Raw genomic sequence first — 553010 nt, 5'->3', positions numbered from 1 at the left:
ATAGATCGACGATATAGACCCCAATTCCTGGCCACCCATCGAGTTAACGGGTATCTGCAGGGTATATGGGTATCTCCATTAAATTTGAACTTCTTTTCGCTCTGATTTCTTTTTGTTTATTCAGTGCTCCGCCCAGCACTAACTCCCCCTTGCAGCACTCCTGGCCTTTCCATTGGGTTTTCTAATGATAATTTTTGTTGTTGCTCTCTTTGCAGCCTTCGCACAGCGACAGCGACAGCGCAGTCCACACCGCTAGCAGAGCGATTGCAGCGATTCCGATATCGACAGCAATTGCAACTGCAACAACAGCAGGCAGAGGCAGAGGAGCAACCGGAGGTGCAAGAGTCGGAATATTGGAACAACTACACTGACATCGAAACAGTCTACGATAGCCCCCGCCCCCGTCCCAGCACCCATGGCAGCCCACTCTTTGGCCAGTTATCAGCTGAACAAATAAGCGTAACCAATTTGCATAAGCATAACAAGGGCGAAGCCAATAGCTGGGGAACCGCTGCTGAGACTTCCGCTTCAGTTGATGCCCTCGGCCGCCGATACTCGCACGACGACACCCTAGAGCCGTCCGAGCCACAAGAGCGATTGCGATTGCGAGCTCTTGACCAGAAGTTACAGCCCCACGAGCTAGAGCCAGATTCAGAGCAGGAGGAGGTACCGCCCCGACGACGTGTGATTATCAGGCGGCGCCTGGTGCGCACACCTCGCACCGCAGACGCCTCCGGCAGAGAGGCACCACCCGCGGCAGTACCGGCCGCAGCTCCAGGATTAGGTTCTGGCAAAAGCCTGGGCTGGTTGTCGAGGCTACGTAATAGTTTCGGGGCCAGCGATTGGAGCAGTCAAAAGGCTGCCACAGCAACAGTCAGCAAAGAAACCATCGGTGGCAGCAACAGCTGCCTCACAAATCCCATCATGGCCGTCCTGCGTACTATGAAGCTGAAGGAGCGGCTTTTCATCAGCCTGGGGGCCACACTGGTCCTGCTCACCCTCCTCCTCATCGTCGATGTGCAGATGGACTTTGGTGTGGCCAATCGGCACTTGCTGCAGCAGCAGCACCAGAGCCAGCACCAGAAGATCCGCTTCGGCAATGGCAATGATTACGATGCCACCGCAGCGGGAGCCGGCGGAATGCTGCACGAGTTCAAGCGCAAATTCCTGCAGAAAAGGTGAGTGCAAAAACCATTAACAGACCATCCCCCGACCCCCTCTCTCCCTGGAAACTAGTCCGTGGGGAGAGCAGTTTCTAGCGGGAAAGTCAGTTTAAAGAATGAACATTTAACAATTCAAGTTTATGGACTAGAATCAATCTATTACATAGTGAGTCATCGCAATAATCGGAACTTATCGATAGTCAAATCGAATGTTAAAGTACAGTCGAACAGTCGAATGGAAATGAAGAAACCCTGCTAGTTTTCGATGAAGACTTAGCCAGTTAATCGACTTATCGTTGTTATCGTGAACTTTGAACGCAAACGGGAAAACGGAAAGCGGGCACACGGGAAACGGGAAACCCCTGAAGTGCCAAGATTTATTGCTGCTCGCGCGCCCCACGCTATCCGCTGCCCCGTCCCGTCTTTGCCCATTCGAGGGGATTAAAAATTATGCACAAATCGCGAATGGGGTCGGCGGTCGGCGGTCGGCGGTCGGGGGCCATTGACTTCGGCAAACATTCCCTCTAGCCGTAGCCCAACCTCTACGCCGACTCCTCCTGTTTTCTGCCACACGGCAGGGAATGGAATGGAACACGGCACTGTACATAATTCAATTTAGCAGAAATGCAACAAAAGTTGCAATAAAACTTGGCTTGGCCTGGCATTAAAACGTAATTTGCTGCAAAACATAAACCCAAGGGGTAGACCATGCTGATGGTAAGGTACCTTCTTGGAAACTACAACAAGGTAGGGTGGGAGGGGCAGGGGCAGGGGAAGGAGGCGAAGGAGTTAGACAAGCTGCAGGAGCCACCCGTGGCCCGCCACCTTAATGCCTTTCTATAGAATATATATACAAAGCGGCGACCGGGCCAAGTCGGTTTCATTTTACACACCTTATTCTTTCTTTTTGTTGCCCCGTCTTTCCGTCTTTCCGCCTCTCCGTTGCGTGCGGGGGTGGTAATGAGGAGGAGGTTGCTGCGGCGCCATTTTGCTGCGGCCAGCGGAAGTCAAGTAATAAAACATCAAAATGACGCAGCAAGGCGCAAGGGAAACTGTTAAGACCTTCCGTTTGGTCCCTCACCGGTCCAGGCCTCCAGGTGCAACAAACGATCCCGAACCCCATACCCCACCCTGTATATACCCTATACTCGTACCGTTCTGTGGAGTCCCGGGACTCGACCTGACAGCGCGGCGCAGGGAACGTAAAACGCCAATGTTTAGCCAGTAAATATTTAATTAATTCATAAGTCGTTCGCCTGCCTGCCCATATTTGCCGAGCTTCGTGTCTCGGAGATTCCTCTGCCAGCTCCTACCAGCTGCTGGGATCCCTGCCTGATTCTGATTCCGTGTCCTGGGGGCTACGGCTCCCTCCAGCCCCCAGGTCTTGGGGCCCTGTTGCTGTTGCTGCCGCTATCTACTTATGCGCCAAGGCAAATGCAAAATTATGATGCCTCCATGCACTGAGTCGTGCAACGTGGCTGTGAAGCGTAATAAATTCTATTTAAGCATCAAATGTTTCGTCGTCAGAGGTGGCTCCGTCTCCACCTCCGCCCCCTACCCGTCTGATACCCCTCTTTCGTCTGCCAGCCTCATAATTTTTTAATTATTTCATTAAAAAACGGAAAACCGTAGCATCATCTTGGCAATGGCTTGAATATTTCTCGCTGTCTTTTAATGGAACAAGGGAAATTTATATTCACTGATGATTACATTTTTGGGGGGCGATCAATGGGAGTTGCTGTAACGAGGCAATAAATTTTATAGTTTCTTTCTTAATAATAATAATAATAGTATTAGCATTAAGCGATTGCAATTATAAAGAAATGCAAGACCCTTTGTCATACCTTATTAAAGTCGAAACGTTTGTTGAGGTCTCCCAAAAGGGAAGACGCCTCTCCATATCCTTACGGCAGGTGGCAGGTGGCAGGTGTGGGTTCCCTGGGCGTAATCCTCTTACAGTCTCCGTTTACAGTGTATGGTTTACTGTTTTGTCTCAGACATTCATTGGTCCCATCGTGGCTGTACTATTATTTGTGCGTTACTGCTCCAAGGCAGTCCATTAGATCTTAATTTGCTCCTTGTTGAAGCATCAATATCCCCCCCACCCCTGGACTTGCATAAACTTTGAACTGCATTTGATCCCGCTGTTGTCAATCGCAGCTGCTGTATATCGTGGGTATGCCGCCCTGCTCTTCGTGGCTGCTACTGTTGGCTGTTACTGTTGACTGTTTAATTAACCGCATCACAGGGGCAGCTTATGTGGGCAGCGTTACGCACATCATGTGACAGTTTAATGAGCAAAGTTTCGCCAGAGTGTAATTAAGTGCACGCCACCATCGATCGCGGCGTGCAGCCGCCGCCGCCGCCGTCGCCCCTTCCCCAAAACGGAGGACAAAACAAGGGCCGACCCTTGTACTCGTAATGTGATTGCTTTTGCCAGGGGCTGGCCGTGTGGCAGGCGCAGCGCGTTGCTGGTGGTGGCATGAGGAATCAATTTTGTATGGGAGCGGAAGGAAGGAAGGCTGCGGCTTCATAAGTGTGTACACAAAGGGAGATTTTAATACTTATTAGCACGTAAAGTGGCATTATGCGGTTTTCAATGAAATGCGTGAAATCTGCACAAACTCGTTACGGGGGAAAATTCAAAGTGAAAGCCGGCTTTCCCGGATGATATCGTCTAATTCGCTGGGGAATTCGTTTAAAGCAGCATCGTGTCAGTCTTTGGCTCAGACTTTGGCTGGCAAAATGTTAATTGAAAAAGTTTTGCATCCATCGGATGCCTCGCACACACACACACGCACACATGTGCACACACCTGTCGAGGTGACGGATAAGACATGCGGCAGGTGGAGACGGAGGAGCTCAGGGGGAAGACTTTGTGCAACAATTAAAAATTGAAAACGGCACTTTGCCGAAATGGAAAGTACTCATCTTTTCGGGCACAGATTTTCTGTGTGGCAGAAGCCGTTCCAGTCTGTCTAATGATGTGCATTTTGGGGCATGTGAAGAGGTCGGCGCTTGCCAGCAGAATCTGACATTCATTTTAATGGTCACACAAGTGCCACATAATTTCATATTCGCCACCCCGCTCTGGCCCCATCCAGGCCTAACGAGCGGTGGTTAAAGCCAAGAGTCAAGGCTGCCAACAAATTCTCGAAAACTTTAATTCATTTCTCGAGCACTCTTTTTGTCTGAAGAAGGCGCCGCCGACTAAACTGCAGATGATTACCAAAGCCGAGTGTGCCACACACAGTGGGGCAAAGCAAATAGAACCTGTGGCACGAGCCGAGGTGGACTCCAAGGAAAGGCGTCCCCCATGGCTGGGGGCACTTCCTTCTAATGGAATTATCTAACAAATGTCGAACTTCCTTCCACTGTGCCGCTAGCTGGGACCCTGCCCTACATGTACTTGGGGGCGGGATGTTGCAGGGCCAGACATTGAAGTGCCTGCAATTTCAGTTTATTGCAGTCAAGCTTGCTCGTGTATCTGTGTGAAGCTATCTGTGTGTGTGTGTGTGTGTGTGGGAGTGTTCTTCTTAGATAAATGCAACTAAAAGTCGGGGCTGACAAAGTTTCAACTTACCTGCAAGTGCGTGTCTTTAGTTGCTTAGCCAGGGGCCACTTACGTAGCTGCCTCTTGCTTGCTGCCACTTAAAGCTTGCCTCAGCCTCAGCCTCCACCTCAGATCCTGCCACTTGGCAGTTGCAATTAGCAACAAGAGCCCGAAGACCATTGTCGAGTGTGCCTTAGCATCAGCCTCCCCCCCCCCCCCCCCCCCCCGCCCGAACCTAATTATGCTACTTTTTTAAACCGACCTTTAACAATCTTTCTCTCTCTTTCTCTCCCTCTTGACAGCAACTCATCTGGCTCCAAGGAGGCATCCACTCAGGCTGCGGCTGCCAGTCAGAGCGGAGGCGTAACCAGTGGCCAAGATGCGGCTGCAGCGGCGGGGTCTGGAGGCGCTGCCGGACCCGGCACTGGAACCATGCACTCCACCCGCAAGCCGACGCCGCACGATCGGTATGTGGATCTGCAGAAGCTGCTGCTCACCGACGAGTACTACCATGTCATAGTGGACAATGCGCCGGATGTGTCCGTGGATAATCCCACGCTGTCCGAGATGCTGCATCGCACAGCCAGGTGAGTGAGCGGGACTACGACGGAGAAGGACTGTGGAGAAAGACGACGGAGAAAATTCAATTTCCTCTAAGCGGAAGGACATAATGTTGGCCCGAGTCCTTGGGCCACTTTAGCAGGCACCGGGCGCACGTGGTAATTGATAGAGGGAGTGCCAACTGAAAGCGGGTTGAGTGTGCAACCAGCAGTTGCGGCACTTTTGGGGCTTTAACGGAATTGAAATGATTTTCATTGAAATTTACGCTCCATTTACGTGACACATTTACGCTTTAGACATTTGCTCTGCGCTCTACGACTGTGCGTCTTCATCCTCGAGCCCATTCTCGTTCCCTAGAACCCATTTCTCCATATCTATATGTCTCTATCTGTTTCGGGTAAGTGTTGCCTGATTGTTGTTGCCCGGGGCAATAGGATTTTCGGGGGAGGGGGGATGGAGGCTGCTGGAGGAGATGCCGCTCACCGATAACGCTGATGAGAGTTTGCCTTGTCTCAACATGGCGTATGCGTAATTTGGCAGGGAAGTACAATCAAATAAAACTGCAATAAAGAAATCAATGTGGATGTGCAGCCCCACCGCCGCACCGCCCCACCGTACCTTCAACACACACTTGAGGCAGCAATGAAATTTATTTCGTCGAGCTGTCATTTGATTTTCCTCCTCCCCCCGTCGGCGGGTAATCAGCTTAGTTTCCTCCTTCTTACATCTTCCATCTTTCCGTTTCGGTTTCGGTACTCGTTACGTTTTACGCTTTTCTTCGGGTAGAGGTTACTCCTTATTTTCCATTTTTCCTATTCCCCCCCCGTCACCCAATCAACAGACAGACACTCGAAGAAGCAATGTTGAAGCTTCTGTTCGCTCGAAATCGTTTTTGGCAGTTTTTATCAAAATTGAATACGTAGCGTATGAGTAATTTCATTTGCTTCACTAGTTGGCTAAAGTTGCACAAAAAAGAGAAAGGGGAAAAGCGAGGAGACAAGCGACAAGAGAAAAGCCAGGGGGTGGAAAATCGAAAAAGGGGAAAATGCAAAGTGGCAAAAACTTGTCAAACTGAACAGTTTGTTGCTGTTCTTGTTCCGCCGACTCCCGCTGCTCCTGCTGCTCCTCCACCTCCACTGACTGGTTGTTTTCGTAGGGGAGGGGAGGGGAGGGGAGGGATCTCCCCGCTGTCGTCTGGGTTGCCAAGCGCTCGCCGGCTAAGTGGGGGCGTCGGCATTAGCATAAAATGCTTGATTTTCTAATTTATAGCACATCACCGAAAACCAAGCCAGAAAGTTTGCTACACTTTTTTTTTGTGTTTGTGTGTTTGGTCTTCCTCACGTAGCTCGAATGCAAATTTCATTAACAAGCGAAATTGCTTCCAGTAAATGTTCGTGGGTACAAAAAAAGGACAAACTAAAGGATAACTTGTGGACACTTGGGGACTTTTAGATGCTCTTTCAAGGAGAGATAAGGTTGAAGACGAAGGTACACTAATTTGGTAGATTCTATGATATTTTGGAAAACCCAAAAGTTTAGCTAACAAACGGATTCTTTTCTTTACGTTCAGGTGCGACTTTTGTGAAGAGAAAGAGAGAGAGAGAGAGAGAGAGGCATATCTGGCTGAGACTGCTGTCCTGTCGCCTGTCGCTCGGCGCCAGAGATACTATATCTCATTAAAATACTGTCGCTCGGTGAGCAGATGCACACGGAGAAGCCCCTATATGCTTGACGTTGTCTTTTATCTAATTTCCCTCCTCCCGGAGTTGGCTTCGTGGTTCAGTCAGCACTTTTTGCTCGCACAATGCACCGCAGGTAGATCCGTCTCCATCTCCATGAGAATGCAGCCGCCTAACCGCCCAACCGAGCGACGGCGGCGGCGGTGAAAAGATGTGAAAAAATGTGACATAATGCAAATGTGCCTAAAATTACACGATGAAATATTAGCCCCGGGCTGAAGAGTCCCAGGCAGGCAGGTACACAGTGACTACAAAAGCCTGTCCAACATTAGCTGGGATATAATTACGGAAAGTTAGTGCCACTGCCATGATGCCACGGTGGCACGGTGGCACGGTGGCACGGCGCCACAGCACAGCCACTGACATTGCCACTGATTCAGCGAAAGTTGTGGCCGCCGCGTCCTTCTGCGGCTTGCGTTTAATTAGTATGACAAATTTTTAATTAGCCTGCAATTGCGACCGCGTTGAGCTGCCACAGAAGAAATCTTATTTCAGGCGAATTACGCCAGGACAAAAAGGAGAAATACAAGAAGTTTTAGCAGCTGTCGAGCAGGATCCGTCCAAATGCGAATGCGAGTCAGTTTCGGCTTGGGGAATGAGGTGGAGCTGGAGCTGGAGGTGGAGCTGGAGGAATGCGCTTAGCAATAAACGACTGTGCTCAGTGTCGACGAGTGTGTAAGACACTGAGAGCTTGCTGACATCTCAAGGATACTCCAGGAAGAGCGGCAGGAGTGTCGTGTCCCTGCGCGCACTCCTCTTGTGCTTGTTCTTGGGATCCCAGCTGCAGTCGGTTGCCTGTCATTGGTTTTAATGTTCGCGCGCTCTTGCCGCCGAAGTTTTATCCCGGCTACAATATAAGTTTAATTTCACTTTCTTGTGCCCGGCTTCAACGACTCCTCTGCCCCGTTGCCGCCCTCTCCACCTCTGCCAGCGACTCCTCTTCGCCAAACTCTCTGCCAAAGTGTCCGTTGTGTGAGCCGTGCTGCAATCGTGGTCCGTCCGTCCACCAAAGTACTGGCGTCCCTTCTTTGGTCTTCGCGGTCGCAAAATTTCACACGCACAAAGTTTTCACCCCTCCCCTCCCCTCCCCTCCCTTTCCTATTTCCCTCCGTCTCTGTCTCTGTCTATCTGTGGAGCACTTTTGTGGCTCCTGCGGCTTCGGCCTGGTCGCAGCTGCCAGGAGAGGAAACTGAGCAGGGAAAACTTTACTGACATTTTCTTATGGGAAAATAATTGCGGGTTGCGGGAGTGCGTTCGCGAGTACGCCACTGCGAGGCTTAAGCAAAGGCCAGGACATGCCGGCTGACAGCTGTTATTATAGTATCCCCCCGCCCCCGCCACTCCCACTCCCTCCCCTTCGGGGGCCCGGCCTTGGTCTACGGCTAACACCGACAACAATGGCGTAGGCGGCAGCAAGATCCAGTGAAAGCCAGTCACTCGACCAGTCATAATCCTGCGGAAGTTTCTCCCGGACTTTGGAATGTTTTACGCGGCCTGAGCCCCAAGTCCGGTGGCAATTGAAATTTAATATTGCATTAATTAATAATTTTGTATCTTGCTGGAGATATCATCAGCCTCAGATATCTTTTTAAAGTAGATCCTTTGGCTGGAAAAAACCTCCTGGAATTTACTGTATTGTGAGTTAGCATTATTTATTTTTGGCTCCATCTCCATGGCAGCATCCCACCATGAACGTTCCTATCGTCCCGTTGGATCGTCAAACCGAGCGCAATTAAGCTGATTAGTGGGCGTCATTCAAAGATGGCCGCCTGCCAAAGCGCCCGGCCTTCGGCTGACATTTAAATTTAATTTCCGCTAAACATAACTCAAAGTAAACTCTTGACGCAAGTAACCGGCAGGAACGTGCAACTGCCCCTTGCCCCAGGGGTGGCGGTGAGACGACCAATTATATGAAAATCTCTTTTTCAATTATTTTTATTTTTTTTATTTTTGCTCTGTTGTCAACGTCGTTGAGTTGTCAACGCTTTTGCATAACAAACTTTTGCGCGGATTTTAGACAAGTGGCAAAAGGGTGACGGTGAGGGGTAGGGGGGATCAGCGGAGGGGCAGAGTTGTTAGCCGCTTACGTTGCGTTGCGTTGCTGTCACTGCGGTTGTCAGCATTTCGCGTGTATGATAGAGAGAGAAAGAGAGGGACAGAGTATACGTGGGCTTGTGTGCATTTGTGTCACGTGCCACATCTCTGCCTCTCCTCCTCTCTCTTTGTCCCTTTTACTTTCGCTTGTAATGCGATTTCGGGCTTTTGTTGACTGGCGGCCGCTGCAACTGATTTACGTGACTCAATTACAAAAGCGATTTGAATTTTGGATTTCCCATCTCCTCCACTTCGTGGGCTTTCCTTGTAGCATCGACCGTCCCCCAGTGCAACAGCTTGCTGCCAAAAAACTATTGGGAAAACATTCAAGCCAAGCCGCTTCTGACCACCGGCCAAGGATTGTGCGGACAGGGTCCAGTGCTTAGTCAGTGTCCACAGCGGGAGGCTTCATCAATTACGCAGGTTCTGTTGAGGCACCACTCCTGCTCCTCCTCCTCCTCCTCTTTCCCCTGTTTTTGTGGCGAATTCTCCTTGCTGTTGCTCCTTTCTGGTGCTCCTCTGCATTTTGTTCCTGCTGCTGCTGCTGCTGCTGTTGGCCTTCCACCGCAGTTGACAAATGAAATATGAACAGGACTTTGACTTTGCCATGGCAACCTCATGAAGCATACTTTGTGGCACGACTGAAGCATGTGTTCCTGCCACTGCCACTGCCACTGCCACGATGGCACTTACTCGAACCTCGAACCCTGGAACCCGTGTCAATTCCTCGCTTTTGCGGTCGCCACAGCCTCATGACAATTGCCGCCTGGCTCTGGTGTGGCAATTAGACTGCTGCCAGAGCTGGAGCTCTTTAAAGTCCAGCTCATTGCTAGGCAAAGGATGCCAGACAGTCAGGATGCTGTCACCGTTGCCATAAAACGTTGAAATATTGAAAGTCTTTCCGTGCACAGGCAGCCAGGTTGTCGGCCAGCTAGACATTTGTTTCCTTCCGGTCGAACAAAAGGTTAGATCAAGACGCCAAAAGGAATCAGAGGCAGACAAACGTAGGCAGCATAAAAAGCGTTAAGCGTTGAGCGTTCCGCACAGACGTCCACGGGCAAATTATGACAGAGAGGAGGAGAGGAAGGAGTCCAGGAGGACAGAGCCAGCGACAGCCACAGCGACAGAGAAGGGGAAAGAATGAGTTATGTGGATGCCATCGAGAGCAGCAGAGCAGCAGAGCAGCGGAGCAGCTCCGGATATGACTTCATTATCGTGATAAACTTGGCGTACAATGGAGCAGTAGAAATCATTTCTCATTCCACAGCCATCATTCGCCATCATTTTTGGCCAAGTGCCGGGGCAGCCAGCACAGAAGTGGCAGCAGCAGCAGAAGCAGCAGAAGCTAGATTTCAGTGAAAAGTTTTGCATTTCAATTTGTCATGACTGCTGGGATAATTTGTTGTCTGCAGTGCAACAGGGAAAGCCACTGCCAAAAGTTAACACAGAGCGAAGGGAACGGAGAGCGGAGACTGGGCTTTGGTTTGAACATTTTGGAGCTTACATATTTGCAATCGGTTTTTTGTGCTCGACCAGCACAAATTGGACTGAATCGGAATCGGAATCTGGATCTGAATTGGAATCGGAATCGGAATCAGAATCTACGAGTAGTTGCTGGAAGCAAGGGCTTAAGACAAAAGCATTTGCCATGTGTGGAGCGGCACATGTCAAAAACGAGTCTAAAGCATAATCGGAGAGGAAAAGATAGTTTCTGGCAATTGCCAGGCGGAAGGCAAAGAAACGCAGGGGGCAGTGTACCAAAGATTACGGCTGATATGGGTGCTGTGCTGCCTTGGCATTTGCAAACCAAATTGTCATGACAGACAAGGCAGACAGACAGAAGGGAAAGATGGAATGAACACTTTTCCTGCTGGCCCAGCTCTCGCTCTCTCTCTCGCTCTCTCTCTCTGTGTGCATTGCTTTGACAAATCAATGTGAGAAATCTTGATATGCAGCCCAGAGCATGGCATACTTATGAGGGAACCAGACCCGACCAGACCAGCCCAGCCCAGAACAGAACAGACCAAAAACCAAATAAAACCGAATCGAGCGAACGCAAAGACGGAGAACCCAAAACCCAGTCCCTGATTGTCCCGACGGTTTCCTTTTGGGTGCCTGGGTGCCGGGGTGCCGTCAAACGACAGCTGGCTTACGGCTTCGATTCGGTGTTCGATTTTTACTTACATTTCCAACATTTTGTTTCTGCAGTGCCAATGCCAGCAATTTGGAGCGCTTCCAATTGCGCATCACGAAGAAGGAGCTGTACAGCGAACAGGACACTCTGGTGGATGCGGTGCTACGTGACATGATCAAGCTGCCAATACAGCATGTTGGTAAGACACATTCCCCTGCTACATCTATATCTACATCTATATATATATATCTTCTTATTCTGCAATTGTGGCACTCCAAAGTCATAAATACTCGTAGTCTTCAACTGGCAAAGTTTGTTGGCCTCTGGCCTGCGGGATTAGATGTCTCCTGGCTGTGGAGTGGGCCTGCTGCTTGCACATTTAACTCAATTAAGGAGGGAAGAGAGTCTGGGGCCTGGGGGGCTGCTGGATTATTGAGGTGCCGCTGCGAAACTATTTCCATTTCAAAGTTTTACCAGCGCCTTCATTAAAGTCTTAATTTATTAATAATAAACTTTTAACAGCAGCATCTCCGAGCAACAAAAAGAAAACTCATTTGCAGTTAGGGAGAGAGAGAGACAGAGACAGAGGCAACAATGACACTTTGGTGGCATAATTGTTGCAACTTTTCCTCCCTGCAAGGGTTCCTTCCGGCGCTGGCAAGCATTTATCACGCATACGTATACTCGTACGTACACAAATAACTTCTTCTAACACACACACCCAGGACATGGGCTTGGGAGCAACTTTCGAGTCATAACTCATGAGTAAAGTAGAATCTTCCCCCCACCTTCTCCAGTCCTGGTTTTCCGTTTAAATTCGAATGAAATGCGGTTTAATTTTCTCATCCCAGCCAGACCCCCCCCCCCCCCCCCCCCCCCAGAGTCCGAAATGTGGCCAATGAGCTACTCTACTGTCTGTCATTGTAATGGCCAATGCATTGCGGTTGACTTCACATGCAAAAACCGAACAGGGGGATCCTTTGTGTGCGTTTGCGTTACGTATACGTAATATTTATGTTTTTCTTTGTGAGCTCTTTCAAATGAAATTTAATTGGTAATTTAGTCGAGTGTACATTTTCGGCGATTCTGGTTTGGCAACAGTTTCAAAGCCGATGATTGCACAGCGAAGAGTCATTGAATTGGGAATATTTCATGATTTTCTCTCGTTTTCGGTCTCGGTTTCGGTTTTTGCATCAATTAATTTCGAGTGCCTGATTAATTAACATTCATTTCCCTCCCCTTGGTTCTCTCTGCAGTGCAAAAGGAGGGCGGCACCCAGCTGAAATTGATCATTGAATACCCGAACGATATCAAGGCCTTAATGAAGCCGATGCGGTAAGTATGGCCGTGGACTCCTCGGCGCATCTTCACCACTTAATGCATTTGTCTCCTGGCCCCATAATGAATCAAACTTTTGCCAACTTGTCGACGACACTTTTGCCCATTTTCCGAGTAAATAAAAATCCGCACATTTTCGCTGACTTTCGCGGCGGAGCGTCCGTCGCATGTCGATGGAAATTCCGACGTTTTGCTGTGAGCAAATTTAAAACATTTATGCACTTTTTAATGAGATTTAAACGCGTTGCCCTGGTCAATGTGTCCTTCGTCCTTCCACCTTCCACCTGCCACCTGCCACCTTCCACCTGCCATTGGCAAGCAAGCCACAACTCCGAAAGGACCTGCTGCTGGATGTGAAGCTGGAGCGGAGCTGAAGGTGGTTGCGGAGCCAGGACCTGGAGCAGCTGCCAAAGTGCAAAGTGTCCTTTTAATGCCATTCATTTGCAATTTAAATGAATGGGTGCTCGTCTCTTTTTTTTTAAATATTTTCTTTTTAATTGCAGTCCTCGCTTCGTGTGGGGCCTCGTGTACGTAATTAAGCTGGCACGTAACACTGCAGGTGCCCTGCTCCACACACCTCTCCCCCTCTGGCCACCGACTCAAAAGTGGCCACCCACGCAAATGCATTAAGCTGGTGACAGACGCCCGCAGTTTCTATTCAATTCATTCTGCGGCATGCAGCCCCTTGGCCTTTTTTTCTGCCACATTGTCACCTGTCTGATTTGCATTTCCACAGGTTTCCCAGGGACCAGCAAACGCTGCCCAATCATTTCTACTTCACGGACTACGAGCGACACACTGCCGAGATTGCTGCCTTCCACTTGGACAGGTGAGTGCCGCGCCCCCCCAGCGCCCTCCCCCACCCCATTGCCGGAATGCAACCAATCGATGCGCATCCGATGTAAATGTCTGGCAGAGCTGGTAGCACTTGTATTTATTTTTCATTTAATTTTCAATTATACGCAAATATTTATGCTGAAAATTTCATGAAATGCCACCACAACATCAGCAGGCGAGCCGCACAAATGAAAGAATACAAAAAATAAAATAAAATCGAAATCGAAATCAATTTGAAATATTCAATTAGGTAAACATAAACTGTATCTGAAGGGAATCGAATGCGGTGGTGCACGGGTGGGCTTTGTGTCTGTGGTCTGAAAAACAGTTTCAAATTTAATTTAAAAATATCCCAGAATATTCGTTTCAGATATTGCATATCAATATTCATTACGGCATTCCCAAGGATTATTACAGCTGGTCCGGCAATGCATCCCAGCCGGGAAATTCCCTTCTACATTTATGACTTTTTGGCGAAACAGTATTTTATTTGTCTGGTACCTGACAAAGCAATCAAATTAACCAATTTGTCGGCATTCGCTGGGCCTAAATTCGGCATTCAAATTTATGATACGTTTCGTTTTTTCGTTGTCAATTTGAAAGCCACAAGGATGCCTGACCTTCTGCGATTAGAAGGCGGCCCCAATAATCCCGGCACTCCTCCTCGGACGTCCTCGGACGCATGCTGAGGTCTTACCACAGTCAATTTATGTTCATTATTTATGATGGGCCGTCGCATAAAATAAAAAATGTTCATACATTTACCCTCTCGCACGGACACACACACACAAGGACATAAGGACATAAGGACAGGGGCCAAATGGCGCCATTAAATGATATTTAAGAATATTTTTCAAGCCAGCAGGGAAAGAGAGAGAGAGTGGGAGTGGGAAAAAAGGATATGGCGCCAACGCATGTAAATTATGTGGGCACATAACTTTGAACATCCCAGCGATCCCGACTCCGACTGCGACTCCGACTACGTGGCGACCCTTTCATGGCTAATTAACTTGGCCGAGACCATGGTCAGGCCAGGCCAGGCCGTGGCTGACATGTTCCCCCGTAATTTAGACTCCAAATTGTCTGCATAGTTAGCAGCTGCTTGCGTTTGACAAAACTTTGACAGCGAGGTTAATTGCCAGTTCGGGGCTCAGTCGAGTCCAGGCCCGTGCCCAGGTCGGGTGCTCCCCCGCTGGGCCATTTTTGAATTCAGATAAGGCGTCATAACTTGTGTAATTGTTGTGGCTGCCACACGCAGGCAAGCCCCCCCCCCGCACAGACACCACCTCCCCATAGATGGCCCCACCTGCAAGGGCAAACTTTGAGCTCAGCTTGGCCTGTCAGCCCCCTAATGGAGTGTGCCCCAACTTCTGGAGCGGCTGCTGCCAGACAATAAATATTCCCTCCATTTTCCGATGTTATTTTGTGGGCGAAACACTTTAAACCCTATTTCGAGGCAGAAAGGTGTCTAAAGATTTATGCAGTAATTGGATTTGAAATCTATTTTCTGTATTCCAATCAATCGGATTAAAGTTTTGTTTAAACAGCTTAAAATTGACGGGCACGCAATCTTTCAGTTACTGCCAGACATAGTTGCCTGGAAAAGTATCAGATGTGTCAGATGTGGCAGCCACGTGCAGCCAATTAACTCGATTGTTTTCGTTTTGGTTTCCTCAAGTGAATAAGGAAGTGAATATTCAACCGATTGTTTTTCCCCCGCTTCCACGGAATCTTTTGCTCCTTTCTTGATTACGCATTTCGCTTCACACTCCGAGATTTTCTCCATTTTTCTGTGCGTGAGTGTGTGTGTGTCTCCGCCATTAATAAAATGGAGATGTCTCGCTGGTTATTTTATTTGTTGTTTTCGGTGTATTTGCTGGCCATTTTATTAACCGCTGCTCGTTTTCTCTGGTTACAGGATACTGGGATTCCGGCGTGCCATGCCTGTGTCGGGCCGTACACTGAACATTACGACCGAAATTTATCAACTGGCCGAGGAGAATTTATTGAAGACCTTCTTTGTTTCGCCGTCGCTGAATTTATGCTTCCATGGCAAGTGCTCCTACTATTGTGACACCTCGCATGCCATCTGCGGCAACCCGGACCTGCTCGAGGGCTCCTTTGCCGCCTTTCTGCCCAACTTTGAGTCGGGAAATCGCAAGGTATGTACTACATTCTCTATCATCCCATGCCATGCCATGCCATGCCATGCCACATTCCACCACACAACCAGCATCCGGCATCCAGCACGCATGGGTCTTCGCTTGGATCTATCCACCTCATGTCTCTCATGGCTGCTGTCGTGGTCATGAGGACCTCGAACGGACCCAGCACTAGCCTCGGGCCGGGCTAAGTGGTTTTTGATTAATGCACGGCCAGCACTCAGCACTGCACAGCCAGATTACGATTTATGTGCTGTGGTTCGCCCGCTTTCATTACTAATTTCGTTCGCTTGGCCAGGCCAAATAACAAATCACTTTATTTACTCAGAATGTAGTATGTAGTATGTGTTGTGGCAACAGCAACAGCAACAGGTGAGCCATGGGGCTCCAGACAGCTCGATTGCCAGAACTACCTAAGCTCTCGGACCTCAACCTCAACCCAAGCCCAAACAGAAACCAAACCTAAACCAAATCCGACCCGACCCAATTAGGGAGCTCAAAGCATAAAAAATAGCTCACTTATAGAGAGGCAAAGAGGAGGTATTTTTAAAAAATTTCCTTTAATGGCTGGAGCTCGCAAAGAGGAGAAACTCTCTTTTAATTTACATAATTTGCTGTAAACTTTTTTTGTATCCTTTGTTTGTTTGTTTGTGAGACTCGCTTACCATTCGTTTCCCCGTCCTTTGGCCAGCCACTCGGCAGTTTCATTCATTCATTTGGCTGTTGAATTAGGAGCAAAATATTGTATCAGTTCTTCAGCGTCTGGTAGAGCGTTAAATGAAATGTATAAATGCAGGACTCGGACTCGGACTCGGACTCGGACTCGACTGTATACGATCTGGGTCTGTGACGTTAATAAATTCTAAAGTCCACTCCATCAAAACGGAGCAGATTTGGGAGAGAAAAAGGGACCGATTTTAAATGCAAATTACCGAAAAATTAAAGCCTTTTGCCGGACAGCGTCTCCAAGGCTATAAAAAGGGTTCATCCCCCCCTCCCGCACGTTCTCCCGTATTCTACCCACAATCAGGTCCTGCCCAGAGATTTTATTTTTAGTCTATTTTATACATTTATTTTTTTGGTATCCTTGCCCCGAGCCTCAAAGGAATAATTCTCTTTATTTCCCCCCTTTTTTTCCTTTTGCGGCTCGCTCTCAAAACAGTTTACAAGTAGAAAATGGTTAAGTGTATACTTGAGATTTAGCGTAAGGCGAAACTGTAAATTATGCACAAGAGATCATTTTTCTTTTCACTCCTCGTGCAGTTCCTCCTGCCTCCTGCCTTCACGTCCTTGTTACATTCTCTGTTTCCGTATCCGTATCCGTTTCGGTTTCCACTTTTTTCTCTGTTTTCTCTGTTAGGGTTTCCCATCGCCCTGAGGGCCCCAGTTGGCTAGAAGTAAACAACGAGCACAATTTTTTTGTTTTTTTCTTTGTAATAGAACAGAATTTTAATTAAGTTGCAAATTTGATTTGCACGCTTGTTAAATGCTTTGAGATTGCCGGAAGGGCTTGGTTGTGGAGAACAAAAAATGCCTTAAATGAGTGGAGAATCAATATGGCAGCAGCACTTGAGGTGCAAAGAGAAGAGGTTCCTCTCCAGCGGGTAAAAGTGAACAGCAGAATAATTGTCTAAAAGCCAGCTATGGAAAATTGTGGTACTCACTTTGCTGTTTGTTTGTTAACAAAAACGAAGGTTGACTGGGACACACATAGTAGCTTCACTTCTACTTCTACGACTACCTTTAGTCCCTTACATATTTATATTTTCATGTTTCCAATAGCATAATAATATTTGGTTTCATCTCAGTGTCATTTGTTACATCTGTGCGCTATAAATTTTAATTGGTCTGGCAGACACATTCATCAATTAACACATGAAATAATACATTCACATGAGCGAATCAGTTTAATATACGTATATCTCTTTCCTAGGCTCATTGGGGGATCATTTTGCATACAGAATTACAGCAAAAATTCTATTAAGTGCGTTCATCTTTAAGATACATTCAAGCAGGCGGCTGTGCAACTATTTGAAACAAAATTCATACCCATTTTGCATGGAGAATGCCACCAAAAATAGCCCCATTGAAGTCATTTCCCCCATTCTGCCATTTGCCATTACCATCTTTAAGTATCTTGCTCAGGTTTCGAGCATTTATCAAGGGCATTTAACGCGGTGCTAACAAAAATTGCAAATTGCTTTCCTCACATTTGCCGCATTCCGTTGCTTCCATCCGTATCTGCCCCCCTGGCCGCATCCTTATATAATTTAATTTTTCTTGATTTATGCATTTTTTGGAAGCTGACCTGCTGGGGTGGTGGGTGGAATGATGCAGCCAAGGGAAGGGTGGAAAAACTTTGCATTCTATGCAAAAAAAAAAACCAAAAAATTACCCTAAAAGACGGCGGATTTCCCTGCACCTTGCCCTTTCATTCCATTCCATTGCTGTCACCATTCTACCGTTAACTTACCTCACCTTTGTGCTTTATGTTTGCCTCTGCCGCTTCTGCTTTTGCTTCTTGTGCTTGTTGTTGTAGTTTGTTGCTTTTCCCGCTTTTCCAGCATTTTCCACAGTGTGTGTGTGTGGCGGGGAATTTGGCTTTGCTTTGCACCGATTGCTGCCGGTGGTGGCGGAGGTCGTGGTGGTGCTGCTGCTGCATTCTGAGACCGTTAACCCCCCCACGAGGCTTCCGGTCATTACACACTATGGTCACGCCACGCCCTCTATGCATAAAACGCCCAACGCGCTGAGCTTTTATTTTGCATTTTTCTCTCGCTTGCTCGCCCGCTCGCCCCGGACCTTGTTTTTTAATTCCTTTTTTATATATATATATTTTATATAATTTTTGTTGTTGCTGCTTCTGCGCCGCCTCGCGCTCCCGTTCCCGTTCCTGTTCTTGTTCCTGTTTCTGTTGCTGTTCCTGTTCCTCCATTGCGTTGTTGTTGTCCTGGGGCATGCCCCATGCCCCTCCTCCACATACAAATCTACCCCTTGGCCTGTCCAGGGTCGGAAGGTAAGTTGCGGTGGAAGGAAGGACCTCGGCCAAAGTCTAGCGGGAGACTAACTTTTATTGCCCTTCTGCTGGCCGGCAAATAATTTAATTTAAGCAAAATTAATTTCGCTGCAGTTGAAAGAATTCTCCAAAGAGAAAGCCATAAAGCCATAAAGCAAACTGCGAAATATTAATATTCTTACATTTTAACCGAATGGGTGCCTCGTGCTAAGACACGATGATTTCTGGGCGCATTTACTGTTTCCTACTGCTCCTCCGGAATGGAAATTGATTTTATGTTGCATTCTTGTCTGTTCTGCTCCTTCCACAGCTCTGGCGGCATCCTTGGCGACGCTCCTATCACAAGAGGAAGAAGGCTCAGTGGGAGACAGATGCCAATTATTGTGCCCTGGTATGTATTTCCCGATTCGAGGGATGGGGGGGAGGAAGAGGGAATGGACAATCAGCAAAAGGAGTGCCCTCCATTCGTGACTCGAAGGAACTCCGAGGAGCTCCTTCCGTTGCGGTTACTTTTATTTAATTTGCATTTAAACTCGATTGAAATGCAAATGTTTTTATTGTGGTCCGACCCGGACCCGGACACGGACCCGGACACGGAGTTGACTTAATTAAGACATCTCTGGCCAAGTAGAGTTCCATTTTCCTGTTTTGCATTCTCCCTCGCCTGGAAATTTCTCTGCCCTTGGATGCAACTTAATTTTGCATTTGATTTTCACCCTAAAACCCACTTAGGTCCGTGATATTCCACCCTACGACGAGGGCAGGCGACTGTACGACCTCATGGACATGGCCGTCTTTGATTTCCTCACTGGCAACATGGATCGTCATCATTATGAGACCTTCAAGTGAGTATATGGCGGGGTATCCTTTTTGGGGGAAAGGGAAGTTGTGGTGGGTTGGGGCTTAGCTGGATAGCACATGACTGTCCTTGGCATGGCAACTAATGCGATCGGTTTATTTCCGCACACATGGCTCCGTTGGCTTCCTGCCTCGCTGCCTCTCACTGTCTGGTTCTGGCTCTGGCTCTGGCTATGGCTGCTTTTAGCACGTTACGTATACGCCTCATATGCGGCCGCCTAAGCGCATGCATTTGGCAAGGATATGCCTGCACCTGCATGCCAAACAGCAACAGCTATTGCCATGGCCGCAGGAGCAACAGCCAGAGCAGTGCCACGGAAAGATATTCCCCAGCCTGTCTGGCAAAAGGTTACAAAACATCTCAGCCTCATAAGCCGCCGCTCCCACAGTCGGTACACCATCGATGCTGGCTCCGGGATGTGGTCGGGAACTGGCCAGCACTAGGACCAGGGAACAGGTACCAGGTGACTTGGCTGCTACTAAATTGTTTGTTATGCAAAAGCGTTTGTTGGGCTTATGGCGATGTCATCGCCGGTACGGCACCCTTCGCACCCATCGCACCCTGCTCACACATGACTGAGCCAATCCAATCCGAGCATCCGAGCATCCGTGCGGTGATTGCGTCTGAGTCTGGCACTTTTCCCCACATATTGCCAGGCAATTATCCAGGATATCTGCCAGGAGAAGGCTGATGGGGAGGCTGTTGGGGATGCTGAGTGCTGCATCCACTTTAATTCGGTCTTTCGGATCTTTCACATGCATTACAGAATCTATGGCAATGAGACGTTTCCCTTGCACTTGGACCATGGACGTGGCTTTGGTCGTCCCTTTCAGGACGAGCTCTCCATCCTGGCGCCCGTCCTGCAGTGCTGTGTGATCCGCAAGTCAACGCTGATCAGGCTGCTTGAGTGAGTATACCCTGAGAAAGAAAGGATAACACCCAAATCCAACACTGACCCTCTGAAATTGTTGTGTTTTTTTTTGTATTTTTATGTTTATTTCCACAAGGTTCCACAATGGTCCCAAGACGCTGTCGCAGCTGATGAACGAATCGCTGAGCAACGACCCGGTGAGTCCGGTGCTCTGGCAGCCACATCTGGATGCCCTCGATCGGCGCACGGGCATTATCTTGCAGAGCATACGGGATTGCATAAAGCGGAATCCCCCCGGTGAGGTGGACGCCTCCGAGAATGACCTGTCCTCATAGCGCTAGGAATGGAAATGGCGCGTGGCAGAACCAACAAAAGCATCCTAGAGCATTAGCTTAAACCCCTAGCTATTAGTTGCGTGTCCTGTGTGTTGTCCAATGATGAAACGGAAACGAAAACGGAGACGGAGACGGAATTTAACGTTAAAATTAATGGCAATCGATCTTTGTAAAAGATCAGATCAGCGTCCTAAGTGAAATATCTCCTTGAAGTGAAATATCTCTGTCTGCACATACCAAAAAGCCAGAAGCCAGATGCCAGAAATCAGAACCCAGCAAGAGCCAAGGCCAGAAATTAATTCACTCTAATGTTAGTTGATATGATTTTCCACCCCCATTTTTGTGTTGGCCCTGCCAGTTCGCCTGGTATGGGAGTTTACAGTGATTTGGCAATGAAAATTGAGTACCGCCCCCTTTATATCCATACCAATTTACACCACAGTGGTTGCCAAAAGTACACAAAAACTCGTAACTTGAGGGCAAGAGTAAAACTAACGCTGAACAAAACTAAACCCTACACTTTGCCAGCGTTTGCAGGAATGCAACTTCTTCAAAAGACTATAAACATAAAAAAGAAAACTGAAACTGAAACAGAAACTAAAACTAAAACGGAAACGGAAAATTGAAACTATTTTCTAAATATTTATTTATAATTTTTTCATACATTTTACATACAACTTTGATGTGCATACTTAGCGCGTATGCAAATTGCCAGCCCCTACCCCAACACCTACTCCTATACCTACCCCACAATTCGTAAGAAAAGTTGTTGCAAATTTAGTTGGTAAGTTAACATAACTTTATGATCGATATCAGGCGTAGCTTTATCCGGATCCGGTGGGTGGGCAACCGTCCTCCTGGGTCCCTCCTCTTAGTTAGTCCAATTAGTTCCAGCGAAAATCATGTACTTCACCATGTGGGAAACAAAACAAAACAAAAACACACTACTGTTAAAAAAACTAATTATGATTACCGAGTATATGTATAACTAAGTTACATTTGTTATTTTTATTATTGTAACATCTTTGAATTGTACCTTATGATGTGGTTGCAGAGAGAGAGAGAGAGAGAGATCGAGAGATCTATCTCTGTATAACTTGTTTGTTGGTCCAGAGACACAGTGTGAACAGAGTGAGGAAAAAACGATTGACGGGAAGAATACAAAAATTGTGTTAGAATTAGTAAAAATTTTAGTGACAATTACAGAAAATAATTAATAAAAAAGTACCAAAGAAAATTTAAAGCGGTCTTGTTATTTCTTGGCCCTTGAATATTTTCAGTGTATACGAGCTTTGCAAGTCTTCCAGCTTTGCAGGGCAGTGTAAGAACGGTGTCTGGAGAGAGCTTTCTCTCTCCTGCTGTGCTTGAGCTTTCTGCTCATCGATCGACGCTCAATTCTGTACAGTAAATCGCGCTGTTTGGCGCTCTCCGATAATGCTCTGTTCTCTTCTGGAGGCCCCAACCGGCGGGGGGTCAGTCACTGCTTTTTTGTTACTCGTGCGAGCACGTTGTGTCCAATTTTTATTCGCATTCCACGCCTTATCAACTAATTGCTGATGTGAGTTCCTCTTATTTATAGTTTGTTAATTCAATTATGTTTTTTTTTTGCTTTACACCGGTATTTTAATTGAATTAAAGAGACAAGTGTCAAGTGTTCGAGCATAAATATTATCGCTGAAGGTTATATAATCGCAAATCAGTGTCCAAGTGCTGCTGCCTGTCCATAAGTGTGGTGCTCCAGCTAAGACCACATCAGACAGTGGCTAATCAATTGTATGATGCAAGTGAATATCAATTTATGGCAATGCAACTTACGTGGCCTGATCTGATGCCCTAAGCACAGGGTATAATGATATTAGCCAGTTGTTTAAAGAGAAGGTGCTAACTTCTCCGATCTTTCACTATGTAAAAATTCTTTAACAGCCAACAATAGTATCTTATTGAATCTGCTGACAGTTCATTCTTTCTGTTAAACACAGAACATATTTATTTACTTCTAAAAATAAAAATATGTATATATATTTAAAAAGTTTAGAGAAGTTTTATCAACAATCGGATGATTGAATGATCTGCAAGGGTATTAAAAGCTAGACTTCCTTTCATGTTCTATATATGTAGATATACTCTTTCGTCTGGAAAACACACCATAAAGAAAGCAGGCGAATCAACATAACAGAATTTATGCAAATGCCGCACCTAATCCACTTCCGTCCACAATCCCACATTAGAAAATGCCCAACGCCATTGTGGACCTACGCTCGGACACCGTCAGCCAGCCCACGGCTGAGATGAGGGCCCGCATGGCCACGGCCGTCGTCGGGGACGATGTCTACGGGGAGGATCCCACCATCAACGAACTGGAGGCGAAGACAGCGGCCATTTTTGGCAAGGAGGCCGGGCTCTTTGTGCCCAGCGGCACCATGGGAAATCTGCTGGCAAGTGAGTGGCAAGAGATGCACATAAATAACACGGCTCTCAGCCTCTCCATGGGATGGGGACGGACGGTGGAGTCGCTTATGTTTATTAGTTTAAAGTGCGGCCAGTTTCGGATTACAAAAGCCAGGGGCAGCCACCAGAAATGAGGCAAACAAGAAAAAGGAAAAGAAACCAAAAGAGCGAGGCAGAAACAAGAAAGCAGAGCTCATATCATGCATCAGGTACATTATCGTAAAGGTTAAGGGCGCCCATAAACATAACATTAATTTTTATAGACTTTAATATTAGACGTGGACGTGTGCCACATTCAACAGAATGTATACCTAAAGAAGTGGATAGATGGGAGTGGTGATGGGGATGGGGATGGGGATGGGGATGGAACGGGAGCAGCCTCAGGACTGGGAGTGCCTCCTGGAAATTTATGCGTCCGCTCAAAATTAATATTTCTAATGGAATTTGAAATTTGCATTTCATTCAAAGAGAATGCACCGAGACTTATGATTGTGCTAATTTTTCACGAGGGTCGTTCATTGGGTATGCAGGGGGAGAGCCTTTCCTTTCCAGGAGTCATCTCTTATAGGTTTTTATTTGCCTCGAGGTGCTATTCACATTTGTTGACCGATTTTCCTATAATATCTTTCGTATAGAAGCCAGGCCGTGCGTTTTTTCTATAGAGGCAGCACAAAATTTAAGCATTACTCCATTTGATTCAGAGACTGAATCTTGAATGAATTGTTTTGTGGGGACTCTGCATGAATATTTAATACCAGTTCAATTACCGCCCCTCGCAAGCTAAGTGAATACTCGAGCATTTCTTTGTAATCCCCACAGTTATGGTTCATTGCCACAAGCGCGGCGCGGAGGCCCTTGTCGGCGATTTATCGCACATCTTTCTGTACGAGCAAGGTGAGACCTGGATCCCTGGATCCCGCAGAGGAGAAGTAGCAGGAGCAGTAGCAGAAGCAGGGAACAAACATTGACTGTGTGTATTCATTAATCACATTTAGGGGGAGCCTCACACCTGGCTGGCGTGCAATTAGCTACGCTCAAGAACGAGCCCGATGGCACCTTCTGCCTCACGGAGCTGCGACGCCGGATCCGTCACGACGACTACCACGAGCCCATCACCTCGCTGGTGGTGGTGGAGAACACGCACAACATCTGCGGCGGCAAGGTGATTCCTCTGGCCTTCCTCGACGAGCTGGCCAATCTCTTGCGACAGCCAGGAGTGGGTTGTGCACCCATCGCACTGCACATGGACGGGGCCCGGGTGTTCAATGCAGCTGCCGCCTTGGGCGTCAGCGTGGCGCGCATTTGCCGGGACTTTGACTCGGTTTCCATTTGCCTCAGCAAGGGCTTGTCCGCACCGGTGGGCTCTGTGTTAGTCGGATCCCAGCGGTTCATTTCACAGTGGGTTTCCTCTATCTCTGAAGTCACCTTCGATGCCAGCTAATCCTCTTTCTGTGTCTCCGTTTCTGGTTTCTCGTAGAGCTCGTCGTCTGCGCAAGGCCTTGGGTGGGGGCATGCGGCAGGCGGGAATACTAGCTGCTGCCGGCCTGGTGGCTCTGGAGGAGGTTGTGCCGCTGCTTGGCAAAGATCACGTGCGGACAAAGCGAATTGCAAATGGTAACTATCTAATTGGGATCTATCTATTTATCTATTCATTCCATTCACTAACGAACTCTTCCATCAGCCATACATAACCTACAGAGTCCCAATATCACTGTAGACTTGGACACTGTCCAGAGCAACATTCTCCTGATCGAGATCAAGCGATCTCAGCTGACGGGCAGTGAGTTTGCCGAGCGCCTGGCCCAGGTCGAGCCCGAGGAACTGGCAGCTGGAGTGACGGCCAAGGATGGCTCCGGGATTGTCCTGAAGGCCAGTGCTCGCGACTGGGCCTTTGCCCGAGTGGTGCTCTATCACCAGGTGGACGACGAGCAGGTGGAGCTGGCCATCAAGAAGCTGACCTACGTCATCGGGCAGTACGACCAGCGGTGGCCCCGTTCGTAAAGAGGAATGCGTTCCTTTGAATGCGGAATGGAAAGACAAACATAATTAGATTCCAGTTTTCCAGTTTTTCGTTTAATTAAAGAGGATAAAGAAATGCCCAAATTTGTATTACTGCCCCTCGAGTGGGTTCAAGCTGCGTTTACATTCACGCATGACCGGGTCCGAAGCAGCTCCATCGATGCTGATGGACAGACAGTCATCCGTTCTCCGTTCTCCGTTCTCCGTCCTCCTTTCTCCTGCCTTTCCTTGTGTGTCTGCATGAATGCCCGGCTGAATGAAATAATAAAATTATTTAAAAAATATTATTGTCAATTCTGCGATGTGCTCATCGATTTAAAAGCCTTCGGCCAAGGGCATCCCTTGGGCGCCACAGCTACAACTACAGCTCCTCCGGGGCTCTGCTCTATCCTGGATGTTGGACATTTGTGATTTATAAGCAAACTTATCGGAATGCGCTCAAAATGATTACGTTACGGCGGATGGATACCAGGGCTCGGCATCCTTACAATAGATTAGAGCCGGGCGCTCCTTGGGGCTGAGTGAATGGCATCAATAAGAGGCGGGATTTCGGTGTAGGACGCCCTTTGTCCTGGCCGGCATTGAAATGTTATATTTTATAAATTATGCTCCGCCAAATGAAACGAAATTCAATTAGAGAAATTGCTGAAGCATTTGATAAATTGAAATTGAATTGACTCGACCAAAGTTGCCAGCTTTGTCTGCCGGCCCTACACTCCCTCCCTCAGCAGCCTCTGCGCTGGATTAATGTAAAGGAAAAGTCATCTCCCAAAATGGCAAGTAATTACAGATCCGGATTTCGAGCGATTCTATCAACTTTCAGATGCATTTGATTTTCCATTAGTTGAGCCTAAAAGTATGCACTTGCCTTCGTACAAAAGCACACACGCGAGCTTTTGAAATGAGAGTGAGAGAGCGGGAGAGAATCTATAAATAGCTGCCAAACACGCGACGCTGCCTTGGGTGTGAAAATGCCTGTTTGCTGTTATTGCTTCCCTGCCAGAAACTCTCTCCCCATCGTTATCATCATGATTGTTGTTGCCTTTGTAATTGGCGACGTCATCTCATCCCCTACTTTAGCTTTTGACAGTGCTTTAGTCCTACGATTTGCAACGTGTCAGGATGGCCGAGCGGTCTAAGGCGCCAGACTCAAGATATCAACAGTCTTGCCCTTCCCAGAAGGGTCGTTTGTATGAGCGTTCTGGTCCTCTCTGAGGGCGTGGGTTCGAATCCCACTTCTGACAAATCATCTTTTTTTTGTATCATTTTTATTAGTTTTCTTCTTTTTCTAAAATGCTTTAAAATTTATTTTATGTATGTATGCTCGATTAGTTGAGATCAATTTACAATATAACTATGTACATATTATGTATTACCAATTAATGTCGTTTTTTTTTAATGTAAATTTACATTATTTTATAATTGCATTTCGTTAGCCATTAAAGCAGTTTTTCTAAGGATGCTCCTGACATAATTGCATGTACTTTCGGCTCTGTAAACATTAAATACCATTTCTAGCCAATTACCGTAATTAAATCTACGGACGGACAAGGCTACAGTATGTACTGCATTCAATTATGTAACACACGCGTTTAAACAAATGAATTGCTTCTAATGAACTATTTAAGCGAATATTTCACTTTGGGCGTATGTGGCCGTGCCCCCGTGCCCCTGCCTGTGCCTGCGACTGCATTTGATTTAGTTAAAGTTTAAGTAATTTAATTATGCATTTACACGGTCGACATGTCCAATTAAGTAAAGCGACGTTACGTTAGTATTTGTTTTAATTTTGTAGGGATTTTCAATTCAAATTCGCCTCTTAATGGCCATTAGCATGTTTATTATCGCGCCGAGCGTATCTCAGGCTTTATTGGCACTGCCGCGCCGCGTTTTATGGCACGTGCCAGGAATCGGAGCAAAAGTGTTTCATATGCCTTTGTTATATGCGCGATACATGATGAATGGGCTCCTTGCTCCTATAAAATATGATGGAAAAACGCCATTCCCTCATTATGGCAGTTGAGGAGCATTGGCGTGCTACACTTTTTCCCCTCCTTTGCTCGGCCAACTTAAACGACAAACTGTCATGGAATAAAGTCGTATACCCCGGGCCGAAGGAGCCGGCTGGGATTGTGCTGCGGCATAAATTGAAATTTGCATAAAATGGCGCTGGCTCCAGGTCCAGCCCCCCACATCGAGGCGTGGAAACAAAATGATAATTCAATTTCAATAAACCCATGGAAATCGGATCTGTAACGGGTTTACTTTCTCTCATGTTGTCGGTACACTTGGAGCACTCTTTTATGGAATGTTTTCGTTTGATGGGTTTTCGGGTGCTCTAATTTAATTAATTGCATGCGCCTAACTAAAGTCAAACAATTTCCGCATTTAATCAACGAGAAAGCAAACGAATGACTCACAGACGAAGGCAAAGGAAGAGCGAGCCATAAAGGATACGGGATACAGGATATCGGGTGGTATGGCGGCATGGCGTCGGTGTGGCTGTAAGTCATGCGAACTCATTTCGAAAATTAAGCAAATGTGCTCAAGTATAGGTGGCTGTAGGTGTGTGTGTGTGTGTGCGTGTGTGTGTGTGTGATTGTGTTGGCGTGTGTGTGTGGCTGTATGCTTTTCTCGGAGTATGTGTTTTCCTGTGGTTTTTCCCGGGTTTTGTGGGGGCGTGTCCGGGTGCGCATAACGTGATTTCTGCCAATTTCACAAGGCAGCAAATTGATGATGAGCTAATGCTTCGAAAATTATTGGCAAGAAATATAATAGGTTTACGTCGCGTTCAAGCTGCGAGCATTTAAAGTACTCACGAGCACAGGAGAAAAGGAGGAACAGTCGTGGCTATGGGTTCTTAATGAACTCTGAAATCCCTTTAATTTAACCGATCATCAGTAAAATGTATTAACATGTCTGCAACAGACTGCAACATAGTATAATTTAAGAACAAACACAATAACCATAAAATCCCAGTGTTTGTTGGGTATTCGTCTATCAATCATTGACCGAATTGGGGTTAGCCAAATCGTAAAAGTGTGGTTACTTCCAAATTAGACTATTGATTACCAAAAATGATTAAAGAAATCAAAAATTGACGTATCAGGAAGGTTCATTAGCTGTCAATAACAATAAATCGATTAAAAGATGTGTTCTTCCGACTACCGAGAAATTAGGCTGCTTCTTCCTTATCGGGGGTGTTTCTGTGAACTTGAATATTTTTGTTTCAGTCCAAGCAACTACACCTACTGGTGCTTTATAGATAGCCTTATCACAAGGCACTAGGCGTTAGTTGAGTAGCGTTAATCGAATTAGTATGGGCATGGTGAACGTTATGGTTCTCCGCTTGTCTGAGAACTGCTCGTGGCCAGTGCCGTTCAACTGATTATCAGGATTATCAGCGTCTGATAGAGCTGCGCTCGCTGGCAGTCGAGTTCGCCGTATTGCATCGCTCACGGACTTGGATCTATTCCACTCCCAAATACCCAGTCAGGAGGATCTGTTGTGTCGCACGGACATGGGAAAGTTTTTACAGGCTCTCACTAATGGAAAATTATGATCACTCAAGATTAAGTCAGTAAGTCCTGGCCAACACTGTGCTTTTGGATCGTCTTCGCCTGCATGCAGGGCGATGGTGGTGTGGCAGACAGTGTCCTATCCTCGCCATTGTCGCAGCCTCTCTCGAGACTCTCCTTTTCCGTGCACAGCTTTCCGTTCTAACTTCCAGAACAGAAACAATTTTTCATACCAATTTTCATTCACCTACTAAAATATGGTAGGCCTACTCTCTTGTGGTTATTGAAAAAATATTCTCTCACTTTATCCAACTTTAATGATGTTAATGATATTCGATCTCAGATGCTGAAATGTTGGTCTGACTTTGGGATCTGTATTTTGATGTTATGTGATTTACGCTATCATTGAGGGTTTTTTGAGTGATCCATGATCCCGGGTGAGCCCCCAAATGACAAAGATGCAAACCTGGCTTCAGTCGGCGCTGATGGGGACGGACAGACGGACGGACGGACAGACAGACAGGGCTCAATCGACTCGGCTATTGATGCTGACCAAGAATATATATACTTTATGGTGTCGGAAACGATTCCTTCTGGACGTTACACACATCCACTTTTACCACAAATCTAATATACCCCAATACTCATTTTGATTATCGGGTATAAAAATGTAGAAGGACCTTTGGCTTGTGTGTCTCACCAATAAGATTTGTAATTGGAAAAAAAATCACCATGGATTAGATAAGCAATTTTTATTTCGATTATTTAGAAACAGGTGTCCGCTGTACGCATACGTCAAATCAGTAGCTCTTCTTAAAAGCTACTTGAGATTGTACCTCTTGAGAAGCTCCTAAATGACTTGGCGATGAGTAATGTGCCAATTCATACACCGAACTTTCTGAAAATCGAAAAATCTCGGTTTTTTCGCCAATTGATAGGCTATTAGACTCCGAGAACAAGCCTGTCCATGCAACAGGCTCAAACGATCTTCATTTCCTTCCTATTGCAGCTGGATGATAAAATAGTCAGATTCTATTTTCTATTTCGTATTCTAATGTTTTTCTCAGTACACTACGAAATTGCTCGTAGTGTTCTCCTTCTGTTACCAGAGCGTAAAGTTAGAAAAGGGTAAATGTTTGCTTTAAGTATCTTCAAAAACAATAACTATTTTTTAACATGGGGGATTTTGCGACTACCTAGAACTTCTACTGATTGCTCATTGATTCGGATTTTCGTCTGAATTCAAATTTTTTCTACTTACTGATATTTATAATCGGCTGGAAGGCTGAAGCACTTCTTGATATCGCTTATCTCTAGATTGCCTTCGAAGTTTTCATATAAAGTAACTGGCAAAATGTCGAAACGGCAGCATTCGAAAAAGTATTAGCATGGTGAACGTGTTATGCAGTCTGTTGGTCTGCGGACTGGTACTCGTCAGTGCCGAGCAACTGAAAGACGGAGATGTCCTGCAAGATTACCAGCGGCTGACGGGGCTCCGCTCACTGGGAGTCGAGTTTGCCGAACACTTTCGAAATGCATCGCTCACGGACTTGGATCTATTCCAGTCCCGAATACCCAGTCAGGACGATCTGTTGTGTCTCGCAGACATGGCGCAGTTCATGCAGGCGCTCACTGCTGGAAAATTATGGGCCCTGAGGAGTAAGTAAATAATGAAAATTATATTCAAGTGAATTCGAACTGAAGTTGATGAATTTTGTGAGCAGTGATCGATGCTTGGGGCTCCATTCCGTCTGGACTGCTGTATGGTAACCTCGTCGATTTTGGCAATTTCGATGAATGTATCAAGATCAGCAAAGAGATTACCAGTAGTCACAGCATAAATGGAAAATACTGCTTTCTCAACGTGTCCTTTAGTTCCCTGCCTCAATATGTTTCATTACTAACCAACCAATACAAGATCGCATCATGCTTTCCGACTTCGTGCTCTGCGGCAACCATGAATGCGCTTTTGGAACAATTAATGCAGAAAATATTAAACTCAAACAGCATAAACATACAAATCCGAGAGGACAGCTGCCAGACAAGTGAATCGAAACCCTGGGGTGGAATGACCATTTTCACAGTGTAAGTTAGACCGTATCATAACCAAATTCTGTGACTCACTCTATAGATTGCAGTGTGCTTCTTGGCTTGATGGGTACTATAGTGGGTCTATGCACGCTCTACGACTACTTTCTGTGCCAGGATCAGAGTGAGTACCGGAGAGAACAGAATGATGTACAAAATGGTTTACCTCGTATTTTGCCTTCCAGGTAGTATCCCTGTGACTGTGAAGATTTTCTCGGCACGGGTCAGTTCTCGTGCCATTTTCCGCATTGTCGACAGCAAATCGAATCCGAACGTGATCAGTTGTCTTGATGGGATCCGCTGCATGTCCCTGTTTTGGGTGGTTCTTGGACATGGAGTCGGATATTCTGTAGGCGATCCGAATATAAATAAACTACGCACAGTGTTGGTCAGTCCACTAATCATTTTATTATTCATCATTTTTTATGACGTTTGTAATTTTCTAGTGGCTTGAAGAACCATTTTCAAGCTTTATTCTGTACGCATATTTCTCGGTGGATTCATTTTTTTTTATTGGTGGTCTGCTAGTTTCAATGGTTGTCCTTCGATCAATGGAGAAGTAAGTATTCGAACTATTTTAAGTCCACCAACACTCATAGCCAACATTCTAACAGATCCAAGGGAAAGCTGAATGTGCCAATGATGTATCTTCACCGCTTCATACGTATTACCCCTATCTTGGCAGTGGCCATTCTTGTCTACGTGAATCTGATTACTGTTGTCGCCGACGGACCGCTCGGCTATATAGAGTACCGCGACAAAGAAGCCTGTGAAAAGGGCTGGTTCTGGACGCTGCTGTTCGTGCAGAATTATGCAACAAGCAATGCTGTAAGTCATAGATCTTAGCTCCTACCAATTGATACGATTACCTTTTTTAAGTGCTTAGATCATACCTGGTACTTGGCAGTGGATATGCAACTATACATAATCTCTCCGCTTCTGCTGATTGCTCTGTATAAATGGGGCAAAAAGGCAGCTGCTGGCATTGTAGTGCTGTTGCTTCTAGTCACGACCTGCCTCTTTGTCACGATGATGGTCAACAATGAATCAATGCTCACGAAGTAAGTCCACGATCTTTCTATTTGCATTTGAAGTTATTAAGCCTCATTTAATTCAGGAATGGAAGTAAAGGAGGTGATGGTGTGGATGTCTATGGATCCACACACACGCATGCGGGTCCATGGCTGACTGGATTTCTCTTCGGGTACTTCTTGCACCTGAATCGTGGAAGGAAGTTCCAGCTAGGCCGGATTATCGTGTGGTCTGGATGGCTGCTAAGCCTGGCCATGATCTTCACCTCAATCTTTGCCATGTATCCCGCATCCAAGTTTAGGGCTCCTCCTCTGACCATACTCGAGGAGTCTCTCTACTACACGCTTACCCGGGTGGGCTGGCCCCTAGCGCTGTGTTGGATCGTTTTTGCCTGCATGCAGGGCCATGGCGGTCTGGCAGACAGCTTCCTATCCTCGCCATTGTGGCAGCCTCTCTCGAGACTCTCCTATTCCGTGTACATCTGGCATATGTTCACTCTGGAAGTAAACAGCAGAATTCTACGGACCAATACATATTTTTCGAACTACAATTTGGTAAGTTTTGTTTCAGATAGTTGATAGAAACTAGTGGATTATAACAAATGTATAATATTTTATGCTTTGCAGATGCTTAATTTCTGGTCTGTCATTGGGATCACTGTTTTGATGTCGTATGTGCTTTATGTTATCATTGAGGCTCCTTTTGGCGGACTCGATAATCTTCTACGAACCCGGCAGCCACGAGCTCCAAGCGAACAAAAGCAGTCGTCAGTAGATGTCCAGCAGGATCAGATGAATGACGGAAGGAATCTGGATGAACCTGAAGAGCCTAAGGAAGAAGCCACAACGACTGTTTCAGAATAGTTACATGTAAGATGCTAATCTTCGTGTTTTGTCTTTCCCATATTTAGATCCAGTATGGTTTTCTTGTATTCAATGACTTTTCGCGGACCAGACATGTTTAAGTTTGCTATTAAGTTAAGACTTTGATATTAGCTCTTACAAATAACTATTCGACATTTGTCCGGGTGCGCATAACGGGATTGCTGCCAATTTCACAAGGCAGAAAATTGATGATGAGCTAATGCTTCGAAAATTATTGGCAAAAAATATAATAGGTTTACGTCGCGTTTAAGCTGCGAGCATTTAAAGTACTCACGAGCACAGGAGAAAAGTCGGAACAGTCGTGGCTATGGATTCTTAATGAACTATGAATTCCCTTTAATTTGAACGATCATCAGTCAAATGTAACAGACTGTAACATACTATACTTTAAGAACAAAATATCTTATCTGGATAAGTCCTCACACTAACACAAACACAATAACCACTGTTCGTTGGGTATTCTCCTATCAATCATTGACCGAATTGCGGTTAGCCAAATCTTAAAAGTGATTACCAAAAATGATTAAAGAAATCAAAAATTGACGTATCAGGAAGGTTCATTAGCTGTCAATAACAATAAATCGATTAAAAGATGTGTTCTTCCGACTACCGAGAAATTAGGCTGCTTCTTCCTTATCGGGGGTGTTTCTGTGAACTTGAATATTTTTGTTTCAGTCCAAGCAACTACACCTACTGGTGCTTTATAGATAGCCTTATCACAAGGCACTAGGCGTTAGTTGAGTAGCGTTAATCGAATTAGTATGGGCATGGTGAACGTTATGGTTCTCCGCTTGTCTGAGAACTGCTCGTGGCCAGTGCCGTTCAACTGATTATCAGGATTATCAGCGTCTGATAGAGCTGCGCTCGCTGGCAGTCGAGTTCGCCGTATTGCATCGCTCACGGACTTGGATCTATTCCACTCCCAAATACCCAGTCAGGAGGATCTGTTGTGTCGCACGGACATGGGAAAGTTTTTACAGGCTCTCACTAATGGAAAATTATGATCACTCAAGATTAAGTCAGTAAGTCCTGGCCAACACTGTGCTTTTGGATCGTCTTCGCCTGCATGCAGGGCGATGGTGGTGTGGCAGACAGTGTCCTATCCTCGCCACTGTCGCAGCCTCTCTCGAGACTCTCCTTTTCCGTGCACAGCTTTCCGTTCTAACTTCCAGAACAGAAACAATTTTTCATACCAATTTTGATCCCGGGTGAGCCCCCAAATGACAAAGATGCAAACCTGGCTTCAGTCGATGCCCCATCAGTTGAATGTTGTTGTTGTTGAAGTGCATAAAAAACCAGCCACTGCGACTGCTTCGGAAAATAATTATTTATATACTTTATTATTAAAATAATATGTATATCCAGTTTATCATATAATTAAAATAGTTCATTCGACAGAACGAAGCGTTTCCAACCCTCATGGGAAACCCTTATATGGGTAAATCAAAGAAAAAATAATGTAGAAGGACCTTTGGCTTGTGTGTCTCTCCAATAAGATTCGTACTTGGAAAAAAATCCCTTTCTACTTTATCACCATGGATTAGATAAGCAATGTTTTGTTCCGATAACTTAGAAACAGGTGTCCGTAGTACCCAAACGTAAAATCAGTAGAACCACTTGAGATTGTACCTCTTGAGAAGCTCCTAAATGACTTGGCGATGAAAATCGAAAAATCTCGGTTTTGATCGCCAATTGATAGGCTATTAGACACCGAGAACAAGCCTGTCCATGCAACAGGCTCAAACGATCTTCATTTCCTTCCTATGGTAGCTGGATGATAAAATAGTCTGATTTTATTTTCTTATTTAAAGGTGTGCAAAATTAATGTTATTCTCAGTGTATTTTGAGCCGTACACTACGAAATTGCTCGTAGTGTTCTCTTTCGTTGCATTTTCGAGTTTATATCGAGTAAGGGAAGGCTCGGCCAGTCTTTATTGTCAAGACACAGTGGAAGAGAGATAAGGAACTTTGTTACAGTTACAAAAGCATATAGTTAGAAAACGGTAAATGTTTGCTTTAAGTATCTTCAAAAAAAATAATTATATTTTAACATGGGGGATTTTGCGACTACCTAGAACTTCTACTGATTGCTCATTGATTCGGATTTTCGTCTGAATTCAAATTTTTTCTACTTACTGATATTTATAATCGGCTGGAAGGCTGAAACACTTCTTGATATCGCTTATCTCTAGATTGCCTTCGAAGTTTTCATATAAAGTAACTGGCAAAATGTCGAAACGGCAGCATTCGAAAAAGTATTAGCATGGTGAACGTGTTATGCAGTCTGTTGGTCTGCGGACTGGTACTCGTCAGTGCCGAGCAACTGAAAGACGGAGATGTCCTGCAAGATTACCAGCGGCTGACGGGGCTCCGCTCACTGGGAGTCGAGTTTGCCGAACACTTTCGAAATGCATCGCTCACGGACTTGGATCTATTCCAGTCCCGAATACCCAGTCAGGACGATCTGTTGTGTCTCGCAGACATGGCGCAGTTCATGCAGGCGCTCACTGCTGGAAAATTATGGGCCCTGAGGAGTAAGTAAATAATGAAAATTATATTCAAGTGAATTCGAACTGAAGTTGATGAATTTTGTGAGCAGTGATCGATGCTTGGGGCTCCATTCCGTCTGGACTGCTGTATGGTAACCTCGTCGATTTTGGCAATTTCGATGAATGTATCAAGATCAGCAAAGAGATTACCAGTAGTCACAGCATAAATGGAAAATACTGCTTTCTCAACGTGTCCTTTAGTTCCCTGCCTCAATATGTTTCGTTACTAACCAACCAAGTGAAGATCGCATCATGCTTTCCGGCTTCGTGCTCTGCGGCAACCATGAATGCGCTTTTGGAACAATTAATGCAGAAAATATTAAACTCAAACAGCATAAACATACAAATCCGAGAGGACAGCTGCCAGACAAGTGAATCGAAACCCTGGGGTGGAATGACCATTTTCACAGTGTAAGTTAGACCGTATCATAACCAAATTCTGTGACTCACTCTATAGATTGCAGTGTGCTTCTTGGCTTGATGGGTACTATAGTGGGTCTATGCACGCTCTACGACTACTTTCTGTGCCAGGATCAGAGTGAGTACCGGAGAGAACAGAATGATGTACAAAATGGTTTACCTCGTATTTTGCCTTCCAGGTAGTATCCCTGTGACTGTGAAGATTTTCTCGGCACGGGTCAGTTCTCGTGCCATTTTCCGCATTGTCGACAGCAAATCGAATCCGAACGTGATCAGTTGTCTTGATGGGATCCGCTGCATGTCCCTGTTTTGGGTGGTTCTTGGACATGGAGTCGGATATTCTGCAGGCAATCCGAATATAAATTCCCTACGCACATTGTTGGTCAGTCCACTAGTCATTTTATTATTCATAATTTTTTATGGCGTTTGTAATTTCCTAGTGGCTCGACGAACCATTTTCCAACTTTATTCTGTACGCATATTTCTCGGTGGATTCATTTTTTTTAATTGGTGGTATGCTAGTTGCAATGGTTGTCCTTCGATCAATGGAGAAGTAAGTATTCGAACTATTTTAAGTCCACCAACACTCATAGCCAACATTCTAACAGATCCAAGGGAAAGCTGAATGTGCCAATGATGTATCTTCACCGCTTCATACGTATTACCCCTATCTTGGCAGTGGCCATTCTTGTCTACGTGAATCTGATTACTGTTGTCGCCGACGGACCGCTCGGCTATATAGAGTACCGCGACAAAGAAGCCTGTGAAAAGGGCTGGTTCTGGACGCTGCTGTTCGTGCAGAATTATGCAACAAGCAATGCTGTAAGTCATAGATCTTAGCTCCTACCAATTGATACGATTACCTTTTTTAAGTGCTTAGGTCATGCCTGGTACTTGGCAGTGGATATGCAACTATACATAATCTCTCCACTTCTGCTGATTGCTCTGTATAAATGGGGCAAAAAGGCAGCTGCTGGCATTGTAGTGCTGTTGCTTCTAGTCACGACCTGCCTCTTTGTCACGATGATGGTCAACAATGAATCAGTGCTCACGAAGTAGGTCCACAATCTTTCTATTTGCCTTTACAGTTATTAAGTTTCATTTAATATAGGAATTTAAGTAAAGGAGGTGATGGTGTGGATGTCTATGGATCCACACACACGCATGCGGGTCCATGGCTGACTGGATTTCTCTTCGGGTACTTCTTGCACCTGAATCGTGGAAGGAAGTTCCAGCTAGGCCGGATTATCGTGTGGTCTGGATGGCTGCTAAGCCTGGCCATGATCTTCACCTCAATCTTTGCCATGTATCCCGCATCCAAGTTAAGGGCACCTCCTCTGACCATACTCGAGGAGTCTCTCTACTACACGCTTAGCCGGGTGGGCTGGCCCCTAGCGCTGTGTTGGATCATCTTTGCCTGCATGCAGGGCCATGGCGGTCTGGCAGACAGCTTCCTATCCTCGCCATTGTGGCAGCCTCTCTCGAGACTCTCCTATTCCGTGTACATCTGGCATATGTTCACTCTGGAAGTAAACAGCAGAATTCTACGGACCAATACATATTTTTCGAACTACAACTTTGTAAGTTTTGTTTTAGATAGTTGATAGAAACTAGTGGATTATAACAAATGTATAATATTTTATGCTTTGCAGATGCTTAATTTCTGGTCTGTCATTGGGATCACTGTTTTGATGTCGTATGTGCTTTATGTTATCATTGAGGCTCCTTTTGGCGGACTCGATAATTTTCTACGAACCCGGCAGCCACGAGCTCCAAGCGAACAAAAGCAGTCGTCAGTAGATGTCCAGCAGGATCAGTTGAATGACGGAAGGAATCTGGATGAACCTGAAGAGCCTAAGGAAGAAGCCACAACGACTGTTTCAGAATAGTTAAATGTAAGATGCTAATAGTCGTGTTTTGTCTTTCCCATATTTAGGGACCATCGTATGGTTTTCTTGTATTCAATTACTTTTCGCCGACCAGACATGTTTAAGTTTGCTATTAAGTTAAGACTTTGATATTAGCTCTTACAAATAACTATTCGACAAGCGCTTTACTCACAAATTCAACTAATAAACGAGGGGGAACGTTGTGAGTTGCTGCGGACACCGCAACTCTACAGTTATACCCGATACTAAGTCAGTATGGCTCTCCTCCGGCAGACGCCGCTAATATTAAACGACACGACAAAGAGTGCGTGCGAGAGAGACAGAAAATAAGTCTGAGCGTGACGTCGGGCGTTGCGTAGCCAGTACAAATTGATTTGTTCCTTTTGGCTACAAAAATTATCTGATCTGATCCAAATTCAGCAACCGGATAGATATCGTCATTCTCTATGATTCTGCGTTTTTAGTTTTCTCGAATCTGCAATATTGTGGATGCAACAGATTTTCGTCTTTTGTGTGGGCGGATGGGGGTGGGGCGAAATTCTGAGATATACGTTTTATAGTAAGATCTAACAGAAGTGCGGATACCAAATTTGGTTACTCTAGCCTTAATAGTCTCTGAGATTTGTGGTTGCCTCAGATTTTCGTCCTTTGCGGGGGCGGAAGGGGGTGTGGCGAAATTTTGACACAAAACGGTCAAGGTCCGATATCACAGCAGTGTGGATACCAAATTTGGTTGCTCTAGCTCTTATTTTGCAATTGGCAAAACCGACCATGAAACCTGTGTGTTAGAGTGCGACAGAGCGAGAAAGAGTGAAATTGTTTTCGTGATTCTGGCTATAATAATTATACGATCTGGTTCAGATTTTGCACTCTAGAAGATATAGTCATCTTCTACGATTCTGCATTTTTAGTTTTCTCGTATCGTCGAAATTGTGGATGCCACAGAATTTCGCCCTTTGTGGGGGCGGAAGTGGGCGGGGCAAAGTTTTGAAATATTTTTGGAGCAGTGAATATCACAGAAGTCTGAATCCAAAACATCGTTGCTCTAGCTCTTATAGTCTTTGAGCATTAGGCGCTGAAGGGGACGGACAGACGGACGGACGGACAGACGGACAGACAGACATGGCTCAATCGACTCGGCTATTGATGCTGATCAAGAATATATATACTTTATGGGGTCGGAAACGATTCCTTCTGGACGTTACACACATCCACTTTTACCACAAATCTAATATACCCCAATACTCATTTTGAGTATCGGGTATAAAAATTATACTCTTCCAAGTAATCTCTTCCATTGTCTATACTTATTGAATTTTTGGTTCTCGTACTATATTTATCATGTCAGAAAGCGATCGGCAAATAAAGCCGAAAAGAAATTTGTTGATTATTTACATACAAAATATTTGATACGTAATTATACGTAAGCGCAGTCGCAGTCGATGACTGCAGTAAGGCTTTTCTCCGTTTTTTTTTCATCACTGTTTGCAATTTTTTAAAATTTGGTTATTGCGGGGAGGCGGAATCTCTTCACGAACTCTCGCCATTTTGCTGCTACTTTTCATGAGAATTGGAAAAATCATTGAAACAAAGAAAGGATCTGCCACCACTAATGGTAATAATTGCACTCCGGCTATCATCTTTTCACGAAATGATCAGAATTATAGAACTAATTGTCTACATCCATGTTTAGCTAAACTTTTGTTTTCTCCGGTTTTTTCTTACTGACTCATATTAAAACCAAATTTAATCTATCAAAAGTCAATAAGTAAAACGATTACCTGGGAAAAGATTATAAATAAATGAGCTTGTGACTACTTAGAATTTAGACGGATTGCGCCTTATCGGTGATGTTCGACTGAATTAAGCATTTTGGCTGATATACTCGACTCGAGGGCTGACACACTGATAATGTTATCGCCAGATTTCCCTCAAAGCTTCCTATAAAATCACAGTCAAAAGGTGCAATGCCTTCAATCGAAAAAGTATTAGCATGGTGAACGTTTTAAGCAGTCTACTTGTCTGCGGACTGGTACTTGTCAGTGCCGCACAACTGAAAGACGGAGATGTCCTGCAAGATTACCAGCGTTTAAAAAGGCTCCGCCCGCTGGGAGTTGAGTTTGCCGAACACTTCCGTAATGCATCGCTCCCGGACTTGGATCTATTCCAGTCCCGAATACCCAGTCAGGAGGATCTGTTGTGTCTCGCGGACATGGCGCAGTTCATGCAGGCGCTCACTGCTGGAAAATTATGGGCCCTGAGGAGTAAGCAAATAATGAAAATTATATTCAAGTGAATGAGAACTGAAGTTGACGAATTTTGTGAGCAGTGATCGATGCTTGGGGCTCCATTCCCTCTGGAGTGCTGTCCGGCAATGCCTTCCATCTGGGTAACTTCGATGAGTGTGTCAAGATCAGCGAGGAGATCACCAGTAGTCACAGCATACATGGAAAGTACTGTTTTCTTATTGTACCCGCCGCATCCATTTCGCTCAAGATCGCATCTTGCTTTCCGGCTTCCTGCTCTGCGGCACATATGGATACGTTTCTGGAGCAGTTAATGCAGAATTTGTTGAACTCAAGCAGCACAAATATAAAATTCAGCGAGGCCAGCTGTCAGACAAGTGAATCGAAACCTTGGGATGGAATGACCATTTTCACAGTGTAAGGTAGACCGTATCATAATCAAATTCTGTGACTCACTCTATAGATTGCAGTGTGCTTCTTGGCTTGATGGGTACTATAGTGGGTCTATGCACGCTCTACGACTACTTTCTGTGCCAGGATCAGAGTGAGTACCGGAGAGAACAGAATGATGTACAAAATGGTTTACCTCGTATTTTGCCTTCCAGGTAATATCCCTGTGACTGTGAAGATTTTCTCGGCACGGGCCAGTTCTCGTGCCATTTTCCGCATTGTCGACAGCAAATCGAATCCGAACGTGATCAGTTGTCTTGATGGCATCCGCTGCATGTCACTGTTCTGGGTTATTTTTGCCCATGAATACATATATTCGCTAATTTCTCCAAATATAAATACCTTCAATATGATTTCGGTTAGTGGCCTCATGCTTGTATGTGCGAAAACCATTCAGATCTTTAATTTCGTCTGTTTTTTTGTTTGCTAGTGGGTCGCGGAACCCTTTTCCAGCTTTATTCTCCACGGATTTTTTTCGGTTGATTCCTTTTTCTTTATTGGTGGCCTACTAGTGGCTACGGTTGCTCTTCGCTCAATGGATAAGTAAGTGTTTGAGATATTTTGTATCCATCGGGAATTATTGCCAATTTTCTGACAGATCCAAAGGAAAACTGAACGTGCCGCTTATGTATCTTCATCGTATTATACGGATCGTGCCGATACTTGCAATAGCAATCCTAGTTTACATAAAGCTGACGCCCATTGTTTCTGGGGGACCTTATTTTAAAGGTGGATTCCATGGTACAGCCGCCTGTGAAAAGGGCTGGTTCTGGACGCTGCTGTTCGTGCAGAATTATGCTACAAGAAATATTGTAAGTCATAGATCTTCTCTTATTAACATTTGTACGATAATCGTTTTCAGTGCCTGGATCACACATGGTACTTGGCAGTGGATATGCAGCTTTATATAATCTCTCCGCTTCTGCTGATTGCTCTGTATAAATGGGGCAAAAAGGCAGCAGCTGGCATCGCGGTTCTTGTGCTCCTACTATCGTCCTGCCTTTTTGCCACGATGATGGTCAACAAATACTCATTGCTCTTCAAGTAGGTCCACGATCATTCTGTTTGTCGTTGGAGTTCTTCAACCCCATTTAATTGCAGGAATGGAACGGAAGGAGATGCCGGTAGAAAACTGTATTCTGCCACACATACTCATTCGGCACCTTGGCTAATTGGATTTCTGTTCGGATACTTTCTCCACCTAAATCGGGGGAAGAAGTTCCAGCTAGGCCGGATTGCCGTATGGTCAGGATGGGTTCTTAGTCTGGCCATGATTTTCACCTCGATGTTTGCCCTGTACCCTGCGACCCAATGGAGTGCTCCACCCCTATCCACCCTCAAGGAGTCTCTGTACTACACGCTTACCCGAGTGGGCTGGCCCCTAGCCCTGTGTTGGATCGTCTTTGCCTGCATGCAGGGCCATGGCGGTCTGGCCAACAGTTTCCTATCCTCGCCATTGTGGCAGCCTCTCTCGAGACTCTCCTATTCCGTGTACATCTGGCACCTTTTCGTACAGGAAGTCAACAGTAGAAGCGTTCGTACTAATACTTATTTCTCGGACTACAATTTGGTAGGTTTTGTTTCTAGTTGTTGATGGTTGCTCATTTTTAACTAACCTCATTTGATTTTCAGATGCTGAAATTTTGGTCTGACTTTGGGATCACTATTTTGATGTCGTATCTGCTTTACATTGTCATTGAGGCTCCTTTCGGCGGACTTGATAATCTTCTACGATCCCGGGAGAAAAGTGTTTTGAAGCCCCAAGCTCCAAGCGAACAAAAGCAGTCCTCAGTTGATGTCCAGCAGGACCAGTTGAATGACGGAAGGAATCTGGTTGAGTCCGACGTGCCTAAGGAAGAAGCAACAGAGACTACTCCAGAATAGTTATAGATGTAAATATCAATATGGGTTTTTTTTTCGCACTTATGTAGACGTTTTGTAGATTACAAAACCACATAAAAAAGATGTGAGCTTCCGACTACCCAAACACTATACTGATAAGAGTAATTATCAATGATGTTCGGCTGTATCAAGTATTTCGCGGTGCTAGTCTGAGTACCTCAGACTACTCAAGATTACCTTACTCAACACAATTGTTTTTATAATCGGCTGGTGGTTCTAGATAGATAGTACTTATCGTCCGATTGCCTTCAAAGTTTTCGTATAAAATCCCTGGCAGATGGCGAAACGTCATCAATCGAATTAGCATTAGCATAGGAAGCGTTGTGCGTCCTCTGTTGGTCTGCGGACTGGTAGTCATCAGTGCAGCACAACTAAAAAAAGGGGCGCTGGGTGTCGAGTTTGCAGAACACTACCCTAATACATCTCTTACGGACTTGGGTATATTCCACTCCCGAATACCCCTGCTGTATAGTCCCATCTTCCATCTTGGTTAAGGCTTTTGTTACAACAACCTTTATTTTACGATCAGGCTATTGACCAGATATCAGTCTTTGAAGAGCTTCTAAATAGCAGTGCACTGATTATTGCATTATCTATATATTGCCTTAGCGCTACGTGGCTCTTACGCCTTCCAATACAATATGAAATAATATAATCTATTGCCTACTGATTCACGCCGATGAAAATGAAACCGGCATTAGCTTAAGAGCCCACGAAATCGCATATCAAGGAAAAATAGAAGCCTGCAAGCCAAACAGCACCGAACCGCAGCGCTTTTAAACTTAGGCAAGTAGACATGTGAGTCCAGAAATTTCTCAGAATTGTAAGGTCTTACTTTACACAAATGAATAATTCGACGAAGTTATTATTATATAATAATAATAGTAATAATAATATTATAATAAGTTTTGTTTTGTATATTTCTAAAATTTATATTTAAATTTTCATAAAATATAAACTAATCTTGAACTGTTGGAAGATTTTTCTGTCAAATGGCTTTCATGAAGATATTTTTATTTCTTCAGAAGCTATAAATTTAGTAAGCTGAAATGGCCGAATGTCCCACTGTGCGTCGTCCCGTCTGAGGCTTACTCAGTACTTGAGGGAATAGTATTTGTGATGTTCATGTGCAAAGACAGGATTTGGCATATAGAAATGATAAGGTATAAAATATAAATCAAAGTCAACCATTTTATTGGTTTAATAATAATAAATAAATAAAATAACGATTAGCTAAATATGATAAGATGGCACAACACAATAGGGTTTCGTCTACCAAGAATATTAGCTGATACAATATTAGTTGTTCGTAAGTTTAATTTCATGATTCCAATCACAAGGCTGTGACAAGGCTTTTCGTAATCGACTACGCGACCTATGCTTATCGATTTGGGTTTATTTTTTTAATAAATTTCCTGGTAATTTGTCTAGCACCCTCAATCGAATTTGTGCTACCATGGTGAACGTATTAGCCGTATTTGTCTGCGGACTGGTACTTGTCAGTGCCGCACAACTGAAAGACGGAGATGTCCTGCAAGACTATCAGCGGCTGACGGGGCTCCGCTCACTGGGAGTCGAGTTTGCCGAACACTTTCGAAATGCATCGCTCACGGACTTGGATCTATTCCAGTCCCGAATACCCAGTCAGGACGATCTGTTGTGTATCGCGGACATGACGGAGTTCATGCTGGCGCTCACTTCTGGAAAATTATGGGCCCTGAGGAGTAAGTAAATAATGAAAATTATATTCAAGTGAGTGCGAACTAAACTGGATGAATTTTGTGAGCAGTGATCGATGCTTGGGGCTCCATTCCGTCGGGACTGCTGTATGGCAACATCGTCCATCTTGGAAATTTCGATGAGTGCATCAAGATCAGCAACGAGATCACCAGTAGTCACAGCATAAATGGAAAGTACTGTTTCCTCAAGCTATCCATTGGTTCTCTGCCTCAAAATGTTGCGTTACTAACCAACTCATTGAAGATCGCATCATGCTTTCCGGCTTCGTGCTCTGCGGCAATCATGGATTTGTTTCTAGAACAATTAGTGCAGAAACTGTTTAACTCGGGCAGCTTAAGTATGAACATTAACGAAGCTTCTTGCCAGACAAGTGAATCGAAACCTTTGGATGGAATGACCATTTTCACAGTGTAAGTTAGACCGTATCATAATCAAATTCTGTGACTCACTCTATAGATTGCAGTGTACTTCTTGGCTTGATGGGTACTATCGTGGCTCTATGCACGCTCTACGACTACTTTCTGTGCCATGATCAGAGTGAGTAACGGAGAGAACGGAATGATGTACAAAATGATTTAACTCGTATTTTGCCTTCCAGGTAGTGTCCCTGCGATTGTGAAGATTTTCTCGGCACGGTCAAGTTCCCGTGCCATCTTCCGCATTGTCGACAGCAAATCGAATCCGAACGTGATCAGTTGTCTTGATGGAATCCGCTGCATGTCCCTGTTCTGGGTTGTTTTTGGCCATGAATACATTTTTTCGCTACTTTCTCCGAATATAAATACTCTCAATATGCTTTCGGTTAGTGGCCTCATTCCTGTTTATGCAAAAACAATTCAGATCGTAAATTTTCCTTTTTTAATTTTTTTAGTGGGTCGAGCAACCATTTTCCAGCCTTATTATGCACGGTGTTTTCTCTGTGGACTCCTTTTTCTTCGTTGGCGGCCTGCTAGTGGCGGTGATCGCGCTACGCTCCATGGAGAAGTAAGAATCTGGAAACCGTATATTTCATTGATCTTTGCGCATTCCTTACTTTGTGGCAGATCCAATGGTAGTCTGAATGCTCCGTTGATGTATCTCCATCGGCTCATACGCATCGTTCCCGTGCTGGCAGTGGCTATTCTAGTCTATATGAAGTTCATGCCCGTGGTATCAGGCGGGCCGCTCTTCGCCGGTGGATACACTGGTAGTGCCGCATGTGAGAGCGGGTGGTTTTGGACACTGCTCTTCGTGCAGAACTATGCCACATCGAATATTGTAACTAAAGCACACAAAATTATTCCCCGCCGACAATTTTGACCAACTCTGGATAACCCTTTCAGTGCCTGGCCCATTCCTGGTACTTGGCAGTGGATATGCAACTATACCTAATCTCTCCGCTTCTGCTGATTGCTCTGTACAAGTGGGGCAAGAAGGCAGCCGCTGGCATTGTGGTGCTTGTGCTCCTGGTTTCGTCTTGCCTCTTTGCCACGATGATGATCAAGAAATACTCGCTGGTTCTGACGTAAGTTCATTGATAGATTCTTACTCGTCTTTCATAAACATTTTCTGTTTTTAAGGAATCTTTCCGCTGATACTAGTGCTAATAAAAAGCTATACTTCGCCACGCACCGGCACGCCGCTCCTTGGCTGATTGGATTTCTCTTCGGATATTTTCTCCACCTAAATCGGGGGAAGAAGTTCCAGCTAGGCCGGATTGCCGTATGGTCAGGATGGGTTCTTAGTCTGGCCATGCTCTTCACCTCGATGTTTGCCCTGTACCCTGCGACCCAATGGAGTGCTCCACCCCTTTCTACCCTCAAGGAGGCTCTGTACTACACGCTTACTCGGGTGGGCTGGCCCCTAGCCCTGTGTTGGATCGTCTTTGCCTGCATGCAGGGCCATGGCGGTCTGGCCAACAGTTTCCTATCCTCGCCACTGTGGCAGCCTCTCTCGAGACTCTCCTATTCCGTGTACATCTGGCACATGTTCATGCTGGAAGTAAACAGCAAAAACACAAGGACCAGCACGTACTTCTCCGACTACACTGTGGTAGGTTTAATTTGTTAACGATCAACTCTTCTGGCTTAACATCAACCTTTATCAATTTTTGCAGATGCTTAAGTTTTGGTCCGATTTCGGATTCACGGTTTTGATGGCGTATGTATTTTATCTTATCATTGAGGCACCTTTTGGTGGACTCGACAGTCTTCTACGACCCAAAGTGAAGTCAAAAGCGGAACCTCCTGCTTCCCAGCTTCCCAGCTTAGAGACGAGAAAAACAGAGGACCCTAAAAAGACGAATACACAAAGTGAAAGCTCTGCCGATGATTAGATTATATTATTCTTAGATTGAAAGGTCATTTTTGTTTTCTTTATTTACTTAATGAGGAAATTCTGGAAAAATCTCCTATACCTCTGATCGTCGAACCTTCTCAGGGGTTCCGCCTTTGGAGCAGACCACGGACTGGTCTGGACTGTGCGCCTCTGACTGAGTAAGACATTTATCTACGTACTCCTGCATTTCAGTTTGATGCTCCACCTCCTTGAGGAGCTCTGAGCTCTGCCTTCGCCTTCCCACAGTCTTTGGTTGCATGTTTTGTGTAGGTTTAAGCCTGAAAACAAATGGAGACTGAAAACTTCTTGACTCGAGTCGACTTCGCTTAGCCCAATGCCATAAAATATCGTACAAGTACAAGTACATTCTGCACAGCGAGTGTGCACCAACTATTTGCAGTGAGTGTCTGGTGTCTGCTACGGCTGCTACGGTGGCGGGGCCGACAAACCGATCTGAATCCGGATCCAAACTCGAACTCCCCACTGCGCATATTTTATGGCAGTTACGCGGCTCCCAGGCAACTTAATTAGTGCCTGCTGGTGCGCTTCGACTCCGGCGCTGGCTCTACGTCTGCCTCTGGCTTTGACTTCCATTTCCACTTCGATTACGACTGCAACTGCTGGTGGGACAGGGACAGGGACATGGGCAGGTACAGCCCTGGCCCTGTCCCCAGCCCCGGCTCCGGCTCCGATTCTGGCTTCGGCTACGTCTCCGGCTGCAGCTGCATTGCACCTGACATTTAACATTATTACGCGGCACCCCCAGCGAATACGAAATGAATGCTCGTCCGTGGCAGCCATTACAGGCAGCGCCTTAAAGCTCTCTGCGCCACTCGCATTTAAGCGGCGTTAAGCTTAATGTGCACCACATTGACGCCATGCCACATGGTGCAGGTGGCTGGCTGCCTGGTACTGGTTACTGGTTGCTTGGTGACAGGGGACAGGGGGCTGGCGGCAGAGACGGTTGCGTGTTCCATTGCATTTGGTTGCATTTAATGGGTTATTGGGCACACATTTGTGCGGGAGGGTGAGGGTGAGGTGTGGTGTGAGGGTGGGGCCACTTACAACTCGTTGAGCGCCTACAATTGAAAATCGATCCACGCAGCCCGAAGACCACTCTGAATAGGAGCACGAGTACGAGTACCCATTGTAATCGCATATTCTGATTCTCTGTCCAAGGAGAAAGCTGCTGCTGATGTTGCTGCTGCTATAAGCTACTGTAATAAGCCATGACAATTGCTTGGAAAGCGATCCAAGGGTAGTTCCTTTGACGTGGCTTCCAATTAGCAAGAGTCAACTGCTCGTGTAAACATATCTCGATTTAACTTTGCAATTCTGCGGCTGCTGCTGTTGCTGCTGCTGCTTCCCCTGCTGCCCCCCAGAAGAAGTACAAAGAACTTTTGTGCACATTTCTGTTTATTATTGTATAAATCAAAAGATAAAGTTGCACACAAAGTTCCTGCTGCCAGACCCGGGGGCTGTCTGGTTTCGACTGCGGGTTTGGGGCTGGATCCTGGATCCTGGATCCGTGTCCTCTGTGCATGTGGAGGCGCAGTACGTAAACTAAACGAAATGCACACAAACTCTCATGTATAGCTGTAGTCGTGCATGTTTGTGGCATTATAAAATATATCTGGGCAACAGTATCCCCAGCCCACTCTCTCTTTTGTACTTTTGTAGTACTCTGTCCAATTTCAAAGTTGGTAATGGTAAAATGGCGATCCTGCTACCTCTGTGCCCCAGCTGCTGCTGCTGTTGTTGCTGTTTTTGTTGTTGCCACATTTAAATGCCAAACTTCACCGGACATGCTTCATAGCTCTAATTATACATGCGCCTTTCCAGGAACGCCTTCCGCCATGAGGGAGACGAGAAAAAAAAGCGGAAGAAAAACAACAATGGGCCAGCTCGAAAGGCAAAAGCTATAGCCGAAGCAATGGCAATGGCAAGGGCTCTTCTTGGTTCCTATTTTGGTTCTTGCGGTTGTTGTGTCCCAATAGCATGACTACATTGTTATACCCTTGCAAAGGGTGCTACGTTTCGGAATAGTTTTTAAGAAAGAAGGGCAGAAAACAAACAGAGCCGCCAATATCGAATAACTATACAACTTAAGCTAAAGGCAAAATTGTGCAGCTAATCATATGACTGTCATAGAAATTATTGATTTGAAAGGGTGTGTAAACAATCCACTCTCATGGCTTGACTTTTCTCTTGGTTTTGTGGCTTCGGTTGTTGTTTGGTCCTTTGGCCCTCTGCCAAGCAACGCGTCGTATGCGCAACGTGGCCTGCAATTTTTCTAACCACATCAAAACACACACAAACATGAGTGATTGTTTGTAGGTGTGTATGTGAGCATGTGAGCGTATCTGTGAGTGGGGAGACTTCTTCGTGTGCTCCACCCTTGAGTCGAACCTCCGGCAATTCGAGCAGAAAACTTTGCATGTCTGCTTAGCAATTCATGGCTGGACTGCAGGGAGCTGAAGAGGGAAGCTTGTGGGTCCGTCACTCTTTTGATTTGATTAGGCCCCACAAACAAATACACACCAACACACATTCTGCGGCTAGAATAAATTTATGTAAATTCTGAAAGCATAAAATATGGCATTAAAATTTAATGTGCAACTCTAGGCACGCAAAAAAGAACACACAACGAAGCAAAAAATTGGGCAAAACGGGAGAAGGCCAATGAAGACATTATGCTTGGGCCGAAAAATTGTTGGCTCCTTGGTGTTTGCAAAATAACAGGCTGCCTAATAAGTCGCTGACCAGTGGCCAGCCCCCACTGACGGCCAAATGAATACCTTTTGCAATATGAAAACTTGGGCTTATCAAACGCTGTTCATCTCGGCGACAGTGGACGCTGATTAACGGATGCACATTAGCATATTTTCCTCTGAGAGGGCGGTTTTTCTCTTCTTTTATAAATCACTTCATTGACATTTTTTATGAGGCGTCGAATGAAGGCAGAGGGCGGGGAGTAGAGGGAAAAAACTTTTCGAAAATAAAACACGGCTGGGAGTCTGAGAGAGAAAAGTGTCTGAGCCTCGAGGCGGCATTGGAGGGACCACCACGACTCCCAGGGCCAAAGATTGACGCGCCGCTTACGTGCTACGGAACCATTTGTCTTAGAGCCGCACTTTGCGTGTCTTAATTAGCGCCCCCCACAGCCGGTTGCCCCATGTAGCAAACCTCAAGAAACTTTCCCGACGCCCAAGTCGAGGCAGGAATTTATGTAGCCCAGATAAGAATTCCCCGATAAGACCATAGATCCACCATTGGCCTGTCTGTGCCTTGAAGTGTTGCACGAAAAGTATTGGCCAAGGGACGACATGCTAATGAACTCAGCCTTTAAGAAAGTAGAAAGTAGACTACAAAGAAAAGTTTTTCTTCATTGTGTTTGAGCCAACTTAACGATTCGTTTGATGGGATAGAGTGCGAGTCCGATTTGGGAAAATCTGTGCCTGGCTTAAACGGAAAAAGCTGGAAAGTAGAACAAATCTTTTGCAGCTTTTCCATTCCCATAACTCTTCTGGCTTACAGTCTATTGTTTTGCCTTGAGATTCCCATTTATTGCTTAGGTCATTGCCATCAAGTGCATCAACCTTGAGTTTCTTCTTTATGACAGTAGTTAATGTCCCCATCCCAATCGTCCAGCTTGCGGCTTCTGTGTCTCGGCCTAATCAGGTGCCCTCACCTTCATTAGGTTCGCTCTCAGTGGCGGCTGGGCAGCTTCTAGCTGATAATTCTGTTGCAAATGCTTTGGGGCAAGCTAATTAGGGCCTCGCACACGGCTTCAATCCGCCCAGCCATACGCAGCGCAGGCGAGTCGCCTGTACATGCAAATCGTCTAAATCAGAGAGTTTAGTGGACATGTCGTGCCCCGCCATAAGCTGCCATATTTAGTTAAGTAATCAGGAGTAGTTGGGGGCGTAAAATGTTTGGCTCCCAAATGGGGAATGGCAAAACAAAAGAGGTTCCTGGTCAGGGAATGGCGCTGGCTCTTGTGTTTTGTCGATGACATTGTTCACTTCGTAATTCCATTGCCTAGTCGAGTTAGGGGGTGTTTGTGGGAGCAGTCGGTTGTCCTTGTTTTTGTATGTATAGTATTATGTCGACAGGACACCCTGCAGCAGCGCCCTACCAGAAGCAGCAGGAGGAGCCAGAGACTCCGCTGTCCTGTGCCGTGTCGTGCCATTGTGGTTGGCATGTGGTGCTCGCTAAATGCTAATTGCCGCATACTTGTTACCACTTTATGTGAATGCCTTTGTGCTGGTTACAGCAACAGGGTGCCTTGCCACACAGGGTGCTCAGCTAATTGGAACTCTGTCCCGCCCACAGCATATGCCCAAGGAAGCGCACCAGCATCTGGCATGACAGCTAAGGCCAGATAAGGCAGAGGCAGAGGAGCAGGCCGAAAAACTATTACCACATTTCGCGGCCATCAATCAAAGGCTTAATATCCGCGAGGCGTGCTGTCAGTGGCAGAGTTACTCCCTGTACTCCGCCGCCAGCCAAATGGACATGTCCGAGTTTCCAGCACAAAGTGCATCATTTGACCGCTAATTTAGGCCGTAAATACACACGCTACTGCAGCACTGGTCGATGGTCCTGACTGTGTCCTGTCTCTGGTACGAGTATTCATAACGTAACAAGCCGGTTTTGCATGCAAATGCCACCAGTGGGAGTGTCATTTCGGGCACAGCAAGATCATCATGCCAGGACGACACATGCACAGCGAGGAGGCCACGACACACATCCTGCCATGCAGAGGAGTCCTGGTAGCAGTCCTGCCTGAATCTGAGGCCAACTTGATTGCGAACAATTTCGAAGCAGCTGGCATCGGCATCGACATTGGCATCCGGGTGAAATATCATTACGGAGCCACAGGCACGGCGGCTTCATTGAAATCCTCTTCCATTTCGGACATTTCTCATTTTAGCATTTATCGTTTTTCGTTTTTCGTTCTCGTACCTAGGGGGAGGGATCCTAATTGACGAACATCGACTAAATGCGTTTTTCTAATGGAGGCTGCCTGTCTCGGTGTGTGGCTCTGACTCTGGCTCTGGCTCTGGCTCTGACTCTGGCTCTGGCTGCTGCAGTTCATCAGCCCAAAGTGACTTTCATATGCTTATGGCAGAAGCTGCGGCGATTTCATGTGATTTCCATTTACTCAATTCCATTCGGTTACAACTCACTGAAATTTATTTGTATAGTCCACAGCGGGAATGTATGCGATAGAATGAAAGCCAGTTGGAATGGTTGAGGATGTGGGTGTGTGTGGGGTGCACTCGAAAGGGCATTACGTGCTGTATTCCACGGCATTGAAGCTGGCAAATGGAATCAATATTATGCAAATGGCCAAAGTGGTCAACTCCGCTCCTCCCCTCTGCTCTCCTTTCTCTTTCCTCCTCTGCCATTTCATTTCACCATTTCAATCGACGAGAAAACGATGTGAATGGCATATTATTTTGTTGCATTTCGTTGTGCAATAAAGTGCATTGTGATTTGCCCTTAACGGGCATGGCATCGAGTGTGGCGCAAGAGGAATGGCTGCCACATAAATTATGCATGATGCTGCCGGGTCAGTGTTGTTTTTTTTGTTTTTTTTGTTTTTTTTGCGTGTGTCAAGACCAATATCATGTATGTATGCAGCCGTCCCGTGGTGCAGGGCACTTAAAAGGTTGCGAAAAGTCAAGTGCTATGCTTCTGCATGATTATCACTGAAAGTCCGGTCAACAGAATTGCATAATTCCGATGGGATTACTCTATCTGCTGTCCGGTATCCGGTTAATGGGCTCCATCAATCTGGCAAAAAACTCAGGGATCTTCGGGCCGTAAATTTCAATCAGCCAAAGTGCTCACTGATCATTCCCTTTCAGCGTCTCCCACTGATTAAATGTTGACTGCAACGCCACTCTGCCGCTCTGCCACATGCCCATGCCCCGCCCACAGAGCAAAAGGCAACTCCGTTTTGCTGTCAAAAACTTTTCCGGCACTCATTAATCAGAGGGAGAGACTGTGTGTGGAGGCTAATTTAATGCAACTTTAATCAAAAGCAACTGTTGTTCCAGCCCCGCTGCAATTTAGTCTGTCACTTCCGCACGCACCTCTCTCTCTGAGAAGTGGTTCTGCAGGTTGGGTGGTTGTGTGGTTGGGTGGTGGTGTCTGACAACCCACCCACGAATTGACGCGTCATAATTTCCAACACCATCGCTGTGATGTTAACTCTTCCTCTCTCTCTCTCTCTCTCTCTCTGCCTCGGGGGCCGCGCCCAGTTGAGTGCAAGCTAAATTTATCAGCTATGCAATCGCAGGTCATAAATTTTTTCGTTTCCACCCCCTTGCTCTCATTTCCGCCTAGTGAGGCCAGGCCCGCCCACTTCCGGTCAAACCCAAACATATGATGGAGATGAAAGGGGGGCACTGGCAGAGGTTTGGGTTTGGGTTCGGGGATCCCAGACATTTAAATGGCGCCGCTTATGCAAGGCAAGGCACACATAAATCTTTGGTCAAACTGGCCAAAGTGCAGTTCCAGATTAGATGGGTAAGGTCCCACTCGCTCTAGAGCGTGTAGAGGGGTTTGCTATGGGCGGTATGGGTGGTCCAGGTGCTTGCGTGTGGGTGGTTGAGTGAGGTTAGGAATTGTGGTGCCTCACAGCCTAAGGTAAATAGGTAGGCGGATGCCAGTGGAAACTGCCGCTGGCCACGCATGAATTCCGGCTGGCTCACGGCGTTTGCGTGTGTTCCAGCTCCAGCCATCCCCTCAACCGTCTGACCATCTCGCCAAAACAACTCCCTTGTTTTATTTTGGCCCTTGCTTTGTGAAAGTTTTTTGCGCGCATTTCTATTTATGTGCGCCTCGCATAAAGTTTAGTATGCCATCAAAATGTTGGCCAAACGAAGAACAAGAGCAAGAGAGAGAGGTCTGCCACAGTGGCACAAGCAGCAGAAGCAGAAGCCGGCTCAAATAAAAAAGCGAAACAAGACGAGCTTCCACCGAAAGCGCCTAAAAGGCTGCACGCAATTTTTTCATTTGCGGCCATCCCGTGCGTGCCTCTGTAAACGTGGCCGTGTGTGTCTGTGCTTCTGCTTGGATATGTGTGTGCGGATGTACGTGTGAATGTGTCTGTTTATATGGGTGTGAGTGCTCTGCGGTTTGTTTGCATACAAAATTTGTACGTGTTATTTTAACTTTGCGCGCTTTTATGTGCCACACATACGAGTATGTATATGTATATAATTTGTTGTGTCTCCTTTGTTGTCGTTCCAAGAGGCAACCACGATTTTAACACCTTTTGGCCAAAGGGTGTGAGAGCTGCCGTTGCCGCCTTGGGTTTTACAGGTGTTAATGTCTACTGTTGTATGGCCCGCGTGCGTGTTGCTGCCTGCAGATAGCACTTCCGCATCCGTATCCGCACCCGTATCTGTACCACCAAAAAAAAAAAAACAATAAAGAAACGACAACTCAATGTTTGCTTTCACATTTATATTTGTTTAAACACTCTGGGAGAAGGGGTCTGGGGTCACGGGTCTCGGGTCTCGTCATTCGTCGTTTATTGTATACATATACATATAATCTTTATATATAGTAGTTATATCTGGGGGGAGCCTTTGAAAGTATTCTTTTTTTGGTAATACTACGTACAAGTCAATGGAATTTTCAAACGATAGTTCGCCTCGATAGAGCTACAACTTAAACAGATGGCTTATGGTTCTAGTTAAACAGAGGTTCTTATGCATATATGTATGTATGTAATATATGATAATATCCAGTTTTTCTTTTATACAGTGTTCACATTTATTCAGGAAGCTGTACTTCAAAGGGTCTTACAATGGGAATGTGCATATAGTTTTTGACAATTCTTGAAAGCTAGGCTAACTCATGCATATTCACAGTTCTCTTCTGTTCTGTTCTGTTCTTTTAAAAGCAATTACAAAACTAAATACAAACTAAAATTCCCTTCAATGGCCAGAATAACAGAATAAATAGACCGAAAAACTAAAATGTCGTTGCACTCTTCATTCTTGCAGCTTTCGTTTCTCGTTTTTGTTTTAGGAATTATCTAGTTTTAGCATCTGTTATGGCAAAGTTCCAGCTCCCATTCGAAGCTGATGCCAATGAGACATTATTGGACAAGAGCTCGGAGTTTGCCTTGGACTTTAGCCTTTAGTCCTCCCATTGAAGTATTTACACAGAAATTACGCACAACGAGCCCACGGCTGGGGCGAGAATGGGGCGGGATTGGAGTTGTCTGAAGTGGATGCATGATATTCCGGATGGGAATTCACTTGCTCAACAATTTTGGTAATTGAATTCCGCTCTGCTGTATTCTAGCCTCCGTTTCAGTTTCGGTTCCGGCCTGCTCCTGCATTAAGCAGTGTTTTAAGGTAGTGGCTGAGTGCTTGCTGACTCCCCTGCCTTTTAATACTATGTATTTGGTTGCTTTCTTAATGATTTTTACATGCTATAGCACATTTACCCAATTTGTCGCCTTTTGATTGGTGATCCTGTGATCCAGTGCCCCTGTCGTCTGTCCTGTTCGTTCCGATCTGATCTGATCTCATGCGGTTTGCTCTTAAAAACTAAGGATATTACACTTAAAGTATACAAAATCACCATTTATGCTCTGCAATTGCAATTGAATTGAATTGAAAATGAATTCATGTTAATTGAAACGAGTCTGGGTGGCAGAGGCAGGGGCGTGCCTCTGGTCGCTTAGGTCAGCTCCGAGCCGAGTAGCCACTGACACGCGCGGGCCACAATGATGGTGATGGTAAGGGCGCGCAGTAGACTGTTCTGCGAATGACCAGCTGCACTTCTCACTACACATACCACAGCCACACACAGATACACACAGAGGTAGATGTAGAAAGCAATTGAATTGAATTAGTCGAGTGCTGACAGTTGTCGTGTTCAAAGTTCACTCACCCAGGAGCATGGCCTCCCGATTGTCAATGATGCCCGGCCGCCGCTGGAGTACGCTCTCCTTGCCGCCCTTCCACAGGACCGGGGATATGCTGGCCAGGCACTTGACGCGCATGTCGCCGTCGTGGAAGTGGCGCGACTCCAGCGGCAGCTGCAGGCCCAGCGTCGAGGTGATTAGCCCGTGTTTGTGCACGATATCGTTGTATTTGTACAGGTAATGCTCGTCCAGGATCTGCAATGGAACACGGAACAAGAGAGCAAAGTTTTAAATGGGGAAGGTCTGAGAGCGAAATTAAATGTTCTGCATCCGGAAGGAAGCTTAAGGAACTGCCGACTGGAAGGAGTCACCTTCTATAAAGAAGAGTTTCCGACCCTGGCCAGGGGTTGACACACGGCGTATGAGCAACAGCCACGAGCCACCAGCCACGAGCAGGGGGCGTGTCTGGCCCATGTCTGGCAAATGCTTAAGGGGACGCTTTTGTATTCCCATCTTGGAGCTTGGGAGTTGGGGCTGCTGAGACGGGGAGAGTCTGAGCTGAAGGTTACAATTACAAGAGCTTGATAATTCCTCCCTTTCAGTGTTTGCTGCTGTCAGCAGAGTGCACTGCCTTTCTGAGGGGCGGAAGTGGAAGTGGAAGTGGAAGTGGAGTTCCCCCACGTAGGGGTTATAGGTCCACACTTAAGCTTTGCCCGAAAAGAAATAAAATCATTTGCCATAAATAAGAAAAATGTGCAGACCTGATAAAAAATGTGAAATGCTCAAATAAATAACTTGAACTTTTCCTTGCCTTCCCTTTTTCGATTTTCTTCGGAAATTGGGTTCTCTTCTGTGGGCTCTGGGCTCTGTTCTCTGGGTTGGGGACTGAGTGGGAGAGAGGCTCTGGGAGTGTAATCGGACTGGGAATTCGAATTCGAATGGAACGGCGGGCGGGGAGCAACACTTTGCCAGCGAAATTGTTGCCATTTGTTAGCCGATTGGTTGGCGTTTCTTTATGGGGTCCCATTGCAGGAACCGGATACAAAACGCCTGAATTTAAAATGGAAATTTTAAAAGTATAAATTAAAAATGTGGAGGCCAGGGAACGGCTCTGCATACACAACAAACAGCTGTCGTGGCAGCCAGGCTACAAAATGAGGGCCTTAAAAAATGCCTGTCGCATGCCAAGCAATCTACCAGAAAAATGTATTTCTACGCAGTTTGTGGCCTGACCAATACCAATGCCGGGGCATTATAAGTTTTTCGGGTGAATTGCCGGAATATTTTCATCATTCTGATGGACATTTTTATTGTAAATTGCAGAGTTGCTTGGCAGGAGGAGGGAGGGAAACAAGCATACAAGACATGTTGGACAATTGAAGCTGCTATTGGAGGGTTGGGGCCGTTGCCTGACTGCATGACAAATGTTATTAAATAAACGTTCAACAATTTCATTGTTCTTTATCCTCCATTTTATTTATTTGACGGCTGAGAAGGGTGAGGTGGTGGCCAGGACGAAGGGACGCGGAGGCGGCGGCGACGAGCTGCCATTGTTGGAAGGCAAATAAACCGGGAAACGTGCCTAATCGCACTTATTGATTTTTCTCGTATTTATACAATGGAACACGAGAGCTGCTGTGGGGTAGGTTCGTTCAGGGGGTCCAGAATGGTGTATCCACCAGAAAGAGAGAGGTAGAACGTGAGAGTGCGAGAGGTAGCATGGTACAATGAACTAACTCGTACCTTAACGCCTCGATTCACACAATTTGAGTGCCATGTAGTCAACGTCGACGATAAAATGCACTGCACTGCCACCCTCTCCCTCTCCCCCCAATCGCAGTCCCTCTACCAGTATATTTTCTGTTCCGGCTACGGCTCTGGCAGACATGAAGCGAGCTTTCGGCCAGATGGATGGCCCAGCCCCAGACCCAGACCCATCCCTGCACTGCACCCACACACCTTCCATACCTAAGCCCCCAACATTCGGCCATAAAACATGCCAAAGCCAAAAGCGAGGGCTCGACGAGAACGATGGAAAGCCCCGAATATGCGGAATATACGAGGGAACATGATTTTTGTTCATGAAATAATTTCAAAAACCTGCTCGGCAGCTGAGCCTTTCCCCCGGACTTTGGATGGAGTCCAGCCCCGGATCCGCACGGTTCTGCACGGTTCCGCCCCCGGGGGTCGTTGTCTGCCGCGTTGTTAGAGGCTCAAATATTTACTGTATGCATAATTCCGACATTTCTTTTCACCGATTCCCCCCATCCGCCCCACTGCCCACTGCCGAAAGGTCTTGATTAGCGAGGGGAGGAGGGTGCATGACCGTTTAGGTGCACGGCCGATAAAAAAAAGGGTAAATGTTGTTCTGTTTTATTTGTTTGGGAGGAAAAATGGAAGCGGGGCTGAAAAAAAGGGTGGCAGGTGGAATAAATTTGGTGTTAACAAACTCACCGGCTGCTCATTGACAAACCACTGCAGATGCGAGGCCGGATGCGATTTCCCCGACGTGCAATTTAAATATAGATATTCGCCAATTTGATACTGATACTGCTGGCCCCTGATGTGCGGACCATCGCGGGGGAGAACTGAAAGAAACAAAATGGTATTGCATATATAAATTGTTGATTGTTGATTACCATAAACAGAAATATGAATAGGCCTCCTCTTGGAATGTTTTTATTGTCGTACAGTTATTTATTCTATATTCCCTACTGGACACTGTTCGAGCAAACCATACAAATATATACGATTTGTCGATGGCAGGTTCTTATTAATATAAATATTACCTGGCTTCTACTACCCCGAAGGATATGTATATTAGGCATTACTTACCATTGTTGATAAATTAGCCGCTTATTTGAGTTTCCTATAGTTCGTAGTCATTCATACTATATACCATACCAGATTCATAGCATTTTCCCGCTGAAGTGCTTAATCTCAAACCTATCTGTGACGCTCTTACACGCATAGCCAAAACCCGCAATTGCACACGCATACAGCATTGGGACCTTAACCAAGCATTAACAAAGCATTATTATGATATTCACTTAACTTTCTGGCTAGACGAGTTTCTCTTTCGAAATATATAAACTGAAATCTGTTCAAGCACTGATTTACATAGAAAATTGTGCTATTCACTTAATATTATCTTTCATACTGGACTATGATTCCTATGTTCAAAGTCCCCACAAAGAATCGTCAATAAATATTTGCTGCGGCTTTCGTTTTTCGGCCCCCCTTTGGTCGAGTAATTTATTAACAATTTTTTTTGGTTTGCTTTGCCCTGCAAATATTTGCCGAGCACACATCCAGTGGTGCTGGACGGAGAGGGTGGGGGCACGGGCACGGGCACCGCCGAATCCAATGGGATATACAAATAAATATTTTTTCGTTGCTCAAATAGAACATAAAACACACAGATAAAGCAATGGGGGAAGGTCCTCGTCCTCCTTCTCTACACGGGGAGGACTACACAAAATATGTTGTGCGAGTAAGCGGCCGGGCTGCGGAAATATCCATTAAAATGGCATTTTAACTTATAAATCGCTTGCCCCCAACCACTGCCATGTTGATATTCCCGCAGACTGAGGACGAGGACGAGGAGGGGGCCGAGGCTTTTGCCATTTTTATATATTCTCTTTTTGCTGCTGGCCATTTGGTTTAAAATAAATACAAATACGGAAAAAATACTGCAACAAGGGGTGGAGAGGGCAGCGTTGGTGCAGGAAAAGTTTAGCGCCAGTGTAAACCGTTAAAAAACAGAGAGAGACCGAGCTTGGATTACAGAAATATGCTGTTGCGCAACTAAAGCTTATGAATTGCTTTTTAAAAGCATTCCCTAAAAACCCACAAACAAACAGCGCTCCCCAGTCGCATTAGGCGACCAAAGCCAGGGGCCAGCACGAGTGTGAGTCCTCGTAGAAGCTGCAAAAATACACTCTATCCGATTCTGGGATTCATGCGAGGTGGAAGGAGAGGTGGAGAGGTCCAGGAGAGATTTGCGTGGGATTTGCTGTAGGAAACGGACCACACGGTTTAAATATTCAAATTAGAATCGCTAAAGCTTATCCCAAAAAACAATAATAGTAAATGGCTGGCGGAATAATTCTAATGAAGGTCAGGTCAGAGTTTGGCCCGTAATGAAAACAGTTTGGGATAAGTGCTTGAAATGAGGCTATGAAAATAATACCAAAGTGATTTTTAAATATGGTTTTCATTAATTTTAACTGATTTTTAAACGATTCCAATATATTGGTGTACGAGTATGAATATGCAAAGGCACAGAGAAGGGAGTGGAATATATTCGATGTGCATTGGATAGCCATGAATAATATTCCAAACGCATCTGCATGCATGCCGATAAATGAGCAAACAAACTGCCTGGGGGAAAGGATACAGGATCTAAAATCTGCATACATCCTGAGGGTATCATCTGCCACCCTCTTGAGGGTACACTCTATTTGTCCTTTCAATATTTGCCTTTGTCCTTTGTAATTGAATCGACATTTTTCGAACAAACATTTTCGCTGGGTTGTTGCTTCCCTGAGTAGTGCAACAAAATAATGCAGAACGTGCTTCGGAATTGATTGAAATTTTCGGCTACTTACAGACAATATCCATGCGGCCCTCGCCCTGCACCGATGAGAAGTTGGGCGCCTCCGCGGAGACCTCGCATCGGTAGAGGCCGGTGGAGTTGAGGGTGAGGCCTCGCAGCAGCACGCGGCTGGCATCGGAGAGCTCCTCCTGCAATGGGAACAATCAGCCTGGACAAACATAATCTCTGGGTGGGAGGGATACTCACAATGACACGGACTCCATCCACGCGGTAGCTGGTCTTGGGGGGTCGGGCCTTTGGCACATAGCGATAGAACTCCTCGTTGTCCTTGTACCACTTGATGGCGTATAGGGCCTCGCCCTCCTCGGCCAGCTCCTCCTCATCCTCATCCTCCTCCTCGGCGCTGTCTCCGAAGCTGTCCGTTCTGTCGAATTCCGGCATGTAGCCCATGGAGCCCCCGTTGGTACTGATGCTGCCGCCGCTGTGGGTGCTGGCGCCTACATGGGCGCCCAGGTACCCGGAGGCGGCACTCCCGCGATACACGCTGTGGCCGTAGGGTGACTTCTCTGGCGGCGTCAGTGGCGGCGGGTTGCGGTACTGTCCCATGGCGATCGGCTCACGGTCACGCTGACGCTGGCGCTGTCCATGCTGTCGCTGGCCCTGGTGCATCCGACCACGATGTGGCGGTCGTTCATCGTCCACCGACTCCGGCCCATCCGGGTAGTGGAAGTCTCCGGCGTGAGACGGTCGGTCGTGGTTGCGGCCGTAGCTGTGATCCGAGTGGGTTTGCAGGCCATGGCCACCGAGGCCCAGGTGGTGGGTGCGGTTCAGCTCGTACTGGCACTCGAGGAAGGCGGACTCGCCCCGCAGCTTGTAGGCAGGAATGGAGACCTTGATCATGCGCAGGCCCACGGCCAGACCTGGGGACGGCAAGGATAAGCACAAGGATAAATACGGGGAATATTGAAATCAGCGCCCCGAAAATCAATAAGCTCCCAAGGCGCCCAAGGATATGGGGCACATATTTGCATAAGAAAAGGGCGCATCGAAAGCAAGCGAGTGCTCGCCTCCAGGGGGATTGCGCCAGTCATAACAAGAGCGAACGAAAATTAAAATATTTCCAACGTTTTCCTTGTCGAGTCAAGTCGAGTCTTTTTTTTTCGTTGATGGCGTTGATGGCGCAGATTTTCCGCCTGCCTTGTTCCCGCTCCGGCTCCTGTTGAAGGAGAAATTTGCATAATTGATTTGTCCTCTAGAAAAGGCCACTATGTATATACTATATATAGTGGTCTCTACCCCGTGGTCCCTGTCCATACCCACACCCATACCCATACCCTTGGCCAGGACACACAATTATTGTTTTAATTAAAAAGGACCAACGGATAGATCGTCAATTGCTTATTTATGAGTAACCCTGGAATGGGGAAATGGGGGAAGGGTGGACGGGGAGATGGGCCAGGACATGACACCATGCGACATGGCTATCTGTTATCCTGTGTCGAGCGGCTCGTAAATATTAATAAATGAGTGCGTAATCGGGCTTAATCCTTTGTAAAATTACAGCGAAACAGAGCCACGGCGAGGCCACAAATTATGAGCTGCCATACCACCACCGCCCTCCCACAGGATATTGGCTGTTATCCGCATCCCTGCTGTCACTTGCCATTCCACTGAATAAATACGTCGTTTAGTGGTTTATTTCGAGGAAACGCGGAGCTGTTCACTCAGCGTTAAATTGGAATTCTAGCTGCTACTTCTAGGACTAGGTCCGCCCTGCCAGTCGTCATAAATATTTGAATATTTGGACAAAAATGGCTGACCATTAGGAGCAGAGCTGTCAGCTAATTGACCATTGGCAGCTGTAGCTGTAGCTGTAGCTGAAACTGTAGCTGTAAGTGTAGGGAGAACTTCAGAAGCCGCTTAAAGACATCAGCAATTGAATTGGATTAAACAGATTGACAGTCTCTGAGCTGGGGCTTTGCGAACAAAACTTTTCCATTGCAGCTGCACAACTTTTACCAACTCCCGGGGGCCACTAGAAACGGATTGAAATGTCGAATGGAAATGGATTGGCAGAATGATTGTGGTCTTGTGCTCATGTGTGGTATGCGTTGGGAGTCCTATAAACAATTTTGATTTCCAACAAACTTTCGGCAATCTGCTATCAATTTTGTGATTAAGAAACATTTAAATGCATTCCCGAATACCGAACCAACATTTGCAGTAGAGTTTCATCTCCCCTCAAAGTTCTACACATTCATTTGAAGTAATTACATTTTGCCATTAATTAGCAAGAATATTTGGTACTCTGCGTGGGTCTTAATGGCGGCACGCGTTATTTAATTAGCCAATTTTTATGACAGCCACAGCGCGGCTTTGATGAACGAGTCAAGGTGCGTCGTCCAGGTGCGTCCTCCAGGTGCGTGGGCGTAGCCTGTCAGCGGTGATGTCAGTCAGCCGAAGGCAACAAATGGGCTTCTTAATGAAATTAAGCGGCTCGCGAGGCAGGCACAACAAAAGTCGGGGCGCAGTCCCAGTCTCAGTCCCCAGATGCGATCGCCTTGATACGTGGCAAGACAAAGCAGGAGCCGAGACAACAGAAGCTGCAGCAAACACATGTCATTCTGGCTACAAAACAAAGTATCTTAATGTTAATTAAAAACCAGCAAAGTCCCGTCAGAGTAGCTGGAGCCAAATGGAGGCTGGCAGCAGCCCAGGAAAAGCGAGACAAAGCACTGCCAGCGCTCGGTCTCGGCCCGGTGGCAAGCAGCTCGTGGCACACATACACACATACACACATGCACACAGACACACACAGACAATGGGTGAAAGTTGCATGAGAGCTGATTAAAATTGCCTTTCGGGGTATGCAAGGGGGATATTATCAAAGAATTTTAGCCCCACTCCTCTCCGCTAGCCTCCCATTCCATTGACAGACGAAAGCCTACATTCAAATACGAAATTAAATTACAGGGGAACGGAATCCCAAATGGAATCCCATTTAAAGGGGTATGTCAATGCTTTACCCGAATGCAGTTCTACTAAGGGAAACCATAGATGGTCGTCACTCGGATGGAAATAGAGAACGAGATGACTGACTAATTATCCTAAAAGTCCCAGCAAAATGGGTGGCTTTTGCGAGAGTTTCTGTATAAATTATTCTCTTAAATTCACCTTTCACTTAGGAGTATTGTAGGAAGTGAAAAGTTACAAGTTTTTATTAAGTTAGTTCAGTACAAAACTGCTTTTCACCCACTGTGCCCTCGGGCACTGGGAACGAATGTTGGGGAACAAAAGTTCGAGATATCTCGCTGTGTGCCTCCTGACTGTTCCCGCCAGTTCCTTGAACTAAAATAATGTTGCATATTTAAATTATTATGTAAAGTATCCGCAAAGCAACGCGGGGTACTTGATGTAAATTGAATATGCATAAGACTGAGTGGTGGCGGGAGGCAGGCCTTAGAATATCATTTAGTATGCATGATAATTTCGCTCATTAACGCATATTTGAACAGGCCACGCCATGCCAGGCCTCCCCCTATTCCCAATCCAACCGCCCACTCGACCAGAGGTTACCTGGCAGCTTACCTTTAGGTTAACTAAGTCCTCGGGCACCGTTCTCTGACCCACCCACCACCGGTTTTGTGCGAGGTTGGGGCTGTTTAGCATAATTCGATAAAATTGGCAAACAGAAACGAAACGAAAGGAAACCAAACTGGTGGGAAGAGAAGGGAACGAACCGAAGGACGGAAAAGTAGAAAGACAAACAAAGGAGGGACATGGGTGGAGGGGTCGAGCGGTGGAGGAGTGCTAGATGGGTGGGGCGATGGGGCGAAAACTGACCCACAGTGCGCTGCCAAATAGCGCATAATGAAGGCCGCCATTAGAAGATAAAGCAAGCAACAGAAATCGGTTGGAGCAGCTTACTTGCTATCAATGATGGGAAATCTGAGTGGCACAGTGGCACAGTACGGGTACGGGTACCGGTTTAGCAGGAGGGAGGGATCGGTTGAATGGCGCTTAACTTTACACCACTAATGAGTTTGCGCCTTCGCAGCAATTATGTGGCCCCACTTTAGGGCGTGGAAAGAGGCTGGCAAACTTTGCTATCTGGCAAATCATTCGACGCCAAAGTGTTGTCCAAAGCCTGCAGTGTCCCCCAGACAATGCGAGATAGGGTGCCAGGGAAAAGTTGCCGAAAAGTGTCAAAAAAGTAAAAGACACAACAAGGACGACAGGCCCTGGATAGTGAAATGCCAGCCACTTGGAGAGGCAGCTCATTAAGGTCTGGTTTCTTGTGTTTTTTTTGTTGTTGCCTCATTTGCATCGTCTAGACTTCATTAAAACTCTGACATTCGGTTATAGTCTTACCTTTTTCATGGTGCTCATTGCGGTCCCTATCCCTAATGAATATTTATTGTTTCATTGACAGTTTAAATTTCGTTTAGCGTTGGTTTATTAATTGCGTTTAAGAAACACTCTTCGGACCAAAACTTCACAACGCTGGCCATTCATTTGGCCTTGCCCCAAATAAGTAAGCAAACAATTATATTAAAAAATTCAGCAGTAGAAGCGAAAGCTGAATTATCCCAGAGAGAGAGAGAAATCCAGCAGAAGGGGTTGAGAGCGAAAAACCTAAGCGAAATTGTAATGAAAAAGCCTTTGGGATAGTTTTAGTTTAGTTTGTGCAGTAACCGAGCAACAACAAAGGGTATCCTTGCAACAGCCATGCGGCAGAAGGGGCATGGGCATGGGCCGCACAAGGCTGCGTGGCAACAACAAGAACAATGCTTCAACAACAGAGGCAGCGGCAGCCGCGCAAAAAAGTATGCAACAGTTTTCAAAGGCAACACAGAGCCAGAGGGAGAAAGCGAAATACTCATACGCCCCGTTGCCGCAGCGCGATTGCGTGTGCATTTTTTGTTTACAGCCACACCACAACACAACAACAGAAGCAGCAACAGCAGCAGCAACAACAACAAGAACAGCAACAACAACAGCAACAACAGTAGTTTCAACAACAGGCAAATCTGTTCAAGCGTTTGTGATGTATTCAAGTTGACACAAATCTGGCGCAAATCCTCACACAGAGAAGCAAAACGACAGCACAACTCTAAGGGACTCTGACAGGCATGTGTGCGAATGAGCAAGTGTGGCTCTGTGCTTAGAGCTCCAAGTGTGTTGGTGCGCTGAGATAGCGAACAAAACATTTATGAATAAAATAGAAACAACGAGAGCAACGGCAACGGCAACACCGACAGCGACAAGCAACTGACGAGCGAGAAACGAGCAAATTAAAATCAAAATAACCGCAGGTGATGGCTGGCTGGCTCATCAGGGGAGAAGGCCGACACGCATACGGAAACGAAAACGGACAGAAAAAGGCAGAATTCAGAGCAATAGAGAAGCAGTGCTAGCATGTAATTGAAAATAAGGAAAACAATAGCTGTGCCACAGACAAAGGGGACGGGGGAAAGCCAAGAAGCATGTAAACTGTCGCCGCCCTCACGGCGTATGGGTAATATTTGGACGGACGATTCATTTGCAGCCACTTAAAGTTGAATGAAACACACAAGAACAGCGCAAGTTTCAGACAAGCGGAAATGGCAGGGACTGGAGTGGAGTGTGGCACGTTCGACAAACAATTTACCAATGCAGCCAAAGTTTTCTTTTATTGTTTCACCAACGTGGGAGGTACAGAAAGGCAGGCTGCTTGATGGTTGAGATGGGAGGAAATCGATGTGGCATTGTGTGTTGTGTGTGCTGCTGCTACTACTGCTGCTAGGTGCACTTTGGGTGCGATTACATATTTGCAAAATGAAATGGAATTTATGCAGCCACCTACACGACTGTCCCAGCCTGTTCAGCGACGACCCCCTGCAGTACTCGTGCGTCAATGGCGTTTAATACGAGTGAGTGATTTCCTTGGGGAGGGGTGGCTGAGTGAATGGATAGATGGGTGGATGGGTAGATGGATATGTGGAAGTGGCAGGTTTACTGCAGTCGAACTGTGTCTGTCATGTCACGTTCCTTTGCCTGCACTTGACAGATGCGTAAGCAAATCGAAATGGAGCCAACTCTGGCACACACACACAAGCACAAATTGTCAGATCTCTCAGCAGGTGAGCGAATAGGTGGGACATAGTATACCGCACATAAAGCTCAGGGAAATTCTATTAAAAAAATGATCATGTTTTATTTAAAGAAAGGCGAATATGACCGAAGGGCCCAAGTGGCGTCATGGCAAACGCTGGCCTCTGGCCTATGCTTCACTCATTTGTATGCGCTCCGCATGCGGCACACAGGAGAAATAACTGAAATAAGTGAAACGAGCAGGCGGCAGGATGGGGTCTTCATCTGAAGCGTATTAGTGTGGGGCATTCTCCTTTTTTTTTTTGGGAAGGGGGAAGGTTTCGGTCCCGACACGCACAGAAGGTTTCATATGTGCGTTTGGGTGTTAAAACGCCACAAGTGACTTTGTCGAGCAGTTACAATTTGCTTTTTATTGACTGGCAAGGTGTCGACACGCGCGCATGGCACTGTGACTGTGGCAGTGGCAGCCACTGAACTGGAAATTGTTCTGCTCGTATCCCCATTTATTCCATTCCTGCTGTATTGTGTGGGAACATGGGATGCTTTTGCACTCACCTTGCAGCAAACAGCAAATGAGCACAATGATTCGTGTATCGTTTGGGTATTTCATGTTTGCAGCATAATATATACGAGTACGAGTGCGGGTACAAGTAATCCTTTGCAAAACAAGGACCAAGCAGCCGATGATGAGGATTGCTGTGTTCAGGAAATGGAATCCTGTTACGTTGCGTCCCAGGAAAACTTTCCCCTGCCTTCCAGAGTTTTCCTTTTGCTGATTTAAGCGTTTTTCTTCGGTTAGTTTCTTTTGGTCTTTTGATGGCTCTTCTTTATTGTTCCTTGGATTTGCCTTGGCTTGTGCTGTGTTTTGTTGGCTTATTACTTTCTGCAACTTTTCGCATAAACCTCCAGCCTGTTGCCATTTATAGTTGGCTGGCAGGGACAAGTGCTGGGCTCATGTGTTGCCACTGCCACGAGCTCATTAAAATCGGCTTTGTTCCACTTGTGCAACCTGCAAAGAAAACGAAAGAAGCGAAACAAATGGGCTTTAATAAAGTATTCAAGTTAAACCAAGGTAAAGTTGTCTTATTTATGGTTATCTGCATATCGACTTTGGGAGGGCTTCTACCCAAAACAAGTTTGCTTTTCAATTTGTTCGACGTTTCCCCTTAATAAGGTCGAGTTTGTCATTTCCCCAGGTCAAAGAACAAACGAAACATTTGTCTTTCTCCCCCTCCCTCCCGCTGTAACCGTATTTCTGTGGCAGCTCCGAGAATAATTCTCAATCAAGTGACATTGTTTCTTTATCTATTTTTCCTATTTTTTTTTCTATTTTTGCAAGCGGCTGTAACCTCGATTTCGCCATCAGCAAATGAGAGACAAAATTATTGATTGTGCCCATTGTTTCCTGGTTAGCACTTGCTGCCGATGGAAATGGAAATAGAAACGAGAGCCCATTATGTAGCATTCCCATCAGCATTATGCTGTCATTTATTTCGGTCAGACTTCCACCCAGCCTCAGATGTTGCTCCATTGAGCTAGTTGCCCTTTTCTGGAATTTTTTCCACTTACCACCTATAAATAAACGGCGGCAGAGTCGGGTCATAAAGGTTAATATGTGGGCGAGCATGGGCATGCCAAGGACAAGGGGACCGTGGACGTTGACAGCTGTTACGGCCACATGCCGCAACTGAGGTCATAGGTCAGGCCGGCCTATGCATATGGATGTGGAACAAATCGAAAGGAATTCAGAATTTCTATGCAAACATTTGCCAAAAAGGAAATCGGAGGAAAAGCGAGCGCATTTGGTCTCAAATTGCTAGAAAAAAAACGCTAGTCAACATACAAAAAATCATAAATAAACATTTAGAAGGAGGAGGAAAATGGTTTCAAAAGAATACGAAAATGACTTCCAACGAACGGAAAAACGGTTCCGCAAAAAAGAGGATCGAAGTGCAGATTCCCTAGCACAAAAAACTGTTCCCAACTTGTGACTATTTTCCCATCTAGCAGATGTGCTAATGGACATTTTCATGCCAGATAAAAAACAATGCTCAAGGACACGTATCGCGGCCCTCAAACGTCGCGTCGAAGGGCTCATGAAATAGGCATAAATCAAACGAGTCGCGTTCCGTCTGGCAGCAGTTCGTCCTGGGACTGCGGGCGGCCCGGAAAATTCGTCCTAATGAAAAATGAAGCCGAAGTAATCATCAGAAAAAATACGTGTAAGAGCAAGAGCAAATGGAAAACAACTTTCGGGCTGCAACGGAAATGTAAATGCCAAGTAAACTGTGACGCTCTGTGTCCCGTCTTATTCTTTTCGCATTTGGCAACGGAAACTTTTTCCCGACTCCGGCTCCATCCCCAATCCTGCTGGCCTTACTTCTGGGTTGGTATAGATCCAGATCCAGATCCAGATCCCTCTCCCTTCCCTTGGCTGTTGCCCTTTTTGTCCACACTCGGAGATGAATTTGTCTGTTGCGCTGCCGCTGCCGCTTCTGCCGCTGTCGCTTCTGCCCTGTCGCTTCATTATGCGCAGTGCCAGCAAAGTTTGTTTGCACTTCTGTTCCTGTGCCCTCCTTCCACTGTGCTATTCCACCACTCTGCCACTCGCTTCCCGTTCTTCTAGAGTTTTGTTTTGCTTGCCCCAAAGTGCTGCGCCTGCGATTATGCAGCAAAAACTTTGCAGCGCCGCCATTTTGCATTGCAAAGCGCGGGCAACTCAAATTGGGTTGCTCAAGAGTTTTGCCGGATTGATGTTGCCCCAAAAGCATTACTGACTGACAGAGGAAGTGAGAAAGCGAGCGAAATGCCACGAGGGGGGTTGGAGATTTGCTGGTTCCAATGACAGTGCAGTGCAGTGCAACTGCCAGCATTTTTCCGCTGCATTTTCCAGCAAAGTTGGCTAATTCTTAAGTTGCTTAAATATGTGCAAACATTGCGCGACAAATGTAATTCGTCTCCTGGCATTGTGGCAAGGCTCCACTGTCCTGTGCCCCCCCCATTTAGCTTAGCCAAGTCCCACCACCCTCTGGAGGTTGGTAACTTTTGTAGTTGCGGTCCCATCATATTAGAATGCAGCTCCATTCTCTGGTTGAACTTTTGCCACTGACGCTCTGCAGAGTCTGGCTGTTTGCTCTGGCTTTTCCTGCTTTTCTCCCTCTCTCTCTCTCACTCTCTCCGTGGCTTTTTTGTCTCTATCAGGGACTTGGTAGTTATTGTTGGACCTCTTGTTGACGGCAGAAGTTATTAAAGCTGCAGCCGCACTTTATTATTGTGAAACAAAACCCCAAACAAGAAGTTTGTCCCTCGGTTGTCCCGGGTGCTGACATGTGTGTGTGTGTGTGTGTGAGCGAGTATCTTCTGTGTGCATGCAGGCAATGGATGTATTGTGTATCTTTCAGATTGTTGACACAACTTTCTGAGCTCTGGCAGTATCTGCTCTGTGATATACAAACTACAGAGCCCCTGCTATCCCATCTATTATGGGTATATGGTTTACTATGCACTGGCCAATATCAGCACCCGGCCCCAAATCGATTATTTTAGCAATTATTATAATTTTCCCCAACTGTGATGGGCTGGAAAATTAAATTTCCTCCCATCATCCCACCATCCCACCGTCCCGCTACTGCTTTTCATTTTCCACTCGTACAATACGAAAAACCACACACACATGCCCACATGCACACGTGTGTGTGTGTGCTTTAGAAACATAGAAATAAACATATAGCCGCAAGTGACCTAATAACATTAGGGGAGACATTTGAAGTCCCCTCCCGACGGCCTGTCGTGTTGTCAGTATGTCAACCAGCTATTTACATGGCCCAGCACAAGTGTATATCTTCTCTGTGTATTTTGGATATAATGGTATTGATTTTTCATTTGACACATGAATCTGGGTCCGAGCCCCAGCCCCAGCCCCAGCCCCAGCCCCAGCCACTTTTCCACAGGAAGTTATGTGCCTGAAGGCACGGGTGGGAGGGGGAGCAGTTTGTGGTGGTGTGGCCGGTGCAGGTGCAAAAGTTGCATTACCAAAAATCGCATTAAAATTCAACAGACTAAATTATTGCTGGCACAAAGTCAAAATGTTTGACACTTAATCCAATTAAAAATAAATTTTACATTAGCGCTCAAAGCCAAATTGTGGTCCCCGTCGAAGTTGGGCCTGACATGCGATTAAAGATGTACAAATTGTATGGCTTTGAATGTGGTTCTGATTGTTCACATCCAATGTGAATCCCAGCTCTAAAAATGTCACTAAATATCAATTACTGAGGAGAAAAGTAAATCAAGTGGGGATGCTCCCATTCGGACACTGCTTGATCTGGCAGATACAATATATCTAATGGGACTTTCATGTGGATTTGGCTTTCTCAATAAATTCATGTGGCTTCTGTATGTCAAGCAGTTAAGCACTCCATCAGACCCATGCGGCTTGACGGATTAGGACATCACATAGGACATCGCATCGATGACAATTGATTGGATGGGGGTGAGGGAGGACGATATCCTTTTTTTAAGTTTGTTGCGGTAACGATCTGATAAAGTGGGTCGTAAAAATGTTCTCCCATAAACAAATGCAGCTGCCAACTTCACAAAAAATATATACCCCAGGGAGAAAAGGGAAAACAAATAAGAACAGTTTGATGGACAATGCAAATTCATTCCGGGGTGGCTGTACATTTATTCCATCCGCACAGATGTGCTTCCACGTTGTTTCCATCACCGTTTTGATGGCCTCTCCATAGAGTGCTCAACTAATAAAGATTCTTTCTCGAGTGTTAAAAAATATCACGTGTTGAGGATAAAATGCGTTTATGGGAGAATACAAAAAAAAAGATATGGAATGGTCCAACTTGTCATGCGGAGCGTGAAAGCCAACTACAAAGTGTTTATGACTGCCTCCTTTTTATAGGCCAACCTCAGCCGGGGATCGTCCTAAGCCAACTATTATAAATAAATCATCATTTGCTGAACGCGCGGCACATACACCCCCATGCCCTATGTACATATATATTTGATGGGGCCTATTACTTTTGGGCGTTGTTTGGCTATTTCGACTGCAGTTTTCGGCCAAATTGTTGGGGCTTTAATTAAATCAACGTCAAAACGAGAACTCCGTGTACAGTCCAGAGGCAGGAAGTCAGAGCAGAAGACATACATTGACATAAAACTTAAATTTTTAATGCCATACTTGTGCCCGCCCATCCGTTTGACAGTGGCTCCCTCTCCCCGTTCCAGGTGTCTTATTTCAGGTGCAAGACACATAAAAAATAAATGAGCTCAGAGCTGGAAAAAAGAAAGCCGGGGAAGAGAAAAAACAAAACAAAAACAAAACCAGGCAACGAGGAAAGTACAAAGCGGATCGGTATGCAAAGTAGCGTTAGGCAAGTGGAAAGCCACGGCATGCCGCAATTGTGTGGCAGATGGGGGCACCATCGCACATTTTGTCACCCAGACGCGTAGCTCGCAAACATTTTTTATGGCAAACAAATTTTGTTGCTCTCTCCCTCTTTCGACGCGCCACAAAAACAGAAAACGAGGCAGGGAGTCGCTGCGGAAAAGGAAATGAAAAAGTACTTAATGCGCCAGAAAGCGGAGTGTAAGGCAATTTACACAGCAAAGGGAAAGGGAGTGAAATATGACGGAGTAATGGAATTTGAAACCAAAATATTTTAAATACAACTAACAAACAAACAAAAGTGATTCAATGGAAAGCCCTAGAGGTTTTCGGGCATAACCAAGGTCCATGAATGCTGCGTCTATAAATAGTTCCACAAATTGAGAACCCTCAGCGGCCATTGCCTTACCCTTAGCTCCGGCCTCAATATCGCCCTCGCACCACAGCATTCCCATGGCAACTTTGTGGCTGCGGCGGCGGCGGCTTCCCAAGTCTCACAGCCGCAGCTCAGCCTGGCTCCTTGGGGCACCCACTCCTTGACTTGCTTGACTTGCCGCAAAAGTTGGCGCGTGAGTCAAAAAAATTAAATGTTATATGGAAGATTTGTGTGCTACGTTTGTGCCGCGCGAGAGATGGCTTTAGAGTGGGGCAACGGTGCGTATGAGTGATACGAGGCCTCTCAAATATGCACACAGCGACAGTGCGGTGTAGAGGCGGTGGCGGTGAAAAGTTTAACGGCTGCGTGAAGCGTAAAATACATGTGAAACGAATTCCCATCAAATTGATTGGCCCCCGCCCACAGCGCGGTTGGTATGTTTGAGGGAAGGAGCATAAAAATCTACATTATTAAATTTCATTTTAATAAATTAAATGCAAGAACATTAATATTTGATTAAGCGGAAGTGCGCCAGAGTCGGTAATGTAATTACAAGGAAACCGCTTCAGGTCCCTAATTGGACAAAGGTTTTGGCGTTTACAGGTGAAAGCCGACACATTATTGTGTTCCGAAATGCTTAACGACTTGAATGAAAATATTTCTTTGGATGTTAATGAAGCTGAAATTCGTTTTAGAACGTTGAATATTGAATTAAAGATAAAATACTTGGGAATCACAAGATTCCCCAATGTTACCCATAATTATACATCCGTTCCTATCTGTCTCTCTCTCGCTCTGAGAATATCTCTTAATGCACAGGAAGCAAGCACAAAAACAAAGAAAGAGGGAGAAGGAGAGAAAGGAAGAAGAAAGACCAATCCTTAATCCCCAGTTGTCTTTCCCACTCCGCAAACTCCCCCCAGGGATTCCTATTCGTATTGTTGACTCTGCCGGAAATTAAGCGCACCGGCGGGAGGAAGTCTGCCCTAATGTACTAAAGTGAAATAACGTGTATGCCATATCTTGGAACATGCGGATGACAGTACACAGAGCTACAGATACACCTATACATACACCTGTACATATATATAGAGGTAGGTAGTGATGGTAATGCAAATGCAAATAAGGCTAAAACAATATCAACAAGTCCGGACGAACAAGACCATAAGTGCAGGGCCAAAATGTACCTGACTTTCGGCTTACATTTGTCCCAAATCAGAATTGATTTTCATTTGATCTGGCAGCAACGAAAATACGAATACTGTAGCTCTGAAAAATTGTCTCTTTCGGAAGAAAAACTCTGCCTATGATAACCTTTTGCTGGAGGGGAAAAACTTTCGGGCCGCCGCTATGCCAATCATATATGAACGAAAGCATAATTTTTTCTGTGCGCCGATAAAAACTTTGCCCAGCGACACAGAGTCAGGTCAGGGGAAGGAAGAGAGAAGCGAAGGCACAAAAAAAGAAGCAAATATGAAACGCGTTGTGGAAAAACTGTTTTTGGGTACAAAAAAGGCGACATATAATTGGAAAACTTTCGCCAAAAGACGATGGCGACAAGGCAAAGTGTGAAGAAATATTTAAGTTCGCTCAAGTGGCGTGAACTAAATTGAAAGCAAAAGGAAAGAAAATGGAAAACGCTTAATGGGAAAGGTGGTGGAAAGGGGTAGGGTAGGGTTCGGGGCAGTTACTTGACTATTTATGGAATTATTGAAATGTCAATTACCTTTCAATGGTTAATCAATACCGAAAAGGGGAAAACGAATGGATATTCTTTTGGAGTTCTGCCTATGTACACACTGATATGATATTGTTTCTCGTGTATATATAGGGATAAATGTCGCTGAATGCATAATTCAATTGACTTTTATGGCCGTGCTGTGGGCCCCAATCCCATGATTTACGCCATTGTTTGCCTGTGCATATATTTTCAATTGAATTTTAATTGAAATTATGACAATTCGAAGCGAACCCCTTACTGAATCGTTATGTGCTTTGTTTTGCCAACTCCCGCGCTTTGTTGGCCATCATTTCAGTTGTGGTTTGGTGACAAGGGCATCTACAATGGCCAACCATTTAGCATTTTAGAATATGCATTGTTTGCCCACAATTGCCCCACTCGCCAGGCCCCATGGGATGTTGCCAGCAGGGGGCGAGGCTCCCTCAAAGGGTGGTCACTCACAAGTCAAACACGATTTAAAGGGAGAGAAACCGCTCGGCTAATTGCAAGCACTTGAATTTTCCGGAGAGATGCCTCAAAAGTTCGGCATTTGATGGGAAATTTTCCAGAATTGAAAGTGCCAACAGAATGCTGTTGGTTTTCATTAGAGTTTTCCCTCTGGCATAGTAGTTGTTGTCGTTTCTGCTGTATAAGTAAAGCAAACAAATAAATAAAATTGCTGCCACAACCAGAGCCATGCCAGAAGAGCCCCCATTCCCACATAAATGTGAGGGAGGGGGTTCCATAAATTTTGATATATATGCGAATTTCTCTCCACTGGGGTCTGGGCTTTGTTTTTGTCAACCGAATGGCATTTCCCTGGCTTCATATGTGGCTGCTGCTTTCACAGCAACCTGCCGGCCATTTGCATTTGTTTTTTATCCAAAATTTTCCCTCTTTCTGTCTTTCTCTCAGCTTTAATTAGATTTTTTTCACTGTGCACACGTGAGGGTGCGTGTAAGTCCATTTACATTTATTAACTTCACTTGCCTTTGATGGGGTTTACATAAGTACATATGTATGTAGGTTTGTGCACTTTTGGTTGGTAATTCCACTTAGTGCGGCCTGAAACTGAACTGGAGGGGTAGCTACTAGCTATGCAACACTTTAAGCTTTGTATTCCTGCGGCACATTCATTTCGATGGCATGCACCCTCTGCCCTGACATGCAATTTGCGCGACCAGTCAGCAGTCACTCACTCAGACGATGGAGGTGCCACGAGGAACTTTAATTGCCCGCACACGTTTAGCGGGGTGGAAGGGAAAAAATTACACTCGCCACAAATGTGTTTTCACGCCTCCGGTTGCCTGCCCCCAAGCACCTGCAATGGCTCAACTTTGCCACGAACTTTAGCCACAGCTCGACTTCAGACTGACTTTTGCCGAACCTTGCGTACACGTCCTTGCCACAGCTAGTACCGATTTCGACTGAATGCACTGGGGCACGGACACGGACACGGGCCTGTCTGATTTGTTTGTGCCTCGTGTGGCGGTCGTGAAGCTTCGTGTGGCAGTCTCGGCTCTCCCCTCGACGGCCAGGACTAGGCCAGAGAGAGCCAAAAGCTCTTTTAGTACAAAGAGTAAGCGCCCCCGAATATCGTAAGTCATATCGTAGGCCAAAGAGAGAAGCGGAAAGGAAGGCGCTCTTTGCCGACTGTGTTTGCTTTGGGTTAATCCAATATTTGTTCACTATGAACAGATCTAATGTGCATCATTGATGCATTGCCTGTTCTGTCAAGTCCTATAGATACGAGTGACAGTACTATCGAGGTATAGAATATCAGAAATCATAGTCACAGAGTATTCGGGAATATTTCCAAATTCCACTTTCGACCCACTCAACCCAGCATACACAGACACAGCCATACGCGTGTCCTCCCGTGTACGGTGTGTACGTGTACTTGCTTGTGGCATCCACCAACGCTGCGGTTTCATTTGGCCAACCACAAAATTCTTTTAAAACCAAATAAGAAACAGAGGAAACTAACTTGAGCTTGAGCCAGGAAAAGCCGAGCAGGTCGGAAGAGGCCAGCGGCAGGAAATTGTTAACCTTTGGGGATATCAAACATTTACGATTGCGTGGCAGTGGCAGAGGCAGTGGCAGAGGCAAAAGCAGAAACAGAAACACAGGAACAGGCACAGTAAGGGGCAGAAGCAACATTTAAGTTTTTATCAGCACAAAATAAAGTTTTGGTTTACGGATTGTACACCACTCCCATTCCCTCCATTCCCTCCATTCCGATCCAGATCCCATAGTCCACTGAGAGAAGCAGCCACAAGTGCCCGTGCCCGTGCCCGTGCCCCAGACGAAGAGGGACTTTCCTTGTGCTCTTGATTCTTGTGTACGCAGAGAAGTTTCCTCCTTTTCAATTTTGTGTTTTTCATCCGGAGTACTTTTGAGCAGCTTAAATTTCTGTTTGTTTGTGGTACCGAAGCGGCACCATTAAGTTTCTGGCCTTCAGGTGAGTGCTCGAGTGTTCGCTAGCTGTTCAGCTAATCGCGGATTAGTTTTCAGTCCAGGCCACACACCACACCACACCAATCCGATGAATGGCAAAGCGTTTGGCGCTGGCAAATTTGCTCGGCCCGCCGATCGTTTGCTTAATGCACATACACACCCACACCAGCACCCATACCAGCACCCACACATACACCCACACCTACACCCATGCCTACAGCCACTGATGCACCCATACTCACAGCATAATGAACAAAACGAAGAAGAGCCGTAAGTCCGCTAAGAATTCCGGGCCATCGGACCCCACTGGCCAATCAAACAAAACCAATGCGAACGGTATTGGAAGCAACAATGCCGGGAATCAGAATATAGCTGGAACAGAGCAGGGGGAACAGTCTACCAGCGATGGCGTTCCGTTCATTCTTGTGGATGCAATGCCTTTGACCTACTGTCCCCCGACTGTGGCTGACTTGGACCAAATAGAGGCCAAGCGAATGGCGAAGGTAATAGCGGAGTGTGACCGATTGCTAGACCGCTTGGAGGACACAACGCCACCGCCTGAGCTGGACATGCCAAGCACAATGACCGAGAAAGACGAGGAGTTCTTCCAGGAAATGCAGGAACTGCGCATATTTGCGAAGGAGACGAAGGAACAAGATGGAGAAGAACGTCCTGGCATCAGCAGGCAGGGCACCTTCCACATTGACAGATTAAAGCCGACACTTAACGATCGGAGGCTTGGAGACGAGCCGTCGGTCTCCTCTACAGAATCAATGAGGATTATCAATCATATTGGGGATCAGCTCATGCAGCTGCAGCTCCTAAAGGAGCAGCCGTTGGTGGAGGGAAACGTCTACTGCTTCTTAGTGAGCATTAAGCCAGAAGGTGGGGCATCCAATTGCTTCGTGCGGCAAATCGGATTACCCGTGTCCAGTTTGCAGCCAGAAACGGAGTCCGTCGTGCAGTCAGAAACAGAGTCCATCGTCCAGCCAGAAGAGGAGTTACTCGTGCAGCTAGAAAAGGAGTCCCCCGAGCAGCCAGAAAAGAAACCGCAGTCTGTTAGCTCGACGGCTAGGACAGATGCCTACAGTAGCAATGCGGTCCCAAAATTACGCGATCCTTTGCACACCCAGATGCCGGTCTCCAAAGCTGAGAGACCTCCCCCAGGTCTGACAATTGAGGCGGCATCCGAGGCAAAGACGGACACCATTGCTGCTCCAAAGACCAGTACAACGCGCTGGAGGCAATTAAACAAATCCAGATTTGGATATCTTCCAAAGAAGAACTGAAGCGAACAACTCTCTTAAAATTTAACGGGATCTGGGATAGATATGCGGTTCAATTTCATCATAAACAACAATAAACAAAATAAACATAACAAACAAACATATACGAACATAAACCAACATAAACAAAATAAAAAAAGAACAAAAAGAGATTGAGATTTGATATCCGTTTCTCCGGCCCATAGCTCTGTTCCCAGAATACACTGGGCTATGGCTATGGCTAGGGCTAGCGCTGGGACTGGGGGCTGGGGGCTGGGGACTGAAGACTGAGGGCCTTGTGTAATTGCATAATGGCGTCCAACTCGGCCACGCACTTTCATTGCTCATTTCCGAGGTGCCCTCGAGTGCATGGCTGTAGCTCATTTCGTTCGGTTTCTGCAATTGTGGCAAAAGTGTTTTCAACTTTTCTCTGTCATTCTGCCTGGAGGTCGAATCTGAAGTTCGTCCCCGGTCTGCGGTCTCCGGTCTCCATCTCCATCTCATACGTATATGTCCGAATTCCCTTCCAGTTGTGGTAGATTTCTGAAAATGCCAGCCAAGTGTTCGGCCGCTGCCAGACGGCAGCAGTCGGTGCCTGTCCGTGTCTGCCTCTTGTCATTTGTCGTTGGGCACAAATTGCAAGATTGACTGTTGCTCGAGTGGCACGGTGGCAGGGTTGCAGCTGGGGCAAGAGTTTTCATTAGTTTTAATTAAATCCCAAATAGTGTTTCCATGCTCCTCTCTATGTGTTCTTTGAGGCTTTTTCAATGGGTTGCCCCCACAAAACCGAATTAAAAACACATCAAAATTAATGACAATTCCTTCTGCTCCTGGAGGATTGGCTCCACTGCAGTCGCGCAGATGGGGCGCAGCGGCTACTCCCACTCGAAGTGCGGACATTTGTGCAATTTATGTTGCCTGTTTTGTTTTTGTTTTCTGGCTTGCATGTTGTTAAATAAATTTCATGATTTACTGCCGCCCAAACGGGAAGCGCGAACAACGGAAAAAAGTGACAGTTTCCAGTGGCCGCCACATTGTTTCTACAGAGTTGTCGAGTGGGAGTCCGCGGGGGCGGACTGGTCTGTCGCTACATAAAATTTGCAATTAGATTTGGCAAAAAGGCAGCCACAGCATCCGCGCCTCGTTCCCAATTCTATTCCCCAGGCACTCAAACCCCAAGCCCCCCTCCCTCCTCCAAATATTTAATGCAGAAAGTTTAATCGCAGTGGCTGTGGCAGCTGCAGGGGCAGCTCCATCTCCACCAGAGACAGTCGCGGCGCATTTCCGGCATTTGTTGGTTTTTAGACTGCATTTCCCGGAGCCATGTATAGCAACAGGACATGGTCGGAAGGGTTCGTGCATGGCTGACATCATCAAATTTGATGCTTGGCTTTCAGCCCCGTTCCTGTTCCAGGCTTCAGGGGCTTAATCGGTGGCCTAGTCCGGACAAGGCCTTACAGGATGTGGACGCACTTTCACTGCGGCCACCAGCCTTTGAGCGGACAAGAAATTGAATTAATTTTTGATTAGCCAGTTCTGCCAGTTTCTATATAGTTTCCAACAGCTCCACACAGGCTCATACCTTTACCTAGCACATATACACACATACATTTATACCAACATATATCCCTTTGAGGTCGGAGCTCTCACGGAAAGCGTTGGTTTGATGTTTAGGCCTTTTTTTGGTGACCGCGTTTGAGCGAACTATTTAGGTTGTTACTTGGCTTTCGAGTGTCCTGAAATGTTCTGAAGGTACGCTGAAGAAAATCCTTCTAAGGATGCCATAAGAATCTTTAGGGAAATTCAATCAGGAATTTAAGAGAAGTTTATTTCGATTTTCTTAAAGGGACTTGGAACCAACACAGGGCACTCCCGTGAGTATATAAGTAATATAAATTTACCACACGATTATAGCATACAACAATAATTATGAAATAAATTTGCTCACACACAGCTGCCACGAAATGTAAATGGAAACAAGCTGTAAGAGACGCCACCAAGCGGCACTGAATCCTCGGCCACGCTTACAAATGCATTCTCGACTAGTTGAGCACTTGATCAGCGAGAGTGTACCCCACACTTCCACCATCCATTTCACTAACTCTTTCTTCTCTCTCTCTCTCTCTCTGTCTATGTCTATGTGTATGTGTGGGTGACAGCCAGATTAATAAAATTTATTATCATTGCGATAGTGGCAAAACAAACTGAACGCCGCCCCACACATCCCACAAGTATTTATGTGCCCAGCACTAAAACCAGCAGGGAAAACATATCAAAATGAAGTAAAATTCATTTTACAACATACGAAAGAGGGAGAAGCAGCGTGGGAGTCAAAGAAAGAGATGGACAGAGAGATAGACAGAGAGAGACGAGAGCTCAGGCTCAAATGCAAACTGAAATTGCAAATGCTTTTGGGCTGCCATCGAGTGCTCAGTGCTCAGTGCTCGGAGATCCTCCTCCATCAGGAGACCCTTCCAGAGTTGAAGGCTGAAGGCGATGGCAAAAGCAAAAGCAAAAGCAGCAGGGAAACGGAAGTTCGACGCCCAAGTGGCAGTCGCGATAATAGCGCCCTGCCATGTGCGCTAAAGTATTAGCATATAAACATACACACATGCACACAAACAGAAAGAGAGAGGGTAGCTGAGAGAGAGAGAGAGAGAGAGAAGAGTACTAGCACAAATGCGAGTGTGAACGAAGTAAAACTTTTGACTGCAACGGGCGTCGCTATCAGGAGACACATAAATATCAAAACGCAAGCGGGACTTGAGAACTACACTGTAAGAAAATAGATAAATGTGTGTCAGATTTGAGGAAAATAATATAAGCCACGAGATATTAGAATAGGTAATGGGCCTTTTTCATTGAGACAGCGATATTGAACTACTCTTATCCCTATTTGCCTATTTGTTAAACAAATATCTTAAATTTATTTTTTTAGCATTGATAACTATTTGATGAAACTATGGGAATTATAACTTGAACAACGCCGAAGCACTCCCACAATTACAAACATGTATTAGACCGTGAAGCTTTTACACAGAGAATAAGTGATCATCGCAACAATTAACATACATATATCATATTTTGGTATTTTAATTTCCATAAAAATAGCTTGTAACCAATCGTTTTTTCATATGCTTTACATACATCATTGATCAGTCGCAGCTTAAATGTAAATATACACATTTAATTGGACAATCACTCGCTTCATTAACCATGGGTAACCATGCCGTATCCACGAAGCGAGCAAATATCACCATAGTTTCACTTGTGTTCATGATGAACCCTACGTACATTTACCTGCTTCGGCTCAATGTGTTCCTTTACCTAGTCAGGGGAGTGGGTATCCTTTGAATCGACATTAAAATCCTCTGAATTACTAGCGCATTTCCTAAATTGCTACAAAAATATCAATTGCACTTCATTGGACAAGGAATTCTGCAATTTTGAGTATTGCTATCTAAAGTCGGTGAATCGGACATACAAGTACATGTCGCTAAAAGTGAATTTGTATAAAATTCCCATTAGACAAGTGAAAGTATGATTATAGAGTCAAATTTGAGTATTTTTCAAGTTGTTGTGATCTCTCACCTGTTCTAGGTAAACTTTTCCCTGCTCAAGCGATTCAATGGCTATAAGCCTTTCCTCTACAATATCACCGTGGATGCCTGTAAAATATTAAAATATCCTAAATCGAACCCAGTGTTTGGTTGGTTTCATAGTCTTTTTAGCGCACACTCTAACATGAATCATACCTGCCCCTTCGATGTAAGTATACATGCAACATATTATCTTACTCTGCAAATTTGGTTTCCTCCAGCATGATCTGGTGGTGGATAAGCTGTCTGCCGACTATATTAACAAGCAATTCACGGAAGTTCTCCCATATCCCCATGGCCAATACCTTTTCCACTCCAACTGGTTTGCTAATAACGTAAAACGAGCTTCTGTCAACGTGTACGGTACACTTTCCTAAACTTTGTAAAATAAAAACAACAATATATATCTATTATGGGCACGGGAAAACTTCAAATTGATTGAGAAATTATTCAATCACATATTTATATATGTACACCTGTAAAGATTATCCATTAATTGATCATTTAGTGAGACTGTCGATGATGCTCAGTTGCTCCACATTGTTGTGATCCGATATTTACTTACCCAGTTATATGTAGGTCTGTCATGCCGTTATCGTTCCAATTTATTTGAACAGTCCAAACTTAACAATTAAACTATCATAATAATAATAGGTTCATTAACCACGAAAAAGTTAATAGAGGATTTGAGGCTTATTTAAAATATCGGGCCAAACCCCAACCGATTTTCCTCGGGGATACCGCTTTTTCGTGTCGTAAGAGTTTCCTTCTTTTTTTGAGTGTATGTTACGGGGGTAAGCAGGCGAGTGGCGACTTCCTAGGCAGATATATTGAGTGTAAAAGTGTCACTGCCATGCCCAGTGCCCGTTGTGCTGGGCGCTGCAACAAAGTAGAATTTGAATATTATTGTCACCCACAACCGACACACACACACACAAACACACCACTAGCACACACACACACTGTTACAGAGGGCCGCAGGCACCAACACACGTACACTTGGACACGGAACTGCAACCTGGAGAGCAGCAGCAGGAGCAGCCGCAGGAGCAGCCACTACTGCACTCACTATTTAATACTGTTTGTGAAAAATAATAGCTCGGCTACCCCAGAGAGAGAGAGAGAGAGACAGAGTGAGAGAGAGAGACAGAAAGAGAGCGAGGAAGAGAGGGTTAGAAATAGTGTGGTGGTAAAGAGTCAGAACGAGTACGCCCCTGGCGGTGCCGTAAATTCAAATTAAGTCGCCCAACTTGCTGACAGTTAAAATCTTGGTAACAAAAATGTGCAGAGCCTCGTCGCTGGCACCAGAGAGTGGGGCGACGCAGACCCCCCAAGGAGATCAGATGCGCCCCAGGTGTGTGTGAGTATATGCATATTTGCATCCGTGTGTATCTGTGTGTGTGTGTGTGTGTGTGTGTGTTAGTTAGTAGTTTGTTTTAGCATCGCACGCAGTTGGCTGTGAATTTATTGCCGCAAAATGCAGCACGAACGGTATTCCCCAGAAGTGCAGATGGATTAAGTGTGTCCTCTATGGATGTGCATGGATGTGCGTGGATGTTGGTGTATCCATATGATTGCGTTTCATTTTAATTAAATACTTGGACAAGCAAGCACTCATGATACGCAATCCGACAGACAGGCACAAAATGTCAAGGCCTTCTGCTCGTTTTCACCTTGACAGCCTTCCCCGTCTTCCACGTCTGCCCCGCCTGTGCAGCCCATCGTACCCTCCTTCAATTGGCCGAAGGACCGCCTGCCGCCCCACTTACGTAGCATTTTGGGGCCATCATTGAAATCAATAAACGCTCCGAAAGTGGTACAAAGTGCGATTTTAAAGAACCGGACAGAGAGGGATGCCGAACACTTTTCTTTTCCGGGCAAAGTTGAGAGATTTTCCTTTGCTTGGGAAACTTTCTCAGCTGAGGCGAGACCAAATCAGGAGAAGCTGTGTGCTAAATTATGATGAACAACCGTGTTTTTTCTGCAGGTTTCGTTGATAGTCCCACGGCAATTACTCGATATCAAATAGACTCTTGCATTACATTGCATTGCATTTTCTTCTTCGTTTTTCTCAGCTTTACATTCAATTCCAAGGCTGATTGCACGCTACAGCCGAGTGTTTAATAATAAAATTCAATTTCATTTTATTTTCTCTGTGTCTCGTCTTACTCGGGGCTGCTGGAAATTTGAAGCCAATTAAAAATGCATTCAACGGCAGCGACAGGAAATAAGTGGCAGGCTGGGAGCCTGGGAAGCAGAAACAGAGCTGAGCAGCACCAAGCAGAACAGAACAGAGCAGAGCAGAGCAGAAGAGAGAAATGAAAAGACAAATTGACAGGCGAGCGCCGGAGAAAAATGCGCCGGGGACAGTGACACAGCGGAGGCACAAGACAGCCCAAGGACACCATGGCACCATCCCACCCCACGGCCCACGGCCCCGTGGCCGTATCCGGTCAATGGGGACCTAGGGACTCAGCAGAGATGTCAACGATGATGGGATGGAATTTTTTATATAGAAATAAATATGATTGCCATGATATGTGCAATCAGGCAAATGGCAAATGGCAAATGCAAGGAATCAAATCGAATATTTTAATCAACTTTCGAGGCTAAACCTCAAATACTCCGCTCTGACAAAGGCACAATCCAAACGCTTGAGGCAAGCATTAAAAGGATTGCAGTGCAAACAAAGGCTTGGCGCTTCTGGATGTGGAGGCTTTTAAATCCTGCCCCATCCAGTTTGGAGTGCGAATTTGCCGGAAAAGTGCACAAGAAACGCCACTTTACATGCCAAATCGTAAATATTTTGCCATGAAAACAGCAGCAAGCGACTGCCAGCCCTGGCTCCGAGTGGAGTGAAGTTGTTTCGTTTTTTTTTTTCCATTTATATTTTTTTTTTGTTCCATTCTGCACCTGTAACGGCAACCGTCGCCTCGGGCTGTGGCAGTGGCAGAACGCATCGAGTGTGAATGAAGTGCGCACTCGGTCGCTTTGCGGCGTTTTGCCGGAGTAGGAAATGAAAAACACTGAAATAATACACAGAACAGAAATGCCGCTACAAATGCTGTTTTTTTTTTGTTTTTTTTTAGCGCACTTCCCTATGACACTTGGTGGCCAGCCATGTGGGGCTGGGTGAGAGTGGAGGTGGAGGTGGGACATCTCCCATGCTTGTCGAGCAGGTTTCCTAATGGCAGGCGTCGGAAAACGGCATAGTAATGATGACATGTTAGATGTGCGGACTTGCTGATACCCACTGGGCTGAAGAACAGATGCGTAGGAAATATTTATAAATATATAATTAATATAATTAATTAATTAAATAATTTAATATTAATTAATTAATATAATATAATTAAGCAGCAGCTAAAGATGACTTGGAAGTTACTTATTCTACGAAAGAACAGACCTTTTAGACAAAACCAAATGGCTTACACCATTTCTTCGTCCGCCCTTTCAGCTTCTCCTTTATAAATCGCAAGTGGGAGTATAAGCGCCATAATTCGACCCAACATAGCTGCTTATCTTTCATTGGGTATCAAAAACTCAACCTGCAACTCGTAATTATGAGATGCCATTTTTAGCAGCTAAAAGCTATGCTCTGCTCCTCCTCCTGCTCCTGTTTCTGCTCCTGTCATAATGTTGCTGCTGCTGTTCGCAGTCGAGTGGAGGAAGGTGCAACAAAATATTCAAGGTGGCTGCAACAGCCAAGTTGAGGCAGACTGTCAGTGTGGGTTACATGGGAAGCTTTAATTGCAGCTCCCATAAAAGGTCTGAAGGTGCCCTTTAAGCGGCCTGCCAGTCGATGGGAAAGAAAACCTTGTAAGAGACTGGCTTTTGCTCGTTGAGAAAAGTTTATGTAGAAAATAAACCCGAATGCAGGGCAGTTGAGGCAACAGACTTCACTATTCCGTCTTGGCAGCACAGTTTGCTGCTTTGCTAGTGCTGGATTCCCCAAACACACACACACACACATACCTTGGCTGCCCCAGCTGCCCCATAATCAATTTTGATGCTGCCCAGCAACAGCAACCAGCAACCAGCACAATTATGTAGTGTGGGTGCATGTTGAACATATCCCTTTCAGAGTGGGCCACAACATCTAACTGGGAGGCCGGTCGTGGCTGCCGCTCCGTGGAACAAAGACCACAACCGACTGCCCTCAGCCTGGGGACAGGAAATGCATCTTGGCCTGGCCAGCTGGATGGCCGAGCTCCTTGGCCTGGCCTTCTGGCATGCCGTGGCTTGGCGCTTTTATGTTGTTGTTGTTGCTGTTGCTGCTGTTCATTTTTGACATAAACATTATGATGTATTCGGTTCAGTAATTTTTATTGTATTTTTTCTCATTTTTCTTGGCCTGCCTTCTGCCACTGCCTTTGCCTCTGCCTCTGCCTCTGCCTCTGCCTCAGACTTGTGTTCCATCCTGGGCTTGCCGCGGGCTGGCTCTGTTTACTTGGCCGAAGCTGCCCCTTTGCTCGCTTTAATATAACCAACATTTCCCCAGAGCTTTTGTGATGATTTTGCTTTTATTAAAAATATGCGAGAACCTCCTCACCCTTCCAACGACGCCTCTCCTTCGACTGCTTTGAGTGTAGCGTGCTGCATTGCTTTCGCAGTTGTTTATTATGTGCAGGACTTTCCATTCACAAGAACAGAATTACACATTACTGTGTCCATATATATTTATTTATTGTGTGTTTTTGTGTGTCGTATATGTGCACTTAAAGCACAATAAATATTGCACAATTTGGCCTCGAGCACACACACACATTGTCTGGTTCAGTGGAGACCCAATCCAGAGATGGATGTTTGCTTATTTTCTAATCAAACAAATTTCAATCACTCAAATTTCGTAGCACACTTTTCAGCAACCGCAGAGAGGGGAATGGGGAGTTACAGATTGATCTGCAGTGCATTTGTTATTGTTGTATTTAAGGACTTCTGGGGATTTTAGTTTTATTTCATTTTATTTTTTTTTTCTGGAATTTTTGTTGTCTTTTGTGTGTGTGTGTTTTTTTTTTGGTTTGGTATATTTCCTTGTTGGCTTATTGCGTATGCAAATCCCAAAAGCTTCGGCCAACTTGCTCGGCTTGCTCGTAGATAAGTGCATTTGTCAGTCATTCCATTTGTGTCCTGCCAGGCTCTCCGGAGTGCGAGCAGGAGTGGAGGGTCCTTGTCGTCGTATGGTTTACTCCTGGGTAAAGTACCAATTGTCTTCATTGATTTTACTTCAACACTGTTCCTTCGCTTCCTTTTGGCCCTCCATGTGCTGACTTGTTGATGGCCACCAATCTGATGCAATCTGATGTTTAGCTTCTGGGAAGCTATCCTCAGGATTAGCTCTGCATTCGTTAGGAGAGTATTGTACTGTATCGTATTGTATGACATACTTGCAGTTTTTAAATCTGCTAACATTTCCTAAAAAGTTACAGTAAATGAAAGTGTAATAAATGCCTTAAAAGGAGAGAGGGGAGTACGAGACGAATACGAGTTTGTTGCTGGTTACATTTACAGATGCTAGTTCTGCTGCTGGTGCCCAGCTACAAAGGTGCCTCCTGCGTGTCTGGCTGCATCTGTGGCAGGGTGCAGCGCAACTCTAATTATATTTAATGTTTTTGAGTCAAGGACGGGCCCGGACACTTTGCCAGTTGCAGCACGGTACAGGAACAAACTCCAGTGTCAGTTCAAGCACGGTTTTCCCTGTCCCAACATTTTCCCAACGTTTTTCGCTGTTTGTGTATTTAAGCATCTGTGTGAGGTCGTCTCTGTGTTTGTGTGTGTTGGCGTGCTTATGTGCGTGTTTACACATAATACTTTCATGCTTTTATTAGGGGATTAATGTTGCCTCTCCGCTGGCATATTTTCCTGGCTCACACTTTTGCCCCACGCAGGACGACCATCCAATTAGCAGAGCATAAATCAAATTAACTTGGTCCGCATCCGGTCTGGGTCGCTGATTCGTCCGATAGTTGCTGACAGAGAGCATTGATTTGCCAGCTAATTGCCTTAAAGGATTATTTGCCTCTTACACTCTAAGCCGGCCAAAACATAGAGGCCGGCAACAGCCTCTGGACAAAGGCGAACGAGAAACTAAGCCATTCAAAGGCGACCATCCAGGCTGAATCAACAGACAAACATTCAGATAAGAAGCCGACAGGCGAGATTCTTTGTTTCTTTGTTTCGCCGGAGAACAAAGGGAATCCCTAATGACAGATACATTCCCTGGCCATAAATCTTTAATGGCGATATGAAACGATCCTTCCTATGGGCCCACAGCCATATCATTCGGCTTGCACCAAATTGAAGGTCTCTTAATTAAGGAATTTCAATGCTCGCCAACACGATTCATCAATCTACAATCTGTAAAGTTTTCCCCATCCCAAAGGGTACATTTTGTAATTAAGCCACCAGGCAGTTCATGTCAGTAGGTTGCGAGCCGCGAATGGAATGTTGCGTATACGCCCCATAGGCAATGACACGCACTGGGAGGCACCGGTACCGACATTAAGGTCCACCAGGCCTGTGAGTGCTTTAGGAATTTGTATGCCTACCGATTGGAAGTTATAACAACGACACCTACACAGCCCTAAGCCCTGGCGGCATATTCCTCCATATATGTGCGCAGAATGGAGGTAGTGTTTCCGCTGCGGTTGAAATATTTGCACATGTCAACGTGTGGCCAAATTTTTGTGATATATGCACATTATGCGAGAGCAAAGCCGGGCCAAATGTGCATTTAAAATGTCAGCATGACTGCAATCAGTCCGGGGCGGAGCGTGCCAGACGCACGTAATGCGCTTAAGGACGGCAGCCTCCAGGTTTGTGTGTGTGTTTGTGTGAGTGAGAGTCCTACCACTTACATAATTAAAATGCAAACAAGAGAAACGTGTTTGCATATTGAATTTAATACATAATTAAATATAAACTGTATGTTTTACGTTTAGCTGGCAAAAAGAATGATTAATGGCTGAACATCGTAATTGATATATGTATCCATAAACCTTATAGAGAAACCCCGCCTGGCAACTGCAATTAATTGGTTTCACTGCCTTCCTGTTACACAACTTTTCTGAGACGCTCGCCGGCGTTTTCCGGGGATCTGGGAAAAGTTTTGCTAACAAAAATTGAATCAACTCCCAACTTGCCAAAATTGTTTTTATAATGTGCAACTTTTCAAAACGCCCCGCCCCACTCTGTGCCCCCGTACAAGGCTAGACTAATAGAGCGTGAGCAGGAAACAAAAATGGTGGGGGGAAGGCGAAAATTAAATTTTCGCCTGCGGCCGATGTTGTGTTGTGGCAGATTAAATTTATGCCCTGTGTTTAAGGCAGCGCATTTTTCAGCAGCACAAATGGCAACAAACTGTCAACGCCAGTGGCCAAAAGGAGCACTCACCTCCTGCCACTCCGCTACTGCACATGCATATACGCTGCTCATGTGCTACCCAGGCGCCGGTACCGGGGAGGAGGCGTGTCGCGGTGAAACCGCAAATAAATTCAACAGCAGGCAGTTAGCTCATATTTCCAGACAACCGCAGTGCACACACACACACACGCCCCCAGTGAGAAACAAGGAGGAAATAGTTTGAAGTGGAAGTTTTAGATACCCTTGTCCCTATGGCAGTTATATGATAAGGCCTGATAATTATAGTCCCTATGTTCCTGTGCTTGCAATAATTTAGAAGGTTTAACATACAACCGAAGGACTACCAATAGTTAACCATCAACTATGATTCTGTCTTCTAATTCCAAGCAAGACATATTCCGATACATATCTTTCCTCCAAGGCAATATAGCCTCTTATTGTACATATATCAAAAGAAATGTTGGATGACTGTTTCTGTAGCGCTCTCAGATTTCATCCACAGCTTTGGCAGAGTGAAATATTTTGCAGCTGCAAAAGGAGTAAATAAAACGTTCGAATTATTTATTAGAGAAAATGGAGGCAGTTTAATATAGTTAATAACGCCAGAGAAATTATAAGCCAGAATAAAGCAAATTGCTAAACCAAATGGGAACAGCTTTTAACCGCCATCAAATGCAGCAAATTCAATTAAACCTGTTAGAGTACTCATTCCAAATGAGTCAATTCAGTGAATTTTGACGAGCCAATCACTTGGCAAAACACATGAATATTCTAATGACTACATGAGGCATCAGAGAGAGCTAGACTAAGCGTTTCAATTGCAATTATTTGTATGTGAATTGTCACATGTCCCGGCAGGACCTAGTCGAGTGTTTGGCCAGACAATGCCAGTGATTAAAATTGCCAGCTCTGGCCTAATTATTGCAATTAGTTTTGCTGGAGAGCCCAAAGGCAAATTGCTGACCCAAATTGTGTGTCCAGGAAAACAATTAGATTGGAGACGTTGACGACACTGTTGCACAGAACCATGGAGCGAATGTCTCTCAGGGTCAAGGCTTGGCTAATAAACAGAAGGCGGTGTGTGGATTCCACACAAGTTGAAAGTGAATTTATGTGTTGCATATTTTGACCAAAAAATATTTACCATAAATCTCGATAAAAGGCGAGTAACTTGCATTTGCATCTGTTGGGAGTGGCAGTGGCAGGAGAAGGAGCAGCTGCAGCTGCAGGAGGACTTGCCGCAGCATAGACTTCCGGTTGGTCGGGCTGGCAGGCTGGCTGGCAACTCTGGCAGCCGCGTGCACTCAGCTAAATGAAAACGTGCACGATTTTTCCAAATAGTTTAGTGCCAGCCAACATGATGCGCGTTATTTTATCTCTGTGTGAGAGGAGTGACTGGAGAGGAGGAACGGGACTGTTCATGGGGCAGGCCGCGCACAAGCAGCCACATAAAGTAAGCAGCAAGATGCCGCAAAAGTAAAGCAGGTTGCAACAGCAGCAAAAGCAGAAGACATGCAGAGCATATCAAGCAGAAAGGAGGTGCAGTCTCGAAGGCGGAAGACTGTCCAATGGCTGGCCGTATTATTTTTCTTTCGTTTTCCATGGAGCGTGGAGCTTGGAGCGTGGAGCGAAAGTGTTGTGTGGCACAAGACAATGCCGAGCAGAAGTTTAAAGCAGCTGCTGCAAGTCTTCGCTGCCACTTGCAGGCTCCCCTCTCCCCGGGCTGGTCGGGGATTTTGGGGGCTGCCATGTAGGTCGGCTGTCTGTATGCGATGCTTAATTTGATCATTTATCAAGTGGAAAGTACATGAGCTAGGTCTGCTCTGCTTCGCCTCTCTTCGCCTCGCTGTCTCTCCCCTGACTGACAAATCTAAACAGGCATGTAATCATTTCTGCTGAGGTCTTAATGCCGCAACGCTGACACTGTCTGCAGTCATAGTCAGTTAGTTAAAGTCCACATACTCCTTTGGTTAGCCATTTCCCTCTGCCTCTGTCTCTGTCTGAGCCACGCGGCGTATGTGCAATATTTAGAATACATACGGGCTTTGTTGCTGTCGCCGCATCTGCCTCTGTTTTCTGGCATCTTCTTTACTTGATGTGAAATTTTCCGAGCGCTCTTGGTTTCTGTGGCTGCATTTTGGAATTATACACGACAGCCTTGATTAAAATGTATAACAATGCGTGTGTCTATACCAAAGAAGGGAAAGAAGGGGCGCGAGCATAATGCATGGTATAAATAATAATGTAGAACATTGCGAAATACATTACTTCAAGTAGAAACCAAGATGAATAGCTTCCAAGTCAATCGTTAAACTAGTTTTAGTGGTGATAACTTTAAGAAATACATTTGAATTCCATCAGTTGGCTATCCTCAAAGTAAAACCCATTTCATGGGTCCTATTCAGACAGACAGATAGATACAGTTGGAAATGGTTATGACTGCCCCTGTTTATGGCCACACGCTAAATCGGGCAAAGGCCAATTTTACCCAGCATTTCATCTAATTTTCAGCACTTAACTTGAACTCCATTTAGTCAGTTCTGCTTCCATGGCTTTCATGTCCCTGTACCTCCTTTTGAAATGGCCGCCAGCGCGTCAACATAACATTTTTCGCTTTATAAATATTTGAACGCTTAAAAGCTAGCAAGGACCCGAAAGAACGGGCCAAGAGAGCTGCAATTGCAGTTGAGAGCAACAACACTCATCCCTCCCATCCAAGCATCCCATCCTTTTGGCAGCTCTAGCTGTTTTCGGTGCCCTGGCTGCTCGGGGAGCAAAGGCGATAATCGCATGAGGTTGAGCGTTTTATTGGCTGTGCTTATGCTCATAAAAGTCAGCCAGTAGAGAATGCACTAGCTCCCTCCGAGATACCATAGCGCAGTTTGTCCCACTGGAGTTTTTCGGGTGGCTAATTGGGATTTGTGGACCTGGCAGGCCGAAACCAGGACAAAGAGCAGAACCGCAGCTGACACTTAAAGCCCACTGAAGATCGCATTTGCATTTTCATTTGGATATGCGTTTGCATTTGCATTTGTATTCCGTTTGCCTGGCCATGAAAATAGTCATAATAACGAGAGCAGCAAAATGAGCCTCCGGGGGCAGTGGCAGCCCATCCTGACTTTCCTGTGGTGAATATTGCATTACTTTGCATTATCCTTGTACTCTGGCATGTGAAATTGTTGGATCTGCTGGATTGGGAGGGGGTGGAGGTGGAGCTGAAGGAATTGCACAGCCGCCGTGTGGGTTGTGGGTGGAGGGAGCCTCTGGTAATACTGTTATTGTTAGTATTATTGCGCTCAATGTGGCACAAAAGTTAGCTGCTTTACTGCCAGCTCCGGCCTTAGACCGCAAAGTTGGTGCAGAACTTTCTGCTCTGCTTGTGCCTGCTTGACATATAAATTTTAATTTTGCCTTCGCCAGGGACGCACCATGAAGGGGGCGGAACTTTTGCGGCATGCCACACAACAGAACGCAACACAAACACAAGACCCAGACCCAGACCCGAAACGCAGCTAAAGTTGCATTGGCCACACTCGAGAACATCTGAAGCGGACAGCAGTGGCCCACGAGTGGCATCTGCACGATGAAAAGAGCACCCGGGTGGCGGTTCAAGGCCGTGGCCAGTCAGAGGACCAGCATCAATTTATGAAGCCGCAGTAGAGAACAGACGGACAGGCAGACAGGCGGGCGGGCCCTCAACGAAATGTAATTTATCGAGTCTGACGCTTGTCAGCGGCGTGTGAAGCTGCTTGAATTTATGTGGGTCGAACAGGGAGCACGACTCCCCTTGGCCAACTTTTGTGAAGGTTGATCTAAAGACGAAGGCAGCACTTGAGTTGAAAGGAAACCAAACCAAACCCTTTGACAACTTTTAGGCGCAAACGGAAATTAAAAGTAAAGGCAAACAATTTGAAGAAAAGGGAAGGGCAGACAGGTCCTAATAGGATTGCTTGATACGTAGTACGTACACACATCTCATTCCCATGCCAGTGCTTCATATTCTATTTATTAGGAAAAGGAAAAGGGCAACGGCACATTAAACAACAGAGAACACAGAGCCCTACACTCGAAGCCACCACCAGCACCATTCATGCCCCTGTCAACCGCTATCTTCGTCTTCAGGAGACACTCCCACCTGCTGCTATTGCTACTGGTGCTGCCTCCATCCGTGGCAGCGCAGAGCCCGCAGCAAGAGTAAAAGACAACTGCGGCTTTTATTGTTTCCGCTGTTGACATTATCACGGCAGCGACACCTGCCGGGATAGGTTGGCAAGCGTTTTATTGTTTTGCGCTAGATGCAATGTGACAGATGTCCCGCCCCTGCTCCCCGCCCGCCATCGCGTACTCCACGATGTGTGTGTGCGACAGAGGCAGCCTTTGCCACAAGGCTAAAAGTCAATATCGCGCATTCGCCGCATTGGCCCATTAAGATAATTAAAAGCTGGGCCCAGCCCCCGTCCCGAGCAACAGTTGGCAAAGGGATCACTCAGTAAACATGCAAAATACGCACCGAAACAGAAGCGTCGACAAGTCAGAGACGGGCCACTCTATTAACCAACTGCCGCTGAATAATTAGACAGCTTCCGGCTGCGTTTCCGCTTTCCGGTGGCGTTTGAGTGCATAAATTATGGCAGATACTCCTCAATGGCAGCCATTACTGCACAAAAAGCGAAGAAAAACCCACCGAAGTCCGACTCTAAAAAGTAAATGCCCAGCTGTTGCTGAGGTTTTGTTTGCCAAGGAGGAAAACAAGGAGAAGGAGTGGGCTGTCATTTGACTTCGCGTTTTGTCATCGCCAGCTGGCGCCAATTGTGATTTAGTGCCGGGAATTTCTTTGCATCGCGCGGAGGTCCAAATCAAAAGTGCATAAATAATGTCAGCTTGAGTTACCGCATTGATATCATTTACATTTCCGCTCTCGCATTCATCGCAGGCATCGGAAGCGCAGTGCTTACACGCCTGTCGCTCACCTTATTTATTATGCATTCAGCAGCCATTGGAGTGATATTTTTTGTTCTATTCTTTCCCGGGCAGTGGCTCTCTGCCTCTCACCAACGCTGATCAATTATTCGGGGTCGTCTGGGGAAAAAATCCATCCATCTGAAATCCATCTAAATTACTACGGAACGATGATTGGATGCCGATTAAAATGATGGCAAATTGTGCACTACAATTTAATTACCAAAATTGACGGCAGCAATTTCTGGGCAACCGAACCAAATTGCCCGCCAGTTACCCTGTCAGAGAACAGGGCAAACAGAAAAATGGAAAACAAAACAGTAACTGTAACCCCCCAGAGCATGTCCAACATTTAAGAGAGCACTTCAGCAGAGTTTCGACGTCTTGATATCGGGTATGCGAGAAAAGTGCAAATGAGAGTCTCTCCTCCCCAGATCGGCTTAATTTCTGCCTATTCCTGTTACAGAGAAACCTTCTGTCAGAGCTTCTGTGGAACACTGATTTGCAGAGATTATACACCACTGGAAATGTCTGGTTCATCGTGGCCTGCTGTCATCGGGATTGCTTAGTCTGATATTCCCGGGATTCTGACAATGGGTGCTACTCTGCAATGCAAACGCTCGCATTTTACGAGAACTGTTTATTTGGAATGCAACGATGCATTGTTGCCACAGACCCTGTCAGCCCCTCTCCATTCGGTGGCAAACGTCAAAGGGACAACTGCAACATGCCGAAAAAAAGGCCCGAAAAAGAGGAGCCAGCCATAACCATTTTTTATGCAACGCTTTTTGCGGTTGCCGTTAACGCTGATTTATGAGTGTTAAGTTAATTTGAGGCTGCCTACTCCTATGCCCCATCGTCCCGTCGCCCCGTTGCAGTCCCTGCAGTGGCGTCCCCCGATACAGCGTTGATTGGGCGCCACAGCAGTCATCCCCCGGGTTCCGCTACTCCATCATTCTAGGCTTCCAGCCACACCGCTGCTGCAGCTCATGCATGTTTAAGAGGCACACTACTCTCCCGCAGAATGCAAATAGCTACGCTGCGGAAATGCACTTTGAGTTATAGTCAAAATACATATAAAACGCACAGTTGCATTTACGAGATCTCGGCCTGTACAAGTACCCGGGAAAATGGAGAGCGGTGCAATTTTACACCTCCACCTTGGGGGCAGTAAAACTTGGAACTTTAAACACCCCGACTTTCTTGCAGGACCATACGTGCGATTGGCCTTAAACTTTGTTTCGACAGATAACGAAAGATTCTGGTCGATTTATCAGGAGGTTAAATGCATTGGAAAACAATCCACAGGGAACAGATATGTATACTTTTGAAGGATTTCAACCAATAGCATCCATCGAAGAACAACGCTGTTTAAGCAGAGAGAAGCACTAGATCTGTTCGACACTACACCTGTTGGCTGTCATGTTGCTCGACAGCCCTTCCCTTGGTAAAATGGTCTATTTGGGTTATTCTTTCTGCATAATACTTTCCTTTCTTGTTAGCGGTAATCTATACAACACACAAAAACAAAATACAATTGTACAATTAAATAGAAGGTCTGAATAATATTTAACACAACAAAATTTCTTTTTCACTGAGAACTCTGAATACGTTTGGGGATATGCTCTTGCTGCCAATAGTTGCAGTAGAAAATCGAACTATCAATCACAATGATAAGATCGATCGACGAAACAAAACAAGCTTAAAGCATGTATTTTCTGTTAGATGTATACAACTTAGAACAACATACATTAATGGCTTCTATATTAGTATATGTAAGTAGTATGTATTCAAATATATAGATCGCACAGAACATCATTAGACATGCGTACATACAAAACAATAATAGTAATTCTGGTTCCTATATGTCGGTCCATGGCGCTTATGTCTATACAAATAGTTATGGAAATACACCGTGCCGTACATAGTGTTCGCTATCCTTCGTTTAAATAATACATATTTCACACACACAGAAGGAAGGAAAATATATGACTACAAATTTGCATTAAATAAAATAGAGCATCTATAAAGAAAGATGCTCCGTTTTCTGCATTTCTGCATTTGATTATAATTTTACAATCCGGTTTCTCCCATGTATAGGACTTTATTGAAGGTAGCATATGTTAAGGTAAAAATATGTTTTTGTATTCTGAATATTTTGTTAAATATAAATAATTAAGAGTCCTATAGACTTAGATGTTTGTATACTTAAGAACTTATTTCGAAAAAGAAAGAGGAAATGGTTTTCTTTATTCTTAGTGATTCGGATTTAGATATTAGACCGTCTATAGTAAAATTATAAGTCATGGATATCCGTCCAATGGATAGCGTAAGAGTACGCCACAAGCGGTTTCGAATTATGGTAAGAGAATGAACTATTATAGCAGGGATGTTTAATGGTACATTACTGAAGGATGGCATCATAAAGTACTATTATGGTAAAGCAACAACTTGGTCCTCAACTTACAGCCAACCCCAATAGGCACAAGTGAGAGCCACTGGCGGCCGTAAGTGGAGTTCATTTGGAAAAACTCAATAGATGGAAAGTTATGCGCATGCGATCTATGAAAGACCGTTGTGGGAAAGAGCTGGCTATATAAACAAATAATGAAAAATCGGATTTAGAGTGAGATGGCTCATTCTTGTTAAAAAGAGACAAATGTAGGAGCACCGGTACTATTTAGGGAATTTTTAACTACTTTTTGAATGCAATTTTACGGAACGTTTATTCAATCTGCAAAAGCAACTGATATCGGTATTTTTTCTCTATCACTCTCTCTTTTCACTGTTATCAGCAGTTATCAATTTATTTATTGTTATGCCGTGTAATTCGAATGTGCCTCTCAGTGGTAGCACTGAACTCGAGATAAGATTGCCACTCAGTTCAGTTTGTAGCTTCGACATGTACGGAACAGAAATCGACGAGGAAAATACGTGAAAATGCGCATCGGCTGTGCTTGGCTAGTGCCTTCCCTACTGTTCTTCCTGGAGCAGGCACTGGCGGCCAATATATTGGCAATTTTTCCTTACCGGTTTCCCTCGCCTTTCCAGCTTATCAATCCCTTGGTGCGGGCCCTCAGCCAGCGGGGCCACAAGGTGACGATGGTGACGCCAGTGAATTTCCCGCCCGACATCGAGGGAGTCCGTCACATTCGCGTGCCGTTGCTGGATCTACAAACGACTGGTAAGCTTTCCAAACCAAAAAAAAAGAGAATCGTACTGATGAACAATCAACTTTCCCGCAGAAGTGATCGAGTCAGATCAGATGAAGGAATATTTTTCAAGCAAATGGTCAGAGAGCTTTCTGACTTCTAGGGCTCTGTACAACATCTCTTATGCGATTTTGAGTGACAACGGAGTCCAACAGTTGCTGCGGAACAGAAGCGAACAGTTCGACATAATCACCTTGGAAACGGTGCACATGGATGCCCTCTTCGGCCTGGCTGGATTTTACAATGCACCCATAATGGGCATGTCGACCCTAAGCATCAATTGGGCCGTGGACTACCTGGCGGGCAATCCCTCACCCAGTGTCTATGAGCCCATCTCACCTGCAGGATATTCCTGGGAGCGCTCCCCTCTAAGCAGGTGGTACAACTGGTTCTATATAACCGAGGAACAGCTCATAGAGCAGCTTATCTACCGGCCGGGTCAGCTGCAGCTATTGAAGCAGTTCTTTGGCTATCCACCCGAAAAGCTCAACGAACTGCGGGCCCGGTTCTCAGTGATCCTGATGAACAATCACTTCAGCATGGGCCGAGTTAGAGCCAATGTACCCAACATCATCGAGGTGGCCGGACTTCATCTCAGCGAGCCCCCGGAGCCTTGCGATGAGCAGCTGCAACGCTTCCTCGACGATGCCGAGCACGGCGTCATCTACTTCTCGATGGGCAATGAGATCATGGTGAGGTTCCTGCCCGAGAGCATGCAGCACACGCTGCTGCAGACTTTCTCCCAGCTCAAGCAGCGCATTGTCTGGAAGCGAGAGGTGGAGGCGTCGGACAATAGGTCGGATAACATCTACATTATTAATCAGTCGCCGCAGCGTCAGGTGCTGGCCCATCCAAATGTCAAGCTCTTCATCACCAACGGTGGACTCCTCAGCACCATAGAAGCGGTTCACAGCGGAGTTCCCATGCTGGGACTGCCCGTCTTCTTCGACCAGTTCGGCAACATGAAGCGCATGCACTTTGTCGGCGTGGCCGAGACCCTCGATATCAACACTCTAACGGTGGAGGCATTGTCTACCACCATCCGCGCCTTGCTCGAGGAACCACGATATGCCCGCAAGGCTAAGGAGCTATCGCAGTGTTTTAAGGATCGGCCCATGAATCCCCTGGAGACTGCCGTCTGGTGGACGGAGTATGCCCTACGGCACAAGGATGTCTCACACATGCGCATGAACATTGAGGAGGTTCCTTTCATGCGGTACTACAGCCTTGACAACCTGTTAATGTTGAGCCTCCGCTTTGGCCTCATAGCTGTCTTTGTGATCTTCTTAGGTGTTAGGCTGGTCAAGATAAATCAAGCCAGGCAGCGACTAGTACATTTGTGAGAGTATATCTATAGCAGTATCAGTATAATATCATTAATTAGTAAATAAGATCGAGAATAAAAAATAATATGTAATGTAATATGTTTTTCTGCTAAAGTAATGAATACTCATACGTCCGTTAAAGCAAACCAACCGCAAAACCGATTCCACTCTAATTCCCTGATTAAAGTTAGAAACGAGTTGTTGTCTCGCCTTCCTTCGCGAGAGGGTGCACACTGCACGAGGAAGAGTGTGGAGGGAGTGAGGAAGGCCAATGCAATTTTATTTTAGATTTGGAAAAACTGATGAGGGAGAGAAAATATGGTGCATAATATTGGGCTGTCATATCTTTAACTTTTCGAAGACTTCTCCTAACATTTTTACATGCTGCAAACCAATGCCAGTGCTTATAAGTAGTGCATACTATTAGGATGATTCTCTTATATTAAGAGTTCATGTTCACGTGGACTAACTAGGCACCGCAGTATGCTCGCGAGACAATTACTCCCCGCCCGGCCTTTGGAGCAATCGAAAATAATGGGTTTTGTCAAAGCGATTGGCAAACTATAAAGTCGCCCCCTCTGTAAGGGAATATTTGTAAGTCAACCAAATCTATACACAACACAAACCGAAGTCTGAATACCCTGCAAAAGAATACTCACTGTGGCAAGAGGCAGGTCAGCTCGAAACTGAAAAGGCCATACATTACTACATTTGTCCAAACATATTATACAGGTTGTAGATACATATAAAAAATAATGATCTTATCTACCCAAAGCGGCAACACTCCCTACGAGTTCCGCCTTATCAGCTGAAATAGATAATATACGAGTATTTCTAGCATCAGCCTTTGAAATTATGAATGAAACTTGAGTTATCTATGCAAGGTTTACTATTTTACTATAGCTTTGCCTCTAAAAGAATACATTCAGTCACTATGATATTATCAGCGCACGAAAAGGAGCTTCACTGCTTGCTCTTTAATCCTCATGTAGAAATCCTTAACTGTTTTTAAGTGCAACAAACCAAGTGACGTCAGAGCTGTATAGACTTGTAGTTGTCCTTGCGCTGTGGCTGCCACACGAGCCTCCACTACAGGTTCTGCCTTTCACCTGCGTCATCGACTGCTTGCAGTGAAATCTTCATAGTTTATATTCTTCCTGGTCGGATCTATATCGAGACTGGTCTGAAAACCTTTGACCGGGGACATGTTCGTATGCCATAGTAATCATAGCAAATATTTGCGTAGAATAATAACCACAAACGTTGACACACTTACGGGGCCAGAACAACAGAGAGACAGGCAGAGTCGCCGCCAGAATGCACAAAATATGAATTCATGAACACAGGTGTAAATGAGTATCTCTCGTGCTGCTGCTGCTGCTGATATTTTCGGTTCGTTTTCCATTTTTCATTTGTATTTTCGAGGTTTATTTGCACAGTGCCGCGGCATTCTTTTGTTTACGATCTGCGCTTGGCTAAGTTCGCCTGTAAAGCGGCGAAGTGAGAACAGCCCAACGAGGTCACCAGCCCAATCCGAGAGTCAAAGAGCTCTAAGAGCTCTCTGAGAGCTGATACCTTAATGGCCCTATGTAAGAATCTTCGCCTTAATTGTTCCGCTAATACTGCAGCTCAAGTGACTTGATCATTTGATTAGGCAATCGCTTTTTGGTAATTAGTTGCAACTCGTGAAAAGTTCATTTTCATCAGATGTCTGCCATTAATTGTCGAGCTGGAATTACCCTTTACAGTTGTTATTTCATTGCCCATTGTCACTTTATTTTTCCCCATCCCCATCCACATCCACATCTACATTCTGTCTGTCCATCTTTTTCTGTCTCTGCCTTGCCTTGACTTGTTGTGCCACAGATTATTAGTCGCATCCTTGATCTCAAACGGTGAAACGAAGCTGCTAGCTGTCCCATCTCCACATCTCTGTCCAGTGTCAACTGCTTTTCCGTGGTGACAATAAACGGCAGTGTCGCCTAATTGCACGTGTCTATAGTTTCAGATAAACGAGAGCTCTTCGCCTGCGTGCCTCAAATGACCAAATAGGGCCAACCAACTCGATTTTGGTCAAGAATACGCGGCTGTCATTAGCCTGTTTGCTGTGGTACCAAGCCAATTGCCAAAAATTGAAATGTAGATATAATTTTGCATAATATATGCGTGAGCCGGCGTTTCTGCGTGGACTCGAAATGAGTGCGGCCATAATTCAAGCTCATAGAAACTCTGCTTTTCACAAACTGTTATTCAGCTGGGTCTGCCCATATATATCTGTACTATGTAGGCTGTTCCCCAAAGCGTTAAATGAAACCAGAAGCTGAAATACTCTTTCCGAAAGCCGCTCCAACTGTCTGGAGCTAAGAAGTGTACGATTATTTGAAAGTACACGTTATCTAAAATGTTCTTAACGATGATCTATGGCAAATATAGTTTCAAAATATTTACACATATGTTTTAGATTTAGTGCCCTCCTTTGTTTGTAGAGTAATTCCAATGAAAGCTAAGAATTGGTTAACCAAATGAAAGTTATTCCTAGCATGCATTCAATTCATCTCAGGTGATAAACATTCGGGATATTTGCACAGCTTCTGGCCATGATTTGCATGCCCAATCGCAGAGCGGTTCGGGTCGGGCGTACCCCGGGGGTTAAGGTATAAGTAAGAGCAATTTGACGCTTAAGCGCACCGCTGCACAGTCCCAGCTTCACTTCGTCGGCGACAGTCAAACGTGAAGCACGATATACGAGTATTTTTCGGTACGCGACAGCAAGACGAGTCCGAGTCTGAACCCGAAGCCGCAGCCGAAACCAAAGCTGAAACCGCATTCGATTTCAAAGCTGAAATCAAAGTAGGCAAAAGACTTAAGCCACAAACTTGAACTTGCTTAACAGAAAACCAATTAGAGAGTGCATCGAAAAGTGTTCAACCAGCAATGAATTGTGTACTCGTATGTGTCCTGAGGTGGCAGATCAGATCCCATCAGAATGCCATTGAAATTGTGCAAATATTTACTCCACTGCAGTGCACTGTGGAAACAGTTTGTCCAAATCGAATCTTCGGAAAATTGAGCATTGCAGTGGGCTGTCGTTGAGGCAGCGGTTGCGAGCCAGGGGTTCAACAAAAATATGTGTGTCAAATATTTATCTGTTTTGTCCGCTGTAATATTTGTACAGACGGCTTTTGTTAATGAAACTTCTTGCGTCAACATACTCCTCACGGACTCCGTTCCGACTGCTCTCCAAAGCAGATGCCTTTCCACTACTCTGTCCGGCAGTCTGTCACTCCCAATACATTTGTACTGCCTGCTGCCTGCTGTCTGCTGTCTGCTGTCTGCCAAATTGTTCGGATTAGTTCCGTTTTTGGCTGGGCCGGCTTCTTATGCAATGGGTCAAGCGAAATTTACCGTTAATTGGTTGTTTGAACGCCTGCACAAGCCAAATACTGGGCCATCATCTTCGGCACGTTATCATCTGCTTAGCTCTCGCTTTCTCACACCTCTCTTCGGAGTCGGGTTTCTCTCACTCTTTCTCCGGCAATTTCTCTCTTCTTTGAATGCCTTTTCGCTGTATCAGCTATTTGACTTATTTATTTCATTATTTTTTCTTTTTACTTTTTTCCATCCAATATTTACCTTTTTTGTTTTGCTCGCCGCTTACGTAACGTGTCGTAAGCTCGTCTGGCCGGCTTCGAGCTTCGAGTCTCAGCCGCGAGTCTCTATCCCAAGTCTGGGCTGCAATCCCCATGCCATTTGCAGTTTCAGCTTTCAGATCCAGCTCCATCTCCATCAGCAGCCGGTGTTGGATTCTCTCCCCCCAAACAATTTTCCTGCTCTTTTTCGGCGCCTACTACTGATTTTCCTGCTGCCGCTGTTGTTGCCACCTGCATTTGGCCTCTGTTAATGCCTCTGTTAATTTCCCGTTTCATGGCAACTAATTTGTGGCGCTCTCTCTGGCTGTTGGAGTACTCGTATCTCTTTCGCTCTTTGGGTCTTCAATTGGTCAGGGCATTACAAAATTGCCGCATTCTCTGCGATTGCTATTTTCTTTGGGTCTCGGCTTCGATTTGCCACATTTGTATGCAGGCTTGCGCAAAGTAAAGTTCGAGCAAACTCTGATTTGCATACGAAGCATACATTGTGGTAATCATATCTCCATACCAATATACCAATGAGCAGATATTTGTGATTTATGGCGAAAAGAGAGAGAGAGAGAGAGAAAGATTGCGCACAGCTGATCGTCGTGCAGTGCTCTCTTCCGCTTGATATTTCTCTCTTTCTTGGCCATCGCTGCAGCTGGCCAAACAACTTTCAACGAAAGTGCAAGTGTTGCCATGGCATTGTCATAACGATAAATGGCCCAGAGAGAGACAGAGAGAGAGAGAGCAGCTAGCAGGAAGTGGGAGTGGGTTACTGGTTTAACAGTGGTGGTCTCTCATGGTGGATTGGTGGGCGTGCCATGGGGCTTTTGTGCACATTTCTTCGGCCGTTAAGGAAGAGGAAACATCGTTTAGATCGAATTATCACCTATATAAAGGTTGATGTAGATGTGAATTAAGGTTGCTGTTGCCTCAAAACGCAGTTCGTTCGCTTCTTGAGACCTTCTCGCTTAGGTTTCCGGTCTTGCCATTCAATTAGTCCATTGTCATTGAGTCTGTCTGTTTATGTAAAACCTAAAATGTATACGACTATATATTAATAATGTGAAATAAACTTAAAGTCATCAACATCGGCAACTGCGACGACGATACAACACATCAAATGAATGCCTAATTAATCATACGCCCTGTGAGCATCCAAATATTAAGTGACCTCACGTAGGGGAAAAAAACACACACAACACCAAATTGAATAATGTCTGTATTAGTATTAGGCCAAGACAAACAGAGTGAACAAATTCGAAAATAATCGCAAGCAATTTGAATTTAGACCACCGGCACAGAGGCGCAGAGAATGCTGGAAAAACTGAGTCAACTCTTGTCGAGTGGAGTGGACGTAAATTAGAGTGAAGTACTCATACAAAATTGGCTCAGCTTGTGCTGGGGCTCGAGCGGTTGACATTCGCGTCTTTGTCTTGGCCATGACCAAGAAGTTAGCTCAGAAGCGTTGCGCACTATGCTCGCTCTTGCCTCGCTTCGATTCGGTATTCATTGTTGGTTATGCGCTATTCAGTATTCAGTGTTCGGTGTTCGGTGTTCGTTATTCGGTTTTGACGCTTTTGCAAACACATTAGACCAGATTGTGGACAAGCGACTAATGCATTATTCGAATCTGTTTACCCAGCAAAGATCCAAGCGCACCATGATATCCGCCAGACGGTCAGCGGGTCCGCGACCCCCGCCTTCGATGCTCTGCCTGCTGCTGCTGTCCCTGGTGACACTTCTTCTGTGGGAGGAGGGCTCCTCCATTGCCATTGCCCCGTCCACATTCGGCACGGCCATAGCACGTGCCGGGAAGATCTCCAACCAACTTAAGGTGAGTCCAATCCCCCAGGAACCTGCTTGTCTAGGTCTAAGAGTAGGTCTCTGTAGAATAAATTAAGATTCTCTGGCATAGACAAAAGAGCTGTCAGAGCTGTACATTTTGGCTGACTCGACCATTTCGGCTTTGCATTTAAATTTAAATGAAAGCCACAAATCGCTGGGCGCGTGTCTGTGACTTTGACATCGTGTCGCAAATTTGTTGCCGCCCCAAGAGCTAACTCAACACCTGGTCTGACGTCGCCGCGGTGTTTAAGTAGCCGCAATGAACGTCTCCCCGTTGTCTCAAGTTATTGTTTTCTGTTTTGGCCAAGTTGTTCGCCGTCTGCGGTAGCACTTTCTGATTGCTTTGGGCCACCAAAGACTGCATTTACATGTGCCTGCTAATGGCTTTTATGAGCCAAGGAGTCAAAGTGGTGTCAGAGGTGGGGCTGGTCAGTTCCCATAGCCAGCGAATATGTATTTCGCACATTTGTTCTGCTGAACCCAGTAGTTTTTTTTGCAGACACCCGCGAGTGGTTTGTTTGACACCTGCCAATGAATCAGGCAGTGACACACATCAGCGCCTCTGCTTGAGGAGGTCACATAAAGAATGCAAATTATGGTTTTCCCTTTAAAAACTCCAATGGGTCCCGACTACGCCTCTGTTTCAATCAGACCCAAAGCCAAGCGAATCTATCTAGGAATGCCTTCGGCAATTCATATTCCAGCAATGCAGCTGATGACATTACGAATAAATTAAGCCAGTGGAAAAGATCAGAGACGACTTGCCAATACGCTGGCACCCCTACACATTTTATACTGCTCGTAAATAGCATCACGTGACACCTTACCTACTTATCATCTGGGATCCCACATTCAATTAAAAAATATATACATGTGTTCATTATCGAAGCTTAAATCTTAAATCATTAAATTATGCCCCTGACGAGCACTATCAGAATAAATATTGCTATTAAAATATAACAACATTTCCGTTTGCCGGTCGGATAACATTGACTGATAAAACCCACAAGAGAATAACCGAGCAATGCCTGAACAATGTCTGCACCGAGCCATTGCGTGCCTTACATAACTCGGGCAATAAAACAAGCCGTTAAAAATAAACCAAAACCAAAAAAATGTGTTTACAACTTCAAACAGACAGCAGATAGACAATACCAGTAACAAGTGCAACTCAAATAAGATAAACTATCCAGTGTAGGGAGGGAGAAAGAGTGGGCTAAGCGATACCCTGGAGCTGATGGAAGAACAATAAATATAGTATTGTGCAACAAGGGAGACCAAATCATACCTCAACCTAGGAACATCACGTCCCATGACTCAGGATGCCACAGTCCCAAAACACCCAATCACATCAACCACCGCCAGGGTATTATAACGACTGCCGGGCCAAAACAAAAACGAGGAACAAGTGGAATCTAATGTGAGGCGCTGTTTGTGGCCCAAGCTCCACAGTTCGGCCCGAAACTAGCAGCGAGTGCAGCAGCAGATACAGTGGAACGGACGGAAAAGTGAAGACAGCGCACACTATTTGCAGTAACTGTCTCAGTAACTGCCGCAGTGCAAAGTGTCACCACTGAGGGGGCAGCTTGAGTTCAATAAATCAAAGTTTATAGGTTTTACATTTCAACGTGCAACAGCAGCAAATTTGTACAATTGTCGTCGGTTGCATAAAGCAAAATTGCCCGTTCCGTATCTGTGTCCGCGGCTCGCATCCCGTCTCCCGTCTCCCGTCTCCCGTGTCCCTTGTCCCCCTGTGCGCATCGTCATGCCCTGTCGCCGCCATTTGGCCTGTGGAGCTGCCGTCGTGGGCCTTGTGCTGGCCACTGCTCTAATTGTCTTTGCAATTTGTGTGCAGCGACCGAATGAATCCGGCAATCGAATGAAAACCGAGAGAAAGTCCCCCAATCCCAATGAGCCTGCTGCCGCTGTTTGGGGCGTGGCGGATTCGGATTCGGGGTCGGAGTCGGTTATCGGTGATTTGCAAGATTTGCCAGCAAAAGCATTTTTTTTAATCGCCACTACATCGACAACATCCACAACAACCACAACAACAGCCTCAACAATATCCACAACGACATCATCAGCGCCAACTGCCGCAACGGACAGCTCTTCCGGGTCACTGGACATGCGCGGAGTCCGACAAATGGCCAGTTCTACCACGGTTTGTTTGCCATACTGATAGATAATTCTTATGCAACAGCCCAGACAATTGCATTTGTAACTTTCTAGTTTGCTCATACTCGCAGTACATATTGTATTGTATGTAGAGCGGCGGGCGATCTGCCGGCCTGCATTTCATTTCGCATTTCGTTTATTTTTGGATTGCGAGCGTAGCGTGAAAGCGTCCATTACATAATGGATGCATTGTAAGTGGCAAAATATTATGCGAATGCATATGCACTGCACGATGATGATGATGATGGTGTCTGCTGCCTCACACATTTCCATATTAGACCATGTTTTTGTTGGGCTGTAAGCTGTATTGGCGCCTGCATTTGATAGCCCACAGTCTTTGGACAACATTCCACAGTTGACAGACAACCTATCCAGACTGCTTTTAATTGCTTTCTTAAGACATTTCAGGCCGCACTTCGAGTCAATTGAACAATGACCCACTTCTTAAAAGCCTTATCCACAATCCACAAACTTCAATTTGTTCGGATATCGAAACAAAAGCTAACAAGCGCATTAAACAGTTATAATTAAAGCCAAACGGCGATGCGAATAGAGCCAAATTGAAAACTGTTATAAACCAGCTACACCCACATTAGCATAAGCCCAAGAAACAGAAACAGATACAGATACGGATAGAGCTACGAAATGAAACGACAACATTTCGAATGCAAAACCAATACAAAACTTGACCGAATTCCGAATACCTCTCACGCACTGAAGCACCCTTCCATGGTGTCTGCACCCCATTCGCGTCATCCCAGTGAATGTTGACTTCGGGTGAGGGTATCCGGCAAAAGTAATTAGCATAAAAACTCATAAAATTTGAACTTGAAACTGGCCTGGCCATTCGTTGGGTATTTGTGGAGCTCCACAACAACTACATAGACTCGTAGCCAGAGCAGACCATCGTCATCTAACTGTGTCATGATTCACTACGAGACACACACCTTAATGAGAGCTCCAGTGGCTCTACGGCTTCGGCTGTATCCAAATGCGAGTCTGGCTAATGCGATCGTTTCCTTTGGCAGCACGTGACTGTAGTTGTTGTTAATTGCCATGCCCCCTCTCGAGCTTTGTGTCCGAGTGTTGTGTAGTGATGCAAATGGTGTTTCAATTAAATGAAATTTCATTTGGCAGCAGCAGTCGGTGAAGGTTGGCCGTTAACAGTTAACATCATTACAAATTGGACAGCCCCAAAAATTGTCAACGTCGGACAGACGAACCCAGTGAACTTGGACTGGGCGATCTGCGTGTTTTCGTAAATTGCTCCACTATAGTAACAATGCTCCAATCTTTGTATCTTTGTAATTGCAGGAGACGACGGCCTGGAAGACCCTGACCTCGCATCCGAACTCCCTCGTGCAGCTGCTGCCATCGCGGGCGATGCGCGTGGTCCAGGAGGTGGTGCGATCTCTGCGGGTGAGTCTCAAGCCACTGGCTACGGCGACCTTGACGAGACTTGTCAAACATATGTATAAATCTGCCTGACCCAATCAAATCTCAACTTGAACGTGGGGAGCCAGCCAGCTGGCCAAACATGGCCAGGCTGCAGCTGCAACAGCAAGAGCAACTGCAACAATGCCACAGCCAAATCAACTTCAACTTGGGGCTGAGGTCGAGTCAATAGCAAAGAAAGATCTGACATTTGAGAACCGCCCGTAACATATTCTCGGCCTGAGTGGAGGCGAGAACAGGCTTTTTTTGGCCATCGCCATCGCCATCGCCATCGATCAGTGGCCATTGACCGAGGCAATTGCGCAACACGTGCACCATGGCACACTTCCCCAGTGCCGGTTCTAATGCAAATTCGTTGCGCAACGCTGCATTCCAAACATTTGATAGTTGAAACCGTATTAATAAGCAATTAAAAATGCATCAAAACTTAACATATTAACCTTTTGTTCCGCCTTCCTCTGCAAGCAGAAGGAGCGTGAGATTGTGGCCACCACAACGCTGGGCAAGGTTCGGGGACGCTACCAGAAGTACCGCTCCGGAGAGCGAGGAGGCTACTACAGCTTCAAGGGAATGCGCTACGGAGCAGCACCGATCGGAGCCAGAAGGTGCGTTAATCCCAGACAATTACGTATATGATATATATACCATATATTTACACTCGCATAGATTCCGGTCGGCAGAGCCAGAGAAGCCTTGGTCTGGCATCCGCGATGCTTCGAGGGAGGGCCAGAGCTGTCCGCACAAGAACATGATCCTAGACACCTTCAAGGGAGACGAGGACTGTCTGTTCGTCAACGTATTCACCACACGCATGCCCAAGGAGGATGAGGAGTCCAGCGAGCAGAATAGGCGGCCAGTGATGGTCTGGCTGCATGGTGGCGGCTTCTCCTTCGGCTCGGGCAATGCCTTCCTCTACGGACCCGACTATCTGGTGGCGGAGGACATAGTACTCGTCACGCTCAACTACAGACTGGGACCACTGGGCTTCCTCACCGCCGGACCCGATGCACCCGGCAATCAGGGACTGAAGGATCAGGTGCTGGCCCTCAAGTGGGTGCGCGACAACATAGCCGCCTTCGGTGGTGACCCCGCTCAGGTAACAGTCTTTGGGGAGTCTGCTGGGGCTTCCTCGGTGCAGCTGCTCCTGCTGTCGCCCATGGCCAAGGGACTCTTCCACCGCGCCATCTCGCAGAGTGGCTCCGCCCTGAATCCCTGGTCCATGTCCGCCAATTCCAGCAAGAGAGCCTCCCGCCTGGCAGCCAATCTAGGCTACGTGGGTGCCAACAGAACAGAGGAGATCCTGGACTTCTTGCGGCGCGTGCCCGCGATGAAGCTGGTGGAGGCAGCGCCGACCACCATCACGGCAGAGGATCAGCGCAACAATATCGGACTGCCCTTCGTTCCAAATGTCGAGGGCTATTGGAACCAGGACTCCGAGGAGGAGCAGTTCTACGAGCAGCCCTTCATCACCCAGCATCCAAGTGACATGTACCACACGCAAAACTTCAACAGCGATGTGGCCTACATGACAGGCTATAACACCCATGAAGCAATGCTCTTTATAAGAAGTAAGTGTGGGGCATTCCCTAAAGGTAACTTTAGACTAAACCATCTTCAACTCTTCAACTTAGGACTTCGAAAGAATCCCCAGTTGCTGGGCATAATTGAGAACGACTTTGGACGCCTGGTGCCACAGGACTTGAATGCCACCCATGTCCATGACAGGGTCACCCGCGAGATACGCTCCTTCTACCTGGGGAACAAGCATGTGGGCATTGAATCCGTCGATGAGATGATAGCGGTGGGTGCACTTACCACTGAATGAACTTCATATCATTATAATGCACGATCTTCTATGGCAGCTCCTCACTGATCTCATGTTCCTGCAAGGCATTCGCCGCACTGCCCGTAATCATGCCAAGTATGGAAGCGCTCCTGTCTACATGTACCGCTTCTCCTTCGATGGTGCCCTGGGGCTGTACAAGCGGATGCTGGGCATTCCCCGACCGGGGGTCTGTCACGGCGATGAGCTGGGATATCTCTTCAAATTTGGCTTCTTCAACCTGAGCCTGGACCCCAAGTCGCTGGAGGTGCAGGTTAAGAATCGCATGGTGCGCATGTGGACGAATTTCGCCAAATACGGGTGAGTCTTAGAGAGAAGCTCCTCGAAGTTTTCTTGAATTTCAATTTGTTATGGTTTCAGCACACCCACGCCCGATGTTGAGGATCCGTATTTGACCACAAAGTGGGCGCCCATCGATCCATCGAATGTGATGAATAGCCTCAACTACCTGGACATCTCTGGAACTCTTGCCATGAAGACGAATCCAGAGCCGGAACGACAGAGGTTCTGGGACGAGATGTATCAGCATTACAATGGTGCTGCCATGTAAAGTGCACACGCACACCCACACCCACACATGCACCACACACTCACTCACCCACACACAACACATATACATGAACACATATTTCGTATTGCCATTTTGTGAAAGAGAAAGAGCGCACGAAAACCAGAATATTTAAAAGCAAACTTCATTGTACAATTTTCGTAGTCTGTAGGAATTTCTAGCTATATTCTTAGCTATATTACTTAGCATTTTAGCTTGTAAGTGTTGCAGCATTTATCCACCCCAACACCCACCCACACCCACACCCACACCCATACACATACACACTGTTCTGATAACCAAATGTCAAGATATTTTTCCTTACAACACCATATACCATATATAGTACGTGTATCGGCAATAAGCAGGTGTAAATAGTCAGAGTCCATCTTATGTCGAAGAATGCCAACCAGAGAACCCTTTTACGATGTTTTTGTAAAAAGAAATAAATATTATTTTATTATTAAATTCAATTGTGTTGCTTTAGAGGGATTTGAAAAACGGTTGAGAAGGCGCTTTTACCGCCTTGCTGTCACGTCATCTAGCGGTGAAGAAGTATTATACTTTTTGCTGCATACTTTTGGGCGGGTCCCGCCATCTAACGGTGGCTATTTGTGTTGAGTAACTTTGTGGTGAAAATCTTGGATTTAAAAATATTTTCGCAGAAAATATAGAAATCTCTCAGAAATAAGCTAATAAGGAAAGTCAATCAAAGCAAATTGCTGACTTTTACAGAAATAGCCACACAGCCGGAGACCTTTCCATGGATTTGCCAATAAATTAACACCCACAGCCTGGACGAGGGGATCATAAAGTGGCTGTTTGATTGACTACAAATTTGCACTTGGCGCGAGTTGCGTCGCCCCCCGAACGGGTTGGAGTGGGGAACGACACGAGTATCTCAGTTTGTATGTATCTGTATACCACATACGAATATATCTCAGGGGGGTCGCGCACTCGACTGCTGGGCAACAAAGCTGATTATTCAATTATAGCAGCGGCTTTGGCGCTCTTCATCAGTGGCTGCGGCTGCGGCTGCGACAACGGCTGCTGCCATTCACAATTTAGTGTGTCATAAATTATGCTGTTGCTGCCACACGGTTATCATTGTGACCCCGCACACAAGCCACCTCCCCTAGACACGGGCATGGGCATGGACATGATGGGCATGACGGAAGAGAATTGAAAAAAGCACTACCGCATGGAAACCGAGCAGGCTAGCATTTGGATCACGGGTTGGTGACATTTCGGAAGTGTTACAAAAGTCAGTTCATTACACACCAAACACACAAACAAACAAACAAATGAAATTAGTTTTTATTTAAAATTTTACAAGATGGACTCTACGAAGGTATTGGCAGTGGTCAATCGATTGGGTAGCACCATGAAGGCGGTCCGTGTCTGTTTTCTCCGAAATGGGGATCCATTCTTCCGAGGCGTCATGCTCTCTGTGTCGCCATGCAAATACAAAGATTTTGGCATACTCTTGGAGGACGTAACCAGCGTCCTGCACTCACATGTCGTGCTCCGATCGGGCATCGAACACTTATGGCGCACTAATGGCACTCCGATTACCTTTCTGGATTCCTTTTTGGATGGGGACATCGTCGTCTGCTGCTGCCGGTACGAGAGGTTCATCGAAATGGACTACTCTGTGAGTAGACATTTTGGACGGCTGCGGACAGCTATTCCACGCTGGATTAACAGTCGGAAGGCCTCTAATGAAACGATGCCAAAGGTCCTTCCCGACTCCGTTGCGATCTACATTGATGAACGCTTCAGGTTGGTGAATAGCCAAACGACCGCTATCTGCTTGGCTAAGCCCAAGACGAAAGAAGTCCGGAGATGCATTGTCAAGGTGGTGAACGAGAAGTACATGCTCAATCGTGATGCCAAATACAAAGAAGTGGAGATCATGCGCAAACTGCAGACCCATCCGAACGTCGTTGATCTGATTTTCACCGTTCGCAGGCCGGGGTACTCGTACACCTTTTTTGTGATCGAGTGCATGGCCTGCAGCGTGCAAGATATGAGGGCTCGCCAAGGCAGGATTCCCGAGCCCACAGTCCACAGGGTCATGAGAGACGTCGCCTGTGGCCTGACCTACATACACGCCAATGGAATCATCCATCGCGACATAAAACCCGATAACCTGCTCTTAAGTTTTGCTGACGGTGTTTTAGTTGCTAAGATCGCAGATTTTGGAGCGGCTACCTATTTCGAGGACGGAGCGATGAAGGGCTTTGTCGGAACTGCAAAGTACATAGCTCCCGAGATGATTCTTGGCTATAAATACGACTACCGGGTGGATACCTGGTCCTTTGGTGTCACTCTCTTTTGTATGTTGTTCATTCAGCACCCCTTCGGCACGGGATACACGGATATTCGTGATATCTGCAACGATACTGTGGTTAGTGAGTACCAGTTCCCTTTGGAACTCAAGGACTGTATCAGCGAGGATGCCAAGAGTCTGATCGATGCGCTGCTGGTGAAGGATCCGATCTTGCGACTCACTTCTGCTGAGATTTCCCAGCACCCCTTTATGCTCAGTGGCAGCATTACAGATTCTGAGAGATAAACAAAAAAGTATTCCAAATCTTTATAAATGTGCTCTAATAACATTGAAACGTGGCTAAGAACAATGGTCGAACGTTGCTCAATGGTCAATGATTTATGTTCTGGGTGTCGAATTTTAATTGGTGAAACGCTTTCAAAATTAATTACGCATAACTTTTGTTCGCACCGTGATTCTCTATATTCGAGCGTACACTTCTGTATAATTTACGAGTATTCGCACATTGCAGGCAAAGGTCGGAGGAAAAGAATCTCGTTTAAACAGAGATTCGTGCAAACATTACGTATACGCCACCTTGTACTCGAAGGCGACAATCGAACGGAGTTGCTTGGATGTTGGAGTAACATCTTAAGAAAATAGGGTGTACATAGTGAGTGATATATCTATACTCATTCATTTGTTTGCGATCGCAGCAGTCACAGCTATTAAACAGCGCAGCGCATACTAAATATTACGTGTACGCCACCCCCTGCACATTGCGCCTCAAGGTCGCCTGCCTCCTCATTTCTTCTCTCTCCAGTGACACACACTCTTTAAATTCAGATAAGGAGAGCTTATCACGCTTATCTTCCGCTTCGTTTTCAATTTACGAATCATTTCAATTGAACTTATTCCGTGGCAGAGCAGCCGTCAGTTTTATCTGTCGGCTCTATCTGTAAACGTATCTGTATCTGTATCTGTGGCTGTGGCTGTGAGCATCGCCAATCTGCAATGTGAAAAGTGTCATTGTGTCTGTTTGTGTACTTCTCTTGTCTGACATGTGTGAGTGTAAGCGAGCTCATTTACAGCACCGCTTTCTGTTCACAACTTTTGTTTAGTTTGAAAAATTTTCTTGCTGTCGGCGGCAGGCGGCAGTCGGCCGTCATTTAATCCATTGGACTGACTTGCGGATCTCTCTCGGTGTCGCAGTCGCAGTCGCAGTCGTTGTTGCTGTCATCGCTGTTTCTGGTGTCGGTCGTGGTCGCAGCTTCTGTTGTCTCTGTCCGCAGTGTGTTGTATGTTGTGTGCCCTGTGATCTCTGGGGCTCGCCTCATTCCCGACCAGACGCGCGGCGTTGAAACAAAGCGAATCCCATTCTGCAGAGATCGTTAAATTATATTTGTTTCGATTGTGACCGATTCGTCGCTCTAGTTGAATCAATACCGGGCCACAGTGATATGAATGTTGGAGGTCTTTAGCATAACAAAAGGCCATCTAACATCGAACAAATGATCGGCTTAAAGGTGTCAATTAATTGAACATTTCGTTTGCTCATAAAAAGGTGCTAAAATTATTTAAGCTGAAACGTGCCTAGCCAGCTAATTTCAATTCAATTTGTGTGGTGCTTTGTTAAGGTATTCAGTCATGGTATTCTTATGTTTGATCTCGTAAATAGTGCGGAAAAAGACTGTAATCCCTGATTTCTGCTCAGTGATTCTCATTTCTGTTACGTTCATCTCTTGTTTACGCTTACAACATCCGCAAAAATCTGATCAGAATCAGCTGACATTTCTCGCACCTGCCTTGCACTTATCACAAGTTTCTGTTTGCCCACTCGGGGAGATACTGATACTCGTACTCGTACATACTCGTACTTAAATACATTTAATTGAAAAAGTAACTCAAGCGACTCCTCCAACCGACGTCCCACAGATGCGCTTCAATTTCTCGAGCCACTCGGCTGCCCCAGCAGCAACAGCCACTCCAGCGACAGCACCAACAAATGGCAACGAGAAGGCCACCCAGCCGTTGAAGAGGGGCATTGAGGCCGATCCCGATTCCCTGGACAGTGTGATCAGCAATCCGCAATCGTATCCCATCACCATAGTGCCCAATCGCCCCGCGAGCTTCTATGGAGTAGCCCCAAATGGCAAGGCATTTCAGCGCCAGCCGAGCTGCAGGTGAGTCTGAGTTTGAGGGGCCGACGGGTATTTGCCTAGTCTAAGTAGCTCAGTCAATAGTTGAGCATTAGTTAGAGGTTCTCTAATTGGATCAGCCAACTCTGGGGCGCCCTGATGTTGGCCTGGCTGGAAGCGTGTGGCGAGGAACTTCAGTCGAGTGTGGTTGCGCGAAGTCAGAACGTCATAAGTCAGCAGTCAGCAGTCAATCAGTCTTTCAGTATGCAGGTGCCGCTTAGCGATGTCCAGGTCCTGCACGATCCTGCCGATGCCGAGACCATAGTCGGTAATGCTGGCGGTGACCAGGAGGAGACCTTCGCCCACATGAAAGAGTGGAAGCGTCAGTACATGAGGGGCATCTCGCACACGCCCTCCCAGGCTGGAGTCTATTACGAGGCCCTCAAAGGATCTAGCCACTCGTTGGCCAAGGGGTGCGCATATCTAATTATGATAATTGTCTAAAGAAACGTTCCGTTCCGTCTGTAGAGTATGTCTTTCCGGACAGTAATTAGCTCGTCAAGGGGTCTGACATTCAACTTGAACTTGCCGACAATCAATGGGACTGGGCCTCTAGGCTGTTATGACTGCGTGTCACGTTGTCGCATCTCATGGGCTGTTTTGTCTAGCTGATTAGCAGAGTGTTCCTCTCCGTTTGCGGTTGTAATTTATCTTGTTCCGCCCACAGTCTCTTTTTGTTATACATTCCTCACTGCAGATTGCATTCTGTTTGATTTAGGGGCAGGGCCAGGGGCGAATTATACACTGTCTCTCCTAAATCTCGGTGATTTGTTCTCACATTTGTCACTCGCTAAACGCTTTGGCTGAGGGTTTCCCACTGGGGCTCATTTCCCATCTCTCATTCACTTCCTTGCCTATCAAGTGTCGGCAGCTTTGGAGATTTTTCGGCTACTGCGTTGGCGGTTCAGCGTAATGAAAACAATCAAGAAGCCACACAGCGTGATAATGAATCATCTTACAGAACTACTGACATACTGTACATATATTCCTCTGACCGAGCGTTAAATTCGATTAACGACTGCTAGTGCAACCGGCACAATGCCAATTAATCGGCTCTGTCTCTGGCTTTGACTTCGAGTGTCAATGGGGGGGTTAATACAATTTGCAGTTGAGCGTTGCCATCACATGTGGGTGTTGCAATTGCCCAGAGCGGACAGGCACGGGCAGCCAGCCCTATTAAATCGCATAGTGACAACTTGTGGCAATAAGTAGACACAATAAATCAGACACTTTGTGGGTGAGCTGCAATTAAGCCAGTTATCGGAGGAGATAGACTGCGATTTCTCTGGGTCTGGGTCTGGGTCTGGTGCTGGTTCTGGTTTTGATCTGGTCGCCTTCCGACATTGGCATTGTTAATTAGATGCAATTCTCGCGGGCTCTGTCCAAATGAAGCGAGTGCAAATGTGCACACTTAATTTACACAAATTAAACAGACGATGTCTGGGCATCTAATTCTAGATGTCACTTGAATAAATCATGGACAGCAAATGGCATTGAAATTCTCTACAAAATAAACTCTAGATTAGGAAGAGGTCTTCACTTGAAATTTATCTGAGCTTGAATATCCCTCAAGTATGACGATTCAAATCTATGTAATTTTCCTAAAATTGGGAAAAAATTAATGAAAGGAGTACCATTTTCGATTAGCAAGCTTTATGTATTTTTTATGTTTATTTATTTCGGCTCTAAGTTGATGACGAATCAAATATGTCAGTCAGACAATAAAACTACTCAATACGAGAATAGTATATTTATAAAATCGTTTTTGGCATACGAATAATATATGTAACCCTTGTGTAGAGACATAGAGTATTCCGAGTCTAAGGTCCATTTTTTTTTAAATTTTCGGAACAAATCAATTTATTTTTCCAATAATTTTGATGCAAGCCACTCGGTCAGGGAACAATTTTACATGTATTCTCAGATGTATTCTACGGAGCTTAAGCAGTAAATGCTGCATACTTTTGAGCTTGGCCATAAAATGTATCCATAGTTTTCTGATAACAGGTTTTCGCATGTTATTTCGTCGCATTATCCAAAATCGTCCTTCCCTATGAAGTCAGGGAAAATAGTTTCATTCCTTGATCGATCTTTGCTTTTCCCCACAACAGATCCCGCAATTTTCGTCCTGGAAGTATGCGGCGAGTGCGCAGAAGAGCCGTGTTCAAAAACGGTGACTGCAATGTGGTGCAGAAGCACCTTCAGAGAAGGCGGGTCCGGTTTCTGCAGGACATGTACACAACGATGGTGGACTGGCAGTGGCGGTGGACGCTCCTAGCCTTTGCGCTGAGCTTCATACTCTCGTGGTTGTTCTTTGCGCTCATCTGGTGGCTGATCATCTACACACACGGGGATCTGGAGGAGCTGCACATGCCGGACAATCAAGGTGAGTGAAGGAACCGAAACCTACATTGATCTTAATAAGAGATTATCACAACATTTTGCATTTCCCAGAGGAGTCTGGATGGGCGCCTTGTGTGTCGGCCATTGATGGCTTCACCTCCTGCTTTTTGTTCTCCATTGAGACGCAGCACACAATTGGCTACGGCGTGCGGACCACTTCTCCCGAGTGTCCCGAGGCCATATTCATGATGTGCTTCCAGTCCATCTATGGCGTGATGTCCTCGGCCTTCATGGCGGGCATCGTCTTTGCCAAGATGACCCGGGCCAAGCAGCGCGCCCAGACGCTGCTATTCTCCAAGCAGGCCGTCATCTGCCAGCGCGACGGCTGCCTGTCGCTGATGTTCCGGGTGGGTGACATGCGGAAGTCCCACATCATCGGCGCCGGCGTCAGAGCCCAGCTGATTCGCACGAAGAGCACCAAGGAGGGTGAGGTGATGACGCAGTACTTCACGGAGCTGGAAATCGGCAGCGACGACTCGGGCTCTGATTTGTTCTTCATCTGGCCCATGATCATCGAGCACAAGATCGACGAGAATTCGCCGCTGTATAATCTGAATGCTACTGACATGCTGCAGGATAGGTTCGAGATTGTGGTCATACTCGAGGGGACGGTGGAGTCGACGGGCCAGTCCACACAGGCCAGATCGAGTTATATCAACACCGAGATCCTGTGGGGCCACCGTTTCGATCCTGTAGTGCTGTACAACAAGGATCTGCAGGCCTATGAGATCGACTATGGTCGCTTCAACGAGACCACTCAGGTGGACACGCCCCTGTGCAGTGCTCGTGAGCTAAACGAGATCTACAAGATCCAGGAGGGCTTCCGCACACCAGGTATAGAATGCCGGCCGATACGCCTGTAACTGTTCTCCCTAATGTGTTGTCGCCGTTTTGTCCCGCAGAAACCACCTTCACCATGCGTCAGCTGTCCCACAACCATTCCGATCAGGCTTCCTAGAGCTCACGTCCAGTGTCTTGTATTTCCATGTTATGTTGCTATAGTTTGTAATCTCTGTCTCTGTTCTATGTGAGTTTCATCAGTCTGTTAGCTGTATTGCCTACTCAATGTTGTTCCCTTCCAGCTTCCCCCACGATCCGTTCGAGGCCCTCTAGTTCCAGTTCCGGCTACCAGTCGCCCCAGGACCGTCGTCTGCGCTGGCAGCTCTCGGTGCCCTTGTAGAGCCTCCACTCCACTCCACTCTATCGACACTTAAGGCAAAGCTAAACTGCTCTTACCCATACGAAAATAAGTTAATAAACGCTCGAGTCCAAATTGCATGTCCCTGGAAGTCCATACAAATGACACATAATTGCCTCTCTCTCGCTGCAAGGTACAGGTACGAGGTACGAGGGGCAGTTTCAGTGGCAGTGCCAGTGCCAGTTGCAGTTGCAGCGCTTTGCGGTCCAACCCACTCATTAGCCATCATTAATAATCCGGGCATATCAATGCAAAAAGGTGCCAAAAATGTTGCACACCTAAAAAACAAGTTCGTTGCTCAAGTCTTTTGTTTGTGGGCGACACTCCACTGCCACTGCGGTGGGTTACGGCTACGGTTACGGTGACGGTGACGATGACGGTTACGGATCGGATTGGATCTGATCTGGCGCTAAGGCTCAACATTCATATCCTTTTAATTGAAATTGAATCAATAACTCTTATTTGCGCAAACTAATCAACACTAAATTATAACACTCACAGAAACAACTCGAATATTTATTATCACATTTATCACAGCGCAGCGCTCCCCTTTGGCTGACAGGGGCAGGGCAGGGCAGGGCTGGGCGGGAATCTAATGAAATGTGGGTGTGGGTCAGATGTATGGTATGCCCCATGTCTTAGCCATAAATACAATGCCAAATTTCAGCAACTCTATTACAACTCAGCCGAAAAAAAATTAGCGAAAAAACAAAAAGCTCTAGAAAAATGGCGTAAACGAAATCGAAATGAATGTTGGCTGCCAAAGGCTTAAGGCAGGGGATGGGTGGGGAGTGTGGCTGTGGTGCAGTGTGCCGCAGAGTGGGGTGCTGCCGTGTTGAGTGCTGGCTGTGCTGCGTCCTTAACCCACTTATATCGCGGCTGCAGCACTAGAACATGCCAGCAGCCGAGCGGCGGACGTGGGGCGAGCTTTATGTTTAATTACTTGTTAAATGTTTTGTCGCTTTTATCAGCACACATGCTTAAGAGCTCCATTAGCCCCTGCTTGAGCACCCACTACTCGGTGCCTGCCCAGGCTCAGGCCCCCAGCTCCGTTGTACCGTTGCTCCGCTGCTCCGTTGGAGTGACATGCGTCGCTCCATGGCGGTGGAAGCCATGTCCCCATACCGTTTGGCTCTTGTGATTGGCTTCGCCGAAACGTGCCCGGCTGATCGAAAGAATTAAAATATTATTCGCGCATGAAACGTTGCAGGCATCGAGCGCCGCATGTGGCACTCTGGCTATGACTTCGGCTTAGCTGTGGCTGTGGCACGTTTCGAAGACAAAAGGCGCCACCCAAATGGCTCCATCCACTCCAACCCGCAGGTCACAACTCCCCCCCACCCCCCAAAAAATATATATATATCTGCGAGTTGGGCCAAACAATTTTTCGTGTAGCTTTTAATGTGCGCCACAGACACGTGAACAAATCATGGGCCACAAACGTGGTCGCTTTGTCAGGCTAAGTATGTCGAATACTGCTCGAAGTTGACACAGAAAGAGGCAGACGCCCCATGAGCTCCGAAACTGGAGCAGATGGGGAATTGGCCTGGAAACACCCTATATTCGTCTTAGGCAACGATATTTGACAGCCCAGTGTCGACTGGGACCATAGCCTAATAAAGACATCAATTTGTGCGATCACTCACGTGGGTTTCTCGAAGGGATCGGGAGGAAGTGGAGGAGCTGCTGATAAACGAGGCTGCAAAACAAGCTTAAAATTAACTGCGGCCCGGGAACAGGCACAGGCACAGGCCCAAGCAGTGCGAACAAAACAAAAGGTAGAACATGCTACATAACTCATCCATAATCAACACTGTTTACATAAATTTCAAAAATTATTACACGGCAACAGTGGCCAAGAGGGAACTCCATCAGTCTGAGGATCGGTTCGGGACTGGAACTGGGACTGGGACTGGCTCTGGGCTTGGGTTTGGGTTTGGGTCTGAAACCTGGAACTGGGAATGCGTAGTGGTGTGGATACTGGTGGAGAGCGCGTGATGAATGCTTAAATAATGCGCTTAACCCTGTGCGAACATAATTTATGGTGTGCGGATATGCATGAGTGCCAGTGAGTGCGAATACGAGTACGAGTACGAGTATGGCCTGTACGAATACTTGTAAGTACGAGCGTACGAGTGTATGGCCAGTCGGTCAGCACAACACACGCTGTTTTCATTGTTATTACACGGACGTTGCCGTTGACCAATCTGTACCGCTGCACCGCTGAACCGCTGTGCTGCTGCCCCTCTGCCTCTGGGGTTGTGTTTGCTGCCATTTTTCCCAAATTGATTAATTACGGTCATTCTGGGCCGGCAACGGAGGGACTTACTCGTACGTATGGCCCAGCAGCCGCTGCATAAGTAGCATAAAATGCCATAAAACGCTGGCCAGGAAGCCCCGGCAGCATTGGTGACTGTGGCTGGGGGCTCCAAGTCATTTGCCACTAAGGACAAAAGCCGCCAAAAAATGAAATTACTCAAGCACAACGAACGAGGGGAGCCAGGGATCTTCTTTGCAGTTCCAGAGCCTTGCCGCTATATGCCGCAATTGATTTTAGTTGCCTCCAAATGCCAGAGAGGGCCACATACTATACTACGAGTATACATATATGTATGTAGTTGTATGCATATATGTATGTATAATTGTGAATAGCCTTTGGGCGTGCTGCATGTTCTGCTGTAAGTAATAAGCATTTTTAATGTCGCAACAACAATAACTGGTGGCCGGACTGGGGCCAAAATAATGCTTAACACGCCGTTGCTGCTGACATGCTCGAGTTGATGATGATGCTGCACCCTCGGGCTTGGACACGGACACGGACTCATACTCGGGCTACTCTCCCCTCGTTGTACTACTTGAATAATATTGAAATTAATTATTTCTGATGGAAATTATTAAGTAATTTTTATACGGCCCGCAAGCCTGTTTTAAGCAGCTTTTGCTCTTTTTCTTAATTAATTATATTTATTAAATAACATAATAAATTAGCGCTTGCTTGCACTTGTTGTTATGCTTGCTCCAATTAAGGAAGTGCCACTCCAAGAAAACGCTCAGGCCTGAATCGAGATCGAGACTGAAACCGAAGTCCCGACCAAATTGGCTATCGGCTCGACCGGTTTCCTTTTAGCTCATTTTTTCCGTTTCGTGGCTTTGTTGATAACGCGCTTTAATTAAAAATCTGCATACATTTTTGGGCACTGCCAAGTCTCGCTGTTTTTTTCCCCCTATCTGTATTTTTTTTCAGTTCGTTTTCTTTCTTCGAAGACGCCGAAAAAAAAATATCAAAATCAAAAGCGGTGCAGGCTCTTTTATGACAGATCTCACTTTAAAGTTGACGTCCGAACTGTCAGAAAATAACACTTGAAGTCTGTGGAGAAGCAGCAGCCCCTGTCCCCCTCCACGTCCCCGTCCCCGTCCTCATCCCAGTCCCCGTTCCCTGCTCCTTCCTCGGGCTGTGCGATTTTCTGACTTCGTATTATTTTGGTTGCTTTTTGATGTGAAGTGAAGTTAATTTAGCGAACTTCAACTGACACAAAAGAAATTGCTCAATGATATATATACATACTTGGACATTTAGAGCGGTACATGCATAAAGGTGGTATATTGGTATATCCGTATAAAAGGGCAAGGGCCTCTCAGAAAAGTGCAACCTTAAGCTGTAATGGCATTTTGATGAGTGCGAAGTTTTTTCGTTAAGCCTCTTTAGTGCCTATTGGGAATCATCTTGGTTCAGTTTAGAGTGATTACCAGGCCGAATTACCATGCTGTTGATTAGTCTCAATCCCTCTGAACGTTTTGAAGGATGTATCGACTCAGTATACAAAAATTTAAGTTTGAACGGAAAATATATAACCTGCATAAACGCAACACTCAAGTGAGGGTGCCATAGATTTTCATAGCAGCCCGGTAAATATCGTAGCCTTTAAAATTAAATTTCAACATACATATGTACCTTCCACAGCTTCCGCAAATATCAGCCCTTTAGTAAATCTATAATTTACAGATTCACCAGTAAGCTTATTAATGATCATTATTATATGCATCGTAAAATATTAAAATATTATTAATCGAGGTTCAATCAGTTATTGAGATCAACATAATTTCAGAAATTTATACTTGTAAATATTACATTTAGGACTTCGTTCTATAAGATTAAATTATATTGATTGATGATTTCTGATAATTTATTTTCTCTTGCATTTTTATTTTTGTGCGAATAATTAATGAAAAGGCAGTTCGCTTTTGCACGCTTATCCTTCATGGTTGGTTTAACATATTCCGGATAAAGAGGATTCTGACTGTTTTCGTAAATTACAGCCTTTAAGGCTGATCGTTTCCTTAAGAAGTTGGAACAGGAATATAATCACGCATATGCCTGGGAAGATTTGATAGCCTTGACTTTGCTAAGTTTATCTCAAATCATTAGCAATTTCTGAATCTATTATTTATATGAAAAGTTGTTCACATATGACATCATTTGATCTAGAGGCCCTAAACAAAAAAAAGATAATTTGGTGGCCACACCACAGAGTTCACTTCGCGAGTTCCCAAAGAGGGCTACGAACCTTTCACATTTACACATAATAATGTTTTGGGCTTTGGTGTTTTGGAAAGTTGTACCTTACGAGATGCCTGTGAAAATGATTTCGGATTCAAAATGAGATGAGATCGGATGAGATGAACTGAACTGAGGCTGAAATGGGTGGGTATGGATGAATGGGAATTTGTGTGATTCTTCCAAAGGTCCGTAAACAATTTGCAAATGGCCACAGAAATGTGCGTCGTGGCTTTATCTTAATGTAACAGTCGTTGCCGTTGCCCACTCGCAGCAGAGAAAGTAATTATTGGCTGGTCAAGTGGCTCCGACACCCATCAAAATCAACGGACGTCTCGACTCTTATCCGATAAGAGGGGCACCGGGCGGAGGCGAAGGCTGAGAGCTGCCGGATAAGGCGCGGCGCAGATGAAAGTCGCTTGGGGCGTGTGTTAGGATGGGCAGCCCTGGAATCCGTCTTCAGCCTCCTGGGGACGGTGGTGTGGCGGCTCGTTTGCGCCCATCGTCACTTGATTGAAGGCCCAGAATGCAGAAGCAGGCAACAAATCAACGCCAGGCCCGGACCGCAGAAAGATGAACTGCTTTTGATGCAGATTGGGGCAGGAAACCATGCAAACTGACCTACAGCAGCATTAAGAAGGAGCCACAGAGGAGGGATACTCGTACGTATGTACGTACCAGTCCCCCAGAGTTTTATTGATGCAAATTGCACGCCCAGGGCCCTGTAATCAGCTCTGGGGCCGAGGGCTGTGTGCGTGTAATTTGAGCGACAAGTCGATCCCCTGCACAATCCGCATCTTGATGGCCGAATTGGGTCACATTTCGTAGCGTGGAGCTCACTTAACTGCGATGATGGGGCACATAGCTAGAACAGGACGCCACCTAGTGTTCGCTGGAGTAGCTTTGATTGACAGAACCTGTGTTCCTTCGATTCGTTGCGATCGCCCTTCGGTTCGGGCCTTGTCCTTGCCATGTAACCAGCTTTAAATAGCTTCAATTACAGCTCAAGATTGCATAATGCTGGGCTTCGTTCCCTCATCTTCCCAGCCGTGTGGCTGTTGCTCCTGTTTTCCCCTTTGGGGCTTTGAATTTAATATATCTAGACATCGGACCGACTGGCTGACTGGCAGGCTGGCATGCTGGCAGGCTGGCAGAGAGCTTGACGAACGACAACGGCAACGGCACGCCAGGAGGTCATGTCACAAAAATATCCATTAACACATCATAAAAATTAAAAATTAAGAAACCATACGAGTCGGCAATAAAACCGCAATGCCTGTAAAATAAAATATCTGTACAGTAAAATAAAAACGCCAAGGCATGCCAAGATAATCGCAGAGCCGACGGACAGAGAGACAGACAGACAGACAGACAGACGGGGAGAGAAAAGTGAAACCGGTAATTATGCATTATGTATGCACGCCACCAACGCGGCGGATTAAAATGGGGAGACGTTGCTGGATCCGAAGAGAAGGAGCCGGGTAGCAGGATGGATGGTCAGCCCGAAGCTCCACAGAAGTCAAAGGGGAAGGCAGAGGCAGTACAGGGTACTGAGAGCCAGCTTACTGTCTGCCCACGCTAAGTAGGAAATACTTTTCTGTGCTTTTCGGCAATTTACGTGCCATGGCGCGCGACCCGCAAACAAAAGACTTAAGCGACGAACCTGCAGTACCATAAATTTCACTTAATTGCATCAGGCAAAACCAGAATGCATCCATCCAATCGATAAACAAAAAAACGCAGCCACAAATAAATGAGTCCAGCACGCAGGCGAAATGCTTAATGCCATCAGAGGCAAAAAACCAGACCAGCGAAAAATATGCAAAGCACATAAAATTAAGTAAAACAAAAGACCGGCCCAGGCCCAGGCCCAGGCTCAGGCCAGAACGTTTATCTCCGCTGCGATAGTGATTCCATTGAAATGAAATGCATGTAGAGCAGAGCAGGGCTTGGTCTCTTCTTCCGGCTGGTACGTCAACTGGAAATTTGTCTCCAGAGCTGCAACAGTAGCAGAAGTGGCAGCAGCATCGCAGTAGCTCATTTTCATTGTGTTGCATGCAGAGCAGGGGCTCAATTTTTTGAGGCAATGACAGTGAATACGCCACTCGTATTTTTGTTTTTCTCTGCATTTTTTGTGTGTGTTTGTTTGCAGGCACGTTGTAAGTGTTAAAGTCAACAATCGTGAGAAAAGAATTTTATTGTTGTTTCGCCTGGGCCTGTGTGTGGGGCTGCACTCTTTTTTTTTTATTCATTTTCATTTTTGTGGATACTGAAGGTCACTTCTGCCTTGATTGCTGCGGCCGTTGTTGACTTGAGCCGCCGAGTGGCTGCGATTTTGTGAAGTTGAATTCTGTTTTCGTGTCTTTTTGGCCTTTTTCGACTCTACTCTCGCCTTTGCCGCATACGAGTATGATGCCTGCCAGCCAGAGCCAGAGCCAGAGCCAGACAGCCGGAAAGCCAGAAAGACAGCCATCCAGCGAGCCAGCCAGCAGGCCAGGCCATGGCAGGCAGCCTTTGTGGAGCTCACTCTTGTGGCCGTATTTTGCTGGGTTATGTCTCTGTTTTGTTTTGTTTTTTATTTTTTATTTCTTCGGGTTTTGTTTTCTTATTCCTCGCTCTCATGTTAAATTGTCCGTTTCATGTTTCTGTTTAAATGTCAGTTGTAATTTGTTGTATTAACCCATACCACATGAATTATGTTTAGTTCGAATGTAATTGATTTGAATGCAATTTGAATGGCAACAGCAACAGCAACCACAATGGCAATATTAACAATAACGGCTACAGCCTCAGCCACAGCCACAGTCAAAGGCACAGGAGCGTCGCGTCGCCGGCACGGCAAATTGAAAATTGCCCTCAACTTTGGCCAAGATTAAATGGAATTATGCAAAAGAGCTGCCTGGGAACAAGGCCTGCCCGATCATAGCCAAAGCCCCCACGAGTTGAATGAGAACTTCATCAAGAACTAGGTGCAGCGGGATGAGGCCGACTTCGCCTCCATGTGGCAATCACAGCAGAACGTAAAAAAAAGAGCAGAGAGCCGGCGGTCTGTCCCACTGTCCAACTTAAATGGAAATCAACATTTGGGTCATTCTGTACCTGCGTACTGTACTTTTGTACTTTTTTTGTGCAACACATTACAGGAAGGCCATTAATTACATATGACATTGCGTTGCACTCGCACAACAAAATGTAAAAAAAAACAAATACAAATTTAAAATTTTTAAGAAGTTACATTCCTACATTCAGGTAATTCTCAAAAAAATTACAGTAATCAAACGTACGGCTTTAAAGATATCAGCCAAAATATGACCTTCGAGCTTGGGTTACAAAATTGCAAGATACTGCGACTATCTGTTTAAGATTTGCTGTACTGATAATGGGAAATGTTGTGGGCACATTTGTCGAGGTTATTAAATACAAAAACCTTTCCTGTGTTTTTGTATTTCATTTGTCGACCGTTAAAAAAAATAAGAAATTTACCATCAGCCAACATAGAGATTTTTATCAATATAATATATAAGAAAGACTGAGGGTTTTTGGAAAACCTTTTTCTAAGAGTTCCATATTTTTAGGAGTTTTATGCTTATTTTATACATTTATACATCAAAATCGTGAATTTATGCGTCAATTGGTTAAATTAATTTATTAATATTATTATTATTTGAATGACCAAATACTTAAAAATGCTGACAACCCTGACAGCAATAGGCTGACAACCCTTGTCATTTCAAAAAATGAATCAAAATTAGTCAAATTTAAAATTTAGCATCCGTGCCGAGTATATTCATTCAAAACTAAGGATCCAGGATTTGTATAAGGTGACCGACCCCTTCACACAATTTCCGTATATTTTGTAAGTTCAAGACGAGCAAAATTCCAAAACAAAAGATATCGAAATATATTAGTGCGCGAGTTCCGGGCAATGTATTTAAGTGTGACTATGACAGACAACGTGTGCATATTTTGCTTAGACGAACAGCGATTGCCCCATCGCATACCCTGCGGACACTCGTTCTGCTCGGAATGCTTTGAGCGCTACTTGCAGGTGGGACTCGACACTCGCTGCCCCCTGTGCCGGCAGGACTTTCGACCCCATGCCCAGGGAGAGCCTCTCGATCGTGCTGCCAACACTGAGCGGTACCCTTTGGACGAGGATGACCTGACAATGGGACTGATTGAAGACTTTGGGTCCCTTTCCGGCAGTGACACTCTGCAGACCGACACTCTGTTGCTGACGCTCACGGAGCAGGAGTGTCGGTTCTTCGACGAGCTATACAGGGAGGCGCAAATGGAGGACGGACGGCGACTTTCGAGATCTCTGTAGAAGATCTCTGATAGCAACTCTGTTACCGAACTTCACGGCGCAGAAATGGAGCCTTTCAGGGACCCCTTCAGGGCCTGGTACGGAATCTGTCCTCTACAGGGAGATGCAGCTAGAGGAAGGGCAAGGAAGTCGTGCCCCTGGTAGAACTGAGATTTCTGTTTTTTTTTTTCTATCCCTATTATTCTTAATTTAAGTACATTTTTATATTTATTGCCAATAAAAATATTCTATGAATATCAGCTAGGCTTGATGATGGCAAGATATAACAGGGATGAACACAAGCAACCTGTTCCAGAAATGTGCTGAAATATAGCACACCCTACGGGTAGCATTTACACAAGAAAAATCAAAAAATATATGAGCTCCCATCAGATACTATTCTCGGGTCTCGAAGCCAAAAGCATGGCCATGTTTCCAGCTATCTGAATCTCTGCTATCCAGTGACTGCTCCTCCATCTCCATCTCTGGCCTCTAACGCTGTGCCATCGATCATCATTTGTATCCCCTGCTTTGGTCTAACCGATTCTGGCCGCGGCTGGCGCAACTTAATTAGACGCTTAGACTGGCTAATTGCCAGTCACCGGACTGCAGCTCTGGCTGGGGCTGAGGCTGAAGCAGAGGCTGATAAATTGATAAACTTCGGCTGCAGATGAACAGCTAATGATGGCCATTAACAGCAGTGACAGCGGCAGTCGCAGCACAGCCGACTGAAAAATGGTGCAAAAATGTTTATTAAATGTTCATGACTGACCGACGCGTCGGTCAGTGGAGCAGGCGGGCCGGACCAGGCCTAGCCCAGCAGCACCCAGCACCCAGCTCCCAGCTCCCAAGTGCGGGCCCCGGGCTCGGGGCTCAGTTGAGCGCCGTGGCTGCATTTGTTTGTTTGTCTCTTTGGGTCTTTATCTCACGAATCATTTTTGGCTGGCCATTTTGACAGCGTTTTGAGTCAACAACATGGCGCATGCAGCAGATACAAATCTAAGCGGCGCATTATGCAATGGGGCAGCGGCAATAGCCGGGGCGATCGTGCAATATACAAATGCTAAAACCAAAAACTATCTCATGGATTTGCGCAATTTGTCATCCTGGAATCGGCATCGGCATCGCCATCGGAATCTGAATCGGAGTCGCTGCGGAGACGAGTGGGGGAGTGGGGGTGAGTGGGGGGGCACTGGCAGTGCGTGTGTGCGGGCGTGGCCGTTGAACAGTTTTATTGATAAGGCTTGCCAGGCCTGGCCCGATGTTGCATTTAGTTGGCCAATTATTAATGCCTGTTGTCGCCGGCCTGCGTGTAATTTGTGGCAGTTGTACCAACCGCTGCCGCTGCTGCCGCTGCTGTTGCTGCTGAAACGCGATACATATTGGCGGTTGCTCATTTATGAATGTCCAGGCGATGGCCGCGATGTTCGATCGTCAATCTTCGAACTTAGCCACGCTTACATGTGATTTAACAAGCTAACAAGCAAGCGGCTTTATCGCCGATTAGGTGCACTCGATAAGAAGGGGCTCCAGCTCGGGTAGCCGACAGCCAGAAAAGTTCATTGAACGCGGCTTTCAACAGCTCTAAAGCAAAGCGGTGTGTGCACCATGCAACATGCAACATTTTTAGCATTTTTGTTATCGCAAGTCATTTGTCAAATTGCTAAACTGACATTAAAACCGCCTTTCCTGTGGGCTGATAAACCAATTTGACATTTCGCGGCGATGATCGATGGATCCCGCGCCCCGGGATCCCGGGAGTGAGTGCTGGCTGGGGCTGGTGACATTTTTGCGCCAATTTCGGTCGCTGGGCCATCAGTTAAGCCCAAGCCACATCACAACCATCAGACCTCCAGACCTCAGAGTGCAGCAATTCGCATTTTTCGCTTTCAGTTTTCCTTTAGCTGTTTTCGGTTTAAGGTTTTTCGGTTTCTTCGGTTTCTTCGTTTGGCGTTTGCATGCGTGGGAGTTGCACGAACTGTGTCGTTAAATAATGCTCCATGTTTGTCCTGCACGAGACCCGCGAAACACGGGCCGCGAAACCTAACCAAACCAAGCCAAACAAAACGGGCAGGCCAGCAAACAGAAAGAGACCAACAGCTGAAACTGGTTGGCCGGCGACGAGCGCGGAAGCGCTGCTAAAATGGCAACTGGAGCAACGTTTTGGGTGGCCGGACGGATCGCGTAGAGTCCTACCTGGGATACGGGAACCGAGACCCGGGACCTGGGGCCGGCCTTGCATTTGATGTTGATGTTGCAGCCGCCGCTTTGTTTAATTGATAGACGACGACGACCCACGCTGCGGCGGCTTCAGCTTCAGCCAGACCAGACCAGGCCAGACCATGCCACGCGGCAGTGGCACGCGATGGCTGCTGCTCTTTGCCAGGCCGCCCGCCAGTGGCAGAAAACCCATCGAACTCAAACTGTGCGCATGCGCGCATGCGAGGCGACGCGGCGCGACGCGATGTTGCGGCGTTGACAGATTGATGCCCCCTAACAGTGGAAGTCAGGGCCCCCGCTTCATTATTCAAATTACTTGTGTGTTTGTGCGGAATTTATCAAAGTCCTCCTGCAGCAGAAGAGGCACAAGACAGAAGGCTGGGAGAGCATGGGGCATGAGGCAGGCGGCATGTGGGCCACTCGTGTTATTGTTGTGTGTGTGTGTTTGTGTGTGTTCGCGTGGGCGTCAAATGTTGTTTTCCTCTGCTCGAAATAAAACTATTTGCAGGTCAGTTAAGATAAGTCTTTGGAGCATGTCCATGTCCCAGACAAGTCCAACTTTCCTTTTGGCTAAGGGCAGCCGCAGCAGCCTCATTCGGCAATGGAACTGGAACTGGAACTCGAACTCCAGCTCCAACTCGAACTCGGGCTGTAACTCTTACTGGAAATGTCTGCAACTGGGTGTGGCAGAAATTCTCATAAATCTATGGCCCAAAAAATCCCAAAAACTTGTGTACGAGTGAGTACATATGTAGATAGGTATATTGTACATATGCTTGGCCGGAGTAATTAAAGCAGTTTAACATGTCTGAGAGCTGGCCAGTTTTTGGAGCTGTCACAACATCAACAAGCCTTCATTCATGCACTGCGACAGCCAAAAGCCACAAGCCACAAGCCAGCCAGTTAGCAGGCCCAGTCCGTCCGTCAGTCATTCATTCATTCAGTCAGTCAGTCAGTCAGTCAGTCAAAAGCCAGCCAAAAACTTGCCATAAATCAACTCATTTGAAATGCATCAAAGGCAGCAATCAGAAACAGAAACAGTAACAGTAACAGTCACAGTCGGACACAGGCTGCCCCAAAAGAAAAACGCAGTGCAGGCAGTTGCACAAATATTTTTACACGTTGCCAGCCAGCCAGATTTTCAATTGAAATTGAAATTGAACTAAAAGTGACAATGCGCGGGCGGGGCAACCAAAAAAAACACAAAAAGCAACAACAAGAAAACAGTAACAAAAAAAAAACAGTCACAACGCTGTTCAACTGTCGATGCTGGGGCGTGTTGCACAATGTGTGAAAACAGGACCAAAGTCCTGCCTAAACATTTGTCAACCCAGCGGCGTTTATATAATCAACGATGCCATACCGACGGATTTTTCTTGTTGCTGCCTTTTTGCGGCCGCGTGCCCGCTTTTGTGGCATGAATATACACCAATTAAACAGTTTGTCTGCATGCAACGAACATGCATCAATCAAATGCCTGGGAGGACAAACATGTCGTCAGTCGGTCAGATCTGAACCGGAGCTTAGCTGCGCTCTGATTTAACCAAAAAATATGCATTCGAGGTCTGCTCCGTCAGTTTCGAATGGCATAAGCCAGAGCTGGGTGCCACCGTTTGTGGCAGCCCTCGCATTGCCCTAGGAATGCCAACACAAATGCAAATGCAGCCGCAGCAGCAGCCGCAACTCTTATGACAGCCGCCAGTCCCGCAACCGCGTCTGCCCCTAGGCTGGAGGCGTGGCTCTGACAGTGCTGGCTGCTGCGGCTTGACTTGGTTATTATTAGCATCGTTTGGCCAGTGCTTAATTGATTTGGTTGTTGGCCATGTTAATTGACAGCACGCACGGATGTAACATTGCGATAGCCGATAGCCTGACACAGGCCAAAACCAAGACCAAAACCAACACCAAAGCCAAGAAACCAAAAACCAAAAACCGAAACCAAAAACCAAAAGCGCAGTTAGTTGGCCAGTCAGTCAGTTGTCAGTCAGTGAGGCAGTCACTGAGTCAGTGTCAGTCCAGTCCAGTCCAGTGCAGTGCAGTCCAGTCGAGTCCCACTGCAGCTCCTGCGACTGACCATCGATGGGGGGCATTGGTTAAAAGGGGTTTATGGGGCTCAACTTGCAGGCAGTCGGTAAATTTCACTTATCAAGAGCGAAACAATTAACGGCAGTTGCACGAGTTATAAATATAAATGTCAGGATGCCAGACACTCCACTCCAGACACTCTAGCCTGCCTCCGAGCCCTGAGATTCGTGAGCATGTTGACCCACATGCAATTGGCAACTGCCACATGCAATTTGCCACCTCAGCCTCGGCGAAAATTATGATCGCCAGCATTTCCTATGCCAGATAAGGCGACTCAACTTATGCACAAATGTGGATAGTGACTAGCTCTCGCTCGAATTCGAGTCTGTCTCTGCCTCCGACTCCGTCTCTGACTCTGACTCCGACTGCAACTTCCCACAATTTCCACACACAAAGTCAACAGCAACATTTTCGTTATAATTTCTATTATTTTCCCTTTTGGCATAATTGCAGACAATTTACTTAACGATCAATAGCGTCAAACGGCAGGCAGCCTGCCTTTCAGGCTGGCATAGACGTCGAAAAATTTATTAGCTCCCGCAGCTTCAGCCTCAGCCTCAGCCTCAGCTCTAGCTCCAGCCTCAGCCTCTCGACTTGGCCATGTGTTGGCCTCTTGGCAACACAGAAAATGTTGCCAGCAGTCAATGCTGCTGATGCTGCATCCACATCCGCGTGAGAGCCGCTCATCGTGCCCGGTTTTCTATCCTTGAGCCTCGCCGGCTAATGCGACCAACATTTTTCTTGGCTTTTGTGTGGTTTCTGTTGCCATAAAACATTTATTTAAAATGGAGCAGCGTTTCTCCATCCACCACAGGCGACCACCACCAGCCACCAGCCAGCAACCACCAAGCCACCAGGGCAGCCAGCCACCGATCCACTGATCTGGCGATCTCCCCAATGTCGAGGCAACAGATGAATGCTGTTCATATTTTAATTACGCGACTTTATCACGTCATTTCAGGGTGGCTGCCATATGGAATCGAACTGTTCCAGTTTGCGGAACATTTTGATAGCTCCTCAATGGATTACAATCAATAAATTTGCAGTTATTAAAAGATAGATGGAACCCCAAGGAAAGCTCTCCAAGATGGCATATCTCTGGAATTTCTGATAAGCCAATCGAATAATATTTCGAATTTGATGATCTATTACGGTCTGTACTAAAATCGAAATGGATTTCCCGCTCTTTGATATGGAGAATTACATCATTTAGCCATGAAAGGAATAAGGAAGGAAATCAAATATTTTTTTATCAGCCACTTGACCTACACATTTGTAGACGCTTTAACGCTTTAACGGTTTCCATTGCGGCCAAACAAAACAGAGCCATTTATTTGATGCAAACATTTTCATTATTGATCGGTTTTATCGGGTGATTAACATATAACCTCTGGCCACAATTGTGGCTATTTTTGGCTGCATTCACAAGAAACTCATCGACTGGCCCACCTTTTGTGCGGCTCACTAATTTGGCTTAATCTGGTACTGAGAGACCCAGCCGTTGATTGACGATAATGTTGCCTAAATGCACATTTGGGAGAGAAAGAGTGTTACGAAAGGGGTTACAAGGGGCGGCGGTGGGCACAACAACTACTTACCTGTCAATGGCCCCAAAGTGTGAGAACAGATTCGACTTTCCATAGAGTGGAACGCACATTTTGGGGGCCTTGTAACAAATGAGCAATAAATTTCTAAATTTTCGCCAATAAACAAACGTAATGATCATGTTGATGATGCTGATCGGTTCGGTACGAGAGTCGTCTGGCTATGATCAGTCGCTGCTGGACACCCACTGCCGGGGCTGATTATGTTCGTCTGGCCAATGTCTGTATAGGATAGGGCTAGGGGTAGGGGTACTCATAGTAGGTATGGCTATGGTTAGAGGAGGAATCTCCGGCGATCTTCGACGATCATCGCCGATCTTCGTCTTCGTCGGCTGATCAATGCGGTGGTCAGTGAAATGTTGTTTATGTGCTGCTGATTATGAGCGGGCGTCGCGTCGCTGATGTTGCCTGTTTGGTTGTTTGGTTGTTTGGCTGTTTGGCTGTTGGCCTGGGCCTTTGTTTCTGTGTTTTTGATGTTTCAACAACGTCGAACTTTGGGGTCATAGCGGCAACGACGCATCGTAAATCATTCATAGAGGGAGCAGCCAAGGCAGCAGGCAGCAGGCAGCAGGCTGGAGTGCGGCAAGCACCCGACAACGTGAAATTTGTTGCTTTGCCTGCACACAACAAATTGATTTTAGTCACGATACTGTCAATTAGCCAGCCATGGGTCAGCATCGTATCCCAACCCATCGCATCCCATCGCACCGGCCAGGGGATAGCGAAGCGACTCTCCTCCTCATCCTCCTCATCCTCCGCCTCCGTCTCCAGTGAGGTGTTGATGCCGGCGAACTCTGCTTGCCGCCTGGTGACCCTCGCTCACAGTGCAGCAGCAGCTGTGCCCCATCTTCATTGCTCCAGCCCCATTGCAGCCCCATTGCAGCCCCATTCCTGTGGCAAGGCGGTCTGGGTCCGGTCTCCTCCTCCATCGTTTAGACGCGATTAAGGCTGCAAAATTATTGTTATAGTTGTCTGCCAGGGCTGCCTCCGTCAGTGTTTGCTACTTTATTAAATCAAACTTTTCACATGATCATTATCACGTGAGCCTTAGGCCCTGACCCCACACACACACACACATACACACACACACACAGTCATTGACCATTGTCTTTGATGGCCCTGGTTTATAGCTACAATTTGGCGGCCTTTCGCCTTGCCGCGATCTAATTGAGTGATTTCTGGAATGCCAAATGGGAGAATAAGGAAAACCTAATTAACTTTTTAGCAGAGCCTTTGTTTATTTGCTCTGTGGTTTGGGGGGAAATCGCTGAAATGCCTAAGCGATAATTAAAGACTGCAATTCTTGGCCCAATCCGAGACCGAATCCGAATCCAAATCCCGATCCCCATCCAGTGCACCTCCACTTGAGGCGCACTCGCTCGGTCGATCTCCTTTTCGAGTCAGGCGTACCTGTTAAGAGATACTTTGAACCTGTTGTACAGTTAGAGTTACAATTTGCAACGGCCCGGCCCGACCATGCCAAGTCGGGGCTGGAGCTGAAGCTGAAGCTGGAGTTGGAGTCGTCGTCGTCGTCGTTGTATATCGATGGCGATGCACTTGAAAATCGTGATTTCACCTTTTGTACAAGGTAAGGCTGAAAACGGCAACTACCAAAAAAGCACCAGCCCAAGCCACAGCAACAGCCACATCAGCAGCAGCAACAACAACACAAAGGCTTCTAAATGGCAAAGTAAACTGATTTACAATCAAAGGCAACGAAGCGCGCAAAGCGCAAAGAGCGCTGCAATGAAGTCTCAAGTTGAGTTTCGGTTTAGTTCCGTTCAATTCGTTTGCCCGGATCCTAGCTCCGACTTCGACTTCGAGTTCGACTTGGACTCCGACTCCGACTCAAAGTCGCAGAGTCGCAGGCAGTCCCGTTGCCATCAGCAGCGCAAAATCAATTGAAGTAATTACGAAATGAAGGCACGAACTAATAAACTTGGTCGTCCCAGGTCTTTCTGCCCAGGTCTTTCTGGCGGCACAGCCTTAACAAGCTCAAGTGCTGGGCCCAGATTCAGACCCAGGCCCAGGCCCAGGTCGCTCTCTTGGCCGGGTTTCTGGTATCCTACTTGTGGTCCTAGCGACTGGCAATTGGCAGACGACGACGACGACGACGCCACCGCGCCCAAAAACTCCACAGTCGAACAGTCTCAATTTACAGTTAGTTTAAATTAATTAAACGAAATGCACTTAATTAGAAGACAATTCCCCCAATGGCAAATGCTCATCGACCAGCTCCATCCACAGGCAGTGGCAGTGCAGAGGCAGAGGCACAGCCCAGCAAGTGCATGACTTTTGCTGCCTAACCTCGAAACGAAATCAGGCCAACTCAAAAGAGCCACAATTCCATAGACAGATTCCGATTCAGATTTAGAGACGGGAACGGGGATGGAGACAGAGACGGAGTCTGAGCCCTGAGACAGCTACAAATTTGCGCTGCTTCAACGCTCGGACAGGCGCAATCGATCGCACGTCAGAAACTGGGGCCAGGCATCAAGAGAAATATGGCTTTTCATTTAAGCCGGGTCAGGACGCCCCAAACGCTGACCCCTGCAAATGAAAACGAAAACTGAAAACTGAATCGAAAAGAGCGCCACTTGTGTGTTGGGTAGGGATGGGATGCGATTGGATTGGAAGGGAATGGGAATGGCCTGCCAGGGGCAACGGCCAACGGGCGCGAGGCATGGGGCACGGAGCACTGGGCACGGGGCATCGGCTATTGGGAGCGGGCGGGCCTTCTCCGGCTGTAGTCCAGTTCGTGGGGCACCAGCAACAGTCAATTTGTTTGCCGGATTTCTGTATCCATTATTATTACTTGTCGGCGATGAGTCGAGTCGCCCTAATCGAGGCGCACAGATCAAAAAGCTGGAAAGATGCGCCACACCCGCATCGCAGTACCCGAAAATCCGAGGAGGAAAAAAACGAAACTACAATTGGACAAATGGAAATTAAATCTATTGTCTAGGCATTGGGTCAAGTGCTGGCAGAGAAGCAAACAGAGGCAGAGGCAGAGGCAGCGGCAGAGACTGCGACAGAGACGGCGGCAGAAACGTTTATTAAATGGGCGCGTGCCCAAAATTTTGTCTGAATTCACGCCGATTTTTATAGGGGGGAGAGCGCTTTAAAATGTTGTCATAAGCCAAAACTAAACAACAAATAATGGAGTTTTCTAAATGTCCCAAATTTATGGATAGATAGTCAAATCTAGCCACAAAATCGATACCGATCTCATCAGGTTTCATTTCCTGCTAATTTGGCCATTCACCAATCACTGGTTTTCATTTCATGACATTTCTAGGTTGGTGATCAATCTTTGATATGGCCAGTGCCAGTGCCAGTGCCCGTACAGAACAGTAAAAATTGTCAAGCCCATGTCGGATTGCCCTTCGATAAATATCGTGTATCCAAAGTGTATCCGTAATTGAGCCAAATAATGAGAAATGCGATCATAATTTGCTCCATCTATGGTATTGCTCGGATCGAGTTGATCATCAAGCCGCTCGACAAGCCGCAACAAAATCCCCCCCAACGAAATTAGCCAAAATCTGTGGCCAACTCTTGCCCTTGCCAACGCCCACCAAATGGGTGAAAGCCGCTTCGAAACTCTGAAGCTCCGAATCGAAAATACGGAAAACGTGCACCGATTTTGACACCCAGCGAAGTGATCTGAACCCTCAGAGAGCTAGAGTGGCTCATGGCTCAGGGTGCCTTGGAAGTGGCTCAGAGCGGAGTGGTTTCGTCAGTGCTGCTCTGGAAATGGCGCCCCGAAAATCGTTTTCAATTAAAGTCACTGCCGAATAGGCCGAAACGTGCTGGAGATCAAATTAAATGCGCCAAAAAATTTTGATTATTTGTACAGTTGGAAATTAGAAGGAAAGTCGCCAAGCAAGCCGAGTGAGCAGAAGAAGTAATCAACCTCATCATCACCTTTTGTGGCTTTGACTCCAACTCCATCTCCATCTCTGGCTCTGCCTCAGCCACAGCCACAGCCTCGTCTAGTCATAGCCTGGCCTGCCTTTGTGGCGTGCTGCCAGAGTAAGAGTAAGTAGGTTGACCACTGGCCAGAGTTGACCCACAGAGAGTCCGAGAGAGTCCCGTCCCGTCCCAAGTGTTGACTGCATTTGGCGGTGCGGTGCGGTGCAGCTGTCGTTGCATGCCACATGAGATGAAAGCATGCCGAGCGGCTGCGGCTGCGGCCAGGCCGAGTGCCAAAGTAATTAGTCTGATGGCAAATAATTTGGGCAAGCTCGCGGTTCCGCATTGCCTGCTTATTAGGCCTATGATAGACTCGCGGCCTAACATTAATTGATTAACATTCAAACAGCTGGCGAGCTGGGGAGCTGGGGAGAGAAAAGAACCAGCATACATCGCATAGTGCCAACAACTTGGAAATGCACTCCAAAAGCACACCATCATCCAGCGGCACCATCATCAAAGCGAATCAAAGCATTACTCGTAATAAATAAGCCAAAAATTCATCGTACATCTACACAAAATGTGATGCGGCTGCTGTTGCGGCTGCTGTCGACGCCATCAATCAGAGGTGGCAGAGCTGGAGCTAGAGCTGAACAAGGCCAAAGGCGTTTTACAGTTTCACCAAATGAAATCAGCTATAAATAGCCAAAGAGTCAAGTGAATGAGATACAAAATGAGTGCCAAAGAGAATCGAGACGGAGCCCACATGCACATCCAAGCTCTGATCCGCAACGAATCTCGGATACCCTAACAAGCTCTGCTGTCTCTGCTGCCAGCAAATTATTTCCAAAGTCGACTTACCCACAGCCTCATCAACAGATCCAAAAATGCTGGGACCCCCCCTTGGGGTTTCTTTTTTTATTGCTATTTACAATTAATTTTTTGTTATTTTTGTTTCGATCTTGGGTCGGGCCTTGATTGCCACACCAAGACGGGGATGGATCGACTGTTGATGGACGTGAGTAGTGTCCGTAGTTATGGCTGCACATCTCGATCCCATCCCATCGCTCCAGTATGAGTTCGAGTACGAGTAATTAAAAGCAAAGCACCAAGAAGCGAGCACGAGCCGGAGCCGGAGTCGGAGCCGGGAACTGCAAGACTTTAATTGAACACCTCAAAATGATGCGCACGTAACGCAGCTTAACGACTCCAATGAGGCAGTAAAAACAATGCCAATACCACGGACATGTTCTCCATGTCCTCCCTGGGCCAACGTCATCCCATCCCATCCCATCGCATCCCATCGCATCCCATTTCGTCCCATTCCATTCCACCAAATGAGGGCAAACGAAGACGAAGAGTCCGATCTCTGACTCTCCGACTCTGACGCTGCATGCAATGCCGCCGCCGCCGCCTTAACACGCCCCACATCAAGTGGCCCGAAGTTTGCACAAGAAATTAAACTCGATCAGGACTGGCGGGAAGGGATACAGCGGGAAGCGGACGAAATCAAGTCCCATGTCCGTGTATCAGTTGTGCATCTACTTGCCCTTAAGTAAAGTAAAGTATCTTGTTGCAACTTCATTTCGTTGCATGGCCACCAAATATTTTCGCATCGTCTTCGCATTCACTACCCTGAAAGAAGGTGTTAACGTTCTCGTAGAAGCCAGCTTTTTGGCTTAAATGTCATTCAGATAGATCCCTCTTTTGAATGCAGTTCAGAGCTTCAAGGATCATCGCTGCATCCCTACCTATAATACAATCAATCTTTAACAAAGTATTAAGAGAACTAAGACATATTTCAAAGAAGAGTTTTTCGTATAGATCTGGAAGGGTATTACAAGCTTTGACTGTGTGAAATAGCCGCTCCTTGTTGTTTGGTTTGCTTTGGGGACCACAGCAACAGCAACAAGCCACAATAACATGCATGTTGCATATTTTGGCCTGGCCTTGTTGTTGTTGTTGCTGCTGATCTTGTCCTGCCATGCCCTTCCCCAACTCTTCTCCTTCCAGTCCCGACCTGACTGAAATTATTTTCTCTCCCTCGTGCATGTTTCGTTTTTTGGTTTTATTTTATTTTCGGGTTTTCGGTTTTGGGTGTTTTTATGTTCTTATAATGCGACTTATCAGATTTTTCGAAGCTGACAATGGCCGAAAAGTGGCCAGGCCCTGGCCCCGGCTCCGGCTCCGGCTCTGGCCGATGGCAATGGCCGTGAAGGTGAATGACAGGAGAGGAGGCCTCGGCTACGGGGAAAGCGACCCCGGGGCTCAGGGTGTTGCGGTTTTAATGCGTGCGTCGTTGCCCCTGCCGCATGTTGTATTAAATTTTCTTTTTTTATTGCCCCTCTCTGGCCACGCGTCTGGTTATTTAATATCGTTTTCTTTCCCTTCTTTTTTGTTCGATTTTGTTTCGCGATGATTTTCAATAAAATTAAATTGAAAATAAAAATAAAATAAAATTTTATGTTATTATTATTTTGACGCTGCCCCAGCCCCAGCTCCAGCCCCAGCGACGAGATGGAGGCCCTCGAAGCAGAAGATTTTTGGGCTGGCTTCCAGATAAGCGCGCCAGTAATGCATTCAACATTCGGATTTGAATCTTAATTGCGCCTGGCTTGTGAAACATGCATATTCGGGGGAAATCTTACTGAAATGACTATATTTTATTGTTTTATTTCTTTGATTATGATGCACACATCGAGGGAAGGGACTAGCTGTTCATATAGGAACCATAGCCTGTAGATATTCCCCCAAAGAATTCTTATAATCAATCCAATAACAACTAACCTGCCAAGTATCTGTGTAATCCGGATACTGCCATTAGTTCCCACATCTTTAAATCAACTTTGGATGGATCCCCTCCCTCCGCACCGCATCCAATGCCCGATGTACTCCTTCTTGTTGGTGTTGGGGTCTTGCGCTTGTCAAATATTTGCAAATCGCTTTGACATCTGGTTCGACAACTTGTTATCGTCCGAATGCATTGCGTCCACGGTTGCCCGACTCCGACTCCACTGCGACTCCACGCCACTCGCCCCGGCTCACACATATTTCGTTTTTAATAAATTGTACCACAATTTGATATAGCCACGCCCTGCCTCCTGCCATCAGCCAGAGCCAGTGCCAGTGCCAGTGCCCGTGCCCCGGCCACCCATTCCCGACTCCCAGATTTGTTGGCCATTGCAGCTGTCATGCAGAAAATGGCATAAAGTCTTTGATTAGGCGTGGAAAAATATTGTCCGAAAGCATTTTAATCGTTTTGATTAAAAGCCACCACGCCTAATTAGTTGGAAACTGTCTGCCTATATGTCCTCTGTCCCCTGTCCCCTGTCCCCTGTCTCCTGTCTCCTGTCCCCTGTCCGTGTGTCTGGCATGTGTACAGCCGTGTACTGGGAGATAGCCAAACCGGTCAATCCGTGCCAGTGCAGATGGAAAACCTTTTCGTCAATTGTTGGCCCGCCAATTTAGCAAATAATTCATAGAAACATAAATCGCGATACGCCCTGGCATTGTATGCCATTGCATTTGTAATTGTGAATTGTGGACGGACCTGCGGACTGCCACAATTTGTTGGCCAATTGTTTTTGCTATTTCTATTTTTTTGCCCAACAAATACGAAATGCAGCAAATGTTTTCAGCGGGCGACACGCCCATTGTTTGTAGATATCTTTTCGTTTTGGTTTTCGCTATTTTTTGGTCTGTGTATTTTGTTCTAATTAATTTTTTCTCCATCTGTTTGGTTATTGTTTGTGGCATTGTGGCATGGTATTGTTATGGCTGCACACTCAACACATTCTGTCGATAAGCATCGATGCCAAGCAAATGGCCAAGAGAACCAGCCAGCCAACTAGCGGGGCGAACGACATTGGCAAATATGGACGATTAGCAGCGGATCAGAGCCTGAGCATTTCATTTACAAACTTGGCCAGAACACGTGCTGCTCCGGCAAAAACCGACTTCGTCAATAGCTGCGGGTGGTTCGACAAGTCAGCACTTGATCTTCCCTCTGCATTTGCCCAACTTGCGATGCAACCCTCGCACTTGGCCTGAACATAATGTTCAGAAAAACGTGCCACTACACCCATGACTTGCCACAGCAGCCGGCGCAGCAGCAGCAAATACCTTTTAATTGAAAATGTTGATTGAACTCAAGTTCGTTGCCTAAGTCTTTCGCTTGGGCTGCCTTCTCCTTCTCCGCCGCCTGCCACTCCGCCGACTGTCTTTGCCTCTGACTCTGCGAGTCCGTTGTTTTACAGCGTGACACCAAACTGTTGTAGTAATTAATAATACCGGACAACTACAACAAATTATGTTTTTAATAACTGTAAATTTGTAGTTGTAAAAATTTACGATTTAATTGCCGAACGTTTTTGAATTTATTACGAGTGCTAAAATGGAGTGGGTAACATTTCACGCTCCTCATACATACGAGTATATTGTAGGTCTCTATATATATTAATAGAGCAGTATCTGTGCATCTGTGTGGTCCAATTTGTGTGTTAACATTTGACCTTAGGAATGGGGGAACGACCACCAAAGTGGCTTTGAACTAGACCTTGTCATCCGTTACCACAGTCTTTGAGTCTGACTTTGACGTTTTGCCAATGCCTAACCAATTGTCGGTGAGGGGAGGGGAGTTGAAGGAAAGGAAACCGTCAAGATCATTGAAGCTGGCTTCAACGTCATCGCCATCGTCATCGCCATCGTCGTCTTCGCCATCTTCGTGCACGGCTAACTGCACTTGGCCAATGCCAAAACAAAAAACAAAAATACTGAAAAAAAAACTGATTCGCTGCTTAGCATTTAGCTGCTGCTTCGTCTGCTTCTGCCAGCCCAGTGGTCGTGGTCAGGTTGATGTGGCTATGGCTGTGGCGGTTGTCGTCGCCGTTTTGTTTAACTACAATTACTTATTTAATCATAATTTCGTTCGCGTTTCAGCAATCATCAATCATCAAATGCAATGCCGACAGCGGCCGCTCGGCCGGCAGAGAGTTCTGCGACTGGGCCAACTGTCAGCCTGACAGATTGCCCGCTTTCAGCGCATCGGAGAGCGAGTTTGGCTCAAACAGCGAGATAGAGACGAAGAGAGATAGAGAGAGAGCGTCACTCCGGGTGTGGAATGCACCGAGGGGGCATGGTGAGAGTCTGGCCCAGCTGTTTAGTGCAAAAAGTGGCATCAACAGCAGGAGAACGCCACAATTATCTAGTCAGCAGTCAGTCAGTCAGTCAGTCAGTCAATCGGCTCGTTGAACTTGCCGTTGCAGCTTTAGTTGCAGTTGCAGCGCTTCGATCGCGCAAATCAATCGATCACGTTTTGACTCCAAAGAAGCACGAGTACTTGAGAGTGTTTACAACTCCGAGGTACCCTGTAGGACGCAGATTCCCCATGGCCTGTCGCAAATTCTAGGCGCACTCCAATATACTCGAACCTTTTTGTTTGCAGGATATCCAGGCGGCTTAGGAAAAACTGAAGCGCAACTGAATGAACTTTCCAAATGGGGCAGCACTCGCGAAATGCTGCTGGCTGCTGGCTGCGGCTGAGGCTGCGGCCAAGCAGCGGCTCAGATGGATTGATTGATTGCCTGAAACAGTTAGCAGACATTGTCTGGGTTGCTTATTGCTATTTATGATCTTGATCTATGGATCGAGGGCAAAAGCACATGCGGCGACTTCGTCGTCATCGGCATCGTCATCAGAAGCATCGAGCAGCAACATCGAGCAGCAGCAGCCAGTGCACATGCTGATAATCAGCACGGAGCCCCGGCCGAGGCTGATAATGATGCTGCTGCTGCTGCTCCGACTGAGAGCTGGCCTTGATTGCTCCTCATGGTAGCTCTCCTGCCGCTCTTCTGCCCGATGAAGATGAAGACGATGATGCGATCATGCCTGGTGTGGAGAGCAGAGCAATCATCGTAAGGCTCTGGCTTGGATCTGGCTGCAGTTACCGCCTAGTTTCTGATTGAAAACATTTTCCCCAAAAATTGCTGCACAAAAACCTTTAAGGGTAAGAGCCGTTTGGCTCGTTTCGGCTCTCGGGTTAAAGAGCTGTTGGTGTTAAGTGCATGATAATCGATTCGATTCGATTCGTTGCGAGGCTGCTGCCACGGAGCTCGCAGCTCGCAGCTCGCAACCCGATGATGTTGATGTTGATGTTGGTGTTAAACGGCCAAAGCGCCAAATTGCCTATTTATGGCCAGCAACAGTTGCTTGACTCCCTCCCCTTCCCTCCCTTGTTGGTCTCTTTTGGCCAACCATAGATTTGCATGTGCTAGAAAGTATCTATTAGGCCGGACTCGAATGCGAAATGGTAACAAAAACGAAACATTTAAGTTCATTACATCATGGCACAAGAAAAAATTGTGAATTGTAACACATTCGTGTGCAAGGGAACAAACGCTCGGAAAAAATCGAAGAAAAATCATGGCAACCGTCCAAACTGGTTAGCACATATTGCCGCTTTTTATAGACTTTTAATTACGCGATCGCCCAAAAACAGACGGCAAACTCCAAAAGAACTCTGTGCTGCTGCTCCAGCTGCAGCTTGTCGGCAATCAATGAAAAGTCAATAAAATTCGCCTGACACCCAAACACTCGAGCCAAGGAGTTATCATTTCAGCGGAGGTTTACATTTCAGCCAACAACGTGTTAAGCAGCGTTTTATGGGATCATTTGAGATGAGGCTGGGCCTGCCGCAGGTGCGGCACTCAGCTAAAGTTGGAGCTAAAGACACGCCAGGCTTGCCACATGCTAATTACGAACATGTCGCCAAGTGGCAACTGCACTTTGGTTCGGTTAACTTTTTGGCCCCTTACAAGGGGCTCAGACACGGCCTAATGCGTGTCTGCGAGCGTATCTACGAGTACATCAGATCAACGAATATCTGTGGTCAAGTTTTGTAGCCCCACTGCATTAGCCACATTCGTTGGATCCTCCCAGAACTGACACCTCTGGGTGCCATTAGGTTTTAACATCCTTGACCACACTTAAAATCCACTTCGAATGAGCACGCTTCTTAATATGCCCCTCAATCCTCAAAATATTGTCCAGAGTCAGAGCCAAAAAGCCTTGGTCCGCTGGATAGTTTTTGCCCCAAACAATGCGCTAATGATTTATTTAAGGCACATTAGCATCAGCATCGGGAACGGCATCGGCGATTTGCCTTTCAGCATTCAGCACTCGGCGGGACCACCGAACCGAACCGAACCGAACCCACCGACAAACCGGAGATTGCCCACTGGGCCAGTTGGGTGGGCGTCAGTGGTTGGATTTTTTGGGGCCGCACCCCTTCTGCGTAGCATTGGCAGTGACCCGGCGAGCGCCATAAACTTGGACTGGACGTGGACGTGGATGTGGAAATGGATGTGGGAGCCAGGCAGCGACCGCGTACTTCGTGTATCGCCGGCTGCGTATCTGCGCCGCGGGTGCAAAACGAAATCGACATTTAATGCGCTACCACAAAAATTGGCTGGGGGGTGGCTAAAGGGAGGGAGGGAGAGGCAGCGGCAGCGTTTCCGTTTGGAGCTGCGGTTACCATGATATCGCATATTTCAATCAATTTGCTTATTATTGTCGTTGCTCTCGGGGCATTCCCGTTAGTATAATAGACCATAAAGGTGCGCTCAAGATCGACACAAAAAGCCAGCAACATCAAAAGAAACATGAAAAGAAAGGGTAGCTTCAAGAGTCGAAGCTTCAGATACCCTTGTGAATGAAAAATATCTACCCATCAAACTGTATGTTCCAAATGGCATCGCAAGAAGATTACTCTATTTAGGAAGAATATGTACATCCTTCGCCATGTCTCCTCATACGCGCTAGACCCTTTGCGAGAGTATTGAAGACACAACAGAAAGCAACACAAATTTCACCACAATATATAAGCCAAGACGAATCTTTGGTTTTTTTTGGGGGGGTTTTCGGGATGGGATGCCACTGGGTCTGAAGCGTGAGATGCGACCACATGCAAATTTGCGCGGCACGATGTCGTCCCTGACAGACACTTGTCAACGAATTTCTTTTTGTTTCGAGGGGCCTTTAAGCTGATGCCTTAGCCATTTTGTTCTCGACAAAACTATGCAAATATATGTCAGGCCTTAGCTTGAGGCATGATGGGGCATGGAAATGATGACGACGCCGATGCCGATGCCAATGCCGAGGCAGAGTCGTCATGTCAACTTCTCGACAACAACAAATGAAGATCAACGTTGGCTTATTTATTTTATTTATATGTACAGGCGGACACACACACATACCCATATACATATATCCCGGAGAGCACGCCCCTGCAACTGCAACTGCAAGTGCAAGTGCAGCATCCACTGCATCTGCAACTGCTGGAACTGCTGCAACAGTGCAACTGCGGCATTAGACATTCAGTTGGAGGCAAACACTTGGCCTGGCCAGAGAGAAACTGCATGGCAAACACATTTTTCGCGCCCCAAAAGTGTTGGAGGCGTTTTGTTGTCCACTTAGAGACACGGGGCCGTCTCTTGTCTGCCGCTTGGATGTTGCTGGAGCCGAGGCTGATGCTGAGGCTGGGGCTGGTGCTGGTGCTGATCTCGACTTGCAGCAGCCACTAAGCGTCTTAGGCACACGTCAGGCTGTCGCTTCTGTCTGTTGTTGGTGTTGGTGTGGGTTTCGCTGCGGCCTTTTGTTGCCTTTTGGCGCCTTGCGGTGGTTGTTGTTGATTGTGGCATTTTGATTGATTTCTTTTGACTTTTGGCAGCGGCAGCCGCAAATATTTGGTAATCCTGCCAGCGAACAAGCCGCTTCATCAGCAATTTTAATGCATATTTTAACACCTTCGGAATCGGCACTCGGCACTCGACAATCGGCTATCCGCTTGACGATTTCCTCTGGCATTTTAATGCCAGCCTGGTAAGCACCAACTTTCTAAGCGATGGCTCCGATAACCGTACAGAATTCGTTGCGTTGACATCTTTGCCACTGATGCTGCTGCTGCTGCTGCTGCTGCTGCTGCCACCATTTGCGCGGCTGACCATAAACTTGATTTCCGCGCACATTCGGCGACAATTTGTCAGAAATTCTGGCACTTTTTCAATCCGTTTTCAGCAGCCTGCGTATTAAGGTCAACGTCAGTGCTTAATTGAACACCTGGACAGCTACAGCTACAGCCACAATCGCAGTCGCAGTCGCAGACCCAGTGGAAGTCCCACCAATGGTGGTCTGCATAAATGACTCATAAGACGGTGCCAAGGTAAAGGCAGATTGTTTTCCCTTTCTGGCGCGGAATTTCAAAATAAATCAAATAAATCACTGCACAATGCCCAGAACTCAATGGAATTGTTAAGAAATGTATAGATAAGATGGTTCCGATGGCATACATTCGATACAATGAATCAAAATGATAACAAATCCTTTCGAACTGCTCCGAAACTATTCCGAAACTGTTGTACAATTGTTTTATAATAGACTTGTGGACTCCGATTCAAGATGTTTTATATTGCGCCACATCTTTGACAGCTTTGAAGCTGCATCTTCGCTTGTCAAAGTTGCAAAAAAGTATCTCCTTGCTGTGGCTCTTTCTGATGCAGATGCAGATGCAGGTGTTGGAGCTAGGGCTTCGGCTTCAGCTTCGGCGTCTCTGGCTAAATAGTGCAAAATCGTGAAATCAAATTTGTTCACGTTGCAGTTGCTGTTGCTGGCAGTCGATGTCTATTATTCGCTTTATGTTAATCAAAACGGGCCAGAGAATCAGACACTTCTTGCGTTGTCCTACCACAGTGTGCCAGAGTGTGAAAGACAGACATCCCATGGTCTGGCGGGACTAGGCCACAAATTTGTTGGTGTTTGCTGGCAAGGCTTTACATAATTTGGTGGATTTCTTGTGGTTTGTTTCTTTCTGATTTCGCATTTGGAGTCGAGTCTGATTTCGTGGCGCTCGCTCGTCGTGTTTCTGCGGTGTCTTCCTGGTAAGCAATTTGCATTTATTTTTATATACTAGTACAGCGAAAATAACAAAATAAAGTGCTGGCTAGTGCTATAGGGCACTATAGGCTGTTCAGAAAGACGGGCGTGTAGAATCGCAGCAGTTCTAGGACGAATGCGACGACGCAAATGATCACTCCCAGGCCACTCAGGCGCCAGGCCAGCTGAAGGTCCTGCAGGGTGAGAGCACGCAGCTGCTGGGACTGACTGTAGTCCTTGATGGTCATCTGTCCGGCCCTGACCATGTCGTAGAAGCTCATCCGAATCCACTGCGAAATTAGGCCCGACTGTTCCATTCGCAGGGTAAACTGCTGCAGCCGGTCCCGGTAGACAGACTCCGGCGGGATGAGCAGGCTACTCGGCAAGTACCCATTAAAGCACATGTCGCGGGACAGGCGAAACACAGGACGCGGAAAGTGGCGCTGCTGGGTTTCAATGACAGCCCACTTCACGCTGGTAATAGTGTAGGCCCACGTGGTGTTGAAATGGTTCCGATTGTCGTAGAGATCGGTGGGATTGTTGGTCAAATGGAAAGCCGCCGCATACTTGGCGCGGAAATCCCCATCGAAGAAATAGAACTCGCTGCGCATCCCAAATATCTTCAGACCCGATCGCAACAGATCATCGAAGCTATCAATCCGGGCTGAGGCCGGTCGCGAGATCAGCAAGGAGAGCAGTTGGGCCGCGCAGGCGCACACCAGGACGAGGGCCAGTAGCCGAGGCGTCAAGTGCACCAATTTACAGCGAAAGTCGATCCCCAGACATTTGAATAGCGCCGGAACCAGCAGGCCAAAAACTAGACTGGCTGCCAGCACCACAATCACGGCCTCGCAGCTCAAAACCCGATGGAATAGCGAGAATACGGGTATGGGTCGCTCCATGGGCAGCATTATGCACCAGCTGGAGTAGAGCATGGGATAGGAGTACTGGTAGTACCATTTGATGTTCTTCTCCGTTACCATGGTGGGCGTGAGTCCAAAGTCCACGCTGGCATTCCTGGTCACCTCCAGCATGTACAGGCTGGAAGCTGTCCTGCCCGTAGCCCATGTGGGGTACGACACTTTCAGCCTGCCCCCCAAGCTGCTCGCAAATTCTGCGATGAACGTCCAAAGGTAGCCAGCGACTCGTGTCTCTCCATTTGCATCCGTGTACTCGAAGGAATTTGGGGGCGAAAAGTCCGGTATGGCAATAATCTCTTTGCCTTTAATATCTGCCAGTTGGTCCGCAAACATCTGAGGTCTGGGTGAGCCGGGGCTGAGAATTCTCTGTTTTATGAGCACAAAGTGCGGGAAGGCCCGAAAGCTGTAGACGAACAAATGGCGACTCCATCGCTGAAAATACAACATCACATTCAGCATGCTGTTCTTGAGGCAATACGACAAGATTTTAGTAGCCATAAGTTCCTCGTTCCTGCCAGGGCCAGCTACATCGATCAGCACACGCACCCCTCGGAGATGGCTCAGGCTCGAGGACAGGCCCATGAGCTCCCACTCGTTGGACTCCCGCGACAGGCAGGCCAGGACAAAGAGATTGCTGCTGAACTGTTGAACTAGGTCCACTGCAGGCTCAGCACTCTGCCAGACAATCTGTGGATTGGTGGTCAGGTTCCGCTGCCAGAGCCAATGCCAGCTGCAGTTGAGGCCGCTTGGGTTGTAGTATAAAACGGTGGTCTCACCGGTCACCAGGAACTGCAGCACTAGGCCGTACAGATCGAACAGTTCCTGCGAAATGGTCCGACTGAAGTGGGCCAACATGTCGCGGCCCCTAAACAAGAACTGAAGGACAAGCAAGGCTCGCAGTTGGAAGCAGCTCTATTTGCTTCTGCTCCTATTTGCTTTGGTAATGAAATCAAGGCTCTTATCGAATCCCATCGCCAACTGGTAATAGCAATTACCTCAGTAATTACCATTGTGCGGAGGGAAGTACAAAGTTTGCACAGTGATAATCGCGACTCTGAGCAAATACGAGATTGTGAACAGTGTAAAAGAGTCAAGGGTATGCGTTGTCAAACTGTTTAAGTTACGGGCAACTGGGAATGTCTCTGCAGCCATGTAAAATCCATAAATTCCTGACCTTTCAACTTGTGGGCAGGGCACCTTCGGATGTGAGCAAAAACCAGGCAGAGAAACAAAAACCAGAGGGAGAAAATATGGCAGTTCGGAACCAGAGGCCCCAATTCCAGTAACCAGTAACCAGTCAGCTGCAGCTGTAGAATTTTTAAGCCGAAATATATTTCGGCTGCACTTTGTACTCTCGCCAAAAGGGACAGCTCAGTTTTCCTCGGCGGTATGCGCCGTTTGTATTTAATTGGATTAAAACAATCGTTTTCCTAATAAAACTCTTTGAAACCAAGAGAAAACTGGCTTAGTAAAAAGAAACATAGCCAAACATATCTAAATTAAGTATTATACTTTGAAATAAATACTTTAAATATAGAAATGTTTTAAACAAAACACTTTGGTTTATAGTTTAATCTCTCGAAGCTAATGCATTGGTGTACAATTTTTAGACATACTTCAAAGTTTTCTAAGAACAACAAAGCTACTCTGGCTAATCTTTGTCAGAGTATAAGGACTTCGGCATGCTCCTTACTTGATGTGACTGCCACTCAGCGTGCAGGAGGCATTTCTTTTCGCCTGGCATGACGTTTTATGGTCGACGTAGGCTTAACTCCGCCGATCCTTCATGGCATCTGACAACACCCTCGCATCCGTCTTGCGGAGAAAGTTATGTGGACCGCTTGCCTCTTGCGGTTGACCGTCGACGGTCGGCCTGCGTAAGTATTTTCCTCTTCGCTGACCTTCGTGGCTGGGACAGATCGTTTAATAATTTGCAGCAAATTATAAGCAACGGCTCGAGTGGAAGCCTGGATGACTGCCAGAGAAAATGGTGGACGGGAGGGCGGTAGGAGGGCAACTAATGGCGGCAGCACTCTCCCGGGACACCAAGAGCACGATTCGAAATTGTCTCACATGTCGTGCTCTTGGATCTTGGCTTATGGCACGCCCCCGCATCTCACCTTTAACGTTGCAATGATTCTGGCTTCATTTTCCCGTCGATCACGGCGACATAATTCATTCCGCCAGGCTTCGTGTTTTGTGGAAATTTGTCAACAAAGTCGTGGCGCTTCTTGTGTGTCATAAATTGCCCATGGCCTGCCAATTGTCCCATCCCCAAAAGACACATATCTATATGGACTGGGAGTATTATTCTAGGTCACCTGAAAAGGTTTAAAAGTAATTTATTTGAATCTTTATTATTCATTGCTCTATCATAAATATCTGAACAAGGCATTAAGGCATTTGCGTGTGAACATGTTGCATTTGTTTAAAAGGTTTTCCTCGACAGTCGACAGTCGATTCATTTGCTTAACAAGAGCTCATTTGAAATTGAGATGTGCAATGTTGCAACACATCTTTTGACAGCGGTTCGATGCGGACCAAAAATGCATCTTCGGCTGTCGAAATTACACAAAAGTATCTCGTTGCTGTGGCTCTTTCTAATGCAGATGCAGATGCAGGTGTTGGAGCTAGGGCTTCGGCTTCAGCTTCGGCTTCAGCTTCGGCTTCTCTGGCTAAATAGTGCAAAATCGTGAAATCAAATTTGTTCACGTTGCTGTTGCTGTTTTTGGCAGTCGATGTCTATTATTCGCTTTATGTTAATCAAAACGGGCCAACGAATCAGACACTTCTTACGCTGTCCTACCACAGTGCCAAAGTGTAAAAGACAGACATCCCATGGCCTCACTCTACCCCTCTTTGGCGGGACTAGGCCACAAAATTGTTGGTGCTGGAGACTTCTTCTCCTTCTGCATTGTTTACGGCCAAGGTTTTAACATAATTTGGTGCATTTGTTGCGGTTTGTCTGGGGTCTTTTTCGGGGGGTGGGATCGGTTCGACTCTGATTTGTTCGTCTCCCATTTCGTGGTGCTCGTCGTGTCGCTGCGGTGTCTTCGTAGGAGGCAATTTGCATTTAGTTTTATTTGCCTTTGCCGTCGACAAAAAACGGAGAGAACAGCCAACACGAAGGTGTAAGTGTAAGACAGTAGGAAACCACTCAGCGATGCCAACAGCATTGTTAACTACTCTACTGTCTGTTCCAGCAGGACGAGGACCCATGGCAGAGCCCTTGTCTTCGTCTCCGTCACGAAGTGAAACAAAAAGTTTCCCCTTGCTGTTTGTCTGTTTGTCTGTTAGCTTGTCTCTATTTGCCGAAGGCGGCATGGTGGTTACAGTTACAGGAAACGGGGTAGTCCGAAGTCCATTGTGGCTCTATCGCGCGCACATCACAGCTAACAAATTTCTCCACGTAATTGCCGCGAGGATAATTAAAAGCCCAGCCAGGACTTGGCTAGGGGCACAAGCTGCTCGCAGACAAACACCCACAGGCTAATTAGGACACAAGCACCGTAGCACAGAAATAAATTGGCCAGGTCCTCGCCGGACAGCGACTGGATGTGGCGCCCTTCGCTGAGGTCGCGTATGTGGAGGCGACCCGCCTGCACCATGTAGTAGAAGCTCCGATCCACCCAATGGTCGAACAGTCCAGATTCACCCAGCTGCAGCATGAAGTGGTGCAGGGTGGGGCGGTGCGGGGAGTTCTCGGGAATGACCAGGGCGAAGGGCACCATTTCGTAGTAGCAGAGGTCCGTGGAGTAGCGGAAGAGGGGTCGAGAGCTGTGGGACTGCTGTTCCGCATAGAGCTGCCACTTGGTGTTCGTCACCGTATAGGCGAAGGAGGTGTTCAGGGAGTTCCTCAACTGGATCAGCTCCGAGGCGAGATTGCTGAGCCGGAAGATGCTGGCGAATCTCGTGCGCATGTCGAAATCGTAGGCGGCGTACTCGGACCGAACTCCGAAGATATGCAGCTTGGTTTTGGCTAACGCCTGGAAGCTGTCGATGGGCGGATCTGTGGGTGCAGACACCAGCAGACTCAGGAGTCTTCCCTGGTAGTTGGCCGTGAGCAGAGTGACCAGAATCAGCCAACCCAGGGCCTGGAGTCGCCTGTGACGCAGCCACCGCCCGCGCAGAAACTCGTGCAACAGCCAAAGCAGAAGCAGTAGCGTGAACGTCTTAGCGGGCACGGTCCAGGAGAACACCTCGCTGATTTCCAGCTCACGTTCCGTGGGCAGCATGGTGCACCAACTGGCACAGTGCACCGGATAGGCGTACTCGTGGTAGCGGTCCAGGTAGCGCATCGATATGGGTTGCACACTCGCTGCCACATCCACCCGGCCGTCACTGGCCAGGTCCAACATCTGAATGTGGCTCAGGGTCTTTCCCTGCACCGGCTGACCAATCATCTGCAGATGAGCATTGTGTTTGCTGGCGAATTCCACTAGCATATTCCACACGTAGCCTAGAATCTGGGCACGACCCTGCTGATCGTAATAGAGGAGGGTGTTCGGCTCGGAGAGATCCGGCATTGTGCGCAGTTGATAGCCATTGAGATTCATCACCTTATCGGGGTATAGGTTTGAGATCGCAGAATCCGATCCAAAGAAATGTTTCCTCAATGAAAGCCTGGGATATGCATCGAAGCCGTACACAATCCGGGTCTCCTCAAAGTTACTCAAGACCACATCGGCATTGATCATCTCCATTCGAAGGCAGAACTCCAGGACCTTTGCGACCAACTTGTCGTCGTCATGATTCGCAGCCAACTCGATGAGCAGCCAGGCCTGTCGCAGGTAACGCAAACTATTGGACAGTCCTCTCAGAAGATCCTCCCGATGCACGCCCGGCAAGCAGGCCAGCACCAGGAGTCCTTCGTTCAGGAGCCCGTTGAGCTGAACAACAGTTCTAACCGAACGCCAAATAAACAATGGTATATCCGAGGCTGCGCCTGGGCGTAGATATTCCTCCAAGTGGCATTCGCTTCCGGCGGGGTTGTAGTAGAATATGGTCCTCAATTGCGGACTGCGACTAAGCAACGATACAAGCCGAATGTATAGTCCTTCGGTGAGAGAACTGTTCCGTCGCGACATGTTTGAGCACTGACAACCGTCTGACCTCTTCCAGGAATGGATTGGGGTAATTATTTACTTAAAATAGAAGTTTGCTTGTTCCGCTGCCGACAAAATGGGAACTTCGTTTTCCACGGATTGAGTGACGTTTCCCTGATTTAATTACCCCTATACTATATGGAGCAAAGGACGATTACTCATTAGACACGCGCCAGCAAAAAAAGCTGCTGGCCGTAAAAGACAGTCGAGTGGAATTACAGTGCAACCAAAACAATTTTAAATTTATATGATTTAGCATATAAAAAATATCTAACGATCTAACGTATTTGCAGTAAATTGAGAAAAAAATGGGATTGTAAAAACAAACACACCTATATTTAAATTAAATATTCGATTTCATGTAAAAACAAAGTGAAATTATGTAGAATGACTTTGTCTTAAATTTATATGCATTAAAAAATTTGTTTTTAAATATAATAAACTGAAGTCTGTAGGAAATAAATTTGATTTAAATATTAAAATATGCGATTTGAATATGATATATATTTTAATTTACCACTCTCGGTCAAATACAATGGTATAGATATTCAAATCGAAGTGAAAATAGTCGGCGTTCCGGGTTTCTTTCTCTGGCTAAGGAATTTATATGTAACAGTGCGAACTAGATCAAGGTAACTTCAATACTATATCTATATTTAGATATATCTATCAACACACAAACTCCAACTATTTATTAGCCCTGTTCCACAAATACCCTTTACCGATGTCACTCCAATTAAAAGTTGTTCAAGCAAACATTGACTTAATGGGCAGCGAGCATAGCAGAATACAACATAAATTCAATCTACCCCGTTCGGCAAAGAGTCCTGTACGTAGGACTTGAATCCTCCCTGGCCCCGTTTCCATGTGGCTGGCCTGCTCAGGGATATGGAACGGAAACTTGTTGTTCTTTTCGATTTGTCAGCGTTTTTAAGGGCTGACTTGCATACTCCGGCTGGCTCTGAACACAATGCAAATGCAACCGGACAGAGAAAACGGCAGCGAATTCAAGAGGAAACGCCAACGCTCGAAAGCAAAAGTTGCGTCGCTCACAAATTGTTGCAGTCCTGACCTGTCGCCAATGTGACCCAAATAAAAAGACAAGAAGGTTTCAGGAGATACATTCTCGACGGTCTGAATACCCCAACAAAAATTGTATACTCAGACCACAACAGAACAGTACTGGTGATGAAAATATTCGAGATCACTAAAATATTTAATAGAATAAAAAATGTTAAATTTTCGGGCACAAGTTTTAGAATAAGCAATAACGATGATAAATTAAATGATATCCTTCACACTTCTCATTCATTCCAATTCTATGTTATATTTCGTATTATTTCAATACCTTTTTATTCATGTATTTCTTTATAACGTATACACCTACCGGGAGTAGAAATTATTGGGTATCCAAGACAATTGCTGGCCATCGCAACAAGAAACCAGCGTGTTGACAATGGTCAAATGTTCGGGCCAAATGTGAAGATGCAGCTGGGGATCTTAGACCCCCGAACCCGAACCCGACCCCACCACCGCCGCTCGCATACCAGCCCCATGGATTGTTTGTCTTCTCCGCAGACTCTTGCACAAATTCGTACACCCACCAGAGATGCAGAGGCCGGCTACTGCAGCAGATGCACACACCACTGGCTGGCCCCAACTCTGCACAAGACTGGCAGCGATGTCCATGTCATCATCATCATCATCATCTCTGTTGCTGTTGCTGCTGTTGTTGTTGCTGGTGTTGTTGTGGTCGTGGTCGGTGGACTGTCTGGCACTTGTTTTATCGTCATTTTACAAGCATTTTTCATAAATTACAGTTTATTGTTGTTTGATAAACGGTCAGCGGTGGGCGCTACTTGTATTTTGTGACCAGCAGCAACCGCTGCAGCGGGAGACACGCAAATAAAAACCCAAAGAAGAAATTATTGTAGTTTTTTATTGTATTAACATCATTGTCATACCCATCGTCATCCTCATCCTCGTCGTCGTTGGCGTTGCCACTGCCATTTGCCGTGTTCATGTTCGTGTTTGTTGAACGGTCTTGATAAGTTAAGCGTTGACATCTTTATGCCCCTGTATCTGTGTGGGCACTAAGCAACCGAACCCCAGCCAGCCTCGATCCAACTTCTTCTTTTTGACCATAAGAAGCAGTCATCGTAAAATTCACATAAGCCTTCATATAAGCGAAGACCAAAAACTTTGGGTGACACAATTAAGTATTTATGTATTCCCGAAGAGCCTGAGAACTTTCGACAGATGAGTGTTATAGGATTCTCAGACATTCGAAGCGAAAAGAGAGAACTTAACAACATAAATGATTAACTAGAAATAGAAGGTATGCCTTTTTCCCACTAGGAGGTGCTACCGTTCTAAGAATCCTCCTGAGGGAATGCTTTCACTCTCAGTTGACCAAGGAGTTCTGGCGGAGTTCAGCCGGAACCCCCCGCCAGGTAAGAGTGGCGCCTGGTCTGGCGAGCGCTAAGCAGTTGGAAAAACAAAAGATACGAACCGTAACTCACCCACTTATGATTTACGAGCCGAGAGTGGAGCCCGCGGGGGCCTTTGGCTTTTGGCGTGCAAATTACCAATGCAAATATGCATCCGCAGAGTGTCTATCGAGGGACGAGTGGTGGTAGTGGCAATGGAGTGCGCAGAAGTGGGGAGATGGTGGTGGCACAGAGATTTGCATAATTTTATGGCCACAAATTCCACTTAAACAACTTAATTAGATTTGAAAGAGAGGCAAGTAAAAAGGCTGATTTGAAGGCACTTAAATAAATAAACAAAATTCGAAAATGGAGAATGGATGGCATGTCCCTTTGGGGCAGCTGTCGTTTATTTATGTATCTGGCCAGCGCCATTTTGGCCAAGTCAACTAACTAAACGATCAAGTGCTCGCTGGAATGGGACTTATCTCTCGGAGTGGACCAAACTCAATAGCCACAAAACTGGCTGCAAGCTGCAGCCGCCTCACCGCCTCCGCCTGGACATGGGCTTGGATGTGGACTTGGACCCAGTCTGATGGGGCATTTCGGCGGGCGGGGCAAATACGCGTTCGTCTCCCGCTCTAATGGCAGCTAATCTAGTTAACAGTTTTTCAATTATAGACGATTTGGTGCGGCTGATAATAAATGCGATAAAACATATTTCAGGCCAACGACGCCAATTCCCCAGATTACATCAGAGATTGCCCACCGCCCGACGCGGCCTGGCCGGGCCGGGCCGGACGGGCCTGGCTTGGGCGTATTTCGGCTGCAATTGTCAAAACGATTTGGTCTCGGCCGGTCTCTCATTTGTTAGGCTCATGGTTATTATTAGCTGCGGGCGCTAATTGATTTGCCAGCTTGTACGAGTACGTACAATCCAAATGCGAATCATTAAAAACTTAATTAACGGCCTCGGACCGAACCGAACCGAGCCGAGCCGGTCTCGGACCGCCCTTTGATTCGATTCGCCCTTTAATTACACATTCTGGCAATGGTATATTCCATGTTTTGATTTCCCAATTCAATTTCAGTCTTAGAAAATCTTGCATATTGAGAAATCCAGCCCAGCGATGGCCAAAGGTGCCGGCAGCGGCAAAACAATCATTTTTGGCAACAAATAAAATTAATGAGCTCGGAGCTGGCAGCGGACAAGAGCAATGCGACGACGACAACGACTAAGACTGCACTGGTAACCCAGTTCAAGTGGCCGGCCAAATGTCAGGAGTTAGGCATTTTCTGACAAATGTGCCACATGGCAACGAAACGAGGCAGAGGTACGGGCAGGGGTACGGGCAGGGGTACGGGCAGGGGCTACGGCGATTCTATGCCAAACGAAAACGAAAATGAAAATGTTGATGGCAAGGCAAATGCTGCCCCTCCCGAAAGGTGGCCCGGCCCCGTCACAGTCACATCATAATGATGCCCTCAATCCGTGTCAGAGTGGCCTAGGCGAGGTTGGGTCCTTAGCCCAAGTCGTGCGCCGCCAACAAGGAATATGTCAGAGGCTGAGGCTGAGGCTCGGGCCGGTACGACGTGTGCCCGCTTAGCAAACATGGCCCGAACCGGCGGAACCAAAAGCGCCCCCTCTGACGAGCACTTAAAATTTAGCTAATGCCCTAAATGTGGGTCCATTGCCATTTCGGGGAATTTACGATATTAAAACTCTTATGTGCCGGAGAAGAAAGTTTGATTAAAAGTAAGTCAAATCATTTGAAACGTACATTTCCGTAAGTGTATTCAGAATTCATCAGATTTTCTCCGAATAATTCCATTTTGTGTGGTTTCCCCATGCAGTTCTGTGCGGCGGCGTGACAGCTTTGGGCCACAAGAAAACCGCAGACTAATGTCGAAAAATTTAGCATCGATCTGGCTGGCATATGACCAAATTTAGTTCGAGCCGGCGGCTCTTCTGCTGCCATGGATTTCAAAACTATATCTCTCAGAACGAACTCGCCATCCATCGATCTCACTTGGCTATCCGCAGCAGCAGTCGTCGCTGTTGCTTTTGCTGTTGCTGGGTTGGCCTGGCAGTCAATAAAATTATAAATGCCACTTATTAGACCGAACCATTTCTTGGCAACGCTTCGCTGCCTCGCCTGAGCCTCGCCGCGATTTGATGTATGTAAATATAATGAAGCGAATATCGGGCTAATTAAAATAAATTCAGGGCGTGGCGAGCTCTCATGCCGTTTGTAATTAAATTAATTGCGAGCCATAGCCCCGCCACAGCCCCGTTGCTGGCCGGCGTTGCATAATCTGGAGCTACTGCCTCCTGGCCGTTGGATGCGGAACTGCTGTGGCTGCTGCTGCTTCCAAGCACTCCAATCCATGAAACAATCGTTCTGCAGTCAATGGAATCGGATGAAATGATCAGCTAATTTGATAAGAAAGAGAGACCAATTGATTTTCCATATCTTTTGGGCCGTGCCCTGTCGTTCGGCAGTCAACGGCAGAATGCCCAACAGTCACCAGTCCGTGTCGCTATTGCTGTTCGTGTTGTTACTTGCCTTGAGCGGACTGCAGTCCTGCCAAAGTGCCAAATACCTGCAGTCGCGGGTCATCAATGGCGAGGATGCGGAGGTGGGACTGGCCCCCTACCAAGTGTCCCTCCAGATAGGGGGCTTTCACTTTTGTGGCGGCTCGATTATTACCCCCTTCTGGGTCATATCGGCGGCGCATTGCCTCATTGAGCACACGCCCACCGTAGTGGTGGGCGTTAGGGATTTGTCAAACGCGTTCGATGCAATGCGCTACAAAGTCAAGTACATGACTGCCCACTGCCGCTACGAGCTGGACGTTCACGAAGACGACGTGGGCCTGATCAGAGTGACCACGGCCATTAAGTTCGGACAATTTGTGCAGCCCATCACCATCGATTGGCGGCCAGTGGCGGCGGGCTCAAAGCTACTTACCACCGGCTGGGGCGCCACCTCGTACGTCGAGATCTCCAACGAAAGTGCGCCCATTGAGGAATATCCCCAGATCCTGCAGAAGCTTACAATGACTGCCATCTCCCTGGAAGAGTGCCAAGGGTATTACAAGAACAACGACGGAACCGGCGGCGTCGACTATGGCGGCCTGTGCGCCTTCTTCGCCGGTGGCACCTGCAGCGGTGACTCCGGAGGCCCGCTCGTCCTCAATGGTAGGCTGGTGGGCGTGGTCAGCTATGGTCTCGACTGTGGCGATGATATACCCGACGTCTTTGCCTCCATGTGGATGTACTACGACTACATACAAACAATGACCCGGGACTGTCTCTACCAAAACTGTAAATGCACGGAGCCCATGATATTTCCTTACGACCAGCTCTACACCGATACACATAAAGAACATTTGTATAGGCATATAAGAAGAAGAAGACTATCATAATCAAGGCTGAACGGTATAAATACGAGTATTCGGTCACAGTATGAAATAATTTACGCAGTCGTTTCGGTATATTTATAGTAATCTGGTTACCATTACGGACGCGATGGTTGGGGCGGGCTAAACCCGACAGAAAGACGCCTCCCTCTAACACTTTCATTCTAGCCCCAAAGCGCAGTCTGCTCGGCAGAGCAGGTGTTGAAATGGATCTGCCAAGATCCATGACCATATGAGCTCCCCGTTTGTATAACACAACCAGGAAGTCTATGACAATTATAAATCATCTTCGTCTAGGCTGCATTTCTGCAGCTGTCATGATGAGCACTTCACTTAACAGCTCAAACTCTGAATCAGACTCAAACGGGGGCTCCAGGTCTGAATCAGACTCGAATGGAATGGACGGGACGAGACTCGACTCATACGCGAAAACTGTTTTAGCTGCTCATTACAGCAGCAGCAACACCCGCCCCAGCAGCAGCAAAAGCAGCAGCAACAGCAGAAGCAAATGGGGCAAGTCAAGTGGTGCACAGGGCGTCCTTTATGCGCCCTCTCCCCACTGCAGTGGGGCAGCTAACTGGATTCCATTTTGTGTTTTGTGGCTTAGATAACATTTCTGCGATGTCAAATTTCTGGACATGCAGCGAAAGGTTCTTAAATTAGAAAAGCGTGTGCTGGCAATTCTTTCTTCCAAAGTATTTTCACATGTTTACTGACTCTCTGAGCTCTGGCTCTGGGTCTGGCTCTGGCTCTGGGTCGTCGTGTCGAGTAGTTTTTTGTCTATTAAAATGCTATTCCGACTGGAGTAGTTTAGTTGAACAAGGGGCAGAGACAGAGGCATAGGCAGCAGCAGCGGCAGGCAGCAGGCAGCAGCCGCCGAGTCGTAGTCATCATCATTTCGAGTGCTGAAAAGCATTTTTATGTTCTCGTGGCGTCAAGTGCCGCAGCGAGCAAAGGAGCAAAAAAAGCAAAAAGCTAAAAAAGCGGAGCTACAAAAGTTGTGCGCGGGCCAAGAGGGCCAAGCGGGCCAAAGCCCAAAAACAAGAACAATGTTGATGATAATACTAACAACAACAGTCAGCCACTAACAGCAACTGCCTGCAACTGCAACAAAAGCAAAGAAAGCCGTGGAGCCGAAGCATTTTACACCCTTGGAGTTCGATTTGCAAGGATTTATAAAGATATTAGTTTTACCGCCAACTACTTCCTATTGGCCTGACCATGTCAGATATATGTATTGAACTATATATCTGTGGAATGCAGACGGCCTTAAAGCTAATATAAAATGTTGAGTTCAAAAATAAGGTATGACCTTATCAAGTCGAAGCTACTTTCTTCTCTAAATTGCAAAACATCTGCTCAAATTAGATATACTCTCCGCTAAAGGGTATAGCAACCACTGTGGCTGCAACTGCGCGGCGTGCAAATAATGCAATTTGTGCAATGCGCCATCACAAACGTGGGAGTCAAAAAATTGTAGAGTCTGAGGCTGAGTCTGAGTCTGAGACGAAGCTAGAGCTGGAGCTGGAGCTGGAGCTTGGCTGCCTCATTTTAGTAGCTTCCCCACTGAGCAGCCGGGTCTTAACTACTGTCAGTCATACTCGTACTCGTAGAGCCGGGCTCTGCTCTGCAGTGGCTGTGTGGCCACAGCCGATGGCATTCTTGGGGGCTGCCTCCAAACAAATAAGTGCATTTAGTGTTTAACAAATGTTCGCTTTTGCGCTGATGGCGATGTTGATAAGAGCGGCCAGAAATGAATTAACAGTCATAAGCATGGGGCTGCTGATGACAACTGCGATCCCCCAGATGACAATTGATAGTATATGGTACTATATAGTACCCCTTCCCCCCTAACGAGATATGATGATGATGATGATCGTTAATGAGCCCGAATGTTTGGGAATGAAAAAATAATTGAATTGAATGTCTGGCAAATGGAATGGAAATGAATTGCAATCTATGTCCAGGTCTACGATCAGATTCAGGTCTTAAAGCGCATGGAAACGGGGGGGAGGGGGCCATAAAAACAGAAAACATTGCTAAAGCACCGCCCACGTCGGTGAGTGAGGAAAATTTCACCTCGACTAATGCAAACACACTTGAAAACCTGCAGGGGCAGCACACTTGGATGTGGAGCAAGAGATCCGCTTTAAACCGAGGCTGGAGGCAGACAAACGAGCAGCGGTAGGACCAGGAGCAGGCGGGTGTCTCTTTGGTGGGTTTCATTTAAATTAAATTAGAGCTGCCAGCTCTCTAACTGTAACAATGACTGATGCACGCACTAAAGGCTGACAGGCGAGCGGTCCATTGGGCCAACGGGCCAACGGGCCAACGGGCCAACGGGCCAACGGGCCAGCGGCAAATGGCCAACTCATCAAATGGCAATGCCTGGCCATCAATCAGCTCTTTGGAAGCTGGGAAGCAACGTGCTGGATACGTCCCTGTTCCTGGCCAAGGTAATTAGCAAACTAGCCTGCTGCAATCAATACAAATTGAAATGGAGATGGAAATGGAGATGGTGGATTGAGATGGAACCGAAGCTAGATGGCTAGATGGCTAGATGGCGATGCTGATGGAAGTACACATAAAGAACGGAATGGAGCGGAGACAGAACCAAACCAAACCCGACCGAAATGGGCCTCCCACTCGAAATAGATATCTGTTTTATGGCCTGTCGCAGGTGTCAAGTAATTCGTCATGGCATGTGGCAGGTCGCCACAGTCCGGCTACAGATCCGTTTGCATGCAAATTAGAACAACTTGGAAAAACACACGACTCTCGAGTCGATGCTGGAGCTGAGACTGTGGCTAAAAACTGAGGCTGAGGCTGAAGCTGAGACGGAGGCTGACAGTGCTGACAAACGGATTTGGCATGCACCTGCTGGTCCGGGGTTTTGGTCGCGGCTGGGGCTGGGGCTGGGGCTGGGGCTGGGGCTGGTCCGGTCTGGATGTGACCCCTTTGGCCGTGGCTTTCACATTGCCAGCCACTTTCAAGTTCAAAGACAAATGGCTAAGCATTCGATTCGATTTACTTTTAATTTATAATTTGCCAAACCTTTTGAACCCCATTGCAAATGGAAGCACCAGCACAGCCAGCAGCCACTGAAACTAAGAGAGAAATGAAATTGTCGATGGCCGTCGCCCTGGCAATTTGTGGATGCAATTTCATTTTGTATTCAGTTCCGCATCATTGCGGTGCACTGGGAGAAGTCCAGCCCCATTTAGGCCTGCTCTGATGGTCTCGTCTTGACTCCTGACTCTTTCTCCCAGTGCAGTCGCAGTCGCAGTCCGGTCCCGAACAGTGAGCAATAAAACTAAAATAGTGCAAATAAAATCAGGTCAAATGGCGCTCACTGGGCATTGGCCACGGACCACGGACCACGGCCCCATTGTAACCGGAGACCGACGGCCATTTGCAGCCATTTGAGAGGTGCACTTCCCATGCCGATGGCGGGGCACTCCTTTCTTTCGGGACTCGACGCTGACCCTGGGCAGCATTTAAATCGCAGCTTAATTGACTTTTGTCCCAGAGACACACAGCTGCGTATCCCCACAGGCAATCCAAATGCGAATCCGAGACGGGACCTGGACGTGGACGTGGACGTAGACGTGGACGTGGACGTGCTCGTGGATGGAGACGGAGACGGAGTCAAGTGTGTCGTTGTCAAGGCAACGTGGACAAGACATCAATCATCACTAAATTAAAAATGTGAAACGTTTAAAATGCCATCGAGGAGGGTGAGCTGAGCGATAGAGGCGATAGAGAGCCAACGAGCCAGCGAGCGAGAGAGGTGAATGTGGCAGGATCGATGCCTCATAAATAATGCAACAGCAACAGGCAGCGGCCAGCAACAGCAACAGCAAATGTCACATTAAACAGGCAATATTAAAGCTGAAAAGCAGATGACACCGAAATCATGTTAGGCGGCACTTGAATGAGTATCAAACGGCAGCTGCCATAAACACACAAACCCACTGTCCAACCGTCTGACGGGGATCTGCCTCTGCTGTGCTCTGTCTCTGCCTATGCTCTGCCTGTGCTCTGCTGTGCCGTGCTCCGAGGAAAAGGAGGAGCAGCAGCACTTGGCCCAGCTCCAGGGAGGACAAGTCTCGGTAGCAGTTGCCGACAGTCGTTTTACACTTGTCGCCGGCAGTGACCAAAGTTGGCAATTGCCGCGCCACTTTTATGTGGCCTCCGCCTTGGGGACCGACCCGACCGCGGAGGCATCAAATGCCGGGCTAGGTGCAAACGCCGCACGTCAATTGCTGCATTAGGCGATTCCGATTCCGATACCAATTCCGATTCCGTTGGATGGTCAAATGGCGTTGCCGTTGCCGTTGCCATTGCCAATGCCGTTGGAGAGGTCTGCGTCTGCCAGATAGAAGAGGCCCAAACAAGTTGTCATTGTCGCGTTATTTATGACAGTGTTCGAGATGTTTCTGTTACCCTTTTGCAGCTCCTTTTGCAGGAACTCCTGCAACACTTGTTTATGTTAATGCGGCTCCTATGGCTGCTGCAGCCACCGCCCGGCTCCTCCTCCTCGCCTGCCAGCGGCTCTCCATTCAAGTGTCCGTCAATGGGCCTCGTTAATAGAGTTCGAGGCGGCGTGTTCGTGTTCGTGTCCGCGTCCGTGGCCGTGTCGGTGGAGCTGAAGCTGGCCAAAAGTGGCGGGCGTGTGACAATTAAATTGTCAAAGCCGCAACCTTTCGACGTGTGGCAAGTGTTGGCCTGTCAGCTCCTGAAGCCTGTGGTTTCTCGTGTAGATGGCGCTCTTTGGCACCTCTCCAAATATTTCAATTATGATTTTTATCCAGCACAGCACTCTTTTAATTTTGGGTATTTTCACACAAGCCATGTTTTGGCCAGGCTTTTCGTTTTTCTTTTCTTTTTTGTGGCCCGCTGATAAATGAGCTTTGATAAGGCTTTAATGCCAGGGCGTTGCCGGCCAGGAAATGTGTGCACTTTTGTGGCTTAATGAAATACTTACATATAATTTTATTCAATTTCTTATCAGTTCGAACCTGGCCCTAAGCAATTTGTTGGCCATAAGAGCGGCTCCGTGCCTCTCTTAGCTGGCGCTCTCTTAGCTCGAAGCCAAGTCTGCGCTGGCGCTGGCCGCGCTGTTGGCGTCGTTCCAGACGCTTCGCTTAAACCCCTTTTTTATTGGTCAAAAGCTGATCGGCAACTGATATTGCAGCCAACTGGAAATGAACCGCTACGGCAGCAGACTCTCTCGCTCTCTGTCCACTGGAACGCCAGCAGCGAAGAGAGTCCCAGCCAGGCAGCGAGCGCGTGAGAGAGGTGATCCGCGATAAACACGAAGCAACGAACGACGCTGGCAGCGACGACGAGCAACAGGTTTTCTCGTCGCTCTTAGCGGCTTTTTTTCACCCGTTCCGTTGCTCCAGGTTCGTGTACGATCGCTCGGCTCGGGCGCAAACCACAGCCTGCTCCACCCCGCTCCACTCCACTCCTCTTGTCCGTGTTCCCTGTTGCCCTGCTGCTGCGGAGGGAGGGACTGGCGGACTGGGGGACTGGACTGTATTACTCGGTCAGTCGGTCTCCGAGAGGTTGTTGCTATTTCGTGTTGCCTGCTTTTTTTGCTCAGAGATTTTTTGCTGTTTTGCAACTGCTGCTGCTGCTGTTGCTGTTGCTCCTCTGCTGCTGCTGCTGCTGCTGCTGCACCGGCAACTGCATTGAGTCTCTGCTTCGGCTGCTGCCTGCGTCGCCTGCACTCGACTGCGGCTGGAACAGCTTGGGAGCCGCTTGCAATTTTCATCCTCTTGCAGTTTCTGTGCGACTTTCTTGCGGGACTGTTTGAGCTTGTAGCGATTGCGCGCGTCTTTTGCAGTGGGACAGGAAAGCATTTTGCTCGCGAGAAGTTCGCGAATTTTTGTGACTGAATCGCGTGCGCGTTTCCGAAGTCGCGTGCGAGCGTTTCCACTGCGTTTTGCGTGCTTTATTCGTACGATTTTTTGGCCAACGAACTGCCATCGAAATGGAAATGGAATTGCAAATGGAAATTAAAATGGGACCCAAAATGGAAATAGACACTGAGAGGCAAATGAAAATGAAAATGATAATCCCGCCTGCATCTGGCGCTCAAACCTAATCTTTTATTGTGCGGCTACCTTACAAATAGTGCTCGTAAAAAGTCTGGCAACAGTAAAAAGCATTTCAGTGCGGCCATAAAACCAAATCAAAGTGGTATACGTTCCACCGTACATAAGGAATATATGTATTGTGTATAGTGTCCGCCCTATGCTGCCACACGATCAGGCTGAACATATGTACATGCATATAGAGTAATATCCACAACAGAGACACAAACACACAAAACTCGTTTCGAACATATAAAGAAAATAAATAAAAGTAAAAATCAAATTAAATTAAACTCATTTTTAATTACCTGCTGCCCAAAAGATCACATAAAGAGCGTGCAATAAAAAATATTGGTATCAGTAAATTAATTATATTGTATATAGAGAAACATGCTGCAATAAAGCGATCTTAACGATTCACAAATAAAGAAACAGAGGCTCCAGTTCAGCTAAGCTCCACACAAATCGATCCCGCTTCGGCTTCCAATTCCCGCTACAGCTTCGCTTCCAATCGTTCAGCGTTCAGCGTTCGCGTGGGGCTGAAACAAAAGACTTAGGCAACGAACTTGCTGCCATTTCGTGGTGTCGTTTGTCGTTTATTTTTTCAACCTGCACACAAATACAAATTCAACCGTCAACAGCACCACACACTCACACCCCATCGACCACACACTCTAACACACACACACAAACACACTCACCAGATAACGGTGCTTCGGGCGCCTCCGAATCACCGAGTGATAGCAGCGGCAGCAGCAGACCCCAACAGCCCCAACAGTTCCCAACAAACTAATTGACAACTCAAATCCTGCCAAACAACGAGAAACGGGAGAAGAGAAAAAAAACAATTGTTAAACAACGTTTCGCTTGCCAGTCGGATTGTCCGCTTGTCGGATTGTCGGCCTGCCCCACTGGGGGGACTTCAGCTTCAGCTCCATCTCCAGTTTCAGCTTCAGCTCCAGCTTCAACTTCAGTTTCAACTTCAATCAAATCGCTGCCCCAACGACAATTGCAAAGTGTGCCTCTTAATGCATTTTACCCGCAACCACAAACACACATTCAAACAACGAAACAAAAAAGAAGTTGAAATAAATTTACATAAATATTTCACTTGCCAGTTTTTGCCAGTCCACATCCGCGTTTCAAGAGATTGAGCCTGGATAGGCAACAGTGTGTGCGTGTGAATCCGTGTGTGTCCCGTTTTGCATCTGTATCTGTATCTGTATCTGGATCAGATCCTATCCGTGGCTTAAGCCGTGCACCGCATCGCATCGCTTTGCACCTGAGATTCTGCCCAGCATCAAGAGATCTTCCAAGTCTACCCCGCCCCAAGGTAAGTCGAACAGCAAAACACTTTGCCTCAGTTTATGCGTTTGTAATTGCATTTTATGTGCCACTGCCGCCCCATCCGCGTGCATTGCCTAGCTCCTGGCGCTGTGCCAATGCTTCATTTAGAGTTAGAGTCCGAGCTACAGTTGAGGAAACTTATCAATTAGTAGAGTCAGCGATTTCAAATACAATTAACTGACAACACAGCGGACGGCAGACGGTGCTGCCTTTGTTGTTTGGCCATAAAACCGTTAGTAAAGGCATTTTTAACAACAATTAATTGCTATGATTTGAGACTGAGACTGAGACTAAGACTCGTGCAGGGAGAGACATACCTGGCACTTGGCTCTAAACATAATTTATCTCTGGCACCAGCTGCAGCTTCAGCTTGAGCTCCAGCCACTTCCTTGCTCTCAGTTGCATCCCACAGTGAAGTAATAATCAGAGTGAGCCATAATTACAAGTTCAGTTGAGCAATTTAAATGAAAACACTTCAACACGTTAACAATTGGCGCGTCTACATTGTCAGTCGCCGTCGTCGTGGTCGTCAGTGGCCGAGAGTCTTGTGATGCAATTGATTGGAAAAGCGACTTTTTCCTCTTGCCACAATTAAAAGGAAACTCAGCTGAAAACAAACGGAGTTTTTCTCTGTTTCTGTTTCATTTGTTATAAATAATTTAAATTGCATTAGGAGCATTGGAAGTTGGCCTATAGGCAACGTTGGAAATATACTTAATAGAGATGTTCTGTAAATTATAGTACTCCACCGGAATTGCTGGATGAGTCTTACGAATTCTTCAATATACTCTCTATTAAAGAGGAATCCCTCTACCCTCTACTCTCTATACATTTATAGAATATCCATAGAGTATTCCAATGCTGACTTACCATTCTGTAATTGAATATTGAAAGCCGAATGAGAATAAAAAGTATTAATCAGCTTTGAGGAAATAGCCAGCGATAATGTTTAGAAATAAATATGCAAAGAATTATTTAATTCTCACAATTGCGAAACGCAAGTCACGAGATCCCCGCAGCCAGCAGGGCGTGTGCTTCCAGGGGGCTGTGGTGAGGGGTAAGCGCGAGAGCATACAGCGAATTAAATACAATTTATGGCCAGCAATGATGACGACAACAGCAGCAGCAGCAACAGCAACAACAACAATCACAGATGCATCAGATACAGCAGCAGCCGCGGCAACAGCAATTGTTTAATTGCCGAGAGTTCTGACAAAGAAATCGCCAAGTGACTGAGACAAAACGCGACAAATAAGTGCAAGAAATACTGGCCAGAAGCTCAGACTCAGAGCCAAGGCAATTCTTGGTAGTAGCCTCCCTCCCGAGTCTTCCGAGTCTTCCCAGCCTTAGAGTCTTTGAGTCTTTGAGTCTTCGAGTCCCCGTCCCCCAGTTGTTAATTGTGGACTCGGATGAGTCAACAAGAAATTTTCTTAATAGCTGTTGTTACCGTTGTAACTTTTTTCCTCCTTTTTTTAATTAATACTTTTTTTCCACTGCCTTTGCTATAATTTATGAACGCTTTTTTGTGAGCTGGCTGGCGGCTGCTGCAATTAATGTGACTGATTCGAAGCGGCGCAGTGCGGTGCGGCGGTAGCGCGTTGCATTTGATTTGCTTTGCCAGTAATTGTGCTCATTATGCCTGTGCTATTGTTGCTGCTGCTAAAGTTTTTTGCCCGATGTACGCGTCATTACACATGTTGTCTAGACTGAATGTCTGACTGTCTGAATGTCTGTCAGTCAGTCGGTGTTTCTGTCATTCGGTTAGTCAGTGAAGCCGTCAATCTAGTTGGCTGCCGTTTAGCAGCCATTTGATTTCCAGCTAACACTTGCTGCTGCTGCTGCTGGTGTTGCTGCTACTGCTGCCCTTTGTCAGCCCCCCTTTTGATTGCAAATCAGTGACGCACTTGGCTGACATTTGATTGGCCTGCCTCTGGGTGATGTCACCGCTGACCCGGGCTGTCGGCAAATGTCACGCATCCAATTGACTGGCAATCATTCTAAATACAAGTAGGAGGGAGGATCAGAGTGTCGATCGGAGTTTATTGCCCAAGTCTTTTGTTTCGCCACTCCCTCGCATATTTGGCTTACACTGCCATCGATTACCGCAACCCAAAAACCAAAAACCAAAAACCAACTGTAATGAGGCATGCGCAAATATTTCGCCTATTACTCAACCCGGCCAACAGGCAAGCACCCAAGCCAAGGCAGGCCAAGAAGACAGCAGAGCCACAAAAGCAGCAACAATGGTCGAAAATCAATGACTAGAAGACGTTAGGAGGCGCCAACTTATGTATGCATACATTTTTTTGAAGTTTTCTTCAGTCTCAGTCTTCAGTCTGCAGTCCTCAGTCCTCAGTCTTTTAGCCACAAATGTGAAGAGTTTTCACTAATTTTGAGCCGCAGCCGAAACAAAACACGCGAATCGTACGGCAACAACCGCCACCATGATAGACAGTGCTGCATAAATAAAAGTAAATTTAATGACAAGCAAAATATTTCTTGTCATGCCTATCAGATTACAAGATTTCTATATGGACTCGCTGACGATTCACCATACCACACTCGTATACACGGAGAATATGTGTATGTGTCGTTAAAACATGATTACTGGCGCTCGAAGAGAGCCGGACGGACAGACGGACGTACAGACAGAAAGACACAGTCACATATAGCCCAGTACATGACAAAGCCGTTAGTGTCATTTGAATGCGAATGTTGCAAATGTTACGAGTGCGATGTGATGTGATGATGCTGTCAAGGAAGGTGTCCCAGGTCCACGTCCCCGCCATCCAGTCTTTGATAGAGCCGCTGCTTGAGCAGCTGGCCAGCAGAGGAGACAAGTTTTGTTGCATTTATTCCAAAGATGGTTAGAGTAGGAAACGCTTGCTGCGGCAATCGCCGTGATAGGAAATACCTCTAGTGATCAATGGTAAAACATGACCCACTTTATGCTGGGTCAACCTTCAAATGATCCCACAAAACAGTAGTGCCAGTACCAGTAGTACTACAATATACGCTAGAAAAGAAACACCACTTCCATCAGACATTCCCATCTATTCAGAGTTAATTGTCTTTAACAGCACTGAGAGACTGAGACCTCCGCAGAGTGGGAAAACTTTTTGCCCATTACAAGCCCAATCGCCAAACGAAAATCAATTTCACACATTACAACGGAATCGAAACGAACTGAAATGAAATGAAATAAAATAAAGGCCATGAAAACTCGAACTTTGGTGGGGGCCCAAAGATACAAAGGCAGAAACAAAGACGCATGAAATTGCTAATTGTGCGAATGAAGGGCCCAGCCCCACCCTAGGCCTATATGGAGATGGCTAGATGTAGTACGTTTATACTCGTATATAGGCAGAAAAACGCCATGGGCCGCCTCAATTAAATTCGTAGCGAATTCCCAAGCAACAAAGAAAATTTAATTACACCGCATGTGGCACAGCCCCAACCTCAGTCCCAGCCCTTTGAAATCGGTTTTCGGTCTGTAATCAAGTGAGAAATTTCCATTGGGCCTAATGAATTTTTTGCGGCTGCCGCTCTTTTAATCGACCAGAAAACTGGGCGTTATCTTTTTTAAGGGAAAAGTCCAACTAAAATCGAATTTGAATCAATACTAATCGTTAATGATGTGCTGGTTCCTGTCGGCAATGATGATGATCTATTAATTTGATGATGCCATCCATTGGAAAGGAGGTCGGTCAGACCAGAAAAATATGCGATCACCAAATGAGTTTGCCAAATTGTTTGTCACCCAAACGGCAAACAATGGGAAAAGCTGACAGCGCTAATTAATTGCAATTAAAAATGCGTTTTCTGTCATCGACTGCGACGGCGATGGCGATGGCGACGGCGACGGCGACGGCGACTTCGCCTAATTGGCAGCCGCGAACCCATCCAACATCCAAAATCCATTCTGCGATGTTCCTCTTCTGGGGCTTTATCAGCGCAAAGTCATCGAGCAGGCAGCGGCAGCCACGTTCCATGTTTATTTAAATGGATAATTTGCTTAATTAATTTTCAAACTGAAACGCTTCGCATTCATCATTTTAATTAGCCGCAGGTTCGCTTTTGGGGCTTGGAGGCTGGCTCTTAATTTATAAATAATTTATAAATATTGATTTGACAAAGATCTGTTGCTCGTCGCCGCGGAGCAGCGGCAATAAAATCTTTGAGCTATTAATTAAGAAAACGCAGTCGATAGCCGATGTACCCGATGTATCAAATATCGGCGCGTGAGGTAGCGCAAGACTCATAAATCTTTCTGGCAGTGTTTGTAAAAAATAAATTCCACAGCTTCCCCTTTAATGGGATCGCAACTGAAATTAGGAGTGCAAACAAAGCCACAAGATATACAAATAAATACTACTATGTTTACATTTTATAAGATTTTACAAGCATCCGTGGGGACACAAAGGCCACAAGATCGAATTGAAATAGGTTTACTCTATGTTTTCGCTGGCTGTGATTTATTTTTCGCTTTCCTGCATCCAAATCTGCGATTTGCATATTTCTCGTAGGTGGTTCAATGAACTTGCCGAGCGGAGAGCGGTTTCTGTCTGGTGGGGGCGTCGTTAGATGAGGCGGTGGCGGCGGCGGTGGTTGTGCTGGTGCTGGTGGTGGTGCTGGTGGAGACGGCGACACTTCCAGCGCTTTCGGCTTGATTTGGCTCGCCTACGCGTTAATTTGAGAAATTTGCAAACATTTGCATGAAATCAAAAACGAAACCGAAACAAAGCTACAGATAAATACAGTCAATAAAACCAATCGAACTAAGTATACCCTCTAAAAGAATCAAAAGAATACCCTACCCTTGTGTCAATGGCTTTTTCGTGATACCATTTCCAAATTTGTATCGGTTGGACGTCTCTTTCAACTGGATATTCCCCACTTGGCCACAGGGTACCATCCCCAGCCTGGCACTAGCGATTGCCCAATCGAGAAGCTGCTGAATCCGGCATTAAATAAATAACGCATTTGCCAAGCCATTGATAATGTCAATTTGGGCAGTCGGCAGGCAGACAACAATTGCAAACATTTTCCAGCTCGGTAGCAATTTCTATTAAAGCATTTTCCGCCGGCTAACGAGGATTTCCTTATACTCAGTTGCTGGTTTTTAGGTTTTTTAATTGCAATTGAGTTTCGACATGAACTGCGTGCATTTGCGCAATGATTTTTCCGATAGCAAACAGCAGCCACAGTGCCACAGACCATGGGAATCAGCGCCTCCAGTGGCAGTAGCAGTTCCAGCCTCCAGCTGGGAGGAGGCTCTCTCTCCTCCGTGGGCCCAAAGGCAGCTAATTGATAATTTCATTAATTTATGCACTTGCCAGCCTTTGCAGCTCTGGCCACTGATTGAGATATTGCCAATATGCAAGCGGGAAGTGCTTTGACAGCAATTTGCCTCCGTTCGGCATTGCTCCCGTAATAATTGGCCAACTAACGTCTACTTCGAACCCATTATTAGCCAGAGTCGGATACTATGAGCATATGCTATATATGTGCCCAGAGCTCCAGGCATAGACCATTCATAGAACAACCTTCGTGCTAACCCCATAAATTTATTATTATTTACTTCAATTCTTGCTACGCACTTCGGCCTGCACTCGGACTGGCACTTGCCTCAGTTTCATTTTCAGCTTAAGTCTATGCTGTTCAGCTTTAGCTTCGATTTCAGCTCGTAGGTAATCTAAAATGCTAATTAAGCTGCCGGCATTTGTTTGGCATACCTTGTGCTGTGTGGTTGTTGCTCTTGTTGATGTTGCACGCATGCAAAAAACGCACTTTACATACGCAGGAGGTTGACCAGCCTGCTGACGGGGGACGGACGACGGGGGACGGACGACGGAGGACGGGGGAGCTCTGTCAGAGTCTGACTCTGAGACCGAGTCTTGCATTAATTAATAAATGTCGTGATGTCGCTTTTGAAGTGTCTGTCATTATGAGATCAATTAATAGGAACAAAATTCTAGATCAAGGCGAAAATCAACAAAAATGTCGCACACACTCAGCGCGTGCGTTTCTGTGTTTGTTTTTGTTTTACCCTTGCAGAAGGTATGACGATTTTAGCCAGTTGTTTGAGTAAATATACTCCTTAAATCCATAGTCCCATCGAGGCATACATCTGTCATGCCTCACATGCTTAGTGGCCATAGGAACGACCATCAAACATTTATCAGTTTGCAAGGGTATCAACATTTCGGTACTCAAAGCTAAACTTTACTTGAATTTTGTTGTTGCTTCTATTGATCGACACGCAGTCGATATAGGCTTCGACCTGAACATGCTCTGACTCTCTGAGCAGTCGCATGTAAACACGGACCCCGCCAGCCTGGATTTCTGCTTTTAATTGCTTAGATCTCGCAGACAGCACGACGTTAACGAAAATTATTACATCATGCAATGGCAAAAGGCAGCAGCAACTAATTCAATTCCAGCGAAGGCAAATTGGATGGCCACATATCAATCATCCTTCAAAAGTACGCACATATTTTATGATCTACTCGAATTTTATGCCTGCGGAATGGAATGCACACCAAAAACATAAATTAACTTTCACCCATTTTAATATTAAAAAACTTATTAATAAAAATATTTATTTTTGGTACTTTAAAATATTTTTATTGTCCATGCGTTATTTCTTTATATTTTTATGAAGACTTCAAGACTGTATGTTCACTTAAAAATAAATGCATTTTTATACGGCTTACAATATATATAAATTAAAATTAATTCCAGTACTTACAAAAAATATTTTGATTGGTCACGGTTTTTGTTTGATATTTCCCCCTCTCCATATTTAATAATTTTTTATTATATTTTTTTAAACATACATATGAATCAAGTTATTGGCTATCTTTACGGTTTATACTATGTACTTATTTTATTACTTCGTAAAGAACTTCAAAAATATTTTTACTGGTCAAGTTTTGTCTTAAGCTTGCACGTCGTTGCATTTTAATTTATTTATATGTTTTCCTTGGTATTTCCGTATTTCCAGTACTGGTTTTCTTACGCTGTATCGTAAAACATTTCACGAACTTTAAAATAAATGCATTCCGCCTGCTTTCAAAACTTAAAACGCTGTAGTTCATTTTATTATATTAATAACATTTTTATTGATCGAGATTTGCTCTTGTTTAAAACCTCAACAAAAGTTTCCTTGTAATTTCCATAATCCCCGCACGAGTTTTCTTGCAGTGCAATACTGGTATATTTGTGATTTATTTTCCATTTAAAATAAACGCATTTTTTCCTCGCCGCCTTATATTGCTGTTGCACTTGCTGCTCTTGTTGCACTTGCTGTTTGCTGTTGTGGCTGTTATAATTAATGTTGGCGATACGAAAAATGTTGTTGTTTGGGTTGTTTGTTTGCTGGTGGCTGAGATTGCAACAAAGTTGGGCTGCAGTTGGTGTTGGCTGCACTTGCCACTGATTTTGCTGGCGGTTTAATGTTACATACAAATATCTTCGTTTTTTAAAACTGACCAGCATTACAGCGAAAATTTGCCTTGCAAATCCGAGTGACTGAACATTATGTGTGCTTTAATATATTTACAATATTTGAACTTGATTTGGCGGCATGACAAAAGTCACGGGCTCTGGCCTGTGGCGAGGGGGTGGCGGTACTCCCGGGGTCAAGTACAACGCGGCCGGGCACTGGCTAACCAAATGCAGCTGCGGCTCGTCGATTGCGGCTGTGCGTGAGAACCAGCTGGGTACAGATACAGATACAGGTACATGGCTACAGCTACAACAATGTCTGCTGCCTTATATATATCAAGATTTCAATTTTTGCATCAGACTTATGCTCGTTCGTGTGTGTGTGTGTCTATGAGTGTCTATGAGTGTACTTGAATATTGACGCGGCACGGCAGGCACGCATTTGTTGCCGCTGCCACCGCCGCTGCTGGTGCAACAGTCAGGCTGGTTAATAAATTTCGCGATACTTATCAATTAGCATACGAATTACATGCCTTGCAATCATAAATAATGCGTGAGTTTGTGGCTGCCACAAGAAGAGGCAGATAGACCGGCTAGAAAAGCAGCTAGAAAATGAACCGCACTTTGATGCATAAATTTTGATTGGCGAGTCGCCGTGGTGGCTGTCCGTGTGTTTTCCGAAGTCTCCTAAGCATTTAAGATCTCTGTAAATTATAAACATTTCTACACACTTCTCGACTCGAGGGTGCGTGTTTGATTTGCCTCCGATTGGGAATGACAAATAAACAACAAATCATGCGGCACGAAGCCCAACGGACTGCGGCTCAAACGAATGACTTAGGCAACGAACTTGATGGCCTGATCATGCTGCCAGTGCCTCCTCCTGCTCCCACAACACGAACGGAGTAAATTCTGTAGGCTCATTGTTATGCTCGACACTTTTGCGCTATATTTACAAATTGGGCCAATAAAATGAACACCAACAACCTCCAGAGCTCGGGCCTGGAGATACCAGAGACCACAGACCAGAGACCTGAAATGTAAGGTCATAAAAATCGACCAAGCAAGAGAACAGTCCGCGGCTGATGAATTTTTATGCATGTTTTCATGACGGTCATATAAAAGTCGCGTCTAGAAGTCAATGATTGTTTAATGAAACACACAGACAAACGTACTATGCCAAGCAGATAGCTCGGGTTCGGGCTCGGGCATGAGGATGGTCATTAAAGTGGTCAGCAGATAAATCAAAAAACCAGCTCCGGATCCCAGAGTCATCCCAGCAGAGCCACACTTGATTACGCCGATCGGAGCTGAACTGAAATCCGCCCGCTTCGTTAGCACATCACCTGCTGGGCCTGGGCTGGAGAAAAATGTCAATTATGATCTAATCCCCAAGATACAGAAATCTGTCTCTGCCAAATGAAATGAAAATGTTTGCCAAGGGATTAGGTTGAGTGTTGGATGGATGAAGAGATAGAGAGAGAGAGAGAAAGAGAGAGTGCGCTAAGCTGACACGGCACTGGGCACGCGCTAAGTCGTTTAGAAACTGAAAACGTTGATAAATCGATCCAACGATTCAGCGATCCATCGATCGAGACGATCGCTCGCCCCTGCCCTCACTCTCTCGTCGAGTGCTTATTGAATATTTGTGGGTTAGAGTCATACTTCATACATCCATACCATTCCATACTTGTATCTCGTCGTATCGCGTATCTGCTGCTCCAGATCTGGATCTGGATCTGGCAATCGATTGCTGCGTTGTCAGCCGAGCGACACTCGGGCTCCATGATTTATGCGTATTTAGATACTTTTTGTTGTCGTTGGCAGGCATTTAACGCATGTATCTGTGGGTGTACTCCAGCCCAGAGCGCTGGAGCGTGTGTCTGCATCTGTTTCTGTATCTCTATCTGTATTGCCATCTGTGAGTGTGTGTGTGTGTGTCTGTTGAGGCAATTACGCCCACCTACCGATTTTCGATTTCGATGCGATATTGGGATATTGGCATCACATTTGTGTCGAACGGATTCCGTATGGAATTTCCCACATTTTATTAAAAAGCCTGACTCAAAGAAATTTGCCAATTTTGATGGTTTCTTTTCGTTGCTGTTGCTGATGCTGTTGTTGTTTTTGCTTTTGTTGCTGTTTATTTTAAAGGCTCTGCTAATTAAAAGCCAATAAAAACACAGGCAGCCCGGCCATTAGCCGGTTACAGCCATCTCAAGCAGCTGCGGAGTCATCCGTTGACAAAACACGGCCTTAGACGCATGACTAAGTGACTGCAACTGCTCATAATTGGCCGCATGCCACATGCTGCTTGCCTGCTTGTTACCTGCTCTGCCACTTGCCACAGTGGCTGGGCTGCCGCCTGTCGCTTAATGGCTCTGTGGCTCTGTGGCTCTGCCTCCCGGCTGCCTGCCTGCTGCCTGGTCCTAAGCACTTCTCCCTCTTTCGTTAATTTGCGAAATTGGCCAACTTCTGGTATCTATCTACACTGGCAGAAAGGTAAGTGTGGAAGGGGATCCCTCACAGCATTCTTTTTGAGAATTCCATTATTTGGATTGCATTTTTTTCTGCAGATTTTCTCAGACTGCAGTCTTATCGCTGGGGCTGCTGGGGCTGCTGGATCGCCTCGAACCACGGACTCGTGGCTCTTATGATTTTTTAAAATTTAAGTCACGCTTTTGGCAATTAAGTGCCCCAACACCGACCGAACGACCCGGGGCAACGGATTCCGGGGCATTCGGAATCGGATTCGGATTCGGGCAACTGTGTGGCCCTCGACAGGTGCTGTGCTCCAATCCTCTGCAAGATCTGGCGGGTGGTGGGGTGTTGGTCGGACTGGGGGCCTTTTCCCACTGCGATACGTTTGGGGCGACATGAGGCGCATTTGCAATTATTTTGCGGCTCATTAAACTTTTAAACACGTCGCTCACGTAGTGACGCGTCTGTCAGACGGCTGGCATGTAGCCGAGCACCCCACTCTCTCTCTCTCTCTCTCTCTCTCTCTCCATCTCCCCTTGGGAGACTCCGTCCCACACCCAGCAGTTCTCGGGGGCTGCTGCTGCGGCTGCTCCTCCAGCGCCTGTGAAAATGTCATAAAAATCTCTGGGGAGCTCTACAGTTTTGGCTGCTTTGATTTCTATGCTTTTGATTTGAGTTTTGCTTTTGCTTTTGCTACTTTTTCTCCCAACGCTTTGCGCTTGCGAAATCAAATAAAAGATTTCTTTTTTATCGCTCAAGAGTGGTTTGTTTGCCGTTTGGCTGTTTGGTGGTTGCTTGCCTGTTCGCCTGTTGTCTGGTTTTTTTCTCTTTATTTTATGATTATTATATTTTTTGAAAATTGCCGTCACACCAGCGCCAGCGCAGTCACAGTCTCAGGCTCAGTTGCAGTCGCAGTCGCAGTCGCGGCGCAGTCGTTGCACACACAAAAGACTTGGGCAACAAACCTGGTGCAATTTTGTTGTTGTATTTTGCGCATTGCATTGCCTGGCCATAAATGATTTATTTTGGCTTGTGTTTGCCGCCGCTGTCAGATGCAATTAGCTGCAGTTTAATTGAAAGCCGAGCAATTGCCCAAAATGCTTTTCGGACGTTTCAATTTTCATTTTCTCCCAGTCTTCCCATGGGCCCGGCCGGGGCTCCTCGCCAAGGCTGCTCTGCTCTGCTGTGGCGGTGTCAGGCCGCATTAATGTGTCGCCCCGGTTTTCTGGTTCAAGTACGTTTCCTGCGATGACAACCAGCACAGCAAATTCCGCTTCATGGTCATTTGCATGAAAATCGCTTCAGTGTCTGCCGACACTGACATCGTCGTCGTCTTCCGTTGTCAATAACGATTTACATCATCATCATCATCATCATCATCATCATTATCATCATCATCATCAGCTGCACTGCAGCAGCATCATCCTGTCCTGTCGCTGGATCAGACTTGGACTCGGGATCGTGTATGCCCGTGTGCTGTATCCAGCATTGAAAGTGGAATGCGAACCAGTTTTGGGACAGCTAAGATCTGCTCTCCTCCAGCCCCAATCTGGCGTGCAGTTTTCGCCAACTAATGAAATACATATATGCAAAAAATCAAACTAAAGACTTTGCTCCGTTATCAGCCGCCTGTCGCCTGTCGGCTGTCGGCTGTCGCCTCTTGGAGTCTCTTGGAGTTTCCACTGGCTCTGTGGGGCATTTCTTTTGTTATTGAGATTCGGTGTCAGTTCCAGCAGCAGCCACAACGGTACGGTTTTCGATCTTTCGGGGTTTCTGTCCCCAAAAAACTATGCATAATTTATGAGCCCTGAGTCTTGGGTTGCATCGCTTTATTATGCTAATGGCGGTGGCGGTGGCGACGTCGGCGGCGGCGGTGGTAATTTGTTCATTCCGTTTCTGGCCAGTTGGGCTTAGTGTCATAATTAAGCGGCTAATTGATTTGTTGCAGGCGTTTGTTCAATGCTGCTGCTATTATTATTTCGTTTTATGAATTGATTGGTGATTAGTGATCAGTCAGGCACGGGCACACGGGCACGAAGGTGCCAACAGCTCCATCAATCAATTAGTTATGGCCAAGATATGTTTCTCTGATTGTGAGGCAACTCTTCCACTAACTCTTACTCAGACTCGGCCCAAAACCAAAAAAAGACAACAACAACTAAACTATGTAGAGAAACGCCCCAGTCCAACTGGCATTGCAATCGCAATGAATTTGGCAATAGTCGGGTCGGACACCCAAAAGAAATAGCAACGGAAATGCCATAAACCATATAAAAGAGAGCAGCGAGCCGCATGATTAGAGGCTGCAACTCTCGGATTGGGGCAGAGTACGAGTACGAGTACGGGCTCGTCGACCACGTCGTCGTGTCTGGCCTGGCCTGCGCCTGGGCCTGGGCCTGGGTCTGGCTGGGGAGCCGTGTGGTGTGTGCCCCCGCGAGAGGTCGTCCAGCCACAGATCCGGCTCGCGAATGACTCTGACCAAGTCTGAGTCTCAGTCTTAGTCCGAGTCCGACTTGTTACAAATATTTTAAAGCGCTTAATAATATGCAGTTTATTATTGTTATTGGCATCGTTGTGGCACATAAAACATGCAATTGGCATTATTAACGCCATCGGCTTGGGTCGTTTAGTTTTCGGCATGAGTTTGTGCTCTGGCTCTGGCTCTGTGTTTTGGATGTATTTTATTTTCGGGGCGTGTGTGGGAATGTTTCGCAGTGCAGCAAATGACGCTGATTGATTATGCTCTCTGGCCATTTGGCTGGCCGGGGCCAAAGCCCGTACAGTCCAGGCTCTCTGTTCACACCTGGCCAGGGCATTAATATACATTCAAATTAGTTGCACTCTAATTAACTGAAATATATTCAAATACTCGAATATCGATCTGTGGAACATTCGCCGCTTGCATTTAACACGCAAGCGACATTGATGGAATCGCGCCGCACTCTTGTCAAAGGAAACGAGCCGTCCGCTGGCTAATTAAAAGCCAAAGTGTGGCTAATAAATATTTTTATATAATGGCTTAATATACGTACATACTCGTACGTACGAGTATAGTGCGTGATTCGCCTGGGATCTGCTCTAGCGGAACGCCAGATGAATAATACAATCCCATGGGGCTGGGCTCTCTGCTCAACACACGATTATGAATGCGAAAACGAATTCAAATCCGAGTCTGAATCGCCGGCTGAGTCTGAGATACATTAGTCTAATGAGCGAGCCAGATAGATTTGCGTGACTTACCGAAAACTGACTGTTTTTTTTTTTGTATGTTTTGCCTGCATTTGCACTCCGGGTGTTGGCTAATTCCCCAAACACCACGAGAGGTGGGCGTTATGAGGAGTAAAGTTGAATGAGGTTTTAATGATTTGGCCAAGGAATGAGCCCTGAGTAGGCTGTGAGTAGGCTACAGGTAAGGCTATGGGTGATTTATGGAACAATTTCTTGCATATAATTCAGATTTACCTAATCTTAATCCTGGCTCCAGCTAAGATCCATATTTCCACATAAAATTCATAGGAAAATATACGGTTGAAGAATTTATATAATCTACCCAATCAAAGCAGTCAATGAATTCGAAAAAAATCATTGAAAAATCGCTGAAAATCTGCGATTAAAACCCAGCCAAACCGCATTTTTCATATGCAATATTTCGCTTTAATTTTCCATCTTTAGACGCCATCTCTGAGTGTGAGAGATGCCATATTTTTTCGTGGCTGATTTCGATTTCCGTATTGCCAAATTGTGGGCTTTCAACTAAGCCGCCACCGACGCCACCGCCACCGACGCAGACGCGACGCGACGCGTCGTGTCGCTAACTGCGTGCAGCGGCGGCAACGCGGCGTATGCGCATTTTTAATTGCCCCAACATGTTGCAGCGAAGATTGGCAACGTTTTTCCCCGTGCACCCTCCCCCTTCCCCGCCACTTTTTGTGTGTGTGGTGCCAATCTGCTTCTTTGTCAAAGTGCTTGCGGTGCGGCAAATTAAAATTGACATTTGAACAGCTCTCCGACCAGGCAGGCCTGCCTGCGTCCCTCCCGCGTTCGGACCGTTTTAAAGTGTGTCTGTCTGTCCGTCTGTCGCTCGATTGGCGCGTTAATTTCAAATGGTTCACCATTTTTGGTCAGCTTTTTCATTCGGCCAGCACTTTATGAATTATCAGTATGGAGCCGCCGCCCCGCGATGACACAAAATGTGAACTGTTACTGGCCATTGGCCATTTTTCCGCTTTTGGGCCTCTGTGCGATTTTTCGCAACGCAGGAAATAGTTTCCATGGCGGCTGCTGCTCCATATAAGGTCTAAGTATTTGCCAAATCACACGCCATAGAGTCAGGCCAACCCGCACCAGCCAGCCAGCCAGCCCCCCAAAGACAATGCCGTCGTCCAGTTTGGAAGAGAGGCAAACTGCAGCTCCAGCTCTTGCTGGAGCCTGATCTGGTCTGGTATGGTGGCGGCTGTGGTCACGATTTTAACATTTTTGAGCAGCCGCAGTGCGCACCCCGAAATTTTGCAGCGTTTGCCCATTAATTTTCATTGAAAACGTTTTCATATTTTTGCCACAGTTTTCCTGTGGCTCTCGTACTCGTACTCGTATAGCACAATATTTTCATTGTAGTGTTTTGGCATATATTTATGTGCCGTAAAAAATGCGATCAAGATTGCAGCTAGGACCAGGGCAGAGCAGCGCGGTCCAACCCAAGACTTGGACTCCGTCTCAGAATCGAAGTCGCAGCGGAGTCGGAGTCGGAGTCGGCTCGAAGACCTCAAGTACATGGTCCACATGTAGGCTGTAGCTGCATTGTTGTTCAACTTTGCACTTCAATTGGTGTGCTTGTTGGGTTCGGGTGGTTGTTTAGTGTTTTTTGGGGGCGCTGGTGCAAATTAATGGATTCATTCAACATTTTGGCAGCTGCTGCCGCCGCAAAGACGAAGTTCAATGCTTATGTTAACAACTTGGCACCTTCCGTACTCGTATAGTCGTTTATGTGGGGATTATTTAGAGGTTTAGCTAGCGCCCATGCCCATATGGGTATTAATTGAATTTCTTGTTTAATTTATCAATTAGAGTGTGGCCTTTTTTTAATTAAAGCCTCGCAGTCATTTGACTGGCCAAATTAACGGCCAACTAACGTGGCCATTATATGGGGACTCGGTCAGGAAACAAAGAAACCACAAATTGTCTGTTATTGTGTGTGCTTTTTATTCTCTCTTTTATTTTTTGGGGTGTGGACCAGGGCGAGTCCCTCGATCTGACTCTGACTCTGACTCTGGGGCTCTGCTCGGAAACAAATGCTAATTATATGGCTACCGAGTACTCGCATTCGTACTCGCACCCGTACGTTTCTTTATACGAGTATGAAGCTCTTATTGATTCCCAACTGCCGGAGTCCGAGTCCGAGTCCGGGCAAGGTTATGATTTCTAGTGGATGTCTGTCTGTCTGTTCCTCTTGGTGGCTGCTGCAACAACAAAAGCCAAAGCCAAAGCCACAGCCCCGCCCCTTTAATTGCCACCTAGCATTTAAGTTAACTAACTGTTCATAAATAGTTATGGCATACACGGTCAGTCCGAGCTCGGGATCGGGCTGGGGTTCTGTTCAGTGCTGGGCTGCGCCCACAAAACTCAACCAAAGTTGCCGCTTCAGTCAGTGCCAGTGCCTGTGCCAGTGCCCGTGCCCCGGCTGCCTCTGCTGCTGCAGCAGCAGCAGCAGTCATTGCAGGCCATGTCCACAGACAGAGCCATAACCTGGCAGTAGTTTTTTAAAAATTTTATTTTTTGCCTTATTTTGTTGGCCATTGTTAGCGCAACAAATTTTATTTTCCCACTCTCGAGCGGAGCTTTGTTTTTGCTGCTGCTGCTGCTGCCATTGCTTAAAACCAAAATTAGTTAATTTAGCGCATTTTGCTGGGCTTTAGCACTGCGGCGGCTGCTGCCAATTTGATTTGCAGTCCAATTGTTGATTGCTTTATTAACCGTTCGTTTGCTCTGCGAGCCATGTCCTTGGGGCAGACAAAGCCTCAAAAAGGCTTCCGCACTTTATGAGCCAAGAATCATGGCGATAATCCAGCGGCAAATTGTTTTCAGTTTTTGCTGATTGGCCAACAAAAGAGGGAAAAATTGTATGTTTTTATGGAAATTTTACGCAACGGATTAAACGGATCTAAATATTTAAAGAAATATTTTTTATTCTTTTTCGGAATAGGTTGGGAAAATTCTATTCCAGTTCCCATATCAGTGGAAGTTATGGATCTATATTCAAAATCAGTAAATATGAGTTCTTCGTTTATCTACATAGCTTTGAAAATATTCTTCTCCATTCAATTAATTTTCCAACATCAAAAATTATGATGCTGTTCCGGTTCCCATTGTACAGCCATTTACAGTTCCAACTCTTGTGTGATTTCTAATTGAATTATGGATCAGAGATTGGTCCAGCCAAGTGTTTCCCACTTTCATAAATTATCCAAAATGCAAAGCGGAGCAAAACTCAGTTCCGATCTCAGGCTCCCAGGCATAAATCAGACACCGCTCACAGGAGACCCCACACACACACACGGCAACCCCACACATAGGGCGGTGGTTGGTTCCATTCATGCGTGGTACTCCTATGACATTTGGAGGTGTCACTGCTCGAGACGTTTATGCAAATGGGCTCCGTAACAAAAGCCAGAGCACGCCACACGCCCCATGCCCCCACGCCCAACATGGTCCCATGACTGGCAGAGGGCGTTCATAGTTGGGCCTAATTGCCCGGGTCTCCGTCTCTGCCTCGGCCAGAGAGAGATCCGATGGGGACACTCTCTCAGAGGTCGGTTTGGTTCGGCTCGGCTTGGATCGGTTCCCATTGTACTCGTACCATTGTCATGCAGAGTGCACAGAAACCGAGCCTGCACTCGAGTATGAGTCGAAGTATGGCATTTGCATAAATTAAGCCACTTGAAGTCCGGGCCGATGCTGATGCTGATGCCGATGCAGATGCTGATGTGGATATCGATGCCATTTGTCAATCAGCGGCGCATGCAAATCAATCAGGCGATGGACAAGCTATTCGTCATACACCTGACAGTTGGCCACAATTTATGAGCCAGCAGCGGGCCACTTACCAACAAGAAAAAGGCACACAAAATAACAATAACCACGAAAAGTATAAAAAACGAACAAGCGTTTGAGTTTGCATTGCTTTTGATGCGTGGAAATCGTATAAAAGATGCGTTAATCACATTTATTCATATCTATTTATGGGCACTGAGTGTTTGGATCTCTGAAGTCATCCTCAGGCAGAGCCACAGGCACGGCCCCAGTCCTACAGCCATCATCATCGCATCAACAAAAAGTGAATGGTTTTTATGCTTAACCATCATCAATGCTCCGACGAGTTGTACAATTATGACTTTACACTTTGTGCCGCCTTTTGGGTGGTTTACGATCTACCGGCCACGTTTTATGGCCCATCGTTTAGCCCCGGCTAATGGGTGTTATTCTTTGGTAAAAAGTGTTGACACTTTACTTCGCAGAGCTATTCACCTATCGAACCCAAAATATCAATAAGCGATCGTTAAACTTAAGCTCCCAAAAGCCCCGTCCAGTCAAAGGAGTTGCCAAAAAGCGAGCGATCTAGGGTTGGGCATTTCCGCTTCTTACTTACCTGACATCTTGTTAATGCTGTGTGAAGAGACGGCCACAAAAGACACATGAATCGACGTGTATATATTGTCAGAGGATTAGGTATTAGTTGGGACTGGTTGGGGACCAGCTTTCAGCAGAGATCTGCATATGTTTATGTGTTTTAAAGTCCCTATTGAAAGCCAGCAAACAGAAGTCGGTGTCTGCCAGTGTCTGCCATTCATAGGCTTTGTTGACACTTTTACTAATCTGATTTTTTCAGCACTTTCTAAGTGGGAAACCAATCCATCCCAGGCAACTCAACTTTGTAAGACTCTGTTTTGGGCCATTAAATTGCCTTTCCGCCGAAGCGGGACCAAGACTAACCCATTGGGCAAGTCAGACGAAAAAGATATATACATATACATATATAAGAAAAAAAACCAAACCATTTTGGCAATTTGGAGCAGTTCGAGACGCAAGAAATGTTGAAATACTTAGCAAAATACAGCCACAACGGCACACAATAAAAAATAAACGAACGTTTTTATAGCTTTTCAATTGATTTTAAAGTTTTTGGCGTGCAGAGCAATAAATAAAACTGCGTACGGCGCATTTTACAATAATAAATCTCCCAGACTCTGGCCGCGTGTGTGTGTATCTGTGTATCTCCTAAAAGTCCCCAGATCAATGTGTGCATTTGTATCTGCAGGTATGAGTGCCCCAAGAAAAAGTGGGCGTGCTGCGTGTTTCGTTGTTGGCAGCAGCGCACTTTGCGCATTAAAATGCCGCGCATGCGTGCCAAAGTGTTGCAACGTCAGTCAGAGTCAGAGTCAGATTCAGAGTCGTGCCTCTGCCCCCTCCCTCAACCTGTTCCCTTCCACCTGTACAGGATGTGAGCAGATCGTGTTGGGCAATATGCCCAAAAACACTTCTGACCTGCCCCAAAGTCCCGCCACAGAGCTTCTCTCTTTTTTTCATTACGCCTCGGCCGATCGTAATTAATGTTGCGCTTTTATTCATAATAAATTCACTTTAAATGCATGTTTTCTCGCGCATTAAAAGCGCATAAATTAAAAATCAACACCCAAATGCGTCAACAGGTGACTCCGAGAGAGCTGAGCTGCGTGTGGCTGCCCCACAGAGGGAATGGTGCAGAGAGCTACGGCTGGTGGCCGTATGGACGTATGGCCATGGCCATGGCTGCCCCATCACTCATACGCAATGAAGACATTTATATGGCGAAAGCCATTTAGCGCCAGTCGCCCCGTTGTCGCTTCTTTTTTGGCGCCAGGACACAGGCGGCGCAGTGGGGGACTGGACGACAGGTGTACAGAGATTCCAAGGCAATAAGGGATTGCTCAGAGCAATGTGCCTGTTACGTTGCTGATCCCGATCCCTCTTCCCAGCCACGCCTCTGGTTTGCTCTACTCACGCACTTGCTCGTCTGGCTCTGCCGCCTATCTGCGGCACTTGGCGTTTTTCTAGCCGCCGCCGCCGCCTTTGGCCACAGCACACGCAATGGGCGTTGCCAGGCAGGCACCTGTTGCCCCAGCCAGCATTTTCCGCTGAAATCAGAGCAAGGCAAGGCACAAACTCACATACATGTACATAGTTGCAGTTGAAGCTGTATCTGTGTCTGTATCTATGTGCCTGATGACAGCATCTTGGGCAGGCGGGCAGGCGACTTGTGCGTTGGCTTTTGGCTGTGGAACATGTTAATTCGTGGATTGCATAAAGAGAGTAAACGGAGACAGCATCTGGAGCCGTTACATGGCAGACCGAACGAAGACCGTTGGCTGCCGCTGCTGCTGCTGCTGCTGTTGGTGGAAGTTGCTCCTTATTTTATGTAATTGCCAACTAAACACTTTCAGTCGCAATCGTAGACATCGTCTGGGTCTCCGTCTACGTCTCCTTCTCAATGTCCGCTTTCAGCTTCAGCTACGGCTACGGCTACGGCCACGGCTTTAGATCCAGCTGCAGCTCCTCCAGCGTTTATGTCTAATTAAAATTGCTCTGCGTGCCGGGCATGCCAATGGCTAAAAAGCAGTATCTATAGCTGGGGTGTACTTATATGTTAAGTGTGCTGATTTGTATTAATTATAACGCTTTAATGCTATTTCACTTTGAAACTATTTGCAGTGCACTGGCTGGCATTTCCTGCGCACAGCACACATTCTTCCTGCCCCGCTTCGGGGGAGCCAAAGTAAGTCAATAAATCTATGCAAAACTTATTATAAATCATATGACAAACCACGTCCAACCGAGCCGGGCGGGGGCACTTTTAATTACCTGTTTTAGCCACACACAATGAACCAGATCCCCCTCCATATACATAGGTTGGCTATTGATGTTGCTGTTGTTGCCATTGTTTCTGTTGTTTTGTCATAATAAGCCGCCTTAATTTGGCTTAATTTGCGGGGCGGCGGCCACAGGGTCGTATGAGTAACGTTTAATTGCGGGCCAAAAGCGAGGCAGCAGCAGCAGCAGCACACTTGAAAGAATTTCAACTGAAATTGCTCATTACGACGGGGGGCCATTCCTTGGAAATAGCAACAAAAATAACAGTTACTGCTGCATTAACAATAATAATAATTAAAAACCAATTCTTTTTTTCTTCATTTCTGTTTCTGATTCGTTTGTTCGTATGACTGGGCCATAAAACAACCAGAAAACTGGACTACAAACACACTCACATACTATATACGATATATACATACATACATAGATACTGAGGTATCCGTGTATGCTATACCTGCCTGTATGTTCGGTTTAGTTTATAAATTTGCTTAGTCAAGCGGCAATAAACAGAAGAAAAAACTGGGCGCAGCCCACTGGCAGGCCAAGGAACTCTACACAAAGCAGAAAATATATTACAGAAAATATATAGATACACCCGAAAGATTGCAGCTAAATATTATTGCAATTAATAATTTAGCAATAAAAGTTGCCACTCTGCGCCAGAATTATAACACAAATTATTAACAATTAAGCCTTGCCACTTAAGCAGCAGCAGCAGCCCCCCAAAAAAAAACAAATGTCTGGCCAAATTTCTGCCATGCTGCAAGTGCAATTTTTGTTGCTGCTGCTGCTGCTGCCGCCACCGGGAGTTAGGCAACAATTAAGCAATTTTCATAATTACAAACAATGACCAATTCTTTGACACGCTCGCAAAGCGCGCAGAGTTTTTTTTTTGTATTTTAACCAGCGGCAAATGCAACAGCAACCTGGGGCCAGTGCTACTGCAAGTGCAACTGCAACGGCAACCCGTTAAGCGCTGATTTGAGCCCGAGACTGGCAGCTGATGCATGTTTAATCGGGCTGGGTCAGAGGGGAGTGGAACTGGCAGTGGATATACGTAATTCCAGCATAAATTCAAATTTAATTTGAATTGTTTCCCAATGAAACTGTTTCTTATATTTTAATATATTTCCCATATTTCCTAGACTCGTATTACCTTCTCCTTTAAAGGAGAAAAATCTGCAGTGCATGTGAACAACCAGGCAGCAGCAGCACCCAGCACCCAGCATCCAGCAGCCTGCCAATGCGGCTGCCACTGGCTCCACCTGACAACAATCACGTGCCCAGCAAATGTGCGGCAGACAATTGACCAGAGGCTGCCACCGACGTGTCGTGCATTAGAGTGAGGACAGATGGATGCTGCAGAAGGAGAGCGAGAGGGAGAGGGCGAGGGACAGGGGCTTGTTGGGGTGCAAACAGGCAGCTGATTTTACAGGGAATTTCTGCACCGATTTATATAATCAGCAGCGACACAAAACGTGGCAACATACTGCAAATAATTCGCCGCTTTAGGCAATCTAAAACAATTTGCGTTTTGTGTTTTTTTCTTGGGGCCAAGACAAAGGCATGACAGTACGGTCTCGACGGCCTCTACGATTGGGAAACTGACCAATGGGCGTACCAGTGGTTGCAGTGGTTCCAGCAGTTCCAGCGGATCGGACTGGAATTGGGGGACATATGAGACGACTCATCGTCCCACCCGCAATTAATGCATAATAATTGCAAATGAAATTTTAGCCCAGTAGCAGCGGCTCTGGCTTCGGCTCCAGCTCCGACTCCAACTACAACTCCAGCTCCGATTGCAACAAAGTGCGGCAAGTGTTGCAAATGCCGGCCAAGCAGGTCTCTAGGGTCTTCTGTGGCTGCGGCTACACGATATTAAACAATAATTGTAACTGTAAAGTGAGCTTAACGTGAGTGCATCAAAGCATAATCTTTCTTGCAACAGACACAGCCACAGACACGGCCACAGACAGACACTGAGACGGATGGAAGACAGAGCCAAAGCGCAGACTGTAAAACAAAACAGACAGAAAAAAAACACCACTCATTGAGAGAAAAAACCAGCAAACAGAGAGATAGACAAACGGACAAATGGACAATCGGACGAGGAGTCAAGAAACTTGGCTAGTACGTAAAACATTCCGCCTTATAATTAGAGCAGAAATTCTGACGTTTCTATTTCAATTTCCAGCAAACGCCACGCAAAACTGCCACGCCAAGTGACGTTTTGATTGAGTGATTGGCAAGACAAGACGCGGCCCTGCCCGGCCCGGAGACGGGGAGACGGAGACGGGTGAGACGGAGTCCCAGTAGCCAACCCGGTAGCCAACCAGGCAGCAAGTGTTTGCCCACTGCGGTTGCTCTCCGATGGTTGCAAATATCTGCATACCAAGGTACTCCATGGACTGGCATAGTGTGGCATGGCATGGCCTGGCCCTGCCTGGCAAATAGCTGAATGAAAATCATTGTGAAAGAAGGTCTCGGGTTACCCTCGCCACCTATCCGATCCGATCCGATCCGCAGGTTGCTGGCTGGCTGTCGCACTCCAAATCCGGCACGTAATTCAAGACCCGGAGAAATTTTCATTGCTTTATAACAAGAGCCAGTAGAAAAACCTCCTACTCCGATCGTGTCCACTTTGTAGAAACATTTATAATTATCATCGCAAGACAATTTCGCAGAAAGAAAACTTCAGCTATGGCTGCGGTTGGGGTAGGGGTTGGGGTTGGGACCACACCCACCTTTATGCCATACGAGTTCCAAGTGGTAATTGCACCAATTTGAATACGTAATAAAAGTCGAATGAGCAGCAAATCGATTAGCAATCTAACGCGCCCATTGTGTGGTCGTATCAGATCTCTTTTCCCCAATGCTAGAGACCAGATCTTGGACCCGGTCCGGTCCCGACTCCCCGACTCCAAGCACGAGCTAGACGACGAGACGTCTGTCTACCAGTCCGATCGATCGATCGACGGACTGACCGACCGATCGACTTGCGGATACTGTCCGCTGTCGCCTGCCACCGCTCAATGTGAAGGTCAGTAGGTGGCGGCCGGCAACCACAAACAATCAATTAGACCGAATGCCTAAAACGGTAAAATCCATATGTGTATACCATGCCGTATACCGTACCTCCGATAAAACTCCGATCGTTCTGGTTCTCGTAATGCTATGCATAGAAACGGTTTGGCCGGCTGTCGATCAGGAACCTGGGTGTGTTATGTATCTGGATCTACTTCCAGTCATGCACCAAGATCAAGGTGAGACACACAGAGCCGGTACCGAGATGGGAACCAAATGAATCAGACGCTTGAGTCAAAGAGGAAGCTGAGATAAATCAAGAATAAAAAGAAAAACTCTGACTATTCAGGCAGATTGTACTTCAAGGAAATTATTTGAAAAATCTCTTCAGACTTACTTTTAAGCATTCGATTGGAAATTCTTCTTCTAAAAAAACTCGAAATATGCTTTCCCCAAGACAAAATATTTTTGCTTATTCAAGCAGATCCACTTTGTATGATAATCCACTATACCATAAGTATTCCCCCCAAAAAGAGCTCGATGATCGTTTGAAAGTAGTTTCAATTGTTGGATTAGTGTCGCCTTAGCTAATGGCTTGCTGCCAGATGCTAACCGATCAAATTGTAATTGTTAATTGCTTTCTTTTATTGTCATACTCGTACCCATACCCGTACGAAGACCGTACAGAGATCAAACCTCGCCCACGCCTCATCATGGGTGCTCCAATTTGATTTGATAGTTTCTTGGATCGGGTATAAAGGAAATGTTTTGACAGTTTGCAGTTATTGTTTGATGCGCTGTCCGGGAGATGAGTTCATTAAGTGCGCCATAATTGAGCCTTAAATGTAAGGCCCAACTTATGAATGGGCGTGCGTTTTGACAGTCGGATTGACTGCCTGACTGACTGACTGACTGACTGAGTGACTGACTGACTGACAGGCTGACACTGATGGGCCATAGTGGATGTATTGTGATTGGGCCAAGTGAAATTGATACAACGAAAGTAGGCAAGAGCCAAAAACGCTTTGATGGCGACCACTTCCTGCTCAGCTTCTTTTTAAGTCTCCGCTTAAGTGTATTGTATTTTATGTGCAGCTATTTAATTAAAACAAGGGCTTGGTTATCTGGTTACCCGCCGGCCTGGCCTTGATAAGACCCAGCCCGGACAAGAGGCCACAGACCAGAGAAGCCTATGCCCATGTCCGATCAGGGCGCTCCTTTCGACCGTTGGCATGGCATATTAAATGGCATACAGTGAAATTACAGACATTTGATGCCATTAGCACTAATTTTGCCATCTGCAATTGCAGAACTCACTTGAATTGTGCCGCTTGTATTGGCTCTAACAGATTTACACCGCCCAATGGAGGCCCAGAGCTCTATCATATTGATTTCCATGTCCGGACCGGACCAAAGCGAACTGAAGCGAGCCGGGACCGGACCGGACCGGACTCGTGGCAAATCAAATCGAAATGAATCGCAACGAATCGAATCGAGGCAGTCTTGGAGTCGGGGACTGGCACTGCGACCAGATGAAATAGATCCGCTTTAATATCGGTAATTAGGACCACACCTATGCGATATTCAAAGTGATTTTTATTACAATCGCAATCTCTGCAAACTTTGCTTAGATTCTGACTTGTATTTATTTTATTTTTTATGTTTATGGCAGCTGCCTTTTGGCCGAAACTCGATTAGTTTCAATTTGCTCTCGTGTTGCTGGTGCTGGTGCTGGTGTTGGTATGGTTTATTGGCCAGATCTAGCATACCCAACATTTATATTGTTGCTCTCCCTCTCTCCCTCTCCCCCCCTCTCTCTCACTCTCTCTATACATATATTTTATATTTGCATGCTGTTTTATTGAGCCGCAGCCATGGCCCCAACCTCGCCGCAATTCGGAGTTGGAGTAAGACTATACGAGTAGTGGGGGATCGGATCGGAACGGAACGGGATCGGGATCGGGGGCATATGGGTTGCATATCACACGATAGACTGACCTTAAACTTGCCATGCGGCTTTTGTTATGGCAAAATTTAAATAAACTATGCAGCGGTCAACTTCTATGTGCAATTAGTTTTCCTATGTATCCCTCACCCTCCCTCTCCCCCTCCTGCACCCCACCCATTTTGTGTTCGTAGGTTTCGCGTCGTGTGTTGAAAGTTTTTTTTTTCCATATTTCTCCTTATTTTTTGTGCTGTTGTATTTTTGATTTTGTGGCGAGGTAGCAAGCAGCAGGTGGTCCCCTGCTGCACTGCCGCCAAAAGCTAATTGTGTTTTTCTCACATTTGCAGTTAGGGGCAGGCCCCGTTGCCGCCGTCGCCGCTGCAGCCGATGCCCATGCGAGTATCTGTGAGATACATGTGTGCCATGCTCTATGCTTAAAACAAACACACAATAAATTGCCTGCGCACAGCGTGCGTCCCAGCATTTGGTGGTGCCACAGCGGTGCCGCAGCGGTGCAGCAGTGCGGTTCTACTTCCATTTCATTTTGTTCATTTTGCATGTTGTAAATTGAGGCAAGTTAGCCATGATGTTGGCCGATTCCTGCTCTCACTCTAGCCTCCTTTAATGGAGGAAATCGTTAGGATTTAGCTATTAAGTATATATAATTGCTTGTTAGCGAATGTGAATGCTAGCGAATTATATGCTCAGTCCGGCCATTAGACTCCCAGAGAGAGAGAGAGAGAGCGAAAGAGGGAGAGTGAGAGAGTGCCAAGACCCAAATTGAATCCGAATCTGGATGGAACCATCATCAGCATGATCATCAGCATCATCATCATCATATTCACCCATGTCTATCCCCATGCATCTTGGTACCGATTCTCAGGCATTTCTGCTGTCATCATTGCCATTCCCCAGTGTCCAGTGGGGCTACGGCTACCTGTGTTTTCTCTCGCTGTCATCGGATCTCTGGCCAGTTATCTCACATTTGTATCCGCGCTGGCCGGCCTATCAGAGCTCTATCGCCTTATGACTACCAGATTTTTCTTTCTTTCTGAAGGAGCTGCTTCAGGTCTGGCCTGGCCTGGCCTGGCCTGGCCTGGCTCAAATCCCCACAACCGGTTGCCAGCGGCCAGGAGAGTCTGAGACTCAGACCGCATGCTTCATTAGACGTCACATTTGGCCAAAGCGTAAAGTGTTCAAAAGCGAAAACGACCCGTCATACGACAAGATCATGATACGAGGATCTCAGATACACTGTTGCAGCGGCGGCTGCCCAAGATTTTCACAGAGATTTTCACTTTGCCCACTAATGAAGGCAAAGTCATATGGACAAACAAAAATATCGTCTAGGAAAATTAAAATAAATAAGCAACACATTTTCCAAACAGGTGCACGGCCGCCTTGTCCTCCATCTAATGGAAAAACTTAAACGGCAACAGGGAGTAGAGTGGAGGGGTGAGGTGGAAAATAGTAACTCGCTCATGCAGATAAACAGTTAGGAAAAGCCCGGCGATGGCGATGGCGTGGCGATGGCGTTGGAAACGTTTTGTCCGTGGACCACATGTGGGCTGAGAGATGCGCTCGAAATGAACTCAACTCGAGTGGTGTCTGCAATTGCAATTTCCTCGAGGGGGAGGGGGTGTTGATGTTGGTGCCCCATCATATGCATAAATATATATGAACATGCAACACTGTTGAGCTGCCAGTCAGCTTTAGGCATCTCCAGTCAGCCTATTTGCTGTACGGTTGCGCCCCGCCCCCTCAAAAAACATTGAAGAATTTTTCCATGTATCCGTGTTTCCATGTATTAATACTGCTGGATTGTCTTCGACTCTGAGAGTAGCAGTCGATTGTTTGCATAGCACAAACAACTAACTTAGACTGAGAGTCAGAGTTGGACCTGGACATGGACTCAGAGTCGGAGTCACCCAGTCTCAATCGCAGTCTCAGAAGCGGCTAGCGACTGCCGCCAAGCAGTCTGTTGACTGTTTTCAATACCAAATTGGTGACAGCTAACGCCAACAGCAGCAACAGGCAGCAGCAGCAGGTAGCAGCAACAGGCAGCAGCAGCAGCAACGACAAAAGCAAACGTTGTCGTCTCGCTCGTATTAGTTTTAAATGCCACATTGGCATTGGGCAAACACTTTGAACTGCGCGGCAAAAAGCCAGAGCCCCAGGTCGCAGCCGCGATACTCTATCAGACGGGGCCTTTGCCCAGTCTCTGCCCCAACAAGACAAAAGTCGGCGTTCCCGGAGATGGCCCCTGGCTAATAGCTGGTCACCAGCTGTGGACAGCACTGTCCACCTGGCACCACTTTGTGTTTGCCCCTCTGCTTGTTTGTTTTGTTTGTCTCTTAGGCCTAAGCGGCGTTAATGCGTAGAGCAAACACTCGTATGGACCACACAGCAGCAGCAGCAGCAGCAGCAGTAAGCAGCAGGCAGGCGAGCAGCAGCAGCAGGAGCTAGAGCTAGAGCTTGAGCTCCGGGCTACCGTTAGCAACTGGCCAGGGGCTTTGCTAATTGGCCAGAAAGCTGGAAAAAAGAGCCATGGTAACAAAAAAAGTCAGTAATGCGGTGACCATGGAGATTGTGTGCCGCTGGTAGACAGAAATTCTCAAGCAATTATGAAAGTTTCACTTTTTGGGGGCCCATGGCATGCGCCATGCCATTCCACAGCAAGGAAAGGAAATTATGCAAAAAAAAAAAGAAGCAAAGAGGCAAATGCGAAATGCGAAATTTTTCAGCTGTTTGCCAATTTTGGCCATGGCAAATTGCTTACCCGGCCTGCTGCCTGCTGCCTGCAACAGCGATTGGCGATGGCTTAAAAAGTTGTAAATTAATAGGCGAAAATACGTGAAATATCACAGACAAACACACTTTTCCAATGGGTGAACGCCCATTGCGGGTCTTTCAATCAAATGGCCGAAAATGGCTTCTATAAATTGCGGCCCATGCATTAAATGTGACGTTTTTTTTCGGCTGCCTCGGACTGCGGCACTTACCAAACAATAAACATTCATTTTACCATGCAGCTGACAGAGATTTGTTGCAACAACAAGAGCTGCTGTCAATTGCCAATTGAAATTTATGCAGCATGCCTGCTGCCTGCTGCCTCCTGTCTCCAGTCTCCTGCCTCCATCTCCTTCTTGGCCAGAACATTTGGGTGTGACGACCGATCCGATCCGATCCGTTCCTAACCCGGGCGACACTTGAGTCAATTTTAATTATGTGCACTCGTATGCCAGCAAATAATGACGTCGGGGGTTGCCCAAAAATGGCACAGACAACATGGCCAGAGCACTCCAATGGACTCGGAGCCCCATGGACCGTCCACTTTTTGTCGGATTTTCCGTGCCTGTGGTTGTGGTTGTGGTTGTCGTTATGTTTGTGTTTGTGCTTGTGCTTGTGGCAGTCCTGCCTGTCGTTTGTCAAATTGCCATAAGAGACTGCAGCTGGAAAACCTGGAAAATGCTAGCAAAACTCCAACACGATTCGTTTTGTTATACCCTTGTTCAAAGAAGTACTGCGAATGGGTGGAGAAGCTGGTCAAAGTCTGGGGATGGAAAGGGTTTTCTTCAACTAAAGGAATATTCATGATTGTATTTGAATATTCTGGAATCCTTCTGCTACTTATAGATGAAAACTATTCATAATCTAACCATAGGTATGGCTAAGATACTCATTTCTTGGAAGAAGTCACAAAACTAAAGCCCATATCTGTTGATACGCAATATCCTAAAATGATCCTAGATAGAGGGATATTTATCTTCATATCACGGACCTGTAGGTTGCAAATTGCCTACAATTTTGATCTGCATCTGTCAGGGGAAAGATTATACTTAAATCTCCTATGAACATTTTCAATTATCTCCCCCGAATCGTAACACTTTTCTGGCCGGGCAAGTGTGTGCAGCTGCTGGCAGCCAAGTCAGACTCAATTTGATGTTTGTTTTAGGTCGCACTTGTTTTGCATGCGGGCCTCGCCCATCACTGACAGCAGCAGCAGCACGCCCACCGGGTGTGGAAATGGGTACGGCTGCCATTTTGGGTGGGTGTTGCACTCAACACTTTCGCCAGTGTCGAAGCCTATGCTGACGCCGATGCCGAAGTCGATTTCGATGTCAATTGGTTTTGTTTTTTTTGGCAGTCTGTACCGCAAATTGCATTGATTTGTGTGGGAATGCGGCGTTAATTTGATTTGATTAATCAAAGTGCATGCACAGATTTCACCCGAGAGATCCGAGCTGATACACATGCCGATCGATGCGAAGGAGCGCAGGCGCGCTTCAACATGTGCCGCCGCCGGGTCGTGGCTTGGGATATGCGCATACGCTCGTGGTGTTTTCTGTTTTTTTCTGGCTTGTGTTTTTTATAGGTGTATGGCCAATAATTCACTCGGGCGGCCTAACGGTTTATTAGCATAAATAAAAATAAAATTGATATGTTTGAACTATTTCCTGCAGCAATGCGCGCTACAATTTTCGTACATGACAACCAACAACCATCCAAGCAACGTTCAACGAGCAACAGGCGACGGCAACAAGAACAACCTGCAGCGAGGCTTAGTGGCTGCCCGCGACTGCGACTGGGCCAAAACGAGCTGCGACTAAGTGGATTCAGCTCTAACTCCGACTCCGCTCCGACTCCGCTTCGACTCCAGCTCTAGCCGCAGAGTGCGGAATTGGTAGCCGCTGCAACAAAATGTTGCGATGTCAGCCGCAACGACGACGATGAAGGCGGCGCATGCAAATGGGGTTAGGGTACAGGCACAGGTACATTTGCAGGGTGCAGTGGAGTGGAGGGGCTGGACTGGACTGGGGCTGGGGCTGGGTTAACCACCATCGTATCTAATGGTTATATAAATTTGGCACTTCATGTAGTCCACAGGCTGTGGTCCGCTATTGCCGTTGTCTAAGCGCTTGTTTTAGACCCGAACACTGCCTTGATCTAAAACAATATTGGGAGAGGGGGCAGACAAACGACAACTGACAGGAAAAGGCTGGGTTTTGGGTTCACTTGTAGATCAGGCAAACGATTGTCGAACCTCTCTAACCACGGGAAATGAGTGTATTTTATAATTAGTTTGGTTCCATAAAATATATGAAATATACTCGTATTCAACCGAAATGTAAATAACATTCAGGAAATTACCCAAAGGCTCACTGAAAAGCTTCCATCCGTGGATCTATTACATGCCACATTGATGCCACGCCTCAGCTATGGCCAGTCGAGGCTATAGCCTCTCAGTCTCCATTTGTCCCCAGGTGACATGTTAATTTTTATTGAGCCCAGAGCCAGAGCGGGACGGCCAGAGATACACGCAGTCGACACGCACCACACGTACGCCAGTCACTCACTGGCTCACTGGCCACGCCCTCTTGTCTATAGCGAAGTCAACTCTCCGCCGATTCATTGGCTCAGTTCGATAAAGTTATCATTTATGCAAATTTCCCTGACAGCTTTTTGACAAAAACGAAACGAAAACGAGCTTTTTAAAGGCGGTTCCCCGCTCCCCGAGGGTTTCGGGGATCTGCATTTTGATTGAAATATTTCGTATGAAAACCATTTATGCCATTTGCATAATCAGACAAGAGTCTAGACGGGTGCCCAGGTCTAGTAATTTTCTGATTTTCTTGGGCAGCCGAGTCGCAACTACTAATGATTCACCAGAAGCTCCGTCTAATCACATGACCAGTCCTGTATCTGGAGTCTGGGGTCTGGGGTCTGTGTGTGGCCAAAAGCCAACAGCGACTAATATGCAGTTAACCCACAAATGCCAACAAAAGCAAAAAAACGGCTAAGACAACACGAGCTATTATTAAAAATGGAAAAAAAATGATTATAAAACCAACAACGGCCAATGGCCAGCCAGCGGACAATGAGGCTCGACGCGGGCCAAAAGCTAGACAAAGTGTAATTGATGATGAAGAAAAGAGATCGATCATATTATGCGAACGCATATCAATCACGACCACGACAAAATACACACACACACACACACCTAATGCTGGGCCTACATGGCGTATGCGTAACGTGTGGCATTTTGAAGCTGCGGCTACGCGGTGGCAGCAACTACGGCTACCTGACCATAACCCACGACAAGAGCGAAGCGTAAATATTGGCTCTTTGGGGCCAGTGTGTATGCGGTTTGGGGCGTGACACTGCCCCGCAAAAATGTTTAACCCGGCTAACCGTGCGTATGAGTAATGTTCAAGTGCAAAAACAAAAGCAGACGAAGAAATAGAAAAAGAAACAGAGAAACAGAAACTACAGAAAATATAGAAATAAGTGTAATAAGGCCCCGGCATTCCATTGAAACGAGTTTCATATTAATTGGCCTTTTCATAGCTGAATATTTGTTTCGGTTTCTTTATTCCTCCGGCCTTATGCGGGTTCAATGGTTTGTTCTACTTTCTGGGCCACCCCTTTGTGGCGCAACCGCCTCCGTCTCCTGCCCCCTTCTTTGTAAATTACAAAGCACAAAATACAATCAATATGAATCTGTCGACTATATATATACATAGAGCTAGCTGCTCCTCTTTGAATCATTCAAATTGTGGAATTGTGCCCAAAGGCAAATACAGAAAATATATGGCTGTGCCCCTCTGCGTGGACCCAATTTCTTGGTCGGCACTTTTTTTTTGTTTGCTTTTGGCCATTTCTTTATTGTTTGTTTTGATTAATTTTGTGTTGTTGGTTTTGTTGTCTGTGTATCTTAAGTGGAGCAGAAGAGATTTCGCGCTCGTTTATCCCCGAGTGGCAACCCAATGCTTCCGTTGTTAAACGATTCGAATTAAGACTCCCCTTCTGCCCAGGGTTTATGTGAATGAAGTTTTAGAAATGGAATGTGCTGTGCCAGCGGAAATGAATGGGGATCCAACTTTCTTTTGGGTGTGTTCCGCCCGTATCTCTGCCATCGAATGATTGGGCAGAGCGATACCAACCAATTGGCGCTATAAATATTTCGATTTTGCGGCTGATAAAGTTCAAAGAGTTCCCCCCACTTACGGCTTAATTAAGAAGAAACATTTTACACACGTAATTAAAGTGGTAAAATCGCTTGAAAATACCAAAATAAGTTGAACAAATGTCAGGCCAAAGCCGCAGAAATACTAAGCTGTAAAAACACTTGAGAATCTTTATACCATAAATCTTCACTTCCACAGCCAGCACCAGATGCAATGCAGTCTGCAAAAAAAAAACACTTGTTGCTGTTGCCATTGCTGTTGTTGTGGTTGTTGTTGTGGCTGTGGCTGTCGGCTGTCTTGTTGGCTCATTTGACCTTTATTTCATAGAAAAAAGCGACGATGTCTGCATTTTGCCGTCTGCAATTGCGGGAGAGAGCAAAGAACCAGTTGGCCATTGATCATCACCTTCCTCTAGCCTCTTGCCGCTTGACTCTGTTGCCTCCTCGCCAATACGGACCCCGAAGACCATTGATACCCATACCATGGCACATACCATTGCCTGTCATTGTTGGCCTTGTTGTAGTTGTTAGCACAGCTAGCGTGAATCATAAAGGCGTCATAGGTGCGACTAGAATGATACCCTGGAGGGCACGAGACACACACCAATTAATCAAAGAAGATGTATAGTAAAGTGAATTTAATTAATATAAACAGAAGATAAATGTATCGTTTTGATGTTAGAACCAACTATAGTGAACCCAGTTTCCTGAGAGCTCCCACCCAGCCTAATATACCTATAATTTTGATCCCATACCACAGAAGAAAAGCCGTTAAAGTCATTTCGCATCATTAGTATGATATGTGCGCTTGTATGGGTGTTGATTTCTGATTTCCGAGCTGAATGTCTTCTATCTTTTACGAGACGTCTGTACATCTGTGTATCTTTGTGTGTGTTGCCGGCTGTGAGAATTACTAAATGCGCATGTAAATGCAAGTGCCGAGCAGCGGCACCAACAGCAGAGGAGGAGGCAGAAGTTGCCGTACGAGTGCGAGTGTTCCCCCAGCTTTTAATACCCACCTTGACTTTGATAGGCCATGCACGGCTGGGCCCGTAAATTAGCGGCAGTTAGTGACCCGGCCGGGCCGTGTGGATTGGCATATTTCATGCGCTAAATGCATCATTAGGTAATTTGATTTACGGCACACGTGTGTGCCCAGGGAGAAAGAGGAAGTGTACGAGTATATTGGTATTTATGACTCGGGGAAGATTTATCCAATGCATATGCTAAGTGTGCGAGTATGTGCTGGGGCAATTTAATTAAAATTGAAAACATTTTTCTGCCAGCAGCCGTATGGCCCGTATCGCCAAGTGAGGCAAACAATTTAATTAAAATTTCGTTTGATTTTTTCACTCTGCAAGAAAATGGCCAGCCAATCTGCAGCACTGACTTGAAGCTCTTGCAGCAGTGGCAGCTCCAGTTGCGTTGCACTTGCAGCAGTGGCAGTTGGCTGCCAAACGGCCAAACGGCGGCCATTTGTGTTTCGTTTTGGGCCACAAGCGCTCTTGGCTTTTTAGTGCTCTTTTGGTCAAAACGAGATCGCAGCAAGTGGCACGCAATGCGGCGGATGGAGGCTGCCACTGCCACTTCTCTGTCTCTGTCTCTGGAGCTGGAGCTGGACCTGGACTGCAGGAGCCGACTGATGCGTATCGAGCGGCATTTTAAATGAAGCGATTAAAATCGAACGCCTGCACAGTTACACATTTAGCCCCCAGCACCTTCTGCCCACAAACCGTACCCCTTTCGGAGAGTGTATCTTTTAATGCAATCAATTTTTCTCACAGCTGCCTGTTGGCATGAGAGCATCGATCATGTAAATTGAAATTGAGTTACATGACCAACATGACATCATTTGCGACTATCGCAATTTTCTCGATCTCTCTCTCCAAAAAGATGTTCGTATGGTACACCCTCCTCTCCACTACTCGCCCGAGTACGAGTATATGGGTTCATTAGAATAAGCAAACAAAAAAAGTCTCGTATGGCGGTCAACAAGAGACGGAGTGCGTGTGGATCGGAACACCCACAGTTGGATAAACATTGACGCGAAGCAATTAGAGCCCCCGAGACAAGATGGCAAGTGAACTGCTGGCTCGCTGGCTCTCTGGCTCTGTCTGGGTCTGGGCCGGAGCCGGGGCCGGGAGCTATCTTACCAATGTATCCATCCCAATGGGTGCCTACCATTGGTCACTTCAACGAATGTATCGTTATTTATGCGCCTGTTTGCCTTTACAGACACACACACTCCGTTGTCGATGGGCGATTGTCATTGATTTATGCCACTAATTGTTATTCATCGCACCGTAGGTGGGCCTCGACTCCGTCTCCGGCACTATCCATCGATAGTTTAGGAGCTGTTCTATATCGCGTGCTGTTGTCGCATAAATCAGAGAGAACCGAACCGAACCGAACCAAACCGAAAGACTGGCAGCCGAAAAACTACATCACCTAATGATTTGTTTTTGGGGGGCCCTGACAATGGGCTACTACCAAAAACGGCAGTGCTGGCCAATAGCCTTTGGTTACAGCACCCGAATCTTAACCCCCTTCCTGGGCTGTAGTTCGTTTCGTTTAATGATCGCCTACGCAGAAAATGTTGCCTCTGATTTGTCTCATGTCAGCATAAATTTGTCTTAATTGATTTTAAATTCGAGCATTCTCGTTGTTGTTTTCGAATTTTCGAATTTTTTGTGTTTGTTTACGAGCGCTTGCAGGCCAAATTTGAATCTTCGAATGAGCTCAGCCACAGCCACAGCATCCACATTTGATCTGAAACAACAAATTATACTATATATTTTTCCGCTTTTAGGCGATTGCATAGCTAATGCCGTACCAAAACTGGTCCGATGTTTGGGCAGTTTGGTTTTGATTGAGCATGAATATGCATACTCAATTATTCGTATCTAATTCAATTAACGAGCCCTAACGACTTTATCTAAGCAATTTGGGGAAATCGCCCTGCAAAACCGGAAAACCTGTAGAGACGGGAAAACCTTTGCATATCGCTCGTAAATGTCAAAATGATGGATTTCTTTGCACTAACCACATTTGCGTGGGTGTGCTAGAGCCAAGGACAGCAACCAGGGTTCTCTAGGGAATCTAAAAGCTTTCCCAGTCTCATGTTTCAGATGACTATCAAAGCTTTCCACCTGATTAGATGAAGATACCCCCTGAAATTAGCTTGTTTCTTCTCTTTATGACAATCAAATCAAATTTAACATATGTAAACGAGCCTTAGTTTATTTGGTTACATCTGCATATATATTGATATATGTATGTCATTTACATTTACATTTATTGGAATGACGTCGGAAGATCGAGTGTGGACACATTTAAGGCAGCAAATTATCAACTGAAATTGCACCATAAATAAGCCAAACGAAATGTGAAAATTATGGGACAGATCGAAACAAGATTCGGTGCCAGCTAATGGCGTGGACCATGTCAAATGGGGGGTGCTTCTCACAGATCGTCGCACGCTTAATGGCGTGAATTATTTACCGATTTTAATGACAAGCCAATACCAATATACCAATATACCGATATACCAATATCGGACGCTGCTGTTGCTGCGCCTTTGTGGTTTTGTGCTGCTGCAGGCTGATTGTTGTTCGTACTAATACTTTTGCGGCATGTCATTGCTTTTATTTAAAACAAACCGTAAATGTTTAAATGCCGGCATAGCTTTGGCTAGTGCCGCCGACGCTAGACCTGATGCTGGAGCTGTATCTGGAGGTATGGGTTATGCTCTACGAGTATCGAATATGTGGTGTCGATGGTCTCGATGTGGCGGTGGCGGTGGCTGTACAGTGGCTATCGGTGGCATTCGGTGGCTCGTTTAAGGTGTGTCCCGGACCCCAGACCTTATAAAAATAAACAACAATGAAAAGCGACTCTATCGCTATCGCTATTGAATGCGTTAAATGCCGTGTATGTGGAGCAGTTTGATTTTCGAGAAACCTCCACTGTGCGAGTGGGGGAAAAAACAACAATGAAACGGCCTAAAAAAGATCAACAATAATTTCTGTTCGCTCTGGAGGGGGCTACTTAAATAAACAGATCTTTCGGCCAGGGACTCGCCGAGTGCTGGAGTGCTGAACGGTGGTGGGGGGATAATGAGAAATAGCGGCATCGAGCCGAACAAAAATAAACCACTCTTTGAGATATTTTAATCATAATAATAGACAACAGCCACAGAAAAGCTGACAAGAGCCTTTGTTCAAATGTCAGGCTTAATAAAGGCGCAAAAATTCATTTTAAACGTTTTTTAATGACGTCGATCTTGAGCTGGAATGAGTCTCTGTGTGAGCTGTGATAATGCCAAACTTGGGCAATTTCAATGGGACCTCGGAACCCCCCCTTCGCAATGACAACCAGCAGATTTTTACTTACTTACCCTGAGGAAAAAAAATAGACCCTTTGTTCTTTTTTTCTGGTGTTCGTTTCTGGTTTAAATTAAAGGTAGGCAAACCGAAACCGAAACCGAAACTCAGTCGAAATCCTCCTCCTCCACTGACACCCACAGCATGGCATCACGTACAAATATCGTATGCACGATTTTGCACTATTTTCATATTTATCCAACACCTGCGCAAAAAAGGGCCTGAAAATGGAAATGAAAATACAGTTCGAGATGGCTATGGATTTGACTATGGGATGAAGCAGATACCCAGAGATATCAGGCTTTGAGTCTCTTTGAGTTTCTGAGTCAACAGTGTTGCCATCGATCACGGCTTAACATGGAAAGCATGAAAAACTTTTATGTAGATTTCCAGCTCCTACAGATATTCAAATCAACAGCCAGAACGAAGATGCATCTTCTTTTGCATAGATAGATATGTCTTTGACTATGGACAGACCTCGAAGGGATTTCGTATGCCGATTCGCTTTGGAATGCAAAACTTTCTGGCCCTAACAAAAAGCGTAAAGACCCAAAAATTAAGGCGTTGAAAATCATTAAGCTAAACGCACGACATTTCCGTTTTAATCAACCACCCGCTACCAGCGAGATTAACTCGACTCGAAAAGAGCTACGAAAATGACAGAAACAGCGCCGAATCATTGGAGATGGAGATACATGGACTGAGGGTCGTGATGAATGAAAGAGCTATGGGGGGTGCCACAAAGTTTGGATACTCTATCAAATATCAGAGATGTGGCTTATTTAGAGAAATATTTATAGAGATTCGTGATTAATATTCTAGCAAGAGGAACAGACCTATCTTTGTGATAAAGGATGATGATTACTCTCCAAAAACTAACTAAACTTCTCCTGATAATTCATGCCCACCACCATAATAGATATAAGTGCGCACCCATGTAGATACACACATATATAACTTATCCTCTATCAAAGATCTCTGGTCCACTTAAGTTTTATCCACATTCCTGGCAATCTATCCAACACCTCCATGCATCTTTCGCCCTCCTCTGACACTCGGAGCAGCCAAGGCAAAGGCAAAGGCACAGGCACTGGCAACATGGTCTGCAGAAAATATCTTGCGGAAAAAAGAGTAAACATCAAAATTAACTTTAGCGGGAAAGAGTGCCGCAGAGGGCAGTAGGGAGAGAAGAGAAAACCGAATTTCATGGCTCAATGAAAAGACCAGCTTGAAGAACTAATAAACCTCGGCCTTATCCGGCACCAGCACCAGCTCCGACACCCGACCACAGTCAACCACAGGCCAAGCAATGGCTGTGGCTGTGGCTGTGGCTATGGCTTCGAAATATAGTTCATAGGCATTGTGATTGCCTTCAATAAATTGCAAATAATTTCGACCTCATTTCGCTGGGCCCGCCACACGGTCACGGACACCGTTTCGCGTTCGCCTGCACCCGGACAACGCCCCACATGCCACTGCCACTGGCACCCCGACAACTCCTCCGACTCTCCTCCTTCGTGAGCCACCTCCACACCACTCTGTGCGCTGCGTGATATAATTTTGAGATCTATAGACAGATCAGAGTGCTCCAAACAAAAAAAAAGGCTTTTCAGCGAGAGATACCACGCACATGAACGAAAAAATTTAGTGCGCCGTCATAAATTTTCCTGTGACTCCGTTCGACTTCTTTTTAATTAAAATGCTATCAAATGTCAAGTTTACATTGCTGGAGCGCCAGCTGCAAGACCGGCCAAAAGCCGGGGCACAGGCGCAGGCCCAGGCCCAGGCGCAGGCACAGACTTGGCCAAAAGCAAAGCAAACACTTGTCATCTTGACAGGCCAAACAAAGCGTGACAGACGAAAGGAAGGCAGAGAGAGAGAGGAGGAGACAGAGCAGGGCAGAGCAGAGCAGAGCAGAGGAGAGGAGGTAGGCCTAACGAGGGTCATTCAATGAGTTGGAGCTGCATTTGCATTTGCATAGGATACCCCCAGATATCCCACACAGTGATACTCACCGACACCGACACACATGCACGAGTCGACTCGTAAGACTCGCAAGCACTCTTGCACCTGGCAAATGTGGGCCCAGCTCACCTCTTGGACTCGCTCTTGGACATGTTTAAGTAATTGCGCGCGTGCGTGGTGGCAAACAATTGAGACACACTGTGCACACACCACACACTGGGCTGCCTTTGTTTCTGCCACAAGCTACAGTTTTGCTCTAGCTCTGGGTCTGGGACTGGGACTGGGTATGGGTATGGGTATGGGCCTGGGTTTTGGGCTTTGTCTCTTGTGTCTTGTGTCTGTCCGTCTGTCTGTTGATAGTTTAGTGGCGATAAGCGCGACATGTCAGCGTCAGCTTCAGCTTCAGCTTCAGATTCCGCTTCAGATCCAAGTTGAAGTTTAGCGTGGCAGGCAGCTTTAGATTTCGAGCACAATATATTTTGTCAGCTCAAACGGTGTACATAATAGCCCACAGATAAGATTGTAATGGGCCGGTTAAGCGGCTCATAAATCATTGGCATGGAAATTGCTTTTCCATGATAGACAACTTGTTGTGGCCGGCTCTCGTACTCTCTCGTAAGGTGACTTCCGCAAGGCAAGGCATGGCATGCCACGGCGAAACCTGCAAACTAAGTCGTTTTAAGCAGCACTTTTCACTTTCCGCCAAACACTCTTCACATCCGCTCGGATCCGGGGGCCCCGGTGAAAAGTTCATTTCGTTACAACAACAAAAACAAAACAAAAAGTAAACTCATTTTCATAACAGCCACCGCCACCGGTCAGTACTCAGTATTCAGCATCGTGAATGTGCAGCTTTTTATTTGTATTTGTATTTAATAGAAAAAAAAACCTCTGGTATGCGCTTCCTGTAGAAATATGCTGGGAAATCGAACGGCAAAGCGGAGAAAATAAAGCCATTGCTAACAGGAATTCATAGGAATTTTAAAAATGGCAAGAGCCATAAATAGAAAGGAAGGAACAAAAAATAAATATATTTTTATACATTTTTATACTCGTATTCGTACTCGATTGTTCACTTGTTTTCAATTGAGCTTTGGGAGTTGCGCTATAAATACGTTTACAATAAATTCTGAACAATCTTCTCGTATGTCTAGAAGTTCGTAAACCCTTTGAAGCTCTTTTTAGGCCTAACCAACTCAAATAACTATGGTCTTATATATGTCAGATGTCTTTTAAGACTCCGACATTCAATTCGACAATAAATTAACCCATTCTTTGCGCCTTCACTGTTAAATGTTCGTTTAACAATACCAAAAATCTGCCACACGGGCAGTAAAGTGCCAAAAAAAAAGAAAAAATAGATAAAATTCCAGTCTCTCTCCTTCTTCTTTTCCTGTACCGCATGCGATTGTAGAGGGGGCGGTGTCGGCTCTTGGGGTATACAAATTTCCTATACCAACCATATAAAATGATTGATTGCCCCGTTGACCTGGAAACGTAGCCAACTAATAGTTACACCTAACAATAAGACCAGGGGACAGTGGCACTACACGCACACTGAGATCGCAAAGATACATGAATACACATACATCATAGACACACACGGATACAGATACATACAGAAGTCCAAAAAAATGGGTCAAACGGGGCGGTGAACAGGCTCCAAGAAGATGAAATAATAAACGTTAGCTGAGTGGGCGCTGCATACCAGAGCTGGAGATGGAGGTGGAGTTGGGGAAACCTCAGACGGTAGCAAAGGGGATCCGTGGCAATGGCAGGGAAGTGTTTTCCAGGTAGCAGCTCTGGTAGCTGCAACACCAGCGATCTGGACTCTGGGACTCTGAGAGACCCCAAACCGTTGCGTCGACCACATGACATGGCGCTATTCTCGGTGGGCATTTTTCTGGGCATTTCGGCAGTTGACGAAAGCGGCAAGTTAATGAGCTGCTGGCCCCTTTGTTATTCCCCTGATTACTAGAGTTTCTTACATTATTATATGTACGAGTTTGTTTCGGCCCGCCCCTCTCGTTTTCCGTTTTTCCCATTTCAATTTCAATTTCACTTTTCTACGCCATGTCCGAGAGATCAGAGAGATGCAGAAGTCGAGCATTGGATTGTCATGGTAGATGGCCAGGGAGATACATATGTTCGGACACATGTATGTGGAGAACAAAAGACTTGGACAGGGAACTTGTTTGGGGGCACGGCCACTGGGGCACAGGGGTAATTAAAAAACCGTTAATATTGGAAACGCTCCGATCCACTCCACTCATCGCTGCTCGGGTGTCAAATCAAACATAAAAAGAAATTATTAAAAATTCATAAAAAAAAGGGGAATATATAAAGAACTATATATACCTACATAGATAAAGACAAATGTGAACAAAATTGAAATTCACGCGAAGAAATGTGAGAAAAGTCAGCAGGAGCGGGCCGCAGTGGGACGGGACGCCATAAAATGCAAAGCAGACGATCATAGATACCCACAGATACCACAGAATACACCAATAAGCCGGGGTAATGCCTTGCCTCCCCATCCCCGAAAATGTAGCGTTAAGTGCTCAATGGCCAGAAAACGGCATTAAGCCATAAAATCGTATCGAAAGAGAAAGAGGCGAAAGAAATGCTCAAAGCCAGAGCCAAATCCCACAGAAAAAAAAGCAAACGAAACGAAACGAACGATTGATGGAGTTCAAATGCATATTGATTGACGTTGAAATACTCCAAATGGAGCACGAGAGGCAGGTGCAAGTCGTTTGTTGTTGCTGTCTTGTGGCTAATAAGTGGCATGAATTAGTGAAACGCTTATGGGGGTCAGGTCGTTGCGGCGTGCCACTCAATGAACGGTTTACGGGGCGAGTCCAAGTCCCAGGCTTTCAAGAGAAAGATTCGCTGCCGGAGTCGCCGTCGCAATCCCAGACGCAGTCGAAGTCGTTGTTACTGGCTCTCCATGGGCCCCATTGAGGCGAATCGAAATCGTAAATTCGAAATCATTGACTAAAAGCTTTTGATAAATAAGAAACAAGCTGGAGAAGCAGATCAGCCATATGAGAACGCCTCAATGAGACCGTTTCTATCAATGGAACAGCAGCATTATCAGCCGGCGCATAATTGTTGTGAGAAAACATCTCGCATATTTATGGGAAAAGTTCAATAGACTGGGCGTGTCCGAAAGCCTTTCCCCCATAAACAACATTGAAACAGGGGTCAAAAGGGTTTTTTGTATAGTATATTTCTTGCACGCTTATTTTTGCACATCTCCCCCCATTCATGACATGATCGTAAACCGATCAATTTATGGGGCGAAACCATATCAAAAATGCTGACAGTTTTAATGCTACATGCGAGCCTATGCAAATTCTAAAAATAATCCCGGCTTTTCATAGGAAACCCCTCCCTCCACACAAAAGACTCGAGCAGCAGCGAACGTTAAGATAATTGACAAATATATTAAGAGCATAAATCAGAATCGGATTTGCTAAGAGAGCCCCAGCGAGACTCTTAACAAAGCTCCGGAATGGTTTCATTGATTCGATTTTTTCGTTAGCAAAAAAACAACAACAACAACAAAAAAACAGCAACTTTTATTATCATTTACCGCTTCCCCGATAGCCACAAACAAACAAAATAGTATTAACAAAAACCAAAAATAAACCGAAATCAAAGCAACAAAAAGTCGAAATCTCTGCTTCTGCTTCTGCCTCTGCCGGCGTTGTCGTCACGCTCTCAGCCTCAGTCTCAGACGCTGCTGTCGACGCCGGCGTTTCGGCGGCCGCTGCTGCCGATGCCGATGCCGCCGCTGTTGGCCAGCAACTTCTTGGACATGCTGGCCAGGCCAAGAGCGAGATTTGGTTCAGTTCAGTTCAGTCTCAAGTGTTTGAGCGTTGCGTGCGTTTCAGAGCTGCGAGCGGAGCGTTTCTTCTCTGTATTCTACACGAGTATCGGCCCCGACTTCCGTAAAAGTTCATTTGCCGTCGGTCTAACGTCAGAAATTTCCAACGTTTTCGCTCTGTCTATCGTCGCGATTCCTGTCGCCCACCCCGTCAAACGGAAGTCGTCCGCGAACGGAAGTCGTCGTCTCCGACTCCAAACCCGACTCCGACACAGTCTGCGATACGGAGCAAGGTTTTTAATTAACCGCCGCCCTAGTGCGCCAAATTAGTTTCAGTCGCAGAATATCTTGGGGCCGTCAAATGCAAATGAAATAGTGCCGAGCAAATTTATGAATGCAGCCCAAGAATTATGCCTCGTCCGATAAGGTGATCCGACATGATATGATATGTGTGCGAGAGAGTGTCGGTCTGTGAGTGTGTCTCCGATTTGCCCAACAATTGGTGGCCATAAATAATGGCCATAATGGGCTGAGGCTGACTCTGAGTCGCGGCTGTGGGAAAATAACTAACGAAAATCTCTGAAAATTCGAAAATCTAAAAATCTGAAAATCTCTTTGTGTGGCCCGAAAATTCAACAACGCATTCATATACTATATAGCCATACCCTCAGCTCCTCCCTTGTACATATTTATGTGGATTTATTAGGCTGTTAAAATTGGATAAACTTTCCGACAACTTCAGGCTTCAGATATCAAACCGGTAAGTGCAACTTTTGTTCGTTGTCAGGTCCGCTGTCTAGGTTTTTACTTTATTTCTTATTTTATATTTTGGCCAACGCACATTTATGCTAAGCAGATCCATATTAAAGTCAAATTTCTATAGTTTCTATATCGATATACACATTTGTGTATATTTCCTAATAGTTTTATCAAAGAATACAAAGCTGGCTGCCTTATCGCAGGCATAAATTTTGGTTTTATCGTTGGCGTTTTGTATTTGGAAAGTCATGACGCACGTAGACCAAAGAAACCATAGCCAAAATACCGCAAAACAAAGCGAAATTAATAAAAACAAAAAATATATAAATACAAATAAAGGATTTTAATCAAGCTCTGGTCGTTTGTCGAAGACTTTTGTAGACAATTCTTGGCGATGTTGCTGCTTTTGTGTCAAAGAATTTGCAAACTGAATACGAATTTGGCGAAACGCTGATAACGCATCTCTCCGTAATTTGTGTGGCCCTCTTATCAGCTCCGTTTGACAGCCATTGAGTGGCATTCCACCGCTGCAAGCTCTGGCCAAATCAGTCACTCGATGGGAGCAAGGCAAGCGCCTGCCTGGCCAGCAATAATTATATACTAATTTAGCGTATAATTAGCTAATTAGAACTGCGCAGCAACAGCCCCGCAAAAGCCAAAGACTCGGGCGCAGAAACAATCTTCCGGCAACACCTTCTGTGCAAAAAAACACTCGCGAAAATAGAAAACAGCGAGCACCAGTTGAACCCTTGACAAGCCCGAAGACCGAAGTCCGAAAAGCTATTAATCAAGTGTGGCTGGCTGTGTGTTTGGTTTGCTGTAAATAATAATGACTTCATAATTGATAATTTTTGCCAGTTTCTGGAAGAAAGTTAGCCAGCTTATTCGGCGGTAGCCGAAACCTTAGTATCAGCTTTGGTACCCGTGCACCCAGACGCACACACACACACACAAACACACAGAACTGCTGGCTCATACGAACCTCATAAATTAGCCATCAATGAATATTAATCAGCTTTATCTATTTATTTAAATTGTATAAAAATATAATAAATAATCAAATGGCAGTGGGGGACATTGGACGGCCACTATATCTATGTGCAGGCAGCCAACGAAAACGAATTCAATTTCAGATAAGATCCCAAATCGGAGCAACACAATCATTCACTGAAGAGCCCCTGAAGAGAGACAAAGATCAGATCGCAAGCGAAAAACAATTGGCGCCAAAAGCTCACAGGAAAGAAGCAACGAACAAAAAACACCTTAATGGCATTTAAATTAAAAGACTGTCATTAAAAGCTCAAGGCACTAAAATTATTAAAGTGAAACGTCGCCACGTTAAAAATATATATATAATAAAATACAAATCCAAATCAACGTCGCATTCAGTAGGCCAAACAAAAGACTTAAGCAACGAACTGGCGTTGAAGATCGACTTTACTTAACTGCATTTGGGCATCATTTTTGTATTAACTCTTAATAAAAGCCCCTAGGGTAACCCGAACGCAAACCAGGAACAAAAGACTTGGGCAACGAACTCGCTTGCGCTTGCGCTTTCAGCTTTTAAAATTATGAATGAACCAAAGCTGTGATGAGGGGACCTGTTCGAGTACAACTAATATTAGATTGGTCGAGATCAATGAAAGTCAGGTTTCGTAATGCCATTTGTTGTGAATATTTTTACAATATGTTGGCAAGTGTTTCCACATCGAAGAAGTCTAAGTCTATGGAAACTTAAGGCCAGAATATAGTCTGATAATATTAGCTCAAGAAGTCATGTGATAATTATTTATTTACTCACTCTCTCTTTCAACTTCCCCTAGTTTATTCATTAATTCTAGCGTTGATTTGTTTATATTTGTTTCACAAAAATTAGACACTCATTAAACCATTTAGCGTGGTATTATCATGGATACCGGACCCAAGATTTTCCTCAATTAACGGCAAACATTTTTAGTATTTCCCCAGAAACTCTTCCTAAAAGGAAAAAAATGAATAAAATAAAAGCTGTTAATTTGTTGTCAGCCACCAGCTTGAGAAATCACTGTCTGATTGATTTTGTCGATCTTTTCGTTTCGTTGTTTTGCTGGCATTCATGTTTTCTAATCTCTAATATTAATAATTAAAGTTTGATGTCCGTGTGGGGCTGCTTTTACCATGCAGCAGCCAGTTCCCGAAATCGAATACATGTTAAAGCGCCAAAAGGGAGGAATATGCAAATTTCGGAGCATGCCTTTGGTGCTGGGTGCTGGGTGTTTGGTGTTTCTCTACGGTCATGTTCATAATTTTCTATGAAAAATGTTGCTGCTGTTTTCTCACAGATAAATCTGCCACAGGGGCATAGAAAATTTCACTCAAATGAAACCGGAAGCCTGGCCGTCAAGTGGAATAGACCCCGCGAAGTGTTGTTTGGGTTCGTTTAGCCTTGGCGGGTATTTATCCAAGATAGAAATTTTCATGAATTTTTACAGATACTCATATGTGCATGTGTGTGTGTGTAGATAGTATGCGTGTATCCCCAACACGCAGCACATTTTGCACTCCATTTTTTTCTCACTTTCGCATGATTGTGTTAACCCTATGGCTCTTTCTGTTTCTTGTTTCTCTTCCACGCTCCTCATGTCAGACACTTTGTCAAAATAGCATTTGTTACGCTGTCAGTGCCAGCCACCAACGCACTGGACAGCAACAAAAGGTAGCAACAAGCACAAGACCAACAACAACTGAAAAAACAGCAACAAGAAACATAGTAATAACGAGCGTTATCCAAGCATCATCATTATCAACTTTTAACCATCGGTTTATGTTGTTTGCCACCGAAATGATTTAATTTTGACAGACCTTTTTTTTTACCTCCCTATACATACATATATATGCACGTATACTCTCGTACTTTTTCGAGTTTCTTTCTCGACTTTTATGTGTGGGAGTTTTTAGCTTTTAATTTAAATTTCGTTGGTGTTGTTGTTTTTGTTGCTTTGTGTTGTTGGTGGTGGTGCTGGTGCTGTCTATTTTGGTCATAATTTTTGTCGCTGCCGTTGTCGTTGTTGCTGTGGCTTTTGTGGCATGAACTTTATTTGATATGCATTACCCCCGGCCGCGTACTTTCGTCTTTGTTTATTTCTTCTACAACTTCTCTCCTTTTTGGCATTAAGTGCTTGTAAATTGGGTCAGTGGGAAGTTACACTTCAGCTTCAGTCCGGGTTTCGTTGTACTCGTACTGTCCCATACTCCACCACCTCGTCATGTGTCATAAATAATTTGTCCGTGTGTGAGTGTGGGGATCGCTCTGTCTGCTTTGAGAACTTTTCCCCACATTTACATTTCAGTTTGATTTTTCTTTGCTTTATTTATTTATTTATTCATTTACTTCCATCTACAAATACCAAACAATTTTCTTTATGTGACTGTTGCTGCAGCAGTAATTGCTGTTTGGTTTTTCTTTCGGTATCTTAAGTGCTTTTATATGGCTGCAACAACAAACACCTTTGCTGCTTTACGATCATCGTAAAAATTCGCCAACGAATGGCATCTGGAAGCAACTTCCTGTTGATGATCCACATACTAGTACATAAACTGATTTGTTGATCCGATCCGATCGGATCACATCAGATCTCTCTCTCTCTCTCTCTCGGAGACAGTATGCAAATCTTTTTGGAACGATTTTAGTTAAAGTTTTCAATAAATTTTCCTCTGATTAGGATTAGCTCTGGGCTTTTGACGGTTTCATGGTGCAGATGAATTTTTTATTGTTGGCTTTTATGTATATTCCGCTGGCCAGTGAATCCCACACGTTCAACCTCAACCTGTACGAGTTTCTCGCCATAAAGCCGAATGCCCCCATCCTTCTTCCACGGCTCATTGAATCCGACCGCGGTCTCTGTCGATTCTGTCCGTTCAGTCCGTTCTGCGGCAGTCAGGAAGCAATGTGCAATCTGAAGTGACTTTGGCTGTCTGCTGTCTAGACTCGAGACACACTCAGATGTGGCTCGTTGCGCGGCCGACAGCTGCAGCCGCTGCAGCACGTCCAGATGAGTCGAACAAGTGCAGCTAGCTCTCTGAATTGGTGGTAGATGCCGATACAGATGCAGATGCAGATGGAGGAGGCTGAGGTTGAGGATGCCAAGCAGTGCTCTTGCCTGATTTTTATTGACACAAGTTGTTGGCTGACTGCCTAGCGGGGACTTCTGCCTGGCCTGGCCTGGCTTGGCCTGGCCTGGCACACATTTTGCATATTTTATGAGTTCGTGTCGATGTCGTTGTGGCTTGTGCAATGGGTCTTTTTGTTCTACGCTCGAGCTCTTTGCATAATTATTTGTGGAACGTATATTGTGTTTTTGATTTGAATTCTATGTAATGCCCCAGCTACTGTGGCATCTCTACGAGTACTTCCATTTAATGGTCGCATTTAGTAGTAGTTTGTGCTGTGTACTGCTGTGTGCTGTGCTTCTGTGGTATGGCTAAAGGTGCAGAGGCCCGTGTAGCCCATCTGTAAGTACAAATACCCACGGGACATGTGACCCACTTGCTGGGTACTCCCCACTGATCACATCGCATAAATCAAGAACAGTCATTAATGTACCTACACATACTCATGCATATATGTATGTACAATATAAACTTTAAGCAAATCAACAGCATACGAGGAGGAGGAGGAGGAGGAGGAGGAGGAGGAGGAGTGGGACCCCCTGCTAAATGAGTTTTCACTATATACGATCTCGCATAAGCATACACAAGTACAGGGAGATTTCGCTTGTTAACATTAATAATAACTTGTAATTTGCAGTCGTTGTTGAAAATCACTCACTGGGCGCCGCAGACCCAACAACAGACTCTTCAGAGAGAAAAAAAAACTAATTACAACATTTTTCACATGTGTGTGTGTGTGTCTGTAAACATTCATTCATAAGATCAGAGCCAGCATAATGTAATGTAAATGAGAAAAGAAAAAGACCTAAAGAAACTCAGCTTAAGCAAAAAGAAAAAACAAAAAAATGTTTAAGAAAAAGAAACAACTGAGACTTTGAAGATCTTCCGCATGGCTGGGCTTCTGTCTCCTCTTCGGACATCTCCTCCTCTCGGGCATCGCAGTGTGTTGTTAATTTCTGTTCATTAAGTCAGAAAATAGCCAAGTTTAATGTTCGAGCGAGGCACAAAATTAATTAAACATTTATCAAAATCAACGCCGCCTCTCAGCCTCAGCACAAGTCCACAGATAAGGCCGAAATCTCCCCACCCCCCCACAAGTCAGGGTCCGACGATGACATTTCGGCACTTTATGATTGGCATTGTTTTAGCTCTTTTGGGAGCGCTTTTTAAGTTTTATCATTGTCATTGCTGCTCTCCTCTCGTAAGGGGGGTACGGGTACGGGTACTAGTCAAAGTTGAAATGAATTCCGCTGGAGACCCGCAACTCTCGGGTCTCGACCGAGGCCGCCAACGAAACCGAAAACGATGCCACAAATACCAAAACCAATCCAATCCAAGACTTGGATACAGACATGGACATCGACAGCAGTCCGCCTGTCGTTTTGAAATGAAAAATGTTTAAAATACAGCAACAACAGCAACAGCGATCCAAGTCCAACTCAAAGAAGAAGAAGAAGAAATACTTTGGTTCGTTATTCTTAACTTGAATTTTACTTTTTTTCGGGGGCCCTCGTTTTTGCCTGCTACAATCCGGACTTGGATGCGGTTGTGCGGTTGGGGATGGGGTTGAGGTTGGGGATATGGATGGGCATATCGATCGGCTTGGTCCAGCACTTGAGATGCACTTGAGTGCTGTAAATATTTTTTAAGGCTGCCTTGGCAAGCGCTAAAGTTGAAACGAATCTCGAATGCCCTCCGTGAAGGCAGATGAGCCACATGCCTGAGAGCCACATGATGTGCGATGAGATGAGCCTGGCTTATTATGAGGACAGCGGCTGGCTTTTGATGCCATCATTGAGGCTGTCAAGAGGTCACTTCAAGCCGCTATCTATGGATAATGATGCACAGGCGAAAGCTAGCGATCAAATTTGGGTTGAGAGAGAGATTCTATGGAAATTGCAATGAGTTCAAAACAATCCAAATAAAAATAATAAATCTGGATAGATGGACTCTACTTCCACCAGATCAGCTATGAACTCCCTTCTGAAAGAGCATTCTGCCCCTGAAAATTGTGTGTTTCATTTCGGTTTCACCTTTTACCTTCGGTTCCTGTTGTCCATTTGGTTTTCTGGCTGCTTTTGTTTTGGCTGTAAGTCTTTCGCGTTTTTTGGCAATTTGGGTTACATTGGCTGCTGTCTGAAAAATTATCTGGCACTTATATTCACGCTTAATTGGCATTTTTTATGAAACTCGAGCGTGCTGCAAAAGTGCAGCAGAAACAACAAACAGCAAACATTCGTGCTCTTCCCGGTTTCTCGCTGAGCGGTTTCTCTCTGAGCTCCTCTTGCCGCCTCTGTCTTTCCGTCCTCTGACAATGACACTGGCACTGGCACTCAAAATCAAAGAAGAAAAATCAATTTAATGAGCAAAACATGCAATAAATTACATTGCCCAGACAAATGAATTTTATTTATTTTATTTTAACCCCTTTCAGCAAATTGGGTCACATATTTTGCCGGAATTTCCTTGATTCGTTTTTTGTAATTTTTTTTTGTCAGCTGGTTTCTGTTTTGATTGTAGCTATGGCCCGAACAGGAAATGTCCCCAGCAGCGACAACAAATTTTCCATTTTAATAATTTAAATTTTATTAATACGATATACAGGCAATTTATTTTATTTGATTTTTATTTCCATTTTTACTTTAGTTTTGTTTTGTTCTGTGGTTTGCCAAATGACAAAATGAGTTCTCAAACTTAAGTTTGACCTTTTGCTAGTCTTTTCTGTATTTTCTGTATTTTGCTTAATGCTATGCTTATGCATGCTTCTGAAACTCTGTGTTTGTGTTTGGGCCATATTCAGTTTCAGTCAGAGTCAGGGTGTCTCAAATTGGACCAACAACAGCATTCTATTTAATATCAAACGGCAGCTACTATGTGGATAAAGTGTAACTAAGGGCCTTTGAAAAACATTCATTTCGAGTTCAATTTATTTGACATCATAGCTATTCAGCTGCGGCTATTTGTGGCTATCAAAATGAGTGATGAGCCAGCTCTGTAAACTGGTTCAGAGCCAGAGCCAGAGCCTGAGCGTGGGCGTAGTTTGGTGTTTTATGGCTTCGACTTGTGGTAGCTGGAAATTAGAAATCTTTGATTCGATTTTAAATGCAAATCGATTTCGATCGGGGTATTTAAATGCGTCTAAATTCGTTTTGTTGCCTTTGTCTTAGCCCAAGATCTTCGAAATATTTTTATTGATTTCTGTTTACTGCGTTGCCCCGCTGTGCGCTGCCCGGCACTCTGGCAGACTCCGGACAGGCGGACAGAAATTAATGAATGGGTTCGCTTGGGAAATTCTATATATTAGTGCCGTAAGCTTGCATCATTGACAAATCGCTGGACAAAAGGCTCTGCGGACACTTAACCAGCTTAAATATACATTCGGCTTAAGTCATAGACGGAATTCGGGTATCGTATCGGGTGATAAATGGTATTTGAATGTGACTTGCTCTATGGCCTGCGTACACCTGTTTGGAGTCAACACATCGCTGAATGGATCGCTTCCGGCATGAATGGAATCGAATCTCTGTCTGCCACTGCCACTGAATGAAGGCAGTCTCAAGTGTTGGTCCATCGCTTGGCCTCAAGTGCAATCGAAGGTGTTTGTGGCCAGAACAGAACTGAATCTGTGTGGATCGAATGGCGAACTTCCCTTAGTATGGGTATGGGTATCTACACGTATGAGTCACATATCTAACAATAAATCCCCGCTAATATGTGTATCTCTATCTGCTGGATCAATGTTGATTGATATGGTAACCCCATCCGAAACGATTCCATCTTTAAATAACCATAACAGGGTTTTTGATTTTTAAAGTGTTTCTAGTTGTTTCCCGTCTGTTTTATGGCCACCACAAGCAGCAGCCTCTTTGTGGCTCCTCCTCATAAAACGCATTCGATACACCTGTTGGAGCATCTCTCGCTCGGGCATTTGGGCGTTCGTGTGGCTCGTCAAAGGCCAATAAATTTCAGCTAGTGGTACATAAAAATTTGTCACATAAATTACAATTTGCGTGCCCGCTGTCGGCTGTCCAACACACTGCTGTGTGCGCTGTTCACACTTGTCACACAGATATGCGGCAGATACACGGATACACTCACACACTCTGACTAGGAGTTGGCATTTCGAAATGAATTTGTACGATCCCGACCCTAATTGCCATTGAGTGTTGTCCCAGGCCAAACGGCGAACACTAATTGTGCGTACAACTCTGCAACTGCAACTGCAAGTGCAACAACAACAACAGCACTGCAAACAGCTCAATTTGCATGTGATCGCGTCTAGCTGGTGGATGGAGATCTCTCGGATTGCGGATTGGGGATTGGGGATGGAAGAGGATGCTTTTTGGAGTCCCACTCCCGTTAGAGAGGGGATTCTGTGGCATTCTGGGCAATTAGCCTGGCGGCAGGCAACACCAAGGGGGGTGAGGGGCTGAGACGCAGCCAACAAATCTGCGAAATGGAGCGCAAGCATAAATGTCAGCTTCAATTTGGCATGCAATTAAAAAGCAGTTCCCGGCAGAGGACGAGGTCTGACAGATCACGGGGGCCAACAGCTTTATTTGTGGCTTCATTTGCTTTCTTCTGCGGAGTCTGCAAGATGAATGACTCTGCAGCTGGTCTGCTGTTCGGCTGCTCGGCGGCTCCGATAAGCGAGCTGCGTGTCTGATAAAAAAGCCATATCCCAAGTAGAAAGTAAAGTAGATGACTTTCTTTTTTCAAAAAATACTTCTTGGGCAACAACTTAACAAAGCAAACTGAAAGATATAGCTCAATTATAATTACAAGTCGATTGTGCAAAAGTTTTGGGCGTTGCTCATGCAAATGGTGGATTCGATTCGATTTGGCGTCTGGTCGGTGGCACGAGTTCCGACTGGGTTTCATAATTAAAATGCAGGCTAAACGGGAAAGAGTTGCGGTCACTCTAAGCTACCGCAAAATGTATAAATTATGCAAAGTCAAACAGCGGCAGCAGCGGCAGCGGCAGCCACAAAAAAACAGAAACAACAGCTGAAACCTTAAAATTCATATTGTTGGCAAACGTGGGCATTGTTAGACGCGATGCTTTTGTTGCTGGTCAGCGATTGGTCAGCCACTGAAAGTCGGCTCATTAGCATGCTTGGCACACGCCCCACACCGCAAAACACACGCCCCACAATCGCATCATGACCCACCAGCAGGTTGAGCCTCGCCTCCCCCTGATAGTGCCTGGACTCGCGAAGGGGACCATTGAGTTATCTAGCCCAGATTGTTGTTGGTAGTAACTAAGCAGCGTGGCTTGCTGGCAAGCTGGCAAGCTGCCTGGCTGTGGCAATAAATCAAAATTATTATCCACACATTTGACTTTTTAAGGCAGCGCATGCATTTCGGCCATTTATGGCATCGGTTCCTGGTTGGGAATCCGTTAGCAGTAGCTCTTGCTTTGGCTCTGGCTGTGGCTACGGCTGTGGCTCTGGCAAACGGCCTTTGAAAGAATGCCATAGACATAGACAGTGTCCGAGACCAGGGCTATAGTCAGCGAAACAGTGGCGCTGGCGTTGGTCTTATCTGGCGAACGCAATCTGACTCGAGAGGTTGCAGATCCAAGCTGGAGCTGGAGCTGGAGCTGGACCGGGCCACATTTGAATATGACGCACGAGTGAGCCGCAACACACACCAAACTAGGGTGTGTGCCACTGCCAGTACCAGTACCCCAGTACCCAGTACCCAGTGCCCAGTGCCAGTGGCCAGAGTTCGGTTTTCACTGTGACTTGCTGGTGAGCACGCTTGATTTTCGATCGGCGATAAGAAATTTATAGTTTCGGTTTAAAAGGCATTAGAGTGTAATATATTTAAAGTTTGGCATCGTATCTATACATATATACATACGAAATACAACTAAAGGAGGCTCAGGCTCGTTTGCCATTGTTACTGGCTCATAGATCTCTAGACTCTCTAAACTCTAGACCCGTGGGTGTGTAAATCTATATGCAAATATTTACAGTCCCAGTCGCAGCCCCAGTCTCAGTCCCTGTGCGGAGCTCAATACAAAAGACTTAGGCAACGAACTCTGCTCTTGGCTCTGCTTTAGCCTGTCATAAAGTTACGCTAAAAAAGAGGCCACTGGCAGAGCAGGACAGAGCTAATGTTCTTTATAGATCAACTGCAGCATGCAATCACTGAGCCCGAGAGAATTATGGCTGCTTAGAAAAATCAAATAAGAGGAATGGGTATAACAATAAATTTAACGATATGTTTAACAAACTGAATGGCTAATGGCTTGTCCAAGATTTATATTTATTAAGTGTAACCCAAGTTACTTAGGCTAATTATTTAATTGAGTTACTAAGATACATTCCCAACAATAAATCAAGTTTCAGAATGCTTCAACACCTTATATAGCTTAAGAGTGGGATAATGCCCTCAATTAGTTAGATTGCCTGAGCCAACCAATAATTTTCATTAGATTTCCCTTTCCCAAGAGCTTGTAATCCAACATTATCCCACTACTAAACCATACCATACTTATACTCAAAAAGTTGACGCGACAAACTCTTGCAAATTCATTTCTATGCAAATTTCTTGTTTCCATTTGCAGATTGTTTTTTTTCCAGGAGTTTCACTTTCAATTTGTACGGCTACGGCTGTGGCTGCGGCTACGGGTACGGGTACGGGTACTCGTATTTGTATGTGCTTTTTCGGTGCTTTTGTCACAGTTTCTTCTGTTGCACTTGGTGTATTGTCTCTATGACAATGTGTGTGTTTCGAGTTGAGTTTCTTTTGTCTTTGTACGAGCAGCAGCTGAAATTGTTTTATATGGTAAAATGCAATTTGTGCAACTTGGAAATGCGACAAACAACAACAACAACAGGCTATGCATCCTTTGCTATATATTGAAAGTGAAGTCTCTTGCTGCTGTTGCTGTTGCTGCTGCTGCTGTTTTACTCTGTGAAATTTGCATATTTGCGCACAGCTGCTTTTTCTATTTTCATTGGGGACTTTTCCTCACTTGCTGCTGTTGTCTTCAGTCTTCTATTGCATTAATTTCGGCTTCTTGTTGTCGTCCCCATCGTTGCCGTCGTTGCCGTCGTTGCCGTCGTTGCCGTGGCGGCTAATATGGTTGCTCTCAGGCCACAGCAAAATGCTACTGATGTTGCGGCTTCTGTTGTAGCCTCTTTTGTTGCTCATGTGCAGCATTTGTCGTTGCTGTTGCCACATTCTGCCGCTCAGGCGGTTTGTAATTAATGGTTAATTAATTGAAACGAAGTAGCTGACAATCTTAATGATCCGTAATTTGTTATTATGGTAATTTATACAAGCCAAAGCCAACAGCAACAGCAGCAGCAGCCACAACAGCAACAGCAACAGCAACACCAACACAATGAAGACTGATCTGCACTGCCTCCACTCTGCTCTGCGGCTCACTCTACTGTTGTCTTGTAAGACATATACAAATAAAAATTCATTAGCTTCTGATCCGAGTGAGTTTGGATGACGGCGACAATTGTCTAATTGCAGTCACGAGCAATTTATGTACCTACTTCAGCTATGAGTTATATATGTGCCATACTTACGAGTATATCGGATATGTGCTCTTATATGTCTGCCGGGTAGAACGCCCACAGGTGGCCCTAAGAGCCGCGGCAATAATCATAAATTGTGCTTAGCCAAAGCCAAGTCAAAGCAGCAAATAATGTCAGCCATAAGAAATGCCAGAGATCTTACTCCCACTCCGCCCCCTACTCTCTTCTCTGATCCACCATACAAAGTATCTTCAGCACCACTAGCACTGGCACTGGCACTGGCTCTGGCACCACCAGGAAGATGAGCACGACTGGCAAACAACAACAGTCAAGAAATTTGCATCTTGACGAATTTAATGATGATGATGAAAAAGACGCCACAGCAAAAGAAATACTCATAGAAGGGGGAAAAATCATTTTGATCGAGGCAAAAAGAAACTTCAAGGAGCCCCCAGACAGCACACGATGTTTGTTGAAGACATTTCGGGATGTGGGAGTGTTGATGCTGCTGCCGTTCCCGTGTAGATGTTGCACAGTCCGTTGCTATTGCTGTTGCCGTTGCCGTTGCACGTTGCCGATGCAAGAAAATATTTATGAAGATGCCTTTTGGGTGGCATTGCGGAATGTTTGACGTTCGCTGTCTCATGTCAAGTGCTGTGTGTCGTTTGATGGGCAAGTGAAAATATTTTCATTGCACTTTGACATGACAGCAAAACAAATTGCCAGGCACATACGAGTACAAGTACTATCCGATAGGAAAAGACTCTTAGACGACGGCTACACACCTACAACATGACCGGTTAAATGGCAGTAATGAATGGCAGTCAGCCTTCAAAACTAAATACATGGGAGCGTCACCCTTTTGTCTGTGCTGATTAGCCAGAATTTCTGGCCTGGCCCGAACCTGGTCCGTGTGCCCCAGCCCCAGCCTCAGCCTCAGCCAGTGTCTCCTTTGTTTGGCTGCCAAGTGGCGCCTGCAGCCATCACGTCACAGACAACAGCAACAGCTACAACAACAGCAACAATTGCTGGTTTCTTTGTCGATTTGATTGTTGGCCCAAAGCTCACGATTCGGTTTCAATGTCTTCGGCCCGGCGCTCGTTTGGCAAAATCAATAAAGTTATCATGATTTCTGGCAGAGGCAGAGGCGTCTGCGTCTCTGCACGTAAATGCTTTAATACTTTAATTTCTATATATTTTCATATCAATCCAATTCGAAAGCGCCCGAAATTAAGCTGCTGCTGTTGCTCAGGCAGCTGTCAAAATTTTCTGTTCACTCTCGGGGTTGAACGCCCGCCCACCCAACAAAATCAAAGCAAAAAACTGTTCAAAATTCAGGAAAACACAAACTCAATTAACATGTCACGCTTGGGCAATGAATGCAGTTTTTTGTTTTTTTTTTTTTTGTTATATTTTTTGTTTACTCCCAGATTTTGACTAGATTTTTTCCGAGATTTATTTTCTTTGGTTTTGGTTTTGGTTTTTTGTTTCTGGTTTGTCATTATTATGTCGCCAGTCAAAAGCCAATTGAAAGTAACAGCCAAAATTCGTGAGCTACCGTTTTGCAATGACTTAGAACAACAATCAGCAGCAGCTGAAAAAATTAACTTGTTAAAATGCAAATTTTTGTGACTTGGGGGGCTGTCTGCTCTGCTCGGCATTTAGCCTTGTTATTAGTCCGGAGCGGCATTGAGACAATTCCCGTATTGATTTTGATAAATTACTTGTACCCCCAGCGAACAATTGCCAATCATATTTTTGTTCTGTTTTTGTTTTTGGGACTAGGACTGGGTTGGGCTTCTCGATATTGGTTCTGACTTGATGGAGCGCTGCCTTAATTAAGGCATTAATCAACGGCAAAACTGTAACCTCCACTGGCACTGTGGAGCTATTCGATGCTGTGCTCGTGCTGCAGCTGTGTGTGAAAGTCCCATGAAAATTTTCACCCATCTACCAGTGGGGGGCAGGAGCCTTTGGCCGGGACCGGGGCCGAGACCGGGGCCGGGGCCTCCTGTGAGTGTGGGCCGCCAAGATGGACATGTTCTGATACAAGTTTCATAGCAAATTTGAAATTTATTGTGCCATGTTGCTGCGCTGCATGGCACGACAGCAGCAACATCATCAGCTGCAAACTGCAAGCTGCAACAGCGGGAGCAGCACCCACAAGCACAAGGCCGTTAGGCACGGCACTCTCTTGGCCTTATTTGGCGGACAGTATTTATGCAGATTCGCCGTGTGGGTGGGCAACACTTTCTACTCTACAATTCCACTTGCACATTTGCATTCAATCAACCCGAAAAGAAAAACCGAATTCGAAATTTGGAATTTTTGGTTTCAGTTTTTATTGATGCCTGGGTTTGATTGCTTTATGAGCTGTCGCTTGGCATAATGTACATATAATTTTTATGGCCAGGCATAAAAATCTAAGCAGTTGCAACAAATGCATCCGACAGTTGACAACAGCAGCGGAAAGCAACTGCAGCAGACAGCAGACAACAGACAACAGGCCAATCAGCAACATCTTCGTTAGCTGCCTGCCCCTCTTGTTGCAGTTGCAGTTGCCTTTACGGCTTCGTCATTAATCAAATGGAATTGAAATGCGCCGCGTGTACATCACACGCCGTTGTTGTAGCTCTCGATGTTGCTGTTGTGCCTCTCAATGTTGCCCCTCAATGTTTCTGTTGCTGTTGCTTTTACCGCCGAGCAGCGCCCATTTGGAGTTGGCCATTTTTGCGCATTTTAATCATGCCCCGTCTCGCCTGTAGTTATTTGGCGTTTTTTTCTGGCCTGGCCAAAAGAGATCTGCGCCGGCTGATAAAGTGATGGCGATGCCAGCGTTTGCTGGTCGCTGGCTGCCCCTCTGCCTCTGCCACTGCCTCTGCCAACGCCAACGCAGACCGCTCTGGCCAAAATGATTAATACATCTTGATGCGATTTGGTTTGTAACGCAGGCCGCAATAAAAACGTGGCTTTTGATTGACAATGGGGCAGAGCGGCAAAAAAGTTTGAGATGCCAGGCCGTTGATTGCTTCATTAGGCGGGGGCCTCGAAAGTTGGCCGAAGCCGAAGCCGAAACCGGGAAGACCATTTGATTCAATTATGCATTTGCATGCAATTGAAACATAAGCAACAAGTGGCAAAGGCAAAGGCAGAGGCAGACTTCACAGCAGCACAGCAGCAGCTGCTTATCAGCCAAAGAGAGCCGTTGAGCTATTGGTCAATTGGTCAACAGGCAGTGCCACGCCACTGCGGCAGCCGATTGGCGTATCCGGCTAGTATTTGGGGGCAGACCAGACTGGTGGGCGATAATTATCTCTTTGAAAAATGATCGACTGGCTTATGGTCTGCCGCTGGAGAGTGGTCTCACTCGGCTAACGATGACAATTTGCAATGAAGAGCGGGATAAAAATATATGCAGAAATACTTGCAGCTGCATGCTGCAAGCCACACTCTAACACACTGCCATACAGGCACAGTTGAGCCATAACTTTTCAGCTCCCGTGCGCTTTTGATGCGTTTTGTGTGCGTTTTATGAGCGGTTTTCAAATGAGTTTTGTAATTTATGCGGCGCTGAAAAACAGTTTCACAATTCGAATATGAAAATATGGCAGGTCGTTAATATTTGGCATTTCCTGTGCGTAATGATTGAACAAACATGCTTGGAGTGTACCCCCCAAAAGTATGCAATGGCCATGACACGCCATTAAGTACACAGAGCCAGGCCATGATTAACCCATTTTCTTATATAATTATCACATTGTGCAGCCGCACACATTCCGCACTCCGCACTCCACACTGCGTATACGCAACGCAGAACGCCCCATCGTTTATCTCAATAAATGTGATTACAGAGAAGATCATCAACAAGTACCGCTTTGCTTTCCATCGGCTGATGATGGCTCCATTTTGGCCAATCGAAGTGCAATTTGATTGCGGTACGTGAATCCACTCAAAGTCGTCATCTGGTCTGGTCTTGTCTGGTCTGGTCTGCTTTGCTCTTCTCTGCTCTCCTCTGCTCTGGCCTGCAGCCTGACCAGCAGGTTTTCCATTGAGCCGCATTGTCTTCTTTATGCCTCAATCTTCTTTTTTGAAATTTCTTGCTTGCAATTGTTGGAATTATTTTAATTGATTGAGCCAACGCAAGAGGGGGTGTCGTGTGGGTTTTACTTGGCGACTGGTTTTGGCTTTTATTTGAGCCGAGCCGAGCTGTCTGCGCACACACACGCACACGCAAACGCATTCGACGATTGGTAATTGAAACTTGTTAGTGAAGACATTAAAAAATCGTTTAGCAAGGTATTTGGGTTAAAAATGCGTGGAAAATCGTGCAACCAAAGCGACTAAAACAGCAGTAGCCAGCAGAAACAACAAACGGCAGCAGCAGCAGCCACAAATTCAACAGAGAAGAAAAAGCGGCCCAAAGCAGAAGCTGCCAAAGCGTGTGATTTTCATTGATTGTCTGCCAGGAGGGAGGAAAGCCCAACCATTGAGAGAAAATTGTGTAACCGCAATATAAAAATTCCTGCACATAAACTAATCCCAGACGATGGGCCTACCTGCCTGCCTGCCTGGCTTTTGCGAGTAATTCTTCTGGTTTGTCTCCGCTTTTTAGCATGTGACGATGCCGGCAACAATGGTTGATGATTGTGAGGATGGGGAGGGATTTGGGCCTAATCATGACCTGGACAGACCAAAGAAATTGTGCTCAAATTGAAAATTTCCAGTTTCCCTACTCGTGCACTCAAGTATGCAAATAACTAAGCCAACGGGCTTCAGAGCTTGGCTTAATTAAAAAGCCTTTCAATTATTGGAACATTTTTATTTATTACCCACTAGCACTAGTTGATAGCCCGAAACCGAGCCCCCCCCACTCACATCAGAGCCCCCCTTCCGATGCATAGATAGTTATTCAAACATAAAAACCCATCATGCTATCATGTTTTGAAAATGATGCCGCCTCGGGCTGTTTGCATTTGCCAAAATGCGCTAACAATTTCTACGATTACGATTGCGATTACCATGCAGCATTTGGGAGGGAAATAAAATGCAGTTCCAATCCCCTCTGAGACCCCCTGCCAGCACCGATACCCCGTTGCAGTTGCAGTTGCAGTTGCACTTGCATGCATCTTCATCATGGCACAGAAACGAGCAAAGATGGGAAGATGCATGTGCCGGCACATGCACATCCACATCCACATTCACATCTATAGACCACGTCCATGATTGGCTGGCCGCCAGTTATATGAGCACGTCTCGACGGCCGGCCAACTTTCTTTCTGAGACTCAGACTCTGGCCCAGGCTCTGGTGCTGGTGCTGGTGCTGGCTCAGGTTCAGACTCCGTTTTGGACTCCGTCCCGCATCCAAATCACAATAATCGTGCTCAAATTAGTCAATATTTGAGCGCCAAAATGCTCAAACAAAGGATTATTATTTTATTTCATATTTCTGCGAGTTCTCCCCCCCTCACGGTTCTCCCTCTTTCTCTCGCGAAGCGTTTCCCTGCTGTCGGCCATAAAGTATATATAAAGTAATTTCTGCATCTTAAACATGATTATTAAGTAAACTACTAGGCAGGCCGCCGAAGCAGCAACAGCAGCAGCAGCAGGTTGGGCTGTCAGTTGGCAGGCAAATGACCACAAATGATTACGCAGACTTTTCGGTCTTTTCGGTGTTTTCGGTGAAATTTTCAGAGCTTTGCCATATTTTTGGGCAGCTCTGGTCTCGAGCGGGGTCCGATGTTCGGGGGGCGATAAGCCAGGGAAAACACTGGAAAACGAGCTCACCTTAAGAGCCTTAAAAATGTTAACTGACCGCTTAACAAATGGTCTGCACTTGTTGCCGCTTTTTCTCCTCTTTGGCCTGGTCTTTGATCAGGTGTTGATGCTGCTGCCGTGGCCGTCTCCCAGCTAAGTATTTCCAGAGCCCCATGCCAGTTTGATTTCTCCCCAGATATTGCACTTAAAAGTCTCTAGAAGCAGCGGCAGCCCGGGCAGCATCTAAAATATTTTCCAGCAGCGGTATTTTCTCTCTCGTACGCTCTGCCCTTATCTAAAGTATGCAGGCCGGGGTACGGGCTAGAGCTCTATGTACGACTGCGACTACACCAGCAATGCAAATTTGTTAAGTCATTTTTGTTTGTGGTTCTCACGCTGCCACGCTGCCACACCGCCACAGAAACAGCAACAGAATCGCCGCAAGGTCCATTTTTCATACACATATAAGAGAACTATACGATTCTGAGTCAGTTTCCAGCGAATAAATAAACAAAAAAGAGTCAAATCAATTTGACAATTTGAACATTTGGCACATTTGCTAGAACACGACTTGGGGGCACAACTAGATACAGATACAGGCACAGAAGCAGGAGGGAAGAGGCAATAGACCCAGCGCGCCGGACTGTCAGTTCGATCACCTTCGGGGTACACCACACATGAATATATTGTGTGTAATTCTGCAGATATGGGAATATACAGTAGCCAGTATCAAGCTGAACTGGCGCGGCAATGTACAGCACAGGGCAGGGAAATAGGATACTCGATAACTTATTTGATTCTGCGGGAGAGTACTGCAGAGTATTTCGTTTTTTTTTGACTTTATATAACATGTTGATGATCAAATTATTTTATATATTGTGAGCTTTCTGTCATTTTACTTTTATTATACAAACTATAATCCCCACGATCTCCATAATTACAATCCAGAAATACTTAAGAGCCCCATTTCCCTGTGCGAGTACGTACTTTTATGCAAGCCACTATTCTAAATGCCCGGCTCGTTGTGCGTCCGCCTGTCTGACTTGCCAAATCTATGCAAATGAAACAAGCCAAAAGCTGAGAGAAACAAGAATGGACCGCAAAGTAGGGGAAACAGCCAAAAAAAAACAAAACAAAAAAAAAAGAAGAGAAAAAAACTGTCGCAATGACAGGTTGAGTTTGGTTTGAGTTTGGCATTAGCCAAAGTCCAAGTGCGCCTTCGCCTTCGCTTCGCAGCGGCAAGAGATTTACGAGGCGGGCACGCCAAATGTGTTTACACTTTGTCACCCTTCTGTCAGCTTGATTTATTCGTTTGCAGATAGCCAGCCGGCTAAAAAGCCAAGCCAAGAGCGGCTCAAATTAAAATGCAAGTATGGCCGGAATGCAGGCCCAGGCAATGCGGCTAGAATGAGTGAGCGAGCGAGCGAGTGAATGACTGATTGACTTAAGTGGCCGTCTGACAAGTGGCTTTAATCAATCGGTGTGTCAGAGAGTGGTGCTCTGCCTGTGTGTGCGTTTGTGTATGTGTTGGCCAGAGAAATGGAGAAACCAAAAATGAAAACGAAATCACGACAGGAATAACTTAGACGCAATTTTCCTGGAACTTCTTCGAATCCCTCCGACTAATCAACTTTCTTTTATTCAGTCTCTTCCGCAGTTAACCAACACTGACAAGCATATCCAACAAGCATTAGCCAACACTTGTCGACTTAAGGCGCTACTCTGGCGCTTCAGGCACAACAAATGATCGGCACTGAGGATATGTCCGCATCGGCTGGCATGGATATAAGCGAATCCTTTCGTGCCGAGGATCTCTCCAAGGCGGACTTCTTCGACTTTGTCACTGGCCCCGACATGGGCATCGGCATTGGTGTGGGCGTCGACTCCTTGGGCGTCAGCCTGCACCAGCAGCAGCACCATCAGCAGCAGCCCCACCAGCAGCAGCACCACCACAGTCAGCACAACAGTCACACCGCCAGCCACGTTCAAGTGGTGCACCAGCCAACCATCTCCATCTCCACCCAATCACCACAGCAGGCCCTCTGCGGCGGTGGTGCGAGAACCAACAGCAGCATGATCCACGATGGTGGGGGAGGCGGCGGTGGAGGGGGAGGAGGAGGAGGAGGAGGTGGCGGTGGCATCGTGATACCCGTGGGCAATCGAAATGGTAGCAGCAATGGAGGAGATCCCACGTTACAGGGCTATGAGGTAGGTCGCAGATCTTTCACAGCAAAAACTGCAAGAAAAATATATACCAAAAAATATACAAAATTACCACACTACATTGGCCCATCTGATCGATATAGTAAACAACTCCTTGTCTATAATATCCCATATTTTGTGTCCTTTTTATCCTTTCAGTTCTGGAACCAGGACAAGGACAGCAGTCGCCTCGATTCTACCTCCATATTCGAGGACCTCGATCGTTACTGCTGGCAACAGCAGCCGGTCACTGCCAACACTGGTAATGGTGGTGCCACAGCCACAGCCACCAACCAGCCCAGTCCCACGTCTCCTCAGTCGCACCACCACCAGCAGCAGCAGCAGCAGCATTCGCATGCCCACCAACAGCAGCAGCAGCCCAATCCCAGCAGTTCCTCGGCAGCCTCCAGTGGGGCGGGCAGCAGCAGCGACACCATCAGCAGCCTGGACACCACCGACGGACAGATCTACACCCTGACAGTATTAAACGGCGGCGAGCCCTGGCTGAAGCGCTCTGAGGCAGAGCAGCTGCCGAGCTCCCTCGATCTGGACAGTCTTCTGGGCAGCTTTCCGGGGTACATCAAGTCGGAGTATCCGTACGACGACAGCGGCTTCAGCACGGACGGCAAGGATGTGATCGTGAACGGGGCAGATGCCAATGGTCTCAGCAGTATTTCCCAGGGCCCCACACAGACGCTGCCCTCGCTCGTTACGGCCATTTCCATCGCGGGGGGCAATGACTTGGGCCAGCAGTTGGCCCAGTTCCAGAACAACAACAACGACTGGCATATGGCCGATCACAATGCCGAGACGGAGCAGAGCACGGCGGAGTCACTGCTACGTAGCGCGCTCCAGGGTAAGGGGTACTCCAAGGGTCTGCATATGCAGAACGGCCTAGCCATGCCCGTCGTCAAGGAGGAGGATATGCGGCGCCTGCTCTTCACGGACGATGCTGCCGATGCACTGGGCTTTGCCGACTCCACGCTAAATGCCGCCCAAATGTTTGACGAGGCTCAGGGCATGGCTGGTGTCCATCTCACATCCCAGCAGCAGCAGCAGCAGCAGCAGGTGCAACAGCAACAGCAGCAGCACAACGGCAATGCCAATATCATTGTGGACGATATGTTCCTGTCGTTGGAGAACGCCTTCAGCGATGACTTTGAGAAGATCAAGCGCATCGCCAACGAGGTGCAGCAGTTCTGCACCGGAGGCTCTTCGACGCCCACGCCTGGCACAGACTACAGCAGTGCCACCGATGTCCTCATGCAAATCTCCCCGAATCCGACGGCAATCACGACGGCCAATCAGCTCCAGCCGCCGCAGCCACTAAAGCCGGAAGTGAGCACATCAACACCGCCCACGGGCGGAGCAGGCTCGTCCGCCAACCATCCTGGCAGATCTGGCAGTGGCATCTCAAAGCCCAAGAAGCAGTACAAACGGAGCAGCAGCAGCAGCACTACCAGCAGCAGCAACAACAACAACAATCCCAATGTGGCTAACAACAACAACAACAACAACAGCAGCAGCGGCAGCGGCGGAGGAGGAGCACTGGGCGTGGTCATGGGCAGCAGTGCGGGAAGTGGCAGCTCATCATCCAGCGGCAGTGCGAGCAGCAGCAGCAACAGTCCGCCTGCCAACTCCAGTGGCTCCTCCTCCTCGGCCAGTGGCGGTGGTGGTCAGCGGAAAGAGCGCTCCCTGCACTATTGCTCTATCTGCTCGAAGGGATTCAAGGACAAGTACTCGGTGAATGTCCACATCCGCACCCACACGGGCGAGAAGCCCTTCGCCTGCTCCCTGTGCGGCAAGAGCTTCCGGCAGAAGGCACACCTGGCTAAGCACTACCAGACGCACATGACCCAAAAGAACAATGGAAGCCTGATCAAGGGCAGCTCCTCCAAGCACCAGAGATCCAGTGGCGGATCATCTGCGGCAGCCGCAGCCGCAGCGGCAGCGGCCGCAGCAGCAGCATCCATCAATCAGCAGCGGCAGATGACTCCGTCACTGCCTGGGATGATCAGCAATCCGAACACTCCGCCTGGCATCCTGCCCCCAGCCAATGGCCTGCTCACGAATCGGTAGTACGACGGCAGAAGTCCCCGCAAACGAAACTATTTCTTGTTCCTTACTCACAAAACACACACACACACACACACACACAACGACAAAAGCTAAATGAAAACTATATATACATATATGCTACTCGAATACATACTCCTGGAGGGATATGGGGATATCCCATACTCCACTCCGTCTCGAATTTACGTCATTGAAGAATTCCTATATTCAGCTTTCTGTGCAATTCCTATATACCTACTCGAACTCGAACATATACCAACCAACACTCGAAGCACTTCCAAATAAAATACTCAACTTAATGTACATTTTAATGCTTAAAGACACAACCACAAATTAAATTTAAATGTGCCAAATTTTGAAGATTTTAATTAATGCTACTACCAGATAGAACCTACAATTAAACTAAATAGAGATACGTATAAGTGTAATCAAGCTAATGAAGCAATTCTACGCGTGGTGATATCAAAATGAGGCCAAACGCTTCCCTGCTAAAAGAAATACTTACCCTACAACAACCGACGTCCTACGATCCTGACATCCTGAAACTCTTAGAAAACCAATCCACAAACTTCTTCTTCGTCTCGAAAACAATGCGTGTTCTTCCTGTAAATTGAAAGTATTTTGTTTTTCTTAGTTGCATTGCCCAAATTAGCATAATTTTTGTGTATATAACTAATTAATTGATTAACTAATTATATCCAATTAGTTTGTAAACAGCCAGCTAAGGGAATGCCAAATGCTTGAGTCCATGTTCAAGAACACTGACCCAGGGCCAGTCTTTATTTCTTCTGCCAAGAACTTTCCACAATTTCTCTCCTCCCTCAAGAATCTCTTTGATCTCTTGGGCCCCTGCCTGCTCCCCCTGCCAGTGTTCGCCGACTTCAAAGAGGCATTCTTCTTCAGTAGAGGAGGGCACAAGTAAAATAATGATGTATGTATAAAAATCTACAAACAATGCGTTAAACAAACTCAACTTGCACTTGCCATTATTTTTGTATTTGATAAAACACGAGTCGTAGTACGACATACCATAAAACAAATAATAATACAAATAGTGCCCCTAAATGTATAGACAACGTTAAAGAGAAAGAGAGCGTTAGAGAGGTTAAGCGTAGGTTAAATATAACTAATGGTTAATTAAACTGCCAATTATTTTGTGATAGTTTTTAAAAAAGGTAATTCCATTATAATATATTATATAAGTGCATATCTTCAATGGTGTTTGGGTTATGTAACATTTAATCGATTTGTTATAAACTGTGTGTAAACTCTTGTAATACGAGTAGTATTTGTCTTCTAATTTATTGAATTTAGTAGTTATATGTACATACATACGACAGCTCGAGAGCTACTAGCTAGCGAGAGAGAGAGGTCGATCGATCCTTGTTTTATATTGAACCCTAGGCTAAGCCACACACATCAACAAAAAATCTTAGTTAAATCTTTGTTAGTTATTATTTATGCACACACACTCGACACACACATATCCATTTGCGGTTAAGTTTTGCATTAATATTTTTATTAGTATTGCAAGCATTAAAAAATAAAGAAATCTTAAACGTTTTATTGACAATTAAGATGCGCTTCGCTTCGTGTCTGCATTGATCCTGCCTTGGGTTAATTAGTTTCAGCCTCTGCCACTCGTTACGGAGTCGTACCGGAGTCTCTGCAGATTGAAATAATTTTCTCCAATAAAGGAAGACCAGCGCGCAGCCGCACATGAAAGCTCATGCTGCAGCTGCGCATGTCAACCGGAGACGCAGCCGGGGCCCACAGGCAGGCGGCACTTGTCAGTCAAAATCAAAGTACTCGGTACCTGGCTACCGCCACAGCCTGGGCATCAGTGCCTCATTTGGTGGATGGCTGCAAATGCGTGCCGCATGCGCCAAATGGCCGAACGGCCGAATGGGCAAACGGCTAACGCCACCAGCAGCCATCAGCGTAGATTAGAGAAAATTTTTCACCCGAAGAGATCAGGCACCACACGACCGAGACACAGAGACTGATGCCTCAGCTCCAGCTGCTGCTGGTGCTGCTGCTGCTGGTGCTTCTGCTGTTGCGGCAAAAAGTCATTTGAGATCGAAACATGTCGATTAGGGAATTTCAAGAGGCGCCAGTGGCCGTCGCACAGGTGGCTAACATCATGGATGCCGCTGTCGCTGTCGCTGCCGCAGACCGTGGCACCTTTGGGGGAGCGGGAGCCGCAACAAGCACGCGTCTTAATTGCTTTTGATGTTTGAACTCTGAGCCAGGCTGCGGCATACGTACGAATAAGAGAGTATATTTTTGCACAATGAAAATCGGGTAACAGCCACGCTGATCTCGTGGAAACGAAAGTTATCTGCGATGGCTAGTCAAATATCCATAAGCCTGGCCATAAAAATATTAGAGGGATGCCTTCATTTAACTAGCCGCCGCGCCGCGCCGCGCCGCGCCTCGCCTCGTCTGCGTAGTCTATGCCGGACCACCTCCAGTAGCCAGACGATTGAGGAGAGCGCCGACATGAAGGCGAAACCATACCAGACATACTGCAGATCTATTAACTGCATGGCCCGGAACTCTCTGTGGGGACTCAGGTCGAGGAAGTGCAGTTCCCCTGCCTCGATCAGCTCCGAGAAGGCGGTCTGCATCCAATGCAAAGTGAGGCCCGTTGCGGCGAGTTCCATGATGAGCGTGAGAATCGGTTCCAGGAACACAGAGTTCTCGTTGATGGGAAAACCGAACGGTATGTTATTGAAGAAGCAGAAATCCTCACGCATCCGGAACAGGGGCTTCGAGAAGACCTTCTGCTGCTCGGTGACGACCATCCACTTGGTGGTGTGCATCATGTAGCCGTACCTGGTGTTGAAGGAGTCGCGCAGACTTATGTAGCGACTGAATTCTGGCACTACCATGAACATGGACTCGTACTTCCGAAGCTCTGCGAGCCGCCCAATCAGCTCCTCATATTCCGGCTTCCAGGCCACCACCTTCAAGCGGGAGGCATATAAGTCATCGTAGCTGCGATATGGCATCTCCTTTGGCGCCGTGGTCAGGTAGGAGGAGAAGTAGGAGTTGTACCAGGACGTGATGAGAATACCCAGCACGCAGATCTCCAGATAGATGCCACGAACAAGAGTGGGAGCTCGATTTACCTCAACGAAAGACTGCCCCAGCACTCCGCGTAGACAGCTTTCGTGCAGGAGGAAGTCATACGGAGCCACCCGATACCCATGGAGCCACAGAGTCATGGCCAGCAGAAAGGATATCCCCACCAGCGTAAACAGGGTCACCAGGAAGGCCTGCAGATCGAACACTCTTGTGTAGTACTCCGGCGTGGAGACGTCTGCCTCGACGGGCAGCATAAGGCACCAGTTCATCTGCTCGTACGGGTACGTGAAGCCGAAGGGCGGTATGGTGGGAAAGGTAAGCGACATGGCCACCTCCACGGTGTGGTTGCGCACAGCGGCCACCGTCTGCATGGATGGGGCAAAGACAGTCGGGTTCGACGGCAGAAGCGGCTGGACGAAGCTGAAATTGTATTTCCGCTGAAAGACGTCCATGAAGTGGCCAACAGTACCCTCGTACACCACTTTGCCCCGCTTGTAATAGGCTATAACGCGTGGCGAGGTGCCCCCAATAATCGTGGGCATCCGATATCCAAGGAAGTTCCGGAGTCGATTCGGAAAAATTGTCAGTGGAGAGTCATAGGTTCCCTCCTCTATGTGAAGATGGGGAAAAGGCGAGTAGCGGTAGAAAGTGTGAGTTTTCTAGAAGAAAAAGGAAATAGCTCCATTTACTTTAATCCATGAATTTTCCTCTACCCACCTCGTGATCCGCAAATAAGACCAGGACATTCAGTACCGTCATTTTCCAGCAATGCGCAAATATATCAAAGAGTAGTCCTTCACTTGCCGGTTCCGTTTCCATCAGAAATATGACTCTCGATGTGGTCATGTGTTTGAGATTGGCCACCAACGCCTTAAGCAAACCATCGTGCTCCTCCAGCTTGCCACTGCTCAAGTATACCACAGTCACCAGTCGACTGTGGATGCCATTGTGGAGAAAGTAGATAACATTCTCATCCAGCTGCAGCACAGGGACCCTCAGTTCATCCATGAGCTCCATTGCCAGTGTGCTGCCATTCCAAGCCTGATCCGGCACAGTGGCATTCCTGTTCTTCATCAGCAGCAGGTATTCAAAGTGAGACTCCTGCCGTATCCTGTCCAGCAATTGCACAACCTTTGAGCCACTCGCCCCCAAGCAAATCAGACAAAAGCAGGAAAGCATCAGACACGGACAATACATCACGATGGACGAGGCACCACTGCATGACACTGATTGATGCCGCTGCACATTTAAAGGGTTGCTAATGAATCCGCCGACGACACCGGCTAATGGCCAAATCCAATTAGCGGACCATGTTAACAAGTCCCAAATCGAGAAAAAGTCGAAAACCAAAAAAACATATTTCCCCCGGGACTACAAGGCAACAACTGAAATCACGCCTGGGTCTGGGTTATGTACTCGTACAATAACTGTGATATAAAGTAATTGTTAGATTACCATATATCCGAATACCTAATTGCAGACTTTATTCGGAGATACTTTTCAAAGAAAATCGTTCCTTTTAATAATGTATCAAAACATTTCAAAAACTTCATTTTTTCATTTTCTACTTTTTAACTTGATTAGCTAGAAAATTGTTAATTGAATTACATCTGGGCATTAAAATAAAAATTGTATATTTCATATTCAAATTAAGCATTTACATGTTTAGATTAAATATATTTCCTATAGATTTAATATACTTTAATAATTTTAAAGTATTTTGGATTTGAATTAAATAATGGCCATATTAAAAAGACTTTAAAATAAATTTATGTACATATAAATCAAAGTGAATTATATTTCATTTTATTATCGTTTTATCTAAAAACAGAACATTTAATTTTAATTTAATAATTTTTAAATTTAGAACTGGACTATTAAAGATTTTTGTTATCATTGGGTGAGTTGTATTGTAACTCAACAATTAACATTTTGTAACCAGTATTTTATGATAATAATATTAACATCAATTTATTTGAACTTAGCTGTTTTTCTCTGAGTGCAGTTAAATCGAAAATCGATTCCGTCGTACACTAGATTCTATACCATATTTACCATACCTGTCCGAGTCTCACCCTTATTTGATGACGCCAGAACCACATCAGCTCCAGAAGAAACACTACAATTGCCAAAGCCATCATCAAGCCAAAGGCTACCGAAATGTGTTGCAAGTCCATCAGTTGCATGGCTTGAAAGTCCTTGGGCTTGCCTCGATCGACAAGACTCAACTGACCCGCCTTGATCATGTCCGTGAAGGCCATGTCCCGCCAGCGATTGAGGAGACCAGTTGCCAGCACCTCCTGTATGAGGCGGTCCAGGGCCTCCCGGAAGATGCTATTTTCCTTGATCGGAAAGACAATGGGAATGGCGTGAAAGAAGCAGAGATCCTCCCGCATTGTGAAGAGTGGCGTACTGAAGATTTTCTGCTCCTCACTGATCAGCAGCCACTTCTCCAGCGGCAGCATATAGCCATATTGCGTATTAAAGGACTCGCGCAACTCTAAAAACTTATTGTAGTCCGGCTCGAATTGGAACATGGACTCATACTCCTCGATGCTGCTGAAGTACTTCAAAAGTATACGGTATTCGGAGGTCCATACCACTATCTTTGTTTGGGAACGTGCAATGCTTTCGTAGCTGGTAAATGGAGGTCGCCGCGGGGCACTCGTCACGTAAGTGGAGAAGTAGGAGTTGTACCAGGTGGTGATCAGAATACCCAGCACGCATATCTCCAGGTAAATACCGCGAACCAGAGGGGGAGCTCGAAAGACCTCGATAAAGGACTGTCCCAGCAGTCCCCTCAGGCAACTATTGTGCAGGAAAAACTCAGTCGGCTGCACCCGATATCCATGGAGCCTCAGGGACAGGCCCAAAATCAGAGAAATGGCCACTAGAGCCAGGAGAATGAGTAGAAATGCCGGCCAATGAAATACCATGGTGTACAGCTCGCTGCGTGGAATCTCCTCCGGTACAGGCATCATCAGGCACCAGCTCATCAGCTCGAAAGGATACGTTAAGCCGACGAAGGGCCCCTGGGGATAGACGGCCGCCAGAGCGAACTCTGCGCTTCCGTTACGCACTGCCCCAATCAGTTGCAGAGCCGGCGGAATGGCGGACTCATTCAACGGATGCGGCTGCACTAGACGGCAGTTGAACCGCTGCTCGATGCTCTTCATCAGATTACCGACCAGCCCGGAGTATATGAGTTCTCCATTGGTCCCTCGGTACACGATTAGACGCGGTGATGACCCGCCCACCGCAATCGGCAGTCGATAGCCCTGTAGATCTGACATTCGAGGAGGGAATAGCATGGTGGTATTCTCGAGGCGTCTCTCAATGAACTGCAAAATGGGGAATGGCGTGTAGCTGTAGATGGTTTGGGAAGATTCCTGCAACAGATGATATATATATATATATATTCCTCTGGCTATTCTGTTTTACCTTGAAATCCTCATAAATGACCAAGACATTGAGAAAATCATGCAGCCAGAACCATTCCAGCAGCGGTTGCACTCGCATCCTCCGCTTTCTCATCACGAAAAGAATCGGCACGGTGTTCAGCATTCTCAGATTTAAGTGGACAACCTCAAGCAATCGATCGGGGAAATCTTTCACAAAACCAATGCTCAGGAAGTTCTTCGAATGATGTTGACTCAGATTATAGTTCACGTGGGGGATCTTCTCATCCATCTGAATGACGGACACCGGCAGCTGCCATAGGCTCTTTAGCCAAATGGGTTCCGAATTTCCGAGCAGCAGTACAAACTCAAAGTTCAGCTCGCTTTTAAGTTGCCGAAGAAACTGCAACTCGAAGCACTCCCAGCCAGGACTCAGGCAAGCCACGAGGATTAACTGAAGGATCGACTGCTGCCTCATGCCGTGTGCTTGCGGGAACGCTTCTGTGGGAGGAGTTCCTTGCAGCAGTCCCTTTTATGCAGGTCCCAAAACACCCATTTGCCTACCCTCCGGCCCCTGGGACGTGAACAGTGACAGTCATAAATTAGCGCACACAACACGTGAGGTTTTTGCACAGAGCATGCATATTACGAGTATGCCCTTATGAGAGGATATATTATCATGGAGTAGTTTTTATCCATCACATGTATTGATCGGAATAAATTTGCGTATTCTCCGGATACTTCTCTCCGATGGCGCACAGATTCTTATATTTGACATCACGACGCTTGCAGAGCACACCCGGCTTCAAGGCGATTTGGTAGATGGCCGTGTGCTTCATGCCGACTGTGGAAAAGCAGCAGCTCACGTAAAAATAGTTGATTCGGTCCTGGGTAAATTTGAAACCAGCACATCCCACCTGCGTATTGCGTTCCGTCATCAGCAGAACTGGCTTGTATGTCGATCTGGGGATTCGATTACAGAAATGTGATTCAAATATTGTTAAACAATAGGAAAACGCTACCTAGAATCCTTGCGCTCTTCAAGGTATACTGTTTGCTGTCTGGTCACATACTGTGCCTCCTTTGCCCATCCTGCTATCATACTGAGGACCACGTCAACGTTTTTCTTCTCCTTTCCCGGGTAGGCGGTGGTGTCGAAGATACTGCCAATGTTGGGTATATTCGGCGATGTCATGCAGGGGCGCGGCAGGGGCATGCAGGTCATGAGATCGGCCCTGGCGAAGTACTCGAGCTCTTCGGACCAGCTCATACGAGCCATCCTTCCGGCCGGCAGCAGATATCGCGTCACTCCGGTGGCGGCCTTATTCCGAAAGCTATTCAACGCCCCAACTATTTCGTTCTGGTGGTGCCGCAAGTTCACAAACTTACCCGAGGGCTTGCATTGAAAGGTGAAGTTCTAAGAGAAGCATATACGATTGGAACAGCCCAAAGAAGTTACTCGATTCTCATATATCTACGCTCTTCACACAAACTAGGTTGTGCGGTCCACAGTACGGCAGATCGCAGTAGAGGTTGGGGTTAAACTTGAACGCCGCCGACACGCCAGAGATACATCCAGCCAGAAAAAACGTCAGAGTCAGGCAGGTACAGCCTAAGGACATCTTGCTTGGAGAACTTGTAGACAACTGAGAATCCCTCCGCTGGACGGCTGGCTTTTATACCCGAACACTTACTATGAATAATATGGTCTGTTCATTATTCAGTTATCTGTTATGGGAGTTTTGCAGACTTTCTTCGAATTTTGCCAACTGGCAAACTCGCAAACTGTTGGCTACAACGGCACTTGCATATATACACACATTAGCGAGTAAACTGTTAAATGAATCAGTATTCAGAGTTGTTTATTTATCAAAGAACTTTACTCAGGAAAGAAGTTTATAGTAAGAAGAAACACAACACAACAATACACACGTATATATACTAGGTGACAATCCACCCACCCCCATCTTACTTGCTTAAGCAGCAAAAAGAATACCCTTGATGTGTATCTATATCTATCCCGTGTATAGATACTTTGAGTATGATTTAGCGCTTTTTTCTCTGAGTGTATTCAGAGTTCCATCAGTTGTTTATTTAACAAAGAAATAGATATCATATCTGACCATTAGATTGCTATAACATTAACGAGACCATATGTTCAAAGAAAGTGATAAAACTGAAGTGTAAAATAGCAAAGAAAGAATTACTTTGCAAGTCTTGAAGAATTTCCCTTCAGCACAGCACCATTGTTTCCTCATTAAATGGAAACACATCTTATAATCTGCAGATCATACTTCTTTTGCCATAAAGAGATCTCGACAAGATGCCACAGCTCCAAAAAAAAAGATGTATGACACTTAAATTGAATTAAGAAAATAAAAATAATTGCGGAACGCATCGCAGCCATAACTGAAATGATGCAGAAATCTGGTTGGACCGATGGATCACTCTTAATGAGGAGCGGCAGCAACATTGCTCATTATACGAGTACATATTGTATATATTTTTCAAGCACTTGTAACTTTTGCTGCACTCCACTCGATTTGGCAGATGCGTCAGCACTTGACCCGGCCACGGACTCAGACTCCACAGTTTCCCATTCGTAGACTCTGCCCCCTGCCCCCTGCCCCCTGCCCCGTGTGTGTCGTCTGCCAAATTGAGTTGACGTTGACGTAATGCCCCGCCACTTGAATGATTCTCACTCGCTCGCTCGCTCTTTTTCTGGCTGCCTCGTTTTGTCCTCCGTTTCTTTTTATTTTGGTATTTTTGTATTTATTTTTTTATGAAGTGCATCATCGTCTGGGGCCGCCTTGGACGGTCAATTAGCTGCACATACCGAGAGTATCTCTCGGGTCGAGCACAAAAAGAGTGGCAGCGTGGAGAGCTTTACATGGCAGGGCCGCAAATCTTGTTGGTGTCTTCTCTGGTTGGTCTTCCTTCTTTTCTTGTTTTCATCAGTTTTTATCTCCAGTTTGGTTTCGGCTGGAGGTCACGTAGAGTCTTTAATTGGCTGGGTTGCGTACGAGATGACAATTTACTGAGAATTGAGCCTCAGAGTTCATGAGTGCTCGAGCGGATTCTTATAGAGCGAATCTTTTGCAATCCTGAAACATCATTCGAAAGCCCATAAAGAAAACTGAAAATACTGGTTGCTTTCAGAGCACTACTTTCAAAACACCGAGAACTTTTGGTTCTTTACACATCTATCCATCCGCCTGATATTTAGAAGAGATCCTTAGATCCTTACACCCGAGTATGGATTTCTGAGCATTACAACTTCCTGGCGATCATAACCAAATGTCATGGAGGCCCCGTTCCATTCGTTTGGCATAGAGATCTGCGCATGCCGCAGGTAAGTAACGTATACATACGAGTATATGAGATGTGGAGTGAAGTGCGGAGGAAAGCCACAACTCGAACTCGTAATGCCGCAAGTGATCGTACATCCGACTGCTTCGGGGGCTTTTGTTGTCCAGTTGTTGCTGCTGCTGGCCACGAGACATGCACGAGCCATGGCATACGCTCCAGCTCCTCCCCAGACAAGCGTTGCATGCCACCAAAAACGGTAGTCTTTTTTGGGGGAACAACAATGAGGCCGGACCTGGGACCTGGTCTCATTGAAAAGCGAAAGATGACCAAATAGAAAATGGTGAAAATGGCAAAAGGCCAAAAGCGGACTGACAAAATATTTTTGTATATGATAAATGGCACAGTTTAAAGTAAGTCGAGCACTTGCAATTGTCCAGGTCCATGCATCATGCGGCGGCAGGCGGCAGGCGGCACAATGTAAATTTCCACTGCCGCTCTGACCATTTGTGAGTGTTTCTACGGGCTGCCTGGTGCCTGATGCCTTGTGCCTGGTGCCTGGTACCTGGCTAATGGTGCCACACTAACCATAGTCCAGCCATAATCTAGTACATTTTTCGCTAGGTCGTCGCATAGAGACCCAGAGCTCCAGTCCAGAGCTGCCTGATTTATGAAAGGGTCTCATAATTTACCACAAATATGGTCATAATTTTTTTGGCTTTTACTTTTTGGGGGGCTGCTGCTGGTCTCTACTAATGAAGCGGCAGCCGCCAGAATCGGAAAAAGCTCCCCCAAAAATAAAAGAAACCAAAGCAACAGCAAAAGGAGACAAACAAAAAAAGTAACAAAAGCAAAGAAACTCATTTAAGTGGATGGACAGCCGATGGCCACTTGTTGCCATCGTTTCCTAGCAATCAGCAACCGCAGCCACAGTGGTGGAACGTGTCATTCCTAACAGACCAGGACCCGACCGAGCCGTGCCTATAATCATCATCAACATTACCAACCAGCTAGCCGGCCAGCCAGCCTCAGCCTCAGCCTCAGCCTACAATGTGGAGCAATCACGTCCTGGACTGTACTGGACCGTGCTGGACTGGCCAGGGGCCCACTGTTCCAACCATGCTTCAATAAATGTCACTCCTCAAGCTTTGCATCTAAAAATTGATGACAATAATTTGTTGCATTCGCCCGAGGGGGTGTGGCCAGCGCCGATCTGCTCCGATCCGCTCCAGCTTTAGCCTAGCTTCAGCCCAAAATTGTCTCGGACAGACTGGAGCTGGCTCGAAGCTGCCACCGCCACTGCCACTGCCTCTGCTGCCACTGCTGTTTTCAACACAATTTATACAAAGTGTCGCAGTTTTTGGCGCTTTGCATTTGTTGCTGACAGACTGCCAGCCGCAGCCGTGCCGCGCCGTGCCGTGCCCCCTGCAACGGTTTGCACTTTGCCGATACAAAAATGAAGCATAAATTTCGTCATTTTGTCACAAGTCGTTTGTATGCGATACCCTGCCCGGATAGAGGCAGTGTTAGGGGAGGAGCCTGGGCCCGAGACTGGCACTGGAACTGGGATTGGAACTGGGATTGGAACTTGGGCTGGGCTGAGAGTTGATTGCAAAGCGATTTGGCGAATTGTTCCCCCCACAATTCCATAAAAAAATCAACACACACTCCTCTAAGACCAAAACCAAACCCCAATCCCAATCCCAATACCAACCGGACTGGACCGTAGAGGCGCTTTGATTTGATTTCGATTACACATTTTTCAATTTGATAAATTTATTGAGCTCCGGCTTCCAAACAAATCGCCTGCGATGCCAGATAAGAGCTGCGAAACTTAATACACCAAATATAATGAATCCTACAGCATGAGTGCAACGAGTGGCATCTCCAGCTTCTGGCTACCTCTTGGCCATTGAAAAACACATACGAGTATATGGCCATGGCCATAGCCATGGTCTGGCAATCGCCTTGTAAATGGCATCAATTGCGACCTTTTGGCATTCTTACGGAAACATTTCGCTAATGAAACCGATACCTCAAATGTCAAGACACGATCCGGTCCGGTTAGGTTCGGTTTAGGTTCGGTTTTGGCCTGTGGTCAGTCGCCTGCCCTGCTCCTGGCCAGTGGCAACAGCGCCTGCAGCATTTACCACATTCTAGCCAACTTATGGCAGCCATAAAAATGTTAAGCACAAAACATTTGCCACATTGGCACCTTTTGGCCAACAAAAAAACCGCCAGAAAAGTAAGCGAAAAACGATGCAAGGAGCAGAAAGAAATGGAGCACGCACGTGGCAAATGCCCCCGAGGCGAAATTGGATGCTCCTACTTCTCCATAGTGATCGCAGCTGCAGTTCGTTATGCGGAAGCTGAATCCAATCATAATTCGAAGACGGTTCTTGTTTTTTGTCGGTCTGGTTAATTTATGAAGACTTTCGAGAGCTATCAAAGGAATGGTACGACATGTAATTACTACTGAGGTGCGAGAGGTGCCAGAGGATGGCTTAGATTGGGTTACCTATGCACCCCGAATACTTCACTTCGAATTGGGGGTGCTTCATTTTATTGTTCCGCTTTTCTCTTAGTTGTGGGTCATAAACGGAAAAAGATTATAAACAAACCATACGACTTGCGAGTAAATTTCCAACCTTATTGCAAGGAAACCCACATCCTCCCTCGTAAGCATATAAGCCAAAAGGCAAAAGACTCCGTTTATAGGCGCTACTTAGGCAATTGCAATTACTGCCTGACTTGATTATTTCTTTACAAAACAGACAACTCTGAAATTAATAAAAAATAATTTGTTAACAGCACACACTTGATGCCGAAGCAAAGAGATGATGCTGGATGGGACGTGGTGCCCCAAAGGAAACACGTCAAGCAATCATTCAAAGCTGTCCCGTCCCAGAGTAGGGGAGAGGGGGCCGGGGATCGGACCCATGTTGGAGTGTGCTGTGGCGTGGGCGTGCAGCAGGGGCAGCAACAAAAGATCTGTGGACACACATAAACAACATGCGACGCTCGATGTTGGCTGGACGCCAATTTCGTGGTACTCATGGGACCCCAGAGCAAACCAAACATACATACACGTACATACATATATAAACGTGTACGAGTGCACATATGTATGTTCATACGTACTACGTATAGGATACGTGTTTAAACAAATACAATTTGCAATTATATGGCAAGCAAATCAAGTTGAAATCAGCATGCGATTTCCACCTGTGGCCGGCGTCATAATTCGTGGCTATGTTTTTGGTCATAAATCTAGCGATTTACAATTATTTTTTGTTTGTTTTTGTCTCTCTGCAGGTTTTTGTCTCTCGTTTTGGGAAATAGAGAAATACAGAAAATGCATTTCGTGGCACAGCGGGCCTGGACTTGGACATGGACATGGTTTTGCCTGTTGCTGTTGCTCTGGCTGTTGCTGTTGCTGTGGTTCGTGTGCAGCAACAAAAGGCACCCAGCCAACTGCTCCTAATGGCCATTATGGTCATTTCGTTATCACTTGCAACAAAGCAGACCCAAAGCGGCAACAAGGAAACGTTGCCACAGCCTCTCAGCCCCAGCCTCAGCACCGATGCTAAGGCCGAAGGAAGCCCAGGCTGAAGCCAGAGTCCGTGATCTGCTGACAGTCATAAATTTGCATAGATTTTGCAATGCAATGCAATGCTCACTCAAACAACAAATATTAATGGAAAATGGAAAATCTTAAGCTAAACACTGACCAAAAGAAGAAGAGGAAAATTATTTACGATGACGCTAACGAGCGACGACAGGTGGCGCTACGCACCATCCCCCCGTCCTGCAGTCCAGCACGCAGCTCCCTCTCTCTCTGTCACTCTCTCACGCACTGTGATAACGCGGAGTGCGTGGCTGTAAATTGATTTTACGGCGCCGCCCGTGTCCAGGCCCCAGGCCCCAGGCCCCAGACCCCAGTCATCTCTCAAACCATTCAGCTTGTCTAAATTATGCAGAAGACAAGTGAAAATTTGCGTTAAGCGGAGTTTTCCTCAGCCTCCCTCCCTCTCTCTCACTCTCAATCACTTGATCGGCTTTAGAGATGGGACTGCAGTCGGGCTTTTAAGTCATGAAATACAATTTTCACGAGGCAGGAACAACTGTTTTTAGTTTGTATTTAATTTATGCAATATTTTAGTTTAGTTACTTATTTTTCTTCTATGGGTACTCACGAAATCGGTGCAGGTTCGATGAATATCGAGACCCGTTCTCATCTCTAACCTGTGCGGTTCCCTCTCTCTTTCTACAGCCATCGCCCGCTGTCAATGCATTATATAAAATCGGCTTGAGGGATTAGCATCGCGTACGAACGACTATATGTAATTAAAAGTGAAATTGTTTTGCCTGCCAAGGAAGGGGTCCTAACGAGTTTCCCCCTGCCCCCCAGCTGGAAAATGCAACTGCAACTGAAACTCGAACTGCAGTTTTGCTCCACGATATGATTGATGGATGAGTTTGAGTTTGTCATGCAAATTTCAACAGTACGGACCGTTCCGTTCGTTCGTTCGTTGATGATGATGTTGTCTGTGGAGCAGGGACCCCTCCTATCCTCTAACCAACGAAACGGCCAAAACATCTACGAGTCGTTTGGGGCTAACGAGCGGCGCGTGGTACCCGGTGGAAGGCTGGTTCGGTTTTTCTTAGCCATATTCTGATATCATAAATATGAAGCTGTTTTTATTAAAAATTGCCTGATGCCCGAGACCTGGCCTAAGCCATTGCCGCATGTGTGTGGCATATAAATTGCATTGCGCTGGAATTTTAATGACAGCCTTTGGAAATTAATCTAACGCGTTCACCGGCAAGGCAGCCAGAAGAGACCAGAGCTCTGGCTCTGGCTCTGGCCCAGTCCCACATCAACATCTTGTTGGGAAACGAGTTTGGAAAAGTGTCGCAGATCGTCGTTGTGGTGGCTGCTATTGATTGTTAAGTGATTTGCTGGGCCCGACTGAAGCAGGGGCCCTGCCAACGCTCCTATGGATGGAGATGGCGATGCAGATGCAGATGCAGTGGGTCTCCACTCCACCGAATCTGATCGGTATCTGGGGAAATAAAGAAGCCACCGGCTGTGGATGCGGCGGCGGCGGCTTTCACTTGTCCCGCATTTGCATGGAAATTCCGCGCCAATTTCAGCGCAATTAATCGCACAGCCGAGTCCGATCTAGAGACGCCCCCAACCTGGATCCCCATCCTGGACAAAAACCAAAAAAAACACCAACAAAAACCAGTTGAGGCTCATTTGCATGGCGGCTTAATTAAAACAGTCTGTGGGTGGGTGGATGGGTTGGCGTTGCCTTGGTGGTTCGTTGGTGGCTTGCCATCACCCATCCACTGCCTTGCTTTCTCTCTCTCTGCCTCTCTGTGGCAGCCACCGCTCGTCTTTATTTATGTGAAAATTTCGTGGCACATCTGCCTGGCCACCATTTAGTCAACGGGAAAATTTACTAGCTCATAATTTAGTCAACGGCAGGAGATAAAAAAAAAACAAAAATATTGTAGCTAAGACAACGCAGAAACTTTCATGGCCAAAACGGTGGCCAGAGTGGGCGAGCTGTGTGTCAGTCATGGGAAAAGCGGCATCTCTCCGCCTATGGAGCCTATGGAGCTGACTGATTGAGTACGCTAATTTCCAGGAAAGGAGGGCTGTAGAAAGTGCGCTCTACCATCTGCCTGTGAACAGAAAATACATATATCCTCCCGAAATATGGCTCGAATTCGATGCCGTATTCGAATGATTATGCAAATGGAGTTCATATTGGAACAAAATTAGATTTCTCAATATAATACTTTTGTCATACCTTGGTTAACCTTGCAGACCGCCTGAATGATATGCAAGATTATCTAGTGCAGCGCATTCCGCTTTATAAATAGATCGACAACCCGTCCAGACAGGCATCGTGTCAGGGGCTGGCTAATAGATCGACCATCGTTAATGTGACAATTGAAATGCTTTCGGTTTTTTTGTTGTTCTTCGGTTTGGTTTTTTTAATCCAGGCCAGAACGAATTCGGTGGCAACAAGTAGAGGAAATAGCCCAAACCAAACAACGGCAGCAACAGGAACAGCGACAACGACAACAACAACAACAACAACGACAACGAAAACGACAGAAAACGTTGTCAATTGATTTTCTGCACTATTTCAATTTGACCTGGGCCCGGAGCAACGGTAGCCGGAGGATTGCCTGATGCCGGAGTCGCAGAGTTGCCGAATCGCAGAGACAGTGCAAAATGAAACGAATTAACAATTTGATGTAACTGTGATTTTTTTCGGGTTTTTTTTTGTTGTTGTTTTTGTTTCGTTTTGGCCACAGTCGCTCGCACACGCCCTCAACGAAGCGAATTCAAAAGAAATGCTTATCGTGCTTCAAAGAAATCCAGGCAACGGCAAAGGCAACGGCAACGACTGGCCAGCCACAAAACATGAAATTGAAAATGCCAAACGCTAAGAGACCCCGGTACCCCGGGCCCATACCCGTACCCATACCCGTACCCGTACCGCTATCCCACTCCGCACCAGATAGACAATGTAGAGCTTATAGTAAAACTGTAACGAAACCCGATTGAACCCGCCATGGGTGGCGGTGGCTTTGGCTTTGGCTGTGCCTTTTGCCAGAGCCACAAATATAACAAGTAGGAACAATACAGTGGACATTTCGACTATGGGATACCCGTTAATTGGACGCCGCGCCGTCTAACATGGATGTAGAATATTGGCCTGCAAGCCCAAAGAAGAGTTTGATGTCAATATCTTCAGTATCCAAATTCGAACCGCTTCAATATTCTTCTGTTACAAGTAATATGCCTCTTGCGATCTACGAATACCGGGTATTACAACAGCAAACGGCGGACCTGAACCTGGGGACATGGACAATAACATGTACGAAAAAATTTCATTGGTGGTGCTTTTGCTGCTTTTTGCTCTATGGCGGCCGGCCACGATCCCGATCCGGGCCGTGGCCGAGCTAAAAAATCTCTGTCAAAAAATCGCTGGCGGGCAGCTGCAAGGCCCTGCCCAAGCACATCCTCACGAGGCAACACCACCAACAACTGGGGGTAACAACAGCATCAGCAGCAGCAGCAGGCAGCAGCAACATCGACGACTACGACAACAGCAGCGACAACAAAAGGCCGAAAAAAAGAAATAATTAATATGCCTCAAAATATCCCGGCCAGGTTTTATGACAGGCGGCAGGGTTTCGAAGGGAGACTGGCTGGGGAGACAGGAACTGGGACTGCGACTTGGACTGGGGGATCCATGCAGCTGCACTCGGATGCTGGCCGCTGGACGCCGCCGGCGGCAGGAGCTGGAGCAGCAGTTTAACTAACGGCTTCTGTGCTTGTTGTGCTGCCGTTTCCGCATCTCGGTGTCGCCTCAGAATGTGCACGATTTTCCCTCAGATTCAATTTCAAGTGCAGCAGTGGCAGTGGCAGTGGCAGTGGCAGCAATAGTTGCTACAGCTGCAACTGCAACAACAGCAAAGGCAGCAGCAGAAGCAGCAGCAGCAGCAGCAAGCGCCGCTATTAAGTCGACGACAACAACAAGCAATAACCCTAACCGATGGAGCCGCCAGCGGTGCTCGTCGGTGTTTTGCCTGCTTGCCACTGTCTGCCGCGCTTCTTGCCGAGATTTCTATCTTTGATCTCTTACTCCACATGGAGCAGCAGCCCCTTGCCGCATTATGTGGCAGAGCCAGCCAGTGCTGTCTGCTTGTTAAATTGCTCATTTAAACCATAACGAAATGGTCTGTGTGCTTCGGGGTCTAGTCTGCTTCGATCTGCTCCAGAGCATGTGCCTTCCTAGAACTGGCCCCAGCACTTGTCTCTCCCTCCCCCCCCCGTTCCAGATGGCAGTGCAAATTGCTTGGAGTCATGTTGCCAAAGGTATTTTTAATTAGCATCCAGCGGAAATTAGTGGCCCAACCTCAGAGAGGGACCTGCTCCAGTCTCCTCCCAGGCCAGCCCGAATAGATTTGTCTCTCAGATCCCCATCCCCCCATCAAATGTTGGCATTTCGCGATTTGCGTCATAAGCCTGCGTCAACATAAATTACGGTCTGTGGCTATTGGAATTTATCGGTGACATTGCGATAACGAGCATTGTCCGAGAGAGCGGTCAGGCCCCCCGACAGCTTCTCAAGTGGCCGCGACACACGCAATTATATTTGATATTTTTATGGCATGCGAGTATTATTATGGGTTTTTGCTCTCGGCTCTCCCTGAAATCAACAGATCCGCAGCAGGGTATACGAGTAGTGTCATGTTGACATAGAAAGCTGACAAAGACAATAAGCGCAATGTTTAGCGTTTTTTTGTTGCCTACCATGAAAGAATTTGTCCATAATTAAGAAGATTGGCTAGGGACAGGATATCAATGACAGCTTGGGTATACATGGGATCTCAAAGATACATAGGTGAGAGCTTGCTACCAACTAAAGCATCGAACAGATTACTTTATTGTGCCTCCAAAAATCTGCATACATATCTGTGCAGCACATGCCAAATTGATGTCACAAACTCCAAATCATAAATCAAGCAAATTATTATTATTTTTTATTATTATTGGTCAGCATCGCAAAGGGGAACGGGTTTCCTATATGAGCCACATATAGAGATATCTCTGAACTACAGATCGTAGAACAAGCGCCAAAATCTCTCTCTCTCTCTCTCTCTCTGCCATTTCTTCTCCTCTAGGAAAAGGCCATAAATCATGACAATACCCCAAAGCCGGCATCCCCATCGACATTGCCACAGCCACAGACACAGCCATCCTCCATGCTTCACTGGACAATCATAATAATCACAGCCGGCTGCCGCACCAGCAGCAGCAGCATCCAGAGAAATATCCAGCAGCAGCAGCAGAAGCAGCAGCAGCAGAAAAACAGCAACAAAAGCTACTTACTATGTCTATGTCAAGCCGATATGCAACTGATAAAAGAAAAACTGGCCAGCAAATATATAAAAAAGAGACAACTCGAGCCGCAGAAATACCCTAAGCTTTGAAAGGAGTATCGCAACATTTGGCTAAGCCAAACTGAATCCTGATAAATTGGCTGGTTATTGGTAGAGGTTATTGGTATACTTACCTCTTAAGAATATTGGAAAAATCTTTTGGGTACGGCTTTGACAATGGTTGCAGATTTCTTTGGGGATATTTATTCAGTATTCCTTTAGAGTATTCTCAAAAGGGAAAAGAAAAGGAGAGATATAGTTTAAGATGAAAGAAAAATCGCTTCTTCAACATTCCTCCATCAATAGCTTATATATTTCAATAATGTTAAGATAGGGAAAAACGATACATTGAAATTTTAATATTTTTAATACCTAGGTTTATCAATAGATTTGCTACGAGAGTGGAAAGTAAGGGTTTTCATTTACATTTTGAGATTCACGCAGTTCCGACATGCCCACACGCACAACTTCGTTATTTTGTTGGATTTGACTGGCCTGCCTCACCAAGAAAATTTAAGTTTTTAGCTAATTCAAAGAATAATATACGTATCGCCTATTTCCATGGTCAGGTCCACTCAAATCATTACTTCATCTTCATCTTCTTCTAAGCGTATCGCATCTTCGTTGTGGCTGGCCATCCACAGAGTTTTTTCCTCCCCATTGATTGTTTTCTTTGTTGCGCCTATTTTCCATCTCCATCTCCTGCTCCCCATCCCTGGCAAGCAGCAGGAAAATTGACAATTGCGCACCTGCTTCATTTTCCTCTGCTGCTGTGGCGGCTACCTCTGCGGCTTGCGGCCAACAACAATGCCACTGCCAATGCCGCTCGGCCATCGTCTGGCTAATGGCATTTAACGGTCACCAAAATGCCCGCTGTGTAGCAGTAAACTTTCCAAAAAAAAGTAACAAAACAAAACAAAACAAAACAACAAAAATAATAATAATAGAAAAATCGTAGGAAAAAAAACGCCGAAAAGAAAAACTATATATTTATGTGGCCATCGAATGCTGGTTTATGGCTAATATCAATACGGATGCTCGCGTGCGCGCATTCAGACTTACATTGTAACGCAAACAATTTGCATAATGCCGGGGATACTTGCATATACATCTCTATGAGGAGCATGGGCATAAATATTTCATAAATTGCATAAACCAAAGGCTCGGATCGCATGGCGCATTGGGCATTGCGCATGGAGCATTTGCTCTAATTGTATGCTAATTCGGCCATGCCCCAAATAAATCAAAGGGGCCCCTGCCCCCCCAGCCACTGACTGAGTTGTGAGTGGTGGATTCCAGGGCTCTGAGCAGGCCTGCAGCTGGTCGGCATCCTTTGTTCGGGGGCTAGCCAGTCCAGTCCTAATTAAAAACTGCTTATGGGGCCTATCAAACGGCCATCACTGGGCCAATTAAGCGCTGACCAGAGCAAAATATAAGAAATAAGCCCCGACCTGACCAAAAGATCAATGAGTCGTTGATGAAGTTGTTTTGATAACAACAGCAGCAGCAGCAGCAGCAGCAGGAGAGGCTGGTGAGGCTGGCGAGGCTGAGGCCCTGCCTTAAAAAACGTGCGCAATTTATCTAAATCAGTGCAGGGAAAGAGAGCTCCAGCTCTCTATCTTCTCTCTCTCTCTCTCTCTCTTTTACTCTGACAATTGGCATAGCAGCCATGGCTTCTGCTTCTACTTCTGCTTCTGCTTCTGCTGGCCAAGATAACCATCATAAATGCATTGAAATGTCATTGCCAACTTGTGCTATCAGTCCATGGGCTCAGGTTGAGCCTCAGGGGCAAGCTAACCAAAAACAGCCACAGCAGCGATGGCGATAATAACAAGAAGTAAGACCCCAAATCGATGGGCATGGGTTTGGCCTCGGACTCTGCTTCATGGAGCGGTGGACTGGGGGGCAGGGGGGCAGGAACTGCCACAGACAGAGCAGCAAGTGCCGTTACCCTTTATGCAATTACAAGTACGTGCAATTGGCACAGAGCTTAATTAGAAGCGCATAGAGGGGCAGCAGGCACTTGACTGGCTCGCTGACTGACTGACTGACTGATGATTATTTATCACCGTCGTGAGTCGTGCGACAATGACACGAGATAGCCACAAAGAGCAGAGCCAGAGCCAGAGCCAGGCCAAGACCTAAAGCCGGAGGCAGCAGGCAGCAGCATCGTTAGCAACATTTTGTCTGCAACAAGTGACTGACACAGCCTGGGCCCCTGCACTGATGGACAGCCAGGATGACGGACTGCCTGGCTGCCTGACTGGCTGGGCGCGCACTCAATCTTTCAATTTGAGGCTGCACTTCAATCGGTTCAGGGCCCTGTCATCATTTCGGGGCCTGACGTTCTGTGAGAACGAAATTAGTTTGCCATCAAAAGAAGCGCAGGGGAAAGCAGTACATTTGCAGTAAATAAATAGTCTGGATATATAAATATTGATCGTCTCAGATTACGCTCAGGGAATCCGCAGATGGCAGATCATTCACCTGCTGTCGTGTTATATTTCCACCCAATTCAGGTGTGCACTGGCTACAAATGGAAAGCTCTGGCGATTGCTCAATATCAGTAGTAGATTAAAGCCTCAACCATGCTCATATACGCAACGTTTTTGGCTCTTCTCAGTGCATGCCCAGAGCGGGGAATGGCCGATGACAATTCCAAACTGTTTGTAGACTTTACCATTCTGCAAGGTAGGGTTTTAAGTACCATCCGATACCATCAATGGATACGTTTCAACCCACAGAAAGTTGCCTGTTCCGACCCGTTTATGGCCGGTGCGAGGAAAACATAAAGTTCTTTGGCTACGATTTTGAGAACAATGTCTGTGTGGAGTTTTTCTACAGCGGCTGCGCTGGCAATACCAATCGATTCAGCTCTGTTGAAGAGTGTGAGAAACTGTGCCTTGTGACCAATGAGAACGAGATCAAAAACGTCAGAGACAGGGACCCCTACCCGCCGAATCATCGAGACACAACGGAATGGCCGCATGATTAATTTGGAAATGTTACAAATAAAATATAATGTAAGAAAGCTAGCATTTTTCCAAGTTAAATTCAGGAAAACCAAAATTATAAGTAAGACTTGCATAGTTGTACCCTGGTACAGGATCCCCCTTAAACAGATAAGCTTTCCTCGACTTTGAGTTTTCCAACTTATTTGTGATTTCTGGTAAAGTATAAAGTCTTTGTTGAAAATGCTAGCTCATTTAATGTGTTTTTTTCCACCTAGATATCCCTCCCGCAACGAATCGCTTTATGGGTGCATGGCTAATGCCCAATTCATATCCAATTTGTTCTATGCGGAAGTGCTTTGTGGCAGTCAATGCAGCGGAACTAAACTATTAACGCCTCAAAAGTGTACGAGTACGATACTGGTACAATCTAATGACTTTATTATGAGCAATGCAATGCAGGGCCACAACTGAGAGCCGTATACTCGTTGGAGTTGTTGGAGGCTGATGTTGCGAGTGCCGCTGCCGCTGCCGATGTTGCTGCTAGCTGCTTGCTGCACCCACCAGCAAATGACGTCAGGGTGCGGCGTCGGCTTGGAGCCTTTCAAGTGTGCTGTAAACTGAAATGAATACCAAGCCAAAACCAAAGCAAAACTCAAGCAAGATCGGGGCAGGCCATGACTGTATATCAGTTGACGTTTTCTTTGGCTGGCGTTGACAATTATTTATGGCAATAAACAGTTCCGCTAGCGCTTGTGCTCGTATCTGTTCCTTCTCCTTCGCCCAGACTCCGACTCCGAAGAGATACTAAATCTCAAGATCCCGGTAAATATTTGTGGGGCCCACATAATGCGCCCCTAATTGCTGCACTGCGGATTACTGCTATCCACACTCTATCGATGTGTTATAATAACCATACAATTTTACGACTTCCACCATTGAATATGGGGGAGGGGGGAAATGTGCATTGGTGGTGCATTCGAACAATTCATAATTTGTAAGGCACCCAGAGGTCGGTTCGGTTTCAGCAAACAGCTGGAATGGAAACAAAACAAAACAAAAAAAATGGCAAAACAAATGGCCAGTGTCTCATTAATGCCACACAATGGTGGCAGCCAACGGCGTCCAAAATATGTATGCAACATTCATCAATCACACAGCAAGCGAACGAGCCTGAGCCAGAGCCAGAGCTCTAGCCAGAGCTAGAGCCAGAGAGCGAACGGAGCGTGCCGCACACTCTGTTGGACGGACGGATGGACGGACGGACGAATGAGAATGAGTTCACGCGCTGCACTTGAGGTCGGACGGACAGAGCGGACACCGGACGGACGCTGGACAGCGGGTGGACTTGTGTGCGGATTGATTTGCTTGCCGCATTTTCAAGTCAATTACACATATTTGTGGCATTTGCGGCAATTGAGTATGAAAACTCATGCGGTGGGTCGTAGGTGTTGGCCGTCTGTCGGTTTTATTTGTTTGCGGGCTTGTTTATTTGCGTGTGTGTGTGTGTGTGTGTGTAGATGTGGCATGCCACAACACAGCCACAGTGCGCCTCGCTGCATGTGTCCGCCCACAAAACGTAGCCAAAGCTGGAACTGCAACTGCGACTGCGACTGAGGTTGACCAAGTGAGTCACGTTGCCAGTCATGCGAACCATAATTCATGTCCATGTCCATGTCATTGCACAACGGCCAAAGCTCATGGCACAGGGCCAACCAAGGGTTAAGCGGCGGCGGCTCTTATCAAACAGCTGATCGAAAGGAAAAGCTTCCCACCAAGCCAAACCAAAGCAAAGCAAAGCAAAGCTTTGTTTGGCCCAGAGCAAACCACTGATAAGAAAGTTTTTCTGGGCGGCGCATGTGTCATGCCAAGAGAGAGGTAGAGCAAGAATGCAAGCCAGGGAGAGAGCGAAAGCATGGGAGAGCGTTAACACTGTTGAGTGACAAGCAGACAGAGAGAGAAAGATAAGCAGACGAAAGCTCAATGAGCCAGCAAATAAAGCAAAGAACAACAACAAGTGCTGCACTGCCGAAGAAGGGGAAAGGAGAAGAGAAGCACAGCAGAAAAGTTACTCATATTTTGTTTACTCGTATTTACTGTTTTCACTGTTGCTTTTATAGTTTAAAAAATTTTATGATCTTAGATTTGGTCACTCTTTATATACATACATACATATGTATGTGTATGTGTGGACGGGTATATTTGTGGCTCTGACACGATGTAGAAACTTTGAACATTTCCGATTTGGCGAGTGCTGGACAACCTTGTGTCCAGATTTTTAAAATTAAATATATCTCTTAAATATCTTTAGTGAAAGTTCTTTAACCACAAATATTTTAGCAAACATTTTTAAATGTTTAATGTAAGCATAAATCATATAATTGTTTATAGTAATTAACTAGATTTCTAAGAGATCTTTGATCAATTTTTAAGTTTTCCAAACACTATTTTTTAATATTTTTTCCACTAATAAAAGCTATGGCGTACGATGTAAGTATTTTAAAACACTAACCATTTCTTAAAGTCGATCATCCACCATAAGTGCTCCTATCATTCACTGTTGCACTGAGAATATGTTCCCTGAGAATATCCCTTTAGTTTATCTGGGGCGGAAATTTCCTTCACTCTCTCTCAACTACAGCCATGGGTGTCCGCCACAACAACATGCATTTCCCCGCATTCTAACAGTTTCAATAATAAACTAACAACTCCCCTAGATTTATGCCAGTGATACACAACAGATCGGCACTTACTCAACACCTCTCACACCCAGAAACCACATACCGTCTGGCATTCTTTGTCCGATCATTTATCAACTGATCGATCGGTCGTTGTGGTAATCCAATACAATTTATTCCAGAGATAGAGCATTTATTTTTATGCATGGCAACGCGAAGGGAAGGCGTTTTCTGTTCCCTTTGCTGCACTGCATTCCTCCAGCAGCATGATTACAGAAATGTGAAGAAAAGCTGCAACTATTTTTACATTCTTACACTCGCACTATCTCTCTCTCTCGCTCTCTGTGTGTGCGTGCTGTGCTTTCTCCATGTCTATCTCCTCTTTTGCTCTGCGTCTGTCAGTTTTGCACATCAAAATACGTAAACAAAAGCATATTATCGTCTAAATAAACACAAACAAAACCGTATTTATTCTCAGAGCGCTCGTACTCACTCCTACTCTCTGACTATCCCTCTCTGTGTTTCTCCATTTCTCTCTGGCTCTCCGACTCACTCTGAGCACACTCTCCGGATACTTTCCCGCGCTCTTTCGCCCGCATCAAGAAGCGAAACAATCGAGTGAAAGCGCGGAGCGGTGCAAAAGGCAAACCATAACCGAAATGTATTGTATTCCCATGAACAAAACAGAGAAAAATACAGAGAAATACTACAAACTCGCATTATAAAAAGAAAAACTTTCATTGGTGTCGTCTCCCGAGCGAATGGGATGGATACATTGCACACAAGAGCCAAAGTGCACGGCGCATGGTGGCAGGGGCAGAAGCTGAAGCAGCAGCAGAAGCAGAGGGGGAGCAGAGCACTACGGAGCGGAGTGCCACGGAGAGCGAAATTATTACGGAACTAACGCCAGACCCAGACCCAGACCGAGACCCAGTCGCTGTCGCAGACTAGAGTTGTGCAGTCGGAACGGAGTCGGAACTTGGTATCGTAGGGCGGAATCAGAATCGGAATCGTGAACCGAGAGTCGAGAATCGAGAGGCGGACCAGACCCATCCATTCTCGTGAAATGGGAAAATGTGCTAGAGATGTTTGCTGGACGACCACGGGGCATGCTGCAGCATGCATGAAACCAAGCAAATGAATTTAATTGAATTCCAAGTGAAACGAAACGCAACGAAATCAAATGACAAAATTTATTAAATTAAACAAGACGTGAAAAGTCAGTCCCCGCAGCACACGACGACGCGTCGTCCGGCCCCACGAAACGGAAGTCTCCGAAAGCACACGCCCACACAAAAGAAATAGATATAATACTTCCCAAATAAACTAAGCGAAAAAGGTAGATGGAAAAGAAATCAACGATATCAAAGAAAAGCGAAAACTGTTTGGTCTTGCAAGGCAGCAAAAATGTATCTGCCAAGTGGCTGTGATTGTATCGCAGAGTGTGTGTGTGAGTGTGCGTGTGTGTATATGGTAGTACACGCCTTTTAAGTGCACTAACCGAAAATGCCAATAACAAATGTATGTGTGTGTGTGTCTGTGTTCTCCGAGTTTCACAAGTGAATGAACAGACAGTCGGACAGGCAGCACCGGAAATGATTTACCAGACAAACTGTCAACGTTTTCACATTGGATTACACCCGGGAGTAATAGTATCTGGCAGATACGAGTAATATATGGATTCACATTGTCTGGCTGTCTATAGCTTTATAGCTGCTTAGGGTCAATATCCTTTGACCCAATTATGTGCGGGGTCTTTCTGTGTGTGTGTGTACGGTGGGGGAGGGGGGAGGATATGCAAACTACTGCCAATTGACATTTGCCGTTTTTGCTGTTGTTGCTCTGGTGTCAAGCTGCTGGTTTTAATGTGCCTCAATTTCCGTTGCCTTTCTTTGGCCTGGTCTAAACGCATCCTCCGTAACGCCCCCGACCTCATCCCTCCAGCTGCTGCTCCTGACACGCCTCAGAGTTGGCTGGTGAAAAATTATGAATAGCAAGGAGTGGGGAAAGGAGTGCTAAAGGACTCACGGGGGAGTAGTATAGTAGTATGGGGGAGTGGAGCACAAAGCTTAGTCGGTGGTGGGCGCGGCAGAGCAGGCGCACTCTATACAACTCTCTCTCTCTCTCTCTGGGTCTCTCTCTTCGTACCCCGTCCCTTTGCAGGATGTGCCTAACCTACCTTTTGTTGAATTTTATAGTATATAGTATGATAAATGATAGATGTATCTATGTTTGTGGTTGTTTATGTGCGTGTGTGGACGAGTGTGGGAGTGTGTGTGCAGGGTGGCATGTGTGTGTGTGCTGTAAGCAGGTGATTATCTGTTGCAGCCTTGTACGAGTATTTATCTCATTGAAGCATTGAAAAGTGGCAGGACAGACGACACGACAGGACAGCACACGACTCCCCACAGGACACGTGGAGACGAGACGACGGACAGCGTGCTTTTAGGGTCACATAACGTGCGTTATCATGTTGCAGAGTCGGAGCCCCCCATACCAGTCCCATATAACCGCACAATGGGTTAAAGTTGTATTCCTCATAGCAGAATTTTCCCAGATCCCTGTGCAATGAATCTTGGGCATCATGTTTGTTTTGTGTGTTATTATATTTCACACTTTGCCATTTGGCTATAGCTTTTTTCCGATGCATTATTGAGTGACTTAAAAACCAAATATAATGTGTGACAGGTTTATGTAAATTATCACACATCTGTGTATTGTCAGAAAACCAACAAGCACCGCAACGATGACTGTAAAAATATAAATACACATGTGTTATCTTTGCTAGGCAATGTTGCAGCACATACATCGTGTGGAAAACGGCAATATTATATCTTTACATATATTTTTTTGTATACATGATTTCGTCAGCTTTAATCATACATATTTCTGAAGTTTTGTCTATAGCTTGGTGATTTTCCTATAACTTTTCCAATCAATGTGATGCTGCCATCATAGACCGTGAACATTTCATTTCATTACTTGAACCATTCAGTGGTTACTCTTTTATAAAATCTACACAAAGACCATAACATAAATATTTTATCTCTATAAACATAAAATCTCTAGAATTTCTGGTATTTCCACTACATTCCATCCCCTTCTTTCTTCTCTATCAACTTCAAACATTACTGCGAAAATGTCATATCGTAGACTTGATGTCTGAGAACGGCATTTCACTCCCATGGTGCCTGTCACGACTGTGTCACGTAGTACGTACTACGTAGTATCAAAGATACTCGAAGATATTCTAGCGCGTGAAAAGCACTTCATCAGGAGCAAGGCTCCTGTGTGACTCGCTGTGCGACCGCCACCAGCCCCACTCTGGTGTCTCATTGTGCAATTTTTTTAATGGCATCTCCTGAGTGAGGCGAGGGCTGGCTGTGGGGCTGCTGGATAGGGATGGGCGGGAGTGCCCGCTTAAATGGAAAGACATGCAAAAAGTCATTAGAGAAAAGGCGACCTGCCGCTTGTAGCCTGCCACAAAGCCGACGGCGTTTTAATGAAGCACACTTGACAGTCATAATTCATTTGCAGCAAATCAACAACTCAGGCCAGAGGGGGAGGCCGAAGGCAGGTCCTTGAAACCTGTCAGCGATTAAGAGTGTATGGAAGTCCATTAACGAGAATCCATTTACAGCCTCTCCCCACATCCAGCGACAATGGGCAAGGATCAGGAGTTCCTGGAGGCGGCGCGCAACGGCAACATCAGCCACATCGAGAAGGTCCTCACACAGAAGGCTAAGAGGGCCGGACCCCTTGCCAGCCTACGCCGTGGCACTGGCGTCAATGTCCAGGACAGCGGCGGCTACTCGGCCCTCCATCATGCCTGCCTCAATGGCCACGAGGATATAGTGAGGCTTCTGCTGGCCAACGATGCCTCGCCCAATCTTCCAGATTCCCGTGGCTCATCGCCCCTCCATCTGGCCGCCTGGGCCGGCGAGACGGACATTGTGCGATTGCTCCTCACCCATCCGTATCGACCGGCCACTGCCAATCTGCAGACCATTGAGCAGGAAACGCCGCTGCACTGCGCCGCCCAGCATGGACATACCGGTGCCCTGGCCCTCCTCCTGGGCCACGATGCGGATCCCAATATGCGCAACTCTCGGGGAGAAACCCCCCTAGATCTGGCCGCCCAATACGGTCGCCTGCAGGCGGTCCAAATGCTGATCCGCGCCCATCCCGAGCTGATCGCCCACCTGGCGGCCATGGAGAGGGGTACACGGTCGCCCTCGTCGCCAGCCTCCCCCAGTCGGCCAATCTTTCCACACACCTGCCTTCATCTGGCGAGTCGCAACGGACACAAGAGCGTCGTGGAGGTGCTGCTGGCGGCGGGCGTGAGCGTCAATCTGCTGACGCCCTCGGGCACGGCCTTGCACGAAGCATCGCTATGCGGCAAGGAGAATGTTGTGAGGACCCTACTGAAGGCTGGCATCGATCTATCAGCCACGGACAACGAAGGACGCACTGCCCTGGACATCCTGCGCGAGTTTCCGCCGCATGTGACCAAGCACATAGTGGCAGTGATCAACAGTGCGTATGAGTAATCTTTGCATAACAACCCACACATCAGCCTTGAGATATATATTTTCTGCTCACCTAACCGCTAATTAATCATTTGTACTTATTGAGTGCAAAATAAAAAAACTTATCTGATCGGAGCGACACTTGAACATTGTTGACCCCATTCATGTGGGAGCGTACCACATTTAGAGATAAGTGCGACGCGGTCCATTTGCCACTTTGATCCTCAAGTATATTAATCTCTTGGGTGCCAGATCAGCTTGTTTTCATGTCGTTCCAATACAAGTTTTACAATCGGTGTCCAGTCCAGACTCATTCGATTCCTTTGTCCGTAAGTCCGTATAGAGCCTGTTTTTTATTTCTTATTAATCTTTGTTAAAGTAAAATTCCGGGTACTGTTACACATGCATTTTCTGGATAAATTTAGTTAATAATATTATATTTATTATTAAAATATTTAATTAATAGTTTATTTTTCCTTGTTAAATGAGATCTTGAGATTCTTTTTTTTAATACAAAATTGCTTTCTTTCCACGCAGACTTTCGCAACCAAATGGACACCGATGAGGTCGATGAGGTCATCTACAGACAGCACGCGGGGCCGCCGCCCCTCTCAGGGCGGGGGGGCCAGCATATGAAGCTGCAGCAGCAGCAGCAGCAGCCACAGCACAGCAGCAATCACTACCACTTCAACTCGAACAACCACTTGCTGAACCACTCGCACTCTATGCAGCAGTCGGTCTACAGCAAGCAACGGATGAGTGCCGGCAATGGCGGGGGGCCCTACAATGGAGGCAAGTCCCTGGACAGCGCCCTGCAACCGGAGGATCGTTTCTACCAGGATCTCAACGCGCACTCGCCGCTGCACAGCCAAAAGTGAGTGCGAGATGGGTTTGTTTTGGAGTAACTTTTCTGATTTCTCTCTGATTTCTTTGCTATAGCGAAATGGTCGGAGGCTACAGTGTCAGTCCTTCGTCGTCGCTGAGCAGCTTTGAGCCGGCTTCGGTCTCACCCCGATCCCGCTGCTCCACCGGGGGCGTTGGTGGACAGCCCCTCCAGATGAGCACCTTTGCCCCGGCTGGCCCGCCAAAGAAGCCGCCCCGTCGGAATCTCTCCGTGTCGCCCACACATGCCGGATCGGGCCAGCAGTTCAGCTACAGCTCCCCCTGCTCCAGCCAGGGACAGCAGCAGCAGAATCTGCGCCGCCCGCCACCCACCGACAGTCCGTACTCGCATCAGAGCCATGGCAGCGTCGGTGGCATGAGCTTCGATGAGACGCAGCTGAGGGAAAGACAGCGAAGCGATCGACTCTATGCCAGTGCCAGACAGAGTACACGCTCCGCCATAGCCGGGGGAGTGAGCCTCAGTTCCAGCAGTAAGTAGAGCTATTTAGGGCTCTTCTGATGCACAGCTTATAAAGATAATCTTCCAGATGACATGCTGGATCGACAGTGCAGCAGCTCGGAGCTGAACAGCGAGACAAGTGTCCCGAATTCCAGCGGAGAGTCGCCAGCGACCAGCTCCATGAAACGCCCTATTCCGGCACCGCGAAGTGCGGCCACCAAGCTGTCCAAGGAGTTGCTCAAGTCCTGCGAGAGTGCCACCCTCAAGTCGTACAATCCCAACCGGAAGCTCAAGCGGAATCGTAACAGCAGGTAAGGGACAGCCTTTATGGGAAATCAAAGAGCTACTATATGTTCGATTTCCCACAGCGCCAATGTGGCCAGCAAATCGAGTGGAGATGCCGCCGACGAGAACTGCGAGGCCAAGCAGCAGATACCCAGCAGTCCCACCCACTACAAGCAGCCGCCGACGCCAGATCATCCTCCGCCCAGTTCCAGCCAGGCGGAGCGCACCATCCACGAACGGATACGTCCGCTGAGTCAGGAGTACAAGCGTCGCTCGGCCCTGCTGCAGTTGCAGGCGGCACAGCAGCTGATGATCGAGACGGGGTCATCGCCATCGAAGCTACTGCCCACGCTGGGCACGCCCGGCTACGACTACGATGATGCGGTCACGGTGGTGCCCCGCTGTCCGGCCCCCAGCTCGGGCTCTTTGAGTTCGAGCATCTCTTGCTCCTCGGAGCACAGCCTGTCCCACTCCACGGACTATGTGGAGGAGTTTGTGAGTGATGTGCCCTTCGCGGGTTTGCTCAAGGGCTCCGTGTCACAGCCCAGAGAGCTGCAACCCACGGTGCAGGTGCTCGTGCAGGTCCCAGAGGAGGGAAAACCTCAGCAGCAGCAACTGCAGAAGCCCATGCCCCGTGTGCGCCCCCCCTTACCCACCAAGCCAGCTGTTCCGGAGAGAAAGTTCATCAAGCCCCCGACCACGCCCACTAATCAAGCGCAGCAGCAACAGCAGTCACCGCAAACGCTGGAGGCCAATGGCAACTCTGCAATGGACGCAGCGGCTGCTCCCTTGGCACCTCGCCGTTCCCCCTCGAAATCGCCCACAAAATCAGCTGGGAAATCCCCAGCCAAGTCTCCGGGCAGCGGGCACTCGGCTGCCACACGGAATTCGATCAATCTGCTCAGCCCCTTCAATGCGGAGGAGGCGCGCAAGAAGATCTCTGAGATTATTGAGAACTTTGGCAGCGGCATCCTCAACACCAGCATCACGCCCACACACGACATTGAGCTGGATTTCGAGGACATGGAGGTGCCCAACGAGCGTCGGGAATTGGCCACGCGTCTGCGCACCGCGGGACTGCTGCATCTGGAGAGGATGCTCTTCGAGAATGGCTATGATAGCTACAAATTTGTGGTAAGTTTCAGCTCAGCTATATCTAGGGTACTTGATCTTCAACCTGCCCCAACACAGCACAATGTCTTCGAGGAGCCGGATATTCCCTTGTTGCACATTCCCGAGCGTGATGCACCGAAGCTGCTGCGCTTCGTCCAGACCCTTCCGCCTGCCGAGTTCCAGCCGCAGGTCCCCATCAAAACGCAGCAGGAGAACAAGCAACAGGGCGTAGCCACGCTCCAACAGTGGCTCCACAGCATCGCCCTGCCCGAATACCTAGAGTTCTTCAAGTAAGCTGGCATGCATCTCCTAAGAGTTATCTATTAAAATCGATCAAATCGATCTCGTATAGCAAACATCTGTACAACACCATCGAGAGCGTGTGCGGTGTGTGGGATGTGGAGCTGCAGACGGTGCTGGAGATCAACAAGCTGGGCCATCGCAGACGCATCCTGCAGTCCCTGGCATACATCCGACAGATGCGGGACAGCGACTCCAAGGCGTCCCTGAAGACGCCGCTGGGCGAAAACAACGAAACCAATCAGCTGACAACGAACGGCAATGGCAACAAGGAGGCGGTAGCAGCCAGGATACCCCCCAATCCTGTGCAGCATCGCAATTCCATCACGGGTTATCGCAAGAGTCGGTAAGAATGCAGAACTTTCTAAAGTTGAAATGAATATTTCTCATCTATATCATCTACATCCACTGAAGACCTGCACCACCACCACCGGCTCCTCCGGCGAGGAAAGCGGTGCCATCCACTGCACCACTCCACATACGGGCACCCTCAGAGCTGCTGCTGGGTCTGCCAGCCAATCTCCGGACCACCGAATGGCGCCACTCGGCCCAGACTTTGCTCAACGAGCACATCAATTACGAGGTCCAGGTAGGTGTTCTCTCTAGACATCTCTAGTAAGAGGAAACTAAAGCTAAAAATAAACACATTCCTACAGTACCTCGGCTCAACGGTTGTGAAAGAACTACGTGGCACAGAGTCCACTAAGAAGTCCATACAAAAGCTGAAAGCCTCTAGCGAAGGTGAAGGCAAATCGGGGTCACCACTCTCGCTGGCCATCAGCCATCGCGGGGTAGAGTTCATCGATGTGAGCAGCAAGGTAAGTCCCTCACAGAGATTGAGCCATATTTACTATCTCTATAAGAATACCCGCCTCACATAGCGCATCATCTGCGAGCATGAGATACAGAACATCAACTGCGCCTGCCAGGACTCGGAGGATCTGCGCCACTTTGCCTACATCACCAAAGAGCAGGATCTGCACTACTGCCATGTGTTTCAGGTCCAAAGCACAGTAAGTAAATCAGCTACCAGAAACTCTAAGGGTCCTCTAATCCCTTGGTAAATCTAATTTATTTCGCCACGCAGGATCTGGCAAGTGAGATTATACTGACGCTGGGACAAGCCTTCGAGGTGGCCTACCAGTTGGCGCTGCGCGATGGGATTGCCGCCACGCCAGCGCTGCTCCTGGATAATGGCATGCTGCTGGGCGAGTACTGTGGTGGGAAATAGGGCGAGGACCTGGCTGCAGTTCAAGCCCAAGCAAAGCAACCACCGGCACCGGCACCGGCACCACTCAGGCCAGGTCGCAGTCTCAATCTAAATCTCAGCCACAATCCCAAACACAGTCGCAGTCGCAGTCTCTGCTCCAAGCTACTTTGCCTCACCAACTATGGGGCCCTGTTCAAGCTCTAGTTAGATGGAATTTTTCTAAGATGGAAACTACACAACTTCCGGATCGTAGTTCTTGCATTTTATACGAAATGTTTTCCCAAAAGAAACATTTTCAAATGGCCAAAGAACAACTACAAAACGAATAGAACAAAAAGACTCTTAACAAAAGGCACAATTTTTTCAATTTAAAAGAAACGCACAACAGAACACAAGGCTTTTTTCGAGCTTCAAAACTTCCACAAAAAATGAAAAAAAAAAACCAAAACTTCTTTCCTTTCATCGGAGATTATCATTAGATGCATTTTGAATTTTTTCCCGTAAAACCAAGCGTATAAAAATAATTGCATTTACAAAGTAAAAAAAGAAAGAACGAACAAAATATATGAAAATGTTTTAGCAAATTTTTAAAAAAGATATGAAAAAAAACAAAACAATTGAGAATTACAAACAAATTTAAAAATATATTGGCTTATTAAACAATTTTATCGATGTTGAATGCTGCATATTTCATATACGATAAAACAAAGAATTGAATTTAAATAAAAATTCAAATTAAAATACAAAGCAATGCAAAAATCATATCCCACATTCATGGAGATCTATAATCTATTGGCTAATCCACATTTACTCTATATACTATATACATACGACTAATACCTAATACCGATATGTATGCGTGTGTTGTTATATAATTTTTAATTGAATATTTAAGCGAATCGAATCAAATTAAAGTACAGACAACGCATCAAGTTATAAGCAAATTGTTGCTTACAAAATCATCATTAATGAAAATTGACTACATCGATGTGAAGAGTATGTATGTATGCATGTATTTACATTTTAAGTATCTTTCTTGGAGCATATTTTACGAATTTTTAAAACGAATGGAATTTTTAACTAGTCCCTTAGTTGTTAAATTGTAAAACATTTTATTTGGGTTTAAGGCCAGGCCTTGTTGTTGTTATCCTCTCAATCATTCTCTTGAGTTGAAGTTTTCCTTAGAAATTGTATTCATAATTTATTCTCGAAACGATTCTACTCTATCGATGTATGCAAATGCTTTAAATGTTAGCCTGCTTCTGGTACAACAGATTCCATTAAGTACCTACCTACTTAATACAAAAACGGAGATCGATAAAGATCATCTTAATCCAATTTCTCTTGGGCAACTCAACAGATTGTTATGCCATAAAAAGACAACACCCTCCTCCTTCACCTTACTCCTCCTCATCCCGGATATAAATCAATTTTACTAAACTATATGCGAAATCATATTCTAGCCCATTACTAAAGAAATTTAATAAAAACCATTATATATATATATATATACACACACATACACAATATACAACAAATTGAAAGCTGACGATAATCCGAAGAGCAAAAACCCCCCATAAAAGAGAAATAAATACAAATTACAAAAGGAGCAAAAACAGAAATTGAAGGAGAATACTAAATAAATACATAATTAACTGAAGCCACAAGTTGTTTAACTCTTGAACGGGTCAGGTCTCCCCATTTAAACGCCTCATGATGTCAATTAAGGTGCACTTTCCCACACTGGCCTCCCCAATGCAGAAAGAGACAGCTACACAGTGGGGCCGACAGGGGGAGAAAGAGAGAGAGAGAGAGAGCGCGCGATCAGTTACACAAAGGCATACGCGTAAATGCGAGTTTAATGTGAGCCGGTTTGCGGTATGGACGGCCTGGCGATGTCTTGTTGGTTTTCTATAAGGCTAAATGCGTTAACCATTTGATCATGCGAATATTAATTGGCATTGGCCAACACCAAAGCTCGGCCCGAACCCCGGCCCAGCCGCACTCATACGCCAATGTTGCTGGAAACTAAATGCGCGCCGCGCATGTGTCAAATGTTGCCAGGCATCAGCGGATAGGATAGGATAGGATAGGATAGGCAAAGAGTCTGTCCAGCCAGAATGACGACGTTTTGAGCAACCTGGGACCTGAGCATCGGACAACATCATACTAGAGGTGGGATTTAAAAGAATCTACTTGGCTTACCACGGGACAAGTAAAGGGGACTGGAAATGAAGGAGCGTTTTGGATACATTAGAAGGAGAATAAGTGCAAAAAATGTATATTCGTAAGCAATCTTTTTCCATCGTGTCACGTACCCATCGCTAGGCGGCTGGCTGCATTTGATGCTTCATCTTGCGCTTAACGGTTTAAGTTATTGTCTCTCCCCGTCTCACTTGCGTGCAATTTGTGGCGCACAGCTTATCACAATTTCATTATTATTATTATTATTATTACTATAGTCATGGGGATATGTACGGGTTTGTACATATCGTTACCATCAGGACTGCCCACCCTCCCTCTGTCTCGTCTACACAGTACCATTTGCCATTTCTCTGGATGTGCGTTTATTTGTAATTGAAATTGCGTGACTTTATTCTTTGATTTCGCCATTTCCATTTCCATTGCCATTGCCAGTTCTTCCATGCTCGTAATGTGCCTCTGCGCATGGAGCGGAGGGGAGAGTCAACCTGTAAACTTGCACATTTTGCCCTCTTCCAACTGATTTATGCCTTTAACGGCACAGCACACAACAAAGTACGTCCAAAACAAACCAAACAAAACCCAGAAGTCTTGCTTTAGTTTATAATCCGACCTCAGGACACCCTAGAATAAGGTATACTTATTATTTGGGACAGGGACATACAATATGTAACATCTGTAGATCTATTAATTTCAGCAGCTTTTATAACGACGATCATTCAGGCACTGCTGCTGTGTCAGTGAAGAAATCGAAAACTTTTCTTCAGCCTGTTTCTAAGATCCGAGATAGCCCAATATGCCCTTGTATTTTACGAGTAATGCGTATAAATGCCAACAAACTTTTTCGTGAGCTTTCATTTCGCTTCGATTGCGGCCGAGACCGGCGCGGCCGTTGCTTTGAAAGCTGTTCCCCTGTTCCAAATGCCAGCAAGCAACGAAATGTTTGCCCAGCCCTTGACAATCAAATGTGTCCCATCCCCCCATTTTGTATTGTGTGTGGGTGGATGACTGTGTATGTGGTGTGTGTGGTTGTGTGGGAGAAAGCAATACTGGACAAGAGCTTTTTTTCATTGCTGATCTGATAATCCGAATGCTGGGTGCCTGTTATGAGTTGTACCAAAAAAACCGCCAGACGCCAACAAAACGTGTGCACTGAAAAGTGGTCGAAAGGCTAGCAATCCATGCCTTTATTTCAATCGCTAGGTTGCACATTCATGAATAAAGTAATGAATATTTTAGTTTCTCTCATAGGGCATCATTTGGCCTGAGACTCCTACATACGTATAATCCTGACACGTCCGATAACAATTTCTTTCGTTAAAGAAACGGTTCAGATTGCCGCCACAGTTAGAGTACACAAATTGACGGCATTTTCCATCCATCGAATCGTAGGCCCACAACAGGCGATGTCCCTCGCAATCTCCATATTCGGGACGTAGCGAACAAATCCCTGTAGAAAATCACATCATCAATCCTTCATCCATTACCTACATTTTTCTATAAGAGTTTACTTTTTCTCAATGAAACGCTGGCTACAAACTCAACCGCTGCCAGTAGCACGGCCATTAGGCCAAGTAAAACTCCGAGCAATCGCATCTTTCGGCCCTGCTGAACTCTGAATGTGCACTGAACTGGATTTCAGACATATTTTGGGTATTTATGGCTTGCAATGGATTACTTTTGGCTTCAAATGGAAATGTGTTTGGGGCTATCAAACCGAATACCTATGCAGTTATTTTGGAACAAATACTATAGTTACTGCAGGCCGTTAAGTTAATCCGCACTTGTGAAAGATATTTAAACTTGAGTCGTAACTATTTTTCACCTGTAGAAAAAACATTACATTTTATAGTTGTATGGTTCGTTCATAATGCCTCTTTATGTGTATATTCTCATTGTAAATGTGTCTTGATATTCATCATTTTTTTCGAAAACAGCACAAGCTAACATACACTCTACATAAGTAGAAAAACGATTCCGATTGCCACCACAGGTAGAGTAAGCGAATTCAACGCATTCATTATTATTTTTATCGTAGGCCCAGACCAAGGTATGCCCGTCGCATCTTCCATATTCGGCCCGCATTGCACAAATCCCTGTAAGAAATCACAGCATTAGTTCTGGTATTTCCTTGATCACTGATGGCTTACTCTTCTGTAACGGATCAGGGGCCAAGGAGTATTGAACCAGCACGATCAGCAGTCCAATTGAAGCTCGAGGATATCTCATATTTTATATTTTCCCCTAGAAGGTCAGAATGTCGACTGAACTGATTTGCAACAGATGTTGTGGTATTTATAAGTACATTTTTCTTAGAACAGTGCGCCCGGCTAATTGAAATGAGTGATGGCTAAAAAAGGGAACAAAGAACTAGTTCAATAATTCCAACAAAATTTGTTAGCTACAATTTCAAGACTTTTGTTCAAATTCTCCCAATCCTAGGACAGATATTTTTGTAATTAGTGTTTACCGTACACATTTGAAAAGTTGGACGACTGTTTTTTATTTCGCACTTAGAGATCCGTTTTATTTGAATTCCATCTTAATTCTATATATCATATTAACATATCCTTAGCCTACACAAAAACTCATGCATTCCCCCATGCTGTAGAAACGATTTTGATTGCCGCCACAGTTCGAATAGATGAACTGGGCGCATATTTTCCCGATGACATCATAGTACCATAGTTTACGGTGTCCACTGCAATTGCCATACATAGGTCTTTGGCTGCAGATACCTGTGCTGACCACAAAAATTTTATGAAACATTGTTGGGAAAATTGTGAAGTTAACAAACCAAATCGTGTTTTTCTATCGTTATAACCTGAATCGTCCTTGTCAAGTCTCTTGGCATACACAAGCGAAGCGGCTAAAACCACCAGAATAAGGCGCATCCAGTACATTTTGAGATCCTCGTATGTTTAACCCACGACAAGCCAATGACAGACTCTGGCACGGGCCTCTGTCATTTATAGTGCCAACCATGGAGGGCCCGCCTATAGTCAGAACAATGACAACAATTTAGGGGACAGCTCCATAAATTATCTACCAACTGTTTTCTAAATGCCTAGAGCTCTTAATATTGCATAAATCCAGGTGTTCTTACAGAGGCACAGTGGGGCCTCAGCCGAAAAGAGGTGGAAAATGTAAGTTTTCTGAGTGAACGCTTATATGTATGATGTGAATATAATAATCTGATAAAGAATTTTCCAAGGCTTTCGAAAATTGAAACTTCGGATCGAAAATCGGATTTTTAGGTTAGAGGAAAACGCTCATATATACATATATTTCACTGAGCACCAATTAGTTAGATATTTCTTTCAAATGCAGTCTATTTCTTGAATATATCTTCATTCATTCAGAAGTTATAAATTTACCAAGCTGAAATGGCCTGAAATGTGAGACGGAGCGACGGACATGGATTTAAACATGTGGCCTACGGTTTTGTAAGAAATTCAGAGACGAAATTTGTTGTATTAAATTTGTAGCTCTAGTAACGTTTATTGATTATTATGCGAATCAGCATTGTTGCGCTTTCGAGTATAGCTTGGAAAATCTGGCTGTCGCACTCTGCCTCGTTCTTCCTTTCTATTCTCTTTTCCATTTCATCTTATTCCTATTCCTCGAGTATCTCTCTGCACGGTAGCCTCTATCCCATCCCCGATTCTCATATATTTATGTTGTTAAATGAAAAATGTTTCTTGAAAAAGTAAAGTAAATCAAAAGAAGTGGAAGAATGGAAAGAGAAATGGAGCAACAGATCATTATTATTATCAACATTTATGGAATATGTTTATCTTTTTTCAATCATTCAGTTACAAACATACTAGAATGCCACTTGGGTATGCGGCAAAGTCTCTCGCAGTTTTTATAGGTGAGGAAGCGATTTCCGTTGCCACCACAGTTCGAATAGATGAACATCTCGCATTTATTTGTAAATGAATTGTAGTACCACAAGGAGCGACGTCCCTTGCATTCGCCATAGGATGGCTCCTGCAGGCAAACAGCTGATCACACCGGAAACTGGCATCATATTAGCCGAACATTTTTGAAATATCTCAAGAAAACAAACCTTTGTTGAATTTGTTGTCCTTCATCACATTAGGGCCCTCCAAGATCTCACCGCGTCGGGCATACACAAGCCAAGCGACTAGAGAAACAAGAGCAATGCGCGCCCAAAACATGTTAAGGTCTTCCTAGCACCAAGAGCAAGCCAATGAGCAACTTAGGTCCAAGCTTCAGGCCCTTATATTGGCCGGCAATGAAAATAAAGATTTCTGAAGAATACATTCCTCTACCTGCCTTCTAAATTTAGCAAGCGAAGTGATCCGAAACTTTTATGTGGAAAGGTCTTTGAGCAGTTGCTCAATCGCACATCTTACTCGTTTCCACGGCACTTTAGATTCACAAACCAGAAAAAAGAAAGGTCTGCTTCGAGTGAAAATTCTTACTCCCTTAAAAATCGAGAGTTTCTCGATTTGTGTTACCCAATTTTACAGAGAGGAAAGAATGAGTGAATATTTTAATGAATAAAGGCGGGTCCGTCTGTTTCTTTAAAACTATCTTTCCTTCTGGATGGAGATGATCATTAAAACTTTTACATTCTCCTTACCATATTTACCATAATCTAGATCCATCAAATTTGTAACAATTTTTCCTTGAATCTGAATATTTCAATTCATATTTAATATATTATTAATTAATATAATTAATATATTAATATATTTAATAAACCAAATCACTATATCATTTCATATAGAAAAAAAATGTTTGTGGAGAAAAATAATCACCAATCCTCAATAAGATTCTGCTTATAAGATCAAACAAAATTGGATTCAAGTGTTTTAGATTCAAGAAAGAATATTTATTTTATTAGGCTATTTTATATACCCTTTTACCCAATCATTCATTTGTATAGATTTATAGATAGTAAACGGGTCGTGTTTTTGGCAAAAGTCGTGGCAATCTTCATAGTTGTAAAAACGATTGTGGTTACCGCCGCAGTTCGAATAGATGAACGTCTCGCATTTCTTCCGACTGCCATTGAAGTACCAAAGCCGGCGATGTCCTTTGCATTTGCCATAGGAAGGTTGCTGGAGGCAGACTTCTGAGCGGAACGTAAACGTTACGTAAATATAGTTACTTCATGGGGTAAATCTTATTGAACACAAACCTTTGTGTAACTTCCGTTGAAGCTCCTTAAACCAATTATCCTCAAAAATATCTTTATTAACTGCGGAATACACAATCCAAGCGAGCAAAGAAATAATTGCAATGCGCAACCATAACATATTGAGATGAGATCTTCCTGCCAGCGAATGACCAGCTCAGAGCCAAGCTTCTGCCATTTATAGTTCACGGAGCACCCAGCGTTGAATGAAAGAAAGGGCTTCCTACAAAGCAAAAAGTTTTCTCCCAGCTGGCTTCTAAATTAAGCATCCCAAGTGATCCAAAACTTTCGATGTGGAAACGTACATACTCTTGCATTACTCAATGTGGGAACAGTGGTCAGAAATAGTGTCATCGATTCTCCCGGTACAAATCAAGACTGCCCTTGAAGCTACCAGCTATAGAAATCTCATTTCAATTTATGGATCCGTTTCCGATGGCTATACAAGTAAAAACTTGAACGTACAAACACATACAATTGTCAACACCGTTTTCAACACCGAAAAGCAGTATCATGATCATGATCATGCTCTGTTGAAGGCAAAGGAAGTCTGCTTGGATTCAGCTTCTGAGCAAATGAATTATACCACTAATGGGCACTCTAATCAGTTATAGATTATTCAGGGACTCGACAATTTTATTAGTATCCCTTCATAGTATCCGTCGTATATTGGAAATTGTAACTTGTATTATTTAGACAAATATATTTATGGTTACAAAAGAAACAGATATATGTTAGGAGTCGATTTGTCATTAGAGACAAAATTCGGCACATTCCTTATATGTGTGAAACCGATTGTTGTTGCCGCCACAGTTTGAATAGATGAAATGCTCGCATTTACGGCGGTAGGCATTGTAGTACCACAAAACGCGACGTCCTTTACATTTACCATACGAGGGGCTTTTGTTGCATATCTCTGAGCGATGCAGAAATTGAATGATCAGGTTTCGCGTAAATTTTCAAGGGAACAAACCATTTCGTAAATGTAAATCCATTGTCACAATCTTCTCCCGCGGGATGTCTTTTTTGGCGTACACAAGGGAAGCGGCTACACAAAGCAGAGCAAGGCGCATCCAGAACATTTTGAGATCTTCATAGAACCCACGGAAACTCAATGAAAGACTCAAGCCCAAACGTCTTACATTTGTAGAGCCTTCCATGAATGCCCCATTAGCATTAGTCAGAGCAAGAACCATTAGTGGTGTGTTTTCTCCACAAATTATCTCCCAGCTGGATTCTAACTTTTGCAATAAAAGTTTTTCTGTGTGTGTTTTTAAGGCAGAAGGCAGCGTGTAAATACTTACATTTAAAAAATTCGTCGCATTCTTCATATATTTCGAAACGATTGTGCTTACCGTCACAGCCCGAATTTATAAAAGGCTGGCATTTTTTCCTTTTGCCATCGTGGAACCACTTTGCCTGACGACCCTTACATCTGCCGTAGTCCGGAATCGTGAGGGAATGATCTGATCGAAGTGAATTTATTTTAGTATTCGATTTTGGAGAAATATAATGATACCAATACTACTTTACCGCCATTGAGAACTTCCTAGCACCCACGACAAACCATTGACCAACGCCGGCCCAAATTTTCTGGCACTTATACTCGTGCCGTCCAAGCAGGGTTTTCCGGCCACCCATTAGTTGTCAAAACTGGCCAAAAACTTTAAGGTGGAAAGTAATTGAAATTCAGGGAATAAAATAAATGTTACGGATTAGTCAACCTCAGCGCTTCAGTTGATTCTATATTTTTTGGTGTGCCATAAAATACTTGAAACTTTAAGTCCTTTATGTACCTTAATTGAATGAGCCCCACCATTTACTAAAATAGAGCCGAATTCATAGAAACTTGTGCAAGTCGAATTCTGTTTATACGAACTTTTGACAGACTATCATGCAATGATTTTTGTAAAAAAAATGTGGTTCTGAAAAACTAAGCTATAGTCTCTGAGATCTGAGTATTCTAACAACCAAACAAACGACTACCCTAAATATGCATTATGTGGTCGAAACTCTTCTTTCTGGTTGTTAAACCCGTGTTTCTTTAATAAAACAATATCCTTGTACTCTAGGAGTCTATATCTTTATGGGAGTCCAATAAAATAGCACATACATACAAGACAGGATATATTATAATAAGTAGTATACCAATTATAATATCAGTAATATTAGATCATAGTTTAAGAGAAACTGAGTTATATTTTATTAAAATTATTGTGAGCTGAAATAGCACCGCTCACTGCATTCCTGATAGGTGTAGAAACGATTTCGGTTGCCACCACAGTTCGAATAAGTGAACCGCTCGCATTTACCCATTAAGTTATTATAGTACCACATTGAGCGATGGCCCTTGCACCCGCCAAAAGACGGGTCCATGCTGCAGATAGCTGAGCCGAACCGGGGAATCGTATCATTCATTACTGGAAAAATTTCGGGCTAACAAACCTTTTTGCATTTTCGTCCTTTTCTTTTCCTCCTGATCCTGCCGCTCGAAGTCTAAGTTGGACTGTGTGTTTGTGCGGTGTCCAAAAACAAGCCAAACGGCTAGAAAAACAAGGGGAAGGCGTAGCCAGAACATTTCGAGATCTATCGTTGGAGCCCTGTTAGCTACTGACCGACTGAGGCACAGGCGTCTGGCATTTATAGTTCCAACAATGATAAAGAAATGAGCTGATTAATCAAAGAAGCTCATTCCCAACTGGCTTTTAAGATATGTGTTCAAAAGCTTTTATGTGCCAAAGTATTTGGGTAGGAATGACCATTTTCCCATTTGCTTAGCCCGTAATAAGGGGACCTTAGTAATGTTACTGATTTTTGTGCTCTTATTGTTTTTGAGATCAAGGTAATCTTTCATATGGATTTAGGTAAGGATGCTTTAAGTGGTTGAGAACTATTTTTTCTGGCTATATGACTGCTGAACCCCCTTTCAGAGCGTTTAAAAAGAATCTACCGAGAACGTCTGTCTAGTGGCAATAATATATTGCACAAGAAATTTGAGTTGTACTTTCTCCGATCACTTATCATAATTTTTAAAAAATCATCAGCGGAATTTCAGTTTTTGTTTGCCTTTTTTGAGCATTTTAGTAGATTAAAAAAAAAACTAGAGCTCAAGCAGGATAAACCTTATCTACCTGGGTCAGATTTTCCCAGTGCGTTTTGCTGCAAAACTTCATGCATGCCTCATGGCTGTGGAAGCGATTTCGGTTTCCGCCACAGGTCGAATAAGCAAATGGAAAGCATTCATTGCGGCGGAAATTGAAGTTCCACATTTTGCGTTTTCCTTTACAAGAGCCATAGGTCCGGCCTTTCCGGCAGATTCCTGAGTGGATTGGAATTCATTGTATCATTAGTTTTTGTGGAAATCCCTGGTTAACAAACTTTCGCGTTCATCCAGCATCTCTAATGTCTTCAGATTCTTCGGGTTCGATTCTTCGGAATTTACAGAGACAAGTGCAAGCCAAACGGCTAGAAAAACAAGAGCAAGGCGCAACCAAAACATGTTGAGATCTACTCGGCATCCACTGGAAGCTACTACTGATCGAATAAGGCACAGTCCGCTAGTATTTATAGTTCCATTAATGGAAAAAAAAGAACGAAAGTATTCAACAACTTAAATGTAGAAAAGTTCTTGCACAGTTGCTATCTTCGAACAAAGGGACAGTGTGTCACCTTCCCCATATATTCCATTTACTTTATTTTTATTTGTTTTAATATTGTTTATTCAGATTGCTTTGAAATTGAATTCAAGTTTTATGGGAAGGTGTTTGGTCTCGCTAAAAATAGAGAATATGTAGACGGCGTAAAAACGTGCGGAACTTTGATTTTACAACTGGCATCTTTTTGCTGAATCGGAATCTGTTTAAATAACAGATTAATACATTAATTAATTTAATTTGTTTGGTAAAGCTTCCCGCTTGCTCTCAAGAGCTACCTTCCCCCAATGATATAGAACATACTGGAGACACAACGCAATTTTAACATAAACTTTAGATATACCTTCAAACCGAACAGTAATAAAATTAATATATGGACATTTCCGTAAAGATTTGAACCGGTGCCAAAATATACTTTTGTCTCGATATTATTTTATAAATTATTAAAACTCATATAAATTCAAAACCAAGTATGAGTCAAAAAACAAAACGAATCACTTCGCCTATCATTAGAGGGATACATATTTGATGTAAATTGATCGAGTAGTCGTCACTATACATTGTTACAGTTGGGATAGTCTGATTTCGGAGAGTCCATAATGGTGGCACTACTCTACGGTTGCCTGCTTTGATTCTTCTTCTTCGACTTCTTCTTGGTAATGTCCAGAAATAAATCTTCCAGAGACGGCTGCGCCAGAGAATAGTCCGCCACCTTCCAGCTGCTCTGATTCTTCTCAATGTATAAAAATACTCTCGACCATCGCAGTTTGTCAGTGGGTATGTGGTAAGTGAGCCTGCCACCGAACTCCTCCCTGAAAGAGCCACCATTAGGGGTATGTTTGGCTGGTCCGAATACAACTTACTCTAGCCATGAATTGGGATAGTCCGAATTCATTTGATTCTTTATCTTCTGTAGAGTGTGGGCCGTGCTGTGTGGGTGGATTTGAGGGTTCAATTTATACGGCCGTTGGAGACTCTTTAAATTCCTACTCACCTTTCCGGATTCGTCTCCACAACTAACTTGAGCACCAGAACCTGGGCTAACTTATTCTTGATGCGCTGCTGTGACCCCAGGCAATTAATTTTCCCATCCACCATAATAGCCAATTGAGTGCAGAGGGCCTCCACCTCCTCCATGCTATGGGAGCTAAGCAACACTGCCTTCCCGCTGTCACGCAGTGAGGAGAGGACATTCCACACATGCCGCCGGGACACTGGATCGACTCCAGAGCTGGGCTCGTCCAGACAAATGAGCGATGAGCCCTCACCGGCCACCGCTGCGTTTAACTTTCGCTTCGTGCCGCCACTGTAGTCCTTGACCTTGTTGTCCAGGTGCTTGAAAAAGCCATAGTCGGAGGCCAGCTTTTCAGATGCTTCTGTGACGAGATTCCGGGGTGTGCCGCGCAGCAAAAGGAATATCCTGAGTGTTTGACGGCCAGTGCAGAAGTCGAAGAGCGTGTCGTGCTGGGGGCAGTAGCCGATCTGTTTCCTCGCAGCTGTGGGACTCCATTTGAGGCTGTAGCCTCTGACATGAATACTCCCCATCGTCGAGGATATCTCGCCTACAATCATCTTAAAGGTAGTCGTTTTACCGGCCCCGTTGGCACCCAGCAGACCAAAGCACTCGCCCCTGCAGTGAATTTGAGGTTTAGTTATTACTATGGCTGCTGTTTAGTCCACTACTCACGGTTTGACAGTGAAGGATATTCCCCTCACGGCAGACACGCAACAGAATCTTTTCGAGACACGTTTCAGGACCAGAGCATGTTTCTTGCGATCCTCGGTCGACATTTTACTTATCCTTTCGGCCGCAGCAACCACATCTTCATCGTCGCTTGCAGGCTTTTTTTTTAAACACAAGCAAAACAAAATATATTTCAGACCATACCACACTGTGGTAATGTAATTGGCGAAAAACAGCATCAGCAAGTAGATAATACCAGAAATAAGCAGATACTTCACCTCCACCCAATCCAGGATATCTGTGAGAAGAAATTTAACATAAGGCCGTTTTCGGCAAAAAGTCCAACGAGCACATTCAAATTAAAGTTTATAAAATCACTATTCCAAAAACATTTGTCTCGATACTATTTTCTAAAAATATTGAATCTCTAATTTAACCAATTGGCATATAATTTTATTAACTTTGTCCTCAAAACCTATGCAAATAAGCAAATCTTCACTTTTCCGGTATTTTTATACCCGATACTCAAAATGAGTATTGGGGTATATTAGATTTGTGGTAAAAGTGGATGTGTGTAACGTCCAGAAGGAATCGTTTCCGACCCTATAAAGTATATATATTCTTGATCAGCATCAATAGCCGAGTCGATTGAGCCATGTCTGTCTGTCCGTCTGTCCGTCCGTCCGTCTGTCCGTCTGTCCGTCCCCTTCAGCGCCTAATGCTCAAAGACTATAAGAGCTAGAGCAACGATGTTTTGGATCCAGACTTCTGTGATATGTCACTGCTACAAAAATATTTCAAAACTTTGCCCCGCCCACCTCCGCCCCCACAAAGGGCGAAAATCTGTGGCATCCACAATTTTAAAGATACGAGAAAACCAACCGCAGAATCGTAGAGAATGACGATATCTTTTAGACTGCGGAATCTGAATTGGATCGTATTATTATTATAGCCAGCATCAAGAAAACAATTTCATTTTTTCTCGCCCTGTCTCTCTCTAACACACACGTAGCATAGGCGCCTTTGCTTAGAGTAAAACATTAGCGCCTAGATCTCAGAGACTATAAAAGCTAGAGCAACCAAATTTGGTATCCACACTCCTAATATATCGGACCGAGACGAGTTTGTTTCAAAATTTCGCCACACCCCCTTCCGCCCCCGCAAAGGATACAGATCTGGGGATATTCATAAATCTCAGAGACTATTAAGGCTAGAGTAACCAAATTTGGTATCCGCACTTCTGTTAGATCTCACTATAAAACGTATATCTCAAAATTTCGCCACACCCCCTTCCGCCCCCACAAAGGACGAAAATCTGTTGCATCCACAATATTGCAGATTTGAGAAAACTAGAAACGCAGAATCTGGATCAGATCAGATCATTTTTATAGCCAAAAGGAACAAATCAATTTGCAGTGGCTACGCAGCACCCGACGTCACGCTCAGACTGATTTTCTGTCTCTCTCGCACGCACTCTTTGTCGTGTCGTTTAATATTAGCGGCGTCTGCCAGAGGAGAGCCATACTGACTTAGTATCGGGTATAACTGTAGAGTTGCGGTGTCCGCAGCAACTCACAACGTTCCCCCTCGTTGGTTATTATTTCGGTATTTTTGGTATTATTTCGGTATTTTTACAGTCCTGTTTTCCTTGACTTTTTGACTCTTATAGGAAAACTTATTCTCGCTAAAAGTTTTTCCTAGAAGTTTGCTCAATATCGGTCAATGGTATATTTTAAGCCTTTATTAAGCCAAGATATTTCTGTCCCTTGCGAAATGTCGCATGCGATATAAGGAGCGACAGAGGCTTAAACTAAATTTAAAAAGAAACTACAAATCATTTCTGCGTACAACATTTATCGGAAATTCGCATCAATATATTGACTCAATTTTCGCGTAAATCTAAGTTTGAATTGGCGAAAGCCACTCATACTTCAGTCCCGCGAAAATACGTTGTTCTTTATTTCACAAATCCCGAAAATGAACCGTTCCCCAAAATCGACCTTTGCATTCATTATCAATGTTGGTAATCAAGTGCTATTTTATAGGATTTTTAAATCCCTCTAACTTTGACCTTTTTTACCACTTGCAAGGCTTACGACTGCCCACATGAGCATTTCCATGCTGTCGCACGGCATATTTGTAAGAATTTAAACAGAAAAAATAGTCAAAATATTGTGAAACGGATTTTTAATTTCACAATATGCATAACTTAAAACTCTTAAATAGCCCAGTAATTGGTGCCAAGAGATGATTTTGGGGAAAATATTCACTTTCCAGCTAATTGCAAAAAAACCCAGGCATTCGCAGGGGACAAAAATATAAGTGTGTGGTCGCGGTCAACGGTACAAAAGCCAATTTCAGCGAAACCTAAGAAAATATTTTAATGTGAATAATTTGCTGTGCTTTGATGTCCCTTAATGTACCCAAAAATTATTATTGATTTTTTTTTAAGTCTAATGTTAAGGATATTTGCTTGGAACGAAAATTTCTGGGGTGAATAAAAGATACGTCGATATTACGAAATTATTCTGGGATTTCTTTTAGATAGTTGCATATGCATTATTATGACATGATATGATATGTCAATATGTTAAACAAGTTAAGTTTCAATCAAGTTCGAAAATAAGATCGGTAACAGATCTCTCCATATGTAACTGGAAATGTGCTATGTGATATGTGAGTGTGCTCAAAGTGTGTGTCTTGATACTTACCGAAGCAATTGCAATAGTAATGTACAGGTGTTAAGCCGGGAGTACAATTCAACCTAAGCTTATCTAAGTTTTCAACTGGGATGGAATCAGCATGGCACTGCACAAACCTTGAAAAGCCGTTTACGACCGCAAATGTGCCAGTAAACACAGGGTAAAGGTAAAATACGTATATCATCCACCGAAACTCCGTTTCGTATACTTTGTGATACAGCAATACCATGATGATGGCAAACAACCCACCTACGCAAAGGAGAAACGGATTTGGGGCTTAATTTAAAATGCATCTGAAGACTAAAGTTTCAAAATCCTACCGATCAGATTGTGTATCGTGGAAATTATGACCACAGCCCTGCCTGGACTTCTGAAAAGGCATGCTATTATATAGGTAAAGGGTAGAGCCGCCACTCCTATGATCATCAAAATCAATAGCATCTCCCCGGGATGGCACGACTCGTGCACCGCCACTAGCAGTGCCAGCGAAAACACAAAGTAGAGAACCAAGTCCGGGATGTAGTGGGTCAGCCAGTAGGTCACCATGTTCACGCCGGACATCTGTTGCTGCATCCGTATCTGCGTTACCTTCTCCTGCACCACCAAGATGGCGAATATCGCCAAGACAATGGACAGATATATTGAAACAGCAATGGTCAGTGCGATAGTCGATATTGTAGCACCATCTACTTTATCCGAAAATTTGAAGGGGGCATTGGTTACCTCTATACTCGCCTCGTGACCCACCACTGCTTTGGCCATGGCGTTGAACGCGAGGTTGAGCGAAAGTGGAGCACTATGCAGGAAGGGATCATTTCTACTCCAGACGATCATCTCTTGGTCGACGGTGACTGCCGCTATAAGGCTGCGCTTTATTTCGTATATCCTTTCGGGCGTTTCTTGCCCCGGGCCGATATAGTCGCCTACATTCTGGCTTATTCTTTCGACGGTGCAGTGTTGCTGGGCTAACTCTTGGTAGGCATTGGATATATCCCGCATAGGTCGAGCGTCCGATTTCGGTTGCAATAATATTAAGACGTCATCGCTTTTGTAATCAGCCAGTGTTAGCGGTAGCCTCTTCATATTGGAGCTCGATTGCCTTCGAATAATAGATAGAAGGTAGATGACTAGAGGCAGCAGCAGGATAACCAGAAGCATCCATTTCTTATCATAAATGTATAGGATCTTCTTCAAAAGCATGGCCTCCCACTGGCCCAGGCAGCGCAGGCAACAATTGTCACGACGTCTCTGTGCCTGTCTCTGCCTCTGCTCATCCAATCCGCCTCCGCTGGTGCGACCCCCACCGCCACTCCCAAGATCTTCCGCACCGTGCGACATAAATATTTCTGCAAGACTGGCGGAGCTAAGACCGAATCCCACAACATCCAGCTGCTCCTTCTGTTGCTCCAAGTCGTTGAAGAGTGACCCAAAGGATCTCAAAAAGCGGTGAGGCAACCGATAGGACACGTCGGATCCAATGTTACTCTGTGGACGCGTGTGGGGGACGTGCTCGGCTATCAGCTGGGTCAATCTGGGCACATCGCAGCGTGGGCCCTTCTCGCAGGTGAGCAGATAGCTCGTTTCGTACCGTTTCTTGAGGGACGCCAATGTGCCCAGGCACCGGAGCCGGCCATCGCTTATGATGGCAATGCGGTCAGCCAATACTTCGCCCTCGTCCATTTGATGGGTGGTGAGCAGAATCGTGCGCCCCTGCTTCTCGTCCAGCATCAGCTTCCATAGTTCGAGCCGCGAGCTGGGATCCAGACCCGAACTGGGCTCGTCGCAGAACACAACCTTGACATTGCCGCACAGGGCGCAGGCCAACGCAAGCCGACGCTGGGTACCGCCAGACAGACTCCGGGCCGAGCTGTTGGCCTTTTCCTGTAGGCTAAGCTTCTGCAAGTACTTGTCCACCTCCTGCTTGACCGCTGCTCCCTTTAGACCTCTGAGCCGGCTGTAGAATCGCAGGTGGCTGGCTGCACTTAAGCCACCAAAAAATATGCTCTTCTGCGGACAAATACTCAAGGACCGACGGGCCAGGAGCCGTTGGGTTTGTATGTCGTAGCCATTGATAATCGCTGTGCCGGAGCTGGGTTGAATAGTCCCCGTCAACATTTGTATGGTAGTCGTCTTGCCAGCGCCATTGTGTCCCAGGAGCACCATGATCTCGTTCTCAAACAAATCGAATGTGAGGCGAGTGACCACCTGTCGTTTGCCAAAGCTTTTACTGAGACTTTTGATTTGAACACCAGATATTTGGCCCTTGGCGTTGGCATTCACGAGCTTGGAGTTCCCTCGTTGGACAGGATACCAGACCGGGAGGGATAAAACTCGTCGCATGTACTTGGACGGACACCAAAACCGTTTGGTGCACGGGAAAGACCACGGCTGTGGCGTGCCAAACTCGCCCGGCCTCACCTGCTCTATGTATAGACAGATGAGGACCGAGATCAAGCTAACCAGCAGCATGATTAACAGTATCGCACCCACGCTTATGCTGTCATTGAGCCATGACGTCTTGAACAGATTGCTCCACTGCAAACCCAGACCTGCTTCCTCCCATATGACAATTCGATCCAAGCCCATCCCCATGGCCGAGCAAACAAAAATGCTGCACAGGATGCTCGCCAGTGTCCCCGTGGTGTCTTTGTCCATGATTATTGTGGGCAGAGAACTCGCTATGAACAGAAGGGGCACAATGATGCCAGCCCAAATGCTGCGAGAGCAGAAGGAGCTGACGAGGAAGCCAAAGCATATGAAAGAGTGGCTGCACACAAGCATATAAAAGAGAAAGACGGACCAGCCGGTGTGAGGGAGAAGGGGCATGTCTTGAAAGGGCCAAAGTCTTCTGATGCCGATTAGCGTCCAAATACTCGCAACGAACAGCGATATTACGATTGTAATTATCATGGATTTGACATACCAGGCCAGCCATTGCAGAGAGTTGCTTACGTCGAAGATGTTTAACATTTCCTTCAGCTGAAGCTCTTTTTCCTCGACAATGTCCTTCCAAATGAAACGCTTAAAGAACTGCTTAAAGAATTACTTAGTCTTACCTCAACATCCATCATGAGCATGAGTACAAAGACACAAAATAAACATACACGAATATATGCAGTAGAACTAAGTTCAACATTTGTATATAGTTGTTCGAGTTTCGGTCGAATCACTGCTTGGGTGGAGTTCTTTTTCTGCAGATATTGTATGCTGATTTCCCTCTGAATAAGTAGAAACCCACTTTCCTGGTATTCGTGTTTGTTGTTGTGTCGCGATATCAGGCGATTCGTCTTGAAGTCTTTGGTAATGGGAAAACGCAGGGCAAATCGAAACCTATGCGGCAATTCGGATATATCGGACCATTCATCGGGAAACTCTATGCCGCGCACCCCTTCGTTCGAAGTATTTGTTGTAAGCACTTCCTCCAAGGCCTTGGCATCGACAAAGCCATCAACATAGATCGTAATGTTGTCGTCATATTCAGGAAAGGATACTCCTTTAATAAGCGACTCAAGAATTTTATTCCGCGGCGAGTATAGTAGGGTCATTTTTCCTTGTAGGCTGAAATCATTGAATACCATTGAATGAATTTTTTTTGTAGCTATAATTGGTGGTTCGACTTACGGTTGCAGTGAGTGCTCATTGTTTATTTCTTTACCGGAGGCCTCAATTTCAGCAGTCCAAGCGAGGTAAACGACTCCCAGCGGAAATACAAAAGAAAATAATATTAAATAAGCCAAATTGGTTTTGCGTCCTAAGAGCATACGTAGATTCTTCCACAATATCAATAGAAACTTCTTTGTAAAGGACAAGACCTCCGGCTCTTCCATATTTCTCTAAAAATAATTCCAAAGGGATCTACTGGACAGCTGAAACACTACGAACTTGATCGGCTGTTATACCCGATACTCAAAATAAGTATTGGGGTATATTAGATTTTTGGTGAAAGTGGATGTGTGTAACGTCCAGAAGGAATCGTTTCCGACCCCATAAAGTATATATATTCTTGATCAGCATCAATAGCCGAGTCGATTGAGCCCCGTCTAGCCTGGTGCTCAAAGACTATAAGAGCTAGAGCAACGACATTTGTTATCCGGACTTCTGTGATACATATGTCACTGTTACAAGAATATTTCAAAACTTTGCCTGTGGCATCCACAATTTCAAAAATACAAGAAAACCAACAACGCAGAATCGTAGAGGATGACTATATCTTCTAGAGTGCAAAATCTGAACCAGATCGTATAATTATTACAGTCAGAATCAAGATATATGTATATCTACCATATCTATCCGGTTGCTGAATCTGGATCACAACGCATCATTTTTATAGCCAAAAGGAACAAATCAATTTGCAGTGGCTACGAAGCGCCCGACGTCATGCTCAGACTGATTTTCTGTCTCTCTCGCACGCGCTGTTTTTCGTGTCGTTTAATATTCGCGGCTGACTTACTTACTGACTAAGTATCGGCTATAAATGTAGAGTTGCGGTCTCGGCAGAAACTCACAACGTTCCCCCTCGTTGTTATTGATATTAATCACACAAAGCTGTAATCTGTTTGCAACTTGTACAGAAATTAAACGAACTTCATGATATGATATGTATGATCATACATTCTGTATACATATACATTTCTGTATATATTCTGAGAGCATGGTCTCGGCAAAACAATTTAAGGAGAAAAAATATTTAATTTACATAAATAAACATGAATATTTAATTATATAAAAAGGCTCGTCCCCCAGATCACAACCCAAAGACAGTCTGAAGATTGGGACCAATTGCTCCACCGATACAACCCGCGTGGTTCACCCACGGTCTACCCAAAATGTACAAAATCCAGATAGACCATGTTCATCCGCCTACGTATCGGCCATACAAAAATTAAATAAATTAATTTATTTAAGCTATTAACAGCAAAGCTGAATGGCTTTAGTAGCTAGTGCTCGAATAGTTTCAAAGTTAATATTATATGTATATTAGCCCTAAATTTAATAAATAATAAAAATAAGAATTTTATTTGAATATTATTAATTTATTTGCCTTAAATATAAATTTATAAATCGGATATGTTTCCATTGCAACACGTCAAACAGCGGATTACTCGGCGGGGAAACTGTGTGGCCCCCGACTCCAATTTATTACGTGGAAACTTCACGGTAAATATACATTTGCTACTTAATAGGTATTCCCATAGCATCCCTCTCAGACAATCATTATTAAGGATCGGACATGTATGTATGATTATATTTCAAAATATATTTGAGATGGACTTTCTCCGATAACTTTTTATAATAATTAAAAAAAATAAACGGCAGAATTTCAGCTTTTTGTTTCCATCTTTTTTAGCATTAGGTGAGACTTTGAAATTAAAGAAAAATAATTAGCGCCAAATCAGTAACCATCTTCTAAGATGTCGTATATATCTGGGCTTTTCCAGTGTTTTTCGCTGCAAAACTCCATGCATGCCTCATAACTGTAGAAACGATTTTGGTTTCCGCCACAGTTCGAAAAGGTAAACGGCAAGCAGTCCTTGTTGCGGTAACTGAAGTTCCACATGTTGCGTTTTCCTTTACAATAGCCATATGATGGGCCTTTCAGGCAGATTCCTGAGTGGATTCGAAATCATTGTATCATTAGTTTTTGTAAAGAACCCTGGTTAACAAACTTTTGCGTTCATCCAGCATCTTTATTGTCTTCAGAACCTTCGGGTTCATTTCTTCGGATTCTTCGGAATTTACAGTGACAAGTGCAAGCGAAACGGCTAGTAAAACAAGAGCAAGGCGCAGCCAAAACATGTTGAGATCTACTCGGCATCCACTGGGAGCTACTACTGATCGAATAAGGCACAGTCCGCTGGCATTTATAGTTCCATTAATGGAAAGGAGGAGGCAGCGCACTCCACTTCATCACGAAAGTTCTCACTTGCATGGCTTCCAAAATAAAAACGAAAGTATTCGAATACTTAAATGTAGCAAAGTTCTTGGGCATTTGCTAAACACCGAACAAATTGACAGTGTGTCACCTTCCCCTTATTTTCCATTTACTTTATTTTTTTGATTGCTTTCAGATTTCATTCAAGATTCAAGAGATGGGAAGGTGATTGGATGGCGCAAAGACGTGTTGTATTTTGATTTCGCAAGTGGCGTCTCTCTGCTTTTCTCTAAATCAGTTGAAATAATTCACTTCAATTAATTTAATTCGCTTGGTAAAGTTCTTTGCTAGCTCTTAAAAGCAATTCATGACCTTGGAATCAGCTCCGAAATTACAAAAAAACATATTGGAGACACAATATACCCACAATCACAACGGTAATTCAATTAATAAATGAAAATACAACATCAGATAAGAAATAAAATAAAATGAAACAAAAGCAAAGGACCCAATTAAAATAATTGAATGCATAGTTAACATAATTTCACAGGACTTCGTATAAACAGAGAATACTTCCGTACCCCCTAAACAATGACGAGCAACCGTGCTTCAACGACGAAAATCAGACGAATAATGTACGAGTAATAACGACGGCGGCGGGAGAGAATCGTGTGCGGCAATATTTGCAGAACGAAAGCTTGAAGTTGGGCCAAGTGTGGGTGCGGGAGCAATGATCTTCTCCACGAAGACTAACGACGCAAAACAAAGAATCAGCGGCGTATTGTGTATCTACCCTTTACAAAACAGCTAAATATTATCAATTAAAAATTTGTAACATATTTATTTGTTATTATTTTGTGCTTTTATTTTCTTTATTTCTTTATATCTAATCCTTCTTCGTCTTCCTCTCGATAGCTATCCCTCAGCCACACTATTATTATGTTTATACATTTTAATAAGACATTATTTTTATTGAAAATGTCACTTAGAAAGAGTTGTAGCTTAAAGATTCTTAGCGAGGAAGCACAACCTGTGTGTTTCAACAAACCTCTTATTATTAATATTAATAGAAATAACTATACAATACTCATGGAAGAGGAAAATCATTTTTTTTTTTTAGGTTTGGTATTCTTGCAAGTTGTAGCCGCCGCAAAATTCCATGCACTCCTCATGGGTGTAAAAACGATTTCGGTTTCCGCCACAGTTCGAATAGATGAACGTGTGGCATTTATTTCGACGGACATTGTAATACCACATTTTGCGCTTTCCATTGCAATCGCCGTAGGATGTTTTGGCTATGAGGCAGACCTCTGAGTGGATGAAAACATGTATGATTATCTTTTTTTTGCCAAATCTATGGATAACAAACCTTTCCGCTCTTGCATCATATTTCTCTCCAACTGTTCCTGCTGATCCAATTCTTCAAATTGCATGTCTCCAGAAACAAGCCAAACGGCTAGAAAAATAAGAGCAAGGCGCAGCCAGAACATGTTGAGATGTCTCGTTGGAATCCACTGAAAGCTACTGACCGACTCCAGACTAGGCCTATGGTATTTATAGTTCCTTTAATGGAAAGTAAAAGCCGTCTCCACTAATTTGTCATGAAAATTCTCATTTACATGACTAGTTAAAATAGTGGCAAACAGCCAAAGTTTTCGCCAAAAGTTCGATGTGTTAAAGTGATTAAGCAGTGGCTAAACGTGGCACCAGGGAACATATATGTACATACATACATATGTATCATGCCAGCAATTTGCCAGTCAGACTGACCCATGTACCCACAGCCCTACAGTTTATGTCAGCCATTTCCATAAAAAGCATATATATTTTCAAAAGGACCTCGTTTTGCATTTCCTTCCTTTTTATGTCAATTTGTTTTAATTATTGTGTTTTCTAAACTGATTTAAACAGATTATTAGTAATTTGGTTTCCAACTGATTTCTGCACAGAGGTAAACTGGTGTCACTTCACCATTTCGTTCACAGTGTACTTTCGAATGCAAGTCGAAATCATGAATAGTACGAAGTGTGTGGGAGAGAGAGATAGAGAGGTTTGCTGTAATAATCCGAACTGACCCAGATTCGGTAAAAGATATAGCCATTCTCTAGTTTTCTCGTATCTTGAATGTTGTGGATGCCACAGATTTTCGCTTTTGTGGGGCGGAAAGGAGCGTGGCAAAATTTTGAAACAATCTTGATTCAGTGTGATATCCCAGGAGTCTGCAAACAAAATTTCGTTGCTCTAGCTCTTAAGGTCTCTGAGAACTAGGCGTTAAACCAAACGGACGGCGCACAGACAGGCAATGCTCTATCGACTCGGATATTGATGCTGATCAAGAATATAAATATATACACTTTATGGGGTCGGAAACGCTTCCTTCTGGGCTTACACACATCCATTTTCGCCACATATCTAATACACCCCCATATCCTCTTTTTGGGTATCGGGTATAGAAATCACTTTATCGAGCTGGTCAGCATTAAGTCCGGACCTGACTCCCATTGAGAACCTCCGTGGGGAAAGTTATTCCTTGAATAGTTTAAGTCAAAACTCCGTCTAATTTTATTTTGTTTGGCTTAGACATATACATATTTATTTACATACATATTTAGGCGTTCTTCAAATCGGAGAATATTTCGATTAGGTATAAGATTCGTTTTGGGTCTCAAAACTCGTCTTTCTGGCTATTACATCTATTGTCAAGAATTCAAAACACTATATTACAATAATAATAATATAATATAATAATATTAGAAATATAATAACTATATTAGGTTCCCCCTAAAAGCAGAACGTTTACTGATCCTGATTCCAACAGTTTTCTTTTGTCATGTCTGTATGTATGTCGGTAATGCGTCAACTGAATAAATAATTAACTAATTTTTCTACTCGTAGGAGTTGTGGGGTTTTTTTTTTGAATGTAAATCACAAAAATGTTATAGCTTGAAGAACTTCTAGTTCAAATATTGGACTGAAGCATTACGTATATTACTTAATATTACTTATCAGTTATATAACACCTTGGAAGAGTCTTTTAGAAACTCCCTACAGATTGTTCGAATTCATCATCTGGATCTTCCAAGACGAAACTACTCAAGTTGTATTCACTACAACTTTGCATGCATTCCGAAAAGGTGTAGAAACGATTTTCGGTTCCGCCACAGTTCGAATAATTGAACCGCAGACAGTTATCTGTGATGGGATTAAAGTACCACAGTGAGCGTCTTCCGTGACAGTTTCCATACGCTGGCTTTTGGAGGCATTTCACTGGATGGACCGAAAACTGGTACGTAGAAATACATTTTGTGAAAAACTCAGGCTACAACTAACCTTTTCGATCATTTATCATCTCCAATTCAAACTTCTGATCCGATGAAAGTGGCTCCTCCTCTATGGGCTTTGCAAAGACAAGTACAAGCCAACCGGCTAAAAAAACAAGCCCAAGGCGCAGCCGGAACATGCTGAGATCTCCCGTTGGAGTCCACTGAAAGCCACTGACCGACTCTGGTGCAGCTCTCCGGCATTTATAGTTTCCTAAAAATAGAAAGAAAGTGAACTGATTTATCAAGAAAGTTCTGCTCCGTCCCATCTGGCTTCTTAGATAAGTGGCAAAAGTGTGCGAAAACTTAAAGGTAATCACCTTTGTATGGAAAAAGTGCTTGGCCAATTGCTCAACTCAACGTGTAATCAGTAGCGGCCAAAAATTATGTGACCGGTTGGTTGCTTGGCAGCAGTGAAACAGCAAGCGAATTCAATTAAATTTCCCAATAAATTACAAGTGCAGAAAGCGAAATACAAAAAATAATCGCACGCGTTTCCACGGCGCTTCAGTTCATGTTAGACAGATGCATAAAAAATATATATAAACTGGCCAACCTGGTCTCTGGTCTACGGCACTTAAACCGGTACTTAGCACCCCGATACATGATTACGCAAACCGAGCACCAAAACATCACCTTACCTCACCTCACCCTCAACATACATATGTACATTCATCCTAACTCACTTACCGAATCGAATCGGAGATCTGTTGAGATCGCACACATCACACATACGCCGCGTTGAAAACGAAAACATCGGGAAAAATGATTTGAAATTCTAGATCAAGGCCAGGCCCGGCTAGGCCCATAAATATAAATGCACATTGGATATCAATGCTAGGCGCTAGGCGCACGCAAAATGCGTAAGTAAACTAGTTTTTGTGTATGCCTCCACCGATTCCGATGCCGATGCCGATGTAGCAGGAGATCTGGATAGCCCGAGCCCGAGCCCGTTCCATGTTCCATTTTCCCCCCCAAGGAAGCACTGTACTGCCACGCAACACGATAAATTGTCAGCCGAATGCATTTTGTCACATTTGGCTATTTTGCATTTGTAAATTACAAGACAAAACACTTAGCAGTCGCTCAGGTTAGGTGACGCGAGATCTCGGGGACAGGCATCGGCTTGGCTTGTGCGCCTGGCAGCCCAATTACATATGGAAATATATTTTATTTATTTTTATTTCGGCTACCACTCGACTGGAGTGACTTGCAAAGCAAAGCGAATTGCACATTTGTGTTTCAGTTTTATTTATTTTCAATATAAATGAGATTAAGAAAAATGTCTTTAATACTAATGGCCCTTTTCACTCGAGTTTTTACCTAAATGGAAATTCACACACAATAGATAGCCTTTAATTCGAAAATAAAATCATCAAATCTTCAGAAGGTTTTGTTTTAAAACTTATCATTAATTCCACTATATTATATTAGTCTTACGTTTGTGATAGAAGATAACCAATTCTTTCCGATAATTTGAATGGTCGCAATTTTTGAAAGCCAAATTGCCCATACAATTATGGCAAATCATTAAGTAAGTGTGCAGAATTCCTCCGAAGTTTGCAGAGCTGCCTTCGTTCTAGTGTTGGCCTTCTAAAAACAAATAATAGAAATTATGAATAAATAATAATAATAAATACAGTTCGGCTTCAGTGTTCGGCTCGGGGCAATGACAATTTGTTGTAGAAATCAGACTGGAACCTTTTGACTGAATTGATTGCACCCAATGCGATTTATTTAAATGCGGCATTTACATGCATAATTTACTAAGACACTGGGCAATTATGGTCATTTCGAGTGACCCTTGGGCTAGCTGGCTGGCAGTCAAGGCCAGGAAGTGGAAGTCGACCGGCCTATCTCGGGGGCAAATCTCTCGCCACTTCATGATTGATGACAGCTGGAATTCTCTGGCCAGCCATCAGCATCGCCATCGCCATCCAGCTAGCCAGCCTGTCGCACACGCAAATGAACCACATGGAAAATTGTGCAATTATTGCTAATAAAAATGTTTATGAACGTTACCTGTTACCCGAAGCCAGCGCGATGCCAGCGATGACTCCTCTCCTGTGCCAGCCTGCCGGTGATATGAATCACCATAAATCTAAGAGCGGTATAAATATTTATCGCAATTTTATAATCATGCCAGGCCGAGGCCAAGCCGGGACCGACCGAACGACCTGGCTCTTGCATGCGTGAGAATTGCACGCGCATCGAAATAGTAAAATAATCTGGTTGAATAAGTGGCGCAACCCAGGAGATACCCTAGCCTTTCTGTAGATCCTTTCTTAGAACTCTGACAAACATGAGTTCCACAGAGGTAGGACTCTTGGTGTTTCAGTAGGCGACTCCTGCCTTTCCCCTTTTTCTTTAAGCTGATATCTCTCCTGTTCCACTCTGGCCATAACAACCCAACTGTTTGATTACAGGGTAGCGCACATATTTGACCACTGGCCAGTTTATGTTGTTTTTATGACAAGCAAATTTTTACCACTGCGATTCGAATGGCAGAGATTAAAGCGCCAGTCTGAGATGCTCGTACGAGATACGATACAGAGGAATACGAAAAAAGGTCGAGCCGTGTTAGAAAGTGGGTTAATTAGCAGCAGCAGGAAGCTGGACACTCCATAGTCCCGTCCCCGAATTATTCCAATAAAGCGGGGCAGAGCATAACGCAAGCGGAGCATTGGAATGCCCGAAAAACTTGACCTGAAAAGGCATCGGCATTGGCATCAGTGCCTGCATGGACATGTCCAGGACGCTCGGCTCGGCTCCGCTGGACGACGTCATGGTTAATTGGGCATTCAAATGTCAAGTTCAATTTTGGGCCACATTAGCGTTACCTATAAAAGGGCCGCTGGTTCTGCGCTCTGCATAAAATGAGATTTATTGTTGCATTTTTCCCAACTGCCTCGAATGCCTATGCCTCGACTCCGGCCAGCCTGCCTCAGTGCTGGTGGCAATGGTCCAGTGATCTGGGCCTGGCCCAAAAACAATTGTCCAGACCTCGCCAGTCGCCAGTCGTTTGCCTTTTATCGTATTGCTTTTGAATAATTTCTGCCCCGGCTCGTATTCGAATAAATTGGAATATCGTTAGGAAAATGCAAGTAAAATTGTTTGCAAATTGCATTTCGATGTTCATTTTAATGTTTAATTTAGTTTTTATCATCTTTGGCTCAGAATGAATGTTCACCTCGCGTTGACATGCCGCTTCCGCTCAAGTCGGACTGCTTTTTTATCAGCCTAAATGAACGAACGAAATAAAAATGCGAAAAAAAAACCTGCAATTACCTCCAAATCCGCTAAATTGCTTGGCTCTTAAATATTTTAAGTGCAGACAACTAGATCACCGAAAAAAAGACAGAAATAAAACTAAAGAAAATCTGTGTGCGCTTTAAATCATAAAAATGTGTTTCGGCTGCATTTGTGGGTCATAAATCAAACGATAAGTAAATTAAAAGCTATAAATTTGCAATTAATTTTTAATTTGTGCAAATTGATAGTCATCAGTGTGTTGAAAATGCCAATAAATGTGTTTTTGCCAAATAAATCATAAGCCGAAAACAAAATACAAAAAAATACGAAACTTTGATCCAGAATCTGATAGGGAAACGCCCAAACGCAGCTCGACTTGCCCATAAAAATAATTATGGACAAATTATTCAATGACTATTAAACTATTACGAACAGTTATGGTATCTACGAGACTTCCTTTATGCCCCAAATAACAAAATACAATATTCACAACGTAATGCGAGATTCCTAGATGCTATAATAATGTAAAAACATTCGATTGACACTTTGAGTTTTATATTATTTATTTCTATAATTTCTTAGAATTTCCTCAAGCAGCAACAGCTTTCCTCGAATGAACTACAATTTTATCCACAAGATTTTCGCATCATTTTCTTTTTGTTTTTATATTTATTTGTACCATTTCCAAAACGAATTTCTTTTCATGCTTTGGCAATTATGAATCTGCCAACGTTATCTGGCCAACAAATTCGTCTTGGCCAACCAACACCGGTGCCAACAATCAAATTGCATTAGCTGTCCGGCGGTCCAGCTGTCCTGGGAGCCAGCCTCTCGCTCATCTTCCACCAAGTTCAAGCCATATAAAATGCCCATGGCTACAACCTACGCATTGTGGCCAATAAACAAAAGTGTGAAGGTCTCGGTCTCGGTCTCGGACTCGGACTCTTGGGTCCACACTCCAAGCAGCTCAGCTCAGCTCTCTGGTGGAAAAGGTGCACCACGAACTGTTGACCCTGAAGATGTTGCTGCTGTTGCTGTACCTCATGTTGCTGTTGGCCATGTTGCTGCTGTTGCTGTTTCTGTTGGTCGTTGAACATTATTGGATGTGATTAATTATGCTGACATTAAATCGGCTAATAGAAATATATCTCGTTGCGTTGAAAATGATGTTGACGTGATTGTAATTGAAGTTGTTGCCGTTGCCGTTGCCGTTGCCGTTCCGTTGCTGTCCGCTGCCTGTGGGTTTGCCTTTGAACCCCGGCTGGGGGAAATTGCCTTTTTCCACTGCGTGCTGCTGTGCAGTTTATTGCAAATTTGTTTGTATTTATGATAATTGATGAGAAGAAATGGTGAAAAGCGCAGCGCTTATGAATACTATCCCCATTTCGGCACTGGGGCATAAATCAAAACGATAATTGACTGTTGTCCCGAGACTTTTGGCTGTTTGACTTTCACGCCAATAAAAATACAACTGAACAGCCAGATAATGATAATGCCAGCAGAGATGTTTTTCGACAGGTGATTTTTTGCCTTATACCAAATATCCAATAAAAATAATATTATTAACATAGTTAGCGGATTATTCAATGGTTCATGCAAGAATATGCTTTCTTTACTCCAAATCAAACTGAATACTCCACAGAGCAATTTGGCCCCAAAGCTCTGGGGTTGTGGCAGCAATTAAGCAGCCATGTCCGGGGCTATATAATCAACTTGCAACCTGCTGCAATCTGGAAGCTTGAGTTATTTGCCACGCAACGTCAACGTATTTAAATCAATTACAAACAGCAATTTGCGCCGGCAGCTTCTTCGCTCGGGCTCTGGCTCTGGCTCTGCCTCTAGCTCTAGCTCCGGCTCTGCCCTCCTCTGCTGAGAGTGTTCCTGCCACCAATTGAGGCATGCGTTTGTATTACAGATGGGATGACAACCTGCAGCAAAGAGCTGCAACAACTTGAATCTCGACTATGTATACGTACCGCTCGGTCGTGTTAAGTACGCGCGAATTAATGTGTTGCTAGAGTCACTACATCTTTACAGCTCCCCTCTCTCTCTCTCTCTATCTTTCTGTATTTCTGTCTCGTGGTGCCCCAGTCTATGACTCCGCCTCTGCTGCTGCTGCTGCTGCTCCTGCAACGATTGCAGATTGCAGCTCTCGGTCCCCCCCTCCCAGATTTGTGGCAAGAATTTAACAGCCAAAGCGCCGCCTGGCAGCCTGGTAACCAGGCGTCGCGTAATTTACGTCGATTTGATGTTGCCAACATAAATTTATCGCGCGCACATTTTTCGCCAGCGATTTGTTGCAAGCGTCGCCTCCATGTTGCACAGAGAGATGTCGTTGATGATGATGCTGCTGTCCCTGCTGCTATGTTGCATGTTGCTGTTGCTGTTGCTGCCATGCTTTGATTTCGCAGAGCTGCAAAAATGTCGCAATACAATAATGAAAAAGCAAGGAAAAATCATGTTGGCATGCGGCATGGAGTGCTGTTGCGATTGGGTCTTGGATTTTCGCAAGGCAACATTTTTTAGCCAGAGATTTTATTGACTGAAGAGGCCGCAAAAGATGAGGCAGGCTGACTTTTGGTGAAGAGGAGGCGCCTGCGTGCACGATACACGCTGCGGTGCCACTAGTGTGTGTGTGTGTGTGTGTGTGTGTGTTGTTGCATGTTTGCTGCTGCTGCTCCCGAGCGAGTCATGACATGTTCGAGGAGCAGGAAGTCGTTTTGCGTTTGCCTTGGCCACATTTATGAGTTACGCTTCGGACGTACATATGTGCGAGTAGTGTGTTGCAAGCACATGGCTGCCACATGCAATGTGCCACTTGTTGAGCCTCAGCCACAAGGATAACACTATGCACTTTGCTGCAAAGTTTGCAGCAGGCCTAAAAGAGTTATAGATCTGGTAATAAGATATATATAGATAGGTGGGGAGCCTTGTGCCCATATTTTCCTTGGGCCTTCCTTGCAGAGCATTTTCTTGTGGAAAGAGTAACATCAATACATTCTAGAAAACAGAGCATCCGACTTATTCCTTGATTTTTGGTTTTATTCGAGTTGCAGAACATTTCCTTTGCGTTGATATCGATTGTAGAGCATCTCAACTTCTGGTGTTTATTCGCTGGACATCTTGCCCCTTGTCTAGCTTTCTTGCAACTTGTTTTCTGCCTAGGCCAGCAAATGATGTCATTAGTACAGACGGACACGGTACAGTGTACACGGCTGCCAGGGCAGGGTACAGTACAGCACACGCAATATGAAATTAAGAAATTAAGTGGCAGCAGTTAGCAACTCTGCAGCATGCAGCATGCAGCATGTAGCAGCCACCATCCAGTCCCGAGGGCAGCACGCCATTCCAATTGTAAATAGATCAGAGTTTCATGCAAATTGCCATGGACAGCCGCTGAAGGAAGAGGATCGGATCTATTGGATGGGTGGGTGGTTGTATGATGTCTGCGGGCATAGGCCTTGGCCTGGGCCTGGGCCTGGGCCGTTGAGGCGGAGCCAGCAGGGAGATACCCAATTACAGGGAGATACGAGTATTGGCAATTGACAATTGGGGTTGATCGGAGCGAGACCGAGTGATTTATGCACCGAACCATTTAAAGTCCGCGGCGGTTCCATAAACAAATTGTCGCCGTGCTCTCTAAATGGCCATAGCTCTCAGTTGGCTGCTGTTTCTGTATCTGTATCTGTATCTGTATCTGTTGTATCTGCTGCTACTACTACTGTTGTATCTGCTGCTGCTCTGAAATTGAGCTGTAATTGAATTGCACTGCACTTCAGGATACTATTGGGGCTGGCTGGTTAGTTTTTGTTTTTTTTTTTTTTTTTTTTGTTGCCATCTTGCAATTTATTGCAATGCATTTCACAATTAAAACAACACAGACCCAGACCCAGCCATGCAGCTAGCCACGTCATTAGTTTTCGGCCCAAACAAATATGGCCATTGTGTGTATGTGTATATGTATGTGTGTGTTTGTTACGAATTCAAACATTTTGCACATTTGTTTTTGGCCGCTGATAATTTGCTGCCAGACGCTGACTGACTCCCCAACAGGCTGCTGCTGCTGCCACTACTGTTTGCCACTGCAACAATGTTGCACCAACAGCAGCAGCAGCAGACCGCAAACTAATTTTGGCCAATCATTTTGAGACTCTTCAACATACATATGTTTTTGGTTTGGTCTGCCGAACTTGGAAAACCGTTCCCAACTAAATCACAGGAATAACCCAAAGACAAAGCCAAAGCCAAAGCCATAGCCATAACCTATGCTGTAGCCAATACCGAACACAAACGAGACCAAACCATACCGAACCGAACAAACCCCCAAGTAGTATAAATATCATTGTCAAATGCGCTTTTAATTGATGTGGACAGGCCTCGAACATATTGGACAGCCGTGCTGGACACTCGAGGCAGATCTGACAAGCTCACATTAGCAATAAAATACACACACATATATATGTATAATTGGAGTCCCCTCCCCTCCCCTCCCCACCCCTCTCCAGCTCTATCCCTCATTTCATTTACAACTCGAGTCTAGGGTAATCGAGACTTTTGTTTCGAATGTTCGAATCCGAAGTCTTAGTGGAATTTTTGTTTCTTTTTTTTTTTGGCTTGTGGCTCTCGTTGCACTCTATGCGGCGTGATTTATGCCTTCCAACGGAAATTTATTTCATTTTTAATGAGTAATTTACACAAAATTGCATTAATTTGGCCAGAGCCAGAGCCAATACCCGGCCCGGCCTGGCCCGGACCACAAAACGCAACAAGACATGGCAAATTTCTGACATTTCCTTGATTTATGTGCTCTGGAAATTGATCTCTTAACTGAATGGAATTTCTTGTTTAATTGTTAGATTTAATTTGAATTCTTTTGTGCGGCCATAAAGTGGTGGCAGCCAGGCCGCAGGAGGAACAACAAGCAACAGAACAACTGGCCGTAATGTTGGAATGATTTTGATATGAGGAAAGTGGTGCTTACTCCATAGTAATTCCAAATGATTCTCATAAAACAAGTACACTAAAAATTCAATAAATCTTGAAAATGAATGGTATTTTTTTTTTAGGTTTTTAAATTCGAATTCTGATCATTCTTTTTCTTTCACTCCAAGCAAGTGCTGCCAATTAACGCAAAAATAGCAAGCAGTGCAATAGTCGCGCAGTGCTTCAATTATTTCCATATGCGCAAGCAGTTCAAATAAATGGCTGACTAATCCCCTAAACGTAAACTAAATGGTAAATTAATCTCTTGATTTAATGAGATTTTCCTTGCAAGTGTGAGATTTAAATTTGAAATCATTCTTGGCCCGACGATTGGACCACACCAACAGCGCATGGCCCCCAGAAAGTGCTGCCAATTAACGCAAACATAGCCAAGCAGTGTGCTGCAGTGGCAATGTTGCAACGATTTCCATATGCGAAAGCAGTGCAAGCAGACCCAAAGTCTTTGGAGATGATTTAGTGGCCGAACCATCTACGGGCAGCCAATGGACACATGTGTATCCATGTATCCATGGGATACACATTTTAATTAATATGTACAAGCATCACCTAATGAAGCGGCTTGCCTGCGGCAGCGGCAGACCACTGCAGACGTGACCAACACGGTTGTCTGGTATTTTTGGTATTTTTACAACACCCCAGCTGCCACAGAAAGGGGCAAAGAGAGAGAGGCTGGCAGAGAGATGGCAGGCATTTCCATAGAAAATGCGAAATGATGGAAAATGGTGCGAATGCGAATGCCTTAAACCGAATGCCACTGCTGCTTACAGCTGGCTTACATTATATGGCCAAAACACCTAAGGCCATGATTTATAGTTTGTGGTAAATTAAGAAATTAAAATGCTTTTATGGACAGTCGTTCAAGCGGTGGGCCATACAGCCAGTCGCCCGTAGGAGAACAGCTTCTGTTTTCTGTTTTGGTTTCCTTCTCTCTCTGTCCCTAGCAAATTAATTGCCAAAATGTTTGATAAGATTATTTTTCTGCATACGCCGCCACAGCCCCACGCCCACGCCCACGCCACCCACCTGCCACCCCCAGGAGCTAAGCCATGGATTTTCTTAATTAAAATTTTCGGTTGCATGCCACTTGAAAAATTGTATTACTCAAAAGCTAGCAGCAGCAGCAAATTGTTGCCAGATATTAATGTAGCTTTGTAATTGGTTTTTCTCAAGTCCAAGTCACGTTAAGTCAATTAAGAGAAATGCATTTTAGTATAGAAACGGAACGAACAAATGGATGGTTGGATGGGTGGATGGATGGATGGATGGATGGATGGATGGATGGTAGTAGCAGTTGCACAACAAATTATTGTTGATAGACATAGCGGAAGGCAGTGGTAAATTGAAAGTGAAAACTTCTTGAGAAAGAAACTTATAAACTCTTCAAAAAATGGAAACAGAAATAGCTCTAACAACAAATTAATCATAGCGATAGCTTAATCTTCCGAATGGTTCTTGGAAAAAAGCACTACGATCATGTACATCAATATATTAGCTACGAGTGTGCTACATAGCTAGGCTTTTCATATCATAATTCTGGACTTACAGTACATAGTACATAGACATAGAAAGTACGAGTACAACCCCTCGAAGAAGATCTCCACTGACTCTAGATAGACTCGTATAAAACCTTGAACCACATTACCATTTAAGCTCTATTAGCTGCGCCAAATATTTCAAGCCATTTCATAAGGGGGGTTGGTGGGTTGGTGGGGGGGAAATCGACGTTAATTGGTTCTCGTGTTGGTAGCATAGTATTTCTGTTGCTGCCACAGGCAGACACACGAGGAAACGAAGACGCAACGCGGCACTACTGGACTCATGTTGCGCCATAGCGTCGCGCACTTGTTGCCACCGATTGCTCTGACCAAATGCGGATCCCCCACTCTCTTGCCAGCCATCAGCGAATGCCCAGAACAAGCTCGTTAAACGTTTTCCGATTGCAATTGCGCTATAAATTCTACCAAAAATGTAACTAATGAAGTGTTATGAAAGGTGCTCATAAATCGTTGACATCGATTGTAGTGGGTCTGTCTCGGGGAGAGAAGAAGAGGTGGGAAGATCAGAGGAGCACACACCGAGTGGTGGAGAGGAGACAGACCTGAATAGAATAGATCTGAGCTGAGCTGAGCTGAGCTGAAAGCATTGCCGTGCGAACCTTATCAAAGTAATGGAAGACAATATTCAGGTAACATTCGAATTCAATCCATAGCTCAGAATACTCGTATGTACAACAATGTGATCATATGTTAGTATCCGCTACCGTAGCTCTAAATTCTGTTTATTTCTGCCCAAGTTTCAAACAGATTGCGGTTTTGTATGACTGCTCGGAGAATAATTTGTAAATAAAACGGACAAATACGACAAGTACTTAGTGTTTCAGCTGTCCAGTAGTTCCGGTTGGGACTATTTTCAGAGAATATATGGAAAATACGACAAACGAAGAGCCGGAGGTCTTGTCCTTCACAAAGAAGTTTCTATTGATATTGTGGAAGAATCTATGTATGCTCTTTGGACGCAAATGGCAGTTGGCTATTTTAATAATATTTGCTTTTGTAATTCCGCTGGTGTTTGTTTACCTAACATGGCAAACTGAAAATGATCACAGCATTGATGAGCATGAGCATAAGCAAACACTAATACAGTAAGTCGAACCACTAATTATAACTAAACAAAAATATTATTTACTATTGTATTCAATTGTTGCAACAGATACGGTGAAGCTATCATATTATACTCGCCGCAGAACGAAATTCTTGAGTCGCTTATTAAAGGAGTATCCTTTCCTGAATATGACGGCAACATTAAGATCTATATTGTTGGCTGTGCCGATGCCAAGACCTTGGAGAAAGTGCTTACAACAAATACTCTGTACGAAGGGCTGTGCGGCATAGAGTTTCCCGATGAATGGTCCGATATATCCGAATTGCCGCATAGGTTTCGATTTGCCCTGCGGTTTCCCATTACCAAATACTTCAAGACGAATCGCCTGATATCGCGACACAACAACAAACACGATTACCAGGAAAGTGGGTTTCTACTTATTCAGAGGGAAATCAGCATACAATATCTGCAGAAAAAGAACTCCACCCAAGCAGTGATTCGACCGAAACTCGAACAACTATATACAAATGTTGAACTTAGTTATGGCGATTTTCTTCCTTTATTTTTATTGTGTATCTTTGCAGTCCCGTTCATATTAGATGTTAAGGTAAGACTAAGTAATTCTTTAAGCAGTTCTTTAAGCGTTTCATTTGGCAGGACATTGTCGAGGAAAAAGAGCTTCAGCTGAAGGAAATGTTAACCATCTTCGACGTAAGCAACTCTCTGCAATGGCTGGCCTGGTATGTCAAATCCATGATAATTACAATCATAATATCGCTGTTCGTTGCGAGTATTTGGACGCTAATCGGCATCAGAAGACTTTGGCCCTTTCAAGACATGCCCCTTCTCCCTCACACCGGCTGGTCCGTCTTTCTCTTTTATATGCTTGTGTGCAGCCACTCTTTCATATGCTTTGGCTTCCTCGTCAGCTCCTTCTGCTCTCGCAGCATTTGGGCTGGCATCATTGCCCCCCTTCTGCTTATAGCCAGCTGTGTGCCCACAATAATCGCGGACAAAGACACCACGGGGACACTGGCGAGCATCCTGTGCAGCATTTTTGTTTGCTCGGCCATGGGGATGGGCTTGGATCGAATTGTCATATGGGAGGAAGCAGGTCTGGGTTTGCAGTGGAGCAATCTGTTCAAGACGTCATGGCTCAATGACAGCATAAGCGTGGGTGCGATACTGTTAATCATGCTGCTGGTTAGCTTGATCTCGGTCCTCATCTGTCTATACATAGAGCAGGTGAGGCCGGGCGAGTTTGGCACGCCACAGCCGTGGTCTTTCCCGTGCACCAAACGGTTTTGGTGTCCGTCCAAGTACATGCGACGAGTTTTATCCCTCCCGGTCTGGTATCCTGTCCAACGAGGGAACTCCAAGCTCGTGAATGCCAACGCCAAGGGCCAAATATCTGGTGTTCAAATCAAAAGTCTCAGTAAAAGCTTTGGCAAACGACAGGTGGTCACTCGCCTCACATTCGATTTGTTTGAGAACGAGATCATGGTGCTCCTGGGACACAATGGCGCTGGCAAGACGACTACCATACAAATGTTGACGGGGACTATTCAACCCAGCTCCGGCACAGCGATTATCAATGGCTACGACATACAAACTCAACGGCTCCTGGCCCGTCGGTCCTTGAGTATTTGTCCGCAGAAGAGCATATTTTTTGGTGGCTTAAGTGCAGCCAGCCACCTGCGATTCTACAGCCGGCTCAGAGGTCTAAAGGGAGCAGCGGTCAAGCAGGAGGTGGACAAGTACTTGCAGAAGCTTAGCCTACAGGAAAAGGCCAACAGCTCGGCCCGGAGTCTGTCTGGCGGTACCCAGCGTCGGCTTGCGTTGGCCTGCGCCCTGTGCGGCAATGTCAAGGTTGTGTTCTGCGACGAGCCCAGTTCGGGTCTGGATCCCAGCTCGCGGCTCGAACTATGGAAGCTGATGCTGGACGAGAAGCAGGGGCGCACGATTCTGCTCACCACCCATCAAATGGACGAGGGCGAAGTATTGGCTGACCGCATTGCCATCATAAGCGATGGCCGGCTCCGGTGCCTGGGCACATTGGCGTCCCTCAAGAAACGGTACGAAACGAGCTATCTGCTCACCTGCGAGAAGGGCCCACGCTGCGATGTGCCCAGATTGACCCAGCTGATAGCCGAGCACGTCCCCCACACGCGTCCACAGAGTAACATTGGATCCGACGTGTCCTATCGGTTGCCTCACCGCTTTTTGAGATCCTTTGGGTCACTCTTCAACGACTTGGAGCAACAGAAGGAGCAGCTGGATGTTGTGGGATTCGGTCTTAGCTCCGCCAGTCTTGCAGAAATATTTATGTCGCACGGTGCGGAAGATCTTGGGAGTGGCGGTGGGAGTCGCACCAGCGGAGGCGGATTGGATGAGCAGAGGCAGAGACAGGCACAGAGACGTCGTGACAATTGTTGCCTGCGCTGCCTGGGCCAGTGGGAGGCCATGCTTTTGAAGAAGATCCTATACATTTATGATAAGAAATGGATGCTTCTGGTTATCCTGCTGCTGCCTCTAGTCATCTACCTTCTATCTATTATTCGAAGGCAATCGAGCTCCAATATGAAGAGGCTACCGCTAACACTGGCTGATTACAAAAGCGATGACGTCTTAATATTATTGCAACCGAAATCGGACGCTCGCCCTATGCGGGATATATCCAATGCCTACCAAGAGTTAGCCCAGCAACACTGCACCGTCGAAAGAATAAGCCAGAATGTAGGCGACTATATCGGCCCGGGGCAAGAAACGCCCGAAAGGATATACGAAATAAAGCGCAGCCTTATAGCGGCAGTCACCGTCGACCAAGAGATGATCGTCTGGAGTAGAAATGATCCCTTCCTGCATAGTGCTCCACTTTCGCTCAACCTCGCGTTCAACGCCATGGCCAAAGCAGTGGTGGGTCACGAGGCGAGTATAGAGGTTACCAATGCCCCCTACCAAAGGGTGGAATATAGAGAGAGTGATACAAATTCGACTATACCACTGACCATTTCTGTTTCAATATATCTGTCCATTGTCCTGGCGATATTCGCCATCTTGGTGGTGCAGGAGAAGGTAACGCAGATACGGATGCAGCAACAGATGTCCGGCGTGAACATGGTGACCTACTGGCTGACCCACTACATCCCGGACTTGGTTCTCTACTTTGTGTTTTCGCTGGCACTGCTAGTGGCGGTGCACGAGTCGTGCCATCCCTGGGAGATGCTATTGATTTTGATGATCATAGGAGTGGCGGCTCTACCCTTTACCTATATAATAGCATGCCTTTTCAGAAATGCTGGCACTGCTGTGGCCATAGTTACCATCATCAACATTCTGATCGGTAGGATTTTAAAACTTCAGTCTTCAGATGCATTTTAAATTAAGCCCCAAATACGTTTCTCCTTTGCGTAGGTGGGTTGTTTGCCATCTTCATGGTATTGCTGTATCACAAAGTATACGAAACGATGTTTCGGTGGATGATATACGTATTTTACCTTTACCCTGTGTTTACTGGCACATTTGCGGTCGTAAACGGCTTTATAAGGTTTGAGCAGTGCCATGCTGATTCCATCCCAGTTGAAAACTTAGAAAGGCTCAGGTTGAATTGTACTCCCGGCTTAACACCTTTACATTACTATTGCAATTGCTTCGGTAAGTATCAAGACACACACTTTGAGCACACTCACATATCACATAGCACATTTCCAGTTACATATGGAGAGATCTGTTACCGATCTTATTTTCGAACTTGATTGAAACTTAACTTGTTTAACATATTGACATATGCAACTATCTAAAAGAATCCCAGAATAATTTCGTAATATCGACGTATCTTTTATTCACCCCAGAAATTTTCGTTCCAAGCAAATATCCTTAACATTAGACTTAAAAAAAAATCAAAAACAATAATCATTTTTGGGACATTAAGGGACATCAAAGCACAGCAAATTATTCACATTAAAATATTTTCTTAGGTTTCGCTGAAATCGGCTTTTGTACCGTTGACCGCGACCACACACTTATATTTTTGTCCCCTGCGAATGCCTGAGTTTTTTTGCAATTATCTGGAAAACGAATATTTTCCCCAAAATCATCTCTTGGCACCAATTACTGGGCTATTTAAGAGTTTTAAGTTATGCATATTGTGAAATTAAAAATCCGTTTCACAATATATTGACTATTTTTTCTCTTTAAATTCTTACAAATATGCCGTGCGACATAATGGAAATGCTCATGTGGGCAGTCGTAAGCCTTGCAAGTGGTAAAAAAGGTCAAAGTTAGAGGGATTTAAAAATCCTATAAAATAGCACTTGATTACCAACATTGATAATGAATGCAAAGGTCGATTTTGGGGAACGGTTCATTTTCGGGATTTGTGAAATAAAGAACAACGTATTTTCGCGGGACTGAAGTATGAGTGGCTTTCGCGTCGATCAATTCAAACTTAGATTTAAGCGAAAATTGAGTCAATATATTGATGCGAATAAATGATAAATGTTGTACGCAGAAATGATTTGTAGTTTCTTTTTAAATTTAGTTTAAGCCTCTGTCGCACCTTATATCGCATGCGACATTTCGCAAGGGACAGAAATATCTAGGCTTAATAAAGGCTTAAAATATACCATTGACCGATATTGAGCAAACTTCTAGGAAAAACTTTTAGCGAGAATAAGTTTTCCTATAGGAGTCAAAAAGTCAAGGAAAACAGGACTGTAAAAATACCGAAATAATACCAAAAATACCGAAATAATAACCAAAAATACCGGAAAAGTGAAGATTTGCTTATTTGCATAGGTTTTGAGGACAAAGTTAATAAAATTATATGCCAATTGGTTAAATTAGAGATTCAATATTTTTAGAAAATAGTATCGAGACAAATGTTTTTGGAATAGTGATTTTATAAACTTTAATTTGAATGTGCTCGTTGGACTTTTTGTCGAAAACGGCCTTATGTTCAATTTCTTCTCACAGATATCCTGGATTGGGTGGAGGTGAAGTATCTGCTTATTTCTGGTATTATCTACTTGCTGATGCTGTTTTTCGCCAATTACATTACCACAGTGTGGTATGGTCTGAAATATATTTTGTTTTGCTTGTGTTTAAAAAAAAAGCCTGCAAGCGACGATGAAGATGTGGTTGCTGCGGCCGAAAGGATAAGTAAAATGTCGACCGAGGATCGCAAGAAACATGCTCTGGTCCTGAAACGTGTCTCGAAAAGATTCTGTTGCGTGTCTGCCGTGAGGGGAATATCCTTCACTGTCAAACCGTGAGTAGTGGACTAAACAGCAGCCATAGTAATAACTAAACCTCAAATTCACTGCAGGGGCGAGTGCTTTGGTCTGCTGGGTGCCAACGGGGCCGGTAAAACGACTACCTTTAAGATGATTGTAGGCGAGATATCCTCGACGATGGGGAGTATTCATGTCAGAGGCTACAGCCTCAAATGGAGTCCCACAGCTGCGAGGAAACAGATCGGCTACTGCCCCCAGCACGACACGCTCTTCGACTTCTGCACTGGCCGTCAAACACTCAGGATATTCCTTTTGCTGCGCGGCACACCCCGGAATCTCGTCACAGAAGCATCTGAAAAGCTGGCCTCCGACTATGGCTTTTTCAAGCACCTGGACAACAAGGTCAAGGACTACAGTGGCGGCACGAAGCGAAAGTTAAACGCAGCGGTGGCCGGTGAGGGCTCATCGCTCATTTGTCTGGACGAGCCCAGCTCTGGAGTCGATCCAGCGTCCCGGCGGCATGTGTGGAATGTCCTCTCCTCACTGCGTGACAGCGGGAAGGCAGTGTTGCTTAGCTCCCATAGCATGGAGGAGGTGGAGGCCCTCTGCACTCAATTGGCTATTATGGTGGATGGGAAAATTAATTGCCTGGGGTCACAGCAGCGCATCAAGAATAAGTTAGCCCAGGTTCTGGTGCTCAAGTTAGTTGTGGAGACGAGTCCGGAAAGGTGAGTAGGAATTTAAAGAGTCTCCAACGGCCGTATAAATTGAACCCTCAAATCCACCCACACAGCATGGCCCACACTCTACAGAAGATAAAGAATCAAATGAATTCGGACTATCCCAATTCATGGCTAGAGTAAGTTGTATTCGGACCAGCCAAACATACCCCTAATGGTGGCTCTTTCAGGGAGGAGTTCGGTGGCAGGCTCACTTACCACATACCCACTGACAAACTGCGATGGTCGAGAGTATTTTTATACATTGAGAAGAATCAGAGCAGCTGGAAGGTGGCGGACTATTCTCTGGCGCAGCCGTCTCTGGAAGATGTATTTCTGGACATTACCAAGAAGAAGTCGAAGAAGAAGTCGAAGAAGAAGAATCAAAGCAGGCAACCGTAGAGTAGTGCCACCATTATGGACTCTCCGAAATCAGACTATCCCAACTGTAACAATGTATAGTGACGACTACTCGATCAATTTACATCAAATATGTATCCCTCTAATGATAGGCGAAGTGATTCGTTTTGTTTTTTGACTCAAACCTTATGACCAAATTGATAGTATACGATATCTATTGTAAGCTAGAGACCTTAGGTAACAACTGGCGAAAAAAAAAATTAATTCTGTTTACTATACAAATGTTGTTAGATATTTTCTGAAGTGGCTAAATACCCTGTGTAGAGAGATTTGATACATCTCCTTTCTGTGAAAATTTCAGTAACACCGCAACCGAAACAAGGCCTCGGGCGAACTTTTTCCCAATTATACCCAATTCTATCTAATAGTATTTTATGCAATATATTATAAAATATGTATACCTAGGTATACGGGACAAACAGATGGACATGGCTATATAAACTCGGCTATTGATGCTGATATGGAATACATCTATATGTACTTATACTATACAATCTGACACAATCTATGGCGTCCTTCCGGATGTTTCCTACGTGCTTTTACTCGTAAGTAAAGATTCGGACTAATATAGGAACCGCCGCGCATTGAGAAGAGCGCAATGGAATGGAAGTCAAAGTCAATAAATACCCAAACTTGCATTAAGTTGCAAGTTGGGGTTGTCCTTTATGTCCTCCTTCTTTCGTTATTTGTAATTGTTCGGGGATGATAGACACATACTCGTACGAAATATAAGCGATCGGTTGGACAGAAGAGAAGAGCTTTACAAAAGCTGAAAAGCTCTTAATCGAAGCTTATCTCAACCAGGGAAGATGTTCTGTGGATGAGACAATAATCTCCATGCTACTCCTCGAACGGTTCACTGAAATTGGGCATATTGGGCAGTAACTTTAATTAATCAACTTCTATCATCAGTCCTTAGCCTTTACACGGTTCGTACGTATGTCTTCGATTGTAGTCCCATTATACGGTATCTAGAAGAACACTCTGCCTTCACTAATCATTGCTTATCAGTATGTATTCCGCTTAGCATATTCCACTTTCAGTTGTTCGACAAAAGCAAAAGATTAAACTGGATTTGACTGTACGCGAGTGAAGATGTTGTGGATCACTCGGTTGTTGGTGCTGCTACTGTGGCTGGTGCTGACCTTTGGTCAGCTTGGTGTCCCTGCACAGCCCCAATCGCAAGCACAGGCCCGGTACGACCACACGCGCATCTATCAAGTAGAGCTGGCGAGTGCCGATCACGTGCAACTGTTCCAGGCGTTGGAGCTGGCAAGCGATTCGTGCTCGTTCATGGGCCATGCCCGAGTGCCGGGACAAAAACTGACGATCATGGTGACCTCGCACAAGGTGGCCGACTTCGATGACCTGTTACAGAGCTACAACGTGAGCCACCGCATCCTGAACCACAATTTCCAGGCTCTGATCGATGCCAACTACCGCGAGGTGGCACCCGAGGGCACTCCGCCAGATCAGTTCGACTGGAAACGCTACTTCCAACTGGACAGCATCTACGCCTGGCTCGAGTTTCTGGCCCAACAGCGGCCAGAGGTGGTCACCCTGGTGGATCTGGGGGCTAGCACCCAGGGACTCCCCATCAGAGGTGTGAGGATTGCCTTTGGAGGGGAGAATCTTACCAGCGTCTTTGTGGAGAGCGGGATCCATGCGCGTGAATGGATCGCCCCGGCCACGGCCACGTATTTCATCGAACAGCTTCTGAACTCCAAGGATGCAGCTGTGCAGACGCTGGCCCGCTCCCAGAACTGGGTGATCTTTCCCACAGTGAATCCAGATGGCTATCGCTACACTTTTAAGGGCGATCGCATGTGGCGCAAGAATCGCTCTCTGTTCGGCATATGCCGGGGTGTGGATCTGAACAGAAACTTTCCGTTTCACTGGAACGCGACGGGGGCCAGTGGCGATCCCTGTCGCTACGACTACTCCGGACCGTCGGCGGGCAGCGAGGTGGAGACGCAGCGCATCGTTCAGTTCCTAGAGAATCGCATCCAGTCGGAGCGGATAAGGACCTTCATTTCCCTGCACAGCTATTCCCAGCTGATCATGTTCCCCTATGGCCACACGCCAGAGCGAGTGGAGAACTATCAAGATCTGAAGGAGATCGGACAACTGGCAGCCCAACAGATCAAGAAGCAGAGTGGACGAATCTACAGGAGTGGCAGCATCTACGAGACCATCTATCCCTCTAGCGGCGGATCCAAGGACTGGGTTCATGGTCATCTAAAGGTGCCCATTACCTTCACGTACGAGCTGCGCGGACCACCGGACAGCGAGGATCTGTTCATTTTGTCCGCTGGTGAGATTGAGTCCACGGCCAGCGAAGCCTTTGCCGCACTGCAAACGATCGTGGAGGAGGCTGGCAAACGTGGCTATTACCAGTGAGAGCCACTACAGATCCCACTCCAAGCGTCAGCAGCAGGCAGGCAGCAGCAGCATCGCATCTGATGATGATGATAAATGTCGTCTGGCCTGGCAGTTCACATGAAAAACACATTACGCGCCAGCCAGCGTTTCTTAATGCTAAATAATGATGGCAAAATCATGACACAAAACCTCATAATAATGTTGGTAAATCAAAGCAAATATAGCCAGAGACTCGAACGAGCAGAGCAAAGCCGTATGCCTTATGCCTTATGCCTTATAGAAATACAAAATACTCGTAGTTGCAACTTGCAACTATTACAGTTACGATGCCATTGTTATTGTATTGTACACTTGCCACGGCCATGGGGTCCCTGGATGGGGCCTATCCATTCAAAGATGGATGCGGCTTGTGGTGCGGCTGAAGGTTAGATCTTCTAGTATGGTATTTATCAAGAACAGGATAAGGCAATAAATGTGTCTATAGAATTGTGTTTGGCGTGGGAAACGCGAACAGTTGATTGTACTTAAAGGGAAGTCCATTCAAGTATCTCATTAGTTTGTTTAGTTCTTTCAAATAAGTTGGATAGAGACGGCTTAAGATGATGAGTGCGGGAGATATACATATGTACAATGTAATTCTAAACATTCTATTGACAGATAGTTAAAATAATGAATAATATATTTGATGGGAGTGTTTATACCTTAAAGACAAATCTGTTTTCAAAGATAATGTTCAAATTCGAAGAATTTATTGAGTCTACTTCGAGGGAATTTCTTGAAAAAGAAAAGATAATACGAGGACATCTTATGATGCCATGTGTATAGCAAAAGTAGGAGGAAGGACAAGTATTTTGACACAGACTTAATCCAGGCTGTGAAGTTCCAGGCTGTTTCCTGGAAGTTTGAATCAGCCTGAACTTTGATAGTCTTTGATCCCATGTCTCATATTCGTAGAGTACCTTTCGGTTAGCAAAAAAGTGTATTAATAGTGCGTCCTAGCTGCAAGAGATTTTCCAGTACCAGAACTCTGGCAGCTGACAGGCAAGTTATGAACCTGTGCAGCCCCGCGACAGACAATATGCATGTTGCACACACACACACACACACACACACTGAGAGACAACTGCAACATGCGACTAGTAACACGTTACTGGTGCTGCCGACATAGCAGACTTGTTGACGGCAATTGTCGGGGCCTTTTTTTGTATTCTTTTTCGTTTCTGCTTTTTGTTGTAGTGGCTTATGCCATTATAATATATAGTTAGTCTTATTGCTGTCTGTCTTTATGGAGAGGAGAGCTATGGCAGCCACACACATGTCAGACATTGGCCGGTTAATAATGTTGCTCCCGCCGCCGTGGCTGAGGCCGCGGAGATGACGATGCCTGCCGCAATGTTCGGCGGAGATAGATATTGATGTTGGCCATAATCACGATCTAATTTATTTACAAATTTGTGTTGAAATCATACGTTCAAAGTCGTGTTTAAAAAGGTTCTGGCATGATTTATGCGAGCGTTGAAATCCACCAGCAACAAAAACCAGCAACAATGGAAATTCCAATAGCAGCACACAAATTTCTCACAGTCCCGCGGATCGTTTTGGAAAATTTGCTTCTTCTGCCTTGATGTGGACCCTAATTGATTGGCCAAGTGGCAGTGGTGGAAGAGCAGCCGCAGAGAGTGTAGGAGGGGTGCTTGTAATAGTGCTGGAAACCAGGAACCAACCGCTTTTGAGTTAGCTAATTTAGATTTATTGCGCAAATCGCAACTTGATGCGTGATGCCGCTAAGACATGGCCCACAGTCGCCTCTCCCTAGTCTTCCTTCGCCAGCAACAGTAACAGCAACAGCACCAGCTACTCCTCCTCCTCCGCTATAATCCGGGTGTTGCATGTGGCCATTTGTCATCGGGCGAGGATCGTGTGCTGCAGCTGCGATTTCAGTTTGTTTCAAACGGGCACGATGTAAAAGCCCCCAACATGAATCTCTTTCTCTCGCGCTCTCGCTATAATCTCGGAAATGTTGATAAATTGAACGATTGTTGATTTTCACGCTGCCGCTGCCATTGCCCTGGTCCCTGTGCCTTTGGTCCCGGGCCGTGTCACAGTGCCATAGTGCTTGGAAATAAACATATCAACATGATAAATAAGAGGCCCATAAGCGAGCCAGGTTATCAGCGGACAGCGGACAAGCGGACAGTGGGACACCGGACACAGAGTCCCGGCTACACGCTAACCGAAGGACAACCTCATAAATCAGGCAGGCTCTTTCTCGAAAAAATGAACAAAATGTGAGCAGTTTTAATCGCTGATTTCCGCTTCATAAGAAATGGAAATAAAGACAGACAGCGAGAAACGCAAGTAATTTAACAACAAAAAACTCGACAAAAATAAAGAGAATTACAAATAAAGGTATATTCAAAACTGGTTTACTGGCAAAAGAGACGCGCAAAGGCACACACTCGAGACTTTGGACAGTCGAAACTTTTTGGGGCAACCCTCGCTTTCTACACTGCACTGCACAAAAAGGAGACTCGATCCGGCGGCTGCTTCTTCTCGGTTAAAGTTAAATTATCTTCTGATGGTTTATTGAATTTATAGGGCTTTGTGTGTTTCTAGTTTGTTTTGTTTGTTGTATTTACGGGGCGACTCGGACTAGTCGCTCATTTGATGAACAGTAAAACTAAGTTTACAAAACTTTCGCCTCGGACAGATCGTCCAGGGGCTTGCTGGGTGGCGGGATCTTGTACTCCGTCTCGGGGGTCTCGTAGATCTTCTCCTCCTTGGGCTCCACCACAGACACGTTGTCGGGCAGTGGCTTCTTGGGGCCAATCTTGTTCTTGGGATCATAGGGCAACATGATCTTGACCTTGATGCCGAGCACTCCCTGGCGCAGCAGCACGTGACGTGTGGCGGTCTCGACGTAGTCGTTGCACGGATCACCAGAGTGGATCATCAGGCCATCGACGAACTTCATCGACTTTGCACGTTGACCACGCAGCTTGCCGGACACGACAACCTCACAGCCCTTGGCTCCCGACTCCATGATGAAACGCAGCACACCGTAGCAGGCGCGACGGACGGCCAGTCCTCCGGTCAGCTTGTAACGCAGCGACTCAGCCTGGGCGATGGCGCACAGACCACGGGTGGCGACCTTCTCGGCGTACAGCTCGATGCGGCCGGTCTCGAAGTTGAAGCGCTTCTGGACCATAGCGGTCAGCTCGCGGATGCGGCGTCCCTTCTCGCCCAACACCTGCTGGGTCTTGGTGGCCATGATGATGATCTCAGTGCGGGAAGGGGTCACACGCACCTCCACACCGGAGTAACCATCCTCGGCGAGCTCGCGAGTCAGGAACTCGTTCAGCTCAGCCTTGAATATACCGTCGGAGACGAACTAAAATGATGTAAACACCAATTATTAGCAATGATTCTACACCATAATCCACTGCAGCCGCTCCCTGCTCTAACTGTTGTTGTTCTTCAATTGACACGGGAGGCGCTCCACGCTGCCTCCAACAAATTGTAGACGCCAGGCCAGCCAGCGGTTTGAGGTTATCTACGAATGCACTTCACTTTCCGACGTTCGGCGCAGATTTTTCACACAACTTTACGAAAACATCATACAGCCGGGCGCGTTGCACTTTCCTCTGCATTTTCCAATGCGATTTGCGCTAAATTACCTTGCGTTTCTTCGAAATTGGGAGGCTGGCATTCATTTTGACAACTCGCACGGAAACGTGGTAAGCAGAAAAGAAAGAAGAGCAGGATTTATCGTTAAATTATCGACCCTCAGAAATATACCGAAATATACCGTCTCATTTTCAAAATATACCGCAAATATACCGATGAAAAAACGACCTTAGCCCACTGAGGCCTCCTCTATTTAAACAGCTCAACAACTTGCGGTAAATGGTTACTGATTGTAATTTCTTCTAGTAGATCCATTGCAATGTTTTCTCTGAACTCAACAAGAGCCCAAGATATCTTTCACCTGAACTGCGCTGGAATATTTAAATACAACCTTGGCCTACAATGGGTTAATCGGTGTGCGCCAAGGATTGGAAACCATATTATTATATTATTATTATTATTTTACTACTACTATTCTAATCGGATTGATAAATAAATTTTCTACGAGATATGCTAGCTTTAACTACTCACTTTTATTAAATTTTTTCTGAATAGCATAGAATATAATCAGTAAGCCAGTAATCATTCCTATTGATCAATTTTGATATTCTGTTGAATAATGTTGGCTAATTGAGACTCTCAGCTCTGCCCACATGGTTTTGATTACATTTACCTACGAGAACTTTGGAATTTTACATTTAAAAACTGGCAGTGGATTGTCTGAGGTAATTTTGGTATTTTTCTATATTAGCCTTTTATTGAAATACTGAAATATCGAAAAAACTGAAGAAATATACCATTATAATGCAATATACCATAAATAAACCTTCATCTCAAATTCAATGTCAATATATAACGAAAAGTATATAAAACGGTTTCTTTCAGATCAAATTTTGGACCTTATTTTGTATAAACAATTAATTAATTCAATTATATGTCATTAAAATATCGGTGTGCGACAGCATCCGTCTCAGTTTCTGAAGCAACACAAAAAATATCCTCGATGGACCGCGATTTATCAAGAGTTTACCTGCTGAAAATATTTGGCGGTCAGACATTTCATTTTTGCCCACATATGTATGCTTTTGAATTTAATGCCGGGCAATGGTATTGTTGAGAAATTAGACGCTTAGTTTAGTCTTCCATAGGTTCTCTCTTCCCAAAAAGAGGCACAGAAAGGTCGAAATGAAGCGCATGGAAATGGGCAGAGGCGAACCACTGGCAAGGCACCTGCAAAGAAATAGCGGAAGAGAGATAGTGTGATGAGAGAAAGAGAGACGCCATCAACCGATAAGCCCCAGCCAATTCCCAGCCAAAATTTTGAGATCAGTCGAGAAACAAATCTCGTGCAACACACAACATAACATGGGAGCCATTCCTCAAGCTCTCTTCTGCCTAATCTTTATCGCCCTGGGGCGCTTGGATGTCCGGGGGGGCGTTTATAAGGAGCTAACGACACCGCTGGGCCATGAGATCATGCGGCACGCCAAGTCAGCGGATATGCGCTCCTTCATTGACCCGAGTGTGAGTCCCTGCGATGACTTCTATGGCTATGCCTGCGGGAAGTATCCCTCCATAAATGCAGCCTCTCGGGAGACGGACAAAAGCATCGGGCTGGCACTCCGTGATGGCTATCTGCGGCGAGTGCGACAGCTGCTGAACGAGCCCAAGATGAGCACGGACCGGCCCATGGAGACGCGGGTGAAGTACTTCTACGAGTCGTGCCTGAACACAACGGCACTGAGGATGAACCAGCGCAGCCACCTGCTCCACATTCTGAGGGAATTTGGAGGCATGCCGGCCGTGGAGGGCAGCACCTGGGACGAGTCCAAGTTCGATGCCATTGATATGATGGCCACGCTGCTGCGACGCTACGGGAAGATCACGTTCCTAGGCGTGAGTGTCGGCCCCGATATTGCCAACAGCCAGATCAATCGCTTGTCCCTGGGCCAAAGGGATGACCTGGTGGTCATCAAAGATGAGGAATCAATGAAACTGGTCAAGAAGGTGCGCCTAAAGTGGAGGCTGCAGCAGCTACTTGGTGTCTCGCCAGAGCGTGCCCAGAAGACGGCCATTGAGATCGGCACCCTGGACTCGGAGCTGGGGCGCAGTGGCATCGACCGGAAGATGGTTGGAGATCCGCGATTGAGACAACGCCTGACAGTGATCAGCAGCCTAACGGAGACCTACGGACCGTCCCTGAACTTCACCAGATTTGTGAGCACCTGGCTGGACCATGACTACCAGCTGCCCGTCTACGAGTACGTGCCCGGCTACCTGTGGCAGTTGAACAAGATTCTGTCGAGCACACCCAAACGCGTTCTGGCGAACTATATGCTCTCGAGCCTGGTAGAGGACTTTGTGGTGGAATTAGAGCCCGAGAAGCAACAGCAGCAGCAGGAGGACTACTGTGCGGTACGGACCACAGATCTATTTCCTGCTGTGGTGGATCACATGGTCTATCACTCCCTGGAGCAGCAGAGTCCCCACATTCCCGTCATCCTGCGGCAGCTGTTTCAAGAGCTGAAGGACACCTTTGAGGCGATGCTGAATGGCCCTGATCTGGAGTGGCTGGACGAGCAGACGCGCAATGGGATGGTTGAAAAACTCAAGCTCATGTCCTTCCAGATATCTGGCGAGGAATCTGTGGACTTCGAGGAGCACTACGGCTCCTTGATCATCAGCTCGGCCGACTACTATGGCAACATTGAGCGTCTGTTGGAAGTGCGCGCCCTCAACCTTCGCGAGGATCTGCAGAGGCCGCAGTCGAAGCCCATCTTCTACGACGACACGATCGATTCGCCCTGCTATGTCAGGGAGGCCAATATGGTGGTCTTTCCGGCCAGTCATATGCAGCATCGCTACTTCTGGGACGATGTCTACCCAGCGGCCCTCAAATACGGCACTCTGGGCTTTGACCTCGCCCACGAGATAGCGCACGCCTTCGACGACTCGAACCTGTTGTTCGATGGAAAGGGAAATCTACGCGACTCGTGGTCCAGCGATGCCAAGACGAGCTTCAAGCTGCTCAAACAGTGTCTGGTGGATCAGTTTAGCGAGCTGCGCTTTGGCAACCAAAAGCTACCAAGGAGGGAGACGCAGGGCGAGAACATTGCCGACAATGTGGGCATCCGCATCGCCTTGGCCGCCTACCAAAAGTGGCTGCTGGATCACTCCAAGACTGTGGATGCGGGAACGGAAGCCCTGCCCCATATGCCTCAGACGCCGCTGCAGCTCTTCTTCCTGAGCCTAACTCAGACCATGTGTTCGGATGTGCTGCCCGAGAGGCGCCATGCCCATGTCATGACCAGTGTCCATGCACCGTCAGAGGCGCGTGTGCGCGCCATGATGGGCAACACCCGATCCTTTGCCGAGGCCTTTCAGTGCGGGAACACCACCAGAATGAATCCCCCCCTCAGATGCAAGGTGTACTGATTTCATGATTCCTAATAGTTCCTAATAGTTCCTATATACGAAGGTATACTCATTAAACAAGTAGTTCCGCTTCCGAACAGCGTGTGCATGTCAATCTCATCTGAATCATAGCGGCAGATACGAGTTACGAGCAGTCTCTGCCGAAGCTCTGGCTCACCCAGATCCCGATTATGTCCAGCTTGAGCAGTGTATAGTAGAGTAGACAATGGCCAGTATATAGATGATGACATCCATCAAAAGAAAATAGATTTCGAAGTTACAAATATAGTAGTACGGTGGCCTCTGCTAATATACTTCCTAGGTCAAGTTGCACACTGAGAAGATTCGAATTATAAGACTCGTATAAGAGCTACTATCTGTAGGAGCTGCTGGAGCGATAAGAGATTGACCTACCCCAGAGCTCTGGGGCTGGCTCTGATCTGAACATCTGTATACACAAATCTCTCGCTGATAAGCGGCTGGCTGTGGCCCTCGACGAATCAGCGATTGAAATACCATTTGTAAATCAGTTGAACCAAGCGAGAGATCATGTTGAGACGGGTTTTGTTGCCACTCTGGGGTAGCCTCATGGTGGTGTCTGCTGCGCTGGCACTGCCAGCGGATGACCTGACCTCGGACTATGCCAAGAGCATCATCCGCCACTCAAAGGTGGCCGACATCAAGGCGATGCTGAAACCAGATATAGCGCCCTGCGACGACTTCTATAGCCATGCGTGCGGCAATTGGCACCGTCAGAATCCAGCCCAGCTGCTGAACGACATCACCACCGACACGTTCAAGCTGATCTCCAAGGGATTCGATCGTCGGCTGCAGAGCCTGCTGCGCTCGAACGAGCTGAAGACGGAGCTGGAGCAGAAGCTGCAGCGGTTCTATCTCTCCTGCGGCCTGGTGCATCGCGACGATGTCCACTACAAGCTGGCGCTGGAGAACGTCTACCGGGAGTACGGCGAGATTCCAGCCCTGGCTGGCGACCGCTGGAACGCCTCGAACTTCACCTGGTGGCAGACTGTGGGACAGATCCAGCACAAGTACGGCCGCCAGATCGTCCTGGCCGTGGACATAATGCGCGACATCCAGAACAAGACGGTGAGCCGCGTGTATCTCGGTCCGCCCGATTACGAGAAGCTCTCCAGCTCGGGCATCCTCAACCTGCTGGAGGAGGCCAGCTCCTCCAAGGATCTGCAGCAGTACTTTGGCCTCAGTGCCCACCATGCCAAGCAGACCGCCGAACAGCTCCATGCGCTGGAGACCCGTTTGATGTCGAGCGACTCCAGTTCCAGCTCGGAGTCCATCGAGGATAATCTCTCCCTGTACACGCTGGCCGAGCTGGAGGAGAAGTATGGCGACCATATGAACTTCACCGAGTTCTTTGCCCTCGTTCTGGGACCGAATAATGTGCCGGAAACGCTGTACATCTACGATGAGCCGTATCTGGACAATGCCCTGAGCATCGTCAAGTCCACGCCACCCTCCCTGCTGGCGACGTATGTGCTGTGGCAGCTGATGCAGGATTACCTGGTGGATGCCACGCCCAGTACTCTACCCAAGTGGTGCGTTGAGAAGACCAAGAAGTACTTTGGCAAGCTCACAGACCACGCGGTTTATGCCCGCTACCGCAGCGCCGAGGGCGAGGCGGAGGTGCACAGCGTGTGGGACCAGATCCGGAACGTATTCCGGCAGCAGTTGGCGGGGGACAAGCACGATTGGATCACCAATGCCACGCGCCAGCTGGCCATCGAGAAGCTGGACAGCATGCAGCTGCACATAAACTCCTATGACAGCGAGAACTTCGAGGAGCTGTACGGAGCGGTGGCCATCGATCGCCTCAACTACGTGGCCAATGTGCAGCAGCTGAACATAGCCCAGGCCAAGCGCAGCACGGAAAGAATTAAGCAGGCGCCCAGCACGCTGGAGGACACCGATCTGCTGAGCTTCACTCCCGCCTACAACATCCTGGAGAACAACATCACCATTCCGGTGGCGCTGTTGCAGCCGCGCTACTTCTGGGGCGACCAATATCCGCAGGCCCTGAAGTATGCCACGCTGGGCTACCTGCTAGCCCACGAGATGATCCATGGCTTCGATGTTGAGGGCCGCAACTACGATGCTGGCGGCAATCTAGCGCCCTGGTGGGACCTCAAGTCTCGCTACGAGTTCGAAGAGCGGCGCAAGTGCTTCCAGGCCCAGTACCATGCCTACAGATACGGCGGATTTAAACTGCCGGAGAGCACGCAGCAGTCGGAGAACATAGCGGACAATGCCGGAGTGAAACTCGCCTATGCCGCCTACGAGCGATGGCTGGGGCAGCAGTCGGAGGAGAAGCGACAGCAGGAAACCATGGAGGGGCTGGACCTGAACAATCGCCAGCTGTTCTTCGTGGGCTTTGCCCAGCTGTGGTGCGATGATGTCCAGACGCTGTTCAAGAAGACCGTGGCTCAGACAGACAGCCATGCACCTGGCATGTATCGAGTGATTGGCTCGCTGTCCAATTTCCAGGAGTTTTCGTGGGTCTTCAACTGCTCTCAGTCGGCGCCCATGGATCCGGAGTATAAGTGTTCCATCTACTAAGAAGTTTAATTGTTTAATCTGTTTATAAAAATATATTTCATTCAGACAATGTTCCATTCGAATTCCATTCGGGCTCCTAACTAATCCAAGGAGATGCCGTACAGCTGGTCCTTCTAGAAGGTGGTCCTCGGTCTGCAAAAGTGCCGCCGTAAGGCTCCAAGGTTGAAATGTACCCCAACCACCCTCAGGGCTCCAACGGGCACAATCCAACTGATCCAACAGAATGGCTGGGAAACAAGAGCAGCGTCCACCTAGACTCGCCTCCGAGCTAACTTCCGTGCGACTAATGATAACAGCGGACTGGCTCCCAAAGGCTACAGTTATTCATAGGATTCCATGATGAAACGGGTCCTGAACGGGGGGTATCCATTTGATTTTACATGGACATGGAGTAAAAGGTCGCCAAAAAGACTTGCCACACTGGCTAAAAATGTAAAATTTGCAACAAAAAGACGCTAGGCGGCGCGGCAGATATGAGCAGGTCTGGCAACCATGTGGCACCACAAAAGCAAAACAAAGTAAAGTCAAAGGCAAACGCAATTGCGTCTCAATTGAAAATAATCCATTTTCTGCGGAACAACAAAAGGAAAATGTCGGAAATCAAGGCGTTGGAGCACGCCACTCTGAAAGTGCCATACGAGATACTGAACAAGCGCTTCCGCTCGGCCCAGAAGATAATCGACCGTGAGGTGGACCAGGTAATGAACGTATCGCGGCAGGTGGACAAGGCCTTGGACGCCGATCCGCCCATACTGGCGGATGTGACCAAGCTGATGGGAAATGTGGCCCAGAAGCTGCAGGTGCTCAAGCGCAAGGCCGAGGAGAGCATCAACGACGAGCTGAGCGTCACACAAATATGCAAACGCAAGCTGGAGCATCTCAAGGGTATCATGCCACCGAACACGGGCACTGGCGAGCTGTGGCAGGGCTCTGTTGACCAGTGGAAGCGCATACGCCTGGACCGCCTGGTCATCGAGCATCTGTTGCGCATGGGCTACTATGAGACGGCCGAGGAACTGGCCGCCCGCTCCGATGTGCGCCATCTGACCAATCTGGACATATTCCAGAACTCGCGCGAGGTCGAGGATGACCTGGCCAACCACAGCACCACCAAATGCGTGCTCTGGTGCATCGACAACAAATCGAAGCTGCGCAAAATCAACTCGACCATAGATTTCAGCCTGCGGGTGCAGGAGTTCATTGAGCTGGTGCGTCACAACCAGCGCTTCGAGGCGGTGAAGCACTCGCGCCGCTACTTTCCCGCCTACGAGAAGACCCAGTTGAACGAGATCTGCCATGTGATGTCACTCCTGGCCTATCCGGCCGACACCGAGATGGAGCACTACAAGAAGTACATGGACCCGAAGCGCTGGCAGAAGCTGGTGCTGGACTTTCGCCACGAGAACTACCGGCTGTTCCAGCTGTCCAGCACTTCCGTGTTTTCGGCAGCAGTCCAGGCTGGCCTCTCCGCATTGAAGACGCCTCATTGCTACACCCAGACCTGCCGCAATCTCAATTGCCCCGTCTGCCAGGATGATCTCAATCGCATCGCCCTCAAGTTGCCATACTCGCACTGCGTTCAGAGCCGCCTCATCTGCCGGGTGACGGGCCTGCCCCTGAACGAGCACAATCAGCCGATGATGTTGCCCAATGGCCAGATCTTTGGCCAGATGGCCTTGACCGACATAACCAAAGACGATGGCACTGTCACCTGTCCAGTGACCAATACCAAGTTTTCGAATCCCAAAATCGAGAAGGTCTTTGTGATGTAAGTCCCGATGACAGGTGGACTCTACCGTAAACCTAAACCTAAAGCTAAACCTAAACCCTCATCATTAAGTTAAGCAATGAATGACTCTATTTTTGAATATGTAACTCCCATATCTATGATTATTATGTACTGTACACCTATATATGGTATTAAGAAGTAACGCAAATGCAGCGCCCCCCTCGCCGCGAACTGCGCATTTGAATTTCGATTTCGATTGATGTCAATCGCTGCTGCGACGGCTGCCTGCTGCTGCGCCGTCGCGGGCGTATTGATTTCCTCCGCGGCGCAGCGCATCAGTCTGCCGAGGCTGAATCACACGCGAACAACGTTATTTGATTCCTCAAAGTGGAAAAATTATGCATACATCTATATATATATATAATAAACGTAAAATAAATCAAATACAAATGAAATTACACGATAAATAAGAGAGGCAAAAGAGCGGTGCAGTTGTCAATTACAAAAATATTGCATTTCGATTGTTTCGCGCGAACTGTTCTCTTTCGCTCCGTGGCGTGCCTCTCTCTCTCACTCTCTGACAAGTTCAGCTGAGCGCAGGAGGAAACTGTAAAATTTACAGTAAATATCCATGACGCCGTTGCAGTTGTAGGCGAAACAGCTGCGTTTAGCAAACAAACAGATACATAAACCCCCCCCCCGCCCGGAGAGCCAAAGCACCACCACTACTTCCACCACCTCTACGAAAACCCCACCACCGCCAACAAAAACAACTACCGAAGCAGGGCGCACATCTGTAACTGAGGGAAAACCTACCCATTAAATAGTAGTAGTATTAAATATTGCCGCCAACAAAATTGTTTATACTGGCAGCATGGCACTGGACTTTGTGGCCACATATAAGATATTGGTGCTAGGGGACTCGAATGTAGGCAAGACCTGCATTGTGCACAGATACTGCGATGAGAAGTACTACGACACATACATCTCCACCATTGGTGAGTGCATCTGCAACTGCATCTGCATCTGCATCCCCCTCGGCGTATATGTTACATCTTTTATCTGTTTCATCTCCTCCCACCCGTCCGCCCACCGCTCTATTTTCAGGCATAGACTTTAAGCAGAAACTGATTAATCTCGATGGGGTGCCCATAAAACTGCAAATCTGGGACACGGCCGGGCAGGAGCGTTTCCGTACTTTGACGACGGCGTACTATCGGGGCGCCATGGGCATACTACTCATGTACGATGTAACCAATCTGGAGAGCTACAACAATTTGTCCTACTGGTTGCGCAACATCCAGGAGAATGCCTCGCCCGATGTGGTAAAGGTGCTGGCGGGCAACAAATGCGAATGCTCCACCACACAAAGGATGGTCGACAAGGACAGGGGCGAAAAGGTGGGTGCCACTTGAGGATATTATTGCGATACATTAACTTATACATACATATATCCAACAGATTGCCGAGAACTTTGACATGCCCTTCTTTGAGGTCTCGTGCAAATCGAACATCAACATTGAGGATGCGTTTCTGTCGCTGGCCCGCAAAATACGTGAGCAACGAGAGCGAAGGGTAGGCATTAAAGTGCATTTATCTGTGGAGATTTATTTGACAAATTTCGTATCTATAGGGCGACAATTTTGACAACGAGGAGAACAAAGACAAGAAATCCCCTGGATCGAATGGCCTCGGCACCTTCAGCCTCGGCAGTCTATCCGGCGAGAATCGCTGCACCTGCTAGATGATAGATGATACACGAGATGCGATTGCAACCGCAAACCGAATACCGAAAACCTGAGAAAAAAGTTGTCCAAAGCTGTTGAAGCTGCATTGTAGCCGAAGTACGTGCATACCCAATGCCAAGAAATTACAAGAAACCAAAGCGCGAGATGAACATTTTAAATGCAAACAATAGGGTCGATGGGAGGCAGGGGATGCCTGTGCCAGATTACATTCGAAATATGTATGGATCATACAGATTGTGCATTTTAAGGGTACAGATAGTATAGTCCAAAAACCTAGCATAAATATTTTAGCATATTCCTGCAACTACCATAACTCGGTCGATTAAACATGCATATTGTCTCGATTCCAATAATTATAATCTAATGCTAAAAATACATTTATACTCGTAAGAAAAGAAACACTTGTTCTTGCTGCCGATCCATTGATTGTTTCATTCCCTTTTTGTAGGTCAATTTGTCCATGGAAAATCCATTACAGAATAGGCAAATCTTTAATGATTATTCCGTATGTTACTAATGGATTGACTTTACAAACAATTTCTGTGCAAGTACTGGAATAATTCCTAGATTAAGGGCTGATTAATGGTCGTTTTGGGTGGTTTATTGCAAGTATTTCTTGGCTCTGAGATATATATCTTTTCATTCCATTTAACGTCGATCAATCAGATTAGTATTCGTGCAAATATTGCCTCCAATGTGCCCCTTCCATGCCAATGGTGTTTCCTTATATGATAATTGCACTATTTACATTCCCGTGCCTTGGGGGTGTCGTGTCCAATTATTCGAATTTGCTGATAACAATTACCTTGCGGCGCCTAGCAACGGGCTTGACCACAACGCGGGCACCCACATGCCAGAGGACAGTTATACAACAGACAGGAGCTGCGATTCGATTCGATTTTATGCGCCCACCGCCGCTGGTTGTGTCCGGGAGATGAAAAAGCTGCGTGCCAAGGCGAGCTCCCTGCCCATCTTCAATGGCAGGATAACTGATGCCACATCCTTGACCACGACATCGCTGAAACTGCCTCTGGGAGGCGGAGTGGCCAACAAGAAGCCTCCGTCCACCTGCACCCGAGTGCTGCCGACAGTGTTCACCATCACGGACGGCACTACTGGGGCGGCCAACACCTCTCTGGCCGAGGCCATGTCCAGCAGCAAGGCGCCACAGCCACAGCCACACCCACACTCCCACCAGCAGTCGGCCAGACAAGGGGTCATGCTGCAGCTGGGGGTGCCCAAGGAGACCATCAGCATTGCGGGGCCAGAGCTGGCCAACTACGAGAAGGTGCGTGTCGTCGGACAGGGATCCTTTGGCATTGCCATCCTGTACCGCCGCAAGTCCGACGGCCATCAGATTGTCTTCAAGCAGATCAACCTGAGCGAACTGACGCCGCCGGGCCGGGACTTGGCCATGAACGAGGTGGACGTGTTCTCGAAGCTCCATCATCCGAACATCGTCAGCTATCTGGGCAGCTTCATCAAGGACAACACGCTGCTGATTGAAATGGAGTACGCGGACGGGGGCACCCTGGCGCACATCATTGCCGAGCGTCAGGGCCAGCAGTACTTCCCGGAGCGCTACATCATAGCCGTGTTCGAGCAGGTCTCCAGTGCCATCAACTACATGCATTCGGAGAATATCCTGCACAGGTTAGATAGCACCCATTGCCACTCGAAAGTCCTTTGCTCTCCCATGTATCGATTGCAGGGACTTGAAGACCGCCAATGTCTTCCTGAATAGACGGGGCGTCGTCAAGATCGGCGACTTTGGCATCTCCAAGATAATGAACACCAAGATCCATGCCCAGACCGTACTGGGCACGCCCTACTACTTCAGCCCCGAGATGGTAAGTGTCTAGCCCAGCCTCCCGCATCAGAGGATCATCCGAAACGCTCTCCGTTTCCAGTGCGAGGGCAAGGAGTACGACAACAAGAGCGACATCTGGGCCCTGGGCTGCATTCTGGGCGAGATGTGTTGCCTGAAGAAGACATTCGCTGCCTCCAATCTCTCCGAACTGGTCACCAAAATCATGGCCGGCAACTACACGGCGGTTCCCTCCGGCTATACCTCCGGACTGTGCAGTCTCATGTCGAACCTGCTCCAAGTGGAGGCTGCCCGACGGCCCACCGCCTCGGAGGTGTTGGTCTACTGGATACCCCTGATATTTCGCAGCCTGGGAAAGAACAAAGGGTAAGGATAGGGTCACTTCAGAGACCTGCAAGATGATCTTTTATACCTTGTTGCTAGCTACTCCTACGAGGACGGCATCAGCAGCACTGGCAACCATCTTACAGCAACTGTTCCCGCCGCTGCCCGCAGCAGTGTGACGATGGATCTGGAGCTGCCCACCGCCCAGACGGAGACCAAGCAGCTGATGAGCGCCGAGACAGCCGCACCACACGAGATCCTCGAAAAGAGGTATGCAATCGAAAGATATCACTCCGCTTGACCTCCGATCGATGCCCCTTTAGATCGGTGCTGTATCAGCTGAAGGCATTCGGGAACTCCTTCAGCATGTCGCCCATCCAGCTGCCCCCGAAGGCGGTCATTGTGGGCATGGCCATGAGCGATTCGCACTTTGTGGTGGTGAACGAGGATGGATCGGCGTACGCCTGGGGCGAGGGCACCCACGGCCAGCTGGGCCTGACCTCGCTGGAGGCCTGGAAGCACTACCCCAGCCGCATGGAGAGCGTGCGCAACTACCATGTGGTGGGAGCCTGTGCCGGCGACGCCTTCACTATCCTGGTCACCCAGGCCGGCAGTCTCCTCAGCTGCGGCAGCAACACGAACCTGTCGCTCGGCCAGGACGAGCAGCGCAACTACCACAGTCCCAAGCTGATTGCCAGGCTATCGGACGTGCGCATCGAGCAGGTGGCAGCGGGTCTGCACCATGTCCTGGCCCTGAGTCGCGAGGGCGCCGTCTACGTGTGGGGCACCAGTGTGAGCGGCGCCCTCGGCTTGGGAAACTATCAGCAGCAGCAGTGAGTGATGGGAGCAGACACCCCTCCAATCCTTTGATTGCAATGGCCATTTTTCTCCCTCAGGAAGTTTCCCCAGAAAATCCTGCTCTCCCATGTGAAGACCAAACCCACGAAGATATTCTGCGGGCCAGACACCTCGGCCGTGCTCTTTGCGAATGGAGAGCTGCACGCATGTGGGAGCAATGATTACTACAAGCTAGGGTTCCACCGTCCCGGCAAGATTACGGCTTTCGTAAGTAATCCTGCCCTGCCTGACTGCCACTCAATTCTGTACTCTGTCTGTTCCCAGAAAAAAGTCCAACTGCCGGGCAAAGTGCTGAAGGCCAGCTTCTCGTCCACCCACTCGGTGTTCCTGCTGGAGGGCGGCTATGTCTACACCATGGGTCGCAACGCGGAGGGTCAGCGAGGCATCCGTCACTGCAATTCAGTGGATCAGCCCACCTTGGTGGAGGCAATACGCGCTCGATACATTGTGGTTTGTAACCAGTCAGAGGACTCTCTGCTCTGCATCTTCCATCACCGCTTAGTGACTACCTTTCCTCCCGCAGAGGGCCAACTGCAGCGACCAGTGCACGATTGTGGCCTCGGAGGACAACATCATCACCGTCTGGGGCACTCGCAACGGCTTGCCTGACATCGGGTCGAGCAGCAGCGGCGTGGGCCTGGAGGTGTGCACCCCCAATACCGACATGGACCTGGGCAACAATACGGCGGCGTTTACCAACTTTCTGGCGTCGGTCTACAAGTCCGAGTTGATTCTGGAACCGGTGGATATATTGGCGTAGGTTCCATCAAAGGTTTCTGATCCTCAATCCTCTTGAATCTTCCTCATGTTCTTTGGCAGACTCTATTCCTCCAAGGAGCAGTGCGACCGTGGCTATTATGTGCAGGTGCATGACGTCTATCCTTTGGCGCACAGTGTGCTCGTTCTGGTGGACACCACCACGCCGCTTATATCGTCGTACGAGGGCGACTGTCCTTAGAAATGTATCTATTTAATGCTGGTCCTGCGACGCACAAGCAAATGCTGCAAAAGAGAACAAAACATTCTCGATTCATGATTTGTGTTATGATATATCGTACTTTAATTGTTAATACATTTATTGGTTTCCAAATGTAATTGTAGAAACTTAATCTACTGCTAAAACAAACTAAAATATAGAGACAGCGCTCCATGGCGCTGTGTGGGGAAAGTCAGTGGGGCGGCACGAGATGTATATTGGTGGAGTCTATTGGTGCGTCTATTGCCATATAAAATGCACATTGCCCGTGCCAAGCGCCTAGTAGCGCGACACCTGATTGCCGTAGCGGTCCTGGGCCGGGCGACTGCCGCCGTACATGCCCCCAGTACCGCCACCGCCGCCGCTGTTTCCCTGATATCCGCCCGTTGAACGATCGTTGTAGCTCCGATCGAAGCGACTCTGGGCCGGCAACTGGCGCCAGCCATTGTCGTCGACTGTGGCCGATTTCTGCCACGAATTGTTGCTATGCATATTCGAGGACATGCCGTTGCCGTAGGACTTGATCGGTGCGCCACTGGATCCAAGGTGGGAGCCACCCGAGGAGGGTGCCCAAATGTTGACATTGCTCGAATTGCTGCCATAGCCTCCGCCGCCACCGCTGCTGGTGGAGTTCTCATAGCGCTTGGCGCCGCTGCTACAATCGGGAAGAACAAGCATTAATCACCTTACTTTATAGAATTATTCAAATGCTCGCTCTTACTGCTGCTGGCTGTGAGAATCGTCGCGACGGTAGTTGGAGGTGGTGTTGCTGCGATCGGAGTCGTTGTAGCGGCCACCGGTGCCTAGGGTTGAGTTGTTCTTGTGGACATAGGTACCGGCTCCACCGCCACCACCGCCGCCAGCATTATTCTTGTGCAAGTAGGAGCTGCTCGAGCCACCGGCACTGCCCGAGATGGGCATGTGACGCACCTCGACCTCGCGCTTGTAGTCGTCACGCTTGCTGGACGAGCTATAGTCGTGCTTCGAGCTGGAGGCACTGTAGTCGTTGCCGCCCGAGCGCTTGCTCGGCACTGAGGCATAGTCGTCGACCGCGCCACGCTTCGAGGTAGACGACGTGCTGTAGTCGTTGCGCTTGTTCGTATAATCCAGACGCTTGTTGGTGCTCGAGTAGTCGTCTAGCACGCGCTTGGCGGCCGACGAAGAGCCATAGTCATCGTGCTTCTTATCATAAGTGCTGCGGCCGACAAAGAGCGGTACTTTTAATAGACGATTTTATCGCAGAGCAGAGGGGAACACTCACCTGCGAGAGCTGACTAGAGATGCGTCGAACCTTGGCGGAGGTGGGGCATCGAATATACCACTGCGCTTGCGATCGGCCACATCGCCGTAGCGATCATCCGCACGCTTGGCCACGGCCCGCTTGACAGGATCATCGCGCGACTCCATAATCCTGATGGTCGGTGGTTCGGGGATACGGCCAAACAAGAGTGAGAGGAAGAAAGATGAAAAGAGGAAACGTAAATTTAGTTAATAATCTTCAGGTAGAGGGGAAGATGGGGTCGGTGGAGAGGACGTCAGACTTTAGACTAGGATGCACAATGCGTTCGCCTATCAATGTTCCGTTTTTGAAGCAGTTGAAGTTCGAGTTGAGGAAACGTCAACAACACAACGTGGAGGCTGCTGCGACTTAGCTTAAACACACACTTAGAAACACGGACAAATCAAATGCTCTCCGGCAGTGAAAAGAATATATAAATATTGTTGTGGCTAGGGCGTTGGAACGAACGGGTGCCGTGCCACGCAATACGGATTTGTTTTATGTTTGGTTTTGTTTGTTTTTTAGCATACTTCATCTGTTGACGCTTCAGCTCGAGGCGCTCCAGTTCGATTTTCTCGCGCTCCAGCTTCTGGCGCTCCCGCTCCATGCGCAGCAGTTCGGCCTTCTCGCGCTCGAGGCGCTCCCGCTCAACGGCCAGCTTGCGTCGCTCCTCCGCGAGGCGCTCCTCCTCGATGCGCTGGCGTTCGCGTGCCTCGCGACGGCGGCGTTCCTCTTCGCGCAGCTCGCGCTCACGCTCGCGCAGACGCTGGCGTTCGCGCTCCTCACGGATCTTCTGGTACGAGAGCATCTCCCGTTGACGTCGCTCGCGGTCGCGCTGGCGCGCCTGGATCTCACGGTCGACGTCGCGCGGATTGCGCCCGGAGCGATGGTTGTCCTGATTGGAGCCCTGACGCTTGTTGTGGCCACCACCTGGTCCGGATCGTGACGTCTCGCGATCATGACGCCTGTCGTGGCTGACAGACTTGTCCTTGTCGTCGCGGCGCTTGTTGTGGCGCTCCCTGTTGTCCTTGCCGTCGCGCTTGGAGTCACCGCTGGCGGACTTGGTGTCGCCTCCATCGTTGTTCTTGCTGTTCTTCTCGGCGTTGCCGTTGTGGTTGCCCTTGCCGCCACCGCCACCGCCCCCAGACTTCTTGTCGTCATCCTTTTTCTTGCCGTCTTGCCCCTGAGTGGCCTTGTTGTTGCTGTTGTTGTTGCCCTTGCCATCCTTGGAGCTGGCACTGCCCCCGATCTCGTTCTTGGTGCGCTCCACCGAAATGATGCGCCCATGCAGCTCGGTGCGGTGCAGATTATCGATGCACCGCGAGGCATCCGCCGACGAGGACATGGTCACATAGCCGTAGCAGCGGGTGCCCGGGGTCCGGGTGTTGGTCACGACCTTCGCACCGATCACCTTGCCGAACTTGGAGAAGATCGCCTTGAGGTCGCTGGCCCGCGTGAGGGTGGACAAGCCGGAGACCCAGAGATTGCGTGACAGCGTCGTCGCCTTGTTGTTGTTGGACGCGGAGGATGTCGATGCTGCCCCCACAGATCCGGCAGCACCCGATCCCGTGCCCGATCCGGATCCGGACTTGCTGCCAGCGGCACTCGATGCGGCGGACGAAGCTGCCCCAGCGGCTGCTGTCGCTGATTTCTCTGCAAGTTCCATGTAAATAATAATATTGGAAGAGAGTTATGGAGTGGCTGTAACTGGTTAACGGTTAACGTTTTTGGTTTATGATACGATCTTTAAGGGAAGCATTTGTCAAACATTTTGCCCACGGGCACACACACATTCTGTAGCTGCTGCTGGTATTGGTGGAGTTGGAGTTTAGAGCGTAAGGTAAATCGTAATCGTAATCATCACGAGACTTTCTTCGAAAGAGACCCCGTCGCCCCGCAAAATGAAGGAAGCAAAGAGAGTGTGAATTGGGTTGGGCTGCTGCTGCTGCTGCTGCTGCTACTGGTCTTCTTCTGCGTCTGGGAAGTCCTGGGAATAGAGTAAAGTTACCCCTGATCTGCGTCATTCCTGCGCCATTTGTGGTGTGTGCCGTCCTTTAAGGGGAAATTTCTCGTAGCTTGAAACTCCTTTGTGCTCTGCTCTGCGTCGTTCCTCGTCGTTCGATTGATTTAGATGGCGGCGAGTGGGCAGGAGTTATCTTCCAGGTGCCACTTCTTCCTGCAAGTCCAGATTGCAGCCAGTGGATTGGTGCCAGCCGTAAGTCTCCATCCGGAGTTTTCAGTTGTTGACATTTCAAGATGAATTCTGCCACAGATTTTTGCATGTGCTTTCTTTGAAACAATTTCATTATCCACTCTCTCTCTCTCTCTCTCTCTCTGTCCGTCTCAGCAATGCGGCTCATCTGACTCCGGGGAATCCCTCGATACTCCTTTGCCCAAGTCGCGTCCTCGTCAGGTCTGTGTGTGTGGGGTGGTGGGGCCGGCCATCTCTCCGTGGTGGGGCCCAACCAAATTCACACTCTCTTGCCCGAAAATATACCACATATTCTTCTGCTCAACATTAAAGTTGATCGAAACTTAAACTAGGATCATGCTTGGCCCAAGCAATCCGTTCCCAACGTGTAACTCTCCGAAATTCACTGATCCTAGCCATGCGGAAACCATGACTTAATTTACCTTTATCATCCTTTTGGCTGGACGACTTTGAAGATAGCTTCTGATCACTGGAGCACCGATCGAAAGTTCGGAGTAGAGAAACAAGAATAAACACATTAGAACGGAAACCAGAAGGACTACATCGAGTGCTAGCCTGCTAACCTGGCTTCCTTTTTATCAGCGGACTTATCATCCTTTTTCTTGTCATTTTTCTTATCGGCATCCTTCGCGTTGGCCTTATCTGATTTATTGGCTGGTTTCACTGTGAAGCAAAGAGTGTTCCAGCGTAAATTACTAAGCCTAGAATCTTAATATTAACCTTCACTCACCAGACTTGATGGATTTGTCATCTGGAGCCTACGATGGGGAATAGAATGCAAATTGGATTAGGAAAATTTAATTGAATAAATTATTCAATTTATTGTGTCACCTCATCGTGCAGTAGTTTTTGTTCGTCTTCACCAATTGTTAGATTGATGGACTCGTCGTTGTCCAGGTTCACCGTGTCGCCGGTGTTCTCCTCTTCCCCTTGAATTTCATTGACGGACTCGACCCCGCCGTTGTTATCGCCCTCTTCTGGGGCATCCTCGGCCTCGCCGTCCCCATCCCCATCGGCATCACCTTCAGCTTCGCCGTTTTGCTCCTGCTCCTCGTCGTATTCCTCCTCGTCTTCGTCATCGTCAAGAATCACACAGACATCGTCCACGTCGCCCACCTGATCTATTTCGTGGCCATCCTGTTCCGCATGGCGGGATAGGTCATCACCATTCTCATTGTCTAAACGCATGTGCTCGTCTTCATCGACGGGCTCCTCCTTGATTTTGATTCCGCCCTCATTCTCCGACATTGGCATTGGGCAGGGCTTTTTGCCCTTTACAGCCGGCACAATCAAATGGGTGGCCGGGTCGAGACCCTCACCTTTAAGTGCCTGGAAAAATACAACACACAGACATACAATAGAGACGCACGCACACACACACGCGGACGAAATTGCACAATCATTTTTTCCATCTTCTAAAGGGATTTCAACGCCTTTACTTTGTGCACTGAACAAATGGGGGCGGGTATGTACTTTACCTTTTCTAAGCGATCGATGAGCGCAGCCTTTGGACCCAAAGTGTCCAGCTTGCGTTTTTCTAGCTCATCTTTCAAGTCGCAGACCCGCAACTCGGATACCTTCTTGCCTAATTCGGGCATCTTCGCGTGCACTTGATCACTTGGTCAATATCTAGTTACTTAAACAACGCTTGATGCACTTATAAACCGAAATGAAATGAAGTTCTCTCTACAATTTATTTTCACAACGTGTAAAAATCGCAGTCAAGTAAATACATACAGAAAACGAAAATGGCGACGATAACAGTGTGACTTATCGATGATAAAACGAACTTGCCCCACTTAAGCCCCTTTATTTAAACAGGATAACTACTTCAGTTAAATAGCGGAAAATAATACTAATAATAATAATAAAAACTATTGTAGGTCCATCCTATCCATCATCTTCAGCAAAAAAAAAAAAACGACCACGATATCTGCCACCTGAACTGCGCTAGAATTCGTCATTCATATATGGTGGGTGAAGCGTATTAAAGTAGCCACTGGTCGACAATGGGTTAATCTTTCTCTATCCATGATCGGAAATCATATATGTTGATATTATGTCTAATAATAATGATTTTTTTAGAGGATATGCCTATTTTAAGTTGTCTCTTTTATTGGATTTTGTTTGTATACGTTTAAACACGGCTGGCTGATTCATGATGATGCGGCGGTGGCCGAACGCCAGTGCCGAAGATCCTGGGATCTAATCCAGAAAGTTCGTTTGCGACTTTATGTAGTGCATGGATAGTGTTTTTATTCAAGGGAAATAATTTCAGAAATATTGAGAGAAAGATTTAGTGTTATTCCATATTCCATATACCATATTAACATCGTTTCTCTATCGATACTTACCAACCGATGTTGCCACCTCTATCCCATCTTTAGGGTGTTTTGTCAATAATTTTCTGTTTTCTGTTTATGGGTGTTTTTGCTGATTATTGTGAAGCTGCATCATGTCCGTGGTGATTGAGACCACGCTGGGCGATCTGACCGTCGATCTATTCACAACCGAACGCCCCATCGCATGCCTGAACTTCCTAAAGCTCTGCCGGCTTAAGTACTACAACTACAATCTTTTCCACACCGTGCAGCAGGGATTCATAGCGCAGACCGGGGATCCCAGCGGCGCTGGAGATGGCGGCTCCTCCATCTGGGGCGTTGTGGAGGGCCCACAGAAGCGCTTCTTTGAAGCCGAATACCTGCCCAAGATCCACCACTTGAATGCCGGCATGCTGTCACTTGTGAGCGCAGGAAAGAACCTAGTGGGCTCTCAGTTCTTCTTCACCCTGGGGGAGGACCTGACATCGCTGGATGGCACCCACTGCGTCATTGGCGAGGTGGTGGAGGGTCACGAGGTGCTGCGCCAGCTGAACGATGCCATTGTGGATGAAAAGTTTCGCCCCTACCAGGACATACGCATAACTCACACGGTGGTACTGGAGGACCCGTATCCCAATCCACGTGGCCTGCAGGCGCCCAGCCGCTCGCCATCGCCCAGTGCCGAACGGTTGAAGAACGGTCGCATCGCCGCCGACGAGGACATCGACGACACCGACGGCATGACAATGGAGGAAATGCAGGAGATGCTGGCCGATCGCGAGGCCAAGGCCCGTGCCACTATACTCGAGATCGTGGGCGATTTGCCAGATGCGGATATGGCCCCCCCTGAAAACGTACTCTTCGTGTGCAAGCTCAATCCGGTCACGACGGACGACGACCTGGAGATCATCTTCAGTCGCTTTGGTGTGGTGAAGGGATGCGAGGTGATACGCGATCGGAAGACCGGCGACTCCCTGCAGTACGCCTTTGTGGAGTTTGAGGAACAGAAATCCTGCGAGGCTGCCTACTTCAAAATGGACAATGTCCTGATCGACGACCGCCGCATACACGTAGATTTCTCCCAATCCGTGTCGAAGGTTACGTGGCGCGGCAAAGGACGTGGCGTGGAGGGCGTTGACGGCAAGCTGGACTTTGACAATCTACGGGACAACAATGAGCGGAGGCCCCATAACAACGGCAGGGGCAGAGACAGAGACAGAACTGATGAGCATCGGGATCGCAAGAGGCCTGACGATCCGAGAAGTCGAATGAGCTCCGCGGAGCGTCGAAAGGCGAGAGAACAACGCCACCAGGAACAGAACGAACATCGGGACAATCGAAGGCGTTCCCGATCCAGAGATCGAAACGAGCGAAGAAACCCAAATGAGAGGCAGATCAGGGAGGGCAACGATGGAAAACGTTTCAATGATCGCCGGCGCTCATCATCCAGGGATCGTATCAATCGAAGAGATCATCGTATGGACATGAGAAGATCCAGATCCAGAGATCGCAACGAACACAGGCGAGAGAGATCCCCACAAGGAGCCAGACATTATGGTCAAAGCAGAGAACCCATCAGGAACAGAGATAATGGATCAGAGAGAAGGTTTGTCGCCTGAATTCTCTACCAACCTTTCACTGTATTAACCCAAATTGCTTTTTAGGCCCCAGCAAAGACATCCTGAACCCAGAGACCGCGATGAACGGAATCTGGATAGAAATTCAAAAAGGATCGAACGCAAGGAGAGTCCTGAAAGGAAACGTAAGCCCTCAGCACCAGTAGAAAAGAAGGAGAAGAGCCAGAAGGTAGCAAGGAAGAAGTCGAAGCGTGCAGCCAGCAGCAGCTCAGACTCCAGCGATGACTCGTCGGACAGTGAAAGCGATTCCGATTCCACGTCCTCGGATAGTTCTGAGGAGAGCTCTAGCTCCTCTTCCTCCTCGGACGAGCGCAGCAAGCGCAAGAGGAGCAAGAAGTCGAAGCAGAAGAAAGCTCAGTCGAAAAGCAAACACAAATCGAAAAAGAGACACCATGGAAAATAAAATAAAGCGATTTTCTTGACTGGAACATACACAGGATTTTGACTACATCTAAAATGTTTCTAGTTCTCTACTTCTTACGAGCTGCCACCTCCGCCTCGAGCGCCGCCATCGCCGCGCCACCACAGCAGCCTTCTGTGGGTTTGGCCCCACGGCGTTTTCGAGGCGACTCGATGATGGCATCCGGATTGAAGACTACATTGTCCATTCGTGTCGTCTCTGGCGTTATGCGGAGCTCTATAAACATTAAATTATGTCGTATATAGTGCCATGGGAATGTTTATGTAATGGGCAACCCACCATATACGCCGTCCTCTCGTTTGTGGGCCTGGATAACATTAGCGCGCAGCTCTTGGGCACATTCCTCCGCCAGTTTGATCTTCTGTAAGTCGGGGGTGATTAGAAAGGACACCAATTTAATGCTTTATCCAATGCATACGTTCTGAATATCATCCTGGTCGGTCACGACTCGGTTCTGCCGAAATTCGTCGTTGATTTTCTGACGTGCCTCTTCCAACGCCCGAACGTCGCCATCGAATACGTACTGCCGCGTGCGATGGAGCTTCTTGAAGGCACTGAGAGCCTACAATTTGAGGATTAACGTTGGTTTAAATGTTTAAATTATACGTTTAATTTACCTGGCGCCGCAAATTAGACATTTTTTTGATGGGTCACAGCTGATTTTGATTAGTGTATTATATATCGGTATCGGTATTAAATCTGGTATTAATTCGACATCAAATGAATCCGTTAAATTTAACTGTTGTTAACAAATATTTAATTATTAAATATTAAATCGATGTTAAAGGCTACTCTAACGATCATCCGACATCCATTTCGGGGATGGTCCGTAAGGTCTTGCCGTTCCGGAATTTCCCAGTTAGTCCACCATCCATTTTGGATGTTCCTAAACCGCACGTTTCTATGCGATAGTTATCCGATGGTTTTCAAGTCCAACATATGCGACAAATTTCAAATCTTAATTCGAACTTTAAATCGTTGAAGACTAAAACAAAAAGAAAAAATACAACAGACACAATACAAAAAGAGGAGACCAGAAATTGGTGCTAAAAAGTAAAGATATGTATGTATTTGCTATATCTTTCTATAATTAGTATTTTACAGCCATCATGCGGATTGTCGGGTGTCCTGAAATAATTCCGTTAATGTCGACCGGACAGATCCAACTGCGGCTCTAGTATAATTTCTGCAACCAAGGTGCCTCACCGAAGCGGATTAAACTGGAAAAATCGTCTGGAGAATGTTCGGAAAAGCGAGAGATACTCCAGCAAATGGCGTCCAAAGAGTAACGTTTATTGTACATATATGGAAGGTTTAATTATAGCCAACAATATAGCCAATTTGCTAATTTAAAATTGTGAATCATGTAATTTTATGCTCATCATGGCGTTTAACAGCTGTCAAAAAATCCCACTGTTCCTCCGGGATGTGCTCAGTGTGCAGAGCCTGTTAACAGCGATGTTTTTTCTCAAGCATCGATGTTTTCATTAGATTTACACCAGCATATTGCATTTTGAGAAACAATAAATTCGACCGTAATCAGCTGATCATAGTTTTTGGTATTTTAGCCTCTGCCTCGTACGGTCATATTGTTGATAAATTTTACTGCGGCGCTCGGTCGTTATTCGGACGCAAATTAAAATAAATTTGGTCGCCCCTGCAACTCGGTGCGGAACGAAATGCGGTTGCAAAAATCTATCTAAATTAATTTTAACCATCCAAAGTCAGCTAGGGCGGTCGTGTCAAGTGAAATATTCAACATTTAAGTCAAGAAATTACAACTAGAACAGCGCGTGCCCCTTTCCCCCGCTGTTGTAATCGTGTTGTTCGTTGTGCGTGTGTGTCGTCACGGGGAAAAAGTGAAATTAGCTACCCATAGGAATTCAGTTGACATAGGGGAATCTCTCCGGCTGTCTAAACTTGGCGTGTCTGTGTTTGTGAACTGATTTTAAATAAAATAAACAAAACTGGCCCAGTCTCAGGCTACGACCGATAGGCTATCCTCGTTCCTCATGGACGAGGAGGAGGAGGAAGTCACCGATCTGAAGCTGCAATTGTTTCACAATACAGTACGCGAGCACATTGTAAGTGAACCTCTGTACTTCCACCCCAAAAAAAGGTTTCCAGAGACATAATCAGAACGCATCCAGTGGCAGCTGCCGTTGCAGCCGGACTTTTCCTAGTTGTAACTGTACTGTTCGTTGCGGGAGGGCGCCAGTGTCTGAGCGTGTGCGTGCGTGCGTGTGTGTGTGAGGCCTGAAATTACATTATAAATTTGATAAACAATTTTATTTGTTTATGGCTGTTATCCGACTCGGGTGTCAGCGTTTTCTGCGCCTGCGTTCGCCTTGTGTATAATTTATGGTTGATTATCGGAGAGGAAGTGGAGGGAAGAGGCGATTGTGGCCACTTCTTTGCACTTTCTATTTGGGTTGCAAAAAAATTATCGCAAAAAAACACGCACACAAACATAAACACCTGTTGCTAATCGGGTGTGTGTGTGTAAAGATAAGCAAGGGGCTAGTTCGAACGGCTGATACTCGGTAAGGGGAGATTTAGGAGGGGAAAATTTATTATGACAGATCTTTAGGCTAGATAATTTTCCATATGAATATGTGGGCAAGTAAAAAGAGAGAGACATTGATTTGTGTAGATAAGGTTTAGCCAAATTAGTCCTCTTAAAGGTACAGCCGTGGCCAAGAGTGCATACCCCATACCCTACCCCATACAGGGCAACAGGGTCAGGCAAAGTTCAGCAAGAAGACAGAAGAAAGAGAAGGAGAAGCAGAACATGCAAATTGAAATGAAACGGTAAAAGCAACAACAAAATAATGAGGAAGAAGGAGCACAAAAGCAACAAGTGAAAGTGTTGCCCCGCGAGCAAGCGGTCTATTTATAGACATATTGGGCGTTTAATAACCAAAACAGAAACAAAATTTATACACACACATGTGCATGTGTAAGTGCAACATATAAGCAATGTTTACGGGATTGCGCAAAGCATAAATCTCACATGTTTTTTCTTCGTCTCGAAACAATTTAAACAACATTTTTGAAGAACACTTGTGCAGACCCAAGCGATTTTCAAGTGCATGGCAAATGCTGCTCCGAAGGTCCGTCGTGACCAGCAGCTGCTGGCTTTTGTTTAAACAATGGCAGTCGAGGCGTTAAATACATTTCAAATTGTTCAAATTACTCAGAAAAACACACATTTATTTATATTTAGGCTCTTCAAAAGTAGCCATCGACTTAAATATAATCATTGCCGATGGTTTTGGGTCCAGGAAATGGAAACCAGTTCTTTATTGAAGCACATTTCCCATTGCATGGCATTGCCGAAAATTGAATAATGCCGCCCCGCCCCGCCCCGCCCCACAGGCAGAATGTGGGTCAGATTAGAGGTACGTGAGCTCTGGCCAGAGCCCAAACCGAATGCGATTGACTGCCAAAGCATTCATGAATAATGCAGAAGCCCACCCAAAACCCGAAACAGAAGAACCAGTGAGGGGGCGGGAGGGGGCAGGTGGGAAGCCGGCTTTCCAGCCCACACCATGGGACGCATGAGACGCCTTGGGTAACCACATTGTGGGGCACGTTCTTAGTCATTTTCTTGCAACTGTTTTGTGCCGTGTCCAGCGATAAGAACCGTGATTAACTGTAAAGTGAAGAAATTCCTCAAAGATCTTCCAAGAATAGCTTTTCAAAGAAAGTCTCGAATGAAATTGAAAAGATTGTGCTTTCTGTTTTCTGTTTTTGTTCCCTCTGCCACTGATCCCCACTCTTACCGATTGTCAACTCGGTGTCTAAAAACATCTTTCACCTTGTGCAATTAAATTATGTGCTGAAATTTCTATAGTTTGGACCATTAGATACCCCTTAATTAGAGATGGAGCAGACAAGACTTTTATTCTACACTTGAAAGCCTTTCAAGGTCTTGCCTTTACCCTCTAAAACTCTACAACTCTTTGATTTTTCACTCGGTAAATACAATATTTTGCCAGCCCATTCACCGGCAAAGTTGTCTTCAAGCCAAGCAGCAACCAGTCTGACAAGATATTATAGTACATATAAAAGATACTCGTACTACGAGTGCTTCTCCCTCCCTCCTGCTGCCTGCTGCCTCCTGCCTGCAAATCGCCTTGCATTTTGGGCGTTGTTTCCTATTTATAGCCAAAGTCGGCGTCGACATTTAATGGGCGTTGTTTTCCTGCCAATTTCGATGTCGAGTTCATGTCAAGTCATTGACTCTTGATTTGGGGTATCTTTTGGTCAAAAGATATCACTTTCCGATAGAAATGCAGTTTGTTCGCGGGCAAAAAACCTCTTGGAGCGTGTCGTCGCACTCGTACTTGAAGCTCTCGTTGCGTTTTCATTCTGGAATGTGTACGGGCGGGGCAGAGGCAGAAGCTGCTCATATCTCATACATCGGACCGCGTCTACGTGTTCCAAGTTCAACGGAGAGAGAGAGGCACGTCATCGTGCCCAGTGGCATGAACAGTGCGTTTCAGAACCATAAGATAGGTGCCAGAGACTACAATTCAACGATCCATGGACTCTATTCCGAATCTCCCCACTCTACAGAGTTATGAAACTTGCATGTTCTATGATCGTTCCTCGCTCTGGAGTCTAGACGCTTGAATGTTCTATAAATAAGCGACGCACATTTGTTGATAGCAAATGCTTTTGCGTTGCTTTATTTGATTTTTTGGCAAGAAAACTGTTTAAATAATAATAAAATTCGGAACAGACTGTGGATCTGAGTTCTGCGACTCCCGAATGGCGAAAATAATTGAAGATAATTTGATTTAATTGCCTCTGATCACACCGAACCGATGGGGCAACCGATGGGGCATGCAAAAGTTAATTGGAATTTGCACGAATACTGCGCTGAAGAGTATCTCACAGATACAAATGCAACTATCTTGAATAACAAACAAAAGCGGACAATTAATTGCTATTTTTTGTTCCCTCTCTCACTCACTGAAAAACATGAAAAGTATCTTTTGTTAATGATTTATAGTATATATATGCGAAGCGCCTCTCCTCGCGTATCTATCCATCTATTTTTGTCTTGTTTTTGTTTGGTTTAAATAACAAACAAAAATACAGATGTATGACGTGGCCAAAAATGTTTCCCAGGCGAACTTTTGGGTGGCAAATATGCTTCCCGACATTCATTCATTCATTCCGCACATAATCGGACATATAGTAGGTTTTGTTCGGGGGATAATCGCCGAATGTTTGAAGTGGATGGATGACATTCAAATGGTTCTGGGTTGGTCTGCCGGGTCTTATCATCAATTGTCGTCGGCCACTGATAAGCCCTGCTTGTGACCCTTGGACGCCTCTATTGCTGCTGTCGTCGAAAGCATTGGTCGATTGGTGGCCATAATTAATCACCAATTATTGATTTGCTTGTAACCAAGGTGCTGCGACTTCAAGCGGTCGGGGAACATTCTGCGGTTGCTCTGTATTTATTCAAGACGAGTGGCTACGGGGTTTTACCCGATAGTACAACTGTACAAACAAATAAGCGAAATGGTAGACCCTTTCCAGACCATTTCCAGCTTTATGCTGGAATGGAATACATTTTGCCACATGACGTGTCATGACGTGCTCGGATAGTGCAAAAGGGAATGCCAAAAACAACATACATTGCGTGTGCCTGATGCTTTTAGGGTTTTTTTGGTTGGATATTGTAAAAGATATTTTTAATATATTTATTCCTTAGTTTCTCTGCAGTTTCCATGTTCTTTTCGCTATGAAAATACCTAAACCATTTAATAACTTTCCCTATATAGATAAAGTCCATTGTCAATGCATTGAAAAAACACTTGCTTTGATCTAAGAAACAAAAGCTTTTCAAAAGCATCTTTTGTCCAAGTTAATAGAATCTTCAATGGAATGTACTCGCACTTCTCTATAGATATGACCCTGAATCGGTGTGGAAACACTTGACAATAACAAAACAGACTTTGACACCCAGTACCTTCCTGATTCAGACAGAATTTTATAGAGATCTAGTTCCCAATCGTATCATACAGATGTGTGGGTGTGTGGGGTCTGCAAACATGCATTTACTTGAGTATAAATAAATATACTTTAGATCCGAGCAAATGTTTTGGCAGTTGGTAGACCGAAACGAAGCCCCAAAAAGCGACAAAATATTTGCATTTAAAGAAAAACCAAAGAAATGCGTGGGTGGGGAATAGGTTCAATATATACAGATAGATAGATAGATAGATAGATAGTTTATGGTTTCCCTGTTCTTCCTTTCAGATTTTCTTGCTGCTGATCATTCTGCTGTACTTTAGCTCCTATGTGGTCGTCTCACGTTTTCGGCGACGCGATCGTGACGATCTCTATTCGAACGACGAGGACGAGGTGCTGGTGTATCGCATAAGGTAAGGCATCCGATCCGCCGGAGAGGGAGTCAATAACCTCCCGGCCTGCCAATTGCCGCTTGACTTTGCTAATTGCCAAGTCAGTCGCGACTCGCGAGAGTGGCTGCATTCGGAGAGACATGCCAATGCCAGTGGCACTAATCAAAACGTTTTTCTTGCAGCTTTTGGCTCTGCACATTCACACTGGCCGTCGCCGAGGGGGCTGCCATGCTGCTGCCAGTCTCCATAGCCAGCAACGAGGTGCTGCTCTTGTATCCCAACAGCTACTACGTGAAGTGGCTCAACAGTTCCCTCATTCAAGGTAAGGACGCGAAGAACCCTCCCCCCCCCCCCCGGATTGATTAATATTCTGTTCTAAACCCCCTCTCCATTGTAGGTCTCTGGAATCATGTGTTTCTGTTCTCCAATCTGTCGCTGTTCATCTTCCTGCCGTTCGTGTATTTGTTCACCGAATCCACGGGCTTCGTGGGCCACAAGAAGGGCATCCTGCCGCGCGTCTACGAGACCTTTACAGTATTCATGCTGATGGCCGTCATTGTGCTGGTACTCACTGCAGTTCTAAGCGCAGTTTTCGGGATTGAAAAACTGCAGTTCTTTTGGTTTTTAAGTGAGTGAAACGATGTGCACTCCGCACCCAGTGCCATGGACTGGGAGCGGTTCCAGTCTGTCGCTCAGACAGCACTGCACCCTCTTCTGTAAATCTGTAAACAATCGCTGTACAATCCATTGCTAATTTCCGCTCTTTACGCTTCACAGATCTGGGCAGTGTTCACCTGCCGTTCCTTTATTCCTGTGTCTCGTTTCTGGGCGTAATGCTGATGCTCAGTGAGTATAAAATACAGTGTATATGTAATAAATTTAAGGCTTCTAGGTCTCTGCCTCCATCTGCTTGATGTACTTCTCGATGTAGGCCAGCTGCTTGGGATTGTGCTCGCGGGCCTTGGCCACGCTCTCCTCAAAGTCCTTCGTCTGTCCGAGACGCTTGTAGGCCGTGGCCTTGTACAGCCAGGCGCGCAGATTGGTCTCCTGCAGCTTGTCCACCACATGCTGGCAGTCCTGCAGAGCGCGCTTATAGTTGCGGAGCCTGAAAGAGCGAAGGAGAGCTTAAGGAGAGCCCAAAGGGCATCGGTTTCTGTGTACTCACTTGATGTAGCACAAGGCGCGATTGTTGTACGTTATGGCACTGTCTTTGATCTGAGCCAGGGCCTTGCCGTAGTGGAGAATGGCCTTTTCGTACTTCGCGTTGCGAAAGGCTTCGTTGCCATGGCTGTGGAAGCAGAGGAATGAAATCAGGGCCACAAGGATTGCCTGTATTGGGAGGATTACCTCTTTTGCACCTCCGCCTCGTACTCGCGCTTGGCCCGTGACTCGGCGCGCTCATTGGCGTCCTTCTCCACCTGCTGCATGAAGCTTTGCTGGTTCATGGTCTGCACCATTCCAGCCTCGTTCTTTTTGTCCTCCTCCAGGCTCTTGCGGTTGATCACAGTGCGATTCTCGCGCACCTTCAGGCGCACATTGTCGGGATCCAGTTTGTCAAAGTCAACGGCCGTCTTGGACTCGGCCGCTGCTGCCGCGTCTTGCTTCTCATCGCTCTCGTGCAATATGTCTTCAATCTTCTGCAGAGTGGCCTCGAACTCGGAAAAGTCGTCAAGTCCCTTGCTAGTCATTTTGTGCTCTGTTCTGGAATATAATCCGATCCGTGCTGCTGCTCTTTCGAAGTGAATTTGTTTTTTTAGACTGTTTATTTGTCATGGAATGTCATGGAAACGGGCAAGGGGCACTTTGTTTACTTTGTTTGTTTGTTTTTTCTTCCCTAGTTTGCACTCCCTGCGGATTTGTGCGGCTGTTTGGCGTTGTCAACCAGGTGCTGGTGCGTCCCATGCTGCGGCGGGATGTGAACGAGGAGTTCGACGCCTTCTTCATGGAGGAGGCGAGCGTCAAGCGGAAGTTGGCCCACATTGAGCTGTACAACGTGAGCATTGCGGATGCCACCAATGGCCACCATCGAAATGGCCGCAGTCGTGGATACCTTCACCCGTCCTTGCTGCAACAGTCGCTGGAGCACCTCTACCAGCGCAAGCCGACGGGCTTCAACGCGAGCGAACAGCAGCTGAACGAAAGACTGAGAGAATTGGACTGTGAGCGCAAGGAGCTGGACAAACAGCGCAAGTCGAGCACGTTCCAGCGTTCGTTTGTCTATCCGCTGGCCATGCTGCTGCTGCTCTTCTGCACGGGCATGACCATTCTATTGGTGGTGCAAAACACGCTCGAGCTGCTCATAGGAATCAAGGCGCTGCCGTTGAGCACAAGGGTAGGTCGCCGAGCGAGGCTTTTGGCCGTTTCTCCTAATGGAATTCTGATTCTGTTTTGCAGCAATTCACGCTGGGAATTTCATCGCTGTCGAAGCTGGGACCCTTTGGCGCCGGACTGGAGGTTTGCCTCATCTTTTATCTGGGCGCCACCTCTGTGGTGGGCTTCTACAGCATGCCCTTCATGCGCACTGTGCGCCCCAAGCGGCACCAGACCTCACTGCCCCAGCTAATGCTAAACTGTGGCTTCATGCTGGTCCTGTCCTCGGCCCTTCCGCTGCTCAGTAGGATTATAGGTACTCGTAATCGTATATGCTAGAATGACTAAAAAATGATTGGCACTAACATCCACACCCACCCATAAACAGGCATTACAAACTTCGATCTGCTGGGGGACTTTGGTGCCATCGAGTGGCTCGGGAACTTCCAGATTGTTTTGCTCTACAATCTGGTGTTTGGCACAACCACAGCGCTGTGCTTGGCCAACAAGTTCTCGGCCACCGTGCGACGTGAGCTGCGTGCCCGGTTAGTGGAAAACTATGTGCTCTTTACTAACTACATGAGCTTCATCAACTGATATTTGCGGAAGCGACGGCACAACGTGTCTCTCCGGCAGCTGCAGAGTCACCTCCAGCCGCTGAGACGCTTTGTCGAGTCGCCGCTTACGAGCTTAAGTAGATTCTATGCCAAGTACCATAATCTAAGTTTTAGGAGCAGTCGCAATACCACCGCTAGTCGCAAGGCAAACGAAATGAACTGTTGAGAGACATAAGGTTGAGATGTGGGTTGACACCGACCGCCAGATATACATATAATACATACCTTATACATATGTTCTATATACACGTGTTAGCTTAGGCAGAACTGATATTCGTATATAACCAATTGTTGCGCCGTTTACTGTTGTGCTTAATTGTTGTACTTCACATACTAGAGATGGCCCCATCCCATGGCCAGAAATCTCGCCAATGTAAATATAATATATTCGCAAAAATAAGTACTGCGGCATACGTTTCGTACGATTCGATTTTAGATCTAGGACCTGCCCCATTGTCCGCTCTCGTTTAGGGATACTTTTTTTTCGTATTTTAACTCCTTTTGTCGGTCAGAGTCAAGCGATGTCGCTCATCTAATTTTTAATTTATTTATCTTTAAATGTCTAATATTGTCTGCTATTATTTAAGTTACAAGAATGTTCCTTATTCACGCGCCTCGACCGAGGCGCGCACACCCCTCTCCCCTTCCCAAATAATTCATTATATCGCATACTCAATAATTTGTAACACACGCACACAAACATGCATCTAAGGATTATGTGATAAAACTAAAATAAAATAAGCAATTTTAACAAAAATGCCTTGCTGTTTTTTCTTTCACTTTATCTAAGTATTTACTGGCTATTATTTCATATATTGTTTTCTTCCAGCTTGACCTCCTTTTTCCTACTGGCCTGAGGGACAACCGATCCTAAGAATTAGAATTTTGCTGTGATTTAATGTATAGTGAAATTAATATTTGAATAAATATAGGAATTCGTATGTAAACGATGAAAGCGCAAAAGCATCACGATCCGAATTAAGAGGTACCGAATGCAAATCGAAAATTATTTTCTCTTATTTCTTTTTGAATTTCAAATCCTCTTATTCCGGTATATTTCTGATGGTCGGCCGGTATATTTTAACGACAAATTCGCAGTCACACTGAAACTTTCGTATTAGACACCTTGTCTAGCTCACACACCTTGTATATTTGTATACTTTTCATGGTGATTTTGAGTATTTTCCAGTATTTTTAGAACACCCTATTGTCCAAAGCACCAATATAGAAATCGTGTAGAAATGCCAGGCCACATCGATCACATGGAGTCTGCACACTGGCGCTTCCATGGAGCTTGTATGAAAAAAAACGGTCAAACTTGTCAAAAAACGTACAAATTTGTCTCTGTTGTGTAATTAGCGTGTAGCTACCATGTAAAAAACCAAATTATGTGGAAATTGTTGTAGACGTTTTATGTTTAGACCTTATTTTACAAAAAATCCAATAAAGATGAGAACCTAAAATAAACCATTCTTACAGCACATTGATTCATCAATCGGATAAAATTATGGTTTTAGGACTGAAGGTCCTGGCTAGCTATTAATACTCAACCGAATATCAAAGTCGAGGGATATGATGGAATATGAATACAAATAATTTGTCGGTATATTTTCGGTATATTTCGAAAATCTGACCGTGATGGCGTCACACTATTTGTAGCATTTTTTTGTCTGGTGGCGTCGCGTTGTCGTTTTGATAATAATATTTTTTCAGCGGAAAAGACAAGAATAATTATTGTTACATGATGCTGAGTCGCAAGCGTCGCGCCAGCTCCATATCGAGTCGCCAGGACGAAGATCCGCTGATGCTGGACGACTCGACGCCGGAGCAGTCGCCGGTGCAGCAGACAACGACACAATCGGCGCGAAAAAAGCGCCGACTGGATCCGACCGAGCTCTGCCAGCAGTTGTACGACTCCATACGGAACATCAAGAAGGAGGATGGCTCGATGCTGTGCGATACGTTCATACGGGCGCCAAAGAGACGGCAGGAGCCCTCCTACTACGACGTGGTGGTGAATCCCATCGACTTGCTGAAGGTACAGCAGAAACTCAAGACAGACTCGTACGACGATCTCGAAGACCTGATGGCCGATCTGGAGCTGCTGATTGGCAACGCGAAGGCCTTTTACAAGCCGGAGAGCGCCGAGTACCGAGATGCCCACGCCCTGTGGCAGCACATCCAGTCGCAGAGGCAGCGCATAATGGAGGCCAATGGCATGGCGGAAGAGGAGCCGCGTGCCAAGCGCATTTCGCGCACTATCCGCCGAATGACAACCAGCACGGAGCCGTGCGGTGATCTCGACGACGAATTCAATCAGTATGAGGAGCTCTTTGCCTCGGTAATGACAGCCACCGACCCGATCACCGATAGGGCCATGTACCGCATGTTCCAGCTGCTGCCTTCGAAGAAGATCTACCCGGACTATTACGATGTGATTGAGCATCCGATTGACCTGCGTCTGATTGCGACCAAAATCCAAATGAATGCCTACTCCTCGCTGATGGAAATGGAACGTGATCTGCTGCAGATGACTAAGAATGCCTGCCTCTTCAACGAGCCGGGCTCGCAGATCTACAAGGATGCCAAGGCCCTGAAGCGCATTTTTACGCAAAGGCGTGGCGAGCTGGAAGCGGGCAAGGGGAAGCTGGCCAGGCGACTCAAGAGTTTGTCCAGTGCGGTCATAGCCGGTAAGAGAATAAATCCTCTTTTTTTGCCCCCAAGATACAATTTTACATTTACTTTCATTCGCAGCACTAAAAGAAAAGGTGGAGAGTTCCGATGACGAGGAGACGAGTAAAAAGGGCGAAGGTCCCATGTGGGCCCTGTTCGATTATCTTTATAATGCACCTGGGACATCGGAGCATCCTGGCATCACGGGGCCACCGCTGGGCAACTCCCTGTGGAAGCTGCCGGTGCGTCGCTTTCACCCGGAATACTTTGAGATGATCAAGCGGCCCATTTCCATGAGCCAGATCCACACGAAGCTGAAGAAGGGCGACTATGCGAATATAAGTGATCTCACCTCCGATCTGTATCTCATGCTGGACAACGCCAAGAAGGCGTTCGTGCCCAGCCATCGAACCCACAAAGATGCTCTCAAGATGCTAAAAATCATGAATGCCAAGCTGGTGGAGGAGTCCCTCGAGGAGACTGGAGACGAGCTGGAAGAGGAAGAGGGGGACGATCTGCTGGAGCCCGAAAGCTTTACATCGAGCAACGCCCAGACGGAGAAGCGGAAGCCGGGCAGGCCGCGCATCAACTCCAATTCCAACTCGAACACCTCGCACACGCCGAACAACTCGAATTCGCCCAAGACGAATCGCATTGCCATCAATGGGGCCATCAAGAAGAAGATCCTTGCCATCCAGAAGTGCCTCGTGGAGTACTTGGTGGGGAATCGTCGGCCCATCGAGCTGTTCATGGAGAAGCCGCCCCGCAAAGTCTATCCGGACTACTACGACATCATCCAGAATCCCATCGACATGAGCACCATCGATCACAATATACGCACCGATCGCTATGCCACTGTGGAGGATGTCGTCTCCGACTACCGCCTGATGTTCTCCAACTGTCGGCAGTACAACGAGGAGGGCTCCACCATCTACGAGGATGCCAACATTCTGGAGCGAGCCCTCAACGAGAAGCTCAAGGAGTTCCCGGGCCTCGTGGAGGTGAAAAAACCCCTGCAGAAGTACTCCAAAGTGGGGCGCAAGCTGAAGACGGCTCTGGTTACCGACCGCCTCTGGCAGTTCTATGAGACGCTGCGCGAGTATCAGGAGCCCAAGGGCAAGCGTCAGCTGTCGCTGATCTTCACCAAGCTGCCGTCGAAGGGCGAGTATCCGGACTACTATGACATCATCAAGGAGCCCATGGACATGGACCGCATTGCCCAGAAGCTGAAGCAGTCCGCCTACGAGACCCTGGACGAGCTGGCCGCCGATTTCCTACTGATGCTGGAGAACGCCTGCAAGTACAACGAGCCCGACTCGCAGATCTACAAGGATGCTCTGGTGCTGCAGCAGCTGACGCTGCAGTTGAAGCAGCAGCTGCGTATCGAGCGCGACTCGCTGCCGGACGTCCCGCTGGCCGTGCAGGAGCTGTTCCTCACGCTGTTCACGACCCTGTACAATCACCAGGATGAGGAGGGACGCTGCTACTCCGACTCCTTGGCCGAGCTGGCCGAGTACGATGAGCTGGGCGAGGGGGCCAAGGTGCGCGGCATTTCGCTGGACTTGATCAAGCGAAGGCTGGACAAGGGCGCCTACAAGCGACTGGATATCTACCAGGAGGACATCTTCTCCTGCCTGGAGCGTGCCCGCAAACTGTCGCGCACGGACTCGGATATATTTCAGGACTCCATCGAGCTGCAGACCTACTTCATACGCAAGCGGGATGAGCTGTGCAAGGACACGCTCAGCTCGCCCGCCCTGAGCTTTACGCTGGAGCGCCTGATGGCCGATGTGGAGGTGATGCGACAGCAGAAGCTGCTGCAAGAGGAGCAGGAACAGGAGCAGGACAAAGATGAGTTCAATGCCGCCAGCAAGGGTGAGAGCATGACAATCAATCAGCAGGTCTACTCCCCCGGCGACTATGTGTACGTGCAGATGCCGGAGAACAAGATACCCTCGATCGCCTGCATCGAGAGGCTGTGGACATCGCCCAGCAACGAGAAGCTGATGCAGGGCTCGATCTTCGTGCGGCCCCACGAGACGTATCACGTGACGACGCGGAAGTTCCTCGAGAAGGAGGTGTTCAAGAGCAGCATCTCGCAGACCATCTCCATGGACAAGGTGCTGGGCATGTGCTATGTGATGCACATCAAGGACTACATCAAGATGCGTCCCGACCGGCTGCAAGAGAAGGATGTGTTCGTGTGCGAGTCGCGCTACAATCTGCAGGGACGGTGCTTCAAGAAGCTCAAGAACTGGCCCCAGATACGCGAGGGCAGCTCCGTGAGGTTTGTGCCGCGCGACCAGCCGCTGGAGCTGAAGCGCGTGATGTCCGTGTTCAAGGAGCGCATCGAGAAGCACAAGGGAGAGCTGGAGGAGCTCAAAATGCAGGAGACGATGGTGGAGAAGGAGAAGCCCAATGTGTCCTGCGACCCGCCGCCGAATGCCGAGAACAACAGTGTCTACTACCAGCAGTACAACACCATCTGCAGCGGGGCCATCAAGACGGGCGACTTCGTCTACGTGGCCACCCAAACGGGCAAGCAGTCCGTGGCGCAGGTCCAGCAGATCTGGGAGCAGAACGGTAAGTCATACTTCAAGGGTCCCTGGCTGCTGCCCCCCAGCGAAACGACCCCCGCCCTGGGCAAGCAGTTCTTCCGCCAGGAGCTCCTCCTCACCACCGTCGAAGAGGTCAGTCCCGTGGTGGGTGTTGTGGGTCGCTGCGCCGTGCTGGAGTACGCGGAGTTCATCAACTCCCGACCCACAGAGATAGCCGAGAGCGACGTCTACATCTGCGAGTCCGTCTACGACGAGCTGAAGAAGGCCGTGCGCAAACTGGTGGCCGGCAACATGCGCAAGTTCCAGCACAGCTCGGCCGTCACCGAGGATGAGATCTTCTACTTCAAGACTCCCATCAAGCCGGCCAAGGATGTGAAGAGCGAGATCAACGATCTGAGCATGTTGGAGGACTCGATGGATGGTGATACACCGTCTCTGAGCTCGGACATAGCGGCCATGTCCTCGCCGGCGCCCTCTGTGAACTCCACGCCTCTGACCTCCAAAGTGAAGGCTGCCAAATCGGCCAAGAAATGCCTCACCGGCTACATTCTCTACTCCAGCGAAGTGCGAAAGGGTGAGTGCTCTCAACTGTCTGTGGGATTTCCCTAAGATACTGACCGTATATTCGTTTTTAGGCATTTGCCAAAGCAATCCAGAGGCCTCCTTTGGGGACATATCCCGAATGGTGGGCAACGAATGGAAGAATCTACCGTCCAGCGTGAAGCAAAGTTGGGAGGATCGCGCCAGCAAACAGAACGAGGAGACGGCAGCCCTGCGCCGTGAGATAGATGACACGCAGAACAGTGCCAGTCCTTCGTCCCAGGTAAGCGCCACCCAGGAGTCCACAGGTCCACCGCTCACCTTCGAGTGCCTGTGGGACAAGTGCGATTTCCAGTTCGAGGAAATGCCGGACTGCACCGAACACTGCCTCTCCGAAGCCACCGGCCACATACAGCGGCATCCGCCGTCGGGCGTGGAGATTGAGTACGTCTGCCTCTGGCGCAACTGTTCTCGCATCAAGAAGTCCACCCAGGGATTCCCCAACGTGGTGCGGCTCATCAAGCACGTGCGCGAAGTGCATCTGAGCAAGTGCGGAAAGGTTTTGGGCATCACCGAGCGCAGCAAGAACTTTGTGCCGCGCCGGCAGAAGCACATGCCCCAGATGGCTGCCACTGTGCCGCTGCCGCCCAACAATGCCCATTCACCGCGTGCCGCCAACACCGCAGAGGCAGCGCAGCTGCAACAGCAGGCGCCGCACACTCAGCAGATGCTGCAGCAGCCGCAGCAAACGATTGTGCTCGGACCACCGCCAGAGCCGATGTTTGTCACCGTGCCGCCGCGCACCACTCGAGTCATCCATTCGGAGGCCTACATCAAGTACATCGAGAGCCTCCAGACGGGCAGCCACCTCAACGTGGCCGCCTGCAACAACAACTGGCGGCGAGCCCTCACACACGTGACTCCCGCCCAAGTCGTGCCGAAGGTGCCACTGCCCGAACACTGGCTGGGACCCAATGCCCGCGATCAGGACAGCGTTGTGCAGGCCCTGTGCCACCTACGCAACTTTATGCTGGACGATGTGCTGCAGATTCGCCGCAGCTGCAACTAACCTCCGCCAAGCAATCATCTTAAGCCCAAAGTGTTTCGAGTTCAATGTTAAAATGCAACAGGAAACAACTATTAACCCAATCCAATGTTTTCGTATTGTTTAAGAAGCAGTCGTACCAGGACAATCGTATCATTAATTGTGAATTATGAATTATGAGTATTTAAAGTTAGCACAAAATGACCATATCCAACGGAATTGGACTCTTTTCCCCTTATAGTTTTCTTTCAACCAATGGTTTCTACTACTTCGTTCTATAGTTTTTTCTCAAATACCAACAATGTTTGATGTTCATACTATTTACTCTTATCATCTCCTTTTCACTATGTTTGTAATTTCTTCCATAAGATATAAAGTGTATTAAAATTATGATTCTACTATTGCATAAAACACACGTTCTTGTTTCCACATGCTCCCCCACGCGCTATAGAATGCTCGATAGTTGCAAATACCGCATACATGCCGTGTGCATGACAGGACACCTTGATGCCCGAATTGACTTTCCCTGAACTGCTCCAAAATTAAAAAGCCTGAAATATGATGCCTATTCGTATAACCGAGTCTTCGCTATGGCTTTCCAATGACTGTGGTTTCTTTGAAGGGTGTGCATCCGCTCCTGTGCTCCGCTCCCATATGGTGTGTCGGTTATCAGCCTCTAAGGGGGATGACGTCAGGGCATTGTTTAGTTTTTGTGTGTTCTGTTTTGCTCCGTAGCTACGACAACAAACCGGTTGCCCCGGAATATGGCAGCGTCACCCGGTTATTTTGTGGCGCTTATCTAATTGGCCCCTGCTCTAGCCTGCTCTGGCCTGCTCAGTGGCGCTCAGTGCCGCTCGCACGAGCTCTCGGCGATGGCCTCATTGGCTGAACACCCGCTGGCCGTCGAGGCGCCGTCGAGGGGCTGCGCTGCCCAAAACTTGGACCTCCGAAATTAGTCGTAGTCTGCCGCTCGCACATCGTGGACGGTATTCATCAGATACGCAGCACACATCAGAACACATTTATACTATCAACCAAAGAAGCAGCCATGTCGGAGGGAGAGTCAAAGTTTGGTTTCAAGGACATGGAGAAGGCCCTGGAGACGCTGAAGCTGCTGGAGGATCATGACATGCAGTACCGAAAGCTGACCGTGCGCGGTCTCCTTGGACGCGCCAAGCGAGTGCTGACCTGTGAGTGGTTCAATCATAGCGATAGTCTCTCCCCACTCACTTGATTCCTCCCCGCTCCAATGCGAATGCAGTGACCAAGGCGGAGGAGAAGCTGAAGAACATCAATGAGGCGATTGGCGTGTTCGAGAAATGGCTGGAGGATAATGGCGGCGGGGCGTCCAGCAAGAACGCCAAGACTGACAACGAGGATAAGGTGGAGACCGTGCCCGGACTGGGCTTCAAGGACAAGGCGGCGGCGGAGGCAACGCTGAGGTAAGCGCTGAAGGAGGCGTGCTCCATTTGGGGCATACCAATGAGGCTAGCGATGACCGACCTTCGGGCGAGCAGCGAGCGGCAGTGAGCGGCAGCGGCATCTTATGATGTCATGTCACAGTTATAGAGTGTTTCGAACTCGGAAGTCTCATTAGATTGATAGAGCGAGCACCGCGCCGCTCTTGCTGTATGCCTCTCTGCTGCTCTCTGCCAGCGAAGCGGTTCGTAATTATATCGAATTCGTATATGTGTACCCCTCGTCACTTGCACATATATCCGCACATTCCACTGCTCTGCCTGTATCCACAATATTTGAATATATTGTACGAGTATATGCATTCGATTCAATCCCACATTGCAGCATTCTGGCGGAGCGTGACCCGGACTACCAGAGGCTGGCCATCAGGGGATTGATTGGCAGCTCCAAGCGAGTGCTGTCCGGCACCAAGAACGAGGACAAGATCAATTCCATCAAGGAGGGAGTCCAGGTGCTGGAGGATTTCCTGGAGAAGTTCGAGGCCGAGAACCGCATCAAGGAGAATCGTGCCTACTTGGCCTATGCCGTCGTGTCCAAGCTGCCAGAGCCCAAAGAGGATCTGTCCGTCGAGTTCCTGGCTGCCTACGGCGGCTCCAAGGCCAAGGGCAACTACAAGCACCTGCGCACCATGTACCCCAAGGAGGACGACACCACCAGCTGGGACATTGTGCGCAATCGCCAGATAGCCAAGCTGCTGGAGCAGATCAAGAGCGAGGAGGCCAAGCTGTTCGACTCGGAGTCGGGCGAGCCCACAGATCTCCATTTGCAGCTGATCCACTGGGCCTACACGCCCCAGCCGGACAAGGTGAAGGCCTATGTGGAGAAGCTGGCCAAGAAGACGCCGCAGAAGCGCAAGCCGGAGAGCAGCAACAACAGCAACAGCAACAGCAGCAGTGCCAACGATTCCAGCAGCGAGGACTCCGACGATTCTGTGCCCAAAAAGAAGAAGAGGGAGTAGTGACGCCCACCCAGGGGGGAAATGGATCAAGGCTGCCACTTTGTAACGAACAGAAAACGGTTCATAGTTTATTTAAGTATTTCTGTAACTCAACCTCAACGCAAACTACGATTAATGGTGGACATCTTCTATATATACATATATATATATGTACTTATGTATTGTGGTATATAAATATCGTATTGCGTGGGCGTATGCCTCGCGTAGGCCTCGCTTTGATGAACAAAAACAATAAATCCGAGAGAGAGTATTGCATTTGTGCCGTTACACATCGAACATCACGTTTTTCGACGTTCCCCAACACTCACGCACTTGTTGTTGTTGTCTAGCACTCTTTTCCGTTATTTGTGTCATCATAGCGAAACCTTCATTCGACATTCACCCCGCACTCCGCACCCACGCAACTAAATTACACAATGTACAAGAGACCCAACAACCACGCCCATCCGGCAACAATCCCACGCTCCGCCCACAGTCCACGTGCAAGCACTAATACTTATGCAAGCCGGCCGTGTCATAATAGTCCGACTTTGGCACGCGAGGAGACTGCGCTTGGGCATCGGTGGGAGCTGGCGGCGTCTTGGCCAGCGACAGAGTCAGCTGGTGCTGATCGCCCTTGCCGGTTCCGGCGGTGAGATGGCCATAGGCCATGTTGAACAGCGCATCCGGATCGCAGACGAAGCGGTAGACATAGCGCTCCCCATTCACCTTCTGCATGATGCCCTTCTCGTAGTAGTAGCGGAGACTGCGGGACAGCTTGTCGTAGTTCATGGCCGGGCGGTTCTTCTGGAGGCCCCACCGTCGGGCCACCTCCTCGGGCTCGATCAGCTTGAACTCCATTCCCCTGCCGGTCCAGGCAATGCAGCTGGCACTGCGAATGGACAGAAGGATAGTCACAAAGAAGGTGATTCACACTACGGACTCTCACCTGGTGTTGGGCTCATCCAGAAGGGCCACCAGGAACTGCCACAGTTGCAGCGAGCCGCGACGCTGGCTTATGGGCTGTCCGTTGCTGCTGGTGGAGATGCCATTGCTGGCATAGAACTGGTCCAGACGCAGCTCCGCGTCGCTGGACGTGGTCGAATCCACCACGCTGGGCCGCAGACCCCCGGGATAGGTGGAGGATATGGTGGCGTTGTACGGACCGCTATCGTACTTCAGTTCTGCATCACTCACCGCCGCCGCCGAGGTGGGGGAGAGATCTCGATAGACGGTGGCATGCGACTGGGACTGCGTCTGCTGCTGGTGCACATAGTGCGCGGGTGTGCCGTAGACAGCCGAGCTGGAGATGACAGCCGTGTGGCTGAACTTGAAGGCGGAGGCTGCGTGCAGTGGAGTCAGGTGGGTCAGGGCCTGCTGCTCCGCCTGCTGGTGGTGTCCATGATGATGATGATGGTGCGGGTGCAGTGCCGCATGTTGCAGTTGCTGTTGGTGATGCTGGTGCTGTTGCTGCTGCTGCTGCTGCTGTTGTTGCTGTTGTTGCTGCTGCTGCTGCTGCTGTGCCGCTGTCGTGGTGGAGTCCGCGTGCTCGATTTTCGTGTTGGCCTGGAAGTGCTGCCCAGAGGAGACATCGTTGCAATAGACAGCAGCAGCAGCGGCGGCGGCGGCGGCAGCGCTGGTCGTTTCTGGAAAGGATCCGGAGCCGGAGAAGAGTTGGAAGGAGCTGAATGAAAGCCGCTTTCATGCACGTTTAAACAATGTCGAGACATCGAGGGAAGGGGCACTAATTACATGGGTATCTCAATACCCTTACTCAAATAAAAGCCTCAAGGGTGTCTGGTAGTGTGAATGAAGGAATCAGTGAAGATATAAGACTAAATGTATGGTTAAGTGTTCCTGAGGTTCCCTATTCCTTAGCTCTGTAAATTCTTCTTTACATGTTTCTGTAATCAAAATCTGTATCCCTTAGTCCTGTCGTATCTTGTACATTTTTCAGGGTATTCCACACTTCGTTAAGTTCCTAATGAGCTCTGTTGCTCTGTTGTTTCTGGTGCTGCTTTGTACCTAAATGGCCAAGGTATTTAGCAGCAATTAATTATTTAAACAGCCCACTCCACCCTCTTTGCGACTCTGCCTCCCACCCACTGGAGGCAGGCACTGCAAAATGGCTCAATATGCTGCAATTTAACAGGAAAACAAACCTCTCTGGGTGTGCACCCACCCAACCCACTCGAGCCCACTCGAACCCACTCTCCTGCCCACCAACTCGGAGCTTGCCCTTTTCATTAGCTTCCATTCCCAGGTCTTCCTCTGACTTTCGTTCTTTCCATCCCACATTCCACTCCCCCTGGGCGCGACTCGACGCTGGTGGCATTACAAATTCAGAAGATACCTCTGCATAATCCATGAGCAAGTGTCGACAAGTAAAAACATCATTGCCGATAACAACAGCGATTCGACCGGCGCGACGCGACGCACCGCCGCTGATGGAAATGCAAACCTGTTGGCCGTGCCCATAAGGGGAACGCCCCCACACCAGCACTCGTTGGGCTTGAATGGGGTGTGAGGACAGCGCACCCCCCTTTGAAGCACTCGGCGGCGGTCTGTGATTGAGCTGCTTGTTTGACTGATGCTGCCTCCCCATCGCTGCCTCCTCACCCACCCACCGGAGGCCAGCTACTGTATCTCCGTGCGTGGCGCTGCTCTCGAAATTGAATTCCAAGCTCGTGCCTCGTGGATGCCGGTGGCCCGCCAATTGGATTAGCGGTTACTAACACCGGCGATATTGTTATTGTAAATTATGCGCGCAATTTCATTCATTTTATTTGAAAAAATATCCAGCAAAACGAAGCAGAAAAACGGAGCCCAATAATTCCCCGTAAGTGAAACGAACCCACGAGGCCATCATCTTGGCCAAACAAATTGAGTTATTGGCATGCAAAACTGATAAGGCGTGGAGCAGAAGCCTCACGGATAATTTGAATAAATGATGAACGAGCGAACGCACATGACTTTAATAATTTTCTTTTCATTTTTCATGTTTCATTTCGATCTACATATTAAGTATTCGGGGACTTACCTTCGTCGCTCTTTTTCAGAATGCCCGCGGGTGGCGATGATGGAAATCTGGCGAGAGCATAAATCAAGAAGAATATTGAGTATAGGCAGAAGGAGAAAGGAGACTGCCCAGGAATTGCTGATTGACTTAAAGTTGACTTGTCTTGTCAGCATGAGCTTCAATAATCCAGCGGCAGTGGCAGCCACATCCACTTACCTGTAGCAATATGGATGCGGATGCGAGTGCGGAAGCGGGTGTGGGTGCGGGTGCGGGTGTGGGTGCGCATGGGTGTGTGGGTGCGTCACAGCGGGTATATCGAAGAAAGTTGATGTTCTTTCATGGCGCACGCCTTTGACATTCACTGCAGAGATTCCAAAGAAAGTAGAACCAAGAAAATTACACATTTTTTGCGGCTGGGATTCATAAATGTTAGTCGAAAGCTTCCCAAACTCGTACTCCCACTACTTAATCCAGGGAACCTCAGCTTTGTTAGATAATATTTCATATTAACGCTCGCACCGGGATGTCTTTGAGACCACAAATCGAGCTTGTCAAATGCACTTGACTTGGCCATAATCGAGTGGCAAGACAGGTTTAAGATTAGATAACAACAAAAAAGGAAGTGCTTTAGTCTGCCTTAAAGAGCCTCAAGGGAATACATTGGTCTTGAACTGTTTTCGATTTGCTCAAGTTATCTTTGAGATTAACTTTCAATCGGATTTAGGAATGAGTGAGATTTCCTGAAGCTCTAAATTGATTTTTCATCTTTCCGAATCGGTTAAAAACTCCCTAAAATCACCCACTATGGTTATTATTATGTTTTCCCGAAGCTCTAAATATATTTATTATATTTTGGGACTCGGCACGCGCCATCTCCAGTCATGCTTTCTTATTAAAAAACGAAACAAAACAAAAACAAGTTAAAACAAAGCCTCCAGGCGGCAAACGGGCAAGCAAACCCCAGTCCAACCAGTCGAAAGTCCCACCCTTCCCCTACGCCTACCCATTCCCGTCGAACGGTTTCTCATCCCAAAACCCCCCCCAACTCATAATGGAAAATTAATAAACAAGGGGGACGTGTAAATAGATAAAACAAACAGATACAGATTCGGGAGGGGGAAGCTGCATCCGGGCTTGACAGTGGGTGGGGGGAGGTGGATGCGTGGATGCGTGGAGGTGGACGGACGCTTACCATTGTACCTTGCGTTCAAGTAACCCTCGGTGGATGTGTCCAGCCCGAATTTGCCAATAGCCGGCGTGGGCGTGGGCGTTGCATACATGACCAGCTCGTCGGCCAACTGCTGGTGATGGTGGTGGTGGTGGTGATGATGGTGATGCGCATACCAGGCCGATTCGCGTGTGAGATCTGCGGAGGGAGAGAGGAGTTCCTTAGAGCAGAGGGCCATGGGAGAGTAGAGGATCACTACAGACCATTGCATAGAGAGGCGCCGCCTCCGTTGGAGCTGCTGGCGGCCGCGGTGGCATTCATCAGAGCGGACGTTGCAATCGATGCCGGCGGCGACAGGCTTCCGGCTAGGCCCGGCGGTGTTGCCGTCGACTTCTGTCCAATGCAGATGGCCTCCATCAGAGTGTGGCCGGCATCCAGGTCATTGCTGTGGCATTTCTTGCGCTCCGTCTCCAGGTGGCCGCAACTGGAGGACGATGACGATGAAGATATGGCCTTGGCCACGGCCGGCAACGTCGAACTGACACAGGAAACCACCGAGTCTGTGGTTAAAGTGGATGTATTCGGCGCCCCATGGTAGAGCCCCAGATGATGGTGATGATGATGGGGATGATGGTGCGGATGCGGATGCGAATGCGAATGGGAGTGATGATCCAAGTGCGTGAGCGTCTGCTGGAGCTGCTCCAAGTGCGTCTTGGCCTCCTGGCTGTAGTCGCTCTGTGAAATAAGGAAATGAGGAAACCAGACGCAGCAGGAAATTACTCATGAGTTTTGGGCGTTACTTTGGGGTTCGATTCGTGTTTTGGCCTCCTCAAATTAGTTGTCAATTTGTAAGTCTCTGTCTTTGGGGGAGCATTTCAGTAGCCATCGCTTAAAGGGGGCCCTTAAAGCCACCTGCTGAGTGCGTTAGTGATACCCGCTGCTAACAGGTTGCAGGAAACAATGGAACAACAAAGCCCTGTCCCAGTCCCAGTCCCGGTCTCAGTCTCAGTCCGTCACATTGACATAGTCAAGTGAATGGAACTTGTGGCAATTAGTTTAACAGCTTCTGCCTTTGCTTTTGCTTCTGGGTGTCAATTGGCCGCGTTGAAGCGTTGTTCTTGCCCCGGCCGGGCCCATTAAGTAATGAGACATTGTCATGGCACAACTAGAATTCGCACCTCATACTACCACTCGTATGAGGTATGGGACACTACCTCCATGTATCTCCATCTCCATTTGCGGTTTATTGACACTTTTACATTTAATGAGCTCTGCGTTGAGGTTAACCTTTCTTTATGGTCACACACTCTCGCTCTCTCCGGCGGACATCTCTCTGCCGGGGGGACGGAAACTCTCATTAAAGATTGCTGGAATTTCACTTTTTTGTTAATGGGGGAAAATCGTTTGTAAATCTAGCCCTAGCCCAATCATATCTCAATGCTATGATGAGTGATGGTAGATGATGGCGGTACTACCTATTCTCGGAAGAAAAGTAGCTATGAAGACGGATCCAAAGTAGACAAAAAGAGTGTTTCTCCAAAGGCATTATCGATTCCAAACAAATTGCACTTTACTTACCCAAATATCTGCCAATATTTTACTTGGATACAACTGATAAAATAATAGAACATAAGGCATAGCCATCGGATCTCTCCATACACCTTCGGCAGACAGCTCTTTTTTTCAAAATTCATTATCGAACTCAGTTCAAACTAAATGATAAGGATCACAGGAGTGGGCCACACACTCCCAAGACAAAATATAGTGTTAGAACAAAGACCTGCCCAACTTTAAGAATGGTATGCAAAAGCCAGTGTGAGTAATATTTAGTTCGAATCTTATGTTTCCCAGAACTTCAAAGGGGTTTCCATGACGTCCCTTCTTGAGTTATGTGTAACCGATTTTAGAAAGGTTAACAGTTCATTGTTTTTCTAAAACAGAAAATAGTTTAAATAGAAGAGAGAGCTTGGGTTACCCCACAAAATCGATTCCCAGTTCCCAATGAAATAAACTTAGAGGCGAAGACCATTTCGAAATGTTTGCTTTTTGAAAACAATCTTCTTGGGACGCACATCCCAAAAGTGCATTTCGTATGGTATCCCTCACTTGACATTTGAAAACTGGAACACCAAACGGTGCGCGGCGATGCGATGTGCACCGTCGCATTCGAGAATCATTTGTACGATAGTTACCCCTAATTACATGCCCGTAATCGTTGCCGGTTGGGCTCTATCGGCAATAGAAGCATCAGTTCCAGTGCCAGCTCCAGCTCCAGTGCCAGCCCTGCTCCAGATAGATACTCTCCGAAACGCAGAAAGCGGCACCGGGCCCGTGCCCGTGCCGTCCCTCTTTGTAATAGAAGAAGAAATGCAGAATGATCAGCTTTCTCCTCCTCCGAGCCGTGGGTTATGTAAGTCTTCGATGTTGTGTACTTGGATTCGTGGGCGAACATATTACATTTGGCAATCCACAAACAGTTTTGCTTCCGCTTTCTGCCGGTGTACAAATTTTGGATAAATTGCAAAATATGTCGTTTGCTTCCGTTTGCTAAGTGCAAGCAAACAATTTGTCAAATCAAATTACCACAATTATTTAGTGTAACTGTCACGATCACATAGCGCACTCGGAGGCAGTGGCAGAGGCAGAGGCAGAGGCAGCCAGCGAAGCGTTGTCACCTGCCACGCGTGCGCAACTGCAGCAAGGGCTCAACGATGACAGCGGTGGAACGACTAAGGAATGCCCTCTGAATGCCCTTTAGCTTTCGAAAGCGTCCCATGTGTTTATAGGATATGCTTATAACATATATAGGAAGAGTTTTACAGATATAATAGTAGGATTTCTATAAAAAGGATTCTCTAGATCGTTTCATCTACAACTCAAATAAGTTTCCCTAATCACTATTGAAATATTAGGGCTAGCACTTGTGTTAAAGTACTTCTTAGAGTTTCAATATGGAATGGTTTAGGTAGACACAAATAAACCATACCACCCACATTAGAGCGTCCTATAGTTGGGGGAATATACCCTTTACCTAGAGGGTACTGCAGGCCCTACCATTAGACCCTAATTTGTATGCGCAATGGATGCCAATTACGATTGCAATTGGGAAAAACAAACGTTGGCGGTGACTGACTGACATTCGGAATCGTCCGTTCGATGAATCAACTTTGAACTCTGGCAGACAATGAGGAAGGTAGGAGCCCTCGTATGTGTAGACTGGTGGGTGGTGGGTGCGGGTGCTGGAAAAGATTACGACGCATGCGCGCCCGCAACTGCCATTACGAAACTTTGGCTGTATTTACTTTGCATCGTAGAGGGGCTCTGTGTGTGTGTGTATCTGTGAGGTTGATCTACTTTGCAGCAGCCGCCACACGACACCAGAGGACAGAAGCAGGGGACAGAAGGGCAGAAGAGGCCGACAGAAGACAATGCTTTTCTTTTTTCGTATTTTTCTGTATTTTTTTGTGTCTTTTTGTCTTTTATTTCCACGCTGAGGTGCGTTGTGTGCGGCAAATTGGTTGGCGGCTGTCGCGGACTCCGAATCCGTACCCGACTCTGACTGTAGCTCTGAGCTCCAACTCCAGCTCTGGGCTCCATCTTGGGCTTGGGCTTGGGCTTGTGCTTGTCGTGGAAAACACTTTCACTGCACATGAGAAGGCAGTGACACGGTCGTCACCGTAGTCTTCGCTGTCTTCGCTGCGGAGTGCTCTTCTTGTGGGTGCTGTGGCAATGGAAGCGCGACCGAGCCAGTTTCTCGGCCTGTTCGCTTCGCCTGCTTTGCCTTTTGCATTTTCGTTTGAGCTGTGGGCCAGTACGGAGGTGTTTCTTCTCAGCTTTCCATCCCATCCCCCAAAACATCCACTAGAGCGCTTCAGAATTACCTGCTCCATGTTCAGTTCAGCGCCATGTCAGAATACGTTAGCCGGGATTATCTTTGGCTGTGCACTCTGCTGCTGATCTGCGCCCTGATCCAGGGTAAGTAATCACTCGTTGGTCTCTCTTTGGTCGAGGATCTACAATACCCTCACTTCCAGTGGCCCTGTCCCAGCCGTATCAGGTGCCGCATCGCTGCTCGAATCGTCTGGAGAGCGCCCTAGAGCACATGCGACGGCGCAGCATTCAGACCAAGAGCTCCTCCGATCGGACTCGCTCGCGGTCCATGTGGCAGCCGCCGGCACAGAGCCCCTACCAGCTGTACCACAGCTTCTACGGCCAGCACAGTGACCCCGAGGATGATTTCTACAACGGGGGCGGCAGCTACAATTCGGGACGTGGCTACCATGCCAAGCTTCTGCACAGGAATGGGCGTCCCTATCCGTTTGCGGACTCCAGTGCTGCTCTGGAGCTGGAGGAACTGCTCTCCGGCCACCAGCAACAGCAACAGCAACAGCAGCAGCAGCAGCAGCATCAGCAGGAGCACCGGCAGCCACACAAGCTGGCCATATCCCGGGTGGAGGTCGAGGATCTGAAGGTGCGTGTGCCGCCCGCAAAGTCCGCCTCCCGTTGGGTGGAGATCGACAAGTGCAAGTTCAGCACGGAGAACTCCACGCTGGACACGCGACTCATCTTCCCGGATCTCACCCTCAGCGGCAAGGTGGTGATGCAGCCCATGGGCGGACGCTGCCACATGATACTCCGCCTGCGTCATGCTGGCATCGAGTTCCGAACGGTGCCGCTGGGCTTGGAGCCGGGCTCAGGCTCGTTACCGCCCTCGTATGAGCAGTCCAGGAGATTGAGCGCCTCCTCTGTACGCACGGACTCGCACTTTGCGGAGCCCGGCTTCATCTCCGTCTTTGCCCATGGCTGCCAGGGACCGACTGGCATCCGGCTGCGACAGAACTCGAAGCGGAGATTCGGCTACGGGCCAGGAACCCCTCCGCAGGTGGAGTTGGGCGAACCACATGTCATCATGGGCACGACGCGACCTCAGCCCCAGAGATGGGGCAAGTACCACAAGCCGGACTATGACATCAGGCTGGACCACACCACGCAGCGGGACAAGAGCCTGGAGCTGGGCAGCGATAGCCATGGCCAGGACTCGGCGGAGTTCGTGGATGTCAATGCGGACAACTTCTACCGGCGGCAGTTCAACAAGCGGCGACGACGTCGTCGGCGGTTCGCCGAAAACGGACCCACGGAAAATTTCGTGGACCAACTGAGCTTCAACGAGGACGTGCTCCACTTCGAGGACGAGCAGCTGCAGCAGATGGTGGAACCAGATGCCAGAGCCTTTGCGGACATCTTCAGTGCGAGCGGAGGAGCTGGCGGGTTTGGGGGCCTCAATTCCAACGGGGACCGTGAGGAGCTGGTGGGTGAGGCCATGTCCCATGAGCTGGAGAAACTCTTCTCCATGGGAGTGCGCGGTCTGCTGACCACCTACATGCAGCGCGCCCTGCAGCCGGCCATCAAGGAGACCCTGATGGAGAACATGGGCTACACCCTGAGCTATGGCTGAGCCCCACATGGGGCACACTTAAGTATTAGCCCCTTAATTTATTTCAGATTGAGCAGAAATAAAAGCTTTAAGCAGAATAATTGATACATTGGATACCTGGCACTCGACTGACTCTGTTTTATATAATCTTACCAATTTGGCGGTATCCATTTAGTGGAAACTATAGATCACACGCTTGACTCGACACACTCACACACGGCCGGACCGGACACACTCTTGAACTTGATGGCGGGTTCCGCTGGCCTGGGTAGAAATGTTCACTAATAGGATTGCGTTTCGCCTTGTTTCTGCACATCAATAATGTTCAATTATTCAACACTTCGATGGCTTTCACTTGTCGCTGATCAGCGCGCATTCCGTTGTCATCGTGCAGCCGTTCTCGAGTATCCGTGATAACTGGCGTGGTGGCGGCGTCGCAGGATTCGACCAGACCCTGGCTGGGATTGGGGTGTCTGTTAATGGGGGTGGATGCGCCAGGATGCTGTGGATTGTTCTCTGCGCAGGTGCGGAACGCCCCCAGAGGCTGGTCATTGGTTGAACTCCTCTAATGGGCGGTGGCCAATGGTAACTGAGTGCTGTCGTTAATTAGTTTGAACAAAATATTAACATTTGATAATTGTTTAAGAAACTGTTCAACTATTTTAGGAATACAACAAACCGTAAGACTCTAACTGGAGTCTTAAATGTTCTTAGATTCTTAGATTATTATTAAATTAGATCTTATATAATATGAATGGAATTTCATAATCAAAGTATTTCTTATCATAGTTACGAATTTCAAGCCAAAATTTTGAAATTTAGGTGAACGTTAGCCACCAGAGTTGCCAGCTCTGGTGGCCTTAGGTCAAAGCGCTGCCAGACTGCTGGATTTATGTTGGGTGCACAAATTTTCAGTATTTTCAGTAAATTTTCATCATTTATTTGTTTGACCTTTTTCGTTAAAACCTTTTTTTTTTTTTTAGAAAAAATCCAATAAAACAAGTTTTAAGAAAAAGCCAGTTAAGTAGATTCATTAATCGTATAAAACTAAGTGAGCATGGCTAAACGGTCTATTTAACTGGTAATATTCGATGGAAGATCAAAATTGAGGAATTCGTCGTAGTTTTTGAATCGGTAATGGCCCGGTTGACAACATTTAAATCCGTGTCGCTCACATTCAAAAAAGTTAGATTTGGCGCGCACCACTTGCATCCAGTCGATAGTATCGATAACCAAACTTGAATCGGGTAAGGACACTAACCATACAGTATATAGATGTGCCAGTTCATACAACGAAAGTGTCACACACCGGCTTGCGCTATCCGTACCCCAGAGTGACGTCATCATGAGAGAGAGAGCGCAGAGAGAACATCTTTGCATGTGTTAGTACACACGCAATATGTTTCGACAAAAAGTATGTGATTGTATGTTTTTTCAGATTTTTTGAACTCTCTCAGGTCTGATCTGTTTTGCCACCAGCATGTTTTAGTGTATGGGTGCACATGCATTCTCACGTACTTTGCGTGTGTGTGTTTACTATTGCTGGCCGCTAGAACTGAAATTTGAGTTTGGTTCTTGTTTCGGGTCTTTTGATGGACTGACCTACCGCCACAAAATAAATGAAGAATGGGCAGGGGGTGGGGGTATGGTACACTAGGGCGCGGGAAACAAAATAAAAGCTGTTATTTGTTTGATTTATACCACAAAATATAAAATATTACAATAATATAATTACACATTTATTTCCTTATCTTAAGCAGGTTGATTATAAATTATGCAAACGCCGTCGGTTCTCGACGTTTTGTTTATATCAAAGACTATACAATACCAAAGACTATACAATACCAAGATGTTGCATGAGCGACCAAAAAGCTGTTCTATGGCGGGTCCTAACATTAGAACCCAAAAGGCACGAGGGAGCGCGCGGGGTTTCAATTCCCTTTTCGCCTGTACTTCGTCTCTACCGCGACCCCGCTGCCCATCGGTTTCGTCTGTTCGGCAATTCTGGACTCTCGAGCCTCAGCACCGTCGAAGCGGTGGTCGCGGATCGCCGATGTCTTTGGAGCGGCACAGTGGGAAAATTCGATTGGAAAATTCTCTATTAGAATTTATCTAAAGAACTCATACAATTTTTTTACTATTTCGGCTGAGTCCCACTGTGCCGCGCCAAAGACATCGGCGATCCGCGACCACCGCTTCGACGGTGCTGAGGCTCGAGAGTCCAGAATTGCCGAACAGACGAAACCGATGGGCAGCGGGGTCGCGGTAGAGACGAAGTACAGGCGAAAAGGGAATTGAAACCCCGCGCGCTCCCTCGTGCCTTTTGGGTTCTAATGTTAGGACCCGCCATAGAACAGCTTTTTGGTCGCTCATGCAACATCTTGGTATTGTATAGTCTTTGGTATTGTATAGTCTTTGATATAAACAAAACGTCGAGAACCGACGGCGTTTGCATAATTTATAATCAACCTGCTTAAGATAAGGAAATAAATGTGTAATTATATTATTGTAATATTTTATATTTTGTGGTATAAATCAAACAAATAACAGCTTTTATTTTGTTTCCCGCGCCCTAGTGTACCATACCCCCACCCCCTGCCCATTCTTCATTTATTTTGTGGCGGTAGGTCAGTCCATCAAAAGACCCGAAACAAGAACCAAACTCAAATTTCAGTTCTAGCGGCCAGCAATAGTAAACACACACACGCAAAGTACGTGAGAATGCATGTGCACCCATACACTAAAACATGCTGGTGGCAAAACAGATCAGACCTGAGAGAGTTCAAAAAATCTGAAAAAACATACAATCACATACTTTTTGTCGAAACATATTGCGTGTGTACTAACACATGCAAAGATGTTCTCTCTGCGCTCTCTATCTCATGATGACGTCACTCTGGGGTACGGATAGCGCAAGCCGGTGTGTGACACTTTCGTTGTATGAACTGGCACATCTATATGCTGTATGGTTAGTGGTAAGGACCTCTATTACCCGATTGACAGCAATGAGTCCCATTGCGGAAATGTGTGTCATTCCAGGCTCTAATTAATGCAGAAACTAGATAGTCTCTGTTTTAAACGATATTTTGCAGCACATCGTCTGTCTGCAGAGACCAAGAACTTGTACTGGGATCAGTATATATGTACATATAGACAAGAAACTAATCAAATGCATGAATAGGCCAACAAAATTCAATCTAAGACATGGTCTTTATTAATTACGTTTGACAGCAGCTTGCAGTATAAGCTATAAAGCTGCAACTTTATATAATATTTACGAAATAGGGTATACAAATGCCCATACTCTGGTTGACACGAAATGAATCTGCAAATACCGGCAATATTGACGTCACAACATTGCGACTGTTTGTTTTGTTGAACATTTTTGTTGACACCGTTTTTTTGTCACAATAAAATACATGCGAGTACTTAGAAGTAGTTAATCTTGTACAAAATTGATTCAGCAAGCATATAAAATTATGTGGGCAAAGCTAAGAGATCTATATAGTTAGTAATATTACACGGAATATCAAAAACGAGGAATATATATAATAGAACTTGAATTAGTCAGTATATTTATGGTATATTTTGAAAATTAGACGGTATATTTCGATATATCTTATCGATATTCCGCGATAAATCGATAATATAATAAATCTTGTGATATGTACAATTCAAGTCCAAACATACAATACAGGCGTGAGTAGGAAACAATAACAACATCCAAGTGCCGAGTAGGTGGAAGACCCACCCCAAGGATTTCTGAAGCAGTGCAGCGCGTGCAGAGAACTCCACCTTGAAACTTTGTTTACGCACAATGTTTCTGTTAGGGTGGGGGGGAGTGAGGCGTTGGGTGGCCACTCAGTCAGGTGGTGCCTTGTGTCTGCGCATTATATAATAAAAACTCTAATATTACAAATGTGTGAATGTCGCTGGAAGATAAGATAGCCCCTGGGATTACGCAAAACTCCCGCCGCACGTCCTCCTTGGCCTTGCCCACTGACCAAAGGTTGGGGCCGCGTTTACCCCAAAAAAAGATTCAATCTGTCACGGCGCGACCTTGAGGCCTTTGCAATGATTTTCGTGCGTATGCGTTCGAGTTGCGTCAACACTGAGATGTTGTTTTGTTCTTTACAGATACACACACACACACACGAGAGCAGAGCGGAAACAAAGAGAGAATAGCTAGGGAACTAAGTGAATAATAGTCGTCATGCTGGTTGAATGCCCCCGCCGTCAATGCCCGAGGATGCTCTGAACAGTGCTGAGCCTAGAAGAAAGCGTTACATCCGCATCGGCATCACTCACATACTTGCCCCGCATGCAAGCGTATTACTACGGACGCACAGTGTCCGACAGGTAACACCATGGCGGAAACGAATACACGGCTCACTGTGCCGTCCGGTGGCGCCGGCGGCACGACGAGTGGGGTGGACGGATCTCCCTACATACGTACAATCGAATGGAACATGATGAACAAAACCAAGTTCTTTCCGCTCTCCATGCTCAGCTCGTTCTCGGTGCGCTGCTGTCTGTTCCCGCTGACCGTTATCAAGACGCAGCTCCAGGTGCAGCACAAGAGCGATGTCTACAAGGGCATGGTGGATTGTGCCATGAAAATCTACCGCTCCGAGGGTGTTCCTGGACTGTATCGAGGCTTCTGGATATCGTCGGTGCAAATTGTGTCGGGCGTCTTCTACATCAGCACCTACGAAGGCGTGCGACACCTTCTCACCGACCTGGGTGCCGGGCACCGTGTAAAAGCTTTAGCCGGAGGCGGATGCGCCTCGCTGGTGGGTCAGACCATCATAGTTCCTTTCGATGTTATATCACAGCATGCCATGGTTCTGGGCATGTCGGCGCATGCCGGAGCCAAGGTAGATATTAATCCGTTGGGTATTAAATCATGGCCCGGCCGCAGCCGCCTCCATATCTCCATGGACATCGGACGGGAGATAATGCGTCGCGATGGTCTGCGCGGCTTCTACAGAGGCTATGTGGCCAGCCTCATGGCCTATGTACCCAATTCGGCAATGTGGTGGGCCTTCTATCATCTATATCAGGGTGAGTCAGGCCCCAAAGTGCCTCCATTAGCCAGATAAGATTAATTCAATTTGGATTGCTCTTCATTCCAGACGAACTCTGTCGCATCTGCCCCGTTTGGGTATCCCATTTGTTCATACAATGCGTGGCCGGCAGTCTGGGTGGCTTCACAACGACAATACTAACAAATCCATTAGACATAGTGCGCGCCCGTCTGCAGGTGAGTCTACCGTCCACTCCACCTCCAGAGTCATAAATAGAATATCTTATCTAAATCATAATGTTGTCGTCACTCCTGTCTAGGTCCATCGATTGGACTCGATGAGCCTTGCCTTCCGAGAGCTGTGGCGGGAGGAGAAATTGAACTGTTTCTTCAAGGGCCTGTCCGCCCGCCTGGTGCAGTCGGCGGCCTTCTCCTTTAGCATTATCCTTGGCTATGAGACCATCAAACGCATAGCCATAGATGAGCAGTACAAACACCAGATACGATGGTAATGAATTGCGCACAAGACCCTCAAACCAAGCCCAAACCCAAAACGGAAACCAACTCAAAATTGCATTTACGCGACGTACTGAAAAACCACCAGAGGTGATTCGCCTACGTTTGTAAATACCAATGAAGGAGAAGAGCACAGGTTAACTAGTTAAATTTGCTAACGATAGGATAGCAGAATGTGGATACCGTATACCGGATAACGGATACCGTATACCGGTTATATTCACGATGTACTTTTAGTAGAATGTTTTAATTTGCTTGCGGCTAGGATGTTCAAATACTGCAATTTCATATTCAAATACCCCAAAGTGTTGTAGCATAAAGTGTAAATTATGTTGTTATACTGCTTAGTCATTTTTTTATACCTAACGACTAGAGGCAGATAGATCGGTGACAAGCCTAATTTATTATATAGCAAATATACATAGAAATTGTAATTGTACTTTGATGATGATGTTGATAATAATACCATTTACAATGGTAACCAAATTACTTATACTTGTACACTACTTGCGCACAGCAGAGCAATGTTTGCGCCAAAATCATATTACTATACTATATATTATATTGTACTGTTTAGGTATTGTATACTGGACATGCCGAAATAAGAAATTAATGTCGAAACAGGGCAACACCGGGGTGTGGCAGCACACGTCCCTGGGGAAACAAACACCTACTTATACATAGTTAAGCATTCGTGTGTCTGTGTGTTCTCTGAATGAATAGTTTTAGTTTTAGTTTGCATATATTGTAATAAAGTACAAACCAAGAATTGTTACATTTTTGGCACTGTGAATACGACATTGAAATCCATCTCCATGTGCTGTAAGTGAGGAGAAGAGTTCTAGAGGGGTTCCATCCATCTGCCTTGACCTGCTTCCGACTCTTCCTTGGCTAGGTTTACCGGATTATCACTTCTTTCATAATAGATTCTTCACTTTATTTTGATTCAACGACTAATGAAATGAATGATGGTTGCACTTTATTTCGTGATTTTATAATTTAAATAAGTTAATAAATGTTAAGTAATCTAGGGCTTATTTGGCATTACTAGTTGCTCTCAGATGCTGCCACAGTGGTTGACTCTCCTCCCTCCTCTTCTCCCGCGCCACTAGCCCCCGCCTGCTCCGTTGTGATGTCTGTTTCTGTTGCTGTCTGCGGTGTGTCCGTTTTTGTGGTTGAAGACGGCGCTGTTTCCGGGATTGCTTTCAGATCTTGTTTCTTCCATCCATTGTTAAAAAAACGTATGGGAGTGGGAACCTCTCCGGTAGGCGCCACATCCAAGCTAAGGGTCGGCGGTTGAGGCAACGGCGGCTCTTCACTGGCCTTGTTATAGATGACCCAGTTATCGGGTCTGTCAGGCTTGGTTAGGACTGTGATCGGGGCAAAGGCCACACTGGCCAGCTGCTTGAGCCTCTGAGCTTTCTGCAGCGCGCCATTGGCAGTTCCAGTACCAGTTCCAGTCCCAGTCTTGTCGTCGTCATAGTCGTCCGCCTCGTCGGCTAGAATGTCATTGCCCAACTGCTTGCCCAGGCTGTCCGGGAAAACGGTCACCTTGCTGTTGGTTATGCTCCGCGTGGAGGTGGACAGCATGGGTTTGGGAATCTCCGTCACATAGTGGCTCTGAGTCTTGTTCTCCAGCATGTGCAGTACGTAGTTGTCGTCCAGTGCTGTGGCGTTCGTTGTAGTTCTGTTGTTGTCTGTGGCGTCCAGCGTCAGTTGTGGTCTCAAGTAGCCGTCCTTGTCGTATTTCTTGGTCGACATCCCAGTGCTGTCTGTTTTGTCCAGGTCGTTGCTGGGCTCATCCTCGTCGTATACGTAATCGTCGTCGTTGTCGTTGTCGTTGTCGTCTTGTGTGCTCTCGTCCTTGGTAATATTAGAGAGAGTGCGGCTTGCATAGTCGTAGTCTTGTAGGTACAATTTGTTCTCGGTTTTGATTAGGTCGTTGTCATTGCTATGGTTATGTTTGATGCTGTCTGGGCCTGCTTCCTTCAGTTCCGGCGTCCGTCCGTAAAAAGTCTGTGTGTGCGTAAGCGTCTGTGGTCTGTGACCGGAACTGGAGCTGGAAAACGGACTCGTATTACTGTTGGAGCTAAGCTCACGATCGTAATACAGCTCGCTCTGACCTGGCTGATAGTCTGGCCTATAAGGCGACTGTCCAGTCAAGCCGTAGCCCCCGCCACTCTGACTTTGCGGACGTGGATAAGAGCTAAACACCGGACTGACCTCGGGACTGGGACGTGGTCGTATGTTAAAGCTAAATGTGCTGTCGGCTCCATTGGCACTGGCCACCCCCGAGATGCTCCCAAAGTTGCCCGCACTCACGGCGCTGCTGGAGGCATGTATATAGCCCGAATGTGGGCTTCCGCCTATCTGGGAGCTGGTGGACACAGGATACGACTGATGATTGGCGCCTATCTGGGAGCCGGTGGAGACGGGATACGAGTGAACCGAAGACGGTCTAGGAGGGTACGCTGGACCCGCAATGATGTGGGAGGTTCCCACACTCAGGGGACTGTTAACCACCGTGTTCTCGTAGTGGGGCCGCTCCTTGTGGGGCTGGGAGATCGGAGTCGGTGACGTGGGAGAGGGATGTCGATTGCCCAGCGGATTGAAGCCGCTGGTGGCAAAGGTCAGAAAGTTCTGGAATATGTTCGGTGCTCGAGTAGTGGTCTGTCGTCTGTCGTCACTGTCGTTCAGGTAAATAATCGTCGGTGGCTTCGTCCTATGCGACTGTGTGCTGAGCTCCTGGGCCTGCGGCTGAAAGTAGCCGTAGCTGGGAATGGGCGTGGTGCTGGCGTACTCCCCGTAGTGTGGGTCGTAGTTGTGGTTCGTGTTGTACGGTTTGTAGACAGTCGTGTACTCGGCATAGTCCGCCGTAGAAGAGGGTCGAGTCTGTGGACTTTTGTTCGTCTGTCGTATGTTAATCTCGATCTCGTACTGGTCGGCGTTCGGTCCGTTGACGACCACCTTCTGGGGTCTCGTATAGATCGGTCTGCTCTGGTACTGTCTCAGTTCAACTCCGCGTTTCGTGGTCTTGTTCGTCTTTGGCGCCTTGGTCAGTAGTGTCGATCGTCCCAGGCTGGCTGTGGTGGCAGTGGTCTCGGTTGTGGTTCGATTGCGTTGTACGTGCAGCAGTCGAAAGTCAGCTGTCTTGTCCTGTGATTTTGTCCCCTGTGCAAGTTTCCTTGAGACACGCTTCGGGGCCTTCATGTCGTCTGTTTTTTGTCTTAGTGGGTCAATGGAGGTGTCTACGTGGTCTTTTTGAGCAGTTGTCACGTTTGTCAGTGGCTGTCGGTCTGCGTCTTTTAGGTCGGTTTTATCCGGATTCAGTGGTTCAGTACTCCGTAGCTCTGGCAGTTCTACTACGTCCTCGTCTACGTTCACGTCCACGTCCACGTCCACGTCCTGGTCCCCGTCTTCGGTCTCTGTTACTGCATCCGAACCGGTTGCATTCCCGCCCGCGGCATGCCTGAGCTCGATGGGGACATTATTGATGATCACCCTGCGCTTGAGACCCGTACCCTGGTCTGGTCTTCGCACGTTCACGTTCTTGATGTTCAGTGTTATTTTGGGGGACTTGTCCAGTTTGTTGTTTACCCCGCTGCCTGTCTTTCGGGTTGGCGTCACCCTACGATTGTTATTGTTGTTGTTGGTCGTCACTGTCTTGCGTTTCAGGTCGAGTTTGTCGCTTAGTTTTGTGATGTTGCCACTGCTGGGGCGATGGAAGCCACTGGCCGAATTGGCACTGACCTCCACCTGAGGCCTGACTGGCTTCACGCGATTGGAGAAGCCAGCCTTCTCCTCCTTGATGATCTGTAGGGAGCCCAGCTCTGGCTGTCCGATAGTGAACACCTGATCAGGCTGCTGTTGATGTCCCCCAGCCTCAAACGGATCCTGCTCCAGCCAGGGGCTCAGATCGATGGGTGCCAGGCTGCCCACTCCACAGCTCTGACGCTCGTTGTCCGTGAACTCTGCGGGTATGAAGATGTGCGGCTGGAGGGTACCTCCGCCCACTGTCCGGCAGAGGACCTGCGCCAGGGACACCCGTCGCAGCGAGTGCAGCTGGGCGGGCGTAAATGAGCTCTCGAAGCCTCCGTTCTCATACCAGAATCGATCGCCCCGCCGGGAGTTGCTGAATTGCTGGGCAATGATGCAGGCAAAGGTTGGACCGACCAGGCCACCCACCACCGGACGTTCCGCGATGCCGCCCACAAATAGATCGATATCGTGGACGCTGCGGTAGGCGTGGCCAATACGCTTGGCCGACTCCGGTCCGACTACGTTGGCTATGGGTAAAGGAAGTTGATTGATGAATCTCTGAAAGATTGAAGGGGGAAATGAGAGCGGGAATAATTACCAAAATCATCCCAGCTGTGGATGGGAGTGAGGCCACAAGGCACTCGCCAGGCACTATACGGGGCTATGCCATGATCCCTGCCCCTCTGTATGTTGATGGCAGCCAGGTCCAGGCCAAAGGGAAAGCCGGCCGTCTGGAACAAATGATTGGTCAGCTCCGGGGTAATGAATTCGTCCCGCTTGAGGGCACGCTGGGAGGCTAAGCCTCTGAGCAGGCGATGCAGGGAGCCCGCCGAACCAATGTCTCCTCGCTGGAACTCCTCATGGAGGCTGACATCTGGATTAGGAGGCAAAAATAAGTTGGGAACATTCAAAGGATACCAGAGGATGACTCACTGTTATTGATCACATTGTGATGGCGATCGCATCTCGTGTAGGAGTTCTGGACCAGGGAGTGTCCAAATCGGAAGGCAGCTGCGGCAAAGGCATTGGCAACCGTGGGATTGACCTTGGTGCTGTAGCGCTCGTAGTAGCCCGTCGAGAGGAGGTCCAGGTCGAAGAGACGGCACACCTCGCGGCCCAGGACGACGGGCAGAAACTCGCGGTAGGTGATGTGCTGGAACATGGCGCCCACAAGTCGCCGCGTCTCCTGGTAGACCTTCTCGTCGCTCCAGTGCGGATTCATCTCGCTCAGCTCCAGGGCAATACGGTTGTGCTCGCCCACCCAAACATGGTGCATGGCCAGAAGGCCGGGCTGCTCTCCGCTTCGGCCATCCCCGGAACGGATGCACTTGGTGGCTATGGCTCCACGCTGACAGACATCCTCGGCGGGATCTCCGCGTCCGTAGATGAGCAGGCCGTGGCGGAACACTCGTCCATTGTCCGAGGACTTGGCACTGTTCGAGTAGATGGGCGAGGCGTCTATGTAGGACGTGACCTGGTTGGTCTGCTCCCGCCAGGACAGGACACAGTCGCGTCGCTGGGCCGGAGCCGAACGCAGGAACTCGAGGCAGCGCACCTTGAGTGGGGCCAGCCAGGGATCGTCCAGGGGCACCTTGATGGGGAAGCAGGCGGGATGGAAGTCCTTGCCGCCACAGCAGCTGGGAATCGAGCCATTGATGGAGCTGCCAAGAGAGCACCGAAAATCTTAGAAAGCTGTGAAAGACTAACAATAGTTTGGCTTACCGTGGCTGAGCCGTGGAGGTCATGTCGTGGTCGAGCATCTGCCCCCACTGGGCTATCATCAGGGTCAAGGGTGCCTCGCCCTCCCTTGCTCCATGGACCAGCAGACTCACGAACCGGGAGGAGGATAGCGGGCTTCCATCCGTGGAACTGCGGACAGTGTCCACACCATCGCCGTACTCTGGCGGCAGGAACCGATTGAAGGGCATCTGGGCGGTGCCCCAGCGCGGTCTGCGCTTGTTGTTGCAGGTGCCATCGTGGGTGCGATACCGCTCCGAGGCGGGCATGCAGGGCGGTGGATCTCGGGGCGGACAGAGACCCTCCAGGGCCGTGCGGCGCAGGGAGATCTTCTGGGCGTGCGACTGGCGGGCCAGCTCATCGATGTGCTGGAAGCTGTCGAGATAGAGGCAGACGGAAAGAGAGACAGAGTCGAGTGATAGTACTAGGATCTCAGGACATCATCCTGGCTGCCTACTAGGCTCTAATGGATCTGGCTTCCACGACATGGCTGCGCTCAAATTTCGTATTCGAGTGCTGCCTGACACCGTCGCCGGCTTCTATTTATAAAACGCTCCACTCCGCCAGAGCCGAGCTCCGAGCGGAGTTGGTGGAAACGGGTTCGCGGGCCGCAGCTCGCTGCTCCACTGCTGGCGGCGGCATCAAATTGGGATCCACCATCCACGAATTAAAGCAAGTTGCGTTGTCTGCTGTGTGTTTTGTGACTGAGAGTGTGAGAGTGCAGGTTTTTTCGAGGCGGGAAAACGCATAAGAAATCGCCGAGCTTGCCGCTGGCTTTAATTTACTCGCCTTTGCTTTCCATTTGCCACATTTATTAGCAGGTTGTTTTTGTTTTCGTTGATTTTCATTTCGTTTGAATCTTTGGGGGGTATAATCACTTGGTCATGAAACATGCAGTGTCACATAGGGTATAATCGCACAATTTAATTGTGGGAAAGTTATCCATAATACAGGGTCCGTTTTTTTGGCAGATTGTTGCTTGGTTGTAGTTACATATACATATATTTATCCAAGCAGCAAAGTGCCAATAAATATTGTTAAATAATTATGGATAATTATTTATCCGAAACCAATCTTTTTCAGAGTATCTGAGCCGTTTTGGGCCATCTACTTTTCTATTCTATTCGATAACGATGTCCTTTTAGGAAATATGGCTCAGCAATATTTCCATTAATGGTTTTGTGCAACGGAGCTTTCGCATTGTATGGGTACGGGTAACCGTCTGAGTATTTATATTTTCGTTGTAAGTCAGACGTTTAGTGATAATGAGCTTTTTTGCAACCTAAATGACTCAAGAAATACACAAGAATTTTAACAGAAATTAGTTTATCTGGCCTACATCCAAAAAATGCTGCACATAAAGATATCAAGGCAAAAATGATTATTCTATCGCACAACTCCAATTAAGCAATCAATGATCTATCCAAAAATTGCATTTAATCTATCACAGGAAATTGGAAAACTCTTAAACTCTCAACTTTCTCTTAGTTTGGACCTCTAATCTACTTCCTGTCCAGGCCATAATTATCCTGTGATCTGTCGATCAATCAATCTTCTAGATATTTTCACTGATGTTCGAGATGGACAATTAGTAAATTAACTTTGATTGTGGGTTGCTCTTGGGAGGATGTGCAAGTGCTAGTGTATAATCGTTTCGGCACGTTTTTCCGGTTTTCCTGCCATTTGGCAGGTGAAAGTGGAAATGTTTTCCCAGGCTTTGTTTGAGCTTTGTTTGTCATTGCCCGCTGAACAATTTATTTATAAAGCTATTTTTGGTATTGTGTTAATAATAAAATAAGTCCATAAAAAGCCAAAAGCCCTTTGCCTTGCGTTCAGGCAGCGTATGCGCAATCTCGATCACAGATGCATAGATACATATACATAAATATATAGTATATGTAGACATGTAAGCATGTGTGTATATATATACAATATATAATGTGTGTGTGTAGGAGTAACAAAAAGCGCAGCCGCAGCCACGACAGCGTTCATTGAACTTTCTGCACAGACGACAACGAAAACAACAGCAACAAAAATTCACAATACAAAATTACAAAAACTTTCGTATGGCTGGGAAGCTTGAGGCCGAATTCGAATTCGATGCTCGACGTCGACGTTGGTAGAAAACGAAAGTCGCGTCATGTTTGTGTTTCATTTTCTGTTTCTTTCTTTTCTTCTCCAGCATATCAGTGGAAGTCGTCGTAGTCGTCGCTGTCGCCGTCACCGTCGCCGTCGTTGTCAAAGTCCGCTGTCTACGTCTGCGTCTGCGTCTTCGCCTCAGTCGTCCGTCTGGAGCTTTGTGTTTAGCTTTGCCTTTCGCTCTTTTGTTGCTGCTGCCCCCCCTGCTCTCCCCCACCGTTTGATGTAATCAAATTGCGAATACCGAATGCGAAGCTTCCAATGGTAGTGCTGGGGTGGGTGCGAGAGGGAGGGCGAAACTTCGATTTGCTTAGATTTGGTTATGCCCACCAATACCCTTGAAGAGGGTACTGTTATTTCGATCAGAGCACTGCGATGCAAAGAAAGCTTTTCCAATATTTAGATTTTATGTGTGTTCTCTTGATCAGTCAATACGGCCATGGAGATGTGGGTCGGTCTGTTATTTAGTACATTTACCGAACAAGTAGGAGAGCGAGCGTCTACACAAACTAGTAACTAAGCTTTAAAGCTATCTGGTTGTACTGTTAGGACACGATACTTCTTTTCCTTGTAGCTAGTAAGCCGGAGAACTATTGTACATACATATGTATGTATATCGTCAGCACTGGGAACATCACTGCAATAAAGTCACGTGTACGCGGATCATGTATGCTGATGAAGCTAAGTTTTGTATTCAGTAGAAATTTCGAATATTTACTGAGCAAATATATTAATCCTTACGATGGAGATTTATGACATTCTATCGCTTTATCCCTTTGTCTGCTATCACTCCATTTGTATAACAAAGACTCTCTCTCTACTTTGCCTTTACTTGTCTGATTTTGGAATACATCTCGACTGTATGGTTCTCTGAGTAATGCTTCGAAGTACTCAGCACTGTACTTCGAGATCGTACTGCATTTGAGAGTATCTTTATCTTCGGTTACGATACTGGCAAATTTTCTTGAGTTTTTTTTTCTAACGTTTGTTGTCACGTTCGCTCAATCGCTTTCTTTGGCTTCTAATTTGGCTAAATGCTGCTTTTGGCACTACTAACGAGCCCCACATCATCATCATCTGCTGAATGGCTGGTAGGTAGGTATCTGTTGATATTTGTTGATATTTAATTAAACCCAACATGTTGGCCATTTCGTAATTTGATTTTTTAGCCATTGGACAGCCATTGGACAAACATTCCCCACAGTTATGGCCATCAGCATCTTTTGTCTGGACGTTTCGATGTGGTGTCGCCTCATTGATTGCAATTACATAAATGTATTTTTGAGAGCTTTGCATTTGGCTCGGTCAGAGCTCATTGCACCTGAGCCCCATCACCTGTGGCACCTCCATCTGGAGATCCCAACACGAGCTGCCAAATGGACCCCACCTGTGGAGATTGTCTGTCTCTTTGGGTGAAAGTTCTCGACTTTGTTTCGAGTTAATGCGTTTTATGAGTTTGTGTGTGGAAAATCGCATGGATTTTCCACAGCCACAAGCTGGAAACCCAACCCGTTGTGAAAAGTGAAAACTTTGCCAGTGAAAAAACTGGAAAAACTTCGCTTAGAGTCGGAGTCCGAGTCGGAGTCCGAGTCGGAGGTGCAGTAAAGTCGCAGTCAGAGATGGTGGCGACTGCCATTTCCGTTGCTTTTTTCAAAGAGGTCATTTAACCCTGGCGTCTTTAATTTACCTTCGCCTATCCCCTGCCATCACTTGTTTTAGCCTGGCCCGATCTGGTCTGGTCTGGTCTGTTGGCTTGTCTTGCAATTATCCGGCATTTCAATGTCAAAGTGAAAGTTGACTCTTAGTCATGAGCAGTCACAGCCACAGACACAGACACGGGCACACTCCCCGCCCGAGTCCCATCGTTTTGGCTACGATTTTTGCTGCCGGTCGATTTTCGCTTCATTTTGGAGCACTTTTGCTGATGGGGCGGGGGTCGCACTTCCACTTGAGCCAACTTCCAGGCCATGCCACTTCCACTGCCACTGCCATTCCATTCCCAACTCCAACTCATTAGCCATGGCTTGGCTGCTCTCTGCTCTCTGCTGGTGCTACCTCTGCTGCTGCTGTGCCTCCGCTGCCATGGATGCCGTAGAACTCGTTAATCAAGCGAGAAAGTTGCCAACGGTAATTGGTAGGAGAAGGAATGGCCGGACGGACAGGGGCTCCGCACAGGGGGTACCGTACCTACTCGTATGTACCGCAGGGGAGGCTTCCTCAACTCAATAATACGAGTCATATTGCTCACTTTTTTATACCCGATACTCAAAATGAGTATTGGGGTATATTAGATTTGTGGTAAAAGTGGATGTGTGTAACGTCCAGAAGGAATCGTTTCCGACCCTATAAAGTATATATATTCTTGATCAGCATCAATAGCCGAGTCGATTGAGCCCTGTCTGTCTGTCCGTCTGTCCGTCCGTCCGTCTGTCCGTCTGTCCGTCTGTCCGTCCCCTTCAGCGCCTAATGCTCAAAGACTATAAGAGCTAGAGCAACGATGTTTTGGATCCAGACTTCTGTGATATGTCACTGCTCCAAAAATATTTCAAAACTTTGCCCCGCCCACTTCCGCCCCCACAAAGGGCGAAAATCTGTGGCATCCACAATTTCGACGATACGAGAAAACTAAAAACGCAGAATCGTAGAAGATGACTATATCTTCTAGAGTGCAAAATCTGAACCAGATCGTATAATTATTACAGCCAGAATCACGAAAACAATTTCACTCTTTCTCGCTCTGTCTCACTCTAACACACAGGTTTCATGGTCGGTTTTGCCAATTGCAAAATATGAGTTCAAGGATCTCAGAACCTATAAAAGCCAGAGCAACCAAATTTGGTATCCACACTCCTGTGATATCGGACCTTGACCGTTTCCTGTCCAAATTTCGCCACCCCCCCTTCCGCCCCCGCAAAGGACGAAAATCTGAGGCAACCACAAATCTCAGAGACTATTAAGGCTAGAGTAACCAAATTTGGTGCACACACTCCTTTAAGATGTCACTATAAAACGTATATCTCAGAATTTCGCCCCACCCCCATCCGCCCCCACAAAGGACGAAAATCTGTTGCATCCACAATATTGCAGATTTGAGAAAACTAAAAACGCAGAATCATAGATAATGACCATATCTATTAGATTGCTGAATCTGGATCAGATCAGATCATTTTTATAGCCAAAAGGAACAAATCAATTTGCAGTGGCTACGCAGCGCCCGACGTCACGCTCAGACTGATTTTCTGTCTCTCTCGCACGCACTCTTTGTCGTGTCGTTAAATATTAGCGGCGTCTGCCGGAGGAGAGCCATACTGACTTAGTATCGGGTATAACCGTAGAGTTGCGGTGTCCGCAGCAACTCACAACGTTCCCCCTCGTTCTGTCTCTGTCTTTGTCTTTGGCTCTTTTTGTTGTTGTAACTGTTGGTTTTGCATTAGATTGCCCGCGGCCAAGCAGCTCGAGTGTGCGGCATGCCGCTCTCCTGCCGGACACAATCGAGGGCAGCCCACAAAGTTCCAGCTATAGTTTTTGAAGGGTTAAATATTCGCCTAATGGGGAAGCACACCCAGAAATCCATCCAGCGATAGGGTAAAAAACCAATTGAGCAGGGACCTAAGAACCTCCTAGTAGCATCTTAATTTAGTGCCTAACCTAATAAGAATCATAGAGGACAATTACCCATCCCTTCCTCTTGGATAATCTAGAGCCAAAAAGTTTCAAAAAGTTCTTTTGGAATGCACTTTTCGACAGGGAGCTCTAGGACCAGACATGTATTGGAGTCCCAATCGATTTACCAGATAAAGGATCACTACAAGGAACATTCCCAACATTATGCAATTAAATAAAGTAAAATATATCACTCATACTCGTATACTCTCTCTATTCTTCATCCCACCCTCGTTTGATGAAATCAATTCGGTTTTTAATTATGCGCCTCGCTTTTGCGAATAACTTTTTTCATATGTCATCGCCACATATTTGCGGCTGATGAACTTATGCCGCACCACAGCAACCCACACCCACACCCACAGCACATCAGCCACTCAGCCACTCTTAGGAGTCGCACCACCCACTGTATCTGCATGTACCACCCCCTGAAACTTACTTTTTGCGAAAGGCCTTGGCTGCTGCTATGGTGGCATAGGCGGCCATCTCCCGCCGCTCGGTGTCCACGGTGGGGGCATTGAAGCGGGAGAGCATCGCGGCCGGATGATTGTCCTGCAGGGTTTGACCTTTTGCGGTATGTTCAAGGATTGGAATGAAGGTTAGGTCGGACTACCACACATACACACCATTTCGCAGCATCTCCGGCTGGATGCGGCCATAAAGCTCGGCCATGGCGTCCAGTCCTTGCCGCACGCTCTGCTGCAATGCCACATCCATCAGGGTGGGGCGACGTGAGCGTCCATTGCGCTCTCTCTGGAATGTTCCCATCTCAATCTCAGCGTCCATGTGGGCCTCCTCCTCCTCCTCGAGTGGGATCAGCGGGCGGGGCAGCTCCTTGGTGGGTGGCTTGCTGCCGGCATTTTCCAGATGAAGGGACTGGGAAAATGTCGCTAGGAGCACCACCACCATCAAAAATGATGGCTGCAACATTCCAAGCATTCGGCAAAGTTCTGCAAAAGATCACGGCATTCACAAATACATCTAGGCATAATCGTGGATCAAATTGTTTTATATTTGCATATTTAATGGCTGCAAATTATGGATGGATTGCACTACTCTCCCACCTTGGGGCCACATAAATTATAAAAAACATGGCTTAATCAATAAGCTGTCTAATTAAACTTAATTATCGACGAAGTTACAATGTTGTGGGTCACCAATCTTGATAAATCATTCATGTTTTTACTGCTATTTCTGTTATGATTTGATTCAATCGATTACATCAGCAACGATAACAAAAACAGAAGCATTTCAGCAAAAAAGAGATATTATTCAATTTTATTTTGCTATGTTGGGGCTGCCCACAGCTAATTACAATAATGTAAGGTAAAGGTAAGAATGCAACGACTATAGGAATACCTATTTCTTTCATAACTAGAAATATTAATGGTACAAAACTGCACTGATTTTGGTGGTGAGATCTCCTTATAAAGCATATACCCCAGTATACCCCAAAAATTAGCTACAACTACAAATTTTTTATCGCCGAACCATATTTATCACATTTTTCGCTTATGTATTTTTGTGTTATTGTTTCTTGTTTTGCACTTTTTCTGCATTTTTTATTTAATTCACGCTTTACGCTGGCTGCGCACGAGTGGTTAAGTGCTTGCCGCTATGTTCATGCCCTTTTACGCGGAGAGTTGATTAATTATGTGGTGTGATTGGAATATGAATTGACTTGGGAATTAGTTGGAGTGAAGACTGCAGACTGGAGCAGCTCTACTCTTAGAGAAATCCCAGCCATTCTTTTGAAACAGCAATCAATGGGGAATATTTATTCTTTAAATTCCTCTATGTAGGATAATATTTCGTATAGCTGATCTTTGAGGGTATCTTGAGCATTGGACAACCCCAAACATAGCTTTTCTTTGCATTGCTTATGTCTTGATTCGTTTTTGCTGATTTGATGCAATGCGGATCACTTTATATGCTTCAATAGCCACATAACAGGCGTCAAGACTGGCAGTTCTCTGTGTAATAAACTATGGTATTTCTCGAGTGTGCAGCTCCAAAAATGTTACCGGGGGGCTCTCAGCTGTTTGCCAGCCAGAGTCGTTGGGAAGCAGAAATGCCGATCCAAATAACTCAAAGATTTGAAGCTCCGAAAACTGGTAATTCTTAAAATCGGAGATTGCACTATCCTAAGCACTTTTAATTGTTTAACCAATTATGAAATTAGCCGAGGCTCTGGGCTGTCAGATATCTAGTTTTGCATTAGGCCCACGGCTTTTTCCCTCAGCCAAAGGTCTCCTCTCCCCCTCCTCCATCCGCTAGCAACCACCAGGAAGTGGCTGTTTTGAGAGAAATTTTCCGGATGGCCGTCGAAGCGTTATGTTTCTTTTGGCCACGCTCACTTGGCCAACTGTGGCAGTCGGGCGATTAATAATAATCAATTTGTTCGGCGATCTTTTGCGCAAAAACGGAAATTGATTTAACCAAAGTGCAATTTGTAATGTGATTAACACCTGCCTCAATTAAGTAGCTGGAGGCGGACTCTGGTCTGGACTGGGCTGGACTTTCGCGAAGAGTCTTCTTGGGGTACGCGCTCTACTCTCTGTTTGAGTGGGTGTTGCTCCTCGTGACTCCTCGTGGCTCCTGGGGCTGGGCTCTCCTTGTGGCCTGTTCGAATATGCCGCACACACCAAATAGAAACTTTTTCGCGTTTGTATCTTTGATCGTCGTAAACCGAACTAAATCGATTCTCACCTCACGGCTGCCATTAGAAGCCGAAAGAAACGGAGATGCCGATACGAGACGCCAAGCTGTGCCGTGCCACAGAGTTGCTCACCAAAAAAAAGAAGAAAAATACAGAGCCAGAGCCAGAGCCAAGACCCAGAGCAAAGAGTGTTCCCAGGCAAGCGACCAGTTCTCTGTTGGCTTTCATTCACTCCGTCTCGCAGTGGCAGTTGTGTTGCCCCCCTCCTCGGCCACTCCTCCATCTGTGCCCCGATCTCCCTCGATACTCTTCTACTTTTAAATATTTATTATTTATTTTTTAACTTGTTGGCGCTTATCGCCGGCTCCGCGGTGCGCGGCCCCTCCACGACTCTGACTTTTTTTGTCCAGTATTCAAATCGCAGAAAGAGAGAGAGCGAGAGAGAGAGGGAGAAAGATAAAATGCCTCCGGCTGCATAAAGTTCCCATTATAGCCGGGGCATAAGAAATGTCTTACTACATTGTGGATTGCCATTCATCCACTCCTCCACTCCGCTGATGCCACAGCCGCATCCAAAGAGTCAACCAGTTCCACATCCACATCTACGTCCATGTCCACGGTCCCCGGTCCACGGTCCACGGTCCATCCATCGCCATAGCCGGTCCATCAAAAGATGCCCAGCTGGATGCTTTGCCACCGCTCCGCCGCACCACCGCTCCACCGATGGCTTATCGCCCGCCATCATCGAACTGCTTTCAATTAGAAGAGAAAGTTCTTGCCACAAGAGCATGCAAGAAAAAGTGAAAAAAGCCAAGACAGAAATAAAAAAAATAATCAACCAATACAAACACAAAAAGAAGTGCTGTTACCAGCGGATTGGATGCTTTTACTCTCAGCCCAGGGAGGGGACAATGAGGGGATATGGGGCACGGTCACAGTCAGATCGTAAAAATTGCACCTCATAAATTAAGAATTTGATGTATCACCCAACAAAGTGACAAACAATAACACTCGCACTTCCACTCACACTCCCAGTAACATTCGCAGTCGCAGTCCCAGAGATCAGCGTGGATAAAGAGACCTGAAGATCTGTGATCTGAACCGAACCGAACGGACCCGAGCGGAAAGCAGAATATGCATAGAAAAGGCATGACATCAGCATTGCAAAAAGTCTCAAAATAGAAATGGAATAGTGCGGTTGGCAAGAGTCTTGACATTGCAAAATAGTTTATAGCAAAGAGATTAAAAAAGGGGGAATTTTTTCAAAGATATGGTAGAAATATGGTAGCTGATAACATTAAAGCGATTACAGAATATGAAGAATATTAGATTCTATAAAACCCAAGAGATTACCATGAGAACCGAGACGAGATTCTTGTACAAACTTTTCAGAGAATACAGAAACGGAATTGTAAGGAATCTCCAATGATAAAAAGAGATCCAAGATCATGTTTGAAATTCCGTTACAAGAATCCAAAAACATAACAGAGATTATGCTCAGGGCACAAAAGATCGCTTCATAAAATATAGGGCTAATGATTCCATCAGAATTTGGATGTTTTGTTATCTTCAACAAAAATACAGAAACTTTATAAATAATAACAGGAAATAGTTGTACTTCGATATTATATCTATCAGATCCGACTAAGAGAACGATAATAAAACAGTCTAAGAGAGTCCCATATAAGCTTACGAAATGAAAGTCTCTTTTACAAAGGCTAATAGCGATTGCTAATGGGATTTTCCATCCCCTTCGGATTCTCGAATTTTTTTAAAATTGCTTTCAACTGTACTTACACGTGATGTTATCAGATCTGAATCACATAATAATTATGAAATCGTTTGAGTATAAGTGTACTCTGGAGAGTTGGATCGGCATTTCAAATGATGCTGAGTCCAGCTGCAGAAGTACATATGTATATGAAATAAATATAAACGAAATAGGCATAGTCCGGCAGCAAGATGAGAGCCATAAATGGGTTCAATTAGCATTCTATATAGAATTTCAATTACAGATCAAAGCGATTCTCTCAATTGGTAATTGGAGTGACGTTCCATCTGGTTCAAAATGCACCAGTGGTGGGCGTTGCATTACGTATACGGCTCGTACATTAAGTATACGTAAGCAAATAAATAAATAAATTTGCTTGACAAGAGCCACGCACTTGGACAATTGGTTTCAATTGAACTGTATGCGCCGTGCCCTCCAAAAAAGAGTACAAACAATCAACAACCAGAACCATAAAAAGGCTGACTTTGATCCACTAAGCGACATACATCCCGCGAGAGCTTTTAAGAGCGCCGCGAGAGGAAGAAACAATATGGGAATGAGATGGAACTCTGCTGCTGCTGCTGCTGCTGCTGCTGACGACACTTAAGTGCTGGACAGCGACGGCGGCGGCGACCGAAACCTGAGAATGAGACTGAGACTGGGTCACTGTTACGAGCGTAAGAACCAGCGAGTATGCTCTGCTCACACAGGCAGAGGCCCTCCACATAGGCAGAGCGATTGATAATTAGAAGAGAGTGGGACAGAGAGAGAGAGAGAGTGTGAGCGCGATAGAGGGACAGTGGGACTGATAGACGGACAGTGGTGGAGGCAGAACACACAAAAAGAATCGCTGAAATAATACACGAGGCGCCCCCTTGGCTTCTGACTTCAGACTTCGCTTTCGTTTCGCATATTTTACTTTTCCCCTTTTGCTTTATTGTAATTTATAATTTATTTGAATTTTGTTTTCTGCCGTTTCTGTTTCTTCACTTCTTCTTTTTTCTTACTTTCACGCGCAGAGACAGAGGTGGGAGAAAAAGGTTCGCCTCCCTCCCACGCACCACCATTGTTCGGAGTAATTGAAATTGGCAATCTCTTGAAGCGTTTTTCGGTTTTCGGTTTTATTAAAAGTTCGATTTTTATTGGCCCTTGTTAGGATTAGCCTTATAAATAGATTTACAAGTAGTACGAGTAGATAGGTGTATTATATATAGTATATTATCTGATATAATAAATATGTATATTGTGGATGCGCTGTCATGCTGTCTATACGGGTACGTGGTCCTCCTAATGCCTGACAAAAGCTCATGGTCGTTGTTCAGAATGTTTGCCATTTACAGCACTTTGTTTGATTTTAATTGAATTTCAATTTCTGTATAATTTTTTAATTTTATTTCATTTATTTTCGCTTCCATTTTAGTACAAAATCACTTGAGCAAACATGATCCCATTAAGAGGAATATAAATTTTAGTATTTCATTTTCATTTTCGGCTCCTCTTCATTCGTTTCTTCAAGCATATACAATATGATTATTAAAAATAATAACAGTTGTATAAGTATTAATGGATATATGCATGTATTTATGTATGTATAGATAGTTATATTTATATGGTTTAAAGTGTATAGTGTATGTGTGTGTGTGTGTGTGTGGGCTACGTGCTTTGCATTTTGAGCTGCAGCAGCACCTGGAAGTCTCCAGACGCGCAGCCCAAAACTGGCAGAGCGCGTGAACAACAAAAAACAAAATTAAACAACATTGTAAAGTGTATAAATGTAAGGGCATGTGTGTGTGTGTGTGTGTGTTTGTGCGCTTACAAAATAAAACAAACTTAAAGCTAGCCATGTGTGTGGTGGTGTGTGTGTGAGAGTACAGCTAAAGTATTGCACTATATAGTATATATAAATATGTGATAAACAATTTACATCGAATCGAATTCCCCTTTCTCGAAAGAGTTGGGCTAATCTTCTTGTTTTTTTCAGATAAAATATCGGAAATTAGTAACTGAAGGAACAGGAGCATGAACTGGTTTAAGGATATCATCATGTAGTATAAAAATAGAGAGAGATAAAGAGAGACAGTTGAAAGTAATAGGATGCACTAACAGAACTACAGTGTGGCAGATAATCGTATAAATAAGTGATGTTTTTAGTTCCCTTTTTTTTGTAGTTGATTTTTTCTAGATTTTTCTTTTTTTGGATAGTTGTTTTTTGTTTTGTTTTAAAGAAGGAATGTCTTTCTTAACTGTTGGCCACACTCATCCAGCAAATCCGCAAATTGCTCAACCCCCGTAAACACCTTTGAAGCCTCTAACATCACCCAAGCAGCCGCATCCAGTGTGGGATGTGGGATGCGGGATCGGGACGGGATGGGATCCAACGCAATCTGAAATCCCCTAAAAACCCACTGCACAGCACTCGAAACACAACCCCGATGACGCCTGCGTCCAGCATCCAGCATCCATTATCCTCCTACCATCCGATCCGAACCGATCCCATTCCATCCCATCCCATCCCATTTGATCCCATCCCAAATTCACTTTCAGTTGCGTCGCTCGCCGGCGCGCGTCGTTGCCGCGTGCCGTGCCTGCTGCTGCTCCTTGTCGCGCAACTCCTTGATGGCGCCCACTGTGCCGAACATCACCTTGGCCGTCAGCTGTGTGTGGTGCGAGGTGCTGGACTTGCCTCCGCCGCTGGCTGCCGTCTCGCGGTCCAGACCCGTGTTCGCATTGGCGTAGGCGCTCGTGTAGGAGACGTAGTTGTTGTTGAGATCGCGACCGCAGCTGCACTGATGCGACATTTTGCACGTGGTTTGCTTGGATGGTTGGTTGGTAGCCCCGACTGATGGGTGGATATGGATTGCTGTATGGATAATTCCACACTACTTATTCGGTTCTGCGGATCGTTGTCTTCTGATCTGCCAGCTATTTTTATTTGTCAGCTTTTCTTTTTCTTTTTTTACTGGTGCTTGCGTGTGGGAGTGCTTCTTATTTTTTCTTGCGGCAGTTCTCGGAAATGAGTGACCAGTTGATCCGCCTGCGGTTCGCCAATTGATCGCGCGTGAACAGAAATCGTCGTCCGATAGTCGCAGTCGCTCACACTTTCACAGACTCACTAGAACTAATTTCGAAAAGCTGTGGTGTTGTTTTTGTGGCCAGACCCCAGCCAGGCGGCCAGGCAGCGAGCGTCGGCAGCGCAGCAGCAGCACAGCAGCAGCGGCAGCCCCACGATGAGCAGAGAGCGCCAAAGAGAGCGATCAGCAGCTGAGCAGCTGAGCAGACCCCAAGAGAAACACTGAAAACTGGCTGCGAACGCTTGCTGTTGCCTGCTGGCTGCGCCGCTGTCTCTGTCTTGGCTGCAGTGAAATGATAAATTTCTCTACACTCTGCAGCTCCGATGAGCCGTCGCGTTGTTTCGGGGATCGGTCTCTGGGCTCGGCTCGGCTCTTGAAATGGGAGGCCAGAGCTTCAGATCCAGCTCTGACGTTGCTGCTGTTGCTGCTGCTGCCGCTGCTGCTGCGCTGTGCTGCTCTGCTGGTTGGGAGAGCTTTCTTGATTGCAGCAGAGTGTTATTTCTAATGCCGTAGCGCCCCTCCCACCGCTCTTCGGCGGACATATAATCGTCGACGCTGCGCTTGTGTAATCTTTACGTCGTCTTTGTATGGCAACGATTTGGTTTTTTTTTATGTTTTGCTGTTATTTCTTTTTCAGTTTCGTGCTTTTTTCTCTCTCTGTTTTGCTCATAACAATTTGCGAATTCCAAAGGCACGCTCCCAAGAGCCGGAGACCAGGTGAAAATCACTAAGCAATGCAGCGGATCACCTGTTGGCTCTCCATTCCATTCCACTCCACCCGCCTTCGCTCGCTGGTCTCTCCCATCCACTGCTGGCATTCACTAAGTTTCATTCACCTTTCGGGCCATAGCAGACAACAAAAACATTACTGTTTTTTGGTATTTTTTTTTATTTTAATATTTTACATAATTCAATGCACTTTGTACGCACACGGAGCGGAAATGCCATTCCATCTTTGTGAACCTGACCCCAAAATTGGAAGAACTAACAAGATATCTATCGCATACCAGCAGCTGGAAAGCATACGCATCTAGATTCTAGAATGACATAAAGCTGGGGCAAACGCCGAAGCAAACGCATTCGCTTTCGATCAAGTGGCCATATCACTTTCCTCTGCCAGAGACCTGTACTACCAGTTTTCTCCAAGAACTCCAAGCGGTGTGACCCATATAACAGCGACGTCGGTGTTGACGTCAGCGCCGGTCGGCGTGAGCGAGAGGGAGAGCGAAACAAAGCGACTCGCGGCTTTCAAGTGGGTGGCAAAGTAAAGAACCAAATTTTGTGTGGAGACCGGGAGAGCGCAAGTGTTGGAGAGTTCGAAAAGAAAGCGAAAAAAGAAATTTCAATGCACCGAAGCGTAGAATGGAGAACGTACATTGGAATACACACACACACATTCGGTTTGCTGCTCACCTACTTCTGGGCCGCGGCGTTTGTCGGAAAGTGTGTCACTGAGAAGAAACCGAGCGGCAACAGCAGCAGAGGGACAGAGAGAGCAAGCAGAGACTGAGGCAGAAGAGAGCCAAAGCAGCAGCATTCTTGGCTTTTCTGACTTTCGTGTCTCTTCCATGCGTACAAAGTGCAGTGCCGTAGTCTGCTTGGGAGACGCTCACCTGATCGCGCCCCCTCTTCATGCTGCATTCTTGACTACGCATCTGCCCGAAGAATGCTGCACTGCTTATTGCACTTGTAAATCTCCATTCCATCTGCTTTCGACTTTGCTGGGCGCCCTGCTTGACTTCTAATTATAAATGCATATTTACGCTGCCTGTTAGTCGCTTCTACTAGTTTTAGCTGCTGCTGCTTCGAAGAGTTATTGCTGCTACCACTATCTAACACTGCATAAGTTCATCTGGATCTCAAGTGCACTGTGAGCACTGCGTTATTCTCATGCGCAGAATCAATTAAAAGAGATGGAAAAAAACCGCCAGACGGCATAACTTGTTGTGGGAAAATCTCCGAAAACCTGCATAAAAATCGTGATTTTCCATTTTTTATTTGTGGTTTTTAGTCTGTCCAACAGCAGCAGCAACAACTACAACAGCTATGAAAATGTTTTCTTTGCTTATTTTTTATGTTTTTGCTTATGCATTTTTTTCGGTGGGAAGTTTGCACTGCCCGTCTGTCTTTATTTGTGTGTGTGTGTGTGTGTGGAGTAGGTGTGGGCCAAACAGGTTGGGTGCCTCGTTGTCTTTGGCCGGGCCAACTGTGCCCAGGTTTAAGATATATACACCCGGTACTTCTGGATCGCAAGGGTATATGGTATTCGATACGGAACTTGGATCTAACAGTGCTTTAAGACAACGAATTTAAAAATAATGTACTGTTAATGTTAAAGACACTAATGGTGCTCAAACTATGCAGATCCATAGATATAGCTACTATCGAACTGTTATTTCAGACAAAATTCAGAAATCAAGGCGATATATCCAAGTTTTTCTGTTTGTCGGTCTGAAGGAAGATCTGGACATACAAAATGAACCAATAAATTAACTATATTACACTTTCATTCATAACTCCAAAGATTCCGCCTGTATTTCATTGTTAAACGATTTTTTGGATAGTTGAAGCATCAAAAAATTAGTCCGTTTTGACGGGTATGCAATCGTCGGAAGGTGTCCTATGCTTTTCCCACTTGTTTCCTCTTTGTTTTGGTCTGTTTTGTTTGAGATGATGATTTATGGCTGAACTTGTCTTCTGGCAAACGGACAAAAAATTGAAATTACTTGAGAGCGAGATCGAGTCACACCATGACGGCGACAACTACAACGGCAACGAGCCCAACAAAAACTGGCGCATATGCCTGCCATTATCCTCCTTAGAGCCATATGCACACATGCCAGATGCCAAATGGTAAAATGGCCAAATGAGCCGCTGGCCTCCGATTAGGCCGTTGGGAAATTTATTAACCTGTTCCGGTGCGATGACGCCCCAGTGTCAGCCCATCGAGATTAGCCCGGCCACGCTTTGGGCTATGTTTGTGGCTTCAGTTACAGTTTCCATCCAAACCCCCACCCCCATGTCACGTTGGAGCATGTCATTAGCTGTTCTTATCAGCCTGATTTATGATCGATTGCATGTGGTGAGTATGGGCTTCCAGCCATATCCACGTGCAGGCCTTTGGGGATCCTGTATCCCCGATGCAATTGAGTCCCCAACTTTATCTTCCGTTTGTCAATGGGAGAGACCTTTGACTGGCTGACGTCATTGAGCGCCATTTGCCATTGAAAGCCATAAAAGCATGCGTACATATAAATTTCCCTGGAAAATTGTTATTGCTCTACAAATCTCAATGCAATTTCGGCTTCAAGCTGCGCTCGTGCGACATTTCCTACAACTTTCCCATCATTTTCCTCAGAGGCAATTAGCCAGAATGTGCGGGAACCGGGAGTCTCCCATCAAATGTGAATATTTTTACCGTATTTTCCAATTAGCAAACGATTTTTCCTTTTATTTGTAATTAAACTATTTACAACTAAGCATCGTCCCAGCGGGATTTCAATTGGTAATGGCTTTCCTCCTCTGCCGCTTATTCCTCCCCTCTTTGTGGGTAATTGCTTCGAAAGGAAAGCATTGAAACGTATGGAAATAATGTTAGGAGATTCATTTCAAACGATGCTAAACATATTTATGATGAAGAGGAAAAGAAGTCTGTTAAAAATGGAAATAGGGACTAGAAACTGGAAGGGAAACTGAAACCCTCTTCGAGGAGAATTAAGATGAAGTATTAAATGCCGTTTATATAAAATTTCAAAAATATTTTAATAAATGGAAATTTGTTTTTGGATTCATTGCCAAGATATCCAAAATCTCTTCTCGAACTATTTATACACAAATCCAATGATCTTTCCACATGGAAGCATACCACAACCTTCAATAGTATCCCCCACTGCGAAAATATTATGCGAAATACTAACGACAAAGTGCGTTCGAATCAGCAAAGCGGCGACATTTGTATAATGCACAAAGGAAACAGGACATAGCAGAACCAAACCGAACACAGATGAGCATAACGAATGCGGAGCAGGACAAATGTGGCGTGGCATGCCCCATGGCGACATGGCGAAATGTATGCTGGCATTCCGCATAAAATTCCTTTGCGTTTCGCTTTTGAAATGTTACAGCTACAGCCACATCGGGAAACGGTGGAAAAGGGACTGCCCTGCATGTCATTCGAGTTGTCTGCCAGGTCTAAGACGGCGACTAAGGCCAAGGCGCTGGGAGGCACTGGGAGGCACTTGCCTCTGCCTCTGAGTCTTGCATTTGACTAATGCGCGCCTAGCCAGCTGACAATTTTCCATTCGAAATGAGAAATAGTTGGACTCACATTTGCAGGATGTGGGCGCAGGAGTGGGAATGCAAATCTCACATATGTATGGAATAATCCGTGGGTGTTTGTTTTCTTTTAATGAACCTCAACACCGCATTTATCATACGCACTGGCACTGTCCTTCTGCAATGAGAGTCAATTGTGTTGCCTCTGGCATGCTCTGGAAGGTTCTAAAGTGTCCTAGCTAGTGCCTCCGATGCCTACTCACCTTCGTGACGTCTTCTTCCATCCTCACATTTCATAAAAGTATCCCAGAAGTGGATAAGTTGGGGCAAGTCTGGGCCTAGAACGGTGTCTTGGCTTCTACCAAAATGCAGCACGGCCATGGCCACTTGTTACATCCTGGCTGACAGCAGCCACCAGCAAGGACCCTGCGACCCGACACCACCACCATCACACGGCCCGGCCATTCAGCTCGTGTTGAGAAACAGAAGCAAACTCACCACACATTGTCGTCATCAGTACTGGCACTGGCACTGGCAGTGTGGCAGCGGCTATGCCGTACTCCCCTTCATGTTGTTGTCGTGTGGGTGTTTTTGGTTGATAAGGGCGCACTACCACCACCACAACAACAACGGCAAAAACGAAGGAAAGCAGCGACGACTCGCTCATATAAGAGCCACGGCTCCAACGGATGCGGATTCAAAACATAACCGACATTCGATCTGTCAACGTGCAGCAGTCGAAGGAGCAGCCGCCTCAGCAAAAGAACCCAAACACTTGGCCGCGGAACATTTTGATATTTGATTCATCTCGTGTATCGTCTGTACATTAAAGTGCATTAAAACTCCGGGGTGATAGTTTATCATTTCGGAAAGTTTACTCGCTATTTTTGTGCTTTTCGGGAGTTTTTCCTATCGTCAATTGTAATAAGCTGTAAGTTGTGCCTGAGGATTGAAAGACAAGACTCTTTTTTCTTAAGAAAAATTTAAACCATATGTGAAACATAGTTTTTAGATTCATTTAGTTGAAATGTGATTATTTAGTATTCGATTCCCATTAAAAAATAATATTTTTCACATTTCACACAATTTTTCTGCTGTGGCCTTAAAGTTCGCAGAAAAATCCTCACTCAATTAAGCTTTGAAATGTCTTGAGAAGTATGTACAAAAAGAAGTTATATTGAAGCTTTAAAAGAATCGGGAAGCAGGGAATTTTGTTATATTTTCAGTATTAATTCATCAACAATTCAAAAGAATTTAAAAATGTTAACCTATTTCCAAAAATGGAAGCTATTTTGTTAAGAGGAAGATAACAAAAAATATTATTTCCAAACTAAATGTTCCGATAAACTTGTACTCGTATTACAGAATTTTCTCTCTATTATTACTAGAAATTTGATCGAGATAAATGGATATATACACAAATTCTATGTATTTCTGTACAGAGAGAGAGAGACACGTCTCACGAAATGTCGAACGAATTCCTTGACGTATTTGAAAAGACCCCGAAAGCCCAGGCCATAATGCGGCCCCAAAAAGTATGCAAGAGAAATGAAATGCAATTTGTACCCGCCAGAGATCCAAGAAAAAGCCTCAAATTCAATTCGGCTCAATTTCAATCGCTTGGCACCAGGAGAAAACCCAATTTGATTATCCACAAAGCTGGAGGCAACAATTGACATATGGCCCCAGAATCAACAGCAAAAACATTAGAGTCAGGCAGGGCTGGGCAGGGCAGGGCAGGGCCGGCGAAAGCGTTAGAAATCACATGAAAACAAGACAAAAGACAAGCCTCAATCAAATTGTAATTAAATAAATAACAGCACGCCCAAAGCAGAGAGTCCCATGTATGTAGACAAAATAGAAGATAAGATGGAAAAAAACCCAAAAGCCAGGGCTAAAATATTAAATAAACAAATCAAGAGACAATCGTTGATTGATGTGAGGGCAAGTTTTGGCATGGGCCGGAGATGATGTGTGCCCAAGGGGCAGACCGCATGGTAGCTTGCAAAATAGATATGGGAGCACATTGTGAAATTAAAGAAAAACAAGGAAATGGTGGCCCCAACAATAGATGAGCCAGAGGTAGCAAGACCTGCTGGGTTTTTATTAGCCGCTCGTTTGCTCGCCTAACCGCCATAAATTGGTGCAAAGAAGTTAGCCACTTCATTACCTGAGCGTAACTTCATTAAGCGGCTCAGAGGGGCGCAGGAGCTGCCCCTTGGCGGGGCTTTGAGTTTAAAAAGTATACATGTGCAAAATGGGAGAATTTCAATTGCACAAAGCTCGATTTTCGCCTATTTCGTGGCCTCAGATCTGGCCACCTGCGGCTGCCTGAAGGAAACGGAGAGAGGAGACTGACTCTCCTCTGTGTCTGCCGTAATTTGCCACATCAGCCGAAATTGCTTTGTACTCTGGCCGACGCAAATTTCCTTATATCCTTTGGCTCTTGTTTTCTGCTCTGCCATCCGCTAAGGCATTTCGCCCCTAATCTCCCCTATAGACGGGAAAGTTTTCAAACCCAATTACGGCCGCGCAAGGCATCGCCTTGGCCGCTCCTTTGAATTTCCGTTGCATTTTGTGTGGCGGTCAAAACTAATCGCCGCTGCGGATATGAGAAAAAGCTCGTCCCGCAGCTATGGCCACAGCCCACGGCAGGGCTCCGGAGATACAAAAGAGTTATTGCCGAACGCGTAAATTCATAAACAGATAATCTTTGAATCTCATTTGGCGCCAAGGGCAGAGGCGGCCAACAAACAAGATTTTATTGCAGACATGGAAATAATAGTGAAAGGTGTTGACACTTTCCACAAAAGTTGTTTTCTCTCCGGAGATTTACGATTGGTTCTGCAACACCTCAGTGCGACATCATTGTCATTGTCATTGTAGTCGCCGTGCTGCGGTTGATAAAGTCTAACAAATGTGACGATTTTCCGCCTATTATCTCGTGGCTGTTGCTGGTCTCTCCGGCCATAGCCATTGCTTTTATTGTCCTGCGTGGAAAATGCACAGCTGCCTGCTATGCCGGTGCCATTGTAAATCAAACACGGAGCTTGCGGCTCGGGGGTTCACATAGGAGCAGATGTGGTTGGCGCTTCTGGCCTTGGATTCGTGGTGTGGTGGATAGTGTGAACCTGTTGCATGATTTGTAGTTCTAGCTCTAGCCGTTGCACATGCATTCCACAAATTTATGACAATAGCCACATTTAGAGGGGGAGAGAGATGGAGAGACAGAGCCCCTTTACGTAGGCTTCAATTAATTGCAGCCCCTTGTTTGCACATCATTATGTGCGACAGCGAGCCATCAATTGGCATTGAAAACTAATCCTCGTTGGCATTAAGTCAAGTCAGCGGCCAAGGAATAGCAACAGATGCTGGGGCAACTGATTCCAGCCTTTGGCCTAATGGAAAATTGTCATGTCCCTGATGGCAGCCAGCTTCATTTGCCTAACCAAACAACAGGACAGGCGGCTGAAGGCTAGCGGCAGTTTGAGATGAGATGATGGGGATTTAAGCAACACTTTCCGCGGCCTCTACGTGACTTTTGTCCGGGCGTAAGTGCACCCAAAGCAATGCAAATGGCAAATCCGATCTTTCAGTGGGTTCTCTGCTTGTGTGCACTCTCCATTGATGGGCCCTGACAGTGCAAGATACGAGTACAAGTAGGGTCGTCAATAGTAGACAGCACCTCAAATGTTGATGGCCCGATGATGGACGGAGAGCGACAGCCATTCCGCTAATGGAGTACTGGGGAGCAGTTTTAAGCCAACTAAAGGTATGGACTTCAACGACTCGCTGCTCGGCTTAAATTTTGGGTAATTGTAGCAGCTACTTAATTGTGGCAGGAATTAAGCTACTCAGCAAACGTTGGAGGACAGCACCAGAAGGGGGCAAGCCGAGGACGGACTTTCGTTTCACGGATCAAATTTAACTTTTACGAGCGGAGCACTTGGGTGAAGTGGCCTGCAAGGCCAGCAGAAAACTTGTCTGCTGCAGTTCAGGTGGCCAAAGACCTTCCGCATGACAGACAGACAGAGAGATGGATAAAGTTTTGGCCACATTTTTGAGCGTTCTGCAGGGCATTTTTTCATTGGTTTCGACTGTTTTTTGGTGTTGCTGTTTCCTGTCAACGCGGCGACATTTGTTGCCGTTGACATATATTCGCTGTGCGGGTATATGTGCGGAATTCCTGGTCGATTCTTCGCTTTGCATAAGTATTTGCCAGCGAACAACGAACCTGCCACATGGCCTGTCCCCCCTGCCCCGTGTCAGCCGCAACATTTTGTGACAGTGCACGAACGGAGGGGAAATATTGCTTAAAATTCTATTCGTTGTTTGCTCACTTTGTCTCCCCTTTGCAGCAGTCAGACGTGTGCCGTGCCCCCAGCATCACAATGAACACGCTCAATGCCCATCTCCTGCTGCTGGCCCTGTGCTGCGTCGGCTATATCGCCTGTTCGCCGGTCATAGGCCAGGAGCAACGCAGCCCAGTCTCCGGCGAGGGCGATGCCGACGGCCTGCTCGGCGCCGACGAGATGGCCGATAACGGCGCCGACATTGACAAGCGGGTAGAACGATATGCGTTCGGATTGGGCCGTCGCGCCTACATGTACAACAACGGCGGACCGGGCATGAAGCGGCTGCCGGTGTACAACTTTGGCCTGGGCAAGAGGTCGCGTCCGTACTCCTTCGGCCTGGGCAAGCGCAGCGACTACGACTACGAACAGGACAACGAGATTGACTACCGAGTGCCGCCAGCGAACTACATGGGAGTGGAGCGAGCGGGTAAGTGCCTCCATCCCGACCAGATCAATCCTGACCCTTAATCGGCCAGCTCTCCGCCTTGCAGTCCGACCTGGCAGACAGAACAAGCGAACGACGCGTCCGCAGCCCTTCAACTTTGGCCTCGGGCGGCGTTAAGTCCAGCCGCGGCGCAGGATGACGCCTCAAGTGGCACACTAAACCAGATCCAGCCGTGTGCCAATTGGGCCAGAAACCTACTTAACTATCAATTCAAGTATTTGCAAAGGGCTCTAGGACTCTTGTATTGTAAAACTTCTCCAAGAACTAATCTAAATGTCATTGAATCCACCTGCACGCCCTTCGTCCCACAGAATATTCTATAATAAAGCATACCGATAAACATTATGATTTCCAAACTAGTTTACTAACTCCAGACGTTCAACGGCGGCAACTAGCAACAGTTAAAAAGGCAATATAAAATTGCATAAAAAACCCAAAAAAAAGAAAAAACGAAAACAAAGAAAAGAAAGCTCAAAGGATGAGAACGAAACTCTGGCGTGTGCAATTATCAAGGAAGAAATACATAGAATGTTATACGAATATATACATATATATATGCATATTCAATCCAATTTAGAGTACACATTTTAATGGGGCATTAGCTAATACACACACACACACAGATATATACCTATAGATACATATATTGTACTTGGGGCACTCTCTCGAGTCTGCGAGTGGCATTTCGTTGCAACCAAAATAACCGAAATTGAGGCGCATAGAAGGACAAACTTGAATATTGGGAATATACACAAGTAGCATACTAATATTGATGTATCAAAGTGATTATTAATTTAACTATCTATATATACATACATACATACAAAATATATGTAAATGTTTTGTGAATACATGCATCTATTCCTAAATAAACAGCACAGCAGCATGGTGCAAGCAAAACACGTAGGGGACTTGCCTTCATTTCTCAAATTTATTTCTTGCATTCGTTCTGCTTCTCTGGACTCATAAAAAACAATAATCCTAAGCTTAGCTCATAAGTTCATTAGTTACAATCTTCGTTGACTTTTCCCATACGCAGATACTATATTATACAATTCAAAGTAGTGTCCCTTTCTTAGCGTAACTTATTCTACATTTATGTTCAGGTTGGGCAAACGCTCGACAGAGTTAACAATTTCAATCAACATTTAAGGGTCTAAAAAACAGAAAACGTTTCAAACATTTAACATTTACGATTAACGGCTAGAACTAAAACTAAAATATTTCAATTTTCAGCTTGCACAGAATGGTATCGAAGGCAAACACGGACGATACGAACGTGTACGGACTGTTGCGTATGATGCCAAAGTCCGGCTCCAGGCTGGGCAGAGCGTGGGGCGAGAAAACCTGCATCTGGTGCGATGGATGGCGTAAGCTCGTGATCGGGGGGTGCTTCCGGGCGTTCTTCTTCATCTTCTCCTTACGAGCCACGAGCTTCTTCGTCTCGCGCACCATGTAAATGGCCTCCGTGTTCGTCATGAAGTCGTGAATGATCTGCAGAGAAAAGCTTCTGGTGTGAAGGACATCGAAAAAGGCAGTGTTAGGGGACAGGTCACCTTTCGCTTCTTGGGGCAATGGGCAAACACCCAGATGAGGGTGCACAGGGTGTTGAATATCTCGCTGTCTTTATCGCACCAGCGCAACAGCATCTGGGCAATGGTCACCAGGCCGCCCTCCTGGAACGTGTTGACGGTGGTGCTGTTGTAGCGAGCCAGATTGAGAATAATGCGACTGCAGCGTTCGATCAGCTGCTTGTCCACCTCCGAGCGTATGGCCTGCGCCATGATGCCGTAGCAAAATGTGGACATGAACTCCGAGCACCACATGAGCATATGCGGCACAGTGCGCGACAGACGATCTGTAGAGAGTATGTCAGGCAGGGATCCATTAAACACAGTTTTAGGTACTCACCCAATCGATTTAGCACAGCCAAGGCGTCGCTGGCAATGAAGCGACCGCGCAGGAATCTAACTGCCTCCTGCACCTTGGTGCGCACCGAGTTAGCAGCTTTCGCCTCCTGTTGCAGCTGCACAATACGCTTTCGAATGGCCAACAGTCCCTGGTGGCGCTGGCGACGACGCGTTTGGTAGCCACGCCAGTAGCGCTGTATGACCTTGGCCGCCCGCTTCTGGCGGATAAGATACTTCATCTCCGGTGTCATCAGAGCCTGGAAACGCTTGCGGGCCAAGTGGCCACGGGCATGGGACTGGAAATTGCAAATGGAACGACGCAGAAGTTGGAAATGCTCGCGTTGCTTCATCATCAGCCGCTTGCCACGGAACTTCTGCTGCAGATGTATGGTGACCTCACGTAGCTGGACAAAATCGTGTCGCACTTTGTGCATGGTGCGTGTGGCTCGGAACTTGCGCTGTAGCCGAATGGTAGTCGACTGAAGGAGCTTATACTCCACGCGGACTGCGTGCATGGACTGACGGGCACGGAACCGGCGCTGTAGAACCACAGCTGCCTGACGCCGCTTCTGGTACTCTTCGCGCTCCCTTCGCATCCACAGTGTGGCGCGGATAAAGTGCTGCAAGAGACGAATCTTCTGGATGGTCTTTAGGAAGATCTCACGCTGATAACGCGCCGCCACGGTGGCCCGCCACTTGCGCTGAATGCTCACTGAACTGGCGCGCATTCGCCGGTAGCCCTGGCGCAGTTGATGCATCTCTTGGAGGCTGCGCCACCACTTTTGAAGGCGGATGGCCGCTTGGCGTTGACTTTGGAAGTGGGAACGCTGCTTTCTCATCTCCAATTTACCGCGGTAACGTTGCTGGGCCTTGATTATGACAGCGCGCTGCTTCTGGTACAGGGAAAGCTGCTTCTTCATTTCCTCCTTGGCTCGATAGCGCCGCTGGATCACGATTGCTGCATTCTTTAGCTGCCGGTAGCTATCCCTTTGCCTAATCATGACCAAACGGGCTCTGTAACGCCGCTGCAGGGTGATGGCTGCCTGACGCAGTGATAGGAAACGGCTTCGCTCTCGCTTTTTCAAGAGATGTGCCCGCCAGTGCATCTGCAGGCAGCTGACGGCGGCCTGGGTGCCTCGGTACTTGGCTCGCATAAAGCGCATGGCCTTATGGGCATGGAATCGGCGCTGCATATTGATGGTGACCTCGCGCAAACGAAGGAAGTACTGGCGCTGCTCCCGCATCTGAACCAGAGCTCTGCGACGCTGTTGGACCACCAACACAGCTCTCTTCAGTTGGATGTACTCTCGACTTTGGATCAGCATAAGGCGCTTGGCTCGGAACTTACTTTGGACGAAACGGGTGCACGATTTGAGCTGCAAGTACTTGCTACGCTCTTGACGCATCTGCAAGATGGCGCGCCAGCGTTGTTGGACATTAATGACGCAGCGACGGGTCGCCAAGAAAACATTTCGATCCTTGATCATATCCAGACGTAAGCGAAAATGTTGCTGAATGAGAATAGCAGCCATGCGCTGCTTCCGGTAGATTTCTCTCTGCTTACGCATCGCCCAAGTGGCACGCATGCGTTCCTGGATGACAATGGCACTTTTCTTGGTAGCCTGGAAGCTGTCGCGCGCTTGTCTCATCTGTAGCGTGGCCCTCCTGCGTGTCTGCAGCTTAAGGGCACAAGAACGAAGTTGCTGGAAGTGGGCTCGTTGCTTCCTCATCAAGGTCAGGGCGCGCCAGCGCTGCTGTATGATTTGGGTGGCTCTCTTCAACTCTAGGAACTCCTGGCGCTGCTTTCGCATTATCCATTTTCCTCTCATTCGACACTGCACAAAGATTATGAGTTGGCGCTGGCGCAGATACTTCTGTCGCTGGATCCTGCCCAGGCAATGGCAGCGCCACATCATCTGAATGTGGCTGGCCGCCGCTTGTTGCTTTTGCGATCGCTGCAGACGAGCTGTGGCCGCAGCCACGAGAAGTTTCTTGGCGAAAAGACGACGCCGCCAAATTCGCTGCAAGAAAATTGCAGCCTGACGTATCTCCCCGAAGTGCTGACGACACTGCCGGCCCAGTAAATGGCCCCGCCACCATCGCTGGATGAGGATTATGCTGTGGTAGCTCTGGTAGAGCTGCTTCTGCGCCAGAAAGCGACGAGTGTACTTCTGCATGATGATGGTGGCCTGAAGACGCTCCTCCTTGTAGAGCTTGGCGTACTTCCGCATCTGGTGGCCGCGGAAGGCGGCCTGTATGACAGTGGCTGCCCGGTGGCGACGCATCAACTCCTTTTGGCGTATGCGACGCTGGATGACAACGCGCAGCCAACGGCGACGCCACCACTTCTGGAGAACCGTGGCAGCCGCGTGGAACTTGGGCGAGCGGAACTTGTAGATGATCTGCCAGAGCAGCGAAAGCGTCTTCTCGCGATGACCGTCCACGATATCCGGGGCAGAGATGTCCCCGCCCAGCTGGAAGTCTGCGGCGTTCAGAGCGTTCAGGGCCAATTTCACATTAAAGACTCGCTGAAGCCGCGAAATGGCAGGCACTCTCAGCTGGCGGGTGAGATCGTCGCGCAGCAGGATGACCTCCATGACGCGGGTCAACCGAACGCCGTCTCGCAGATCTACAGCCAGATTGTTGAAGGCATAGTCGAACTCGTCGAGGAAGGTCTGCTTGTGCTGGAGCACATAGCCCAGGCGGCGCACCTCGCGCGTGATGTCCCCAACGTTGGCCAGCAGCTCCGAGGAGAAGCGCAGTAATATATCCTTGGTCTCTTTGTAGGGGGACTTCTTCACAAACAGGCAGGGATTGTGCTTGACGATGCGCTTCTGCTTGGCCTGGTCCAGAAAGAGCAGCAGGAACAGAATCTTCTGCAGCGTGTGCTTCTTGATGGTCTCCGCGTACTCTTCGGTGAGAGTGAAGGCCTTGCTGTACTTCTGCTCCTCGAACTTGTTCCTGAACAAGCGATTGAGGATAAAGTGGCTCAGGCCCACAATGTCTCGGTTGGAGTGCATCTGAATCTTTTCGCCGAAGACCACCTCCAGACCCAGTCGCAGCCATAGGGGATTGAAGCAGAGCAGCAGCTCGAGGATACTCCTCTGCATGACCACGTCCAGGTGCAGATTGCGATCACTGCGTATACGCAAAGCTTGCTTGTTGACATAAACGGCCACCTTAGAGCAGGGCAGGCGCATTTGCTCGCTGAAGAACAGCTCCACAGCTGCCCGACGCAGCGTTTCCAGGCGGAACGTAGTCAGATAGTTCATCGACTGCTCCTCCTTAGTGGGCGCCATAACCAGCTCTTTGTTGCGCACCTCATTGAACAGCTTTCCCACGTCGATTTTGCTGTTCGAGTCGGCATCCAGATCAGCGGGAATGGTCACCAGGGCGTTCAGCCACTTCTTAAAGTCCGCCTGATGCCGCTCCACCGCCTGCTCGTCCAGGTACATGGTGCAGGCAAGAAACGGATCTGCCGTGGTTGTGGCTGCAAACGGATCCGGATTGATGTAGGTCTGCATGTAAAGCTCCGAGTCGTAGAGCTTCACGGGAGCTGATTCCCTAGCCTTGCGCCCCGGCGTGTTGGGCTTCTTCATGAGCGACATCGTTTGGGCCAGCTTGAACTTTTTGGGCTGGGCCGGCGTCCACGAGCTGCCACTTCTGGCGGAGGCATTGGCTGGAGCTGCACTGCGCAGCAGGGAGATGTCGTCAACCCGCTGTTTCTTTGGCGGTGAGATGACCATCGACTCGTGGTGATGAAGGGACTCGTTGCTGTGCGAGTCCGAGAAGCTTAGTTCATGAGAGCGTCGCTTGTGGGTACTGGCGGCCTTCTCCTTCACAGGGCTGCACTTCTGCGACTTGCGGCCCACTTCATGGAGATTGAATCGACTAGACTGGGCCAGGATCTCGGTGTGTCTGAACAGAAAGTCTTGCGAGCACATCAAGCTCGTGTCGTGGCAAATGGAGCTTTCCAGCTGCTTGGTATTCACTTGCGGCGGCTGCTGCTCCTGGAAGTACCGATTCTGCTCGATAGAACGTATCTGCATCTCATTGAGATTCGGCATCGAGCCTTGTATGGCAAGCTTTGTTTGCGGCGAGAGCAGCGACAGATCCTTCATGGACTCTGAATATTTCCGCAGTGGAGAACCAACCAGTTTGATGTCCCTTTTTAAATCTTGAACGGGGCCCTTGGCTGTCGCCTTCGGTGGGCTGGATGCCTCCTCCTCGAAAATGCATGCCAAGGCCCTCGTGTGGGTTGCATGGGCAATGGTTGTGGTTTTATTTTGAATAGTGGGCGTTTGCAGCAGCACTTCGGAGCGCGAGCAGTCCAGCGTGTCCGTCGATATGTTAATGGTCTCTGAATGCCGAACATCAAAGGTTTTGTTCGTGGGGGGTTGATCTTCATACTCGTCGGTGGCGAGGCGACGGGGTCGCAAATCTCCGGCAGGCAGCTTGCCATCTGGGAGGAGGGTAGGTGTGGGCCAGTCAGCCAGGTTTTCTGTCATAAGTCCAGGGCCAGGTCCGCGCGTTTCAGTGAGCGGTGTGAACTTGAAAGTATCTAATATGTTGAACAAATTTGCAGGAGTCATGGGACTAACGTTCTCCTTGCACGTGCGCGGCTGTGGCGAGATAAATGCAGACTCCTCCTGGGGCTTGTAAACATTTCTCTCCGTCAGCGGGGCATGGGGAGCGACCGAGGATGCCCGCACAGTCCGAGAGCCACTGCAAGACCGCCAGGGCTGCTTGGACGGGGCCGCTGCGGCGGACAGACGCTTTTTCTGCTGCACAGCAGCTGCTGCCACACTTTTTGTTTTCTTCGAGCCGCCCGTCGGCGATTTCAGATGCAGCGTCTTGCCCACGGTGGGAAATTTGCGAGGGTTCTTCAGGTAGGTGAGAGACAAAGAGAGAAGCAGAAGGGTGAGTGACGGGGTTGGTGAGAGGCTTTAAGGGCTTACCTTGACCGGCTGGTTGCACTTGGACTTGAGTATGATCATGACGTCCTTTCGAAAATTTCTATTATCAAGCAGATGCAGCGTCTCCTTGCAAGCCACCTCCATTCCGGGGCTCCACACCAGCTCCATGGAGACCTCGTCGCGCGCGGGAATTACGTGCTCCATCCACTCGACGGTCAGGTTGTGCTCCTCCTTGATGCCCTTCGTTACTTTGACCTAGAAGCCGAAAGGGGGGGGCTTAGCATTGATCAAATACAAGTTGCCAGGCAGCCAACTGATCTATATCGGCGACCGACTAACCTCAATGTCGTCGTCGCTGGGGTTGATGACGCGCACGAAGCGCCTGGCTGTTTTGGTTACGGGCACGTCCTCGAACTGCACAATCGCTTTGGCCGAAAACGGAGCCATGACCACCGCGGCTGGCTCGCGACCTTCGATGTGCTTCTTTTGTTTCAGCCGCGACGGCGTAACTGTGACCTGCGAAGTACATAAATCCTTAAATGCAGAAAGACAATTCTTTGTCGAATCGCACAGGCACTAACCTCGAAGGCACTCATCGCAAATGCCGGCACAACGAAAATAACACTGGCAGCCAACAACGATGAACAAAAACACAAAACTTAATTAACAGCGAAGTGCCATGAGCACAGCTACAATTTTAACAATTAACACAATTAACACAACACTAGTGAACAACAATTAGAGCGCTGATATAAAAATCTGGAGTCGAAATGAGCGCGGACGCCGCCGTTGCCATTTTGAAAACTCGACTTATCGATCAAATATACCGAAATATACGGTCTCATTTTTAAAATATACCAATGACAAACCGAGCTAAGCACACTTAAGCCCCCTTTATTAAAACAGGATATCAACTTCAGATAAATAGCCGAAAATATTACATAGAATAGGTCTATCCTATCCTTCATCTTTGCATAAGAAATGACCACGATATCTTTCAACTAAACTGGGCTAAATTTCTTCAACATTCTTCAATTTTTTCTTAGAAATATTTAAATACCCTCTTGGTCAACAATGTGTTAATCGTTCTCTGTCCATCATTGTAAGTCAAATTTGTCAATTTTGATATTCGATTCGTTATAATTAGCTAGGCAAGAGTCTCAGCCCTAAATATATAATTTATCCGATTGATGAATTTATTATATCTATATGTTTTACATGGTAACTACACGGTAACTACATATTTGTTACATATTGTTATTTTACATGGAACCGCTTGCTGTGAATGGCAGAGCGCGCATTTGAAATAAATACACTTCCGTTCCACAAAAAAAGTTTACTTAAAAGTAGTTTTATTTATAGTTTATTTACAAATATCAACAAAAAAAAACATGCATAAACCACACCCAGAAGTCCGCACTGTGTTTACAGAAGCCTGCTCGGCGGCAAAATGTGTGTCCGTGGGAGATTGTCGCTGGCCGTTTCGGAGGAGTACATGTTCTTGAGGTATCCCGGAAAGGGTGTAACTGCATCGAATTCCTCGCCGCCAGTGTCGTCTGGGGGATCCACGGCCATAAACGAGATGGCAAAGCCGCGCAGAGAGTTGCTCTCGTCCGTCTGGAATCGCAGCAGCAACGTATCTGAGTTGGAGACTATAATTGGGGGCTTGTGCTTGCCACAGAAGCGCCCATGGATGGTGTTCATTGAGTAGCCCTCCTCGGTGATCTCCAGGAAGTCGTAGTCACAGCGCTCCGAGTACTCTATCTCAAAGTTGAGAAATTTGATCTTCACACTGCTCTCCGGATCCGACTGAATGCGCCAATCGCAGTACATGTTCCGCTTGTAGGGTCTGCTTCCGTAACGGGGATGCGAGTAGAATGTCTGCGAGTGATTCGTGGCCCTCAAGTAGCCACCGCACTCGGACACAAAGGTTGCCTTGAAACCCTTTCTCTGCAGTCCGGCATCCGTGGCCAGGACCATGAACATCTCGTTGGTGGAGGCGATCACCGCATACGGCTCCCGTCCTCCGCAGTAGATGCCCAGGGTGGAGCTGTTCTCCGAGCGGCCGTCATAGATGGCCACATAGTCGTAGATGCACTCCTGATGGCTCTCCACGGCAAAATCGTGGAAGGTCAGCTGGATGCGGTGGCCCAGGACGGTCTGGAAGTGCCAGTAGCAGTAGATGTTGCGCGGATAGTCATCCGGATAGTTGGGGCTCTGCAGCACCCCGTACGAAGTGGTGATTTCGAACTTGCACCGCGTCTCCGTGCAGTTGTGGCCGTTTTCGGACAGCGTGTATCCGTTCCGACAGCTGCACTGATAGGAGCCAAAGGTGTTCCTACACCTGTGCTGGCATCCACCATTGTTAACAGCACACTCGTCCACATCTAAAGAGAGGATAATTTTGGGATAACTGAGGAATTTCCGGGTTTCGCTGACCCCCACTCACCTACGACAAACTTGGCCACGAAGCCACTCCGCTGCACCGTGCGATCCGAGTAGAATTCAAGACGCAGCACACTCTGCTCCGAGTTTACGAACGGAGGCAGCTCATTGCCGCAGTAGATTCCGATCTTCTTCAGGCGATTGTCCCGCATCTTCGAGTAGATGATGAGGTAATCGTAGTTGCATTTGGTATACTGGAACCGGGTGCCCTCCAGGTCAAAGTGGGTAAAGTTGAGAAAGACTGCGTGATTCGGTGGGGCCACCACCTCCCAGACGCACTGCTTCGCATTTGGATAGGCCTCTGGGTACGAGGGCGAGTAGAGGGTGCCATTCGCTTTGGTGGCATCCACAATGCCGCCACACGCATCCTCGCAGGTCTTGCCGTTCGCCTGAAGCTCGTAGCCAGCATGGCAGCCGCACTGGTAGCTACCCATGGTGTTGATGCAGACGTGCTGGCAGCCGTGCTCCGTGAACTTGCACTCGTCCACGTCCAGCATGAGGGCGGCGGAGAAGCCCAGCTTCTGCACCGATCCATCCGACACGAACTTGATGTACATCTGATTGCTGCGGGTTCTGTAAGGAAAAGGGTGCTAGTTAGTAGGGGATCGCCCTGGGGATCCTGTGTCCAAGCTCCACTCACTTGATGTTCGGCGGCAGCTTGTCGCCACAGAAGCGACCAATCAGCCTGGAGTCGCTCCGATTGCCGTCCCGTATCTCCACGTAATCGTAGACACAGCCATCGTGCTTCTCCAGCTCGAAGCTCTGAAACTTGAGCCCCACCTGGTGGTGGATGGGGGCATTGATGCGCCAGACGCACTCCTTGTCGGGCATGTACTGCATCGGGTAGGTGGGCGAGTCGATAGACTGATCCTTCGTCAACTGAATTTCTCCACCACAGACCACTGAACAAGAGAAGGGGGGGTTTCGATTATTCCACAGACTGCGAGTATGCTGATGCTCGAACTCACCTTCGAATCGTGCCTTGAATCCGCGATATCCCTTGGCCGCATTGCGGTTCACATAATTGATGAGCATGCGACTGGTTTGGCTGGTGATAATCTCCCCACTGGCATTGCCACAAAGACGCCGCACCAAGGGAGATCGGTGCCAGTAGCCGTCCCGGATTTCAAGGTAGTCCTCTGAACAGTTCTCCGAGAGCTGGAGTTGTAGCTGCTGCAGATGAAGGATGACCTTCTCCCCATTGGTCGCCGTGATGCGCCATTCGCAGCTGGTCAGCGAGGCATCGAAGGAACCATCCTCCCCCGGCTCTGGATCCGCATCGCCACTGCCCTCGAACTCGCTGAGCACTCCGTTGCCAGAATACACGTAGTGCGGACTCACTATTTGGCCAGAATTCTCTTGGTAGGTGCGTCCACAGGCCGCGCACTTGTAGAGCAGGTTGGCCTGGACAATGTCCCCACGGCTGAGGCGTCGTCGTTGGCCCAGCTCGATGTGGGTGCCCGGGGGCATTCCTATGGGCGTGATCGTGTCCAGGTAGGAGCTCTTGGAGAACGAGTTCGTGGCATAGTGCATGATGGAGTTGTAATCGTAGGGCAGCAGGGGATGGTCCACCTCCTCCGGCGACAGCACATCGAAGTTGTACTCCTGGCCGCGCATGATGTTGGCCTTATTGATGATGATGTGCTTGTCCCGGTCGCCGCGGGCATGCTCGTGATGGAAGCCAATGGTGTGACCCAGCTCGTGAATGATGATGCCAAACTTCTCGCAGTTGCGACCAATGGAAATCGGCTGGCGCCCGTTGCCGTTCTTGCCCAGGAAGGAGCAGCAACTGATTGGGGTGGGGTTTCAGAACTTTAGACAATATACGTTCAGAGACGATTAGGTCGAGACTCACCCGCAGTTTTTGACCGTAAAGAAAATGTAGTTGTCATGCAGCTTGGCATCGCGCTCCACGAACTTGATGCAGGTGAAGTTCTCCCAGTGCCGCATGGCCTGCTTGAACAGCGCCTTGTGGGCGCCACTGAAGATGCCATCGATCTCGTACGGAATCACGCCGTAGTCCCATGTCCTCTCCCTGCGCACCGTCACGCCACGGCGTCGTCTACTCTGCGTTGCCGTCCTCATCCTCATCCTCGTCACAGTTTCGGTTTCGGTTTCACCTTCAGCTTCAGCCTCAGCCAGAGGTTGAGTGTAAGGAGAGGCGGGCTGCAACACATCCGTGGAGGCTTCGGTCCAGAGCAGTGGCGGGGGTAATCTCAGCAGGGCTTTGCCTCGCGATTTATGATGCTGCTTCCGGCGCTGAACTCGTCTGGGGTGGATGGGATGGGATGAGAAGCTTATGAGCTCAGGTATTGCTTACGTTCGCATTGTGGCGAAGCATCTCAAGTGCCTTCCGTCCACCTCAGGCAACGTCAAGTCGCCAGACTAATTGTGCGCCATTGTGCCGAACTAATCCCACTTGGGGCATCTGGCAGCTTGCTCGGAAGACTTACCCCATTGCTGGCCGTGCTCCGCTTCTCCCTGGCAGTTTTATGCGATTCCTGGGCTGAGCGGCGACCCAAGTCCTCTCTTTGTGTGCCTCGGGCACCTGTTGTAAAGAACACATTGAATTCCCAGACACGGAACCACGTGACCGCACTCACCTGTACGGCATCCAGCATGCCATAGAAGTCCTCCGGTTGCTCCTTGAAATCAAAGTCGCACTCGCTCTCTGGCAGCTGATCCAAATGCCGGCACTGGGCCAGTTCAAGCAGCGAGGCCACGGCCAAGACTCCTACAACCAAAATAACCAATTTCATTCTCATTCCGATGAGGGGCATGGCGCGCATTCTTGACCCTTGAGGAATTTTTCTGAGGATCGTTGACTCTTTCACTCGTTCTCCTTGAATTCGATTCGGACGACCGCCTCAAGCCAGCTCAAAGTTCTAACTAAATACTGGAAGCGATGATATTCGAATTTTATTTCTCAGCCACGGGCTCGCGCTCCACGGATTAGGCAGGTAAGAGAGATAGAGGGAGACAGAGAGAGCTTCCAAGGAGAGACAGAGAGAGAGAAAGAGGCAACAAAACGCGATCCCAATCGATCCTGATCTGTCGTCTTCATCGACAAGAACATGACCACTACATATAGAGGCCCGACGACCGTCCGCGCTCCGAGCAAAACCTGAAGAGGCAGATACAGAGTCCGACACCGCGGTCGAGTCCGAGGCAACACAAACTCCTCCGCATCGGCAACTCAGGTTGTCCATTGTCCATTGTCTGCCTGTTCTCTTGATTGTTAGCATTCAATGGGTTTTGATTTGGGTATCCCTACACCTTGACATTGTCTCGCTCTGGTATTCGGTCCTCTCCCGGTCCCTCTTTTGGCTCTGGCTTGCTGGCTCTTTCTGAGGCTGTGGCTGTGGCTCTTTTCCATCTGCCTACCTGTGGCCGGCTTTGGCTCTGGATCAGGTGTTGTGTGTCGGGCATTTTAGGGCAGGTCATTAATGAGGCGATCATAAATCCGAAACGCATGAACGAAACTTTTCTCGGTAATTCCACCAATAAATGCTATTCAATCTTCGTGGCGCCCCTACAGCAAAGACAAGGTGGAAACGCAGCCATAAAATACCATATATCTGTTGAGCTGAGGATCCTCAGCGAATCTGAACCTTCTTCAGGGAAGTTTAATCTCAAACGCATTTTTATGTTGGTTTCAAAACATAGTTACTATGTAATTATATTATACGAATTTATATAATGTATTTGTATATATATAGATTTAATTACGTATTAAATTGAGTCAAATATCAGAGAGTTGTACATATGTATGTGTGTGTGATCGTAGGTGTAAAGTTCTCTATGCCCCTGCAGAACCATAATGATACGAGTAAGTACTACGAAATAAAGCCACCGAATCGGAACACTAAATCGTCGAGCTGCAATAGGAATACATATTTTAAATCTATCTACAAGGGCATCCACGTTCGGTGCTTCCGAAGATATGTGTGTGTGTACGTAAGTGTGTTTGTGTGTGTGTGTGTTCTAGCCTAACTTCCATTTGGGCTTTGACATTAGCCATCGGTTAAACTTATGCTATGATGCCAAACAGAACCGTCTGCAGAGCTAAGGTAAAAAAAAAAAACCCCTAGAGTCTATGGCACAATGAAAATATACCAGATATAGAAGATATAGAAATGCTCTGAAAATGCAAACAAGAACTGCACATTCAGTTGAAAGATCACTAGAGAAAGAATCCGAAGAATCGAAGCAATTCTCCAATTTAGAGAAGATTAAGCCAATCGACATCGATCCTCAATTTAGTTAGGGATACATCCACTCCGCCTAGGGAGGGAAGTTCAAGTTAAGATAAGTTCGACTTAATTTCTTATGATAGGTTTCAAGATTTTTGAACTTTGCACTTCACTGCGATATGCCTGGCATGCTAGAACCTAACCTGTTTGGATTACCTAAAAACTAGCACTGTGTCGTGGGTCGTGGTTATGCTTCGTGGGGAGGGGCGGGCTGACAAGACAGACAAAGAGAAAGGAAGATCTAAGGAATCTTGCTTCAGGATCGCGACGATATGCCTAAATTTGTTAAATAAATTCCGTTTTGATATATTGTCATGAATTTTAGCGCGTCGAGTGCGTGCCAGAGCGCGTCTAGGTGGCGAAGGGATAGTACCGAGTGGGCAGGCTGTAGCGACCACGACCGTTAAGCACCACTAGCTGGTTTCCACTCAAGTCGCCGTACTCGTCAGTCTCCTCGGTGTCCTCGATGTAGATGGATTTGAGGGAGCCGGGAAACGGGGTGACCATCTCGGAGCTGTACGAGTTCTCCACATCCTCGTCGCTGTTATCGAACGGATCGACGGCCACGTACGAGGCGGAGAAACCCTTCATGGGCACCGAACTGTCCGTCTTGAAGCGCACCAGCAGCGAGTTTGTCATGGATATGATGTCCTGGGGCAGCTATTATACAAGATTCATTAGATGTTACTATTCCCTTTAGATTGGACCAGTTGAACCTACCACACTGCCGCAGTACTGTCCGTACATGGGTCCGCTGGTGTCCTCCATGTTCGAGAAGACCTGCACATAGTCGTAGGTGCAGTTCTCGCTGCTCTCAATGTCAAAGGTGAGGAAGATCAGCTGAACATTGCTGTTGGGCGGCGTCTCAATGGTCCACTCGCAGTCCATGTTGTCGTCGTAGTCCTGGTTGCCGAAGCGGGCATGGGAGTAGAACTGCTGGACATGGGTGGTGGCGCGCAGGAAGCCTCCACAAGCTGAAGGAGAGACAAGAAGATGACACAATCCTTGTAGCAGATACAGATAGAGCTGCAGTGATCCCACTTACAAGTCGAGTGGAGGGCCATGAAGCCGTTCAGTTGCTTGTTCTTGTCCGTCTTGAGGACCATGTACATCTGGTTGGTGGTGGAAGAGATGGGGAAGGGTATCTTGTCGCCGCAGAAGCGTCCCAGCACCGAGCTGGCCTCCGACTCCCCATCGTAGATGGCCACGTTGTCGTAGGTGCATTCCTGAAAGTGCATTCCAATTAGTGGGATCCTCTCCGTTGGCAGAAATGCTGCACCCACCTGATGCGACTCAATGTTGAACTCGTTGAATATCAGCTTGATGCGATGCCCCGGCGTGGTTATAAAGTGCCACACACAGTCCGCGTTGGGGGGATACGAGTCCGGATAGTTGGGGCTGTAGATGGTGCCGAAGGAGGCGGATATCTCGTACTTGCACTCCCCCTCCTTGCAGTCGTGTCCGTTCTCGTGCAGCGAGTATCCGTTGTGGCAGAGGCAAATGTAGGAGCCAATGGTGTTCCGGCACTCGTGCTGGCACCCCCCGTTGTTCACGGCACACTCGTCGATGTCCGTGAAGAACACGGCGGCAAAGCCGGACCGCTGTATGGACTTGTCCGAATGGAATTCCACGCGCAGCGCATTGCTGTCGGAGGTGGCCGTGGGCGGGATGGCACTCCCGCAGTAGGTGCCAATGCGCTTCACGCGATTGTCGGTGAACTTCGAGTAGATAGTCACCGAATCATATCCGCAGTCGGACTGCTGCGCCGCTGTTCCCTCCAGGTCAAAGTGGGTGAAATTGAGCGAGATTTTGTGCTTTGGCGGCGCCACTATTTCCCAGACACACTCTTTCAGTATGGGGTACATTTCGGGGAAGGAGGGCGAGTTGATGGTTCCGTTCGGATAGTCGATGACACCGCCGCAGGCATCTGGAATGAAGAGGAAAAGCAGCGGAATGCAGATAAGGTCATTATGGGGCAGCCCGATGACAATGACTGTCTAGAACCGGCAGGATAGTACCCACCTTCGCAGTGCTTCTTGTCGCTGTGCAGCTCGTACCCGATGTGGCAGCCGCACTCGTAGCCTCCCAGCGTGTTGATGCACTCGTGCTCGCATCCATGGTTCTGTGTCTCGCACTCGTCCACCTCCTTCATGAACACGGCCGAGAAGCCCGCCTTCTGCACCGATGTGTCCGACACGAATTTCACGTACATCGAATTGCCACTTGACCTGAAAGCGACGCCGAACAAAGCAAAGTTGGTTTCAATGGAACGGCGATGGAGCTAGCTTAATGCCAGCCAGAAGAGAGTAGAGAACAAGGGTGGACGGACGAGGGCACTTACTTCATGTTTGGCGGCGGCTTGTAGCCACAGAAAACGCCAATTAGTTGCGAATCTTGTGCAGGACCATCGCGGACCTCCACATAGTCGTAGACACAGCTGTCGTGGTTCTCCACCTCGAACGACTGGAATTTCAGCGCCACTTGATAGCCCTTGGGCACGGTGATTTTCCACACGCATTCCTTGTTGGGCAGATAGTCCAGCGGATAGTTGGGCGACTCCAGTCGCCCCTCGGCGTCGTCCACCGACAACTCGCCGCCGCACACAACTAGAGCAACGTCACAACAAGTGTCATCAGTTGGTTCGGAGTGGGCTCCATTAGCTTTCCCCTACTCACCATCAAACTCTGCCTTGAAGCCCCGATAGCCCTCGCTGCGGTGGGAGTTGACATAGGTGAGCAGCATGCGACTGGAAACGGTGCGAATGACATCGTTGGCCACCTTGCCACAGAAGCGACCGATGAGTGGGGACTTGACATAGTAGCCATCTCGTATCTCCAGGTAGTCCGTTTCGCAGTTGTTCGACTTGAAGATGTTCTAGGGGGCAAAGACAGGAGATAGTTTCTCCCCCTCATGGTGTATGCAATGATTATCTTACCATATTCTCCAGCTTGAGGACCACGCGTTCTCCGTGCGTGGCCGTTATCCGCCACTCGCAGTGCTCCGTCTCGTTGGTCAGTGCTCCGGCCGTGTAGTAGGCGGGGGTGGCAAAGATTCCCGTGCTCTCCTGGAAGGTGCGACCGCATTTGGGGCATCTGTAGAGCAGATTAGCCTGCGAAATGTCGCCCTGGCTGAGTCGCAGCCGCTGACCGATCTCGGGCCGCTTGCGACCCTTCATCTCGATGGGCAGAATGGTGTCCAGATAGATGCCCTTCGAGAAGGTGTTCCTGGCATAGTGCATGATGGAATCGTAGTCATAGGCCATGCCCAGGGAGTCCACTTCGTCCGGTGATAGCATGTTGAAATTGTAGTCCTGACCCTTCATTATGTTGTTGTGCTCGATCACCACATGCTTCTCCCTGTCGGGACGGGTGTGCTCGTGCCAGAAGCCCACCACATGACCCAGTTCGTGCACCACAATGCCGAACTTGTCGCAGTTCCTGCCAATGGAGATGGCCTGGGCGCCATTGCCGCGTTTTCCCACAAACGAGCAGCAGCTGCAAAAGCCCGGAAAGGATTGCTCACTCTGTGTCTCCATGTGCGACAGATAGATCCCCGAAAAACTCACCCGCAGCTGCGCACAGTAAAAACTATATAGTTGGGATGTATCTCCGGGTTGCGTTCCACGAACTTGATGCACGTGGAGTTCTCCCAGTGCCGCATGGCCTGCTTGAAGAGGGCCTTGTGCAGGCCGCTGAAGTTGCCATCGATCTCATACGGAATCACGCCGTAGTCCCAGATGCGTTCCTTTTTTGCGGTGACAGCACGGGCAACGCGATGCCGTTGCTGCAGCTCCTCCTCCCTCTCATCCTTCTGGCTGAATGAGCTGCTGAATGATGGTGATGGAGAGACAGAGCGGAAGATAGACGTTATAGTTGGGCTGGCAAAAGTTTTCACGTGGCGTATGCGTAATTTTAATTGCCAACAGTTTTCCATGCATTTTTCCCTGTTGTTTCTGTACTCAACTTCTGCCGCGCGAATTTCTATTAAAATTCATAACTTTTCACATGCACTAACACACGCACACACAGTGAGCACATCCCGGCTTTGTGGGTGTGGTTGTGTGGGAGTTGCCAAAATGGCTGCTGTTTGTTTAAAGTTTACGCCGAAAAAAAACGCCTGAATGAAAATGGCCAGCAATTTACAGTGGGCCAGGAAATGGCAACGGAAACGGATGTGGCGGTGGCGGTGGCAGTGGCAGTGGCTGCCATGGCAAAGGGAGGGATTCAAAACTTACTCCGCTTTTGGTAAATCCATTTCAAGCGGAGACTGCTGCTGCCCATCTGCAGCAGCCTTGGGAATCACTGCCTGTGCCGATTGATTAAATCCTGGCAGGGAACGATGCACGTTTTGAGGAGGCGTCTGGCCTCGTCGACGGTGCTGACGATGCGAACGGTGCTTCTTATGATGATGACTCTGGTGGTGATGCTGCTGCTGCTGCCGCTGCCGATGGTGTCCCTTGCCCAGTGGCCGGTTCAGTTCGTCGCGCAAACGCTGCACTTTCGTTTCGTATTCAGAGTGATGACTGGTGCGTCTGTGGTCGGGGAGATGGAATGGATAGGATCTAGGGAATCTCCTCGAGCTGTTCCTACTCACCGCTGCTTGGGTCCTCGTCTGTGCCGCCGTCGGACCACACCGCGGGCATGCAGGAAGTCCACCTCATCGTCCAGCTGCATGCCATTGCCCCCCGCATTGCTGTAGACATTGGGCAGCGTGGAGCGCTGCTCGGGCAGGGAGGTGGGCAGAATGTGGGTCTGGCGCCGCTCGGCCACAAAATTGTTACCCGAATCGTCTTCGATGTCCTTGTTGTCCGACTGAATCTTGCGGGCATCCACATTGCGATGCAGGGCTGTCTGTGTCGTCTTGTTGGTGCCCTTCAGGCTCATCTCGGCCAGCGTCAGTCTGGCTGGCTTCAGGCCAGTGCTGTGTCGTTGGGTCTCGGCCGGCGAGATGACCTCGTTCTTGTAGCTGCCGGGCTGGGCAAAATCGGAGGGGGACTCCGACCCGGGTTTCACCGGTTCATTGGCACTCTGCTCGGGGAGAGGGGGGATGGGACTCGGTGAGTAAATCACCTGCAAAATATTAGTTATGCCGGTACTAACCTGTGTCTGGCCCTGTCCTGCCGTTAGGTTGACCGGACCCATGCTCGGGAGCTTGGTCTTTTTGCGTATGATGTCGGTGAGTCCCTCCTCCTCCACCTGCAGACCCTCGTGATAGACCTCCTGCTTGAGCTTCTCCAGATCCAGCTGAAAGGTGGCATTGTACTTGACTGGGAGTGGATCTGGCCTCCCGGCATCGGGTGCATCGGCCAGCAGCTGCTCCACCTCCTCCCGCTCCTGTTCCTCGTCGTCGATGGGTGTATGGGCCACCACAGGACCCGAGTCTCCGTCGGGCAGGGCGATGTCACCCATGAAACCACCTGCAGCGACACAGATAAGCATATTCGTGAAAGTCCGCTTTAAATAAAGGGAATTACTACTTTATCCGGCTACTTTAACGCAGCTTCCATAAATTGCAAATCGTTTTTAATTATAAGCAGCAAGGCGAAAAGAGCATACATTTTTATTTTAATTGAAATTTCATGGGGCTGCTGGGGCACTCAGTCGAATTCAGTTGGTTGGCTGTTGGTTGGTTGGTTAGTTAGCCCGACGCCAGGACGATGCTCCTTGCTGGCAATTTATAATTTACCCTGACAGCGGGCCGAAGCAGGGAGTGACTCTGACAGTTATTTCGCCGGGCGGCTGGATAGACACGGTCTGCATTTCCATTTAATCAGTGCATCGGTGGACAGGCGAACAACTGACCAAGTGATGCTTTTGTTTGCCCAAACGAGCTCATTCCACGCGGCGTATACGCAATGTGAATGCGAATATGACGGGAAGCGGGAATTACAAGTGTGCGGGTGTGCGGGTGTGCGGGTGTGCCTGTTTGTCTGAGTCCAGTGTGTTGCAGGGCCCACATGTGTCCATTGGCCGGCAGCTACGATAACAGTTAACAAGCAAAATATGAAACTGTTGCCCTGCCTGCCTCCGACATGTTAAACAAAATTAATTAAGTGCGTTTGCACATTGCAAAAAATGAAAAAAAAACACGGAATTAAAAGAGATACAAATTAAAAGGGCACTAGATTAAGACCGAATTTCAGAGACTCTTTCAGCAGTCTCTCCATCCTTCTAAAGGAGGTAGACGGAGGATAGACAGCCACTCTAAGCTCTTTTTATCAGCACACACACACACATCAATGTTTAGTTAGCATTTGCCAAAACATTTTCAACCCAAACAAAACTTTGACACAGATACGAATTACGGATAGAGAAACCTATTTGCTTATGAAGACCGTCTGAGTGCAGATGCTTCTGGCTGCTTCTGGCCCGAGAGCAGGGCTTAATTTAAACATAAATAAAATAAAATAAAATTGCATTCGTGCTACTGGTATTTACACGGCGGGCACAGTGAGGTCTGCTCAAGTGGATACCGGCTCCATTCACCAGCCCGGCCAGGGTATGACAGGGCGGCGTTAGTGTTCACGCTTTTTGACTTCTGAAGGCCGCTCAACGTGTCCCACATTCCGGCATTGCCATTCCCAGTGCACTTGCTTCCGCCCGCCCCCATTTTCCAGTTGCCATCTCAGACGGAGCCGTAATGCCTCCTCCACCTTCCGCTCCTCCTCCTCCGATCATCTGAGATGCAGATGCCGATGTGGTAGCTGGCAATTTGATTATCACAAATGCTGTCGCACACAACCAATAATCTTTTAGCTTCCAACTGCCACACGGGCTGGAGGTGGAGCTGCAGGTGGAGGTGGAGGAGGAGGTGGAGCTGGGCCAACTTGTAACTAAACTGGGTCAGTGCTTGGGGGAGAGCCAAGCCAAGCCATAAAACTACTGACACCAGCTACGCATGCCAATTGACTGGAGATCCCAGAGGGCAATCGCAGATAAAATATTGAATTTGTGCTGCACTAGAAAATCATTGAGTCTGGAATCCTAATAATAATAACGACTGAGCTGCCAGGCAGTGCAGGAAGATAAGAAATTACACTTCTGATGCCCTTGGTGGTCATTTGGAAGTGCAACAAAATCGAAAATTAAGATTTTTAGTCAATTTGTCGGATAAGCAGATTGAATGGTTTAGCTTTTGAGTTGATCAACCGATTGTGTGTGTCGGATGCTTATATTATTCACAGTGTTTTCTGAGCTGTACTGTTTGTTATTGTCCTCTGCCTCTGCTGTGATGGTGTTAGGTGTTAGACGACTCGCTCAGAAAGGATCAAAAGGGACCAACTGAAGAGCGTGTACAAACGCTACAATGTTTGTGGGAAAGAGCGATATGGAAATTGCTTCGCAGACAATGATTTTTGAGAGTCAAAAAGCTGTTGAGTTACTGGAGTAATTCGCTGTTTGACGTGCTGCAATGAAAACAGATCCGAATTCTAATAGAAACCCAACATATCTGCTGTATTCAGATTGATTACAGGATTACACAAGAAGCATGCTCCAAGAATCCCAAAAGAACTATTTCATTTTTGCTGCAGTTTTGTCCTCACTGTACTAGCCCCCGTGTGCATGGGAGCTGGCTCTTCGTGTGGGTTTTGGAACTGTTGCCCTTGGCCCTTTTGCCTTTCAGCTGCGTGTTGTTTTGTGGAAATAGCAAATTACATATTTATCAAGCAGCAAACGTTTTCTGATTTAGTTCCTAGGAGTGCAGCAAGGCATGGCAATCATTGTGCACAGTCGCTCAGACACGTGGAGAGACTGGGGGAAAAAAAGGGAACACCAGACCACAGTTTGCTTTTGCTTTTGCATTGCTCCAATCAATGTCAATCATACGCACCGTAGCCAAACTGTGACTGCCAGTGGCAGTGCCACTGCACTCAAGGAACAGGAAGCGGAAGCTGGGGTTCAACTATGAAATTCAATATTGAGCTGCGTATGTGGGATGACAAGACACCCAGCAGGCAGTGCGCAGCAGCCAGGGCGCAGCCCCCAGCTTCCAGACACCCACAAAATAACAGGTTGAGGGGCAATGGGGCAATGAGGCAGGCAATCAGAACGTCGAGTCACAGATCAGAATGCATTAATTTGAGCAACCGTCAGACCTCTGCCGTCGCCTGGCCTGGGGATCAGTGATGTGGTGAGCTTGTGTGATGAATCATAAATGAATGCCTTGCAGCATTCAGCCAGCACATAGAATACCATTTCAAACAGAATACTCATCACATTCTGGGCTTTGGGTTACACACTTCATCTCATTGAGATCTTTATTATTCCATCTCTGCCCCTCTGAATGATTCTCTGAACCCATCTCTCCCCCCTGAGAATGCTCTCTGTTCTCTATTCTTGGCTCTTTGTTTTTGCTGCAATTGCAACGTGTCGACTTTGAAAGAATATCTTGTTTACATTTGATTTGCAGTCAAACAAATTTCTAGAATTGCTTAAATATTTACATACATCCGACTGTGTGTGTGTGTGTGTGTGCGTGTGTCTACAATCGGAAAATCTGTACAGCATTGCGAGCACGTGTGCTCCGTTCCGTTGTGGATTAAAAATACATATATGTATGCGTTGCTGGCGTGTTACCCGTGCATACATGAAATTTAAATTTAAAACACTGCCACTCGCGCACGCCCCACATGGCGTATGATTGATTTGTACATTCACATCGTGCAGGGGAGACGCAGACTGAGCATAAAGCCAAAGTTGCCAGAGTTTAGCGCGGGTCCGTGCAAAAGGCACCCAAGCAAAATACGCTCCCAGTTGGCATTTAATCCCGCTAACACTGGCTAGCAAATATGAACGTGGACTGGAGAGCGGGAACTGCGAGTGGAATTCTAAAAATGAAAAAGGGAATGAAAAGTGGCAGCAATAAAAAGACGATGCACTCTGCGAAGCATAGCAGGCGAGAAAACTTGCCGCATAATGCGTCACGAAGCCGGCACTGAGGCAAGAGCCCGTCTCGTCCTGGGCTAAGCGGGGATTTTCCACCCACATGAAGTGCTAACAGCCCGGGTAGTCGAGACCAGAAGTAGAGCCAGCAATGGAAATGGAAATGGAAACGGAAACCATCCAATGTGCGTAGCACAAACAGTTCAAGGCGCAGTCCAGTCCGTCTGCAATTTCATTACATTTACGTTAAATGCCTTTGGCTGTCCGCCCGTCCGGCTGTCCGGCTGCCAGGCTACCCGCCCACGTCCCTCCCGTGTCCCTCTCCGTCTTCATCTCCGTCTACGGCTGACTGGCAGACAAACAGTTCGCACAAGTGAAAGTAATTAAATTTTTGAGCGTCGCCTCCTCCACAGACAGCATCATGTCCTGGCACGCCAGAGCTCCCCTTTCCCTCCACTTGTTCCACATCATTCACACTAACGAACTGACGCACAAAACGTGCCATTTTAGAATGAGATCTGGTTAGGTATCCGGGTGCGAGGCCAAGTCCGGCAGCGTACCCTTTTATGGCGGCCACAAAAATGTTCAGCACATTTGCCTTGTTGCAGTTGCCACTTTATCCGGGGCCCCATTTCCGCTTTCGAGCCATGTGGCGTATGCGTAATGTGGCAACAAGGGCTGCCCACTTTATGAGCATCGCATCCCTCCTCCGCAGGCAGCGCTCCAGTGCCGGCTCTGTGACTCTGTGACTGTGGGTTTAATTAAAAACAAAAAAAAAAAAAACCACTCCTTCCCGCCTCCTGTGGCACTACTGATTATTCGCTTTGGGCAACGCTTTATACGTGTGATACAACAAAAACAGCAGAAAACAACACAAAACCCCAACAGTTGCCACACTTTACGCATCAGAGGAGCCGGCCGCGCCGTCCATTTTGTGGGTCAAAAGCAAATAATTGAAGGGAGCTGCCCGGCCCGTTGAGCTACCGTCAACTGATTGCCATTGTCCAGGCGGGTCACTCGGATACGTCCTCGTTCACCTTTTTTCTCCGTGTGTTTGTTTCGTTTCTGTTTTTTTTTCTCTGTTATTTATGGCTTTGGCGCTCTGTGTAGACTGTCAATACTCTGCGGCCTCTGTCATAAAATAAAATGGATGTGCTCAAATAAAACACAAGCGATTAAACAACGCAAAGGCCTCTCTGGCAAAAAAGGATTTCGATTCAACATTGGCAAAGGATTCGCAAAAAACTGCTAATTGGTTAACACTACTCATGTGCCGGGTCTCTGGGAGTTGTTTAATTTAATTATAGTTTGGGTTTTGAGCAGTTGTAATCACAAAAACGAATCCTAAAACTTAACGACAGTAACATTTGATGCGATTTCATTTCTCTCCATGTTTCTCTTAAATTGCTTTGCATTCATTGCCTTTATTCTTCATTTGGTTCTGCCCTTCTGGACAATGTCAAAGACAAACTATGGAAAGGTAAGGGCGGCCATTTAATTTGCAAATAAATGGACTGAAAATTAATAATTACGTCAAAGAAATCTCACATAAGTGTATAACACAAGGAATTAAGTAAACAAAGCAAATTCGTTTAAAATTGATAAAGTGTATCTGTAAATAAAGCCTCATTCAATTCACGGTTCTTTGAGTTAATTATTCAATAATAATAAACATCATTACATCCATTTGTAAATACTGGTTTCTTTTGTTAGTTTTATAAATTCTATACAAATATGAAGTATATCAAACTGCAAATAAAGCTTAAATTGAACCAAGGAAATAATAGTTAACGGGAATGAAGCTATCTTCGAGTAGCAGCAAGAATATTCAAATGCATTTTCTGTAAAGGCAATTATCTATATTGGTTCACATAATCCCAGCAATATGGCCAGCATGGGCAGCAGCATCGGCATCATGACCCAGTGTAAGTAGACTTAGCCTTGGCTGACTGACGTTGACCCGACTGGCTAACCCCTTTGGCCTTTAAATCGCTGCCAGCGTTCTGAATATGGATGTAATTATGCATAAGCTTCTACTCGGTGGGGATGTGAGTTCCGAGCGAATCGAGAGCGGAAATGCATATGCATATCGGAGTGGCCTCCCCACTAATGCATCTCTGTGTGTGTGTGTGTGTGTGTGTGTGTGAGCAGGATATGTATCTGTGTGTGGGGCATGCTCTATAGCTGGTTCATGTGTGTTTCTGTGTATTAATTACCATAGCCATAACAATGAAATTCAATTTGCTGGCTGCGCCCCGCGGACAGCTTAAATGGCCGGACATGAGGACGAGAATTATGTTTTGATAAGCGGCCGGCAGGGGCAAACAAGCCGGCAGACGGATGTGCACACGGAGACAGGCGTTGGCCAAAATTAAAGATGAAATCAAAGCAAATAGAGGCGGGCATATAAACCGCACGGAGATGGGGCAGACGCAAATGGACAGACAGACAGAACGGAACGGAAGGAAGGACGGATGGGAAACTAATCCGACGGCACCAGAAGACCTGCCATGAAGACCTCAACCATTAGCTGTATTCGTACTCCCAATCCCACCAACTGGCCAGAAGCAGCGACAGCAACAGTAGTTCCGGCTTTATCGGTACGAATATCGGTACGAAGCTATGGCTATGGCGATGGCTATGACGAGTGACCCAGCAAGCGCTTTTGGATTTGTGCACGATTTAGGCTTTGGCTTTGTTTGCTTTTTATGAAAGTGGGGATGAGTGGGTGTCCGGAGGGGGGGGGGACGTTGTTTGCTTATTTATACGTACGTACTCGTATGTACATACAGAAACAGGACGAGAAAACGCTTTTCTGTCTGGAGGGAAACACTAGAACTAGGTGGGTGGCAATCGAGGGGCACGCTTCAGTGGAGTGTCAATTGATTGAACAAAATGGAATCATCCATAGAGAGATATGTATTTGAAAATCTCCAGCAACGCAGAGTGAATAAACGAGTGGGAATACGAACACCCACCCCGTCCCAGTGGAATGAAGGAGATTCCCGAATGGTGCGCAACGCAGATAGGAAAAAGCAAATTAAAGATAAATACCCTATCCTCTCTCTAGCCGAAACGAGTACAAGTGGAGCACAGTGGCTGCTGCACTCGCCACATACATCAATCAACTGAAAGAGCTCCTGTATCATTCCCGAATCTGAATTGTTTTGTGCTCGTGCCATGCTCTGCTGCCACACAGAATCCGGTCAATAGCCCAGACTAGGCTTATAAAACCATTGAGGCTTATATTCATGTGTGCTGGTGAGTGTCTGTGTGCTGGCTGGTCCATGTCCAGGGCCAAAACTCCATTCCCACTTCCGCTCCCAGACCAAATCGCAGATAGGACTCGGGGGCAAACAATAGAGGGGCAGGGCCAATGTTTGAGTTCCCGCAACAGATTTATGATGGACAACTTCGTCGAAATATTTATGCAGCTGTAGCTGCAGCTGCAGCTGTGTGTGCCGCAGCTCTCCTGGCATTGCCTCGCCACTCGTTTTTCAGCCACTTTGCACCTACGGCAAATATAGAAACTATTTTCCATTGCGTCCCACAAAAAATACGAACTATCTCGGACTCCGCACTGCCGCTTTTCGCACAAAGCATTTTTAGAAAAACTTTTGCCAGCAGCAAGCAGATAGAACATGGGAAAAATATATGTATATGTATATATTTTTTGCGCGTAGTTTGTGTTTTGTTTTCAATTTGAAATGGGGCTGAAAACATTTCTCACTGCTCGCAGCATTGCTATATGATGTGTGAACATATCAGCCTGTGCATATGTGTGCAAATTCATGACTGGGAACACCTACTGGGCGGGGGAGGGGGGGCACACCTACTCAACTTTCGGTGGCAGTTCATTACGGATGGAGCGGCGGGCTGGGTTCAATAAACTCTCGATGCACAATGCACCCACCGCTCTCCCAGTCCGCCTCCCATCCGCACCATCCACTGGCGGAGCCATGGCAACAGAGAGAACTTCCATTCCCGGCACTTTGCAGTTGCATCTGATAATTGTGCCATCAAAAGAGATGCAAAGACCGCCTGCCAATGGATGTCTGTACCGGGGTTTATTTTTGTCAAACACTTTTCGCAAAAAGAACGAGTGAAACGAAATTAAATGGAGCCATTTCGGTCGAGCGGCCAGTCCTGCTCGAAAGGCATTCCAGGGCAAGAATTCATAATATTTAAAGAAAAATATTTGAATGCTGTAAAAGTTGAAGGGCCAAACGAATTCTCAATTATTTCTCAATTAACAGGCAAAATGATTTGTAAGCAATAAATGAAGGTTTCTATTATTTTCAATTGGTTCTGCATATGTATACCTAGCCATAAATAAAATATACAGCAATACAAGAGGAGAAAGCACGCTGCAAATGAAGCTCGATGCATGCTTCACTGGATTTGGACTTGACGTTGTTTGCCATATGAATCCCATATTGAATTTCTGCCGTTTGCTTGGCTTTGGCTTAAAAAATGCAGAGCCAAGAATGCATTCAATTTGTTTTGGCTTATGTTGAGAACAGACTCGGAATCAGGATGCAGCTACTAAGAAATGGTATGGTATGCACACAATAGAAAGAGAGGGAAATTTATAAATTGTGGTTTCCGTCTGGTCGGGTGGGATGCCATTTAGATATATATGTATATTTTGCTGTTGGTATCCTTTTTCACCCTTCACTTGCAATTTGGATTTGGGACAGAAGATTGTTGGCTGAACAATTAAAAAAACATTTGCAAATTTAAAATGCGATTTGCATAAATTACGGCAGAGAGTCCACAGCTGCAGGGGCTCCCACAGACGCACGCACACACACAAACATATGCATGCACACGTGTGTGAGTGCGATATATGGCTGAACAAATGTGTATTTATGTGATTTCGTTTTTGTGTGTGCGCTCCACCCCAGCCCCCGGGGGGGGTGGCCAAATCATAAGCTTCGTTTTGCGGCATTATCTGAGCAGCTTTCGAGCTTGTTTGCTCCGCTTGCTTATTTATGCCAATTTGCATAAACAATGATTGCAGCAGAACAGAAAGCAACACGATAACAGGCTCCGGCTAACAGGTTGTCCAGACACATCTACACATCTACCCATCTGCATACGCCACACGAAGAAGCAGTAGCACGTGCCCTGGTATTGGTGGGGCTGCGCCAAGAAGTATGCAGCAAAAAGATACAGAATGCAGCTGAGCCCGTACCCCGGATGGATGCCATTTTGCCATTTGGCAACTGTGCTGCCACTGACTGCCCTCAAATGTGCGTAAGCTCCATATCCCCACCCCCACCCCCCACTTGTTCATGTGTGTGTGAGGGCTCTGCTCTGTCATTCTTGCTGGCATTAATTAATTATGCAAACAGTTTAAATGCAAGTTTATTTTATTTACACATGTTGCTGCCGGTTGGCATGCGGGCGACAATGGAGAGGGGGAGGGGGGGAGGGAGAGCAGCTGCCAGGGAATGTCATTTCAATAAATGCAACTAAAATGTTGCCAAACAAAATGGTCGAACACGTCTGCTGCAATTCTGTGTTCTGTCTGTGCAGTAAATTTCATGTGGAAATTTTTAAATTGCGGTCACTGTAGCAGTGGGCGGTGACAGCAGGGGCGTGGAGGGGTTGGGGAACAACAAGAAGTGCAGTCAATGGCGAGGAAAGTCCCTTCCAGCAGTTCATCCTTTGAGTGGGTGAGAAACAGCTGCTTCTTACTGTTGGCACTTCCGATTTTCCGACATTTCCGGCGCCTGCTTTTTCTGCTTTCTCGAGTTAACTTAAGTTTTGTTTCTGCTGCCTGGGGAAGCCAGTATTATTCCCTTCTTGAATCCTGCGAATAGCCGAGAGCATGTCAAGTCCGAGATGAAGCTTATAAATGAATGGTGATTGAGTTTTATTGTATATTTTCCGGCTATTTTAGCTCTCAACAAATTGATACAATATTCATTAAAATGAAAGCCCTTTTGTTTGCCACGAATATCCGGAAATTAATTGAATTTATGTATATATTTATGCACCTGAAATGAAGTTATTCATTAAATAGCTGCGGTTTTTAATTAAGAGCATACAAAGTTCTCTTCACGAAAAGTTTGTATGCCTCCTGCCTCCTGCCTCCTGCCTACCACCTCGTTCTGCGCTGCCTCGTTCTGCGGCTTTGTAAGCTGATCCTGTTGGCTGTTTTGCGGTAAGCAGCCCAACAATCTTCGCCTGCTCCGCCCCCTGACTCTGCGCTCCCGCCCCCCTCAGACAGTCTGCCCCTCGCAATGGCAACAAACTAACTCAATCCGTCTGCACACAATGCCGCTAAAAGTGCGAATTGTAAATAGTTTCAGGCATCAGGCTCTGGCTCTGGCTTTGGCTCTGGCTCTGGCTCATGGGCTAGGGATGGACTCAGCGGAAGTGCAGCTGGGCACGAAATCTTATGTATATATACGAATCAAAACGGTGGATTATGCCGCTGGATTACGGACGGATAAGCGCTGCTTTATATGTGGATTTTTAGTTTCTTTGTGTGCAAGATTTTCCCTTAAATCCTCCACTCCTTTTTTATGCTGGTGATGGGACGTGTGATGCTACAATTGTATAGGAAGGAATCAAAACAGTGGATTACGGAGGGCTGTATTTATTTTTCTCGTGTATAAACTGAATCAACAGAATGGTTTCACAGAAATAGATTTCTTCTATATGGGAACTTTTGATTCTCACAGACAATCACGACCTCAACTGGGCCTCTACCCTGTGCTCTCAGCATCATAAGATATTGATGTATGGGTTCCACTTTACATGTGGGCTCTGCGAGCGATGCTTTCCTTTAGATTCACGACCCAGTTGGCCCCATCTCTACCTCTGCCATTCCGGCGCACTGATGTCTCTGTCCCTCGCTGTGCTATGCATGCCATGGCAATGCCTTCCAAGTGCCTTTTTATTTCAATGCGCGAGAGAGTTAACGGCAATGAGAGGCAGCGTTAGTTTGTTGCCTTTCCACCGAGCCCGTGTCGAGCCAGCAAAAGCTCCGTCAATGTGGGTTTCCCCCTTCTCTGTCGGGGAGGGAAATTATTTGCAGTCACTTGGGCAGGTTGTTTGACTTGGAGTGCACGATGCCTTCCAGGCCACTTGAAGCCATCGCCATCGCCATTGCCGTCGTCATCGCTGCCAGTCGACCGCCTGACATTTTGGTCGCTCTGCCTTGACGGTGGTTATTGTGATGCTGTTGTCATCATTACTGTCGCCAGCTTTGCCTAGTGCCCGGGCCTGGGTCTGGGTCCTGGAGGGTCGCGTGGTGCACCATTTTCACATTTGCAGTGCCATTTGCGGTTTGATTTCTTGTGTGCGACCACAGTCACGCCTCCCTGCGTGCACTGCGCTTCCTGCGCTTCCATCTCTTTGTTCCTGCTCGCAGTTCTCCTCTGGGTTCTCTCCTGGGTCCTCCTCTGGGCTCTCCCTTGGGTTTCCCCCCCATTGTTGTCCCTTTGATAGAACTTTTGTGCATTTGGTGTATGCAAATTAATTAGCGACAACAGCACAGGACTCTCGCTTTGAGACATTAAATTGCTTAAGGTGTGTGCCTGCACGTTATGGCCCAATTTGCCAGAATCCTACGCCAGTGCGGCTTTGTGGCATACTTATGGGAGCCAGGGCATTCGAAGGCCTTAATTAACTTTCAAGCATTTGCCAAATGAAGCCTAACTGTTTTGAGAAATTGTTTTGTGGAATGCGAGACCGAGAGGGGAAGCCCATGGGATGATGTGAGCATCCTTGTCTGCATTGCACAGCACATTTCTGGCTAATTAAATTTACGATACTCAAATTGCGCCAACTTCAATTGAAAGTTGATTAGCTCCCAGTTTCTCCTTGAAGCCCCACCCGCACCGTTAATTTGATCCCAATTCAGAAATCAATTACGTGGCTTTGTGCTGAGGAAAACCAAAGGAAAATTTGTTTATTTTCTCAGCCACTCCCCCACTGGGACCTCCCCTCCCCACCCACTTGGATGTGGCGTGCATTTGCATACATTAGGATGCCATTCATTTGGCTTTGCCAGGGCTGGTGGTGCACTTTAAATCGCCATTGACCCACTTCCCTGTGGGGCAGCATGAAAACGGAAACAGAAAACAGCAAACAGCAAACAATTCATTAATTGTTGGAGCGCCAAAAAACGCTGCAGCGTGAAAAACAGCTCAGAGCTGGTATGATTGATTGTGGAATTATTTCAAAGAGGGTGGGCCTCGCCACCTCACTCCACCCTCTCCCCACCGCTGTCGCTGGGCGATGGCTTTGCGGCACGTATGCATATTGATGATATATGTGGGGGTGTGACTTATCTGGGAATCGAGAGACCAGCCAAAGACTTTCATCTGGTCGAAGTCGGGAGGAGCCAGCAGCCAGCAGCCAGCCACAGTGGGAGGAAACTGCACTTGCCGGCCTTAAAAGGAAACTTTTAATGTAGCCAGCGAACTCATTAAAATACGCATAAATTAAATACACACAACTTTATGGCACATTCTGGGTTTCCTTTTAGCGAGCACTATTGCAACGTATTTTATAAAAGTTTCATTAATGGTTTCCACTTTATGGTGTTTCATATACATATATTTATAATGCTAAATTCGAATTTGTGTCCATTTCAGATTTCCATTGCCATTGTCGCCCACTTGAAGGCACATTGCCAATGGATGGTTGGGGCGGAAGTCGTTTGCTTTTCAATATACGCATTCTTCCAGAGGGGTACTCTGCCCGAGGTATGTGTGTACATATATCCGAGTGTGTCAGGGGGGAGGAGGGGGGTATAACTTTTTGACAATTGATGTGAGCAAATACTTATAGACTCGTCGTACTTCCAGCCAGACAAATTGCTATCGAAAATGGTGCTCTTCTACTCCTGGCAGACTCTCATGCAGACACGGACATGGACACGGAACAAGGCAGCCATTGATACGTCCTTAGCTCCTCCACTCCACTCAGCTCAGCTCAGCTCAGCTCAGCTCAACGCATTCGCATTCGCATCCGCATTGCTCTCGCAGTCAATTTTCTTATGTATTTCTTCTTGGATTTTCCTTTTTATTATTTCCCCGTGCTTCTTTTTTTTTGCAAACTCAGGTAAATTCAATTGAATCGAACAGACAGGGGAGGAGGAGGCGGAGGAGAAGGAGGAGGATGCCTGCCTGGAGGAAGCTGATCTGGTTTGGTCGGAAAAGAGGCGAAAGCTAAGCGCCAAGCATGCCACAATGGCGCTTAATTTTCAACGCTGCAACAAGCGGCTGGTGGTGTGCGAGTGGGGGCCGTTAGTGCTACAGGAGGTGGCTATAAATAATGTCGAGTGGGGGGTGTGTGTGTGTGTGTGCGACTCAAGTTAACAAGACTTTTCGCTTTTACTCGAACTTGCAGGCTAACACAATTTCCAAAGCTTTTGTCTTGGCCGGGGACTCACTTGGTAAGAGACTTCCCAAAGAATCTCGCATAGGGTTCAGGCTTAGAGATTGGCTTATGGCAAAGTAGGATTTGCTCTGAAGCAACGCAGCTGCCACAGAGAGATGTGATGTGATGTGTGTCGTGTCCTACTCACCAGCCTTGCAGGGATCCATGTCAATGTCTTCGGATACCTTTGGTGTCACTTGCAGGCGCATCAGCTGCTCGATGGTGTACTTGCTGCGGTAGGTGCGTCGATTGTTCCGCAAAAGATTCGGATGTGGATGGGAATGTGCCGCATCCCGGTGCTGCTGTCGATGCTGATGATGCATGGCCCGGAGCTGGTGCTGCTGCTGCTCCGCATCGGAGCCTGATGGGTGATGTGAATGTGAGTGTGAGTGTGCGGCCGACTGGTCGTGGGCATGCCCCTCGGCGAGTGCAACGTGATCCGTCGACAGGGGCTGCAGCTCGCCACTGGGCCGGGTGCTCTTGGCATGCGCCGAGATAAGCACCAGCAGACCCGTGGCCATCAGCAGGGCGAAGTTGGTGCAGCTCATGGCCGTACCGTGCCTCCTACGCATCCACAGCGATTCCACGGCTGCCGGCATGGCTCCTCCTCTGATGTGTTCCCTCTTTTGTTTTGTTGCTTTTTTAACACAATTTAACGGGTGGCCCGGGGCCTCTTCGCACGTTCTGTGGCTTGTCGCTGAATGGGGGGTTCGTTCGGTTGTGCCTATCAGTTTTTTACGTAAAACTTCTGCATTTTCGCTAAGCACGTGCCTGGCCTGCAATTGAAAAATGAACAGAGAATCATTAAAAAAACGCAATAATAATGATTTCATTGAGGTTTCCACCAGACTCAATGCAATTTATTTGTATACCCTAGCAGAGGGTATTCGCATTTCACCCATAAGCATCTCATTCGAATGAATGAATCTGTCTGTTGTTGTATGCAAAACGGTTCCCCAATTTTAATAGTATCTCGCTGAAACATTTCACAATCGGAGCTTAGACATCCCAGAGTATGTGTGGCTTCGACCTCCGAGGCAAGAGTTTCGTATCTCTGTCGTTCCACTCTGTTTTCATTTTCCCAAGCTCTCTGAGCCGCTGATAACCCTTTGTCCTATCAAATGACATACAATTTGATGCGATAGAGCTCTCATTGATTTTGTTTGTGCCCTGACCATGAAAGATTTCACGATTTGCTTTTATTTTGCTTTGCAATTAAGCGTGGAATTTTTCACACACATCTGAATGGGTAATTTGACGCAGAATTTGCATTGGAACATTTCTAGGTTTAAACTGTTCAAATGCAGATCGAATGGCTGCCGCATTCCTATTCTCCGATGGTAGTATTCCTCGCTCTGCGCTATCGAGGAGAGCTACTCGTTTGCAATTTGAATACTGAGCGAAGGGGAAATGTCATCAAAGTGGATTCATCTGCTCATTCCAAGCCAGACGCCATGCCATGGCTGCCAGCGGTGCAGCTGTCTGACAATCGAATGCCGAGCAAATTATGCAGCTCCGACCGTGCACATCTCATTCAAATTGAAAGAGATGTATCTGCTGCTGTATCTGTGTATCTGTTAGTAGGTAGACTCATTTCAGGGCAATCAATGCACACTCGGTGTCTGATTTACATACGAGAGCATTGTATGTTTATGTAAAAATCTCATCTATGTGGAAGATGGAGGATGGAAGAGTGTGTGGATGTGCACATCTGTGCCGCCTCGGGTGCTCATAAAGGCTGGCAGAAGCTGCCACCAAGCAAAGCATTTAAAACAGAAGAGGTGTAGAATTTCAGCGAAACAATCCGGCAGCTGCGCCACGGAGTCGGGAAGGTGCATAGTTAGGGAGTGAACAGGCAGGCAGGTATCCAGGTAAATGCTCTGCCATCAACTTAGCACTCAATTAATTTCATGCCGAAGGATGTGAGGGCTGGCAGGCAGGCAGGCAGGCAGTCAACCACCCACCCGCCCACCGTTAGAGCCATGCACAATATCGGGTAATTAAAAATCGCTTAGCTCGAACGCAATCCAGGACCAGGCAATTCACGAAACCTTTTCAATTAACTTGAATGCTGGGCCGAAGCCATTGTCATCAGGCTGTTGCTGCTGCTGCCTCAACAATTGTGGCAATTTCATTAAATCATTTCATTTCCGGTGGCACACACACTTACACACTAACACACAAAACAAATCAACGAGTCGGCTGGCTTTTTATGGCAAATTAAGTTGCCTTTTGTGGTGGTGGTGGCTCGGGTGGAGGCAATGTGGGGGGGTGGGACATGAGTTAGCCAGTAAGAGGCTACTAACAAATAAAGCCAAACACCCCGCAGACAATTCCACGGGCAATCGTTGGACAAAAGTTTCCGCAGCCAAACAAAGCGGTGGCGGGGCACAGCCCAGACCCAAAGGAGTGCAACATATTTTCTTAATTTCATTTCCTTTAATTTCACTCGGCACAAATTGCGGATCTCTGAGGGAGGCGGCAAAGGCAGCAGCAGGACCTCAAGCAGCAGGGCAGCAGTGGGGGGAAGCTGGAAAGGCAAAAGGAAAAGGCAGCAACAGCCATTTCCATAATCCATGGTCGCATAATTACGTATACGCCGCGTGGGGCCAACGAGGAGCAGGAACAGGAACGACAACGATGCTGGGAATGATGATGACGATGCTACTTTCTCATTTAAGCGAAATTAAAAATTCAATTGATAAATTCCAAACTAAATAAGCCCGCGCAAGAAGCAGAGAGCAAAGAAAAAATAAACTTGAGTGTAATTTCCCATTACAATCCCTGCCCCTTCAGATCTGTTCTTGGGGAGGAAATTGAAAATCATTGAAAAGTATGTTAATTGATTAGAGCTAAAGTTTCCCTCTGTTTGGCTCATTATCAAATGCGTCCTCCTTGAGCCAGCATCTCCTTCTCACTCGCTGTTTGTCTCTCTTATCGCACCCACATGGACTAGATGGAATTATCAGAGCTCTTTGGGTCTGGGTCAATTCGCGGTGCGATCTGCGTTCCCGAAACGTAAACAAATTCGTCTACGTAATAGGTAGATGCATAAACAAATATGATTTCCATTTTATTTACCTACTTATGCTCTTTGGATCTGTCCAAAGTCTGAGAGAGCCTGAGCGACATTTGGTTAGGATTTGGATTCGGAATTGTATTCAGAGTCAGATTTTGCTCGCACTCTGTGCATAAATGAGCAGTTAAAAGCTTTTAAATGTCATTTTCAAATGGCACGCGCCATTTACTTTTAGTTTAATTAGATGAGATAAGTGCGCCAGTCGCGCAGCCAGCAGGATACTCGCATTCCGGCATGAAGGCACACTCCTCCTTGCAGTAAGGGCAGGGCCATCAATCAGGCTTGTCAAGTGCTCGCTTTCCAACTTTCCAACTACAAGAGCTGACAATGACAAGCGTCAAGTAGCTGGGGGAATCGGGAATCGGGAATCGGGAATCGGTCTTCTCGAAACGCGGCAGCTTCCTCCGCCAAGTGAGTGGAAATGAAACTTGGACTAGGCCAAGCGAATCGTTCTCACACCAATTCATCCATCCATCCAGCGGTCTATCACCTCCCCTCCACACCGATTCCATTCCATCCATTCATCTCTCATTTCGGCTTTGTCATTTTTAGTGTTTTACAAGAGCAAATCTTGACAAGACTCCAAAACGAAACCCGACCCGGGTGTGCCCCGTGCCCCATGCCCCGTGCCCCCTCCTTGACTTCTTTGTTTGCCTAATTTTGATTTGCTCCGTCGCATCTGACAGTTGGCATTTGCAGTTGAAAACTACTCCAAAAGTAAGGCTAAAGATATGAATTCAAAGGAATGTTTAGTATCTAAAGAGCAGAACCGATTCAAATGGAGAATATTTGCCAAAACTTAAGCAAGTGCTCTGTTGTCATCTAGATCTGTTGTCCTTTGAGTTGGTTAACTCATTCCGGACACACTTTTCGAGTTTCCTCGCTCTGAGGCTGTCTTTGCATCGAAATGAATGGAACGGGCTGGCTTTTTTAGGCAGAACTGCAGGGAGGGGAAGCAGATGAAGGATGTAGAAGCGTGCCTCAATTTGGAAACAACTTAATTTCAATTACGAAGGCAGAAGAGAAAAGCAGACCTCTTCCAAAGGCAGGACCAGAGTGAAATGCTGTAATGAATACGATGTTCTGCAGCCTCCATCCGAGAGCCCGGCCGGGCTCTGGTCTGGCAGGAGCCGACTTTTATGCGATTTAAAATGCTTTACAAGCGCAAAATGCAACCAAGGCGAGGCGGCTGGCTGAACTAACAAACAGACAAGCAAACATTGGGACAGACAGATAAAAACACACCGACAGACTGAAAGCAAGACAGGGGCTAAAGGCCAGGACCACGAACAGCCCCAACGGCCAGAACCAGGACGAATCCAAAGCCAACGGGCAAATAATTAAACTTGGCTACCTAGCACCTGTGGCCCTTGTCCAGGGACAGGAGCACCCAACCAAGCAGCCTCCAGCCACCATCCTCCACGTGACTGCAACTGTAGCCGAGTCGGGATGGGGGCAAATGAGGCAAGGCTTGTAGAAGGAGATGGAGTAGGAGTAGGGGGAACAAGGCGAGTCCTGATTATTTAGCAGCTCGGCATGTGAATGTAAATAAAGTTCAGCCATAAAATACCCCGCAGACAGATGGGGGGAGCAACTGCCACCCACCCACCCAACTGCCGGGCGTCGCATCCTCATTGCCATAATCTGTAACAGAAACCGGGTGATGCAAATAACCACAGGGCAAGAGGGCAAGAGGGCAACGAGGGCCGAGAGGTCACGAAGAGACCAGGCCAGCGCTGGACAGCCATAGCTATGCCCTGCTCACCGTTCATAAAGAATTTCCGATTTATTTATAAACTTGGCGCGCAGCCCCGATTCCGGCTACCGTATCCCGACGGCCGGCCTCAGCACTAATGTTAAGAAATAATTAATACTAACAACGACAAATGACGACCGGCCTGTGGCCGGTGGCCTGGGAATTGGGACTGGGTGGCAGCGCGGGTGTAGGCCAGAACGTGGTTGGGATGCGCACCTTTGCATCCTGGATACCAGGCTGTTGCCGCCGCCACTGCCGCATCCGCTGCTGAAGCTGTTGATGATGATGCCCCTGTTGTTTCGGGTCATGAATAACAATTGCTGGCAAGCAGCGCCAGCAAAAATATGGCGGCAAAGATTCCTTTTTATGGTGATTGCGTGGGAAAATTGTCGGCAACGACGAGCCCCAGCTCCAGTCCCAGGCCCAGTCCCAGTCGCAGTCCCAGGCCCCAACGCCTGCCAGCCTGGCGATAAAATATGGAAAAGAACGAAAAAAAAATTTAAGGGAAAACACACACAATGCAAATATGAAAAGCGAGTGAAATCCTTTTAATTTGGCAAATAAAAGTGACGGCAGGGCGACCGTTGTACAAATTTATATGGAAACGCCCCCCGTAGCGCTGACTGGTAGGGGAAGGATGCCGGGACGTGAATAAAGGACGAGGCACAAAGCGAGAGAATTTTGTAAGGGAATTGGCGACTTAACTTCTGGCATGTAAATGCGTGCAAGCGAAAACGATCCGGTGGAGAGAGAGAGAGAGAGAGGGAGGCTGTCGGAAAGTGAAAAGTTTGTAGACCAAGTTTAAGTTTGGCCAACTACAAAATGCCAAAACCATGACCGAAGCAATCGAAGCTATTGAATGGTTCAATGGAACTCTTCTGGATGTAGGGCAATTTTTGTGCATATTAACATTTTTCGAATAAAGTCCGATACTTGGGCGGACACCCACGCACACAGCGGGGCTTTTATTTGTGTTCAAAAGAGATGTCTGGCCATGAGTGCTGTTCAAGGGAATAAAAACAGAAATTGAGACTACAAATTTAAGAAAAGAGGGCTGAAAAGATGCCATTTCTATCTAAGAATCTGCCTTAAGAGAAGGCAGCATTAATCTATGTCTCCCCATGGAATCTTCCCTGCTTTGTATTACATTTTGGAGATGACTTAAATATGACGTCGCCCCCGATGCGTACAGCCAATTAGTTATCTTTATCATAGAAAGCAATAATTATGGGTATAATAATTACCAGAAGAAATATGACAAAAAGTAAAATGATGTACCCATAAGTTGGTCTGGGGCCGGGTCCAAGTAAGTGAAATATAAAATCTGCTTAGACTTTAATTAATTACACATGTTGCAGGGGCAAGGGGGTGCCAGCAAGACAGGACTCAGCCAAGTGGAAGCGCACTTGTGTCGCACTCACACATGTACACTGTGGCACTCACACACACGCGTACAGACAAGCACTTGCGACATATCATTAACTTTGCTTTATGGCAACAGAAATTGGGGGAGGGAAAAAATTCAAAGCGCTGGAACAGTGGCAGGCTCGGCAAAAGATGAAGTAAAAATACGAAAAGAAATACTCGTAACTCGTGGAGTTTGGGACGATGTTTGGGGGCGTGGAGTGTCTCTGCCGAGGACGTGGATGCTACGATGCTTGTTAGAGGCACGGCGACAGCTGTAGCGCCTACACAAGACACCAAGGCGGCTACCCCTGCACCTTCCTAACTGCCTACAGATATAGAGACCGGGACTGGGACTCCAATATCCATAAAATAACTCAAATCTTATAAACGATTTGCTGTATCGTGTGCTACCGGACGGCCACCTTTGAGGTTGTTATGCCTTCACCTGATATTAACTGCATTTATCTTCGGTCACCAGACACTGAGAGCCACACAGCTTTTTCCGTATGAGTTTTGTCAAAACTTAATTCGCTTTTAATTTTTGTCCTGCTACGACAGCAAAAAATGCGAAAAATTCAACATTTCCAGGACAAAAATACAGGGAGAATAGACCCCCCGACAAAAAAAATAAAAAATAAAAAGAAATCCAGCAAAAATTTGTTAAGCGCCATCCGACTGAAGTGCGTGTGGAGACGGGGAGACAGAGAGAGTAAAAGAGAACAGAGAAAAAGGAAAAGAATAAGAAAAGGAAAGGAAGGGAAGGGAAAGGGGACGAAGGGAAGGGAAGGAAGGGAAGGAAAAATCAAAATGAATTCTATTCAAAGCTTGGCTCTGGCAGAAAATATGAAATGAAATGTTGTCGCTGGGGAAGAGAGAAGCACGAGTATTGTAGGGGGCGAGAATTATTGTTAAGAAATGCATACGCGGGCAATTTTTATTCCTTTCTGCTGTCCTTGTCCTCCTGGGAGGAGGAGGAGGAGGAGAAGGAGAAGGGTGTCAGGAGCGGGATCTGGTCGGGGAACTGTCGGGGCCATCCGCACTGCTTAAACACGAAATGCTTAATGGCCAAGTTGCCACAAAATGTTTGCCAGTTGAGGGGACAGACAAGGGCAGCAGTGAAGCCCAGTGAAGCAAAAATGAAATGCGTTTTCTAGCTCCCAATGCTCCTTTTTCCCCACCGTTCCTCCGTTCGTCCGGGTGGGAGTGGATGGGTGGGTTTATTGGAGCGTGAGCAACCTGGGCAACAATATCAATGAGCGTCTTTTGTTCAGAGTCGTCTCCCAACCATTGCCCTGCATCAGCCAACCCTCCCGCTGACAATTGTTCGGCAGCGGAAGTTGATATTCTGGCAAAACGGAAGTGTTGAGGCGTCTCAGAGGGAGAGAGAGAGAGAGGGGGCCGAAGGGCCGCCCCCGCAAACATTTTGAATTTCATATTTTCCATTTCACTTTACCTCTCTTTTCTTTCCCCGTCACGCATAAATTTCCATCTAGCATGGACAGACAAAATGCGGAGCATATGAAAAAGTTTTGCAACAATCTGGAAGACGACATTCCTGAAGAAGTCCCGAAGAAGGAACCAGTGCAGGGCCCTGCAGATCCAGAGCCAGACCCAGACCCAGAGCCAATTAAGTCTAATGCGCGGACGTGCAGGCTGCCTTTTGGGCCTCCAGCTTACCTTTAATTGCCGGTGCCCCGGGCATACGGCAGACGCCAGACGTCAGACGCCAGACAGACCACAAATGCGGATCGTTGACCAAAAAAAGCAAAGGAGAGAGAAACACAATGAATAAAAGGCCCGCGCGATCAGACAGGCAAGACTGGGGCACTGTGGGGCTGGGGAACTGTGGAACTGGGGTCTGCCATCGAGTTCGTTGCTACCGAGAGGAATCTGGCTCTACTATTTCGCATCATCGTGGCCGTTGCTCGGAGATCATGGGCACCTTGACTCCGGCTGGTTCCGTATTGCAGTAGGCTACACCGAAACACATACTGTGTAAAAGCACATAATCGTAGAACAAAGCGAAATCGACAAAAAAAATAAATAAAATATAACATTCTATTTTAATTATGCCGGCGGCCTTTAGATTGGCAATTGACGATCATCTGCGTTGAGGTTTATTTGTTTTTTTGTTTTTTGTTTTTACTTTTGCGATGTGTGAAATGAAAAGCGGAAAACTGGAAACCGCACAGCATCGCCAGACATATGTATGTAGATAGAAGGAAGCGTAAGACGCAAAACACCCACCAAGACGGGGAGCAGTGGCACTTGAGGAAGAGGCAATGATACTGGCGGCGGCAGTGCACACAATCAGAGGCAGAGACAGAAGCAGAGGCAAGTCAGCGCGCCGCGTGCCGCTTGTTATTTATAGCCATTGAATGCTGCGCTTCTATCAGCAACAGACCAGCAGAGCAACAGGGGCAGAGGAGGCAGCAGCGGCGTGTTCATTTGTTGTCTGCTCAAGCATACGAGCCTTGTACATGTCCACATGTACATACATATACTCGTATAATGCAAAAACAAAACCCACAACTGATAACACACTTAAATGCACACAACGATTATAATCGAATTAGAATCGAGTGCGAAGATCGCGACTAAGTGACTCTCGAAAAGACAGCACCGATTAAGCGGAGCGATTAGCGTGGCAGCCACGAGGTGTTCAGCAGTCCAATCAAAAATCACACATACTCGAAATACACTTGTTGAATAAACCGAATTCCTAATCCCATTCGAATTATTTCCATTAAGTTTTTATCAATGAATCCATAAACACATCCATGACTTCCGGTTACACAAACACTCACTTCAGAACCAAAGAGATTTATCCTTTTGGCCTTTGCTGCAGATATTTTTGTGTTCTGCCATTTGTTGCAAACAAGTTTGTTGCCAATATTCTTTCGTTTTCAATATTCTTTTACCGCCACTGCGAAAATCATGTCCGTTCACTGCCGAAGTTGTTCGCGTTTTGAACGTAAACAGTAGGGATGTGGAATATATATATAAACACAGCATCTTGCCAGAATAGCACACCAATGGGGGTGTAAATTTGAAACTCGGGTTGGCGCGCTTTCTGTTTTTGCCGTTCAAATGGTACTTTTAATAATAATAAGAACATACTTCTTGGGAAAAATTGAATTTATTGGTTAATTTTATCAAATATGCCCACTTGTTATTCTTATAATTGAATTAGTATTTTAATAAATATAGTTAGTTTTAAAGTTTCTTATTTTTCACTCTTTTGCATTTCAAGCGCATGGTATAGCTATATTAGGTATATTATATTTTCAGTGTTGAACAGTGTTCGATGAAAAATACCCATAACGCACAAAAATACTGATGTTTTTTGCATTAATACCGAGTTTTGCCATTTATTTATCGTCTGTTATGTTTATCGTTGTCCATTATTTAAAGTTGTTCATCTCGTTGTTTGTTTTTTCGTTTTTTACGGTAATAAATGGTATATTTTATCAATGTATTAAATTTAATATTTAAAGGTATATTTAAGAACAAAGGATATAGAAACATCGATTCGCAGGTTTTTTGAATTTCGCTCTCTCAAATCGTGCTTCCGTGCACAATTTATTTCAATGGATTTCATTTAAACCCTATTCGCTCATTCACTTTCAAACAATTTCTCTTTGGCGCTCAAGTTTGGTGGCACTTGCTCTATTTTTGTTGAAACCGTGTTTTTGTCAAAATACAATACATGCAAGTACTTAAAAATAGTTAATCCTGATCAAACTTGATTCATCAATCATATAAAATTATATGGGCAAAACTGAGAGATCTATATAGCTAAGAATATTCGATGGAATATCAAAAACGAGGAATATGTAAACAAGAACTCAAATTCGTCAGTATATGTACGATATATTTTGAAAATTATTCGGTATATTTCAATATATTTCTGAGGTATATCTGATTCATAAATCCGCTGTCACATTATTTATCACTATATTGGAAAGAAAATACAAATAAAATATTTGTGAAATAATAAAATGACTCAGATATGCGAGACAACCAACTGCGGCAAGGAGGCGACTCTGCAATGTCCCAGCTGCCTCAAGCTGGGCATCAAGGGGTCCTTCTTCTGTTCCCAGACCTGCTTCAAGGGTTTCTGGAAGGAACATAAGGCTATTCACGCTTTGGCAGGTACGTTATGAAATATCGTTTAGTTTCAGTGCGCGTCTTAAACTTCGTATAAATTCGTATCAAAATGAATAAAATATTTGAAATATTTAAATTAGGTGGAGCACAGAAGACCCCCGCCGAGAATGGGGCTTACAACCCTTGGCCACAGTTCAAATACACCGGCAAGCTGCGTCCGTTCGAGCAGACCCCCAAGCGCGCAGTGCCACTGACCATTCAACGTCCGGACTATGCTGATCACGTAGATGGACGGTCGCTCTCGGAGGAAGCCCTGCGAGGCACAACCATCAAGGTGCTAGACGATGAAGAAATTGAGGCCATGCGAGTGGCAGGCCGCCTGGGAAGAGAATGCCTGGACGAGGGGGCCAAGGCTGTGGAGGTGGGCATCACCACAGACGAGCTGGATCGCCTGGTGCACGAGGCAGCCATTGAGCGCGATTGCTATCCATCGCCCCTGAACTACTACAACTTTCCCAAATCGTGCTGCACCTCCGTTAACGAGGTGATTTGCCATGGCATACCGGACAAGCGGCCCCTGGAGGACGGAGATCTGTGCAATATCGACGTTACGGTCTTCCATCATGGGTTCCATGGAGATCTGAACGAGACATTCTTTGTCGGAAATGTCTCGGAGAAGCACAAGAAGCTGGTGCAGGTCACCCACGAGGCCCTGACCAAGGCAATCGAGCTTGTGCGTCCGGGCGTCAAGTATCGCGAAATTGGCAACGTTATCCAGAAGTATGTGACCCCACATGGATTCAGCGTGGTTCGTAGCTACTGCGGCCACGGCATACATCGCGTCTTCCATACAGCCCCAAACGTACCGCACTATGCCAGTAAGATCAGATGCTATTATCAACCAGATGGTATACGAACTTGATCCTTTTTTGTTTTGTAGAAAACTCGGCTGTCGGCGTCATGGCCCCTGGACATTGCTTCACCATTGAGCCCATGATTTCCATGGGTGTGCGCGACGCCAAGAGCTGGCCTGATGACTGGACTGCCGTCACCGGCGATGGCCAATACTCGGCCCAGTTTGAGCAAACTCTTCTAGTGACTAACAATGGCTGTGAGATACTGACGAAGCGACGCGAGAACAACGGCCAGCCTTGGTTCATGGACAAGATGTAAAAAGATCGTGCCAAGCCACTGCCAATATAAACAAAAAAATTCTCATTTTTTGTGGTTTTCACGAAGCTTTAATTTTTACAATAAAATCTACAGTTTCTAAACTCTCCAACGCCTCCAACTTTACTTCTCGAGCGGTGCATAATTGAGCAGCTTCTCAATCAGATCGACGTGTCCGAGCAACATGCGTCGGCAGCAGTAGCGCTTCAGGCCCAAGGCGTCCAAGGCATCGCTGCAATAAGTGCGTAGGTGGAATTAGATACAGAAAAGGACCCGCGTCGCGAACGAGACTCCACTGGTGGTGCCTTACTTACCCTTCGGTGTACTCCGCCTGCAGCAGACCCAGATACGACTCCCACTTGTTGCCAATGACTTTGCCACAAGTGAAGCAACGAATTGGAATAATCATTTTTCGTCTTTTTCGCTTTGTTTTCGCCGAATTACCGAATTTAAACAAAAAAAATTGCACGCGAGCGGATTCCGAAATGTGTTTTTAGCAGTGTGACCGTGGTTCAAATACACCCTCAGAAATATACGGTCTCATTTTCGAGATATACCGTAAATATACCGAGAAGAAACCGATAAGCCGATACCGATAACCCACTTAAAGCACCTTTATTTAAATGGGATAGCATCTTAAACTAACCATACAGTATATAGATGTGCCAGTTCATACAACGAACCGTTCTCACATCGAACAGAGATAACTGAATCCCAGGGCCCATGGGTTAGTATAACACATAAATATATTTGATTGTTTGTTTCTGTTTTTGTTTTCTGTTGTAGGTCCAGCGTATTTGAATGGATTGGTGTACATGCACTATCACATTATGCATAGCTTTTGATTAAATTTACCTCCAAGAAATTCGTTTACATGATACATTTTTTACAATAGATACAGATACATACCACAGCAACAAAATGAATTCGAAATCAATTTGAATAAATTAATGATTATATTTATTTAACTACCGACTGCTCGCTATATGAATGCATTTATACAAATGAGTGTGTAGAATAAATATTGGAACAGCGTCGAAGACTATGCCATAACGACAAAAACAACTATATGCTGCTGGCATTGTGATTCTCGCCGGCAACTTCTACGGAGGTGGAGACCTCAAATAAATCTTTGGCTGACTCTACCTCGCTGTCGGTCGTTCCCAGATTGTGGACATCCTCCACCGTGCCTTTCTTCAGATCATCCGATCGTTTTTGGAGGCGCTGTACAAGGGAAAATATTACGAATGTTTAGTAATTAGTTCATTGAGATATTCTGGGACTTTCTTACCGATTCAGACGCAGCCTCCTCGTCTGGCACAAAGATGCGTAGTGGCGTGTTGCTGCCCAGCTGTTGCTGCACTAGTCGCTGATGCTCCTCGAACGCAGTTGCAGCAGGGTCCTGGGCGGGCTGCGGGTGATGTTGGACAGGCTGTTGGAGCTGCTGATGCTGCTGCTGCAGTTGCAACAGCTGCAACTGTTGCTGCTGCTGTTGGTGCTGCAAGTGCTGCTCCTCGGCCTGGGCTTTCAGCTCTTCGAACTGCAGCTGCTGCTGATGCTGGGCATGTGCTTGTGCCCTCAGCTCCTCCAGATGCTGCTGTTGCTGCTGCTGGGCATGAGCCTGTGTCCTTAGCTCCTCCAGATGCTGCTGTTGTTGCTGCTGTTGCTCCTGCTGCCGCTGAGCATGGGCCCTCAGTTCCTCCAGATGAAACTGCTGTTGCTGCTGCTGTTCCAGCGCTTGGGCCTTGAGCTCGTCGAGGTGATATTGCTGCTGCTTTTGCAACTCCAGGGCTGCGTGCTCGGTCTCCAGCTGCTGACGGCGGGCCTCCTCCTCTGCATAGGCCTGGAGCAATTGCGAGGAATCGTGCGCATGGCCGTAGTAGTTGGACACCACAAAGCCTCCCTCCGGAGCCGTGGAAGCCACCGCCGAGGCCACATTAGGCAAATGGAAGGAAGCCGTCTCGTAGGCACTTTCCACAGGCTCACCCAGAGCCGGGGCAGCAATCAGAGCTGCGTATTGCGGCGCCGAGTCCAGCACGGGATGAATGTTGTGATGCGGGTCCTTGGCTGCCTGCAGAATCTGGCCATTGCTGGCCACCTCTTGAGTCAGATCCGCGTTCACAAAGCCAGTCTCGAGCACATGCTCCGCGCTGGGCTTGAAGAGCTGTTGCTTGTGCTGGGAGTACAGCTGATTCGACTGGGTCACCAGATAGGTGGGATTGTAGATAGGAATGTGGGCGGCGGAAATGGAGGCGGCTAGGAACGGTTGCAACTGCTGGGTCTGCTGGGCGTACTGGATGGGGTAGATCTCCGGAGCCGTCTGAGCGGCCGCCTGGGCGCCCACAATCTGCACCAGTGGCTGGGCGGGCAGATGGTTGTTCTGGACATCAGATGGCAGAGGCTTGTTGTTGCTCGGGGTATTGAAGGTCTCAGTGGCGGGGCGAATCTTTGAGGTGGGCAGCGAGGGATCTGGATCTGGGGCAAAGAGTTTCTGCGAGCCCGAAATGGGATCGCGGATTGTTTGGTCATTTGTTTCATCCTCATGCACATTGTAACCCGGTGCCAAGTATGTCTGTGGACGGGCGGAGGCGGATGTGGGCGGGGACTGGGAAGTGTGCTGTGGGGGAAGGTAAGCGGTGGCAAAATGGCCGCCATCGTCCAGCTCCAAGTGATTGTCGTGCACGGCCAGATTCGGTGCGGGTACCGTGTAAATGGGTGCAAAGTGCTCAGTGTTGAAGTTGTTGTGCGTGTCCAGCTGTTGGGGGATTTGGCATGTACATATGTATATGGCATGTGCAGTGGATGCTTGTGTCTGTGTCGTATATCAATCAAATCCTCAAGAGCAGGCATCGAAAAGCAGGTCAGGCCATTCGATTCCTGCTTTTGGAGCTGTGTTCTTCTCAACTTACCGGCAAATTCTGCAGCTCGCTGTAAGACACAGCCGTGGGTTTTTCAAACTTGAAAGGTTTGTCGTATCCGAAGGTTGGCTTCGTCTTAGGCTTCGAATTGTTCAGCTTGATCTTGAGGGGCTTGCGCACTGCACTGGCGGGCTTCAGGTAGACAGGAGCGCTTATTTTGATAGGTCTTGATCCTCGAAGATGCTGATGCTGGTGCTGGTGCTGTGGCACGTGCAGGAGGTGAGGATGACCATGCAGGTGGGAGTGCGAATGGGGGTGCTGCAAGACATGTGGATGGACTGCATGTGCGTGGGCCAAGTGCTGGTGGGCCGCATGTGTGTGTGCGTGACCAGGACGACCCTTGAGGACTAGTGGCACAGGCTGATCGCTGCGTATCTGGACGACCAGTGTGCGCTGCTTTCCAGGGGCGCCTCCTGCACCCGCTCCAGCCGCAGGACGGGACAACTGGTTGGCGCTTTTTGGCGGCCAATTGCCATAGACCAGGGGACGCTGCCTGCCACTGTGCGGCGACTGCGGCTCACAATTGGCCAGCGTCAAGAGGAGCGCAAGGAGAATGAAAGGCTGGATGGATTGATGGATAAATGGATGGTAGTGAAAATGTCAAATATCATTAAATCAACAAAACTTAATTATTTTACGAGTGCATCGAACAAAAACATTAAAAGAAATGAAAACTTTCTAAGCTTCACCACGGAGGGGAACCGGAGGGAGGGCCGTATAATCGTTGGACAGCAACAAAAAAAAAACAACAAACAAAAAAAACTGTAATGGCCTTAATTTGAACAAATTGGCGGTTTTCTAAAATTTTATCACGTCGCCTGCCGCTTACTACTTAACCAAAAGCTGCTTAAGCAAACGAGCCATCAGAGTATTTTCATTTATATACCTGAGTAGTAATATTTATATCTGTACATACACACATGTGTGTCTATGCCATAATATAGTTTCCATTTTCCCCGATTCGTTGCCTGATTAGACTTTCGATTCGCATTGCCGTAGAATGAAAGTGAAAAGTCGAATATTGATATGTCTTGGTTCTGTAATTGTTACGACGATGTTTTTAAAGGCTTAGCGATGGGTATATAAGGCTTGGTGATTGGGATCGAAGTGGAAATTGAATTTGGAAATATGAACAAGTTCTGAAGGCCCTGTGGGTCCAAGAAACTATTTATTGACTGAAGCATAGCACAGTTAAGATACCCTCTAATCAAATCATATTAACCTCATTCCCAGAAAAGGTACTCGCCCATGATAATTCTCTTTAAGATGAACTTCGTTTCTGCTTGGTTACTTTTCGGTCGTCGTGCTCCATCAAAGTGGAAGTCGGTAATTTGATGGCAGCCATGGGATATAACAATTTCACTTGACCAGTCCCGCTACTGGGGAAGGAGCAGACGGGGTAGAAGGTGAAGGAGGGGGAGGGGGAGAAGGCAATGACAATGACAATGTTGTGTGCCGTTAGCCAGACGTCAATCAACGGGTGAAATGCCTAACCGCGTCCAATACTCGCATATGTGTGGTTATTGATTACGTGCTGCGTTTGCTTAATCGCAAACAGAGACGGACTGAGACGCGGACAGTGTGGCTGGGACAGAGACAGCGATAGAGGCAGGCGCAATTGGGACCAAATTGTTGCCTTATTGTTTATCGAGTGGTTGGTTAGTTTGTCGCCTTTACAATATGCATAATAATATGCAAATGCATGCTGCAGGCCTGGCTGGTGAATGAACTGCCGCCAGGAGACGGATGCAGAGATTGCTAACCGCACCGCGCTTGAATGAAAGTCAAAATATTGACACTGGAATGCACTTAATTTCGTGTTTCCTTGGGCTCGGCCCGGCTGGGACATTGAACCTGAATAAAGGATTGGCCCGTTAGGCACAAACGGAACTATTGATCGGCAGCCTGTCTGTCACCAGCAGCGCTGTGGCACCGCGTCCATAAACAACAGTTTGGCTAACCCAAATTGCAACTTGAATTGCAACTTTTATTTTAGCGGTAAGCATTTTATTTTCAAGCCCGCTGCACATTGAGGCAAAGTCAGGCAAGCAGTGAATGTAATTGGTGCACGTAAAGCGATCCATTGTCTAGAGCTCTATCTGTAGCTTGTTGCGGCAAGTGCAACTGCAACTGCCACTGCCAGTGGCACAGCGAAACCTGGTGCATCAACTGCTCTCATTGCAAATGAAAGTACGCCATTTGCCGGCCACACCACAATTTGTCAAATATTCAATTCAATTGAAGATGCGACGGCATTGTCTGGTAATTGGATTTCAAGGTGAAGGTGAATGTGAGGTTGCTGATGAATGTCGATCAAATGAGAGTCTTTGCACGCTGTGTGATCAAAGCAGAGCGAAGTAGATTTGCCATTCAAATGATGTACATTCAATCTATTATTGTGCACAGTGAGAGATTTTTTTAATTATCGCTAATTGCGGACAACAAACTCGAGATCACTGCGTGCGATTCACTTACCCTCATCTTGGTTTGGGTTTGTAGAGATTTTCGTCGGTTTGTCGGAAGGTGTTGAGGATGATGTTGTTGCCGTTGTTGTAGAAAGCTCTGGGCAATAGTTGACTGACCTTTGGCTGCTTCTAAGCCTCAAGCAGCAAGTAGATGAAGATCAAAATGACAATTAAGTATATAATAACATCAATTAACTTCATGTCAGCGTCCGCCGCAGCGCTTTCTTCAGTAGCAATTGCACGCACAGAATTTCTGATATACGTATGTATGGTATGTACTCGGAGCCAGATACGGCGACGTCTGCACTTGTTCAAGTCGCGAAGACAACTGACTCGGAGTCGGCAGTAGAGTCCGGACAAAAACCATGTGCTGGGCCACTAGCTGACGATCCATCCACTGGAAGCCCACGTAGCGTCGTCCCATTGGAAATGCGCACCGCAAAGAAAGTGGTCGGATTTTTCGAGCGTCTTCGTCTGCACCGCTGCCGGCGCAGAAAACTTGTTTGCGCTGATGGCCTGGGCCAGGCTTAGCACGCGACCAACGAGCCACATGAATTGGCCAGCAAGTGGCCAAGATTGCTGCCACTCATTTAAGCCGCAGTGGAAGCGCAAACGAAAGTGTTTTGCCACCGACTGTTCTTGGAAAGCGCAAGAAAGAAACGGCACGCAGCGCGGAGAGGTGGAAAAACAAAAGACTTAGGCAACGAACTCGTTGTCTCTCAGCAGTTGCTCTTTGCCTTAAAAAGCAATGCAGACCAGGCGCACATGAGCAGAAGAAGGCTTCGGTGTAGCCAATGCACTGCCTGTCACCTGTTGCCACTGTGCCACCAAACAGGAGCAAAGCCAGAGATTGACATTACGAAATGTGACAGCCACAGTGGGCATTGACAGTACTGGTGTCTATAATCGTTAGTCTCCCTTGGGGAACCTACAAGAGAATAGAATATACTAATAGGTTTATCCATATGTTTTTTAACGGGTATTCAAAAGTATTTAATCCGCTCTTGCTGTCGATAGGCGCCCTCCTAGTTACACAAGGCCTCTTGATAATGATAATGAGCCCTCAACCAGACGCTTATGAAACATACCCGGGCGTAATTGGTCGGATTTTATGCAGGGCGCGACCGCCAATTTCTAAACCCAATTGGTCATTGGAATTTAACAGCGCTCGCCCTGCCATATGTGGGTCAAAATGGTCTCTTGGACAGCCCAAACTGTGGGCCATAACTCAAAATTTCACTTTTCATAAGGCTGTGATTGCGATTTTTGGTTACATCGTTTGTTTGTTTTTTTTTTCGTCTGTATTTATATTTTATTTTGAAATATTATTTTTAACAAGGTTTTTTAAACATTAACAACATAATATTATTATTATACCTTTTATTTTATACATTTATCATTTGTTCTTCTTCATCATTTTTTCAGCTTCTGTTGCATTTTAGACAAATGTTTAAAATATGCATTTTTTAGCGTTTTAATTTTTATTTAAAATGTTTTTTTTATCATTTTGTTTGTGGCTGCTTTTAACTAAACTAATTGTCATTATGCGCGTTCTGCTCTGATTTCGATTTATTTATAGTTTGTTTTTTAATATTAAATTAATAATTTGTTTATCGCCTTTTACGTTTTCCGTTTTAGTTTTAGGTCTACATTTAAGTTTACGTTCTTCCGATCGGGTTTCCTTGTGTAAATATATTTATATAAATAGCGAGTAAAAACTAAAAAAATTTAACTACAATAATGTTGTACATAATGTGATTGGTATTTGGTTTCTTTTATTTATACATTTTTTAATGCATTATGGATTATGTGAAAGTGCTGCGAAATTATAAAAATATTTTTCGGTTTTCCCATTTCGTATTTAATTGCTATTTGTAAATTAATTATGATATTTTTTTTCAAATATCTTTATTTCCTTAAAAAATGAACGTTTTTCCATTGCCGCTTAAATGTGTAAAATTATCGTTTTAATCTTTTGTTTTTGTTTGTTTTTTTTTTTTTGTTTAGCTGCAAACGTTGATTCTATACAAAAAATCTAACTACAGTAAAATGCTGCATAGCTTCACATTTACGAGTATGATAATATATATTTTTTATATATTTTTTTTGCATTTTTATTCACCGATTTTCTATAAAAAGTTTTCCCTTAAGTTAGTTATACAGCATTGAATAGTTTTATGCGATTTAATTAATATATATGTGTCTGTATATAGCTTTTTCTTGTGAACAAAGCTGCTGAGAACTTGTCGATGAAGCGAAGTGGAAAAAGTAATTGAACTTTATTCAATTGGAAATATGAATGGCAAAGGCAGCTTTGTCGGAGAGTTCTTTCTTCGTTTTGGTTTGGGGTTAATTTTTGTTTTTGTTTTTGTATGTTATCAAGAAGCTTTTGGGTATGTTTGGGTATTCGGGTATGTTTGCTTCTGAATAGTATGTGGTCTTATTTAGTTGGTTTCCTATTGATCTGTTATAGCGTAAACATGATTTGATCAAGTTTCACAACATCGAGAGTTCATTTTGTTCTTGTTGTTGGGGTCTTCGCTGTTGTGTTTGTGTAGGTGTGTGTGTATTTGTGTTCTTATGTGACTTGGTGTGTATCTGTGTACGTGTATGTGAGATTTCTATAAATGTAATGCCTAGTATATTCATTTAAAAATTATGTTTAACTTTTGGGTTTTCGCTACTCCTCTCACTGGTTGTCTATCTCTTGTTATTTTAGGATTGCAAATGCGGTTGTTGTTAATCGATTTAATATTTAGTTTTAAATTTAGCATTAACAATAATGAACTTCTTGCCACGATATCTAGTCGTCTTATGTTTTATGCTAAGCTATGCTATGCTCTGCCCTTCATTCATTAACATTTACACCTGACTAATTCCTTTTCCTTTACCTTTACGTTTACGTTTACTTTAAATGGAGTTTAAATGTTTTCTCACATTGCACGGCTACATACACGTTTACATAAATTTCGAAGGCGCATAATATTCACATATTTATTTAAGTTTACGTTCTGGGTAAGCCTAGGCTACACAAAAATCCCCTACAAATCAGATACAAAACGATAATGAACTCGTTATTCTCATTCACTTATTTCCCTTACGTTCTCCCCTTTTGGTTTTTGATGTATTAATTTTAAAAGCTCGAATTCGTTTTACTTAAATTTGTTATTGGCTAATCATGGGTGGAAACAAACCTAATCATTGAATGCTGCTGCTGCTGCTGCTGCTGCTGCTGCTCTGTGCCGTGTTCTTGTTACGCTTCTATTACGCTGGTATTCGTATTACCCATTTTTATCGGATGAATGCTATCTGCTTCGGGTTGGCTGATCTACATTTAATGTGATTTCTATACGCTTTGGCAGTGTTTATCATTTGAACAAATTACATACAAATTTATGGTACCTGGTAAACTGGTTGCACAACGAAACGATAACATATCCGAGATACTATCTGGAGTTACTTTATATAGGTATATTTACAGGCTATGTACAAAAAACAGAGCGTTACCCTTTTGGCGGCTCGAGCGCAGGTGCGTGAAAGATTGATAGAAGTTCGTTTAGATTTACAGATCGGAGAAGGAGAAAAGTCTGAGAAAAACGGAGAACACAGAACGTTGTCGTCCTTCGATTTGGTTTACCGATTGTATCTATCAAAAATTGTTTAGAACACCACAGATGCTGCTCGTAAATCGCTGGTAAAAAGCGCACACATTCACATACTCGTACACTAAAAAATATTACTAACTACGTTTTCATCAGCTGATCCTGGCACTCTATACCCCTAGGTATATAGTTGTACTCTAGATTGGATAATTTGAATGATTTGAATGCGCTACTTACAGTATTTTGTTTTGAGTATTTTGTGTCTATGTGTGTGTGTGTGTTTGTAGGTGAAAATGTAAATGTGAAAAGTTTTTGAATTTCGAATTAGCAAAGTTGAAGTCTGTCCCCAGAAGGAGATGACGTGTTAAGTCGAGTTAAAAAGCATTAGTTATGTGTAATTCTTCTAGCTTCTTGCTTGGGTAGTACATACATACGTATGTAAGTAGTCCTTTCTTTATAATCCTTTGCTGAAACAATCTCTGGCCTAACTCTGGCTTTTACCTGCTTTCTAGATTCAATAAAATATCGTATTCGAGTCGAGCTTCGTATTGGTAGTTGCTTTTGCTTTAAGTGTACGAATTAGCTAGCTGATTGTTGGCCTTTAATAGTCGCTAATCAATATTTGTGTTTAGTTATACTTTTAAAGTTAAATGATTACAGTATGACTCGCTCTATATAAATCATTTTGCGCATGCTCAGAAACTTCTAAATGCAGTTTTTGAATTTGTATGCTGGCACAACAACAATTCGTTTAAGCCTCATCGCCCTGTATGCAGGGTACAGGGTACAGCATACAGGATACTGGATGTATCATCTCTACCTCTGCTCGCATCTGTGTCTTGTTGAGTTCTATGTGTGTTTTTTTGTTATGTATAAATTGTTGCGTAGTTGCTGCTGCTAGTCTGCAGCTTAGAGAAAGACTCTGAGACAGTTGTTGGTGTCGGTGAAAGTACATAGATTGTGTCTTGTGTTTGTTTCGTTTCGTTTCGTTTAGTACTTAGACCTAGTTTTAGTTGTAGTTTCTGCCAATCGATCTGGTCTGGTCGATTGGCGGTTTTCCTTGTTTAATGTGTAGCTTACCTCACTAATGGTTCCCAATTGCTTACGTCACACCATTAAGATGGATTTTTCGTTTAGAATTGATCGATTAATTCTTATGCAATGATAGCGCCATGAACTGAACTCAAGTGTAAATCAAAATGACATGAAATAAGTGATTAAAGATGACTAAATGTAAACTTTAATTTAAATGTAAATGATTGTTTAACGAACTAACGAATACGTAAATACATACCCATCGATATAACTAATGATTGTTGCTTCAATAACTAAATCGAACAGGGATTGATTGGTATCCAAATCATAAACTCAACGCGTAAACAAGAATATTTTATTGGGGGCACAGAAAAGATTACAAAATAAGAAGGATAATAATAAAGTGTGTAGCAGATAAACCAATGCAAAGTAAGAGTAGTGGTAAAATTATAAATATAACTACGGAGAATAGAATAGAATAAAATAGAATAGAATATAGAATATGTTAATTTCAAGGTTCTAAAAAGGCATACGGAATGATGTGGGAAGCAATCAGTTGGCAATTGAACGATGGATAACGGGGATGATGTTCTGCTCCCCTGATCTGAATTAATGCCCCACATATATGTGGAGGCAGGCGGCGCTACCGTTGACGTTGCAGTTGCTCTGGCGTTGTTCGGGCTGTCTCTTGATTGTTAATTGGGATGGACAAAGTACATCGCGTCGCATGCCTCCACACACATGAAGGGACAGAGCAACACACCTGCTGGCACCCAGCTTTTTTGGGGGATTTCTAACTAGTTAACGCTTTTGATTTCAGTTTTGTACACGGTACAATCGATACATACAAATATGTCTTTGTTGGGGTTTTGTTCGTTTTGTGGATCGAATCTTATGCCAATAGTTCTATAGATAGGTGCCAGAAATGCGATGCTCTGCTTTCAATGATCTTCTCCACCGTTCAAATGTACGAATAAGGACCATCAGTTAAGGCGCTACACAGTAACAATCAAGAGTTATCATCCTTGTTGGAGCCGCCCCCTCCGACCCCGGAGCCTTGTGTGTTGGTGCCGCGTCCGCCGGCGGGTGCTCGCACCGCTGGCGGCTTGTACTCCAGCCCCGGATCGAATTGCATTAAAACGAATACCTGAAAAGTGTCCAGCAATGTGTGTATTTCGGATCAAATGATCTGTCGTGGAGCTGCTGTCGTACCTGATCTGTTGGCAGTAGTGAAAAGTCATCGGGTGGGTTGGTTATTACATATCGTTTGCTGCTCGCATCACAGCTGGAGCTGGTGTCCCGGAACCGGTACAGGCCTATGCACAGCATGCCGTACGACTTGAGGGCGGCCACGAACAGATCCCCGTACTTGCCGCACTCTCCGAACTGCGCCAGCGGGCCATCGTATAGGGATATCTGGCCCACTCGACATCTTTGGAGTATAACCATTACTTTCAGTTCATCGAATGAGGTAAAAGAGTAATAGCAAGCTCACCTGTCTCGATTACTCAGACTCTCCACGGTGCTGTAGCCACCGCGCAGGCCGGCTCCCTCGGCCAGGATCAGCTCCAGCTCGGGTGTTGCTCCGCCCGTGATCAGTGAGCGGATCAGCGTTAAGGCGTTTTGATTGAAGTATGTCTGGGAAAGTGTGGGTAAGAACATACATATATAGAGGATCAAGTGAATGGGGACACGGTCAGGAGACAGGTTGCTAAAGAGATTCCAGAATTCAGAATCACTGCTTAAAGCGAGACATTACCGTGGACATCAGTGAGTCTAACACACTCACAGCGAAGGCTGTGCCGCAGGCAAAGGGCTGCGTCAGATACAGCTCTGTATCTGGATCATCGTCGTCGTCTTGATCGAGAAACTGCACGTTACTATCATTGACCAGTTCTTTAAACGACAACCAACAACAAAACACACACACACACATGTGTGGGTGTAAAATTAGTAAAGCACACACCTCAACGGAATCGGAGGCGGGTGAGGCTGGCCAGGACACAGACACATAAGTATATACCCCAATTCCGCCCAGCCGTGGACCTGGCCAGCCTCACATTCGTTCGGTCGTTCGCAAACTCAGCCAAGTTAGTGCGATGCAGTTTACCTGTAATCATGGGCACATTGGCGCCATACACTGAACCGCGACGCTGCAGCACAATCGGGCTGCCGGCGGTCGCGCTCAGGTTGTCGAACTCCGGGCCGCGCTGGCTGAGCACGCCGATCGTGTCATCGAAGGTCATGGCCTTGATGTTGAGCGAGGCGAGGATGGCCTCCTTGTCGGCCAGCGTGGGATCGTCGTTGCTAGGAACTTTGGCCGACAGTATGCAGCACATATCACACAGATTGACGTTGACCGCCCGCAGGTCGGCGCGACTCAGGGGCGAGCCATTCAGCACCGATATCTTGGGCAGGTTCTGCAGCATCTTCCACTCTCGCCGGATGTAGTCCACCGATCCCACAATCACCACATGCTTCAGCTCGTGGTAGTGGAAATTGGACGCCCGCAAGGGCATCACCAGATTCCGCAGACCGATCAGCGGCGAATCGGGATCGGCGAACAGACAGACGACCACATGACCATTCAGCACTGTCATGGCCGCCTGGTTGCGATCCTGCACATAAGAATATGGTGAGTAATGGTTCAGTAGGTAGGATGCAGTAGGTTTCGATTGGGTCTTACCAGTATGCAGTCTTCTAAGCTCTTTGCCGGACTCCAGTGGAACATGCCCGTCGAGTCGTACTTCATTTCGGTCTTCTCGAAATCAAAGTCCTTCGACTGGTCGTCCGCTATGCCGGCGGGCAATGAAACGCCGCCATTTTGATTCTGCGTGCCCGTGCCGGAGCTGCGACTCGTCGGCCTAGAGTCAAGTAAATCGATAGAGAATTGGTTTAGCCATGGGGCAGTCTGTGCTGTTGCGCTTTGTAATCGCTTCGATCGTAATGGGATTTGATTTCAGTTTTATCAACTTTTGACTTGCATATGCAGATTATCAACCAATTCAAAAACAAACGCTACATCCAAATGCAAAGTGTTCTTCGGAAACGCTACGAGTACGTGTTTCGTTCAAAAAAATTATGTGAATACTTCAATACGAGTACAAGTACTTGGAGCATATTGAATTAAAAATGTGTTCTCAACATACGTACGATAGTTAAAGATAGAGAGTTTACGTTTACATAGATAGTTAGATAGATAGTTACGATAGTAGATAGATAGTTAGATAGATAAAGTACGAGATAGAGAAGAGCTTGTGCTAATAACAAAAGTCTCGAAATGAATGCGAACAAGAATATGAATACGAATCAAAATCAATCGTTCAACTACTCAAAACTCCTCGACTGACATCCGGCGTGGGTGAGGCGGCGAGGATCGGTCGATCTTGGGTGTTCCGAGTGGTTGGCGATCTCCCTCTGGGTGTGTGGTGGTGGTTCAGGTGTACGGCATGCGCGAGGGAGATGCCCAAAACGATCCATACGCCTCCCCGTCCGCCGGACTCTGCAGTCAATGTACGGGTAAACTACAGTTCTTGAATGATGTTCGTAATTTTTAAAGAAAAGAGAAAAAGTAATGGAAAGTATATGGTACACAGGTGCAGGATTTGACATAGAGATGAACACGATAAAAAACACACACAACAAACAGTTCGATATATAGTATGTATATTTCAAATGATCAGAGAAGGCGAGAGAGAGAGAGAAAGAGCGATGGTAGAGATTTGCACGTATGCTTTATCCGTTCTTAGACAATCAAATCGGAATACGAATTCAAAGATTAACCTATATCTAATTAAGAGCTAAATAACTTGGCAAGATCTCCTTGACGTTTGTGTGATGAAAAGAGTAAGAGAAATGGCTCTGTTTCAAACGTGTTCCCTAAGGTTTGGTTTGATTGTACTGTTCCTCCATATATATATTCTAATATGTCTTTAAATACAAAGACTATTGAAAGAATACACAGCTTGGTAGAAAAAGCACATATAAGCACAAAGAGTTTTATGATATATGAACAATGGCTATTCACACATTGAATTATTAGTTGTTTATTAGTATTTAGCATGATTATTTGAGTACAGTTAGAAGTTAGTGGCACAAAACACTGCAGATAGGAAAGCTGGGCCAGATGTTGGGTGTTAGTAGACAGAATGCTTGAAGGGGTTATGAGTATGAGATGGTCAATGCTGGGTTAGTTGAAGATGCAAAAACATTCATGGGGCACGCACACTCAAAAATAGACATATTCACAGAGAAATCTATAGACACACACAGTCAGACATTCACGCATTCAGATACAGATACAGATAGTACAGATACAGATACAGAAGACAGCGACATGACAATAACGACACAAGTTTAGTTAGGTTTCGTTAATTTTAGTACGAGTATTTGATGGAATGGCATAGCTTTCAATCGATCAATATCAATACGAGTATCAATCAATGTGTGTTAAACAAAATGCGCATAAAATGTAGTTAGAATAAGTATTAACGAATACTAGGTTATAGTTTAAAAAAGGCTTTTGGCTTTTTTAGTAGTTTTTGTAAGTTAAATTTCTAGGAAATTATGGACGCATACATGAGCTTTTTAACTTCGTAAGCAAGTTGATAGCCCGCATAAGGGTTAGCATCATTCTCTGGTGGCCTGAAACAAAATGTTGTTCGTTTTTATACATTTAGACTGGTTAAAAGTTCGAGTAATTATTGTGTTTTTTGGTTGGTAATTTTGGTTTGTTTCGTTTTTGTTGAGTTGAGTGAGTGATAGAGACAGTTAGTTAGTGGAGGTGTTAGGATTGGTTAGTTAGAGAGCATTTACATATGTACGAGAGACTTATTGACGAACTGCCTGGTACCTATTGGTTTTCGTTTTCGTTTTTGATCTAATTCTTTTTCTTATTCCTATTGTTCTGTTCTGTTGTTGTGTAAAATGAAACACTTAAACACAATAATCGTAATCGAATGGGTTTCTCTTTCGGTTTGCTTTTGCTGTGGTGAAAAATGCAGAACGGAACGTAACGCAAAGGAAAATATTGAAAATCAAAGTTGATGCCTTGACCTATATAAAGTGTGTTCATTGATTTTTGTTGGTTTGTTGTCTTTGCTCTTTTGCTTATGCTCGATTACCGATTACCGATTGCATTGCTATATTGAAGTTAACAGAGTGCCGTTTATTTGTGATAAATATCTGTATATATTTTTGTTTATAGATATATATAGATAGAATTGTTGGCCCTCTTCCCCATGGCCCATGTACAGTTCCCCGGCTGCGTGCACCCCCACTCACCTGTTGTACTGCGACGGCGATATTACTTGACCCTCGACCTGCCGGCTCACATTCACCGTGGGCTTCACCTTGTTCACCTGCTTGCCCGCCGCGGCAGCAGCGGCGGCTGCAGCAGCCGTGTTGTTCATATGATGCATGGCACCTGTACCGTTGCCAGTGCCATTAGGACGGCGCACATTGCGATTGAGTACTGCAAGAAGAACATTGAGTGGATTATATATTTGTATTCGATCCATTCATGGCTTAAGTCTGGGCCTTACGATTCGTATCTTCTCTGTCACGTGTGATATCACCTGTGACAAGTGAATTGGCATTGGCGTTGGGCGTTGCATTGGCGTTGGCATTGGCGTTGGCGTTGGCGTTTGCAGAAGCAATTTTTTGGAGAGAGACCAGAGAGAAAGAGCAGACGGCAATCGATTAGTAAGTTCCATAGCAAACGGAAGGAGGTGCTGGTCAGAGTGTGGAAGAGATACTCATTGGCTTTAAGTATTAGTCAAAGTTAATCAGGAAAGGTACTTTTGAGCCGCGTGTTGCATTTTGTTAAGGTTGGTTATTGGTTCTTAGTTCTGGGTTCTGGGTTCTGTGATCTGTGATCTCTGGTGTGTAGCTTGCGACAGTAAAAAACAAAGTTCTTAACAAGCAGATTGGTTATACAATTGAAACAAAACATAAAGTAGGAATGCTTTAAATAGACATCGATATGGTTTGAATTAGATTCAAATATGAGTTATAGGAGATATATAGCAGTTCATTAGATAGATTACATTAACCAGTTACATTAGCAGAGAAACGAGTTCTGGATCAACAAAAGACAACGGATTATGCAAACAAATATCTAAACAAATTGGTATGGGCTTTACTTGTTCTTTTTTTATCGATTGGATTGGATACTTTTCTTATCGTATGAGCTGAGGAATAAAGCAAACTGAGGCATACGGAAACGGAAACGTAAGCGAAAACGCAAACGGAAACGGAAACGGAAACTCGAACTGAGATTGAGTGGATAATGTGTGTGTGAGTGAGATTGTCGTGTCTGCCGTTCAAAAAAACCTTTCTCTGGCATTTTCATTGACTTATACGATACTGAGTGGTTCGGTACGGTTCGGCTTTCTATATTGTGAGACGAGACTTTACCCGATACAGATCCACGCACATGCACCCGCTTGGGTAGCTCTGGAGGCGTAAATGTGGGTGCAGGATGGTGTTCATCTGTAAGATATTGTGATTTCGTTATGGCACAGCTTCAATAAATCAGATTCTGGGTATATGTATTTCTTTAATTTTTTTATTTTTGCTTTTTGTGTGTTATTTATAAGGTAATGCTTTTTTATGTGAAGCTCATAATTTGCTTTTTGAATATACATTTTTTTTTTTTTGGTTTTGGTTTTGTTTTGGGGGATATAGTGTTTGTTTTTTGTTGTAAGAACTGAAACAGTAAGAGTCTGAGTTGGTTGGTAAAAAAAAACACGAAAATTGAGAGAAAATCATATTGAAATTAGTCTGACTGTGGGATAAACCCAGGCGAAACTGTACGAACAGAAAACAAACTAAACTTTTTTTCAACCGAAACTCAAAGAAAAGTGTTCAAGATGGTCGGGGGAAATGGTTTTTCGGGATTCACTTTAGGGTTTTTGCTTTATAGTTATTGAACAAAACATGCAAATAAATATGAGTTGGAACAGAACTTGTGATGGTTATCGTACTTATACAATATATACAAACAGTTACACAATAAATATATATATATATAAGTATTTATACAAAGACAAGGCTAAGCAAGCAGGAATATCGGAGGAATATTAGAGGGGGGGGATTCAAAAGCAAATCGATTAAAGCTTGAAGCAGTATTTAAGCAACACGTTCGACTAAGTGCGGACTACAAGCTGAGTAGCAAGATGGGCAATTGTATATTCTCCATATCATTTTTATCATTAGGCATTGGTCTCAGTTGATTTCGGTTTCGGATTACGAAAGCATTTAGTATGTAGTACTTAGACTGCTAGAACTTCTAACACCCACTGAACGGAACAACTTCAAACGATCTCTCCAACTACGAGTTGCACTAGCTATGTTGACCACTGGCTCTGCCATGGGGCTGCATTAAACGATATTCTATATTTTGTTAGCAATTTAACTGCACTGAATTTGGAATTTGGAATTTGTTGAGTTTGCAATGGATACTTCCTCCCTTTCCCTTCCTTTTTGTGGCTGGTGCTGGGGATGGGAGGAGCTAGCTGCTTGATTGCCGCATTCTTATATTTTGTAGGTGTAGGTGGTAGGTTCTGATCGTGGCTCTAATCATTCGGCTTCAGTTGCTTTGCTTTGCTTGTCTCAAGACATTTGCATTTATTCATGTTTTTTTTTAATGTATGGTAAAAGAATAACTTAGATATGTATGTTAACGTTAGGACTAATTTCACAGAGTTGCCTCAGAGAAAACCCAAAAGGACTAACAAACCAACTGAAAAAAGAAACTAAACCAAGATACAACACAAATCACGTGAAATGAAGAGAAACGTGCACTGGCACACCGTTGAAGGAATTGGTAGAAATTCTAATTAATTTAAATCAAAATGGAATGTTTATCAATCAAATGTTTAGACGATTACAAATGCGATTTGATTATTAATTCTTTTTTGTTTTTTTGGTTTTTTTTTATTCTTTGGATATACAAGATTTTGAGTTAGTTTTGACTTACTTGACAACGAGTATTCATCGTCTTCTACACACACACACAGAGACATATAAATAGGAGTATTGTAGTTGTAGTAGTAGTTGATACGGAACACGAATGTGTGGGTAGGGGAGGAGTACAATAGAAAGATGATACGTTTACATATATAAAATATATATATATATTATTGAAAGGAACACAGCTCCAGACGAAGAATGTTGAGTGTCTTATACATATTTTACAGAGGATGTGAGTGTAATGGTTAAGATCGGGGTGGAAACGAGAAGGCTGTTGTTGTGTTTTCATGGGGTGTACGTGTGTGTATCGCATGGCTGTTTGGCCATGTTTTAGATACGAGTAAGAGTGTACATATGTTGTCCTAAGATACGTGAGCAAATGGGAGTTGTACCACGCATACACGATAGATACTATACGATACGATACGATACGATATGATAAATACAACACGGTACAATACAGATAGTTAGATAACTTTTGTACAAAATACTTTTACGACATACGATATTTATGTAGAATTAAATGATGTATACCAATACCTCGTATGGAGTATGGGTATGGTATGTATAAGTACGAGTGGTATGGATTACATACGAAAACATAACTTTAGAATCGATTATGAGTTTTGAATAGTACGAGTATTCGAATAGTTAGCTGAATACATAATTGGCTCAAAACTTAGTTTGGTTTTTTTTTGTTGTTATTTTTTTCTTGACTGTACTACACACACACACACGCACACTAAGGTTAAAGTTGATTATGAAAAAGTACTGAATTACTAGGAACGAGCGAGTAGAAACGAATACTTTTTGTGTGAGTCTGAGTGTGTGTATGTATGTATCTGTGTGACTTGATGTGTACACGGAAGGGGGAAGGTGGAAAGGGGGGGTCACTGGGCTGTGTTTGTGTGTGTTTGAATCTGTGTCCCGACTGGGATTGATTTTCGATTGTTTGGCTAGCTGATTGATTGGCTTGGGTCTGTTTGGACCTGAAAGTACTGCCTGTGCAGCAGAGCAACAGCAATCAGAGTTAGCAAGTGGGTTGGGCTCTTAGAAGAGTTAAGAGTAAGTGTTTAAGTAAGAACGATCAGAGGGATCGTTCTGTTTGTGTTTGGGTTGGATTCTGTTGTGAATTTGTATGTTTCGTATGCTTATTCGGTTACAGTAGAGTAGAGTAGAATAGAGAGTAGAGTAGAGTAGAGTAGAGACAGAGTCAGGAGATAGAGAGAGTAGAGAGAGAGAGAGAGAGAGTGAGAGAGTAGAGAAAGTTATACGTACTTGCACGCCCAACCATTTGTACGGCTCGGACGCCTTTCCGGAAGGTGGCCACTGTTTTTTGTTTCATGAAAACAGAATTTTATAGGATTTGTGTGAATAGGTAAATGATGGTAAGGTAATGATAGTTGATCTTCCAACATATTCTCCTTCAATTTCATGTTCACCTGCTTTAAAAGCATTTGAATATCATTCAAGGAACCAATCAAAATATAACTTAGGCAAACTTAAAAGTAAAAATTACGCTAATAACCAAAATTACATAATTAAATCACACGGCACACGTTGTACTTGAACTTTCGGTAAATATATGTTTAAATATTTATATGTGGCATGTAGTTCATGATTATAAATAGATATATGCAATGTATTCAGAGAGTACGGACTATATATGCTTTCTGTTTTTTTTGTATGACAATTTACTCGCGCTTCTCGGGCGAACCAAACCAGAAATCGTGGCAAAACTAATTAAATCTATTTTAAATGTTATATTTATACTGAGTACGATATAGAGATAGAGTAACAGAACGATAGAGCGACAGAAAGGTCTATGGTACAAACTGAAGTCAACTTTTGAACTGAAACTGAATTCCTAGTGTTTGAATTCCCTACACATCGTCCACATCTTCGATTGTTCTCCCAGTCTCTAGAGTTTTGCGGGGTTCGGTTCTAGGCGGGTTGGGTCTCTTATGGCGTTTAGCAGCACTTAGCTTTTCTTGGTTTTTGGCATTAACTAAAGGCACACAAACGCTGACAGGTTTACATCAATTTAGTCATTGGTTTTAGGTTTCCAGGATCATTAATTAATTAGCGAATGTTTTTCGTACTTTGGTTCTGATTTTAATACCAATTTGGCGGGCCAAATGTAAAGAGCGCATTCCAAGGAGGGCTATAGCCCTGCAAAATCAGTTCGTGATGTCAATTGAAGAGAAAATGTTTAGGAACGTGAATGGTTTAGGTTTTTAAAGATATCAACGGACATGGGACAACGGTAATCCAACAAGATATATGAACGATATTTTATCATCTCAGTTCTTTGCAGGAGTATACGTATCCCCTGATCCCTTGGAAGACACTCAATTAAATTTTAGATTTCGATTAGGTTAGGTTTAGCAGCAATAAATAAATCGTTTGGCATGGTAGAATATAGATATAAGGATATGGATATTAATATTTTATACAGCGCCGAAAATTGTAAATAGTTTTTGATTGGATTTTTGGATTTTGGTTTCGTTTTTTGTGGAAATGGTTTTGAAAGCGTACCCTCCATTGTATTCATCACCGATGTGATGCCTTGGTTGACCATGCCCGTCTGCATCATAATCATGCCGACATCTGGAAGATGGTATTCGATTTGGTATTCAAATAAACTCACGCACAAACAGGCACCCAAACTAATGCATATAAATATAGACTCGTATATGGATATGTATAAGTCTGGATGGAGTGTTAGGACTCGGGAATTGGATTAGAAACTTAAGCTCTAGGCGCTACAAATTGGCGAATGGCACTTTCACATTCACAGCTGCAGCACACGGAGTCCGCTTCTCGGTCAAAGCCATAACGCATCCAACGCAAAATCGACAAAATTGACAAAATTGACAAAATCGGCAAACTCGGCCAACTTACTAACTACTTAGAACATTTGCAGCTAAGATCGTAAGGTTGTATACAGTTTGAGATTAAGATTCATAGAGTATATTGTAGGTATAGTTTGTTCAGGAGTTACGCTACATACATAGAAACCAAATACATAACATTAGGTGTTGTCTTTGGCAACGGCAAAGGCAACGTCTGGTTAAGTTCTTTAATCAACCTGCTCTAAAGTTATTTACACATTTTCCTTGGGAGTGTCACTGCCACTACTCTCGTTTATATATGTATGTACAATCGCATAATATATTATATATTTATAGAGATTTTGTGAGTGAGGTGAGTGCCACGCCAAGAAGACAAAGTAAAAGAAATTAGTTAAAAGGGTTTTTGGTGAAGACGGCGCAGCATTTCAATAACTTAGGTCTACGGGCGAGTATTTAAAGTTAATTTAGTTATAGTTGTAGGTATTAGTAAATCAGAGTATTATAAATCAGAGCTGGATGCTGCAAAAGTGAGTCAAAATCGATCGAAAATAGAGAGTATATTCGTTTACAAAACATTTTCTTTTTTTTCGTATGGTGATGGTGTAATAAAATGTAAATCGATTTCTGTGCTCGGTTCCATGCACTTAAATTGGTTCTGTTGGATTCGTTCTTTTATGGTTCTCAACACATAAGTATAAAGTACAAAGGATTAAGAGGGAGTTACAGAGACAGACAGAGAGAGAGACAGATAGATAGAAGGCGAGTAGAAGCGAGACAGACTGTTAACAAAAGTTGTGCAGTTTTGAATGGTTGATTTTCAGATGTTAAGTTCTTGGAATAATTTTTAAAAAATATGGAAAAATTGTAGCCATGCCCTTTAGAATGAAATACAAAGCTGTCAAAAAGGGTTCAGAATATATCGAAAAATTGGTTTCCATTCCATTTACCCACTTCTTAAAATGCAGAATTTTGGTATTCGACTCCTAAACAGATCAGAGTCAGTCTCTTCCAGATTGTATTTCATCAGGGTTGAAAACAAAATACACTTTGAAAAACTCAAAATCTGAAGTGTCATCTATCGTAGTTATATACTCTAATGGTGGGTGGGTAGGGTAGGTTATGGTTAAAGGAAAGCGAAGAGTTCGGGTTAACATTTCTTGCTGGTTGTGGCTGGTTGTTGCATTAATGATGAGAGTAATCAAAGAACTGGGGTTGCATATCGCACAAACATATTTACAAGTCGATGGATTGGGTTCAGTTGTCCAGGGAAGCCATCAAAGGGGTATTTATGGATATATATGTATATATTAGATGTCGTTATATATGTGAGTGTGTAATCGTTTTAGTTAACTGTTACTTGGTGGATTATATAGAGGCGCATGTCAAAACGAAACAGTGACCAAAAAATAACTGCACGTGGGCTGGATAAACGGGCAGGACGGCAGGACGGATGGCACATTGTTCAGATATAGAGGTTGTTTGTATGTGGTCTATGGACAGGGGTCGGAGCGCACAAGGCTGGCAAAACGGGACATTTTGCATTGAAAACATGTTTCAAAACAAACCAAAACGAAATACAATCCAAATCATATAAAACAAAACAAATAATTGATTGTTTTGTGCTCTTCGGTGGTGGTGGTGGTGGTGGTGAAGGTGGGTGAAGTGCTTTAGAGGGAGATATCGGTTCGGGTCTGGGATACGGAGGGACCTTCATTTTGCTGTATTCAATGTACAAACAAAAGAAATTGGAATATGCAAAATGTACTTTATACAAAAGTTGGAATTGTAATTGGAATTGGTATTGGTATTGGATAAAACTTCATAAACTGAGAAGTGTTTGTGTTGGATTTGGTGTTCTTGTTATTGTTCTGGTTAGTGTATGTTTTATTGGTTGTTGGTTGGGTTATACGGTGTTGTTGCTTGATTTACCTAAGTCATCAAATTTGCTCCTGGGCTGAACAGTCACTGTGGGACAAAGTTATGGCATTGGTTGGTATTATTTTGTATTTCATTTGATACGGTTTCGGTTTTGGTTTTGATTTAATTTGTTATGTCATGTGGCAAGTGCAGCGCACACACACACCGATATACGTATAGAAATGTATAGGTGTGAGTTGCATGGGCAATTGCAGTTGCAGTTGCAGACATGCCAATGGATATTGTTGTTGCGATTCGGTTATACATAGTTAGTTGTTGTGGTTGTTGCAGTTTTTGGTTTAGGGTTTTCGAGAGCGAAGGCCACACGCGCCAACACACATACATAATAAATATATAATAAAAGAACATCGATATAGATATATTTATAAGAATATTCGAGTAGTAGTTTCAAGGTAGAGTAGTGTTTAAAGATATTCATAAGAGTCATATATAGTATATTAAAAAGAGTATTGAGAGAGCGCCTTATACCTAGAATCTGCCCGTGCCTCAGCTAGAAAGTTCTTACAAACTAGATTGGAATGCTTATTATTTCGGTTTGGCGTTTTTCAGCTCTGGCTGTCTTCATAACGTTCGATTCACAAACGAAACAATCAAATCAAATACATATTAAAATAAAAACCAATAAGTTAAATTAAGTACTCTACTAGAGATAGAGATATCGGGTGGAATATTGGTACAAGGGTTTGCTTACAGTTTTTGCATTTGCATTTCTTGATCAGCGTCTCGTCCTTGATGTCCTCGTGGCAGGCTTTGCAGTAGAACCAGGCACTGTGGTTGCACAAGAGAACACAGATTAGTGGATCTACACACAAGTATCCGACGTCAGGACCTCTTACCGCTTCACCTCATCGGCGCTTTGTGCTATGAAAAAGCCCTGCGTGTTGGCCTGAATCTTGGCCCCGCGCGGGTTAATCGAAATTTTGCTGTCCACACCCTCCTCGGCTCCCTTGATCTCGATGGCGAGCAGCAGCAGCTTCAGCTTGGAGAAACACAGCCTAAACGCGGGGGAGAACGGGTGTCCATTAGTGCCCGATAGCCCAGATAGCTCAAGCTTATTCTAGAATTGCTTTACAAGTATTGTAATTGAACCTAGTTAGTATGCTACAAAAGTGTAGTTGAACTCTCTCAAAAACATGGCATGCACATTGAGTGTGTTTGTGAGTGTGTGTGTGTGTTGTGTGAGCGTGTGGGTGTTTGAGTGATGTGTGTTCTGGTACATGTGTGGGTGTTTGTGAGTTTTTTGTGCTTTCAAAGCGTACGTACACTGTAAAAAAAGGTGGCAAACAATACAATTGACGAGCCAAAAGTTTCGCATGCTGCGCAAAATGCTTACAGAAATCAAGTAATCCTATGCAAAATGCTTAGAAAAACCAAGTAATGCTGGGCAAAATGCTTAGAAAAATCATGTAAAATGTGGGAACAAATGTTAAACAAAAAACAAGACTACAGACGCAAACACATAAGTGGTCCATTGCCAACTACGTAACAATACACTAGGGTACACTCTAAGACGTTGGGGACAAAAACGTTACACTATGCACATGCAATGAGTCGGGAGTTTCGATGGTGGAGTGGAGATTGAGATTCAGAAGTGGAGTGGAGTGGTTCTGGTGGAGGTGAGCGCCTTGACCAGATGTTTCAGGTGTCCGGAGCGGAGTTCGGTGAGCAAGCGATTACGGTTGCGGATACGGATGCGATGTGAGCCAATTAGAATGAGTACGTGTATAATATACAGTAACGGGTTGGATTCTGGATTGTGTTACGGTTAAGGTTACGGTTACGGTTACGGTTTTCGATTCACTTGCGCATGAGTAACTAGGTATGGAGGTAGTACGAGAGTGGTCTGGGAGAGTTTCGGGGTAGGCGACAAAAAGTTGAGTTGTTTGGTTGTTTGTTGCGAGTATTATGAGGAAGGAGAGTAAATCAAACGGAATCGAATTCAAGTTGATAAATAATGGGAAAAAGAATTGTTAAACAAACTTATTTTGTACAATGCAAAAAGTTGTAGTAGTAGTAGTAGTAGTAGTAGTAGTAGTAGAAGTAGTAGTATTTTTTATACAGTTTGCATATAATTTGGTTTCGCTAATTTCTCATTTTGGAGTCTTACTCGCTGGCTTGTGGGAATGTCATGCCGGTAAATGAAGGTGATAGGGTTTCGGTGTACATCTCACACCCTGTACCTTGAAGATAATCATTTTGCCAGGCCTGTGTGTCTGGTGACTGAAAGTTAGAAAATGGTTTTGTTGTGGTTTGCATTTAGTAAGTTCGCTAAAGTAACTACGTGGCGCATTTTTTATCATTTTTTTATCATTTTTTTTTGGTTTGTTTGTTCGTTTTTGTTTGGTCTGTTTTGTAGTGTGGTTTTGGGTGGGTGGAATGGCCTAGAGTGGACTCACTGGCTTACTGGCGCTGGGATACATCTTACACTCATCGCATAGCTGGGCAGGGGCTATGGGTCTACGGCACACAGTTCAACAGCTGGCGAGGGTCTGTGCTGGCTGAGTGGTGGCGTGTCTCTGATTGTGTTTCTTTCTGTGTGTGGGGGGAAGTGCTTGTTTCTGGGTCAGGCATTGCATACTTTGGCTTTGGCTTTGGCTTTGGCATAGATACAGATACAGTACAGATACAGTACGTTGCGCACGCTTCGTGATGGACTCAGTTCTCTGATCTCGGCATTCTATTCTTTTCGTTTTTCGTTTTTTCTGTACACCTCTGGCGAACTTTACTTTACAGCATTGAAGGGGCACGAGCAGGGGGTGGCGGACGGCATCAAGACTCAACCGAACCGAACGTGTGTCAAATGAGCAGAAAACAAAAGCGTCAACCAAAACTATCAGAAAACCAAAAAAGAAAAACCAACTTGAACTCAAATGCACGCTGCAAAAACTTAGAATTGTTTTTAGAGATAGATAGAGATAGACAGAGAGAGAGAGAGAGAGAGGAGGGAGATTCAGAGCGCTCCGCTCACATCGATACCATACAATTAGCGATGTGTGTATGTGTTGGTGTTGGTGTTGGTGTTGGTGTGTGTGTGTAATCGTGTGTATCTGTGTGTGTTGGTGTCCTCAAATAAAGAGTCAATAGAACTGCCACTGGACAGCTTTCGAAATTTACTTTTGGAAAATGAAGTAAAAGAAAAACCATATTTTTGTATTTGCAAACACTGAAGGCATTTTGAACACTTAGAACACTCAATTACACAAAGAATTAGCTTGAAACAACGACTAATTTTTCATAGTGTATATGTGTTGTGTGTGTGTGTGTTTGTGTGTGTGTGTGTGTGTCTGTGTTTGTGATTGTGTCTGTATGGAAAGAAAAAACATAAACTAATTCCACTGGCAGGCACATTTACACACTATAACACATTAAGATCGGTGTAAACGTGCCGGATTTTTGTCGTTTTGAGGAATACAAAAATGAAAACAGATCGAGTAAAAAAGTTTTACAACGACAATCAGAACTGAGTGGAAAACAAAGAACAATGTGTAGTGTGAATTGTCTCTCATGGGTTGTACAGGAAGCTTGATTGTGATTGGATTATCCCAGAACATATAGGCTCCAATCACAATGAAACTTCATTTTGTATAAACCAGAGAAACGTGTGTAAGTTTTTCTTATGTTGTTCATGGTGTACAATATTTTCTTGTTTTAGTTTTATAATTTTTTTGTTTTTTTTTTCGTTCAACGCTGCACGATTAACAAGTAGTAGAATAGAGTAGTAGTAGATACGGATATGGTATTTTATTTTTTGTTTTTTTTTTGTTTTGCTGGTACGAGTATTACGATATACATATAGCATATTTGGTTGGAAAGTTTTGAAAACTGCCTGCTGCGTGACTTACTCAGTGGCCTGAGCAAATGGTATTCCAATAAATGTGGGACTCAATGTTTCTGTGTACATTTCCATGCCAGTGCCGCGCAGGTAATCATTTGTCCAAGACTGCATGTCTGGCGACTATGGGTTAGAGACGTAATATATAGACATTTGATTTGATACTTATATACGGTACGGGATACGGGGCCCAGAGGCCCCTTTGTGACATATTGCTTGCCCCCTTTGTGTTTTTTACCCGTGGCATACATATGTCAGCAATACAACAAATTCGGTTTAAATCTGCAAATCTGTAAATCTTCAAAATATCTAACTTGTGATTGGTTGGCCTGTTTATTTATGGTTGATTCAACGTTTGTTGTGTGCTTGTGTCGGGTATTTCGTTGGTTGGGTAACGGTTTCGGGGTTTCGGGGTTTCGGGAGGGAGGGCTGGCAACCCTACTTACCGTCTTGAACGATCGCATGGCAAACAGATTGGCCATCATGGTGGAGAAACCGGGGGCCAGACAGCTCTGGGCAATGAAGCCCAGCTTCAGTTCGGCCAGGCAGATGACATCGTCGCCCTGTTTCCAGTCCCACGATGGTATGTTGAGCAAGTACGCCTGATCGATAAAATTGATTACTGTAGAGATGTTAGGAGAGGGGTTCTAGGGAAAGGAACCCACCTTATTGTGGTACTGCATCAGCTGGATGATGACACGAATGTCGTCGCTGTAGTTCTTGATGGAGATCACTCTCATGATGTTGGCAGCATCTTCTGCGTCGGGATCTTGGCAATATTTGTTAGCTAGCACAAGGCAGGCATCGGCTTCGTGAACCTATTGGGTTCGGGGGTTGGGGAGTGGGATATTGATGTGAAAGAGTCACCGATTAGCATTGGATTGTGGCACGGATTTCTGGTTATGGTCAGACTACATATGTATGTCTCATGTGAGTTAGTTTTGTTATGTTTGAACTGTTCCAAGTTGTTGTTTGTAATGGTTGGGTTTGTTCAGTGATTGTAATTGTTGCTGTTACTGTTACTGTTACTGTTATTGTTATTGTGAATATATATACTGCAGAGGTGTCACGTTTAGAGCATTGTCCACAATATTAACAATTATTAAGCGGTTTACACGCACATTGACTGGACAACTATGGTACGAATATGAGTACTTCAAATGCCACTGTGAAGTGTTTGTTTGTTGGTTTTGATTTTGGTTTTGGTTTGATCTGGCATTGGATCGATGTCAGATATCTTGCATATACATTGAGTATTTGGTAGGTTTCTTTTGGGGTTTTCATTAGCATAGCCCGGTACGAGCGGTTGGGGGGTAGATAGATAGTAAGCGGTAGTAAGATTGTGGCTGGGTGGGTGGGTTGCTGGACATTGTCTTTCGTTTGGTTTGGTTTCAACTTCAACTTAAGGACAAAATAAGAAATCATAAAGCGAACGCTCGGTGCATGGCTGGAGTGGGCGGTGGGCGGTGGCTGGAGCAGGAGGCTGGGTGAAGAGGTGTGTAAGTACAAAGAACGCTGAGGTGGCTGTGCGTTGGATAATAGAACCAAATATCAAAGCCATATACAACTGAAGAGCGAAATCAAGTGGGATTTAGACAAAAGATTAGTATTAGTATGAGTATTAGCCACAAGCACTCTGTCATCGATTATGCAGTCGACATGCAGTCGCCGCGCATGCAATAGATGCGATAGATACGATAGATACGATAGATACGATAGATACGAGTATATTTACGGTTGCACGGCCCCAGGCAGGCACAACAATAAAGCAGCTCTGACTCATGCAGGATATCGATTAGGTTTTTATGTACAAAATATACATATACATATATATATATACGAGATGTCTTAAGACAATATAAATATACTTGGAACACAATAGGTATAGTTAAAGCTATATAGATACAACTGAGCTGATTGCAATATTCCCTCCGAAAAGTCGATAAAATATTTATAGATATAGCTGAAAGCGTAAGCTATTTCTCATTTAGGGTATCTTTTCAAGAAAAATTCAATGTGGGCTTGAAAGTCTAGAGAGGCTTTTATGATGGAAAAGTCTATTGTAGAATTATATTTTGGCAAAACTGATTTTATGGAATCTATATTAAATATATTAAAGATCAAACCATATACTTTCAATGCAAGTTATGGTAAGCTTTCATTTCAAAGGCTATGTAAGGATACAAGGGATTTTATTACATTAATCGTTCCTCTGAGAAGTTTCTGATTTATTTACGGCTTGCAGCTCGAGTGTAAGGCCCCTATGATACAATAAATAACTTAACAATTACAATAATATACTTAGCACATACATAGATTCGAAAATACATTAACGATTATGGTTTTGAGTAATGCAGCTTCCACTAATGATACTCGTAAATTAAAATTAATTCGTGTCTGTTCCACAGCAATTTCAAGAGCAATTTATTGTGTAATGTACGAGTATGTGGGTTTATTTGTGGCATGTGAATCGCAGCTGGTTTATTTGTGTATTGTTCCCAATTTCAGAGGGTCGGGGGTTAGTCGAGTGCTGGGCCAAACGATACGAATGCCAGATACAAATGATAACTGTGATGCTGTTTGTTGGGCAGAAAAATAAAGCCAGCGAACGAGAATACGCCAACGCATAATGGCCACATAACTATGATTTACATAAACATAAACATGGCAATACATATGTTGAACACGGGTATCGTTTATACATACATATAGATATATGATACACGATACACATACACACATATACATAAACATATACATATACACTGATATGGGTATACACGATTATGGGTTTATTTATAGGCGGGTTGTAATTACATTTTGAGCGTTCGTTATACAAGTACGTACGAAGTAGGTGGTAGTACGCTTAGTCTGGGGTTTTTGGTTAATACATAATGAAATCATAGCTCTGAACTGGGCGACACAAGAGCGGAAACGGAAACGGAAAACGGCCAACATGAAAATGAATGGAACACAAAAGCAACGAACAAACAAACAAACAAACATAGAGAACAGAGAACGGAGAACAGATGAAATGAAAAGAAATTGTTTTTCGTTTTACCTTAACCCTTTGCAGATCAATCGGATTCATAATGGTTCCTTGGAAGAACTCCACGGTGGTAAAATGACGTTTGAACAAACCCTCAAGTTCCAAATCGGGTGGTTTACTTTATTAATTTTTGCAATCAAAATTCGGTTTTTTTTTTGTTCATTTTTTTCGATTGTTATTTTGTTTTTTGGGAAAATAATACAAAGTTTTTAGAGTTTTCAATGTTTCCAATGTACACAAGGTTTACGTGGATTGGGTTGGTGTTCAAAGAAACAGAAGATCATCGTTGCAGGTGGTGGTGTGTGTGGGTGGGACGTGTGCGTGTGTGTGTGTGTGTGTATAAAACACAACAAACAATATACACATCATATGATTATGGTGCAGTTTTTTTGGGTCGGCAAGTATGCAAATGAAAATAAAAGAAAATCAAAGAATGCAGACAACTGTTGGAAGAAAAACTCCAAGCCGGAGGTGCAACGAAAACGGTGAGTCATTAAATCTAAATACTCTATCTATCAATTATCAATACATACTCCTTATACGACTGGATAGCCATAGCCCTAGGTCTATATTCTATGTTAAAAAATCTTCTTAAATAACTTATTAACATTACTTAAGGACTATGGTCTCATAGTCCTGGATCAACACTATGGGGTATCAAAAAATTTTACCATAAAATTACAAATAAAATCGATCTTTTCAGGTTTCTACAAAGTATTGAAAAGAAAGAAACGGGTAAGAGTGAATCAAGTTTGAGCGTTTTTTAAGTTTTCTTTAGCTCGATTGGAATTGTATGGTATGGTATAATGTATTTTGGAAATCGAATAAAATTTCAGCTAAGGAGGACATTCCATTAAGCAGGTTAAATTACTTAAAGCCAACGTGAAGGATATTACGAAAAAGAACAAAAAAACGTGAAATTATGTGGTAAGGGAGTCTTAACTAAATACTACCTATAATATATTTGAGTATATATTATATGAATTATTTTTTTTTTTTTTTATTTTATAATGAAGCTCTGAGAAAAAATTGGTAGAAAACGAGTTCTGGGAAATCTCATCAGCAGCAACCGGAAACCATTAAAAAGAATGCCATAATGAAGCTATAAAATTGCAATAAAAATAAACATAATTGATTTGTTCAAGTTCAAAGTGAGAGCGAGCAAAGATTGATGGTACGAGTATATAGAGTATATAGACGTTGGCGTTGGGGAGAGGGCGTGTCTTTTGCTTGGTTGCTGTCGGGAGATGCCAGCAGAAAATGGAACTTGATAATATGGTTCTTGAAATTGCATTGCATTTCGGTTATTCGAAGGACTACGTTGTGGGCGTGTGTCACGGACACAAGAACATTCACATGGTATACGAATGAGTTGTTGTATCGTTGTAGCAGTAGGAACACCTGACAATCGCGGCTCGAGTAAATCGTTATTTCTGCGTGTGTCTTCACTGTTTTCGTGTATCTGTGTTTGTATGTATGTCTGCAAGTGTACGTGGTGGTGGTGGTGTTGTGTCTTAATGTGTGTGTTCTGTGTACCTTGACTCTCTCCAGGTCGACTGCGTTCATCATAGTGCCCTGAAAAAAGGCCACTGTGGTATAGTGACGCTTCAGCAGTCCCTCTAGCTCCAGGTCAGGTTCTTTGCTATTTAATTGTTCGTCGTATGGTTTACATTACATTACATGATATATGACATATATAGTTCAGTATTAATAGTTAAGTAGTTAAAGCAAAAGGGTTAAAAGAATATCAAAGTTAAATCGATTCTCATCTCACTGAGTGTGGACTAGAGGCTAGTTTAATGCAAATACTTATTAATAGTGCCTTGGTCTAACTTATCTGATTGGGAGGGGGGATGTCTGTCCCCCACCCAACTATCGAGCGAGAGGCGAGCAGCTGTTTTTTGTTTATAATCATAGCATACTTTTCTGCGCAACTGGTGGCCCCTTTCTCATTCTGCTTAAGTACTGCTCTAAATTTGTTTTCTTTGCTGCTGATCTCGTTTAACAAAATCAATCGAAAATACAATACATTTAAGAAACCATAAATTCAAATGAACAACGGCACAACAAATTAGCAATACGTTTAGAAAGAGGTTTGTCTGCTGTTTTGGACAGGTTCTAGATGGACTTACCGATGGAGAAAGACCACTTCGACATCGACATCCTCCCGATCTTCGTGGAGAAAGTCCTTCAGGAAATGCGACACGGACTCGTATGTTATATGACCGCATACCACAATATGTCTGTGTATTTCGGTTGGTTCGTTCGTGGTTCGAGGTTCGAGGTTCGCGATTCGTGTGTGGGGGTTGTGGCATAGAGAGATAAATAGATTAGTTCCATTGGTATTGGTATTGGTATCGATACGAGTAAAGCAACAATTTGGCTTAAACCTAAAGTGGAATGCATTGAACCGCTGTACATGTGTTACATATGTATGTGTATGTATTTATATGTGTGTGCCAGAATTAGTGTGTGAGTGAAGCAGCAAGAGAGACGGAAATTGAATTTGGCTTCAATTATGAAATTAAATTCCTTCCTTTGTCTCTGGGCCTGGCCCATCAATGTATCTCTGATACGATAGCATTCCATGAGCCAAGCCACAAGCCATACAATTATAAGTGTGTGTGTGTGTGTGAGTGTGTTTGTGTGTGATTGTGTATCTGCGAGAGTGCCTTGTATGTGTTTAGATGAGTGCATGTTCTTTGGGTGAGAATATATATATTTATTGTCTTGTTTTTCTGTATATTTCTTTATAGTGATTTATGCTTTGATCTTTTTTGTATTATTTATCAACTGCTTGTCGTTGCATGGTTATGTTATATCTTTATGGCTTGTCAGTATTATTTTGTGGTAAAGTATAAATTACTTTGCATTTTCTTTTGAACACAAACATTTATCAAAAATTATACAAAATACACAAACTGAAAAATTCAATCAACTAAAGTCAAATCATAAATGCAGAATGCATGAATTTAGTCTGCTACCCCAGAGGCTTGTTCACAAATCAATTTAATGGCAAGAAATCATAATTGACACAAAATGAGGATCTCGTCCCCGCAGCGGCAGCACTCTGCGGCTGCAGTTCAATCAAATGATAAGTATACAAGTATATATAGGTATTTATATTGGAAATCAATATGGTTCTAGGGTAAGGCATAGCTACGCACACCATTTGGTTTTCAATCAACTTACATGCATCAAAGAAAGCATCAAAACTGGCCAGCAGCTGGCCAACGTATTGGTACTCTACGTTTATACTATATACACATTCTATAATACACTACGCTCATTCCGTTTACTAATATCTAATTTCTACAGGGTGCTATGATTAAAACAGATTTGGTTTCGTTTGGTTTGGTTGGATATTCACTGTTATCACAGTCATGCAATCAGGCAGTCAGGCGAACCGGGCAGGCATTCTCTTCATACCTTCATAAGTAAAGTATTGTAGTGTATCAGTGCAGGGCTAACAACGACATGCATACTCTTTCTTTTCGTGTGGGTGTGGGTGTGTTTGTGTGTGATATTTGTGTGTGAGGGTTTCACTGTACTGTGCCATGCAAACCATGACCACAGAAAACTACATTGTCGAAGGCAGTCAAATGATGAGATTCGTTCCAATTCTTTTACCCAAAATATAAAAGTCTCTCAGGGAAATAATAATACATATCATCAGACCTTTAAAAATAAGAGAAATAGTGGTACAAGTAGTATCTTCAGGAGTCCTCTAAGACATCGGAGAAGTGAAGTCCAATTTGTAATTGAAAAAATAATATGTACGAGTATAAATCAACGCTAAGGTAACAATAAAAATTGAATATTCTTTCCAAAATATTCTCTTTCCGTCGTCTTTACGTTAGTTTCCCGATAATATTGGAGGTTGAGGTCCGAATGTTATGATAAGTGAAGTTCGGTCAAATGTTTCTTGGTGGTTCAAATCGGGATGCAAGGCTATATCAACAGCTTTACCTCTACGGTGGCAGTAATGGCATTGAGAAATTGTGCTTGATTAGGAGTCTAAAAAGAAAGAAGAACTTCAATTTGCATTTAACGAACAAACAAACGAAATAAACGAACTGAACTACATTCTATTAGTTCTTGTGTTGCATTTTCATTGTCCTTTAATTGCATCGGCTAAAACGAATGGTGACACTTGGATTAAATTTGATTTTTTGTTTTGTTTTCTTTTTTATTGGAAATGTTGGAAATGATATAGATATACATGGTGAGAAAGTTAAACATTTGATGCCTGGCCACGCATTTTCATCATTTTATTTCCGCATAGAATTGCTGTTCATGTGGTGGACATGAATGTGATTATCAATCAGAAAATAAAATATAATTTCAATGTTTGTTCTTCAGATGCGCTCCGATTTGTGCAATGAATGGTGAGTTTCAAGTAAAATAAAAACAGCGTATAGGACAGATCTTGAAAGAGATACAAAGAGTGAGAGGGAGAGAGAGAGAGTGAGAGAGTCGTAGAGAAATGGAAAGGAGATGTGTGTGTGTATACAGAATTGGAAGGAATCGGAATCGGATACGGATACGGCAGTGGAATCGGGTGTTGTTTCGATTACGCTATGGATAGTACAGGTACGAGAAATACTCTTTGCGAGCAATCAATATCCTCCAACAGAGTGTGGTGTGTGCATACGGGGGGACACCACTCAACCACATACCACATCAAGTACAACGATGCAGGTCCCTAAGCATTCGCCTCCTACCTGATCCGAATGAGGTAACCAAAAGGTAAATCAATTCTAAACGTAGAGCGCATCCATACACAACACTGGGTAACGACAATTAGGTGGAGTGGAGTCATATTTTATCAACCGATTCGATATACTTCTAGTACAGGTATAGGTATAGGTATAGGTCCGTATATATTGTATATTTATGATTCTTTATCGTTTATTGGTTAATTATACCGTCGTCTTCGAATGTTTTGTCGGCAACAGAAGTTCACAAAGAAGAGGAAAATTGATGAAAACCAAACATTTGTATCGTTTAGAAAAGTATACGAGTATAGTTTGTGTGATTGGTTGTGTGATATGTATAGAGCATAGAGTATATAAAATTGGTCCAAGAACTACAACACATAGTAGCTGATAACTGATTGAAGGTTTAGAGAGAGAGAGAGAAAAAGATATATATATATATAGTTGAAGAGAGAGAGAGAGAGAGAGTAAAATTATGTTGGTTATACGAGAATGCGGGAATATGAGTTTGTGGCTTGACATGTCTTATCGATTGGCATTACACACACACTTATTTGTTAGATGATTCTGCTGATACAGTAGATACAGTAGATAGAGCCACCTGGAAGTCCTACTCTAGTATTTTGTACAGGTATTTTTCTAGGCAAAAATTTGAGCAAATTGAAGTCTTCCGGGAAGTTCCGGGAGTTGCATGTTATATACAAATTGCTGTCTGTACTTGTAGTACTCTAGAGAGTCGGACTCTTTTGCGAAATACGAATACTTATGCATGTGTGTGTGTGTGTGGTACATTCTGGTTTATATGGAGTTCTAACATTTACGTATGTATACAATCGAATCAATAGTAAGTTATTGGTAATATGTATTTAGTATGCATTATTATCGTTCAATGTTTAATCGTTTAAGGTTGTTTTGGCATAGTATACAAATACATCGTTTGTATATATTTATGTATATGTATACATATGTATGGATATATAGATATATATACGAGTTACGACTTCGATATCAAGGACTATATAGACAATTACGGTAATGTAACACAATAATAAACACCAATCACTGATTCACTTCAAGGGCTAATACAAATGCAAAATGAGGCTAGTATGATATGGCATACAAAAACGAGACAAACTTAGGAATACGAAGTACGATCATACGAATGCGGATTTCGGTTTATGCCAATCATCAGCTCTGACTTCACACTTACTCGAACGATCCATCGATCAGTGGGTTGTACGTATCCGAATTGGCTCTAAGAAAAGCAAAAGAAAAACCCAAACTGAAGAGCAGAATCGGAAATCGGGAAACGAAAATCGGAAATCGGATAAACGGAAAACGTACGTGCAAATCAAACGATAAAGATCTAAAGAATTTTAGGTTCAAGATCAGGATGTACGAGTAGGATATAGAGAGTAGAAAGTAGCAGAAGAGTAAGTTGAAAATTTGGCGTTCAAATTGAGGATGTAGTATGGAAACTCACAACAAGATAGCATTTGGTAGTTAAGAGTACGCACATGATATAGTAGATACACTCAGAACAGTTTTTAAGTACGAAAACAATTGGTTTTTTTTTGTTATAGTTTTGTGGTACGATTCTCAAATACGAGTACGATATCTGCAAAATGCCAATTCAAAGAACACAAAATTATCAAAAACTGGCAAATAAAAACGAAAATCGATGGGCGAAACAAAAGAATAATGAAACTAATGCATAAAACGGCACGGCCCCCCATCACCACCCATCATCATCATCATCATCATCATCGAAAATCATGATCATCAATCTTAATCATCAGCATGGGGGCGGCCATTACATTACGTTACGTTTGCTGACGTCCTAGGTTACGTTTACGATTTACGTACTGAGCTACGTAGGCGACACGTCTAAGTCGAAACGCAAAAGGAAATCAAATGAAACGCAACGCAACAAACACAAAATGAGTTGTTGGATAACTGAAAAATACATATATAGTTTTGGGTAGTTTTTTTTTTCTTCTTCGTATAAGCAATATGAATATTTTAGTTTAATTTTCTTGTTGATTTGTTCTTATTTTCAATTTTCGTGTGGGTGGTTGGTGTTTCTGTGGTGGTGGTGTCTGGTGGCTGGTGGTATTGTAGGATGTTTGATCGATTAAATGTTTGAATTTGGGGTTTGAGTTGATGATTTATTGGCTGATTGATTGATTGCCTGGTTCTGAAAGAGTTCAAATGTACAAATGTTAGAGGCAGCTGCGCCAGCCAGGCGGTCCCACCGGGCGTATGAGTAATGCCGCATATGTGTCTTTCACTTTCGATTTCGGGTTCATCGATTATGACTATGATGGTGATTGGTTTGGGGTGGCCATGTTGTGTGGGGCTTTGAATTGATTTTGTGGTGTATGTATAGGGTCTATGCATTGTTTTGTGGGGTTTTTGGCTTGTGTTCTTCTGGGATATACAATGTATAATCAAAATCAAATTTCAGCTACTTTTCTGGACAGCTGGACATGAATGAAGCGCAAAGTAAAAAGACAATAATTTTGGAATTTCTTTGCTTTCGGTTCAGAAATTTCATTTTGATTTGGTGTTTATTTTTTGTTTGAAACATAACAAAAAAACTGTTTGGTTGGTTAGTTGAACATTTTTTGGGTGACTTTAGATTGGTTGTTTGGCTTAAACATATGTTTGGTATTGTATTATTGTTTTGTGGTAGTACGAGTATATATAGTCTTATTTGTGGCTGTTTATTTTTATATAATTTTCGGTTTAATCGATTTGTAGATTAATTGTTTGTTTGTTTGTTGATTGATTGTTAGAAAATTTGGTTTGTCTCACCTTCGCCCTTTTTCATTTTTTAATGTGCCCCCATATTTGGCTCTTGTTCCAATCAAGTCTATAATCTCAGGTATACAACTTGCAAAAATCGCCTGTTTACAGTATGAAAGATAATGATGACAGTGAAGTATTTTGTTCTCTTTTGTTCATAAATTAAATCAAAAAGCATTTAACAAATTTCGTATGACGCTGGGGGGAAGACTAAAAAGACAAACGACAGTTTCGCGCCAAGGATCAACAGAGAAACACATAGACAGAGAAGGAGGCGTGTGGTGAGGAGAGGAGAGAAAGAGATATGGCATGGGGGCATGGGGACATGGGAGCTTGGTATATGAGGACCTTAGTTTTCGAAGCAGGATCCCTAGAAGAGAATTATAAGACGACGGTGCAGAGCGGATCGGATCCGATCGGATCTCTGATCTCTGATTGCTGTTCTTGTTGTTCATTCATTTCGGTGGCTATTGTCGCTGGTTTTGTTGTACTTGTATTGCTGGTTTTTGTATTGTAACCAGACGCCATTGTTGAAAAATCATATTCGACCAAAAGAAAATGGAAAACATAAATTTAGTAAATGAGTGAAAATAAACTGAAGATCGATTTTAAAATTGATATCTTGACTAGAGTAGATTATCTTGCGAAAATCGATAAACCGCCTCAACAGTTTGCAACTAAATTTCTTATGGCTCTAATGGTTTCTTGGGGGTACGTGTTGTGTGGTTATTCAACAGTAATATATTCATAGGTATTCATAGCTAAGTGAGGGGGCAGAACCCTATAAAAGTTGGTGCCAAGTACACACGCACACACATCGACAGATTGGCTTTCGACTTCATCTTTGCTGATGGGTTTCAGTGCCTAAGACTTCGACTTGAGCTACCACTACTATTACTATGTGTATCTGTGTGTGTATGTAGTTGTGTGTGTTGGTATGGAGGATTCTAACAAACTAAACCGCTTAAGTGTGTGTGTGCGTGTCGGGTGGGGATCGGCTTGGTTCGGTTCGGTTCGGTTCGATTCGGCTTGGAATAGAGTTACGAGTTACGAGAATAATGGGAAGATATGATGCTGATACTGATACTGAATGCGATACGAGTACGAGTAGATATAGGGTACGGTACTGCAACTCTTTACTGATTACAAGTATACAAATATCAATTTTCCTCTAAATGATGATCATCGGTAAACAACAAAAAAATAAGAGAAAAAAACAGTAAACGAGTATTTGCAGCGCCTTCTGGCGCTGGCATCGACTTCGATATCGATTTCGTTATTCTATGCGTGGCTGCGGCATACAAAGTGGGTGCAAGCAAATTAACGACTTGAATTAGAGATGGTTAGATTGATTGATTGATTGATTAGGTGTGGAATTATTTTCGTATTGGTATGGTATGTAAATTACAAGTAAATTCGATATAGTAGGTATGTTGGATAAATTGAAATTGCAAAAACTGTATAAACTACTGCAACTGTATTTTAATGTATGTATCGCATATAGAAACACAACTGGAAAAAATATGTCACAAGTCGTATTCGGGAAACAATAACTCAAATGGAGGAATACAGGAACCAAAGCATCAACTTGGTGTTTGTCTGTGTTTAGGTGTGAGTGTGTGTGGGTGTTCCAATAATCAAAATCAAGACAAACGAACGAACAAACGAACTCAACTGAACTGAACTGAACAATTCAACAAAAATGCACTTTGGTAACGCAAAAGAAGCCATTTACAAAATTAAGTATATATATCCATATCGTTAGTATGTTTATTGATTCAGCGCTAGTTGTGGAGCTTTTCCTGTCAACCGGTCAAACTCAAAATAAATGACGCAGCTGAAGTTGCATAAAAACACACGCAATTGTGGTCTAGTCTGCCGTCTATTTACAGATACAAAAACTAAATCAAAATCAAAAACGAAACTCAAAAATGACACACTTGAATACATAGAGTTGTTGGCTCTTTCGATTGTCGACTGTCTAAGCAAATTCCATTCGAGGCACACCTTCAAATACTTCTGTAAATTATTTTCCAAAAGATGATGTCGGGTCAATTGAGGAATGGTACATATATTTTTTGGTTTTGTGGACTACCGAATGCGAAATGTGCATGCTTCAACAAATTGGGAAGGAAGAGGAGTAGGATTTCCGAGATTCATTAGCCATATAGATTGCTTATATAAGTAAAAAGGACCATTCAGTATCCCAAACGCAGAACGCCAAAAGCTGTTGCATACCCACAGGCGCTCAACAATGAACAATGAACAATTTGTATTGAAAATGGATAAAAATAGTTATCTGCACACATATTGCTTTTACGAGCTTTGCTATAAATACTTGAAGCAGTTGAATTTGTATCTCTAGCTAACAGTAAAGTAAGCCTAATGAAACGCACGCAAAAATCAAGCCAAAGTTAAAAACAAAAATAAATTGGGTTAAACGACAACAGGATTTACAGAAGGATTTGACCAGTAAATTAAATAGGTTATACATAGCTCTCGCTTATGAACCACTTTGATCCTTTCGTTTTTCGTTTTTGTGCAATTTTTCGATAGTTTGTTTTTTTTCTTTTCGGTTTTGCTGATTCAACTAAATACAGACACATGCCGCCAAGAAACCAATGCCTTTCAAGTCCTAATTGCTTTTAGTTACTTTCGATTTGTTGTGTTTTTTTTTTTGATTTGCTTTATGAAAATAATACAGAAAAGAAAGTATATAAATGCGTCTTGTAGAATAGAAATGTTTTGTATGTGTATTTTGTAAACCCAGACAACATTTATTGAGTTTTGCTTTATCTGCCGGGCTCGTAGTTTTGGGCATTTTTATGCAATTCCAGGTGACGTCAAAACAAAACAAAAATCAACGAAAAATTCAATAAAAAATAAGAGTAAATGAAACATATGCTGTTGGTTGTTTGACTGGAGTTTAGTAAAGAAAAAACGAATTCAAGATTCTTCGATTGCTGAGGTGTTTTTTTTTTTTTGTTTTTGCTTTATAGTCATTTCTTGTTTATCTTATTATTTTTTTTGTGTTGTATTTTTTGATTGGGTTTTGAGAATTGTTTTTTTTTTTTTTTTGGTTTTTTTCTCTTAGCGGTACAGCCAGCAACGTGTTCGTGTACCTTTTTCTAGGATCCTTGCTATATGTTCCACCATATTTGCTTCTCTGGGCGGCCAGTTCAGTGATTTCTGGTATCCAACTAGCGAAAACGGCCTAAATTCAACAACACACATACACATTTAGATTGATTGAGAGGTGCCAAGAGGGTTTCAGGTTTTCAGTTGAGTTTTTTTTAAGTATTACAAGGTATTTTTTGTTCATAGTTTTGGTGGGTTTTTCTGTTCTGTTCTGTTCGGTTGGGCTAACAAATTGCTGGTTTCTGGGTAGGTGTTTGTGTAGTAGGTGTGTAAAAAGAAATGGACAAAATTATTATGGATACAAATTGTTAGAAAACAAATCGACGACGACGTTGAGAGTTGAAAGTTGAACGTTGACGTTGACGTTGACGCTGACGGTGAGGCAGACGACGTAGAACAGTGCACAATGGAAACCGCTCAACTCAGATTCAGACTCACAAACTTATTCACAAGCACACTCTAACTGTCTAGAAATCATTCACTCACTTATGTACACATATCACTCAGCACTCACCACACAGAACACTCAGTCACTCAAAGTCTTTCACACAACAGTAGTTTTAGTCTAATTGTATATTACTTTACACAAATCTCTTTGGCAAGAGGTCGTCTGTAGGCATCTAAATACTGTACTCTTACTTTGGTTACATCTAATAATTTACAATTTTAGTTTACAATACACGACGAGTGCAGGGACACACTCTGCCTGGACAGAGACAGAGGTGGAGATAAAGATAAAGAAAAAGAGAGGGAAGCTCAGACCCCTTCGATTCGGTTGGGGATAGTTCTTTGCTTGAGTAGTGCGCTCTATAGTTTTAATCGTACTGTTACGCTATGCGAGATGCCGTACTTTATACAGACCTAGATACATGTTACTATGATTTGTTGGGGTTACGCTTTCAGCTCTGGATTGGATTGAATGAGTTAATAGGGAGTTAATGGGGAGTAACAAAACTTCGGTTCACCGAATTCCTTGAGAAAATGTCTCTAGTTTTTGGTGAGCTTTTCAACTATTTATGGATCAGTGAGGCTGACAAAACGATTCAATAGGAATTAAATGGAAATATGAATAGAAAAATATATGGCAAAAATTTGAAGCTTGAATTTGCTCTCTTCAAAAGTAGAAATATGCAATGAAATTTACGTGTTACGACTTTAGATACGAGAAACGGATTTTTAATTACATTTTTGGCAATGCGTGACCGATGCTATTTGAGGGTTGGGGGACGTGAGTGTGTCTATATGTGTGTAAGTGTGGCATATACATATATAAATATACATATATACTTAACCATGTGTACGTGTGTCTGTGTGTGTGTTTGTGTGTTTGTGTGTGAGTGGGATGTGTTACAACAATGCGCCTAAGTAGTTGCTTTAAGATATCGAAAGAAATATATACGAGTATGAACCTTGAACTATTGCAAATTGATAAACGCATATCTGGTATCATAGTTCTGGTGTTAATACGGAACGTTTAACGTTTAAAGCATGGCAAAGTATAAAGTGTAAAACGATAGGTATCTCAGATCCGAATATCTAGACGAAAACAAAAAAAATATAAAACAAAAAACCAAAAATCAAAAAGGGAAAGAGAAAAAAAACTCTTGAGTATTAAGTGTTCAATAAAAATGTTTAAACAAACGAAATAAATCAAAGGAAAACACAAATAAATACCAAAGGAAACGGAAAACCATAAACCAATAAACGAAAATGAGAAAACGAAACCCTCAGTGAATTAGACATTAAAATCTTTAATGGCATATACAAATAGATCTATGTGTATACGACGGGACTCTTCGGGACTGTCTCTGGCTGCGAGTCAAATCAAAAATGTATCCAAAAATAGTTTACTCAATCAGAACGATAAAATACAAATCGAAATCGAAATGGAAATTATAATATTGTACTTTACTTTTATTACTTGTTTGATGATTTATCAAATGTCTTTTTTTTTTGGTTTTTCGGAATACTTATTTATCAACGAACGAACTAAAAAGTTTAGTTTGAGAAACGGACGACTTTAGAGTCGACTGAAACTACTTTTTGATGCGGGTAAGTCAACTGTTTATGCGACGAGTCTTAGAGATTCAAACTCAGTTGATAAATGAAATAAGGGAAACAAAGTTGGAGGGTAACAGACTATAAATTGCAATTTATCGACTCTAATCAATAGTTATTAATATTTGGTGGTACTAAAATAGCTAATTGGAGCCTCTCAAATAGTACGAGTACTCAAAAAGTGTGTTCTATGCGAAGGTTGTTGTTTGTTTGTGGTTCAAGCAAACCTAGCTCCGAGCTTATCATATCTGGGGGACCTCCTGAACGATCTGCGATCCTAAGCTTAGTTCTCCCTAAATGTTCATATATATTTTTATATTCTTTCATAAGTTATACTTTAGATTTTTTTTTAAGTTGATCATTTTTTGGTGGATTATATTGAAAATGTTGGTGTTTTATTTTTTTCACATAGAATGCGTTTATAATTTTTTGATGTTGCATTATGGTTGTTATAGACTACCTCTTTCCGTGTTCTCTTTTCAGTTCACCGCCATACTTATTGCCACTACCGACGAGTTCAATTATCTCCGGTATACTGCTGGCAAACATTGCCTAAAATATTCCATCGTACACGAGATTAACAAAAATCAATTGTTCAGTTGATCAGCAAAAAATATATGTACTAGGTTATATATATATGTAGGTTGTTGTTGTGGATATGTCTTAGGCTTAGTCTTATTGTTATTGTTATTGTTAGCATTATTTTTCGATTGCTTGCAGTTATACTAATACACACAGAAAAACAAAGCGGATCCCTGAACAGTGGGTACGAAGTCAGGTCGGGACATTCACACCCAAAAGGATAGCTACTTGGCAGGTTGGAATTAGACCTAGAAGCGTTACGATATCGATTTCGGTTGGTTTGGTTTTTGGTTTTTGAACTGATTTTTTGGTTAAACATATGGAATATGCGGCAGCCAGCATTAAAGCATGCAAAAAACATTAACCTTTGGATATAACATTGCATTGGTATATTGATGTATATATAGTTGTAGTATTCTGGATATTCTGGATATTCTGGGCTAAACGACAGGACCCTAGACAGACCCTAACCCTTGACGGTGTCTCTGTGTGTGTCTCGTGTTTCGGTATTCGGTGTCTACGAGTTTTCCATTACAAAAACCAAAGGCAAATCGAAAGTTTCAACTCAAAAATGTGATAAGTAAACTGCATGCATAAGTTATCGAATATGGGGGGCGGGGGAGGGTACGAGTACGAGTACGAGAGTATCGAATGGGCTGCGTGAGAATGAACGGGCACCAGTTGCCACACCGGCCCAGGGCGCTCCTGTATCTTTCGGATGTTTCGGTTACCATGTCTAGGTGTGGCTCTGTGTGGCTGTGTACGAGTAGTAGTAGTAGTTGTTGAGGTGTGACTGGTGTGGTCGTAAGGCAGAGTAAACGCGTTAAGCTTGGGTGATGAGGTAAGCTAACAAAACTGGAGAAGGATGAACTGAACTGAACTAAACTGAACGTAAATATGGAACTGAGTCGCAAAGGTCTCAAATAAACTTTCATAATTCAAAACTTGGTGCAGCGTACGATTATTAAGTCGTTCTATGTATTTACATAAACGTGGCATGTACTCAAGTACATGTACATGTACATACATAAGGTTTTTGGAATGCAATTAACAAATGTACGAGTATTGAGTATATATTAACGCTATGGTAATGTAAGAGAGAGAGAGAAGGGAGCTCAACGGAGGGGTACGGTACGCTAAAAGAATTACGGCTAAGAGAGTTTTCGAATCACAGTACGGCGTACGGCGTACGGCATACGGAGTATCGAGAGTGCTACACTCTCTGGCTAGTACTGCATACATGATACTGGATTGGATTACTGGACTGTACTGCTTTGGCTACTCAACTATGGTTCTTGAGCACAACTGTACTAGTGGTAGATTAGGTGGCAACCAAAACATAAATCATTCACACACTTAAGCACTTCCAACGCAACCCCGCTGCGGCTTGGCCTAAACTCAAACTCAATGGGCATCGAGGCAGAGGCAGAGGCGGAGGCAGACAGATTTTCAGAGGGAGAGAGAGAAACGTTTTCTATATTTATCTGTACGAGTATAAGGAGGTATTCATCTAGGTATGTATATATTCAACTAAAAGAAAGCTTAGATTTCATTTTGGTATATCTGGTGTGTGTGGGTTTAAGATATTTGGTTTTCATTAAATTCTTAAATGATTTGTAGTGCAGGGGAAACTTACCAAGCCGACGAGCAGAAAGAACACGAGAAATGTTCTTCCCAGGACAGTCTCACAGTAAACGTCACCATATCCTACCGTTGACATGGTCACAATTAGGAAATAGACACAGGTCCAATACGATAAACGATGAGCATTATTAAAATCCAGCGGATCGCCAGAGTTCTCCAGCTAAATTTTAAGTAAATGCAAATGCCATTATCCACCGCATCAGCGATAATCTCAACCAATTTGGACACTCTCTATATAGGATCGGTGTGGGATCAGACGTGCCCTCGTTCCACACTCTGTAGCCGGTTGCAATGTGGCATATTAATTTGTATTTCTTTGTTATATTCATGACACTGGCTCTTGGCACACATTGCAGTCCCAGTCACAGAGCCATAGACCAGGGAACAGCTGATCCCCGAGTGTATAGGTTTATGTGTGTGTGTGTGTGTGTTTGTGTGTTCTACATACCAGATGTATAATGCCCGCTGCTGTTAACCACACGGATATAAAAATTGATACTAGTTGAGCCAAGCGTATGGAGCTCGATGTTTTTAGTACGTTTAAATATTGTAAAATATCTGGAACAGTCATGAGACGTAGCGCTCGAAGAAATCGAAGACCTGTTCGTGGTAATACATAATGTTTATACGCATATGCATATATAATTGTTGATGGATGGCGTAGAGTAAGGCACATTGCATGCATACAAATCGATCAGGACCCGGGTGTTGGCTTGTGTTTGTGTATATGTGTGTGTATCAGTTTTTCAGATGTGTTCGTGTACGGGGAAACGGGGTGGGGATATAGGATTCAGATTCATATTCATATTCATATATTAATCCCAATCAGCTCCGATTTGTATGCATATACAATTTTTAAAATTTCATTGAATTAGGATTGAATTTATAAGGGATTTGTTTCGCTTACCGATCCATGTTCGATCTAAATATATTGATACGAAGGACGGGGGTATTGTAAAATAATCTACAAAACTGTACATTTCTAACATAAACCAAAGCTTATCGGACGCCGCTATGAACTGTAAGAGATTGTCAGATTGAAAAGAACACAAGAATTTGTAAGAATTTTTATCGCATAAATCATAACCACAAATAATCATCGCTCCAGCCAATCGATTTGAAATAATCGGTAAAATCAACTCAGTGTATGGCTCGGCGCTGTAAGTGTGTGTCAGTGTGTTGGTCTGTCTATCGTGTAACTTACTCGTATAAAAAAGTAAACCATAAAAAATATATTGAATGCGAGATCGATCTGTTGAGTAATGTTGTTACTCCACTTTTGGCATCTTTCGACTTCTTCGCTAGATGCATCAACAAAGTATATAATGAGGGATGCAATGCTGAGTATAAATACGAGTACGACCTGAAAAAGAACGAAGGGTAGGCCATTATAAACCATGTATTATAGAGAACATTACAAATTATGACACTGAGATGGTTTCGCAAAGATGAACTTCATTTCGTAATGGGCTGCGGATCTTCTACTTTACACGTGGCCCCATCCCCATCCCCATTCCATCCCCATCTCTCAACAGCTGCTGTAGCCAATTCGTAGCCATAAATCACGGCCTTGTCAGATGACAACCACAGTCGAACGCTTCATTGAACTTGGCCCCGACTCCGCCTGCTGCCCCGTCCCAAAAGAAATCTCTCAGAGGCAGAAGCAGGAAATGGAAAGCAAGGGAAAGGAAAAGCGGAAATTGCCCCTAAAGAGAGGAAGAGGAAGAGAGAGCCAGAGGATACCGCAGTAATGTGCATTTTTAATTGCACACTTTGGCACCGGCCATGGGGCCATGGGGCCCTGGAGACAGCGCCAGCGCCAGAGCCGCAGCTGGACCACGACCACGGATCATTTGATTCATGGGGACAAGGCAGCGTCCGGGCAGTGGCAATTAGTCGAGGCGCCCCGCTGATAAATCTGCGGTAGTCATGAAAGTTTTACAAGGTAATTTCGGATGCGCCCCGGCTATACTATACTATATGTACATATGTAGAATTTCAGTCGGGGAGATAGCCAGAAGGAGGATGAGAAGAGGCCAACAACAGGCAGCAGACCAGTTAAATGTCAGGGCTGCTTGCCAAGAAACCTTTTTATAGAGGCCAATCGAGGTAGTTCAACTTCAGCCGGATGCACTTTAGGCCCTCCCATTCCTCTAAGCACACTATTTATACATATCCTACAGTACCTAATGCCAATGTAATTGCAATTGTTGGTGCTATCGTTTCGTAATTACTGGGATAATCGAAAGCGAGCGGCGGAAGGAGGGAAGAAAGGAATGTTGGATGGAAACCAAACTGAATTTGGCAAGGGACCGATCCGGCGGCACGCAAGCCATTTATTTAGGGCCATAAATTGAAATGTCTTGGCTCGGGATCTGATTACTCATTATTCAACCGCTTCTGCCTGTTGTTCGTATGCAAATTACGCTCCCAAACACATGCAAAACTTATTCACTCCTTAGAAACTTGTTAGTTGCGCAATAAAGTTTTTGGCAACACACACACACACCCCCAAACTTTTCTAATATCAAAAACCAGACAGGAATTTTCAAGTAGAGCGTATAAACTTTTACCCTTGCTTAAGGATTGCGTATACGTCATGTGGTGCCGAGGCAACTGACATTTTCATTAGTCCCTGTTAATCGCCGTGGAACTGAAACATAATGAAATTGAACTTCCCCAGACAGTTGACGTCATGGGGCAGGACTAGGAGCGGGCACAGATGGAAGACCCAAGATGACCCAAGACAAAAGGCGATACAAGAAGGCGGACAAGATGACGACAAAGATTGTCTGACGTCTTTGGACCCAATCCTCGGACTCCTCTGAGGCTCATAAAGTACGTATACTGGGCGTGAAAACTGGGTCAATCACTCTCAGAGACCAGATGGAGGGAGGCAGAGGTCGACCAGGCAAAGCGAAAAGCACTTACGGCCTGCTGCCACCAAATTGCATCAACGCGAACTCCAAATGTGGGTCACGCAGCGAGAAAACACGTGTCTCGCTCTCAAAATTCTCGATTTGATTTGTTCTCCGTTCCGCCGCCAACAGTTTCCGTTGTGCGGCAAATATAGCCATTACTTTAAGAGCCAGCCATGGCAGAAGTTTAATGGCCTCAGCTGCAGGCGGAACCACTTCAAAACTTAATTCTTCTGCAGGCGGTTTTCGCTTTAATTCTATGGCGTGACGAAGTGCAATCCCAGCTGCCATAAATGCCATAGGCTTAAAGCTTTTGCTGCCGACTTCCGCATTGGAGCCATTTTAAAGCCAATTAGTGAATGCAGCAGGGCTTCAGGAGTAGTGGGTGTGGACGTGGCTGTGGCTGCGGCTGCGGCTGCGGCTGTGGGGATTATGGCCAATAGTTCCGTAAAATCAAAGTACAACGTAACAATTGTCAGCATTTGCAAATGTTTCCAGTGAAAGTAGAGAAAGTCAAAGAATGACAAGGAGTAGCAGCAGCAGGCACGAATTGTGTAATATCCAAATGGCAAGCCATTTATTTTACCAGCCACAATAACAACAGCTAATACAACAGCAACACCAACACCAACCAACAACTGCCAGAAGGATGGGGCACCACAGAAAAGGGCGCCCCACACAAATGGGGAAAAGGCTTTTCCAAAAACAGCTGCAGCCCCAAAACCGAACCGAAACGAAATGAAACGAAACGTTCGACGGTGTCTGCCAACAGCGGAGCCAATTGGTTGCCGCACAGAAGCCCACCGAACAGGCCTGGTAATAAACATTCACAATCTCCCAGCACACCCCGCCACAGTAACCTATTCGAGTCCTACTCCCCACCTCCAACCTTTCCTCAACCTCTGGCTTTATAAAGAGAGAGAAAGTCGAAATGTGCGCCGCTGTTCCATCGATTTTCTGGCCGGAGGGATGTGGAGCCTTTCAGGCATTTCCTGCCTTAGCAGCCGCTATCCTGACATTTGCCATATTATTTACTGTTATTTGTTGTGGTCCCTCACCCCCGCCATCAGCACAATCCTCGCACATCTGCATATACACTCGTACATCATTCTTTGGGCCCACTTCCCGTTATTAGCTGAAAGTTTCCCAGCAGAACTATCTGCAGATATACTCGTAGATACGCATTCATATGTGCCAGACACAGAGCCAGAAACCCATCGCTGCGGGTGGCGTTAGCATGGTAATACTCGTACTGGTACTCGTACTCTTAGTTGTTGTCCCCGGCTCGACTACTGTGCAATTGTGGTGGTTGTCCTCTGTCAAGAGGCAGCATTGAACTGTCGTCCAATGGTAGCGCGTGGACTCTTGATGGTCCACATTTGACCCCTTGCAATCGGCCAGACAAAGCTATTTTCTGTGCTACATCTGCTGTCCTGTCCCTGACTTGGGTATGGCTTTGAAAATGGGTAAATGGAACTAAAAATGGGCAGATTTTGTGTTGACATGCGATGTCGCTGCTCAGATTTACATGTCGTCACATCGAATGCAAATGTTCCCAGACATACGCTTCCGATTAGAGAGTCGGCTATTTCAAAACGGAATCTTATCGAGTGCATTACTTCCAATGCCCAATAAGACCCCACTAAATAGCTCTTGAGACCGCCAGACCAATTAGCTAACACCAGTTAATGGATGGGCGGTACACCCAGGCGAATGCGTAATATTTGAACAAACAACTGATTTCAATCGTCGTTTCGTAAGGGAAAACAATAGAAGTTAATTTCTGTTCTCTCTCTCTCTCCCCAGAGTCAATTTGTGTTCATGTATTTATTGCACTTGGAAATGGCACATTTACTTTGCTGCTTCCGCTGTCGACACGAAATGAGTCCCCAAATATTTATACACGCAATTCTTCCACTTCACAAGTGGGTGAGTGGGTGAATCGGTGAACTGCGGTGGAAGGGGGGCTGCAGGACTAAATGATGGGAGAACTTTTACCAAATGCAGTGTGTGATGGCACTCGGTAAACTTTCGCCAGCTGCAGCCATGGACAAGGACACGTCAACATCGATATTGTGTGGCTATGGCCAACAATAATGTCAGCAGATCTCTGAATAATTCAGTGGCTATAATGTACGAGTAGGACAGGCCAGGCCGGGCCAAAGTACTTAGCAATGCGGCCAGATGTGGTCGAGTGGTTCCCAAATGAAAACGAAATTCATAAATGATGAATCGCAACGGCTAGAGGGGGGTGGGGGTGGGAGTTGTAGCGGGTGCAAAAATGGGTGCTTGATGGGTGTGTACTTACCAAAATTCGACCAGTTGTTGTTTGACCCGAGATAAGCTCTCCAGCCCAGTCTTTTGCTTCTGTCATAAAGGTGCCCTCGAACTCCTGTTTGTTGCGGGACGCCTTCTGCTCCTTCTGCTTGGGATCGTTGGGTCCCAGGTCGGGCTCCTTGCGGCAGCAGATGAACGCGAATGCCCGCCATAGCAGCACAATGAGCAGGCCAGCAAGGAATGTAAAGATGCTGGACAGCAGAAAGCACCAGTACTTGCGAACTTTGAGACAATCATCGGCATCGAATGGTGAATCTGTTGGATCATCGGCCAATGATTCGACAGTGCTTTGATCACACCCCGACATCCCCTGCAAAACAAAACGGAACCAATTAGTCTCGATTCGCTGGCAATTAGTTGACTAAATTTAGCATAAATCAATACGATAACTGGCGGCAACATTCTTTGCGTCATACGCCTGACATTTCAAATCACTTGGGTATACATTCTATACGAGTATATGTACATAAATGTAGGTTCATATTCTTATAGTTTGGTATATATGTATATACATATGTATGTATGTAGTTCAAACGTAAACAATAATGTGCCTGGCCAAGAAATGAATTCTTAAATATAAAAATGTTAAGTATATTTTCCCTCCCAAAACATTCCGTGCATCGCGTCTTACATTTGTCAATGTGCTGCTGAAATTTGTGCCGATCAAGTCCGTTGCCATTTTTGCTGCTTACATTGCGGCCCAAACGGATTCTATAGTGTACAATAATATTGCGATATTTATTTAGTTTTCAAGTGCATACGAGAGACATCAACTTTGGGGCATGACGACACCAAAATGAGAAATCCGACAGCCGAAATCCGAAAGCTACAGCACACAAAATGAAACGGAACGAAAACTTGGCACGACTTTTATAAATAGCATCAAACAAATCTGTTATTTTTAAAGTGATCCACTCCGACACACGCACGGCGCGGCGCGGCACGGCACGGCACTGGCGACACGAGAGACGACAAAATTTCTCAAAACACTGGGAACATGGGATCTTGGGCAAAGGCCATCCATCCACTTGGGCACTGATTTCTGTATTCCCTGTATCAGATCTATATACCCGTCGGACTGGTTAAATGGAAATTTGTGTCCTGCACTCGCATTCGCAGTCACATTCGCAGTCACATTCGCATTAGCCAATTAATTTATGGCCAGAAAACTCTCAGGCAGGGGCCAACGCACTCACTGATTCACTCCACACTATATACTGGCGTATATGTGCGTGCAATTTGTATATAGACAAATATATTTCGTATATATTATGTATCTGGATACTATATGTATCTGCAGTTGTCACACACGACGCGGCACGCACGCAAATTGCTTCGAATCGAATAGGGAGAAAAAGGAGGCACCGAGCGAACCGCACAACTGGCGTCCACCAACTGAACGGCGCGGCGCGTTTTCCAATTGCCCCGCCGACGGGGCCAACGATTGCGGAGCTCTTTGCTATCTCCTGGCGGCACGGGCTCACAGGCCTGCCTGCCTGCACTCTCACTCTCACTCTCTGTCTCTCTTTCCATAGTTCTCTGGGTCTCTGTGGGTCTCTATGAGTCTCTCGCTCTCTGGTCGTGTGCGTCTCGGTGGCTGACCGCGAAAAGTGTCAGCGCAGGCGACAAACTTGAATTTAATTAAAAGGCAACGCGAAGACAAATAAAATTGAATTAGATATTCATTGGAATGAAGCGGATATACCCTAACACGGACATAACTTTTTATGACGCTGATCGAAAGTCCTTAGAGGATGATCCAGTGATTCGATGCCCTAACAGGATCTAGCCATAAGAGTCATTTCATCGACCTACAATGTAGAGAGTATCATTATGGTCCTCTCAGGGTTCAACATTCTAATATTCTCTTTAATATTAATATCCTCTAAAAGGCTTTCAGGGTCCCATTTGAAATGGAAGAGAGATGTTAAGTAGAAATAAGTTGTAGGTAAAGTGCTTAACCGGAAGGGCTATGTTTTACATGGATGGAAGTAGAAAAGGAACCTTCGGACTTTTTGATCCCACAATGAATTCTTCAATCGTGTTTATAAATGGGAAAGATCTCTGTATTTTCAAGACTCGAAATTAGGTCTAAAAATCGCTAGATGCTCTTTCAAAGTTCTTTTAGCAGAGCTCCCCAAAGGGACACGTGGCATCCAATCCCCTCTGCAAACTTGATGAAAAAGTTGCTGATACCCTTGGCAAGGGCATGTCCGCATATTGGAGACCTGTTCCCATGTGAGCGTGTGTTTCTCTGTGTGAGTGGGTGAGAGTTTTCTACAATGAATTATCGTTACAGCAAAAACAACAACGGCAGGCAGGCCGAATACGAGTATAAATAAATAAATTATGAGTTCTCTTCTATACATTTTTGTTTTATTTTCCTTCTCCTTTTGTTTTGTGTCTTGCCTCATATTTTCGTGTTCTTTTTGCATTCCTTTCTGTGTGACCTGACGGGCCCCGGGCAGCACTCGGCCTGGCCGAGGTCCTAATGGGCGCTGGGAAAGAGGGTGGTGGCTAGGTTAACCTGGACGTTAACGTTACTGCCACAGTTAACTCGAGCTAGTCACGCCATGTCGCCAGTTAGCTGTCGTTTCATAATTTACGCGCTTTGTTTGCCATTTCCTGCGGGGGCGGCAGGCGGCAGGCGCAGGCAGCAGGCAGCCGTGGTAACAAGTTGGCCCAGTTTTTGTTTGCACATGCCACTATTTCCACTGGCCATAATTGCTCATCTTCATCATCCCCATCATACCTAGCCCTGGCCCTAGTGCCCTGCCCCCGTATCATAGGCCAGCGGCATGCATTTTATTTTTAGTTTTCACTTCGTGTTTTTCTCTCATTTTCAACATTTTTATTTGCGATGCGATGCGATGCTTGGGCGGGGGTTAGTAGGTTCTACGCTACGCTTCATTGCATTTACGCAATTAAAAATAGCTAAGGAGCAAAATTGTTATTCAATTAAATGTTGTTTCACTATTTTTAAGCAGCCATTCACCTTGAAATTATGTGTCAACCGGTGGCGTATACGCCACTGAAACCATTGAAATGAATAGAAAATTCAGGCTAAGGCAAAAGTGGCTCCCTCCCAGGAGAAAGCTCAGTAATCAGTGATTTAATTGCATTTACATGACTACGAAGGTTATTCTCACAGAAATCCTTTGGGGGCTGTGGGTCAAGGTTGTTGAATCAGTTTTTGGCTAATCAAATGATTGCTGTTTACTTAATTCAATACACAATATATTGGATTGACTTTTAGGCATAGAAACTGTCACTTGAACACTTGTGAAACATTTTCACTTGACCCCAAACCACTTAATCGCAGTTTAAATATATGTTAACTCAAAGAACCTTCATCGAGCCAGGCCAAAATGCATACTGCTGGGCTTTGATTCAATTATTTATATTTGTCTGGGGACTTAGCCCTGGGCAAAGGGTTGTTCTGGGCGGGAATGGAACTTGGTCGTGGCGCCTTAACTGGACTTAAGATACTGTGCTTAGTCAGCAGAAACCAGCGCCAGAAAGTAGCTGCGACTAATGAATAGAAGGCGAAGATAGCGCATGATATGAATTATGCCGCCAGAGTGAACGTGAAGTGAACCCCACAGGCCGATTTGGCTGTCACTCAGCGGAGGGCTAAAGGTGGGGTAGAGAGAGACACCAATCTAACGGGTGAAGTCACACGGCAGTCGCCGGCTTGATAATAATAATTTACATTGCGAACTATCGATTTTAGGGGGCGTGGGCGAGCCCCTGCCGACCAGATAGTCGGGCGTAGTACCTATCTAGACGCATGTCCGTCAAAGTCAAGCGCTGGAGGAATGAAAAGACAGAGACAAAGGCAGAGACAAAGATACAGATACAGACAGTACCACGGGGACCCAGGCGGGCAGCTGACAACTGACGAACCTGACAAATACCCTTCGCCTTTCTGAGCAATTTATGGCCAGCACTTGGTCCGCTGATTTTGGCCGTTGATTGCCGGCCAGCGCCAGCCAGCACTCGTTTGGTCGGTGGCCCCCAAGGCCAGAGGGCTTAAAGCGCTGCACTTGGTCGAGTGTGTGTTTGTGTGTGTTTGTGTGTGTTTGTGTGTGTGTGTCTTCTTTGTGCCACATTCTCAAAGGTCACGCGAGCCATTAGGAATGTTGGTAGCACCAGTTGGGGATATTGCTATGGTGAGGGTCAACTGATGGAAATCCCATTTATTAAATGAAGCGAAACGAAACGAATTCGATATGCACTGCATTGGTGGGAGAGTAAAGGGACTAGGAGAGAGGTCTAGGAATCGTTTTGGACATACTAGGGCTTACATAGGGCTAGGGCAAGGGCGGTATACCCTCCCTATAAATACCATCTAATCAATGATTGAATCTATTCAATTGTAATGCAAATTATACATCATGACGTGGATTGTTTGTTTGATTGATTGATTGATTGATTGGCCATAGCACTGCTGACAATGTGATCTGTATGACTCGATTCGATAGTTCTGGCTAGCGATGGATGATATTTCATAGACGTAAGACATCGAGGGCTTTACCTTTGGCGAGATGGGCGGATAGAACGGTGGCAGTTCGTGACAATTTGGACACCAGGCCATGTCTGATGGATCGCTTTGTCTATCTCGTTTCCAATTAGACCCCTTGATGTTGTCGTTGTGGTTCTGCCTCTGCCTCTGGCTCTGATTCTGGTTCTGGTTGTGGCTGTCGTTCTTGTGGTTGTGGTTGTAATTGTGGCCTCCGTTCTCATATTCGCTTTCTTCAGCGTGGTGTGTGTTTTTGTGTGTGCGTCAAATGGGAAAGTGTTTGGTTTTTCTTGGTGGTTTTTGGTGTGATGCGGTTGCAGGTGTGTTTGTGTGTCTAATGGGTGAGGGAGTACTCACCTAGTACAGGCTAAACCACCGAGGCAGGGCTCCAGGGCTGCCAACATTCACACGCTCAAATCGCACATCAATGTGTAGACGATTTGTGGGCTGTCGTTGTTCCTTCTGCTGCTGCTGCTGCTTCTGCTGCTGCTGCTTCTGGTCCTCACAAATGTTGAAACGTGGAAATCGGATGCTTGACTTCTCCTTGAGACTATTTCATATTTGACTTGAATTTGTTTTATTTGACTTGATTTTCTTCCGGACTAGAATTCCCTTATCACCATCTTGAATATTATCAGTTTCATTGTGCGCTTGTTTGCTTAGTTGTTTGTTTTGTAATTCTGATCGATAGTTTTTTCGAATTTGAATTCAAATCAATTAAAAATTCTTTTATTCACACTGCTCATTTTTGTTGTTATTTTTTCCTTTGAGAATACTGCTTGTTTGCCCACGAAATTTTCCTCGTTTCGTTGCTTGAAAATGTGTTAAGCTGCAAGAGATTTATTTTGGGTTGGTTTTACGGGAGTGGGGAGGGGGGGAAATATTAAATATTATTTAAATTGGCATGGGCAATTAATTATGTTTTTTAGTCGCGCTGTCAGTGGTTTATTTATTCAATGATTTTAAATGTTTATAATTTGTTTATGTTCGTTTTCATTTCACTCATTAGTTGTGTCACATACATATGTAGTTTTTGTTTCATTTTCACTTCCATTGCTGATCATTTTCATTTACAAATTTTCGTTGAAATTCCACCCAAAAAAAAGACAGTTCTCTTATGAAAAATGTGCATTCATTGTGACTACGGAATTGGCGTTGTTTGCGGAAAATCCGGAAAATACGGCATTCGGAAGGAGCAAATACAAGGCGGCCAAGTAAATAAATAAATAAAGACGCGAAGCAAACTTCAAAGCAAAAACAGCAGCCACTCGTTCTCTCTCTCATTTTCGATTCCCCCATGTATGGCTCTCTCTCTCTCCCTTCCCGTTACAAAATGGCGCCTGCGCCGTGTTCCGTTTCCGAATTCCGTGCAAGCGGAAGCTTTTTCTTTCAATGGGGAACGTCGCACATGAATTTGTGTTAAGCATACGCAATGTTGCAACCAAAAATGTTTAAAAGTGATATTGAATCCTTTTGACTTCATTGAATTTGGCTTCGTTCTAGCAATTCTTGTTTTCCGCCAACAGTTTTTAAGGATCTGGGGGCAGCCAGGTAGTGGTTTTCTGTTACCTCTCTTCGTCCTAGTCTCTGTGCAGCTCCCTGCGGCATGTCGTTGAAACGGAAACACACTGCCCTAGTTTTTAGTTTCCCTTCGTGTCACACACACACACGCACATACGCGAGCAGGCTCACCCACTCACACACACAAACAAACAACCAGGTATGGACAAAGGCGCACATATTCAGGCAGTTCACAAGCTGCTTAACGTGACTGCCAACAATGGAAAACAGGACAAATACCGAATGAAATGAAAGTTGCATTTTCATAATAAATAAACGGGCGACACAAATTCCTGCAATTGCCTGCAATCCTCTCAAGAGAGTGGTAGTGGGAGGGTGAGGGCTCTGGCTCGGGCTCACGAAGAAAGGGCCACTGAAGGGGAAATGTAAACAGAGCTGAAGACTCGTTCTGGCCGCGCATTGAACTCGGGGCCTCGGTTCGGGGCTTAATTTCTTTGTAGGTATCTACTCCCTGATACGCACACACACGCACGCACTGAGATACTCTGACACACAGATACTCTCGGCCAGTGACTGACTGACACACATATACCAACAAACGCGCCCACGAAGGCAACGAACAGCAAACGGACAACGAGTAGGAAACAACAAAAATAACATTGACGATGTGAATGTGAATGTGGACGCGGATGAGGACGGGGCCGAAGCGCGCAACGAGCTAACACGGTGTGGGGACAGGGACAGGGACTGGGACGACTCTCCTCGCAGGCAGAAGGGCCCCAAAACGAAACCAACGAACGATACAACTGTATCTCCGGCCTGGCCCATCGACTTTATCATCGTGTCCTTTCGCTGGGGAGCTTGTGGTGTGTTCTCGTTTTGTGCGTTTGCATGTAAAAGAAAAACTGGCTCACTGTGCCGTATCTATGTTCTTATGGATGGCGCATGTGGTTATGTGTGTGTGTGTTTTGCTGTGAAAGTGTTGATTTCAACGAATGTATCTTTTAAATGAAAATCTGCAGCACCAGCAATTGAAAACCAAAGTTTTTTCCTTATAGTTTTCCTCTTGAGGATTTCTTAAATTTAATTTTTGTTAATTTTTTGATTTATATTCCACGCGTGTTTCTTAAGAGCACACAATTTCAATTTCCATTTACAGACACTCGGCCACACACGCACACCTCTCTCGGTCATGCTATTTTAATTGAATTTCCTGTGTATATGTGTGTATCGCACATTCTCAGGTTTTTCTTCCACACAGACCGACCGTCCGTTTTCAACGGATACCGAATTTTGCACAATTGCCATTTCGTTTCCCAAAAATTATGATCATAATTGGTTGGGTTGGATTTGCGTCAGGCCATCCATGTTTTCATCCGTTTTCGTTTCGCCCCGTAATTGGCATACGCTGTTGGAAAATTTTTCACTTTCCTGTGTATGTGCGTGTGTTGGTGTGGGTACACGTCCATATACATGTATGTATGTATTAAAGGCAGTTTTCTTGACACTCGACACCAGCGCACTCACACTCTCACACACTCACAGCACACATTTACACAGAGTCACACGAGACGCGCACGGAAAAATGAAGACCAACCTTTCTCGTCAGCAGCGTATACAGTTCTGTTCTGCCCGATGTGAACTCGGATGACTTGTAACTCGGTGCTTGGCACACGGTTCAAGCTCGCCTTTGCCTTTGCCTTTGAGCTTTTTCGGAGTGTTTTTGGTGGCATGGGCCTCCGGGTATTCTCGATTATTAAAACTGGCGCCAAAATCCATTCAGTTCATGTGACCGCGTTTGTCTACATGGTGTGTGTGTGTTTGTGTTTAGCTGTGCCGTTAGTTTGTTGCCTGGCACACCTGGCGTATGTGAAATAATTTACAGAAATATACAGCATACTTTTAGGCACTCTTAAATCTCATATAAAAAATCTAAACTTATATTGGAATAATTTAGCTTCAAAGCTAAGAGGCTGATTACAATAAAGCTGCGTCATGCGTTTTTGTGCCTTTATGCTTTAACTTTGCGAGATGTTGTGGACAGCTGCTCTCGCTGGTGGTCCTGCATAGAAATAGCACTTGAGATACAACATTTGTTGTATTTTCTTTGCTTTGATTACTCATCTGCTCCTCCACAGACCTGCCCACACTCCTGGCTAGCACCCCTTCGTTACGTTCCCCGATCTTCAGCAGCATCTGGCCACGATTCATCTCATCCTCTACCAGATCCATAATTACAAATTTATTAGTTAGACTTAGCTTCAAACAAGTTATGACAAATATCTCATTTGTCAATCTAAGAGTACAGGGTATAATATGCACTAATGCCGCGTCTTGCGTCTTTGCCTCTTGCCAGAGACGCAGTTTTTATACATACATTGGATAAGCATATGTAGGTGCGTGTCAAAAAATTAAGTTAATCCAGAAATAATTACTTTAAACTAATTTTGTCATTAGACCAACCATGTGGTTGATTTATAAAATTTTTGCTGGAAACACACTTATGTATTGGCTCTAAAACTCAATAGCTCAAATTTGTGCAAGTTTAAATACGAATTCTGAGTTATTGAGTTAATTCAGTTGAGATAGGACATCGTTCAAATTACTGATTCAATTTGTTCCCCCTCTCTAGGTCACACACCTTGCACACAAAATAGTCACCATGAGTAGGTACCGTGTAGATATAATGAACAAATTAACCCACTTTGGACCAGTGGTTATTCATCTGTTTAAATATATATGTTTTTTAAATACGGCTTATTTCGACATCGAATTGTGATAATAATTATTCAATAAAAATCAAGAATAATAATTATTCAATAAAAATCAAAAATAATAATAATCTTGCAAAAATAGGTGCATTCAGATATACATACCTTTGCTTATAAATGTATGTATAAAAAAATGAGAATCTGTGCAAAATTAATGTTTTAAATAAGCTTGGGAAAAATAATTTGTATATTACATTAAGTAGGGTATAAAGATGTCCTTACTCGTAGCGGATACCTGTTGAATAGCAACAGTGACGTTACGTTTAAACCTTATTAAAGAAAAAATTCATTAGAGAGGAGTAATTAAAATTATCACATCTTGTAGAAATATGATCTATCAATCGGATAAAACTATGTGTTCAGCTATGGAGGTCTTAGATGGCTAGTAATATCAAATCGAATATAAAAATCGAGTAATATGGTCCAATCCTTGGCGGAGAACGATTAGCCCATTGTAGACCAAGGAGTTATTTCGAAATTCCACCGAAAATAATAAACATTTAATCATTTTATCGCAGTTCAGGTGAAAGATATCGTGGTTTTTTTTAAGTTCAAAGGAAAGACGACATGGATACAAGAAGATTTAATGCTTTCCGCCATTAACCTCAGGTCGTTGAACTGTTTAAATGGAGGGGGCTTAGGTGGACTAATCACGTTCTGTTTTGTTCGTCATGCAACGACCGTAACCGGCTTTGATAATCCTGCCAAGAAACCGGACTAACTTCGTCCTAAACACCCAGGGGAACAACAGAAAGACAGCTAAAGAATCAACATGAAAACGGCCGTGCTGGGCGGCGGCCTGAGTGGCCTCTCCGCCGGTTATTACCTGTTGCGGCGATTCGGCAATCCTCTGACCATCTACGAAGCCTCCCCGCGAGTCGGTGGCTGGATACGGACAGAGGCGCGCAGGGATCGCGACTTTATATTTGAGACTGGACCACGCACTATACGTCCCGTTGGTATACCTGGAGCCAATACGCTGGAGATGATGGAGGAGCTGCAGTTGCCCCTGAAGCCAATCCCTCGGAGTCATGTGGCGGCTCGCAATCGCATGCTGTATGCCAAGGGCCAGCTGTGTATGCTGCCCAATAGTCCCAGAGGACTGTTTGGCGTCAAGCCGCCATTCACTCAACCCCTGTATAAGGCACTGCTCCACGATCTGTCCACGGGGAGGACTTTGGCCAGCAACGAGGACGAATCGATATACAGCTTTGCCGAGCGCCGCTTTGGCAAGGAGATAGCCGACTACGCCATCAGCCCCATGATCTGTGGCATTTGCGCCGGCGATGCCAAGCAGATCAGCGTTCGCTTCCTAATGGAGGGACTTTTCGAGAAGGAGCAGAAATACGGCGGCGTGCTCAAGGGCATCCTATATGCCCGCTTCAAGGATAATGTAGACGAGAAGAAGCCGGGACTGTTTGCCCAAGATCAGCCCAAACTCTATGCCCAGGCCCTGCAGGAGAAGTGGGCGATGTACAGCATCGAGGGTGGATTGGAGGTACTGCCTCGAGCCATGCGCAAGTATCTCGACCAACACAACGTCAACGTGCAGCTAAGCAACGCGTGCCAGACTTTGACATTCAGCAAAAGTGGAGTCCGCATGTCCCTACGCAATGCTGATGTCCCTGTGGACCATGTCGTGAGCTCTCTGCCAGCCTACAAACTGGCTCCACTCTTGAAGCCACAGCACCCCTCGCTGTGCGAGCAGCTCCTGGAAATTCCCTATGTGAATGTAGTGGTCGTCAACATTCAGTATAATGGCAATCAGCTCAAGCAGGACGGCTTCGGTCTGCTGGTGCCTCCCGTCGAAAAGCTGCCCATTTTGGGTGTTATCTTTGACAGCTGCTGCTTTGACATGAACGGAAACACGGTGCTAACCGTGATGATGGGCGGTCATTGGTTCGACCAATGGTTTGGCCATCAACCCAGCCAGAAGCAGATTCTCGATATTGCCAAAAAGTACGTGCGCGAGATACTCGACATCCAGGAGGAGCCCAAGTTCAGTCGCGTCCACATTCTCCCCAAGTGCATTCCACAGTATACCGTGGGCCACAAGGAACGCGTGAAGAGGATCCGCAAGTATCTGAAGGACTACAAGCTGCCCTTGTCGCTGTGCGGTGCTGCCTTCGATGGCGTAGGCATCAACGATGTTATATTGTCGGCTCGTCGTCAGGTGGACGCCATACCGTAGTCCTAATTGCATTCCCCCGTTTGCTCCCAGTTAAACGTTCATATTTTTTGGCCTTTTCTGTAAATTTCCTTAGCTGGTTTGTGTGTAGTATTCCTTTTGTACATAAAAATCCACGTAGCCGTTATCGACACTTCGTTTTACTTGCCAAAGCCGCCGAGGCACGGCGGACTCTTCTCTGGTTCCTGCTCAGGCTCCCATTGCTTCGGCGTCTTGGCCTCAATGGAAAGAGCGTGCATGAACTCAAAACCGGCTGCCGTCAGCGCGTTCTTCACTGTGTCGTTGACCAATCGATGGCGCTACAAGAATTTCACACTTTATCAATTAAACACCATCAATTTCGGTCACAGACACTGTACCTTGATTAGAGTTAGATCATTGAACTTCTCCGACACCACCAGCACTCGAAAGTGGGACTCGGACCTCTTGGGCACATTGTGCTGGGGCGATTCGTTAATAACTTCCAGGAACACCGGTTTCAGTTCCGTTGTGAGCGCCTTTCTCATGGCCGTCTCAATGGGTGGATACTGTGTCGCCTGCGACATGGTAGCCTTGGAGTATATGTGGCCTAGGGCGCAGCTTCTGGGGGCAAGTTGAGTCAGTTTTTGTGCGGAAACTCCAGCAATACGACGAAAAGTTGAGGCTAACATGTTTTCCAGTTTACTTCGCACACACACAGCTGTTCACGATTACATAAACCAGCTGGGCACCCAGAGCTGCATTCCCAGCAAACTATCGGTAGCGCTATCGAATTTGAGTTTCAGAATGGTGGAAAAATCGAAGGCCTGCGTTTTATATCTAAAATTACTTTATTTATGTGCCAAAATCAACAGTTGACGCTCTCCGCGCACTAAAAAAGTGTCTTATGGCTAAAAACAATTATGCGACAGTTCACAGTCGATTTAATAGTCAACCAGTTTCTTGAGTTTTGGCGGTGCCGAGATGACGACACGTCCCCGACTTGGGCCACTGTTGCTTCTTTGGGCATGCTCCGAGTCCCGTTCCCTGTCTCGCCCACCACGAGTCCTTTCCTGATGCTGCTGCTGCTGCTGCTGGTGATACTGTTGCCTGTACCGCTCACGTTCTCGATTCCTTTCCATACTCCGTTCGCGTTGTCGCCGACGCCTCGACTGACTGCGACGACTGCGTGATCCCCTCCGTTCGCGGCTTCCACTACGCCGACGGCTGTGCGAACGTCGCTTCCGGTCCATGCGGCTCCCGCTCCTCGAGCGCGATCTCTGCCTGCGTTTGTACCTTGGACTGGGACTGCGAGTACGCCGCCGGCGCTCGGTTCGACTGTTGCTCCTCCTGGTGGGCTGCTCGACAGGACTCCGCTTGCGACTGCGGGATCTGCTGCGACTGCGACGGTTCGGGGGCTGCGGGAGCTGGCTCTCCGACGCTTCCGATTCCCCATCGCTGCCCGACAGCTTGCCACTGGAGGGCGTGCCGTACTTGTGTCGCAACTCGCGGCGCCTGTGAATATAGAGATGTGAGAGGACTGACCAAGAGCCACCCACAAGCACGATACCCACCTTCTACGTAGCTTCAGCGCCAGTTCGCGCATCTCATCCTCGCGCTCCTGCTGCTGTTGACGCTCTCGCTCCGTCTTCTCAATCTCAGCTCGCTTATCGGCCTTATCTGAAAAGTGTATTCCCTGTTTAGTATGGATCTACTCTGGGCGGGACTGTCTACTAATGCATTTGGTGAACATCACACTACTACACTCCGAAGTGGCTTACATTGCCGGTTGAGCAGGTTCTGCATTTTCCGCTTAAGACGCTCGCGCAGATTGGGTCGTCCACTGCTGCTGCCCGATTGTCCGTGTCCAGAGTGTCCCTGTAAGAAGCACCCCCAAGCGCATGTTTAGCAGGTTTCAGGTTAAGGTTTCAAAGGGGGAGCAGTAGGAGTCAGTTGCGGTCGAAAGTGCTGTGTTCTGTCCGACAAAAAAACTGGACACAAAACGGATGCATCAACAGGGGATCGATCATACTGAGTAGTCACATAGTCAAAGGACCTTTATAGTGGTATAACTGTCATTGATTTGTTTTTGGTTTTGGTTTTGGATTTTGAGCAGGTTTAAGGTTAAGACGTGAAAATTTTGGTGGTGTACTCCGGTTGGGTGAGGCAATGAGACACTTGGCTTTGCTTACTGACTTTGGTTTCGGTAGCAGAACTATATTTGCCTGTTTGATTACCCGTGCTGCATGTTGACGGCATCGCTGGGTGGTGGAGCGCATGCGATCGCTCTGACCTGAAACAGAGACGGAATAAACCCATTTAGATGACAATCGAAGAGCTGCTAAGGGTGAGTGGTTCTGCCTCTACTTTACCGCTGGCTCTGCATCACCAAACTTACGCAGTATCCGCTTCCATTTCATCTGAATCATCGACTGGTTGCTTATTGCTCTCTGGCTGCAGCTGTTCCTCGTTCTCGCTGGCCTCGCTGTTCTCGCCGCCTTCCGACGACGATGAGGAGGAGGTATCGTTGGCTCGTTTCCGGCCATAGTAACGTTTGAGTGGCGGCGGCGGTGCCTCCACCACCTGCGGTAGGGCGGGTACGGGAACTGCGGGAGCTACGGGAGCTGGAGTCGTCGTGGTCAAGCCGAGGACTCGCGTGGGCAACGGATAACTAATCATGGGCGGGGCTGGTGCCCTAGGCTGTTGCAGTTGCTGCTGCTGTTGCTGTTGCTGCTGCTGGAGTAGCTTCACCGCTGTCAAAGTGGATGTGGTTGTTGTTGTGGTTGTTGTACTCAGGCAGTAGCCGCCTCCCGCCGCTGGAGGAGCCGGAGGTGGTGAGGTCTTCTTTTTGGTGCGGCTCCGACGACCGGAATGGGAGCGAGAACGCGAGCGACTGCGTCTTCTGCGTCCCGCCTCAAAGGAACTGGCACTGGAACTGCGCGAGGAGTAAGAGAACCGCTTGCGCGATCGCTTGTAGCTGGGACTGCGGCTCTTGTAGCGTTTCCAGGAGCCAGACCGAGAGCGAGAACGGGAACGAGACCGCGATCGGGACCTCGATCGGGACCTAGATCTCGAGTAGTACCTGCGCCGGCGTCTGGACCGGGTCCGGCTGCGTCTGCGATAGCTGCGACTTCGGCGATTTCGTCGCCGGCTGCCACTGCAACTCCTACTGCCGGATGCACTGCGGGAGCGTGACCGAGAACGCGTCCGACGGCGACCACGGCGCTTGGTCGTTTCGTTCATCAGCTTCAGCTTGTCCAGATTATCCTTGACCTTCTGGGCATACGTGACAGAGCCGCCAGCACCGGAGCTGGCGATGGCCGCCCCAGTGCTAGCGTTGATGCAGGATTCGCCCAGTGTGGGACCGGGCTTGGACAGATTAATGGTGATCTTGGAGTGCGGCTGCATTTCGTCCTCGCCGCCAAATGAGGTAATATAGGTGATCTTCTCGGGCCCAGCCTCGGCCGGGGAGGGCGAGCGTGAGTCGCTCTCCTCCTCTTTATCGTTCTTGCCACCTTTTTTGTCTTCCTTGGCCGCATAGCTGGGCGGGCTGAACGGCCGATTGGCAATGCGTCGCTCCTTCTGCGCCCGCCGTTCTCTGCGCGACTTGCGGCCGCTCAGCAGCATCTTCTCCTGCTCCTCCTCGCGGGCAATGCGCAGGGCATCGGCCTCGTCTGCATCCTTTGTGAGATGCGAGAAGAAATCATTGCTCTTCATGCCATAGTTCCGCCCACAGGCGTTCAGCTCGTGGGCCTGGGCCGTGTCCAGCTTCCCAATGTCTATGGACACGTCCATGTCGATGTCCGAGTCGGATTCATCGGAACCTTCGCCCTTGTCGCCGCCGCCTGTGACGGTAGCTGTGGCCCCAGCTGCTGGCGCGTTCATGGAATGGCCAAAGGGCTGTGGTCCAATGGTGGCTGCTCCCGCATCGCCCGCATCCTCATAGGAATAGCCAATGGTGGCGCCTCCCGTCTTCTGCTTCTTTTTGGCCAGATTGCGTTCCGCCTCCAGCTGGGCATTGGCCCCAAACTGCTCCTCGAGGTACAGTTGGTGCAGAAACTTGTCCTCGCTGACATTCAGGAAGTCGTTCTGGGCCAGAATCCGGTAGCGTTCGTAGTTCAACTGCCGCTCCTCGGCCGTCATGTCCGTGTCCGCATCGCCAGCCTCGCCACTCTTTCCCACAGGCGGAATGTAGTCCAAATGGGCGCGCACATCAAACCGATCAATCAGATTGTCCTGCTGTCCCTGCCACGGCACACTGCAAAGAACAAGGACATGTGCACTTTAGCCACGTTTCGCTTTGCATAATTGAAAGGAAAGGCAAAGCAAATTTTAAACTCAATATCACTTGCATGATGGCGGCACCATCGCCCGCTGCTGCTACCGCTGGGTCCAGGTAAATCTTGCTCCGCCTGCCATGAAGCTGCAGGAACTGTGTGGGATCCGCCTGGATCTTGTCGTAGAAATATTGCCGGCGCTCCGCCCGTTTGCGGTAGTCCACAATCAAACCGCGTATCTTGCGCTCTTGCTTGCGAGCCTCATGCCACATAATTAATAGCTTGGCGCACCACGCGGCGACGCACTTATTTTCTCACGTGAACTTTAAATTCGGCAAACAAATATGAAAAAGGGGGGCGCACAATCAGCAACAACTTTTACGGCAAACACCACGCCCTTCCAATATTTAGGCCGATTTTACCGGCCTTTGGATCAGGAACCGGACCACCATCGTCAAATAGTAGTTTTTGATTGTGTCATTTAATGAACAAAAAACAAAAGCATAAAACGTAAGAGTGTGCAGTAAGTGTACTTTCGCGTGCGCCGACAATTGTTTATCAATTCGATTTTAGTCTCGAGGTTTCAAGTTCTGTGTCTGCATGTTGTTTACGGGGTCGCGTCGAAAAAATTTGTGAGACTTTTCCACTTTGATCAATCTGATTGCCGCATTATACCGCCGAAAAGAGAAATATAGTAGAATTCAAAATTCACGGCGGCGAAATTCATCATCCCCTTTTAGGGGCCTATTTGAGAAATGGCTGCGAAAAGTTGGGTATGGCAACAGCCAAAACGACTCTGAAAATGCATCGTTTTCAGGGTAGAATCCACACCTTTCGTTACATACCTTGGAATACATATATCTTCAAGGTATATTATCCTCACACGCGAAGTCAGGTTCATATGAAACTTATAATTTGCCTTGGCTGTTTTTTGCCTACTGTCCATACCCCTTTGTAATAGCCCATTAAAAAAGACGACTAGTCTGACTTCCAAAAACACCGCAAAATACCGCGTCGAAAAAGTGTATAAGACTTTTCTTTACTTTGTAGTTGCATTTTCCTACCATTCAGTGTGACTAGCCCCCAGAAATATACCGAAATATACCGTAAACATACAGATGAAAAAACGAACTTCGCTTTTTAAACCTCATTATTTAAACAGGATAACAATTTGATTCTAAGAACAACAAAAATTCATAAAACTTTTGAGTGCAGGACTGCAGGTATAACGGCCCAGAAAATGCAACGCATGCAGGTAGAATCCCCCCTTTTTATAACATACCACGAGAAAAAAATGTATTTGCCTGATCTGATACAAAAATGAATTGTAATTAAAGTATTTAAATGGCAACTGAAAGACCGACTGACTGATACATATAACGCCAAAACCATCCAATAGAATTATATTTTTGAATCTGTGCAACGACCAGGGCTGGACGACGTAAAACCATGTTGGCGCGAACTCTCAGAAATGGCGTGTATACAATAATTTATGGTTTAATAGTTTCAATAATACAATTTTATTAATTAATTAATTAATTAGTCGCAACAGCAAAAACGTTTCATGTGACCGTTAAAAATCTGCAAATGGAAAGTCCTATTTTTTAACCAACGACCATTATTTATTTTCGCTGCTGGCAGCGCCGCTGGGCGGGATCTGCGGCTGCGCATTGGCTTGGGGGATGGAAAACAACAAAAGGATAATAAATAACAAGCAAAACTGGAATGAGCCATAACACAACAATTGTCTCTCGCCGCCTTTTGCGGCATCGATTTTAAGGGGGACACATCCACATCCGCACATCACACACATCCTTTGCAGACAGGACAGCAGGACAGGGAGACTGGGATTTAGCAAACTAGAACAAGTCCAGCACGTTTGCGGAACCAGTTTTAATGTCAGATAGACGTTACTATTTCACATCAGAGCAACGATACAATACCCCGGGCGCCTTGGACAATGATTGTGCCGAAGATGGGCTTTTGTATCCCCGCCGGGATAGCAACAATGATAACGAAGACGACAACGACAACGACAATGGGGCCAATGCGGACAATGAGCCGGATGCGGACAAGGACGACGACTCTGAGTTCCTGCAGGACGTGCCCTACTCATCCAGCAGCATTGACCGCAGCTCTGTGGGCTCCATACCCTGGGCAGACGATGCCATCAAGAAGAACCTGCTGGACTGGGAGCGGGTGGAGCGCATGCTGAGCGGTGAGGAGGAGCTGCCAGAAAAGGAGCCAGAGCTCCGGCACGAGATCGCCGATTGGCAGCACAAGTTCCCCATGCTGGTGGGTCGGAAAGTGGGAATGCGGTCGCTGCGCAATCAGAGCTTCGACAGCCAAACGAGGCGCGACGACGAGTCCGTGGACATAGATTCCATTTCAAATCTCAGTCTGAACTCGCTGGACGATGATGATGATGAGGATATTGAGGACGATGGCTTTCTAACACCCACGGCAGAGCCACAGAAACAGCACCAGCAGCCTCGGAGCTATCTGCGCCCCACCCACAATCTGGTGGACCTCCTGGATCGCGATCTGCGCGTCACTTCGGTGTCGGTGAAGCTGCTTAAGCGACAACGCTCCCAGCAGCAGCAACAACACCACCAACCACAGCAGCTGCCCCAAAAACTGAGCTCGGCCACGCCCCAGTCGGCACATCTGCGGATGCCGCCCATACTAAACGTCCTGGACACGAATCGTCGGTTTCGCGGCCTTCTCAACAACCGCAGCTTCGTGCAGCTAACGCAGGTCCAGCAACAGCAGCAGCAACAACAACAGCAGGCCAAATCGGCGGCCCTGACTCATGCGAGCAGTGCAGAGCGTCGACAGTATCAGTATCACCATGCGGGCAACCGCTCCGCCTGGCACATGCCGATGGCCGCCAGCCGATTCTTCTCGAACAACAAGAACGCCATTGTGCTACCGGCATTGAATCTGAGTCGCCACAGGGACTACGGCAGAGCCACGGCCGCCATCACAACGGCCACGTCCAGCCAGAGCAACTCGAGCGGCGGTGGCGGGCACAATAGTCACAGCAACAGCAACAGTTCCTCTCGCACCCTGCATCCATTCGCGCTGCCGACCAACTCGAGCAACACACCGTCGACGGGTCGCTCGATCTCGGCTGCAGTGCACCATCCGCGCTCGGAGTTTGCCTCCAACAGTGCCTTCTACATACCGTACAGTGCCTCGAAATTCAAAGCCTTCAAGTAACCTCATGACATGTATACAACTAGCAATAAAACTGAACTTAAAGGAGGCTTTATTGGTCTTTATCCCTTGCAGACGGAAGCTACAAGCCAATGTTGTCCAGTCGCAGACGGCCATCGTGTTCGGTTAGGTAGAGGGTATCGGCTAGGCATTGCTCTGTTATGAGCTCCTCCACACGGTCGTTCATCTGCGGAAGAGAGGAGATTATTCAGAAGGTGTGTCGGGAGATGGAGGTATTTCCTGCTTACCCCTTTTGCCTTACGCTCGCCAAGCACTTCGGGATACTTGAAGGCTGGGCCAAAGTTCACGCTCACAGTTGCACTTTTGTGTATGGATATGGCGGGAAAATAGCTACCCGCATAGATGTCCTCGAAGGCCACACCCTGCGACTCTCCATTCTTGAAGAACTCGATGCGGCTGCCCTGCAGTATGTGAAGATTCTTGAGCGTTTCATTGATCTTATCCTTGTCCTCGTAGTACAGATGTGACTTGAACTTCACCAGCGGCTGTAAAGGATTTCCAGTTTCCAGTCAGAATCATGGGTATGACGGGGTATAGGCATGTCTTACCCGGTCCTTAAATGTATTTGGCAGATACTCCAGAGATGCCTCCTGGGGCAGTTCAATAAGGAATCCCAGGGTATCGCCCTCCATGTACGATTCACTGTAGTGCTTGCCATGGCTCTCTGTGAACTTGGTGCCCTTGCGCGATCGCCAGGAGTAGCCGAACTTGTCGTAGCCCAGCGGAGCCTGTAGATTGCCATACTCCCGACCCCATCCCAGGCGCGTTGCAGCTCCCTCGGGCATCTCCTCGATGGTGATCTCGTAGTACCAGCAGCCGCGATTAACAGCTGCAAATGGGTGGGGTCGCTTAGATCTCAGCTGGGAGGTTTATTCTATGGGTACTTACAGTGTGTGGCCCGCACCATGCAGTAGCCACGCTCCCCCGTCACCGCCAGTCGATCCTCGCTGATCTTCAGCTGAGGCGCCCGATCGTGCAGGGCCAGCAGGACCGCATGGGGAACCAGGGTGCGGTACAGCCAGCCGGGAATGGGCTTGCCCGCCCAGTCTGAGCTCTCGTCGAACTCCTGCCTGAATGGAGCGTGCGGATCGGGCTCGGCCAGTATGTAGCGATAGCCGTCCTTGTTGAACGGATGTTCCAGGGGATAGCCATGCGGTGGCAGCTTCACGTTGGCCGTAATGTCGGAGCTGGGGCGGCCCTTCTTCCCGGTGGGTCCCGAATCGGTTCCAGGAAATTTGCGCTTCTGCCTGTTGTTCTTGGCAAGATTTGCTGCGGAGAGGGAGTGGGAGAGGTGTTAACTGCAGCGGGCGTACGTGACCGGCCATAAAAGGGATCTGGGGCAAAGTTCGTTTCGGATTGCAGTTATTACAGGCTTACATTCCTCCTCGTTGAGGCTGGCCAACGTTGACGTCATTGCAGGACACAAAAATTACAACAATAAATGAGGAGAAGAGAAACCCAAAGAGAGGAAGAAAACTACGAATTGCGTCGCGCTCAAAATCAAAAGCAAAACCAAAATCAAATTAAAATCAATTCCACACACACGCAGAGCGCGGGGCGGCGAAGCCAGCAAAATATACAACAAAATAAAAAGCGTAACTATTCTTCTTTTTTGCAATGAATGAGTTCTGAGCGAGGAGTGCTTCTGATAGCCCCACCCCGCCCCACAATCTTAATACGTGGGGCCTACCAGATGTGCGCTCGGACCAAGGGGCCAAGCAAGGTACCGGAATGGAAGGTAAGTCAGTCCGAGAGTAGGCGCCTCAAGACTTTTGTGCAAACACAACACACACACATGTATATATGTTTGCTCATGTTTTGCTATTTTCTGATAGAAATTTGAACAATGGGAATCCCCAGAAAGAGGGACGCCTTACCTTCCATTTAGCATACCTTGCACTGGCTCTCTTTCGGTATCTGTGTTTTGGCACGACTCTTGCATGTGTGTGTGTGTGTGTGTGAGTGTGTGCGAAACAGAAACTATGCGAAACGATCTTGGGCTTTCCTTCTCGCTCTTTCAATTGTTTGATTCGCATAGAGAGAGGAGGGGAACTTTTGTTTGGGTAGGTGGGAGACAGTATGCAAAGCAGAATGAGCAATAAATACTGCAACGTCAGAGACGAGAGACCCCAAAATCAGCTGTACAGACGGTGTTGTCCATTTAGCTTATCCGCCAGAAATTTGGACCTGACAACCTGTGGATTCTGCGTATGTGGATTTTGCTGAGGAGGAATGGAGTCACGTCTGTTTTGTTCCAAGGTAGTCGAATGGTTTCGGATAGAGTGCATGTCGAAACTGATCATATGATCATTAGATATTAAACATCAGATAGAAACGAAGCTCTTCTACCACCGATCTACTGATCTATTTTTTCGGCCCCCAAATCTAGTGTTTCTGTAAGTCTCACCTTGTGTATAGCCATCCTCGGTGAGCCGCAGAGCACCTGTCTTGCTCATGCTCTCATAGTTGGGCTTGATGAGGCGCAGGTCCTGGTGGAACAGCCCGTACATGGCACCGTGCTCCAAATGCTCCTCGTAGGTGAAGAGGGTTTGCACATCCTTGACCAGGGACCGCTGGACGGTGCTGTACCAGGACTGGGTGAGACGGCGCGGCATTGTGGTCATGGCCTCCCAGTACTGCTCGATGTAGGGAATGATCTCCTTGTCCTTGCTAAATTGGATTTGACGCTTGCCATCACGCAACGCCGCCTGCTGCATGTTGGCAATGGCGCAGTGGCACATCTGGGAAATGGCTGAAAGAAGGCAATCCATTATGTGACCACCACAAGTAAAGATGTAGTTCCACTTACTGGCCTGACTCTTGCGAAAGTTCTCCAGACCCGTGGCGGAGCAATTCTTGCAGACGAACACATAATTGGTGATGAATGGCAGTAGTTTTCCCTTGCCCAGCTGGTAGGACACGCACGACTCGTGGACCCAGCGCGAACAGGTGGCACAGAGCAGCTCGACGAGGTTCAGGTTGCGCTCTTTCCCGCTAAAATGCAGAATGTTCTTATCATTTGTTCGCTAATTACAGCGATGGTCATACCAATAACAAAAGCCGGCCGCCGCCGCTCGCTGCTCTGCGGATTTCTCCTCTTCAGTCGGGAAATTAACGTCGGAACTGGACTCTGTGGGTGAGCTGGTCTCCATTGGGCCCTCTTCCATGGCAGTGTATAAAATCAGTCTTTCTTTTTAATTCACAAAATCATGTAAACAATGACAAAAAGTCGCCAAGTGTTACCATGTCCTAGGGCTGCACAGCCATTGATTGTTTTGGATTGCGCGATAGGTTTTGTCGCACATCGATATATTATGAAGATAAAGAAGGATTTCAAAGTCTTAAAATGAAGGTAAGGTAATGAGCGCAACTCAGTCGGAGCAAATTAAAGAGTCCACCAAGTATTATCTAAAATATTCGATGGTCTTGCAGTTTGTGTGGGCGATAGCAAGAAACAGATGGTATAGAATTGAGGAAATGTTTCTCATCCCAGGGTCCACTGAACCTAGAAACTAGTCAGTCTAGCTTTAAAGCTATTTCAACGAAATTAAAGTCTTCTTAAGAGACCAAGAATAGGTATCGGGATCGAAATATATAGGTCACCTGTTTAATTAGAAAGGGGGTTAAGTGGGCTAAGTTCGTCTTTGTTCATCGGTATATTTACGGTATATTTTGAAAATGATACGGTTTATCTCGGTGGGTCCGACGGTCACACCGCTGCTCTCTACTGCTCGTACATGCAACGAAAAAATCGCGAGCGTAATTTTGAATGGGCTATAGAAAGGGGTATGGACAACAGTCAAAAACAGCCAAGGCAAATTATAAGTTTCATACGAACCTCACCTCGCGTGTGTGCACAATATACCTTGAAGGCAAAAAGCCGATTTGCAAGCCAAGGTATGTCAAGCAGGGGTGGATTTTACCTTGCATGCGTTGCATTTTCCCTGTAGTTCTGCCTGTTGTCCATACCTCTTCTTGCTCGGAAAATCTGTTGAAATGTAGCACTGTGTAGTTACCGTGTAGTTGCCTCCACTCGCCTGTATATATATATATATGAAGTGTAAAATTTAATTTTTTTGTTGCTGAAAATTACGTTTATTTTTTTCTCGCGAGAGCGCAGGTATTCGAAGCGCAGTTATAAATGGAATTGAACGTTTGCCGTGAGGAGCGAGTCAAGAGAACGAACACAAGCGCACCCGCACCAGCAGCAGCAGCAGCACCAGCAAATTCTCCAACACGAATCTAGAGGAAAAGCGGCCGCAGCCGCCGCCGCCAATAGGGACAGGTCGCAACGCGGCTTTTTCTTTGTAGGGTCCCCCCGCTCTCGCAGGGCCACCGAACTGCAGCACTATGTGCGAGGTTTGCACCGACTTCCAGAACCTCCTGGAGCTGTGTAAGTATCGCTCGGTGCTCGGTGCTCGGCGAGCCGACGTCTCCCCGCCCCTCGCCCACTCCTCCCCCTTCAACCTTCTTGCCCGGAACCGCCCACTGAATTTTCCGCCTTTCGTTCGCTCTTGCAGATGAGGCGCGCGTGGCCAGCTCGGAGCTGAAATTCCAGCTGCTGTTGAAGAGCGAGATCGAGACGACATTCAACTACATCCAGTCATGGCCCCAGCGGCAGTGCATGTGCCTGTACCGGGACAACAAGAACTACGACCGGTTCAATCTGGTGGTGCAGTCCCTCATCTGCCTGACGGTGCAGCATCTCAAGCACATCGATCACCTGATTGAGAACTACAAACGTCTCACGGCCAGTGCCGCTCAGGTGGTGGCCCAGGCCCAGCAGCAGCAGCAACAACAGCGGGACTCCAGCAATGAAACGGAGTCGCCGTCGACGGAGAACGAGAACAAGCCCAAGGAGTCTAGCCCAACTGGGGAAAACAGAAAGGAGTCCGGCGCCGATGAAATCCAGGCCGCTGGCGATGGCCCGCCCAAGAGGAGCGGACCGAGCACACCGCCACCGCCGCCGCCCAGTGTCAAGGCGCACATCCAGTACACGGAGGAGCCGTGGATACTGCCGGAGGTCGAGAAACTGCTGGTGCTCGTCTCGAAGGTGTTTCTGCTCAACTTTCCCCTGTACATTGCCCACAAGCATGGGATGCACTCGCGCCTGGACGACCTCCAGGCGGAAGAGGCCCACCATTTGGCCCTAATCTGTGATCTACACGATAATGAACTTCCCATCTACCTGCTGCGCAATGTGAGTCTCTTCTGCAACTCGGGCGGCTTTGGGGCCATGTCGCTGTGCTTCGAGCATCCCGACCTGCCCGTGTCCACAGCCCACTCCATGACCGCCGCTGTGTCGAATGTGAAGCTCTGGCTCAACTATCACTGCAACACGCAGCTGTTCGTGCCCCTGCGCAGCCGCATCCTGCAGTTCATGTGCAAGCTGTCCGACCAGAACCTCCGTTCAGCGGCCACCCGTGCCATGGCCGACTTTGTGTGGTCCTCCCTGCGCGATCCCCTCGATGTGGCCGTCAACTTTGACACCGAAGGCCTGGCCCTGGCCTTCAAGTACTTCACATCCACCACACTGACGATGCGTCTGGCAGGTGAGTCCCATACAATTTAATTCTTCAATGGAATTCCCGACTTAAGCGTCGTTTTTCATTGGTTCATTGGTTAATTTTTCAGGCATGTCGCAGATCAACTCGCACATAAACCTCTTCAACGAGATCTGCACCACGGAGACGGTCAACGAAGTGGAGCTGTTTGGCCAGCGCATCGCCAACTGGCTAACGGAGAACCACATTGTCCAGCACCTGTTCGGGCCCAATCTGCACGTGGAGATCGTGAAGCAGGCCCACGTTCTGCTCAACTTCCTGGCCGTGGAGAATCAAATCTCCGAGGACGACATCAAGCTCATCTGGCAGGCCACCCAGCTGAAGCACTGCTCGAAGACCATCTTCGATATACTGCCGTCGCTGGTGAAGAACCTGGCCCCCCGTCCGGCCATGCACTTGTACTCGCTCCTCTGCCGCATGGACCCCAAGGACCACACCGAGCAGAGCATCTACATTGCCTCGGCGCTAACCAAGCTACTGTGGACACGCGACTGCTCGCGCAGCCAAATGAATCTGATGCAGGACCATCTGCTGGGCGCCAATGTGACCGCCTCCAGTTCGGACAGCGGCAGCATCGAGGGCAGCAACACGGAGGACGATCATGTGGGCGCCGATGACAGCAGCGTGGCCAGCGGAGGCGGTGGCGGTGGCGGCGGCGTTGCCGGCCCCATCTGCCAAAAGAGTCCCATCGACGGTATTCCGCCCTGCAAGCAGGCCCGTCACCGGCGCCACATCTGCGATCCCACCACCGAGAAGGGCAAGCAACTCGGCCCCGAAGGCAAAGTGGAGATGGTGTATGTGAAATCTTTTCTTACGAAATGCTAGAATTAAGTATTAAGAGAGGTGTCTGTAGGCAGGGCAGGCTATGGCTATGGATCTGGTGTGATTTGGTATCGCATTGCTCCTAATGCTCCGAGATGCAAAAAGTGACAAACCAAATACATGTCGTGTGCCTGACGAGGTACATTGATTCCGGGACTCGCCGTTTCGCCGATAGAATGATACTTTTTTTAAGTCTAAAATATGACTGGTTTTAGCAGCGATTTAAACCAATCGAAATGCCAGAGAGAATGTCGGAGAATATCTCAAAAATTTAATTGTTCGCATCTGTTTGCAATTGATCTTTAACTGAAATCCCAGCGTGGATTAGGGAATGCAAATTTGGAGTGATAAAAGGATGTTATCTTTGTATAGCATCGAAATTTATTGCCAACCAATTGGAACACATCATTCTGTAGATTTCCCTAGATATTTACGATTCTTGTGATTCATTTGATCCTTACGTACTGTCCCCTACTTTTGTTTTACAGCAGAAACAATCGCATTGTGAACATCATCGACAACACGAGCAGCGAAGAGGAGCTGCAGTCGCGGGCCGCTTTGGAGCTGCAGCTGCATCGCAACCGGAAGAAGACGAGCAACAAGCGGAGGCGCCAGAAGGCGGTCAACAAGCAGATGATGGTGAGCCACGATCTGGTGGAGATCTGGGACGGACCGGAGGATGTGCCCAGCAGCGATGACGGAGATGCTGACGGCGACGGCGAGCTGCTGGCCGACAGCGACGACTGCAGCGATGGGACAGCCAGCCAGCTGGTGCCCTCGGCTGTGCTGAAGCACCTCCATGGCGAGGGCCCCTACATTCGGGCCATCGCCGAGACGAACATCAGTGAGCTGCTGAGCGGGGGCGAGAACGATGGCAGCTACTCCTCGCCGATGAGCAACAAGTCGGAGAAGAATCTCGCAGACTTCGACGACGAGGATGTGTCCCCCTGCGAGGAGGAGCTGGCCCAGCTGGTCAACTCCCATGCCGGGCGTGTGGCAGTGGCCGGTGCCAACTGCCGGGACGTGCCACCAGCCTTTGCGGCCGCCGCCGCTGCCATGATGGTGGCCCAGTCGGCCATGGCCATGCAGAAGTCGGGAGAGACCAATGTAGCCGCCGCCGTGGCTGCCGTGGCCGCTGCCGCCGTGGCAACAGACAATGCGCAGCAATCGCTGGTGGCCACCATGCGGCAGGCGAATGCCAATGCAGCTGCGGCCGTGGCTGCGGCTGCGGCCAACAAATCCAAGTCGGACTCGGATGGGGATCTGCTGGAGGTCAAGCAGCCGCAGCAGCATAATTCCTCCAAGGGAGGGACCAACACCACCTCCGTACAGCCTTCCTTCAAACTGAACGACGTCTGCCTGCCGGGGAATACGCTGTTATGGGATCTGCTGCAAGATGAAAAGATTGTAAGTGCATCTCCTCCCTCGTCCTGCTGCTCGTCCTCCACGGCTCCCTAATGGTTCGCTCTCTTTTATCGCAGGGTCAACTGGGTGAATCTCTGGCCCTGGAGGCGGAGAAGGCGCTGGCCACGCTGCTCTGCTTCAGCATGGACCGCCAGCTGCGCACAAAGTTCATCGAGGGCTGCCTCTTCAACGTGGCCAACAATCGGAGCGTGATCGTGAGCCTGCGCCTGCTGCCAAAGCTGTTTGCCTCGTTTCAGCAGTTCCGGCCGTCGGACACCCACTCGATGACGCTGTGGGCGGAGCGCAATCACCGGATGATGCAGTGCTTCTTCCAGAACATCCGCTTCTATGCGCGACGACACGCCGAGCTGCTGGTCAACCAGAACGGGGAGCAACAGCAGCAGCAGCTCGGCGGACAGCTGTACTCGCACAAGACGCAGGTCTCGGTCCGGCTGCAGTTCCTTTCGTCGATCTTCTCGACGGTGGGCTCCCCCAAGACCTTTCGCCTGACTCTGGAGCAGCTGGATGCCCTGTGGGAGTGGCTGGCACACGATCCCGAGTGCGCCGACTGCTACTTTTCGTGGCTGCAGGCCCAGGCCAAGGGCGGAGACCAGCATGCCCTCGGCATCGAGGCTCTGCAGCATCTGTACTTGAAGAAGCTGCCCGAGCTGCGGCCCGAGGAGTTCTCGATGGTGGCTCTGGGGCTGTTCCAGCAGCTGTGCAGCTTCGCGCGCATCGCCATGGCCGAGTACGACAAGCACAACGACCAGATCTCGTCCACGGCCAGTGCCGTGGGCATGTACCACCTGTGGAAGATCGCCCTGCGAGCGCAGAGCAACGAGGTTTCTCTGGCGGCCATCCAGTACATCAACATGTACTACATGGGCCAGCAGCTGCGTCTCGAGAAGGAGTTCGTGTCCCAGTGCATGGAGAATCTGGTGCAGGCGGCCACAGCCCTTGAAAGGTGAGTTCGTCTCCGACCTAAGCCCGTTTCTAGTTCCGTTTTCTTTCAGCATTGAGGACGAGAACGCTCTGATGAGGGTGCAGCGCGGCCTGCTCCTGTTGAACACACATCTGGACACGTTCCGCCGGCGCTACGCCTTCCATCTGCGGCGCTGGGCCATCGAGGGCAAGGGCATTGCGTCGCACAGCAATCTGAAGAACGAGGGCGCCGGGGCGCCACTGCGGATACTGCTGCAGCAGGCGGGGCTCTCGGAGAAGAGCTCGCTGCAGATGCACGCCTGCGATCTGATTGCGGACCTCAAGGCCGAGGTCTCCAAGTGGTGGGAGAGCCTGCAGACGGGCATGGCGGCGCCAGTGCTGGGACTGCTGCTGAGCGACGGCCCGCTGAGGATCATCACCCAGGGCCAGGAGCTGACCTCGGACTACGACGAGCGGAGCCTGGGCGATGCCGGCTTCAAGGATAATCAGATTGTCTACGTGTCCCTGGGGGGACGAGGCGCACGCCGAAAGGAATCGAATCTGGAGCATCCGTCGATGCTGCCACCGCCGCCCAAGGAATGCCTGCCCACCGTGCTCCTGCTGCAGCCAAAGTACTTCGAGAAGCTTTTCTGCCTGATGCAAACCCTCGGCGACATGAAACCCCAGGCCTCGGCAGTGAATCTGCAGCACCACACAAAGGCGCAGCTGCTCTCCCGCCGCGTCTGGGACATCCTGGCCATGCTGCCCACCAATCCGCAGATCCTCGATGCCTTCAAGAGCCTGGTGACGGACCTGGGCGAGCTGGAGCAACTCGATGCGACCGCCTCCGAGGACAAGGAGAAGGAGGAGCAGCTGGCCAACAAACGCAAGCAGATCAAGCAGAAGTTTCGCGACCTGCTGGACCCCAACAACCTGCAAAAGTTCATGTATTCGTTGCACATTGTGGAGAGCCTGGCCCTGAGCAGCGTGCGGCGCGAGGCCAACGGCAATTTCGAGGTGATGCGCGGCAAAAAGTCGTCGTCATCGATGGCCAGGCGAAGGAACAGCAACGAACCGCCACTGCCGCCCCCAGAGCCGAACTCCAAGCAGCAGCAACAGGCACAGATCTGCGAGTTGCTGGAGGAGTCGGTGCTGAGCGGTGGCCAGCAATCGGACACAGAGGCCAGTGGCAGCAGTGGCGGCGACAAGGAGAACCAGCCCAGCAGCAGCAGCACCACCACCACCACCAAGCAGCAGCAGCAGCAGCACTGCAAGCGGCAAAAGAAAAGCGAAAGCCTGGACCGACCCGTGGGCTGTGCCACACCGCCGTCGCCCATACCCCCACCACCGCCACTCACGACCATGGCTCAGGCCATTCCGACAGGCCCCGCGCCCCTGGTGCTAGGCGACAACAAGTGGAGCGAGGCGTTCGTCAAGTGCGGAGGCCTGCGGCATCTCTACGAGATCTTCATTGCCGGCCAGCTGCAGCAGAGCTCCTATCCGAAGGAAGTGGCCTTGAACGAGTGGCGCCACGACTGCCTAGCCAGCCTGTTGCGCATCCTCTGGCTGCTGGGCTTCGAGGAGCTGCATTCGCCGGACATACACGTGCTCCTGTCGCGGCCACATCCCTTCATGCTGCAGCTGATGGAGGTGCCGCAGTGCCTGCGGCGTCTCTCGAGCATCCTCAACGACGAGGTGTACCAGAACGTGTCGCCCAACTCCCTGGTGTTCCCCTACCAGTTCCACCAGCTGCGCACGGGCTTCTGGGGCCGGGCACAGCTCGTCCAGTTCAGCATGAACATCCTCGTGAGCTTCATCCACGCCTCGGCGGAGGCCCGCCGCGTGCTCTGGTCGCAGGGGGACCCCGGCATGTGGCTGCAGAAGTTCATACTGGAGGATCCCGAGCCATCGGTGCGTCGCGAGATCTGTGCGGGCCTCTATCGCATCTGCTTGGGCAATGCCCAGAGCTACCGCCTGTTGCTGGCCCCGCTACTGCACAAGCTGATCACCCTGCTGCCGATGGCCGAGCAGATGAGCGCCTCCACGCAGCACACGCAGTTCCTGCTGTCGGAGGAGGGCAAGGAGCCGTACGGGCCCGCCTGCAGGGACTACTTCTGGCTGCTGGCGCGCCTCGTAGACACCCTGTCGTCGGAGATTGGCGCCGAGGAGCACATCGACATCGAGATGCTGTGCGAGAGCATCTCCCAAAGCATCCTCACCCGCGACTACTACGAGCTGCGGCAGGGCTTCCAGGACGACGCCATGGTGGGGCTGCTCAACCTCATGTCGAACCTGATCAAGCACGACACCCGCTTCAAGTACAAGCCCAAGATCCTGGTCTTCATGGACCAGCTGCTGGGCCTTCTCTTCGACATGCCCTCGCCCTCGGACCGCCACAAGCCCAAGTGCAAGTCCCCCACGTCCCGAGCGGCCGCCTTTGATCTGCTAATGGAGCTGACCCGCGGCTGTGCCACCAACTTCACCTATCTCCACGGCCGGCTGATGGCCCAGCACAAGTCGGGGCCGAAGCCCCCGTACCCGTGGGACTACTGGCCCCGCGACGAGGGGCGAGCCGACTGCGGCTACGTGGGTCTGACCAACCTGGGGGCCACCTGCTACATGGCCTCCTGCATCCAGCACCTGTACATGATGCCCCAGGCCCGAGCGGCGGTGCTGCGAGTGCCCCCGGCGGGGGCCCAGAAGCATGCCCCCACGCTGCTCGAGCTGCAGCGAATGTTCGCGTACCTGCTGGAGTCGGAGCGGAAGGCCTACAATCCGAGGAACTTCTGCAAGGTGTACCAGATGGACCACCAGCCGCTGAATACCGGCGAGCAGAAGGACATGGCCGAGTTCTTCATCGACCTGGTGTCTAAGCTGGAGGAGATGACGCCCGATCTGAAGCATCTGGTGAAGCGGCTCTTCTGCGGGACGCTCAGCAACAACGTGGTCTCGCTGGACTGCGGCCACGTCTCGCGCACCGCCGAGGAGTTCTACACGGTGCGCTGCCAGGTGGCGGATATGCGCAACTTGCAGGAGTCCCTGGACGAGGTCACCGTCAAGGACACCCTTGAGGGCGACAACATGTACACTTGCTCGCAGTGCGGCAAGAAGGTGCGCGCCGAGAAGCGGGCCTGCTTCAAGAAGCTGCCCCAGATCCTGTGCTTCAATACGATGCGGTACACGTTCAACATGGTAACGATGCTCAAGGAGAAGGTGAACACCCACTTCTCGTTCCCGCTGCGCCTGAACATGCGCCACTACGTGGAGAAGACCCTCATGCCGCAGCAGTACAAAGAGGAGCGCGAGAAGCGGCAGCGGGAGAGCGAGGCGGGATCGGGCGCGAACGATCGGGATGAGAACGAAAAGGCTGAGGCAACGCTGGATGCGGACATTGAGGAGTGCTATGAGTGAGACCGAATCCCTTACGACTCCGTGGCACATTCTATAGGGTATCCCCAATCCTTTGCAGGTACGAATTGGTAGGCGTCACCGTCCACACAGGCACCGCCGACGGCGGCCACTACTACAGCTTCATCAAGGAGCGAACGAAGAACAACTTCCATCCGCTCGAGCGGTGGTTCCTCTTCAACGACGCCGAGGTCAAGCCCTTTGATCCCTCGCAAATAGCAGCCGAATGTTTTGGCGGCGAGATGACAGTGAGTCCTTGAGTCCCTGAGTGCTCCTTGAGCCTCCGCCCGCCCTTATCCGATCTAATGCGTGTTTCCCCGTTTTTTGCAGAGCAAAACCTACGATTCGGTGACGGAAAAGTATCTGGACTTTAGCTTTGAGAAGACCAACTCCGCGTACATGCTTTTCTACGAGCGACGGCTGCCGGAGCATCTGCAGCGTCGGCATTCCGAGCTGCTGGTCACGCCCACGCCCAGTCCCGCCGTGGAGGAGAAGCCAGAGGCGGGAGCAGCAAGTGCCCAGGAGGAGGAGGAGGTGGAAGTGGAGGAGACACCGAAGGTGGAGAAAGTGGAAAAGGAGAGCGAGAGTAAAAAGGAGGAGCCAAAAGAGAAACTGGAGGAGCGGCGTGAGGGGAAGATGCAGACTGACAGGACGGACCAGGAGGAGGAGCAGCAGCAGCCGCAGGAGGAGCAGCAACAGCCGCAGGAGGAGCAGCAACAGCCGCAGGAGGAGCAGCAGGATGGGGATGGGGAGGGGGAGCATCTAACAGCCAATTGTGATAATTCTAAGCCAAGTAACAGCAGCAGCAGCATCAGCGAGCAGCAACCTTCCACCTCCAAGACTTCTTCGTCCTTCAAGCTGCAGCTTCTTCGTCCTCTGCTGAACAAAGAGCTGGAGGACTGGATCTGGCAGGACAACCGCCAGTTCCTGCAGGAGCGCAACATCTTCGACCACACATACTTCAAGTGAGCAGAGCAGCGGCAAACGCTGGCATAAACTGAGTGACAAATGCCTCTTCTCTTCTCTTTTCTTTGCAGCTTCATGTGGCAGCTGTGCAGCATCATACCGCAGACTCTGGTCTCCGAAGCCGACTACACCTGCATGGCTGCCCAGTTGTCGGTGTCGTTCTTCATCGAGACCTTCATCCATGCCAAGGAGAAGGTACTAAAAACACTTTATTTTGGATCCAGTCAGTCATTAGTTCAATGTCTTTTGTGGTCTCTTCCCCTGGAGAAGCCCACAATGGTGCACTGGGTGGAGCTGCTGACCAAGGAGTTCATTGGGAGCCATGAGGCCTGCGAGTGGTTTCTGTCCCAGATGGCCCTGGAGCCATTCTGGCCAGTCCAGGTGCTCATCCAGTGCCCCAATCAAATGGTGCGCCAAATGTTTCAGCGGCTAGTCATCCACGTAATCCAGCAGCTGAGGTAAGTCCCGTCCAGCGAGTGCTCTTTGCAGCTGACTAATGTCTGCTTCTGCAGGGCATCCCATGCGGATCTGTTCCTGGACGTGGAGACAGATGACGAAGGTAAGGAGCTGATTGGCCAGGCCTCGTGCGTGACGCGATTCATTGGCTCCCTGATCTCGCTGCTGGAGCACGGGGCGCGCTCGCATCTCCGTCATCTGTCCGAGTACTTCAGCCTGCTGTGCGAGTTCTCGCGCATGGGCGACGAGGAGGCCATGTTCCTCCTGCGCATCGGAGTGCTCAAGAGCCTGGTGGACTTCTATCTCGGCAACAAGCAGACGACGGACAGCGTTAGTTGCCAACTAATTTGGCCCACAAAGGGGGAGAATATTTGATCAAAAGCACGTCTTGTTTTGCACATTACAGATCGAAATCAGCTCGGACAACGAGGACAACTCCTCCGACGAGGCGCTCTCCGTGGAGAAGATGCGGCCGGCCTCGCTGGACAAGATGATAGCGCTCTGTGCCAGCCTCGTGGAGAGATCCCGCGGCCCCGATTTCCGTCTGAAGCTCTCCCCAAAAGACTTTAACGCCATAGCCGGCGGCAAGGTGATGCTCAAAAAGCTGCAAAGCAAATAATTCAAATCCATTTTGCACGAAAAGAATGCCTTGAACACAACTGAATCAAAATCTGAAATCAATGTATATAACGACTGTCATTCAACCCAATTCATTCAGCCTTTGATTTAATATGCCACATTTTTAATGTATTTTGCGCATATATTTTTTGTAGGGTTTTCCATTCTTGTACCAACAAATAAAGGATGGAATTAATCCGCACCAGACCAAGCATTTAATCCATGCTCTCTGCCGCTGGGACGACCGCCTGGCCACCCAGATCGTCAGCATGCTCTTCGCGTCGGTCACCAAGCACACGGAGCTCTGCGCCCCCTTCTTCAAGCTGCTCACGCTGCTCACAGAGACCCAGGGCGGTCCCGTGGGCCTGCCCTGCTTCACGCAACTCATTCTGCCCCGCATGTGGGACGCCGCCGAGTACTGCCCGCAGTCCGTGCTCGACTGGCTCTCCCTGCAGGCCACCAAAAACAAGATAGCCCACGCCTGGATCCTCCAATCCGCTGAGCAGTGGCTGGAGCAGTTCCTTCTAGCCCACGACAACACGCGCGTGCGGAATGGTATGGCATGCAGTACTTTATCCACTCGATGGAGGTGCCCTGCTAACCGTCCCTTACACATGTTCTAGCTGCCGCCTTCCTGCTGGTGGCTCTGGTACCCTCGCAGCCCTTCCGCGCCAACTTTCGGGCGCACTCGCAGCACAAGCTGTTGGCCCTCAATCCGCACAGCTATCGGTAAGTGTGTCCCTCCATCCCTATCCCTTCAACAATCAAACATGCGTTAGGCTACACTTTGTACGTTCCAGCGACATCAATAGCGAGGCCCAGGTGGTGCTGCATCAGGTGATCACGCTGCTGCTGCGTCTGTTGAGGCCGGCGCGCGTCTATGCGGACATTGCCTCCCATGGCACCACCAAGCTGACCGCCTACTTCAACCTCCTCAGCTACTGTATGGTTTCAAAGACTGAAAAACTAATGGCAAGTTTTGGCAGCACCACATTTCCCGCTCCTCCTAAAGTCTCTCTCTGTCTCTCTGTTGGACTTACAGATAGGTTCGTTCATGCGCTCCCTGTGGGAGCTGTTCCATCCGCGCCTCTCGGAGCCCAGTGTGCCCGCCCATCACAACAAGCATGCGCTGCTCACCTTCTGGCACCATTCACTGGTGGACTGTCCCGAGAATGCCGCCCAAGTGGCCAGCTGTCCGGAGATAACGCGCAACATAGCATTTAATTATATATTGTAAGAATAAGAAGGGAATGTTCTGTGCCGCATTCAGTTCTAACCTTGTCAATGTCTCTCTTAAGGGCCGATCATGATGACGCCGAGATCGTCACCTACAACCGGTCCATGCTGCCCGCCTACTACGGCCTGCTGCGGCTGTGCTGCGAGCAGAGTCGTGCCCTCACCCGCCAGCTGGCGCAGCACCAGAACCTGCAGTGGGCCTTCAAGAACATCACCCCGCATCCCACCCAGTATGCGGCCGCTGTGGACGAACTGTTCAAGCTGATGGCTCTGTTTGCCACACGGCATCCAGACGCCGGCGAGCAGGAGAAGCTGGATGTCATACAGTTCAGGCGGACAATCATTATGTCCTACATGAGCAGCCTGGACGCACGGGTCTCCTGGTCCACGCTGATCAGTGCTCTAAAGATATTGGGTAAGATTATCCCGCTAAAACGTTGGAAACTTATTTAACTTTGGTTTGGCCTCTTCCCAGTGGACAATGAGGATGATCGCATGGTGGTAATCTTCAACGGAGGGATTGAGATGTGCTTTGAGGCGCTGCACACGCTACATTCCATGCATCACGAGGCGACGGCCTGCCATGTGGCCGGGGATCTGTTCGATCTGCTCGGGGAGATGCTCCTGCTGCTGGCCACCCTGCGCACCCGGACGGACAGTCCCGCCCAGAAGAAGCAACAGCAGCAGCAGCAACAACTGGAGCAGCAGCTACAACTGCAGCAACAGCAGCTCCTGCAGAAGCAGCAGCAGCAGACACAGAGCACCCAGGCCCCGCAGACGCCGCAGCAGAAGGAGAAGCAGCTGCAGCAGCAGATGCAGCAGCATCTGCAACTCCAGCAGCTGCAGCACATGCAGTTCCAGCAGCAGCATTTCTTGCGCCAGCAGCACCAGCACACGGCCCTGGCCAAGGCCCTGCCGGATGCGGTCAAGCGGCTGGCCACGCTACTGAACACATTCAACTCGCCGGAGATCAGCCGCATGGCCCTGGAGGTGCTCAAGGAGCTGGTGCGGAACACCAGCCTGGAGGCCACCAATATACTGGCACCCATTCTGATCAACTGCCATTTGTCCGTGGCCAATGCGCCGAATGCCATCGGACCCCTGGGTCCGTTCTTCCCACGTCGCGGAGCCAAGCACACACCCTGGCCGCTGGGGGCCAAGAACTCGCCACGGCCGCCCCGGCCCATGGTCCAGATGTGCATCGCTTTGTCCGAGCTGACGCCGCGTGGCCTGGATGCGGAGTACGATGCCCATGTGGAGGCCTTCTACAGGCCCTATCACGACTTCATCGACGTGATGATGCGGATGTGCGTCAACACGGGCTCCCTCAACGACACCCTGGTCAAACTGCACTGCCTGGTGGCCATCGAATCGACGCCGCTGCATTTCAATTACTTTCCCAAGTTCTGGGTGGGCATCCACAACAATGCCCTGACACACAAGTGAGTCGATCCCTTCCCGAGTCACCTGATCCCTGCTAATTGTTCGTCTGATCTGATAGATACACGGAGCTACTGGTCAAGAACCAACTGCTGGTGGAATACCTGCACAATGTGCTCAGGGACGAGCGCAGCATGCTGAAGGACACGTGTGTGCGCGAGTTCCTGGAGCTCTACTACCATCGGGTGGCCACCCAGCTGCCAGTGGCGCGCATGATCTACACGATCAACTATGGCATGCACTCGAAGGATGACATCGATGAGCTGTGCGGAGATCTGTTTGCCATACGGATCATTGCCGAGGCGACGGGTGTGCCGGCCACCGTGCGGAAGGAGTTGCGTGGCTCCCTCAGGGCGCTCCAGAACAAGAGCGAACGCTTCAGGATAGAGGCAGAGCGGGGTAAAAGTCCTCTATTTCCTCCACCGTTCTTTCATTTATAGCTATATTTAATTCCTATCTGTAGACGAATTTCCCAACAAGAAGCAGAAACGGGACTCGTACAAGGAGAAGGAGAAAGATCAGGCGGCGCAGTCTGACACCGATAACTCCTCGGTTACGGATCCCAGCAAGGCCACAGATGTCTCCATGGAGGTTGTGGCCACCAACAGCCTCAACAGCGACCCAGTTGTCGACAAAACTGCCAAACCACCGACACCTGCCGGCAGCGAGGACGAGCAAATGGAGAGCACGTCTTCGGAGAAGCTCGTAGAGAAAGCTGGCTCGACCCCATCGTCTGACGATGAAACGGAGCTTGAGGATGAGCTCGAGCCCACGCCCAAGCGCAACAAGAAGTCCAGCAACAAGAAAACCGCACAGGATCGCCTGAACGAGGAGCGAGAGAAGCATCTGATCACGCTAATCACCATGGAGTCGTACATCCAAAAGATTTTCTCCATCTTGAAGCGAGACTCGAAGCAAATAGAAGAGCAGGCGGCAGCCTCCGAGGCCTCCACATCGACAGCGGCGGCGGCGGCAGCGGCGGCGGCCAAGGCCAGACCCAAGGGGGCGCACACTCCGCCAGAGCCGCCCATGCCCGAAGCGTCCATGGAAACGGAGACGTCATTCTGTGGACGGACAGAGGCCGAAAAGCGACCGCATTCGCCCGTGGCCGGCAAACCCAATGGCAGCCAGCCGATGGCCGACGATTCCCTGCCCAGCGTCATCGAGGCTGCCCTGGCCACGCCCACCACACCCGCTGTTGCCTCCACATCCCAGGCGGCGAGTCCAACACAAATGTAGTTGTCGTTCAACGATTTGATCAGCATTTTATTTTTCGGCAAGCCCCTGGACTGATGATGGGAAAGCGGGGATGATGGGATTGGGGGGCTGCTGCTTAACTTGTAAGAATTTCGTGGCCAAAGGTCAATGTTAGATACGGATACAGATTAATGTAAGCAACCCAAGGTTGGTGCTAATGTTTGACTTGTGGACTCCAATCTGCTCCACACACACACGAAGAGACAGACGGAACAGACGGACAAAAGAATTCAGATTTAAAAAAGTTACGGATACTAGATTGTAAGGTTAGCTTAGCGGCATCTAACTCACACACATTCAAGACCCACAAACACATACATATATTCAATATATAGCTATAAATGTAACTATTTGTAAGACTCCCCAAGCACACAACCAAGAAGGAGCCCAAGCAGATTACCTTTCAGAACTTAGCCAAGTGCAAAAGATTGGAAAACAATTTGTATGCCAAAAAGAACATCAAACTCAAGACAAAGCTGAAATATTACAAGATTACCATTAACAAATGGCATTGAATGTTTTAACAGCAATAGTGGCAGAAGAGTATATCAATGAAACGGCTTACGAGACGCTAATATCTATTATATGTGTTGTATTAGGATCCATTAAGTGTCATTTATGAAACGATGCTAAGAACATTTGCTCCTCCTCATCCTCCTGCTCCTCCACCTCCACATCCCCTTACCCGTCCCCGTCCCACCAGCACGGTAAACGAGAAACGATACGTTAGAAATGAACAGATATTATTACGATACCTATATATATATAACTTAACGAAACATTTTAAAATATTGGATGTGTGTTGTTAGCCAACGATTTCCAATGTGAATTGTGCACAACGCAAACAAAATCGAACAGTTCTTTTAGTTCAAGTTATAAAATACAACGTAGTCCGTAAGCGATTGCTGTCCCAAGGTGAAACACAACAGGACACAAGAAATGATACCAATATAAATAATAATAAATAAATAAAGCTTAAAGTAATGGCCCGCCCCGACGAATCCCGGGGAGGGCGCACATTGTTAGACATAAGCCACGTACACCCCCAGCATACGATCGAAATCTACAATGTAATGTGTTGAAACAGAAAACAAACGAAAACTAAAATCACAAACTAAAATCATGAGAGAATATAAGTTAACTGATATGTAATTGAATCGAAAGCAGTCGCACTTAATTCCTCGGGGCCGAGAACACACATCACCTGTGGATTGCACTCTATGGAAGGAGATCTCAACCTTTTGAGGGCAGACAAGAGTGACACTGCTCACAGGATTCGGTAGCGAAGACCAAGCAATGTTGTGCCTACTGGCTGGCCGGTACAAATATGCATCAATATGTGGTCGAAGTGCAATGAGGCCTTGTATTGGTTGTAATTCCTTGGGGTGGCTCCCTTCCTCCCTCAACCTGTTGCTACGTCCAGACGTAGCACTCTGTTCTCTATTGCCACTCTGATCGAACGCATGCGCCGCCAAATTCCTGGGAAACGTCACCCCAGTAGTCGGGAGACACTTACGTGTACGAACAGAATAGAAATAGTGTAGAAGTCAGTCTTTTTTAGGCAGTTTTCGGTGTAGGAACAAAATAAAAATCACAGAAAAATAGTAAAATATTTCCCAAATTTACCAGAAAAAAAATAGTTTCTATTTGAAAGAGGAAAAATAATATTTTCGCGTAAGAAAACGTTTGTACTGTCGGTTGCTTCAACGAAATCGAAAAATGCCTTGCGTTGGTTGTGAAAAGAGTAAGTTCGGTCGCATTGTTGTGCTTTCTGGAACCTGGATATCTAATGCCATCTGTCCATGCCTTTTCGCAGACTGCACATGCACTCTCGAGAAGTGCTGTGCCAGCTGCAAGTGCCAGAAGCCCGGAACATGCGGCTGCAATCCAGCCAATGCCCCCGTTGCAGGTGGATGCTGCAAGAAGAAGGATGACTCAGCGGCCCATGCCCAGGGCAAGTGCTGTGGCAACGGGGACAAGAAGTAGGAGGCAGTCGTTTCGACCTTTACCCTCATAATACGCACAACATACTAATATAATATGTAATTAAACTAAAGCCCTATACCAGCATTGCGACTGTGTTTTAATATAGGAAGAGTGGGAAATACGCAGTGTCTTTAGTGCTTGGCAATATGGTGATTCCTGAATGGACAGACACCAAAAACATGGTCGTCAACCCTCTTCTCTTTAAACAGGAAACATCTACAGAGAAACTGCATTTGGTTTTCGTTTATTTAGTCGATGGCCATAACTGCTAGTGAGCTATCAGTTATCATATAGTACATACACATTTAATGTTTAATCGAAACAAAACCAGGAGTTAATTACTTTTAATTTTACTGCACAACATAAACTAGAGACCTAAACCAGCATTGCATCGCCTTTGTGACCAATTCTCAATGGGTGGCAATGGACTAATTAATTATTTGTTTTCTTCTTTATTAAAGAGGAGATACTAAGATTAATAACAAAACGGGTGGCAAAATGAGGCGCTAAGCAGCAAACCAGCCAACAACAAAGTGCACTTTTTGATACATACAATAATAGATTGCTTATGGAATTCTTTAACGAACGAATGACAAGGATGGGGGAGTGGGAGGTGAGTCGGGAGGTTCGTAGGGGCGGAGCGGTGCTGAGGCAAGACCAAGATTAGAAAAAATTCAACAAAATTAAATTCGTTAGCGATTTTTTTTATATTACAGCGTTAGATTTCGTATATCCGTTCGTTTATAGACGCATATCGTGTATGGTACGAGTATATATAAAAAACAATTTAAAATTTCACTTTCTCTCAACAGATACGAGCCACTTACTAATGATGCACTTATGTACGCTTAACTATAAGTAATGTATAGACCAACTACACTTCAAGTAATGCAATATAAAAACAGGTTCCTTTCAGGGGCAATTAATAACTAGACGTGTGTTTCTTTCATCCTACTTTATAAAGTATCGGTTTATACAACTCAGGGAGAGGACTCGGATTCGGTCTCGGATTCGGATTCGGATTCCTTCCTTTCATACAAAGACGTTGGAATCCGGCAAGGGACTTTCGCACCAATGGACAGACACTTAGTTGCGCTTCGGCTTTCGTTTCTTGCGACTGTTGTTGTTGCTGCTAGAGGCGACCGTTGGCGGGGCGGCCATGGCCGTTGGGGGAGACGGGGTGTTCGTGCTCGTGGAGCTGCTGCTGCTGCCAAATCTGCGCCAAATGCTCTCTATGAACTCAGCTCCACTTTTGTTGCTATTTTTTCTTGATTTGTATGCCACATTGTTGTTATTATTATTATTATTGTTGTTGTTGCTGTTACTGCTGGTCGCCTGATGCTGCGCTTTGTGCTGCGATGCTTGGGCGTATTCTCATGAGCGCTTCACCTTGCCATTTGAGGCATTCACCGATGACTGGGTGCGATAGCCGGCAGCACCGCCTCCTCCCGTAGCCAGCTCGGTGGCATGGGTGGCCACATGATGGATGCCCGACTCCATGCATCCATGATAGATGGGTCGCATGAACTGCAAGTGAAATGGATTTCAGTCCCATTTAAGTCGAGAATGAATTTATTACTCACCTTCTCCCACATGAGCGTGGCAAACTCATCCAATTTGCCACCGAAATCGCTCAACTCGCCGCTGTACCTGTAATGGATCGAGGAGACTCTCAGTTGGATGGGAAATCTCTTTTCGGGTTTTACGAATGCTCTTACCTGATGTACGCCCAGAGTGCAAGCGTCAGCAGGGCTACGCCCATCACCAGATTGCAGAAATTGGCAAATGTGTAGAGGCCGACGAGGCCAAAGATACCACTGAGGATGTACATGATGACGGCACAGGCAAAGTACACGGCCGGTGTCCGGGCCGCCTTGAAAATGTTCTTGCTCTCGTTGTGCGCTTTGTAGTTGACAAACACCTCCTCGAGATCCTCGTCCAGCTGCACGCGGAACTTCTCGGTGAACTCCTCGCCGCCCATTTTGCGCTTGGTGGCAAACTGGAACAGGGCCTTGTCCTTGACCCGTATGTGCTCCGTCTCCAGGTGGGCAGTGCTTAAGTACGGCCGCGTGCCGCCGCATACCTCCTCCATGAGCTGCTGGTACAGCTCCTTGGCGGCGGCCACAGCAGTCAGATGATTGGCCTCGGCCGTGGCCACCAGCATGCTCTTTGGCTCCGGCAGCTCGTTGCCTTTATAGATGTTCATGTACGACTGGAAGTACTGGATGAGATCGCGGGCCCGCACCCGCTGACCGCTGATTTCCTTGTAGACCAGATTGTCCGGTGCCAGCAGCATGGGTACCAGGGTGCGCAGACTGTTCTTGAACTCGGGCGTGATGTCAGTGAGTCGGCCATCGAACTTTGGATTGGTGGCCACATTTAGGCCCGGATGTGGCATCAGGAAGCAGGCCACCTCGGTGAAGCACGAGGAGATGTGGCGCCGCAGCGACTGTAGCTCCGGATGCTGCTTGTCGGACACCTCCAGCCGGCGTTTGAGTATCTTGTCTCCTCCCAGTGCACCGTACTCCGCCTCGTAGGGGAAACTCCAGTCGCGGACCAGGAACTGCAGGCGCTGGAATGGCTTCTTGCCGGTGTCGGCCAGCGCCAGGCGGCCGTACTCGGTGAACAGCTGCAGATGCTGCAGGTCGTCCTCCTGTATGTTCTGTGAGAGATTGTATATCTGCACCGACGACAGCATTGTGCTCAGCGCGAACACCGTGGCGCAGTCTCGCACTGTGCTCTGGCTGTCGAAGGCTCCCTGCGTGTCCAGCAGAATGATGGCGATCTTATCGCCATTGGTATAGTCGTGCAGGAATATGTCGGACCACATCAGGATGCCGGTGGTGTCGCGCTCTGAGCCGCCGCGCCACGAGAAGCCCGACAACGGCTCCGCCTCATCTCCCAGCCAGTCTGTCACATCGTGGCGTACATACTGCAAGAAAAGGGCTAGAGACAGGCATTCACAAGGGAATGGACTACCCGACCTACCTTTGAGTACATGTATCGCAGAAAGAAGTCCAGCAGAAAGCTCTTGCCCTTGCGGAAGGCGCCCGCCACAGACACCACGCACACGAAGCGATCCTTGACCTCCTCCCGCATCAGCACCTCGCTGAGCGCATCCTCGTTGAGCACAAATGTGTGCTCCTCGGATGCATTGATGACCTGCACTGCCGAGCCGCCCATTGCTATATCTTCGTGTCTTTCCGGAGTGTGCGTTCTTGTGTGAAATACTTTCTGATTCTGCTTCAAAAATTTTGGGCTTTGGGGTTTTCAACTATAATAACAGACGGGAAACACAAATAAGCAATGATTTGGAAAAAAAAACTGTAAAACCATAATTGCGCAAGCTTCTGCGGCTCCCCCTCCGGCGGGGTCTGTTTCATTTTTGGCACCGCCACGAGACACGGAGCAGCGGCCTGCAATTATGAGAGGTAGCCAAAAATAAACCCAACTATGTGCCCTGTCCCCGATCTCAGGGAAAGTTCAGTTGCAGTGCAGAAACACTTCTAAACTACTTCTGTATCTATTATTTTGAACTGGTGGCTCGGCGAGAGGTTAAATGCACACTGCATTCTTCACACAACACACACCAAATCACACATTTACATTAATTTTATTTGCTGCGCCGCGCCGTTGATGACGTCGACAACTTTGTTTCGATACGCAGTTGCTTGTGGTTTGGAATGCGATTGGAAATAAAGAACAAAACAGACACGGAGCACGTACCACGCACCACGGACATCAGCATATGTGGGGATCGCGAAATTATGCCAGACACACGCGATTCTCACCTTAAAAAACAATATGTTTTCTTTAATTGAATTGAATTAGCATAGGAGACAACTACAAAGACAACTACAACTGTCAACCAAATCACAAAAACAACACGCAAGTCACGGCGCTTACTCAATGGGCAGTGAAATTGAGAGAGACGATCGGTGAGAGCAAGAGGTGGAAGAGAGAGTGTGGCGCTCTGCCCGCATGGCACTCGTTGGGGCACAATTGGGGCAGCGCAGCTGTCGGTTGCAGCCACGAAAAGCCCCAACGCGACTGTCTGTAAAATTAACACATTGCCACTTAATTAAATTGGACACTGTGGATGGTATATGGCTCTTGGCCAGAGTTTGGCGCGAAGCAGCATTTTCAAAAAATATTCAGCACTGCTGGCAATGCCATGTTTGGCCCAAGATCGGCTCAGGCCAGGCTGTCAAACAGGTGTGCGACAAGCGCAGCTCTACATCAGCCTAAACCGTACGATCAAAAGACAAAAGCCACCGCACCAGTGTTCTCTGTCGCACACACCTGCCAGCCGCCTTTGCAGCGATGTAAACAACGAAATTGAAAAGTAACAGCAACAGTTGTGCCAGCGTCGACGCCGGCAGAGCCGATTAGTCAACTGGAAATGAAACGGTTGCTGAGAAACCACCAACAACAGAACGGCGGGAAGAAGAAGCTAGTTCTGAGCAGCGCTTGAAAAAATGTTGAGCGGCCAAAGGAAAACAAGAATAAGCGTTTAATTTGCCTAAATTGGGTCCGAAAAAGTGTTTAATTAGCTTCAATCAAGTAGGGTGCTCCCCGACTGCTGGAAAACCACCACGAGGGTCACTCGCCATTCAGACAGCATGCAGCTCAGACTCGGACTCGAATTTGGATGCGGCCGCGGACGCGGACACCGCCCTGTTCCGATTGCCCAGCGGCTGGCCGCCTGCCTCGTGGCCATGCTCTGGCTATGGGCCGGAGCATCCTGTGTGCCAGAGCAGACGCCTGTGTACTACTACGTCGGCTGCTACACGGCCCGCACGGATCTGCTGCACGAATCGGTGTACGCCAAGACGCCGCAGACCTGCATCGAGATTTGCGAGCACCAGGGCCATCTTTATGCCGTGCTGGCGGCGGAGAAGTGCTTCTGTGCCAACGCCCTGGAGGCGCAGGATCAGCAGGACGAGCAGCTATGCAACACCCGGTGCCTAGCCAACAAGGCCCAGTACTGCGGCGGCGTCGGTGTCCACTCCTACTACTCCACCACGCTGACGAGACGGCCAGCGCCCCACCATCTGCGAGTGTCCAATCGCACCGAGAACAGCCTAACCGTCGCCTGGGATGCCTATGAGCCGCGCAAGCTGCTCCTGGCCGGAGCCCAGGCTGTGATGCCCACCCAGCAGATAGCCAGCTTCCTGATACGCGCCCAAGTGGTCAAGACCTACTCATCACTGCCCGCCTTCCCCCAGCCAGAGTTCATGGTGCAGAGCACAGAGTCGCAGTTCGAGCTGACGGACCTCCATCCGGCCACGCTCTACAACGTGACGGTGCGGGCCATCTGCATGGAGCAACAGCAGCCGGGACAGACGGAATGTGGACATGACAGCCTGGCGGCCAGCACTGAGGTGGGCTCCCCAAGTCCAGTCCCGCCGCAACCCAAGATTCTGACGCGCGCAGATCGAACCCTGACCGTGGAACTGGCCCCCGTCCGCAACGACAATGGGCCTGTGAGCAAGCTCCTCATCATCGTGGAGTACGTGGACGATGCCCTCAGCCAGCCATTCGATGAGCAGCTGCTGGGCAGCTGGCAGCAGGCACAGCAGGATGGAACGCCCTACTACATTGCGGCCGAGCTGGACTACGACAGGCCGGAGGACAATCGCACCCGCCAGTTTGTGGTGGGCGACGGCAAGCTCTACGGACGGTACCGCAATGCCCCGCTCGAGCAGCCCGCCGCCCATGTGCACGTCAGCCTGGGAGTGGTGAGTATTCCTCCACGGAGCTGCTACCTTCTTCGTTTCTAGCCTTCTTTTGTGATCTTTAGCTGAGCGAATTGGATGGCGTGACCAAAACTCTGTACACGCGAAGCACTCACGGACAGCACACCACTTCGATGGACGACTTCAGCTATGCCACCTTCGAGAAGGGTCAGTCGTCGGTGGTGGCCCTGGCCGTCACCTGCGTGGTCTTCGGCAGCTGTCTGCTGCTCAGCCTGATCGCTTACTTCTATCTGCGCTACAAAACCTGCAGCGGGGGAAGGATAGGAGGACGAAATGGCCACGAGATGACCCTGCAGACGCCGATCATTGAGCGCGAGAACAATGGCTACCTGGTGGAAGAGGAGCTGGCCACCCCCCCTTCGCTGGAGACCTTTAAGCAACAGCTTCAGCAGCTGGTCGACGGATTCGATCGCCTGCCGCGCAATGCCCTCCGCCTGAATGTCAACGATGTGATTGGCGAGGGCCGCTTCGGAGAGATCATCTCGGGAAAGTTTGCTTCGAACGATACCGCCAAGGACTGCGCCCTACATATCCTGTCATTGGATGAACTGAATGGCATTGCCCAGGCCCAGCTACTGAGGGAGTTGCGGCAGCTTTCCCAGCTGGAGCGGCATCAGCATCTGCTCAACTTCTATGGCATATCGGCCAGTCCAGACTGGTTCTATCTGGTCTTCGAGCTGCAGCGCGTGAGTCTCAAGAGACGACTCCTCGAGAGTCGCCAGATGGCGCCGACGTCACCGCGGTTGACCTCCCTCTCCGAGCAGCTGGTTCTACAGTGGATCTATGAGTTGGCCACTGCCATGTCGTACCTCGCCAGCTGCCGGGTCGTGCATCGCCAGCTCTGCTCGCACAGCGTCTACATCAACGCCGAGTCCAAGGTGAAACTCTGCGTCTTCGGCCCGCTTCACTACATCCACAACAGCTGCGAGCAGCTGGACCAGAGCCGCTGGCTGGCCCCGGAGGTCCTGCGCCATCATCAGCACCATTCGATCAAGTCGGATGTGTGGGCCCTGGCCTGTGTCGCCTGGGAATGCTGCGCTCTGGGCGGCACTCCATATGCGAATATGGTGGCCAACAGTCAGCAGCTTTTGGACGCCATACGGGCGGCAGTTCGTCCGGCCCAGCCCGCCTACGTTTACGGGGATCTCTACCAGCTGCTGCTCAACTGCTGGCAGCTGGAGCCCAGCGAGCGCATCAGCTTCGAAGATGTGGCCTTCGGAGTGCGTCAACTAATGACCTCACCGCGTCATGCTCTCTGCTTCGATCGTGCAGCAGCCACAGCGGGTGCAGCACTAGATCCACTGCCCCTACATCTGCCGCAGCTGGAGGCCAAATAGTAAATAGGCTTTAGTAGGCTTTAGCGAACAAAAACGAACGTAATCGATCGTACACCCCATAGGAGTCGTCTGATATTGTTGTATATATATTTATATATATCAAATATAAACGGAAATGTATGCTAAAGCTGATCGGAATCCGCGAATCCGACTACAAAACAATTAACCAAGTGTCTGGGACTTTTCCCAGTCGAAACAAAGTTCAATCGAAAGTGCTAGACGGGGAGCGAGAGCGAATCGAAGCGTGGAGTAAAAGCGCTTAGCAAAAGATCTGAAGATCTTGTAATCAATTTACCTAGAGACAACAGTGAACCCCCGAAGATGTTGCACAAACTGCACGGCACAAGGCAAAAGCAATAACTAAACCGAATCCAAAGCAAAATTGGCAAAGAGAGGGCCGATCGCCGAGCAAGTGAGAGAGCGAGCGGGCGAGAAAACTTTGATCGCGAGCAGCAATTAATAATAGAAAATATACAACTAAGCAAGAATCGGTGCATATGTACATCGGTTTACCTTTGTGTATGTGTATCAAAATTGACGATTAATCAGGTTTAAAGGTCTTGCACCAACGGGGGGGCCCTGCTTCTGCACGAAAATTGCTTTGTTTAATTAAACCAACACAAAGTTTTCTGAAGAGCGACCAGAGCAACCTCAAGTTTTGGCACGATCTCAATATCCTAAGAATTAGTCATAAAGATCGCAAATATTTGCCCACGTTCGTCTATTGTATATCTGATTCTTTGAGACACATTGTCGGCCATAATGTCCAAATGGCAGTCAGTGGCTCGGCCTGCTTATCGCCCGGATCTTTTGTGGCAGCTGATAAGCCATCCCCATCGATAGCCACTAAATTGTCTTGTCGACGTGTTATACGATGGAGCACATGCTCCATGGTACTCTGCCTGGATGACTGAGTGTTTTGGAGTGCCCCATGTGAAATGAAGCGCAGCAGAAATCAGCATTGAGCGGGGAATGACTTTTGGACAGACGCAACGCTCCACCTGGCACGGCACACAAGTCAAGGTGAATGACGTTCCTTACCCAAACGGGGAGCACTACAGTGCCGTACCCCCAATACATACAAATGTACCCATAGACAATAATTATTAATAAATCAAGCTGCGAGCCCTGAAATGATGATGCTAGCCAGCGGTCGGACAACGTAATCCCCCAAGCAAAAGTGTTGGTAAATGACGATGGCGGGTGCAAAATGATCCAACTTTTTGAATGTTTTGCATTGCGTGTAAATTGTTATTGTTTTTATCACATATATACACACACAAATGCACACACACACAACCGAATTATCTCTCTGGAGCGCAAGTCGCACAAAACTGGTTGCTGACACACGGACACGCACACCGCTCCAACTCTGGCCCCAACTGCGCACATTTCATGAATTATATTTTCGCCCAGTCAATGCGTGTACTTTACTCACTTTATTTAGCAAATTTCCATTAAATATCTCAACACCTGGAGCCTGTTTTTTAACACTTTTTTTGGTAGCAGAAAAAATACCTATTTTGTTTGTGTTTTGCTGGTAGTGTGGCCGTAGGTCAGAACAAAATAAATCCGCGATGCCAAGCAAGGCTGCCAGACAGCTGTGATACCAAACCAGGCTGCCAGACAGCTACATTACACCGACCATGGCGCCAACGAAATTTCTGGATCCCAGCTCCCAATAGAGATTACGAATTGCTTATTCCTTCTGAGAGTCACCGCCATGGAGAGTCTTCCTTGCGTTCTACGCTGTTCTCTCTGGCCTCCGCTGCTACCGTCTTACCTCAAAAGATGGGGTCCTCTGTTTTGGCCAATGCCAGAATCAGAAGACGCTGCTCCGCAGACAGTTTATGGGGAACGAAAACCTTCACTGTGTCAATACCTTTGCCCACTCCATTCCTGCGTATACCCTTACTTTTTATAACCACCATCTCGACGTCTGACAGTATGTCCGCATGGGTTCCGCTTGATTGACTGAACACCTTGCCTGTGCCATGGCAGCGGCGGCATGGCTCCTTCTCGACATCGCGATCTGACAACAACTGGGGCGTGCCCCCGCACTTTTCACACTTCCTTAAGTACCACAGGTCGAAGAGTTTATTGCAGCCAAGGGTGGCCTCTTCTACATGTGGGATGGGAGATCATTATGAAGTCAGGGACAAAAGGATACAACAACATCTCACCATCGTTGGCGGATATCTCCGATTGAAGTTGCTTAGTTTTATGCCACTTCTGCCGCAATTTCTTCGGAGGCCTCGACCAGGCCTTTTCAATTGCCACGTTTTTGCGATGGTCATATTCCAGCCTTTTGTTTGCCTCAGTAAGAATATGATACGAGTTGGAGATCTCCTGGAATTGGTTGAGAGCCCTCTTAGAGCGCGCTACATCTGGATAGTAGCGCTTTGCCAGTACCAGGTAGGCGTCGCGGATTTCTTCGATGGTTGCGTACTTGCTGACGCCCAGGACCTTGTAACAGAAGTTCTTTGGCCGCAGTCCGCTGTTCTCCATCTCAACTATTTCTTTGGTTGCTGCTTCAGCCTTGCGCTCGGCCTCCTCCTTGCGATCGGGATAGTAGAAGGGTTTCGGCCTTTTAAACTGATATCTAGCGTAGAGGCGATCCACCCCCACCAGGGGGCGGCTTTTTCTACCTTTTTCTTGTCCTCCAAGGAGTGCACGAGCATTAACAAGAACCAAGCGGAACATTATCCGTAATATTCAGATAGAAAATACAAAATTTAAGAATTTTACGTTACTTTTTCAAAAGATCTCCTGGTACTTGAGTCGTTATGAACCCCGACAAGAAAGTAACCGATATATGTATAACAATCTCCTAGTGTTTAGATTGATCCATTTTCAGTTCAGTTTTCAAATATGTAGTGTATATTTAAGTATCCCTCCCCTTAGATTATTAATTAGCCTAGAGAATGCTCTTATTTTGAGAATAATACCGTATTTCCTTAGAGTCCCGACTTAACGCGGTCTCCGCGCCATGCCCCCATCCAGGCACATATTTCGCTCGGTCAGACAGGAGGCATAGCCCATTGCATGGGGGATGAAGTGCTGCTCAAAGACGCCAGTGAAGAGCTGGGCATAGGGTCCGCTGGCAAAGACGGCCACATCATCGCCGCCATGAGTCTCCGACTCCAGCGGCACCGTGCTGGGGAACATAAAGTCCTTGTTCTTCATGTTGATGGCCCGCAGGTTCTTCCGCTTCACGGCTCCCCCCTCCCGCAGGTAGTTGGAGTTGTAGCCGGGCCCATTGGCATAGCTGAGCGTTGCATACGGCAGATCGTCTGCCGCCAGCTGGCCGTTGTTGATCCCGAAGATGTCGTTCTTGCGGCTGGAGTAGCCCGCCAGCGACATGGTGTGCGAGTGATCCGATGTGACCACGATCAGGGTGTCATCGGTGCTGCTGTGGGTCCGAGCCCAACGCACGGACTTGTCGAACTCTGCCGTTTCGTCGATGGCGCGCAGGGCCAGGGTGTCGTGGTGTCCATGATCGATGCGCCCGCCCTCCACGAACAGAAAGTAGCCCCGTCCGGCACTCTGCCGCTCCAGTATGTCCATGGCCACCTGCACCATCTCCTCCAGCGTGGGATGCTCCTCGGCATCGGCGTCCAGGTGGTAGGGCATGTGGTAGGGCGCAAACAAGCCGAGCACCCGAGAGGTGTGATTGGAGAGGCCGAGCAGTTCGCGTCGCGTCTGGACGTAGTGGGCGCTGTTGGTGTGCTGGCGCTGCCACTCTTCGATGAGATTGCGTCCGTCGAGTCGTCGGCCCGGGGCACCACTCACATCCCTGACGGTCTTGGGCAGGAAGTTCTGGCGCCCTCCGCCCAGGATCACATTTAGTTTCTGGCCGATCGGACTGTTCACCAGCTGGGCGGCAATGTCCGGACAGAGGCTGGGATCCCCGTTGTCCGCTATGACTTCTGCATCGTTCTCCCAGTTGCGATTGGCCGTGTGGGCGTATATGCCCGCGGGGGAGGCGTGCGTCACCGAAGTTGTGGTGATCAGACCCGTGGCCATACCCTGTTGCTGGGCCCACGCGGCAATGGAGGCCACATGGTGCGCCGGCTGAGCCTGGGCCAGGCAGTCCTTCACCTGTACGGCCGCACTCACGCCCACCGTGCCGTAGTTGGCCTTCACTCCGCCGAGGTAGGCGGTGGCCGTGCAGGCGGAGTCCGCCACCTGCATGTTGGCGCAGTAGGTCTTGCTGAGGCCCACATAGGGGAACTGCTCGAAGGAGAACTGCTTCTCCTCGCCGCCCAGGTAGACGCGTCCCGCCGTGAGGGTGGGAATGGACATGCCGTCGCCCAAAAATAGCATCACATTCTTGGCCAGCTGGGTGTTCAGCCGCAGCTTGCTCTCCAGCTGCTGGTCGAGGGTTTGATGCGCCAGTCCCTGCCAGTACTCGGCGTACTGCTCCTCCGCCTTCAGGGGGTCAAACACGATCATGGGCATGGCTCGCTTGAGTCGACTGCCAGCTCCTGATCCCGCCGAGAAGAGCGGGTGCATGCGTCGCTCTGTTTCCCGAGTGTCCAGCACTAGTTGCGGAGGTACAGTTGCGTTAGATCGCCCTCAAGATTCACTTCACAGACTTTGAGCTCACTTACCTCGACCGCTGACCAGCGCACTCAGCAAGAAAAGGATTGGGACGATCTGCAGCCTCATCATTGCTGCTGTCAATACTGTCAATACTGTCAATGCGTTTCGGTTCACGTTTTCCGTGCCACTGATGGCGTCTGGCACGAGACCTGCGATATTTATAGAACCTCTCGGGCATCATCTACTCATTGTGAGATGGTCGATTTCGTAAGAAGTCATCAATGCTGCCAGCCTGACCTGATAAAGGAAAAATTCAGCGGCGATCGTTGCCGCTGTCTTGCCTGGAGTGCGGTTGAGTTTTGAGTACAGTGAACAGTAGAGCCTGCTCGTGGAATTTCCAGAAGAATCTGAGATAAGCGATCAGAATTTACTATTCAAGCCTTTACCTTCTGAATGGACACCTTTTTAACTGAAATCAAAGGGCAGGTACCGTATAGAGCCTGCTCTGATCTGTATGCACTTGAACATTTTGTAACATATTTATGTCTTAGCGGGCTCTTACTGTAATATTTTGTTTTTCGAAAACTGTTGTTTTCAATAGTGGTCGTTATCATCAAGACCCGGCGTCGTCTGCCTGCGGCCCCTCCCATCCCACAAGTGAAACGTGTGTACACCCTATCCGCTTTGCCTGCGCATCCGCTTGCCTGAACACGAGAGTGCTGGTTCACGTGATCACTGCTGCTAGTCTATTTATGATTTCCCGCTTCCAGTTAAGTCATAAATTCTAATTACTACTCGCACCCCCTTCCGAGCGCTGTCCGATTTGAATCGCGCGCGCAGCGGTCGCTCGCTGTGAGTGTCAAACGGCCGAAGCGAGACGAGTCGGGACGCATCTGGCAATGCTGGCAGGTGGGATTATTGCGCAGACGCCAGCATCCAAACAACAATTTGTATCTCCCCGTAGCATCTCTCGGAGCAGCCGTTATCTTTGCGCGCTGCGCCAGCAAACATATGTATATCCGTATATTCATATATACAGCATCCATCGGCATTCGTCGCGTCGGCCGTTCGGTTGGTTCAGAGAGCTTCTGCTTTGGCAGCGCGCACTTGGCCAAAATAGTTGTTGGTTCGCATGCAAAACGTTAAAATCGCATTAGCTAAAAACATTTTTATACCAACGGCGCGTTTTTAATTTTTTCTACACTACAAAAAATAAACCAAACAAAAAAAAACACACAAATAGACAAGATAGAGCAGGAAAGCAACGGCAAAACAAGAAGCAAAGCTGACTAAACTTTTAACGTTCAAAAATTCGATGCATATACATAGGTATAAATAAATAAACGCGTGTATATATCCACACATATAACAACCAATAAATGATATTTCAATAATTTTCAAACAACAAAAGGTAGCGTCGTGTGAAAAGAAAGAAAGAAAGAAATCAAGGATGAAAAGTGCTGTGAAACATGGAGAAAATCTAAGCAGTAAACCGTTACTCGCACATTGATTTTTGAAAATAGTTGACAAAAAAAAAAACAACAACAAAAAACTGCCAACAAAGTCCCAAAATTGCAAGCAAATTCTTGAAGTTGAAAGTTTTTCTCTTTTCGGTGTATTCGTGTGTATAACTGTATAATGCACAGCATTAAGGACTCTGGGCTGCCATTTTTGCCACTGGAAGGACACGACCAAAATAAGAGTATTAAAAAACATGCTACATAGAAGATGTAATGCCTGCTGCCTGCTGGCACACACACGCGAAAAAATTCATACATAATAGAAATACAGTAAATTGCTAACTGTGTTTTTGTCCATCCATCTCGCTCCCTCCCTCCCTCCGACTCCCTCTCTCTCTCTCTCTGCGAGTGTGTGTGTGTGCTTGGAGATTATGTGACTCTGCGTACATATAAATACATACACATCTACAATGTTGGAGGAGGTGGGTGGCGCTCGCTACTGGGTGGCCGCCCAGCTGGCTGCCAGAGCGACATCCCCAACATAGTTTTACGTTTGACAAATATGTGTGTATAAGTGTGTGTGTGTGTGTGTGTTTTCTGTTTCCACTTTGTATGCAAGTGTGTGTGTGTGTGTGAGTGTTTTACTACCATCTAGTGGATGGGTGGGGTGGGGATGCTGCGGGATAATCCTTTTGCCCACAGCCCCGCCCCCTACCGCTCCCTCGAAACTCTCTCTTAAAGCTTTGCCCGAAAAAAGTTCCATTTAAAGTCGTGTCGAGCCCTGGCCTCTAACGGTGGTTGGGGAGCTTGCAACAATCTGGCAACTTTCAATTGCCTTCATTGACAGTTAAAACGAAAGTTATCAAATACACGAACAGCCAGCGAAGTTGCCACGACAAGTGGCAACAACAGAAACAACAAAAGAAAGCTGCTACCCTTTTGGGATAGAAGCATTTGATACCCTAGTAGATCCATCGTTTCAATTCGAGTTTTTTGGTCTAATTTCACTTAGCTATTAGGAATTATCTTACATTACAAAAACAAAAATATGTTTATAATTCGAGAGTGATTTGATTTTGTCTAAACTTGGCCTGTAAAAACTCGTATACAGCAATCTGCCATTTGTAACATTTTGTGGTGGTTTTACTCTCACTAGAATGGTTTTTCAATCCATCGTTCGTATATGTAGTATCATATAGGGATTCAATTATTATCGGTTGGTTGAATTATATCTAAAATAGCAGTTTCCCTAAGCAGTTTCTTCTAAGGCTATGGATAGGATCTTAGTGGTTCGGAACTACATATAGAGAAGCGAATAGACAAGCCTGCTCAGAGCTTCATTGTGATAAGAATAAGCCGAATCCTGCAGTCCGACAATCTTATTCTTTATTAGCATAAAAGAAAAATAATTCCTATAGCTATTGCAGTCCAAAAACATATAGTATCTAATGGCAGCTGTTCGGCTATGGGGAATTTCCCTTTTCAATTTATATGCGGTCGAAAATTCTTGCTTTTCTGCGTTGCAAACACCTGCTCAAAGTCATAATACCCTCTATGTAAGGCCATAACGACTATGGAGGAACGATGACAACTACAACGACAACTCAGAAGTCAAACACGAGACGCAACAACAAGAACAACAATACAAAAACAATTAAATAACAGAAAAAGAAAATAAAAGAAAGCCAAAAACTTTACCAAGAATACCCCCCTTCCACCAGCCCCCTACACACTCACACACGTACACACACCCCTACTCTCACACACACACACACAGGAACACAAACAAGTTGCTGCTGGCGTCTTTGCGTTGGGATGAGAGATTGGGTGCGATGGGACGGGATGGAATGGAGATGCTGGTGGTGATGCTCGAGGGGGGGGTGTGGCCATTCTCTATGGGGAAACAAACTTTTAGCATAGTAGCCCATATACATACACATACAACATACAGCACACAGACATACAAACACGTAAATTTGCACACAAAAAAAAGAACAACAGAGAAAAGAGAGAAAGGCGAAAAGAGAGAAAAGGAAAGGACGACTGCACACTGTGTCAATGCTGTAACAAGATTCGAAATGTTATAATAGAACGGACCCGCATACTCGTACGAGTATAACAATCCTCCAACATTGTGCCGATAATGGTTTCCCTGTTTGTGTGTGTGTGTTGTCGTGTGTGTGTGCTCTTGTGCTGCCAGTGTGTGGGTGTGGGAGTGTACAGTGCTGTGCGTTAGTCCTTTACAGTGGCTTGAATTGCTGCCAAATTTAGGATTGTCAAATGAATATTACAAATTAAACGTTGAGAACTTGTACTTTGTTTTCGGAATACAATTAATTTCCACTAAACTGCTTCTAAAAATATTATTCACGAGCCACATTGGACTTGCTCTGAACAGATTTTACAGTTACAGGGTTTTGACCATGATCTTTCCATTAAAATTCATTTCCTGAGCATAAGGAATGATTTTCTTCTTTTATGATTTATGATTGCATTAAAAATGTTTTCTAATTTTGAAAATGGAGAGTACGAGTATATACAATACAATATAATTTTATAGCTAAATTTTAGTAGAACCCCGAAATATGTTTTCTTAACTAAAAACTATAAAAACGATGAAAAACTCTAATTATAATTATGAAAACTTATAACAGGCTATTGAAGCCGCATCTAGGACGCCATTCCCGTCCGATTCGAATTGGTGCTCAAAAGCTATTTCCTAAATGATATTTCCACACATTCATTTAATGGAAGGTAATGTAATTGTTGTGTTCTTAGGAACAATATCCATTCGAGTACGTACACGTATCAGCACATAAATTCTGATAATTTCATCCGACAATTTCCGACCTCCATCCCATGGTACGTCATCAGCGAGCATTGTTGCCGGAGTGGAGTGCCAAGAGGATGGCATGCCCGATGCGAGGACGCACGAATGGGCGGCACGAACGCACGAGCAGAACAGTGTGGCACGAGTGGATGCCACACACGCTCTCTCTCTCTCTCTCTCTCGCTTTCTCTGCGTCTCTCTCTCTCTCTCTCTTTCACTCTTGGCCACCATCTCCTTGCCAAGCTTCGCGCTCCAGCGAGTTAACTTTGACGTTATGCTGTAAGCGTTGGGTGCTTCGTTTAAATGAGTGCTCGTTGAATGTGTGAGTAATTGGAAGGATGCTGCTGTCCCTAGGGGGGTTTTCGGTAGAACGCAGGGGGGTGCCAGATAGAGTATGGAGTGCCAGTGGCAGTGGCAGTGGCTGGGGCAGGGGCAGGGGCAGGGGCCTGGAGCTGGGGAAATGGAAAAGCAAACGACAACAAGCAAAACATTGATGTTACTGAGGAGGTTGCCAGCGCAGACGGTGGCTGGGGCTTTTATAGTTCCAGCGAAGGAGTGAAATGGCGCCAGCTGAAGATTTATGCGTGTATTTGTGTATCTGTGGGTTTGTGGGTGTGTGGGTGTGTGTGTGGTAGGGTGGGTTGGGGGCGGGGGTAGGGATGGTTTGAAATTATGAAAGCATTTGTGTTCGAGTTTGAGTAAACATGACCATTGGGGAGACCCTGCCTCGCCAGAGGGTGGGGGTTGTTTTGGTTGTTTGGCTTATCCTTATACGTGCGTCTGTATCTATCTATATATATGTATTTGTGATTGTATCTGTGTTTGTGTTTGTTTGTTGGTTTGTTTGCTTACCTTCAGTGCAGTTTTGCTGTGGATTTTACGGCCTCTGAATATTGTTAATGGCCCAGCCACCCCTTCACCCACCCACATTTCCCACGAATGGCCTCGAATGGGGCCTCGTCCTGGCTGTGGATCTGCCGCTGACGCTGGGGCTAACGCTGCAGCCCTGGCTGCTGTGACCTTCACCCATTTAACGCCACTTAACCGATGACAAGCCGACCGAGAGTTGAATGTCATTCATTTGCTAGTCTTCGGATTTACCCCAGTTAACCCCAAACTTCATGCAGCCACCCTGCATCCTGCACGCGAAGGGGCAGCCCTACAGCTCGATCTAATAATAGAAATCCAGAGTTGCATGCAAAGTACGAGTATCGTATCCCGGGATTACCATGACAACGGGCAGCTGAATCCGGTCTCCTGTGACTCCCTCCGCCACTCGCCCGGTCAGTGGCAAATCGAGAGAGTGCAAAATCAGGTTGCAGCGGACGTTCCAAACGCTCCTTCGGGATGAAAGATTTCCTGTTTGCCCTGACTGGCGTTCACAAATAAAAATCCAATTCTATTTCGAGTGAAAATACATCCAATAAATATATGAATGTTCGAATAAATGAAATTGCCAACCAATTTCCATACGTACGTACAAATACATTATAGACCAATGGCAAAAAACGAATTTCAGCCGCGACAACGGAAAATTGCCGTCGTTAAATTGTTTTACAACATCCCCACAAAGATTGAAAAGAAATCAGGAAAATGTGAACGGGCTTTTATGAGCTATGGGTGTGGATGGGTGGATGGGTAGATGGGAGGTGTAGGTGGGTGCCCACATCCCACCCATGTTGCCTCAAAGTAAAGCATAATGAGCGTCCAAATATTGCCAGAGTCATGTGAAAATGTTCAGCTTGTTTATTTACACTGTCGGTGCCTGTAAAAGCGCATTCACATGGCTATGGTACCCACACATACTCGTATGTACATATATACTGATATATTATGCACATTGTCTGTGTATAATTAGTGGCCATCAATTGCCCATCGGTCTGGAGATTTGTGGATCTTCAAAAATACTCGTATGAATGATTCCTCTGTGTGTTTACATAGAGCTCTGCATGCACTCGGAAATGTATACTGTAAATGGATTAAATATTTACAATTTTGATATGAAAAAATATATTATTTAAAATATTCTCAAAAAAATTATATACGATTTATTGTAAACAAAATTCGGAATGCGGAAACAGAGGAAAAAAACCTTCGTTGAGAGCTGCCAAAAATCGTTAGGGTTGGGGGGCCCCCTCCCCCTCCGTTTAAGCCAATCGAAACTTTTACTGTACACACTCGGTCCTCGCAGAGGACTCTCCTGGCAGCTGACATAAGCATTTAAAGCAATTAAAAGGTCACACCCCATATAATGAAAAGTTAAACTAGATTTAGCAACACAGTGGAATAACAATTTGAGGCACACCCCCGTCGCATGCCCCGTTGCATGCCCCTAAAAGGGGGGCGCTCGTTGGGGTTGTGACAGACAGCTGTTACATGGAAATGAGCCCCCGAATTTCATTAAAGCCCCAAGAAATGTTTATTTGAATTTGTTCTTCTCGTACCTCCCTTTTTTTGTCGCTGCTTTTTTTTGGGGGAGTACTTTGCAAGTTATTGAACCCGTAAAAGTTTTTAATTAAAATTCAAATTAGACAAATTAAATTCGAATGGAGGGATTGTATTTTTATGAGCGGGGAGATTCTGCGGCGGGAAAGGTAGTGAAAGAGTGTCTGGTTGAATGCGGGATGCGAGTGCGTTTTGAGGAGACGTGCGTTAAATTTTAATTGATTTTTCCCAACAAAATGTAGGAGTTGCTCGACAGCACATACACACAGACATACATACAGATCAACACATCTGTGTGTGAGTGTGTACCTGCCTACGCGCAAAAGTAAACGAAGCGAAATGTGGAGTACAGAACAAAACAGCATCACACACACACAGAGAAAGATGGAGCGGAAAGACAGACCAAAAACGAACTGGCAGACAGTCAGGCGTGCGAATGAACGAACCAACACACATCCAAATAAACGCAAAACAGACACAGATACAGCACACACAAATACAGACACAGAAACAGAGTACAGACACAGACACAGACACAGATACAATCAACGAAACGAACGAGGCTCGGCATTCGTATTCGGCCTGCGTATGAATGGAGAGGAGAGCCACAAGAAGGAGTAGGGGATGCAGAAAGGAGCTTGGGGTATGGCAGGCAGGGGACCACCATTCCCATCCACCCCCCCTGCGAGGGGGGAGGGTCTTGGCTGAAAGGACAATTCAAGGAGGCAAGCGAAAAACATTTTGTGCTGCCTACTGTTCGTAGGCTGTTTATTGCTGCTGCTGTTGTTGTTGTTGCTGTTGCTCTTGGATGCTGTGTATCTATGTAGAATTTATCGATTTATTTTGACTTCGTTTTATGTGCTGTTGTATCTTTGTGTGTATCTTTGTATGCATGTGTGTGTGTGTGTGTATATTTAATACAAACACAGCGATAAGAACCCACAACAGCAGCAGGAGCACCCAAAGGAAACTTGTTTAGCCGCCATCTCCTTCCCTTTTTAGGCCTCTTCTGGGTTCAACCTTCCAACTTTTCCTCTTTTTTGTTGTTGTTTTAGCCTCACTTTTTTGCGCTTAATGCGCCAATTTCTGACAACAGCAGGGGAAAGGGGGGGGGACAGTGGGGAAAGGCAGAGGAAAAGTCAGCCACGACCCAAAGTCAAATTGAGTAAAACGCATTGAAAACTTAAGTCATTTCCCAAGAACGGCCCACAGTTCTTAAAAGCTTTTTTTTGTATGCCCCCGCTTTTTGTTTCTAACCGAGGAGTGGAGGAGGAGGAGTCGGAGGACCTCCCAGCAAGTGTTTCTCTTTCTGATTCTGTTTCTGTTTTTCTCTCCCTTTTATGATTACTTTCCGCTTTGCTCTCTTTTTGGCCGTGTTATTGCAGATGGCCAAAGTTGTTGGCCAAGTATAAAAATGTTTTTTATATTGTAATAACGAAGAAAATGCACTGAAGTCGAAACTCCAGCGCGAAAAGCACCCTGAATTACACATAAACTGTTTAATGAAGCAGAGCAATTACATAAAACCAGAATGCATTACCGAAAACGATAATAAAGCCAATTAAAAACTTGTTAACTTTACTTTGGGGGAGGGACCATGCTCCCAGAGCACATTCCTTCCCAAAAGTGGAGTCTACTACTACCACAATATACTACATCTCGTATTGATTTCATTTGCAGAGTAAGATGTGTAGATATAATCGAAAAATGCGTGTCAAGCCGTCCTCTTTACAAAGAATGAACCCTAAACTAATGTAAACTACGACTTTTTAAACATCATAATCCTTTGAGAAAGGCAATACCGACGAATACTTAAGGACTGTGAGGGTGTGAGTGTGTGTGCGTGTGTGTGTGTGTGTGTACATAAAGATGGAAGGCCGTGTGTGAAACTGAGAAGGCAAATATGGCTGACTGCCTGCCTGTGGCCCACCTTTTGTGTCCGTGCCCGTGCCCGTGTCCGTGTGTGAAATAAAACAAAAGCCAAACGAAACGAAACGAAACGAAAGAAAAGCATTAACAAGAAGCAGCAGCAGCATCAGCAGCAGCATTAGTGGAAAAGCGATTCAATGTCACAGTCAGCGAGCAGCATATAGCAGCATATCCATGTGTGTATGCATGGATATATGTACTCGTATACCCCGCACGTACGTGTATATAGAGAGCACACATAAAGAGCCATAGCCGCAGATTAGTCTACCCAAGTAGCTGACAACGAAGGAGCCTCAGCCTCAGCCTCAGCCCCAGCCTCTGCATCGACGACGACGACAATCAACATTCATCATACGCACCGTGGGACGCGGCGCAAAACGCAAATGCAGCCCCCATTCGAAAGGTAAGCCCATACCGACAAGAACAAGATAAAGAACAAGAACAACCCTTTTCTCGATACATTCGTGCAGTTTGATTTGAGTTTTTTGATTTGATTGAAGTTCTGTGTGTTCCTTTCAATACTAACAATACTATACTCTGTACTAACAAGCAACTGGGGGTGGTACAGGCACAAGAGATCACAAGAGTGAGCGCTCAATGTTGTGCTATGTGGTATGTGCTATGTGCTATGTGATGATAGTGATAGTGATAATGACGATGACTTTCTTTGTGCGCTGAGAGTGGTCCTCCCTGCCCCGTCTCTTCCTTCCTTTGATGAACGTAACAATTTATTTATGGCTGGTATTAACAAGCATCAAAATATATGCTGACAAACACACACACACACACTCATTCCCACTCATGCTCACAGATACTCGAAGCACACAGAGCCACCAACACCCGCACAACACTTTGGCACTGAGCTCTGCGATAAATTCACGCGGCAGAAACGTGCTGCCAGCCAAACAAAATCTTTGTGCCCGTGCTCGTGCCCGTGCCCTGCTCCCTGTTCCCTGTACTGGCAACAAAAAGCAGACCAAAAATTCGTGTTCAAAGTTCAATGACGTTGACGTTGTCGTTGTCCTCGTCATGTGGGGCTCACTCAGCTTCCGCTGGCCTAAACCTAAACTAATGGAATTTTCCCCATTGTTTGGTTAGAAAATTCATTTAATCTTTTTTGTTGCCGAATTTCATGGGAATCCCAGTTTCCAAGGAAAAAACTTTAAATTTCGTTTCGGAAGTTCGTCTGGGATTTTTATGGTTGCATGCAAAAAATGATTTGTGTAAACTTTTGGGAATTGGAAAAATCAATGGTCAGTTTACGATGGATAAACTAAAACGAAATCTATTTAAACGGGTAAAAAAATTGTCGATGAAAGTATCTCTAAAAGCGATGCATACATATATGTAATGCAGATTCAATTACGAATATTTTGGGTATTATTTGTGTCGATGGAAACCCTTAGATCATGTCCCAATATCCGTTTCACTTGTTTTCGCAAAGCCATTCAGACGAAAAACTAATCATTTTCTATCACAATCAATTTCTTATTATGTTTTCCGTCCGCATATGTAATTTTCTACTCCACCGATCCCCCAAGGCACCTTTCACCCCCTGGCAATGATAGCGCTTCACTCAATGACCAATGGCTGCCAGTCAAATTTATGACTAAATAGACAATTGACGTCACCGTAAAATGGGGAAAAGGAATTTCTTATTTATTTATAATATTTGTGTATTTTGCTTTTACGTGGATGTCTTTTTTTTAGTATACGGCGTATGCGGTAATATTTCCCCGTTGCGTCAAGTGGAAGGCGGAAAAGAAGAAGAAGGCTGAAAGGAAAGAACGGGATATGATCTATGGAGGAGAGAGCGTTGATCTATTGCTGATAAAGTGAAAGTCAAGTTATGCTAGAATTGTAATTACTCATGCCTGCCACTGCCACAGATAGAGGCACAGCCACAGGCACAGGCACTGCCACTGTCTGTGAACAAAAAAACAAAGAATCTGTCTAGAAATGTTGTACATACATATTCTCAAAAAAAAGCATGCACATAGTGCCTGCAGAAAATAGGGAAGATGAGGAATGCGAGTGGGGTAGCATCGACTTTTTGGAAAATATGTACCACTACAGACCACGTCTGTCTATCGCGAGTTGTGTCCAATAGTTTGTCTGGCGTCTCCACGTCATTTATCTGTCAGCATTCGTCGCCGTTTGATGAACTATTAATTTCTGGTCGCCGAGGCAAGAGTTTATTTTCGTCAACTGTGGCACGTGTGACGCGAACATCATTTCAAATGCGCCAGCTGATGCTGCTGCTTCATAAAAAACAATTTAAATAAATTCCCTGGGACAGGCCATAAAGGAACCACCGCACTCTGACAAATTTTGACTGTAAATAAAATACGAGTGCTTGGGACGCCTTTCCATCTCCCACAGAAAATTGGAATAAACACATTTCTAGGCTCTCCATTCAAGGAGAATGCCAGAACATTCCGTAATCCGATTTGCACTAACCAGAATTCCATTCCTGATTGCCATTATATTCCCCCCAAATGCAACGATTTTAATCATCTGCACACACTAGCCAGGCCTTTAGCTGGGCCTCGAATTACCAACAATGTTGCCATTGAAACGTGAATTTCAATCAGGCAATGTAATTTCTACAGAACCAGGTGAAGTATACGCATTTATCCAATTACGGCGAACGGCCACTGCTTTGTTCTTGTATCGATTCATTGAATCTAATATATGGCCAAGAATTTGACAAAAGATACCGTGTGTAGACCACAAAGGCCTCCTGGCTGCAACTTAGTCATCGGCATGGCCCAAACATAATTGGAAGGCGTCTGGCAGCAGCAGATACGGCCACGTACAAAGGAAGTGGCAGAGGCAGGGCCTCTAGCATGGCAGCATCTCGGCATGGCTGTGACATGGCGGCTGTTCTTATTTGTACAGACAACGACAGGTGGTCGCGAATATGTTGGGGTGATAAAACGCAGCAGCAGCAGCAGAGCAGCACCAGCAGCAGAGTAAAGGCAAGGCTACGAGTATGTGCCTGAGAGAGAGAGAGAGAGGAGAGTCCCTCAGCATCTTATGATGCTGCTGATCGGGCAGGTTTACGTTTGCTGCTCTATTCTGGCTCTTATAAGAGGCAGGAGTATGTCCAATGTCCATTAGCTGATTTAATGAAATCGTAAATCAAACGAGCGCGGATTGCTAAAAATATATCTGCGGCGCGTATTTTATGTTTTTTGAAGTGGAACCTATGCCACAGCCACAGCCACAGCAACGCATCGGCAACGAGTACGGCAGGCAGGCAGGCAGGCAGGCAGGCAACAGCAACAGCAACAGCCGCTGAACAATAGATGAAACGTGGATGATTGTGCCAAAGTATGGCCCTGCCATACTCAGATCTACGTGTGTGTATGGGTATGGCTCCTTCTAATGATGAGCACATGTAATGTTTCGTATTGCAAAACTTGGCGTTTTATTTCGACATTTCTTGCCGTGAATAATGCATGCGATTCCTTGGTGGGGCTGGGGCTGGGGCTTGGGTTTTTGGCAAAAGTGCAACCATTGTCGTCGTCGTCGTCGTCGATGTGGCCGTCGTCTCCGTCCGTCTGTCTCTCACAAGGCGTGTCCGTTGTGGCGTTGGCCAAGATTTCGCTTGGCTGGCCGGCGTCACAGTTTTCGCGTCTGCGTCTGCACTTTCCCAGAGAGTGCCCCCGTCTCGGTCCCGGTCCCGCTCCCGCTCCCGATCCATCCATGGATGCCAATGAGTGTGCGCATCTTTATTTAATTAACATATTTTATTTGCACTACACAGGCCCACCCTTTCCCCCTTACCCACCCATATAGACTGGGGCGTTGTGATTTATGCCTGGCGTTTGTCCACTTTATGTTGCCTTTCAGTCATCATCCCCATTCCCAGGCCCATCTTCATCATGCCGATTGTCATCTCTAAGTAGCTCGGTTCGAGATCCTCTTAGCCAACCTTTTGCCAGCCACATCCCAGCCATAATATTAATCGTATGCATTAGTCGACTTCTGGCTGCGGCTGGCACTGGCCGTGTGACTAATTTTATTACACTTGCCAAGCATTTCTGAATCTGAATCTGCATCTGAATCCGAATCTGAATCTAAATCTGAATTTGATTTTCGTTTTTTTCGAGCTATTCCGTTGCATTGTCCGCCCCCCGACCCGACCCGAGAATGTCGGCTATCTCTGTATTAAATTAATGCTCACTTACTGTGCCAGCCATTCCGTTTTATTTATATATACGAGTATGTATATATATATTTTATTAAATCAAATGCATTCTGAGTGTGCGAGTGCATCGCGCGGATACAATCGCCAGTATCCGTGAACATTCCTCGAATGATATGTCATCAAAATGTGATTAATTCTTGTGCCTTCAACTCTGCCGAGGCTGTGGCTGTGGCTATGGCTGTGGCACGGGGTAGCTATTTTTAGTCGATCAGCAAATAGTTTCAATCCAAAATGGCAGAATCCAAAGGCACTGAAGCATGCAGGGATAGTCCCCTAAGCCAAAAGCTGTACATGCTTTCACCTCTGGGACTTCAATGGTTGAAAATGTGATAAGGGTTGTCTAAAAATAGCAACGGAAAAATAGGGTTTGGTTTTGCCACCATTTGAGATTCATTTCGTGTAGTTTTACTCCCCAAAGGCCAGACCACACACACATCCAGAGCAGCAATTTATTAATTGATTGATGGACACTAAATGATTGGGCAGTCGAGCTAAATGATTCACCCTGGAGACACTTCCATTCAACAATTATTTCCACATTATTACCTCCCAAAATCAAGGTTGTGGTGGGGAACTGGATTAATTACCAGCTGACAGAAACGGCCAACGGCCTGGTTTTTGTTCGAACAAGTTTCCATATCAACCGGTGACCGGGTGTCCTGCAGTCCTTATTTATTCAACGACTAAATTACAGAGCAACAACTTTTGGAGTCCCAACACAACCTACAATTGAGTTGCGTTTATTTATGCTTTCGCAGTTGAAACTTTTCATTTTATGGCTCACAATTATGCCCGAATGTTGGTCACAACTTGAACAAATTAAAACTTTTCGCTTTAGAATCATAAAAAACAAAGCAAAAGAAATAAAGGAATAAAGGAATGCCTCACACACACTCGATGCTGACTATTAACCCAATTCTCTGGGGAGTGGAGTGCGAGTACAAAAGAAACTGCAACTCTCAAAGGCCATTTAAGCATTATGTGCAATAAAAATTATAAATAAAAGTCAGCGCACACATAAGTATGGGGGGCAGGGTGGTCTGGGTGGGCAGACCCATTCACTCCCTTCCGATGAGCCCCGAGTGCCGCGTGGGGGAAATGTTTATGGGTGGCGCGCTCTCATTAGGCAAAGTGTTCGATAATTAAATGGAAATGTAAATCACAGCCTCCCAGATCTCCCCGCCACACGTGAGGTAATTAGCAGGCGATCAGCGTGCAGCTGTTTAATTGGCACTGAAGCTGAAGATTTGAAGTATTCGCCGGATTCGAGTAGCCATGGGGTCTCTGCCTCTGGCAGCGGTCCGTCCGTCCTCTATTCATGTCCACTCGCGCGGATGCTGTTTATCGAGCGACAGATCAGGCGGGCAGAACCTATACCGTACGCAAACAAACAACCGCATTAATTCTAGTATCCAAATCCATATAGATACTCGTGATTATATATATACAATATTTAGATGCGGATACGCGATAATAAAATACAGTGAATGAGGGGCTGTTTATTTTCGAAGCGTGCGAAAGATTTTAATTGGATTTTGATATGATATATCTAACACACTCCGCCTCATCCTCCATTCCCTCCTTCCATCCTCCTTCTCCTGCTGCTCACCTTGGCAGAGGCCTGCCGCTTCCAATCTCTCTTTAATATTTTACACCAGATTATTTTTAGTCTGTGGCCTAACATTGAAAATATTTATAAGTATGTTTGCTGTCTCATATCGCGCATAGTTATTAATGGTATTTTTATGAGAATGTTTCGTGTTTGGACGCTGCTGTTGACATGGCCAGCGGGGCGTATACGCAACGCGTTTGATCCTTCTTGTTCTCGTAATCAACCGCCAGTCGAGTGTGTGGGAAACACACACACAAGCGCGCAGAAAATAATCGAGAAAATTAGAAAAGCGAATATCAACAACATAAACAAGAAGATGGGGCATACAAATTGGCTATGAAAATAATAGAGATATGGATACCTACTTATAAAGTTTATGGGGATACCCTTGAGGTGGACGATTTCATCATATGGATACAAGTCTTTTGCTTAATATCTTTGCTCACAATCGAAACACTAGATGGAAGAGTATTTTCCAAAACAAATCGATCGGCGAGGGTATCTAGAGCTTCGGTTACCCAAAAACGCAGCCATTCCTTCCTGTTTTCCTTGAGGTTTTCATGGAATTCTCCGCTCCGTCCACCGCGGCTGCTGGCATTGTCTTCTCCGCTCTCTCTCTCTCTCTCTCTGTTTATTGTCTCCGTGTCGTTGTTCTTGTGCTTTTCTTGCGGTGTTGCCGCTCCTGCTGTTTTGGCCGTATCGCGCTTTGGCTTTCTTCATTAGTGTGTTTTAGTGGGCGCCTTGCCAAACATTTTCTGAAACAAATTGTCGTCGCGCTCGACAACATTCCGCACGCTTACGCCTCATACAATCGGCTCGGCCAGAAGCAGACGATGGCGGCACCGGCACCGCCACCAGCACCAGCACAGACGACGACGGCGACCCAGTGTGACACACTGTGCCAGTGTACCACTGTGCAATGCAATGCACAATTTGCACACTTCGCTCATATGTACATATTTCTAATTAAAAATCGCCAAGATACTGGGATACTTTGACTTGGCCATCACATATGCCTTTGCCTTTGCCTCTGCCTCTGCCAGTCGCTGCCGAAGTTCCTTGCAAATATCCAAAAAACCCAGAGGAAAACCAAAACCAAATGCAAATGAAAATGCAGGAGGCATGGCATCTGATGCATGTGGCAGCCCCTCTGCCTGTTGCGTTTTGAGTACAATCTTCTCCCCCCCTCCCGTCGCGGGCTCTCTAGGTCTCTCTACCCATATGCCCGTACTCATCGTGTGTGTTTGTGTGTGTGTGATGTCTAACAACATGTGTACGAGCGTGTGGCGCTCCGCGTTCCGTTGCCCCCCCTGGTACAACTACAACTAGAAGCAGAAAAGTTCCCTTGGCCAACTGCGTCTTTCTTAGCCCGATGCTTTGGCGACGCTCATGTGTCTCTGTCTCTTTTGCTGTTGCTGTTTCTGTTTTTGATTTCGCAATCGTTTTTGTAATACTCTATAGATGGTCGGGTGTATCCTGATTTTTTCATTAAGTACCATTATAGGAGTATTTTGAACTACTTTCTAATTCATTAAAAGTCGTATATAGTATCTGTACATAAATACATATAAATCTACTTTTACTGGAATTTAATTTAAAATGATTTTTGGAAATATTTTGAATCTGAAATTGAGTTCCCATAAAGTATATATATAAATGCGAATATAATTGTTACAAATATCATATATACATTTACAAGAATTTATATCATCCCTGTACAGAAGAAAAAGAGCATTCAACGGATGCATTTTCTCAATAAAAGATTTGTCATTTTTGCCAATCTTTTCGTACAGCTTTTTGTGGCATTTTCAGCGCATGTTTTGCCAAGCGCTGTCGGGGAGGGGTGGGTAGGAGCAGAAGAAACATGAATTAAATTAAAAATAAAACTATAGAAAAATGTAATTA

The 553010-nt window shown here is 46.4% G+C and overlaps 68 protein-coding genes, 3 long non-coding RNA genes and 1 other non-coding gene across 96 annotated transcripts in view; 38 read left to right on the top strand and 34 right to left on the bottom strand.

Annotated features, from left to right (window-relative positions):
- Positions 1 to 21269, top strand: part of LOC6595016 (extracellular serine/threonine protein CG31145) — a 29018-nt gene extending 7749 nt beyond the window's left edge. For 2 of the 3 annotated variants that reach the window (XM_026984317.1, XM_026984319.1), the window contains 11 exons: positions 216 to 1178; positions 5019 to 5303; positions 11319 to 11443; positions 12501 to 12579; positions 13319 to 13411; positions 15338 to 15581; positions 18589 to 18597; positions 18908 to 18988; positions 19330 to 19442; positions 20223 to 20363; positions 20464 to 21269. In XM_026984317.1, coding sequence (XP_026840118.1) covers positions 216 to 1178; positions 5019 to 5303; positions 11319 to 11443; positions 12501 to 12579; positions 13319 to 13411; positions 15338 to 15581; positions 18589 to 18597; positions 18908 to 18988; positions 19330 to 19442; positions 20223 to 20363; positions 20464 to 20662 — 2332 coding nt within the window. In that variant the 3' untranslated portion in view covers positions 20663 to 21269. The remainder of the gene's footprint in view (positions 1 to 215; positions 1179 to 5018; positions 5304 to 11318; positions 11444 to 12500; positions 12580 to 13318; positions 13412 to 15337; positions 15582 to 18588; positions 18598 to 18907; positions 18989 to 19329; positions 19443 to 20222; positions 20364 to 20463) is intronic. The other variant, XM_026984320.1, reaches the window with a different exon arrangement.
- A 910-nt stretch (positions 21270 to 22179) lies between these two features.
- Positions 22180 to 25207, top strand: LOC6595017 (probable low-specificity L-threonine aldolase 2). Its single transcript, XM_002020134.2, has 6 exons — positions 22180 to 22220; positions 22891 to 23101; positions 23930 to 24004; positions 24106 to 24508; positions 24588 to 24724; positions 24792 to 25207. The coding sequence occupies exons 2-6, from the start codon at positions 22894 to 22896 to the stop codon at positions 25109 to 25111; spliced, it is 1143 nt and encodes a 380-aa protein (XP_002020170.1). The 5' UTR covers positions 22180 to 22220; positions 22891 to 22893; the 3' UTR covers positions 25112 to 25207.
- A 1038-nt stretch (positions 25208 to 26245) lies between these two features.
- Positions 26246 to 26373, top strand: Trnal-caa. The gene is made up of 2 exons: positions 26246 to 26283; positions 26329 to 26373. It is a non-coding gene; the product is annotated as a tRNA-Leu (tRNA).
- Positions 26374 to 30019: 3646 nt separating this feature from the next.
- Positions 30020 to 33268, top strand: LOC6595019 (nose resistant to fluoxetine protein 6). Its single transcript, XM_026991450.1, has 9 exons — positions 30020 to 30306; positions 30372 to 30732; positions 30786 to 30859; positions 30921 to 31123; positions 31182 to 31294; positions 31350 to 31563; positions 31615 to 31796; positions 31853 to 32321; positions 32394 to 33268. Exons 1-9 carry the CDS (start codon positions 30036 to 30038, stop codon positions 32628 to 32630), a joined length of 2124 nt encoding a protein of 707 aa, XP_026847251.1. The 5' UTR covers positions 30020 to 30035; the 3' UTR covers positions 32631 to 33268.
- Positions 33269 to 34893: 1625 nt separating this feature from the next.
- LOC6595020 (nose resistant to fluoxetine protein 6) lies at positions 34894 to 37736 on the top strand. Its single transcript, XM_026991460.1, has 9 exons — positions 34894 to 35185; positions 35251 to 35611; positions 35665 to 35738; positions 35800 to 36002; positions 36061 to 36173; positions 36229 to 36442; positions 36494 to 36675; positions 36732 to 37200; positions 37273 to 37736. Exons 1-9 carry the CDS (start codon positions 34915 to 34917, stop codon positions 37507 to 37509), a joined length of 2124 nt encoding a protein of 707 aa, XP_026847261.1. The 5' UTR covers positions 34894 to 34914; the 3' UTR covers positions 37510 to 37736.
- A 1751-nt stretch (positions 37737 to 39487) lies between these two features.
- LOC6595021 (nose resistant to fluoxetine protein 6) lies at positions 39488 to 42293 on the top strand. 2 transcript variants are annotated; one of them, XM_026991464.1, is made up of 9 exons: positions 39488 to 39773; positions 39839 to 40172; positions 40226 to 40299; positions 40361 to 40563; positions 40636 to 40748; positions 40804 to 41017; positions 41068 to 41249; positions 41307 to 41775; positions 41838 to 42293. In XM_026991464.1, the coding sequence occupies exons 1-9, from the start codon at positions 39503 to 39505 to the stop codon at positions 42087 to 42089; spliced, it is 2112 nt and encodes a 703-aa protein (XP_026847265.1). In that variant the 5' UTR covers positions 39488 to 39502; the 3' UTR covers positions 42090 to 42293. The 2 variants fall into 2 exon arrangements, with proteins under 2 accessions (XP_026847265.1, XP_026847268.1); XM_026991467.1 differs by lacking the exons at positions 41307 to 41775; positions 41838 to 42293 and having other exon boundaries at positions 40804 to 40934; positions 41068 to 41224.
- Positions 42294 to 43559: 1266 nt separating this feature from the next.
- Positions 43560 to 46178, top strand: LOC6595022 (nose resistant to fluoxetine protein 6). Its single transcript, XM_026991476.1, has 9 exons — positions 43560 to 43831; positions 43897 to 44257; positions 44311 to 44384; positions 44446 to 44648; positions 44719 to 44831; positions 44891 to 45104; positions 45170 to 45351; positions 45407 to 45878; positions 45943 to 46178. Exons 1-9 carry the CDS (start codon positions 43564 to 43566, stop codon positions 46159 to 46161), a joined length of 2106 nt encoding a protein of 701 aa, XP_026847277.1. The 5' UTR covers positions 43560 to 43563; the 3' UTR covers positions 46162 to 46178.
- Positions 46179 to 53638: 7460 nt separating this feature from the next.
- Positions 53639 to 66718, bottom strand: LOC6595024. The gene is made up of 6 exons (XM_002020140.2): positions 66269 to 66718; positions 59867 to 60540; positions 59673 to 59808; positions 57517 to 57650; positions 55089 to 55317; positions 53639 to 54982 (listed from the first exon to the last, which is right to left on the bottom strand). Exons 1-6 carry the CDS (start codon positions 66321 to 66323, stop codon positions 54876 to 54878), a joined length of 1335 nt encoding a protein of 444 aa, XP_002020176.1. The 5' UTR covers positions 66324 to 66718; the 3' UTR covers positions 53639 to 54875.
- Positions 66719 to 75049: 8331 nt separating this feature from the next.
- LOC113567344 lies at positions 75050 to 77068 on the top strand. The gene is made up of 3 exons (XM_026994863.1): positions 75050 to 75350; positions 75457 to 75671; positions 75912 to 77068. The coding sequence occupies exon 3, from the start codon at positions 75916 to 75918 to the stop codon at positions 76954 to 76956; it is 1041 nt and encodes a 346-aa protein (XP_026850664.1). The 5' UTR covers positions 75050 to 75350; positions 75457 to 75671; positions 75912 to 75915; the 3' UTR covers positions 76957 to 77068.
- Positions 77069 to 80148: 3080 nt separating this feature from the next.
- On the top strand, positions 80149 to 80908 carry LOC113564899. The gene is made up of 4 exons (XM_026984189.1): positions 80149 to 80152; positions 80316 to 80470; positions 80533 to 80700; positions 80753 to 80908. Exons 1-4 carry the CDS (start codon positions 80149 to 80151, stop codon positions 80906 to 80908), a joined length of 483 nt encoding a protein of 160 aa, XP_026839990.1.
- Positions 80909 to 95792: 14884 nt separating this feature from the next.
- On the top strand, positions 95793 to 97457 carry LOC6595103 (2-hydroxyacylsphingosine 1-beta-galactosyltransferase). The gene is made up of 2 exons (XM_002020141.2): positions 95793 to 96036; positions 96098 to 97457. The coding sequence occupies exons 1-2, from the start codon at positions 95793 to 95795 to the stop codon at positions 97405 to 97407; spliced, it is 1554 nt and encodes a 517-aa protein (XP_002020177.1). The 3' UTR covers positions 97408 to 97457.
- A 2640-nt stretch (positions 97458 to 100097) lies between these two features.
- LOC6595104 (esterase B1) lies at positions 100098 to 109360 on the top strand. Of its 5 annotated transcripts, none has more exons than XM_026984345.1 (8): positions 100098 to 100147; positions 102670 to 102861; positions 106362 to 106466; positions 106968 to 107107; positions 107169 to 108070; positions 108134 to 108303; positions 108365 to 108645; positions 108706 to 109360. In XM_026984345.1, the coding sequence occupies exons 2-8, from the start codon at positions 102688 to 102690 to the stop codon at positions 108893 to 108895; spliced, it is 1962 nt and encodes a 653-aa protein (XP_026840146.1). In that variant the 5' UTR covers positions 100098 to 100147; positions 102670 to 102687; the 3' UTR covers positions 108896 to 109360. The 5 variants fall into 5 exon arrangements, with proteins under 5 accessions (XP_026840146.1, XP_026840139.1, XP_026840131.1 ...); XM_026984338.1 differs by having other exon boundaries at positions 100116 to 100239; XM_026984330.1 differs by lacking the exon at positions 100098 to 100147 and having other exon boundaries at positions 102643 to 102861; positions 106971 to 107107.
- An 868-nt stretch (positions 109361 to 110228) lies between these two features.
- LOC6595105 (serine/threonine-protein kinase zyg-8) lies at positions 110229 to 111470 on the top strand. The gene has a single exon (XM_002020143.1). It carries the CDS (start codon positions 110229 to 110231, stop codon positions 111468 to 111470), a length of 1242 nt encoding a protein of 413 aa, XP_002020179.1.
- An 857-nt stretch (positions 111471 to 112327) lies between these two features.
- On the top strand, positions 112328 to 117068 carry LOC6595106 (G protein-activated inward rectifier potassium channel 3). 5 transcript variants are annotated; one of them, XR_003408382.1, is made up of 6 exons: positions 112330 to 112801; positions 113100 to 113347; positions 115474 to 115748; positions 115817 to 116599; positions 116668 to 116792; positions 116848 to 116915. XR_003408382.1 is itself a non-coding variant. In XM_026984363.1 (5 exons), exons 2-5 carry the CDS (start codon positions 113100 to 113102, stop codon positions 116943 to 116945), a joined length of 1404 nt encoding a protein of 467 aa, XP_026840164.1. In that variant the 5' UTR covers positions 112328 to 112728; the 3' UTR covers positions 116946 to 117068. The 5 variants fall into 5 exon arrangements, 3 of the variants coding, with proteins under 3 accessions (XP_026840164.1, XP_026840159.1, XP_026840152.1); XM_026984363.1 differs by lacking the exon at positions 116668 to 116792 and having other exon boundaries at positions 112328 to 112728; positions 116848 to 117068; XM_026984358.1 differs by lacking the exon at positions 116668 to 116792 and having other exon boundaries at positions 112328 to 112801; positions 116848 to 117068.
- Positions 117069 to 125394: 8326 nt separating this feature from the next.
- LOC6595107 (tripartite motif-containing protein 10) lies at positions 125395 to 126036 on the top strand. Its single transcript, XM_002020145.2, has one exon. It carries the CDS (start codon positions 125444 to 125446, stop codon positions 125843 to 125845), a length of 402 nt encoding a protein of 133 aa, XP_002020181.2. The 5' UTR covers positions 125395 to 125443; the 3' UTR covers positions 125846 to 126036.
- A 19622-nt stretch (positions 126037 to 145658) lies between these two features.
- LOC6595108 lies at positions 145659 to 147350 on the bottom strand. Its single transcript, XM_002020146.1, has one exon. The coding sequence runs from the start codon at positions 147348 to 147350 to the stop codon at positions 145659 to 145661; it is 1692 nt and encodes a 563-aa protein (XP_002020182.1).
- A 2573-nt stretch (positions 147351 to 149923) lies between these two features.
- Positions 149924 to 153623, bottom strand: LOC6595109. The gene is made up of 2 exons (XM_002020147.2): positions 153565 to 153623; positions 149924 to 151520 (listed from the first exon to the last, which is right to left on the bottom strand). Exons 1-2 carry the CDS (start codon positions 153621 to 153623, stop codon positions 149924 to 149926), a joined length of 1656 nt encoding a protein of 551 aa, XP_002020183.2.
- A 2920-nt stretch (positions 153624 to 156543) lies between these two features.
- LOC6595110 (chymotrypsin-1) lies at positions 156544 to 157688 on the top strand. Its single transcript, XM_002020148.2, has 2 exons — positions 156544 to 157357; positions 157621 to 157688. The coding sequence occupies exons 1-2, from the start codon at positions 156544 to 156546 to the stop codon at positions 157686 to 157688; spliced, it is 882 nt and encodes a 293-aa protein (XP_002020184.2).
- Positions 157689 to 164716: 7028 nt separating this feature from the next.
- LOC6595112 (putative uncharacterized protein DDB_G0277255) lies at positions 164717 to 229628 on the top strand. Of its 2 annotated transcripts, XM_026994733.1 has the most exons (4): positions 164717 to 164886; positions 184572 to 184635; positions 226652 to 227214; positions 227368 to 229628. In XM_026994733.1, exons 3-4 carry the CDS (start codon positions 226750 to 226752, stop codon positions 229285 to 229287), a joined length of 2385 nt encoding a protein of 794 aa, XP_026850534.1. In that variant the 5' UTR covers positions 164717 to 164886; positions 184572 to 184635; positions 226652 to 226749; the 3' UTR covers positions 229288 to 229628. The 2 variants fall into 2 exon arrangements, with proteins under 2 accessions (XP_026850534.1, XP_026850535.1); XM_026994734.1 differs by lacking the exons at positions 164717 to 164886; positions 184572 to 184635 and adding an exon at positions 225960 to 225985.
- A 2055-nt stretch (positions 229629 to 231683) lies between these two features.
- Positions 231684 to 233571, bottom strand: LOC6595113. Its single transcript, XM_002020151.1, has 2 exons — positions 233092 to 233571; positions 231684 to 233033 (listed from the first exon to the last, which is right to left on the bottom strand). Exons 1-2 carry the CDS (start codon positions 233569 to 233571, stop codon positions 231684 to 231686), a joined length of 1830 nt encoding a protein of 609 aa, XP_002020187.1.
- A 793-nt stretch (positions 233572 to 234364) lies between these two features.
- LOC6595114 lies at positions 234365 to 236250 on the bottom strand. The gene is made up of 2 exons (XM_002020152.2): positions 235816 to 236250; positions 234365 to 235763 (listed from the first exon to the last, which is right to left on the bottom strand). The coding sequence occupies exons 1-2, from the start codon at positions 236248 to 236250 to the stop codon at positions 234426 to 234428; spliced, it is 1773 nt and encodes a 590-aa protein (XP_002020188.1). The 3' UTR covers positions 234365 to 234425.
- A 167-nt stretch (positions 236251 to 236417) lies between these two features.
- On the bottom strand, positions 236418 to 237396 carry LOC6595115. Its single transcript, XM_002020153.2, has 3 exons — positions 237251 to 237396; positions 236795 to 237189; positions 236418 to 236735 (listed from the first exon to the last, which is right to left on the bottom strand). The coding sequence occupies exons 1-3, from the start codon at positions 237392 to 237394 to the stop codon at positions 236471 to 236473; spliced, it is 804 nt and encodes a 267-aa protein (XP_002020189.1). The 5' UTR covers positions 237395 to 237396; the 3' UTR covers positions 236418 to 236470.
- A 13100-nt stretch (positions 237397 to 250496) lies between these two features.
- LOC6595116 (early lactation protein) lies at positions 250497 to 251165 on the top strand. Its single transcript, XM_002020154.2, has 3 exons — positions 250497 to 250742; positions 250796 to 251074; positions 251142 to 251165. The coding sequence occupies exons 1-2, from the start codon at positions 250640 to 250642 to the stop codon at positions 251044 to 251046; spliced, it is 354 nt and encodes a 117-aa protein (XP_002020190.2). The 5' UTR covers positions 250497 to 250639; the 3' UTR covers positions 251047 to 251074; positions 251142 to 251165.
- Positions 251166 to 254626: 3461 nt separating this feature from the next.
- LOC6595117 (ankyrin repeat and SAM domain-containing protein 1A) lies at positions 254627 to 262964 on the top strand. The gene is made up of 12 exons (XM_002020155.2): positions 254627 to 255019; positions 257321 to 258216; positions 258747 to 259083; positions 259149 to 259582; positions 259640 to 259862; positions 259920 to 260970; positions 261028 to 261239; positions 261302 to 261595; positions 261664 to 261838; positions 261906 to 262067; positions 262131 to 262262; positions 262337 to 262964. The coding sequence occupies exons 2-12, from the start codon at positions 257343 to 257345 to the stop codon at positions 262478 to 262480; spliced, it is 4038 nt and encodes a 1345-aa protein (XP_002020191.1). The 5' UTR covers positions 254627 to 255019; positions 257321 to 257342; the 3' UTR covers positions 262481 to 262964.
- A 2857-nt stretch (positions 262965 to 265821) lies between these two features.
- Positions 265822 to 266274, bottom strand: LOC113567431. The gene is made up of 2 exons (XR_003409439.1): positions 266173 to 266274; positions 265822 to 266111 (listed from the first exon to the last, which is right to left on the bottom strand). It is a non-coding gene; the product is annotated as an uncharacterized LOC113567431 (long non-coding RNA).
- A 2143-nt stretch (positions 266275 to 268417) lies between these two features.
- On the bottom strand, positions 268418 to 268819 carry LOC113564908 (kunitz-type serine protease inhibitor HCRG2-like). The gene is made up of 2 exons (XM_026984239.1): positions 268734 to 268819; positions 268418 to 268668 (listed from the first exon to the last, which is right to left on the bottom strand). The coding sequence occupies exons 1-2, from the start codon at positions 268756 to 268758 to the stop codon at positions 268469 to 268471; spliced, it is 225 nt and encodes a 74-aa protein (XP_026840040.1). The 5' UTR covers positions 268759 to 268819; the 3' UTR covers positions 268418 to 268468.
- A 676-nt stretch (positions 268820 to 269495) lies between these two features.
- LOC113564904 lies at positions 269496 to 269886 on the bottom strand. The gene is made up of 2 exons (XR_003408376.1): positions 269835 to 269886; positions 269496 to 269768 (listed from the first exon to the last, which is right to left on the bottom strand). It is a non-coding gene; the product is annotated as an uncharacterized LOC113564904 (long non-coding RNA).
- Positions 269887 to 270854: 968 nt separating this feature from the next.
- LOC113567444 lies at positions 270855 to 271597 on the bottom strand. Its single transcript, XR_003409442.1, has 4 exons — positions 271556 to 271597; positions 271365 to 271495; positions 271136 to 271297; positions 270855 to 271068 (listed from the first exon to the last, which is right to left on the bottom strand). It is a non-coding gene; the product is annotated as an uncharacterized LOC113567444 (long non-coding RNA).
- Positions 271598 to 273967: 2370 nt separating this feature from the next.
- LOC6595219 (ATP-binding cassette sub-family A member 17) lies at positions 273968 to 278043 on the bottom strand. The gene is made up of 5 exons (XM_026994688.1): positions 277880 to 278043; positions 275172 to 275466; positions 274479 to 275114; positions 274348 to 274413; positions 273968 to 274296 (listed from the first exon to the last, which is right to left on the bottom strand). The coding sequence occupies exons 2-5, from the start codon at positions 275405 to 275407 to the stop codon at positions 274098 to 274100; spliced, it is 1137 nt and encodes a 378-aa protein (XP_026850489.1). The 5' UTR covers positions 275408 to 275466; positions 277880 to 278043; the 3' UTR covers positions 273968 to 274097.
- Positions 278044 to 278151: 108 nt separating this feature from the next.
- On the bottom strand, positions 278152 to 280525 carry LOC113564897 (ATP-binding cassette sub-family A member 3-like). The gene has a single exon (XM_026984173.1). The coding sequence runs from the start codon at positions 280523 to 280525 to the stop codon at positions 278171 to 278173; it is 2355 nt and encodes a 784-aa protein (XP_026839974.1). The 3' UTR covers positions 278152 to 278170.
- A 2645-nt stretch (positions 280526 to 283170) lies between these two features.
- LOC113567458 (kunitz-type serine protease inhibitor homolog delta-dendrotoxin-like) lies at positions 283171 to 283660 on the bottom strand. Its single transcript, XM_026995410.1, has 2 exons — positions 283537 to 283660; positions 283171 to 283477 (listed from the first exon to the last, which is right to left on the bottom strand). Exons 1-2 carry the CDS (start codon positions 283583 to 283585, stop codon positions 283263 to 283265), a joined length of 264 nt encoding a protein of 87 aa, XP_026851211.1. The 5' UTR covers positions 283586 to 283660; the 3' UTR covers positions 283171 to 283262.
- A 945-nt stretch (positions 283661 to 284605) lies between these two features.
- On the bottom strand, positions 284606 to 285225 carry LOC6595220 (kunitz-type serine protease inhibitor 2). The gene is made up of 2 exons (XM_002020157.2): positions 285112 to 285225; positions 284606 to 285052 (listed from the first exon to the last, which is right to left on the bottom strand). The coding sequence occupies exons 1-2, from the start codon at positions 285173 to 285175 to the stop codon at positions 284859 to 284861; spliced, it is 258 nt and encodes an 85-aa protein (XP_002020193.2). The 5' UTR covers positions 285176 to 285225; the 3' UTR covers positions 284606 to 284858.
- Positions 285226 to 297695: 12470 nt separating this feature from the next.
- On the top strand, positions 297696 to 304475 carry LOC6595222 (ATP-binding cassette sub-family A member 3). Its single transcript, XM_026993294.1, has 8 exons — positions 297696 to 297959; positions 298028 to 298526; positions 298577 to 301262; positions 301334 to 301573; positions 302894 to 303188; positions 303246 to 303881; positions 303947 to 304012; positions 304064 to 304475. Exons 1-8 carry the CDS (start codon positions 297739 to 297741, stop codon positions 304272 to 304274), a joined length of 4854 nt encoding a protein of 1617 aa, XP_026849095.1. The 5' UTR covers positions 297696 to 297738; the 3' UTR covers positions 304275 to 304475.
- A 912-nt stretch (positions 304476 to 305387) lies between these two features.
- LOC6595223 (zinc carboxypeptidase) lies at positions 305388 to 306998 on the top strand. The gene has a single exon (XM_002020160.2). It carries the CDS (start codon positions 305388 to 305390, stop codon positions 306690 to 306692), a length of 1305 nt encoding a protein of 434 aa, XP_002020196.2. The 3' UTR covers positions 306693 to 306998.
- Positions 306999 to 309231: 2233 nt separating this feature from the next.
- On the bottom strand, positions 309232 to 310421 carry LOC6595224 (40S ribosomal protein S3). Its single transcript, XM_002020161.2, has 2 exons — positions 310352 to 310421; positions 309232 to 310065 (listed from the first exon to the last, which is right to left on the bottom strand). The coding sequence occupies exons 1-2, from the start codon at positions 310385 to 310387 to the stop codon at positions 309361 to 309363; spliced, it is 741 nt and encodes a 246-aa protein (XP_002020197.1). The 5' UTR covers positions 310388 to 310421; the 3' UTR covers positions 309232 to 309360.
- A 1030-nt stretch (positions 310422 to 311451) lies between these two features.
- LOC6595225 (neprilysin-1) lies at positions 311452 to 313752 on the top strand. The gene has a single exon (XM_002020162.2). The coding sequence runs from the start codon at positions 311667 to 311669 to the stop codon at positions 313734 to 313736; it is 2070 nt and encodes a 689-aa protein (XP_002020198.1). The 5' UTR covers positions 311452 to 311666; the 3' UTR covers positions 313737 to 313752.
- A 504-nt stretch (positions 313753 to 314256) lies between these two features.
- Positions 314257 to 316304, top strand: LOC6595226 (endothelin-converting enzyme 2). The gene has a single exon (XM_026991588.1). It carries the CDS (start codon positions 314265 to 314267, stop codon positions 316302 to 316304), a length of 2040 nt encoding a protein of 679 aa, XP_026847389.1. The 5' UTR covers positions 314257 to 314264.
- Positions 316305 to 316858: 554 nt separating this feature from the next.
- LOC113565229 (E3 ubiquitin-protein transferase MAEA) lies at positions 316859 to 318276 on the top strand. The gene has a single exon (XM_026986888.1). It carries the CDS (start codon positions 316895 to 316897, stop codon positions 318074 to 318076), a length of 1182 nt encoding a protein of 393 aa, XP_026842689.1. The 5' UTR covers positions 316859 to 316894; the 3' UTR covers positions 318077 to 318276.
- Positions 318277 to 318538: 262 nt separating this feature from the next.
- Positions 318539 to 320173, top strand: LOC6595227 (ras-related protein Rab-8A). The gene is made up of 4 exons (XM_002020164.2): positions 318539 to 319031; positions 319141 to 319433; positions 319495 to 319608; positions 319667 to 320173. Exons 1-4 carry the CDS (start codon positions 318908 to 318910, stop codon positions 319775 to 319777), a joined length of 642 nt encoding a protein of 213 aa, XP_002020200.1. The 5' UTR covers positions 318539 to 318907; the 3' UTR covers positions 319778 to 320173.
- Positions 320174 to 320431: 258 nt separating this feature from the next.
- LOC6595228 (serine/threonine-protein kinase Nek8) lies at positions 320432 to 323776 on the top strand. Its single transcript, XM_026995474.1, has 9 exons — positions 320432 to 321434; positions 321493 to 321631; positions 321692 to 321975; positions 322033 to 322203; positions 322257 to 322766; positions 322830 to 322998; positions 323056 to 323241; positions 323315 to 323547; positions 323611 to 323776. Exons 1-9 carry the CDS (start codon positions 320476 to 320478, stop codon positions 323747 to 323749), a joined length of 2790 nt encoding a protein of 929 aa, XP_026851275.1. The 5' UTR covers positions 320432 to 320475; the 3' UTR covers positions 323750 to 323776.
- A 51-nt stretch (positions 323777 to 323827) lies between these two features.
- On the bottom strand, positions 323828 to 328928 carry LOC6595229 (SAFB-like transcription modulator). Its single transcript, XM_026995469.1, has 9 exons — positions 328737 to 328928; positions 328090 to 328587; positions 327989 to 328016; positions 327822 to 327921; positions 327681 to 327727; positions 325577 to 326699; positions 325029 to 325178; positions 324489 to 324962; positions 323828 to 324422 (listed from the first exon to the last, which is right to left on the bottom strand). Exons 1-9 carry the CDS (start codon positions 328854 to 328856, stop codon positions 324047 to 324049), a joined length of 2916 nt encoding a protein of 971 aa, XP_026851270.1. The 5' UTR covers positions 328857 to 328928; the 3' UTR covers positions 323828 to 324046.
- Positions 328929 to 329671: 743 nt separating this feature from the next.
- On the top strand, positions 329672 to 331648 carry LOC6595230 (peptidyl-prolyl cis-trans isomerase sig-7). The gene is made up of 2 exons (XM_002020167.2): positions 329672 to 331185; positions 331244 to 331648. The coding sequence occupies exons 1-2, from the start codon at positions 329714 to 329716 to the stop codon at positions 331617 to 331619; spliced, it is 1848 nt and encodes a 615-aa protein (XP_002020203.1). The 5' UTR covers positions 329672 to 329713; the 3' UTR covers positions 331620 to 331648.
- LOC6595265 (complex III assembly factor LYRM7) lies at positions 331612 to 332308 on the bottom strand. The gene is made up of 4 exons (XM_002020168.2): positions 332255 to 332308; positions 332056 to 332199; positions 331917 to 331998; positions 331612 to 331853 (listed from the first exon to the last, which is right to left on the bottom strand). The coding sequence occupies exons 1-4, from the start codon at positions 332273 to 332275 to the stop codon at positions 331687 to 331689; spliced, it is 414 nt and encodes a 137-aa protein (XP_002020204.1). The 5' UTR covers positions 332276 to 332308; the 3' UTR covers positions 331612 to 331686.
- A 942-nt stretch (positions 332309 to 333250) lies between these two features.
- On the top strand, positions 333251 to 341897 carry LOC6595266 (protein Lilipod). Of its 2 annotated transcripts, XM_026988504.1 has the most exons (9): positions 333251 to 333721; positions 337917 to 338041; positions 338203 to 338342; positions 338418 to 338648; positions 338798 to 338866; positions 339859 to 340352; positions 340415 to 340646; positions 340719 to 340875; positions 341777 to 341897. In XM_026988504.1, exons 1-9 carry the CDS (start codon positions 333650 to 333652, stop codon positions 341802 to 341804), a joined length of 1548 nt encoding a protein of 515 aa, XP_026844305.1. In that variant the 5' UTR covers positions 333251 to 333649; the 3' UTR covers positions 341805 to 341897. The 2 variants fall into 2 exon arrangements, with proteins under 2 accessions (XP_026844305.1, XP_026844300.1); XM_026988499.1 differs by lacking the exon at positions 341777 to 341897 and having other exon boundaries at positions 340719 to 341065.
- On the bottom strand, positions 338784 to 339840 carry LOC6595267 (tetratricopeptide repeat protein 12). The gene is made up of 3 exons (XM_002020170.2): positions 339368 to 339840; positions 339186 to 339308; positions 338784 to 339125 (listed from the first exon to the last, which is right to left on the bottom strand). The coding sequence occupies exons 1-3, from the start codon at positions 339706 to 339708 to the stop codon at positions 338909 to 338911; spliced, it is 681 nt and encodes a 226-aa protein (XP_002020206.1). The 5' UTR covers positions 339709 to 339840; the 3' UTR covers positions 338784 to 338908.
- A 767-nt stretch (positions 341898 to 342664) lies between the features above and the next one.
- LOC6595268 (protein polybromo-1) lies at positions 342665 to 348128 on the top strand. Its single transcript, XM_002020171.2, has 3 exons — positions 342665 to 343637; positions 343702 to 346752; positions 346814 to 348128. Exons 1-3 carry the CDS (start codon positions 342689 to 342691, stop codon positions 347785 to 347787), a joined length of 4974 nt encoding a protein of 1657 aa, XP_002020207.2. The 5' UTR covers positions 342665 to 342688; the 3' UTR covers positions 347788 to 348128.
- Positions 348129 to 348688: 560 nt separating this feature from the next.
- On the top strand, positions 348689 to 350450 carry LOC6595270. The gene is made up of 3 exons (XM_026995343.1): positions 348689 to 348953; positions 349025 to 349205; positions 349567 to 350450. Exons 1-3 carry the CDS (start codon positions 348812 to 348814, stop codon positions 350198 to 350200), a joined length of 957 nt encoding a protein of 318 aa, XP_026851144.1. The 5' UTR covers positions 348689 to 348811; the 3' UTR covers positions 350201 to 350450.
- Positions 350451 to 350528: 78 nt separating this feature from the next.
- Positions 350529 to 358017, bottom strand: LOC6595271 (ETV5-related protein Ets96B). Its single transcript, XM_026984170.1, has 9 exons — positions 357916 to 358017; positions 357042 to 357124; positions 356569 to 356714; positions 354630 to 355145; positions 354391 to 354564; positions 353415 to 353559; positions 353220 to 353266; positions 351129 to 351825; positions 350529 to 351071 (listed from the first exon to the last, which is right to left on the bottom strand). Exons 1-9 carry the CDS (start codon positions 358015 to 358017, stop codon positions 350690 to 350692), a joined length of 2292 nt encoding a protein of 763 aa, XP_026839971.1. The 3' UTR covers positions 350529 to 350689.
- Positions 358018 to 358201: 184 nt separating this feature from the next.
- Positions 358202 to 359869, top strand: LOC6595272. The gene is made up of 2 exons (XM_026995342.1): positions 358202 to 358341; positions 358401 to 359869. The coding sequence occupies exons 1-2, from the start codon at positions 358272 to 358274 to the stop codon at positions 359819 to 359821; spliced, it is 1491 nt and encodes a 496-aa protein (XP_026851143.1). The 5' UTR covers positions 358202 to 358271; the 3' UTR covers positions 359822 to 359869.
- A 3615-nt stretch (positions 359870 to 363484) lies between these two features.
- Positions 363485 to 366135, top strand: LOC6595273 (solute carrier family 25 member 44). Of its 3 annotated transcripts, none has more exons than XM_026994221.1 (4): positions 363485 to 363499; positions 363938 to 364864; positions 364936 to 365063; positions 365147 to 366135. In XM_026994221.1, exons 2-4 carry the CDS (start codon positions 364168 to 364170, stop codon positions 365336 to 365338), a joined length of 1017 nt encoding a protein of 338 aa, XP_026850022.1. In that variant the 5' UTR covers positions 363485 to 363499; positions 363938 to 364167; the 3' UTR covers positions 365339 to 366135. The 3 variants fall into 3 exon arrangements, with proteins under 3 accessions (XP_026850022.1, XP_002020212.1, XP_026850017.1); XM_002020176.2 differs by lacking the exon at positions 363485 to 363499 and adding an exon at positions 363504 to 363534; XM_026994216.1 differs by lacking the exon at positions 363485 to 363499 and adding an exon at positions 363685 to 363883.
- A 12-nt stretch (positions 366136 to 366147) lies between these two features.
- LOC6595275 lies at positions 366148 to 371184 on the bottom strand. The gene is made up of 4 exons (XM_002020178.2): positions 370824 to 371184; positions 370035 to 370762; positions 369700 to 369975; positions 366148 to 369628 (listed from the first exon to the last, which is right to left on the bottom strand). The coding sequence occupies exons 1-4, from the start codon at positions 371105 to 371107 to the stop codon at positions 366390 to 366392; spliced, it is 4527 nt and encodes a 1508-aa protein (XP_002020214.2). The 5' UTR covers positions 371108 to 371184; the 3' UTR covers positions 366148 to 366389.
- Positions 371185 to 377075: 5891 nt separating this feature from the next.
- Positions 377076 to 377570, bottom strand: LOC6595276. The gene is made up of 2 exons (XM_002020179.1): positions 377267 to 377570; positions 377076 to 377206 (listed from the first exon to the last, which is right to left on the bottom strand). Exons 1-2 carry the CDS (start codon positions 377568 to 377570, stop codon positions 377076 to 377078), a joined length of 435 nt encoding a protein of 144 aa, XP_002020215.1.
- Positions 377571 to 382929: 5359 nt separating this feature from the next.
- Positions 382930 to 384168, bottom strand: LOC6595277. Its single transcript, XM_026985050.1, has one exon. It carries the CDS (start codon positions 383866 to 383868, stop codon positions 383611 to 383613), a length of 258 nt encoding a protein of 85 aa, XP_026840851.1. The 5' UTR covers positions 383869 to 384168; the 3' UTR covers positions 382930 to 383610.
- Positions 384169 to 389131: 4963 nt separating this feature from the next.
- Positions 389132 to 394078, top strand: LOC6595278 (allatostatin-A). 2 transcript variants are annotated; one of them, XM_026994808.1, is made up of 3 exons: positions 389132 to 389347; positions 392775 to 393198; positions 393248 to 394078. In XM_026994808.1, the coding sequence occupies exons 2-3, from the start codon at positions 392808 to 392810 to the stop codon at positions 393331 to 393333; spliced, it is 477 nt and encodes a 158-aa protein (XP_026850609.1). In that variant the 5' UTR covers positions 389132 to 389347; positions 392775 to 392807; the 3' UTR covers positions 393334 to 394078. The 2 variants fall into 2 exon arrangements, with proteins under 2 accessions (XP_026850609.1, XP_002020217.1); XM_002020181.2 differs by having other exon boundaries at positions 389134 to 389347; positions 393263 to 394078.
- Positions 394079 to 394128: 50 nt separating this feature from the next.
- LOC6594803 (protein abnormal spindle) lies at positions 394129 to 400676 on the bottom strand. The gene is made up of 6 exons (XM_002020182.2): positions 400624 to 400676; positions 400382 to 400558; positions 400085 to 400297; positions 395128 to 400009; positions 394773 to 395074; positions 394129 to 394710 (listed from the first exon to the last, which is right to left on the bottom strand). Exons 1-6 carry the CDS (start codon positions 400636 to 400638, stop codon positions 394432 to 394434), a joined length of 5868 nt encoding a protein of 1955 aa, XP_002020218.1. The 5' UTR covers positions 400639 to 400676; the 3' UTR covers positions 394129 to 394431.
- Positions 400677 to 401453: 777 nt separating this feature from the next.
- LOC6594804 (dorsal-ventral patterning protein tolloid) lies at positions 401454 to 404973 on the bottom strand. The gene is made up of 7 exons (XM_026995031.1): positions 404941 to 404973; positions 404627 to 404756; positions 404343 to 404554; positions 403456 to 404276; positions 403128 to 403389; positions 402492 to 403060; positions 401454 to 402429 (listed from the first exon to the last, which is right to left on the bottom strand). Exons 1-7 carry the CDS (start codon positions 404943 to 404945, stop codon positions 401468 to 401470), a joined length of 2961 nt encoding a protein of 986 aa, XP_026850832.1. The 5' UTR covers positions 404946 to 404973; the 3' UTR covers positions 401454 to 401467.
- Positions 404974 to 406183: 1210 nt separating this feature from the next.
- On the bottom strand, positions 406184 to 434168 carry LOC6594805 (dorsal-ventral patterning protein tolloid). Of its 2 annotated transcripts, none has more exons than XM_026987833.1 (14): positions 434074 to 434168; positions 425173 to 425800; positions 411840 to 412156; positions 411334 to 411767; positions 410975 to 411271; positions 410306 to 410566; positions 409676 to 410234; positions 409416 to 409614; positions 409082 to 409346; positions 408763 to 408968; positions 408024 to 408667; positions 407786 to 407966; positions 407461 to 407714; positions 406184 to 407400 (listed from the first exon to the last, which is right to left on the bottom strand). In XM_026987833.1, the coding sequence occupies exons 2-14, from the start codon at positions 425621 to 425623 to the stop codon at positions 407092 to 407094; spliced, it is 4377 nt and encodes a 1458-aa protein (XP_026843634.1). In that variant the 5' UTR covers positions 425624 to 425800; positions 434074 to 434168; the 3' UTR covers positions 406184 to 407091. The 2 variants fall into 2 exon arrangements, with proteins under 2 accessions (XP_026843634.1, XP_026843639.1); XM_026987838.1 differs by having other exon boundaries at positions 410306 to 410563.
- A 1069-nt stretch (positions 434169 to 435237) lies between these two features.
- Positions 435238 to 436650, top strand: LOC6594806 (methionine aminopeptidase 1). Its single transcript, XM_026986907.1, has 3 exons — positions 435238 to 435421; positions 435517 to 436254; positions 436317 to 436650. Exons 1-3 carry the CDS (start codon positions 435268 to 435270, stop codon positions 436547 to 436549), a joined length of 1125 nt encoding a protein of 374 aa, XP_026842708.1. The 5' UTR covers positions 435238 to 435267; the 3' UTR covers positions 436550 to 436650.
- On the bottom strand, positions 436589 to 436988 carry LOC6594807 (DNA-directed RNA polymerases I, II, and III subunit RPABC5). The gene is made up of 2 exons (XM_002020186.2): positions 436861 to 436988; positions 436589 to 436778 (listed from the first exon to the last, which is right to left on the bottom strand). The coding sequence occupies exons 1-2, from the start codon at positions 436953 to 436955 to the stop codon at positions 436670 to 436672; spliced, it is 204 nt and encodes a 67-aa protein (XP_002020222.1). The 5' UTR covers positions 436956 to 436988; the 3' UTR covers positions 436589 to 436669.
- A 623-nt stretch (positions 436989 to 437611) lies between these two features.
- LOC6594808 (bromodomain-containing protein DDB_G0280777) lies at positions 437612 to 442062 on the bottom strand. The gene is made up of 5 exons (XM_026984157.1): positions 441940 to 442062; positions 439456 to 440025; positions 438233 to 439301; positions 437838 to 438118; positions 437612 to 437770 (listed from the first exon to the last, which is right to left on the bottom strand). Exons 1-5 carry the CDS (start codon positions 441943 to 441945, stop codon positions 437612 to 437614), a joined length of 2085 nt encoding a protein of 694 aa, XP_026839958.1. The 5' UTR covers positions 441946 to 442062.
- A 4801-nt stretch (positions 442063 to 446863) lies between these two features.
- On the bottom strand, positions 446864 to 491691 carry LOC6594809 (calcium-activated potassium channel slowpoke). 4 transcript variants are annotated; one of them, XM_026984505.1, is made up of 26 exons: positions 491297 to 491691; positions 490955 to 491172; positions 486389 to 486727; positions 482367 to 482525; positions 482070 to 482181; positions 481611 to 481762; positions 481155 to 481322; positions 476863 to 476954; positions 468347 to 468457; positions 467751 to 467856; positions 463831 to 463983; positions 463612 to 463767; positions 461441 to 461553; positions 460170 to 460328; positions 460025 to 460101; positions 457079 to 457150; positions 452984 to 453058; positions 452110 to 452142; positions 451850 to 452039; positions 451145 to 451210; positions 449253 to 449430; positions 448677 to 449184; positions 448326 to 448462; positions 448062 to 448204; positions 447779 to 447998; positions 446864 to 447713 (listed from the first exon to the last, which is right to left on the bottom strand). In XM_026984505.1, exons 2-26 carry the CDS (start codon positions 491012 to 491014, stop codon positions 447576 to 447578), a joined length of 3717 nt encoding a protein of 1238 aa, XP_026840306.1. In that variant the 5' UTR covers positions 491015 to 491172; positions 491297 to 491691; the 3' UTR covers positions 446864 to 447575. The 4 variants fall into 4 exon arrangements, with proteins under 4 accessions (XP_026840306.1, XP_026840305.1, XP_026840303.1 ...); XM_026984504.1 differs by lacking the exons at positions 451145 to 451210; positions 452984 to 453058; positions 457079 to 457150; ... (3 more) ...; positions 490955 to 491172; positions 491297 to 491691 and adding exons at positions 459325 to 459360; positions 463176 to 463288; positions 466227 to 466332; positions 473750 to 473841; positions 487049 to 487797; XM_026984502.1 differs by lacking the exons at positions 451145 to 451210; positions 452984 to 453058; positions 457079 to 457150; ... (2 more) ...; positions 490955 to 491172; positions 491297 to 491691 and adding exons at positions 459325 to 459360; positions 466227 to 466332; positions 473750 to 473841; positions 487049 to 487796.
- Positions 491692 to 495897: 4206 nt separating this feature from the next.
- On the top strand, positions 495898 to 497546 carry LOC6594812 (protoporphyrinogen oxidase). The gene has a single exon (XM_002020191.2). The coding sequence runs from the start codon at positions 496004 to 496006 to the stop codon at positions 497420 to 497422; it is 1419 nt and encodes a 472-aa protein (XP_002020227.1). The 5' UTR covers positions 495898 to 496003; the 3' UTR covers positions 497423 to 497546.
- Positions 497547 to 497550: 4 nt separating this feature from the next.
- Positions 497551 to 498086, bottom strand: LOC6595193 (bolA-like protein DDB_G0274169). The gene is made up of 2 exons (XM_002020192.2): positions 497779 to 498086; positions 497551 to 497718 (listed from the first exon to the last, which is right to left on the bottom strand). Exons 1-2 carry the CDS (start codon positions 498067 to 498069, stop codon positions 497560 to 497562), a joined length of 450 nt encoding a protein of 149 aa, XP_002020228.2. The 5' UTR covers positions 498070 to 498086; the 3' UTR covers positions 497551 to 497559.
- Positions 498087 to 498209: 123 nt separating this feature from the next.
- LOC6595194 (CLK4-associating serine/arginine rich protein) lies at positions 498210 to 502348 on the bottom strand. Of its 4 annotated transcripts, none has more exons than XM_002020193.2 (6): positions 501730 to 502345; positions 499776 to 501635; positions 499574 to 499670; positions 499159 to 499255; positions 498952 to 499057; positions 498210 to 498892 (listed from the first exon to the last, which is right to left on the bottom strand). In XM_002020193.2, the coding sequence occupies exons 1-6, from the start codon at positions 501924 to 501926 to the stop codon at positions 498322 to 498324; spliced, it is 2928 nt and encodes a 975-aa protein (XP_002020229.1). In that variant the 5' UTR covers positions 501927 to 502345; the 3' UTR covers positions 498210 to 498321. The 4 variants fall into 4 exon arrangements, with proteins under 4 accessions (XP_002020229.1, XP_026850574.1, XP_026850575.1 ...); XM_026994773.1 differs by having other exon boundaries at positions 501726 to 501817; XM_026994774.1 differs by lacking the exon at positions 498210 to 498892 and having other exon boundaries at positions 498990 to 499057; positions 499570 to 499670; positions 501730 to 502348.
- Positions 502349 to 503315: 967 nt separating this feature from the next.
- Positions 503316 to 504916, top strand: LOC6595195 (myb-like protein P). Its single transcript, XM_002020194.2, has one exon. The coding sequence runs from the start codon at positions 503551 to 503553 to the stop codon at positions 504874 to 504876; it is 1326 nt and encodes a 441-aa protein (XP_002020230.1). The 5' UTR covers positions 503316 to 503550; the 3' UTR covers positions 504877 to 504916.
- LOC6595196 (set1/Ash2 histone methyltransferase complex subunit ASH2) lies at positions 504903 to 508109 on the bottom strand. Of its 2 annotated transcripts, XM_002020195.2 has the most exons (7): positions 507943 to 508109; positions 507704 to 507888; positions 507302 to 507646; positions 505783 to 506163; positions 505443 to 505723; positions 505122 to 505379; positions 504903 to 505060 (listed from the first exon to the last, which is right to left on the bottom strand). In XM_002020195.2, the coding sequence occupies exons 1-7, from the start codon at positions 508059 to 508061 to the stop codon at positions 504956 to 504958; spliced, it is 1674 nt and encodes a 557-aa protein (XP_002020231.1). In that variant the 5' UTR covers positions 508062 to 508109; the 3' UTR covers positions 504903 to 504955. The 2 variants fall into 2 exon arrangements, with proteins under 2 accessions (XP_002020231.1, XP_026851018.1); XM_026995217.1 differs by lacking the exons at positions 507302 to 507646; positions 507704 to 507888; positions 507943 to 508109 and adding an exon at positions 506272 to 506507.
- Positions 508110 to 508996: 887 nt separating this feature from the next.
- On the top strand, positions 508997 to 524143 carry LOC6595197 (ubiquitin carboxyl-terminal hydrolase puf). The gene is made up of 20 exons (XM_026994871.1): positions 508997 to 509287; positions 509415 to 510446; positions 510529 to 511252; positions 511769 to 512687; positions 512762 to 513648; positions 513698 to 517012; positions 517075 to 517261; positions 517344 to 517978; positions 518051 to 518174; positions 518250 to 518437; positions 518492 to 518765; positions 518842 to 519024; positions 519209 to 519608; positions 519677 to 519782; positions 519854 to 520025; positions 520096 to 520286; positions 520352 to 520704; positions 520765 to 521731; positions 521791 to 522128; positions 522193 to 524143. The coding sequence occupies exons 1-20, from the start codon at positions 509245 to 509247 to the stop codon at positions 522966 to 522968; spliced, it is 11814 nt and encodes a 3937-aa protein (XP_026850672.1). The 5' UTR covers positions 508997 to 509244; the 3' UTR covers positions 522969 to 524143.
- Positions 524144 to 524644: 501 nt separating this feature from the next.
- Positions 524645 to 525056, top strand: LOC6595198 (metallothionein-2). Its single transcript, XM_002020197.2, has 2 exons — positions 524645 to 524730; positions 524803 to 525056. The coding sequence occupies exons 1-2, from the start codon at positions 524706 to 524708 to the stop codon at positions 524970 to 524972; spliced, it is 195 nt and encodes a 64-aa protein (XP_002020233.1). The 5' UTR covers positions 524645 to 524705; the 3' UTR covers positions 524973 to 525056.
- Positions 525057 to 525660: 604 nt separating this feature from the next.
- On the bottom strand, positions 525661 to 528246 carry LOC6595199 (atlastin). Its single transcript, XM_002020198.2, has 4 exons — positions 527961 to 528246; positions 526691 to 527904; positions 526556 to 526622; positions 525661 to 526499 (listed from the first exon to the last, which is right to left on the bottom strand). Exons 1-4 carry the CDS (start codon positions 528153 to 528155, stop codon positions 526347 to 526349), a joined length of 1629 nt encoding a protein of 542 aa, XP_002020234.1. The 5' UTR covers positions 528156 to 528246; the 3' UTR covers positions 525661 to 526346.
- A 635-nt stretch (positions 528247 to 528881) lies between these two features.
- Positions 528882 to 532206, top strand: LOC6595200 (putative tyrosine-protein kinase Wsck). The gene is made up of 2 exons (XM_002020199.2): positions 528882 to 530713; positions 530776 to 532206. Exons 1-2 carry the CDS (start codon positions 529595 to 529597, stop codon positions 532066 to 532068), a joined length of 2412 nt encoding a protein of 803 aa, XP_002020235.2. The 5' UTR covers positions 528882 to 529594; the 3' UTR covers positions 532069 to 532206.
- Positions 532207 to 533594: 1388 nt separating this feature from the next.
- On the bottom strand, positions 533595 to 534771 carry LOC6595202 (dnaJ homolog dnj-10). Its single transcript, XM_002020201.2, has 2 exons — positions 534252 to 534771; positions 533595 to 534190 (listed from the first exon to the last, which is right to left on the bottom strand). Exons 1-2 carry the CDS (start codon positions 534769 to 534771, stop codon positions 533853 to 533855), a joined length of 858 nt encoding a protein of 285 aa, XP_002020237.1. The 3' UTR covers positions 533595 to 533852.
- Positions 534772 to 534925: 154 nt separating this feature from the next.
- Positions 534926 to 536801, bottom strand: LOC6595204 (alkaline phosphatase). The gene is made up of 2 exons (XM_002020203.2): positions 536682 to 536801; positions 534926 to 536612 (listed from the first exon to the last, which is right to left on the bottom strand). Exons 1-2 carry the CDS (start codon positions 536740 to 536742, stop codon positions 535039 to 535041), a joined length of 1635 nt encoding a protein of 544 aa, XP_002020239.2. The 5' UTR covers positions 536743 to 536801; the 3' UTR covers positions 534926 to 535038.
- Between the last annotated feature and the right edge of the window lie 16209 nt (positions 536802 to 553010).

The sequence above is a fragment of the Drosophila persimilis genome, unplaced genomic scaffold (assembly GCF_003286085.1).
Source record: "Drosophila persimilis strain 14011-0111.01,24,50 unplaced genomic scaffold, DperRS2 tig00000000-arrow-pilon, whole genome shotgun sequence".
NCBI lineage: Eukaryota > Metazoa > Arthropoda > Insecta > Diptera > Drosophilidae > Drosophila > Drosophila persimilis.
This window is presented reverse-complemented; position numbering and strand designations above follow the sequence as displayed.

Bases quoted from the DNA above. Each gene is read 5' to 3' on its own strand.
- LOC6595112 (XM_026994733.1), top strand. From the start codon at position 226,750: ATGATCGGCACTGAGGATATGTCCGCATCGGCTGGCATGGATATAAGC. The intron at 227,215-227,367 runs GTAGGTCGCAGA...TTATCCTTTCAG, and splicing joins CCACGTTACAGGGCTATGAG to TTCTGGAACCAGGACAAGGA.
- LOC6595105 (XM_002020143.1), top strand. From the start codon at position 110,229: ATGGACTCTACGAAGGTATTGGCAGTGGTCAATCGATTGGGTAGCACC.
- LOC6595104 (XM_026984318.1), top strand. From the start codon at position 104,638: ATGCCCTGTCGCCGCCATTTGGCCTGTGGAGCTGCCGTCGTGGGCCTT. The intron at 105,034-106,361 runs GTTTGTTTGCCA...TTGTAATTGCAG, and splicing joins AAATGGCCAGTTCTACCACG to GAGACGACGGCCTGGAAGAC. The intron at 108,071-108,133 runs GTAAGTGTGGGG...TCTTCAACTTAG, and splicing joins AGCAATGCTCTTTATAAGAA to GACTTCGAAAGAATCCCCAG.
- LOC6595196 (XM_002020195.2), bottom strand. From the start codon at position 508,061: ATGGAAGAGGGCCCAATGGAGACCAGCTCACCCACAGAGTCCAGTTCC. The intron at 507,647-507,703 runs GTAAGTGGAACT...GCCTTCTTTCAG, and splicing joins CTTTCGCAAGAGTCAGGCCA to CCATTTCCCAGATGTGCCAC. The intron at 505,724-505,782 runs GTAAGTACCCAT...ACCCATTTGCAG, and splicing joins CATGGTGCGGGCCACACACT to CTGTTAATCGCGGCTGCTGG.
- LOC6594807 (XM_002020186.2), bottom strand. From the start codon at position 436,955: ATGATTATTCCAATTCGTTGCTTCACTTGTGGCAAAGTCATTGGCAAC. The intron at 436,779-436,860 runs GTAAGTAAGGCA...CACTTATTGCAG, and splicing joins CAGGCGGAGTACACCGAAGG to CGATGCCTTGGACGCCTTGG.
- LOC6595204 (XM_002020203.2), bottom strand. From the start codon at position 536,742: ATGATGAGGCTGCAGATCGTCCCAATCCTTTTCTTGCTGAGTGCGCTG. The intron at 536,613-536,681 runs GTAAGTGAGCTC...CTCCGCAACTAG, and splicing joins TGCGCTGGTCAGCGGTCGAG to TGCTGGACACTCGGGAAACA.
- LOC6595114 (XM_002020152.2), bottom strand. From the start codon at position 236,250: ATGAGGCAGCAGTCGATCCTTCAGTTAATCCTCGTGGCTTGCCTGAGT. The intron at 235,764-235,815 runs GTAAAACAGAAT...CATCTGTTGCAG, and splicing joins TCATTTATGAGGATTTCAAG to GAATCTTCCCAAACCATCTA.
- LOC6595224 (XM_002020161.2), bottom strand. From the start codon at position 310,387: ATGAATGCCAGCCTCCCAATTTCGAAGAAACGCAAG. The intron at 310,066-310,351 runs GTAATTTAGCGC...ACATCATTTTAG, and splicing joins CAATTTCGAAGAAACGCAAG to TTCGTCTCCGACGGTATATT.
- LOC6595193 (XM_002020192.2), bottom strand. From the start codon at position 498,069: ATGTTAGCCTCAACTTTTCGTCGTATTGCTGGAGTTTCCGCACAAAAA. The intron at 497,719-497,778 runs GTACAGTGTCTG...AAATTCTTGTAG, and splicing joins ATGATCTAACTCTAATCAAG to CGCCATCGATTGGTCAACGA.
- LOC6595194 (XM_002020193.2), bottom strand. From the start codon at position 501,926: ATGTGGCATGAGGCTCGCAAGCAAGAGCGCAAGATACGCGGTTTGATT. The intron at 501,636-501,729 runs GCAAGTGATATT...TGTTCTTTGCAG, and splicing joins GGCGATGGTGCCGCCATCAT to TGTGCCGTGGCAGGGACAGC. The intron at 499,256-499,573 runs GTCAGTAAGCAA...TGCTTCTTACAG, and splicing joins GTTCTGCTACCGAAACCAAA to GGACACTCTGGACACGGACA.
- LOC6595019 (XM_026991450.1), top strand. From the start codon at position 30,036: ATGGTGAACGTGTTATGCAGTCTGTTGGTCTGCGGACTGGTACTCGTC. The intron at 30,733-30,785 runs GTAAGTTAGACC...TATAGATTGCAG, and splicing joins GGAATGACCATTTTCACAGT to TGTGCTTCTTGGCTTGATGG. The intron at 30,860-30,920 runs GTGAGTACCGGA...TTTGCCTTCCAG, and splicing joins CTTTCTGTGCCAGGATCAGA to GTAGTATCCCTGTGACTGTG.
- LOC6595273 (XM_026994221.1), top strand. From the start codon at position 364,168: ATGGCGGAAACGAATACACGGCTCACTGTGCCGTCCGGTGGCGCCGGC. The intron at 364,865-364,935 runs GTGAGTCAGGCC...TCTTCATTCCAG, and splicing joins CTTCTATCATCTATATCAGG to ACGAACTCTGTCGCATCTGC. The intron at 365,064-365,146 runs GTGAGTCTACCG...ACTCCTGTCTAG, and splicing joins TAGTGCGCGCCCGTCTGCAG to GTCCATCGATTGGACTCGAT.
- LOC6595266 (XM_026988499.1), top strand. From the start codon at position 333,650: ATGGACGAGGAGGAGGAGGAAGTCACCGATCTGAAGCTGCAATTGTTT. The intron at 338,343-338,417 runs GTAAGGACGCGA...TCTCCATTGTAG, and splicing joins CAACAGTTCCCTCATTCAAG to GTCTCTGGAATCATGTGTTT. The intron at 338,867-339,858 runs GTGAGTATAAAA...TTTCTTCCCTAG, and splicing joins GGGCGTAATGCTGATGCTCA to TTTGCACTCCCTGCGGATTT.
- LOC6594805 (XM_026987833.1), bottom strand. From the start codon at position 425,623: ATGCCGGCAGCCGTGGAATCGCTGTGGATGCGTAGGAGGCACGGTACG. The intron at 410,567-410,974 runs GTAAGTTTTGAA...ACCATCATTCAG, and splicing joins ATGGATTTACCAAAAGCGGA to CAGCTCATTCAGCCAGAAGG. The intron at 407,967-408,023 runs GTGGGTGCAGCA...ATGCACTTTCAG, and splicing joins TCAACATTGAGTCGCATCAG to GAATGCACCTACGACAACGT.
- LOC113567344 (XM_026994863.1), top strand. From the start codon at position 75,916: ATGAACAAAACGAAGAAGAGCCGTAAGTCCGCTAAGAATTCCGGGCCA.
- LOC113564908 (XM_026984239.1), bottom strand. From the start codon at position 268,758: ATGAAGGACAACAAATTCAACAAAG. The intron at 268,669-268,733 runs GTTTGTTTTCTT...CGGTGTGATCAG, and splicing joins GGACAACAAATTCAACAAAG to CTGTTTGCCTGCAGGAGCCA.
- LOC6595106 (XM_026984363.1), top strand. From the start codon at position 113,100: ATGCGCTTCAATTTCTCGAGCCACTCGGCTGCCCCAGCAGCAACAGCC. The intron at 115,749-115,816 runs GTGAGTGAAGGA...TGCATTTCCCAG, and splicing joins GCACATGCCGGACAATCAAG to AGGAGTCTGGATGGGCGCCT. The intron at 116,600-116,847 runs GTATAGAATGCC...GTTCCCTTCCAG, and splicing joins GGAGGGCTTCCGCACACCAG to CTTCCCCCACGATCCGTTCG.
- LOC6595115 (XM_002020153.2), bottom strand. From the start codon at position 237,394: ATGTCCTTAGGCTGTACCTGCCTGACTCTGACGTTTTTTCTGGCTGGA. The intron at 237,190-237,250 runs GTAGATATATGA...TGCTTCTCTTAG, and splicing joins ACCTAGTTTGTGTGAAGAGC to AACTTCACCTTTCAATGCAA. The intron at 236,736-236,794 runs GTAGCGTTTTCC...TCGAATCCCCAG, and splicing joins GAAGAGCGCAAGGATTCTAG to ATCGACATACAAGCCAGTTC.
- LOC113567458 (XM_026995410.1), bottom strand. From the start codon at position 283,585: ATGAACCCGAAGGTTCTGAAGACAATAAAGATGCTGGATGAACGCAAA. The intron at 283,478-283,536 runs GTTTGTTAACCA...GAATCCACTCAG, and splicing joins GATGCTGGATGAACGCAAAA to GAATCTGCCTGAAAGGCCCA.
- LOC6595225 (XM_002020162.2), top strand. From the start codon at position 311,667: ATGGGAGCCATTCCTCAAGCTCTCTTCTGCCTAATCTTTATCGCCCTG.
- LOC6595265 (XM_002020168.2), bottom strand. From the start codon at position 332,275: ATGTCTAATTTGCGGCGCCAG. The intron at 331,999-332,055 runs GTATGCATTGGA...CCCGACTTACAG, and splicing joins ACCAGGATGATATTCAGAAC to AAGATCAAACTGGCGGAGGA. The intron at 331,854-331,916 runs GTGGGTTGCCCA...TAATGTTTATAG, and splicing joins ACGAGAGGACGGCGTATATG to AGCTCCGCATAACGCCAGAG.
- LOC6595116 (XM_002020154.2), top strand. From the start codon at position 250,640: ATGCTCATATACGCAACGTTTTTGGCTCTTCTCAGTGCATGCCCAGAG. The intron at 250,743-250,795 runs GTAGGGTTTTAA...TTCAACCCACAG, and splicing joins AGACTTTACCATTCTGCAAG to AAAGTTGCCTGTTCCGACCC.
- LOC6594806 (XM_026986907.1), top strand. From the start codon at position 435,268: ATGACTCAGATATGCGAGACAACCAACTGCGGCAAGGAGGCGACTCTG. The intron at 435,422-435,516 runs GTACGTTATGAA...TATTTAAATTAG, and splicing joins GGCTATTCACGCTTTGGCAG to GTGGAGCACAGAAGACCCCC. The intron at 436,255-436,316 runs GTAAGATCAGAT...TTTGTTTTGTAG, and splicing joins AAACGTACCGCACTATGCCA to AAAACTCGGCTGTCGGCGTC.
- LOC6594804 (XM_026995031.1), bottom strand. The intron at 403,061-403,127 runs GTGAGTGGAGCT...TTTTCCTTACAG, and splicing joins AAGCTGCCGCCGAACATCAA to AACCCGCAGCAATCAGATGT. The intron at 402,430-402,491 runs GTGAGTGGGGGT...TCCTCTCTTTAG, and splicing joins CGTGGCCAAGTTTGTCGTAG to ATGTGGACGAGTGTGCTGTT.
- LOC6595108 (XM_002020146.1), bottom strand. From the start codon at position 147,350: ATGTTGGCCCACTTCAGTCGGACCATTTCGCAGGAACTGTTCGATCTG.
- LOC6595024 (XM_002020140.2), bottom strand. From the start codon at position 66,323: ATGAAATACCCAAACGATACACGAATCATTGTGCTCATTTGCTGTTTG. The intron at 59,809-59,866 runs GTGAGTATCCCT...TTCCCATTGCAG, and splicing joins TGGATGGAGTCCGTGTCATT to GAGGAGCTCTCCGATGCCAG. The intron at 57,651-59,672 runs GTAAGTAGCCGA...TGTTTCTTTCAG, and splicing joins GGGCCGCATGGATATTGTCT to TTCTCCCCCGCGATGGTCCG.
- LOC113564899 (XM_026984189.1), top strand. The intron at 80,471-80,532 runs GTATGATTATAG...CACCTGTTCTAG, and splicing joins TTCCCATTAGACAAGTGAAA to GTAAACTTTTCCCTGCTCAA. The intron at 80,701-80,752 runs GTAAGTATACAT...GGTTTCCTCCAG, and splicing joins ATCATACCTGCCCCTTCGAT to CATGATCTGGTGGTGGATAA.
- LOC6595267 (XM_002020170.2), bottom strand. From the start codon at position 339,708: ATGACTAGCAAGGGACTTGACGACTTTTCCGAGTTCGAGGCCACTCTG. The intron at 339,309-339,367 runs GTAATCCTCCCA...CTGCTTCCACAG, and splicing joins GAGGCGGAGGTGCAAAAGAG to CCATGGCAACGAAGCCTTTC. The intron at 339,126-339,185 runs GTGAGTACACAG...TCGCTCTTTCAG, and splicing joins CGCGCCTTGTGCTACATCAA to GCTCCGCAACTATAAGCGCG.
- LOC6595228 (XM_026995474.1), top strand. From the start codon at position 320,476: ATGTGCCCCTTCCATGCCAATGGTGTTTCCTTATATGATAATTGCACT. The intron at 321,435-321,492 runs GTTAGATAGCAC...TATCGATTGCAG, and splicing joins TCGGAGAATATCCTGCACAG to GGACTTGAAGACCGCCAATG. The intron at 322,767-322,829 runs GTGAGTGATGGG...TTTCTCCCTCAG, and splicing joins GGAAACTATCAGCAGCAGCA to GAAGTTTCCCCAGAAAATCC.
- LOC6595195 (XM_002020194.2), top strand. From the start codon at position 503,551: ATGTCAGATAGACGTTACTATTTCACATCAGAGCAACGATACAATACC.
- LOC6595109 (XM_002020147.2), bottom strand. From the start codon at position 153,623: ATGAACACGGCAAATGGCAGTGGCAACGCCAACGACGACGAGGATGAG. The intron at 151,521-153,564 runs GTATGACAATGA...ATCGTTGCTTAG, and splicing joins GAGGATGAGGATGACGATGG to TCGCAGTCCGCAATTGAGGA.
- LOC6595219 (XM_026994688.1), bottom strand. From the start codon at position 275,407: ATGCTGTTTTTCGCCAATTACATTACCACAGTGTGGTATGGTCTGAAA. The intron at 275,115-275,171 runs GTGAGTAGTGGA...AATTCACTGCAG, and splicing joins ATATCCTTCACTGTCAAACC to GGGCGAGTGCTTTGGTCTGC. The intron at 274,414-274,478 runs GTGAGTAGGAAT...CCACCCACACAG, and splicing joins GTGGAGACGAATCCGGAAAG to CACGGCCCACACTCTACAGA.
- LOC6595220 (XM_002020157.2), bottom strand. From the start codon at position 285,175: ATGCAATTTGAAGAATTGGATCAGCAGGAACAGTTGGAGAGAAATATG. The intron at 285,053-285,111 runs GTTTGTTATCCA...TCATCCACTCAG, and splicing joins TATGATGCAAGAGCGGAAAG to AGGTCTGCCTCATAGCCAAA.
- LOC6595272 (XM_026995342.1), top strand. From the start codon at position 358,272: ATGTCAGAATACGTTAGCCGGGATTATCTTTGGCTGTGCACTCTGCTG. The intron at 358,342-358,400 runs GTAAGTAATCAC...CCTCACTTCCAG, and splicing joins GATCTGCGCCCTGATCCAGG to TGGCCCTGTCCCAGCCGTAT.
- LOC6595022 (XM_026991476.1), top strand. From the start codon at position 43,564: ATGGTGAACGTATTAGCCGTATTTGTCTGCGGACTGGTACTTGTCAGT. The intron at 45,352-45,406 runs GTAAGTTCATTG...TCTGTTTTTAAG, and splicing joins AAATACTCGCTGGTTCTGAC to GAATCTTTCCGCTGATACTA. The intron at 45,879-45,942 runs GTAGGTTTAATT...CAATTTTTGCAG, and splicing joins ACTTCTCCGACTACACTGTG to ATGCTTAAGTTTTGGTCCGA.
- LOC6595200 (XM_002020199.2), top strand. From the start codon at position 529,595: ATGCAGCTCAGACTCGGACTCGAATTTGGATGCGGCCGCGGACGCGGA. The intron at 530,714-530,775 runs GTGAGTATTCCT...TGTGATCTTTAG, and splicing joins TGCACGTCAGCCTGGGAGTG to CTGAGCGAATTGGATGGCGT.
- LOC6595226 (XM_026991588.1), top strand. From the start codon at position 314,265: ATGTTGAGACGGGTTTTGTTGCCACTCTGGGGTAGCCTCATGGTGGTG.
- LOC6595230 (XM_002020167.2), top strand. From the start codon at position 329,714: ATGTCCGTGGTGATTGAGACCACGCTGGGCGATCTGACCGTCGATCTA. The intron at 331,186-331,243 runs GTTTGTCGCCTG...ATTGCTTTTTAG, and splicing joins GATAATGGATCAGAGAGAAG to GCCCCAGCAAAGACATCCTG.
- LOC6594803 (XM_002020182.2), bottom strand. The intron at 400,298-400,381 runs GTTAGTCGGTCG...TTCGGCTTCTAG, and splicing joins CCAGCGACGACGACATTGAG to GTCAAAGTAACGAAGGGCAT. The intron at 400,010-400,084 runs GTAAGCCCTTAA...ACCTACCTGAAG, and splicing joins AGTGCAACCAGCCGGTCAAG to AACCCTCGCAAATTTCCCAC.
- LOC6595222 (XM_026993294.1), top strand. From the start codon at position 297,739: ATGGAAAATACGACAAACGAAGAGCCGGAGGTCTTGTCCTTCACAAAG. The intron at 298,527-298,576 runs GTAAGACTAAGT...TTCATTTGGCAG, and splicing joins CGTTCATATTAGATGTTAAG to GACATTGTCGAGGAAAAAGA. The intron at 303,189-303,245 runs GTGAGTAGTGGA...AATTCACTGCAG, and splicing joins ATATCCTTCACTGTCAAACC to GGGCGAGTGCTTTGGTCTGC.
- LOC6595199 (XM_002020198.2), bottom strand. From the start codon at position 528,155: ATGGGCGGCTCGGCAGTGCAGGTCATCAATGCATCCGAGGAGCACACA. The intron at 527,905-527,960 runs GTAGGTCGGGTA...CTTTTCTTGCAG, and splicing joins TGCGATACATGTACTCAAAG to TATGTACGCCACGATGTGAC. The intron at 526,623-526,690 runs GTAAGAGCATTC...GATCCATTACAG, and splicing joins GCACTCTGGGCGTACATCAG to GTACAGCGGCGAGTTGAGCG.
- LOC6595017 (XM_002020134.2), top strand. From the start codon at position 22,894: ATGCCCAACGCCATTGTGGACCTACGCTCGGACACCGTCAGCCAGCCC. The intron at 23,102-23,929 runs GTGAGTGGCAAG...TAATCCCCACAG, and splicing joins CATGGGAAATCTGCTGGCAA to TTATGGTTCATTGCCACAAG. The intron at 24,509-24,587 runs GTGGGTTTCCTC...GGTTTCTCGTAG, and splicing joins TCCCAGCGGTTCATTTCACA to AGCTCGTCGTCTGCGCAAGG.
- LOC6595197 (XM_026994871.1), top strand. From the start codon at position 509,245: ATGTGCGAGGTTTGCACCGACTTCCAGAACCTCCTGGAGCTGT. The intron at 519,609-519,676 runs GTATGGCATGCA...CACATGTTCTAG, and splicing joins CAACACGCGCGTGCGGAATG to CTGCCGCCTTCCTGCTGGTG. The intron at 519,783-519,853 runs GTAAGTGTGTCC...TGTACGTTCCAG, and splicing joins CTCAATCCGCACAGCTATCG to CGACATCAATAGCGAGGCCC.
- LOC6595103 (XM_002020141.2), top strand. From the start codon at position 95,793: ATGCGCATCGGCTGTGCTTGGCTAGTGCCTTCCCTACTGTTCTTCCTG. The intron at 96,037-96,097 runs GTAAGCTTTCCA...ACTTTCCCGCAG, and splicing joins GCTGGATCTACAAACGACTG to AAGTGATCGAGTCAGATCAG.
- LOC6595020 (XM_026991460.1), top strand. From the start codon at position 34,915: ATGGTGAACGTGTTATGCAGTCTGTTGGTCTGCGGACTGGTACTCGTC. The intron at 36,443-36,493 runs GTAAGTCATAGA...ACCTTTTTTAAG, and splicing joins ATTATGCAACAAGCAATGCT to TGCTTAGGTCATGCCTGGTA. The intron at 37,201-37,272 runs GTAAGTTTTGTT...TATGCTTTGCAG, and splicing joins ATTTTTCGAACTACAACTTT to ATGCTTAATTTCTGGTCTGT.
- LOC6594808 (XM_026984157.1), bottom strand. The intron at 439,302-439,455 runs GTAAGTTGAGAA...ATCCCCCAACAG, and splicing joins GCGAGCTGCAGAATTTGCCG to CTGGACACGCACAACAACTT. The intron at 437,771-437,837 runs GTAAGAAAGTCC...TCCCTTGTACAG, and splicing joins AGGAGGCTGCGTCTGAATCG to CGCCTCCAAAAACGATCGGA.
- LOC6595271 (XM_026984170.1), bottom strand. From the start codon at position 358,017: ATGTGCAGTGAAAGTGTTTTCCACGACAAGCACAAGCCCAAGCCCAAG. The intron at 357,125-357,915 runs GTACGGATTCGG...CGCTTTCGAAAG, and splicing joins AGAGCTACAGTCAGAGTCGG to CTAAAGGGCATTCAGAGGGC. The intron at 353,267-353,414 runs GTAAGTGGATGT...TGCTCTCGCCAG, and splicing joins CCGCATCCATATTGCTACAG to ATTTCCATCATCGCCACCCG.
- LOC6595268 (XM_002020171.2), top strand. From the start codon at position 342,689: ATGATGCTGAGTCGCAAGCGTCGCGCCAGCTCCATATCGAGTCGCCAG. The intron at 343,638-343,701 runs GTAAGAGAATAA...TTTCATTCGCAG, and splicing joins GTCCAGTGCGGTCATAGCCG to CACTAAAAGAAAAGGTGGAG. The intron at 346,753-346,813 runs GTGAGTGCTCTC...ATTCGTTTTTAG, and splicing joins CTCCAGCGAAGTGCGAAAGG to GCATTTGCCAAAGCAATCCA.
- LOC6595107 (XM_002020145.2), top strand. From the start codon at position 125,444: ATGTATTTAAGTGTGACTATGACAGACAACGTGTGCATATTTTGCTTA.
- LOC6594809 (XM_026984505.1), bottom strand. From the start codon at position 491,014: ATGGCCTGGTGTCCAAATTGTCACGAACTGCCACCGTTCTATCCGCCC. The intron at 461,554-463,611 runs GTAAGTAGGGTT...TCTAACTTTCAG, and splicing joins CCATGCGATCGTTCAAGACG to TCACCAGACACACAGGCCTG. The intron at 452,143-452,983 runs GTAAAGTCTCGT...CACTTGTCACAG, and splicing joins TGTGCGTGGATCTGTATCGG to GTGATATCACACGTGACAGA.
- LOC6595021 (XM_026991464.1), top strand. From the start codon at position 39,503: ATGGTGAACGTTTTAAGCAGTCTACTTGTCTGCGGACTGGTACTTGTC. The intron at 40,749-40,803 runs GTAAGTGTTTGA...ATTTTCTGACAG, and splicing joins GCTCTTCGCTCAATGGATAA to ATCCAAAGGAAAACTGAACG. The intron at 41,776-41,837 runs GTAGGTTTTGTT...TTTGATTTTCAG, and splicing joins ATTTCTCGGACTACAATTTG to ATGCTGAAATTTTGGTCTGA.
- LOC113565229 (XM_026986888.1), top strand. From the start codon at position 316,895: ATGTCGGAAATCAAGGCGTTGGAGCACGCCACTCTGAAAGTGCCATAC.
- LOC6595275 (XM_002020178.2), bottom strand. From the start codon at position 371,107: ATGCCCGCCTCGGAGCGGTATCGCACCCACGATGGCACCTGCAACAAC. The intron at 369,976-370,034 runs GTGAGTCATCCT...CTCCTAATCCAG, and splicing joins TCACAATGTGATCAATAACA to ATGTCAGCCTCCATGAGGAG. The intron at 369,629-369,699 runs GTAATTATTCCC...CTTTACCCATAG, and splicing joins CCACAGCTGGGATGATTTTG to CCAACGTAGTCGGACCGGAG.
- LOC6595223 (XM_002020160.2), top strand. From the start codon at position 305,388: ATGTTGTGGATCACTCGGTTGTTGGTGCTGCTACTGTGGCTGGTGCTG.
- LOC113564897 (XM_026984173.1), bottom strand. From the start codon at position 280,525: ATGGACAAAGACACCACGGGGACACTGGCGAGCATCCTGTGCAGCATT.
- LOC6595110 (XM_002020148.2), top strand. From the start codon at position 156,544: ATGCCCAACAGTCACCAGTCCGTGTCGCTATTGCTGTTCGTGTTGTTA. The intron at 157,358-157,620 runs GTAAATGCACGG...CTTTCATTCTAG, and splicing joins GGACTGTCTCTACCAAAACT to CCCCAAAGCGCAGTCTGCTC.
- LOC6595113 (XM_002020151.1), bottom strand. From the start codon at position 233,571: ATGTATTGTCCGTGTCTGATGCTTTCCTGCTTTTGTCTGATTTGCTTG. The intron at 233,034-233,091 runs GTGGGTAGAGGA...TTTTTCTTCTAG, and splicing joins TCTTATTTGCGGATCACGAG to AAAACTCACACTTTCTACCG.
- LOC6595202 (XM_002020201.2), bottom strand. From the start codon at position 534,771: ATGTTCCGCTTGGTTCTTGTTAATGCTCGTGCACTCCTTGGAGGACAA. The intron at 534,191-534,251 runs GTGAGATGTTGT...TCCCACATGTAG, and splicing joins GGAGATATCCGCCAACGATG to AAGAGGCCACCCTTGGCTGC.
- LOC6595227 (XM_002020164.2), top strand. From the start codon at position 318,908: ATGGCACTGGACTTTGTGGCCACATATAAGATATTGGTGCTAGGGGAC. The intron at 319,032-319,140 runs GTGAGTGCATCT...CTCTATTTTCAG, and splicing joins CACATACATCTCCACCATTG to GCATAGACTTTAAGCAGAAA. The intron at 319,434-319,494 runs GTGGGTGCCACT...TATATCCAACAG, and splicing joins ACAAGGACAGGGGCGAAAAG to ATTGCCGAGAACTTTGACAT.
- LOC6594812 (XM_002020191.2), top strand. From the start codon at position 496,004: ATGAAAACGGCCGTGCTGGGCGGCGGCCTGAGTGGCCTCTCCGCCGGT.
- LOC6595278 (XM_026994808.1), top strand. From the start codon at position 392,808: ATGAACACGCTCAATGCCCATCTCCTGCTGCTGGCCCTGTGCTGCGTC. The intron at 393,199-393,247 runs GTAAGTGCCTCC...TTAATCGGCCAG, and splicing joins CATGGGAGTGGAGCGAGCGG to CTCTCCGCCTTGCAGTCCGA.
- LOC6595117 (XM_002020155.2), top strand. From the start codon at position 257,343: ATGGGCAAGGATCAGGAGTTCCTGGAGGCGGCGCGCAACGGCAACATC. The intron at 259,863-259,919 runs GTAAGGGACAGC...GATTTCCCACAG, and splicing joins AAGCGGAATCGTAACAGCAG to CGCCAATGTGGCCAGCAAAT. The intron at 260,971-261,027 runs GTAAGTTTCAGC...GCCCCAACACAG, and splicing joins ATGATAGCTACAAATTTGTG to CACAATGTCTTCGAGGAGCC.
- LOC6595270 (XM_026995343.1), top strand. From the start codon at position 348,812: ATGTCGGAGGGAGAGTCAAAGTTTGGTTTCAAGGACATGGAGAAGGCC. The intron at 348,954-349,024 runs GTGAGTGGTTCA...ATGCGAATGCAG, and splicing joins CGCCAAGCGAGTGCTGACCT to TGACCAAGGCGGAGGAGAAG. The intron at 349,206-349,566 runs GTAAGCGCTGAA...CCCACATTGCAG, and splicing joins GCGGCGGAGGCAACGCTGAG to CATTCTGGCGGAGCGTGACC.
- LOC6595277 (XM_026985050.1), bottom strand. From the start codon at position 383,868: ATGTCGCATCAGTGCAGCTGCGGTCGCGATCTCAACAACAACTACGTC.
- LOC6595198 (XM_002020197.2), top strand. From the start codon at position 524,706: ATGCCTTGCGTTGGTTGTGAAAAGA. The intron at 524,731-524,802 runs GTAAGTTCGGTC...GCCTTTTCGCAG, and splicing joins TTGCGTTGGTTGTGAAAAGA to ACTGCACATGCACTCTCGAG.
- LOC6595276 (XM_002020179.1), bottom strand. From the start codon at position 377,570: ATGTTGCAGCCATCATTTTTGATGGTGGTGGTGCTCCTAGCGACATTT. The intron at 377,207-377,266 runs GTGTGTATGTGT...ATACCGCAAAAG, and splicing joins GCCGGAGATGCTGCGAAATG to GTCAAACCCTGCAGGACAAT.
- LOC6595229 (XM_026995469.1), bottom strand. From the start codon at position 328,856: ATGCCCGAATTAGGCAAGAAGGTATCCGAGTTGCGGGTCTGCGACTTG. The intron at 327,922-327,988 runs GTGAGTGAAGGT...TTTGCTTCACAG, and splicing joins TGACAAATCCATCAAGTCTG to TGAAACCAGCCAATAAATCA. The intron at 326,700-327,680 runs GTAAATTAAGTC...TGGAACTTGCAG, and splicing joins CAGCCAAAAGGATGATAAAG to AGAAATCAGCGACAGCAGCC.